At 42.0% G+C, this 562,099-nt stretch overlaps 2 protein-coding genes and 1 long non-coding RNA gene across 6 annotated transcripts; 2 read left to right on the forward strand and 1 right to left on the reverse strand.

Moving 5' to 3' along the window:
- Positions 1-5,370: 5,370 nt before the first annotated feature.
- LOC104043648 (contactin-3) lies at positions 5,371-119,999 on the forward strand. 2 transcript variants are annotated; one of them, XM_064453449.1, is made up of 21 exons: positions 5,371-5,509; positions 36,703-36,826; positions 65,918-66,013; positions 78,338-78,541; positions 78,855-78,957; positions 79,965-80,149; positions 89,488-89,624; positions 91,904-92,033; positions 93,286-93,436; positions 103,861-103,988; positions 105,424-105,599; positions 109,367-109,484; positions 110,254-110,412; positions 110,523-110,672; positions 111,398-111,468; positions 112,370-112,604; positions 112,714-112,829; positions 113,792-113,978; positions 117,285-117,397; positions 119,143-119,311; positions 119,899-119,999. In XM_064453449.1, exons 2-21 carry the CDS (start codon positions 36,772-36,774, stop codon positions 119,997-119,999), a joined length of 2,784 nt encoding a protein of 927 aa, XP_064309519.1. In that variant the 5' UTR covers positions 5,371-5,509; positions 36,703-36,771. The 2 variants fall into 2 exon arrangements, with proteins under 2 accessions (XP_064309519.1, XP_064309520.1); XM_064453450.1 differs by lacking the exon at positions 5,371-5,509 and adding an exon at positions 8,435-8,510.
- On the reverse strand, positions 119,308-336,598 carry LOC135313794 (uncharacterized). Of its 2 annotated transcripts, XR_010373293.1 has the most exons (11): positions 336,513-336,598; positions 328,198-328,279; positions 261,526-261,742; positions 135,050-135,142; positions 134,567-134,742; positions 126,977-127,075; positions 124,629-125,743; positions 124,399-124,499; positions 122,797-122,853; positions 119,881-120,016; positions 119,308-119,500 (listed from the first exon to the last, which is right to left on the reverse strand). It is a non-coding gene; the product is annotated as an uncharacterized LOC135313794 (long non-coding RNA). The 2 variants fall into 2 exon arrangements; XR_010373294.1 differs by lacking the exons at positions 119,308-119,500; positions 261,526-261,742; positions 328,198-328,279; positions 336,513-336,598 and adding an exon at positions 157,188-157,256 and having other exon boundaries at positions 119,939-120,016.
- Positions 336,599-336,734: 136 nt separating this feature from the next.
- On the forward strand, positions 336,735-484,949 carry PDZRN3 (PDZ domain containing ring finger 3). Of its 2 annotated transcripts, XM_064453451.1 has the most exons (10): positions 336,735-337,733; positions 343,960-344,046; positions 345,198-345,305; positions 467,004-467,257; positions 469,745-469,832; positions 478,402-478,500; positions 479,371-479,433; positions 480,303-480,404; positions 481,489-481,605; positions 482,523-484,949. In XM_064453451.1, exons 1-10 carry the CDS (start codon positions 337,017-337,019, stop codon positions 484,071-484,073), a joined length of 3,186 nt encoding a protein of 1,061 aa, XP_064309521.1. In that variant the 5' UTR covers positions 336,735-337,016; the 3' UTR covers positions 484,074-484,949. The 2 variants fall into 2 exon arrangements, with proteins under 2 accessions (XP_064309521.1, XP_064309522.1); XM_064453452.1 differs by lacking the exons at positions 336,735-337,733; positions 343,960-344,046; positions 345,198-345,305 and adding an exon at positions 450,391-450,676.
- The last annotated feature ends 77,150 nt before the right edge of the window (positions 484,950-562,099 follow it).

Below are 562,099 nucleotides of genomic sequence, written 5' to 3' on the forward strand. Positions count from 1 at the left end.
TGGAGATGACTGAAATCCAGCATCACATTTGGAAAATATATTGTACCATTACAGAAATAACATTAAAAATACGGATTTTTCCAAGTTCTTTTGAGTAGAATGAAAAACCACTGTCACGCTAAGAAGGGAAGGAGGAGTAGCCTGCTCTTTCCTCCACTCCCCCCCCCCCCCCCAGCATGACAGCGACAGCGATCACATTTCAGAGTGCTTTAAAGGAGTATTTCTTTGCTGGTCAAAAATTTACTAACCGCATCTTTATTGGCAGCAGCTGCCTACGCTTTGGTTTCTGTCTTCTAGCCCTTAACAGCAAACTCACAGTCATGCTTTGGATATGTTTATCCTCTGGGCGTTCACCTCTTCAAAAGTCAGTTCGAGCTCAGGAGAGGAGTCGTTTCTCATCCTGAGAGAGCCCCCATGCCATGTGAGAGCTCCTCGGTGCTCTAAACAGAATATCTCATTTCTCTAATAAACTAAGCTGAATTTTAGGTAGAAGTAAAACCTCTAATTTAGAAAATGTTCTATATTTAGTAAACTGTTGAATAGTAGATCAAGCAATTTGTTTGAACAAAGGATAGCAGGGGTGGTGGGAATGTAATTTTGTATTTAATTCTATTTGATTAGGAAAGTTACACAGCGTGTCATTTAGCTTTTAGGAAAGCCATAAAATGTCTTTGCCTTCTGCTGAATTGCTAGCCAGGCCTCCAGGCATCAGGCTTGTTTCTGCTTAACACTTCAGCTCAAGGTTGCCAGTTAATAGGTAATGATAAGAACCGACCCATTGCATTTTAATAGATATGACAAAATCGGGCACAAGTAGTGCGAAAATAACTTGATATATAGGGAAGTAATCGTATTTTAATGCCTGGTAGCTGCAGATGTTCAGATTACTGTAATGCTATTAAAATGAGTATCTATTAATACGCAAATATTTCTATGACACACAAAAGCAGAGCCAAACAAAAACACGAAATAAAAACAAAACTAAAATTGCCTTCAATCACTTATTCAGTTCTAATAGGCGAAAGGCTGTACATCTGAAAATACCACGCTCTCACTCTGTTCTCCCTCCTGGAGTTCAGATTGCCTTTATGCCTCCATCTACCTATATGTGCGATCATTTGACCATTTTAATTTTCTCTCTCTGTGATTTCAAGATATTGTATATCAGTTTGCACTCACTGGGCACTTAACCTTCCTATTATAATTTTCTTTCTGTATCATGCTCTCCAGTACAATTGCACATAATTCACTTTCTTTTATCAGCTTTGTATTAGTCACTGTGGTCTGATCTAGGTCGTGCCAGCATTAAGGACATTTGCATCCATCTAACAACACTGCTGTGGTTATTACACCGGCGTAAACCTTTAATGCGTATAGTCTGTGTCAGGGCAGAGCGAGGCTTTCAGTGCTGCAGTTTAATCCAGTCACATAATTAATTTCCTTAATACAGACAGGGCCTCTCATTAGCTTCCCCTTCCCAGACCTCCCCTCCTGCTGCTCCAAACACCAGTTACACTCTCCATCTATTAGCAGGAGCAGGAGCTCATGGAGACAATGAAATGGAAATTTTAAGATGCTGGTGATTTGATCAATCGCATTTGATGCCAGAAGAAGTGTTACTGTTGACTTCAGTGAAATTGGACTAGGCTGTTGCTGGATGCTTCCAAAAACACTATCCTTTTTAACATAATGGCTCCTAGGGCTACGGAGGGCAGGATTATACAAAATGGTGACAAAATACAGATGGCCATGGGCACGAGGAGCATGTCTGATATTGGTGTCAGCGTTGGGAATATCAACGATGTGAGATGACTGTGGACCAAGCTCAAGAGCGAATGCAGCTTATCCCCTGGCACCGCCACGACAGGGAGTCGCCCTGTGCTTTGAGGAACTAGCACGCTATCTTGTGAAATACACATTCAAAGTGCCATCTAGTTACCACAGTTGACCTCAGCCTTGAAAGAAATGCATAATCTATTAACTGTGCCTGCAGACCAAGGCCCCAGATAAGCTGGTATCAATGTTGGCTTAAGGAGAGAAGCATGTCTTAAAATTTAGAAAGATTCAATTTACATTAAACACTTATCTTTAAATAAGATTCCCATAAGCATTACCTGAAAAAGTAGATTTTCTACTCATTTAACTGCATCCAAAGAATCATATATTTTGTCCATATATTTTCATCATTGACGTTATCATGCTTGAAAGTGTGATTGGAAAAGGTGGGCTACTATAACCCTTACTCAAAGAAAGACATAAAACTTAATTTTCAACTTTTAAAAAAATTATTTCTAATATTCTACTGTCTAGTGGCTGTTTCATATTAAATTCATTTATCTATCTCCAGAGAAACTGATAGCAGTGATTGTCAGTGGTAAGACCAGGCTAATGGTCCATCGAGTCCCGTTGACTATATCCTATTTTGACAATGTCCTACAGGTCTTTTGCAAAACAAGGTCAATTTAATCTTCAGGTGACTTAGTTGGTGTTTCTGCCAGCGGTAAGAGAAATTCTTTGAAAGGTAAAGCATCGAGGAGACAAGTGATGATTGATTTTTCTGGAGGAAATTATGGTGGATCTGAGCCTACTTGTTACTGGTGGCTAAACTCCCATCTAAAATTTGAAAAAAACAAGGTTTGTCAAAGACGACAGTGGCAACAGCAGTGCACAAAACAGTTATGCAGGCAATCCCTGTGCTGAAAATGTGAACATGGCAAGAGAAATATTACTTGAAAATGGACATAGCAGCTATGGCAGTTGGCAGAGAGCAGTGAGGGGGGTGTAGTTAATGGGAGCAAGCGCCAAGCAAAGTGCCCATTACCGGTTGTTATCAGGATGGACAGGGTTAAGTTGGGTCTTCCAACCAAATTACTTATTAATTAGGAAGCTTAAATACCATATTCATTTACCTGATTACACCCATGCTCATAAAGTGGGGTGTTTTTTTCCGCATTAATCCTTAGGAAGCATTAATTAGACAACACTAGACCTGTTCTTGTCATATAATTTCTGAGACATGTTGACAGTGATGTTTGAGTGACAGGTGAAAATGAGAAAAAATCATTAAGCTGGAAGTAGCGTGAGACTTGCAATTAAGTTGCTAATACTGAACACGTATATTACAGGAGGGCCAGAAGCCCCAGATGGCAGAAGGGCATCACAGTACCAGGGACTGTGTGAAAACCTGCCATCTAGCCTCAGAGAACTTTTACCATCTACAGATTGATTATCTTCAGTAAGTATACGGTGATACTGCGTATTTGCTGTGTTTTCTGAAATAAATACAGGAAAAGCACTTACAAACCCACTATTTCTACCTGCCTGGGTTGCTATAAAATAAGTGAGGGAAAGAGTGCTTTTTGTCCCTTTTTACTTGTCATCCCAAAGGTTAGAGTGATCTTTTTAACCTCACAGTCTCATAAAGTGCCTCTCTGACAAACTTAAAAAACCCTCTATCTTTTACATGGGGTAACTTGAAACCTATGATAGGAATTTGAAGTCCTTGACTTAACTGAAACTGAAAAAAATATATTAGTTGGCCAAAGTAGTCAAAATGTGGGGCTGGGCTGGAGGTGACCAAGGACAACAGGGAAGGCAAACTGCAGAATATATTTTCAAAACTTTAACAGCTCCTGTGGTCGGTCAAGCATAAAAATACAGCCTATCCTTCTCATGCTGCTCTTGCACAGCTAAAGCTAATATTTCCAAGTGGAGAACTATGCCATAGGTCCATGACCTTGTCAGCTCTCATAAGCCCAAGTGAATCGGGTGTAGTGAATATGTGAATGGCAGACCTTTGAGGAAGCCAAATCTGCATTTTGGGCTTTGCTCCTGGGTCGTGCTTGGTCAGTGCCCCGCAGGGGTGTCCACAGCCACCGTGCTCCTACCTGTGCTAGAGCTTGCTGTAAAACTAAGGCTTGAACCTAGTCCTATCATAAGACTTTGAGTAGTAATAACAACAAAAAGTTAATATTGCCTTCTAGGCAAAAGCCCAAAGTGGCGTTTTAGAGATGTGATGGAGTTACCATCCTGTAATACATCAGCTGAGCTACAGTAACAGCCTGAGTGCACGCTCCTGCTCCGTGCCAAAGCTGAGCTGAAACATTAGTATGAATCTCAGTGCTCAGCTCATGAATGGTAACTCGTTAAATCACAGTTATTCTACCATCTCTATGAGTCCTACGTGCTAATATTCTTCCAATTAAAAATGCATCTTGTTTTTCTCAGATAATTTATTTTTTGACATCCCTTCCTCAGACCAGTGCCACATTTCATTACAGAAGTGACTACATTTCAGTGTCGGACGTTCTGTAATTATAGACTCGCACATGCATAGAAAAGTAAGTGGTCCCTTCAGGTCAGGGCTCCTACACTAAGTCTGGATCAACAGATGCTGTGTTTAGTTTCTACTAGTCCCCAGAGGAGATGCCACCGTTTCCAAGCCAGCACATTTCAATATTTCACCACAAAAGCAGACAAAAAGGGAAACAGTGGTGGCAGCAACTTAAATCTTACTCGCTGAAGAGGCAAACTGTTTTCTTCTTGTCCTTCCTCCCAATGCCCGGAGAGCAATGCATCACCACCCCTGTCCAAGAGCCCTCTGTGCAGCAGAGGACAGTCACCAGCTCCTGCCCTTCTCCTGCATCGACAGCTTCACTGTGGTTGCAGAGCCAAACCCATCCTTGGTGTAATTCCTGACTTCCACGGAGGCAGAGCAGACTGATATGCAATTTATTATAAGGTATACTTTGCAGTGCTTTGGGATCCTGAAAGATAAAGAGGTTTCAGGAAACTTATTACTATTTGTTATACAGCCTGCTTTAAAAAAAAAAAAAAAAAAAAAAAAAAGGGGACTTAAAGGAATTCTGCTCAGCTTTAATTACAGCAACACAGCTATAATACTGTGATCAGCTAGAGCCAGATTCAATAAAATCTCCATCCGGCTGCTGTACAGAGACCTACGTGAACCTGATTCTCTTCCTGGGCTTCCAGCCCAGAAACTAGATGGGAGTTTTTATTCAAGCTTTTATGTGTCAACTTTCTCCGTCAACACCAAGCTCGCCGGCCTAGGCGGGCAGGGCAGCCCGACGCGGCACCCCCTCGCCGCAGGAGGACATTTTACCCGCCTTTCCCCCTCCCGCCCCCGGCCGCGGAGCCTCCCCGGGCTCTGAGGGAAGCCGCCGCCTTCCCCCTCCGCTCCCCGCCGCCACCAGCCGGGGCTGCCCCGGCGCCGCCGCTCCCCTCGGGACCTGCCCGGCGCGGCGGCTCGGCTGGGCTGGGCTGGGCTGGGCTGGGCTGGGCTGGGCTGGGCGCGGCCCCTGGGCGGCGGGGGAGCGGGTGGGCGGGAGGCCGGGCCGTGCCCGCCCCGCCCCAGCGCCTGAAGCGCGGCGCTCGCCGCTCCAGAAGAGGCGCCGGGCGTCGCGGGAACCGAAGGATTACGGCGGGTGGCTCCGCGGTGAAGGGCTCCGGCGAGGCTCGGTGGTGGCGGCGGGGAGCGGTTCGGCTTGAGGTGGGCAACTTCGGGGAGTAAAGTTGGGCTGGGTGCCCGGCGGTGTCGTGTCGTACCCCCCCGGGGGTCGCGGCTGAGGGGACGGGTGTGGCGCGGGGGCTTCCCGCCCGGCTGCCCGCAGCCCTCCCGCGCCTCTGCCGCCCCTCGGCGAGCTGCGCCCCGCTACGGGGAGAAGGAAGGAGCGGCGGCCGCCCGAGTTGGCGGGGGGGAGCGGGGCTCCGGCCGGGGTCGCGGCCGGCGCCGGCCCGCCGGAGCACGCAGCTGGCGGGTGTGATTTTTAAACGCCGCCAAGAGGGGTCCCCGCTCGGTTTTGGGTGAAATAGCGGGGGTTTCTGCGCCGCCTCGCTGAACCCATCTACAGTCCAGCGCAGAAAATAAGGCTCTTCCAGGTAAGGTGCAGCACGGGCACTTCGTACGTGCTTCTGCAGCACCGGCGCCAACCCAGCGCTGCTGCCCGCCTGATTGATCTCCGCTCGTTGCCTCAGCGAGGCACCTCTCCCTCCTGCGGGCGCGACTTGCCTCCTCCTAACGCGTCCCCTCGTCGGTTGCCGGCGCTCCGCAGCCCCGGGTGCCGGAGCCCCTCTGCCCGGCTGGGCGCTGCTGGGGTCTGTCCGCTCGGCCTGGCTCGGAAACTGCTGAAAATCTGAAGGTTTGCATGCTCCCCACCCCTTGTTTTAAGTGAATCTGGAGTTAGCCAAGTTCTAAAGCTGCGCTTCTCTGGCTTTGCTTTTAATTAAGTACTAATAATTGCCTCAAATTCAAGAACATGAGTAAATGAGCTTTTCTCCTCTCTGATGTCGGCAGGAATGCTAGCGTGTTGGCTTTTAAAAAAAACACAGAAAAACAAACCCCACACCACTCCAGTTGATGCTTTCTGAAAAGCTTTTTCTTATTCCTCTTGAATAGTGGCTTTGCTCTTGCTGTGCGTCATTCGGGACCGTTCGGTTTCCACTGAATTCTGACAAGACCAGAACTTTCCCATCAGACGCAGGGAGGGAAGGTTGAGCTAGATGCGAAGTTTCAGTGGGGTCTCACTCGGTGTAGTCGGCAGTAACATGGCTCGGCACAGCTCATGGCTCTGCTCACCCTCTGTTCCTGTAGCTCTCTGCAGCAGCCTCTCTGCAGGTTTTGTCTGCTCTGGTGTTCGTTCTTTAGTGATTTGCCTTCTCTTTCAGAACTTTGATTTTTATTTATGCTTCATACCTTACCTTATGAGCTGCTGATGTCCCCAGTATGGCTATGTGACCTTGCTGCCAATTAAGTATGGTGCCTGGCTGTGACTAACCTAAATCCAAGCACTGTTTTGTGGTACGCATCGGAGAGAGATCAGCCCATTTCTGATGGGAAATGATCCAGCCATAGCCTTGGGTGCTAGCTGGTTAGTCGTGATTACCTTACTGATGACATTGACACACACACATGCACAAAATCACTAGCGTACTGATTTTTAGCTGTCCTCAAAGTGCTTGTTTTACAAAAGAGGAAATGACGACTGTTTTTATTATGAATGCAAAATTATGAAAACAAAAATCAAGACCTTACGAAGGACAAGCAAACTCTCCAAACTAATGACTGTGATATTTTGCAAGAGAAACTTGACTATAGCTTAAGCTGCATGCCAAGTTTGTTCAGTGATACTATTTTTTTAATGTACATGGGAAGTCATGAGCAAATTACTGAGATTATTAATGGAAATGCTGAACTAACTTCTAAGCGTTGAAAGTGTATTGCTGCTCCATCTGGAATTACTCCAGAAAGTTGTTTATTATGCAAGAGAGTTTCCATAATAATTGGGTAGATGAATTTGTGAAAACATTTGAGGAAAATATTTTAGTGAATGTGTATAATCCTTACTAAAAATGCTGCTGACTTGATGTTGGGGCTGCAATTTAAAGGCATGTTGATGCCCTGCGATTCCTCCCTGTGCTGTGAGCTCTTTACCCTGCTACACAGGCAGGCGCTTCCCTTGCTCTTCAGGGCACCTACAGGCTTTATAGTATTTTTACTTCTCCGCATTAGTCTTAGCGTTGCCTTGCACTGGGAATGAACTACTGGCTTTGAGCTGCGAGCGTTGGTGTTTGTGCATGTGCTGAAGCGGGAGCAGGTGCCACGCGGGTCTGCGCTGTCAGAGCGGAGGATCTGCAAGTTGGCGCTGGCATTTGCTACGGGATTTTTCCAAAGTTGTTTTTGCGGATGGTTGCTTAATGAATAGCACATCAGGTAGGGGCTGCCTAATTAAGCTGCACCTTGGTACCTTTTATGTTAAGGGGAGTAATAACACTGTATTTTTTGAGAAAGCTTGCAGGGTTCAGAGCTGCTGCAGAGTGCTGGCAAGCTCTGGCCCTGCACCTAACTCCTGTAGCTCTGGCAGTCACTCAGCTCTCATGTCAGTGACCTTAGTTAGGGTCTTGCATAGAAATCTGTGCACGTATCCACTCAGCTGCACGCTTTGCAAATCCCTGGGCTTGGGGACTTACGGAGGCGTGAGTTACGGACCTACCAAAACAACTTGTTCTTTAAATTCCTGGAGAGCAAGTCACTGTACCTAGGTAGCGATGCCATGTTTTCATGTTTCTTTCTTTATGTTTGTATTGGAGTTTCCCCCTGCAAATAAACATTTCCGACCACTTGTGTGGGGGGATGGTTTGGGTTTTGGTTTTTTTCTTTTGAGAAAATGAAAGACCATGAGCCTTTGTGCAGCATCTTTATGCTGGTGTGGTAATGTAATGGGAAATTTCTGCAAAGAGGTTCAGTCCTTTCATGTCTCTTCCTGGAAGAGGCCAATTCTCACAAGTGACATTAGCCAATGGTTTTATATGAGTGTGATTGTCAGGGTTTACTTTGATACTAGAAGATGCAGATTAACTGCAATTTGCAAACAAGATTTTTCACTCCTTTGAAACAGTGAAAGGCACAGTGGTGTGGTGCTGCTGTGTGAGAAGCCAGCAAGCCTGTAGAGTGGGAAGAAGTTGTTAGTGATGAGGAATGACTATGGCTGGTGGTAAGTATCCCTCCTGAGTACAAAGTAGACTTTGGATGACTCGAGAAATACAAGATGGGGCTTGATTTAGTAGAAAACGCAAGGAAAATGGCAAGTCTGTTCATTGTAAAGTTACTTTTTGTGTGTATTGATTTTCATCTTTCTTGGTGCTGACTTTGGCAGCTAGGTCTGTTTTGTTCTGGTATCAAATATGTGACCTTCTAGTTCGTATTTGGAAACTAGTGAACACGAGGTGGTAGTCACCTCAGATGCGCGCATGCATTGAAGTCAGACACTACTAAAGGTACAAGTGATGGGAAATGACTTATTCATGGGACTTCTGTGATGAATGCATTGCTTAAGCTCATGTTATACATGGGTGATGTCAAAATGGATTAAATGTTAAGCAGCAAGGTACTTTGAAATGAACTTTGGTTTAAAGAAGTTCAGAAACTTACTGTTTTGATTCCTCAAAACTGAATGTGCCCCAGAAACTGTCTCTGGAAATGGAGGAGCAGAAGACTTGCTCTGCTCATGTTCTGAAATGGTTGCTGTGTTGTTGCTGTCCTTAACAAAACATACCTGCAGTGACAGTAAGTTCTTTCCCAGCTCTCTTCTGTTTTTTGAGGGGTGTGTGTTTTGCAGCTCTACAGCTTGTTTCCTTCAGAGGCAGCCTCTTTCAGCCAAACCAGGGGAAGATCAGTCAGTGATTATCCCAATTAAAAACAATTAAAATGCAGGAACATGAAGTTGGTAGAGCTGCAGTCTTCTCTTACGCTCACATCTCCACCTTTGATTTAGTGAAGCTATTTAGAGTCGTAGCCCTAACTTCTCAATGTAGATTTGAATATCCACATTTTATAGCATGTGCTGCAGGAAAATGCATTAGAGGGGAAAAAAAAAATAAAGAATCATCAGTGTTACCTTGTAATGTGCCTTGACAGGGGAAAGGATTAGGTAAAGGCTGCAGGCTTGCATAAACTGAGAAGTACTTTTCCTGTTTGCAGGTACGGATTCAGTGCTGAAAAGGCCACGTTGCTCTTGCGTCCGTTGAGATAGATGAAAACCAGATCAAAGTTGATGGCCTTTAAAATTGAAAGTGTATCTAAGAGGGTACTGTTTGGACAGTAAAAATGCGGGGGGGAAGCTTTGACTGCAGTCAGCTTAAATTTACTATACATGGATTGTTGGGGGTTTTTTAGTGTGCTAATACAAAGGAAAGAGGAGCTACTACAGAGTGAAGGGAAGTGGCAGGAGTTCAAAACAATCTTATGGATTTTCAGTCTCATACTTGATTGAATGAAGAGAAGGTGGTGGGCACCTGGTGAAATAATGCAGACAGCTTGTCTTTTCTGTGTCAGGCTAAAATATGCATATTGAAATTTGATCTGAGAAAAGATGAATTAAAATACAGCTCATAATGTATATAGCATTGGCTTTATTTGAAAGAGCAGATAGTTTCATACTCGAAAGTTTCATTTCTAAATGTAATAAAGTATAATATTATTCCTTAAAATCAATGATACTTTCATTTTTGTGTAGCTGATATGGGATTTTTTTTCCCAAACTATAACTCTTAAGTATTTTTCCCTTGAAAAATAGGTCTGTTTATCAATGTGAAGAATAATTAACTGGCCAAGTTGCTGCGTTTCCAGCTGGGTGAAGCAGCAGTCAGAGCTACTGAAGCTGTGCTCAGCCCTGAACAATGACATCTGCAGCCTGCTTGTGCTCTCCTGGAGAAACTTGGTGAGAAGGGACAGTATTTGAAACCAGGACATGTATTTTTAGTATTCTGTTAATACTGATTGCACACAGGAGAAACTTTGTGTTTGCAGTGCTTGACTGTGAATCATGAAGCGCTGAAAATACATACTGCAGAGCTACCAATATGGTGAGCCTCCAGAAAATGAGACAGCAATATGGGCTGTGAAGGGCTTTTGAGCAAGTGCTTCAGATAATAGGAGGAGAAAACCAGAGATGACCAGGCTTGTCTGGGAGGTTCCTGTTGATCAGTCAATTATTGGGTGCTGAAAAATACAAGAATAAACCTCAGGTTTTTTTCCATGAGAGAGTTATACTGCAGACGCCCACACCAATGCACCAAACTCAGGTGCACCAAACTTTTACCCTTCTGATTCTCTCCCCCATCCCACTGGTGGGGGAGTGAGTGAGCAGCAGTGTGGGGCTGAGTTGCCAGCTGGGGCAACACAACTGGTCTGCTCTGAGGTACTCTCACAGCAATAGGTTACACTTTTTTTTTCTTTAAATATTGGAAATAAGCAAGTTGTTCTCAGAGATTAATTCCAGACAGCAAGGCTGACATTTATAGTTACGAAGAGCATGCTTTTAAATTTAACAGCTGGCTGAATTGTTTGGTTTTTTTTCCTGAGCTGTTATGTGCTTTATTTCTTGTGTCTGTAAGTCTAGTTGCTAAACCCAAGACTGGAAAAACCCAACAAAACCTCAAACCCAGTCAAACCCCAAACAAAAAGCCAAGGAACCACATAACCCCCCACCCCTACAAAAATGGGCTCTCAACATCAGATCTGTGCAACGTTCATTCATGTGACTTCAGATGTAACATGTGCAGGTGGGTGAAGCAACAATGCATATGCTATCATTTGAAGGCTCGTTCCTCCTGGTGCGCTGCCACGATGAGCAGAGGGCAGGCACGAGGGTCTCTGTAACACAGTGTGTATTATTTAAGTTTCTGACAGGCAGTTTGAGGGGGAAACATGTATTACGATGACAAGGAGTTAGTAAGTGTGAGCAAGAAGCAGCTTAAAAATCTTTGTGCAAGTGATGTCTGACTTACAAGACAGTGCCACCAACCTCCCTGTCATCCCCGGGGGCCTGGGTGCTGGTTAATACGTTGGGATTGCGACAGCTAAGGATGGAGCAAGACTCCTGTGCTGCACCTCGGTACCCAGGTGTGTGTCGGGTGGTGGCAGGTGTCTCTGCTTTTCTGGTTGCAGCTTATTTGCAACAAAAGTCCAGAACAATTAAACTGGTCCAGCTGTTACAAATTAGTTCCTCCATACTGTGTTTAAGTGAATAAAACTAAATAAGCATTCTTTTACCATGGTAAGTCCCTGCGCAGCCCAGTGCCGGGGAAGCTGTGGCGTCGAGACCGGTGCTGCTCTTGTGAGGTCTGGTGGGTGCAGCACAAGAAGCACCAGAGGCATCGGGTATGGGCATGTTTCATATCTATTAGTACAGATCTATTCCTATACGCCATTGTTTCTTTGGTTTTGAGATGTAGAGTTGAGGAAAGACACCCTTCTACATCCAATTATAATGGAGAAGTGAGAAATCATGAATTTTACTGTAGTTTTAAAACAGTAGTTTGAGCTTCATTGAAAATTTATGGTTAAATCCAGATTACTTTGCCATTTACATTTTAATCCAAGTAGTAGTGGGCTATCCTGCAATAATTGTTTTAAACCATGCCTTTCTCCCTGTTCTCCTTTTTGTGTACCAACTCAATTAAAAAAAAAAAAACCAATACCATACTATTTCTTTAGCTCTGCTGAATTCACAGTGCCGTGTTTGTCATTTGAGGAGTGTGTTTCAGTTCAGTAGGCCTTGACAATTCTGAAGAGCATTACTGCTCGACATATTTAGGTCTTTTATGAAATTTAAAATATAATAAATTACAGCTGTTTGTAGCTGTAAACCTCTCTTCGGAATAAATTGGTGGGGAAAATCAACTGGTTTTCTACAGTCTGACTTAATGTTTAGCATGGCCAGCGTCCCTTTTACTTGTACTGAGGTCAGGACAATCATTTTCAGCGTATTGCGCTACTTGACTACATAAGGAGCAATCCTGTCTAATCCAATCCAGAGTGGGTCAGTAAATGATAAATTTTGTTTAGCTTGCAAGCATACTGATTTTCACAGTTCATTTACAGAAGAATCATGCATCTCTGCGTTTAAAGACACTCCATTTGTGGAAGTCAGTGTCTCTTAACATTCCCAATAAAATGTGCAAGATGAAAAATACTATTTTAATGGCATATTAGTGTGGAGATATTTTACATAGAGAAACTGGGAAATGAGACTTGTATGGTTGATGCAGAAACCATCGTTTATTCTTCCTGAATATAATAAAATGTTTTGATTTCATCCTGGCTTCTTAAGACTTACTGTAGTCACCTGGATGTGTGTCTGTCCTGCTGGCTGAGGGCAGTCTGTTTATAAAACCATGAAAACAAGGTCTGTCTTTGCTACCACCCAACCACTTACTGGTGCCATCGCTGAGAGGGGTGCAAGTGTCAGGGTGAGCTTCATGCTTATTAGGTGCTAGAGCAGGTGGTAATCCTTGGTGGGCTTGAGTATTGCTGCCCTGCACCTACAGGATCACCTGGATGGTGGGACTCTGTGTTGGTAGAACATATATATGCAGAATCACGTGCAGTTTAAATAGCAGAAGCTCATGACGAAAAAGTCAGCATTTGCGGTAATGACTACTTAAACGGCAACTTTTTGGTGCTTGCTGCTACAAGAGTAGTGCAGGTTGTTGTGTGTGCAAAGCTTGAGGTTGTGTGTGGGAGGAAAGCTCTCTTCAGCGTCCTGGGTTATTTAACGTCTCAGCCAAGCATGTTGATGTAGGCTGTAAATGACAATAAAAAGAAAAGGCTGTATGTGCATGTATGCTTTACTGGGGTAATTTATAATGCAGATAAAGGTTGATTACACTTCTGCTAGGTCACTGCTTGACCACCGGTACCTCTTTGCCCCTGAAGTGTGTTATGCTCAGGGAATGTGCTGCTGGATAATTAAATAATAACAGTAAAATGTTTGTTGTGCTTTTTAAAAACAAATGCTCGGAAGAAACCTAGCACAGTGATCAAGAGCTGCTAGCATGTATGCTGCCACATATGTGCGTACACTTTGAGTCTTTCCCTTCCATTATTAAGATCAGTAGAAGACTCTTTATGTTCTCACCTTTAGTATTTCAAATCTGAGCATCCATACACTGGAAAGCAGTGGTGAACACGAAGTCAGTCCTTCAAAAGTGTTAAGGAAAAAATGCTTTAATCTTTCAGGTTATTCTGAGTTTTCTGTCTGCAAATTACTTTTTTGCAGAAAATCATATTGTTCATTGCAATGAGACAGACCAGAGGGTGTCTTTTTAATAATTGTAAATGCTGCAATTGATGTACAACTTTGGAACAGCAGGATTTATAAATATGGTATGAGTAGTGTAGGATGATGATCATATAGGCAATTATTGCCTAGTAATGAAATACCGGAGGTTTGAAGGGGTTAATTTTTTTTTTTCCTTTCCTTTTTTTTCCCCTGGCATTGCCACAGTTACGGGAGAGAGCTGTGGTAAGTAAGGATCTTCCCTAACTCCTGTTGGCAGGGGTTGACTTCTTGAGCATATGTTTCTGTTTGGAAGCTTATGGTTAGCTGGTGAGGATTTCTCTGGGCTGTGGTGTAGTTCAAGCCCTGGAGTGGATGCTTACCAGGGATGGCAGGAGGAAACCTCGCTTCTACATGTGGGGCAGGATCTCAGGGCTATAATAGGATCACTTCTTGCTATAAAGCAATTAGGTCACATTATGCAGTTTCTTATTGTTGCTTGCCTAGCAGAAGATAGGGCTTTCTTAAAACAGCTTCGTTAGAGGTCAGTGTTATACTAGCTATAAGTGTTTACTGAGGCAGTGGAACAGGACTTGGTTGCAACAATGCTTTGGCCATTAAGTCCCCCCATCCACTGTTCTCCATTCCAGCTCCTCTAAAATTTGGTCCCTTTGAATACTCAAGGAGAGATGATAGTTGCAGAGAAACCAGAAATGCTGCCAACCATGGCTGGTGAGAAGGGCAGATCAAGGGCATGGTCACAGACGGGAGGCTGTTCCAGTGAAGGCTGGTGGTGGGATGCCCTGTTTCAAGCCACGTGCTCAAATCTGCTTGCTGCGGAACTGGGGCTGGAGGGAAGGAGCAAAGCTGAGTTCAGGCTGGAATCAGCCTTTTAATTTTTATGGCTTGGGGTTTGTTGTTGTGGTTGTTCAACTTTCTTTTCTTTACAATAGAGTATATGCCTGAAAAATTGGTAGGTTGTTGTTGTTTCCATTTTGAATTAAAAGGCACATCTTTATAAATACTTGTCCCTGAAAAATGTGTGAACTTATTAAATGCTAATAATTTCTCTGTCACAATGATCTGCACTGTATTTAAGGTTCGTTTTGTTGGTCCATGCAGTGAAACTGTTAATGACATGAGCTAAGTTTCCTTTTAACCTTGGGATTTAAGACTATATTGCCTTAGAGTTATTAAAAGGCGAGCTTTGCACTGAAAACATTTGTGCTGTTTCATAGGGGAATATATTTAAACACTGATTGATGGAAGCTAAAAGAAGAGAGTAGCCTTGCCACCTTTGAAAGACGCCTGTTAAGTATACCCTAGTGTTGAGCGTTGGTACTGGCTGCTGGACCATTCAGGTCTGCATCTGGCTTTTTAGGAGAACTCCTAATGTTTTTGTACATGAATTGGCATTCGTTATGCACTAGTGCTGGCTCCGACTCTCCTTTCCATCTGTCCTAATTTTTACTTGTGTTGACTGAATACATCGAGTGTGGGGTTTTTTTTTGTTGACTGTGCAGATAAATGTATGAAAATGAGTATCTGCTTTGGGTGGAAAGGATAGGTTTTGTAACTTTTCTCTCTTTTGTTTGAGGGTGCAAGTAAATATGTGAATTGAATCGTCCGTTAGAAAAATGGCTTGTAAAGAGTAATAGGTGTAACTTATTCAGGGTTTCTAAATGCTGGCACGTAACTGTCTTTCCAATGAAACTGAAGCCATAAGATACAGGGAGTTGAAGCTTTCCCCAAGACCACAGATCAAACCAGTAAGTGAATATTAAGATCAGATTATCTTTTCCAAACATGCTTTCCTATGTCCGGATCTTATGATCTATGTATGTAGTGGTTTAAATCAATGGCAAATGAGCAGTACCTCCAGAAAGTGTAGTGGAAGCCCCACTGAAGGCTGTCAATCCTAAATTGATCAACTAACGGTGGAGGAAAGGGAATCAACAGCTAAGTTAAGAGAGACTCCTAACTTGATTTTTTTTTTTTTATGCTTGTTTTCCCATTCATGAGGAGAAATACTTGCCTTAGGAACTAATATGTGGAATAACCAATTGATAAAAGGTGAGATCTTATTGAAGCTCTGCTAAAAGTCACACAGAGTATTATCTGTGTGCTTGATTGTGTCATTCCTTGCGTTTTCTTCTGGCCAGCATCTTTTTAGTTTACATAGTTGGAAAAATGCTAAAAGTTAAAGGTGATCAGTCAGATATTTTTGGGATCTTCAGGGAGACAATTTGCAAAGTATCCCAGTCCAGCTCCCCAGGTAGGTGTGTGTAGTGAATGGAGAGAATGACTGCCTACTAAGTTTGGGCTGTGATAGGTGCAATATTTGCTATTCCTTAAAAATGAAATCCTGAATATTAAGTTGAGTGTAACTGCTGGAGTGGGAGTGAGTGCTAGTGAATAGAAATGGGGGAGAAATCTGGGTCGCTGTGCTTACTGATGAAGTGAATGCTTAAATACAAATGAGCAAATATGAAGGACTGAATGCTTAGAATCCCTTTAAATGTTGAGTACTGAAATATGCAGAAATGTTGGCAATGTGCAGATCGGCTATATGGGGTGGGTAAATGTTTGTCTTGTGGTCTGTAATGCAGCTAATGGCAGATTACTTGAAACACGTTAAGATCTACAATGATGACTCTGAATTTTTAACCCTTCTTTGTAAAAGAACTCGCACGTAGCTCACAAAAACTTTGCAAAGAGCTCTTTGGGTCATTGTTTCATCTCTGCAGAGGGGAAGGAGGGTGCTGATGATCAGTGGTGTAGTTGGGGTGCTGTAAATTCTTGAGCCTCACTGCAACTTGTCACCCGTCCTGCCTCCTAGGGCAACACGGGGGGAAAATAGTTTGCTGATTAGTCTTGTGATTGACTTGGTGTCTGTAGGTAGGACAGGGAGCGCTGCAGCACTTCAGTTTTAGTTCTGACTCTCTTCTACCCTCTTTCCCAAGAGCCTCGTATTCTCTGGCCAGATGTGTCCTGTCACCTGGCAGGACATCCGTGCTTCCCTGCAGGTGAAGGAGGAGCTGAGGAGGGTGGCCAGGGAGGCTCTTGGGTCTTCTCCGAGGGAGAGGTACAACATGATGCTGAGCCTCTCTGCTGAACCATCTTCTGGGATTTTTCTTTCTTTTTAATTTTTTTTATGAAGCCTGAGAACATTAAAATGGAGAAGCATTTGATTCTTCACTTAAGTGAATTGATTTCTTTGTTTTATCTGTTCTGTAACCTGATTTAAACCAAAGTAAAACAACTTTAACGGGGAGAGGTTTTATGTTTATCAGCCATGTGGTATACTGGGTTTTTTTAATGTAACAGTTTCTAGCTCTCACATTTTATCTTTAGGATTTTTCGTACCTCTTTTTCCATTAAATTCCAAAGCAAGCTGCTGAGGTCAGGAGGTCGCAGATGATGCTGCCGTAGTAAAAAGGGGAGGGGGAAGAGTTCACGATAGAAATGAGAGTTTTACCTAAAACCTTGCAGGAGTCATTAGCTGATACTGGGTTGTGATAGAATATAAGCATTGCTACGTGTCTTGGAGTTTTTGCCACTTCTAAACGGTGCACAAGACAAGTTCTTAAGTCTGTTATGTGCAGTCATTGGTGTACAGGATAAAAAGCAAAGATAAAGCTTGCAGAAGAGAAAGTTAAACAAAACTAATTTAGCAGCCGGGAAGGAAGGAAATCCGGTTAAGAATAGAGATAATTTAAATAAATTTTAATCCCTTCTAGGTTTGAAAGATTTTGGGATGATGAGTAAAAACCTAAGCGATTTAGCTGTTTCTGAGCTATAATCCTTGAGTTATGGGAGACATACGGAGGATCAAGTCACCTATCCCCTTAACCCCTTAATTTAGACTGCATCAGCTGTTCGGCTGTTCATTGCATGTCTGATAAATGGCTGTGCTGGCATCACCGAAGGAGTGACTAAGTAGGCAAGGGTACAGGCTAAATCAGCATTGCTGCTGAAAAAGCATCTGCGTAACTGAACCCTCATATTCCAAAGCGATGATGTCTTCTGGGGGAGAACCAGAACTCGAGTTCCTAAGTTGTGCAGTCCTTCATGTGAGGTCTTCAACAGTGCAGTCCCTAGCATCTGTTTGAGCATTTAAGAGCACATTTTTAGCAACGTGCACCTCCTCCGGATAAAGATTTATTGATTCTACAGCGGTGTTCTAGGTACTTGTTAGGTTTGTGTGCACATCATCAGTGGTGTATGAAAAGCCTCTCTTCGTATTTTCTCTGGTGTAAAATGTGCAGTATACATGTGGTGTTGTAGACTAAAGATCTTGTCATTCGTACAGAAAGATATACATAGGTTTACTGGACCAAATGGCTCCCTGTTAGAACTGGTAGAAGGTAGCTGGCTAAATTAATGATGGAAACTCTTTTTCTTCTGATGGGTTTGGGTTGGGTGAGTTTACCTGGGCCTGTGCTCAGACCAGTGCTGGAGCCTGCAGAAGCCATGGAGCCCAGTGCCCCTGTACACAGCCCTGATGAGCTCTGCTGCCGTCATTGCCCAGCTGCAATGGAAGGGCACTGAAATGTCTTTTTCTTCTTGACAAGCTAAAAAGCAGCAGCTGCTCATGTGTAACACTTCTCCCATCTTGGACACTCACTTGTTTGTCTATTTTCTACTCTTGACTAAGCAAGAGTTAGCTTTTGTCCCAGAAGTAGCTAAATTTATGTAAACCAGAGTTATTTTCGTTGTCTTCTCCCTCTTTTGAGTATCTGCCTTCTCACATAGCGCTATTCCTCTTGTTGCTTGTTTCGTATCTTTCCTCTTATAAAACTTCTGTTTAAATTACAGTGGGAAAAGCGATGAAGCCTTACAGAGAACTGCCAAACGATTTGTGGAATCAAATGCAGTTACTGAAGTAGTTGCATATATACGGTAGTTTTCCTTTTATGTTTAGCTTAATCTGTTTATAGATCTTGCAGTTTATCAATTTCTCACTATAATTGTTGTAACTATTGGATTTTTGCATCTTACATTGACCATCTTTACTATTATATTGCTAAAGAAAATAAAAATCCCTATGGCTCTGGTAAAGAGCTATTTTTCTAATGCTTTAAAAGCTCTAGCTTAGACTATATGAGCATCCTTTTTCCTTGATAACCTTAAAATGCAAACAGAAGAGGTGTTATGTCTAATCGTGCCATTCTTCTGTGACTTACATGAAGAACAAGTAGGGTTGCCTCCCTTGTTCTGCTTTGGAGAATAACAAAAGGTTGTGGGTTTTGCTTGGCATTTGGTTTTGTAGTAAGTTCTCCCCTGCCCTGTAACCGGTTCGCCTGCCAAAATCCAGATACTAGAAAGCTCCAGTGTTTCATCAGGTATGCTTGTAGACCAGAAAGCCCTTCTGCAGATCTGTCCTACAACGCAGTTGAAATAAGTGAATCTTCATCAAGAAACACAGAATCCTCTTCAAAAGCACAGCCCCCAGGAGCCCCTGGTTGGAGAGGTAAGTGGTCCCAGCCTCTCCGAGAACTGGCCGCTGTGTGTCTGCCGTGGTGGGTGCTGTACCCTCAGCTGGTGTTTGACACTGCTGTTGTGTTTCCTCTGGAAGTGGTGATGGTGGCACTTGGTGTCTCTCCATAAGGCACTGGGGTTTGGAAAAGGATCATGGACTTCTTAGCTTTTTCCATGTTTTCTTCAACAACTTCCAAGAGGAGCAGAGTGTCCTTTTCATGTTCATTATCCAAGTCCCAGCTTTGATGCAACTTAATCAAGTCTGGTTGTAAGACTTCAGGCTTTTGACCTTGTTCCTATTCTGTCTGAAGAGTAGTCTTGGCTAGATTCATTGGAGGTGGTTGGCTTATTTTCAGAAGAAAAATCCTAACAACTTACCGTTAGGCCTGTTTTTCTGACTAGAATAGCTGCAGTATTTATGTTCGTTTCTACAAGTATTTCCAGATGACTCAAAGCAGCTCCTTTGTTTCATGGTTTCTAAGTGGATCCTGACTACAATCGCTTGCTTATGCTGCCAAAGGTCAGAAGCAGGGCTTACTATGCAGATGGCCCATGTCATACAAGGGAAACATCGAGGCAAGAAAGTATGGCACTTACCTCCTCTACTAAAGTGTACCTAGCTTTTAGTGGGCGGGTGGTTTTTTAGGGGGTGAGTGCTTGCCTTTGTTATTTTTTGGCTTCTTTCGTTGGTGAGGGAGCAGAATGGCGGTACTCGAGGCATCTGTCCCAAGTGTAACTTAACTTGAGAACTGTTTTGATATCAACTCGCTGAATGTACTCCAGAGTTAAGAAAGTTGCATAAGCTCCTTATCTGAAGCTAAGCAGCTTAAGGAAGTTGCAAAGCTCTACCACCTCGTGCTTCCTGCTTTTGAGCTATTTTAACATAAAACTTCTTCCCCCAGCATCTGAACATCCTAATGTTACAGATTTTGGTAACTTGCGTAGTTAACTGCTTGTGCCTGTATGTTATCCTGAAAGAACAGAAAACTCCCAGACCTTTCACATAGTTGCGATTTAAAATAAATAAAATCAGTAAAATGTGTGAAACTGATAGAAAGCAGTAGTAAGGTTTGGCAAGATTAAACCTGAAGTTTCCTCCAGTCTGCCTTTGTTCTGAGGTGGACTCTCGATTGCTTGATGCAGAGAAGGCCTGAGTTCTGGTCTGCATCGCTTGATCTTAACTCCTCATCAGGCGTCCCCTGCCTTTCTGGGAACGTCGGATACTGTTGTGGCAGGAGTTTCCAGCTGTTCCCTGAGCTTTTTACACTACAGTGTGAAAAGAATTATGTGCAAGACGTACTTTCCCTTTTGTGTCCAAGGATGCTCTTTTCCCAGCAGATAAGTCTACAGTGACGTTTTTAAAGAAAACCAGACACGAACTATGTAGTTGATGCATACAGCCTCATCTGGAAGGGAAAAACCATGGGGTTTTTTTCTCTGCAGGTATCTTAGCAAAATAAGCAGAAGAAAATAATCTCTTGTATCCTTATGACCCTTTACAATACTGTAGCAAGGGGAATCCTCTCCCAGCCCTTGGTTCCCTGCAGCAGGGAGGGAAGAATCAGTCTTTCTACCATATTTTCAGAAAAATTTAAAGAGCATCAGTCTGGGGAATAAGCACCGCAGACAGTTAACTGTCTGCAATTCTAATTTAAATTTCCTCAAATTGTAAATTTGTAAGGATCCACATTTTATATTTCTGAAGGACTCAGTGGCTTGTCCAATAGGCCTAATTAAGGTGGTGATGAACGTATCATTTGCAGATTAATTTATCCCTATACTTCCTGGGAAATAAATAAATGGTACATGTGAAAAGAAGTTGTGTGAGATGCAAACAGACATTGCAGCAGAGCTGATTTTTTGATTTTTTTTTTTGTTTGCTCAAAAGAAATGTTAATGTTGCAGTGATGCAACACACATTTACACTTCACATAGTTAAGTTTAACCCATAATGGAGTTACTGAAATATGCTGTGTTACTTTTACGACCTGGGGGTAGAAAGGTGCTAGTGTATTTTCCTTCCTCTTTTTGTCCCTTACCAGGTCAGGTTTTGCTTTGGCAACAGAAATAACAATTTTTTCCGAGTCATCTCCGTAAGTGATGGCAAAAGGCATTTCTATCAAAACCTGAGTTATGCAAAGTCACGCTCAATATTTGGGTGGATGTTCCAAGCCAACCCCAGGTACCCGGAGGATGGTGTGACGAGCCCGAAGGCACACAAGCCTGTGTCTCTACAGCAGCTGCTCCGCAGAGCTGCTTCCTCCCTCTGCCTCTGGCAGCCACAGCCATGTCCTGCAGTGCTGGCTCCAGCCCTTGTTTATTTTACAAATGCAGACAACTATAATTCTGGGAATGCTTGTTATTTGTGTTATTTATCTGGTTCCTTTGCAAATCCTCCTGAGTCCTGAGTGATGTATTATTCTGATAAATTCCACAAGTTTTCTCTGTGCTGTGTGGAGGACTTGTGAAAAATACAACCCTTCCTTGTTTCTCTGGGATATGTTTTACAGACCTTAGGACTTTTTTTAACTAAAAGAAGCTGATACTTCTAGAAACAAAGTCCCAGCAAGGCTTTATCATCAGTTGACAAAGTTCTATTATGGTATTCTTCCTCTCCACCATGTCAAATATATGCAGATCCAATTAACATTATTGGAATGTGAAAGAAGTCTTGAAAGGCCCCCTTTAATATTAGGCTTTGAAAAATCCTGCTTCCTGGATTAATTGTGTGTGGTCAGGTGAATTTAATGGTCTCGTTTGTTAAAAAAGGCTCCAAAAGCCTTTGAAGACTTAAAATTACTTTTTCTGACTTAAAAACTTATGCATTGTAGGTACAGCTTCAAGTACTCTTGTCCAAGGTTTTTCACAGATGAGTTTAAGTGGTATTAAAGCAAGAACACGAAGCATAAAGTCAGGCGTAATATGTTCTTTAAGGCTCTGTTTCAGCATAAGTTCCAATTTTCACCTTCCCTTTCCTGTACAGTGAAGGATGCAGAGGTGTCCCAAATATTTTAGTAATTGCAGTGTCTTTCATGCCATATGTCATAGATCTGAGTATTCAAATTTCATATTCAACTTAGAATAACTTATCCCTGTGAGGAAGAGTAAGCCATCTAATAATGTGTTGAGACATACATTTACCTGTTCTTCATAGAGGATCTTTCTTCTTGATGAGGGTAACTCCAGAAAAACATAATGCAGAATATCTTGATTTCTGTAGGAACACTTGGAAAGTGCTAAGGGATGTTCCCCTAGGTCTTAGAGCATTAGGAAAAAAAGTATTAGGTAGGGCTGCCCGGCAGCCTTTGCTCCTTTGGCTGTAGTGCTGGAAAACAGGGTTTTGGTGACAGATTGAAGTTGTGCAGCTGTCCATAAAGGATTTCTGTTGTCTTCTGGCCTCTTCTTTCCTTTCGTGCCTCAAAACACAGGTATGTTGTTAAACTACATGAACAGTTTCCACTCGGTGCTTTAAATAAAAGGTGGTAGTGAATCTTGCTGAGGGGAGTAAAGCAGCTTGGCTGCTTGTAGCCCGCTGCAGAAGGGCTGAGCTTCCTGGTTCAGTGGGTTTATTGGTTCTTAAAGAATTACGAATTTAGTTTGAGGTCATTTCTGGAAAAGCACTTTCTCCTGGTCTGCAGAACACGATTAATAGTGAGAGCAACGCCAGGTGTATAAAGACATGAAGTGAACCTTGGAGATCCAAACCAAAACCAGCATCTTCTGGGGTTTGGAGCTTGTTGCTACTTTCCTGTTAGCCACAGGGGAAAAGAATTTTTCTTCTCTGAAGAAAAAGTCAAGGGATATTTGGGAAGTGGAGCTTTTTGGTTAGCAAAGCCCCAAGTGTAGGCTTTCTGAAGCTGTATTTCAAACTTGCTTTGGTGCCATGAATTATTTTAGAACAATATTATTATTATATGAAATTACTGAACCTCAAAAATTAAATTTGGGCTTGTTTCTGCACCCCCCACTCCCTGGTGCCGACTCCATGCACGCTCTCTGACTCTTCTGCAGGTCTCTTCTCCTGCCAGGGCATTTAGTGTCAAGGTACTCGTAATGCTTTACAAGCCAATTAACCTCCCTCCGCATCATCTTTTCCTTCCATGGGTTTCAGACTTCTGTCAGACAGAGTTTTGCTAATTTGAGTTTAGTTCCGAAGTCAAGAAATGGATTTTTCAGTACTTTAGATCTTCTTAGGTTCATTGCCACTGAATGTTACCTCGGTGTAGCTCTCTGCTCCTTCCAGTTTTGTTTGGGTTTGTGGTTTGTTTTTCTTTTTTCCCCTAAACCAAAGCTGTCAAAATTATCTGGCAAAGCCAATGTAGTCTTTATCACATCTAACCTCGTACTGATATTTAAAGAGATCTTGCTAAGTAATTTAAACACTGCTTTTTGTTGAGGTTTGGTTTTTTTTTTACTTGAAAGCGGGGCCTCGTTAGGTGGGAAGGATAAAAGAGCTTTTTCACAGTTGTTTGGCTAACAAGCCTACTTTCTTTTCTGCTTTCTGTGGTCATGGATCAGTTGTGGTTGCATGCATTAATCTTGGGATAGATGCTGACATTCTTCTTAGTATCAATGGAATAAAATATAGCTGAAATCTAACCTCTAATATTCTGCTTCCTTCAACTTACGATTTTATGCTGAGACTCGGTTTCCTCCCTGGAACCATGGGTAACAAGGATACCCAGATAATAACTAATCTCTAAATTACGCAAAACTGAGATTCCTTGCGGTCATTTCATTGTTTATCATGTTTTCTCTTTCTTTCCCTTTACTTTCCATCATAGTGGCATGGGTATTGTCCTCTTACAGTGGTGGGTTAATGAAGCGAGTGTGTATCTAAAGCTGGAATTCATTTCATGGGGAGTGTGGGTACATAGGGCAAAACAGGGAGAAACTGAGGAGTGGGGAGAGGTGGGGCAGTGTTCTAGTAAAATAAAAATAATAATTTAAAGAAATAACATACTCTGGTCTTAATAGTAACCACAAAATGGTTTGACTCTATTAAGAGTGCACTGCCATGAGCAAGCTAATCAGCCATGCTAATCAACTGAACATCTGTAATGGTTTTATCGTATTCTCCAATGGGTAGTATTCTGCCTGCTAGTTCAGGTTTAAGTGTTTTTTTTTCTGTTATAAGCTCACTTCGGGGTTAATGTCTTTGCTACTAGTTTGAAATTTGGCTGAAATGCAGTATTCAGGTTTTCAGGCAATATCTCAGTTCCTTTTTTAAAAAAAAAAACTTTGCATAAAATATTTGAGCATTTTATTTCTATTCATAAGAGAGGAAAGTCTCTTGGGCTGAATAACTTCTAAAGTGAAACTTCATAGACATCAATGCAGATTTAGCTGCCTTGGTCTCAAATAAGGGGAAGGGGAAAAAAGTACTGAAATGGGTTCAGCTATAACCATTCAGCTGTGACTTTGTGCTTTTTCTTTACTTTCACATCAGTGCTCTATGCTGCAGGGGATTATTTTCTGGCATGTGACTTTGAGTGAGATAATCACAGACGGGATAGATTAAGGCTACCTGCGGCCATATCTCCTGAAGCTCAGTTCCTTGCGAAAACTGAATTCTTCTATCTAGCTCTTCCATTCCTAGGCTATAGATGTTTTAAAAGAATAAGAAAAGGCTGGTAAGACATGTGACGTGACTTTTTTTTTACCTTCTTTTCCCCTCGTTTACTTACATACCTGAAACATTTAAGCCGTTTTGCCCTCTTGGTATCTTACTTGCTGGGAATTTAAATTCTCTTTTACAATTAAACAGAGACAATACATCTCATTGCCCATTGTATGTCAGCTGTCAGGCTGTTAAAAAGTGTTGTGGCTGGAGCATATGGGGAAATGGGGCTGGTCCTTCAGCTCACTGGGTCTGGGAGGTCTTGGCTTGGGACTGCAATAGCGTGTTCTCTCAGTGCTGTTTTTGTCTGTTATTTTCAGCTCTGTAAGACTGAGGTGAGGACTATTCCCTGTGAGCAGTTGCCTTGACGTAGGGCGTTGTGCATGGCCCAGCGTTAGGCTTAGCTTCTCCATCGCTGGAGGCAGCTGGATGGATGTGTTGAGCTTCAGAGCAGAAGGCTCTCCAGAGAAGCCTGTTGCTGTTGGCTTCCCCACCCAAATTGCTCCATGTCCTAGCACTGAGTTGAGTTTTCAATAAAACCTATCCAGCCCATGTGTATTGGTTTGAAGCCTGTTGTACTTGGAGATGTGTGCTGACCTTAAAAACAAGGCTGTACTGCTAGTTCAGTGATGTGTATGACACCTCGCCCTTGCCTACTGTAGCAAAAACTGCAGATGTCTAACAGCTAAGGAAGAAACAGCAAAGGATCCTCTGTGTTCACCTGCAGGCTTCTTCCTCTGCTTATTTGACTGTGAGGCAGAAAACAAGCCCGTGGGGTCTGCCTTAAGTCAGCTTGCCTGTAGGTCATCTCTTCCTCTTGGCTTGCTTCTGCTCGGAGGGAGAAAAAGAAACCTGTGTGTGCGGCTTACGGAAAGAAGAGAAACTTTCCATCACCGCCTACGTGGCGCTATGTGTCTCTCCAAAAAGTTTGCATCCATTTTACGTCAGTTTTGGTCTAGGGAGCTTCTCTCCTTGGTATTGGTCAAGAAGAAGCAATTGTGTAGTGTAATAGGAAAATATTAAATTCACAGCTCTGTGGTACTCTATAAAAGTGCCAGAGAACCCATGTAGGGGACAATCATCTACCTTAGAGTCATGCCATACAGTTTTTTGTTTGTGTTTTGGTTGTACTATCCTTTGTAATGACTCCCTGTTAAGTTATATAAAAAGATGAAATAGTAGTTAAAAAACAGGCAGAAGACCTGGCCATCAGACCTCTGAAATGTAATGTGGTAAAGGATGTCCTTTCTCTCTCTGAGTAAGTTGGTCAGGAAAGTCTGCATTAAAATGTATTATTAAAGATTCCTAAAGTAAGAAATCTTGGAGACTTGTTTTCTATTTAAAAGCAAAGCTGAGTCCAGACCTTTGTGGGAAGCGCCAAGGGCCACAGTGACATCCAGACTGGAGAGGTGCAGGGGAAGCCCAGGCACCCCGAGGCTCTCATCCTCAAATCTGTTAGGATTTTTTTTTTTTTTTCCCCCTTTTCCACTGGAAACAGAGAAGTAACTGTTGATTTCTGGAAAATGCCTGATTAATGCAATACACAGGTCAGGCTTTAAGCTTTGGTTGGGTGTTCTAAGTAACTGAAGAGGTGGTCATGCATTGAGGATTTCTTGCCTGTATTGAGTTATGCAAATGACACAAATGCCATTAAAATTGAATAATTTTTCTTGTAGGTACTTGAGCATTAATGAGACTTTTGGAAGGAGGAAAGAGGGTGAGAAGGAAGGGATTTTTCTGCAATTGTTTAGTGTGCATTATTAGATTGTTACATAAATAATTTTATATATAGCTAGCTGTAAAAATGTGTGGATACTTACACACAGCTAGCAACACGTTTTACTGTTTAACCTACAAGAGCTTTTAAGTCTTTTCAAGCCCGCGGTGTACTGACCTTTTAATTTGTTAGCTATGAGGTTATTAGACACAGAATGATTTTTCCTCATATGCTGCAGTTTAAAATCTCAGTTTAAGGGAGAAGTTTAACGGGATAGCAGCACTGAGTTTCTGTATGGTCTCCTGTAGTGAGAGAGACCAGAGAGGCCAGAGTGTATATTTTGAGTATTTCTTGGACCGAAAGCGGCGATAGTTGTTACGGGGAACTTTGTAAATCAGAGTAACTTCATTCTCGGGGAAAAGTTAGTTGACCACAGGGTCATATGCACGTAAATTTTGGTGCAGTGTGGTGTTGAGAGTACTTCTGTGTTGAGTTTTGTATGTTTTTGAGTTGCAGTGCCCTGACAGGGTAATATATTCTCAATGCTTCTAAAGCAGATTGACTACGTTGCTGTTTCCTCTGGTGGAATTTAATGGTCTGTCTATGGTTAGGCTTTTTGTTTTTCTGCTTCATCTTTTAATCTTTGGGGGTGGGAGCGCTAAGAAATTATTGGGGTTTGCATTAGGATTTTGTTTGGTTGGTTTTGCAAGTGCTTGAAGACAGCCTGTGGCATTTCTTTGCTCTCTAGATGGAACGGTGTGAATTCCAGTTTCTGGGATTTGAAGCCCATCTTAATGGTAGGATGAGTCTTGCTTGTCTTATACACTGATTTTATGTAGATACTGTACTTCTGTGTGGGAGAAATATGAAGGAGAGTAGCCCATTCTGCTTAAAAAAAAAATATAGTATTTGAACTAAGTGGTACTACTGTGGCCTCTCTACAACTACCTTGAAAGGAGTCTGTAGTGAGGGGGGGGTTGGTCTCTTCTCCCAAGTCACCAGTGACAGGATGAGAAGAAATGGCCTTAAGTTGCACTAGGGGAGGTTTAGACTGGATATTAGGGAAAATGTCTTTACTGGAAGAGTGGTCAGGCATTCGCACAGGCTGCCCAGAGAGGTGGGGGAGTCGCCGTCCCTGGAGGGATTTAGAAGACGTGTAGACGCAGCAGTTCAGGGCATGGTTTAGGAGACATGGTAGTGTTGGGTTGACAGTTGGACTTGATGATCCCAGAGGTCTTTTCCAACCTTAATGATTCTATGATTCTAAGAGGATTTTTGTAAATTCAGCAGTCTTTAAAATTTTGGTGAAGAGGGAAGTAGTGGCAGATTGCTGAGCAGGGTTTGCTGACCTGGCTCCGAGGGTTACCTACAGCATTCGCGGGGCTCCCCGGCCAGGTGAGGCCATGCCCTGCGGGAGGTGGATGTTAACACCAGCTGGGACAAAGAGGGATGTACAGATGAACTTTGTTCTGTCCAAGGAATATCAAAATGAAATGATGTGTGCAGTGGGAAGCGATGAGCTGTATGTGGGCAACCATGCAGGATAAAAGAAACTTTCAAAATTATGATTTGTGAGAGATAGAACCAAAGGTGTTTTGAAAGAAGTACTGTATTATTTGTACCTCACCAGAGACCGCTCTCTGGATGTTAATACAAAAGCTACTTAGTGGGAATGAGGAAAGACTTCCAAAGGTCAGTCTTATTTTCCGAGGCTAAGTATTGGCCCATCAGCAACACCTTGTGCCATCCCAAGGCTCACTGTGCTAATGGTCAGCAAGTACCCTGGCAGCCCCGGAGAGCTGGTAATGCAAATGCAGGCATCGTAGTCATCTGAGTTATGGAAATAGAAATGGGATATACAGGGCCTCCCCTTCCCCCCATGGCAGCTACACAAGATCCAACTTTGTATTTGTGTTTTTCCAATAGCTTTGGTTTATTTATCATAATTCTAGAGCCTTGGATTATTTTGAAGATATTTGTGACATCTTGTCATCTGGGTTCAAAGAATTTCTGACCTTTGGAAGTACCTGTCTTGGAGCACCCAGTTGAAGGTGATGACCCATGCATGTTATCAGAAGGGTGTCTGAAATTGGTAAGTTACAGGAGGAAAGCCTCAGGCATACAAATTGTAGCAACAGTGGCCTGAAAATAACAGAGGAAATACTTTGTGACAGGACAAAATTCGGGGGGGGGGGGGAAATTAAGCTTTTTAAGTTGGTTATTGGTTTGAAATATTGGTGATCCAAGAAAGGAGGAGTTAATAGAGCACAGGTCATGTCATCAAGGATGTATTGCAATTTTAACATTACAGTATGTTAATCATAGGGTGTTGAAGTGCAAGAGGCTGTTGCATGGGTGCTGTATAGCAGAGGTTGGGTAGGTGTTTAATAACCCACTGAAGTATAGAGGAATGTAGCTGTATAATGGCAATAAATTGAGGTATTTAAAGTAGCAGAAGTTAGCTTTCAGCAATGACTGAGTATAAATATATATATTTAAATTTTAATAACACTTGTAGGGGATTTCAAACTTTTCTTTGTGCTAAGTAGACAAGATCCTGATTACTATAGGTAAAGAATTTTTACCAAGAAGCTGCAGCCTGAACATTTTGGTATGCTGTAAAAATGCCCTTTCCTCATGTATGACCTGGAAGTATAATTTTGGCACCGAAGATAAGATTTTACTTGGAAACTGGACTTGAACTTGATAGTAACTGGGTGGGACGCTGTCCTGATGCAGCTGAACACTGCAGGAAATCTGCAACTCTGCTCCTCAGGGCTCGAGAGCCATCCCTCGGCAGCAAGGACAGAACCCGCTCTTGCATCCGTTTCGGGACCGAGCTCTCACCGTTTGAGATCAAATGTCTTGACTGGTGCATGTGCAGTTAATTCTGTCACAGCCGGTGTTTTGCCTAATAGGTGTCTTAATTCTGTTTTGTCTGTGAGTAGAGGTCTTGTGTGGTTGTTTGTTTTTTCTCTAATACTAGCAACTTTTGTAGCTAAAACTTTGCAAAGTATTATGGAAATAAAATGTCTTTGTTTCCGATATCAACTGGCCATAACTGGTTGAACAGAAAAAACAAACAGTATCAATATAAGTTTTAAGGTCTCAAGAGTGAACTTTTGCGCTAATCTGCTTTGTCTCACCAAGGTTCATGTTTCCTGAAGTAATGTAAAAGAGAGCAATATAACTGTTTTCACTTAATATCTATGTTTTGAATTTGAGAAATTAACCTATTTTATCATGTAGCTGTACGCTTCTACGGGAGAACTTATCTTGGGCCGCATACCTCCGGGACACAGGGCTCTACCCACCCTGGGGACAGTGATGCACAGACATCAATATGATGGATGCAAAATGTCCGTCTATTTGGCTGCGTCACACGCTTATATAGCTCTTGCGGTTCCTGTTCCTGCCACTCCTATGGGGAGGAGTCTATCTTTCCGTCACATCCCGTAATCTTCCGGTCGCCGATCCCTGTCTATTCCCCTACACTATCAGTGTAACACCTTCACTGTACCAACACTAAAAAAAGACACAATTTAGTTTTTAACCACAGTAACTAAACGTATCATCAAACTTTATTCACTGTGTTCAGAGTAGGTCTTCCACGTATGTGGATATGGAGATGTTATCGCTTAAAAGACTTAATAATTTGAAACTGTATCATGTAGTTGATTCAACTGAGAGAGTTAAATAGATTCTGATCAACATTCCCCTGTAAATTTGGGGAAGAGCGCAAAGCTCGTTCTTGTGTGAATTTTTCTCATGGGTGTCCCAAAATTGATAGAGGTGGGCTGCTCCGCAGCTGGTGCAAAGCAAAGACATCTGGCTAGATGTACAGAGGCTCTCCGATTGTTGGTGCACAGCTTCATGCCCAGAGTTGTGGAAGTTGGTGGTCTTAATGTAGGATTCCCGAGGACTTTAAGATAGATGGCATTCCTTAATTATTTCCTTTTTGCGACTTCACTGCTTCTGTTGATATGGAATAACTCCTTGTGGTAAAAGAGGTACAGCTGAGTTACAGCTTTATTTAGTAGTTATAGCTCTTAAATGGAAGAACTGCAGATACAGAGTTCAGGAAACCTGTTGGTATATTCAGAGAGGACCTTAATGTCATGCCAAATAAGAGGTATAAAGCAGAGATGCTCTGTGACACTGTCTGTAGAAAGATTAGCATCCAGGGAGAGTGGGCATTCAATTGCTATAAATGCTCTTTCTCCCGTGGGAGAAGGAGGGACTAAAGTAAGTACAGGGCTAGGAAAGAGGCTCTGTAAACCAGAACCACCTGTGTGGTCCATGTGCTGGAGAGATTTAGATCAAGTGCAAAGGATGGATGGGCAGGTAAAGCAGGGGACTGTGGCTGAAAGAGTGAATAAATGCAGTGAGACAAGAGAAGCTGTTATAAAACTCTCCACAGAACCGTTGCTGGTTCTTCTCCTTTAAACTTCTGTAAATTAATTTTGTTTAAAATGACACTTTTAACTAAGTCTCTGCTAATGACACACCGGAGGTGACTTTAATCCTACTTAGCGCTTGGTAATGGTGAAGTTTCTCTCAAACTTCCTTCCTCCTTTTTGCACTTACAGTCCAACTTCATCAGGATGATTTGTCTATTGTTGATATCCCTGCAGGGATCGGAAGGCTGAGGAAGAGCCACAGGCAGCCTCACAAGTGCTACCTGCAAAGGCAGCTTCCTAATGAGTGGTGCTACCATGCAGCTGTGGAACAAAGATCTAATGAGACCCCAAAGGAGTCAGAACCACCACGATTTTTCCTTGGAGCACCATTTTAAACTTCTCTTTGGAACACGCCATGGTATTGCTTAGCAGGTTTAACTCTATTCTTTGTCAGGCTTCTTTAGCTTTTAAGCGGTCAATTCTTACTTATTTACAGTCTTCAAGGTGTATTAGATGCGCTTGCATTTCTTACAGAGCCAGCACTGGCAGCACACTTCTGAAATATTCAATATTTATTCTGCATTTTGTTTTTTCAAAGCCTTTCCAATCTCATAATGTTAAATTACTCAGATACTGTACTGTCTAGATTTGCCTGTTGGATAATGTCAGTGGAATTAACTATTTCCTTCAAATGACAGAAATCCCTCTGAGCTCTCATCTTGAGCTGGCACAATGTCTCCGTCAATGGAACAAATAAGATATATTTGATAATTTTTTTTAAAGAAAAAATAAAATAAAAATTTTGTGGCCAGCTCTGCTGTTGGATACACCTTTAGCACTTTTGAGTTGGGTTCATCTCAACAGAGACAGATCCAAGTGAACTGGGCTATCTTGCTATTGAAGCAAAGTCTTGAGATTACCTAATATTAGAGAAAGACTAGCTTAATAAATTATGTGCAAATATTGTACTTTTATAGTGGTTTTTGTATTTCTTTTGGGTTTTCAAAAGCCTATTATTGTAGCGTTTTTTAATTATGTTAATTTCTAAGCATGGGAAAGTGTATAGTTACCATGCAAAGCTACAATGTAGCATGGCATGGCACTGGTTCCTTCCAGCCTTCGAGTAGGCAGGGGCTTAATTCACTGATGTGACAGGTAACAGTCCACCATGTGGGCAGTCCTCAGTGAAACAAAGTTTACTGGGTAATTTTCATAGCTAGTAATTTCATTTTGGGGGAAACAAGAATGGATTCCCCCGCCCCCCCAAAAAAAACCCCAACAAAAACCAACCAACCAAACCAACACCCCCAAACCACCAACACCCCCCCCCCCCCCCCAAAAAAAAAAACACAACCCAACCCAACAAAAAAAGCCCCCAAAATAGAAATGGGCTACTTGAGGTTGCTGAGGGATATTCCACACTAATCAGTGCATCTTCTTGGTATGATGCCCCATGGATATGACTTTATCATTAACTAGACTGTTAAGCTCATAATTTATCAGGATGAGATTCTAATAATTCTTTCCCTTTGCAAAGAGATGCTGATGTCCAGAGTCGGTACATCAGTTCACTATCTGTTTTGTGGTTTGTGATCAATATAGAAAAATAAGTTGTAGGTCTCTGTAGCTCTCTGAAGTCCCCAGATTTTCTGATTAATTTAGACTCAGTGTTGCTACAAATTCCTCTAGCTCAAACTCAATGTTTACCTTGAACTTGTCAGCCAGATCTGACGAGTTCCATTTCTATATATAGAAATAAAAATTCCACCTTTGGGGAACTACTGCGTCTTACACTTGACTCTGGGTAGTAAAAATTAAGGTCACTGAATAAAATGACTGACTCTTGAACCTTTTCTAAACTCTCTATTTCTTTCAGACATTCTTGTCCATCACTTGCAATATTATATGATCCGAAAGTGCATAGGTTTTGGAAAGCTAATTTGGAAGGAAGAAAAATCAAGCTGAATTTTTTAGGTGTGTGCTTTCATCCTACGTAATTTGCTTGGCTTGTGGTTTTTTTCCCCTCGCTCTCCTGTGGTTGTCTTCAACAGACTTCTCAGAGGAACTCACGAGAATTTACTTATCTCTGAAAGTAAAAGCAATGTATAATAAAGAAATTATATCTGTTGGTTTTTTCCTGGTGTGTTTGTACCACTTCACAGGTTTGCTTTCTTACTGTTTGGAAATATCTTCCTCTTCTCCTGAAACCAGAGCAGTGTTTAATACTGGGAATAGTTTTAAATATAATAATTTAAAAAATATATTTGTTTCCTTTTACATACTCTGTATGTCAAGGCCAGAAAGAATAAAGACAAGCAGCACCTGCTGTGGTTGGAAGAGATGGTTAAGAAACAGAGAGTAATACCCACAAAGTGCTGCATTTCTGTGGAGGTAATTTAAGGCCAGTTATTTCCCAAAGCACCCAAATAATACTGCGGACCTACCCCTTTGCTTCTGCAAAATGAGGGGGAGGTAAAATTATTCTTTGCTATTAGTATTACATTAGTCTCCGTTTGTAAGAGGTGACGTATTTGAAACGTTATAACCAAATGGCAGGGAGCTGGGACTTTTTTAACTTTTCCTTGCCCCTTTCTGAATGTGGATAATCTGAAAAAACAACCGGGGTTATGTAGGAGCTCTGGAGGTGACAGAGATGCTCAGCACTGTCATCTGGTTTTGAAGCCCTGCCTTGGCAGTGAATAGCTTTGATGCACATTAAAATAATGTGCTAGATAACTGGAATACGTATATTATGAAAAGTAACTCGCTGCGAACTTTCTAATGTAATGGATTTTTATTTTTGTCTGTTACCTCTGATGGGGATCTATTTTTCTAGATTACAAGAATAACCTGGTTTTTAAAAAAGGTTGCAGTAAAGCTGAGCCGCAGTGGTACTCAATACTTGATTTTGGAGCAATTTCAAAGCAGCAAGCTTGCTTCAGTGACAAATATTCACTGAGGGTTTATAAACAGCCTAAAACCATCCTCTGGCTTGGCAGAGGTGACCTCGGTGCCAAAGGGGAGGGCAGGGAGCCCACGGTGGGTCTCGTGCTTTGCAACCCTCTGTGTAGCTGTTGGTAGCACAGTGGGATGGTGTCAGTAGAGAGAACCTCCTTTGGCTTCTTTATTGGGAAGGCTGTTGCTCAACAATGAACTGAGAGAAATTTTCAAGAATTTTATACTTTGGTGTCTGCTTGGTGTTAAATCAGTGGCGCATATGAATTTGCATCTTCCTTTGTAAAGAACTGACCTGTTGTTGAGCACAAGGATATGTTTATCTGGCTTTAGTCTATAAATCTGAACACTTCAGTGTCATGTTTTAAAAATGAAAGTTTGGGTATTCTGGAATAGATCCTAGATTAGCAAAATCTCTCAGAACAGAGAGAAAATGAAGCATTTCAAGTAATTTAAGTCTTGCAAGGGCAGCTAGCTGGTAACTACCATTCTCTCAAATATTCAAATTTATTAAAATATAATGCAGGCAGAGGTCAGGATGTATTGTTATGATTTTATACCCACATATAAAACTTCCCAATTTTTTAGCTTCAACCAAGGCACTTTTTTCTGGTCTGAAATGGATCTATCATGTTCTGCTTTGCCCAGAGCACTTAAAGAACAAAATCAAATTAATTTAGCTTTTCCATAGCTATTTTTTTTCCTTCCTTTTAAGACTGCAAGCAAGCTGACGTACGAGAGTGACCTACTTCAGTATTCCTACCCCGCCTCCTCCCCTCTCCCCTTCCTGCCCTTCTGGCTGTCCTCACTGCTCGGGGCAAACGTTGCTGCTGTGAAATGGCTGGGTTCCGTGGGCTAGGACGGAGGGGCTTAGGCAGGTTTTAGCATTGCAGCCCAAAACTAGGGGTGTCCCGAGGTGCTCCTGTGCCAGGCTGGCGTGGGGCACTGGTGCAGCCGAGGCTCCTGACGGCTGCAGGAGCAGCCGGTCCTCGAGCAGCGCAGCCGGGAGCGTGCCCTGGATGGGTGTTTGGCTGTCCTGCCGCTGGTCTCTGCCTGCTCACGGATAACCTTCCCGAGGGGAGCGTCCTGCAGATGGCCCTTGGAAACACAGGGTGGGGAATGACCCAACCCAAGCTTTCAGTTTCCACAAAAAGTTTTTTTTCTCACTTTCTGATAACTTTTGTGCGTTTTTTTTTTTTTTGTGTGGTGTTTTGTTGGGTCTTTTGTTTTGCTTTTTCAGAAAAACAAGTCTTGAACTGCAGATCTGACACAAAGCAGGTTTCTACCTTCCATTAAATGATCTCAGTGCGTGCATCTGACCTCATTTTTTTTGGCTCTAGGAAAGGAAGAATTCTAATGTTGCCAAAGCACTGTTGTGGGCTTTTGAATGTAAAAACTTACCAGAATTTATCGTACTTACATGACTGTTTTTGGAAACCAATAATGTTTTAGCAGCATATCATAAACTTCTTAAGATTGTAGTCTTTTGAGGACTGGGTGTGGTTTCTCAAACTGATCCAGAGAGCTGCCTGGGGTCGGATATCCCCCCACCCCTTTTCAGGTGCTTGGGAACCCTACAGTAGCTTCCCTCTTGTACCTGCTTTGCTGGCAGCACACGCCTGCTGAGTGATCAGTACCTATTACTTGATAGAAATTATGAGGGTTTGGGTTTCCTTATTTTCTGTTTTAGAAACACATGGAAAAAAACCAGACAGCGGTGCCTCTGACGGTATGGGGGGGACGATGCCACTGTCAGCGCTGTGTGCCTTGCTGCGGAAGCTGAAAGCGTGCCCTGTGCGAGCCAGGGATTGCAGGATGCGAAAAGAGACAGTCCTTGTGGCAAAGGGCCACGCGATGTTCTGAGGAGCTGAAATTCTCCCAGCGAGTCATGGAGTGGGGATGTATCGGAGTGTGTGATCTCTTTTTCTGGGGTGCTTAGCTTGAAATGCAGACACACGATTTACAGAAGTATTACAAACCTTCAGCTGTAACGTGCAATACAGTTCACATGGAAAACTCAGGTTCAGACATGTCAGAATTAATGGTTGCTTTCTTGACCTTAATATTTTGGTGCATTGATCCATAGACTGATTTCAGAAGGAACCGTTTGGTCTGGTCTTTGTACTGCAGAACCTTGTATTTTGCCCAGCTACCCTTCCTCTGAAGGAGGAGGATGCTGTGGAAGTGACACGCACAAAATGCAAAGGCCACAGTTGTCATAAAACTTCAGAAAATTTACTGTAAAGCTTTTTTAAGGAAAAAATAAAAGTAAAGTAACAATGTCATACCCAGGCTAGTACACCTTTGTAAACGATTATTATCTAGCCAGTAACACAGGCAGGAATGGAAGCTAGCAGATTAGTTCATAGCATGTCATCACACCTGAGCGCAGCATGCTTGCTCATGGTCTTTTTGGTTACTAGATCTTCCTCTTCAGACTTGTACAATGCTGTTGTGCACGTTGAGTGCAGATCTGGTATGGAGAACAAACAAAAAGTAATGGGCTAGACATGGCTTTAATTAAATCGGTTATTGCACGTGTTCAGCTTCTTGCTAGCACAGTGTATACAAGGCAAGTGCAATGCAAGCTGTTCTCATAACAAATGCATTAAACTACTGGCTTTCTCTGTGATTGCACCTCGTGCACTCTTTCTTCCTTTAAAGCAACCATTTCTTTGAAATAAATGAATGCTGGAGCTGGGTGAGAAGTAGGAACTACAATATCAACTTACCTGTCAGCTCTGCTCCTGCTGGAGTATGTAACTTCTAACACCCCATATACATACCTAAATGTGATACATATATCTGCCCTTCTGTTGAGGGTTAAGTCTTAGGAAAAAAAGAGGAACATAAAAGGGTCTGTCAACTTTTAATAAATACAAAAGTGAATTAATGAGGAAGCCAGTTCTTGGATCATCACAGGATTAAATTTTATATTTGTTCTTTTAACAGGTTAAACCTTTCACCTAGAAGACTTTCACCTGAGGCTGAACCAGAATTACTGAATTTAGGTGACTGAAGATGCTGCTGCTGTGGAAACAGCTGTTCCTGGTATCGTTTGTTGGCTGTCTTGGAGGTAACAATATACAATAATCTCTAACTTCCAGTTTAGAACGATGCATAATTCTCCAGATTCCAGATTTGAATGCAGTTGAGGAATAGAACTACAGAGACCTTGAAATGCAAATGTCGTGTAGAGTTTAGAAACCAAGCACGCAATACCTATCTTCTACAAAATATTAACAGTGGATGAACTAAAATAATCTTTTTTTCCTACAAAGTTACTGGGTAGGGTTATGCTGTCAAAGCAAGCAGAAGATATTTGAATACATTAAGGATGTTGTTAGTAATGCGTGCATCATAGGTATGCTGATTTAACAGCTGCAATGTGGGTTTTTTAACCAGAAATGTCAAATTCTTGCTGTAACTGGGGATGATTGCTGCAGCTTTTGTCAAAACTTTGTTTACTTTAGAATGGGTTTATTCATGAGGAGCAGTGCTGTGTTATTGCTGCACCAGTTCAGAGGTTTGCTTTTCTTACTCTGCCAGACAATAACCCAACTAATTTTCAGTGTTTGGAACTTTTGCTGCTTTTCAGGTCTTTTCTCTCTCCTGCCACATTAGCTCTTTGAGTTGTTTTTATTTACCTTATCGAGGTCAATGCTTATAGCACCAGAAGTACCTTGCTTTTCTTGGTGATCTCTTCATTCAGCCTGCGTTCTGCTTGAGCATCCCTGGTAATGCTGAAGTGCACGTGGTGGGGAGGAGAGGCCTCTGTTCTGCCCTGAGCGGTCGGCTCTTGGTGATTTTGGTGCACGCTGGCATCACCAGGGTTGCAAAGAGCAGGCACAGCTGGTAGTGCCCAAATTGCGTATGTGCATCCTCCACAGAACAGTCAGCACCGCTTTGGGAAGGAGGACAGTACGTAAGCATGTACATTAATGGCAACATGTACATCAAATGGTTTTATAGCCTGGGTCTGTTGTGAATAGGCATGTTTTCTTTGCAACAACTCTAACACATCGGTGATGGATAGAGACCTTGACGCTGTGGCTGGTCTGGGCAGTCACCTGGCCAGGATTACTTCCAGCTGTGATACAGCAGCATGGGCTGTGCCAGCCTCTTCTCTCATCCCCCTTCCTCCTGTAACTGGTGCTTATGTTCTGGCTGCCCTCAGGAGGATTGAATTCCTGCATGAAGTACACAGAAACATAATTGTGAGTAAGGTATATGGATTTAGCTTTATATGGAGACTCGGAAAGCCAGGATTTGCTTTTGGCTTAGTCAAAAACTTTGAAGAAAGGGAAGCCACAGTGTTAAAGCAATCTGTAAAGTGAAAGGTGCTAATATTGTCTCTACCAAACCCAAATGTTTTTCTACAGAAAAGAAAATCCCAAGAGACTTAAATATAAATTATTTTTCCTGCAGGGCTACTTTATGGATTTCTTTCTGAAAGAGGTCTTGGGCATTTCTGACACCAAAACAATCATAGAAGACTTGCACAGAATTATTGGTTGAAATAGAGGGGCTTTGCTTTTCTGTCCTTTTAAACTGCTGTAAGGAAAGCTACCTTTTTAGTAGTTGAGTAGATACTGTCTTGCAGCTGTATCCATTCTTTCCCTGCGTCAGTCAGGCCCCTCCCGCTGCCATGGCATGAGCCATGCAGTAAGTGTGATTCCCTTTGAGCCCATGGAAATCCCAAAACAGCAAGAGAGAAGGCAGCAGGGAGCTGTTTCGCTACAGGAGTATTAGCTGTAGTGTTTTGTGGTGTTTCTTGATGCTGCTCTTGTACTTCCACCTCTTCTTTTAGCAGCAAATTTTGGCAGCGGCGCTGCGCGAGGCAGGAGCGTGAGGTTGTGAGCGTCCTGTGTTAGCTAGTGGAGCTGCCCCAGCCAGGGCTGTGCCTTTCTTGGGCTGCATCTGGAAACACCTGAAATTGAAAATGTATTTGTAGTCTTAAAACGACTTGAAGGATAGAAGTCTACTCCCTGTAATGTCTACTGCTGCATCTGTTATCATTGGGGAATTACTTGTAAGGCCAGTTAGCCACTGCTGCATCTGAACTGGCAAAATTTGACATTATAAATATCAGCAAAACAATGTTGTTGCACAATGTATGTATGCGCTTCTGAATCGCTCATAGGTAACTCTGGATTTCTGCTGACTGTTCAGTACGGCTGTTATTTAAAGGAGATATATTGTTAATTTAAATACGGACTAAGGCAAACTTTTAAAAGTGATTAGTTGTGGTAATGAAGGATGGGGCAGGGGGAAGCAAACACGTAAAATCTAAACATTGAAAAGATCTTTAGGTAGCTAATGATTTTTCAAAGTGTAGTCTTGCTGGTTTTGATCTGCTGGATAGTGTTTTTGTTATATTTACATTGCAATGCTTAAAATGTATCAATAATTTTCATGCAATAAATCACTTCTATCAGTGATTGGCATTATGCATGATGTTTGTAGAAGAAAGAATGATTTCATTATATTTGTGGTTATATTAGTGTTAGATGAGTATTAATGCTAAAAAAGGCTTTTAATCTCTTAAATTCTGTAAGTTTTTTGGTTGATATAAGGTGAGGAAGATAAGGACTAACTACTATTGTGCTGTAGTTTTTAGTTACTTTAGTACAATTTAATAGTTACCCTTTTGAACAACTGTTCAAAGTATAAGAGGAGAAGGGTAAAACTCCCAATATTTCATTTGTGGATAACACAGTAAAATGTTCTTTTGAAAAACAGCCCTCTCTTTACCCTTATTGAAGTTGTATCTCTTTAAATTGCAAAGCACGGAAATCTTCTGGCTTGATGCGTTGAATTTAAATATGCTCTTTTTTTTAAATGGAAGAAACCTTTGAAATAATAGTCAAGGTAACATTCAGGCCCTGGAGGGTAGGCCAACTCTTCAATAGCACAGGGCTCTCCTACTCTCCCAGGCACTGCTGTGCTATGAACAGTAACATGGAGAAAGCTGTAAACATCCCTCGTTGGAGACTTGCAAGCAATTTCTTGGAGTATGAGCTACAACATCTGTGGAACCATTGGTGTGACACCCTCAAAGCTTTGCTCAGATCACTTTGACCTTGGTGGTGGTTCATGTGGAGAAGTACATAACCTCCTTCTACAAGGATGAAAGAATTTTCACCCATCTGTTGAAGGACTTTTTTATCCTTTAATCTTTCTTACATTTTTATTTCATGTCATCTCAGTACTTTTGGGTCATATTTAAAGGAACTTAGATGAAAGCAAGTTTTGTTTTTGCTGCCTATGAAGAAAGGCAGCCCTGAGGATCCAGGATGAATGGGAAGGTGTCTTATGTTAAACTGTATTAACACCAGGTTTAGCAAATGACATCCTGGAAAAAAATGTAGTAATGAATGGGTGGTTCTAAGCGAATGTAACTGCAGAAAGAGACACAATATGAAGGGCATGATGTTAGCTGCAAATTCATCAGTTCACATCTCTAAGTTCAATATTTTCAATAGCAGAGTTGGCATTGACTATCATTGAGTTCGCTAATAGAGAACTGTTTGTTATTCCGCTAATTACTCTACTAGTAGAATTCTTAATTTCCAATGACCATTGCAGTAACGAGGAAAGTGTTGCTAATACTTTGAAGTGCAAATGGTTCTGGTCTTGTGCAAGACGTCCTTGTCCTCTTCCCATGTTCGTTCTGCTAGCCCTTGTTTGCATCTATTTCAGTTCACCTCCCTTCGACTGGGGTATGTCCCAAATGTCAGTTTAGTAGCCACGGGGAGTTGGTAGATTGGAGGCCCAGCAGGAAGTCAAGCGAAAAAGCTGTTCTTTATCACATTGCCAAAAGCCAGATGGTTTGATGGAGCAGGACTGCCTGGAAGCCTTGAGAACCCATAATTGATATATATCCCTGACTTAACATTGTTACGTTGCCATCATTGAGAATGTTGCTTGGAGTTACAGTCAGCACTTGCAGAGACAAGGGTTTCAGCCGGATGTAATTTGCTGAACGGCCCGAATTGAGCATTTCCAGCTGCCCACCCCATCTTGCTCAGAACTCCTCAAAAGGTCTCAATCCTGACATACAGATCTTCTGTTATTTGGAGACTGGGCGTGTGTTGAATGCTAACATTACCTGTTTGCTTCAATTGCTTGAGTATTATTAGTGGACCTTTGGAACAGCGTTCGTCTAAAATCCACTTGGGAATCCTGTAGTTGAATTGATTTCAAGATGGATTTTAGTTAGAGCACGCTGTAAATGTAAAACAAGTTGTTAAACAGTTTTGAGAATATTACTTTTAACCTATCATTAAGATAGATCAGCAGGTATTCTGACTCTCTATAGAAAACAATTTTTCTAATGCTCTGCTTATAAGCAAAAAGACAGTTCTGTTAAGACCTGTCTGCAGTTTAATGCTATGAAATAACATCATAGCTACAGAAATGGAGATGCTGCTGAGCTTGGCTTATAAACCTTGACATTCTCTGTCCTTGCAGATAATGTATTTCAAACTAGTTCCCTTATTGCAGTGTCCTATATTGAATTGCTTTTCGTTTATCCTATGTGAATCTTCACAGTTCATCAAAGTGGGGATGTGAGAGTATCTAATGAAAAAAAAAAAATCGCCCTTGGGTTTTTGTTTATCGATGTATGCTCATATCTGTATGACTAATGATCCTGCAGTCTCTTTGTCCGTTTACCTTGGGGAGCAAAAAGGTGATTACTTAGCATTAAATATACCTATATGGAGTTTCAAAATGTCTACCTTGTTAGGAAAGGCATTTCAAAACACATACTTTAGTGTTATTATGTTTAAATTACTCTGAAGAACAACTTCAAAGATAAAAATGAATATGCAAACTGACATGAACAGTTAAAGTGCAAAACTATGCCACGATCTGTGGTGAAGCCGTGAATTGATTCCAGGTGTGCTACGACTTCTCCTGACTCTTGTATAGACTTCCACCCCTCCAGAGTGACCCAGCTGATTTCACTTACTGGTTTGGTAAACTGGGTAGCAGTTCCTTCGTTTCCAGGATGCAGGAGGACAGGGCTGCTGCAGACTGATGCACAGTTCTATTGCAGGGACTGGTGAATAGGGTGAACATCTGAGATAAACAAGGTAAACGCCTATCACCCGAGTGTTGAAACTGCTTCTCTGCAGTTTGCATGACAGCTGGCTTTTCTTGCCACTCTTCCTGATTTTGGCTTCATTTCCCTGCTGCAGTTTCTTGCGCTGCTCAGCTGGAGAGGAGTAAGCTCTGTGGGGAGTGCTGCCTCCATCAGCCCCAGCTGGCACAAGTGCTGTGTGTTTCCTCACCCAGCCTTTCGCAGCAGCACTGGTGTGAGCACAGGCATTAGGTTTTTTTGCTTTCTCATAATTTTCTGTTTTCAGCTGTTTCATACCACTAAAAGTGCGTGCTCTGTTCTCTCTGGAAAGGTATCGTTTAAAGCTGCTTCTGAGAATTAAGAGGAAAAACAAGTTTTGAAGGATGTTTGAAGGGGAAAGAAAGCTGTGAATAAAGAGAAAATTCAAAAAAATTAAATGAGGAGAACTGTGCATAACATTTTGAGGAGATGAAGGGGCACATTTCAAACCATGTGTCCAGGGAGAGACCTGTAGAATCCTCCAGGACTGACTTTTTCTACTAACCTTCTAACTCGTTGGTACCAAAAATAGTGTATCCTAATGCTAGCTTGACTGCACTTTATCAAAATAGGGTAAAACAAAAAATTACCATTAAACTTCTTCCTCCAGCCATTACAAGCCTTGGCAAAAACAAACAAACTGCCCCCCCACCCCAACCCCAAACCTAAAAGGAGGGCGGGGGGGAACCGAAAGAAAAAAAACTATCGTAACATACAGAAACTGTTGGACACTGAAGCCTGGTTCCTGTTCTGTCCCTTTACACTGATATTTGCCAACAAGGAGGTTTTCCTTCTAATTCCTTATTTAATGGACCATTTGAGTTTAAAACTAGATCATGTTTTATGTATTTCTTTAGGTCAATTCAGGTGTTCTCGTGGTTTTAACTTTCTCATTTTGTCTTTTTCTCAGTCCAATATTGAAAAAAAACTGTTAAACCCTCAGGCTCAGCAATGTCAAGGATCAGATCCACAGCTCTCCTCTTTATCAGTATTAGGTTTAGGAGACTTATAAAATTGGAAAGCATGATTATTACTCTTTATTTATTTACTGAAGAGCATGAAAACAAGCCTTCCATGTTCTTACTGATTTATCGTTGGTATTAAATCGTGCCACGAGGAAAGCAGAAATATCCCCTCAGAGGAAAAGCTTGGCTTTCCACACCCACAGTACCATTTTATGAGGTGGTGGGTGACTTGCTTGCTTGAGCAAGTGCAAAGGACCTTAGTCAGGTTCCTGTTTTGACCTTACATCATCTGTCCCATACTGATTTGGAGAGGCAAAAGGGGATCCTACTGAAAAGTGTGATATGGTTCCACTTTTTAGTATTGTTGCACTTGCCCTGGATCCCAAATGTCAGAATCCTGTAAGATGAGTGAGATGAGTGATCATTCTAGCATCCAGTATAATTTGGAGACAGGCTTGAATTTTTGCAAATCCTTACCAGCCAGCTGACCTGAAAAGCCAGTACCTTTCTTCTGTACCGGGTTTGCAGATGCACTAGTACACGCTTTCCCATCAGTCTGGGATATGGTGGTTTTTTTCCTTGGAGTGCTGCCGTGGGGTCTGGCCACAGTAATGACTGTGGTCTCAGTCTGTGCTACCGTGCATTTATATGTGCGGTCTGTTCAAGAGCTCAGTCTCTCACCCAGCATCCATGGGTGCATCCATTATCTTCCTCTTGGTATGCGCTTACGCAGCAAGATGTTGTTTCCCTGTGACTAAACATCTTTTGAAGGCACAAGAATGCTTTTGGGTTTGGCTTCAATGTTTCTTGAAAACAAAGGGTGCATCAAATGTCAACATGTTGTTGATTTAATGTAGATGATGAAATAACTCGTGTGTTTCTAGTGAATTCTTGCATTGAAACTAATTCCGCGTAGGAGTGTATTTGCAGTCGTAAATGGGTGATTCTTAGTGTCGGCTTCTTGGACGTTGGCAGAATGCCACCAATACCTTCCCCTGTGCAAAACAGGCACAGCTCTTCAAATCTTGCAATAATTTTGATTTAGTCGTCGGTGAGGAGTTTCTGTATGGGTGAGAATCCATTTGTAGAGGAAAAAAAAAATAAATAGCTATCATCACTTACAACTATGACATTGCTCTTGTTAAAATTCCGTTTTCATTAAGAATTACAGCATTCAGACAGAGCCAGTCTGTATCTTAATGCATAATGGTTTTGCATATTAATAGTAATATCCTTTTTGTACACTATACATGTATAGTCATAATGTTCAAATGCATCTATGCCAATAGTGACTGTCAGCATTGTTTAGCTTGGATTCCTTGTATATTGCTAACAAGATTCATTACACTGATACAGAATTTTGTTTGCTTATTGAATTAGGTACAAAATGAGGAGCCAATCTCGCTCTTCTGCTTTTCTGTGAATAGTTTGATATCGCGGGTGCTTCATACAGATCTGGTAACAGAAAACAAAATTACTGCTGTAAATCTGAAAAGGCACCCGTTGTAGATATCCCTTTGCATTTAAACCCAACATACTATCAAGCCTAACTACTCCTCTGTTGTGAACAAAGGATACAGCAAACAGCGGGAAATTGAAGCTCTGGGAGGCAAAAAATTTGCCCTGCTACAGGCATCTTTTGCCTGTAAACTGACAGATGGTGGTAGCTTACTGGAGACCCAGTTTCAGCTCTTGCTGTGAACCAGTGTAAACCTTACCTCTGCCTTCCTGCTGCAGCTCTTACTTTTAATACAGCTGTAGCCTTTTTGTACACTCGTGCCTCAGCATTGCGAGCTTTTCTGTTTTCAGCCTACCAGTGGAGCATGCTCATTTCAAGAAAGGCTTTTTAGGGCTTGTTTTCATTCTTCATCAGTGTTACAATAAGAAGGTGAGCAGCAACAGAGGATGAAGCCAATCTGTTCACTTAAAATTAAGTGAGGGAATAAATATAGTCTCCTTGATGAGGATCCCCTTTTTTCTTTTAGCCCTATATAAACTTGGGGTGGTCCAAGGCAATGAAGAGACTGTCATTGATTTAATGGACTCTGTCCAAGTTCAGTAGATTTACAGGAGTCTGTATTTTGATGGTGGGCATACTCTTACCAGTTACAATATTTAATATCACAGCATTTTCTACACTTAAGGAATTAAAACTCTTTTTGAAGAGAGACCTTAAATACCTTTGAAGAATCTCCTCAGTTTGTGCTTTATCTTCCAATCTGAAGAAAACCTTCTCTTGAAAAGGAGCTGCTTCTTGCTGCAAATACTGTCTAACCTTAAAGCTGAATCCTTACCTCCAGGCAATTAATGCTTCATTTCAACCAGATAAATGCTGCCTTTATCTTCATTAATTAAACTCATCACAGATTATATGACATTTGAAAGGAGAAATTTTGGCTAGTGGCAGTTCTAATTTTTACATAAATTACCAAGAAGAAATTTTCAAGTGCTTTATCCTGCAATAAAATTTTGTTATTGCAAATATTATTGAGCATGAAGGCTGTACATCTCTATTTATACAGTTCTGCCTAGTGCAGTTTAAAGTATGGTAGAATATAGCAAGTAATTCCAACATATATTTTGTAAAAGTTTATAGAGCTTTGGTGCATTTAATAGTAACCCCTAACAGGATACTTACTCAAATCCACAGTCGAAATATTTATTTGAAAAGAATGGTGGTAGCTCCCAGTGCCTTGGGATTTCTGTTTGTGAGTTTCTTGGGTAGATTGTTGCCAGATATTTAGTATATCACTAGTTATTGTGGGACTTCAGTCTCCTGTCTTGGAGAAAGCAGCTTTTGAAGGTACATAGCTGTTCCTTAGCACGTAGCATGCCTGCCATGCGATGAGGGTAGGACAGGGGTCTCTCCGCAGCTGTTCTTTAGGTTAGCATGGTCCAACATTGGCAACGGAGAGTTTCAGAAGCAGCAAGGTCATGGAAGTTGTTGCAGGACGCTGCCTTCCAGCCCAGCACCAGGCAGCCCTCCCCTCCCATCCCGAGGTGGTACGAGGGGATGCTAGGAGCTGTGTCGAGGAGAGGCAGTGTCATCCACTCTCTGCAAGCTGGGATCCCTCTTTCTTCTCTCTTAAAGTATCAGCTTATCTCTTCTTCCCTGTCTCCTGGCAGCAGCTATTAAAGTCATTCTTCTTTACTTGCTAGGCTGTCCCTCCTGAAGAGATAAAAGCTTAGAGCTTGGCTATTTTGCCTTTCTTCTGCTGGTTTGTGTAATGAAATGAAGATAAAGCATTCACTCATTACCTGAATAGCCATCCTATTGTTTCTTCTGCCTTTTAATAGCAAACTAGACAGACGCAACCCGGGCTTGCTGTTCAGCCGTCTTCATTGATTAAACTGCCTTCTGAAGTATCAGTCACTGGCTGTTGCTGAAGAACAAATGATGACCGGGATGGATGAGTAATCTCATCTAGTGTGATAATTATTGGGGTCTTGGGTACTACCCTTAATCTTCTATTTCTAACCTGCAAAATAGATCTAGGGGTGCTCATTGCTTTATGAAGTCTGGAGATCTGCATGTGAGTCGTGCTGTAGCAATACCAAGGCAGACGTTGGGGGGAAACCCTTTTCTTTGCAAGCAGAAAGGTAGAAGACATTGAGGAAGTGAAACACAAGGGAAAAGGGCTTTGGGAGAAGTTTGCTGTGCAGAATATTGGATGTGTCAGTCCTTACTTGGGAAGCTCAGGACACTGTGGGGCAGGGGGGGAAGCCTATGAAAGTGGTTGTAAATGACAGCTGAAAAACAGGGGTGGGACACTGCAGTTGAAATCTGAAGCTGAATAATTTGGCAAATGTTCAGGAAAACAACAGAACTGAGAATAAATATTTGTTTTGTATTTAAAAAAACTTTCCAGAAGAAACTGTTCTGATTTTGTTGTTCTTAATGATCATGTTCAAAATGAATGCTTTAGATTTTTAATTTTTGGTAATATTACATATGCTGCTGCTAGCCTCCTGGACAAAAGCTCGATTTTTGCCATAATTAACCTTTCAATTTCTTGTTTAATAACAAATGGGATAATATTAGCCTTTAACTGTTGCAGTACGGCATGTACATGTCAGTGATGAGATTTCAGGGATCAGTATTTATCAGGGATCAGAACACAATTTTCACACTTGGCTTTCAGTAAAAAATAACACACAGTTGTAAAGCAAAAGCTTAACCTCAACCATAGTACTATACATCTTTGAAAACCTAAGCAAATAAAAGCTCATTTATATTCTTGTCTCGTTAGCACAATCAGAACTTATTGATGCTAAAATGAACCAAATTTCCATAACTATAAACAGAATATTAAAATATAGCTATTTAATGTAGTGTGATGTTTTCTCCTTCTTGGATGGAACAAATAGTTACAACTTTCTGGTTGAATTTTTAGGATTCTTGTAGCAAAGTCAAAAGCATTTCAAACATATGCCTTTTGGCAGGAACGTAGACCTTTTTCTAGACAAGAAGAGGAAGACAAAGCTGAAGATGGCACGTACGTGAGTGTGTGTTTGGTTATCCTTTACTCTCGCGTAGCGAAAGCTCAGATGTTTGGGGACTGCAGACTCAGTGGAGAAACATTTGAATGTAGAAACCACTTTTTTTGAACCAGAGGCTAGAAGAATTTGTAGTGTTTTCATCCAACAGAGGGAAGCAGAAAGCCTTAGCGAAGAAGGGGAGGTATGGAGTAACTTTATGCAGTGATATACAGTAGGAATTCTGTGTACTGCAGCCAACTGGATGTTTCCCTGTGGTGTGAAATGAGAAACCTGGAATAGCCTAATGCAAAGGGCACAGGAGTGACCCTTGCAAGGCTTTATGTGAAAGGAGTCACAAAACAGACTTCCCGCGTTTTTCCAAAAACACATTGAGGTTTGTTCCCATCGCATAAGTGCCATCTTGTTAAGAAGTACCAAGTGTGAGGAATCGGTGGGTTAGCATCGCTTTTGCTGAGTAGAGGCAATAGAGGATGTGAGGAGCTTATTTTAAATAAGCGGACAATTTCATAATTCCTGTGCCACTCCTCCACCATCGCACTTTGGAGAGGCTTGAAATGCCACCTTGTCCCCAGTGAACTGCGAGTCGTGCCTTGCACGCAAGGCGTATACTTCGCAAAATAATTCAGTGCATCTTCGGGCACTCTGCAGGAAGAGGCAAAGGACTGCAAAGAAGAACATAGTGTTCGCTTGCCTTCGGCGGTGGTTGTGCAATGAGAACTTAAAAATGTTTTAAACCTGAATTAAAACCAGCTTAATTTGCATAGATGATGGTAATTAGTGTATACCTTATCCTAGTTTCCCATACGAGTATTTATAACTCTGAAAGCGATATAGAAAATCCCCAAATAGTTCAATGCTGGGTTCAGTTAAGGATTTTCCCATACTTCAGAGGTTGCGGATAAAGGTATTGCCATTGGTAAACAACTGAATGGCAAATATTATGATATTGAAGGTCACAGGCAAATTGTGGCACTTACAGCCTTAGTACCAGGCGCGGGATTTGATCCCCATTGATGTGAAAGTACCCCAACGTGAAGCTTGCAATGGCATCTTAAAAGAACTTCAAACCTGCTCCTTGGTCGCTTTTAGGAGGGCTTTGCATAGCTTGGAAGAGCTAAAGTGCAAATAAGAACTGGTCTTTTAAGGCTCTGCTCTATGTTCAAGAAATGTTTTAGGTCATTCCAGATTGCTTTCTAGTCTCTATGTTGCCAGAGAACATCCATTGGTAGAGACTTTATGAATTGGGGCTTTTAAGTTTTCATCACATTTGTCATTTTTAAGGTTCACTTTGTAGGGAGATCATATGGCATGTTATTTAATGGGTCAAGGCAGCTATGGGGATGTGTAATGGAAGGAAATACATTTTCCCTACATTTTTCAAAATGTGAAGAAACATTTACCCTGTATCAACAGCTTAAAAATGGGACAGATTCATTCCTTCCCGTGATGTTTTGTGCTAGCTGGGAAGTGATTCCAGCAAGCTCTGATAAGAGACAGTCTTTTCCGAGATAAACTACTGACATTAACAGTGCCTTGACTTCTGGGGGAGAGGGGGCGGTGTGATGGTTCTTTTTGCCTTCAAAGTTTATAACAATTGCCTTTGATGGCAGCTGTGGAAAAAAAACCTAAATCTCTACTTACTAGCCTATGCAAAACTTTAGACTAGTTTAAAGAAAGGAAGTTACATGGTTGAATCTGTTTTTACATGTATTTGTTATATAATAATATATATAAATATATATTAAAAAAACATAAAATCTAAAGATTCATCTCAAATTCCGGATCTACATCCATAGCATTGATGGAGAGTGGGCATACTTCAGCCTTCACAAGAGTTTACGAGTGAGTGACAATAGTGAGCAACATATTGGAAAATATTATTTCTAATTCTTAGTTTTTTGCATTTTAACTTGGATTATTTTATTCTGTAAATAGTATCCGAAGAGGACGTGAAATTACATAAAAGCATAGAGTAAATGAGGGAGAAAAAGCAGTTGTTGCGGATCATAACCTTATCGGTTGGGGTGACAGTTCCAATTCCATTTGAGTTCTCTCCAGCTCTCATCCTTTTTATGTTGGATTAAGTAACAGTTTTTGTCATCTTATTCCCATAGCAACCTTATCTTTTTTTTTTTTGATGTAAATCTGCTTGTCTCTTACAATCTTTCAAAGCTTGCGCATGAACAGCTTGTGAAGGAGGGGAGTATGGTGAGGAGAGAGAGCAGAGACTTTCTAACGTAGGAAGTAAGGGAAAAGAATATTGGGGTGGGGGGGGAGGGAAGAGAAAGAGAAAACCATCTCCTTTTTACCTAGAGCTATTTATTGTTTTTAGTGTAGTTTTTTTCAAGAAGACTAAAATTTTCACGCTGTTTTAGTAGGTTGTCTGGGCAAAACTCTTTGAAAGAGTTGAAGGACAACCTAAACACCAAGACAAAAATAGACTTAATAACCTGCAATATTATGGCTTACATAGCTTAAGAAAAGGGCCACTTGCAGTGAAGTTAAGACTTGCCGTGATTTTGCTCCTCGTGTAACTTGGAGTCTCTCAAAAGAAAGCTGGGTGCAAGCAGAGGTTTATCTGGGTGCCGTGTTGACCTCGGCTCTGTGCCCAGCTCTTCAGCCTGTTGGTCCGTGACCGGTGGCCCACTGCTGGGAATATCCTGACCTGGGGAGGCTCCTCGAATCCTCCCTATTACAGGGGTGAGGCCCCAGGCTGGAGTGTAAAACCAGCTTGTAAAAAGGGTTCACAGCCTCTCTCAGTTGCATCTGCTTGCCACTGTAAGGGATTAAATGAGGTTGAAAAAAAGCAGCTGTTGCTTCATCTCTGTGCATCTTTTTCTCATATTACATATTTCGCTTGATCGGACTTGCTTAATATAAGAAGTGCCTGAACTGAAGTGCCATGGAAGATAGTTAGATACATTGATCTGAATTGAAACTGTTCTTCCATAGCTGTAACGGAGATATTTTAACTGTCTGCTGCCTCAGTCCTGACGGCCGCAGCTCGCTGGGAGCCAGCGATGGGAGCCAGCGAAGCGGCCCAGTTGGGGCAGCGTTAGTACTGACACTAAGAAATAAGGGTCTTCTAGACCTGCAGTTCTGTGTGCACCTTGGTGTTCAGCTGTTCTTCTTTGTCCACCACCTTTTATTAAGTCACTGCCAGAGCCCTGCTGAGAGCAGCTTTGCTACCAAATTTTTCTGCGTGCATTCAAAGCGTATTTATTGTCAGCGGGTGAGGAATGGGCTGTTTGTTTATTAGCCCGGCCATGTTTCATCCTCATAATCCTCTTGTTTGTGCCTCTAATAGATACCTACATTTTGGCAATAATAATTTTTGATGTAAGCATTAATTTTCTTCACTTAAATGTTCTTTGGAGGGCAATAAATTGTTTGCTGACGTTATTTAGCACATGTAGTGTCTAGTTCTCACACTGTAAGGGGTTTTTTTTGATGGTTTTGGTGGTGGGGTTTGGGGGAAGGTTTTTTGGGTTGGGGGTTGTTTGGTGTTTGGTTTTTTTTTTTTAAGGCTTTTAAAACCTAAACATTTTCTTTCCGTCACAGAATATATATAAAGATTAAACCAATATGATCCGTTAGATTTTTAGATATTTAGAATTTATGACTGAATTCTAAAATCTTTTTAACAGGAGCCTTTGGAAGTGCTAGCTTCACTTCTGTCAGTGTAAGAATTTTTATAAAATAACTAACAATTTTGGCATTTCCTGCCCACTCCCCCAGTTGAAGTGCTAAACAAAAAATATTTTCATTTAAATTCTTGCAGATATTTTTTCTCTTCTTTTTTGTGTTGAGCGCTTTTGGTTTCGGTGGTTTGTTTTTGGGTTTTTTAGCTGTTGGTTTGGGACTGTTTGGGTTGTGTTTTTGTTTGGTTTCGGGCTTTGGTTTTCGGAGTGTTTTGGGGGTTTTATTGGTGGGGCTTTTTGTTGTTTGGGTGTTTTGGGGTTTTAGGGTTTTTTTTATTTTTTTGTAGTGACTTTGCTTGCACTTCAGGACTGTTCTTAGACCTCTGGTATGTGGCTTATTTGGGAAAACAGCTTATATTCACTGAAAAATCAAGTCAAGTCTTTGCTAGAGAAAGAATTTCAGCCCTTGTTTTGTTTTGTCAGAATTACGGTAATAGGGTCTTGTTAGCCCATTTAGCATACTACAGATAATAGTAAGATAATACTTAAAAACATCTACATTACATTAATACCACATTAAGGGCCTGATCTAAAGCCCATTGAAGTTGATAGGAATGTTCAGAAGGAATTTAATGCTTTGATCTTTAAACTGTAGTTCTACAGCTTACAAAATCAAACATAAAAAACGTTTCAGTCAACGTAAACACATCTGTGTTATCTGTGTCGTACTTCACCCTTCGTGGCTAATAGAACTATTGGATTTGGAGCCTCCTCAAACTGAAATAAATAAAATAAGTAATAATTCTAAATGTATTTTACAGCAACAAGTGCCGAAATAGAAAAAAAAAAATGTTGTTGCTAAAAGGTGTATAACCAGTGCAGTTGTCTTGTGATGTACCGATTTATACTAATGCTCAACGAATATATAAATACTTAGTTTTAACTGTAAGTAACCCATGCTGTAACACAATAAATGTCAGATTTAAGCGGGATGGAGAATAACTGTTTAAATGTCTTCACTGTGTATCTTCCTACTTTAAATGTACTTTTTCAGGGCTCTGCTTTGCTGCCAACCTGCCTGCTTTGCTTCCTCGTGTTACTGTTGGTATAGGTACTTGCTAAGCAAAGCAGGCATCTTAACACCAAAGGGACGGAACTTGCAGAACTACTACTGCATTGCTTCTGTCTTTATTTTTGCGTCGATAATGTATTTAAGTAAGTGTTTCTAGTCGGAGAGCACAGGCTGTGAATTGTGGGGAGTCTCATTGAATAACCAAGGAAATTCTCACTACTTAGAAGAAGAGATGCAGTACCTGTGTTTTATTTTCCTGTTATTACCTCTCTCAGCCCTGCACAGTGAGAGATGTTTCTTTTTTATGAAACTGTATTTTTTCAGCCCATGGCTTTTTATTAAATTGTAGTTAACAATATACTTTTGAGGATTACATCACCCTACGCGGAGGAATTTGGCTTAGGCTGGAGATCAATCTGCACATAGAGCATCTGTCATGTAGCGATTCTGCTTAGTTACCAACAAAAAGATTGGAGGTCCCACTGCGTTTTGGGGTTTTCCCACTTATGTACATGTCTCACTCTATTAAACTCTCTTCAGTAGCACTGGGATTGTATTTGTTTTTATAAGCAGTTGCAGAAGAACAGATAAGTGTTTCAGGGCAGTTCTTTTTCCTCACTCCTGCAGCTTCTGTTGTCGAATGGTCTGACGCTGAATTCGTTAATCTGTGCAGTCGCTTGCTCAGGTGTAATCCCTTGTTCAGCCGCAGTTACTCATCCACTGAAGGATGTGCACATTGGTACATCACGGCATATTAAAGGTTTACCGCCGCCTGCCACAGCTGTCATCTCTTTGACCCTTCAGTAAACTAACAGTCTTCCACATAATTTTGCTTTCATTCAAGTGTAATGCCATTACTGCGGAGGCAGACAGAATGCAATTCTCCAAAGATCTTGTCTCGTTCTCTTCTTTTCCAAGGAGGTTAATGCGCTCAAATGATCCCTGCATTTTCTTTTTTCGCTCTCTTGCTACAAGAAAGGCAAAGAAGAAAGTGCTCTGGATAATCTGTGTGCGCTAGCTCTTGTGGGACAGAGCAAACTGGGAAGATGAACTCACCAGTTAGGTGGAAGACCTTTTTCCACTCCAATTCCAAATGCCTTAATTTGTTTCCTTAGAACTTTGATTTTTGTAGCTTTTTACTAAAACGTTATACAGAATTTTTGCTACTGCTCCTTTCCATGGAAATAAGCAGGTCGAAACCTCTTTACCCAAAACCAGCCAAACAACGTTTAAATGTTAATGATGGTTGGGAATAACTTGGGACTTAAGTTTAATTAGTGTTCTGTCCATAGACATTTGTCACTTACAGGTGGTACCATTACAAAAAACACACATGCACACCCCCTCAACTTCATATTAATGTTTGCATTATATTAGGACTTTGCAGACGATGTGGATAACCTTGTGATCTTGCAGAGCTGACAGAGAATGAGAGTTTGTAGATGATGAGCTGAAACTGGTGTCTGGGGACATCCGTTTGAAACGGACGGTGTCATTGAGCGCAGCTTCATGAACTTACCATCTTTGTAATGTCTAATGATTTGCATTTTCCTAGTGCTTTTATATTGATTGCATCTACTGGATGTACTGCTGTTTTACCCAGTAATGAAGTTAAACAATCAAATGAGGCAATGATTTATTGGGTTTCTTGGTTTACAGACGGGTTCTACACTGCCGCAGCTTCTCATCCGCTCTCCGAACTCTTGTTCACAGTTTGCCAGTAGGTTTCATCACCCACTCTGAGTACCAAAGTAGTGTATGATATGTTGCTTTTGACTGTTAATAAGCTGATATTAATAGTTGTGTTTTGCATTTCCTTATCGATTGTTCACGTTCCTTTACATTCAGGTATTTTTGAACCTCTGATTTGTTAATATGTTTCTCTTTCTGGTTATATGTCATATTCTTTTCAGAATAACTTTTTTAAATGCCCAGCTGCATTGGCTCACAAAATCTAGCACTTTTCTCCTTAGTATTTCATAACTTCAGCTCTTAGCATATGTTACTCTTATTTAGCGTTTCATCTTTGTGTATAACTTTTGTTCGCTTCCATTTAGAAGTAACTACAGGCTCTCTGTAAGCCAGTTCTGTCCTATCCATCCTGTAATTTTTTTCTCCTAGCTTTTTCCAATGGAGATTCAGTGGAATTACTATCTTGTTACTTTTTAAAAGCCTTTTTGCCTCACAGTAAACCTTCCTTTACTGAAAAAATTGTCTAGCGATTCTGATCCGTGTCTAAACCGTGGGACTTAAACATACTTCCAGACTCCAGTATTTACTGCCTCCATGGCAAGGGTAAAATCGATTTCTCCCATCCCAGTGTCCGTGAGAAGATGATGCTGTTCCAGAGGCTGGAAAAGGGCTGCTGTGTATTGCAACTGTTTTCAGCTGAAAGCAAGACACTTGGGCACACTGTGGTACTTGTCTGCCACACACCCTGAATTGCATTGATTTGCCACTATATAAGGTGTCCAAGTAGATAAGTTAGAGTGAGTTCTTATCACAAATCATAGCTTTGTGTAATGAATTTAATTTATTCCAAGTCATGCTTGCAAGGGTCTCCTGTCCTTCCTCCAGACGACGCAGTATCAGATACCAATTCATTCTGAGAAAGACCAAATGAAATTTAATAATCTATTTATGCCTCTGTTTAATTGCATAACGATTATTGTTCCTGCTTTTATAAACCAAAACATGGGATTTGTTATCTGCGTGGGGATTATACTGCTTGTGTTTTAAATGTGTCTCTATTATATCTGGGTCAGAGTAACGATTAATACTGGGACAGGGGTTTTGTAACCAGACTGAAGCTCTGGCACATGTACTGAAAAGGCTGTTCTGATTTTATAGGGGATGTGAGGGGCAGAGCTAGATGTGTGACAGAGCAAATTAGTTTTTGGCTTAATTGCAGTGAGTAGACTTTTTCTGTAGTTCGGGTCAGGCTGATTTGTTTGTGTGTAGCTGGTAGGAGCAGAGCAGGGGTTTTTTTGGTAGGATAAAAGGTAGTGTTCACAGTACTTTAGACTTCAGAAAATAAGCTATGTCATAAGTTATCTGTGTCTTTCTAAGATGAAAGGTCAGAAGGAACTCTTAGATGATATTTTGATCTCCTGGATATTGCAATACAATTTTACTCAGTAACCCTTATCCAGCATGCAGTGACTTATTGCTGCTTTGGAACTGTCTACAATTCTATATCTATTTTTATATATATATTTATAATACAATGAACTCCAGTGAGAATTCGAATATAAATATATATATATATATATCATTAAATTATCTGGCTTTAGCCTTTGGATTTGTCCTACCTAAGAAATGCTGCCAGGAGAAGCTCCTGTGCGAGCGTGACAGGCGGGCGAGCGGGCAGCGTGCTGCTGAGAGCCGCTGCGAAGCCAGCGGCAGCCGTGCAGGTCGCCGTGGTGGCTACTCCTCCGCTGTGCCTTCACTCCGCTCTAACGATATTTTTTGGCTGTGGACAGGAGGGTACAAGCGTGAGAAAGTTGGTTATAGTGAAAACATCTTTCAGCGTAGATAAGTAGGACCACTGCAGTGTGTCTCGCTCTGTGTGTTGGAGCAACTGCAAGGATCTCTGCTCGTTGGGTTTCCTTAAAAGTCCTACCAGGAGCGCGAAGTCAGTGCGCAGCAAGAGCTGCCGTGCTGCGGCTTGCCATAGGTGCAAAATGATTTTACACCTTCCACTGAACATTTGGACTCTCAAAAACTAATTCAATATGTTCAGCAGCACTTGAGGAAAGGAGAGGTTTCCAGATAAGACCAGATACTGCCTGCTCTAATAGCAGGAAACTCTGGTGCAAATCATCAACTCCCCATACTGAGCAGCTCCAAAATAAGACCAGGTGGCCTTGAGATGGCTTTTAGGCTGTTTTGGTTGAATTAACTCTTTGTTTAAGAAACACCTCCATCAAATCCTGCTCCCTGAAGCTTCCCAGCTTCACCGCAGCATTTCCTTCTCCCTGTACCTCAGGTATAGACAAGAAAATCCCTTTCTAGGTCTTCCCCTGCATGTGAAGACTTACCAAGAGTATGTCCAAACTCTTGATCGCTCCCCACGCCTGCTGTTTGTTGCTGTTTCTCTGTAACCCTCTCCTAATGGAGTCTGGCATTGCTGTTGAGATGAGGTGATCTGTCTTGAGTTCAGACCCTAGCGGCAAAAACTGAAATCCCTCTGGATTAACAGAAAAGGGAGGAGATAGAGGAACTTAACCAATTGTAATGACTATCATGATCATAATTAAGGGATAAGGGATTGGCAGAATGAGTTTTATGAGACTGCAGGTACATCAAGGAACAGGCTGTGCCTGAGTGTGGTAAGAGTTGAGGAGGCTGGAACTGGTGGGGAAGCAAGGACTGAAGGAGAAGGGGAACAAGCACAAACATGTGTAAGGAATGATAGGAACGTGTAGGAACTGCATTTCAAGCTAAAGCATCTCAGAGCCCGTGCAAGACCATGGTGTGGGGACTGGGGCACTCTGGAGCTGGGGGTTTCAGTCTGGGTGGCTGCTTCATGGGACCCATGGTCGTAACCTTCCCAGTGGTTTCTCTGCTGACAGCAAATGTCCCTCCATGCCTTTCTCAGCTGCAGGGTGACCCCGGCCACAGGGGCTAACACACGCTTCCATCCCTTGGTGCTGAAATCTTACTGTTTCATGGTGGTGGTTTTTTTTTTTTTTCCTTGGCCAATATCTGTGGTCTTAGGCAACCTTAATTCCGGTATTTTCTAACTCCAAATAATTGAGTTTGCAACCTTAGTATGTTCTTTTAATGTCATTAGGGACTACAGAGTAATATGCTTGCGCAAGAATACTGAATTAGATTATAGAATGTTTTTTACCTTTTGATTAAATAATTTTTTTTAAGACCTTGTGCTTGTTGCACAGGTCGGAGATACAGCTTCCTGGGAAACTTTTCGTCATTTGGCTTTCATCTTCATTATTCAAGAAATGATTCTGGCACTTGGACTGCACCATGCTTTGTCTCCTAGAGATCAAGTTAGATTTTTGCCTTTTTTTTTTTGCTTTTTTTATGTGAACCTGGCAATTTTTTATTGTTTTAAGCATCTCTGTTGTCGGCATCAAAATGATGTGTGTCTTCTTGCATTTTTCTCTGCCTTATCTGCAGTAGAAAATACTGGTTTTGCTTGTCAGCTGCAAATGACATCATGGCAAGAAATGCCTTTCCCTGCATCCCTGTTCCCTGAAGTCTGTAAGAAAGTAACTACAGACCATCTGCTTTAGCCACTTTTAGCTACTGTAAAGGAAATGAACAAAATATATTCTGGTTTGCTTTGATGTGCTCCTGAACATCCATTAAGCTACAACTTTAGTGTTGCTGTATGGTGCCTGGATAGGACTAGATCATTTTTCTTACCTATCCAGTCCTCCTGAGCCTGTTAATGTAGTCTAATCCTAGCTAGTAACCTAAGAGATTTATAGTAATAAATGTTTGCAGCATTTTTCCCCAGTCTGTTTTATGCTGTGGCAACACCTTTGTCCTCGGCTATGTACTGCTGCGGTTGTAGTGGAGCACCCAAGGAAGAGTGTGTTATACCCCTGTTTCAGAAATGTTAGATTTGAACATACAAAGGCAATCAATATCAGTACTATATGTGATATTCAGGGTAGTCGGAGTTATTTTTTTTTGTCAGATGTGAAAATTCACTTACCTCTTCCTTAAAATGGTTACATGACTAGTTAATACAGTACAATTGCTGTTCTTCCGCTACACAAACCAGGCAAATGTGCTACCATGAAAATGTATTACTTTTATTTCTGCCTCCTGCATTTTTCATCTACCAGTAACTCTGATAGAGGAAATTAGAACTTTTAGATTTTTATTGAATTCCTCTGTAAATGTTGTTCTTGATACAGGATTGCTTTCTGTGCTTGCACTCTGTCCCCTGTATGGCTTACTTCAAATAGGTTACTAAAATCACTTATGTAGAAGCAGTCATCTTCCCTAAGTTCCCTTATACTTGTTCTATTGAACTAAAGAGTTGAGGCATAATGGGCCTGACAAATCCGTCTGTTTTTAGGCTGAAAAACAGCTGCTGAAGAATTATTAAAATAAAAACTGGTTCTGGAAAAGAAAATGGCACGGGTGATTTTGGCAGGGTAGGTCACGGGTTGAGGTTTGCACTGTTTTTCTAGGCAAATTGCTCCAGTATTGTGGCTTGTGGATGAGGGGATGGCTTGTTTCATTGCACATGCCTGCTGGCTGCAAAGCTGGTGGTAGAGGGACAGGCATAAACAGGTAAAGCTACTGCAGAGTTTTAATCACAGCAAGAACTGCTGTCTCAGGGTTGCAGAGCTTTGGAGAGCCTGACCCTCAAAGAGGTGGTCCACAGGCCATGAAAGCTGGAGGCTTGCTCTGCAGAGCTGGAGCAGCTGCATAAAGGCAGTACAGTTTCCTCCAAGGGCTGTGTTTTTAATCAGCTGTGTTAGAGTTAACAGCATTCTTTATTATGTTTGAAATTCTTTATATACCCGGGCTGTTCATGTTATTTTGCTTAACCCAGGTAGGACACATATTTTGATGAGAATTATAAATATTTTGAAGGCCTGTGAATATTGGATTTTTATGCTGACTAACAAGTTAGTGCATTTTTACGTGTGAAGCAGCAGCTGTGGTATGACATCTGTTGATAGGGCACTTACTCATCTGCTGTATCTGCTATTTGTCATCATCACATCTGTTACAGTCCACATGGCCCCAGTCAAAGCAGTGGAGCTTTTTGCCAGGTGCTCCATACCAAGTGCGATGAGGAAGATGAAAGATTTTGGTTACCTGTATCCCAGCAATACTTTGTGGTGACAACCCAGCTACCTTCTGTAATATTTGTGGGAGAACCCGTCCGCTTCTTTAGGGAAGGTGGCTGTCTTTGGAAAGAGAGTGAAGTCAGTGGCAGAAGAAAAATCCTGTTGTCATCAGCATGTTCCCAGTGCTCCAAAAACGAACTGTTGTAGGATGGCTTTCATTGATTTATCTGTTTATTGAGGAAAGTCTTCTTGGAAACACTGCCATTTATTTAATAAACAAACAAACCTTCAGGTAATTACATCTAGATCTGGCAAAGCATTTGGCTGTCTTTATTAAAACATGAATAGCCTGGTGTTCTCCCCCACTAACCCCACTTTGTGGTCATGAGCGGTTAGTGGTGGAGGTGCTTTAGAGACTGTCAGGATATTATTAGGGTTTGTTTTAGGAAAGCTTTAGGAGGGTAAAATCTGTGTTGCACCTGGGAACTCGGCTGTAGGATAATTTCCTTGAGCAAATATCCTTCCCTCCTGAAATATTTCTTAAACTACTTTAATTGTGTTGTGTAGTGCTGTGTCTGCCTTGTCAGTGATAATTCCCAGATAACATGAATTTATGGAAGGCATATTAAGTATTTATTGGAGAATTTCTTTCCTTCAAAACATGCATTTCCCTTACAATGCTATTTTTCCAGTTCTCAGTGCATTTTTGCCAATGCAAAGCATGTTTTTTTAAAAAAAAAAATCCCTGCTCATCAGATGTTGACTCAACTTGTATGCTGTTAATGTTCCTCGACTGCTTTTTCTTTATTCTGATGTCCCTGGTCTCTTCCTTCTGTTCCACACAGCTCACAAAAGCATCTCTGCATTACTGCAGACTCTTCGACCTCTTTCCATCCTGGCATCTCATGTTCGCCAATTTCTTTTTAGCTTTTACTATTTGTATTTACATAACACAGACTTTGTTGTATGACCTTTAAATGATTCTTGTTTACTTGGTGTAAGAGTGTCTGATTCTTTCCTGTTTCTTTTCTTTTGCTGCACCTCAAGTGATTTAAGGGGAGGTGAAGAGTTTGAGGGTTTTGTAAACAGGTCTTTGGTGCTGATCACCGCAGCTGACTCCGGCAGCCTCTTAGTCCCTGCATGACTTGCTTATTAGATGTTCTGGAAACAACCGGCAGGGTCTCTTCCCTCACCTGCTTGCTCTACATAGAAATTTGCTGCATTTTATTAGCAATATTTCTATGGATGCGAGATACAGACTCGGGCTTTGCTGAACAACACTCATGTAATGTGAGCAGAGGCGGGAACAGTATTTCAAACTAAAAACTTAATGTTGTCTTAGTGCTTTAGGTTGTGAACAAAAAATGCCTTGAGGCTGGGAGGTTGTTTCTGCTTGCCCTGTCCTGGAGCCTTTAGGGCACGAATGGCCAGGACATGGGTGGCTGTAGGCAGCAGGGCTGTGCTACCTGCCGTGCATCAGTGCTGGGAGTCAGCCTGGAGGAGCGGTGCCGCTGTCCTGGGCTACAGGAGTACACCAACAGCACCGGAGCCGCTCCTCTCTTATCAAGGGGGGGTTCTAAAAATCCCCGCTTGTGTGTGTGTAACCTGCTGTACTGTTACCTTCCTACAGATAAATGTCATGCTATAAAATGAAAGTTCAGCACTGTGTCACAGCATTAAGAGATTTTGTAGGGGTTGCTGTGAAATTATATGATTTCCCTGTAACACCAGCCTGACAAAGATGAAATTGTGGAGACGGTTCCCCACTCGCCGGTGAATCTCCTCTGCAGTGACAAATCGCCCTGATTCTTTGCGTGCGTTGAATAATGTTGCACTGTTAACATCATTCTCCTCTCCTTTCTACCTCCAACAATAATTTGATGATAATGGAGATAATCCCCCATCCCCACCCCAGCAGGATTCTCCCAGGCTTGATCCGAAGCCCAGGGAAGGCAGCAGAAAGTCTCACTCGCTCCACCTGCAGCCTTGCTGTGCTTTTGCCAAGTGCTGTATGTCTGCAGGCAGCGTGTTGGGGTTAACAGGCCATGTAAACAACTATTCTGTTGAGCAGATACAAGTATTTTTAAGAAACTTAAAACTATGCCAAGCGTACACTCCATTTCTGGTATCTGTCTAAAGAATTATCATATACATGGGCACAGAAATGCCTTGGTATAGCCAGTTTTGGGGTATAGAGTGGTGGGGAAGAAGGTTTGCTTATGGGCGTAGGCAATTTAGGTGTTGGTGAAGTGTGTTTTGTGGGTGTGTTTTGTGGTTTTTGTTTGGGTTTTGTTGGTTGGTTGGTGGTTGGTTTGTTTTTATGTTTGGTTTTTTTTTTTTGTAAAAAAAAAAAAAAAAAAGATTTGTCTTATTCTGTTTTCTCCAGAAGTTGTCATTACCAACATAGCTATTACAACACGCTGAGGCTGTTATTTTTTTCTTAAGAGCTGAGAGACTGGTATTTCATTTCTTTTTAATAATGTGACTGTTACCAGGGCGAGCGGGTTGTGAGTTGGTACATCATTATGTTCTGACATCGAACAAAGTCCCCACTTCAGAATTACCTATTCAAGAAAACAGTTAAGATTTGGTTGTCTGACTCATTTAGGTACTTGAACATCCTACCGGTACAGAATTATACATAAAGTATATTTAACAAGTTCTGCTGCTTTGAATAATAATGAGTCTAATGAAGGAACAGAATAAATATTTTTGTGGCTCTTAAGGGACAATTATTTTTGTAGAGTGTGAACCCTTGTTCTGCAGCTATCAAAACACAGTAGAATTGCTAATAAACGTGTGTTGACAATAAATATCAATTGATGTAAGTGTAATAAGATGCTTGGGTGTCACTGGACTTGGAGACTTACTGAATCCTGCTTGTCTCCAGGGAGCAAATGTGCCCTGTACATTACTTACAAACTAGAGGCTGTATAATTTCTAGCAGCCTCTACTAAACTTATGAAGATCTTGTGTACAGGTCCGTGACTAGGGGAGAACACCATACAGGTTTCTTGGCACAATGTGATACAGCTCAGTGCTGCCACAAGGTTGGGGTCGTGAGTCTGGACCAGCTTTGCCATGAAAAATTCTCTGGATTTTTCATAACACGGCATTCTATGTCTTTTCAAAGCATAGGTGTAATATTTAGTCTGATCTTGTATGACCTGTTTGCTTACCTTCCTTGATTACGGAAGACTATAGAAACCAGCAATATTTTAGATGGTACTTGCAGTATCGCTCTCTACAACTACCTAAAAGGAGGCTGTAGCGAGGTGGGTCTTTTCTCCCAAGTTACTAGGGATAGGATGAGAAGAAACGGCCTCAAGCTGCACCAGGGGAGGTTTAGATTGGATATTAGGAAAAATGTCTTTACTGCAGGAGTGGTCAGGCCTTGGCACAGGCTGCCCAGAGAGGTGGGGGAGTCGCCGTCCCTGGGGGTGTTAAAAAAAAAAAGTGTAGACAGGGCACTTCAGGGCATGGTTTAGGAGACATGGTAGTGTTGGGTTGACAGTTGGACTTGGTGATCCTAGAGGTCTTTTCCAACCTTAATGATGCTATGATTCTATGAATGTGGTCAACAGGTGTATGCTCTGCAAGTGATGATCAATTTCTTTATTCTTTCTCACCTGTTGACCTCGGGTGAGAACAAGGTCTGGTTCACCTTATACAGCCGCTTCGGGTGGCGTATGCTCTTCCCCTCATGAATTCACAAATCTCTGTCTTTTAATTGTCGTGGGTATCCCATGAATTTTAAAATGTTTCTGTTCCAAATGCATAAAATCGTTATTATAGGGTAGAGGCAGTGAAAATTATGCTCATGTTACTGTTACTCCATATTTTGAAATCTTTCTTAGCAACATGCTTGACGCTTAAAACTTAGCTTATTAAATGGAAGGAGAGAACCCAATGGAATGTGCGGTTTTTGTATCCTCGCTGTTTGTATGAGCAAGAACACATCCATTGTTCTCGTTTTTGGGCAGAATAACAGACTTTTCAATAAAGCTGAATTATATTTTCTCACTCCGTTTTATTGCAGTAGCATGTGTATTTCAGTTGATGTAAGTTGCTTTAGTACCAAGTACATAAATGAGGCAAATATATGTATTAGCATGGGAAGGGAGAAGAAAATGCTGTTTCAGGAGTCAGAAAAGTCTTAGTTGCTAGTTTTAAACTTTCTTCTCTATGGCAAACTTTAAACAGGCAATAAAAAAACATCTAATTTGCAAATTACATAGTTTTAGAGTGGTTTTTAAGTTGAAGGTTTTTTCCTTGTGTAGTCAGGATTTTGTAACAATTTTATCAAAGTATTTTCATTGTTATGATTGGAGACTTTGCCTGGTAGAGTTAAGTAATAAAGTTGCTCGTTTCCTACGGGAATGGTAGCATTTCAGATGAAAGGAGATAAAAGTGGGGAATAATAAATGCAAGTAAGAAGCAAAAAAGATGTAGGCAAGAGAAACTGATTAAAATGCATCATTTTGGTGACCAGTTTGAGAAAGTAGATAAATGTTTTAAAAAACCGATGATGAGACAATCTGGAGATCAATAGACAAAATGCATAAATATTTTGTATATTTCTGCCCTTTCAAACATGGGGGGCTGAAAAGCAAGTCCTGTTCTGACTCATCGCTTCTCAAAACAATCTTCTTTCTTGTTTTTATTTTAATTCTTTGTTTCCTGTTATATTTTATGTATTAAGACATTTCAGCAGAATAAAAGCACCTGATTTCAGAGATACAAATTGATCTGTAAAAGTAAACAATCTTTTCCATTATTTGCCCACCTTTTACAGTATTTATTTACCCTGTCAGTTTCCTGAGAACTTAACGTTCCTTCCCAATGATTTCATGTAATAGCAAGTTCTGTTAGAAGATACAGTCCTACTCCCTAGCGCTATTGCTGTTAGGATCCTGGCTTTATCTAAATCAAAACAAACCCCCACCAAACAAAAAAACCTCAAGAGAAACACACTCTCTCCTGCTGTTCGACTGAATGAGAACTGGATTTGACCTTTAATACTTGGAATATGTTAGAGACACCTGAAAATCAGACCAAAACCTCATATAAGCAGCGAGTACTTTCCAAGGTCAGAGGTTTGAACTCTATTACTATTTCGCCTGGTGAGTTTTAATTTTTTTCAGTGGTGCCAGACAATGTGTAAAGAGACTATACAAGCACATAAATGAATTAAGAGGTGATATTTCTGCAGCTGTGTGATTAGTCTGGTACTTAAACCACTCTAGAAGGTAGGATGGAGACCTTCCTGCTAATTAGTGAAAAATTATTCTTTTATTGTAGCATGGCTCATGTTCTTCATTTTCTGATGGATTCTGCATTGCTTCTTGTTTCCCAAAAAACTATTCCCCTGTGACAGCAGTCTTCATCTGCAATCAGTGATTAATAACTTCGGCAGAACAAAATTGCAACAGATCAAACCGCAGAGCTGCGGTGGGTCCCTGCTGGTTTCCTGTGAGATAAGGAGGATGTGCCTCTCCGAAAGGCTCGGCGTGTCCTGCAGGTCACGTCCCTTCCCAAGGTGCTCCCAACCCAGTCCCGTCCTGCTCCCGTGCTGTGTCGGACAGCTCAAAGACAACTGACTTTCTGAAGGACTATGTTTGCAATAAAGGAGTGTACGTGCTTAGAAAGCAGTGATAAAGCAGTTCATCTTAATTACTGCAATGATAGGTATTGCGTAAGATTTATGACTTATGGTGGTTGAGATACAAGAGGGCAAAATTTGCTTTAATTTTATATGTAAAATTATATTTCTTCTGTAAATTTTAAAATCCAAATTGCATAGCTCTACTCATTCTAGTGTAGAATAGTGTGTCTCCTCTTCTTGGAATTACCAGCTGAAAGACCCAAATTTAATGTGTGAGTGAAAATGTAGACCCTGACATGTATCTGCATGGAAATTCAGTTGGAGAGCTGAAAATAGCCCTTTTAAGAAACCCTCCTATGAGCTTTATGTGCGGTAACAAAGAAGAATGGAACAGTATCTTACTGTGGCAATAAATGTATTTTTTTAAATGAAGCATTGAAATTCTAATCAGTCTTGCTCAGTGTTCTGACTGTAACAGCTGTTGCTTTTCAATATTAAAAAATATTATATTTTGGAAAATAGCTACTGTTGGTCAACTCACGATTCCTATTATGCTCGGTTATAAAGACAGCCTTGTTTTTTAAAGATGGTATATTTTAAGTATCCTTTGCAAGCTTATAAACAAATTATTTTTAAAAATTGTCTTATGTTTGATTCTATTATGGAAAAAATATATAGTTTATTCATGGAAAAATCTTCTAGTGTAGAACCACAATGGTAGTTTGTGTTGAATGTTATAGTTTAATTCAAGGATATAACAAGGCCATGCTTTCTTGGATCTTGAGTCGCCAGTTAGAGAGAAAGTAAGTTGATATAAACTTATGGTAAACTACTGCTGCTCTGCAGCTTTGCATTTGTGTAGAGTCGGTAGTGTGTGTTTCCCCTCTTCTGGCTGAAAATGACCACAGAAGGCCCGAGAGCAGGCACAGCAGAGCACTGGGTCACTACGCCGAGGTGCAAAGTACTTGCCTTCACCAGAACGTAGCGGTGTGACAAGGGATTCTGCTGCAGGGAGATGGTCGAGTGGTTTGTTTTCTGTTTTAAAAGATGCACATCTCTCTTCTGAATAGCTGTGCTATTAGCGTTATGTTACGGTTGGTTAGAGGAGCTCAGTAGGATCTTGATGCTATTTTCATCAGAGTCTTCGTTTTGGAAGAAACAATGGCTTAAGGACCTATTTTTAAGTTATGCTTATGCCTGCTTTCTGGTTATCAAAAGTAGGGTAGCATAAGCGTGGTATAAGAACAAAATTAGCCATAGGATCTGTCTAATTATGTTATTGTAAATTCGTTTGCTTGAGTCCTAATTCTGTTACCCTCTCTCGTGCTGAACAGCCATTTATTTTCTAACTGATCCACTGAAATCGCTGAACTTAGTAGGCAACTGAGAGATGTGATATTAGGATGTGAGAACTCAAAACTCCTGTGTACTTAGTCTTTTTTGTTTCCTAATATCCAGCTCACCTTTCTTTCAAAAACAGATCTTGAAAACTCCAGGACGAAAATGAGAAGCGCGGTGTCAGTTCGAGAGGGGCAGGGAGTCGTGCTGCTCTGCGGACCACCCCCCCGGGCGGGAGGTAAGGGACCTGCCAGGCTTCGTGCCGCAAGCGGAGCTGATGGGCTGTAAAGTGGAGGATCTCCCCAGAAAGGCAGAAGAGGGATCCTTCAGAGAGAGCAAGAATGAAACCAGGTTTCTGAAGTAAATACAGAGAGAGAGAGAAAACAAAAACAAAAGAGGGTGGGGGAAGTACTTACAAGGATTTACTTTTATCTTGAAATGCCTTTCTAGTTCCTAGTAATTTCTGTGCACTTAAAATGTCTGATTTTTATGATATTTCCAGTAATTAACTGAATATATTCTGGAGTTAAATTCTGCCCAATTTCACAATTGCCAAGCTTTGATGAATCTGGTTTTCTCTATGACTAGACAATTGCAGAGTAGATTCTTGTCTCTAATTATGCTAGTGTCTGCCTCTTCTTGCAACCAAGATACTTGATAGTGTAATATAATGATGCTGGCAGAATTAAAAAACACTGCTGCCTCGAGGTGGGGCAAGACAACTGGATATATGAATTCTTGGTGGACCAGAAGTTGCAAGTATGTTTTATCATTCATTCTGCATCTTCAGTCTTTGACTAATTGCTGTTGAGCCTCAAGTAGTATTTGAAAGTAACTGGTTTTATTTGTGTTTAGTTGATATGGACTCTCATTATTGAAGGGCTGTGTTGTTAAGCATTAGATTTGACTGCAAAGACAAGGTAATATGGGCTAAACATTGAATACAATAATATAGGTATTGTGGCCTCTTAAATTTGGCAGACTCCAAGCAGACACAGCCGTAAAGTGGCAATTTTACAACTGTCTGAGCTTGCAGAATTTTTCTCTCTCTAAACTGATACATACTCTTAAATCATCTTTATTGCCTTACAACAGCTTTGTCTTTTCAGCTGCTGAGAAAATAGGTCATTCTCCCAGCTATCTCTAAGAATTAGAATGATTACATTTTGCTTCCATATGCAGTCCAAAGTCTGAATTACCCCAGCCGTTCTTATACTCACATCCTACGCACGGGTGTATGGCCAGAGGTGGTCGCCAAACCGACTAGGACTCTGCACCGAGTTTCCAGTGTTTAAGTCTGGCATGTTAAACAGGAGGTGATACAAAACATATGCAGAGTGCTAAGAGCGGTGATTCAAATCAACGTGTGGAAGAGGTGAGAATTTCTTTCGCAATCAGCAGTTGGGATATGATTGACACCTCCCACACTAATTGTGGTGTTCATGTAAAAAAGAGAGAATTAAGGACTCCCTGAATTATCAAATGGAGTTGAGAATTGGTACCAGCATTATTTAAAATCCTTGGATTTGTCTGAGAGTTGGAGAATTAACCATTAACGTTTTCAGGAGATGTGGAGCAAGGGGGAAAAAATCCTTCCTCTTCTCTCTTCACTAAAATAAGCATAGCACGGTGACACCAAGCATACGGTGCCTCTAGATCTGGCACGGTAGGATGCAGGTCAGTAAGTCTTGGATAAAATATCCATCCATTAAGCAGTAGTAGTTTCTTAGGAATAGCAGGGATGGTTTTGGAACAGCTGACCTGGCCCAAGGGCTGTTCAGCCCTTTCCAGATCAATGATCTCTTTTATTTTTTTTTTTTTTCCTTTGATTCTGTATCTGTTGCACTGAACATCAAATAATTTTCCACATCACTAATTCTAAAATCCTGCCCAAGTACCTTGTTTTCTCCTCCCCCTGAGCCCCCGAAATATTGTTCATGTTCTGCAATGTCGTGCAAGTCTTGCCAGCTTGATGGGGATTTGCACTTATTTCTTAAATTCTCTGTGTGGAGCCTTCAAGAAGAAGCTTGATTAAACTGTGACTATTCCTCTCCACTGCATTCCAGTTACAATAGAAACCCGTCTTTCTATAAAAGAAAAGCCAGTTCGTAGCATGGAAAAAGGGAAATTGCTTCCCTTCTATGATATGGCTTTTTTTTTTCTTTGCTTCCCTTAGCTGCAGACATCCATGTAAGTAATGTCAATATCCCTTTTCAGTGGGGAGCAAATTAATCATGCAGTTAACGGTACTTTGTCCTTTTGAAGTTTGCTGTTCCAGTTCCATCAGGTTACAGACATCTACCACTTAAGCCAACAATGAAACTCCATTTAACTTCATACGCTTCGGCTCATACGCTGAGCTTGTGTTTAGCTCGGTTTCCGTGATGGCCGTGGGTGTATGGGGGGAGGAGGATGGTGCTCAAGAGTTCCAGCTGAGGGTGCACAGATTTTACATTTGTTGTTAAACACGAGCTCTATTACAAACCACTCATATACATACATGAGATTTACCGAATGGGAGGTTCAATGAATGACTGGCTTCCTGTGTGAAGACTCCCCCCAGATATTTTACTAATTCAGCTGGGGTTTACATTAGATAATGTAACTTGTATTATAATTGAGGCACAATTTTTGGATAATTAAGATGGTCTGTATTGTTCTGCATGACTATACTTCTGTATATAACTAATTCCGTTACAAGGAACCTGTTACAATATCCTGGTTTTTCCACAAATCAGGGCATCATCTCCCCCACATACTTGAAAGATAAAATGACATCTGACATCCATTTATCTGGATCTCCCGCTATCTTTTTCAATTGTTATAACCATTAAGTTCTACTGATCTCTCTACAGCTGTTTTGACTTTTTACTGTGTTACTGTTATCTTTGATGGTTTTAAAGGGCTGTCAACGTAACAAACATCTCAACATACAAAACTGAATATCGGACATGCGTAACATGCAGCCAGTTAAAAAACATTCATGCGATGCTAATTTTTCTCTTTCTGCCAAGAATGGAAAAGGCTAGACATATGGAGATCTAAAAATTATTTTTCTCTGCTATTGATTTCATTCCAAAATCGGTATCTAAGGAGCGACAGAGCCTGGAGTGTAGCAAATCCACAAGTTCCTTTAGGGTTTTACCTACTGTTACTACTGTATGTGTGTCTTGATTATCACGTAGCTTGTCTTAAGATATTGTTTCCATTCGCTAGATACTGTGATTTATATTTGTTTAGTACAGTCAGTTTTACTAACCTGACGTTGATTTTGGGTTTCAGGAAATGTTACTAATTGATGTGGTATATTCTGCTCTTCAGGAGAGGAGGAAGCAATGAGACATAGTCCTTTTCTGTTGTTTATGGTAGTTTCAGGGCTGATTAACATACAGAGAAAAAGGTTATTTTTAATGGTAGAAGTAAAGATTTGTTTGGCTATTCAGACTTTCCAAGGAGTTCAGGCTTGCCTGGAAAAACTAGGCACTTACTTTTATATTGGTGGATATACTCCCTGTTACCTTGTTACTGTGTGGAATGTGACCATAACCCACAAGAACTGAAGTAAATGGCGAGAACGTTGCGGAGCCGACAAGCTGTTGCCTGGGAATCGTAAGGAAATTCTGCTTGTCTTATATTCGTGATTAGCCTCGTGTGGTACGTGTTCTGATTCCATGCAATATGGCGAGGATTTCTACCTATATAGAGCAGCAAGAATTTGTTCTCCCTCTTAATGTCATGCCCTGATAAATGTAGACTTAATCGATAAACGAGACCATATTTGAAGGATAGGGATCGATCTAGCTTAAGGCTTATTATTTTGGAGTTGTGACATGCTGGTTTGAAGTGATATCAGATCATGGAAAAATAGATCCCAATTTTATTGCTCACTGCTTGGTATGACAAATATTGCAGTGAATAATGTCATGTCTGTTGCAAATTAGTATTTAGACTTGCAAATTCTTGTTCATGTCTCTTGTACTGCCATTTGGAGACCTGCAAGTTCCAGCAAGACTGTGCTTCATGAATAACATGGCATGGAAAGCAGTTCAAATGCCAGAAATATTTTGATGCTTTGATTATTTCTTTCCACAAGTCTTGAATATCAACACGCTATTTTTCAGGGGACTGCAAATTGAGCTTATTTTATTTATTTGCCTTTGGAAACATTTCATACCTTTAAAACAAAGCAAAACCAAACTGACAGAACTCCAGAATATGGTTTCTTTTCTACAGCCATCAGTGTGTGTTCAGGAGGTGGAAAGTGTCCTGGTTTTGCACCTCTACTTGTTGCTTTTGTTGCAGACTGTGGATGACATCCATCTGGGCATGAACAATAAATCGTACTTGCAGTAGGCACATTATGAAGTTTCTGCACAAAAGTGCATTCTAAGGAGAATAGTATGTTGAATATTATAAAAGCAATGGCCTTAAAAACGGTTCCATGGTGTTCTCGAGCTGTTCTCAATCTGCCAAGGAAAAATGGTATTTTTATTTAAAAATATATTTTGCAATAGTCCTGCTGGTGTCATCATCATCATCATCTGCACAAATTTCAGCTGACAGTTTGGAATCAAACGTTACCCGAGAGACGCTTATATTTGCCCATATGAGGGACAATAAGACATGTTCACAGCTGGATTTTACAATTATTTCTATCTGTTGGAGCATTATTTTCACCACCAGTAGCAAACCAATGCTACAGAGACGCTTTCTCTGTTCTGCACTTCATCAAACGCAGTCTTTCTAAAGCACTCTCTCCTCTGATAAACCTCTGTTCCAGGATGAAGTAAACCAGCCTAAAATTAGTATATCCTTATTTATGTATTTGTGCAACATCTGCAGCTACTTTACATGTTTTTTAAGCTAGCGTGGAGTTGTATAGCTAGCCTTATTTCCACTAAAGATGCACTAAGGTATTGGTATGTATAGTAGTAGAATATATAGTTTGGGCTGTTGTGGGAGAGAGCAGAGTAGAGCAGACTTCAGTGGGACTAATACTGTATAAGCCTCCTCAGCAAAATGTATGTGGGCACTCCAGAAGACCTCGAAAGACTATGGGATGTGCGCTTTATTGCTGATACCTGCTCTTTCCTGAACCTGAATAAACTGAAAGAGGCAGCGATATGAGATAAGAGTGTTCTAACAGGAGACTGTTCCTCTCAGCGGTGGGATATTTGTTAGAAGAAGGGGTGGGTGGAATGAAAGAAGGAGAAGTAGGTTAGGAAGAACCAAATTGTAAGAAACAAGTTCAGGTCAAGCCTTTTCACGTAACCAGTCCCAGGTATCTGCCCTGGGAAAAGGAGGAGAAAATTGGAGAAGATAACAGGGTTTGGCCCTCTACCAACATGACTTTTTTATCCCTAAATTGTTACTGTGGGGGTTTTCCTCCTCCAGCTCTTTATTATCTTCTCTACTAAAATATTTTTGTTCTTTAGAAACAGGATAATTGATTAGGAAGAGGCAGGAGGGAGAAGCTTCGGTCCCAGCACACAGTCGTAGCTGATCATTACGCTGTTAACAAGAGTACTGAAAGCAATTTTTGTTTTTCACAGGGGCTTACCGAGTACCTTCTCCTAAATGAGTGCAAGACTACCAAATGAAATGTGTCACTAATTAATACTTCCACCTATAAACATTAGTACATTCCTTTGAAAATTTACACTTGGGTATTTCCATTCGTTTGCTTTAGTTTATATCCATAATATTTAACATTCAGAAGAAATCAGATGTGTTTTAGCTGAGCAATAAGCTAAGCTATCATCATTTTATCCTCAAAATTATTATAGGCAGGAAGCAATTTAAAATACTTTCAACTATTGAAAAAGCACAACAGAGTTGTTAGAAATGCTCTGAGCAATTAAATGTAAAGTTCTAGGGAGGTGATTAAAAGAACAATTTGTCATTTGAAATGGATATGGCTAATGGGTATGTATTTAAATACTGCTTCCTAAAGCAGTTTCTTACTTTTCTGCGTACTTCCAGAGTACGAACAACTTGATCACGGCCAGTACAGTTTGAATGACACAGCTAGTCCAAAACAATTAGTTCAGAAATGTGATAAAGAGAAACTAATCCATCATCCGGCACAGCTACAGGGGAAACGAAATTGGGTTTTTATTCAGCGCTGGAACCCAAATGTAGAAGAGCATTTTGTTAGACTTTGCCATTAGCATCTGGATTTCCTTGGGAGCACCAAGGAACATTTAACCTGCCATTTAAGGAGCACTTTCAGATTACAAGGTCACATTTGGTTTGAAACTGAACACTAGCTAATGGTCAAAGCCCACGTGTGACAGGAGAGACGGGGCGGAAAGACAGACGCCAGGCGAGGCCGTATTGCCGAGCTGCTGTTCCAGTGGATGTGCTGCTTGGAATGGACTTGCCGCGGGTTCTTCTGTGCTGTTAATGAAGAAATAACACTGCCCGCCGTGAACGTCTGTGTTCCCAAGGATGAGCTGAGAAATGTTTGCATTTCAGTTACAACGGTGTGCTTTGCTTTTGACGCTGCTTTGAAAGACTTCAGAAAAACTCCAAAAATTGAGTGTAGAGACAAACAGACCTTCAGTGGGCAGTTTTACATCACCGGAGCTTTGTCACCTGTGGCAGCTGTGCAAAGGTAACAGACTAGTGTGTGTAGTTACTAGGCCAGTCTGTGGCTGTGGTGCAAGTGGGAGGGCAGTGGAGAAAAGAACAATTTATGCTGCAACTACATCTAAAGGGTTGCATCCTTTTTTACACCACGCTACCTCATTTCAAAATTGGAAAACGAGCGGACTCTTACCATATTCCATTTAAAAATGAAAATTAGGTGTTAGGCTGCAGTAGGGGCCTTGCAATTTCAGCTAAAACATTTCAATATGCTCATTAAATGTGTAGATTGAAATTGTAAGATGTTGCATAGGTCTCTCGCGCTGCTCTCGTTGTTTTGGGTTATTCTGTACACAGAAGTTGCATGCCTAATTACCTGCACAGCATGCTGAAAATCGATCTTTTGTTTTATCTACAAAACAATTCACCTTTTATGCCAAAACAATTAATGGTACACATTAGTTTCAAATCAGAGTGTTTCCATTATACTCTGGAACAAAATGAGTTTCTTGGGATCCATTCTTCACTTTTTGTAGCTGGACTCAGATTCCCATCACACAGTTTACATTTTGTATAAATAACTCTTCTCTTGGCTGAAGATATTTTTATTTAAAGAGTTCAGGGGAAACATCAGAAACATTTATAAATCCCCAAACTTTTTTCCCCAAGTCGGGAGAAAGTTGCAACTACTTTAACCAGATGCTTGTTGTCTCACCTTATTCCTGGTGGCCACAATTCGAGCCCTGTTATAGAGGTCTGTGTTGTAATTGTCATTATTTTTATATAGAAAACACAAAGAAAAAGTAAACTACTAGCCTGCGCTTTACAGGTAGACTGTACTGAGAAGTGTGACTGCAGCTTTTGTAAACAGCTAGAGACTTCTGCGTTATTAGGGGCGCAACTACTTGCATGCAAACATTTTGGTATCCCCCTCGAAAATAGACAGTCTGAGTTTTGTTCTGTTTTTTTCCCAGCTGAACATACTCCAGACAGTTTTTCAGTTTCTGGGCACTTAGTGTGCTCAAGAATATACACTGAAATTGTGTAGAATTTATTTCCAACAAAATTCTAAAGAGTTTTTTCATAGTCAAAACGATATAATTTTTGACAGTGGCACCTAAAGACATTATAATATTCAGTTTATGTATATGTTAGGGAATCCCCTATTGCAGTACATGAACACCTTGTCTTACACCTACGGTACTAAGATCTTTATTTGTAAAAGAACCTTCAAAGTGTGAAAAAAAAAAAAAAAAAAAAAAGATAAATTTGCCACTGATTTTTATGGTACGGCAGAGAGAAAGCATTACCTCTTGGTTTTTTGGCTAAAGCCCAGGCACCAAGAATAGCCTTGCAGCTGGTTGCGCTGGCTTCCTGAAAGGACACGCTACTCGAGGCGGTGAACTAAGTGGAAAAATGTAGCTAGGGTTTGCCCAAGAAAGAAAAGTGAAGTAGTTAATGAGAAGTTTGAAGGTAGCGCATGTAAGAGAAAATGCATTATAGCCCCTGGGCACTCGCAACCGTGAGTACAGTGACCTAAACCCACAGCAGTGTAATCCTCCGAGGATTAAGCTGCAGTGAACTAAGGACGGTTTACGTCTAGGTTAAGAGCATCCTCTGGGAGTTTAATGCACTCTACCTCATGCAGATTGATTTCCTACTTGTAAATAATGTGTTTGCGCTCTCCCAGGGGCTGCCATGCAGACAGCCGCACAGAGCTGTCCTCGGCAGCGCTGACAAATTGACATTGCCCTGTGCGACTGCCCCACGAAACTACCCACTGCTTCGGGTCCGTGCCGCGAGACCTTACTCCTTCCTGAGTGATGCTTTTGCTCCTTTTCCTCTCGTTTCTTCAGTTTGAGCTGAAACTGGGCCAAATGATGAACTAATTGGTTTCTTCCTTAATTATGGAATCTGTCATTATCCTCTCAAAATCAGTGCTACTTTTCCGTTACTTTTACTCTTAATGCTAAGGTAGATAATTCAAAATAGCTGGTTGTTGGAAATTTCCGTGTCTTTAATTGCAGTTTCTGTCACTGCTGAATTTTGTCTGATTACTTTTTTGAAAACAGTTTTTTTTAAAAGCCATATACCATCCTCTGGGTTAGGCGAGCGCCAGCTGAAGACAGAACATACCAGGATATTTCAGCTTCCCGTTGTATCTCCCTATATTCTATTACAGAGTATTGTAAAATCTGAATTGGAAAACTGGATGAAATAATACAGATTTGGGTATCAAGGATTAACATGAAACTTCTTCAAAAAGATAAAGCATTAATGCTTTAACTATTGTTCAGTCAGCTTGATGCACTCAAAATCAAGTATTTCCATTTCTTTTGAGGTTTATTTATGGAAACATCCGCTTCACTAATTGAAATCCAGTCAGTTTTGAACATAAGTTTAAATCTGTTTCAGAACAATATTGTTCACATCATTTACTTTTGGCTATTTTAAAAATCTCATTTAGGTGCAAATTATGGGGCTAGTGGAGACGTATTAAGCAGGTGGATAGAAGTGGTGGTTCAGAACGAAAGGAGCAAGAGATGACCTTCATCATTTCTGCATTTAGTGGATAAAATAAACTTTACGAATTGCCCTTCTCCTTTTGGTCATAGGTCTATACGCCTTCCTCCCCACCCCCAAACTTTTGCTTTGCCATCTTCCTGAATTCATTTATAGTTCTGGATTTCCACAACTACTCTTGTCCTTTAAATTCTGTTTAAAGAAATCAAATGGCCCTGGTTCCATTCAGTGGTCTCCCACTGAAGTGTCACAGCTTCTCTTAGAGGAAATGTGTAATATAATTAAAAGCAATCGTTTCAAAAGCATGTACGTGAGCTTAAGGCCTAACTTTGAACCCAGTTAAAAACTACTAAATGTGTGGGCCTTACCCGCCATCCCCCACCCCCCCAATGTTCCTTTAGCAACAGGCTTTTTTTTTTTCCTTACATAGGAGGTAAAGATACGTTGGGTTTTGGGTTGTTTTTTTAAGGCTCAGACATGGTAGGAAATGACCATGGTAGACATCAAAGGCTGATTTAATTGTTGAATTTTGTAAAAACGTAAGTTTAAAAATGACAGGCAATTTTATAAGCAATTTTTAATTGAATACTTAGGCACAAAGCGCCTAGAACGGTGTGAGCTTGTGGCTTGTAGACTGCACAGTAAATGATAATCAAATAATGCAAAATAAAGAGAAGAAGCCAACCAAGATGTAGTAAACAAATAAAAATTGAGTAATAGCTGCAATTTCTAATACCTTATCCATGTATGGTTGCCAAATAAGGAAAAATGCATTGGAGAGCAAAGGCTTAGATCTCTGAGGAAGCCCAGGAGAGACATATTACTTCCATTTATAACAGAAAATCAACTGAAAACTTGTAATTGACAGAAAGGGAGTGAGTTTATGTCCCTTGAGGTGCCCTAGGATCAGCAACAGGCAAATGGTATAAACATAATAAATCACAGAACAAGTTCTTTAATGTGAATTTTTTGGAAAAGAAGAATAAAATTTTGTAAAGTACCATAAATTTGAAATGAGATATTGGCTGTGGGGCACTGGTAAAGAAACACCCTGCTCCTTTTTTAGGAGAGTCAATGAAAATATATGTTGAATGGGAAATTAGGTTTCCAGGAGTGCTTATTCATAGGCTGTTGAAGGATCCAATTAAACTGGAATACACTTTGCGTGGCTTTCATAATCATAATGACTGATTTCAATGAGTTTACTCTTGACTTAACCCAATATAATAGGGAAGAAATCAAGCTGCTTATTTTCCTGCTGCGTATCCAGATCTGTCCGTCCCCTTTGAATGGTTTGAATGATGTCTTTTTTTCTTTCTCTTTTTTTAAAATAAAATAATATTTTGAGCTAAGGAAAACAAGTAGCTCAATAAATACCAGAAACAATAAAGCCTGGCTTCTTACACTTTTGTGTCTTGTGGATATCAGAGTTTGATGCAGAGCTGAAAATGTAAATTATTTTTCTTTCTTACAGTTCTTGAATTGATACTTAATTTGGTCTGTACCCTCTTCCCTCAGCCTTGTGATCACCCTCTTCATCCAGCTGCTCTGTAGAAATGGAATTACGCTTTATTTTCTGGACTTTCCCATTTAGCAAGACCATACAATCTTTGCTCACAAACAGGTCCTAGTCCCCTTCAAACTCTTCAGGTGTACTCTTTGGGGTTTTAAAAAAATTTTTAATTTTCTTTTTTTCCTGTTTGAAGTGACTGATGGATATTGCATAGTGCCAGACCACAGCCAGAACGGTGCACGGACGCCGCCTCCCTGCTGCACAGTGCTTACTCAGCAAGCCCTCTCAATTCAACAGCAAACCATTGACCAACCTACATCTTGGTGTTTGCGTTGCAAGACGGGAGAGTAGTTGTACTGAATATTTTTTTTTGTTGACTGTATAGATATTCTTTGGCTTGTATAGGAGACTCTTGTGGAACATCTCAAAAGCCTTGCTGAAGTCAAGCTAGATCATAGGGTTTTACTTCCCGCTGCACCAACTACCCTGTCTTTTCTTGGCAAACCCTTGTTGGCCTTGCTTATCGTTAATTAATCACATCTCTCGTGATATGTAGGAAGGGCCTTTTCGTAAAAGCCATTGTACACATGATGGCTGCAAATGCAGAAAGGTAGATGGCTGTTTTCAACAATAAATGTTTCCAAATATGACAAAAGTTGAATTCTTGAGATGAGTCCTGAGACTGTTAATTGCTCGTGCACACTGCTCCTGCAAAATTATGTTAATGAAGGATTTTAAATATTGATAGAAGAAAATTAAATGCAATTATGAAAAGCTGTCATTTGATGCCCTTTTTGCATTAGCCAATCCATAAATATTTTAATAATTTCATTTATTGACTGTTTTTTTTCATCTGCACAATCTTACCTTGGGTTAACTTGTCCTGTTGGCTTAGCGCTTTCCTGGGTGCATATTCACGCTCAGCTGTGGGGGTTATGAAAATGCCTGCTCTCCATTTCGTGACTGCATCCAAATTCATGCACTTTCAAATTAAACCTGTGTAAAAAGGGATCATCTCCATTTTGTAGGGGCAGCACGAATGCTACAAGATATTTTAACGTGAAGGCAGGTCAATCAAGCTATAATCGTTTCTAATGAGCGCTTGCAGAAGGTGTAATCTTTTTATAAACTTTCAGCTGAGCGGCACTTGGGTGAAAAATTATTTCTTGCCTGGAAAGCCGTTAAAAATTAATTTCCTTTGATTCTGTAGGATATGAATGAGACAAGCACGTGGCCTCGCACAGGACGGGTTTTTTGCCAATTAAAATTGGACACACAGAGCTCTGAGTGGTTTTCAGATAAAAACAAATTCTCATGCAGTTTTTGCCAGATCTCTCAGTTTATCTTTCCAAGTGTGGTTTTCCTTTCAAATGACCGTAATGAATAGTAGTGAGGGCTGCTTTGCCATAACATACAGAGAGTTTTTTAATGGAATTTTAATGGATTTTTGTATGGAAAAAAAAAATAGTTTTGCAGTGTGGCAAACCCTACTGGGAATTTATGCTTCTTTTGACGTTCCTTTCACTTCCATACTCCTGTGCTGTTTCTATCTGCTGAGCAGCTAGCTGAGCTGTTAAGTAGTTACTGAATGAATAACACTACCGTTTTAGCAAAGTTCGGTCTCATTTTTGCTGTCTGCTCCTATTCCTGTGCAATTAAGTCTTTTAAAAAAGTAGATTAAAAATAGTATTAGCCTCGTGTAAAACACTTTGAATTTCTTCCACCTTTTTCTTCTGCTGGAGGAGGCATGGCTTTGTCTTTTTTTGATTTTTCTAGTTTATGGGACTTTCTAAAATTTATTTTTCTCAGTCATTGGCTCTCTGGTCCTGATGGCTACATAATACAGTACGGCAAAATACAGTAATAAACTGATCTTTGAAGAAAAAAATGCGGGAAAACCCTACCAAACATCTTTACTTATTTTTTCTTACCAACTAGAATTGTCATTTGCTTGGATCTTCAATGAATATCCATCATTTGTACAAGAGGACAGTCGGCGATTTGTGTCTCAAGAGACCGGTCACCTCTACATAGCCAAAGTTGAGCCGTCGGATGTAGGAAATTACACCTGCGTTGTAACCAGCACTGTGACCAACAGCCAAGTTCTTGGGTCGCCGACTCCCCTGGTGCTGCGCACGGATGGTATGACCTCCCTTCTGCACCATGAATAACAAACACATCTAGTTGTCGGTGAATGTTTTTGTCTTTTACAGCATAACCTTCCATGCATTCTCAGAATGTTGAATGCTTTATAGGAAGATAAACTATTTTGTGCTGCATGCTTCTCTTCCTCTCCTAAGTCTGACAGTGATTTCACATCAGGTCCCTGTGCTTCTCTTTATAAATGGAGCGCAAGAGAAATAAACTTGATTTTTAATTCAGTGTGACGTAATGGCTAAAGAGAGAAAACAGGCTTTAAAAATGAAAAATTATCTTTTTCAATTGCCTCATATAGGTGTGATGGGAGAATATGAACCCAAAATAGAAGTTCAGTTTCCTGAGACACTTCCTGCAGCTAAAGGCTCAACTGTGAAGCTAGAATGCTTTGCTCTAGGAAAGTAAGTTTTCAAGTTCACCCATACTGAAAGTTGAAGCACGTTAGGATTCATCTGCACAAGAGATGTGGAGTTCTTGCAGGTGTTTTGGCAGTGTTTTCTAAAGACCCTATTTGATCATCACAATTATTGCCTTGGAATAAGAGGGCAGAGTGTCTTGGAGTAATTTTTTATTTTGTTTAAAATTTATATGTTGGAAACACAGGAATTTACATTTCATTTCAAATTACCTTGAATAAGACCAGTGCAGTTTTGCATATATCCTTTGACGTAGCTCTGCTTTCTCTGTGTAGAAGGAAATGTTGAAAACTCTGAGAATTTTGTCTGAATTTTATTGTTAAATATACTTGATGCTCTCATAATATTGTTCTTCCTTTATAGCTGAAATAAAGATTAAAATGCATTCCTCTTCTGAACGATATTTCACACACAATTGATACCTTTTCTCTTTCACAAATGATCTGAGAATGTACTTATGTTTCTGTAAACGTATTTACTTACCACTTTGCGGTTTATTTGCAGACAGCTTTGTCAGGTATTCGTAATTTTAAGCCCCAGATTGATAACTTAATCACATGCTATTGCTTTGCTTCCCCAGCGAGGTGAGTTGAACGTTTTAAAATCATAGAATGAATGGCTGTTGTAGGATGGGAATTTCAAAAAGCATGCCTTGATTCTCCTTCCGTGGAAGTCTCTGGTAAATCTCACCCATCTTCAGGGGAGGCCAGTGCGGATTTACAAGAAATGTTACAATCGTTGGACATTCACACAGATGTTAATGAAGAATTTGGTACCACAAATTATAGCATATGAATGGTACATGCAAATCAGTTGCCGTAGCGTTGCCGTAGCGTTGCCGTAGCGTCTGATCATCTCCACAGTACGAATAGCACTTTTAACACAAGCTTTTAGTCACTTCTGAGTTTTACTGTATATTAGTTTAAATTTCTAGTTTTGACAATCAAGTCCTTTAACCAAAACTGTTTAAAATCCCATTATTTTCCTTTTAGCCCTGTGCCTCAGATTAACTGGAGAAGAACTGATGGTCTGCCTTTTCCAAGTAAAATCAAGCTGAGGAAATCCAATGGCATGATCGAAATACCTAATTTCCAGCAGGAGGATGCAGGGCTGTATGAATGTATTACTGAAAACTCAAGGGGAAAAAACATTGCAAGAGGACGTCTTACTTACTATGGTAGGAAACTTTCTTTCTCCTTCTCTCCCACCCATCTTTCCACATGAAATATGAAAAACTCCAGGGTGCTTTTGGGTTTATAGATTCTGCAATACCATCAAGCATTTGTGTTTAAAACTCCATTGCATCCTAACTACTCGCAGCGAATGAGAACTTCTGCACCAGGTTTTTGCATAACACTTGTAATAAACGTCCCCAGGCTCAAAATGGTCGCTAAAAGTAGTGTAGGAAGTGCTTGTGCTTATTTTTCTATGATGGAAAGGCTTTTTTTTTTGTTAAACCCTTCTTATTGGTCCATTGGTGAAACCTTAGATTTTCAGTCAGTTGGATTTATTTGGGGGATCATTTAGGCCTCACATTTCCAGGAAATACAAATTTTATCTTGCTTTAGGAAAAGATTACTGATGGATATTGTGAATCCTTTGCTTTCAAAGTGGCCAATTTTATTTTAAAACAAGTAAATAAATGAGGGAATATAATCCTGCATAGGAAATGAAATGATAGGACGTTTAATAACTGGAGACAGAGAGAGTCTCTTGTGCATTTAAGGCTACAGCAAAATGAATATTGGTAAAGCACGTTGGTGGTGTTTTAAAGCTAGAATGATTTGCAACAAAGTGGTAATTGACAATTTTTGTTAAAGCCGGATCTCAGCAAATATAATTTTCTTTGGGTAAATGGCAATTTAAAGAGTGTTTCAGACTGCTTTGGAATGCTATTCTTTATGAAGGAGTATTTGAGCAAAGATTTTTTTAAAGTTGTGTAAAATTATAAAGCACAGCTACGGTGCAACTTTGAGCCAATATTCTTTTTGTTTACTACTTTTGTATGGGAAGCTGCTGGTCACTAGAACACAGAGTGCTGCAATGTAGATTTTAGTCTATGAAGGTTTTAATTTAAGGCATGGTAGATTTTATAAGGAGGAAGGAAAAGAGATTTCTCCCTCCCCAACTTCCAAATTAATAGTTACACTGAATCAGTGCCCCATCAATGGAAATGTTCAAGGTTAGGTTGGACGGGGGACCTTGAGCAACCTGAATTTTCCATATAGTAGCTGTGATTCTGACTTCTTGAGAAATTCTGTGAATAACGCAGGGCAAAAGATCTAAGATGCTTCATCTGCCAGTGTCATCTGTCATTCCAAACTTGGCACTATGCATTTGATTTTATAAAGTGACTTTTATTCACTACTTCAAAGTTTCAGACAGCTTGTGGTTTGGCTCAGTATTCCTACTCCAGTCTTAAATCAGGGCAGTTGGAAGACACGTCAATGTAAACTACCTACAAAACAGAGTAGATTTGTTCATTAGTTCTTGTAATGTAATTACGATACCGGGCAGTACTGAGATATTTGACCCGCTTCCCAAGTTTTGTTTTGCTCATTAAAGAACACAGAGCTGAAATAGAGGATGTCGCTAATCGATAAAAGCAAGGAAGTTGCAGTTTTGTGACAAGTAAATCAGTGTGAACATTTCCATTACACATCCAGAGAGGGATTTGAACCCTCAAATAGAGTTCATATGCTGGTATAAATGTCTGCCTATATTAGATTTGTCCCAAATATGGATGTTTCTCCTAAAAAGAATAACGAGACCTGTAATGGCATTAATGGCACTCCAACTGTTTCATTTCATTTGTTCTGCTTAATGAAACCCATTCTGCAGAATTAGTAGGTTTAAGTAATCTTTCTTATTTTGTTACTTGCTGTTGTTGCAGATAGAATGCCAACAAGTCTGTGTTCAAGACAGGATCGTTTTAGCGCTTTTTGATAATTTGAAGGATTTTAATTCTGTTTGTAGATTAATAATGTTCTGTAAATGAAGAAAATATCTTCTGATGGCTTGCCACTGCATCTGATACCAAAGCTCAGAAATCTGTCTGGTAAAGAAATCTAACCATATGCCACTCAGTCTTCCAATAAAAGATCAATATTGAAGGAAGTTGTTCTAAAAGCAGATGAGGATTTTGGGGAAATTAATGTAATATACTGACGGCATAGAGTGCAAAACATCCATCTGCCAGAAACTACCAGTGCTGGCAAAGATGACTCAGATCTATGTGGTGATGTGAGCAGATGTTGGCTGCTGTTAAAACATTTTACTGGTAGAAGCGTAGGACCTGTCTGCTAATCATATACAGAAGAATACGCATGTTACAAATGGGCAAATTCCTTTTTACATCAACAGTGAAAATATTTATTTTTCTCTTCTCAAAGGAACAAAGCATTGTTCCAAGAAACAGTATAAGAAGAATTCAGGTTAACATTTTCCAAGTTGTCTTAGTGAAATAACGTGAAAAATAAATCTCTTGGGGGAAAAAAAAATAGGCAAAATTTTCCATTTCACTGAAAAATAGAAGGTTTTCCTTTCTTTGCAGATTTCAAATATTCTGTTTGAATGAAACGTAAAGCTAGTCCTAAATCAAAGCTTGAAATATTTCATTGCTCTGCTATGAAGTGAAACACTCTTATTTTCCTGATTTGTTTTATAAGCTGAAACTGTGAAGTTTGAATTCTGAAAATTGGGTTTTTTAGTGCCTAAATGGTTTTGTTAAGAAGAAAAAAAAAATCAGTTATGTTTTGTGTGGTATCCCACCTCTTCTTCCAGTGATGAATTATAGTCTTGAAACCACAAAGCACTTGAACACAGGCTCAGCTTTAATTGAATCCATAGTCGTTTTCTCAAGAACGCTTATAAATTTGGTTTAGAAATTCTGTGCACATCTCTAACTCTCTTTATGAAAAATAAAATGAGTCTGCTTTTTCTGGTTTCATTGTGGGTTTTAAATATAAGCTGAAATAGATAATTAAAATAGATACTGTAAAACAGATATTTCGGGTTCTTTCATAACATTACTAACAGACTATTGATCTTCATGAAGGATTTTATGAAGAAAAGCTCAACATCAGATGTTTAGGTTTTTGTCCTCTGTACAGTTCCAACGTTTGTTTAATGCGTTTTCTCCTCAGGGGAGTTCAGAAATGCTAAAAATAGAACAAGATTATCTAACTTTGATTTAATGTAAAACCTGAATATATTATTTGCTTTCACTTTATTAGTATATTCGTTTGTCATTGCTATTAGCCCTTTCCATAAAGAGATAACAGAAGAAGAAAGAATCCATGCAGACATTTCAAGGCATGGAAAAATAAGAAGAGATGAAATAATTATACTTTTGTATTTTAAGATGCAATTAAACATGTAACATGGTAGAGATACATAAAGCAGTTAATTTAAAGTATAATTGAAGAAAATATATTCTTAATTAGCACATGCTGATTTACTGGAACTCATGCTTGACTGTACCAAGGTTTAACAGGGAGAAAAAAATATGCTGCTGTTCTCCTTTTGTTCTGCAGTGGTTGTCTGTGATAGCAAAGGTGAACCTCCCAGTAACACATAGATTCTACGATTCTACATATTAGTATATCAAAAAATACTTGTATGTTTTGTTAATTACTTTGGTGATGATGTACCACCAAAATTATACTGAAACTACATTATTCATGTATGCGGAAGAGCCTCACTGTCTGATAGCCTGGCTCTGCCTTGTTCATGGAGATGTCTTCAAAACATTGACTAAAAAACTATAAATGACTAAATAATATCAAGGAGCTGCTGACTTAGTTGTCGATGCTGTCTGATAATTTAATTGCCTTGCTACAGAGACAAATTGTTCATCTTTTGTACATACTAAAACTCTCCCCAATGATGTACCAATTACCTGTTGCTTGAGAGCATTTTTTTGAATGGAAGTCGAATAATGGACATCGTCAGGGATGAGTTAGATGCTTCTCTAGGCCCTGCTGTTTTATCAGAAGTAAGTTATTCACACTTAAAGTCACTTGGAGTTTTGTGATAAAATAACGTTCATCACTGCTGTAGGCATCAGTAGGAGTGTCATAGCCTGACTTTCAGATATACTACCTAGAAAAACAAAGGTTACATTTTCTGGTTGGTTTTTTCCCCAGTATGCTTCATAGCTGCTTTCTCTTGAACTGTGGGAAGTTCCTTTTGACTCAGATTTATTGCCCAACAGCTGAACTATCCAAAGGTATTTTCAAAGGAGGTTTCCAGCCCAGCTTTCAGACTTTTACTTATGTGCGAGCCCCAGTTAGGGACTGTTATGGAAGAGCTGCCCATAGTCTTCTGCCTCCAAGCAGAAGCCTGGCAGGCCTCAGTACTCTCTGGGGGAGCACAGTATCTAGACAAAAGTCCTGGGCTTGAAGCTCTGCCTTTCCTTTGTAATATTCCTATGGCTTACAGATTTAGATTTTTATTGGAGTCTCCTACTCTGAAGAAAATCAGATGTAAAAATTCCTGTGGACATGCATCATGCATGGTACTATACAAATTATTTACAAATGAGATCTCAGCACAGCTTCTGAAAAGGGTCAACTTCTTCAGCCATTGCTTCCAAGAGATTCATGGCAGTCACTCATTGCAGTTGGTCTTCATTCGCATCAAACCCCAGATCAGTCATTGCAAAGGGTTTCTTAAAAATATAAAAAAGTGGTTCTTGCTTTCCTTATGGCCTAAGGGATGCCCTAGAGTGCAGTGTAGCAACAGTTGTTTTCTTCAGGAACACCCGCCTGGACTAATTAGCTGGAAGAAAAAGGGGATTGTAGCCACCAAAAAAAAAAGGATGACCGAGTCTTCTCACTGAGATAAATTTTATGAAGTTACACACTTGTATCACTTCTTGCCTGTGGGACCATGAGTATTGTAAGGAATATTTTAGGCAAAAACAACCGAAAAAAACCCTGAAAAAAAACAACTGAAGCAAAATAGAGTCTGGTGCTTTTCCAAGTGACTGACCATGAGGCTGATGGCTAACCTTCTTGAGAAAATCAGCTACCTACAAGTATTCTGTCCTAAAGGAACTTTATATGAATCTTTCATGAAGATTGTGCAGCAAGTTCCTAAGAATTCTTAATATTACCACACAAAACGGATTCCTGTCATAGTCTCCAACCCTGCACTACAAACTCCGTTGCAATTAACTTCCAGCCTCTCAACTTACAGGACATGGTCTTTTTTTCATCTCAGTGAAAATATATTGTCTGCTTGCCTATTCCTTGCTTAAGGAGGAAGGAGTGGTGTCTCCTCTGGAAGATCTAAGCTCTACACCAAGCCAATGCAGTAGCTCCATGACAGAACAAGGCTTTGTTACCAAGTGATTAGTTGTCCTTCAGGAGCACAGATGTGGCAGTGGTGGTGGAACCAGATGTTCTAAGCAGGTAACATTTGCCTAACAGTGACTACACCTCAAGAAGAATAAAGCTGTTGTGCTGGTTTTGGCTGGGATAGAGTTAATTTCCCTCTCAGTAGCTAGTATGGGGCTGTTTGGGATTTGTGTTGAAAACAGTGTTGATAACCCAGGGGCGTTTCAGTTCCTGCTGAGCAGGGCTTACACGGAGTCACGGCATTTTCTGCCTCTCACCCCACCCCACCCGCGAGGGGCTGGGGGGGCACCAGGGGCTGGGAGGGGACATGGCTGCGACAGTGACCCCAGGGATGTCCCACACCGTATGGTGACATGCTCAGCACATAGAGCTGGGGGAAGAAGGAAGGCAGGATGGTCGGAGTGATGGCGTTTGTCTTCCCAAATCATCGTTAGGCGTGATGGAGCCCTGCTGTCCTGGGGATGGCTGAGCACCCGCCTGCCCGTGGGAAGCAGCGAATGAATTCCTTGTTCTGCTTCGCTTGTGTGCACGGTTTTTGCTTTACCTGCTAAACCGTCTTTATCTCAAACCGTGAGTTTTCTCACTTTTACTCTTCCAATTCTCTCCCCCATCCCACAGGGGGGAGCAAGTAGCGAGCGGCTGTGTGGGACTTAGTTGACACCTGGGGTTAAACCACGACAGCTGTATATTCAGAATCATTTAGGCACAGTCGGGCAGAGCTCAATAAGAAGGGCAATGCTGGGCTTGGAGAGTCATGCTTATCTTTTGAGAGGGTGTGTAGATCTGCTGATACGTGACCTTCTGTGTGCACTTTTCCCAGCTGCTGCAATGTGGACGTCTTTACCTTGGCCAAAATTCAGAGTAATCAGTGGAATATTCCTAGCTGGAATTGCCCCCGTTTAGCTGCCTTTTCAATTTTGAACTGGTTAGTTGAATTGCTCTTTTTCAAAGTTTCTAATACTTTTACAGCCTTTTTTAAAGACTTTGAGATGTGGCAGATTGAAAAGGGTATTTTTCTTTCTGCTGAATTCCTTCATCAGTAATTTGAAGAGAAAAAGAGCCTTCCTCAAGAAAATCACTGAAGTCTACATCAACACTCTCTTGTGAATGAAAAAGCACCATAAATTTCGCACATTGTGGCTTAGGAAGCTCTGCTCTGCTTATTGCTGTTTTGAGTGGTTGTCTTGCTCCCACGCTTTCCAAAATGACCCAGTTTATCATATCTACTGTGGAGACTTGGGAAACCCTCCGATGGAGACTGTCTGACATGGAGTTCTAAAATGAAGATTTACGGTATAGATAATGTTTTTCTTATTAATGGAATTGAATTGAAGATCTCAAACTTGAAAATAGATTATATTTAACCTACTTTCAAGTGCAGATATGCAGCAGGTATTGCACATGTATGGATCCATCAATAATTCAAGCACTGTTGCTAGTTGCATAAATATTTAGGTATGCAAAGTGCAGGAAGCATGCCGACATGCAGTCCTGAGCTTTCATCCCCTTGACACATGTCGGCAAATACACCAAAGCAATGGCTCTTTCTTGAACTTTAATGTTGTAACACTAAAGGTTTAACCAAAATTAATATCAGTAAGATAGTACATTTGTCTGACACAAAGATGAGGTTATCCTGCCTTTTCGAGCTGATCTTGATAAAGAGAGTGTAAAAAAATATATCAGCCCAAACCAGTGCAAGGCATTAATCCTCATGGGGCATAAAGGACATGCAAAACAAAAGAAATAACAGAAGCTTTCACTGTCAGCATGTACTGGTTCAATTCCAAAACCTCTGAAGTTAATATCTCAATGAATACATTTTAGTAAGTTCTTCTGTGAGAAGTTGTATACATAAGTCATAAATAGTATTAATCCTTGTTATCATGAAAGTATGGTACTTACATGATCATGTTGAGATCTTATCGCTGTATTGCAGAATATATGATGGAGAGGAAATCTGTATGCTAGAAAAGGACGAATCTTTTTTAATGAAATGAATACCAACCCTCATCCAAATGTTGGTCTGCTGGTCTTGTGCCTATGGCAATGGAACAGGTTCAGCTCTCAGCTGTGCCACAGACTCCCCTTGTGGCCATAGGCAAGTCATTAATTTCCCTGGTCTGAATTAATTGCTGGTGTAACTCCATTGTTGTAGGAAGTTCAACTGGCATTAATCTGACCTTCTCTGCTCCCAAAACTCATCTATTAAATAATAATATTTTCCTGTATCACCAGGGGCTTATTTCTTTTTCTAGTTGTTTCGATATGAGAGTATTATGAGATTTTTCTACATTACCAATTTTGGGAAATCTTTAAGGTAATCGAATTGACTCTGGAAAATTCTTCTGCCCTTAGCTATATATTTGCCACCAAATTTCATCCTACTCTTTATGTTTTCTCCACATGCAATGTCCAGACTTTATCTTTTATTGGAGAAATAGCATATATTGAGATTATAAACTTTCTAGTAAACTCAAAGAAAATTCACATAAATTAGCTATAAAGCAGTGTTGTTCTGTTGTGTTAAATAGCACTAAAGGAATAAACTGTTGTTTTTCATGCAGTGATGTTTATTTGCCAAGTGAGGTTTGGGTTTTAGGGTTTTTTTTTACCCTATGAAAGCTGTAGCAGATGTTTTAAACTCTATCTCTACATATTTAATTGTATTTTAAGTAAATCTGAAGGATGTATGGTATTATAGAATCATAGAATCATTAAGGTTGGAAAAGACCTCTGGGACCATCAAGTCCAGTCATCAACCCAACAATACCATGTCTCCTAAACTATGACCTGAAGCGCTGCTTCTACACATCTTTTAAATACCCCCAGGGGCAGCGACTCCCCCACCTCTCTGGGCAGCCTGTGCCAATGCCTGACCACTCTTTCAGTAAAGACATTTTTCCTAATATCCAGTCTAAACCTCCCCTGGTGCAACTTAAGGCCGTTTCCTCTCGTCCTGTCACTGGTGACTTGGGAGCAGAGACCAACCCCCCCTCACTCCAGCCCCTCTCAGGCAGCTGCAGAGAGCGAGAAGGGCTCCCCTCAGCCCCCTCTTCTCCAGGCTAAACCCCCCCAGCCCCCTCAGCCACCCCCCAGCACACTTGGGCTCCAGACCCTGCCCCAGCCCCGCTGCCCTTCTCTGGACACGCTCCAGCCCCTCAAGGCCCTCCTTGTCCCGAGGGGCCCAAACCTGAGCCCAGCACTCGAGGTGGGGCCTCCCCAGGGCCGAGCACAGGGGCCCCATCCCTGCCCGGCTCCTGCTGGCCACACCAGTGCTGACACAAGCCCAGGGGCTGGTGGCCTTCTTGGCCACCCGGGCACTGCTGGCTCATGCCCAGCCGGCTGTCAGCCAGCACCCCCAGGGCCTTCTCCGCCGGGCACTTCCCAGCCCCTCTGCCCCAGGCCTGGGGCGTTGCCTGGGGTTGGTGTGACCCAAGGGCAGGACCCGGCACTTGGCCTTGTTAAACCTCATACAGTTGGCCTTGGCCCATCGATCCAGCCTGTCCAGGTCCCTCTGCAGAGCCCTCCTGCCCTTGAGCAGATAATACATCAAAATATTCTTTAAAAATCGGTGATTTTTGTGGGCTTTCGCAAGACCATATTCTGGTTTGTATCACTCAAATACTGTGCTAAGACTAATGTTTTCAAAAACAGTCTCATATATCCATGTATTTATCTGTTAGGTACTGGCTAGCATTAGAAAACAATTTAAATGGTGTTTAGAACTAAGGCTGACAAACCATTATTTTTTTTTAGGACTTAAAGGATTCTCATCAGTATTAATTTGATGATTTAGCTACATCAATTATTTAATTCCAGTATCACCATTAATTTCTTTATCTTACCTTTACCTCAATTTCAAAGTTGTGTGGTTTAATCATTAGTGATTTTAATAGTGGTTTCACTAGTTCAGCTTTAGTGATCTGTAATCTCCATTTTCTTTTGGTTTACTGCTTGAAATAAAAGCATAAAAGGGACAGCGAGTAATTTGTTTCGTTAGGTGACTTGAAGCAGAACCAGTGAGAACCTCTGTCAGTACAAACCAGTCTACGCAGAAAACTGATATGTGCCATGCAAATTAACCTCTTGATTCTCATATGGAACAATAACTTGTTAGGGTCTTTGTTGTTGACCTGTATTTCATCTGCAGCAAAACCTCACTGGATCCAGATGATAAAAGATACTGAAGTTGCTGTAGAGGACACCTTATACTGGGATTGCAGAGCGAGTGGGAAGCCCAAACCATCCTATCGGTGGCTGAAGAATGGAGACCAACTGTTAATAGAGGTAACCTTCTGTTTTGGAAACATGATGCTATGTAAAATTAACAATATTTTATATATGTATGAGAATTTGTAAAGGTCCATTAGTGAAAAGAAGTGTTTGATACTGGTTTTTGTATGTTTGCCAAAAGCATCCAGACGGAAACTTCAAAAGCTGCAATACCAGAAACATGAAGGCAAATTATGTTGTACAAAAGTATCCCAGCTAAAAGCAGGTTTAAAAGCAATGATAGGACTGTAGAAATCAGTATTTAAGGAAAGACTGGAGAAAGAAGTTGAATTAAAGTTAAACGTTAAGGACCATAAATGAGGGATAGAGGACTTAAATGATTTTGTTATACTAGCTATTGGCATTTCATTAAAAGTAATAAGAAAATATATTCAAACTTCTTGACGAAAATAGACAAAAGTCCTAGAAATTCATAGGGTTACCATTATTTGATGCAAAGAGTGAAATATAAACAGCAATGTAACATAGGTATTTGCTTTAATACAATTGTTAATGTAAATTAATTGAAAGTAATGCATTCGGTGACAGGGAAAAGAGGTTGTACTAGGTGATGAGATACTTGATCTCCCAGATCAGAAAGGCAGAAGAGCACCTGCTATCCATCGTGATTTTAAATCTCACTGTTTCATTGAGAAAACTGCCCAGGTCAAGTTACCAGGAATATAAACCGTGGGCACCAGCCCATCACAGGAAGGCATTTGGGCCTTGGCCAATGCGTTGTACTCAACGTTGGCACGCACAGTTGAAGAAGAAAGAGCAACTGCTCAAGTGAATTCAGTGGATGGCTATGAAAAATGATCTAAGCACTGAAAAACATTTCAGTGTCCATTCAGAGCGTTATAGTTACATGCTCACTAAAAGGAATGTTAGTGTTTTGTGGACAGGTTAAATGAGGGAGTACAAAATCTCATCTCGGTGATTTAAGAGCATTGTTACCGTATCGCACAAAGTCACTGAGGTAACGTGCTTTTTTACCTTGGTAAGTATAAAAATATCTTCTCTCATTCACTGTTCCCATTTCTCCACTTTTAAGTATTGGTGTCTAGCCTTTCGGCATGGTGTCAGGGCATAACTGTGACTTGCTCTGGAAATATTTAAGAACCATGAACTATAGGACTAGCTCTTTGAAAGCCAGTGCTGAGGAGACGTCAGAAGAGTTGTTCTCTGTGTATAGCGATCACTTGTTTTCAGCTCCTTATTGCAATAATCCTCCTTCATGCTGGGTCTCCTCCACAAAAATCTGCTGGGGTTGTTCTGCTTAGCTCCCCTTCCCCATAAACGAATCTTTTGTAAGGAAGAGTAAAAAGAGCAGCTTGGGATGCTGGAGAGAGGATCAAGACGTGGCGACTCAGGCTTGTTCCTCTTTGGGGTTGTTTTGTCCTTTGTCTAACTGGGTGAGCACCCTCTAAACTGGGAGGGGACCTGTCAAGGAAGGAGCTGAGCTGAGCTCTCCTGGCTGCCCATAGATAGCTGGAGTCACCCTGCAGTGGGGCCAACTGTAAGTACCTGCCCTTAAGAAAAGGCAGAGAGTGAGCGACTACCATTGTGTTCGGCCTGGTAAGCCATTTCCAGATCCAAACAAAAAAGCTCAGAAAATATTTTTGAGCAAATAGTTTGTTTTTTGGTCCGTTATTATTCCTCCGGTTTTCCCCAAAGGAGAAGCTCCTTTGGTTTTGCCTTTGTCACTGGTTCCTTTTCTCCCCAGTTCCTGCCACCCTGTCCTCAAATTAGTCACTTCTTATCATAATTCATATAGCTTTCCAAGAATAAGCAAGGTGAGATCTCTGTACTTCAGTAGTTTTGTTAGCTCTAAGGCACTTAAATATCTGTCTTCCATATAATGGCTGTTGGAATATTTTCTGCATAGAATTACAGAGAGCTCATTAGCAAATGGCATGTGTGAAATCTCTAAATAGTACGAAATGCCAGTGCCATCTGTAGAGTTTGGATACTCTGGTGTGTCGTGAGCAGCCTAGTATGATTTTGTCCATATTTCTGGGGAAATACGAGGGTAATTGAGATTGCAAAGCCTCTGTGAAACTGAGCAAGTTTGAAGAATTGATTTCATACACTGTGTTGCCAAGTCTCGGTATTCGATCACGGTTGCCATACCATGATGTGGTCACGTCACTTATTTTAGAACTGTTCTCATGATTATGCTGTTACATTTACCCCATTTATTGTATTTATGCTGTCCTATTTATATTTCTTACTTATTTTAAATTTTTCACAGGAAATATATCATCAATAAAGATATTTTTCTTAATATTCAGGGAAGGATCCAAATTGAGAATGGTGCACTTACAATATCAAACCTAAATCTGACAGATTCTGGCAGATACCAATGCATAGCTGAAAATAAACATGGTATCATCTATTCGAGTGCAGAGCTCAGGGTTGTAGGTAAGATTCTTCCTTTTTCACTAAAACACAAACCTCACTCTCCTTCTCCACACACCCTCCACCTGCCTCATATTTCACCTCATCATGATCTCAAATTTAACTCACTTAGATGCTATCATGAAAATAAACATTTTTGTCGACCTAATATCTTTATCTACAGTGCCGAGGAGTTGACTCATCTGCTTCCAGAGGATTTGCAGTCCAATCATTCATTGCTTTAAAACAGAACACAGCTAAATTATTAATTAGGGGAAGAGCAGAGATGGGGGCTTGGACACAGGCCTGAAGATTAAAACCGCTCACGTGGTCTGGAGGCAGCTCTGGCTCGGCACATCAGTCAGCTGCACCAACCTTCTGCACGGCAGCTCCAGTGCTCCCAGGGGAGCCGTGTCATTTGAGAGCAAGAGGCTGCTCTTGTGTGCAGCCTGTCTTGATCGAGCGGACAAGGGATTGCCATTCAGTCATTCAAACGGTGTGCGCTTGAGTCTAAAGTAGTGACAACCATTTGTTTGAGGGAAACACTGAACCTGTGACTACCTTACGCACTTGTATGCTGGTGCGGTTTCTACCTCCAACATAGACTGATTTCAAATCTAACCCTGTAAGAGCAGCGTATTTTGGAGACATGAGTTATTTCCTTCCTGTTGTTAAGATTGCAGTCAGTCAGCAGGCTGCTCCCTCAGCCTCAGTTTCATAAAATACTGAATTCCCTTTTGAAGTACGTTATTAGTATAGGTAGAAGCTACGTGCCATTTCATAGCTGTTAGTTAATGCAAACTATGCCCATTCAGAATGAGCTGTGCTGTAATTTTGTGTCATCTAACATATCTGATCTGACACACATTCTCACAGGAAACTCGAAGCCAACCAGCTCCTTGAGTTTTAATGAGACTGCTGGTGTCGACTGCCCTCCCTGGACTTAGACAAGTCATGTACGCTCACATTCAGCAAAGCGTAAAGTTAGGCGTGTGCATAACTCATTGGGTTCAGTGAGCTTGAGCTCAGATGAAGTCAGTGTGATCTTCTGTGCATGATTTGTTAGGTGACCTACTCTGCACAACAGAGACCTTTACTTTTGTACCAGTATAAGGAGGAGAAATGCATCATTTTCCAATAGAACATCCAGTTGAATTAACTAATTCATGTTTTTAATTGTTTGGAAGCTGAGAAGTGTCATGTAAGTGCTAAATAATAGTATCATTAGTATAATTAAAGGTGTTTTATTCCACTGTTACTATCCCTTCTGTTTTAGCTTCGGCTCCAGATTTTTCCAAGAATCCAATGAAGAAATTGATCCAGGTTCAAATAGGCAGCACAGTTACTTTTGAGTGCAAACCCAAAGCTTCCCCTAAGGCCAAATGCTCCTGGAAGAAGGGAGGTGAGCAGCTACAAGAAAATGAAAGGTATCAAGTTCTATTGCTTTATTTGTTTTGATCTTACAAAAAGCTCGTTTATGTCTCTTTATGCAATAGTGTCATCTGTCGATCCAAATAGTTGTAAAGTCTCTCTGAAGTCTGTCTAGCTGGGGGCATTGGTTTGGTTGGTTTTTAATTGTTGTACCTGAGCACTGAGAGTACACACATATCGCTTTCTTTAGGGTCAAGGGCCAGATTTTGTTTTCAGTTTAATGTAGAGTTTGGCTTGATTTAGAGAGATCCAGGTACTGAGAGAAGACTGGAAGTGCAAAGTTTATAAAACAGTACTTAAAGCCTTCGACAAAATACTCTGAAGATGCTGGCAAGGAGGCAGACAAGGTGTATTACAGCCACGGTGATAATGTGGCTGAGAGGAAAAAGGAGATTTAAAAAAAAAAGAAAATCCTGTTGGCAAAAGTTGATAATCAATAGGTCCAGAAGAGCACTCTTACCGGTCTAATATTTTGATTTTTACCATTCTAGTACTGTGTTTGTTTATGTGGGAGAAGTTATTACAAAGATGACTCAAAATTGTAGGGGACACACACACACACACACACAAAGAATTATGTAGGGTTTTCCAGGTGATTGCAAGATGGACCTCATAAACCCAACCACTTGAGCTGAATAGTGGCAGCTGAAAATCAGTGTTGGCAAATCTGTAATACACTTTGGAAAGAAAAAGTAAAACAGTAAAACCACTTGTGTCCGAGTGTTGTAAATTAACTGGGAACACTTAGGAGAGCGATACAGGCATCACCGTGCACAGGTGGGTGCACACATCTGTGCAGTATGCATTATCAGTTAAATAATAGGGCATGGGACAGAATAGAAAGCAATGTTTAAAATTTTGTTACTCTGTGACAAAAATGTATTCCCTTGGATATTGTGTTAAGTGCTGGTCATCTTCTCTCAGAGATACATAGTGGAGGTAGATGGTGGATGGGTGATGAAAATATTTAGAAGTGTGACTAATGGATCTCTATCAGTACAGCCATTGAAGAGATTAAGACTGTGTGGCTGCAGGAAGGACTGAGAGGTGTGTGAAAGAAAATGAGAGGTGTACTCATTATGAATGTACTTGTTCATAGCTTAATTTCATGCGCATGTTGTTCAGATGAAAACAGGAAAAGAAAATGAAGATACACTTTCAAGTTCTTTTCAAGCAACCATGAACTTTATCTACCAGTGATGGCGTAGCTTACCGTTTCTTCAGCAGTTACATGACAGCGAATGAGTTTTGGTGTTCGTAATTCTCAGTGGACAGTTTGTGGTTCACCTGTGTCCTCAGCTGTTGACTTCCAACAACATGAAAACATTTTTTCCAGCAATAACCATTAAAACATTATTGAATTAGTCATAAACTAAAATTGCACAAGTCCACCGATTAAATTGAATAATCAACCTATACGGCTCTGCACTCAGGAGCAGCCATTTGCTTTGCATCTCTCCAGCGTTGGGGATTACTGTCTTTTCAAGCTTTCTGTTTTACGTTTCAATATTTGCATCGATTGGGAGTTTCAGGCAGTGAACTGGGACAGGAAAGAAAAAACCCTTGGATGAAAGGTGTAATTAAGATAGTTACATATCTGATTTAGCTTGAAACTAGGCGGTTTGGTGCTTAGGCCGTTCCAGCTGCAGCACTTCAGCACTCATTACAGGCTCTAAAAACTCTGAGGAGCAGAATAACAATTTGGGAGTTTAGCCTGCCCTGAGGTCACCCTTTTGGCAGCTAGTTGCTGGAGTATCTGAGTTAGATACAGGCTGTAGTCACAGCAACAGCCACAGAAAGTCCTAGGGTTTGCCTGGGAGCAGTGAGGACAGGATGACTGCGAGTGTTCCCCTTGCGACGCAGCGGTGTCACCCTGTACTTTGCAGGATAATTCAGGGACGGTATCACTGAAGTGTCCAAAAGCCCGGACATGAGACTGAGGGAACTGAATGTTTTGTTTTTGAAGGAGGATTGCTAGGGCAGTGTGTGGTGATTTCATGAATGTGCCCTTGCTCCTCTAGGTCTTCGTGTTAGGTTTTACGAAGCTTAGGCTATCATCAGGAAGCTATTTCTGATCCAGGTGGAATTCTTCTAGTCCTATTCCTGTAAAACACCACGTCATGGTTTTGTTTTGAAATTTCTGAACACAGAAGACGCTACCAGATAAGTCAAAACTTCTAGAGGCTTTGATTGAGACCTTTATGTGCTCCATTTTGAGGCCAGAGCTCTCTCCTTAGACACAAAAGGTTTGGATACTTGCTGTTATCTTGATCTGTGCAGCTCTCCCTCTTTCTTTGCAGGGACCACAGTAGTTTTCACGTGTTCCAAGTGTTAAGTGTTGTCAAATGTGGCAATTTGGCAGAAGATTAGGCATCTGTCATTACAGAGCTTGACACGGTAGCACAGACTCACTCGCTGGCTACATGCCTGCGAGCAAGCAAGCAACATCTCATTCAGAATAACACTAGTGGGTTTTTCTTTGTATGTGAAACATCCTGTCGTCTTGTAATGACATAGTATCACATTGATAAATAAGTCTGTAACACAGGGCCACAGTGATCTCAAACTCATGTGAAACTTGTTGCTTTTTGATTACTCACATTTGTTTTTATTTTTATGGTCACTTTTGTAAAGCATCTACATAAATGCATAGCACTTGATATTTAGGAAAATTCCTAGTTTTTGTCCCCATACCATTTCCATAAAAAGGCAGGCAGGAAGAATTGTATCCTTCCCATTCCTGCCTGTCTCTGATTGGAGCTGCCTGTCATCTGCCTTCAGATAACCTGTGTAGGTTTGATTCATGATGTTCAAAGCCCCCAGGCACACCTGGACCTTGCAGGGCTCCGCACGTGTCCAAGAGCAGCACATTCCAGCCACCACTTCTGCGTTGCTCTGGGAGCTATCTGTCTGAATAGGCATCGTCTTCGAGGTTGCTTTGCATTGCCCTTCGAAAGCAGTACCCACCAGTTTCACTCGTGGTGATGGTACCAGGCTGAAGAAAGTAACGTTCACTTTCTGAAAATGTATCGATCATACATGATGCTGCCTGCTTTGGTTTGTGAACATAAATTGAGACTTTTAGGTCTGCATAGTGCAGGTATTTCCAAAATAGGACCCAAAGTGTCTCCTACTACGTTTTTGACAGCACACTGTAAATGGCTTGCAGAGGAACATAATAACAAGCCAATAATCCTGAATTAATCTAAATGAAGCACACTCGCCTTTGGAGAAAAGCAGAAATGCGATTCTTTGCAGAAAGTACTGGAGTTCATTACTGTCTGCTGTGAAAAATTGCAATTCATGAATTTCTTGCAGTTCTACAATTCTTGCAATTCAGGAAAGTGTTTCCAATTAGCAGCACATTTTTCAACCATTAACTACTGGAAAAGTCTGGTGGGGGAGTGTCTTTTTTTATTTGCAGAAAAAGGGAGGAATGAGTTCCCAAAAGGGGTAATGCTGGCCACAGAGGTCCAGCGTGCTCTTTACCTAGGGGAGGTTTGCCCTTGAGTAGATAAACCATATTCTTGGTATAGTCTTGGTATAGTCTTGGTATAGTCTTGCTATATTCTTGCTAGGTCTGCCTGTGGCGTAGTGGAGTTATTCAGTGTTGGTAGAGAACGGGGACAGTGTAATGTTTTGGGGTTTGTGTAAGCGTACACCAATGTTGCAGCGTGTCCTCGTCGGAGGATGTGCCAGCGCACTCCGCCAGCACTGGTATAGGTACCATGTTTAGACGATGCTAGTTTGGACTGTACTTAAATTGTGAAAGCTTTCTGGCAGGCGTAGAGGCCAAACTTGGCTTAGCATGAGAGTAGATCTAGCCCTTAATGTCAGCTGTAAAAGTGAAAATGTCACATAAGATGCAGCAACATGGACAGAATCGGTATGTTTTAAGAAAATTCCTATTTGAATAATAAAAATGAAGCACAAACACTCCATTACTTCAGTGTATTCATAGTATTTTGTCCTAAGAGAGCTTATGTTTTCTGGAGGTACTGACCATGTTGCTTTAGTAAAGCCTGAAAGATTTTCATTTTGATGGCACTGTTGCTTGTATTCTTAATTTATTTTTAAATGGTGCTGCGTTTTCAGTATGTAGAAGATTTGGATAATGACTCAGTAAATTTTAATTAAGTGAGCTGCATATGATATGTCTTGTGGAGGGAAGAAAATATGATTCAAAATGGATTCATGAGCTCTGGACTCAGAAACCACTCAACGTTGAAGAATACAATCTTGCTCTTGTTAGTTTTGCAAAATATGTAATTTTTTTATTATTATTTTATAGAATATCTCGACTAAAGAGACCTAGGCAGTGAAGAGCAGTGGAATACAGAGAGAAGTGAAAGTATAGGGGTCACTGTAGAACATGCAGAAGAAAAGGCAGAAAATGGGAATTAAATTAATTGGGTATTGAAGGAAGATACTCTTCCCACCAGAATGCAGTTTTGGACCTTTGAAATAAATAATTTTGGGTGATGTAATGAGCATAATAATCACAAATTGGCGAGAATTCTCTTGACTTTAATGGCTGCCAGATCAGGTACTGAGGGTACCTGATTACCTGGCACAGGTAACTTTTCACCCCAGGTTACGGTTCTAGTGTGTACCACCACGCTGGGAGCAGCTTGCACTTACTCATGGTTCCTTGCCAACCATCTCATATCATAAAAACCATCTCATCTTTAAAAAAATTCTCTAAAATATATTTTATCTGCAGTCATTAAGCCACAACTAGGTTTTGTTTATTCCAAATCAATCTGGAGCAACTTCTACTGATAGCAGGCCATAGCCCCCAGTGTCTCCAGGCAGAGAGAGCAGAAGGTGCCAACTGTAGTTGCCTCCAGGTACTTTCTTCGGTGTTGAAAAGCTGGCCTGAGACACCTCCATCTCCAACTGGATGTGCTTTTATTTTTCTTTTATCCTCCAAAAAAAGGAGGATTAGGCATTTAACCAAGGTTAAATACACTTGATAGTAGTTTAACTCATCAAAACAGAAGACATGCCAAAATATGCTGCAGCCTACCCTAGCTTTAAAGATTTCCTTAAATGTTTGAAGTACATATATAATTTTTCATTGATATATAATACTAGAAAGTTGCTGCATGTTGGCTGTAGTGGGTCCTGTGCTCCTGGCTCAAATACCTGACTGGAAACAGATTAATACAAGGGATTTTGAGATCATGCGGGGCAGTGTTTCACCTGTAAACAAATCCACCTTTATTCCTAGATGTTTCTAGATTTACCAAGACTAGAAACAGACAAAAAGACGCTGCGAACTTTAACTTCACTAAAAGACATGCCAGTGCAATTCTCTTCAAAATCTCCCGTTTCAGCATCTTTAACTGTGGCAAAGTGATGTCAAATTAAGGGGGAAAGAAAAGAGGAGAAATAATTCCTGATAAAATGTTGCATGATGCTTAGAAGTATCAGTTACTGGTTTTATCTTCCCTACGGTTTGAATTAAGTATTTTTATTTCATTTTGTGTTAACAGTTTGAAATGCTGTGATGTGGAAAGGAATTCATTTACTTACCAGTACTTCAATAGGAGCTTTTTTTTTCTTTCTTGTTAATTAATCTGGTTTAATTTAGTTGGAATTTGATTGATACATAAAAAGGCAGTTTTGACCCACTTTTCCACTTTTCCTTTGTACTCAAGTGTTATGAACTGGAAAGCAATGTTTATTTTCATATCAATAAGGATCTAAAATAGTTGGCTTTTCTGCTGAAGAATCTGACAAAAAAGGCAGTGATTACTTAGTTTGGTTGTCTGTCATTTTAGTAATAAAGTATTGTCACAGGAAGGTGAGGAAATTTGAATTCATTGACAGTTTCACTAATGACACTACATTCCAGGTGGCAGCCTTGTGGCCTTGCATCCCGAGGCATATTCTGGCCCTCATTCCTGTCTATATGCTGCTTCTGCACCAGCGTTTCAGTTTAATGGGATTTTGGTCAGAAAGGTGAAACTATGCAAACCTCTATATAATGCTGTCCCAGTTCTCTGAGTGAGTAGGTATGGGGCGGGTGAATGCAGAATAACTTGGATATTCTTACACTACAGATACTGAAGTTGGCAGATCTCAGACTGGCATCCTGGAGCACCCCCAAAATATGAAAATTTGGTGCAGTCAGTAACAGTAGTAAAATACTCTATCAGTATGAGAGGTACGCATGCTCGTTGCACAGTAGGATTTCTCCATGGTCAGTTACGACTAAGATAACTAATAATAAATTAGATTGTCATGTATAAAACCTGACAGACAGAACTGATGGAGGCTGTACCCCACTGAAGTCCCTCAGCTGTCTGGAAGATCTGTGATGCCAAATACGTGCTCCTAGTTTGGGTGGGACAGGAAGACTCACCCGGTTTTACCAACATGGGCCTCTCAAGTCAGGAGCCCTCAAGTCCTGAAGTTGGTTATCTCTCTCCCCATTCTGTTGACCTCAGTCAAAAAGCATGGGCATGAGTTAAGACATTCAGCTGTTGTAGGTTTGTTTAGCTGGGGTTTTATTATGCCACCCCTTTGACTATTGGAAGAAAAATAATCTTCTCAAAGATTAATTTCCTACAGTTTTGCCAAGAGTTAGCAAGAGATGATGATTTTGTCAATGACGTTTGGATCTGATGACCGAACAGGTTCTAAGTCACTCTCCCAGCACAGGGATATGTGCCAAAGCATTATCCCACCAATTCTCTCTGTTCTACAGGGCTAAAAGTTTCTGCCCTTTGCATCGAAAGTGTGCAGGTTGTGGGAAATGGAGTTAACTTTGAAAATCGCAGGCCTTCAGCAAAATGTATTGGAAAAATGCTTGTAGATACACGGAGCACCAAAGGATGTGTTATTTTTTTGTGTGTTAGAGATCTAGATCGCTTCCTGGCACCGGGCCAGCCATAGTACATTTGTTTTATCACAGTGTGTGAATATCCAATAATTTTCAGTATACTAAAAGCTTCAGTTTGTCTAACGTTTCAGCAGGAGGGGTAGATCTATTTCTGGGTTTAGTGTTTTCACAGGCTGCGCTGCATTTACTGCTTTGTAATTGAAAAAGTAAAACGTTTCTCTTTTTAATTTACCAGTAAAGATTTTATTTTGACAATATTTTTTTTCTAGAATTGATTTGATGGTTAGGGGTTTTTTAATTCTGGAGAAAAACTTGATTCTTAATTATATCTTTGTTTTAATAAGCCTATTGCTCCATTATTTTAGGCAAGCTAGACTTGCAGGTCGCTCAGAGCACCCTAAATGTGATTTTTTAAAATTGAAAAATAGGCATTTTCTGGTTTGTACCCCAATCCTATTTTTTCTTTTGTTCGATCATGCTTTGTCAACACTGTTGGGTTTTTATTTGGCTTTGCATTTTTTTCTGCTGGAAACTGCTTCAAAGCAGATGATGCAATACAAACCTTTGCAAAATATACAGATAGCTAGGAGGTCCAACCACTCAATAGTGTGCTTCCTACCATAATTGATAGATTTTTAACACCTTTTATTCCCGTCGTTGTAATTACCTATAAAATATATTAATCCTGTCTTTAATGCATTTAAAATACCTATAAACCATATGGTAAGATTTAATTAATTATAAATGTTCCGTCTAATATGAAGTGCAGCCAAATATTGCTTACGGATATTGCGAAACAAGTTAATAAGCCTCAGGGAGGTCAGCCGTGCTGACACTGGTGAAGCACATCCTCCTTGCAAATGTGCTTCGAATGTCACCGCATTGGCGCAGGTACCTCAGTATTCTCTGGAAGATTCAAAGATGGTTACTTCCAACTATAAACTGATTAAACTGTCTGTCTATTTGTAACACCCTTTCTCCCCCAAATAAGATGCTTTTGTCTGTCATTCTAACAGGCTGACTTGTTATCTTTTGTGATTTGCATGTTAATTTCATTACTGTATCACCTTTGCCCAAAGGAGAATATCACAGCTACAGCACTGAGTGTTGCAACACCTTTTTTTAAGCAAATATAAAATGCATTTTATATTTTGCAGATATTCAAAGAGTATTTTTGAAACTCTTCAGTATCAGAATTTGTATCTTTGATTCATTCAATCAAGATGAATTCAGACTAATTAAGAAAAAAGTTGTGCTTTTAATGTTTTAAATGTGCTTTAAATGTGCTTTAATTACTGGAGTATGTTGCATTGTAAGGAGCTGTGCAGCTGTGGAAGGAATCCAGACTCCTGCTTTCAGACAATTAAAATGGAGTCTCCATGTGGCCTTGAGGATTAGGTGAACTTGCTATTAAGGGGAAGGAGAGGAGAGGCATAACTACAGAGCCATGACAGACTCCCACCGCCGTGCTCTGCGGTTAGTGGCCCTGGTTTTGGAGGATCAGAGAAGTTAAGGGTGAAGAAGATCACTGAAACCATCGAACTCCAGAGTTGTGTTCCGCTGCCCTTATTTACCAATTTAATTATTCTCTGAAATACGGATTCAGCTGAATTGCTTTTTTTAAAAAATACCGTTGTAACATTGTATTACTTATAATGTAAATCACTATAAATAATTAATGACAGTGCAGCTTACTGAAGCATATACCTTTTATGGGCCAACTTTTATTTTGGCAATGTAATTAAATGTAAGGCGGTGCTTTCACCAGGTGTGTCTTAGCCAAGCCTGCCTTCAGTCCTAAAAGTCTTTACAAGCTTGCGCTGCAGCTGGTGCTGCGGTTTCAAGCCTGCATTGTCCTTCATCAGCCACCGTAATAGCGCACGGGGAGCTTCGTGGGGAGAATTGCCCACGCTGAGCTGTTAGGTACCGTGTGTGAATGCCAGAAGAGCAAGGAACCTGTTTTCCCAAGGGAGCATCCTGCTTCTCCCATGCTTGGGGCAAGTTTTGAGAAGAAAGGCAGCGATCCCAATTCCCACCTAACACAGTGGACTTTCCCCATCTACTTTCTGTAGTGTGTATTTACCTACAGAGAACTGAACCTCAGTTGGGACAAATGACGGAGATCCATTGATAGTAATTTGCCTAAAAAAGCAGGGGGGTGTCTTTAAATGATTTTGTCCTGAATAAAGAAGCAGGTTAAAAATGAAGTAGATGCAAGTGAGAAGGCAAAATCCTCATGACTCTTCCGAGCAAGGGAAGATAGCAATGTTAAGTTTCATGACATTTGCTGCCTTCTCAGCTGATACCTGCTCTGACAACTGTGTAAGACTCCAGCTAATGCGGTTAGAGGTTTGCCTGGAGTGTTACTGTTTGCTGTTCTGTTGATTCTGTGTAGATAGACACGGGTGTTTGGGCATTTCCAAAGTACCTTCTAGCTAAGGTGCTTAGGGAACCAACAGAGCAGCCTCGCTGGGATTCATTTGGTGCCTTTGAAATGGATTGATGTGATCGGAGATAGAATTAGGCATATCGGGAAAATGTTGTTTACTTTTTTGTTAATTATTCTAGACATTTTTATATACAGTTAGTTGTATAGCTGCTCGAGGTTATCTTCGGGAAGACTTGGTAGAATGTCCTGCATCTAAGGATATGACAGATAGGAGGACCAGAAATAGCGAAAGAGGGAGTCAAATTAGCCTTACCTTTGCATCCGTCCAGTGCTGCTGTCTAGGATGTCATCTCCACTCTTAGGATGCTGGTGCTTTTCTGTCTATATCAGTAATGCAAGTCTTCTTTTGTCCACATCTTTTCTAAGCATCTTTCTGCTTTGTTCCATGCTATCTGTCCGCTAGGCGTGATTCTCACTGGTGGAGTTTGTGTGGGGTGGAGGGGAATTTTCTTTCCTTCAAGTCATTCCACGAAAGCATACCTCTGCCATGTCTGCCCGTCGCTCCTGCTCAGTGTCACTGATAAACTGAGAAGTCTGCAATGGTGTGAAGTCTCAGTTTGCTTTCTAAATACTGAGTTTAAACGTGCATGGACTAAATCCTGGTTTACAGAGTCAGTTGTGCAAACGAGCTATTGACTTCAATGCAGTATTTGTGAGACTTGTATATATGAACCCTGAAAAGCACAAAATGTGAATTGCTTATAAAAAATCCCATTGCATCATCGTAAGAATTATACACAGTTATTTCAAAGGTACAATGCAACACTGCATGAGGTGAACAACATAATACACTTGAAAATTATACTAGTTTCAACTGGTGTAGCTGAAAAAGATGGAGTTAATGTGGGATTTCTCTCTCACACACAGACAAACGTACAAACATACATATGCAGACATACATCCCTTAAACGTTGGTTCTACTGGTGTCCAAAATGGTGAGTAATACATGGATGGGTTCAGATTTGTTTCAGATTGTCAGTGTATAGCCACAAAATTTTCAAACATCAGGTTGGTATTTGATGCAGTTTGATATAGCCAAGGTAACGGTACGAGTATTGAAGCATTTTGTCTACAAATCAATGCTGCAACTTTTAAAATCTCTTCATAATTTTTTTTTTTAGAATCATTTTGTTAAAGGATGGAGGACTAAGAATAGACAATGTGACCAAAGGTGATGCTGGAAGCTACACATGCGTGGCAACAAACCAGTTTGGAACAGCCAGTGGCTCAACAAACTTAATAGTTACAGGTAGGTGAGCTGGAACTGGATGGTCGTCTGTGAGGTGATGTAAATTGGATTGCAAACCTTGCGACAGACTCTGCAACAATGTGGAGTCTGAGTTTGCTTATTGGAAAAACACTAAAAGTGGTGGAAAGCAGAGTGTGAGACGTTATATATTTAACACTATAAAAAGATAAAAGGATATTTGTTACAGGTCTTTTATTAGTTGAGAGGAAAGAGACTGAGGGATTTTCTGTCCTTGACAAGGGCATTTCTCAGATGTGAGGGAGTTGTGAACACTTTCCTCCCTTCTCTCACTTATATAACTACTAAATAGTGCAATTATGCTTTTAAGTTCAGGGTTTTCTTTTAATTTGTTGAGAATAAAAACATGGCAATCAAAAAAAAATTTTGAGGTAATTTTATATTCTAGTCCAAAATCTGTTCAGCCCTGAGGAACTTTATGCTCTTTGCTTTTGGAAAACGATGTAGTACAAACTCCAGCTGCAGGAGCCATCAGGGACTCCACGGGCAGTCAGATATAAAGTATTCAAAAGCTAATTGTATACGTAATTGTTGGTAAAAGGGTTCTTGCCCCTTCCTCTAAGCCACCTATTACTCGCTGCCCTTTAAGATACAGGATTAAAAGGAGCAGTAGTCTGTGAAGTGAATTTGAAGAATGTCTTGCCTCATGACGTTCTTTTTTTAAAAGATTTTCCAAATTCAGAATTATCTAAGATCCCACTGCATTAAATATCCTATATATCTCATAGATCCAAACAGAATTCTTCTGTTTCGTGAATTAACAGCTTCACATTTTCTGTCTGTACTCCTAAATGATTCGTGTCCCTTTACATACAAATAATAGAATTATATACAAAGGATTTCTGGAACTAAACTTTATTTTTAATAAAGTATTTACACTACTCTGAAATTTTTCTCCATTACTGTGGTTCTGGAATAACAAGCAGTTGTTCTTAATGACACTATTTAAATTCTATATGATGTATGGCCCCAACTATCGAATGCATTCTACCCTATGTGGGTTTCCTCTAGTTTCCAGTTTTTATTAGCTCCTTCTCTCACTCCCACATCTTAATCTTCCCAGTGGCTGCTGCTACAGCTCCCTGCTCCAAAACATGAGTGTTATTGCTGAGAACCTCACACACTCTTGAATGGTTATTTCATTGCTGTGGGTTGCAGCGCGTTTAGCTCTGTGAAGTCTATCAGCCTGTACGCAGCAGGTTAAAATTTACCTTTTCAGTGTCGAGTAGCTCCCACTGGTAAATGTGCAAGGACACAATGCTCCAACAAGGGGGGGTCAGGCAGCAGCATTTATAGTCCAGCTGCATAATTTGAAGTGACTGTCATTAATCAGATTTGAAGAGCGTGGTAGAATATTAGTAGCAAGCAAAGCTCAGCAGTACAGGAATCCAATAACTGATATTTCTGCTCTCAACAGAGCCAACGAGGATTACTTTGGCACCTTCCAACATGGATGTCACTGTCGGAGAAAGCGTTGTCCTGCCTTGCCAGGTTCAGCATGATCCTTTGCTGGACATCAGCTTCACCTGGTATTTCAATGGAACGCTCACCGATTTCAAGAAAGACGCTTCTCATTTTGAGAAGGTTGGAGGGGTAAGTTGCAAACACCTTCTCTTCACTTGCCTTATAGCTGTATGCAGCACAGAGAGGCTTACTTTTTTTCTTTTTTCAATGTGGTAAAAATAGGTTGTTTCTTCTTTTTTGGGCCTCAAGAATTTTCTTCTGTGTTGGAGGGAAATAATTCATGGAGCTAGCTTGCTGCCCATAACCCATTGTTCAGAGGCCTTGTATTTTAGACCTGAAGTATTGTAAGTTCCTGCCTCTGTTTCTGCATCTGGCCCCACATGATTCTCCCCAAGATCACATGAAACCCAGCAATGACAGATTAAGGAACTCAGGGCAGACTTTGTGAGCTTCAGCCTAAAGCTGAACAAAAACATCCCATCTCTCGTATTTTTCCTGCATTTGCATCCCTAATGTATCCCTCGACGTTCTTCTGCCTGAGCATCCCCAGGTGAGAAGGCATATAGCTCATTAAATATTTCCTATGCAGGATGCAGAGTTGCTGCTGGGGAGGGGTGGGGGTGTGTGGTGACATTAATAGCTTTTAGAATTTAATCTTCTAATCAAAACATGAAAAATAAAGCATTAAGACAGATGAAGGATATATCAGGAGAATGAAATCAATTACATCAAAAGGTCTTATTACAGTGCATGGCCAAGTGATAACAAAACAAGCAGCTGCGCATCAGCATGGAGCTGGCCACTGTAAACCTTCATAAGGTTTCCTTTCACGTATTCTTGCCAGATCTCCTGCTGTAGAGGAATAGCTGTGGGTTAGACACTACTTCCTGTGAAACTGTGAAATTTCAGCACCTAACTTTTTTCTTTTTGCCTGTAAAACCTCGAAAGATTTAGCACTTAATCAGTAGGCACCAAACACACAGATTTTTCTGCAGTTTGCAATTGATTAAATATATAAGTGCATGTGGAGATGATGAGATTTCCTTGTAGGAGCCATGAGATATTCATACATCATGTACATTTTCACTGAAATGTTTTGAGAATTACAAACTGACCATCTGTCATGCCGTAATGGGAATGCTCTGATTTCATAGCCCGTTACCTTCCAGTATTGCTACATAGACTTTATTTATTTAGTAATATTTCCCCCCAGCTGTACTCTGGTTGTGTATACAAATAGTAATATTAGAAAGGAAAGTTTAAAAACACACCAAAACCTGATTCTGACAGTTTTACTGGCTCAATTAAGGCTTCATAAGCTCATTGGAAAATGCAATATTTCTTCTCACTAAAAATTCCAGCTTTTTCCCTAAAACAAATACTGACATAATTCCAAATCAAAGCCTTGTTTAGGTGTCTTTTTTTTTTTTTTGTCTGAGGGAAAAAGAGCATCAAAAAGTAGTTTTTCACAAAAAATTCTCAGTCAGTGCGGAAGAAAAAGCCAGGGTGACTATTGGCTGACTCAGGACTCTGAATCGAGAACATATTACGTGGAAATTTGTCATGAGGGACAGAACTAGGGGGTTTTATATGGAAGGGACACACTTAGGGTTTGTTTTTTAAACTCTTATTTGTGTAAAGAGGGATTGAAGCTCGTTAGTAGAAAACTTCATAGGTTACCAAGAGATCCACGAAAACATTTTATGGGCTTTGTATCACAGTAGGGTCACTGGAATAATTTAATCTGGAGCCACATGCGGGTCACGGTAAGTAAATAAGCATAAATATGTTTTAAGCCTTCCGATAGTTGCAGTGTGTGTTTGTTAAATGAAAATACCTGTGCAAAAATAACTTCAGCTTCCTTAGTCGTAAACATGGCAAAAGGAAAATAAATTTTCAACGGATAGATTTCGATGTAATGATGTCTTGGAAGTCCCTGTCACGCATGCCTAAGGTCTCCGACATGTAGTAGTTAGTGGGAATGTTATGGGACCACCACCTGGTCTGCCAGATGGTTAGAAAAATATAGGATGTAACACTGTCTTACTGCCCTTTTTTTTGTTAGGTGATTTATACAAAGAGTATGGCAAACCAAGCAGATGCCAAAATTTTGAGCAGATTGCCTCTAAACTGTTCCGAGTATCACCTGCTTCTAGAGCCCGGCAATGGCCGAGATTGTTACGCAGTCAGGAGAAGCAAAAGCCATTTCAGCAGCTGTTCATACTGCATGGACTACTCTTTCTTTGTGTGGCATGGAGAAAGGAAGGTGATCTCACTGTCACCTGGACTTGTCCACGCTGACAAAGATTTAATCTGGCTAGGCAAGAATGTGGATGCCACTGATGGTCTGCAGAGCCATCGGAGGTGAGGGTGCCTTCTGTGCTCTAGCTTTCTGCTGCCACAGGTTTCTGTGTTTTTGCCAGTACTTTGGGATCCTTCCCCAAAATCTCCACAAATACTTTAAAGGCAGTCTTAATATTTTAGTGGGGTTTATTTCAAGTAAAATTATTCTACTTGACAGCCCTCGTTGTCAAGATGCTTTAAATTTAGTTTGCTAAAAAAAGTTCATGTAGAAAATTAGTGGCTTGTGAGTATGCATTGCTGTTGTTGGTTATTCCCTGAATATCCACTTCCAAACAGCAGGATGGCTTTCAGATGGCCTTCGACTCAACTTGTAACATATTGAAGGCAGCCGGCGCTGTGCTTCTGTAGAAACCAGGCGTTGCGTTTACACACACACCCCCCGAAGGGAATCAGGCAGAGCTGTTTTCAGCTTGTGTTGAATAAAGTGAGATGCTGAAATAATGGGTGTGGGCGTGAAACAAAGAAATAATCGAATGGTTGGAAAGGTGGTTAATTTTTTTTTTCTAGGACTAAAACTCCAGAATCTTGTCTTCCCCTTTCTCCCGAACTACTGTGCGCCCAGATGCAGTTGTGTGGCCAGAGTAGCTGAAAACAGCTGCAAAACAGGGTTCTGTCCTCAAATGAAACGCTGCTGCTCTACCAAATTCTAAAGAAAAAGTAAAATGTTTTAAAAAAATTGAAGTCTGAGAGGTTTTTCACCTGGAAAATATGATGTGAACTGGGTTAAAGCAGTAATTTAGCTGACACAAAGAGGTTTTTTTTTTTGCAGTGACATGGACTACCAAAGGTTTAGTATCAAGTTCTGTACTCAGTGATGTAGAAACCAAATAGTGTATGAGGAACCCTAACGTGATACGCAGTTTCAGTTCTCACTTAAGTTTTATGTATGTTTTCCTTGATTCAGGAGATCGACTACATTCTGTGACATGAGAGAGACCAATGGGGAAAAAATGACCAAAGATTAAATATTCAATGAAGAACAAAGAACTTAGACTTGTAAAATTGAGGAATTTAGGCCAGAATGTACAACCTTTAAGTGAAAGTGTGCTCGCACACTGTAGAGTGGGCCAAATTCAGCTTTTTCGTTTACAGATTTGAACTCCTTAAATACATGTGATAACTAGACTTATTCTGTCTAGCAGTCAAATCGGTTAACGGCCATAAACCCCATATTTTTCTCTTTTTTTAGAGCTTTGAGAATAATGGTGGGTCACAGGGCAGTGACTTTCTTCATGGTTCCTAATAGCAGGCAGGAGGTACATTCCCAGTATGAGCTCACCATGTTGTAGCTTGCTTCTCCTGTAAAAGAGGGACACTACCTCATGTTTACTGGGGGAATGCTTACCAGGCAGTTACCACGGAGCAGCTGGTGGGTAGTACCTTGCTATCCTTCAGGCTGCCAGCCACTGCAGTTTGTGAGCAGCTTTATCTTCACCATTTTCGGTTGATTTCTCTTCCATTTACAAATACAATTTTAATGTTAAATTACAAGGTAGTACGTTTACTTTAACAAGGACTTTGTATTTCGACAGAGTGCATCAGGAGATTTAATGATTAGGAACATCCAGCTGAAGCATAGTGGAAAATATGTTTGTATGGTGAAGACAGAAGTGGATAGCGTAGCATCTGCAGCGGACCTTATCGTGCGAGGTAAATTTCAGCTTCAGTTACCACGAATCATATTTTCTAACTTTCATATATTGTAGATTACAAACCCCGGTTCATCTATTACTTGAACTATGTGATTCAACTTTGCAGTTAGGGAGAATTCTACCTCAATTTTTGGATGAAGCTTAATTTTTCCCAGAGAAATTAAGGAGCTGAAAGATAAAATTAATCTTTTCTCACTGACAGTCCTTCACGTCACTGACAAGAGGGAAGGAGAGTTATTTCAACCCCCTTTGGTGATGCAGATGAGACAAAACCCAGCATTTTTTGCCAGGATGCCCAGAATCAGGATTTTCCAGAAGGCGGCAGAAAGCTTGCCTGACTGAATTGCTGCTCGGGGTGATGATCAGATGTTGTGCTGAAAAATTGCTACAGTGCATCATACAGTAAAACAGCTGTAGACAACAACTGGGCAGACTACAGAGATGTATTAGTAGATTAAAAGCGGACGTCGGATACTGAAGTGAAAGACATCAGAAAGAGAGAGGGGTCATGCTGAACAAAGGTCCTGGGGGCGGGACACAAACAGAAGAAAACGTGTTATCTCTGCTGCAGTTAGAGTATTTCAGAAATAGATTATCAGGCTTAAATTTACCAAATGTAAAACAGTAATTACAAGTGTTCTTATTCCAAGGTGAATTATTTTCTTCCTCCCACAGTGCTGATAAAACAGGAACCCATACTGCTATGCTAGGGATTTCCAGGTTAGAGGCTTTACAAAACTCTGCCTATTTTTTCAATCTGATTCTAGGCTCACCTGGGCCCCCCGAACATGTGAAAGTGGACGAAATAACTGATACCACGGCTCAGATCTCGTGGCAAGAAGGCACAGATAATCACAGCCCAGTAACCACTTACACCATACAAGCAAGGACACCTTTTTCAGTTGGCTGGCAGCAAGTTACGACAGGTAAAACACAATTCTTGTTACAGGCTCCGTTGAAATGTTTTCAACCAGGGACACCATGTTCTTAGTTTCGTGTTTTGTTTTGTTTTTTTTTTTCTTTTTGTTTTTAATAGTTCCAGATGTGATCGATGGAAAAACGCTCACAACCACAGTAGTGGATTTAAATCCTTGGGTTGAATATGAATTTCGTGTAGTTGCCAGTAACAAAATAGGAGGTGGAGAACCTAGTTTACCCTCAGAAAAAGTAAGAACTGAAGAGGCAGGTTAGTGGGTTCTTCTATTTGTTTTTAATTCAAGAGTCTTGAATATTAATAAAAAAGGAGCATTCATATCCTTGGCTCTTTGCAAACAAGCTTGGAATTGCCATCGAATATAAAAGCCTATAACTCATTTGCTCATGATTTTTCCATTGAGCTGTGGTACAGTTTGTGTTGCATTACTGAACATCACAGAATTATAACATCTAAATACATTTAAACTGTATTTAGTATGCCAAAATCTGTCAGGTCAGGCAGTGCTTTAGAGTCTGAAGGTATTAATGGATGGAACGAGGTTAATTTTGACAGGGTGTTTTTCATTCCTGGTGTTTGATCAGCGTACACCTTCCATGTGCCTCAGAAGAGCACATCGATTAAAACCCCGAGAGTTCACTTGGAATAAGGCCCTTGCCAAATACATCAGCCGAAGTTAGTCCTATTAAAAAAGTGAGGTGTGCCTCCAATTTTTAGAAGTTCATAAACATTAGCATTCAGTCTGCGAGCTGGTGAGGTTCTTCACGTGCTCAGACCAACATCTGGCTCCCAGTGATGGAAAGCAGGAAGGGGCCGGGACTTTCCAGGGCCCTCCGCGCTGGCTCAAAAGCATTTGCCTTGATTTGCAAAAGCAGTATGAATGCAACCAGGTTAGCTTCAGAGCATGAGGTTAACGTTCTGTGATGTCTTCTCTTGTATCTACACTGTGTAGACAGCTATACGTTTCCTTTCCACAGTTCCTGAAATTCCCCCCTCTGAAGTCAGTGGGGGAGGAGGCAGCAGGTCTGAACTGGTCATAACATGGGATGTAAGTTTTCTGGCAAGCAGTTTTCTTCAGAGAATGATTGTTTTCATTCAAACTCTCCTTAAAAGATGAATTTCCCTGGCTGCAGCAGCTTCTCATCTAGGATGTATATGTGCTCGGTAACAGTCTGTAACGTGAGCTATGCACGTTTGCCTTCCCTCGTTTGCTTTCATGTGTTTCTTTTGCTTTTCTTACTGTGCTAGGTGGCAATCAGTAGGAAATTTAGTTTGAGATTGCTTCTGTTCTCAAATAACTGTTACGTTAAAAAGGAGGCAGGAGGGCGGGAGAAGAGGAAGGGGTGTTGCTCAAAGGTTGTGCCAAAGAATTATGCTTTTCAGTGCAAATTTGCGGTTCTTGCTTTCCTACCATTAACTCTGGATGCGGGTGCTAGCCAAAACAAACAATCAAATGGTACTTCACGTTATGTATCCCGGTTTTAATGAGTTAAAAGTGTTAACATACCGTTACTAACATTGACTACTCTGTGTGGTTACCTGATCATAATCACATCAGAGGAAGGGATAAGCCACTGTACCAAAGTAGTACTGGATTCTGTAATAGTTGACTAGGCAATTACTGATTTTTTTACAAACTATGGATTGTGAAATTGAAAAAAAATTTGTATTTACTGAAGAGTGTCTCAAAACAGTACACTTCATGGAAAACAAGGAATAGACCTGAAAGTTGTTCTCATCTTGAAGTGCAAACCTTAAAATATGTTCAAAGGACCACATTTTGCTCTGCTGTACCAGAGTTAATTTGCTGATGGGATGATCCCAAATGCAGTACCAGAACCTGGTTGCAAGCGTGTACGTTACTCTGTCGGTACTTTTTCTTCCTGCAAAACACGTCCGGTGCTGTATGTAGCATCTCAGCCTTCTGCTGTCTGTCGCTCCCCTCACAGCCCATCCCTGAAGAATTACAAAACGGAGAAGGATTTGGCTATGTTGTTGCTTTCCGCCCCTTTGGCACCACAACATGGATACAGACTGTGGTCACGTCTCCTGACACACCAAGATATGTCTTTAGGAACGAAAGCATCTTGCCCTTTTCGCCATATGAAGTCAAAGTTGGTGTCTATAACAACAAAGGAGAAGGGCCATTTAGTTCAGTAGCCACAGTTTTTTCAGCTGAAGAAGGTATGTGCTTGAGTTATCTCCAGATTGATCAATTCGAATACAGACGTGTTTATTTCCACAGTCACCAATGCCGCTGCTCTCTCACTAATTTATTGATTTCTGAATACAGAGCCTAGCATAGCACCCTCTGGAGTGTCTGCAACGAGTCTGTCGTCCTCAGCCATTGAGGTCTCCTGGACAGCCATTCCCTGGAAGATGAGCAGTGGAAGGTTACTGGGCTATGAGGTGAGCGCATTTAAAATACACTCCCACGTACCGGTATTGAAAAGGGCCACGACCCAGAAGGGTTGTGCAGGCTGCTGGACAGCAGCACAGCTGAGGATTTAACCCACCACCTGCCTTACTTCTGCAGGGCCCCAGAGCATGGGGAATGTCGCCATCATTGTTCTTTTCCTGGGGCAACTGATAGCTGTGGCTCTTGGCACTGGGTCTGGGCCAGTATCAAGTGTTTTGTGAACGCAGGGCATGCTGCAGGACCCTCCGCTGATGGGCTGCAGGACTTCAAGACACAAGTGCTCTCTCCAGCCCAATCCTTCTCCCCAGAAATCTTCCAGTTATTCAGAAATCAAGGTTCAGTTAAACTGGATTTTTTTTCATAAAAACATTAGAAAATCAAAGCAAACAGCTATTGGTGTTACAGTCTAGAAATACCTAATCTGCAAAAGGCTACTGCATCTCTGGCTTCCTTTCTGCCCCACCGGCACCAAAAAAGGGATTTTTGTTTTTTTAAGTACCGTTGAAAATGAAGAATACAGAATGAACTTGTTTTGCTTCCTGTGCTGATAGTCATGTGTCTGTGTAACAGTATTTTCAAACTGACATATTTTTTCAGAATTACATTTACTTCCAAAGAAACTATTCTGTACGACACAGTTTTCTGAGTTTACCTTGTTTACTTTTTAGCTTCAGTAATGATTGTCCTCGGCATTATTTTAATTCAAGCAAGATCTAATTTTTCAGTTTCTTTTTTCCTACAGTCATACTTAAAAAAAAGCAACAAGCGTGAAAGGCAGATGGATAAGAATTGTTGTTACATAATAAACATATTTCTGAAACTTTACTGTAGTATTATCTTTTTCAACTGAGGACAAAAAAACCCAAAACACTTAAGGAGTCAAATGCAATGCTGTGGGTGAAGGGTCCATTCCATGCAAGATTTTAAATGGTTTTTGGTTCATATCTACTAGGTTAGGTACTGGAATAATGGTGGAAAAGAAGAGTCTTCAAACAGAGTAAAAGCTGCAGGGAATGAGACGTCAGTAAGAATAACAGGTTTGAAGAGCAACTTGGCATACTACACAGCCGTCCGTGCTTATAACAGTGCCGGAGCAGGCCCCTTTAGCGCCACAGTAAACGCTACCACAAAAAAGCCACGTAAGTATCTTAAATTCAAAGCGGGGAGAGCTATAACGGTGTGTTACCACTTGCAGGGGAATGAAAAAGCAGCACATTACTGGGAATCATGATATGCGTAAGTGACCTAAATTTTCATCCAGACTAGAGGAGTTACACAATTAAATCGAGCAGAGATCTTCCATTTTCTACCCTCTGCTGCTTTAGCAGGATGACTAAGTAAAACTCAGCTATGCCAGTGGAGCTGAAGTAAGATATATAATTTCTGCCTAGAACCTTTTATTATCCCTTTAGTGACTGGAAGAATTTTAAAAGAAAAATTTCTGTTATTTGGAAGGAAAAAAACAGGGATTTGTTGGATTTTTCAGGGGTTTAGAACATATTTATGAGTTCTCTAGGGCATGGCTTTTGAAATGAAATGATCCTCATACAATTCACGCAAAACAATCCTTCATGTCCATTGTTTCCCCTTGAACAAATTGCACAAGAGGCCACTTTACTATTAAAAAGGAGAAATTAAGCCAGAGAACAGATTGTCAAAGGCTGCACTAATTTTTCTACAAATGGAAATATTTTTAGTGTGCTCTTGCGCTGTAATACAACTCAGAATCAGGGTCATCAGTCTTGAAGTGTTTCTGTCAGTCTCTCAAGAACGTACAATTAAAGCTGTCTGAAAGGTCAAATTCCCTGGAATAGTCATTAACATCCTTCTACCAGAAGCAGTCGCATTGTCAGTGGTATGAAGTAAGCTAGTTTATCAGGAATTATTATATGCAAAAACAAGTGTCACTCTGTCACTGAGAGACATATATTAACTTGTACTTGCTAGAGTGTAAATATATTACATGCATAGTTACCATCAATTGGCTGAGATGAGGGAACGCGCTGTCTGTAGCCTGCACCTGACATGTGATGAAGAGTTTTCTCTAATTAATCATCTCTGTGGCTACTGGCTGCTCACGCGAGGTGGTGCCAGCCTGGTCAGCCCAGTGACTTTTCAGTCCATTTTTTAGTGATCCCCTGCCTTTGGGACGTGTGAATGAGAACTGGGCAAGCCCCGATCCCACTGATTTGAACAGGGGCTGGATCGGGCCCTTAGTCAAGATTGCTGCTGCTATTTGGAGTAATTTAAAAGAAAAAATAGTTGCATTATGTCCATGTATCTTGCTGGTGAATAAAGAGAGCGCAAACACTGCAGTACTGTATTAATGTCAATCTGAAGGATTTTGGTAACTGCTAGTTGAATTGACTAAGACAAATAATTCTCTGTACTGTTGCAGCAGAAACTGACTTTTCATTTAAATGTGTGATATTTAATCAATCCCAATTTCTACCTTCACTTGACTCTCTGTGATTGATGTGGTTTCCACTGTGAAGGATGGCTGGGCACGTTGCGTTTACATTCACCCACACGACCCACAGATCCTTCTCAGTACCTATTAGCCATATCAAGAAACACAAATACTTAAGTTCAAGTGCCAGTATATTTCAGGATTGAAAATTCCGCCTTTGTCTTTGCCTGTTAAAGTATCTTTGCTTTTCTGTTTGAAATATTGACGCTTGTAGCCCAAAATAACACGCATAGTTTGGGTTTATAAAATATTGCTATATAAAATGGCAAGTAACTGGGGAAGACTTGCCTAAATTTGTAAGGCAAGATGTTGTATTTCCTATTTAGAAAGTCTTCAAATGCAACCAAATGCTCTGTCCGTCGGTTCTAATTCAGAGAAAAACAAGTGTACGTTGACCAACTTTAAGCAGCTGAGGAGTCTCAGAGAAATGCCTGTAGCTGTTTGCACTCTTAGCTCTGGACATGTGCTTATGTGATGGGGTGGTTTAGGATCTGACCTACTACAAATTAAGTTCTGCAGTTCCAAACACTGAAGATTACGGGAGATTTTGGTATCTGAAGCGAATTGGAAGCTTCTGAATCACTTCTATAAGTCAAGTGGGAGATAGAGGCTTATAGTTTTTATATATAATTACTCTTCATTTTTTCAGATGTCATATATAATTTTTTTTTTTTGTGGATTTAGAAAGAATCACTCATTTCTTTTGAAATACAGCTTTAATAGTGTGAAAACTGTTCATGTATGCTCTAATACTGAATTCTGAGGAGCAAAACAATCTCCTCATATTTACAAAAACTGGCTATTAGGGCATCAGGTTAAATCCTATTTAATATATAGAACAAGGCAAATACTGTAAAAAAAAATACCTGGGAGTGATCATTTGACTTTAGAATAATTCTTCTGTGTCTCACTCTTACATTTTTGTGTCTACTTTGTGTTAAGAAGTATAATCAGGTGGGTTGTGCTCTGGCTGCTCAAGGGAAGAAGGTAGGGACCTGTGTAAAAGAAATTAAAAATAGAAGAGGAGAAAAGAAAAAGAACCCACAAGCGCAAGCATGGGAGTGTTTAAAAACCACTGCCAGTGTTTAACACTGGAACCTTCAGCATCAAAGCGTAGCGCGGTCCACCTGAGCAGCAGTTGCCTCCACTAGGTGACAGCAACAGTAAATTGTTTTCCTTAACACATTTAGAAAAGATTTTAATCGTTGAATGTGTCACTGCATGACCCATTTTCTGGGAAACCAACTTGAGGCAACTTAAGAGGTTTGTACTTACCTTCGCCTTCCCTGGAAGCTTGGCAGTTGCCATATACATTGAAGCGAACAGCCAAAAGCATACTGCTCCTTTTGAAAATAACGGTCTCAGATTGTTAATGAACAAAAAAAACCCAATAGATTTCCTTGGCCGAAGCCCACTGTTGTTCCCACTCTAGGTACTGAAATGGCACAGACGGTTCAAAACTCACGCCTCGAGTTAAAAGAAGAGGGGAAAAAAAAGAAGTCTGTCAAATATTTTTGCATTGCAAACACATTAATCAGCGTGGCCTATCGGTTTGACTATTCACTAAGACTAAATTTGTCTAGCCAATAATCTGTTGTGAAGTATTTGCTTATTCTCGGCAATTTACTAAAACTAGAAATTGTCTGTTACCATCGTTGGTTTCATTAGAGTTTGTTCTAATTGATCACCCATGTCCAAAGACATATGCTTTTGTTTGGCTGCATTTAATGAAGGACCATCAACAGATAATGCAACTTCAGAAACAACATTTATGGACCATTCTATTTTTCCTTCCTTCTGTTTTTTTCCAATTTAGTTTCTGAACCATAAAGTGTACAAATGACGAGGCTGCTTTTGAGTTGCTTTTGCAGCCGACATGTAATGACTGTCAATTACCTCACCTATTATTTCCTACTGTAGAATAAATCACTAATGCCAATTAAATTAAAGTCATGCTTTTATCATGTGTTCGAAGCACCCAGTCAACCCCCGGGAAACGTTATGTGGAATGTCACCGACTCCAGAGTAGTCCTCAGCTGGGAGGAAGTAAGCGCTATGGAGAACGAGTCCGAGGTGACTGGGTATAAGGTAAGTGACAGCAGCCCAGAAGAATAGCTGAAAGCAAGCCACGGTTTGTTTCTTCTTGTCTGTTTGCGAGGCAGTAACTTCAGAGGCTGCACATCTGAACCATTTCAGTAGTTAGTGTCTCCTTTTTATAGCTGCAACTCATTAATGGTACACTACACATCATCTCGTGCCCAGCCAGGAGCTGCAGCCCTTGCTGCCGGCTCCTGGGATCCCACTTACCCGAGTGTATTACGATGGATGTTAGAATGTGTGTAACACTTACTATAAATATGTAACACTTATGCAAAAGTGTAATGTATAATCCAAAATTTAGCCAATGGGCATGGTCTCCATTGCTGGCCAGGTGTGTGTTAGTACCACATTTATCAAATTGATATTCTTAAATCTTTTTCTTCTTTTCTACTGCGGGACGTGCTCATTGTCTTGATGGAAATTGCATTGGCACATCTATGCTAGACCCGCTCAGCGCACAAATGTACAGGCATTTAAATATGTGATGTATCTTAAGTACATGTAAGAGACTAGCTGAGGGTGTTCTTGATGAGCTGCGTACAGCTGGACCCGCACCCTGCGTAAAAGATCTCTGCTGAAGTTCTGACTATGCAGTGTTCTGAGCTGTTCTGGCAAGAAATACATGTTTACAGCTTAGATAAGCCACCTAGTTTCATAGATGGTAGCGGACCTAAAAACATACCACGTTGAGTTTGCAGCTGCCTACTCGGTCTCCCACAACAATTTCAGGTTCCCCTGTGGATCGCAAGCATTGCTAAGCATGCAAGAATAAGCTGAATTTTGATAATGCTGGTTAATTTTACTGAAGTAAAGCACTTAGGGGGGTCTCTTTTATCCCAAAAGGCAAGGGCAGCGCAGTAAACTGAAGTTGCCTTGCCAGGAAGAGACGAGCCAACAAGTGACACTGAAAACACCGGAGCAGCGTGGTGCGGTTGCTGTGGAAGCAAGCCGTGTGGCCCTCCGAGAGCGTTTTATAGCCAGGCACAGCCTTGGGGAGCGTGTCGCAAGGGTGGCAGCATATGTGTAATCCCAGTGGCCTTGCAGGGCTTTTTCCATTTCATCGTGACTGCCCTTATTTTGGGCAAGTTGGGATTGGTGGGTTTTGCACCGGGAAACTCCCAGGCTTGTTAAATTTGTGAAACTCTGCCAGGGGACTGCACTGGATCCACGCACCTCTGGGTGCCTCGCCACTGGCAGCGGGGACTCGTTGGGCTCGTCAAGCCTCTGGGAGAGAAGAGGGCTTTTAAAGCCCTCCCTCTTGCCCGATCACATTGCGCAGCAGGCTGCGGCAGTCGGACGTAGCTCCCATTCTTTGAAACACAGGACACCGAATGCAGTTGTTTCATGACAGCGCTCAGCACTTGCAGAATGTCTTCCAACATACTCTGTAATACGTATTGGCATAAGAAGCTAATCTAGGTAATGACAGATTCCAAATGGTGAGATAATTTATAGAACAATATATTAAGACGTTCAACAAAATCTATTATTCATTTATGATCATTATACATTGTGCCATTTTAGATTAAAGCTGGGATAAAAGACCTTGGTCGCTGTTACCTTCTTTCATTAAATGTAATTCTGCCCTAGAACATTAATGAAAAATCAGATCTTTTCTCTCACCCTGTCTTTTTAAAGACCAAAACCTCGTTTCCAAGAAACACAAATAAAAATTGCAGGGCGGGTCCCTGCTGGAAGAAGCGACGCGCTACAGCTCTTTGCTCGTGTTGCAGGTTTTGTACAGGACCAGCAGCCAGGCCGATATGAACGTGCTGAACACGGACAAGACAACGGCTGAGCTTCTGCTCCAGTTTAATGACGATTACATTATAGAAGTACGGGCAACAACTGAGGGCGGAGACGGCACTAGCAGCGAGCAGATCCTGATTCCCAGGCTAGCCAGTAGGTCGAAGCTGAATCACTGTCATTTTGTCGCGTGCCTGCAGAGGGTCCCCAACCAATATCGGAACCTCCCTTATGCCAGCCACGGTACAGAGAGGTGCCCCTGCCCTGGCGTAATGAATCATTACTAGGTTTGCAGCTGACACCCAGCAGTTGTCGCAGCGTGTCTTTGCAGGAATTGAGTCCTTACTGATGGGGAGGAAAAAAAAAAGAATGAATGCTTGGATGTTGTGTGGTAATAAGGTAATAAAAAGAAAAGCAATTAACAGTTTTCATTCCCATGACAAACACCATTCTATTGAACTGGTAAATTACCGTGTAAATTGGTATTAAAAACGTTATATTTTATGTTACTTTTCTCCTTTTTTTTTATTATTACCTGAAAGGTAAAGACCATTTGTACAGTGCCGGCATTTTGCAGTACATTTCTGTAGTTTAAAAATATTTCGTGTCGTTTTACAAATTTTCGCTGCTTGTCAGTAATAAAAATTTACACTAATTTTTGCTTAGGATCTAGGAAGAGTAATAATTTGACAGAGGAGATACTCATGCTTTCATTTAATCCCGACCTTTTCCATTTGTCACAGGTATGGATGCAAGAGGTTCTGGTCCATCAGTCATGAATATCTTCAGTGTATCCAGCTTCTTACCGACAATATTTTCCTTGACTCTTAATTCAGTGTTGTGATGATACATTTTCATTCGCTGGGAAAAAAAAAAAGGAATTGGTTACTACAGAGAAGTGCTTTTTTAAAAAAAAAAAACAAACTGCAGTGGTTAATGCATGTTTTTCTTCTATCCTGACGTGTTTTTAAATTCTTTATATTTCACTGTAGGTTGAAGTAAAAAATATTATGTAAAGCTTAGCAAATCCTTTAAAAAGGAATCTGAAATGCCTTAATACTTGAACCAAAGGAGTTTACATATTACATACTTCAGATACAACGTAAGGGAGAGGGAGAGCAACGGCACTGTGATCACAGTTTCGAGGAAGAGCTTAGCTCGGTGAGAAACCCCAGTTTTGCAGTGACACTGAATTGGTTGGGGTATGTTCTGCCTTGTTACGGTAACATCGTCCTACATCCTGAAGACGAAATCAGAGACGTGGCGGTCCAATCGGATGATGACACGTTGACCAAGCGGCCGTTCTTAAGACAGTGTCATAAACCAGTAGATTTGGATCAGTTTTCTTACTGCTCTTTATATAAGTTACTCTAAATCTAGCAAGAAATCAAAGCTGGAAGGCAGAGAAAAGTCACGGTGTGGCTTGTTAGTTTCGCACAGTCCACGGTGGGGTGTCCAAGAGGCAGGGCTTCCACTACTAGTCTTAAGAGATTTCACAGCCATGTTTCAAAGACGGCTCTCTGGTTTATTGCGGCGTATGTCTATGTACCTTTCGAAGCACCCAACCTTCCTCTCCATCAATAGACTTCAAAGTTAATTTCCTTATATCCCCACCTTATATTTCTTAACCAGGGTCTTTACTCATAACCAGGTTCTTTCTCCCTCAGGATCCTTTTTATTGCCCCTCTCTGAACTCCTGTCAGTGTGTTTCACTAACAAAAGTGCCCAGTCGTAAGCATTATTGCAATGCAGCTGCACCATGGCCTTATGAAAAGGGACTACTACCACCTCCCGACCTTGTGATGTGGTGCTTCCAAATATGCAGCCCCAAATCAATCTTGCTCCTTTGTCTACCGCACTGCACTGTAAACTCATCCTTAAGCCAGTGTTACCTTCGTAACTCTCCTTCCTGCTGCTCTTCAGCCAAGTCGGAACTATTTGGCCAATGCACCCATTGCTGCCTCATGATTCTAGTGAGTTTATGGCAATACTATAGGTTATAATAAAAAAATTAGACAAGGACACTTCAGGCTTGCTATTATAGAGAGATCTCTGCTTTCTTTCATAGCAATATATTAAAGATACATTAAACCTGGTACGTTTGACTTCTGCACTGGCGAGTTTAGTCAAATCAACCTTTCAGAGAGCTGCCCGCATACATGGTAGAGCACGTGTTCATGTGACATAAAGCGCGTCCTTTTAGAGAGGTCTGGGGGTTTTTCATCTCACAGTGTTATTACAACACACACAACTATAGAGCGAGAGAACCGGGATTAATGAAATTATGGTAGCACTGTAGAAAAAAATACCTTGATATGCATTCAAATAGCAAATTACCTTATTAGTATCACATCCAGATGAAAATGCGCACTAACTGTTGAAGTAAGCAAGAGCTGTATATACTGTACATACATAGCTATACATGGCTAGTTGCTTCTCAGTGTGGCTAACCAGTGATGTTTTCTGACACTTGCAAGTGGGGGTGGGGGGTGGGGGGGAGATGGAAAACCAGGTGTGACTAGTAAGTATATAGTTATGTTTCATGCAACAAAGGGTGATTCTTTCTATTCTCGTTTCACAGAATTCTAGGCCATGTTCCTGTATTGCCATTTTCATGCGATTACATTGTACTATTTAATTTCTAGTTATATATCTCCATGAGATATGTACCGAGTACCTTGTTTCATATTGAAAAGTTTGAAATTTATCCTTAAACTTCCAGTTGTGTGTGTATCCTATGGTTATCTGTGTGCATTTTTTTCTATTACTCTAATAAAATATTTATTACATTGAGGGATACTAGAATATTTCAAAGTAGTGTTGCTTGGCCGTATTAGATACTTGCACGCACGCGGATTTACTGCATCTAAAACTCCTTGTCCGTGTTCTGCAGTGTTTCTGCTAACTTCTGGCAGGATAGGAGCGGTCTCCCTCGCAGTTGCTTTGCTTCCAGCAAGACTAAAACCCTAACACATACACCCAGGGAGGAGAGGAGTGAGGTGTAAATACCCCCAGCCTTGCTCCGGAGGAGTCAGGCACGCACGGCTCAGCTTGCGCTTCTGAGCTCTACCTCTGCCCACAGCTTTGGCGCACGACGGACAGAAGCCTCGCTTTCCCTGGTTTGGTTTCCCCAGTTAGGCTGTTCCCTCTCCTCGGAAACTAAAAACAAAGTAACGCCATTGAAGAAGGGTTAGTTCTTCATACGAATTTATTTAGTATATCACTATTTAGCATTACATTTCAGGGCCTGTTCTCCCCTGCAAATTGCCTGTTCCGTACGGACTGCGGCGTGCCATAAAGCCAGAGCCTGCCTAGCGCTAAAACCTTCCCACCGGGAACACAGACAAAACAGAACTATGTATTTCAAGCTTTTAAAGCCTGGCCTCTACCTTTGTTAACAGGGCGCTGATCCAGATGATGCAGTAAGAGTTAATGAAAACCCCAGCACATTTACAAGTGTACGGCCAAGGGCCTCGCTCTCTAGTTCCCCCAGTGTTCAGTTCATGTTTCTTTGCGGTAATAAAACTGACTTGAGTCTCCACGGAAAGTTGGGAAAAAATAAGTTGTTATTGGGAAAAGTATATGAGGAAAAGGTGAAGAGCCCGTGAGGGATAACGTGAGCGGTCCCTGAGCCAGCCTACCTCTCGCAGGCTTTTCCAGAGCAGCTTCTGTGACTAACCGAGTTCAGCAATTCAGTCCTGGGAGGGGAAAAAAAGAAAGGAAAACATCAATTATAATGAAAAATATGAATAACAGCGCTTGTACGACTGGAACTGCGGGTGATGGGGAAGGTATTTGTGCCGTTCCACTTTTACTTGCACCAAAAACAGCCAGCACTTTGTCACTTAAAATTGCTATTACTTGAAATCCAGTAGAACACAATAGTAAGCTTGAGTCATAGTTTTTACACAAACACTATTGTAAAACGTATGGTTTTTAATACCCTAGCCAAAGAGGTAGCTGAATTCCTCCAAGCTGTTCAGCGATGCTGAGGGCTACCAAAGAGCAAAGCCAACCGCTGGGCAGAGGCGGAGGCGGAGCGGGGGGAGCGGGGGAGGCGAAGCCCCGGAGGGACGAGCCAGGCCTTTCTCCCGCTCCCTACGGCGCTGAGGGCGAGAGGTGGGCGCAGCGGGGTGGGGTGGGGGCGAGCACCCGCAGCGGCATCGCCTCGGAGGCGTCCGAGGGGTCGTGCTGGGAACGGTTAGTGCAACACAAAACTGGGCGACTCGTTGGGTTTTTTTCTGGGCAATGATGCGAACCGTCACTGTGAGAGAGAGAAGGGATACGGGAGTCCTGCCGCCGGCTGGGTACGCACACCGAAGGAAAAGGGATGTGGTACAGCTTAAAAAAAAATTGGTTGCACCTGCGTGTGCCTCCCCTGGAAGCTGTAACGGTGCTGGAGGCCGGTACCGCAGGCAGCAGGAGCGCTGTGGGTCTGGCCTTTGGGGTCTGGAGGATGAGGGCTGTTGGTTGGGCTATTTTAGGCGTGGGTTTACAGTTTCCCACGCCGCACCGCTAGGCCCCCAAGACTCGCGTTCCAAAGGGTTTCTTGTGCCGGCTCAGTAATGTTGGGTTGGTTTGTTTCTTTTTCATTCTTTCCTGATAATTTTATATGAGGGGACTTGGTAACTCCTCCTGTGCTTCAAGTCTGAATTTCTCATAGGTAGCTGGTATAAGAATTAAACACCTTTTCTTTGGACAGTTTACTCTCTGGGATCTGTTGCGAACATGCAGGACCCTCTATGAATACAAAATGAGTTAAAAACTAATATCACTTTAGCCCTAAGAAATACTGGAGATCTCCATTTTCTACTGAATTTGCCTTTTTCACTGGTGGAATGCAGACAGTGGGCAGCGCCTGTCACGTTATATATATCTTAATAACAGGCAATAAGGCAAGCTGTCCTGCATGCGGGAGTGCATTAATCTGACAGGTTTCTGTCTGAAACAAATAACAATGGAATATTGTGAAAATAAAACGAGTTTGTAAACAGGCACTCGCTCTCTTAGGAAGAACCACCTCCTCGACTGTTTTATGCTAATGCTTTGAACTCCCGAAAAGCAATAAAAAAGGATATGTTTAGCAGAGATATAACTGAGTGTACGTTACCGTTGGTTTATCAAGCCCGCTCGATAAAAAGAGGCACCACTTTTCCTTAAATCTGATGCGTACATAGCGCAAGCTGCAACATGATGGGGGGAGATGGTACGCCACCAACTCCCTCTCTAGCTATCAGTCTTACCCTCTTAGAAAAGAGCTTTTCCGCAAAGACTTTTCACAGTTCACAGCTGCCTCCCTGGCGTGCGTACAGCTTGGGTCTCACCGGGAAGCGGGATGTACAGCCTATAAAAAAAGGATAGACATTTGTCTTTTTCCAAGCTTAAGATCTATTTCAACAGCCTCAGCAAGCAGAGCCTGCCCGCAGCCCGCGCACACGGGAGCTGTTTCTCAGAGGTGCTATTAACGTCTCACCTTCAGCTTGGACGTCCTTCCCGAGGTCGGCTAAGGATGCAGACGTCTCGTTAGCGTCAGCGGGACCGGTCGCTACCACTCCATCACAGCGCTGGCTGCAGGACGAGGGGATGCAGACGGCGGCTCCCTTGGCAGCCCTCCCACAGACCGGCGCGTCCCGCCGCGCTGCCCTTGGCAGAGGGCATCCTCTCCGGGACAGGCCTTCGGTCCTGCCGCGCAGCCGCCGTCCTGCCTCTCAGCAGGGAACTGCTCTGCTACCGCACGGTCCTTCTAACACGCGCGGTGGGTGCGACCTGAGCAGCCGGGAGCGTCTCATCTTCGCCAGAGGAATGCGGCTATCTCTAGGAGATATCCTCGGAGTACGTGTGTGTGTGCATACGTACACATTCCACGACTACGGATAGTTGCCCGTCTAAAATAACCCGAGCCTGTCACCAATTCTGAGTCTATTTCCATGTTTTCCTCTTGCTGACATTGGCTGTGCATTGCCAGTCCTCTGGCTCCGTCCTGCCTCTCATTAGGTGCATCAGAAAGTTCCCCTCCCCAACAGCTTGATATTTCGATAAACAGCCACTCGCCTTCCCTTTCATGGGTCCTTTTCGTCAGCTTTAACTGCCGTGTCGCAGCGTCTGCCACGGCACTTATTGTCATTCACACCATGCTCTTAATTTTCTTTGGTTTTGAACTCTCTTTGTTTTGAGACTTTTCAGTTTGAGCATGGGAGTGCCTTAGTATTAGAATTTCACAAGACCTTCATGTGCATCTTTCCTTTGCTTTTTTCCCATCTCTAAGGGTCAAGAAAACTTGATAAACTCATTTGGGATTAAATCTCTTTTCTTGAGCTCCTTGCTGATCTTTTTGAGGTCAGGAAGTATCTTTGAAAGTCTGTCTTTTTTTTTTTTTTTAATGCACAAATACAGGAGACACGCCAGTAACCCTATGTAGCATTACTAAGAGACTTTCCTCCCAATGTACCTAAGATTATTTTCTTACCCTTTAAGAGCATAATTAGACCTGCGAGGCCTGGACCATGCCTGCTGCCTGTGCTGTGCTCTTCATTTCATCTCGACAATTAATTCCCTTCAGGTGGGAGAACATCAAGGCATTGGCAAATGCTGAAAAAGGAAGAAGCAAAAGCATCCCGTTAGGAGCCAATACAACTTCAAGATGTCCATTAATTCAGCCCATGACAATTTACGCTCAAAGCATCTCCTGGGACGGGGACATCCCAGAATTGTCCATCAGGAAAGAGCAACTACTGGGAGCCCGGCTCCCTGCTGCCCGCTCAGCCTCCAGCCTCCCAAATCCTGCACTCCACGGGATGCAGAATGACCCAGCTGCAAGGGAAGGGACACTTTGTTGCTTCCCCTCCTCCGTTGCCAGCCGAGGGTGCAGGATTGGAACCCTCCAGCAGCACACGGGAAGGGTTTGCAGGCCCTTGCTCAAGGGCAGGACCTAAAACCAGCTACCAAACCAACTGACCGTTAATAACGCAAACATAAAAATGCTGCCTTTCAATGAAAGCGAGAGGCAGTTGCGCTCCAGAGCGACCCCCTGCTCTCCCTGAGCACTTAACGCAGCATCCTCCAGCTCCAGGGGCCTCGGTGGCCTCCTCGCCCTGCCGCAGAGTTACAGCACACCGGGGCAGGTACTTCCAAAGCACACATAGGGACTTATTTTTAGGGCTCTGCACTCGTTGCTCTGCAGCCCTGAACAGAAGAGCAGATCGATTATTGTTTTTTGTCACCTCCAGGGAAGGTGCTGCGAACGCTTCCCTGAGATTTGAGCACCTAAATGCACTTCCCGAGCCCGTTAATTTAGAAGGAATATCGACAGGCAGGAGAGGCGCCCATCGGGATTGCCCTCCCTGGTGGTTTCATTTTAGGGGATCTTTCCCTTTTGTGCTGGAACACAAGCAATGACCTGGTACATCAGCTAAAGACATGAAAAGAAGCAAGTCAGAGAAAAGAAGGAAAAGCCCTCTCTTTCATGCCCTTTATGATACAAATAATAAATCATTTTCCCAACTGAGGGCCTGTAAAGGAGTCTATCAAACAGGATGTGTTTAACGAGAATGTCTCTCATTAGCAATCCAAGCAGGGCCATGGTTAAAGCAGACAAATAATTTAGGTTTTGTCACACTTCCTAACATTGCCACCAAACCGAGGCATTTAAAGTTACACTTGTCACAACACTAATTATCTATTTGAACAGCAGAGCTCTCAGCTGACTGAATGAGTTGTTCTGCAGTTAAGAACAGATCACTTCATCAGCTGCATCTGATCGTCATTACTTTTTGGTTATAGGATGTAAATCGGCTATAACGACAGAAAATATGGCTTTGGTACCTTTACAGCAGCTTCATAAGAGACGGGGGGATCTCTTCTGCAGCAGCCAAAAGCTTCTGCTCATGTACTGGAAAGCAATGTTTTGGGGTTTTGTGTTGCCTTGGAAACATGAAAAATAAAGCGCCATTAATTACCTATTTTCAAGTAACCAGAGTATCCAGTGCTGAGGGTCTGATCCAAGGTTAATGAAACCCTTACCTGAATTTCAGCAGATTTTGACTGATCCATCTGCCCTTCTAAACAAGGAGAGGACCGAGGCAGAGCAAAGCTCAGCCAAGTTTTACTTCTGACCATGTTCCCAGAAGAGTTACCAGAAGGCTTCAGGCAGACGCCCAGAGCGGCGGTTCGCACTGGTTCCTTCACATCCCTGACACTGTTAACACTGTCATCTGTTTATTTTTTAAAATGTATGCCCTCTTTTTTCAAAGAGCAGCTGACCTGGTAAACATCCACACAAACATACACACAAGACCTATAAAAAAATCCCACGTATATGTCTTCTCCAGATAGGAAACCCTAGAATCACAGAATCGTTAAGGTTGGAGAAGACCTCTAGGATCATCAAAAGTCCAACCGTCAACCCAATCATGCTAATAGCCCCAGTCATTGGCACAGAAGCATGGGTTCAGCCAGGCCTTCTGCTATCGTTCTTTCTGCCCAAAACACTGCCAAATAACAGTGTCTCTACTATTATATCTTCCGTATAATCACTTTTAACTGATAATTAAGCATTTTGAAACTACACACTGCTTGCATCTTTTCCTCCCATTAGTAGTAGTGTTTTGGTCCTAATTATAAATCACTGTGAAATAGGTGAAGACGAGAACCAACCTCTTCTTGCGGGAGTTTGAAGTTGTCCTAAAATTTTCTTTTGGAAAGACTGTTTCACCCCCACCCCCCCAGCACAGCCCAAAGCAATCAGCTAAAACTCCGGCCACAAATATATGGAAGGATAAAAGTAATTCCAGTAAAAATCTTAATTTTCTCCAGGAATCCTTCTCATTTATGAACGATGCTGCAAAGTACCCCTTCTCTTTCCTTTATAATGAGTATTAATCTTTGTCTATCAACCCAAGCACAAGTTTAGAGTATTTTCCACTCATTCATATTCACAAGGTTGAACATCTGGTTTCGGATTTGGGCCAGGTTTTAACACACCAGTACTTGCCACCACTGAAAGTATTTCATTAAATAGGTGCTGAAACAGGGTGAAGTCCCGCGCGCCGCACAGCCTGTTCGAAGACAGGCACGCACGGACGAGCTGGAGAAACGCCGGAGTCCGAGACTCCAGCATTTGCAGCCGTGGTGGTAACCCTGTGCAGCGGGCCGGGAACGAGCCCAGGGCACAGCCCGGAGAAATGCAGAGCACACGGGAGCTTCTGCACTGAGGGGACCTTGCAGCGGTCCCCAGCCGCTTCCTTGGGGCACAGCAGGGCGCACAGTGAAGCCGTATGGGCACACAGCTCCCCACAACAGTGTGATGGGCACACCTCGTCCCCCCCAACCACACCGACCCCTTCTTGTCTCCACGGGCACATCTGAGCTCCAGCCTCGCCTTCACAGCAGTTGGTACTATGAAGGGCACAGTTCAGCCACTGACCCAAAGCTGACTTCACCACTTAACCCCAGGAGCCTACCTCATCTAATTCCAGCCAAACCTACAGCTTTTCCACCATATGTATACGCTCCTGTAGAATCATAGAATCATTTAGGTTGGAAAAGACCTTTCAGACCACTGAGTCCAACCATCGATGTAGCACTGCCAGGTCCACCCCTAACCCGTGTCCGTACAAGGTACTCTGCCCCATGACCGCTGGCATTAGCACATATGAAGTTCAAGACCCATTTCAGTGCTTGTAGCCAAAATGCACCAGCAGCATTTCAAACTGCCTCCTCCACTTAGGAGGTTAATGAGCAAAATGCGCTGGAGACAGCAACTTCTCCCAGGTCTCTCGCTGCCTCCTCCCCACCTGAGCTGCTTTGCCTCTCCCCATACTTCTAAAGAAGCATGATTAACATTTTAAGAACCGTAATCCACCAGGAACATCCATTTGTTGAGAAAATCATCTATAACCAGACTCAAACTGTTCCTTTTCTCTGTTGACACTGTCCAACAACTACAGCTGAAAGGGATCGTATCGGGGTGACGGCCCCCACCGAGTAGCGTGTGCGTGCTGGGGACAAGCCGCCGATCCAGCCCTGCAGCGCTCCCACGTCTGGCCGTACCCCGTCCCTCCGCCGCAGCCCAGGGGATGGGATTTGGAGATCCTGCCCACGGCACAGGGATGGGGCACAGCCACCTCCCAGGCTGCTGGAAATGCACCGCTTTCATCTTGTAACACTACGCAAACAAGGTAAATGCTATTTTTACATTTGGTCCCAGCTATTTTAAGCAAAAATTTACTTAAAAAGACACCGAAAGACAACCTTTTCCTATAGTTAGCCATCCATTTCTAAATGAACTGTTTATATCGGTAATTGTGAGTTTTCTTTTCTCTCTCCAGTTTTCCTCAGGAACAATGCCAATGGCAATCTCTTTTGACTCTTTCTGAAGGTTAAACTGACTACAAGAAAGCTGGATCAAAGGCAAAGAAAAACTTTATTCTAGAAGCACAGAAATATTTACGTAACACAAGATAAGCTAGAACTCCTCATTTCTACCATGTAGACACGCTTGTAAAAAGCGTATAAAAATAGGCCCTTTCTACTTCAACTGGGGAGGGGAAGAGGTATTTTATAGCTCATGTAGGAGAAGAGAGACAAGGCTGGCAATCAGCACAGTTTGTTATGCATCTCATTGAAAAGATCCAGAGTTTTCAGGGTTTTCTGCCTGAAGGAGAATAATTTTTCAGAGCCATTTTGATGCACAAGAGGAAAAGAGAATAAAGTATCCCACCGCAGCCTGGGGCTGACGCCGCCTCCGAGCAGCAGACCAAGGGCCACGAGGAGCCCGGGTAAATAAGCCAAAGGCTCTAAGGTCAAATGACAAAGCTATTGATTGGGGAACGACTGCCAGAAACAACGGGATTGGCGCAGAGAGCCCTCACAAAGCAAGACAAGAGCTTTAGTTCAACCTCCTCTTCTGAGCTGCTCTCTGAGCTCCTCAGCTGTGAGCACAAATTTTGGCAGCAGCCTACTAATAGGCCTGATGAGAGAAAATACAAATTGACTTAGGGTCGGTCATTGCAGAACAATAATAAAACTGAGATAAGAGAGACATTTTCTCACAATATATTTCTCAAGAAATGGCCTCTTTTTGGCCAGCTCTAGTAAATTCAAAAATATGGGAAGTTCAATACACTTATCGATATTTATTCTAACGAGTTCATCATCTGTTCTCACCGATGCGCTGAAACCAAACCCGTAAATGTTTCGATATCAAACACTCACTTCTGCCTGCCCTCAGAGGAGCAGAGCCACCCGCTCTGCAGTTAATTAGCCATCCTCTAGGAAGAAACGAGAACGGCCATGCTTTAAATTATGCCCATCTGGTAAAGACTGTCTTGAAAAGATGAGACTTATGTCATGTTTCGGAGCTATCAGAGGCAGAGGTTTCCCAGCAGAGGCCATCTGTCCCAGATAACTGCTGCCAGCCCTCAAGATTGTCAATTAGTCCGTAATGATTGTTTATATGAAAAAGATGGCTGAAGGGTCAGGAGGCTGACCTCTGAATATGAACATCATGGTGGAATCTAATAAAAGCCCAGGTACTGAGGCGAGGAGCAGGGCATGTCTTCCCAGCACCTCCCTTTCCTTCAAGGAAATAGCAAGACTCTTGCTCTTCTCTGAGTCTAAGTAAGAACCAAGATGCTGCTGCTTGTGGCCGCTTTCCTGCTCAACTGCAGCATGCGCTAGAAAGTGTGGGACAGGTCCAGGTCCCTCCCCTGCCCAAGGGGTTTTAACCCACTACCTCTGATTTTCTTGAAGCCTTGCGGATTAGAACCCTAAACTCCCAGCTGCCTGTTTGGGCTGAGAGCCCAGCCTGTAGAGGTGAGGGCACCACGGTTTCTAGACCCAGATAACGTGCTAACTAGGCCCCGTCACATACGGCCCGCGGCACGGTCACAGCCACAGCTTCAAGACTAAATTGCCGCGAGTCGCGCTTCCCAAATCTCAGAGGGGTCTCGCACCACAGCCGGGCTTGGATCTGGGTCTTTCCCCCCCCCCAGTCTATGCTGTTTCAATTCCTTTCCAACACTGCACATGCTCTAGTCTCTGGTCACAGCACAGCTGAAGTGCAGTCACACGAGTCCTGCCGTTACTAAAGCAGCTTCTGTCTCGCTGCTCTTATCGGGGCAGCACAGGGCTGGGACCAGCTTGTAAGGAGAGGAATTGCTTACATAATTTATGATGTCTCTTGTTGTCAAAATAACCAGACAAGCTTAAAAATATAAGCAGACACTGTGAGGAACAATATGCTTATAATGTTGATTTATATGGTAGTGGCATAGAATGAGAAATACTTGAAATTACAAGAGAATAAAAATGTAAGGTATTACAGAAAAATGTGTGACATTTCTCTATTCCACCCATCAACAATATATCGTACTTTGCTTTAAAGACAGAAGATCATAACGTCCAGGTGTCTCAAGGAAGATATTTGAAGTGCCAAATAAACATTACTGCAGCAAGTGGACTCTGCTGGTGTCAAGTCACGGCCGTAACCTCGAGGGAAGGCGCCTACCAGGCAGCCGCTGTACACAGCTTTTTAGGCATTTTCCTTTAGTGATAAGAAGAAAAGCTTTTGGACATCTATTTCTCTATATGCTCAGAAAACCTAAGCTATTCGAGCACGGTAACTCGTACACCAAGAAAACAGATGGACAAATGAACGTGCCGAAAGGCGCTGGAGCATCGCTGTTCACAGAGGGAAAGTCTTCCTCTGCACACCTACGGCAGGGCAGGGCTCCTGGCTCCCGACTTCAGGAGTGACTCTCTTGAAGACATGAAGACCAACATATAAAGTATATACACAGGAAAGCGAGGGAGTGGCTGGCTGTTTTCTAAACACCAGCAGCACAAAAGATGCGGATTGACAGGTAGCGGATGGAGACCACATGTTTTAGAAATTAAAATGTAAGTTGTTGGGTTGGGTTTTTTTACCACATCAGTTGGATTTCTGTCTGTGGGAAACGTCTCCTCAGAGAGGCTCTTTTCACAGAAACAGCAGGGCATGGAGCGGTAACAGCGTGAAATGAGAGATCTTGAAAAGCAGCGTCGTTCTGCAGGAAGCCCTGCATTTGCATGTTAAGCTACATCTATTCCCTGAGTGCTCAGACACATGAAAGCAACCCCAGATTTTCAGTTAGCAGCAGATCTTTTAGCTTCAGCCTGAATTTAAAGGTCATGCATGTTTAGAGCTTTTTTTCCCCCCCGCTTAGCTGGAGCAGCGTTACACAGCTCTCCGTAGGAAGAGAGGCGAGAAAAGTGCCGGCTCGGCCGCGCCGAGATGCCGGGGTCACAATCCCGTCTGTAGCAGTGTCTGACATCGGCCCCCGCTCCCAGTGACAGTGGCCCCGATACACTGGGACGTTGTATGAGATACACTCCTCTGGTATCGGTGACCTTAACAAGTGTGTTTTAGCACTTGTCAGGGCTATGACAGCTGTATCGTTTTAGGCATGTAAATGCATCGCGACTGGAAAGCAACTGAACGAAAGCCACTGTCCTTTTCACAACACAGTCCTGAGGGAAGTTCAAGGCATTTGAATTCCATTTTAACTTTTCTCATCTTCCGAAATCAGACCTATTTTTGACCAGGCTGAAGGTTTCCTACCTGACGTGGCAATTCTGCCCTTTGGCTTTGCGCTGCGCAGATGGAGAGGCGGGCAGGGCTAACGCCCACCATCTCCCTCCCACCACCATCGGCAGTACCACCTCACCACCACCAGCACCGGCCAGCCAGGGCTGCAAGGCACAGATGCTCAGCTGTGCTTCTCACTCCTCCTCATCCTTCCATGATGCCCTGACAAAGGGTCAAGCATTGCAAGGCTGCTGTCAACACCACCGAGCAACCCAGCATGCCGTTTCCTCCCTTTCTGAAGCATTCAGGAGCAAGGTGAAGTGGGAGATAAAGAATAAAATTATGACCCTTGTCATTGTCTTCCAAACGAGAAACACTGATGTGGCAGCGTATTTGAATATTCAGGAAAGAGGCAGACCTATGCACTGGATTTACTGACATAAATGTTGGTCTCAGCTGTTGAATTCCTGGCGCTGATGCAGGTTGCAGAAAAATTATATGTATGCAGAATGGATAAAAGGCGAGGGCTTGCTTTTGCCTGCCAATATATAAAGGACTCGAATGACTGTTGGTTTGTTTGAGTTTGTGATTAGACTGATATGGCTTATGCCCAAGTATACTGCTGCAATTAAATAGCAATAGAAGCTAAGATCTTTGGATTCACCTGAAATGCACTGGGGAGCTGGTAGGGAAGGATCCTTGGATAGACCGATCCAGTCCCAGAAAGGAGCAGATACCCTCCAGAGGGTTATTATTTCAGTTCTTCTGGACTCGTCATCGATCTCACACACGCTGGCAAGACAGCACGTGGTCCCATCCCCTCTGGAGGTGGAGCACAACTCCGAAGCCACGAGGAAGGGAGCAGACGGAGGCGGGGACAGCTCTCATCTCACACATCCCCCTCAGCAACACACCCCAACACTGACAGCAGAGGCAAAAAGCCCTCAGATAACTGCACTTAAAGCCCTGTTTCAAGATGCCCTCCTTCCCCTCCCTCCTCCTCCTCTCACGGTACTGAGAGGTGGTTTCTCACATAACTGAAGGAAAGTGCCTAACCTCAGAAGAATGTTATTTTAAAGACGAGCGTGCCTGACTCAGAAATCCTAGATGTACTTGTTCAGCGCTTCACTGAAGGGTGAGTTCAGGTCTGACAGCAGCTACCCTCAGGGGTACCGCCAGCGTTACGCAGGGGCAGTGGGTAGGTACAGCTGGTGTCACCAAGCGAGCAGACTTGCTTAGCAAGGCAAAACATCCACCTGGGGCTTTGGAAGACTCGGGTTCTGGCCTCCCAGTTCCCTTGCATGGATGCGTTTATGCTTTGCTCTGTTGCCCCCACAAGCGCTGACAGTGCTGAGGCTCCTGGTGTGCTGAGACCACTACTTATCCTGATAATGAATGTGACAAAATTGCTTGGGGTTTTGGGAGTGGTTTAGCTGCTTGTTCGTCTGTATCTAGGTAAGTCCCTCGTCTTACACTTGGAGTTACTTTCTGCCTGTAAACCTCCTAGCGAAAGGCATCTTCTTCCAATATCGCAGTCCCCAGGGCATCTAGTAGCGATAACATTTGACACTGCGAAGTCCCAGAGGTTTGCTCTGTCACCCAGCTCCAGAGAGCCCTCCTAGACCCGAAGCACCTTGAAAGACTCCATGTGTCTGCCTCCAGGAGTCCCGCTGCCTGTCACCATATAGCGCAGGACCACAGTCCAGATCAGACCACACGCTGAGGAGGGAGGAAGAGGAAAAGAGATTCTCCTTTTCCCCCTCGCCCTTCAACAAATCCACATCTGGTCATCATGCTGGCTTATGGCGTCTGATGCTACTTTGCACACCTTTGCATTCACCTCTTACCTGGTCCTGGGGCAGGTTGTAAATCTGTTACCATTCTGGGACCCAAACGCTACCGATGCAAACCACCGAACTTCTCCTTTCAGCTATGTCTTCTCTGCGAGTGTTGCATTCAGTCACCCAAGCTTTACTGCTACGTTTAGGGTACGGAGCAGAAGTTACATAAAGCATGAGCATCCCTGTGTGTAAGGGAAAACTGATATTACATACAGGATGGAAACATTTGTAGCTCACAAAGGCCACCTGAAATAGGGTTATATAAAACTGCAGATAGGACCAAAAATTTCAAAGTATAGAAAAAATTCTCTCTGACACCCCTCTAAAATGGGAATATTGCGTATTACTTTGAAATGCATTATTTTTATTAGAAATGCGGTCATATAGCATTTAAATGTGTAACTACCTCGGGATTTAGTACATCAGTCAAAAGTTTTCATGGTCAAGATCAAAAAAAAATTTAAAAAGCTTTGAATCAGAGTTGCTTACCTCTAGCATGCTCATTTGGGGTCTGCTCAGGCCTTCGCGCACAAACAGCTCCATATCTTACAACACATTAATGGCACAGTCAGGGAAGATTGCCTTTGGAAAGAGGAGTGAGGAAAAAGAAGCTGAATCACCACAGAGACTCAGTATTTGGGGAATACTGAGGAATGACTGCCAATAAGCTCAACACTACAAGCAGCAAACAAAACTTCACCAGGAGTCATTAATCTATTACAGAAGCTTAAAAAAACCCCCACAGACTGAACCAGTGCTGTTATACATTAGTCCGAGACCACTAAAATATTTGCACATCCTTGATTTTCTACAGCAATTTTGTATCATCAGTTTAAACCACCATTTATCGTTCAGAATGGGAGCTCCAAAGTTCGATGGCCTTTAAGAAAGGACCAACTAAGCCTTCAGTCGAAAGCAACTGCGTATGTGCTGCCCTGCTGTTTGAAAGGCAGGGATCGTCCAAACCTTAGCCATCGTGCTCCAGCCTAAACAAATGAAGTTGTCCCACGCAGACCTTTCCTGAGAGTGGGCTTCGTTCTGTAAGCGGGTAAGGGAGCTCTGGCCACGGCCCTAAGCTGGCTTCCCTGGGGGGTACCGCCATGCACACCAAGTTTAAAGTTAGATGGTACAGCATGTGCTTAACTACAAACGCTCTCATGCCAACAGTTTTCACTGTAATATGGGAGAAGCTTAGAAATGTTTTGGGCACAAAAATGCAAAGCAAGCACTTGCTATCTTAGCACCGATGTTCTTATGAACAAGTCATTGACAATATCTGCTTCTTTTAGTGCAAGCTCAAAGCCCAGAGATGAAGCCTGGGACCATCACAGAAATACGGGAACTGCTTTTGCAATTAGGATTTTTTATTATTCTCATTGTAGGCTATTAGGCTGAGGGTTCACATTTGTAATTCATGTTTATAATTCAATTATTTACATAAGGGACAAAACTGTAAAAGCAAGTAAGACGTAGAGTAGAAATATTTGTGGTTTCTTATTACAGTAAAAGGAGGAGACTTCAGCACATAGCTTTAAAAATTAAAGACAACATTATTTCTAGATGCACAGCTTCTAATGGTCTCCAAAACGCACATTCAAAATGAAATCAATGCTAAGCGAATGTCGGAGATGCAATATATAACATTATGGCCTAGTATACATGCAGGACAACAGTCTGAATCAGGAATTCTTGCCCTGAAACCATAATGCCTTTGTACGGTCACAGAGACGTTACAAAACAACGTATCTGACTCCATTCCCTTCACCTGCAACGGGCAACACAAAGGGCTATTCAGCAACCATCCACATCACCCTTTTCTTAAACATCTGTAAAGCTGAATGAACAAAAGACAAAAATGTAGGCTGATGTCTACTGTGTTTCATGGACTTGATGCTCTTAGAGGTCTTTTCCAACCTTAATGATTCTATATTTAAGTCTTAACTCTGCCTTCTCATCACGCATGCTTTGTTAAATGGAGTAACGCAGGGGGCTGAAAATTACCAAGCAGGTGTTTAAAAGACATCCGTAAGCAGTTCTGCTATAGTCTAATTAGTGTTCTAATACATATTACAGTGCAGAGTCATCATTATTTCCTCTTCATTAGCTGCTGATATACAATGCGTCTTAAAAAAATGTCTAACCCTTTTTCTTTTTTTTAAAATTATTTAAAAAAACCAACAAGAGCTTATTTCTCCCATTAACATAACAAAGGCAATAGGAATATGATTAATGCATGCCAGCTAAACTATGTGCATTAAACATTAAAAACCAAGGCACCATCTCTGCCTAATGTGCATTTGCAAATTTTAAAATACGCCTGTCAATATTAACACTCGCACCAAATGAAATGCTGTTTTAGGAAGAAAATAACAGAAAAATAAACCTTTTCTTCAGCTGTCTTGTTGTAACTGCTGATCCCTATTCCTGTTCTTTGGAAAGAGAGAGACCACAAAGTCTACCAGAATGCATCCGAACTATTCAAGGCGCGGTCTGCCCTGGCGGGAGGAGAGCTGCAGGATATACCTGTCTCGTAGCCGCTCCTGCGAGAGCGATCTGTGTTAGCTCTGCACAGTTCCAAATGAGTTTCGGGCTAGCATTAGCACCCTCTTTGCCCAAACATAAACCTGTAGGATGCAGAAATTTCTAAAACGCCACTGTTCCTCTCAGCTTCTCAGGTGGACTTTGCAGCCGTGCTGAGGTCAGCCCTGCTGCAGCAGAACTGCTCGCAAGATCCCAGCCAGCTACTTCAAAGCTAACGCGTGTCTGAACTACAGTCACAGCCACAGGGAAACACTTTTAGAGCTTGGGTCTGCCAAATGGTGATGTGTCCTTAGGAGCGCATCTGCTCATTGGACATACTTTATACCTCTCCACACTGGGATAACTTGTACCGAGGACAAGGTCGTTTCCAAGCTTGTGGTCTGAGTTTCCTTACATTTCTGAGGCTTTACAGCTACCAAAGCAGAAGCAATTCAAGTGTTCCCTTCCTAGAAATCTTCTGACACCTGCCAAGGAAATCCATCCTGGAAACCTCTATATTTACCTTGATTATCCCCACACAGCTGAGCTTCTCTCCCAGTGGAAATTCCAGTCATGGCTATCGGGGAGCCCAGTGGTACAGCACGTTTAGCTGTTGATGTCGCACAACCAGGGATACAGTCACTTCCCCAGCTTGCCCTCTCCTGCTGTCAGCCCATCCCCTAGAGAGGCCTTATGATCATTTGGGAGGTTGAGCGATACATCAAGGACCCAAGCTCCTTTCCTCCCATGCCTGTGCAGACAGGACACCCACAGAAGAGCACTAAGAGATGCCGAGGTCTCGCTAAAATAAGACATTCCCTTTTCTATCTAAAAATTCAATCCTCCATCAAGGGTTGAAAATTAAGACGAACTCACCAGAGGGGACAGCAGCTGAGGAAGGTACATTTTTACACCTGCTTCGCCTTTGACAGCAGCCCTTTCGTTACAGCACGTGGCAAGTCTTCAGCAACTTGCCAATTATGCCTGAGCCCCCAAATTCAACATAAAGCTTCTCTGTAGTTCTGCTCTTCTCCACCTTCTCTGACAGAGTAATAACAGATGCTTCACAAACCGATTCCTTATGAAATCTAACACCAAGTCTGTAATGAGGTTTTATCACAACAACAACAGATTTTACTCTTCCTCTAGAGATTTACAGAAATCTGGTCAATTTTTAGATGACTTCAAGCTTTGAGGAGCAAAAACTTGAAGTTGATGCCAGTCGTGAAAGTGATACAAGCAGCAGAGGCACCAGGGCTGGGGGACCATACCCTCTCATCTGCTCTGCACCCAGCATCCACACAGACACAGATTTAGACCTTGAACTAAAAGACAGTGGGTGAATTTGCACCCTGCTGAAGCTCGCTGGTGCCCCACTGCTGACTTGGCGCCGTGGCATCACTCTGTCCTCATAGAGGATGAGCCAGGTCCATATCAACACCAACAAGCGGCTGGAAACAGCCCCAGGATTTGCTAGGGACATTTCTGCCCACGGCACAAGGACACGCTTTCCTTGGGTTGCCCAAGCATGTCACCTTCAGCCAAAGTGAGAGGAGGTGCTCACCTGGGGCTTCCCCCTTGCCGAGGATCGTGGCAGCTCACACCACGTCACACAGCTACAGGCAGGCACCTGCGGGGAGTCCAAGCGCCCTGTTCCCACGATAGGGTGAGAAGAGGGACTTGCCAGCAACATCTGCAAAGCCAAGCCAGGACCAATTCCCCGCTGCGGACTCCCGCATCTCGGCACAGCCACGTTACGGAGCGTTGCGTTTCGAAAGCACCGCACAGATACAAGTCAACAAGCCCTGTGAGTGATGCTACGGGTAGGTAAGGCTTAATGCCTTCACTGTAAAGACAGGGGATCAGCAGCAAATAGGTTAAACAATTTACCACAGATTGTTCAATAAATCAGTTGCAGAGCCTGGGTTGGAATCCAGAGATCTTGTCTCCTGCTATTGTCTTGATTTAACTCTGCTAGAACCACCTAATTGCTTTGTTTTGTTGTTACAGGCAAAAACTCGAGCATAGGAAATAGTATCAAGCACTGCACAGCGCTGAAAAGAAAGCTTGATGGGATTCTGTCTCCTTTGCTGTGAATACCCAGGACAAAGAGCAAAAGGTTGAAAGCAGATGGGCCGCTGAGTTTTCTTGCTTTGTTTTTACAGGTTTTTTTCCCTTATTTTTATTATTAGCCAAGAACCCTCTGAAGTTTCCAAAGGAAGAGGGTAATGGTGTCAAGAAAATTTAACGTGTGTTTGAGATTCATTCAATGCAGCTCTATTAGCTTTAGGTTGGCTTTTTTTTTTTTTTTTAAAAGACATGTTTACATCTCAGCTTAAAGAAACTATTGAACCACGTAGAACTGAAGTGGTGCGCTATACCTTGAGGCGTATTAAAGCAGCCAAGAAGCACAGTAGTTTGATAATGTCTTAATGCACCACGGACATTGCATTTGATTTCATATATTGATCACTCTGCATACAATTAGTTGAGTAGGTGCAGGTTTACAATCGGTGCTGCTCCTTACTCTTGTTTTCTATAGTGAATAAAACTGACTGAAGCATAAGAGTGGGAAAGCAATCACATTTTGTGACCTTAGAAGTGACATCCCTCACAGTAATGAAGCATGAAGGCTTTTTAAAATCATGCAGAAAGGCAGTCCATTGAGTTATGCTGACTGGTCTTTCACCTGTGATTTCAAACCATTTTAAATGGATGCTTAGAGAAACATGATTTTTAAATATTTTTTTAATTAAGGTTAACCCCCAGCTTTAAGGAGGTCAGAGAGCGTCTACTTGCTTAATTTCAGTTCCCGACACTTCTATATTTGACAAGTAAAAATTGCAAAAATGTTTAATATACGTAAAGGCAATAATAAATTTTTTCTTCCTCTTTTGTCTGATTAAAGAACGCAGATAATTATATTGTATTCTAAACGTTGATTTCTCAGTGGATATAGATACAATGCCTTTTATCACTGACACTTTTGAAGATGTTATTTTGACACGTTCACTCCGACCAACGCCCACTTAGCGCATCAGGAAGTAAGTGTAAAATCAATTAATTCAACAGCTATTTCTTCAGCCTAAAGCGTAATTACCCATGAAATGTTGATGTTTTTCAGGATAGCAGAAATTTCTCATTTATGCTTAGCCTGGACTACCTTTTCCCTCCCTGCATCCGAGAAGCGGTGCTCAGATGCGCAGACAGAAGATGGCAGATGCAGGTCAGCTGGTTCTCACCTATTCTGGACCAGTTAAATCACTGTTTTAACACTTAGGAAGGTGTGGGGGAGCACGGGCAGATCTTCCAAACACAAACTGAAAAGATAACCAGATCCCTACCGGTAAAGACTCTTGTCCCCTAGGTAATGCCTTCTTTTTTCACCTCTTTCGCCTTTCCTCTGCTGCTCGTCCCACTACCAGAGGATGTGTCTGTACATTAGGAGGTTTCCGTGTAATTTCTGTGAACATCTGTAGGGAGCCATCTCCCACCTCGACGAACACATGCTTTCACAGCATCAGCTCCACAACGGCAAGTTACCACCTGCCAGACTTCAAGAACCTGCAATGGGGCTGGGTTTTCAAAAGCCCCCTACCTCCGCTGCACAGAGCTATGCCAAGACGTTTGCACCAGTTATGGATGCTGGATATTAACAACAACTCTAAACATAATAATCAGTTCGTCTATCTCAGAATTAGAGTAGCCTTTCTGTGAAAGTATTTTACAGTTGAATAACTTTGATTTTTTTTTTTAGCTCTATGTAAAACAGGCAACATCAGTATAATCCTTAGAATCTAATAACAATTCCATCAGTGTAAAATCATTATCCGTAGGCAAGAAGGAAACCAATTCAATTATGATGTCGGTTGAAAAATCGAGGGTGAAAAGTTGTAGTATATATTAAACTTGAGGCTGGAAAAGTTGTAGTACATATTAAAATTGTTACTACAAAATTTGTGCATCCAGGCTAACAAATGCTAATATGTTCTTTTGTTACCTTCTAATTTATATGATTCATGTTAGCCCGCAGCAAGAGAAACTTGTTTTAAAATTCATCTACATTAAAAAATAGCGATGCAATGAATTGTAAAGTTATTAGCATTCATGTCTGGTTGTGTTATTAAGCTGTACACATCAAGTCTGGTAGTACAAGTACAGAAATGTCATAATGAAGAAGAACAGCATTTAATCAGAAGAATTTCTAAAGGTCATCAGAGCATCGTATAAATTCATCGATGCATGACAGCAATATGAAATAAATAACTGAAAGAACACAATAAGAATAAACTTCAATCTTTGAGCTTTGTTTCCGATAGTAGAAGAATTAGCCAAATTTCATGCTGAGAGAACAGCTAACAAAAAATACTGGATTCTGTAGCTTTAATTAATGAAAGACTAATAAGACGCAGATAAGGAATTTCACACAAGGGAGCTAACGAGGTATGTACACTGATAGCTTCCTACGAGCAGCTGATCTCATACGTCTCCGTAAAACTGAAAAGTGTTCCGTTCAGTTTCTTCTTCCTCATTAGCCAGATGAGCCCTAAATGATTCCATTTAAACAACCTATGATTTGTTAATATTTTTGCACTTGTAACAACAGTTTGACTGCTTTAGGACATGTATTATAGGCCTGATACTTGGCAGATCCAAACACTGGAGCCATTTTAATGTTGCATGTTAATGTAGTGACAGTCTCTGCTTTCCTCACTGAGCGCTGTGATGCTCCAGTACGGCCAGAGCAGATGCCACGGTCACCCAGGGCCAGGCTCTGGTACCCGTAGCCGTGTTCAGCAGTGCCTTGCTCTGCACAAACCCTAATTGATTTCACTGGGACACTTCCCAGAATGAAGTTCAGTTCACAGTGATTAAAGGCACCAGGATCTGGCTCGGAAGGTGCATTCACACGGTCTGGGAAGGCAATACAGTGCAGTGGCACACAAGTGTAATGAGACAGGCTAAATAACTAATGCATCAAAGACTGTTTCTGGTGCCCTGCATGTACCCAAGGCTTTCACCTAATTAGTTGCCTTGGACAGAAAAAGGAAGAGGCCCTTTTTTTCGAGCCGGTCTCCAGCCCCAGGCACTGCCAGCACAGGAGCTGGTGGCACATGGGGGATGACAAGCCCTGCTTCCCTTCTCTGAGCGGCCACTTTTGGGCAGGATCAGGAGCACTACACTGGGAACCTAATCCTTTATTCTGTTTGAACAGGGTCACTGTTACATTTTAATGATAAGGATTTTTTTTTTTTTTTTCTCATAGTAGTTCTTTTTCAGAATTCAAGCAAACCATATTCCTAGTGCTCCAACAGTATCTGTGCCGGCAAAGAGAAGAGAAAGCAGATAAAGTGCTTGCCTGCTTCCATGTGTTTCAGGTGGCCAAACCTCTGAGCACAGAAAAGCCTGTAAAACAGACCTCTGGGTTTTCTTAAACTAATCGCAAACAGGAATATCTTACAAAGCAACCGCGTCTCTCCTGCCGGACCTGTAAGTCCTCTGAGTGTCACGTGCACGTCCATATCTGTGCTGGCCCTTTCCCTTTGAAAGGAGCGCCGATAGCGATGGTGGACGCTTAGGATTTGGCACTATAAAGGACACAAAATACAGATACTATATATTTCTACAGTGACAAGCCGGCTGGATTATCTGTGTGATTTTGTGCATCAGCAAGAGGAAAAGAGGACATGCTACTCCACATTTCAAACTAATTTGGAGAATCCACCGCAGTCCCTCTGGAGAAGTGCTTGCTCGTTTCTCGAATTACACAGTGATGCTTCTCAGCCTGGCTCCCAGCACTCTCTCCTCTCCATCCTCCTCCCCAGTGCCTGTGCTGGGGCCCTCAGCGTAGGGCAAGCGGGGCTGAACCTACTCAGGCTTCAGTTCCCTTCACCAGAACAATTCCTACACCGGGTAATAATACCAAAATCTCACATGCTGGGTCATAATACTACAATCTTAATCTGTACATCACCCACCTACTAAGGCAGGACATGGCATGCACAAAGAGGACGTTACACTGTCGTACTCCATCTCCTAATTTCATGTGTTCCCTCTAGACCCCATCAAGAGAAAAGTTGCTTTTTTTTTTTTAATTTGTTTTTTCTTCCCCTAATTCTAATAAATGGCTGCAAAATGCAACAGACAACTCCAGAGGCTGACTATGGCCTCATACGTCATTTTCTTTTTTTTTTTTAATTCATTAGTGTCTGCACTAAATGAAAGAATTTATAACCACACTCAGGTTTCTGAGAAATCATCCTAGCGGCATGTTTACTGAATCAGCAGGAAAAATGAATAAACAAAATGAAATCAGAAAAGAAAAACCAGTATCTAAATGAAAGCTAGAGGAGCTGAAAAGAAGCATGAGATTATAATCTTAAATTAAAACTGCAGTGAGGGTTATATAAAAGATATTCTAATCACTACATCCAATTAAGTGAAGTAAATCACTAAAGCATGTTAAGTACCTTAACTATTATAATAATTAAGAATCAAACAGAAATCAAGCATCTTCGAAAGACTGATGATGCACATTAGTGAACAGGGAATGTTGTTTCCTATTCAAATGCAAAGGAAGAGCAGAAAACAGAGATTTCCCCCTGCCTAAAGCCAGCAAGGGAGAGAAGGTGGATGTCCCACGTGGAAATCCCCACTGGGAGATGGGGCGGCCTCTTCCCCACTGTGTTAACGATGTCCTGCTCCCACAGGAGCCCCTCGCTCCCAAAATGAACAGCATCTTACGCCTCCGCCCCACTCCCACGCAGGGAAAGCAGTGCCGTGCTTCCTACAAAGCCACGTCTCCCACAGAGGACTCCCACGGATGTCTGCAACCTCCTCTGCTGCTCAGCCCCTGACAGCCCGTCTCCTCTGCTCCCTCCTCCCTGAGGAGATACGCAAACATAAATCTGATGAGAAGTTCCACGAAAAACATTGTACTTAAATTGCAACGCTCTAGGCAAACACTGCTTTGTACATTTTACAGTCTGTCTGAAGCTGCAAAGTAAATGTATGAATTAGAATCACAGAAGGGTTTGGGTTGGAAGGGACCTTTAAAGGGCATCCAGTCCAACCCCGCTGCAGTGAGCAGGGGCATCTTCAACCAGATCAGGCTGCTCAGAGCCCTGTCCAGCCTGACCTTGAATATTTCCAGGGATGGGGCATCGACCACCTCTCTGGGCAGCCCATGCCAGTGTTTCACCACCCTTATCGTAAAAAATGTCTTCCTTGTATCTAGTCTGAACCTACCCTCTCTTAGTTTAAAACCATTCCCCCTTGTCCTATTGACACAGGTCCCTCCAATGTAGAACAACATCCTACGGCTCAGCGACTGCGTTACCAAGCACTTCTGTAATAAGGCATATTATTGTCTAAATCCACTCAGTACACGTTTAACATCTCTCCAGCGCTGGAACGTTCCAGCCCTAACACGGTGATAAATTACAGCACAGCCATTCGGATAGGAATTTGCGGTTCATGTACAAGTCCTCATTAAACTGAAGACAGTCATCTTCCTATTCTAAATCAGCCTGAGGCCGTGCACGGCTGATAGATATTTTAATTAGTAAAATTAGCAACCAAGAAGTACAATTTAGATACAAGATTTATCTGCAAATGATAATTCCCCAACTTTTCTGCAGTAGCTGGAGCTAAGCTTTATGAATACGAAACACTGCTGTTGTGTTAGGCTAAAATAGCAGCACGCACACGGACCTCACTGATGTCTCCCTCTGCTTCCAGAGAGGTTTCAATAAACCTTTTTTTTTTTTGAGCCAGAGCACCCCTGCTTACACAGGACCAATTTTTACTGAATTCCACATATCAGGGGTTTCCTTGCCTTCAGAAAGCTATGCTAACTGCTGCAGGATAGTTGAAATCAGGTGAACTCTAAAATTGGAGTCAAAAGTGTGCTTTGTCTAGGCAAAACGTGGTCCTGTTTGGAAAGAATGGCCACAGACAGGATCTAGGGAGAGAAACTGGTCCTGCTGGCATCCTCTGCTGCACAAAGGTGCCCTGAAGTGCAGTCGGACGCTTTCACGAGATGCAGCGAGCACAGTGAAGGAGGGATCATTTGCACTGTGTTTTCTCCTTGCTTTGCTAATGCTGTAGCTCTGATAATTATAAATAACCCTGATAGTTTGTTTAGCCATGTTGCCCTGCACTTCAGGGAAAAGGAATGGTATTTGAAGGGCTAACACTTACTGGATTTTAAGGGCGTGTAAGTTTTTATTTTTAACAGTTCTCCCTCCATTTTCACCTCGCACATCTCTTTTGCCTGGCAAAAGTTTGTACATGAAAAAAAAAAACCACACTAAGAAAAAGTAAAACTGAACAAAAGAAACAGAGTTTTGTTCCCATTCTCGTTCATATTTGTTTTCCCTGTAAGAAAAATGCATTGAAGTGCTCAGTGTGGGACTTCATATGCTGCAATTTTATCTCAGAAAAGTAATCTCTCCCACACCACATTGTATGACAAGGAAGAGAATACAGCAGTAACGTGGGGTTGGTTTTTTTTATTCCTACAACTTCTTTACTGCCGGCAAGTAAATACAATTACACATTGTGCACAACAATACATGCTAAAACTATAAAATACCTGCAGTATATCTAAGTCTATTTGAGAACTGTCAAGCCTCCATTCAGGTAAAGAAGAAGAAAAGAGACAACTACTATGGAGGGGCAGGCTCCTGGGTTGTTTTTGCAGCAGGGAAGAGCTTGGATAGGAATATGAGCACTTTGCAACCCACAAAGGCCAGCACCAAAAGTCTTACTGACAAGATTTAACACTCCCTACCCTACAATTACATTTGCAAATTACTTTTAGAAAGCTCATTTTCACTGAGGCCAGCTCATAATCACTTTTGTGTCTTGAACCATAGAACTGTTAAAATCTTACAATATTAGATTAAGTACAGGTATTTCATTGGCAAGACTGATCCTTGAGTTCCTCCTATTACTACTTTCCCAAAGCATGACCTGCTCCGATCCCAGTGCTGAGAAGTCCCAGAAGCCCTCAGCTCTCTCTTGAATCAGCAGATTTCCCCCCCAGAATGTACTTAAGTCCTGGCCACAAACTGCTGGCACCCTCACCCACCGCCCCCCAAAAAACCAGCAATCGCTGCCAGCCCAGCTAGCGATGCCAAGCCCAGTTCCCACCACCGTGGGCCGCAGTTGCTTGGCCCCTGCACAAATACTAGATTAAATTCAAAAATGCATTCAAGAACACAGCCTTGCAAAAGTCAGGTGAGTACTAATGTGATCTGATCCGAGCCACGAGAGAGGATGGGCCCAGTAAGACATGAAAATCCAGCGCCGGGGCTCGCCTCAGACGCGGGCGCACAGCAGCGAAGGGTGTAACTAAGGCCTGCCACCTAAACCCGGTGAGCACTAGGCTCGCTTCCCAGTGGAGATGGATGCTTTGCCACATTATCAAACCACATGCTGTTCTCAGCTGTAGCTTTCAGACCAGGCTCACACTAAAATATAGTCCCACTGAGGGGATTTGCAGTATGATGCTGCATTAAAAAACCACAAGTTAAAAACAAAAAGCAACAACAACAAAGTAACAACATTAATCCAAAAAGGCTCACTGGAAGAATCCCTTCAAAATAGATACTTTTATCCGCAATCCAGTTCAAACCTTCTCAATTTTAGCACAAAATATTGCAAACAACATTGGAAAGATATCTCAGAGCCTCAGAGACAGCCTTGTCCTTCAGTGCTTCTGCCACAGCACGACTGAGTCTCCACTTTAATAGGAGGCTGCTTTTATTTAGGGTTGCTCTTCGGGAGCTCCCCAGTTACCTGCAGCTCCTCCACTTGCCCAAAGCGATGCTTCGGTCCCTCCTGGCCTCTCAGACCCCACGACCGCTGCAGCAGGCGGGTTCTGCTTCAGACCGGCTCCTGCGGGTGATCTTTCACCTCCGCTGGGCCCTCTCTCACAACCCACCTCCTCTGGTACCTGTATTGTGTAAAGTCTTCAAACTCCCATCCCCAGAGACTTAACCAGCCTCCCAGATCTTTCAAACAGTTCCTTACTCAAGAGCCTCCACTTATCTGTAGAAATATTTTACCTTTCACCATATAAAGCTTAGATTTTTCTGTGTTTGAACTTCAGCCTTCTTTATTTTATCTTCTAATATATCTCAGTGTCTTTTACGGTTCCTGGTTATATTATTATGCATTCGAGCAAGTCTCCCCTAAGGAATCACCTTATCTATAGGTATTAAAACCTGACAGCTTGCAGCTGTTCTTTTACTGCTGGATTTGTTCTTTGGGCTGGGGAAGGGGAAGGCCAGGTCAGTGGGTAACCAGTAAATATCTTAAATATCTACTGAGATCTCCCTGCCCAGGTTTAACCCTTTTCACAGGCTCTATCTATAAAATCTTGGATAATCGCTCTACCTTTCCCGAAATTATCCCAACAAAGAAAAATTTGCATCTCCAGCAATATTTTGGAGGTCCGGCATTTCAGAAATGAGGATTGCTTCCCAGCTGCAGAACAGGAGGATTTGGTCGGAGCAGTGGTCTGCATGCGTGATTGCTGCCCCATGTCAGACACGCTGACCGACCGCTTCAAATAAAGATGCCAACAATGCAGAAGGCAGTTACTGGCCCCCTAAATGTGCTGCCATTAAGAGTTAACTTACAAATTTTTTTTTCCGTTTAGTTCTTAATCTCTTCAAAAATAAATCCTTATTAATGGAATTCTAGGTGTTCTCATTATATATTCCGCTTTTTAGGCACAGTAAATTGTGATCCTGAACGCTGCCTAGTGACAATAAGTTCTTTAGGGTTCTTGTATACAGCACTGCTCTTCCCATTAAATTTCCAATAAAGTATTTCCATTTTTATATCTGAAATCCCAGAAAGGGCACTAGAGAAACCTAGCATTTTACTCTTAAATTTAATACAAACTATTTCACTCAGCATGAAAGCATTTTAAAATGACTCCAGCGCAGATTGTGGTTCACTGTTATATTTGGTGAGCTTAGTATGTCCATGGCAACTGATGAACATTACCGCTGCTATTGCTATAAATAACAAACCTATTTGGCAAAGTCTGAGGTGTAAATATTAAATCCTGTGCAAAGGCAATTTTCTGTTCCTTCTTCTGCCCCTTTTGAGTTAGGAACCTATACTTGCATGTCGGTAGATTATTCCCAAATAGATCTGCAGGTATCACAATATTGCAGAAACTAGCAATTTTGACTGACATTTCTTTCAACAACAATCACACGCTTGGGGTCAGGTGCAGGAGTGATGCTGTGTAATGCCAGGCTGGCCATAGCAGCAACAGTCCCCTTGAACCGCGAGTGCTCCCCAGTCCCAGCGCTGAGACAGTACAAACACAGAGCGCATCTTTTGGAGAACCATCCAAATTTGTGGCCATTTGTGGCTTCATTTCCAGAAAGTTAAAGGCAGAATCTCACCTGCAGTAGCATATGTGCAGCTGGGTCACAATTTTGCATGTACAAATTAGGCATAAGGGCACGCGAATGTCCTTTCAACAGATGGTGCCACTGACCGTGAGCCCTGTTTGGAAACACACTGCTTTGGAGAGACTGCCAAAAACGCTGCACATGACGAGGAGAACTGAGCACAGTTACGCTGGCCGGTACATTTGGGAAGCCACGTCCTGTCAAATCTCTACACGCTCCTCTGCTCCTCTTGGCCGCTTTCCCACTCCCGGCGAGGGAGAGGGGTGACGTCCCCGATACCTGTCTGTGCGACGATGCTGGGATGGAGCATGGCAGGAGCCCTCTGTAATTGGGCTCTGGTTTGCGGGGGCAGTGGCAGCAGGCCACGGTTCCTCCCCGCAAGCCTGGTGAGCGCTTGGTGGGTCACGGACAGAGAGCAGACCCGTCGCCTCCCCAGCGGTGCCCTCCGCACCGCTGCAGCCGAGCTCTGGCAGGGATGCTAATTGCTACTGAACTGCTACTTCGTGTGAAGGATTCGGATGAGCTGTAGAAGCACTTCTCCTCGGCTCCATTCCCAGGCTCAGCCAGGAATGCCGCTGGCTGCTGTTGCCGCTGGCTATCGCATCCCTCAAGTAGTAAGACTGTTGTCTCAACTGCAAAGTGGCAACTCTCTGCCGAGGAGTGGTCAGAGGAGCTTCCTAAGTCACCTGGGGGTGCCATTCTGCCCCTGCTGCCCAGCAGTCTGGCTTGCCTCCCACCCCAGAGACCTGGATGCTCTGGAGAGACAGCCTACAGCCCTGCCTGTGTTTAATGAGCATAGCAAGTGAGGAGCTGGGGAGCAAGGCTGAGCATAGATCCAGGTCAGATGTGAGCTGTAACTGCAGCAAATGCAACAGTCTCCTTCCTGACCCTACTTTCCCCATGCATCCGCTCTCAACAGCACTTAAAAGGGGATTGATGTGTTGTGTCCTACCCAGATGTCACCAGAACACCAACAATTCACTGGGACACTGCAGCTCCACAGCTCTGCCACACGAAGTTACTCCAAGGTCCAAGCCGAGACAGCAGCCAGCTACACCTTATTCAGAGGCATATTGAAATATCCATTGACACAGCATCAGCAGAATCAGTGTTGAAACCACGTGATTCAGAGGAAAACCAGCAGCATCAGCATAGACCTCTCCTTCGCCCAGGAATTTGCTTTTAGTCATCTTAATTAGATCTCGCCTTGTTAGGCACAGTGGCCCGCATCGAGGTGTACTGCTCTTGACATTTCAGGATGTGGGTAAACAGGAGTATGGGAGAAATAAATGGGAATGTTAGAGAATTGCTGCTCAGACGCAGTGCTAAACCCTCCGGCACCGAATGCTACAGTTCTTCGTCATAAACACATCAATTACAGTGTTTATATCAAAGCTCTCACTACATTATGCTATTAATATAAAAATGACAGCTGTCATGCCACACATACAGCAATGTCACAGTTTCTAAGCCTACAACAAAAATATGGGGTTTGATTCTGCAAAACTCAGGTTTGCACTTGGGCAAACAGTTGATTAAATTCAAGGAAACTACTCAGCTACATAAATAAAGACCTCAGAATCAGTGCCAAAACTGTGCTCGCAATGCAATTTAAGTAGTTTATTCTCAAGCAACTTCACTAATGCTTAACATAATAATAAGTAATTAAATTGTAAATGTAAGGAGCTGCGGATGTTTCTGTGTCGGTAATGTAACGGTTCCAATAGCAGAATCGCTGTGAGGTTGACTGGGCCTATCTCTAACCCGGACTGATGAAGCCACTTTCAATGTAGGGATCAAATCCCTTTGACTTCAGCCATTCACACTCAGAATGAAGCGGGGTCCCTCCCGCTTGGGAAGTGAAGCCTTAGAAATTAGTAAATTTAGACTTTTGTACCTATAGGCGAAGAATGCTCTTAAGGAAACACTGAGACACGTGACGTAGCGGCTGGAGGCCACAGCGATAAGCGCAGCCATGACCTTGCGGAAACGCACCTCGAACCAAAGGCAGGCACGCGATATTTAACCTCCTCGCCGCGCGCTCAGGGGCTCGTGCAACGTGCTCATAAAAGTCCTCTTTAAGCATGCTGGGGTTTGGAGATGTGGAGGGTGAGGCTTGGGGAGCCTTGAAAGGGGCTCCAGGCAGCAGCAGGAATTCAGAGAAAGCGCTGGATTTAAAGCTAATGGGCTGCAATATGTTGTCAATCAGAAGTAACGTGTTAAAGTAAAGAAGGATGACGGCAAAGAGAGGATCAACCTTGGTGTCCAGGACCCAAGAGCAGCCAGCTCACACTGCGAGCGCCTATAGAAATGCACAGCAATCCTCGTTAGGCCTCCCCTGAAGCACCTGCAGTATACACATGGTTTTGTATCCATGCAAATAATTTTAAGCAATTGAGCCATTAAACTCTGTATTTACCACCTACAGTCAAGCAATGAGACTGTGTCCATGATTTCTGGGAGAATAATTCATTATGGGCTGCAACTGCTGGCTTGTCACTTGGACAATTTGTTGGAAAAGAAAAAGCTCTGGGTTTCTTTATATATCTTAAAGCTGACAATTTTAAAAACCAAAAACCAACCAAAGTATTGCACTAATTTATTTTAAAGACTTCAGGAAAATAAAGCTGCTTTCTTCACAAACATAATAGGATGGACGGGGAAAACATAGACTTTTCTTGCAATGATTCCTCTCTAAACTGCCTGAGTGGAACAGATGGGACAGTTCAGGAATTCAGACTCTGTTCTGCATGACTGAGGGTAGCAAGGTCTGGGATACGGCTTGGGCAGCTGGCCCTGGGAAGTCCAATACAAATGCAGACATTGGGGTGCAGAAGAGGTGAAAGCTCTCATTCTGAGAAAAGGAAACGGCAACTAAAGCCCACCATGAAAAATACCCATGAAAAGCATTTTAATTTGCACATTCAGGCAGAAGCCTCTTCCTTACATAGCATAAACAGGGGTAAAAAAAGAAAAGAATAATTCATCCACATTTAACACCAACTTAATTTCTTGAGAATAAATTATTCTAGTAAAAAATTCTACATTGAGAAATCTGCTTGTGGGAACCTATTTACTGCCAAAAGTTGAAAGAAGCTGTTTCTCAGCTTCTTGTCCAAGGTAAATCCTTGCAGTAACAGACCATTCTGAGGAAAGAAGGCTGAGCTGAGGTTTCACTCAGGAAAAGCTCCTGCTGGGCCGACTGTCACCTACAGGTGCTGGGTTGAAGGCGAGGTAAAGCTGAACAATAAATGCAATATTTTCCATGTTTCCAGACTCTCTTCCACTGAGAGTGGAAGACTGGAGGTGGCCTATAGCACAGTGATGGAAAACATGACATCTGTTCATTCATTTAATTACTATTAAATTCAATAAGTTCAAAGAAACCTCACCCCCCACATACAGAGGCAGTGAGGCTCAAGGTGAGGATGTGCTTTCTACAAAGGTTTAAATTCTGTTGCACCCAACTAAGCTGCAAAGCTTAAATCCTCCTCTGAATCTTGCCCTGGGCCATTTTAAATGCACAAACAGATGCAGAATGAGTCTTTCCAGAGTGGAAACACCTCTCCAGAGCCTAACCACCTTCCAAACAGCTTTGCATTTTGTTTACTGAGTTTTATCTTCCCTGCTTCCCAAGTGCCTGCTTTTAAAATCTCTGCTGCTTCCTCTACTGTTGCTAATTTTACCAGTTTGGGCTATTTTAAGTTGCTTTCTGCCAGCAACTGTCTTTGAATTCTCTATTAATGCCAAAATGTCCACATCGTAACACCACGGACATTCCCAAATCAGTAGTTTCTTAAATCTTTTCCATTCTGCCACATACACACCACCAGTTTCGCCCTTCCCCCTCGCCCCACCAGGACCCGTTCCCATCTGCTGGGGTCTGGGGGCAGTAAGGACTCCGCTGAGTTATTTTGCAAGCCTTTGTTTATCTCCAGGTTTCTGAGAGCGTAAGAAAGTCTTCCAGAGAAAAGAGGTTTTACTGCCACAGACCCTAAGTAAAATCAGTTCATCTTTGCTCTTCTCTATAGCCTTATCTGCAAGAAAATACCAGCCCAATATTTCAATATACTGCCAGTTCTCATCGTCTGGATTAATCACTCCCATTTTTCCATAAATTGACACACTTCAAATATTTTTATTGCCCTTTTTTTGAAATGGAAATCTCCCATTGTTTACAACAAAGATCACCCAGGCAGTTCTAGAGAGAATAATTTGTTTATCAACTGAACCACAACAAGTGAGATAGCAATTCCCACCGTCAGGAGCACCTGCAGCACAGACCTCATCGCCCAAAGACCAAATTCAAACCATCTCCATCAGTTTATAATTGTTTTCTGCTCCTAAATTACAAGGACAAGGCCAGGAAGGAATCCACAAAGGCAAGAAGTGACTGGATGGGAATTAACACTAGACGTGGCAGCCAGCTGGATTTGACCCTGACACGCGGTACGTGGGTGTCCCAGCCTCAGCCCCACCAGCGTGCCTTGCCCCAGGATCCCTCGGCTCCCCTGTAAGGGCAGCCCTGTCCCTGCTCTCCGAATGAGCAGCAGCACAAAGGAGACAACCAGGCCCTCCCCAGGGCTGCAAACTTGACATTTCTTGCATTTGGGTCCAGAATAGGTCCATGTGTGTCTAGCATGTGTCTAACCCCAACGCTGGCTTTGTAAGAAGGGGAATTTGACGGGGAAGGAGGACCTGGGAGCAGCTGCCATCGATTGTTGACCGTAACCCATCGTAGGTGCAAATCCTCCGAGCTGGGTGTGAACTCACTAACCCAGCGCTCAGGCAATTAGTTGTTTTGCTGTAAATGCGATCTAATCATAGCTGCTGCTGCTGCCTCCGATCACTGGAGTTTGTTTCTGTTTACATGGTATTTACATAACTGTATAGGGCTATTAAGCACTTGCACCCAATTAGAAGCTGAATCGCTCGCTGGATAATTCACAGGCACTGACCAAGCTGCCCCACTCGCGAGCTGGCAGAGCACCAGGACTATTGCTGTTTGCCACAACAATTCTGCTTTCCCTTACAGCTGGGGAAGCAGCCGATAGCACCTCTCCCAGCACAACGCTCGCACACTGCTTTGCATTTCCAAATGTACAACAGTGTTTCCTGATCTCTGCACTGTCGATTCGGAAATTGTTTTACGCTCCATAAATTCCATAATGTGCCAAAGTAAAGATCTACAAACCGTCATCATTGAGGATGATATACATTTAATTTCATCCAATAAAGCTGCTAGCACTTACTACGGCGCCTTTCCTAGAAAACAACGCAGTGTCATCTAAACAGCATGTCTCCTGCCTGCAGCTTTCATACAGTGCGGAGCCGGGGGAGCCGGGGCCAAATCTGATCACAGGAAAACACAAACTCTGTCAAGGCAGCAGAGCTGCAGCTGCTCACGCTGAGCCTGAACCAGCACAGGCGGTGCTGGATCCGTGCGGCTCCGGACAGGCTGCCCTGTGGGATAAAGCAAAGTCAGAAAGGTCTGAGGCAAATCTCCAAGCCAGACTTTTTTTTTTGTTTTAAAATCTGAGTGAATCAACATGCTGACAGCTCACGGCGTCTTCTGAGCTCACGCTTGTCAGCCTGCTCACTACCTGGTCTGAGGCAGGTAGAAAAACTTGGGTACAAGTGGTATTTGGACATTTCCTCTTTAACACCTGAAAGGTGCTCCCATTTTCCATTTCCCCTAGATGTCGTCTTATCATTTTGAGCGGCTGTCCTCACGACTGGCGGTCTCCGTGTGGCAAGGACATCGGGTTTCTGTTCCAGCTGGTGATGTGGAGGCTGCAAAACCCATGCCTGGACATGGCAGCACAAACTCGGGCTGCAGAAAAGCCAGATACACGTGCTCCAGCCCTGTGGACTCAACAGAGCCTAAAAGCTTCCCACATCCAGGACCTTCGCAGGAGACACATCCTCCGTCCGGACCTTGTCTAAGTCCCAGGCTTGCCATATGAACAACGCAGCAGGAAGGATGTAGGACCACAGGACATGCAAGCACACTTCAGCCTAGAGGTACAGGCATCAGCAGCAGTGAAGAGCTGAGCTGCATGGGCTACCAGGCCATCAGCAACCGCTGCGATAGCTGTTGTAAAGGGGAAAAAAGGTGGCTGGACCCCAATCTATGAATTGCACCAGCGTATGAACAGGTAAGGAAATAGAGCACAAAATCCATGCTACGTCCCTTTGTGCCCTGCTAACTTGCCTTCCTCCTTCTCCAGAGTAGCCATTTTATGCAGCTTTCCTCTGGCAAACCCTTCCTCCCAGCACACTTTTATATATTTCAGGACTAACTTGTAGTCAAATTTATTTCCATAAATTCATTGAACTGTAGATTACTTTACAGTAAAACGTTTCCTTTGCTAGCTAATATCTCCCATGTGTTTGAGTATTTAAAGCCACTTTCAAGCATGCTTTGCTATCTTTCCTTAACATGCGCAGCAAAGTCCCTGCACAGGGTTTTTGGTGGGGAAGAGTCTAGCATGGAAAGAAGCTAAACAAAGAAATACTGTCACCAAACAAGAGGGGGAAGAAGAAAAAAAAAAAAAAGGAAGAGAAAAGCTGACAAGAAGAAAAACTGACACTGGAAAAACGCCAGCCCTGTACAGTCAATCTTTGGGTTGGCAGCAGAAAGGCCATTAAGTGCAACAGGAAGAGGGTCTCTGATGACAGATGTATGCACAGGCTTAACACAGGGTTGATTAAAAAATAAACAACAATAAAAAAGTCACATTTCTCCCTACTTAGTGTTAGTAACAACCCATTGCATTCACAGACACGACTGTGCAGAAGTTTATAGCATGCCGTCAAAGCCTTTTCCCAGCCCCACAGATTAGAAAAGACATGTAAAACCATCCAGCCCGAAATACCACGTTTTCTTCAACTTTAGCTTTTTTTCCCCTCTCTGGGGCAAATCCTCCCATCGTCAAACTCAAACAAAACTTTTCTCCAAGAGCGGGTCCAGCCTTGACAATTTCGGTAGCTCTGGACAGCGCCGGGGTGCAGCGGTGCTCCTCCACCGCGAGCACCCCTTGGGGTGCCTCACCCTCACCCCAGTTCTGTCCACGGCAACTTTCTAGGGATGGACCCGTTGGCACTGGAGAGTCCTGAGAGAGCACCCGAGCTCGTGCATCTCTACCCAAGCTCTACCTCTAGGGGACATCCAGACCTTGTTCATTTTGCCACACAGCAGAAATGCTCTTTATTTATCAGCATCACCTTATACAGCTGTACTTTTAAAAATTTCTCTGCTACAGAAAGAGGAACTGATTTCAAAAAGTCCATTCAAATAAATACAATTTTAGGGTCTTTTCCTGATGAGTACAATACTTAACCTTTTATACCTGTATAAACCAAGATCTTAAGTTGTTAAAAGCAATGTGGACTCATTAAATGATTTCAAACAAATGGGACCAGAAAAGTAAGCTTTTAAATGCTAGATATATACAAGTATTTAGAAGTCTAAGGATGCAGACAGTCACCTAGTAGGATTTTTATTCTGAGTGCATCTGTCAGTATTTAAATATCTATGAACACTGGCCCACTGCCACATTTTAGAAGCAGGAACATGCAGCAAGATCTTTAAATGAGTTCAGATACCCAACTCCCATACATTTTGCCCATGGCTCCTAAATCATTGCATGGTTTTGAAATGTTTATCTTCCAGCTAAACAGTATCAGTTGTCTGAAAACCATAAACGCAACAAATATCTGCTGTGGTATATTACCCAACCAGTACAGCTAGTGCCCAGACACATGATTAAGTTGCCATGGATTAACAAGCAACTACATTTCACTAAGCTGCCTGTACCAACACTTTTAGCCCAATGCAAATTAAGAAAAATGTGTTAGCATAAACGTATTTCACTGGGGCACGAGCCTGTATTTGTCACAGGCAGAGGACACAGGCAATCAGTTATTGCAGCTCAGCAGAGCCAGCATAACTCTTGAGGACTTTGCTTGGGAGCTCTAACAACTACATCAGGTCCAGAAACTAGAAAGCTGTACCCAAGAGAGGGAAAATTCTTTCAAGAGAGCAGGGAATAGTCATCACCGGTGCCCAGTATCGGGCTTGGCGAAAGGCAGAGGAGAGGTTGGTGATGCTCTTGGTATTTGGCAGCAGCCCAGAGCAGGCAGCTCCTCTCCGGTAAAGCCCTGCAAGCCCAGCCTGCATGGCAGGCAGCGAGAGTGGCTTCACAGCTGGATGGGGAAAGAGTCAATATCATACGTTAAATAAACCAAAACAGCCTGGTAATAATGTGCTAAAAATAATTGAATAAGCACACTGCTTATGAAACTCTGAACTCTCTGCCAAGTCTTACCAGGGTAGGACATGTGTTCCTCCCCCTTTCCAGGCATCTAAATAGATATCGCAGAGGACAAAAAAAAAAAAAAAAAAAGACAAAAATTTCCATGTGGGAAAAGAAAAAAAAATCCCCTTCAGGTTCCCCCATGTTTTTCACAAAGCAGCTGGTGCTGGCCGTTGCGAGGGAAAGGAGCTCTTACATGGAATTGCAATATTTTCGTTGCTATTCCACTGTGTCAATATTATGTCTTTGATTCATTAATTCCACCTGGTTTAAAAGCTCAGCTTCTGACCTTAGCAGAGAAGGGTGGCGGGGTGGTCACATTTTTCTTGCATTGTTTTCTGCACAGACCTTTATAAATGAAGGACACAAGCCTTTCTGGAGACGACTCCTTTTCTTGCTTTGTTCTTCTCTTCATCTAAAATAAAAGACATTCTTGACAAAATGTATTTGTACAGTTTTTGTCAACAGAGAGCTACAGTTAGAGCTGGCTGGGAAACAAAAGCTTGGATTCTTCAAAAATATTCATATTTTAATGACTGCTCTACTTCTGCAGGAGGATGGGAAGGGGCCAAAGGAGCCCGATGCCCAGCAGGGAGGTGAAGGCAGAGATTTGCATCCCCAACCCGAAGAGGAGGCGCACGCAGAGCTCCACGGAACCATTCCCCCTTCCAGGGCACTGATTCAGAATTGCTTTGCCACATAACTACCTCCCTACGCCCCCAAGTCATCCATTCCCCACTATCAATTACTAACACAAAGCAAGACCACCCCAACGGTGCAGATGGAGACCAGCCCACAAGGGCAGTGAGGCCGGAGCAGGACTCTCTTCTCCACCCGCAATCTTCGTAAAAAATTATTTTGACTTTTATGATTTGACTCTTGGCCCTCCCTTTACTTTCCTCTCTTCCCTACCAATCTCATCAAAGCATTTCTGAGCAGCTGTGGCTGCAATAGTGATCCCAAAACATGAAGAAACAGTCAACTTGATGAATTGATAGAAGAGCTGACAACACACGTCCCAAAAGGGACGCAAATCTCATCGCATGTTATCGAAGTAGTGCAGGGGCAAAGGTGGAGTTTTGAAGTCAAGCTTCAGCTTGAAAGTAACTCCTAGTACAGTTCAGGTGACACAGAATTAAAGGAAAGTCATATTAAAAAAAAACAAACAAACCAACCAACCAAACCAAAACACAAACAAACCAACCAAAACAACCCCAAATCAGCAAACAGAAGAAAGCTTTTGTTTTGGGAAAGAGAGGGATTTTAAACAGAGAGACTGTTAGTGTCCATTCTGGAAACATCTCAAAACTGTCCAGAGGCAAAACAAAACCAATTCTTTGCTGGCATTTGGGACACTTGGATGCTACTTGCCCTAGGTACTTAATTTAATATAAAACAAATCACCCTGGAGCAACAAACAGAAAATTTGCTAGTAAACAAGACAGCTCTAATTACTTAACAGTAGAATCCAGAATAATTAATCCACAGTATCCAGAGCAGCTAAAAGCTAATGATATAAGTAAGTATCCAAAATATTTCAGCTATCTTTCAAAAACCAGGGTGTTCAATTTCCAGACCAGGGAGTAGCCAGCATCTCCAAAGACAAGCCTTCCGGGTGATGCATCTTTGCCTTTCCCAGTGGCTGTCTGGGACTTGAACTCCTTTCCCGGAGGCGCTGGCAGGCGGCTGCCCATCGGAGCAGCTGGCCTCCCTCCGGGTGCGATGCTGGCGGCTGCAGGGACTCTGCTCCCAGTTCCCTGCCTTAACTTTCTCCCTGGGACCCTGCCAGGTCGGCACTGCCGCACCAGCGATTCATTCCCCTGCCCAAATGCCCGCCCTGCTGCTTGTGTGGGGTCCAGGCTCGGAGACAGAAGGCTCAGCACGCACAAAGCTTTGCCTGCATGGGGCTCCAGGAAGCTGCGGGGGTTTTGGACTTCAGGGGTATGGGATGGAGGAGATGGCACCAGGAGGTGCCTACCTAAGGTACAGCCCTTAGGCAGGCACCTGGGAGGCTGGCAACTCACCTACATGGCAGAGAGCTTGGAGGTGGCTTCATGTCATCAGGCAATTTTGGCAGCTCAAGGGAGAGGTTTGAAAACACACCAGGAACATGTCAGATGCCAGGAAAGGTCGAGGCTGCTGCCTGTGGTCCAGGATAAAGCAGCCATTTCTCTTGATGTGGGGGAGCGTGGCACTCAGCAGCAGAAAGCTCCCAACGATGCCAGAGTTAAGGGCTGGTTTAGGAGACTGAGCTCCATTTGCTACCTTAGCATCTCACTAACCTGGCACATAGGTAATGCCAAATGCTATGTTCCTATGAGAAAAGTGCAGGCAGAGTGTCTAGGGGTAATATTTCAGCCTTGCGGAGGAGCTGGGATATACCTGTAAATCAGCTGGGCTTGGGTGCCTGAACCTTGATGAGGATTTGGGACTCAGTTCTTCAGCTTCCTACTGTAACACAACACACACATGCCCCTGCTGCCTCTGATTTCAATTTCTGCAGTAATCCTAACTCTGATCAGCTAATGACACTGGTTTCGTGTTAACGTCACTCCTGGGACATCATTGTGAGCCTCAGAGCCGCGGGTGGGAATAGCAGGGCTCTCAGAAATGCAGCCTCTCAGGGGCAAAGCGGCTGCTAATGAGCGCATCTGGCTCCGGATCTCCACCTCTTCCTGCGTCCCGCTGATCAGCAGTGATCATAGCAGCTTTGCAGATGTTTTTAAGTATCTGGGCCCTATGCCAAATCCACATACTGACCTTTGAACAACAGCTATTTTTCCGTGACCATGCTCAGAGCATCAGCCTCCGCCGAAACCATCAGTCTCAGAAGCGATGATTCAGTCTCCATTTCCCTTCAGACTTCATCATTACAAGGTCATCAAGCACAGCATGGCTTAAAATGCACATAAAGGAGACACCAGAGTTCTTACAAATATCAAGCAGTTTCAATATCTTTCCGCAATACTTCAATCTGGCTGCTGATTAACTCTCACTTCGTATTTAAAAATTCCCTTTACCAAAAGAATGTCTGAGGGGGTGTACGATAGCTGAACGACATGACTATATAATTGCAGTCAAAAGGATGTTGCATGGCTAAAACAGGATGGCTGCAGACAAACCAAGGGGTAAAATTAAATACTTGAAGTTGAAGAAGTACTTTTAAAAAATGAATGAAGCCCTCAAATTATGAGGATTTTAGCTAAATATTTTTTGCTTCCTTTAAATTTGCCTCCTGGCTTTAGACTACTTTGTTCAGGTTTCTGTCTATTATTGAGGGTTAGAAACACAGTTAAAAATAATCCTGAGTTCCTTTCCCAATCACATGAGTCAGAGAACATGGGAGTTAAGGGAGTGGAAGGTATTGCATGGCTCAAACTTACATTATGGAAGCTGGCAGCGCAATTGTTCGGCCGTTTTCACAGGCTCCCCTGCACCGAAGGAAAGTGGCCAAAGGTTGTCAGCACCTCTCCTCTGTTCACTTCCACCAGTATCTACACTTTGACTAAATCCACTGACTTTCTGCCAAAACCTATCCCTTCTTCCCTCTCTTTTAAACTCTTGCTTTAGATCACTGTAACCTCTGTCTGCCAAACCTCCAGGCTTTTCCTCTCCCCTTGCAGAAGCATATGCCAGAGTAGCCAAAATATCTTTTGTTCTTCTCTTGAATTTGAGCCCCTTTTGGAGCTAGTTTTAAGCTGTCTTCATGATGCGCAGCACAGAGAAGCCTGCTGACGTGGCCAGTCCTACGTGCCTATTGCTTTTCTCATAACATACTGAATGCTCTCCCATCCTCGCCCCACATCCCACTTGCACACAGGACTGGGACCACACCAGCACTGCACCATGCAGCACACTGCAAAGCCTCTGGCTCTGCACCTCTGAGCTTTGCTCTTGGCGTGCCTTACACTTCATGCCATTTCCACAGCTGCTCCCCCTCCTGAGCCCACAAAACATTTATATTCATGGTCTCTAAGGCTCCCTGCAGACCAGTGTAACTGCCAGCTCCCAGCAACTCAAGGGTTAGAGGCATCACTTCTCTTAGGCTGGGTTGTTCGTGGCTGCGATATGTTGTTGTGCTGAGCTTATTTTAGCTATCCACATTCCTGCTGAAAACTCGCTTGTTCGAGCTGACTTACTTATTATTTGAGTTGTTAATTTTACGGTTTTATTAAGTGACTCTGAATGAATGTCATTAAAGCACATGGTAGTTTGGTTGATTGAATGATTGATTTTACACAGTTGTCTTCTTCCTGCACTCCTAAGTACTTTTATTTGTGATTAACAAACCTCACCATTTTGCTATTCCACTTCACAGCTCCCTGGCTCATTTTTAGCTTCTCTTTTTTATGTGTTCTTTATGGGGCAAAGATCCTGCTTAGCCATCTCTAAATGAAAATCCACAAGAAAAAGAGAAAAATAATAGCAATGTGTAAGAGATCAGAAGTGTACGCACACTTTTAGGAGTTGGTGAGGATGCAGGCTCTGATGGCTCCTTCCTTCATCAAACTTGGCACCTAGCAATCGTGTAAGACTTACCTGCTCTTCACAGGTTTGGACAGAGAAAAGGTGGCTGAAGGTTAAGAAGGCTTTTTTGGTTTTTCTTCCCAGTGGCACTATTTGGGATTATTTTTTATTTTACTTTTTTAGGGGGCTTCCTGGGGTTTCCAGACCGGGTAGAAGAGCTGGGGACTGTAACCACTGCTCCAGCTTCATCCGCTATCGGTCTGGAGTTTTGTATTTTCATGCAATATAAGCCAGGGCGAATAAAGAAACAAACCACAAACCAAACAAACCTTGAGGTATGATACCCCAAATTCTTTGTTTCATTTTTAGTAAGAAGGCAATTTACTTTGGTAACTATTACAAAGCACCAAAGATCTCGAGATATATATATATATATATGATTTAAAGTACCCCGCTGAAACTAAATGCAACTAGAAGTCAAGCTTCAAGAACAAACAAAAAAAGGTCACAAGTTGTAAACATATTACTGATATAAACAAAAGATCGAGGAAAGTAAAACATACAAGTAATTAGTGAATTGTTTTCCAGAACCAAATACCCACAAGCTCTTTACATGCCTTAAGAATTTGACATTTTGGACTCTCTCTTTCTGAAACGGGACAAAAATTGAAAATCTCGACATCCGGCATAACTCAGCTGCAACGTTCCTTCTAGATTATTGCTGGGATTTTTATTTTTTAATTCTCTTAATAAATATAAAACAAATTCAGTACCTATTCCATTTTTGAAGACAAAGTTACTTTGATCCAAAAAAGGTATTTCAGAAAAACAAGGTATGCCGAGTCCTGAGCCTGAGGCATACAGAAGATGCAGCGAGCTTTTGGCAAGATGAAAGTACAGCAGAGAAGGAGCACTTGCTTTAAGAAATCCTTAAAATAGAAGAGGCACAAGGTGATATCCCATAAAGAAGTGAAAGATCGGAGGGCTACGTGATCGCCTGTTTGGAGAGTGCAGAAAGCAATCAAAAGTTTTATACACGTTAGAAAACTTTACACTGCTCCCCCTCCGAAAAAAGGAGTATTGCGAAAAAATTTGCCCTCAGGTCCCCAAGAGAATTTAAGGGTAGAACAAGCTGGTACTCTCGGACTAAGACAAATAAGACAGTTTATATTGCTTTTCAATTATTTCAGGCTGAGGATCACAATGGGGGAAAGAGAAAATGTCAAGCAGAGATAAGAGCAGGGAATAGAAGATAGTGGAAGGTGGATTTTCAAAACGCTGCGTGTGGCTCCAGCCACCAGCCTCTCCGCCTTAACGCCCAAACCCCACAGCTGAAATCTTCCTTGCTCAGCTGCCGACATGCGGCTGGGTTCGTGGGGAGAGGCAGTATTGCCGTCCTGAGCAGATGATACAGCTGGACACAATGAACAAGCCTCTGGGTGCCCAGCCCTGTGCTGGTTCCTTAGCTTCTGGCTCTTGACCCCAAGACCCACCCACCCAACTTGACTAACATTACTGTAATGCAAGAAACATCGTCATCCACACCCCTGAGGCTCCACATAGTACTAAGCCTCCCCTGAATCCAGAACATGCCCTCACAAATACTGGATCCAGGATGGACTCGGCCACCCCAGGCTTGGCATTGCACTACACACATTTTAGCCACCTCTGCAGTCCCCGGGCGTTTGCAGCCCTGAATTACTCACCCAGGAGAACACACAGGCCGGGTACAAATCATGTGCAGGGTCAGCTGGGAACCAAAACCGTAACCTGCAGGAGCCTCCTGCTAACCCAGGAGGAAATGCTGAGTGGGGAAAAGGGTTTAGTTGTTGGATGTGGAGTGCACGGAGCCAACTGCTTCACGGAAGATATGCAGGTCTGAAGTGACTCCTCGTATCACAGAGCAAAGACCTTTCTTTAAAACATGAGAAGAACGAGAGGGATCAGCAGTGTGTTACAGCAGAGGCAAGACGGGACAGCAGAGCTGCCTTCGTCTAATAGTTCAGCAATCTGGGCTCTTTTCTCTCTTCTCTGCTGCTGGACTTAAAATACCTTCCATTTCCCAAAAGACAGCCCTAGCTGCCAGCCTGCAGGCTGCACTGAAGCTATTCTACTTTGTACAGGATAACTGAAGATTTGTTGTGCCAGAGTGATTTTTTTTTTTTTTTAAAAAAAAAAAACATCACCAGCTGGCCCCCCTTCAGAGCATTCATCCAGGAAAGAGGCGGCACAGGGTCCCCATCCATGCTCCAGTGCTTTTAAGTGCATCAAATGCTCATTAGATAAGGTAAAATCAACAAATATTCATCAGGGCATGGACTAGAGAGGAGGAAGGAAATCAAACTACTAATTCAAAGGGCAAGAGGAGCATTTCTGAGCAAAGTATAGAGTGTTCTATGGGAGAAAAGTGCCACCACTGACGAAGAGGAAGAAAGGGGAAGTAGGAGATGTGATAAACTGTATGACTAAAATAGGAAAAATAAGAGTTTTGAGGAGAAATGAAAGGGAGAATAAGGAGCCTGAGTGTGCTGGAGTGGAAAATGTGAGTAAGTAGAGATGAGGTGATAAGGTCAACTGGAGTGAAAAGCGCCTTGGCAGCTCCATTGAGGAGGACAGGGAGTTGACACAGTGGGTGTTTCTGAGAAGGGGTCACCATCATCCAAACATAAAGGGAAGAGCAGGTTGCACAGCTATGGGCAGAAAGAAAAGACCAGAATTTCAGAGAAATGGTACCATTTCCATGGACAAACAAGGCATGGAAATGTAAAGAAGCCAAGTTCTAAAGCACAGGTAGAGAAAGGAGAGCAACATTCACGGACACAGTGGTGCCGGAAGCTGCTGTGGGACGGTGGGATGCTATTGCCTCCTCCCTCGCCCAATGTCAAACCCAAAATGCAGAGTGACTCCAGTGTGTATCTTCTGACCAGCAACAGCTCCAGAGGAGAGAATTTAGTGTTATGTTAAGTTTATGACAGTGTTAAGACAGCAAAAGAGAGGCTGTATGTGAGATCAGGTTGATCCAGTTTACCCAGGCCCTCACATCTGACAGACTGATGGTTTGAAGACAAGCTTGCTTTCCCGGCAAACCTTTTAAACCCTTTTTGGTCTAATCCTATTCTGACAGAATCCCCTTCTCCTGTCTTCTGATTATCTTCCTTACCCCATAATGACACTGCAAAAGTACAGTCCTACTAGTAAGGCATAATATTAACAGCACGCATAGCCCAGTACAGTATTGAACTGCTCCATCACAGCAATTACTGCAACAATAACGCGTGATCTAGTTGAACAAAATCTATGTACATTCACTAGGAACAGAAGTAACAGCTGCTAGAAGTCAGATGCATTAAAACAGCATTAGAAAAACATGAAGGACTGGGGGGGAATCTATTGTTGCAGATTTACCCATGTACCAATCTATTTTCACCTCTAAGCTGAAACAGGTTTTTGTTTGGCGACTGACACATATTTGAGTCACAGCTGAGGGGAGAGAATAATACCCACCTGCTGTCATATTGTTCTCCAGCTGATTGTCCTCTTGATCTGTAGTGCTTGCATTCGCAACAGGGAGTACACAGAGACAGAGGGAGGAAGAGGGGGTTGGACAGGCAGGAGAGATGTGCTAGAGAGAATAGTAAAAAATGCACAAAATAGTCTAATCAGGAAAGTGAAAACCAGGGTGTTTGCAGGAGGGGGAAAATATTTAAAAAGAAGGAAAGGTTATTGGGTGAGATCTTTCTTATACAGTAACCAGTACAAAATCGAGCCTTATATATCATGCAAATAAACAGCTCTGGCTATCTGGGGGTGCATTTTCCTTCCACAATCCAACAACCCCATTGACTTTTTTCATGCTGAAGTCCACCTTTTGTAATACTCCGAGTCGCTCTGCGAAAACGAGCGCGCATGGACACCCTCCCGCAGCCCCCTGCGCACAACCACAACACCAACAGGTGGATGGACCCGCTCAGACCAGCAGCCACACATCTCTGCAAAAGGGAAGGACATAATATGAATGGGAATGTCCACAGCACTTTTTCCAGGTACTGACTGTTGCCAGAGACTAATCCTGGGTGGGCGAGTGAGATGGGCACAATCTCACACCCATCTCTCACACAAAACCATAGGAAAATGTATTCACGTGCACACAGTGATGAGCTGAAATTGCTAAATATTGCACTTGACAGCGAGGCTGGGTGCAGAAACACAGGTACTTAATGAAACGGTCTCCTCCTGTAGTAAAAGCCTCCAGGGTGAGCAGTCTCAGCACAGCCCGGGGGTCCCATGCTCAGGGATGCAGCCCAGGTACCTGCGTGCAACCAGGGCTCAGGCTAAGGTTGTGTCCCATACACCTGGTTTTCTTTGAACAGAACCATTCTCTACCAAAGTCCACAACAGCTTTACTGTATAAAACAGCCCCCCAAAAGAAAACTCACCTGCAATCTACTGTTTTGGCCTGTCCCCCAGCACAGCATGAGGCAATGTCTTCCCAGTGCATTTTTTTGCCTGTGCATAACACTAATAAATATCCTGTCATTGCAAATGCCATATCCTCAGCAGTTATGAAAATGGAAACAAAAATCATTCCAATTGTATCACTTCAACTTGCTTAGTATAAAAAGAAATGGCTTACGTACATTTTAACTCAATATTTTAATAGCAATTCCAACACAAACAGCTTTAGTAACCAGGCAAGTGTATTATTTCATAGCATTTTTTGAAGTTCATGAGCTGTGATTCCTTAGCAGGTACCCTGCAAGAGCTAGTTTTCCTTTCACTGGCCTGCAGTCTCTTTCTGTAGAACCCAAATTGCCTTGCTGCTATCTATTCTGGGTTCCAAAACAGAATATACAGTTTACAGACACCATCTGAAACAAAGCATTAAACAAAAATCACATGGAATCAGACTGCAACTACACAGAAAGCCTAAATCTGAGCAGTTCTTGCTCAAAATGAGCACTTTTTTCTTTTTCCCTCCATTAAGTACTTTTAGAGACTTGCTCAGGCCAACCTTCCTACTACCTGCATACAGAAATATTCATACATCCGAAAGACATGTCCATGCAGACCCTATGGAAGGCCAGCTCCAGGCTCAGCTCAGAGAGGGAGATGCTCAGGACTCCCTGTGCAGCCTGGCTTTGTCACTGCAGGGCGGTGAAGGGATGAGGGTGCAGCATGGCCTTAGAGCTGCTCTCTGATGCCGGTTTACCTCTTCCCGCAGTTGCTGTACATCAGCAGCCCTAATACCACAACAGCCCTTCTGCCAGTCCCACAATATAGTCCTAACATGGGAAAGCACCTAAATGCTCACAAAGTACTCAGGAACCAAGGGCCAACCGGTTACCTGTGGCCAAGTACCAAAATGAGAGCTTATCTACTGAAGTGAGACATAGGTCCTACACTAAAGAGCTTCCCGTTTAAATTTGCAAGATAAATCAAAGTGCGACAAATGAAAAATAAAAAAATTAAGCCAGCTTTTTCAAGAGTGATCAAGCTCTTAACCCTGCTGTTCAGACAGTCCTGCCATGCTCCCAGCACGGGGACTCTGCAGCTGCCCCAGCACTCCTGGGTGCGCATTGCAACTGCCTTCGCCTTCGAAGCAAGCGATGCCTTTGAGATACGTTTTTACAGTTTAGTTGTTTGTACAAATAAATTGCTTTTTGAAATATCCGTGATCCCTCTGGAATCCAGGCTGCTGATCCACTCACATGGATCCTCGTCTGAGTTCAGGTTCGTGCCAAGGCTGTGCTGCAGCCCTGCCGCAGCCCAGCGCCCCGCATCCCGACGGCTGTCATACCCAGAGACCTCCAATGTGTCAAAACCAGGTGAGTTAAAAAAATTAAATTTAAAATTCATGTTATCTCTGACAGACTTGGACCATTTTGACAGAAGCCCAGGCTTAATTATAATGTTTCAATTCATCCTGGTCTCTTTAATGAGGAAGACTCACTGATAACAGTCAAACTCAGGTATCCCTACCTCGTAGCACATCGCAATCTTACGCTGATCCATTACCTGCTGCATAGATTCTCATTAAGTATGACATAGATTTGTTACATTGCTGAGCTGGCTGTAAATTGAACTTGTCATAGTGAAGTGCATGTTTTCCAGTTCTTCATCTCTGTGGTTCCTGTTGCTATAGTGACCATCAGAAATCAGAGCAAAAAAAGACAAAAAGAAAGAAGAGCCTTTTTCTGTCTAAATAGTACCTTCCGTCTGTAACACTGGCAGTATTCTTTCATCTCAGCTTTGCTTGTTAGGATAACTACACAAAAGAACTTAGCTCTTCCAGACTTCAGGGCCTCCTCCAAATCTGCTCAAGGCAAAGGCAGTCTTTCAATGGCTTCAAGGAGCTCTAGGCCAGGCCTATACTGCCTAAAAGATTAATTCAATCCAGATTTGCAGCACTTTTAAATTCACATTAGCTTAAAATCCCCAGGAGAGGTATATGCTGATGTCCTGTTTAGGACAGTGACTGATGCTACGAGTAGAATGGGACATACATACATACATACATCAGCCTCATGGATAAAGCCAACGCTGAATCTCACTTGTTATCACATGCCCTTTTCATCTCCTGGATTTATGTACCACTTCTTTGTTTAAAAGATAGAATAAGTGCCTCTTGATGTTAGGCATTAGTGTTAAAAGTAAGCCAAGCTTTAAATGACAGGCCTTAGGCACTCTCTGACCAGGGCCACATGCATCCTAAAACATACATTACAGCCTCAACACAGTATATGCATGTGACCGATGAACTCAGCCTATTCAGCACTGGAAGGGTATAAGGCTAGATGTTTGGTGCAGGCATCTGCTGTTGCCCCTGAAAATGAGGAAGACACTAGGAACCATATACTGCTTTCACTGAGCTGTAAACCTAAAGCAAACTCAGCATGCCAATTAACAAGCGCGCAAATCCTGAACAGGAGCAGGTGACCATTTAACAGCGATAACTGCTCATTAGCAGTAATGCTGTATTAAACTTAAATAGTGCCTGTACTCAGACTTCTCCTGTCAGCCCAGTGGGGATCTGCACAGATCACATACCCACTGCAAGCCACCACGCTCAGCCAAGCCTTAGTTTATTTTAGATATGCCATTTCTACCTTTAAATATCTTGTCACATGAAAACGTATGGCTAAATATGTTGATGAATTGTAATTAGTACTATCTTCTAGAGCAGTGGTACCCAAACAGCAGCACGTATCATTTATGGTAAATGAGTTCTTGTTAAGCAGTACATGAAGGCAGGCTGTTCCTGCACACGAGCTGGTAGAGAAGCTGCACTCCCACAGCCACTCGAGGTGGTACCACGGCAAAGGGCAGGAAAGTCTAAATCTGAAGGCAATGAGGGCTGGGGTAAGAGACTTCTGTACTGGATAACAGGTAACTATTGCACATGGGAAATTAATAGCCTTGAATTTGCTACTCTTTGGATCACTGGTACCGCAGTTTTGCTCCTGTAAGAATTAGTCAGTCCTACAGGCAGGTCAAGACTTTTCAGAGACTAAACAGGGAAGAGAGGAGTTCCAAGGATTCAGTTTGCTGTGATTGCAGCTACATTTGTATCTTTCCATAAAGACCCACTTTCCTATAAGAGAAAGCCCCTTGGTATCATTACTTAGCCAACACAGCATCGGCAGCAGTGCCATCAGTGGGAGCACACAGCACCCACAACAGCACGGCAGGACATCTGCACTATCATTCCAAAAACACTGATTAACAACAAGATGAGACAGAAGAAATTTGACCAAATGCTGCTAATGCATCATAACAAAGAAGGAAAAAAAAGCCAACAAAGAAAAAACCACACCCCCCGGGATGTTTTTTTCTGGCTGCTGCCGAGAAGCTCATCAAGATGAGCTGACTTGTGGGAGCTACTGACAGACGATGACCCACAGCGCAGATCGCTGCTGGTCAGCAGGCAGTGCTAGCCAGGAGCATCAGCCCCGGCCAGGGATGGAAACCCTTCAGCCTGAGGGACGAAACAGGATTTATGGAAATATTTCAAAACAGACATCAAGAAGGCAACTTCCAGTGGACCAAATGTGTCTTAAGTCTCTCAGACTTCCACCAGTTCTGACGTCTTTCTAAAAATGCTCTAAAGCCATGAAGCTTTGAGCACCCCTCTTCTGCTGGATAACTGAACATGGGCATCTTCAGGGATGCCAAGGAGCTTTTCACAGTGTTTACCCCGCTGAGTTTTGGGCTGCTGCTGAAAATTACCTGAAGTTTATCTAAACATTCTTGCCCTCCTAAGAGGCTGCAGAGCTTTCTTGTGCTATTTATCACTGTTTTGTCAGGGAAGTGGGATTTGGGCAGTGTTACCTTGCCATCAGAAGGGCAGGGAGGGAAAGAAAGTCTGAGCAGCTCCAACTGACTTTGTGTCCCACTAGTGCTGGACTGTAAGGAAACCCAGGGCTATGTTTTCCTGCAGATTTTCTGACCTCAGGTGATTATTTCAAAATAACTTATGTGCCTGAGGAACGCAACTGCTATTTTCAAAAATAAGTGAAGCAGGATCTAGGTGTCTTCATTTTGATATAGCTAGACTGGGTCTAGGTTTAAAACCACTACTGTCTATCAGTTTTGATTAGAAAGATGTGGTTTTTAACCACACAAAAGAGAAGCTCTCGCAGAGCTCTAGCATAAACTTCTTACAACATAAGGGCACTCTCCCTGTTACAGCGTATGCCTGCTCAGGGAACCTGCACCTCCTGGGCAAACTTTTATGGCAGCATAACTGGTCCAAGTGTAGGGTGGTTGTAAAAGTGTATCTATAATGAAACAATTCAGTCAGCGAGACCTTTATAAGCAGGCAAAATAATCAGGATCATGTTTGAAGGTGGAACTTAAAAGTTATATTAGCACCCTCTGTAGCTGGGCAACTCGGGTGCTCTCGGGTGCTCTCAGCTGCGTATGCACAGATTCTGGTTCACACTTTAACTTGATGCCTGAAATAAAAGGTACCAGAGTTACCCTTTGGCTCATACATCAACTACGTGCCTCTGAGAACTTGACATTACACACCGCTCGTTGCAACAACAGCTCATATTTGTACCCCGGAGGCTCCCACGCTCGCTCTGCCGATGCTCCAGCCCAGAACATTACTGCAGACGGAAACATTTTTGAGTCATGTTCAAAGTGCTCCATCTATATCAACATCTGTCTGTTTTAAAGTCCATGTTTAAATGCTCTGGGATACAAAATCATATACTCAAATTAACTTGCTGATCAGCCTTCCACTTCCCCAGATCCCACCTACAATAAATGCAAGCCATCAACATAACACCCTGCAATTTACCCACGCTTGCATTTTACAGAAATGTTAAAAATGAAATGCCAAGCAGATGTTCAACAGACCTGTTATGATAAGAAAACAAATTAGAAGTTATGAAACTAATGTCTTCTTAAGGGAGAAAACGCAAAGAGCTTGAAATTTGATGATTAGCGCAAATAAAAATTTTGAAATAAAAAACTTTAATAGGTCAGAATCACAATTTTGCTCGTGCCGCAAAGAGAAACAACCCACTTCTTGGCTGACAGCAGGTGGCAGCAGGATTCCCACCGCAAAATCCAGATTTAGAATGACATCCCCTACATCATATTTGAATGCTCTCATCTATGCCCTAAGGTTGTGGGATAAGTGGGCTGACAGAAACAAAACTGGGTTGAATACATCTTCATTTACACAACTGCAATCCGCTTGGCTGCCAATGTAAGTTTATAACACGAGAGCTGAAAACACTTGGTGTTTAACGTTTATGAGTAACAACACGTTTTTCCACTCTAAGCCTAGAGTTTGCATCATATTTCCAAAACTTGTGCATGGTCCTTAGAAAATCAGGCTGGGAATCCAGTGATGAAACATTTTCATGACATACCAAGAAAACATTGATAAGAATTTCTAGCAAATATAGGAAGCTGCATTCTGTGACCTTCCCATACAGTTCATCCAGGGATCACTTGGAAAAGGGATGTGCGGACAACGACTGAAATTTGTCTGATAGTGAATCACATGCTGGTCAGACTGGCTCCCACAGAAGCCTTATTGAATTTAGGACTGGTCAGAAAAAACAGGGGGAAAAATTATTATTGATGATACAAGGTTTTGAAATGTGTAGCTAAACGAAACCGTATTGGCAACAGTATTCTTATTTATTATAGCATGGTATTGGCTGCGCAAGACACAGACATAGAGCTGACTCCAATAAGGCAGTCTGCTAAGGCCCAGTGTGAATGCCCCAAGGAGGTTTTAATGCTACAAATTTCAAAAGCTCAGAGTCTGGGCTCAGCTCTGCTCCCCCTGGAAACCAATGCTAACAATTCCTCTGACGTTAGTTAGCATGGGAAGAAGCAAATGAAAGCTAATGTGGAGGGTTTCTGACTCTTCCAGCCTACATGCAGGTATTCCAGATTAGTTTGTTACAATAACCTGAAACTTCAGTTAAAGAAAAACAAGACCAAAATGCTTTAAAATATTGGGGTGGGGTGGTTTGGGTTTGGGTTTTTTTGTTTTGGGTTTTGGGCTTGTTTTTTTTTTTCTTCCCCTTTTTATTTTTGTAGTCAGCTTGTTTCTGAAGCTTATCCTTCAAAGCTGCTTGAAGCTGGGAGGAGTTGTAGCGCTAATGGGAGTGAATGGGGCAGGCTGGATGAAACAGGAGAAATTAAAGGACCATAAACACAGAAGAACAGGGTTTGCAGTCATGGCTAAGACAGCCGATTGTGGCAGAGCTGATGAAAGCTGCTGGCTGAACACAAAGGTTGTGAAAGACCCCCAAGACTGACCCAAAGCCCACTGCAGCCAGGAGTACTCACAGGTTTTGGATAAAGCCCACAAAGAATAGAAAATCCGAGGAACTGACAACCAGAGGGGACTAGCTCCCACCACAGCTCACTTGGGAGGCTCCTCTGCCAGAGCACGCATGAACTCAACCCTGACAGGCTCTTACCTTGTTTTTCTCACTGCAGTTTACAGAGCAAGAAGGGCACAGCCTCCTGCTCCCCCTTGCCCACAGGAACTGTTCCCATTGCCATGGAAAAGGGGGTGCTTCCTACCCGAGACCTGGGTGCCCGCAGAGCCCAGTGTGCTGAGCAAGGCCGGGTGCTTTATTCGACTCCTGGTTTTTCCCCTATGCGGTTCTTCCTTCCTGCCTCTCTGAAATTCAGAAATATTCACCACAAGGCAGACCATGTTCCAAGACCAGCCAAAGATCTCTTTCCATGCTGGCAGTAGAGCCAAAACAGGAGCATTTTAGAAGCCCATCTGAGGCTCCACTCCACAAGTCCAACTTGTGGCATACACACAAACAGAAGTCTTTTAGAAGAGCTCAGGAAGCAGTTACCCCAGCCTGAGTTATCTTCAGGCTTGATTTTTGGCAGGTTTTAGTCTAATAGGTGAATGGCAATGAGTTTAGCTCAAGGGGTCTCATTTGCTGCCGCAGCTGAGCCTCACACCTAGCTCCACTGGCAACCCAACTCAGAAGTAACTTACAACAAGGAAGGAGACTGAGCCCAAGGTGCAGAGGCTGTTCCCCCAAATCCTATTGCTCTCTTGTGTTTTACAAAAAACTTTGACAGAAAATATTTTAATTTACTTCATCCTATGAAGGATAGATATTTTTTATTTTAATATTTGTTTGTAGGCTTAAATAAAAGAAAAATTCCACCAAGGTAAGAGAAAATTCTCTCCTCTGTCCCTGTGTCATCCTGCTTTTAAAGGATGAAATACAAGTCATTAATATTACAGTGACTTAGCAATTCATTCACACAGTTTTACTGCTTTGGACAAAACACAGCCAAGTTCCAGGCCTGATGAAATATTGTTATCCACATAACTCATTTTGTGCAGCTTCAGCAAGGTGTTTGGATTTGTGGCTGTCCCCATTTGAGGTTGAAATTGAATTGAAAATTCATGTGTAAGCCACGTGCATGAGGCAAGTCTAAGCATCAGGGAAGCGTCAATTAAATTCACCTTCCAGTCTGAAATAAAAGCCTGATGCAAAGGCCTTGAAAAGAGTCCCCATTATCATATCAATTGAAGACAACAGAAATAACTCAAGCCAGAGGTGAATACAAGCTTATTTCAAGACATGGTAATAAAATTTCAATCTATTTTATTAACAGTGTGAATGTTGATTGCTGTACATAGTAATGGGGCATAGCATAGCATGGTTTTTCCTTTGATAACATGTACTTATCAAGGATGCTATCGATTAAACGTAAATTAGCAACTCACTGATTAACTCATCCCTCATCTTTACACTTCTATCACAGCAAAGACCATGTAAGCAATTTAGGAATTTAGATATTGCAATGAAGTTGTGTCAAGCTGACAACTAGACGCACAGAAACAGATACAAGGCACTTAGGGGAATAGCATTCATATTGTGTACCATTTGCAACTGTATTTTTTTTCATGGGCAACTCTTCTGGGGAAACACATTTTACCAAGCCAGTATGAAAAAATCACTATATATAAACACAACCTGCTTTTCTAGAGACAAGCAAGTATTACAGCCCTGGAGTTTCAGATTGCTCAGCTATCCCTACACTTTCGGTGCTTCTCTCAACCTTTGCAGCATGCACAATACAGCTACTCTCCACTCCCTTGTAAGACTCCTGGTGACTGCAGCTTCCAGCTAGTTCTGGACCATACCCTGGTGTGGGGCACCCTGCGACTCCTCACCCCATGGGCACCCTGCCACATGCGCGTAGAGAGATGCAGGGCAAAGATACAACCCTCAAAAACTGTTTTGAAATTCCATCTTTTTAAAAGCCATTTGTTTCACAAAGTTATGAGTATTATTACCAACCCTCTAAACAACTGTGTCTGAAAGAATATTACATCTTTATCTTGCGCCAATTGTCCAAACCGTTCATGTACAGAAGGTGTAGGAGAGCATCCTCCACACAGGCAGATGCTTCAGCTTTACCGCCTAATCCTCCCACAGCAGCACTGAGTCCTGCCTCCACCTGATGCAAACCCAGGCCACGGCTCTGCGGTCCCATCCCCACAGGCTCGTTCACAAGAGGCTGGGACTCTTGAGGGAAAAGACTGCATGTTAACTGAAAAGATCTGCCTGCCTTTAATGAGGAATTTTGGAGAAAGAGAGTCGAAAATACGACAATAATTTCATACAATGCTCCTTTCACTTCTAAACTAGATTGTAATCTACAACCTACTATAGTATTATCTCTTTAATTCAATATTTCTGACCTTGCAACAAGTTTTCTTTCAGATTATTACTAAAAAGATACCGGGAAAAGCTGATTTAAAAAATACCCAGGTGGCTGCTGGGTCTTCTTGTTCCTGAACAGCTTCACCAGCTACAGCCTTCACAAACCGATGAAGAAAACCACCCACCTTCTTGACTCGGTGGTGGTGGTTGGAAATAGCTACTTAGCGGTAAGCAAGGGCTCCTCTTGCTAACACCTGGATAAAATAGCAGTACAGAGAGGGCCAGGCTGTTGCTACATGGGGAGTGCAATGAAAGGCCATTTGTAAGGAAACTGCAGTTTTCTGCTTTGCTATTGCCAACATCTTTCAAGTTTCTGAACGTACTTGGTCCTCACGAAAGTCTGCAGCAGTTTGCCCTTAAGAGCCAGGTCAAGGGATGCAGAATGTCTTTATGGAGTTAATTCACTCCCCTTTCAGTGCAATTTTAATGTGCTAACAATCCGTTTACATGTTTCTAATATAAGTCTGGAGAGCCCTTACAAAGGTTATGAGGAAGATACCAGCTGAAGCAGGAAGCTACAAAATCAGTTGGATCAGGCAAAGTGTCTCCGGTGCTGGCTGCAAGGGCAGGTGTTGCTGGAGGAATCCGCAGCAGCAGCTTGTCCTGCTTCCTCAGCATGAATCACCAACTACCCACAGTTTTGTGAGTCCAAAGAGGTTGGCAAACTGTTTCTGCTCCAAAGTCCTACCTGGTAATCACTTCTCAGCACAAACAGGAGATGAGCCTCCAGGGCCCAAAAATGTTAAGTACTTCCTGGAGACATGGCAGATGCGAGAGCTAATGAGGTTTTGGACAAGACCTACTTCTGTGGGTAAAGAAATAAAAAAGGGAAATGTTATTTAGTTTCCAATTTATGGGGAAGGAGGGAGTAGAAATATGAACTGCTGGAAGAGCATTGCTGATTTCTGGAGCTGCAGTGTTAGATTTTCCCAGGCAGAATCGGACCTGGGACAACAGAATGTGTTGCTCCCAGTTAGCTGCAGATGCAGCTGCAGATGCAAACACGCTAATATACCATCTAAAACCACACGGCATGTACCACGTTGCTGACACAGACCTCTCAGAACAAACTGGAGGCTGGGATAACTTCTCTAGCGCTACCACCCCCCTAAGGAGCAACCCTACGTGCCTCCACCACTGGAATCAACAGACAAACTGCAAAATGCAAAGCTCATTTCTTTACTTCTTATGTGCCATTTTAAACATAATGTATCAGACTTTCAATCAGATAAAGGATGTCACTAATTAAAATACCTGGAATTTAGGTTCCTTCTGCAGCTGGAACTGATTACAAAAATGACCTTAAACTTGCTTGAGATTTGTACTTGCACAGACTAACAACATCAAGAGTTTAATGACCTGTAGATAAAAATATATATTAAAAAAATGAAGCTGAGAGTAGAAGTCCAGGAACTGACAGTTCAAGGTAGTACCCTGAAATAACACAAGATGTGCTGAAAGCAAGATTGGCCATTAAAATAAAAAAAGTAGATAGTAAACAGAGCTGAATTACATCATAGTACAACAAAACAATAGATATTGTTATAGGAAATCCTGACTGACAGGTAATCTGCTGGTGAGGTAAGGAAAAGCTAGATTACTATGGGCATGTGGTCAGAAAGCACAGCCCCAATTAAAGCATGATCAATTCAGCTTCACAAGCGATCCACGGGAAAGAGGAGACGCCAAGGCATTTTGCTTGCGCTACTGAATAGCAACATAAAAATCTCTGAAGTATCAGAGTTATATAGATCTGGTCTATGATGGAGGGAGGTGAAGATGATATTATTAATAATGTTGGGATCACAGCAATGTCAAGGAAATGGCTGATTTAAAACACTTTAACTGGTGAACACCTAAGAGGCAAGTCCGAAAGAAATACAACTGTTGTCTTTCCCTTGTCAGCATGTAGCCATGCAATTGAACAAGTATCAGATTAACACATTTTACTTCATAAGCGAGGTGGCCCAGAGCACACACTTGTGGGGTTACAGCGACTGACCCGACGGGCAGGAACAGCTTGGTCTGGTCATGGCTCCAAGTCTCTGCAGCCACGGACTAAAAGACATTTTTCTTGTCCTCTCTAGCAAGCATATGAAAAGGAGACGTCCTATACCAGAAAAAAAAATGTATTCTATGTTTACTTGGAAGCTGTACAATCAGGTCAGCAGTAATAAATTTTCATTGAAGCAGGAAAGACTACCCATAAGCATACAGATGACTGCTATTTGTACCCAGAAAGCCATTCTAGCCATTTCTGGATGAGTAACAAGCTACAGAACATCACTATTTCAAGGATCAACAAAGCCTCTAACTGTAAATGCTATGTATTTCATATCAACTTAAATACATTTCAGAAATACACAGCTATTAAAAAAAAATCTGAACAACCCTTACAGTGTCTGAGCATCCCCTAAAAGTGTCTGCTGCTTGGTTCTCAGGTCTGCCTCTGACCTTCAACATATCTGGATTTTTGTACATTTTAAGAAGCTTTTGGTTTTTGTTTGTGCAATCATCCAAATCCATCCGCTCTTTCTGGAACATGTTATCCCATACACTCCTTACACAAGCACACCTTTTAAAGCACACTTTGAGCCCACTGGAAACCGGCTAGCGCTAGAAATAATTTAAAAACCCAAAAGAATACTCTCTGAGCCGTTCTACATAAGAACGTGAGTCAAATGGGCATATCATATTTGAAGTTACACACCTATTCCAGAAGAGTTATTTCATCCACATTTTAGAGCTAACTATCTGTAGCAATAGTGAGTAAGAAAGTACCTAGAGAAACAGTTCCGAATATAACTAAGATACAAACCTTGAAAATATCATATCAGATTAGGCTTGGTTGAATGAAGACGACAATTTGGGGATCAAGTTTCTAGCAAAATTTCAATACGTTGGCTGTAACGAGAGCTCGATTGGTTCTCAGGATTCATTTAGCCATAAAGGATAGCCTGCAGTGGGACAGAGTCGGTGAAACGACCGTAACCATCCCCTCACGAGCATTTTGAAAGAAACGGAGGAAGGATGAAGCATCCTGGGGCCTGGAGCAATCGTATTCAGGGTTATGCCAACTTCCACTCGGGAAAGTAGTTCTGGAAGCCTAAAAATAGCTTAAAATCACATTCCTTACCTCCCCAGTCCCTGGGCTATTATTCTGAGACACACCTATAGATCAGAAATCACATTCCTCACCAACTGACCTAGGAACCACAGGGCAGCTGGGCTGACATCCCATCTGCACAAATCGGAGGATTAGGCTGCAGGGCTAGCCGGAGTCAGGTGAATGAAAAATTACATTTAAAGAACTGTAAAACAGGGCAACCAAAAAACTTTCTGGCAGAATATTTTGTGTGTTGGGTAATTCTGACTAATCAAAACAGAAGTACCATAGAAACATGTCAGAATTCACATCTTGTTTAAAAACTACAGAGAGCTATTTACAAGTATCATAATGCAACATTTCAACACATCTGAAACCGAATGTTGCAATTTTAAAATCTGAAACCTTATTACCAAGATTTTTAAACTCTGGTATAATATCAACTAGAAAACGCAACATATGGTAAAACATTACAGGTTTGTGCATCTTCAGTGGCCTGAAATAAAGCTAGAGTTTTAAGATAATTTGTTTTTCATGAGGCAAATAGGGTCAATGTATGGGAAAATCATTAAAAATTATGGCTCTTCCCATATTCTGGGAATTCTAATTTCCATCCAGCGCTTGCCAGGTACAGGTGGGAGTGCAAACACACAGAGGCGGTAAATGCCATGAGCAAGAATACAGTAAGTTGCTACAATTGCTTTTTCTGACCTGACTTACATTAAAGTCTTGAGTAAGCAAAGCATTTTTTGCACGTGAGTGACTAACACACAAAATCGTCGTGTGCTACTAAACCACTCGCGTGCCTTGAAATGATTTCCTGGCTGGAACCTAAATTCAGTTTGCTTTACAAAACCAGCTGTAGCCATCCCAATATAGTCTTCACTACAGTTACAAACACCACTTTGAAAGAAATCCTGCTGGAAATGCAGTAATCAAATCGCCGGCAGCCCGGACTGTGTGCCTGGACAGACTGCAGAGAACTCTGCTAAAAGGTCTGACCGCACCAGCGTGTGTCTTTACAGCCGCGTTGCCCAGCTGGGTCAGTAAGGTGTTGCTGGGACCTCTCAGCCTCGCGTAGTTCATTAAATTACGTACGCGGTCATGCTACTGGGGAAGGCGCACCCAACGGCAGAGTTCATTTAATGCTTTGCGCAACCCATTTGGGTTGTTAAGCAAAGGGAACCCAACGCCAGCTCCTTAACCCTGAAACTCCCATCTCGTTTGCTTCTCCTTTGTATGCAACATGGCTCTAATCTGCTGAGTTCACTCTCGCAGCAGAGGCACAAGGGTTCAGTTCCCCCTTGTAGGACAGGCGGGGTGTTTTCAGATTCCCTGACATTTAGCTCTCTGAGTGAGAAGGATAAAGGCCAAGTATTGAATGGTGCCAATAAACTCAATACACCAGATGGAAAAGGCTGAAACAGTATATGCTGAAGTTAAAGTTACATCCACATCGCTATCTACCTATTTTTATGTTAAAAGTAGGGGCTTGTTCACAGTAAGGAACTTCCTGCAAAATCTTCATTTTGCAGTTTTCACTTGACAATACACAGTGTTTCCTCTCACCTTCTCAACGCACACAAAATTCTATAACCTATATTACCTACCCTGCTTTGCAGCTCCTTTTCCTTTAGTTTATTACAAGCATCTAAATTCCAAACACTGAAGTGTTTTGCTCTTCAGATTAACTATGTACCTGAATGAAGCCTGCTCAGTAGTAAAATTTCAGCTTTTCATCCCAACAGCCCTCTGGTAATATAAATCCCATAACATCATTTTGAGGTAAGTTAATTGCAGACTTGAATTTAAAATGCCTGCTTCACGTTCTTATCTTTTGAGTCAATAATTCCTTTGGACTGCATATCATCTTGTCATTTAGCTAGGCTGGTGGATAGATACATGACAGAGCCCGCATTTTCTGTAAACCTTTTGCCTTTCACTGAGAGTGATTTAATACTTGAATATTTGTGTTAATTTGCACATTCTGACCTGCAGCAATGGAGATATTTGATCACTCCAGCAGTAGCTGCTTTGTAAAGAATATTTTTTGCTCTAGCTTAACATATGCTAATAACGATATCTATGCCAGCACTTCCCCAAGAGTTTTTAAGAAAAAGTCAGATTCATCATCATCTTTTCCACAACTGGGATATGCAGACATAGACACAGGACTTTTTCAACAATATTTACACTCAAACCAGGCCTCTAAGATCAGGAATGTGGGGTTTTTTCGTTTTAATTCTCTCTACAAAGCATGCTGAATTTTGCAGTAGGAGAATAAAGACATTAACACGGTGCATTTCCCATTTTTAAAGGACTTGGAAACGTCAATCTGTACTGTACTGCACAGCCTGTGGGGGGGAAACTCGCTGATTTTCTCCATGACTGTTCACAATTATTAACTGCCATGTGAAAGCAAAAATATTGCAAAAAACTATGCATGGTAGAGCCAAAAGGAGGAGCAATTGAAATGAGTATTCATTACAAACAAAACAACATCAGTGCACAAAACCTGTTCCTTCAAGGGGTATGGGGGCAAGAACTCCCAATTCCACGGCTGTCCGTGTTGCCTCTCCTTTTTCTCAGGGTTTTGCTCTTGTATGCAGTTGGTATTTACTCTTAGAAACATTGTTTTTAGAAAATACAAAGCATATTTTTTTAAACCTTATACGCAACACTTTCAGCTTCTCTCCAGTCCTCTACGTAATGTACATAGGCCAAAAAATTATTTTTAGTTGGGATGCACAGAAAGGAATTGGACAACAGGAATATTCTCTCTTTCTGTAACTCACGACATATGGGTGCTTTACCAAGTAATGGAGGAAAAGCTAAATACTCCCCAGAGAAATCTGGAGGTTGAAGCAGACTCAAGTTAACATAGAAGGCAATGAGAGTCAAGTAGGAGCAGGTTGGGGTTTTTTTGAGGGCTGCTAAGACAATAGGTAGGCAATTTATATATTTATTTTCTTTTACGGATATGAAAAAAGATAACAAAGCCTAGGGAACGTGGCCAGAACACCATAAACAGTAATATATCAAAAAGCGACAGAAAGGAAGATAAAAGTATCTGGCACAAGTCTATGTCATGGTTAAGGACCTTACCCCTGCCACAATGTCACATTAAAGATTCCTCTAGAAGACCTCGCTTTGTCTACAAATTACAGATTTCCCTAGATGATTCCATCTGTAAGTGTCTGTGCAGGTATGGAGAGGGAAGAGAAATTGAAATGCTTGACCAGCGTCCTTGTTCTCTCACTGACAGTGGTCTCAATACCAGTAGACTTCACAAGAAGATTCCACCACACCCTGGACAATCCAACACAGGACTTGTCCATCAGGACCCCTTTCATCGCTATGACCTGCCTTAAATATTTCATATACAATAACAACATGTTCTATTTAAAACTCTAAATAATATCCCTATATGCTATATATTAATTCCTTTTCTTCCCCACAAACAGTTTAACTATGTAGTTTCAGAGAAATGTGTTTGCCAGTAAGAAAAGACAAATTTATCTCTAAAACCAACTTATAATTTTAGGGACGCAAAGAGAAAAGATTAATTTTGGCACATTAACTGATGGGTGCAGAGCTTTTGTCACTAAAATGAGTTGTTTTTATACTATTTCTCCATCCTAATTATAAACTGCCAGGAGACTGAAGTGAATTATAGTGCTATGATCAACAGCATTGACCTTTTTGCCTTTTTGGTACTTCTGTTAAGTCAGTTAACTGGGAGAGCAGAATTAGAATGAAGACTGACACTGGAGTAAACACCAGGAAAGCAGTGAAAATGGTGGGAAATTACCGTTCTCCCTCCTATTTGCAGCATTAAGAGCAGAGCCTTATTCTCAGCTGAAACCTTAGTCTGCTAAATTAGGTAGAGCTTTGGAAAAGAATGTTCTGATTGTTAATCATGAAATGTGCTGTAATCTTCTGCAAGGCAGCTCTAACCTCCTCAATCAGCAGCCTTTTCTTACTTAATTACATGATTTTAAGTACCGCTAAGGAGGTGCTGTCAGATTTACATTGGAGTTCTCTTAGACATTACCACTGTAGTCATGGTGATGATATATAGAAATGGACAAAATGCCAGAGACCGGAGAAAATGTCAGAGTTATGGTACACCCACACTTGCTCCTTGCCTAGGATTTACTTAGTATTTTTCAGTTAGCTTGAAAGATTATCTTACTCAGTATACTAATGTACCCAAATAACAAGATTAATAGTACATGTGTAATCTTATTGCTAAACACATATACATATAATTCTCACCTCTAAGCATAACTCGTAGCAGCTTGGGAGAGCGATGACACGGGGCACAGATGGGAAAAGGGCAGTAGTGTGTGCAGGACGTGGGGTGAGACTGGGTACAGTTGGTGTATCCCCCTCTCTGCAAACACAGCGAGCCTGTGGAAACAGCTTTGCTTTGCAGAAACAAATCACTTCCATGCTGGCAGTTGGCTGTTCTGGCCTGCGAGCCAGGTCCCATTACTCTGAGCCCTGAAAGCTGCCTTCAGGCTACTAATTATTCCATCCTCAGATGCAGAAAATTATTATTACCTGCATATTTATAACCAGGGGAAGGAAAATTAGTGGCTGTGGGGAAAGCAAATTATAAATATTTGTTAATTTAGCAAGCTCTCGCCAAACCTTCATTTTCTCCAAGTAATCTGACTACCGGCATCCATTTTACAAGACCCTACTATTGGTGAGTGGTACGCTCTGATACCATTAAACTCATCATCATCTACATCAATTCCTAACAGAAAGGCCACAGCATCATGCTCTGTACTCACTCCCCCAGGCAGTCGCTCAGCTCAGCTCTTCATGGCTTTGTGGAATGCCCTGAATGTCATTTAGCCAGGTTTCCCTCCAGAGAAACTTCTTTCATTTAGACCAAAGCAAACACTCTTTCTTAAGATGAAGCTACATGACAGCAACCAGCAACAGAGCCAGGCTCCTGATTTACAGTTGCTAGCCAAGGTAAGAGTTAAATTTCCTCGATGGGCTCCACAGTGTAAATGCTCTCCAAAGACAATGGGGTTCTTAATTCACACCAGCTGTAGATCTCCTCTTCAGCTACTGGCATTATCCAAGTTGAATAAATGGATGATTAACTTGGGTTTCCTTCCCTTTTATTACTAGTTCCCACAAAGTCTGACTTGCCTTTCTGTAGCGTGTGCACAGTTCACATGTGTAAAAGGGTGGCTTGTGCTATGATAGCATCAGAGAGCTGCAAGATAGGGAGAGGGCTCCGCTGCAGCAGGCTCAATATGAACTGTGTGCTCCCTATTACAGGGACACGGTTATGAGCACATCATTCCTCACCATACATGAATATAGCTGAAAATCTTATCTTTATAGAGTAAGGAGGTCAGCATTTACTACTGCACGCACAGGCGCACACAGTACTACAGGCGTAGTTCACCTGCTCATAATTTTTATAGTCTGCAATACATTTCAGATTGACACATTGCCATCTTTACAGGGGTCATGTGGACAATGTTCCTTATGCTGTTCCAAATAGATTTTTGTTGTGTTTTCTCTCCTCATTTTGCAATGAGCAAAAGGTACAGAATACCCCAAGGAAACATGAAACTGGAGGCAATCAGTTCTCAGAATCAAGGGGTAACAACCCTTTTGTGTTCTCAGAAAAAAAAAGAATTACAGGGTATAAATCAAGAACAGAGCTAGGAATTAGAAAAGGCCACATCGGCTAGAAAAAGAGATCCTATAAGCAGCGTAGGAGCGGTTACCAGGGTAAAGCAGTTGTAGATAATAACGCCCTATCCATCTACATTTATCACTGTACAGAGGTATTCCAGAACAGAAAGTAACTACCTGTGCTCAAGCGACAGAGTTCACAGTACATAATGCGTGACACGTCCACATAATGGACCTTATGGGAATAGGGGCTGAAATCCCATTGCCCGGCTGGGGCATGGCTGTTGGTCCTGATGTCTCTTTCCTTCATCATGCTGGTCGTTGGTAAATATTTGCTTATTACAACAGTCTTGTCAGTCACAAAGGCCATCACTGCAAGTCAATAATGTACCATTCTGCTGGATCCGTATCTTTACAGATTTTCCTGTCCATGATACAGAAAAGTTATTAGAAAGTTTAGGCTACTTGAGCTCAATTCATTCATTCTGTAATGCAGGTGGCTTCCGTGGGCTCCCTCCAGGGACAATCTAGTCCATCATGAATAGACACAATGAGAAACAGCGTGAGAATATGGTCATGGCACAAACAAAAGAGAAGAGTGGGTTTTTTTCTTTCCCCTGTGGGTATAAGATTAATAATTAAATCAAAGCAACAGTTACAATGGTAATTGTTAACTTCCAACAAGCTTTATGCATAAAGTCAATTTTCATTGCAAAGTACTTTTTACATGTGGGAGTCATGGCTATGTTCTTGCTTTTGTCTGCTCATGAGCTACCAGAGCTGTTGCAACCAACTAAGATGCTTCAGCTAAAGAACTTGATTTATTGGGAAACAGTAAAGTGTTCTTTGTAGAAAGTCTTGAGTTTGGCATTTATTCCTACATCAAGTCAAAATAAGGACATGCTAATTATTATTCATATATATTATTCATATATGTATTTCTCCTAATATGTCTTGGTTGGTGCTGGTGGATGGATGAGACCCCAGCTAGCAACCTTGTTGCATGACACTATGGGGGTCAGAAAGACAGCAACCTTGCTTTTTTTATAACAAAGTTTTATATGAGAGAAGTAACATTTACGTACATTATACACTTCCTCAAATATTTACCAATAATATCACAAATGCCCAGTAACTGTCTCCAGTGTCATGCTGAGTTTAAAGACCCAGCTCCTCAGCATTATCCCCGGCTCTGCATGGAGCGTTTATCTGCTGTTGAAATGACTGGATTTCGTTAAAGAAGGCCAAGAGGTATTAAAGATCTCCAGAGGGTTTGCTGCTTCCTGCCTAGGACTGCTGTGCTCTTTTCTTGTATGAAGTCATTACTGCATTTCATTTCCTCGTCCATAATCATTTTCTAGCAACCACAACACACCATTGTATTGGGTTGATACATAGCCCTCTGAAATTTCAGACCATTGCTAGGGTTTTGAAATTAGGAGCAATTCCTCTGAAATACAAGAAACGTTGTTGGCACATAAAAAGGTTGAAGAGTCACCGTGATATAGGATTTAGCCAGGGCATCGCAAAAATGACTGAATCCACCTCCTCTTAAATTCCTCAAGTTAGTAGATTTCTGTATTAAATTTTGCATAACTAAACAACTTGCCTTTACAACTGAAGAAATCCTAATTAGATGTTCCAGGTAAGAATAGAAATAAAAAGTGAGTGAGAGACAAGAAATGAAGCTTACTTCTTTGCTTCTCTGTAATGTATTAAAATATCATTAAAGAATATATTTATCATTTGTCAGTTTTAATCTTAGACCAGTATTGCTACTTTCCCTGGAGGACTTGTAAGACTAGAGATCTTTTTACAAGTTATTTTTTTCATCCCTTTAATAAATAGAAGAGAAATTGCTGAATGCTTCAGAAAGAACAAATGCTTATTTATCCAAATCAGCTATTTAGAAAAGCATGAAATATCTTTCCCTCTCTCATCTATTTAGGATTAAGATCCATTTGTGATCACAGTACCATAACATCTGTCCTCTAGGGAAAGAAAAGAAAAAACAGTTTCTCTGGACAAAATGGTATTTATTTTTTTTTAAAATCAAGTTATTTTATATATTAAGAAAAAAAACGGGATAAATTACTTTTTTTTTTTTTCAAAGCACATCAAGGTTGGTAACATGTAACCTCCTAATTTCTTCTGGTTTACATACTAATAGTGAAAATATTCCTTAATTTCTTGATAGGTCTACCTATTGAAATAGTGCTCTGATGACAAAAATAGAAATCAGACTTCTGTGGGTGGGGAGGGGGAATTGGGAAAACGTTTTAATGTTTTAAATCAAACTTAAATTAAAACCTGGAAGATAAAAAGCATCCACATTCCAGAAATCTGCAGCAGTAGTGATAGATTATCTCTTATTCTATAAAATTGCAACACATTAAAGAGCAAGACTAATAAAATGAACTCTTTAAAATTTCATTTTAAATAAATTAACCATGCAGTGGTTTCAGTGTGTAGTTATCAACAGTTGCCCAGCATTCATGGCACCACAGGAAAGATGCTTCTGAAGGAAAGGGTTTGAAAAATCCTCAAATTTAAATATCAGAAGACCTTAGTAATAAAGGAGAAAACTGCAACTGCTGCTATAAAGTTGAAAATATTAGAAGTCTTAAGTTTCATCATCTATAAATTTAAAATAAAACAAGGCCTGGGGACCTCTCAGCCATCAGTCTACATACTCCCTCCAGGTTAGAAATATTTCTATTGAGCTCATTTTATCAGCAAGAACAGCAAAGAAATCATAGTCTATTTGAAGAATTCTCCAACTAAATTACAGCCTTCCAGTGCTTCATATTCAATAAGCCACAATAAGTTAACAATGTGGGATCAATATTCTGTTAAGTTATCTCATTTAAGAGATTATAATGCAAGATCCACTCTAAGTGGTCTGTTACCTTCTGCTTCTGGAAACTAGTCTCTACTAGCACCATACAAAGCTAAACCAGACTACTTGTGGAGAGATATTTGAATAACTAATGCAAAGGAATGTGGAAAAATAATCTATAACAAACACAGACCAATGCAATGCTAATTAAGTTCATAGAAATCTCAGTCCCTGCAACCTCACTGATCTCTACGGCAGCTCTATGTTGAATGGTTTAGCTTTTCTCCTGCCATCTCCTCTTGGTGCATCTCTCTAATAATTCATCAGCCCTCTTCAATACTCAACCCTTTTCAGTTATGCTGAAGTTCTGTTTAGCAAGAATATGAAAGCAGTTTTAAATACAGTAACGTTAAAAGTATTAAAACAAAACACCCCCAAATAAACAAACAAAAACAAACCAAAAAAAACAAACCAAATCAAAAAAAACCAAACCACAAACACAGATCCATCCCATGAGAAAGCTTTGTGGGAAATCTTGGCACAAGCCCTCTTCGGCCTATTGTTAATTAAACATGATCAACGCTCAACACAATGCACATTAACCATTCTTTCTAAGAAAAAGATGAAGTAACTTCATTCAATGCCATAGGAGGGAACTCAAATCCAAAATTCACTGCTGAAATGTCACAAACCTTGGTGAGAGCTGACATCAAGGTCCATTCTGTGCTTCTTGCTTTGAGCCCTCCTGACATTATTCATGCCCATCTTCACAAAATCACAGAATCATTAAGGTTGGCAAAGATCTCTAAGATCACCAACTCCAACCATCAACCCAATACCACCAGGCCTCCTAAACCATGCCCTGAAGTGCCACGCCTACACATTTATTGAACACCTCCAGGGACGGCGACTCCCCCACCCCTCTGGGCAGCCTGTGCCAATGCCTGACCACTCTTTCAGTAAAGACATTTTTCCTAATATCCAGTCTAAACCTCCCCTGGTGCAGCTTGAGGCCATTTCTTCTCACCCTCTCCCTAGTAACTTGGGAGAAAAGACCAACCCCCCCCCCCCACTACAACCTCCTTTCAGTTAGTTGTAGAGTGCAATAAGGCCTCCCCTCAGCCTTCTCTTCTCCAGACTGAACAACCCCAGCTCCCTCAGCCACTCTCCAGAACACTTGTGCTGCAGACCCTGCCCCAGCCCCGCTGCCCTTCTCTGGACACGCTCCAGCCCCTCAAGGCCCTTCTTGTCCCGAGGGGCCCAAACCTGAGCCCAGCATTTGAGGTGGGGCCTCCCCAGGGCCGAGCACAGGGACCTCATCCCTGCCCGGCTCCTGCTGGCCACACCAGTGCTGACACAAGCCCGGGGGCTGGTGGCCTCCTTGGCCACCCGGGCACTGCTGGCTCATGCCCAGCCGGCTGTCAGCCCGCACCCCCAGGGCCTTCTCCGCCGGGCACTTCCCAGCCCCTCTGCCCCAGGCCTGGGGCGTTGCCTGGGGTTGGTGTGACCCAAGGGCAGGACCCAGAACTTGGCCTTTGTAAACGTCATACAGTTGACCTCAGCCCATCGATCCAGCTTGTCCAGGTCCCTCTGCAGAGCCTTCCTGCCCTCGAGCAGAAAAAACGATCCTGCCCAACTTGGTGTTGTCTGCAAACTTACTCGATCCCCTCATCCAGATCATTGATAAAGATATTAAACAAGACCGGCCCCAACACTGAGCCCTGGGGAACCCCACTTGTGACTGGCCACTGACTGGATCTAGCTCCATTCACCACCACTCTCTGGCCTCGGCCAGCCAGTCATTTTTTTACCCAGCAAAGAGTACACCCGTCCAAGCCATGAGCCGCCAGCTTCTCTAGGAGGATGCTGTGGGAAACAGTGTCAAAGGCTTTGCTAAAGTCCATGTAGACACATCCACAGCCTTTCCCTCATCCACTAGGTGGGTCACCTGGTTATAGAAAGAGACCAGGTTGGTCAGGCAGGACTGACCCATGCTGGCTGGGCCTGATCCCCTGGTTGTCCTGCACATGCCTGGTGAGCTCACTCGAGATGAACCACTCCATAATCTTCCCTTGTACCAAGGTCAGGCTGACTGACCTTTAGCTCCCCAGATCCTCCTTCTGGCCCTTCTTGTAGATAGGCATCACGTTGGCAAGCCTCCAGTTGTCTGGCACCTCCCCTGTTAACCAGGACTGCTGATAAAGGATAGAGAATGGCTTAGCAAGCTCCTCCAACAGCTCCCTCAGTACTCTTGGGTGGATCCCATCTGGCCTCATAGACTTGTGAGTGTCCAGGTGGTGCAGCAGGTCGTAAACTGCTTCCTCCTGGATTATTGGGGGTTTATTCTGCTCCCTGTCCCTGTCTTCCAGGTCAGGGGACTGAATACCCTGGGGATAACTGGTCTTACTGCTAACGACTGAGGCAAAGTCGTCATTAAGTACCTCAGACTTCTCCTCATCCTTGGTGGCAATGGCTGTGCCCGTCCCCCCAGTAAAGGATGGAGATTCTCCTTGGTTCTCTCTTTGTTGTTAATGTATTTGTAAAACCATTTTTTTCTGTTGTTATCTCTTACAACAGTGGCCAGACTGAGTTCTAGCTGGGCTTTTGCCTTTCTAATTTTCTCTTTGCAAGACCTAACAAGGTCCCTGTACTCTTCTTGGAGTTGCCTGCCCCTTCTTCCAAAAGTGCTAAACTCCTTTTTTTCCTGAATCCCAGCAGAAGCTGCCTGTTCAGCCAGGCCCATTGTCTTCCCCACCAGTTTGTCTTACGGCACCTGGGTACAGCCTGCTCTGCACCTGCAAGACTTCCTTTTTGAAGAATGCCCGGCCTTCCTGGACTCCTTCGCCCTTCAGGACTTCCTCTCAAGGGGCTGTCCCAACCAGTACCCTGAACAGGCCAAAGTCTGCCCTCCAGAATTCCATGGTAATGGTTTTGCTGACCCCCCTCCTTTCTTCATAAGAATCAAGAACTCAATCGTATCATGGTCACTAAGTGCAAGATGGCCTCCGAGCACCACATCTCCCGCCAGTCCTTCTTTGTGAGCAGGAGGTCACAAGACACCTCCCCTGGTAGGCTCACTTACCAGCTGCATCAGGAAGTTATGTTCCACATGCCCTATGAACCTCCTAGACTGTTTCTTCTCTGCTGTGTTGTATTCCCAGCAGACATCTGGTAAATTGAAGTCCCCCACTAGAACAAGGGCTAATGATTGTGAGACTTCTACCAGCCACTTGTAGAACATTTCACCTACCTCTTCATCCTGGTTGTGTGGTCTATAGCAGACTCCCAGCAGGATATCTGCCTTCCTTGTTGGCCTTCCCCCTCAGCCTTACCCATAAACACTCGAGCTTATCATCACAATCATTGAGCACTATACAATCAAAACACTCCCTAGCATACAGACCCACCCCACCGCCTGCCCTTCCTTGCCTATCCCTTCTGAAGAGCTTATAGCCATCCATTGCAGCACTCCAGTCATGAGAATCATCCCACCATGTCTCTGTAATGGCAACCAAGTCATAGCTATCCTGCTGCACAATGGCTTCCAGCTCCTCCTGTTTGTTGCCCATGCTGCATGCACTGGTGTAGATGCACTTGAGCTGCACAGTTGATTTCACCCCCAACATTGGCATGCCTTAGGCTTGTCTCTGGTGGGCCTGGCTATATCCCCTTCTCCCTTGGAAGCTAGTTTAAAGCCCTCTCGATGAGCCCCACCAACTCATGAGCAAGAACCCTCTTCCCCCTTTGAGGCAGCTGAACTCCATCTGCTGCCAGCAGGCCTGGTGCCATGTAAACCACCCCATGACCAAAAAAACCCAGAATTCCACCAATGGCACCCACCTCTGAGCCACACATTAGGCCAGGTGAGTTCTCCTGTCCCTTTCAGTATTATTCTTCCCTGCCACTGATGGGATTGAAGAAAACACTACCTATGCTCCTGATCCTTCAACTAGTCGCCCCAGTGCCCTGAAGTCCCTTTTGATCACTCTTGAGCTTCTCTCCACAACCTCATTGCTGCCAACCTCCACAACCAATAGCAGGCAGTAATCAGAGGGCTGTACCAGACCAGGGAGTTTCCTAGTAACATCTCTAACCTGGGCCCAGGAAGGCAGCAGGCTTCCCTGAGGGATGGGTCTGGTTGGCATATTGGGCCCTCTGTCCCCCTCAGAAGGGAACTGCCTACAACAATTACCCTCCTTTTCTTCTTAACAGAGGTGGTCATAATTCGTGGGGCTGACCTACCATCCCTAGGCAACCCCCCAGATGGACCTTCGCCTACATCCTCAATTGCCTGGTCCTCAAGTTCCAGAGCCCCAGATCTGTTGTGCAGGGGCAGCTGGGAAGGTAGGGGAGGCCAGGAGGAGATTCACCTGCTGCCCAGAGCAGGGAGCTGTTTCCATTCCCCTTGGTCTCTTAGGACCCTTCCTTCTGCTCAGCGGCAAGAGGGTAGGGGATCCTCTGCTTCTTGTGGAGCCTCCATCCGCTGCCTTAACCCCAGGGATGGCAGGGTGCGGCTCCACCCATCTATCTCCCTCTCACACTTCCTGATGCTCCTTAACCTCTCCTCTTCCTCCCTCAGCTCTGCCACCAGGCTGAGCAGATCATCACCTGGTCACACTGAAAACAGCTGCTGTCTCCGCTGCCCTCCGGTATGAGTGCCGGGCTCAGGCACTCCCTGCAGCCGGGGACCTGGACTGCTGCGTGTTTGTGTGGGGGCTCCACCTGGGTCCCCACACTCTTTCTGGTGGTGGTTTTCGGGCAAGTGGAAGCCATAGCTAGGGCCTCTCCTGGGGGTCGATGAGCACTAATTGAGCTACCCTTTAGAGCCAGGAAGCGGACTGCGCCCTGCACGAACTGCCGTGCCATGCCCTGTTTGCCTGCCCTGTTGGCCACACTCCCTGGGGGCTGTTCTTGGATGTGAGGGGGTTTGGCCCTCACGGTCTTACTGAATGCCATCCCCCATTCTCTGCAGACCAACAGCATAATAAAAATTCAGTGTAAAAGGGTGTTAAAAAACACCTCCCCCTGCACTCCTGGTAGCACAGATGACAACACATTCCCCAATGCCATCTATACTATGAAGACTGTAATGTGCCACCACAAGAAAAGTGATGATTTCGCTCTGACCTTTGCAACAGCAGAGAATTGGATAAGGAGAAAATCAGTAACACTTGGAGCTTCTGCAGGAATATGCTTATGGGTTTACAGCACAGGAAGCCAACAAATAAAACACTTTTCATACAGTGCAGAAGGCCAGGAAGTTTACAGAGGTCTTCCCTCCTAGGAGACTTTGTTCACACCTCATTCTGCTCAGTCAATATTTCTGCATCCAAGGGAAGCTCTCTGACAGCATGGGAGAGCAGAGCTCTGCTGCTCCCCCTTCCCTACACCTTCACCTGAGCTATGCAAACAGTCTGCATTTCAGATGTAGTTACTGTGGTCACTAGGCAGCAGGGAGTACACAGGATCTTATACCTGCACACATGCACAGACCAGTATGTAACCCGGACATGAACAGTTTTTCTCTTTTTGGGTATATGCTTATTGTTTTAAAGACTGTAAATAACTGCACAGTTAATTCAGGAATTGCTGAATAGGAAAGTGTCTGCTTACCCATGAAAAATGGGGGTAATTTGCCAGCACCATCATTCATTCCCATGGTGGAAAGAGCATATTCTTTGGGAGGCAATAAAAATCCCCCAAAAACACTATCTCAGCATCTTTGCTCTGAGATTGTCAATTTATGAGCAATAAAGTGTCATCCATACTTTAGTAAGTGGTTTTATGTCCACTCACACTGGACTGCAAGCTTTTGGGGCCAAGGGTGATCGTTTTGCTGTCGGTACAATGTTGAGAACAGAGCAACTCCTCCTGTGTCAGCCGGCTTGGTCAACCCTGATTACACAGAAGGAAAGAGTCGCAAATAACTGCTGCCAAATGTTAAACCCCATTTCATAATTTGATTGTTTTCATAAAATTCTTTTGTTCCCTTTCAAGGGTGTTCATGTGAGCATGAACAAATGTAGACTTGGAAGCTCGACGCATGTAGTCTTTCCACTCTAATAGGTGGCAATTTGCACAGCAGACGGCAGCGCAACAACTCAGCCAGGCACGAGGCGTATTGATCAAGTGAGACTTCTAAAAGAGAGCATCTTCTGTGTAAATCAAGCACATGTTCATGCAAAAATGTCAATACATGAAGGGGAAAAAAAAGTTTCCTCCTCTGTATATGAAGTTTGACATAAAAATCCAACAACTCTAACTTTCTCTGGTTTATGAGGTTCAGCTTTCCTCCCTTGCTCAAAATGGAAGCTGTACCATGAGACTTGTGATCTGGGAACGTGAGTTAACACAATGCTCCAGCTGGCGGGAGGAAACAAATCAGTTTAGCATTTTTATATTTTTCTATCTCCTGCCTGCTGATGTTCTCTTCCCTCTCTGCTCATTTCATATTAAAGCTTTATTGTTGTTCAGCTCCTGCTTTTATTTGTTAATATTACAGTAATCCGATTACAAAACAGGAAAAAATAGCATGCTATTTAGGTGGCTAATCACACAGCTTGAATGTCAGCTTGCAATACCTGCAAAAAAGCAGTTCAGGGCTGATCTGGAGACAGCTGACGTTAATGGAAACAGCACCAGCGTAAGTCAAGCCCATGGTGAGCAACTACAATCCTTGTAACTAAACATTTATCACGCAAATGTGGACATCAAATATGTTAATGGGCAATTTTAGTCACTTGTCCAGCAGCAAAGAGTTAAGTTCAGCTACAAAACTGTTTCCTTTTCCTCTCACCTAAACTACCAAGTCACACTATGATTGGCTAAGGAGCCAGTTTCTTTGCTGGTGTAAATGCATGCTCTTCTGCAATTTTCAAAGCAGTGGTTCAATTTACATCAGCACAGAGTTGGAGTTTGTCTCAGCTTTAAGTGGGTCGGGCTGATGTGCTTCACTACATCTGATCAGAATTGAGCATCTGCTGTATATGTACAAGAGAAAAAGACACTACCTTAAACAGACAGGATATCCGCCATGGAACAGGCATCACTGTTGGAACACACCAAAGCATGAAACCCACTGGCTGCATGAACTACTTTGCCTTGCACAAGCTTTAGTAGACAAACATTTTTAGGCGTAATATCCTACAAATGTTAATGTTTAAATTCAATTATTTTATTGCTGTTTCCTGTGATCCTGACTGGGCAGCAAATGTTTAGGAAGACACCAGGAACAGCGTACAAATAGAAGATGGTACCCAAGAAACTGTCTGCTTCATACAGGGATAAGGAGGACATTCTGGAGATTGAGACACTAGGACAAAACTTTTATCAGGCTTTCATAACCACCCCCAGCACAGGTTTTAACGCAACCTTATACCAGTATTCAAGAAGTTACAAGTCAATCAAGGCAAATCATTAAAGGCAGAGCTACACTGATTCATACAGTCCTGAGTTCACTCTACAGGCGCCGAGTCAGATCTGGAAGACTGAGAAGCAACATCATAGCTGAGAAAGCTTCAAGTTGTTTCGAGGATTTGAATTTATTTGCCCAGGCCCATTCACGAAGCTGATGGGTGGACTTAAACAGGGCTGGTTTGGACCACAGTATTGTGAAATTAGGTGAGAAACCTGCACAGTGCCCCACTGTATGGCTTAAGCACATCCTTACTCTCTTTATGCACCAGCTCTCCTAGACCCAAGACAGGAACAACCATGTCCTAGCTTTTCATCTGTGCCCATTTTGTCTATTTAGATGACATTTTCTTTGGGACAGGACAATAACCTGGGTTTGCAGAGCACCCAGGACAGTACATGGATGGTGCAATAACACAAATATAATATAGCTAAGCAGAAAACAAAATGTACCAGAAACTCCCATAGGCTGATAAGATCTTTTTCATAAGCCTTTACTTGTCCTGTTTGTTAAAAACAAAGAGCCAGAGGATATTATTAAAACTGCAGAAAGTACAAGTATAGGTGAGAATCCAATAAATCTTCTAATTGCCCTGATATTTAGTTTTTATTAAACAGATGCAACGACCCTTCTTTCATCATCTCTTGATTGATAGCAGCCAAAGCAGATGTGATTTGGTTTGTAAATATTTCTGGCAGAACTGACAGAGCTACACAAATAGCGAGCATCGCAGTGAAGCAAAGCAGGTCATTCTTTCCGTTAAGAATGATCATGAATTTTGAGCTATTTAAATGCTGACATATGAAAAGTTGATGCACTGAAGACCTGCACAAAAGCAAACTGCTTGAGAGACTTTCTGCAGAGGTTTTATATTACTGAAGGTAATCACTAAAGAACCAAAAGCACTGTGGAGGCTATTGGATTTAGAAACATCTACAAGCAAAATTGGCAGGCTATCCGGTGAGATGCGCTTCAGAATTTGAAGTGGTTCAGTCCACCTGGAATTTCATTACCAGGTGTAGAAATATTAAAAGCTGTTTTAAAAGATCTATACTTGCTGGAAACTCCCAAATAACATTTCTATTAATAAAAACTTTTGATATTTTATGCTCAAGAAAACTATATAGGTCTTTTAGAACCTGCAGAGGGAAGTAGCATAGACTGAAACAAAAAGTCTCTTTAGCCCAAAGACACTCTTCAGGACAAAAATTCACAGTAAGCAAGAGTATAAAGAGGGACCTACATTTAGAGAATGAGTATGCAGCTCCCCTCCTTCTCTAAAGGGAAGAAATTAGTCTCACTTTTTCTCCCTCCAGATTTTTTATTAACTGTTTGCACATCATTCTCCAACCTCCTCTGGTTCCTGGGCAGTAACAGCAAACTAACACGGTGCGAGTAATACCATACTTTGTTCTTCTGTTTGCCTCAGATTTACTTCATTTTGCATTTCTTATAGCTGCAGGCATCTGTGGAAGACCTCGCAGGCTAGAGGCTGCCTATAGGCAGGATAGGCTGTCTACAGCCTATCAAGAGACTCTAACCTTCAACAAAAGAAGAGGCAAACACAACTCTAAGCCGTTGACCAAAAAATATTAATTTCTTGCTCAAGAGTCCTCTCATTTGGTGCAAACCGCAATACACTTTTCAAACACAGGGTTCTCTGTCCACCGGTATCACCTCCATGCACATGCTAATAAACACTAGGTTGCTGGATTGTGAAGTTTTTTTAAGGAGTTAACACGGAGAGGCAAGTAATTAGTTTAAATTCCAAATTTCAGTAGCAGTTATATCTCGTTCAACATAGCAGCGAGGCATCCTATATTCAAGCTAAGGACTTCCACACAGACATTAAGAATCAGCTTGAATTCCCATTGGTTTCAGGGGCATATTGCAGTACGTGGCACTGAACAGATGGATGCCCGAATTTCACCTGGATTCTGTTTTTACATGACCCCTGCACAAAGTCAGTCCCTTTATTCACACACAGAGTACACTGCTGTACAGAAACAGATCACCCTTCAGTTGACAGAGATACATTTTGCAGGGAAAAGAATTTCTACCAGCTCTATATACCAGTAACAACATAAATAATTTCATATATCTGCTCAATGTAGCACGGGGATTGTTTCATACCACGGCTTACGCCACCCACACAGCCACTTTACAACTTCCCCTCTCATTCATGCAAAAATAAGCCCTTAACATCCTTTCACTGAATCAGGGTTCTGTGCTCTTCGCTGTGTGTTTTTTTCTTTGTGTTTCTAAGCAATTCCTTGTTGTCAATCGGTATGTTTGTTCTTCAGCTAAGCTTTACTTTCTCATGCCTGCTTCAGTCTCTTTTTGATCTGTCAGCACGATTTCCATAGTCCACTATGGCATCTCGCTTCCACCACTTTCCACTCATTTGCATTTTAGCTGCCTTTACTGTTTGCATCGTCACCTTCCTGACACTCCGAGCTCCTCTCGGTGCTTCTATCCATTGTACACAATTTCTACATAGAACACAACACAGGGCCAGTATTTGCATTAGCCTAAAAAGCAATTCCTTCTGTACCATAGCCTTCACATCCAGGCAGTAAGTAACGTACAGCTTTCTAAAGCCCTGAGACAGATATCAAAATCTTAGTTTAAAAAAAAAAAATATTTGGGAAGGGAAAGGAAAGAGGAGGAGGTATGTTCTAAAAATGTCCAAAATGCAGCAGTAATCTTACTGGTCACACAGGGCTGATTTAACTTCAATTTTCTCACCAATCCCAGTGAATGTATTTTGAATATAGGACAGATGCACAAAAGGCGGCTCCACTGTGGACTTATTAATCTATTCTGTAAAGAAAAAGCGTCTAGAAAATAGTCCTGCAGGAAGAGATTAGAGAGGAAATCCCAGGCTCTGTAGTAAAGCAGGGCAGCCTGTCTGGTGATACATTGTCTGCTGCAGCTTTATCTAGAGAACCATCTTGCAGAAAATGCTGCACTATGCATTGCTCACCATTATACATCGTGGTAATTTAAGACACTCTTCCAAGTAGGGGCCATCATTTTTGTCCTCAAGAGCTATTTATAAATAAAGCTGATGTTTGTCAAACCTCTGACTCCTGTTACAAAACTCACAACTATGGTTTTCGTCCATTAAACATACAGAGACTTACCGCTGAAGGAAACTTCATCATATATTTGAAATGCAGTTCCATAAACGTCAACGTAATGGAATATAGGACAGGAGTCAATTCACGGGGGCTGGGAGTGCTGCAGCCTCCCATCGTTGCTCTCATGAGCCCTGGCCAGCTATAAGATACTCAGGTTCAGGTGGGTTTTGGGCTGTGCAATCCCCCTCCCCCGCTCCTGTCAAGCACAAAGCCAGCGTATTTGCTCTGTACAAGAAATAGCCTATATATTCATTCATATTGTTTTTTATTATTAAATATTTCTGAACTGTGTTTTTTCAAAAAGGTCCTAAATTGTTACCCGTGACTTCATTTTCTTTTCTCCATTAAAATTTAATCCTATGATCAGAAAATGACTTTTTTCTTTCCTATAATAACTCTCGTATGACAGCCAATCTTAACAATAGCAGATCCCTGCAGTACATGCTGGGGACCAGGAGGGGGAAAAAAATTATTATAAGACAAATCATGCATTATGGAATCAATATGACATGCTGTATCCAACCATTTTTCTCCTGAAGACAAGAAAGCCCTCCATCAATTTTATTCTGCAAAAGAAGAAATCTGGAGTGGGACTGTCTGAATAATCACAACCTTAATTACAGTGAACAAATATAACGCAGGTAACCACGATACCTTAAGAAAAATCCTCTAAAATGCTAATGCATCTGCATGTTTTAATTTCAGCAAGTTATTTACAGGAAAAGCCATGAGGTTACAAAGAACTTCAGTGGACTGCAGAGCCAGGCCGGGCTCTACAAGTGCATTTACACAACTTTCAATGTTTTTCAAATGACACAGTGACAAATGAAGGTGTTTGCTCACCAGCTAGAGTACTATGAGATGCTACTACTCTGCTTTACAAGAGTTCACGCAAACACACCACACAGTATACAGAGATGGGCAAGACGACAGTGAAGGACACACGGACAATACACACAAAGACCATTCAGAGTCAAAGCAACTCTGTCACAACACTAATCTGCCTTTCCCTCCCTCAGTATCGTGTTGCGACTTGAACATGTCAATCGAGAAAAACGGATGAGAGCTAAAAGAATTGGGGGATGGGGGAGCTACATGTGCACGTGTTTGGGAAGGACAGACTCATTCGGATGATCGCCACAGCCAGCCAGCATGTCCTAGTCAGAGCGAATCAAGGTGCAGGCAGATGTTTCCTTTTAAAGGAAAGTAATCACCGCATTAGCTTCCTTTCTACTTCATTTTGAACGAGGACAAAGAAATGATTGGCATCTGTCAGATAACAGGCCAAGATGATTCATACTGAACATTATATTCATTTTCCAATAACAGGAAATATCCACATTCATTTTGTGTGAAGTAAATCTTCTTGCTAGAAGAAAAATGATCCCTTAAGAATATGTACCATGAACCTTTCATATTGCTCCGGCGCACTGAAGAGCTGCAGAGGGATGTAATGTGTTGTCAGCGTGTGCCACTGCTCCATCTCCAGGACCTGAAGCCAAACCTGCAGCTCGCTGCGAGGCGTTGCTATCGTGCACGCTTTATATACATGCCACCACACTAAGGATCCGAGTCCACTTTGCAGACGTCATCCACCACACGTGGCAGAGGACAGACTCTTCTTTCGTGTTCAATTAAGTTACAGGACAGATTTGCATTTGTAATTACAGCATCCTAAGCTACTGTTTCCATTGCCTTGAGGAATACTCAGTACTCTGTCATGTCCCCCCGAAACCAAAGGGCTCTTAGATACAGCCCTTGAGACCCTTCTACCTCAGCAAGCAGTGCAGCACAACAGGAGGAGGAGATGTACAAAGCAGCGCAGTTGGTGGTTTGGTCCATCCAAGCAGCCGTTCGGTACCTGTTTCAGGGATTTTATTGTATGGTGTGATTCCATGGCCCAAACACCTGTTAGCAGTTAAAGTTCTTCTGGCTTTGTTTCATTCAAAAGGAGCCTGGAGCTTTTGCGCTTGGAAACAGCCGAACCAAGTGAGCCAAAGCATGGAAACAGGGACTATCCACAGATCTTCAGGAGTGCGCTCCTGGCCCCTTGTGGACTAGATTACAACCTGAACAAGGGCAAAAAAAACCCACCACAGTGGACGCAGCCGGGTATAGTACTGCTTGGGTTTCAGGTGCTGATTCCCAGCGTTGAGTTAGACAGCCAGGCTCTCATCCACTGCCAGCGTCTGAATTAGGAGCCACAGAATAAAATCCAGTAAATCAATATGCAACCACTGAGAGGGAGCAGAGCGCAAAATCACAGCAATGCCAATTTAGATCAAATTAGGCACGTCGCAGAGCTGTGTCCTCAACACTGATCAATTTGGCCCTGTCTAGATGGAAGCACTTCCTACACATGCAAAGGAGCCGATCTTCAAGAAGAAATGCAGGAGTTTAAAGATCAAAACCAAGGCACTTGTGAAATTTGGCTGTTCCTACGTGCAGAGAGCTGGTGGACCAAATCTTACCAGATAAATCCCACTGCTGATACCCAAGTCTCTTACCCACCACTCCAGACCTGGCCTCTGATTTCCTCTGGGGGAAATCTACGGCGTTCAAACCCAGGCTGAGGAAAGCTAATTTGCTTTTTTAATACATGTTATCATGAAGTAGCTCATACATAGGGGTTCCCAAAGGTAAAAAACAGCCAACACTGCCTGCCTCCCCTCCCACCCCAGCTTTTCTGCTGAGTACAACTGCAGTGTCTACTAACAACACCTTGAGTCATTCTCAAGGGTGAAGTTACCTGAGCAGAGAAACATTAGGCTCAAATTAATACCTTCACAGGTGCCTGAGACTCTGACAAAATGGATCGGATAAAATGCTTCTGCAATCCAGTGCTGTGCAAAGCACAGGACACAGCCTTACTTTGTGCTGAGGATGAGGATGCGCCCTCAGCAGCATCAGGGCACAGGGCAGGAGCAACACTGCTCAGAGCAGCTGAGAAGCAGCATCCCTGGTCTTCCCCATCTCGCAAGTTTCTGCCTTTTTTTAAAGTTTTTTTGAGGGGGTTGTGGTGGGGTTTTTTTGACTCCTGGATAAAAATAACACCCAACCTTTTTGAAACATGAGGTGGATTGAAAACTGTCTCAACAACAGAACTCAGAGGGTCGTGATCAATGGAGCAGAGTCCTTATGGAGGCCTGTCAGCCTGTCACTAGTGGTGTTCCGCGGGGTCTGTGCTGGGTCCAGTCCTGTTCAACATATTCATCAGTGACCTGGATGATGGGATAGAGTGTAACCTCAGCAAGTTCGCTGATGATACCAAGCTGGGAGGGGTGGCTGATACACCCGAAGGCTGTGCTGCCATCCAGTGAGACCTGGACAGGCTGGAGAGCTGGGCCAAGGGGAACCTGATGAAATTCAGCAAGAGCAAGTGCAAGGTCCTGCACCTGGGGAGGAACAACCCCCCGCACCAGCACAGGCTGGGGGCTGAACTACTGGAAAGTGGCTCTGTTGAGAAGGACCTGGGAGTGCTGGTGGACAACAAGCTGACCATGAGCCAACAATGTGCCCTTGTGGCCAAAAGGCCAATGCTGTCCTGGGGTGCATCAAAAGAAGCGTGGCCAGCAGATCGAGAGAGGTTATCCTCCCCCTCTACTCTGCCCTAGTGAGGCCGCATTTGGAGTGCTGTGTCCAGTTTTGGGCCCCCCAGTTTAAGAAGGGTGTGGAACTGCTTGAGCAAGTCCAGGGGAGAGCTACAAAGATGATCAGGGGCCTGGAGCATCTCCCTTATGAGGAAAGGCTGAGAGATGGGTTTGTTTAGCCTGGAGAAGAGAAGGCTGAGGGGGGATCTCATCAATGCTTATCAATATCTGAAGGGTGGGCGTCAAGAGGATGGGACTAGGCTCTTTTCAGTGGTGCCCAACGCCAGGCCAAGGAGCAACGGGCACAGGCTGGAACATGGGAAGTTCCACCTGAACATGAGGACAAACCCCTTCCCTGTGCGGGTGCCTGAGCAGGGCACAGGCTGCCCAGAGAGGCTGTGGGGTCCCTTCCCTGGAGACATTCACACCCCACCTGGACGCGGTCCTGTGCCCCCTGCTCTGGGTGTACCTGCTCAAGCAGGGGGTGGGATGGGGTGAGCTCCAGAGGTCCCTTCCAGCCCCCACCACTTTGTGATTCTGTGATCCTGTGATCTTCTAAGGTATTGGATTTTAGTTCTTCCCAATCCGGAAGAAAATAATTGTATTGAAAGGGTCTCTAATGGCCTGTGGAGGCTTGGCTGACAAAAAGTGCTGCCACTACTTATTTTAAAAGAAATTCAGGTTTGTTATTATGGTGAACACAATTAAAATGCACAGCAGTCCTTCTCTAATAGCACATAAGAGACTTCAGTAGGATTGTTTGACTGTGAACTCTGCATTTTCCCTAAAACCGTCTCTCTATTCACATCATTAAAATGTTTTGAGAATCCCTGAATAAAGAACACAAAGGGCTTTTTATTGCATGCAACTGAAATACAGGACAAACAAACAAGCAAAACCATCTAAATTTCAACAGGTAAAGCATCTCCGCATTTCCATAACAGATGATACAGATACTAGAGGTATTCATAAGCTTTTTTTTTGTTTAAGGCTGAAGAAATGGTGGCAGCACGTTGTTTATGGGGTCAATGAATCAGATGGAGCGCTTCTTCCCTGGTTTTGTCTCCCTACTAATCGCCCTTTAATGGAGACTACTTACTTTACTGGTGTAAAGAAAATGCCTTGAAGTATGTTTTCTAGGCAAAAAGCCCAGTGCTCTAATTAATACCTTGAAATGATCGCTGATTAACGGTACCAGCTTGGGGCTGTTGCACAAAGGTTTTTTGCTTGACTTTTCCTTAAAAACCAGGAAGATTAATGATGTTATCATTGATATAGGAAGCTCCACCCCTGAAAACACTTTGTGATGTAGAACACATACAACACTTAACTGTTGTGGAGATTCTGAAGGAGAGGGGATATCACACAGGGTGCCTTCAGGAGGAGCAACCTTATTATTAATGCTGTGAATCTTTCCCACTGACTTAGAGAAGACCACATTTTTTTCCTTCATCTTCTACTAGCCGTATTTTGGAAGAAATTGTCCTTCCCCTCGCCCCACCTCAATAGGGGAGGCTGGAGAACAGATAGATTTTAGAAGTCTCAAAACCCTGATTTATGTTAGTCAATACACTTGCTTCTTCAAGTGTGGAAGGAAGCTAATAAAACTAAAATCTGCATTAAGCACCAATTTGTTTCTACAGTTTAATGCTGTAGGAAATCACAAACTGCTAAACCCTTCAGGTACGCCAGAATCCACTCTGCAGAGCGCAATTCATTATCCAGTTACAAAAATTATGCAAAACCCAGGGTATAAGGCCGTAAAGAAGTTATGGGCAAATCAGCTGATAATTACTTGTCCACTGAGCTGCTGGAGGTGCTGTCATCACACCTGTGTTGAACATAAGAGGCTTTAGTCCCCTAATCTCCACTGAAGACAGTTTAAGCCACTGGCTCACACCAGCTCTCACCATGCATGCTGCAAGGCATGGGTCAGTGTATATGAAATATTCCCTTTCTTGCACCTCCTCCTGCCATATCCATGTGCCTGTGCTTGTATCAGTTCTGTTCTTATCTCCATCTGTCTGGCACAGATCAATACAAGAGCAGGATAAAATCACACTGAAAATCTCCTCTGCCAAACGCACCAGGGCCAAGCAGGTCCCAGGACAAGGATCTCACGCGCTCCCCCGAGGGAAGGACATGGGGACAGGCTGCACCCTCTCTCTGCCATAAGCAAACAACCTAACACAGCACAGGCATGCTGGCCGCCTGCAGCATATCCCGTTTTGCAAACGCTGAGCTGTCACAAAGCCATAGATAGTCCTGAGAAACCTGAAAGCAGACTTTCCAAGTGTGTGCAGCTGGACTCCACCAGGAAAGCCTGTACTGAAAACAGCTGTGCTCTCCCCACGCTACCAGTTTCAATCCCAGCTCGGGGAACTTTGGCATTTCACATGATGGGGAGATTTGAAGTGCTCCAGTGTCCTGGAGCTACCATAAAAACTTATTAAATGATTAATTAACAAAATTAAAACATGCAGGAGCAACTATTGTGCCTTTGGGTGCCGGGACCAGAGGCATCTGCAGCTTTTACTGATTCCTCTTGCGCCCAGGATGTCTGGATGCCATAGTCCTTATACAGGCAAAGCTCCCACTGCACAAGAAGCATTTTGCTTAGTAAGGACAAAGAAACAGCGTGCGGTTGCCGAGCATCAGTGCCTGTTCTAGCCAAACAGCTCCCTTCCAATTTTCTATCCCTTTGATAACATGTGAGGCTTTATTCAGGGGTTGAATACATTCAGCACTGTTATTTGCCAATGTTGTTATGCAGGCCTATACATGGTTGCATCCTTGCATGAAAATACTGTTCATTTTTAACACAAAGAGCACACAAGGAGAAAAGCGTATCCTGTGCTATGCAAAAGGCTGTTGCTATGTAGTAGGAAGATGCAGGCTGGAGATAACATCTAACTCATAATTTAATTAATATGCTGAAGATTGCCCTTATTCCTGTGCCCCTTCTCTAGCCCTATTTAACACCCAAAGGAGGAGAGGGGTGCACAATAAACACAGGACCTTCTCCCTTCAGTATTCTCATCATAGCCACAACCGTATGGTGCACAGGGAAGGATCTCCCCTTTAAATCTCTCAATACCAATCATCAGCAGTAGGAAAACATTCTCCAATAGCACCTGCAGTTTCTCCTGATAGTCGGAGCAGCTTTGCCTGCCAAAATGCTCGCTGCTTCTACCAGTATCAGATAAGGCACTTCCTCTAATGACATTTACATAAACAAAAGCGGAAATAATAAATGTAAAATATAATCAGTCCTCGTTCCTTATTTGCCTTGAAAAATTAAGAAGGGCCAGGGTGAGTATAACTGAAATAAAATCACTCCCGAAGGACTTCTCTGCAATTAGAAGCTATACCTGCAAACGAGGCCAGTATAGAGACATTTATGCCACAGAGGATTGTTGCTGTTATGATTCATGACACTTGTCCAAGTGAGATAAGCAACACCACCCAATCACTTCTGTGCCAGAGTAAATAGGAACATTACAGGGGCTTTGATGGTCTGCTGTGCCAGAAAGCAATTGGAAACATAGCAGACGTGACAGTATCGGTAATACTTAAGACACAGGCTAAATTTTCCTGAACGTGAAATGCTACATGGTCTGTGGTTCTCTCCACAATGTGTTATAGCACCTTGAGAAATTTTCAAGAATTACAAGTTTCAATAACTATCTATTAGTTCTTATCTAAATTTTCATTCTATTACAAGCCCTGCTAGCGCTATCATCTTGCATCTTAATCAGAAGAGAGATCTGCCTGCTTTGTTTGCGCAGTGGTCTAATATCGCAACTTATGAGTAGCGTATTCAGCTACTTGAATTATCATGCTCGTGGTAGGTGGAATACAGTTCTTAGAGGGAAAAATAACTGTGAATTCTTCCCTTTCATTCTGTAAAAAGAAAGCAACAGATGGCAGTGAGAGGAGGGCAATAACAAATCAGTCCTTTGGCCTTCTTGCAGTTCTTATATCCTCCTTGGAGACAGTCTCACAAGATACACATAATGGATGAATAGCAGGGTGCTATCATCATCCTTCTGTTTTCCCCTTTTCATAGCTACTTGTTACACTGCAAAGAGCTTCTGCACCTGGAACCACAGATATCCCAGCATCTTTTTATCCTCAACAGATCTCAGAGCATCTATGCTTGTACTGTAGCTCTGCAGAAATATATTTCCCTAGAGAAAGAAGAGCTGCAAACCAATATGTGTAGGTAAGGACTTCATTAGCTCAGATGATCTTCAGAATAGAGAACTTTTTCTACTGCCTTGAGACCAGAGAACCTGCATATGGGACACGCAGGATGCCCATCCTGGTTTGGATGGATCGACCGGCGGGTTCGATTACCCAGGAAACAAGCCAGCTAAGCGCGTGCTTCCAGCTAGATGCACAATAAAGATCTTTGGAGCTATTTCCAACTTTCACTCAAGTACAGCACCACATCTGTGCTGTGGGGTTTTACTCTGTAGCTATTCTCAGGGCTTTAAACTGGTCCTCGTAAGAGCATTGGGATATCTCATCAAAAAACATGAATGCTTAAAGATAAGTGCTGTGAATAAATGACATCACAATTTTCTTAGGCACCAAAATGGCAATACTAACATGAAAAGCTGTAAAACCCTTTTTTACAGCTACCATTTCTGTTCATTTAAATCCTTTCTTAAAAATACTCAAGAAAAAGATAGTTTGGACCCCCTCTCTTTAGTTTAACTGCAACTACAATGAAAACACCATAGCCTTTTCTCTCCCACTGCCATTACATCTTCAGCGAGCATAATAATATCAAATGTGTTGCTTGAGAAATTAATATCAACATTTTAGCTTTGGAGCCTAACTTATTTGAGCTAAACTTTGAACAATTTGGCTTTGATCCTAAGAATCTGCTGAGCAACTACAAATCCCACAGAAATCAACAAATGTAGGCTGGGTACCACCTCGATAGCAGATGCTCTCAATAAAAGGAAATGTCATAATGTTGGCTAGTGTCTCAAAACAGTTCTGTCCTCCCAGAAGCATCACTTCCATGTTATGATACACTGCCAACAAGTACAACTTCGTTCAAGTCTCCTTTTGTCTCTGTAAAACAGCGGCTGCAAAGACAGCGCCTGCAGCACATACAGGAGAAACGTATATTTAGTTTTCTGTTCTTTGCATTGGGTTCATTTTGCTTATAGGCTTGGCAGAAGCATTCATCAGAAGTGGAAGCATTCACAATACCTTACAATTGGTCTCTTTATAGTTGTACAGCTACCACTGACAAAATATTTGGACATTCAATTACTTCTTGTGTAGTACGAAGAGCATGATTCCAAGTTAAGGCAGTTTGCTCTGGGCAAGGTGGAGAATATCATTATTTGCACAAATCACTGCAATGATCTGATTAGAGCTGGTGCTGGTGTGTTGCTATCGTTCGGTAAAGTTAAAGCTTCTGCTTTTTCATTCCTGCTATGGGTGGCTAAGTAGATTGATTATGTATGAGATGAAAGAGCACGTAGGAGTATGCTAATGCTGGTTAAAAGTACACTTTTATCTCGTAGCATTAAGTGAATGGAGGAATGACAGAATTGGCTGCTGTGAACTTAGGAAAGGGTTGGTTGGTTTGGTTTTTCTGTTTTGGTCAGAGTCATGAAAGTCTGTAACTCGCCTCAGACACACTCAACTCAATTCCAGGGTCCAGGAGGCAGCACCAGGGAGCACCGAGAACTCAGGCCCGTGTACCGCAGTACATACAGTCGAAGGCTCCTTTCTTGCTTTGCTTTTCTCCTTACAGATGGGATAGTATAAATAAGCCACAGTAAAAATGAAAGTCAAGTCCCATTGCTGAGACTATGAACGTTCATAAATTCATTTGATTCCAGCTGAGATGCCAGTTCTCCATATGCTTCCCCACTTACCTCACCAGAGCTAATGGGACTAATGCTAACACAGAAAGCCAAATAAACACATGGAGCATTAATGTGTTTTCTCTGCATGGACCTTTCCACAAGACCTGGGCAATATATATCCACAATGAAATCTTGAAAATTTTCGTATGTCATTATACAACCCCTCCAATTAAAAGGTCTAGGCTTAATTAAAAAAAAAAAACAACAACCTTCCATATTCTGGAATAAAGGCAGCATTTCTACTTATAATTTTAAATCAGAAGGTCTGTGTGGAAAATAAAGAAATCAAACATATTGTTTCCTGAGTTTTCCATTAGCACCCAGAGGTTCCCTGGTTCACACGACACCGAGTAGCTATATACCACAGCAGAACCGAAGGGCAGTCGTTTGGACAAGGTCTGCTGGAATCCTCCCACCGCTTTGTTCTCCTCCAATAATTCAGTCACCATAAAACTAGGTACGAGGCCATTTATCACAGGAATGCAGTTGCTTACATCTTTTTTAAAGTTCAAAGCAGTAAGAACTAACAGGGAATATAGAGCTTTGTTTTTCAACGAGGTATTAGAAATGTTATATGGTACTCTAGCAATTTATTTCTAATGGCAGAGGGAGGAGAACTGCACCCAAGCATGCAGCAAGCTCTCCGGAGTCACGGAGTGCTACACAGGCACGTAGCTGAGCCGGCCGCGGACGGCAGCCTCCACCACCCTTTGGTTACGCTTCAACAGCAGGCTTGTGCTGTTAGCCCAAGATGAGATAAGTATCATAAAAATCATTTGCTGATATTCAGAACTGTGAGCAGCATTTGTAATCACATAAAATAGATATTTGATAAAGCATAATACAATAGAGATACTTTATCTCCTGACAATAGCTTGAGAAATTTTAAGCACGACCATAATAGGTTGAAAGAAAAGCTCATTTAAGATTAAAAAAAAAAATTTGCATTAATTTTTTGGGGTATCTGCCACCTTTCCAAGGAAAGGAGTCTGTTTCATGTTGCAAAGAAACAAAAGCTATTATCTCTAAGCAAAATATCTCCATGCCTACAAAGCTTTCTTTAAAGTACTTCACACCTATGAAACTGCAGAGATCACGCTGACCAATGTTACTTTATGGTTTCTCTCGTGCATTTTCATTTGTACGCTCCCTTGTCTTCTCATAAAACATTAAGCTTTCTGAAACAAGAACTCCTTTTTTCGCTCTATCCTTGAGGCTCCTTAGAATGTAAGGTCTGTGACTGGAACTCAGAATACAACACTAATATAAATAAAAACACTTTGTCTGAACTGTTAAACTGCTGAAGCAAACCTCTTGTTTTCACGCATCTCCCAGACATTGTAAGTGATCTGAATCAGCTAATTCTCAACAAGTTAATGTTCCGCTGGTGCTAGGGTTTAAAACAAAAAGAAGTTATATCCATTCTGCTTATATATCAGCAGCGCTTGCAACGCTCGAGTTTTGGCTTTCTGTTAGTATTTTCCGACATATGTAATATGTACAATAGAAGATGGAATCCCTTCCTTGGGTTTCAACCAGCAGAGAGAGCACAAGAGATGCAAAGCACACTCTCTCACACTGATGGAAATGCATGAATTATATCGGAGGACACAGAAGTTCAAGGTTATAAGAAACCTGCAGAAAGCCATTTGATAAAGGACATAAACTAAGCAAACAACAGGAATATGAAATAAGGAATTAAATTTTAGGAAGCAAAACACAATTTATTTGGAAAAGCATTCTCTAATGACAGGATGAATCACCAGACCATATTTTACCTACAAATAAATAGAGAGGCAATTAATTTGCAAATACTGGCCTCCACAGACTCACCGCTGACAGTGGAGCTTACAGCAGGGAATCTAATCAGCTGGTGTCAACAAAGATGCTGGAATTCATTCATTAAAACTTGAGAAGTTACTAAGTAGTGTTGGGCATGGAAAAAACCCAAAAGGATTATGGAGTCATTTCATTGGCCTCATTTGGGTTTGGATTCCTGTACATGCATGTACAACCACGAGACCTAAAGGCTGTGTTGCTTCTCGCTGGTGAGGAACGAGGTGGAGAAATTTAACATGAAAGAAGCAGTGTTAAACTTCTCTACCTCATTCCACTTCCCCAGCTAGGAGACCATTAATGACACAAGATTTACATTAAAAGAAAATAAGAAATTGGCCCCTCATGCTGTTTCATGCTTCTGTAGTGACGCCAATTCCCCTGTATTTATGCAATGCTCTGCCCGAACGCAGCTCACGAAGCTGACTTCTGGCTGCTGCTGACAGAAGAGACGTACTGTGCGCTGTATTTTATTTCTAAATGTGAACTGCGATGCTGCCACAGTTCAGGATCTGAAGCTTTAAAACTTTAAATAAATAAATAAATAAAAGCAAATTTAAAAGACAACAAATAAAAATTGCAGGGATTTGTATTTTTGGTTTGCAGGAGGGGCAGTGAGATTGACACAGCCTTTCAGAGCACTGCGGGGTGCACGCTTTGAACTTGTGGTTAATACCCTGCCCTTCAGAAGACTTTAGCCTTCAAGACCGGTAGCATGGGCAGACTCTGCACGCAGTTTTTTTTTCCCCTCAGTAAGCGCTAGCTTTCATGCACAGTCACTCACTGGGTGTCCATTTTTCTTCAGCACCTCTCAGCAAGGGCATCCAAGCTCCTCACCTATTGACCAGCGCTTGTCAGCAAACCACATGCTGCATGCACAGCTCGGAGAAACCACGAACTGTGAGATAGGGATTGCAAAAATGGCATGACATGCTCGGAAAGAGGCTTCCGGCCCACCCAGAGGGTTTTGCCTCTGACAGTGGGGCCGGCGGGATGCCCACAGGAATCACCAAGCTCAGATATGTCAGAAAAGGAAAGCAATGCTAATGAGTATTTTAATGTCTTGGAAGCGAACAAAGCAATGAAAAGAGCTAAAAGCTAAACAAGCACCTATATAATTATTTAGAGCAGGGTGAAAAACTCTACCATATATTGGGGAAAACACAAGATCCTATTTATTTCTCACACTTCAGCCTTGCAATCCTAGAAAGCACATCTGACTGGGCTCAGGTCATAACTCAGCATCCCAAGGCTGCCCCACCAGCAATGGGGTTTTTTTGGGGTGCACTGGGGTGTCTGTAAGACAGCTTAGTCCCCTGGACTGCACAGGCGGAGAGCTGCTTTTGACTTTGGCCAACTCAGCCCGCCTCCATGGGAAATCACTACTTAAAATGCTTTCTCACCCTCACTGACACAAATCCCATCAGCTCTGCAGGCCACGTCATACATCCCACACGCAACACCAAACATGCTGAAGGTTGCAGTAAAGCCAAAGCGCAGGCATGCGGCAGACAAGGCTCAGAGCTCCGCTCCACAGCCCATGGCATTCTGGATGGTGTGGGGCTATAAACCCCGTTACCAGGCAAGGGTTAGTTCCCTCCAACCTCCGCTTCTTACTCTAACTTTCTCCGCAAGCCTATAAATCGTTTCATTAACCAAAGCACCATGGGTTTTACTCAGTGGGGTGCTGCAAAGATGAATTAGTTAAGGCAGGTGCAGTGCCTGAGACTGTAAAGCCTAATCACGGAGCAGTCTGCAAGTAGTGTTACTAATAATACAAGTTTCAGAAGTAAATCTCTAAGGTCAACAATTCAGGGAAGGGTAAAACTGGTCTGACCAAAAGGAGCCTGGTAGGTACAGACTAGGTATAAGGAAGAAATTGCTATGATAAGGGTGATGAAACACTGGCATGGGCTGCCCAGAGAGGTGGTCGATGCCCCATCCCAGGAAACATTCAAGGCCAGGTTGGACGGGGCTCTGAGCAACCTGATCTAGTTGGGGATGTCCCTGCTCACTGCAGGGGGGTTGGGCTAGATGGCCTCTAAAGGTCCCTTCCAACCCAAACCATCCTACGATTCTATGATTTGCACCAGCTGAATCCTTGTCCCTTTCCTTCTGCTTGCCCTCATCCTGCTCAGGACTGCACCCCACACCTCCCTGCTGTTGAAGTTTAACTGGGCAACCACTCTTAATGCATGGATTTATGTTTTTTAATAATAAGGCAATAGGATGGTATAAGCCATTTGTTGCTAGCCACAAACTTATTTCTCTTCTAGGATTGCTCAGGGTTGCTCCTGATTGATATCAGGAGAGTTGGAGAATCATGCCCCATTGACCACGTGGCAAACGTGCCTGTTCTCTGACAGAGTTTGACAGTACAGAAAGCTTGGAGAAAACAAAACAATGTTATTACATTTGTAAAAATGAATAAAATTAGATCACATTCAAATATGTCTCATGAAAATATGAAGCAGTAATACTGCGCGGAGATCAAGAAAATACAGAATAAATGAAAAAATAATTCTCGTGTATCCAGACGCTGCTACAGTATCAAGGTTGTGTCTGTGGAGAATATAATCTAATTCACCTGCTTTCATTTGTGTGATCTTTCACATTTCAAAAGAAAACAACAGATGAAAAATTCAATACTGCATTTACTTTATAAAAGTGAAGAAAAGGTCATTTATGGGCCTTTTTCATTATTAATATCTGTCTAGGCTTATATTTTAAGTACAAAGATTCTTTGCAACAGCCATTTACATTCAAGGCCTCTAAGTAGTTTTACAAGTAGTCTCAAATACATCTAAGTTGAAACAAATCTCATCCTTTCAAATTAATCATGCTTGTTTCAGCTTTTCACAAGGGGGAGAAAGAAAAACCTCACGCTGTCATAACACTAGGCAGCTCTTCCAGAACTCTATGCAGTAAAGAGAGTTGAACTGAAGCAAATGAGGTGGTGAAGGCAATATCGAATCCAATAGAAAGAGCAATTCAGGGACTGAGCTCATGTTCTAGAGCCTTTGAAAAACTTCATTACTAATTATTTCATTAATTAAGGGGGTTTTTTTACTGTGACACAAATCTTACTCAAGTTAAGACAAACAGTCCTCACTACCACAAAATAGTTTGGATCAGATCATGCTTTTAAAGGAAATCAACAGCAACAACAGAAAACAAAACCCCCAAAACAAACAGAAAACCAACAAGAAAACCCAAACACCACCCCCAGAAAAAAAAAAAATCCAAAACCACACTGATTTTCAAGCCTAACTGCTTGCCCTACCTCTCCCCCCAGCTCCAGAGCGGGTTTGAACCTTTACCCTACCATTATTGCCTGAGTAGCACAATCCTGCAATGATCCGATTTTCATTTCTCAGTGTTTCCTTCCTGCTTGTAGTATTGAAGTCAAGATCATAGCTGAAGGAAACAGCACACACAACAGGGAGTTTTCTTAGATGTTAGCACAGACTATGGCCTTACTTCTTACAAAAAATAAAAATTCTTATAAAACTGTTTAAAAATCCACGAGCGTGATGGGAAAGACCTCTCCCTCCAGGAGTGGTTGCTTAGTACAATAAAAAACATGTCATACAGCTCATATGGTTGCAATAAGCTCAAATTATAGAGGTAACAACATGATGTGGGAAATGGGAAAGCAATCACCCTTATAAACAGTCATACTAGGACAGGGCAAATTTAGGGAGAAACAGAGGGAAATGAAAGAGGGGAGAAAAAGATCGAACGGTCAGCAGCAGCAGAAATAAAAGTCCACCATTCTGTATGAATAATTCAGTAATAAGATTTAATTTCTAAAATACCTATTTACATGAATGCATTGAAAGACACATGCCCCACCTCAGAAACGGCTTTCATTTTAAAGAGATTGCCCAGGAAGCTTGCACGAACGTGATTCATCACAACCTACATACTACTGAAATAATTCCTTGCATCATTCTGCCAAGCACAATCATAAATCTGACAAACTACAGAACTCATGTATGCATATCTTCCAAAATAAAGTAATATAAAAAGAAACTGTGGACTTCTAGGAGCTGGTTCAATAAAACACCCCTTCTTTTTGGAACAGAGTGCAGCCATGCAGCGACCAGTTGAATATCCGTGGGGTTTTTGATATATATTTTTTTGCATGGGACTCGCATTCATATCCATGATTTCCAAAGGCAGTCTCATTAAACAGTGTGCAAAAAGAATGAGGCCACTTTGATGTATAAACCTTCTGAATATTAGAACATTGTATATACTGTCATTTTAATACGGATCCAGTGTCTGCTAATGGAAGTTTATACATTCACGTCACATTAGATCAGTCCATAATATAAATGAAGAATAAACTTCAAAGTACACATACTCCACACACTAGCATAACGATATAAGCCAAATTTCTTACAAGAGATTTGGAATCAGATAGAAGTTAGCAATTTTGAATTCACAGGGTTCCTGAAGACAAAAACTAAGGCATAACCTTCCTAACAGACCATTAGTGCCTATTAAAGAAACATAGAACGTAATCTCAAAGACGTGCCAAGTTACTGTAATTTTGTTTGCATCGAAATAAGTGTTTTCTTTTACCTTTGCAAATTCCAAGTGCAGAGACTACTTAATTCTCACTCAGCTCTTCTTTACACTAGCATATTTTTGGATGATGATGGACAAATATGAAAGAAAAAAGTTAATAAAACTTTGCCAAAGTCAAGTTAAAGGAAACATTGCCATTTTTTTTTTTACTCTAGAACAAAAACAAAAACCCCAAACCACACAAAACAGGAAAGTTTATGCTCACTCTGTTTTGAAGTTGAAGAAAGCGAAAGCTGATCAGTAATCACAGAATCTCAGGTTAGGAGGGACCTCAGGGGGATCATCTAAAGTCCAACCTTTCTAGGTAGGACACAGTCTAGACAAGATGGCCCAGCACCCTGTCCAGCTGAGTCTTAAAAGTGTCCCACGTGGCGGAGTCAACCACTTCCCCGGGGAGATTATTCCAATGGTGACTGTTCTCATTGTGTAAAATTTCCCTCGTGTCCAGTTGGAATCTCCCCAGTAATGAATTAGTGGGTCACCTACACCCACCTAAATAAACTTTTACTTCCAAAATATATGCATTATGATAATGCTAACTGCTTGCCTAAATGTGAGATTTCCTCAGGTTATAAGTTAAGGCCCACATCATAAAGAATTACAATGAGTGAAAATTTTGCCTTTGACTTTTGTGAGTTTAAGATTACATTCTAAAAAATTTCACTGAAGTTATGACAAGACCATTGCTGGCAACGTAACTGCTGAGCATATCACAATGAGCATAGCACTAGAAGTCCCTCTAGTTGGGCACTGAATTTGCCACTGAAGGTAGTCAGATACTTTTGTGGATACTAATGATATTTTCCTCTTTAAATAGCTTGATCAAAATAAGTGGAGCGATTCATAACACAAAATACACATTATGTTGGATAAGGAGTCAAAATCTTGGCCTTTCAGAAAATTAAAAGTCTGGTTTGGATCTGCATATCTTGTCAGGTAATTTGCTCAGCCAGATAAAATCTTTTGTAGATATGGTTTTTTGCTCATTGCCTTTCTAGTTAAATCAATCCTTGTAATAGTACATAAAGCCTAATCATTATCCAGATGAGTCCCTACTTATCAGGTCATTTGATGACATGCTGCCTAAATGAATCTCATTTATAAAGTCTTCTTGTATCCTTTCAATACCAAGATTCATGGCTAGCATGCCCGAATGTGCAGCATTCATAATTAGCAGAAGTCCCTGTACCAAAACTATTCCTAGATAAATTGAAGAACAGGGAAATGTACCTTGTGCAATTGATGCCCACATCATGAATGAAATCATCATCTGTGCTGCTATTATCTGCTCAACGGCAATAAACCTCAGGACAAGACTCATCTGTTACATCAGAAATTTTCATGACGCAAGTACAGTAATGGCAGAAAGTCATCACCTCTCATCATCGGCTCTTTTGCACAGGACCTTCTGCGGGGACAATAATATCAAATACCAATCAGGGAAGAACCCCCAACCAGTAATTTATGGAACCATTTTTTTCCCTTTTCCTGTTCATGAATTGACCATGCGCAGGGTGCCGTGTTCTCAGTGGGATTCATCATTCAAAACATTTCACCTGTTTCAGCAACAGATTAATTTTGATCCACTGATAATTTTCAGATTAAAAATACTCACACTTAAGGTCTGTTCTATGTTTGTCAGAGTCACAGGAGACAGGACTCGCCTCATTTACTTTCATTCATCTAGAAAGCATGGTATATAGTGCACAGCAGTGGCTAGATTCCTCTCCAGTTCATATATGCCCTCAGCAGTTTTCTCCAGTAGTGATTAATCACATCTTGAAGGCAGATAGCAAAGGCATGTAGGGAATCCCCCCTTTGGAGGTTCCTCTTTCTCTGTTACTCACAGAGGAAGCATAAACGGCCAGCTTTGCCCAGATGCCTACGTTTTGGGCAGCTAAATCTAATGCAAGATGAGTTTCAACAATACAAGTTTCCTCCGTGCCAACAATCCTGCAAAATGAACAAATACAATGAAAAATACTGTAGTCAAATGTAAAATTTATTCCTTACTCAAAGTCCAGGAATGTAACAAATGTATCTGCCCCGCAGGAGCAAAGGGGCTCACTCCAGGGCTCAAACTTCTTCCAGACGTTAGTCAGAGCTGTGACCATATCCTACTGATTCATCAAGTAGGTAGGAAGAAAAATCTTCCTTCCTTTAAATCTCACTTGTATGGAACACAACTACTGTAAATAGAGATTTCTGTTTCTGACGATACCAACAATGGTAACGCATAAACCCAGGTATTTGAATATAATTGGGGCAGAATCTTTAAACCTGGATTCTCCTACAACCTGGATTTGCTGCGAGCAGTACTGATTAGAGCATAGCTCCTTACACTTTCCCACTTACACAAACCCTATTTGCTTGCTTTTCCAGAAACACTTTGGGCACAATCTCTTTCTACCAAGAAAAAGGCATTAATAGAATTCTAACCTGAAAGTGGTTTGTTTTGCAGACGGTACCGCTCCTTTCCTTGTCCGGTTGTGCAGGACTAATCTACAATACATGCATTTATAAAAATGGATATTCTTTGTCCCGGGGGGAAATATCACTTTTTGAAAGCCTAACCTGTTATTAAGAAACTCTTCACATCAACAGATATTGCCATGCATGTCTTGTCTTAGATTTGCCACCAAGATGAAGCACCTCTGGTAAATATTCCTAAGGGGGGGTCTTTCCATCCTTATTTAATGCCTCTTTAGCGTTACCTTTAGAGATGCAGAGATGATGATATTTACTCAGCCATTTCACCTTTCCCCTCTACTTCTGTGAGTGGCTCTGATAAATACAGGTAATTTCAAGATGTAATTTTGAGCCACTCCTCCCCTAACACAAATGTTAATGTCATCATCTACCCCAGGGAGAAGATTTTTGCAACAATATTATCTCTTCCTTTTCTGAGAAAGAAAAGCTGTTCGCACATTGATAGCAAATTCTGTTTAGTGTTTTATTATGCACAATGGAAAAATATTAAATAGATCAATAGGAAAATGAAGCTGTTGCAAGTTGATCTCCATGGGGTGAGAAAAATGCTGGGGAAATAAGAATTATTAGGAAAAAAGAAAATTAAATTTACACATTTGAGATAATAAGGCATGTCGCTTATCCTCGGTGGTTTCTCTAATCTAGCTTTACTTAATTGCATTCTTTGTAAAGACATATTGTTTCATTTCTTTCCCCAATGGATCTTTTTTGTTGGGGGAGTATATGGTGTAATTACTAGCTCCCAGCATTATCTCTGCTTTTATTATAAAGTGTCATGATTCTGAAAAGAAAAATTTCATGCACTATATAATGTCAATCATTTGTCTTTATGAGACGGAACAGCATTCACTTTGTTCAAAATGGTTTTTGGGGGGGGTAAACTGTCTTTCATGTATGGTCATTTTTTAAAAGCTATATTCCAATCTGCTTAGCATAAGAGCATAGTCACAGTTATGATCACCCACTTTAAAGGAGATTTGTGTGTGTCAGTAACAGCTTTTAAGTCCGGACGTACAGACAAAGTCATGCCCGAGAAGAAACAGGAGAACACATTTTAATATTTTCCCAAACTTCAAAAGCTCTGTTTTCTTTTTAGAATCTTTGTGATTAAAATCAAAGCCACCGCTGCTGCACGGCATCCGAATTTGACTTTGGCAAATTTGACGCTTCCTTCCATCACTATTTCACTTACCAAAGAGATTTCAAAGAGGAAGCTAGCACCTGTTAAAAGCTCTTCAACCTTTAACCCCCCAAACCAGCAGAAGACTGATTATGTTTATCGGGCATTCCGACCACACACGGTATTATCCACTACATGACACAGGGGAAAGGGGGTGACACAGAAGTGAAGGAGCAGCTTTCCTTTAGCCAAGGGGCAGTGCTAACACCCACACACGGGGCTTGGCTACCCTCCAAAATTCTCTGTTGTTTAGTAAATATTTTTGGAAATGCTGTTTGGCTTTAGACAGCCTGATCCCGTAATCTATACTCAGCTCAAACTCCCACTGAAGCCGTGACATTTTGTAACAAAAATGCATCAATCATTGGGAGTCCTACATTTACACATTGACTAGAACGGGTCCTGAAATGTCACTGAAAAAGACACAAGTCTCCTGAGCCAAAACAAGGGAGCAAACAGGTAACAGATCGCAGCAACTGGTATCACAGTGAAAATATTTTGGTCTTGACTCTATGGCCTTTTCTGGATAAATCACAGCAATCTAATGAAACTAATGGAATAGCCTTGCCTTTACTAGAATATATGGGGGGGTCTTGAATATTCAAAAAGAGAGAGAAATCACCTATTTACATCAGTTTTACTTATTTATATTGTAAATCTATACTTGTCACATGCTTATGAATACATGTTTATGCATAATTTACATTATTTATTGTAAATGTATTATATTTGTTAGAATTACTGTATTTGTATTATTTAAGTGTATTTCTGAATGAATTTGCTGGGAATTTATGCAGAGCCCAGAACACCACTCACCAAACACTGAAGTCGATTGACTTTAACTAAGATTCTGCCGCAGTCACCGTTACACTCCCACACTGAAGAGGACACTTTAATGAGTTTTTCTACATACAATTTCTTCCAGGCCTGCATTATTGTATTCCAAAGTGTGAATTCCACATTTTTAACCACATATTACTACAGGAAACAGTTTCGTTTTAAGAGCTCTCCAGGATTTTCTACATGCCTCAGAAATTTTAATGCCATTTCAGGTCCTGAAAAATTATTTACATGTTCTTGTACTTACTGCTCTGTAAACCTGGCCATTAAATGCATTGCCGACCAGAATCTGTAAGTCGGAGTGAGCTTATTCAGTGAGTGTTGACTGTGTATTGCAACACATTGTATGCAAGATCACACCTGTGCTCCAATCAGCACCAAACACTCCTTATGAGAGGGTCTGAAAATGGAGAAGATAACCAGGGAATAAGCAGCTCCGAAATAGCCTGCCAACAGGTAATAGCTTTCACCTATTATCACATTATATGAAAGGGTGGGATTATTATTTTTTGTTCTTGAGCACCCAGATCATACAGTTAAAAAAAATAAGAGACAACTCAAGCCTATGGATACAAGATACTTATTGAATCTCTCCAATGATCAAATTCAAATTTGATGGGAAGCTTGCCATTTGAAAATTAGCATTTGGGGTTTCATCCTGAGTCTTATAATACTGCAGCACCAGTTGCTCAAGACAAAGAGATCAGCTGAAGAAAAACTATGTGAAAGAAAGATTGCCGTCATTTCCCACACATCTGAGTGGAAAAGATTAGCTTAAGATGAATACTGGAAGAAATTAGAAAGCATCTAGAATGGCAATATAAAGCTGTTCTTCAGATGAGGTATTTTCAGAGAGCTCGCTGTGCTGGAGAACATTATCTAACAGCGTATGCCTGGAGCCATTACACCTCAGACAAGTCACGGAACGAGGGATCCGTGGGAACGAGGCATCCGATTCCTCGTTACCGAGGTTATGCCATCTCACGAGAAGTATTAGAGTCACGTCTGCGTGGCAGTGAGCCTACACGTCTGGAGATCAAGCATCTCCTCTTTTAGGTGACAGCACGAGTTTGATGGTCACTAAACTCGGGTGTTTTTCAGTAAATCGCAATTAAAGACCAGTGCTATACAGAGCATGTCACAGGGACTTGCCGAGAAACAGCCTAACCTTTCTTATTTAATTTTCTTCTCAAAGGTGAAAGGTTATTAAATATATTGCTTATGTTACTTATAAATATATTGTTTGTTTACCTAAATGTTTCTGCCTATCCACAGCAATGCTGAGCCAGTTTTAGAGTAATGGCCAGTATAATTTTTATATATGGGTATGCAAACACAAGATACAGGTTGTCTCTCAAACCTCTAAAGCGCATCTGTTTGAGTTTAGGAACTGACTTTTCAGCATGTCAAAAGAGCCAGCCATTGTTCTGCTGCTGGAGGTGAGGAGGAGGAGGAACGCCCGAGTTACGACTGCGGCATGAGCACAGTTTTGTTTTCAGCCATTTAAGAAAAGCCTGGTTGCAGGCACAAGATACATAGACCACATACTTCGCCTCAGTAATAAATCAGTACTAGATCAGTATTAAAAGGAGTGTCTGGCCTACTGGAGTATAGTCCTGGCAACTTGCAGCCATTAAATACCAGACAGTTTATTCCCCTGAAGATCCTTCCCTCTGGCTGTGGAGGGACAAGGCATTTTGCTTGCCAGCTATAATATAAACGGAGCAGGGTTAATCTTCTGTTATCAGTGCCTCCTTCTAGGGGAGGAAGCAAAACACCTGCCCACCTGGATTCATTGGGCAAGGAGAGGCAGGACAGGCAACTGCGCACCGTTATTTTCCTGGGAAGATTGCACTAGTCATCATGAGGATAAGACAGCACCCACAGGTTTTAAGGGAGAAAAATCCTGTTTTGGCCAGGCCAGGTTAAATTCGTAGCTGGTATAAAATGGGTAGTATCTCTGAAGTGTGTCAGGTGGGCTGATAAGCACCAGCGGAACAGCTCCAGTTTCATATCTTGTCGGGAGGATTTGAGTGTTGTTGGGTACAAGCTCAGACAGGCCAAGTATAACCTTTACTTTAGGCTGCGTCTAACACCAAGGAGGTATCTGCTCCTCTGCTCAGCACTGGCAAGCTCCTCAGGCCACACTCTGCTGTTTTGCCACTTCCACTGAGTTATCGTTAGAAAGTGAGCTGGCCAGTTTATGGCTTGCCAAATCACATCTGTTTTGTATTTGACCTCTCTGCCTGTGTCCAAAAATGGGTTATTTAGCTACATCCAGGTAAACATGACCTGGTGTCTTCAACAACGCTAGTGCCAATGGAATTAGTTTGATTTTCCTAAAATATTAGAAAAGTGACATCTGAGGTCCACAATGTGTTAGCCCAATTACATATTTTCCTTTGGCTCTTTATGACTATAACCCTCTGGACTTCTGACCTCTGAAATCTTGTGCAGTGTCCGTAGCTCTCTATACGTCACTACAAGGTAGTTTATACAGTTCTGCCAGTCGTAAGATAACTTCAAACTATGTTTCAATCACTTGTGGTTAGAACAGGATTTTTTCAAAGATTGTTTTTTTATTACATGAAAATGAATTATTTCACTTGAAGTACTCATTCCCTTGCAGATTTATGGCATATTTAATTAGTCATTTGGAGTGCAGATCACTATATTCACTAAGGATCAATATATAGTAACTGACTGCAAGCTGGTAAGAAAATATGGTTGAGATTATAAGGATAGCTGAAGCTCAAATCTAAACTGGGAGGGTGCAGACAGGAGACATGGGAACACGATCTGCCCCCGGGCATCTGCTGCTGATGGCTGTAAGTGAAGCAACCAGTTCAGCCCAGCAGCAGGAAGGCTGGGTGACACTGGCCAGCCTGGCCAAGCAGAAACCACATGTTCACATGGAGCAGTATGGCTCTGCTGTCACTTTCTGTTCCCTCCAAAAAATGGCGAGCAGCTCTACACAAATCTCTACCTGTACCAAGAGGATTGCAAGGCTCCATTTCTTTTCCTCTTTAATAACCTACATACTTGAATTGTGGTCTGCTGCACTTAATGGGACACCTGCCGCGGTGGAGCTGTAACCACGTAGAACTCAACCACTATCATCATCATAAAAACAAACCAGGGACTTTATAAAAACTTTTTTTAAAATTTTGAGTATTAACATGGATTATCCAGCATATGAAACAGGACTAGAAAAAAATTCTCTCAGCATAATATTCTCCTTCCAACTGCCTATAATTCGTTATGGTGCAAGAAAAGCAAAGTTTAACACAAAATAAACTTGTATTTTTTAATGCATCTCCAGGAAGAACTTTATTAAGGGGCCAGAAGTTAAATTGCATTCTAATGGATAATAATAAAGGTCATACACTACAGTTTCTGGTAATATTGGCTTAAATTTAGACACACAGCTAAGGTAACCTTCTATTTCTCTTTTTTTCATGTGAAAGGCTTCTGAAAACACTACAGAATAAAAGAGACTGTCATTAGTTGTCATACTGTGTCTATAATTACTTACTTTGTTCCTGAAGCCATCACCATGATAAATTTGCAGTTTTTCCCATCTGCCAGGAGTAGTAATGTGCAATACATTTAACAACTGAATTTGCATATAGAAAGTATCATTGACCTTTGAATTTAAAAGGACAAAGATTTACAAGGACACCCTTTTGAAGCAAAGTGCTTAGTTTAGGAAAAAAGAAACTGCACAAGAGGAATTAAACACACTGTCTCCTGCATATAGGAAAAGTTGCAGTTTTAAGAGTAAGACATGCAAAACCCCTATGAAATAGCTCCCTCGTGAGTGGCCGCATAATAAAGGAAACAACTTCAATACGGAAAACACTAAGGCAGGGTTTGTAACGTGTTCGGCATCGGCTAAATTGGATGCTGAAGAGTATGTGACTGCACTGGGAAGCAACCTCTAGACCTGTGACTTGGGGAAACGCAGGGTGACAGCCAGGGCTCTGCCTATTTACAGGGCTGGCTGGTGGCAGAGGCTTGCTCGGCTCCTGCGCCGAGTGCACGGGGCCTGCAGAGACGCGCAGCGAGCACGGGGAAGCACCGGGCTTCCCAGCAGCGCTTCCCGCCGCCACCTTGTCATGCCACTAACGGAGCCGCATGCTCTTGGTTTGAAACAGATTTGCATCCAGACAGGGCAGAGCACAGGCAAAGCAGGCTCATGACAGCCAGCAGCAGGCTTTCTAAAGAGAATGGAAAATTGCAGTGGGGGTGGGGGGAGAAGGAAAAAAAAAAGGGGGGGAAAAAAAGAGACTACTTTTTTTTCCGGTCCTGAGCTGCACCAGGGTCTGGGAAAGCCCTTTCCCCAGTTCAGACAGCTATACTCTGCCAGACTATTACACCTATTGCTGACTCACTGAACTGCCCGCAGGCAGCGATACAGCCACAGGCAGATCTCCCCATGCCAGGTGAGCCTAGGCACAAGCTGCACATCCATGCCCCCCATCTGCCCACGCCAACACTTCCAGAGAATTTTCAGAAAGTTTTCAAGTGTCTGTTTTCCTTATTGTCTACAACAGCAGAATCTTCCTGGACTCCCTCTCTGGTCACCCAGAGCGATGTAGAAGAGCAGAGCTGGGTGTGAAACCCACTCATGAATCAGCACGGCTCCAGCAAGAGCTGTAAACTGACTCAGAAAAGTAGGTTTGAGCAAAGTGAATTTAAATTGATACAGAATCAAGGCTTTAGCATGGAATCTGACTCATTCACTCTCTAGCTTACTTTGGCAACATGTTATAAAGAAAAGTAGACAAATGGTGTCTCAGTGTCCACTAACACCCAGTTGCTTGTGCAGCGACACGAAGGGGAAAGTGGAACTAAATTAAAACAGTCAAAGCATCTCAAAAGTTTGCCTTGCGACTTCAGCTGAAGTGCAACATGTAACTCAGAGCCTCCAAAGCCATTGATCTGTGGCATCACCTAATGTAGCGGAAAAGCTCCTAGATCAAAAAACTCTCTGCCCTCCATGGCACTCAGACAACCCCACTGGCTTCTCATCCAGGCGAGCAAACTGCATGTCAGAGACACGTCTCTGCACTGAGATACGGCTATGCAGAGAACGGTGTGCACTAGTCACAGCTCACAGCCCCCCTTCATCCAACCACGGTCCCTCTCTGATGGATAATTTTTTATATTGGACGTGGGACTGTGACCATAAAAATCAAAGGAAAGTACCAATTAAAAAATCCTGCCTGCAGTAGATGCTCAGGCAGAGCAAGCAGTAAACTAACAACTTGGCATGGGCTCGTTGGAATGGAGAGAGGAATGAACAAATGCTTTCAGGGCTTTGGTGCCAACTAGCCTTCTGATTTCATCAATGCTGCTGATACAAAAACATAGCAGTCAGAGCAAAAATCCACTTAACAGTATTTTTATTGTTGTTACTCCTAGGAAAAGGGACAGCTATAAGTTTATCATATTATCTCCTAATATTCTCCCAGCCAACAGCTTGGCGCCCAGGATACGCAGTGTGCTGTTTCTGCATCTTCAGGAACACTCAGTGGATTTCTCTTCCATACGGTTGTCCAGTGCTCAACCAAAACCACGCTACCTCTTAGCACAGCACCCACAACACACTTCAGCATGGAGGTCAATACCTTTAGCTAACTACCGACTGAAGATCTGCCTCCCTTTGGTTATTTTGATTCTGGTTCTTAGTACTGTTGTTTCAAGACCTCTATTCTTGCACTGGAATAAACACTGAATATTTGATTACCACCCACTCTGTCCACGCAGGGGGAAAAGGTAATATTTGCACGTCCTACTTGTTCCTCATAAAGGGGCCATTTTGTACCTATGATCAACTTCGTTGTCCTTCCCTGAACCTTCTGAATTCTGTATTCTTCTTCAGAAGGAAGGACCAGCACTTCACACAGCATTCGAGAGACAGAAAAACACCACTAAACCATTATTCATGTCACCAAGTAAAATCTCTTTTGTTGTTAATTCTTTCCTAATAATCGCTAGCATTTGATTTGCTTTTTTCACTGCTACTGCCATTGAATTGATGTGTTTGGGCAACAATGTTTCATTACCTAACCTTGCTCCTGAGTGCTAATTTTGAACTTAGACAAAGATATTCCAAGTAATTCCCACTTTTAGCAAACTCAGTCCTTTTGTGAATCTGCTAAGGCAACCTGTTGTGAAGCTGCCACACCTGGGATCTAGTACTGCATTCAAATTTCAGAATGTATTTAAGGGGTGGGTTTTCTGGAGGAAAAGAAAGTATATTTTATATTCTTGACAACGTTCAAATTAATGAAAGTAAGAAAAAACTATAGATCCCAAGATACTCCCAAGAGGCTATATGCAGACTTCCCTCTCTCTTCAACCTATCTCTGCTGATATCCTTTTGTTAACATTAGTTTTCATATTTGTCAATAGTTCTTCCAAATAACTCTTGGGAAGAAACTGTTATAGTTCAGCTTACCATGTCATGAATGAATTATTCATAAATACCATTTTATCTCACAAAAACTTAAGATATTAGTTCAGAACATAATCATAAATATAATTTTAACACAGCCTGCACATCCCTTAACTCCTACACTACAATACTTTCCCAGTAAGCTATGATGAGTCAGGATAAAAATGACACTTGCAAAAGCAAGTTTAAAGTCTTAGACATAAAGAACTGTCAAATCCTGAATTTCTTCAAACATAGTTTTTTGGCCATTCTTAAAAGGGTTTGCCCAGACTTGTTACTGCATCCCCTTTCCATTCTCCCTGGAGTACCGTGTATAACTTCAATATACCCAGCTATATTTTTCTCCCCTCTGTTTACACCACCAAAGAAAAGAATCAACACGCTATTTTCTTATAATATACTCCCTTGTGACTCAAAGTGCATGTGTGTGGTTTTGCATGTAGTTTAATAGTGCCTCAGCAGGCTGGAGAGAGGCATTAGCTGCATTGTAAATCAGTCCTGGATAGAAGATAAGAAGAGCAAGCGGTGACTACCGCAGAGACTGAAAAAGTTTCTGTTCCTCAGCAACACAAGATATGCTGGCAGGTACAGGATATTTCCATTATTTCATTTCCAATTGTGACAAACTGACCAAGACAGAACCCTTCCTAAAAAAAGGCAAATAACTTTTAACAATTTTAACAACAAATAACAATTAACAAATAACAAAGAAAAAAAAAAAAAGAAAAAAAAAAGAGGAAAAAAGTTAAAACACAAACAACCTGAGAAGGAGAATAGGGTGAATTAGGACTTGCTGTCTTCTCTCCACCACTAAATAACCCAAGACAACAGCTCCTATAAAGAGAATTTGTAGTTGAGAACTTCCTGGAGACATTATATTTGGAAAAACTCAACGTTATTGTGTTACCTACAAGTTTCAACAAAGTCTACCTGCAAGCATCAGTAGGTATGGGAAAGAACAGACAGCTTACCTACTACTCATTTAATGTTATGTTTTTCAATAGTTTTTCCCATGCTTGCTTTCTACAAACTAACCTCAAAAAGGCACGAGTTTTTACTAATTTCTCTCCCCCCCTCCCCAGTAGTTCCATGAATGGTTTCAGCAAAGAATTCTTAGTTTATATATACTTAATCCAGTGGAGTACCTACAGGTACTCCGCGATTCATGAAGAGATTTCCTTGCATTGGCACCTGTGTTAGGTTTTCTGGCACACATTGCATTGATTTGTTCTTACAGAAAATTTACAGTTAATACCTGGGCAGCATTTAATATTAAATAGACCTGAAGACTTTCTCAAATCTAGCAACTTCTTTGCTTAATCCTCATATTCAATAACTGCACCTGGTATGAAAAGAAATTTTGAAATCTACTTCTGACAATTACTTCTCCAACACTTTGTGCATTAGCAAACATCTGCTGTGAAGAGGGTTTTCTGGAAAGCACACAAGCAGCCACAAAAGGGACAGGAGTTTGCGAGAGGACCTGTAACAAGGGAGAATTGTCAGAGGTATTTGCTTAACTCGACAAAGCAAAACAGGACGGTGAAGTGATGCGGCGGGTTGAGAAACATCAGTAGGTGTAGTTCCACTCTTTCACTGGATGCTAGCTTGGCCCACTGACTGGAGGATGTGCCATGGCTTGGCCTCACACACCAAGCATATAGTGGAGGTAGTTCATGAGCAATGGGAGAAGCTGTCTCGACACAGTAACTGTGGTCCATTTTCCCTAAATCTGCCTTCTACTGGCTTGTTAACAAAAACAAAATCAGACACCTGTGTACCAGATACAGCGTTACATGCCAGCACTGATCCATCTGCAAAGCACATCGTTAGCCAACTTCTTTTCTTTGGGTGAGATGCAAGACAGATTCATCAGAGCAAACCCACAGCACCACTAAAGGAACATTATGTGTTCCCAGCCTACCGCACTCCACTTCTTTCTTTGCCTTTTCATGCTGCCATAACAGTGATGAATAGTGATAAAATATTCATTTCTCTCCTCATCATCAGGTAATTCTCTAGGCTCTGGACCAGCACACTGTGAGCTTCATCCCCTCTTCTTTATTGGCCCACCTGCCACTTTATTGGCAGATCTTTCCAGCGTGCCAATTCCCTCATCCGACTTCTCCTCCTGCGCTCCAGACCAAGTGAGATTTTTTCAAAACTGTTTAAATGCTGCTGTATTTATTGGGTCTGGCTGGGTTGCAGAGGTGGCTTCTGTGAGAAGATACCAGAAGCATCCACTCCTTCCCATCCCTCCTCTGACTTAGTCTGGGAGCACAATGTCATCCGAGTCATTATATCTTACTCACAGTTCATGATATGATCTATTTAGGTTGGGATTCGTTTAGGATTTTTGACTGTCCTCACGATTACACAAGCACATCCTATGTACCTTCATTATTCTTTCAGAAGCAAGATGCTGTAATGATACATCATCATCACATAAGTAAAGGTTTATTAGAAGATGATGTCCTGTTCACTCTGACAAAGGCTAAAGAGGTATATTTCTCTCAGTTATGCTCTTAACATGAATAGAAAGAGCAGAACTGAACAACTTGTGCAGTCCTGATAAGACATTATCACCCTTTAATTTGCTGAAGCTGAGGCCATTCAAAAGCTTGGAAAGATCTTGTTCATTGCAGGTGCACACAAAACAACTTAGGCAAGAAGCGGCAGGCATGAACTGACAAAGAAACACAGATGTACAACAGCATAACGCATTTGAGACGTCAACTGCTTTCTAAAATAGCTGTCATTGTGCACACTCTCAAGGGCCAGAGCCAGAAAGCCCCTTGCTGTGGAGCACCACATTCCACTGCCATTTGGGTTGGTCCCCAAGTTCTAGAGCTATGAATCCCATTAAAAAAAAAAAACCAAACAAACCAAACCAAACAAAAAAAAGAACTAAACAAACAAAAACAACCCCAAACACCACACAACACCACCAACCAAACCAAACATACTCCACAAAACCACCAGCCCAAGCACATCCTGGCTTTGCTCTACCTTTTTCCATGCCTTCCTTGCATCCCTTTACATGACAGAGGAATTCCCATCCTACGGGAAGCAAGTATGTATGTTGGGAAACGTGTGCTCAGGCACCGGTACGTACAGTACTCCAGGGTAGAGCCAGGCATAAGCTGGTTTTACCAGCCTTCATTCCCAATGAACAGCCCCAAATTCAGACGTCTTTATTTCACATTTGTTTGGTCTTCCCTTAAACCTGTTGTGATATTGCAGCTATTGGCCCTCAATTAGCATGGTTTTTCTTTCATTGGTGTCAAATTTATCTGCAGGAGCTTTGATTTGGTGAAATTCCTATTATCATCGTAGCTGGGTAAGCATAAAAAGAAAAAAGGAAGGCTGAGAAATTTCTATTGCACCTTTCACAGTCTAAAATGCTTGTTAACTTTCTGAACATTAAATCAAGCCAGGCAGTGCAGCTAAGTAAATTAGCTGCATCCTGAGGCATTTGCCAGGAATTCACTCCACCTCCCTCAGAGTTCAGAACATTCTCACACACCTAAACACGTAATATCTGCATCCAAAAAGCACTACGCAAACTAAAGCAGATATGTGGAGTACTCCCTGCGTACATGAGAGTAAGAGACATCAGCCCAGGTTTGCTGAAAACAAAAAATAAGTAGAGATCCTCCTGGGGGTGTTGTTTGATAATCTCTTTGTTGAATTTTGAGATTACAGCTCAGTTTATCTTCTGTCCCTCGCTCCTAACCTTCTGACAAAGATCTGCAGTATCAGAGCTATCAGGCTGGGATTACTTTCATATTTATCCCAGGATAAAAGATTTGGTTCCTTTGACCAGTTTATGAATAAATGGCTGGTAATTTTCTTATCTGCTTGTTTCTGTTTACAATTATTCAGTTTTTATAGCTACATGTAAATACCAACAATTCATATATAGAGAAGGGTGCTGTTACAGAAATGAGACACTTTCAACTCAGTGAATAGCAAAGAACCCTGAGGCTGAAAAAGGTCACAGTTAAAGGTGAAAAGCAGAATGAATCAGGTACCTACGATCTTGTATTTGCTTGATACACCATCTAATGAAGTCAGTAGAATTTCCTTCCTGTGGGCCAGGGACCAGGTCCAAATTCTGCCCCACCATCTCTTTCACAGGGACCTAACACATTTTCCAGTACAGAAAAACCAGGTAGAATTTGCAGATACAACACAAAGTGAGTGTATAGAGAGAGAAAACATGGCAGAGTTGTTATGAAGATGTAAATTCATCATAGCAATTTCCTTGGCTTAAGCTAAACTAAGATGACGTTACTGCTAAAAAGGGGGGTTGGTCACGCTCCCCGCTGCACTAATCCCCACCACCTCTGCTTTGTCAGAGTATACTTGCCACACAACCTCACACAATACTAACCTGGTAGCAAACTAGCCCAGCAAAACCCCTTTTTGTTATTGTTTTATTACTGTGTTTAAAAGATCAGCCCCTTCTGACTGGGAACACAGCTACTAAATACAATTCTTCGTGCGGCCACAGTCACTAGTGCGGAGGATGCTGCAAGACGGAGGGGCTGCCCTTACTGCCATCATGAGGATCTTGGGTCTGCTTCAGCTGACTATGAAATTTCCCTCTTAGTTGTAGAAGTCTCTTGCTGCAGCATACCAGACATGTATGGGGTGCCTACTAGGAGAGAGGCAGAAAAAGAGTAAAGTAATCCATTGCCAGAAATATTCACCCTCCCTGTTTCTCCCAATCCCTATGTTCAAATGAGCCATTATACACCACATGCTTTAGCTACAGAGTAGCCCTCAGGATTTCATTCTACATAACCTACTTGGATGATGCTCTGAAAAAGGCTTTCATTGACTCACTCTACTTAATTGGTAGCAGAGCAAACACAGAAGAGCCTGGGTTTTTGAGATAGCAAAAGACATTTTGTTCAAAACTAGGATTACTTGATAAGAAATCCATTTACAAGCACATAAATGCCAGCAAAGAGACTAGAAATAGGAAGTGTCTGTTAAATAAAGCAGGTTACTGACCAAAAAAAAAAAAAATAAAGACAGACATTTGGATTTATTTTGAACAAATAAGGCAGGGTTTAAAGGTTATTGTACTAAAGCAAAGTAAAAGACAAAGCAGACTGTTATCCTACTCAATGTAATATGCAGTAAATTAAAGAGCTGGTATTCCTACAATACATATTGATTATTGTGTACCATGTTTGGTGCTGATAAATATTTAAATACATTATTACTCTTCACAGGACTCACAACAGAGCACTCAGATTAGTTTCAGACTTCATATTTAAATTCTTCTGCCAGACTGATTGCTCTGGATATCCAAAGAGGAAACTTCACAGTAAGCCAATTTACCCAGAGAAGCAGAGACACTACGCTGGTATAAACAACCAGCTGAAGTTTGCCTGGTCACTAAACTAGAACAAACTCAACAGGAATAGCTCCATGGACCAACCCCACCATTTATATGACACAGGCATTATTGTTTCTACATTACAACTTGGGAAGTTAAGATAAAACATCAAGAATCACTGTTACTAAAGGAAACAACATTCTGCTCATGATGTTTGGATCTATACTCAGACGTTCAATTTTTGCTCTGCATTGGACATCCCTCTCTGTTCCACAGCCATTCCCACCACTTCTCCACCTTTTACCTGCGACTACACTTCATTCAGAGCAGCTCTCCAATGTCTATTCTTAAAACAGAGAACATTGCTTTGTTGTAGCAGTGCCATTTACTGCCTTTATTTTGCCCTGTATAGATGGAAAGAAATACATAACTGAATATGCCTGTGCATTTCTGCTGGGTATTTCCAGGCAGTAGCCAACTTCTGCATTATCTTTCCCATCAAAGGGATACAGATGATGCATATCAGAGAAATAATAATGAAGAGATGAACATAATCATTCAACCTCCACCTAAAAAACAGGTAGGAAAAAGAAAGCTGTCCATGCACAAAGTTCTGTAGATGGTACAGAAAAAAAACCCATTTTTTACTTTCCTATTCCTAAGTGTTTTTCAACAACGTGTATCAATTTCTTCTGAAATAAGGATGGGATAATTATATGCAATCTTTAATATTAATTGCCATATAAGCTGTTATAAAGACGTTTGCTATCTCACAACTCCTACACAGGTAAGCCTAGTTGAAGCCACCTTGGTGGCCAAGGTAACACTCCCCAGTAAAAGATGTATTAAATCAATAGGCCAGCAGTAAGCCTTCTATTTAAAAAGACTTGCTCATTGTATGCAATCTGAACACAATGAACTAACATTGCTACCTGCAATTGAAGGAGCTTTTAAAAACTGTGGGATAGCACTCAAGTCAATGCATCAACCGCTTGAACTTCTTTAGCAACCTCTATCTGGATAATTCTTTATAAATTCTACAAGACAGAAAAAGGTACTAGAGGAAAAGAAAAGCCAATTTCTACATTCTGTTTTATAACCAATAAGAACATAGACATTATAATTCTGGAAGTACAGAATTAGGCAGATTAAGGTATATGTGTGAATGTATTGCTTCCCATAAGGTATTTATCCAGTCTAGAGCATACAGAAGTTCAAGATTTCACTTAGAAGGAAGCAGGACATGTATTTATCTTTTTGTCTTTATTTTTTAATCTTAGTTGGTGTTATCTACCACATTATCTTAGTAACACTCTCTCTCAAAATCATTTAATCGGATAGCATAGAAGTCACCAGAGCCAGAATTCAGTATACAGAATGGACAGGCTACAGAGCCTTCACGCACAAGGAGAGTATAAAAGGTTGGCCTTGTCCTAATTAAATGGAAATAAGCAGATGTTCTCTTTAGCAACAGATATACCTTTTAGGACAGGAACTATAGGACAAAACTGGTGTGAAGATGTTTTATCAAATATTTAGAGCCGATTCCTTAGGAGGGAGCTGAGAGACAATTGTGAGACAACAGGTAAAGAGGGCATAAGAAGATAAAGACAGGCACAAGAAAGAAAATGAGACGACTCAGAAGTCACCAACACCTATAGTTCATGCTTGGATGCACAAATAAGTATTTAGAGTGACTCAGTGTGTAACAATCATTTTGCACATGCAGACCTGCATTTTCCAGGCACTCTGGTTGCAGCTCCATTTTTCTGATCTCCAAATGGCCGGTTCTACAAGCCCTTCTCCATCTCCAGGACCTCTGCAGAAATCACTCTGATGGAGCGTAATTGCAATGGACAAATGACTTTTGATTCAGCAGACGAATGATTATTTCAAAGCACTTGATCAGGTAGGAAGATGCCTGCAATTTTGAGTCATCCAGCTGACCCTAATTTGCAATCAACGGTCCTGTGAATTTTTAATTGCAGGCTCTACTAAAGCTGCCAGCTGGGTTACAAACCCACAGGACACAGCTCTCCAGGTGTTCAGCATGCCAAGAAGCTCTCGGCACACAAAACAAGAGAGGACACAGCAGAGTGCATCGTATTGCAGGATGTGTTTCATGGAGAGGTGGGGGAACCACAAAACAAAAAACTCACCCACACCTCTCCATTCTCCCCATCCAAAAAAGGCCAAAAAACCCTGCAGCGACACAAAATATTCCCTGGGCAGTTACAGAAGGGATAAACCTTCTACAGTGGACTAGAACACAGCAAAGAGCTTGACCTGTACAGCTAAGAAGAATTACTGGTGATTCAGAAAGGACTGGAGAGCAGAAATGCAAGTTGTCATCCCACCATTCAGCTACAATCATCATCCCAGCTCCTACCTGCCCAGGCTTCCCTTCTACACCCCCGTGGACTGCCACATCCACGACCATTTCTTGCTCATTTTATCCAAAGTAACACCAAAAGCAATATTTCTGTACTGCCTGGAAACTATTTGAAATATACCACGACATATCTTGGTCTATGGGTTTAAACAAACTCCCTGGACCCACTCCTTCCCCTCTTACTACCTTTACGTGGATAATTTGCCCATTTCTTTGCCTACAGTTGGCAAAACAGGAGTGATCCCTTGTATGTGAAGGATCTTTCCTGACGTATCACTCTGCAGAGCAGTTCATTTTATTTATTTATTGTATTGCAAAGATCTCATATTTTCCTACAACACTTTACTACTTACTGTTTCAAAGAAACTATATTCTTCGCAGTGCCCACTATCACCGAACATAATGCACTTAAGCTGTCACCTTAATGCTCAGTATTTGTTTTAATTAGATCCCATCATACAGCCTCACTATTTAAATGCAAGTCACTTCTTAGATTGCAAAGCAAGCAGATGCCAATGCAGTTCCCCGGAACGGGTTTCCATTTTATCTCACTGCATGTTTCCCATTTTTCTAGAGCCCTCTCCTCATCAATACCTCTTCTCATTACGTGATCAAATCTTTCTCTTTCATCAGAAAAAGCATATTAGTCATCTGTTGTGAGAAAATTGGAAAGTCTAGAGATGTTATCTCTTCATCTAACTACTGGCCACTAGCCTTCAGTCGTGGTGAATAATGTCTAAAAATTATCCTAAAATCTTCCCCCCTTGAAAACTCTGCTGGATTGTACCTGTCAGATTTTTCTATCAGTTTTCTGTAAAACAATTGCTGTTAAAGAACGTAATCCTTCGACAAAAAGGATTACGATAACCATTAAGTTTCTGTTAGTGCTGCTTGAGAAATAAAGAATTTGAAGCTTTTTTTTTCCTAAGACAAGCAGTGCTGAAGTTTTGTTAAAATGAGGTTTTGGAAGAAGTGCTAAAAACTTTGTAAGAAACAATCTTTGTGGGGAAAAAGAAAATCAAAGCTTTTTAAATCCAATTTAATCTGCGTTTTAATAATTTCTTGGTTCAAATTCCGATGCAAAACAAAACCATACAAAGAAAATCCAACATGGTTAAAACTGCATTGAAATATCATGTGAGGATATTGGAGACTTGGAGAGAAAAGTAACATTTTACACTCCCTCTCAAGCCAATTTCAAAATGGAACATTAACTATGATAGGACGAGTATCTCTATAATAATTGAATAAAACAGTCATTAAGAACCTAATTTCTTGTGTAGCCTGTAAGATTTCAAATTTTTAACTAAATGAGGAATCAATGTTAAACTAAATTGCAAGAAAAATTATTTGATGTTGCAGTACTAAACTCAGTAAAAGATAAACTCACAAATTAATTTCAGCTCATAAGCTAATAGGCTCACGAATGCATCTTCGCCCACAAGGTAAGTAAAAACATCAATTGAGTCAGTATTCATGAAGTAAACCAACCGTTCAACAAGCATCAGGCACTCACCTCTCCAAGGCGGGAGGCTGATAACACAGCCCTCAGCAGTTCACTACCTTTTTATTTGGGTGCAGCCAAGGACCCTTTCCAGGCACGGTCTGTGCCCGGTGCAGTCCAACGCAGGGGTAAGTACTACTGGGAATATTTGTAACTCACCTACAGACACGCAGACCACGAAACCAACACACTCAACGCCCCATCCAAAGTCCTCAGGGCCACCACTGACGTTCCTAGTCACCAAACCATGCTTTTGGTACCCCAGGTGGGGCCAGGCTGGCTCTGCCAGGGGACCGACCCTGCTCACACCAATGAACCCGGGTGAAGGGTCTCACACAGGTATGTCAACCACACATGTTGAAACACTGATTTTACAGAATTTAATAGCTTGACTAGGAGGCTGCAGCAAGATGTCCTGCGTTTGGGTGAGCTTATGAGAAGCTGGTAGCAAACTGTGTGTAACACACTGGGACTGGTGATCAGCAGGGACTTCAATAACCAGCAAGGGCTTCAGGAGAGACTACTGCTTAGCCTAATTTTAGGCTGAAAAACACTCCTATTCTAGGATTGCAAATCGAGTCGGTTATAAATAATTCAAAGATGCTTGCTGTGAGCGACACTATATGCAGCCACCGGCAGTACTCTCAGAAAACAAGAAATTGTGGTACTGATAAGCAAAGCACAACTTAATTTTCCTAAAACCCCTTTTGCTGCAAAACCCTAGTGTTAGCAGTCCCTGGTTTACTGCAGTCAACAGCACTTCCACACTAAGACTGAATTCGGCTCTTTGACCTTACAGTTCACTGACAATTTGGGAACCTTGTTCGTGAGCTAAGCGCCCACTGTTGCATGCTCCAGCTGCCTGCACCACGCTGTCGGCAGCCTCGCCGTAATCAGGGCAGCCAAATCCAATGCACAGTGAATTCTGCTTCTTTTCCAGTTGCTGCTCATCGATCTACTAATCTAATTTGGGATAATGAGAAAACAGCAAGACAGCCTGCAATAGGTCAAAGACAGCATCTAAATAGTCGGTGACACCTCCCCACAGTGCCCAGCTATGGTATTAAATAGATGCAGTTACTAATGGGAGGATTCCTTGTGCTCCTCAAGTCAGAAGTGGTCGGTACTGATGGATTTGTTCACTGCATTACTCTCCGTACAGTGAAACACAGCAAGATAAAAACAAAATAACACTTGAAATAGAGTTTACCCCTGATCTCTGCTCATGCAGGCAACTGAATAGAGCAAGTATAATTTGGCCCTAAAGCTACCAGTGAGCATCCTCTCCCCTTGCTATAAGCCCACCTGAAAGCACTGCACGCTAGGCTGCTGGAAAACACATACAACAAATGCGTACATAAACCAATGCATATGTAAGCATGGGAAAAGGAGGTGGAGGTTGTGCTTCTGCTTTTACATGACCATTTACATTCTGAACTGCTCTTCCAGGGCTGGGATGACAGAGGTTCAACACCTTCCCTCCACCCCATCACGTACCTGGAGACATGTCCCAAGTCATGGCTGCAGACCCCAGTATAGAAATCATCTCTATAACAAGTCACTTAAATATTTTTGACATGTGCAGTGAGTTAATTGCATCTAAAAATCATTTTATCAGCAAGAGATTGCCCAACACAATACAGGATGCATATGGTAGTGTGAGAAATACAGCTTGTGGTTTCCAAGTCCAGCAAGCAGCATTTGTGCTTTCACCAGCAGCACACATGACTATGGCCACTCACAGCTAGACGATGATGCAGATGATTATCCAAGGAGTTCTGGGGTACACATGAATAATCGAGCTATTCCAATTTAAAGTCCCAGATGGAGAATTGCTTACAATTGCCTGACAGTATACAAGTTTTACCCTCCCATCATACTCCCCAAGGGAAGCCACATAAATGCTCCTAACTGAAAGTTCTGCTACCAACAGCTAGTTTTCCCTCATGCCTTCAGAAAGCCCATGCATCATATGGCTTTTAACTAGCAGTTTATATCGCATCCTCTTCTAATGGTTCTTTGAGAAAATACCAAATTACAACAGCAAAACACAACCGCTTCCAGTGATTATAGCTATAATTAACTCGCTGTATGGATCAAAAATACTAATCAGGCAATGAACGGTGGCACTCCCAAGAGCAAGGAGTGACGAGCATTAGGTGCTCAGGCAAACGATGAAAAGTAAAAAGGCAGAGTGACTGCAGAAAAAAAGAAATGCCCTTTTTCTGAGCTCCTTGTAACTGAAATGCTGAACAGGGTAGGAATATCAACCTGCTGCCATAACTTACAAAAGGCTATTCTCAGCAGAATTTAAACATTTTCCCATGCACAGTCTTTACCAATAAAACGAAAAAAGTCAGAGAGATTCTATTCCCGATTATAATATGCACCAGTGATTTCCGAAACAGCAGGCAAAGCAGATGTTGTACTAACTTCCATGCAATGGCATGTGACAGCCACCTTGATTGTCCTTTTCCAGCCATTTAATTCAGTTACTGGGGGAAGCAATGACACAGATACATATGCAAGTTCCATGTGTTCCCATAAATCAAGCATTTATCTTTTTTTTTTCCCCCAGGAAAAATATAAACCCAATTTGAAAGATACTTAATGGAATATCACAGTCCCAGCAGGCATGATGCAACGTGGCTCCGACACCTCCAGAGCAAGCGACTGCCTGATAATGCCAAGCATCGAACACGAGTGTGGATCCACATCACTGTGGGGGAAGGGGGAAATTTAGCCCAATCAAGTTCTAACATGGGAAGATTCAGGAGGGTCATCCAAGAGGAAATCTGTAAGCTGTCAGCAGTTCTGTCCAGCTGCAGATCTGCATAGAGGTCATCCTCACTTCCTAAAGCCCAACAGCAGTCACAGGTAACAAAGAAGAATTACCAACTTTTTTATTTCTTTCAGCAATGGCTTTATGCCGATATGGGATATCTACAATGCAAGAGTTCATACAACATAATTTACTTTTACCAAAAAATAACCTGCACAAACCATGCATGCATAAGACTGTAGTAGTTCCAAAGACAGAAGAATCCAAGGTAGACAAAGGCTTCAAGGTATTACTTCCAGATAAAAAGGCAATCGCAGCAGGAATGGGCCAAACCAAGATGATATTAAGAACAAAAGAAAGAAATCGGCTTTACAAAGGCAAGAGTCTCACTTCCCACAGCTGAGAATAAGAAGCAAAATTTTCAGTCCAAGACATTCTCTTTTCCTTTTCTCAAAAGCCCTTTAGTCTTTCCTTCTCTATAATTTTTCTTAGAGCAAAAAACATGTAAGAAAAAAAACCCTGTGCTTTTAACCAGGCAGAAATAAATGTATTGTGTAATATTGCTGTTGAAGTTCAAGCATAGGGGAATCCACTTTGTCACAGTCACTTTCAATGAACACTCCGGTTTATGATAAGTTTCATAAGAACTGCTTAATTCAACATTTATGAAAGTACTGAAGATAGATGAAAGGTGTAGAAATAGGAGTCTCGCCAATCAATCATCCCATTGAAAATGAGCACCCAGAATGATAAGAACGAAGATAGGCTTTTCATGTACGTATGGTCTGCTAGATAGAATGACTGAATATTCTTGCATTTTTAATCAAAATGTTCCTACCATTGCACTATCACATTCAAATTATTTTCTTCCACCACTGAATATTAGCACTCTTTTCCCCACAGGACTGAGTTGCTTGCAATATTCCCAATGAGAAACAGAAACATCCTGTGTGAAAAGGTGCTTGATAAAAGATTGACTGAGGAAAAACTTCTTTTTTCGAAAAAGTCTTTTAGAAATAAATGATCAGAAGGGAACAGAGAGGCCCAGCTTTCAAATAGCATAACAAAGGAGAACAAAATGGTATTATGCCAGATCACACAATCTGAACCTCAAACTACTTATGCTAGAAAAGTTTTGGGGCAGACACTGCCTTTTAATAATGAATTTCCATAGCTTTCTGTACAAGAAATCTTTGCCAGAAATCATGCTCCTAGGTATAATCATGCTACAAAGACTATTGATAACATCCTGAGTGTTTGGGTGAAACCGTGCTAAAAATACCCAGCCAAGGCAGATTGTGCCTTCTTCCTTCTAGCTGCAAAGTGCTTCATGGGCTGAGAGTCCAACCTGTAATGGAGCTGGGAACTTAACTTAGCCAGCTCTTCTCTCCAGGCTCCAACATATGAGCAGTAGAGAGAAAAGCCTTATTTATTAGCTCCAAATTAAAAAATAAAAATAAAAAACACAAAACTTTTTCTGTCCTTTCTTTACAAAAAGAGGCATGTAAGATCAGCCCAACTCGGTGCAAAAGGCAGGCAACAGGAATTTTTCCATTCCTTTTACAGTTTTGGAGACTCCAAGAAATAGGTTAAAGTTTCTAAAGTAAAAGAAAGGGAAGCCAAGCTCTTCTGATTTTAATATTAACTTATTTCTCCTTCAATTAAATTTTTAAAAGTTAGAGTTTGGGACTTAAGTGATAACATATGGTGCAATAAACACCTTTATCAGCTTGATGAGTTATTGCAAATAACCACCCAGATTACCAAGGTATTTCCACGGAGCTGAACAAGCTGGAACTGAATGCAGATTCACTGTCATTTCACACGTGGGAACATTTAACACAGTGAAATATCAACTGATTTTTGCCAGTTAATACTTTAAGTGCCAACGTTATCTTTCAACACTTGGAATATCTAGTCGAAAGATAATGATTCCCTTAAAATTTTCATTGTTCCCATTTGACTAATAAGACACAAGTTCATAGTTTTTAAATAGTATGAGACAAAGGCACAGGTACGGTACTACCACTTCAAATAATCTGCATTGGATTCTTAAGTACTTCTTACTCCTTGGCTTCTTCATTTCTTCACACAGAGCAGGGAAATTTTAGCATTACTTTTTAAAATACTACTAATAAATTATTACTAGAGGTATCCAAGGTCTTTCATAAATAACTCTACAGAGGCAACTACATCTGTTCAAACAAACCCCTATTGCCTGATTCTTCCTTCAGTGCAACAGATCAACACCATTCATTTCAAATATTCAAACCTTTAACTGAACAGTATTGACACTAGGACATCCTAAGATACATTTCACTGCAACTAATTAAAAAATAACATATTTTTGTTCTACCGACTCCATCATCAAATTCTATTGCATAGAAAAGGGGCGACTGGGAAAGATAGATGCATATTCATGAGAATAAAAGAAGGAAAATATTGAAAAATACTCTTTCCATTTCTGGCACTTGAAGAATTTTCCAAAATAACAGAGAAAAGGCTACCTATTCATGAAATCTGTAGTAGTCTTTCCATGGATTTCAAAAGGTCTTACTGAGATAGATGAGGTAATCCATCACCTTGGAGTCAGTTGCTCCTCCGCTGAATTGATATTACAAAGTAGATGCACGAACCATAGAACAAGTAAAGCCCCATGGGTTTGTGATGCTCTATCGGATGCTTTATGGCCTAACAAGTTGTGTGTTCTGGTTTGGGTTTTTCTTCGGGATTGCAACATCTGTAACATTTATAGCAGATAATCTACAGTTGAAGGTGATGCTGTCTAATAGGCTTAGCCTGTGTTTTAGGTTTCTGCCCGACTAGGAGTACACATGGGAAAGAGCAGAGAAATCTCAGGCATTCAGGTTCATGAAAAAATGTAGGAGTTTAAATCATCTGAAAGCTCTGCCTCCTGCTAGGTTTGGCTAAAACCGACCTGCAGCTTCAGCGCTGGGTAGAGGCAGAGCACACCACTCAACGCAGACCTGCACATATGCAGCTTGGTCACACGTTGCCCATCTCCTTCGGGAACAGTGCTAAACCCCCCAAAACAGCTAACCTGGTCTGCCTGCCATGACCGTACCCCTGCAAATAAGACACAGGGCAGAGGGATGGGGGCCATCATGCACCAAGCAGGGCTTCATCCCCACCTCCCCTGGGACACTTCATGTCCAACAGTAAAACACACCAGGGCCCAAAGTCACACTGAAAGTCAGGGTTCCTTTTGCTTTAAGCAAGAGGCTACCCATCCTCCTCGTATCCAAAAATACCACAAAATAACATGGTTCTTCTGCGGCTTGCCACATCTTCTGGAAATCATTTCTATTTTATCAAGGGGGGTAGAAATAACCAATAAAATAAATCCAGTCTGATTATTTTGAAAAGGACAAAGACAGCAGAGGTGACAGAGGTGTAATTGTTAGTCAACCTTACAGCACTTTCCAGTTGAGCTATTTAACATTTGATTCCACTGATAAGAAAAATAATAAACAAAGTTATTATGAAACTGTTCTATCTGTCAGCCAAAAGTCCAGTGAATCATTTATGAACGTGCACCTAGGGCTTCTCTCCATTCTATTCTTTTTCCCATCAGAAGCTGAAGCTAGTTACTTTTTTTTAACTGTCGCTTTTATTTCTTAAATCAACCTGAAAGGAATAAGATATTGCAATGAGCAAAAATACAAAATAAATGTTTGTAGTTCTGTAATTCTTCGAAATGTCAAAGAAAAACATAAAAACGTATGCTCTGTAAGTTTTCCGCTGAACTTGGCATGACAGTCTATCTATTATTTAAAAGATGTTGAAGCTCAATTCATGAATTATTAAATTCTTGTTACATTTAGTTTCCAAGGGAAAAAATTATTTCATTCAATAAAAGAAATTCAACTTGGTCTATAGTACTTTCCTAAAAAACATGGGATTTAAACTCCCGAAGTTACTCTAAAAAAAAGAAATTACTAGTCCAAACTTCATAACTAAACATTACTGCCTCGTTAAAAGGATCTCCTGTATATTCAACCACCATCAACAATCCTGCAGTATTCCCACATCCACTACACAAACGTCCTGCATGTGAAATAACCTGCAATGCAGGAGAGGGGTTAACAGTAGCTGCTCCACGGGAAACTCCTGAACCTCTAATTCATCCAAGCTGCAGAAGTCAAACATCCTCTGGACCCTCCAACCCTCCTCCTTCGCACAGTTCTCACGACCTCCCTCAGAAGACTGCTCGCACCACGTTAAAGCACAGGCAGGTCCAACTATCAAAACAAAAGTCTCTGTTATACTGCTACATCTCAAGCCTGCAAGTTTTGGTTACAAATCATACCTAAGCGTGCTCAGAAGGCATCTGAGAGGTGAACAGCTGCCCACTGGAGACAATCCTGGCTGTTCAGCCTGATAAAATGCCATAAGCCTTTTGAATTTAAAAGAACATATCACTCTCTTCTGATGGCAATTCCTGTTCGTGATTACCAGGATAATCTCCTGGTACGGCTGCTTCAACCAGTGCAAACTGCCAGTAGTTTCAGTGGCCACTTCTGCAGCCAGCAATCGATGGTATATGAGCGTTGGTCACTGTGCTGGGGCCCCTCACAAGGAGGAATTCCCTGCATCAGTCCAGGGCAGCAAACCAGGCTTGATGCACAGCAGACTTCACCCACAAGGAACCTAATTATACCTTAGATCAGCCAACAGCAGCTCTGCTTTAGACTTCTGAAACTTCATTTGTATAGTCTTCCTAATACAAGATTGATTCTGCTCTAGAATGAGGACTTAATAACGATAGGGATTCAAAACAAACAGCTAACTGAACTGATTTAATAAGAGAGACACAAAACAAACTCAATGGCACTACTTATAATGCCTAATGAAGTTATTTCACTGTACTCTGGAGGTTAGCTATTCAATTGGCTTCTAAAAATCTATGCCAACATTCTTAAAAGGCTCTGAACAACAAACTCACACAGGTGCAGTGGTTACTCCATATGACAAGTATTTCAGAGACAGCTACTCAAACATATGATCCCACAGATAGAAAACATAATAAAAGTATATTATTATGAAGCTGCCATAACCATCAACCAAAATTACAATGACTAACTGATTAGCTTATACAGATAAATATTCCAACACGCACTGGGGTATTTTTCCCAGTGAGAAGATAAACTCTGAGTTGGTTTGCTGCATTTTTCAAAGAAATGGTTTAAGCTACCAACATTTCAAGAACAATATAGAAGAAATATGGCCATTCAACAACAACAAATCCTTCTACAAAAACCAGAGTTACATGCAAACTTTGTAAAACATTCCTTCCCTCAGCCATGAGTTAATAAATTTTCATCGAAGCAGATATTGACTTGACATCATCATAAACGCAAACGACCACTGAAGTGATAGAATTCTTTTCTTAAAGTGCTTTAACTACCTTAACAGCGTTGGCCTCCTGACATTTCTTGTGCGCTCAAGCCCTCAACATCACTCCTTTCTGCACCCAGGGACAAGGATGCTAGGTAACAAGCCCCCTCCATCCCCAGGATGCACTGTCAGAATGGGCTCAGGGAGAAACTTCAGGGCTTTGCCTTTTCTACTAAGTTGCTCACCTCTCAACAATGCTCCTAAACAAAAAAATTTCACCCAACACTCCCAGTCCTGCATCTTGACTGGGAGCAGGGAAGTCACCCTGAACAGAGTTAACTGCTGGATGAAAGGACTTAAATCATTCCCAAGGGGCCAAGGGTCTTGTAAATATGAGAATACCAGAGAAGAACTGGCTTACCTTCTTCTCATTTGAGGCATGAGCTTTGTGATCTGTGCACAAACAATGTGTGTCTTATTATTAACTAGCTTAATAACTAGCATTAACTAGCTTAATAACTAGCATTAACTAGCTTAATAACTAGCATTAACTAGCTTAATTTTCCTCCAGCTCCTAAAGGACAAAAATGTTTTTAATGCAATCAAAGGATGAGCAACACGTCTTGTTTCCCAGACTACACCATCAACTGCCAAGGAAAGGGCTTCCCGTTCGACTGTTACTCTCTTTATTGTGATACAGGACATCACTCTCAAAGAACAGTGTCTTCTCTGTAAATAGAGTTATTGACTGCAATGCATTTTGCCCTGCACTGCCATTTGCCTTTAATAGCACTTTTAACACCTTTGCTGCAGTCAAGCCCTGTAAAACGATGAGCTGTTTCTGCTCCTAGGTCTTTGCCAAGATTCTTGGTGCAGCCCAATCTTCCAAGCTCAGAAGCATATTGAAAAAGAAATAAAAATGCCTGTTGAATATATAGTTGTTTCTCCTTAGACATTCTGTATTTTGGGTCCAAATCCATGTAACAAATACTGGACACACCCGTAGCAGTAGGAATAACCTGTGTCTAGGCAGGTATGGTACCGCATGATTTAAACACATCAGTGCCCCCGCTCCCTGCACTTAGCAGAGGGCATCCCCCGTGCAATGAGCTGGAATGAGCCAGCTGCATCCTCCTGCGATGCCGACGGCATCCTTTCTGCTAACAACACCGTGGCAGCAGGCAAAACCCCATTTCTTTTCTAGGGACAGTGCTTGTACAGACTCTGAAGCAATGTTAGTAATATTATAGCAATATAATACTGGGCACAGTATACTAACCTAAATTGCATGCAAAGCTCTCCATGCCTCCTGGTGTAGCTTGGGACATATTTTTCCCCTTTAATTGAGGCATTTTGTAGGTTCCTGATGGGGAGTTGCATAAATCAAGGTTCACTGCATCTTCACTCCTCTCCTACTAAGGCTACACAAAAGTTTTTTCAGTAGCTCTGAAGAATACTGAAATACAAAAATAACCTCCCAGTGAAACAGTAATGGCACAAGCAATAAGCATTCCTGACATGATGATTTTAAATTACCGAATGAAACAACTAGCTGGTACAGTTTGAAAGCCAAGATTTGTAAAGAAACTGCATGTGTCCCCCCTGTAGGGGTCAGGTATCTGGAACTGAACTCTCAAAGCAAGCAGAAAAGGTTTATTTTAAAAGAATATTATGTTGCAAAGTTACCACAGTGTTTATTAAAGAAATCAAACTTTTCCCCTAACTTAGGTAAGAGGATATAGTGGAGAGAGCAGCAGCAATCACTTTCTCTCCTCGTTGTTAAAGGTGCAAAGTCAACCACTTGAAAGATGGAAATGCCAGAATTAAGATTGAGTGTGCAACCTTAATTTGCCCCCTTGTGCCTGTGCATAATGATATGGTCTTTAATTACATGAACATGAACTTGAATTTTAAAATCCTGCCTTATTCAGCACATTGGATGGACGAGGAGCAAGGTCTGTAGGATATCTTATACTATAGAAATAAGAAGTCCTTAAAGATGACAGAAGGAATGTGAGGGAAGCAAAAAGTTGGTCTCATGAATAAGGTTCAGCAGAGAAGTGAATTTGTCTTCATGGAAATCAAGGACTCCACCATACACCATGCAACATTATACTAATGGAGGCCAGGGAAAAGGCCTTTCTGTTTGTATCAAAGATTCCCCATACCCCCAGAAGGGAATGAAAGGAAGAACCCCAGCCTTTTTTTGCCTCTGTTGCTCCCTCTATAGCATGAGAGTCACATTTGATGGATGTTTATCTGGTACCCCAGCAAAAAGCACACCCCTACGTTTCCCAAACTCCCTATAGCAAAGCGTATTGCCAACATCAAACTAACAAAGCCCCAAGTCTGATGGTCATCCAGCTCTGCCACTTAGAAAACTATTACATTTTAATACTGGTGAAGTTCTGGTTGAAACCGTTCAGTGTTTTAACTCTCATGCCATTATTTTGAGACCAGAGGTTTCTTTCCAGTGATGCAAACTGTTTCCGAAGATTGTTTTCTCCTTACTGTTCCTCAGACAACCACTTCATGCCAGGACTGAAGTATCCACAAAACCTGTGCCCTGTGGCACCAGGACGACTCACCGGTCTGTAATCTGCCCCAGCTCTAACCACTATCTGTCTCTAGGATGGATTCCCTTTGCTTTGGTTTCTCCATTTGAGATCTTGAGAACTTTTTGGTTGAGGTCCAAGATAATTGATTGGAAAGTGATAAGTAAAACAGTTAATGTTATTTAACACACAACAGGCTGGTTTTCCAAATAGGGCTCCAGTTTGAAGGGTGATCTCCATGGCCCTCTCCAGCATCAGTTTAGGGCTCCTGCAAAGGGGGGTGTGCTCTGAGATTTGCTACAATTTAAAACCACTTAATTCTTAAGACTCCATGGGGTTCCCCCCCCCATTTATAAAATGAAATTAAGTACTGCTGTTCAGTTTCTAATTCAAAGTCTGAAAGGACCAAAGTGAGAAATGCTTTGTATTTTGAGCTTTAAATACCACTGAAGTATTTATGAATAAACTGAAAGAGTTGCTCAAAAGGGCACAGCTGGCACATGAACCTTGGCTGGAGAAAGCTTTTGGAAATTATTCCGATTAAGGAAGGGGAGTTCTCCACCCTATCCCGACCAGAGACCAAGTTCTCCCATGTTACTCCTCCTTTCATCTCATACTTTGGAAAGTGGGCAGTACACAGCATCCATTCAACAGAGAGTGAAATCCATCCCAGTGTAAGCCTGATGAAACCAGTAAGTTCTGCCCTTACCTTCCTTCAGCTCCAAAATGGGCTGCAGCTTCAGAGTAATTTTTCCCCCTCCGTGTATCTTATAAGAGTCACAAATCCCTGGTTACTTTTGATTTACAATAGAGGCAAGGTCATCCTTATAATGAAAAAAACAAGGTCTATATTTTCAGACACCAAGATACAATTTATCATAGAGATCAATGACACACTTATTCTCTATAGAGATGAAGTATCCATTCTGCAGTAAAATTAGAGGGGGTTTCTCTTCCCCCCGTTTTTTAAAGGCCTGTTGCAGGTGCTGCATCATTTGAAAACCAACTTGGAACAAAACATTTTAGCATTAACATCTAGTTCTTCCAGCTGCCTCTCTAAAATATAGTTCCCTTTTCTTACAGTAGTGGCTAGAAGAAAAGGGAACGGTGAAATCAGTGAAACCAGACCTGTTTGGATGGTTAAAGGTAATACTAATGGTACCCCCTGAGTCAAGAGGGATTGCTAAACCCTTTCAATTAAAATAATTGCCCCTTCCCAACTTTCAGTCTGCGCACCAATGTACTCACCTCCGGAGATTCACACCAGCCTGCGCCAGACTGAAGCAGTCACGGTGGATTATCTGTATGGTTTCCCAGCATCACCTTTTTTCTAATAGTAGCTTTTTGGGTTTTTTTAAAGTCTTATTTGAAATTCTCCCCAAGCCCAATGAAACATGTCTCACACCTCACTTTCAGCAGCGCCTCTGAGCGCCCAAAAACCATTTCAGGCATTTGCACGTACAAAGATTGGCAACTTGTCACAAGCTTTTGAGTTTCTTTAGGAACTGCTCAGTTGCCCAGCTTTGCTGGAGTAACGGGCATATTATGCAGGTATATTTGTAAGATATACAGAACTGTAGGCTCATCACAGATATGGTTGTTATAGCTGACCCAAATACGATATGCCAGCGGTAGCTCAGGCTTAGCCTTCACTACCAAGCTCTGCCAGGTAGTTGCATCCTCTACTGCCTCATGGAAAAAACTGCACACCCATAAGCACCAGCTAACATGCTGTATTGCCAACACCACTGACGTAGTTACACCTGTATGAAAATAAATTTTCTTTGTCATCTTTTCAAACAGCATGGACTAAGCCATGAACGATGTGATAAACAGGGAACATTTGGTGGATACATCGTACCTGCACCAGAGAACTGTATCAGCAGAAACTCTACAGCAAAGATAGCCTAAATCTTTTGAAAGGTAATAACATGCATTCCCACGCTGTTTAAGTTACAGCTTTTGTCTCCTCTGCCCACTGTATCCTACGGTAAGATAGGTCTATTAAGAGGATGCCTTTTTTAAGTTACTCCTTTAAAGCACATGAAATTCCTGATTTTATTGATAGCTGCCCAGGATTAAAACCTTATTCAGCTGAATTTCCCTTAAGCTATATGCTTTCCCTAAGCTACCATCATTATTTTCAGCAAAGGAAGGTACTTTAGAGGGTTTTTTTCTAGTGTTTGAGTTCCATTGGTATGGATTTACCACACACATTCACTATTTTCACCTTACCTGTACTTCCCAAATGACTATTTTCTGTTTACTGATCTTAGGGCTGCTGAAGGCAGAGTAGTTTTTTGCACCCTCATGTATCAGCTCTCCACTGCTCCTGCATACATTTCTAGTCAAATAGCTACTGAAAATACTGTGTTTGGAGATACTGACATAGACAGGACAACACTTGTTCATAGGGATTTCCTCACTTTGATGATTTCCAGTTAATAAGAGTTGAGAGATTAAAGGAAACCTGTTTATTTCTCTGGTTAGTCCTGTCAGTTAACCATAATTACTTCCAAAAAAAGACAACCACTGGACTTTATAGTAACTTTCATAGCCTTGCCCTAAATAATTTTCGACCACAGTTTTCAAAAGACCATCTCCAGGCAGTGACAAAGCGATCAGTGTGTTTATGATGTGCCATACTTCTCCTCAAGGTACTCATTCACCTCTTCCATGCACATCAAGCAGAATATTTGAGAGAAAAATTACTTCATGTTTTTTTTCACTGGCATTACATTTCATTCATATTTGCCCAGACTTCGAGGTCAGTGCCTAGCACGGACCCTGTGGATGCACTTTCGTGTGGCATTTTAAGGAGAAAAGATGGTACAGGATATTAATGGGATGCCTTAATTACCTTGAACCTTCCTGAATAAGTCACTGTGGTGTTCACTGTATTACAGGGAATTTCAGTGATATTATAACACAAAAGAATTATTTTTCTTTGGATACACATTAAAAATAAACTCCTCTAATGAAATACAGGTTTGCGGCCCTGATTCAGCTCTGCTTTGCACTGTGTGTTCATTTGCAGCCCCAAGAAGAGTTTAAAATGAGTGCAAAGTACCATCAAAACCACCTGCTTGTTCTATTGTGCAATCACTTTACAATCAGCCTACAAGGTAAAGTGCATGACAATGGAGAAGCAAGGAAGTAGAGACACAATGAAATCATGTGCTTGATCCAGCTGTGTCCTGAGCACCATCATTTTCAATCCATAAGCACGTTTGCAGGAGCGAACTGCTCAGCTTTTAGGAATGAAAAATATCAGTGGATTTTCACTGCCATCATAGATCATGAGACACATTTTAGGACAGTTGCTGCTCTTGGCTGAAGTATTGCCTGGAATGGAAGCACCAATCTCCCCAGAACACTGCGCATCCCAGCAAGAGAAATGCTGGAGCTACTCCTCTGCCATCAGCAAAATACTTGAAATATTTGATTTCCTGACTTTGGCCAAACCAAAGCCCAAAGAAGCAGCTCTTTAACTTTCCAAAACCACAGAGAGACTTCACTTCTACAGAAATCCTGTGGAATTACTCCAGATTTCATAAGAGAAAATTGCCTTAAATTGAAGAAGGCGTTGGGGCTTCTGCAAATGGGGAATGAACTAAGGGAATCAAATAATTTAACAATTTTAAGGAGGAAGGATGAGAAAAAAAAACCACACCAAATTTTAAAGCTGTATATTCAGAACAACAACATCGTTTTTTAAAATTATATTATCTTTTCTCCTGTACGGGGAACTACTTCACACGACAGAAATGGGAAACAGAAGTACAGCTCTATTTGTCTCCAATTAAATAAGAGCATGTATATATTTAGAGACAAATACGTATGTCGTGCCTGTGCACAACTGATCCCGAAGCGCCTCCAGCTATGGATGCACGAGCCCTGCAGGATGCAGCGCTCCCACGACCAAAGCCTTGCTGCTCAGCCAGGTCCTGCCACCCTCGACCCAAGGTGGCCAGCACTGAGATGTCTCCTGCAGGCTGGGTTATACACCGACGTCAGACACAGTCAGAACCATGACTAGTTCGAGCACAGTTCCACACTGGCTCCAGTCTCCTCTCCAGGCACTTGCCTGTTCATCCTTCTCTCCTCTCAGCACCGCACCAGGGGCTGGATCAGACACCCATAAAACCAGCGGAGAACAGAATACCCTAATCTGTTGGATTCTGCAGCTGTACGTGATAGCTCTGCAGTGATTTAATGGCAAATGGAAAAACAAGGTCTCTTCACTAGGTGTAAACTCTATCATCTGCTTACCTATCAGGCTGCTAAAAAAAAAAATCACTTTGAAATAAATTAATACAGGAGAGACATTATTGCACAGTCTAGCAGAAAAATGGGTTGGTTTTGTGGGTCTGTTGGGATTTTTTTTATTATTTTGGTTTGATTTTTTACATTAAAAATAAACCATGTTTCCTTTTTCTTGTTTGACTTTCACAAAACCTCCCATTTTTTACATATTTCATGAGGAGCCATCCACAAGAGGGTCAGCCTGTGAGACACAAGATCTACTTGTCAAGCACATGCCAGAGTAAAGCATCATAGTGTCTCAGTATTCAGGACCCAGTATTAAATATATCAGAGGTAGCATCAAATGGGAGATCACCACAGAAAGTATATTTTTTAATTCACAAAACACATGTGCTGATGCACATTCTTCTGTACAAAGAATATTAATTTTTGTTCATGTTTCACAGTAAAATTCTTGTTACATATTGTATTCAAAAATAATTTCAAAATGTGTACCTTAAAGCACACTGGATGGAACAGAAGGCAGTATCTTGTCCACACACCTTTAATGTTCGCTTTTAGATACAACCAAGACCAATGCCTGAAAGCAAAAGCTTGAAGATGGAGTTAAAAACCTATTGGAAGAAGAAAAGACCCACAAACAATAAGATAAGCCTCAGCAAAATCAAGTACAGGATGTTAGCTGTTTTGGACTACACAATACAAGCAGGCAGATGGCATTTCACAACTCCTTCAACTCGGTGCCTACAGCTAAGCCATATGTATTCCTGAAACTCCTAACAGCTATATAGAACAGCTCGCATTAACATGGACATGGACTCATGTTTCCAGGTGCTAGATATTAAAAGCAGAAAGTAGTTATTAAGGCTACTCATTTGTTATGCTGTGAACTCCATATTCTGGAAATTCAAGCCCTCTGATGGTTACTTAAGCTACAACATCTCTTAAAACGCAAGAAGAGAGCACTCAGTTGGCTGCCCAACCCTAGCCTACACTGCCACATAACAACACCCTAACAACGATGCATTCAGCTGACAAGCATCCACCAGACCAGAATACCCCACGCACAAATCACCAGTTCCTTCCACACCTTCTCCTTTGCTCTAAGGACCCAAAAGATTAATTGGTGAAAAGCTACTTACACGGACCCCTATGGAATTAACCCTGATGGAGCTCTCTCCAGTCTCGTGTGAGCCATAGAATTGGACCAGAAATCAACTCAACCTCTACTCAGCACCAGCTTAGAGTAGCTACTATCTCGGATGGAGCTGGCAACCCAGCCCGCTTTGTATCTCAGGCAGTCAGAGGGGTCCGGGTGCCTTTTTTTTTTTGCATGCTTTATGTGTTTTATAGACTCTTTAAAACCTTCAGCAGAAGTTGTGGATTAAATGCTATTGATTCCACCAATGATTCATAGGCTGTAGGTTAAAAAATAAAAAAAGAGAGAGAAACTTCTTCCACCATTGCGTGGCTGAAACAGGAGCAGTAAAGCTCCTCAGAAAAGAGATTAGAGGTGGCAATAAACAGGCAGTGAAATTCATCAAGTCTTGTTTTATAAAGTTGCCCCATAGAGAGGGAAAATACCTTCTGTGAGACAACTAAGAAGTAAATATATTTCTAAGGTAGCACATCATACAGGGTAGAAGAGCCCACTACCACTGCTAAATAATCATCTGGACACGGTCTCTGCAATACGTTAACATGTAAGACAACTGAAACAGTGGGTTGGGAGTACACTGAACTACTGAAAGCAAGCTGCAGACCTTCTGCCCTCGTTGTTATTTTGACAGTCCTTAAGGAAGCAGAAAAATAAGCATAGATAACTATGTCTAGAAACTTTCTGGCAGGGAATGCAGTACTGTGGGTACAAGGAAAAGGCTGGTCTTGGAGCAGTACCAGGTGAGCCCCAGGTCTGGAAGCAACCCCAGTACCAACATCCCGCCCAGCCCAGGGGGCACCATGCACAGTGCAGCATATCGGTATTTTTCTGGAAATGAGGAAGAGTAGCTTCCCGGCTCCAACACACATTGTGCCAGCAGGTGTCTTCCTGGCAGGTACATGATCTAGAAATGCTCAGGCTGACATCCCATGCCAATGCATACCCTGATTGACCTCCCCTTTGCCCTTCCACTGGGAAAACAGCCCTATAACAAAGAACAGCATTGCCGCTTGCTTTACTTGCTTTCCTATGGCACAATCAGATTTCAGCTCTGAGTCACGGTTCGCTTTATATGCGTCACATTTTAATAGGCTCCTCTTGGCTCCTTTTCACATTGGAAACAGTTGCCACCATTTCCTCATGCTTTGTGATACACATACAGTAGTTTTGTGCCTTTGTTCTCTTCTACTTCTTTAAATCCTCATATTGTGTTACGCCAACAGATCAGTAAAAGAAAGAATCAAAGTCATCATTCTATGCAGTGAAATTTTTGTCTTTCTATTCCTCATCTTTCATTAATGATGCACAAAGTCTTATCTTTTCCTTTCTTAATCCTTTACCCTTTTCTATCCTTTATACTTTGTGATGTACATGGACTTTTGTGTTACAAACTCTTCAAAGACATCATTACTCTTTACATTTATATGCACTGAAATATCTTTGTAATCTATGATCAAAGACTTGCTATATCTGGCTGCATTCATTTTCTTTATTTACTCTTCCTAGTCAGCCATTTTTATTTATATTAATTTTTGCTAGTGTTGTGCTTTCTAAGCCATCAAATCAGAAATTCAAGGCAATTCCAAGGCATATTAGTCAACGTGCTGGTAATCTGACTACAGTGCAATGTACAACTATACAGAAAGGCAGAGGTTAGTTAACTAAAAAAAACCACCAATCTGATTTTCACCCGTTAATATAACAAATTGTCACTCAACCTCAGTAATCAGTAGACATTATTCCCCTTAATTCATAAGAATTACAGTAAAGCCTTTCCTCACCATACTCAAGGTTTTAACAGTTTGCCCATGCACTCATTGCTCACTTAACATGTGCTATTGAGATAATAGGTCCCCTTCTTTCAAAAGCAGATAAATCTAAGATGAAGCAAACCCTCTTCTTCTGAAGCAGTGTCTGCTAATGGAAACAATTTTCAAGGCCTTTGATGGTCAGTCCCTAACTCTCAAGTCTTCAGCCAGTAGTCAGTTTGCCTTTGCCCCATGAATCTATACACCACCATTTCCTAATTAATAGATTGCAAAGTACCACCTTTATTTGGACTTCCTTCCATACTAGCTTTAATACTTAGGCAGAGCTTCCCCTACACACCCCCAAAATTCAAGTCCCTCCTCAAAATTCTTCTGTGTCAGAGAAGGTGAAGTTTAGGATCCTGAAATTCCATCATCACACCCAGTACTGTGCTGCTGTTTCTTCTTCTGTCCCAAATCCATACCCATCTGTTGCTTTTTCTTATACTTTGGGTTGTGTCCTCATGTAGCACTTGGCAGTGTTGACTCCTAGCCCAGCAACTAATTAAAATACCTCAAGCGATCAACTCTAACAAGTAACAGAGACTAGTAAAATTTTAGATTTGCTCCACAGCGATTTGCTCCACTATCTTTGAGATATTTCACACCTAACCAACTTTGAAGGAATGCCTTCCTTACCCTCACCCCAAGTATTTTACTAACTTTGTGCACTTTTACCTAGAGGCATTAAGCAGTACCAACAAGACAGGCACAAACATAAGGAAAAAAAAAAAGAGGTGGGCGTGTAGTTGTGAAGCTCATATCACATTAGTGACCTTAAGGAACACAGGAACTGACTGATGTCCTTAAATCTCTACCCACATCCCTTCGACCTTTCCCCAAAGCCCATTAAGCTGAATAAAGTGATCGTACCAACCACAGCACCTTACAGATGTGACCCCTATAGCATGTTCATTAAAACACAAACGCGTACCCTTACAACAAATAAAGGTGTTTATACCCTTAGTACGCTCCCAGTGCGGCATGTGTGAATTATGGCATCATCCTGAAGGAGGACCAGAGTTTTAATCAAGGAATTCTTTCATTTCTGGTGGCAATCTGTCTGAGTAGAGGAGAACACAAATTAACACTTGGGCTAATCAAGTATGTGGATGATCGTCATTATTCCCCAGCTAGACAATGAGGTCCAAGGAGTGCAGAAAATAATTTTGTTGGATTTTTCTAGACAGTAAAATATTGAACTCCCTTTGCAGCTGTAATCCATACACATACTTTTTGATTTTTCAACATTTATGTTTTTCTGTCATCCATTTCTGACCAGTTCCCCTCTTTTCTTTATTTCCTCAGCCTTCCATTTCACAAACCTGAAATTTCCACTTATCCTACGATGGCCTCAACATTCATGAATTAACCTTGGATGCTGAACTTTGTCATAACTGCTCTCTGAACCCAACTTTTCATTCTGAAGTGCACATCTGTCCTCTGAAATATTTTTCAGCTCTTCAAGTTTATATTATCTAGCCATTTGATTTCAGGGTGGAAGTTACTGTAGAACTTAGATGCCTTCTACATCAGTATGCTTGGTTTAAACAGGGGCTTTGGGGTTTTTTGTTGTTGGTTTTGGAGACTTTTGTTGGTAGGCTGTTGGGGCAGCAGGTGACTGAAACACAGTCTTACAGCACTGTAAAAAATGTAGCAAATTAAATTATGATTCCATAAGTAAGGTGAAAGTGCTAAATAAATATTATTAATTTGCAATTTACAACTATTTTTTAAAGCCCATATAAAGAGAACACACACTTAATGAACATCAGGACTGCATTATTAAATCTCAGGAACACCAGAACAAAAATATGCCTAAAGAATGAACAGGAACATCAATGAAAATATGTATCCATATGCTTTCAACCCAAAAATATGAACTGCAGAACTCGACGACCATATTCAAAATACTGTGAAACACAAGTCTTTTGAAGATGTTTCTATCACTAACTGGCAGGTTGAACAGCTGCTAATTTTAGCAGCATTTGTTCTACTTTATCTACAATTCTGTTGTTTTTAATGCGATCCCATGCATTCAGCAATAGAGCAGCAGTAAATATTAGCTATGCCCTGCACTGGTCTATCAGGCATGTAGTAGTTCAAAGTTTGACTTTATGCTTTATTTGAGCCTTCCATAGTCGGGCTTCCCCACAGAACCTGACACAGGTTTAGGATTATTCTAATCTACCCTAACTGGGCCTTTCTTAATTCTGGTTCACAGCAAGGTTGCCACAAAGCCAGCAAGGTATAGTCATTTATTTTGTTTCCAACAATACGTGCCTACAAACGAGAGGAAAAACTGCTCTGAAAATCTCTATATACTGCATATACTGTATGGGGGCACCTGAACCTGCCCCGTACGAGCCAATGCAATGCTATTATATCCCTCAAGTGTAGCGAGATGCGACTATAGTAGTTATTTGCACTCTGATACAGTGGAGGCCATTAAAAAATGACAGCTGCTACACTTAATAGACAAGGTTACCCACTTAGTTGACAAAGGGAAGCCTGTCTGTGTAATCCTTTTGGATTTCAGTAAGGCTTTCGATACTGCCTCTCACAGTCCCCTCCTGGACCAAATGTCCAGCATACAGCTGGATAAACACGTAATGCAGCAGGTGAGCAGTTGGCTGACGGGTCGGGCTCCAAGGGTCATAGTAAACGGGGTTACATGGGGCTGGCGGCCAGTCACCAGTGGGGTTCTGCAGGGATCCATCTTGGGGCTGGTACTCTTTCATCTCTTTGTTAATGACTTGGATGCAGGACTTGGAAGAATGCTAATTAAGTTTGCTGATGACACAAAATTGGGATGAACTGTTGACACTCTCAGGGGCAGAGGGGCCCTGCAGAGAGATCTGGAGAGCTGGGCAAATACCAGCTGTATGAAGTTTAACAAGGGCAAGTGATGGATTTTACACCTGGGGCACGGCAACCCTGGACAGACAGACAGCCTGCAGGAACAGACAGACAGCAGGAACGAGCGGCTGGGGAGCAGCTCTGCAGGGAGGGACCTGGGGGCTCTGGTCGATGGCAGGCTGAACATGAGCCAACAGCGTGCCCTGGCAGCCCCGAGGGCCAGCCGTGCCCTGGGGGGCACCGAGCCCTGCCCTGCAGCCGGGCAAGGGAGGGATTGTCCCGCTCTGCCCCACGCTGGGGCGGCCTCACCCCGAGTGCTGTGGGCAGGGTTGGGCGCCACAGGACATTAAGGATATAAAGCTACTGGAGAGTGTCCAGAGGAGGCCACAGAGCTGGGGAAGGGTTTAGAGGGGAAACTGTACGAGGAGCAGCTAAAGTCCCTGGGTTTGTTCAGCTGGAGCAGAGGAGGCCGAGGGCAGCCTCATGGCGCTCTGCAGCTCCCTCCCGAGGGCAGGAGGAGGGGCAGGGCTGGTCTCTGCTCTCTGGTGACCAACGCCAGGGCCCGAGGGAATGGCAGGGAGATGTGCCAGGGGAGGGTTAGGTTGGATATTAGGAAAAGGTCCTTCCCCCAGAGGGTGGTGGAGCCCTGGCACAGGCTCCCCAGGGAGGCATCATGGCACCAGCCTGGCGATAGTCAAGAAGTACTTGGACAAGGCCCTCCAAGACACGGTGTGAATTTGGGGTGTCCTGTGCAGGGACAGGAGTGGGGCTTGATGGTCCTTGTGGGTCCCTTCCAGCTCAGGGCATTCTATTCTACACGCAGCAAAACGCCTTGGTAAATTTAGCTACTGCGAGTAGTAAGTGTGCAGATTTTGTTGCTGTTACCTACCTGCAACTCTGCAAACACATTGCAAACAGCAACACATTAAGTCTGGCAACATGCCTTTGAAGTGCTGGCCCTGCTGTAGAGGGTCAGGAGCTTGCCAGAGACACCATGGAGATGCTTCCCGCTGGACAGAAGGAAACACTGATCAATTTTGGGTTGCTGCTGCGAGTCAGCACCTTCTGTCAAAATCAGTCCCAGGATCAATATCCCTGGATATAACCCTCATGCTCCTTCAGCTCTTTAGAAGCAAAGAGGAATGACATATATGGGGCAAAATTTTCCTTGCCTAATATAATCCTATGGATGATCACGAGATGATCCACTTGAGTAAGGCAAAACATTAAACAATCTCTATAAATAGTAACATTAACTTTAAAACTGTAGCATAAGGACATAAAATGGCTTTTGTGTTAAGTGCATTAAAAACCAATAGTAAATAAACTCTTGCAGAGGGGTTGGAAACATATACTCTAGGATTAAAGCACTGAAAGGACTAATTATAAAACTAGAGTGCAACGCTATTTAAAATATCAGTCTTTGGAGTTAACAGCCCACATGCCAAATCACACCCTTGGCCAAGCAAGTTAACTGCAGTGGGAGCACTCTGCATGCTTTTTATGGCAAAAAGTTAGTTCCAAAGAAAGACAAATTCAAGTAGTTGTCACTGATGTTGAGCCAAAAAGGCTTTCTGGCTTTAGCATTCCTCTCTGCAAGGTCAGAGGTGACCATAGTACCTTTGTTATTGCTCATAGTTCATTTTATTTGAATAATACATGAATACAATCCAAGAAGCTAATTAAAGACATAAACCTTCACTTGGATTGGATTAAGGGTTGTCATTTTTTTTCTTTCCTGTAGAGGTATAATTTTTTACAGCTCGAAGTTACATATTTTCACAAGACAACGCAGAATGAAAAAGGGAAACAAAGAAATACATACTTTACCAAAAGCCAATAAAAAGGAGACAGATTAGCTTTCAATCACACTGAAACAGGTCAAAGTAGTAAATCTAACTTTGCAGAGCTATAAAAAAAGAAAGATCCATCTTTGTCTCTGTGGTTTAAATAAAAGTTTGACAAGAAAGTTAATAATATGAAAGAGAAAGAAGGCTTTATAAAAATCTTTTTGCAGAAGTAAATAATTGAAATAAGCCACAGACCTCAGAAATTATTGTAGCTCCACTTCAACATGAAAAAAACCCTGCTGAATTTCACACAGTATGCAGAATGTCATGGAATGCCAACACTTCAGAAAGCCAGCTTCCATAAAGATGAAGCCATTTCGGAAGCTTCACTGTTACAAAAATCAGCCAAATTTTCGCCAACTTCAGCACCTTCATGCCTGTGCACACATCCAAAGCAAGGGTAATATGGTGTAGCATGTTTCCTAAGTGCAAGACACAGAGCCCAACGTCTCCCTACAAATTCTCTCTCCCTTGCCTGCTTTGGAGCATTGCTAACTGCAACACGCACTGTCGTAACCCGCTTAATTAAACCCTACTCTCCCTCCTTCACAACAGGCCCACGACAGAAGGGGTTTGCCAAGAAAGAGCAAGCCATGTTCGGAAGTGAAAACCTTTTGTAGGAGAAGCCCCCGGCACGCCTCCTGAAGAGCAAAGTTTCTGAGAAAATAACTGTGGCATAGGTAATAAAGTAAAATTCCTTCAGCTATAACTCATACGGTCATTTCATTCTGCAACCGCAGCGCGGAGAGGTTTATCTCTGGCCCTGCTACAGAAGCAATTTCCATAAAAACCTTTCAAAAAGGTTTTCTCTCACCTTAAGCCCAAACTGTTCAACATTCTGAAACTCAATGCAAGACAAAAAAAAAAACCTCTATCAGGAGCTCACTTAGCCCATCTCACTCACACACTCGGGAGTTAGACTGTTCATAGAAGGAATTATCCTCCCTAGACAGCCTGGTGGATGCTTTGAAGTTGGGAAAGCAACCAGTTTCTTAGCACCAGCTGGACTTTTTTCTAGCTAGGAAATTTGCTGCTAATTCAGTAGTTCAAGACATCAGCAAGAGCTTCCTATTTCTTGCTTTCCCTCTGGCACATCACAATTTTTTATTTTTTTTTTCATTTTCATGCTAAAGGTCTGGAGTTTGTTACTGTGCCCGCACTAAGCATGTGGGGAGGCTTACTAAGTGAGAGCTAGAGGCTTTATGAAGCCTTCTGTACTGGTTTTAAGGGATCAAATGGTCTCCTTTAATGCCAAATTTTTACCTATATTTTATCATTGCCAGTTCTCTCTCTGCACACCCCTAATTTTCCAGCAGGATGAAGAGTATATGCACTCCTCAGCTGCGAGTGACTAGCAAATCACTCCAGCTTCTGCTGTTGCAGCTTTATTCTCCCACCTTGATTAACTGAGTCTTATTTCCTCAAAGCTGCTTAGTGCAATATCTGATTCCCGAGAATCCTAAATTGTTGCTCAGAAACGAGTGCAGATTATTTGGCCTGTCTACTTATCAGCTTTAGAATGCTAATCTAAGGTGATGACTACCTCACACTTTTATGTTTTTTTCTTAGCCAAGATTGTAATTTCAAATATTTATCTGATTATATTCCTCCCTGATGAGTTCAAAAGAAACAAAAGGCAGTAAGTAAGATGCAGGCTTTAATTGCAGGAGGGGAAAGAAAAAAAAAAACAACACAAAGAAAAAGGCTCTGCAGAAGTTTCATGTGGTAAAATCAGCAACAAATGTCATCGTTGTCAAATAAGTTGTCATGTCATAGAGTGTGTGCAGATGAGATTGAGCATCTTGCACAAGAAGAAAGCACTTGCACACCGGCTGCGAGATCCTGGAAGTTATTATAACAAGAACTGAAAAACACACATGCACAAACAGCAATCATGACTGAAACACTGGGTATTCACAGAAGAGCAAACATGTGAAGAGGCTAGGGAAATGACAGTTTAAAAAGGTCTAAGACTGAAGCCCTTTGGGTCCAAATCACTGGGGAAAAATACTAAGATTGGATATTGTTAAAGCCCGCTTTAGAACCCCAGTTTCCTTTTAAAATGCATATTCATTTCCAAACTAATGTTTAGCATTAGGTTTAATTTTATCCAGGACTTATGTTACTATGGAAGACCAATCTCCCAGTTAGAGGAAATTATTTTAATAATAGTACTTGCTTACTTTAAGCTTGATCACAAACATATTTCAAGAACTGTTACTGAATCAGAAGCGGGTGATGGATGCTATTTTAGACACTAGAAAGATATTCTAGATCAAGAGAGATAGAGCCTGGAGAGAGTAACAGGAGTGCAACGAGGCTAATCAGAGATTTGCAAAGCATGACATGAAGGCAGATTAAAAACATTAAGGGTTGTGTACTCTAAAGAGAAGGCAACTCATGGGGGGCAACCTTGAAGACTTCATATACGTAGAGTAGAATATAATCTTTTTTCCATGCCCGTGACAGATAAGACAAGTTACTTAGTTTTCTTCACTAATTACAGGAAGAAAGATTCAGGGTAAACTTCAAGAAAACCTTTCTAATGGCAGGGACTAGGAGACAGAATAGATTAGCTGAGCATCTCTCTACCACTGGAGATCTTTCAGAACACATTGAATAAATATCTGTCAGGATTAATATATAGTTGATCCTGCTTTGGGGCTGATGGATGAGTTACATGACCTCTCTAACATCCTTCCAGATTATCTTACCATGATTCTGTTATGCAGTTGCTCACAAAATCAGGAACTGGATTTCCCAACTAAAAATGCTGTTTCCAAGATTCTTTAGGAACTCACGACTGGTACAAGATAAATTTCCTTTTCAGGTACCACAGAGCTATTAGTTTCCCCGCTGTTGCAATCACCATACTTAAGCAGCTGGGAACATACACAGAAGTGGAGGTAATTTCCATTATTCAGTTTGGAAGCCAGTTCTGAAGGGTGGTAGATTAATTGCATCGCTAAGGACCATTTCAGCAAAGATACACCTGTTAAAAGCACCCTTAAAAGATGTAAAGACATCTGCATTTCAAGTTGCCCACTTAATTTCTGCAGAGGTGATAAAGGTTTAACTAATATAACTCGATACCCAACCTGGGAGATATCGGGGAAACATATAAAGAGTTTAAACGCCATTTTGGAGAATTTAAATGCAAGATCTTCTCCAAGTCATTTACTGCCAAGGCTCCCAAACATTCTTTCTTAATATAGAATCATAGGATATGTTGAGTTGGAAGGGACCCATAAGGATCAATTAACTTACTGGCTGAGTAACTTCATTCTCACCTTTAATGCAGCCAGAAGGCTCCCGTGAACCAGATTACTGAAAAATGGAATCTTCAGCCTTTCTGAGATTTAGTTCACAGCAATAAGAAGATTTAATATCTATTTAAATAAAGTAATTTGTCCAAGAAAAGTATTTTAGAAAATACTGGCAATGACTTTAAAGAATCTATCCTCCTAATGATTCTTGTCCTGTGTATGCACTGATCACCTGTGCTCCTGAATATCTGCAACCTGAACTCTCTTCAGAAATCTCTCAGATGCTGGGAAGAGACAGGTTTTAGACTGTCCTATGTGGCAGAGTCTAATGGCCTCTGTGACTCAATATATTCCATTTTGGACATCAAGATGATTGAGTTTTGTTTGTTAACTGGGGCTAAAATCGACTTACATTACGATAGGCCACAAGAGCACTTCAGGTATAGCCAAATCGAAGTAGCCTCCTGCTCCAGAGGTGTGTACGGCACCACGTGAGACTTCTGTGCCTCGCATAGCATGCGGTTACCTCTCCATTACCTCCACCCCAAAACAAAAAATGTAACAGAGCAGAACTGTCTACAGGCTTTCACAGCTCGTGACTGAAGACCAAAAGGTGCCTGCATTGTGCTCTGAATGCTCCTGATGTGGGTTAGGATTAGGTCCTGTCTCCGAGCCCGTGAACTGAGCTCCTCTCACTTGGCATCGCTCAGTTTCTCTGTGAGCCTATTTACACGCAGTCTGTTTTGATATCACAGGCTGTTCATCAAGATCCCAAACAAATTAAAGCCTCAGCTTTCATCATAGCAATCCTTGCTTGTGTTACAGGAAGTGTTTTGATATCATTGTAGCCCAAGACTTAAATCCCTAACACCACTTTGCCACAAGTGGTACCTGGTGGTGCTCACCTGTTTACAACTAACTCCTGAAGTACACTCTTCAGAGACAACTACTTGATTTTTTTTTGTCCTGGTTGCTACTCCCCAAATCACATGAAACACAGAGAAATGAGAGATGCCCTGGGACTTTTTAGGCATATCTCTTTGGAAAAAGAGGTTGGGAGACGCATGCAGGGCACCTGGTCAGGCAGCCAGCAAGAGCAGCAGTGAGAGACTGCAGCGCAGCAGAGGTGGGCTAACAGGCAGAGCCTTGCCATCACCTCTGCAAAAGACTATTTTAGAAACCTAGGAAGCTTCTGAATTTGAAAGCACATTTCCAGAGGAAAACAACCCTAAAGGCTTTTCCCTTCCCTGACACAGCAAGGAGCAAACAGCAGTTTTGTCAAAAAAAAAAACCAACACACAAAACAAACAACAGGAAACCCCAGCCAAAACAAAATCAAAACTACACACACAAAAAACCGTAACAAACAAAAGGAAGCTTTGTCTATTGGGGATGTTCACATGAGGACTCCATGTCTATGTCATTTACTCTCCCCACATCAACACTCTGTGTTGGTGAAGAACAACACCTGCGAATAATTCAAAAAACTCAACCTGGCTTTTCACAACTATTTGGGCTTTGGAACAATGAATTTTTCTTCTCCCCCAGCAAAAGTAAGCATTACAAAACAAGGTGTCAGCAGCTTTTATGAGAATCAGTTGAAGCGACAATGGCAAAAGTTCATGCTAAAAGCTCTGTTCTTACCTCGTTATGAACAACTGCACAATGAAAAGCACTGGACAGTGTTGTACAGTGACGGTAATAGCAGTAGATAAGAAAACCTTTCCCAAATCCTAGTATTGCACCTTATTTTACCCTGCGTTCCTTAAACAGAAGGGAACAGTCACATAAGCTGCTTTCCAGAGCAGCTTGTTGACTAACAGCTGGTTGAAGATGAGGTAATCCTGGGTAGCAGCTTTACAACATCACCTTTCTGCTGCAGGTTTCATCTTAGTTACAAATCCCTTTCAGAAAGGGAATGAAGGAGGTTTTTAGCTCCACTAGTTCGCGTAACTCGCTAAGCTACTGTGCTTTGTATTTTCCATTCTTCCTCTCCAAGAGGAAAAAAAAAAAAAGTAATGAAAAGTCAACACATTAAACCACTCAACTACTTCAGAGCATAATGCAAACTCACACATCCAAAGTTTTGTTCTAGTTAGGATTTTCAGAGTAACACAGCACTGTATTATGCAGCCCATGGACTGAAACGGTGCTTTTGAAGCTGCTCTAGCTTATCAGTTAAATATGCATTGATATTTTTTATTTATTTTTTTTAAGAGATGTATTATTAATTAGGCAACAGAACAGAGCAGCTTCCCTGAAATTATTCCAGTCTGTGACTGAAAAACATATGCAGGATGCCATCCAGAATGAAACCCCTTAGTAACTCAAAGGCATGATTTCACACAGCAAGCTCAACGGCCAGCCTGTCAAGAGAAGTATATTAGGACACGATCTCTTGTCTTTCCGGTTTATGCTGTCACAGCAGAGCAACTCTGGGCAGAGATTAGGAATAGGTGACTCTCTGCTCAGTCCCTAGAAAGTTAACAGTAGCATGAGGACTGCTTGTGGGATTACCCAAGCAAATTCTACCTCCTTCTCTTCTCACATCCAAACCACATATTTCCCTTGACAGATTCATGTCCCGCAGTGAAGATGCCAGAAGAACTAGCAAATCCCGCCCAATATCATCACGCTAGTTCAACAGCAGAGTGTTGTTACTACTTGAAATATCAAGTCCGTGGTCCAACTTGAGATGCCAGACAGACAAAGAACAACTTACATTAATTTAATTACTTCATTACGAAGTTGCTCATGCTCACCTTGTAGGCCCAGCCCTGGCCCTGCTGGCCAAGGGCCTATGCGTACTGCAGAGCTGGAAATCAGGAGCACTCAGCTCAGTAAAGGCAGGGAGTATTTAAAGGCGATTTCTTATTCATAGAGGCAAAGGTAGTCCCCATCACAAATTAAAATAATCCCCACGTGGCTTGTGTTTGCTGACATTGGAAGAGATGGACCCAGAGGTAGGCCAGCCCAGACCTGTAAATGAATGACAGGGAGGAGAATTAGCATAGCAGCCAGCAAAGAAGTACTTCACCCTTCTTTAGAGTGTTACATTACATTCGCATTTAAATGTAAACATGTGTAAAATTGAATATTCTGTTACTTTTTGCAGCAGTACAAATGAAAATGTGAGTTTCAGCTAATGAAGCACGAGCCATAGATGGCTTGATAGAGCAGAAGCGGGTTCGGAAATTGCCTCTTGCCTGTTTGCACAGGCCCGCTGGCAAGTTGCGACAGCGCAACCCAAACACACAGCTACAACCCCACCTCAGGGTATCTCTGTACGGCCGTTGCTCACGATGCTCTAATAACTAGTTATTAACAACATTTATTTTGAAGGGTACCCTCTGTATGTGACCTCACACTCCTACACGAATCAAGCAAGCACAGCTTAAGCTGTTACTGGGCACAAGCTGCCTATGTGCAGAGTCTTAGACTACTGCAAATGCAAGGAAGCACAACTTGGCTTCGCCAGCAGTGAAAGAGCATCAGCTCATGTGGATTATAGGCACACTGTCAAGACACCACAAGCCCATTGAAGTTAAACTGTGCTAAGTCTGGGTGTCAACTGTTCCCATTGACAATCTTTTTACTTCCTCCCATCTCCAAAAAGAAGAATTAAAAATCCCCTGAAACTTCTCATATTCAGCAAAGGATATTGCCAGCAGAACCGTAGCACGAGGCATCTGCCTCCCTGCGGTCAGCCTGCAAAGAAAACCAAGGAACCCATCTAGCCACCGTGCCTCCCAGCTATTGGGCACACAGCTGCAAGTTTTCAGCACCACAAAACCCAGCCCCACATAAGACACTGGGAAAATGGCTGCAGGGCACATGAACTTGTTCAGCACCTTATTGCAGCAAGGTGGTGCAGCAGAACAGCGTCTGCCCTCAAGCATGGCTGATGTGACCTTGTGCAACTTCCCTTTCATATTCATGCATTTTAAAAAAAACACCCACATTCTTCATATTGACCTTCTGTATAATAGGGCACATTGGCCTTCCCATAATTAATACTGGAATTAGAGCTGAGCTTTCAGAAAAGTATCTGATCTTCATTTGGACCTTGTAAGTCACAGAGAATCCAAAGCCTGCGATCACCTGCTCCCTTGCTTCATTCTCTGCAGATTTGTTCGACATTTTTTGACATTCAGCCTCTGGGCTTTGACTAGTGAGACTGAAAAACCTTCTATTAGCAAAACTTGATGATTTTTGTGGGTCCAGTTTAGTTCGCCCAAACTTCAGGAACTCTGCCTTGTTACACAGTCTATGAAGAGAAGAGTCAGTCCAAGACCCCCAAAGACCAAGTAAGACCACATGAAGTCTCAGGTGCCTGAAGCTAGGATGATATCGGTCAAACTGTCCCTTAGGCTTCTCTTTATAGATGGGAGCTCTTAAAACCCATCTATCGGTATTCCACAGAATTAGGGATTTTACCACCCAATTTACCCACCACCACATCAGATGCCTGTGATGCAGAGCAGACTGTGCTCCAGGTAAATGTTTCCATGTGCAAACCTCAAACTTAGACCATCCCCCACAGAATCCAGATGCACGAATGTGCTCCACAACAGCACTCGTCTTTTTGACAGGTGTTGGAAGTAATTCAGTTAAGTTACATTAATGCAACTTTAAAGCAAAAGGACTCCAGGCTACATTAAAAAAAAAATAATCCAGAGGGAAGTATACACAAACTGACATGGCTTTTATGCAGGGCTGGTCATTTTGCCTTCTTCCTCTTCCTTTTTACTTTTCCATTCCAGAAGGACTCGGGCATTAGGCTCAGCGTTGAACTGTCGGTTCAGATTTTTAGCCTTAAGAGATGAATTTCCCTTATGACTTGAGTCATGCCCGTACTAACCTTTTGCAATTGTGTATCTGTAGTTAATCATATACAGCTACACTGAACCCAATTGTTAAAAGGCTGAGTAAATATAACTACACCCTCGTTATCTTGTTTAAAGGTAGAAAGATTAATTTGAATTCTAACTGGAAATCCTGATTCAATGAATAAGCCTGAAATGTAGCAGTTTTCAATTACACTAAGAAATTGGTCTTTTGAATTTCCAAATTATGCAAGGCAAAGCAAGTTCAATTTAATCTATACATGGGGATATATTTGCCATCTTCATAGCGCTGGATGTCAGTGGGCAATAACTAAGAGGCAAATGAAAAAAATGTAACGTTGGCTGTTGGTGCCCTCCAGGGGCCAGGCCGAGTATAGCTTTCAGGCAAAACGTAATTTTTGAGCATTCAAGCAAATACAATAAATATTGCATATTATTACCCTGCTTTAAAAGGGTGCAAGTGCCATTATTCATGCTGCCCTCAGAGGACAGCTTCTCTTCGCAGCCCCACAGACACTGGGATGCTTGATCGAACAGGAGCAATGCAAGGGAGGTAAGTATTTATATTTAACTCCACTTTCCCTGCTTAGATTCCTAAGAAAACAAGGCTTGTATTCAATCACATTGTGTGTCTGTCTGTCTTCCATTAGTGTGGAAGACTTTGCCTAGGTTCCAGTAGACATGGGGGACAAGTAGAGGTGGCTAATATACTACCTGCCGACAGCACTCATGAAAATAGGCTTCGAGAAAGGAAAGCAACTAAACTTGATGCCCCACGTGCTGGAAGGCTGAAGCACCAGCTCAGTCCTTACACTCCCTACAGACTGAACCATAGGGTAAAATCTCCAAAGAAAACTCAATCTTGTAACTTCTGTCCACAGCACAAGTTACTACTTATGTCCATTTTTGCCTGCAGCTTGCTCCAGCTTTACATCAAACTACTGATACTCTTCAGTGAGCTTTACACCCTCTGGAACAAGACAGAAAGCATCTTTTTGCCCTTACAGATTGCAGATTAGTTCCCTGCTGTAGGAACTCTTCCTATTTTCCCTTGTCATTCCATACCACAGCTGTCACAAAGGTAGACATCAGAGAGGGGAAGGAAAAAGCAGGACCATCCAAGTACGGGAACAGACCACATTAGTCCAGAAGATAAACTGTGCATCCTATGCATAACTTCTCTCTAGCAGAGCATGCTCTGATCCAGTATTTTTCTGGAATTAGTGAACTCTTCACTGCCTCCCAGTGCACACAGCTCGGTAACAGCAGAGAGTGTGGCTGAGAGGAGGTGTATTATCAGGGCATAGTTATGTTAGAGTTTATCCTACTTAACCTTCTCATATATTACAAAAGCATGCTGCTAAAATAAGGTTTGTGTTATTGTGCCGTCTCACCTGCAAGAGTAGCTACTCTTTATAAATAGTTTTTCTGCAAAGTTAGAACTTACAGTTAGAAAATAGAGAATTACAAAATAGAATTTGATATACTACAGGTGTCCATATCATATTAAAAACACATCTCCCTTCTTACCCTCGCCTCATAAATTATCCAATAAAAGCCTTAACTCTTTCACTGAGGTGAGCATGGCACAACTACTTTGCTTCAGGGGTTGAATTTTCAATACCTGCTAATAGCTTTCAGTCCACTGTGCAAAAATATTTAAATGAAGAGGTTAGGCTTTCTTACAGGCATACATTGGCAGGACTGCACTGGATTCTGTGATTGCCCAGCAGGGCACTACATGCTCAGCCCTGAGCTCTGTGATTTCTTCTCCATAGAGTCCAGCATCAAACTCAAGGCCCAGATGTTGCCCACCTAATACACCAACGCGATATTTGGAGATCATGAGACTTCAAGAGCTAAAGCTGCTGAAGGATGTTCCACAATACCAGGTGTGCAAGTCAGCTTCTGACCAGAACTGCTGAAAGAGTTACCTTCTCCTTCCCCCTTTCCCTGCACAAAGCCCTCTGGTTGTGTCAAGAATAGAGACTTTAAGCACGAGGAGAATCCAAAAAGTCTTTGACATAATTAATATCAGATAATTGTTCCGAGTCTTCTTTCATCTGCCAATTACAAGTGGAAATTGCATCTGGGGAGCTACTGCAGATCATCTTTATGCAATTACAATTTATGATGAACTACCCAGCTCCAGCAGCACTCCCCAAGCTACTGCACAACGATTCTAAATGGAAGACCTGTAGCAGCAATGACATAACGTCAATTCCCAGTATTTAACATGCCCACAAGCTAGAACGTACACTCCTGGTTTGCTGCTGTATTTGACCGCGTAGCTCATGGATGAAAAATTACTTCAGAAATCAGAATGGCAGGTAATTAGCAACACACGCTGTCTTCCATTACTCTGTTTTGTTCTCCTTAAATCATTTTCCATTCATGCTCTTTCTCACTGTTTTCAAGGTTTATTTGTAGGCAGCTTCAAACTGGAAAAGCAGCTCGGCTTCCAGCAACGCTACTACATTGTTTATGCAAGCGGACATGCTTGGGGTTCAGACTGCGTAGCCCCAAACAGCTAAATATTTGACAACAAGCAGCCAAAAATCTGACTAGTTTCGCTGAGCTACGTACCAGTTCACCCTCGGCAGAAATAGAGCTCCATCTTTTTACCTCCTGGACATACTGTAAGACACCAGCATCTTCTTAAGAGAGGAACATCAGTTAATACACAGGCCAATACACCAGAGCACCTCAGTTGTGGCCGTGGGGACCTCGGCCCTAGAGCTGCACGCGCTACTTTCTGTAAAGCCAACAGAAGAAGTACACTCCTCCAAGCCTGCCTCATCAGAGCCATTTTCACTTATGTTTAGTCAACACTGAAACGTGGGGATTCTGGATGAACAATCTCTCCTATATTTCATGCTTTTCACTTGCTCAAGAATGAAAAAAATAACTGAGCGTGTTTATTTTGATCACCTGCAGGCCAGGGCGAGAGGCAGCTCAGCAGCTTTGCCAGACCTGGACACTGCTGAGAAATGCACCCTCTCCCCGGCACCTGCAGGTGGCACGGTCTTCTTGCATATATTTAATCTACGCTCCATAATCACATTCCAGGAAAAAAAAACTTTCTAGATGAAAAGAGCTTTCAAAGATTATGTACTTATTTATGATGTACTTCATTCAAAACCATCAATTTAAACAATTGCTTTATTTTCCAGAGGCTGTGCCGGATCAGATTTAGAAAACACTGGCAAGAAAAGATTAATGCTGGAGAACACAAAATGAGTTAAAAGAGATTGACAATGCAAACACACCCAGCACTGCACTGGGAACTGCGGACTAGGAAGACTCATGAAAAGTATGACTCACACTGATCACAACAGAAGCAAACATCCTCAAATAATGAAGCAGCGCCCATCTTTGGAACTAAAGTTCACCTAGTATTTTTAGCTAGATAGCATTTCATTGCAAAGTGTTTGCAGACTGACTAATCTTTTAGCTCATAACAAGGTATCTTACCTCCTCTGCCAGGTTGTCAAGCATTGCCGGTGTCGAGTCACTCATGTGCCACCACCTCCAGGGGTGTGTGTGTGTGCGCGTGCATTCATCTTGAAAAGCCTTTCAAAATGAGGCATCCATGCTCAAGAAATTATAACTTGTACCATATCTGTCTGCAGGCACTGGTCACTTCAGAAAAATTCAACATGCAGCTATGTCTCTAACACCAGCATGCTGACAGCATTGCAGACTTCTTCACACTAAGCCATTCAACTTGCCCTTAACTTTATACACATTCTCACAACATTTAGCAGACCTCCATTTCGTGTCTTCAGGCTGTGTTGTACGTACATACAACTACAGAACAAAATGGGAAGAAGAACTTTTCTCAGTAACAATCTTAAAAAGCTACAGCTCAACTATGCAGGATTTCCGCTGCAATTCAGTTCACCAGCAGCTTTTCTGAGGCATGGTACGACCCCTGGAACATCAATGTCCAGTCACAGATTTTTGTGTTAAGCTACACAGGTTTGCTCGAGGGAATTATCAGAGCACATGCTCCAGTGCACTTCTTGAGACAGAGACTGCTCCATAGCTTTCCCCACGAATATATTACACAGCTCCTGGGGAGACTGCTCCCACATGAATTCTTACAGGCTCATGACAAAGAGGATCTCCAAAGTGAACCAACCAGAAAAAAGAAAAACAAGAAGCTTATTTTTCAGGTCAGGTCTTCAGAATGTACAACTGCATGGACACATCCGCCAGTACAGCTAACAGGGATGGACAACAGGACGGTGGGGAGGCAGGACCACCAACCCCAGTCCCAGCACCCACGTAACGATGCGCCTTGGACTCCTCAGCGCTCACAGCATCCCCTTTCCCAGCCCTACAGCCACTATCATAGGATCTCACCATCTTTACACTGAAGCTACCAGGGCATTGATTCCAGCAGGAAAATGTGCATTGATATAATTACACTTGGCTCAGCTGCCAAACTGCCTCAAAATGGGAAAGAAATTTTGAGGCCTAACCACTAAAATTAATAGCTTTGTAGCAAGCCTGCGATACCTCGGCCACAGAAGCGAGTGATTCGTGACATGTGACAACATTTCAGTAATCATAACTGCTTTTGAAAATAAAACTGCAGCTAATCAGGGTGGCCTTGTTTCCCTTAAATACATTAAAAAGTCATTACCTCAAGAACTCATTACATCAACACAGCACTTCTTAAAGGGACAGCAATAGACAATGCTGAAGGGCCTTCGAGATGCTGGTACTCCCTCCTTCAGTCATTTCCTTAATGGCCCAATTCTTTCATTCAACAGCTAGAAACATTAAGCTCCTAGTTTCTCTGGTTCAAAGCTTCTTGCTGCCCTTCCCTGGCACAGAGTCTTGCTGAGCTTGGGAAGGAAATCAGACTACTCATATGTATCAGCACATTTTCTCCCCTGGGCCTAAATTTAAAGCAGACAACATGTTTTAGAAATGTTAATTTACATGAGATATTTCCAGTGCAGCACAGGAGTTTCCCAGAGTTTTCCTTCTCATGCTTTTAGCTTCATTAATCAACTCAGCCCTGCCAAAATATATTATAGGAAGATGTCTGTAGCCACTGTGGTCTAATCATAATCATACCTCGGAGATGAATATTTACAAGCCAACGTCTCCTCTCTAACAAGGACACAAGAAACCAAACTGCCTGGCAGTTGTACAATGCGGCAGTTAACTCCTCCTGCACCAGGAGGATTCTTGCATTAAAGAGGGAGAAAAGCAGGAGACGAGCAGCACGTAAACTGGGAAGAGTCAGCACCCTGAAGCACAAGATAAACAGGAGACTTGGAAAAGAACATGTTTCAGGTGGGAGAACTCTGGAGGAAATGCCATGGTTTGCACAGGAGCCACCCAGGAGCCAGTCTAGCTCAAGTACTCATGAGTTACCTGATACAGGTAAGCAATAAAGGAAGGGGAAAGCTTCTCTCCACCTTTACCAAGCTTTCTAGAACATCTCACTATATTACATATCATGTTTTTGAGAGACCGCAGTCAAACAGTAAAATCCCGCTGTGGTGGCACTGTGCGCATCCCTCCCTACTGCTCTAGACAAGATGGTTCCCACGCTGAAGAGCTGTATGACAAAAGTTTGCTGTCACAGAGCCACAGGGAGGAAATAACAGAGTAACAGCAACAATGCCGAGCAGCTCTTAGGATCAGCAATATTTGAGCCAGAATAACACAGTTGTCACCGCTGTGTTCTCACAGAGCAGAGCACCCGAAACAGCAGATCACAGCAAGCTGTAAACACAAGCCAGAAATCCTCTCCCAAACTTCACACTCCTCCAGAGCCCTGACACTCACAACGCATCCCCCATGCCCAGCTGCTCTCACCTGGGATACCATCAACACCAGGCACTGACCTGTGCAAGCCTCCCTCCAGCCCTCCTCCTCTGCTTGCTTGTGCCTGTGACACACCTGAGCTCTAATCGTCTTGACAATCCTAGTCTCACTGATTAGGCTGAAAATAGGCATGACTGTCTTCTCATTAGCTGTACCCAGTGCATAGCTAACAGGAAAAAGTCATGGCATTTCAATTTGAAAAGGTTTCTTGGCACCTTATTTCCTTCTTGTTTACACCTCCCTTGTTTACATTGATGTTGGCCACCAGAAATTGCAGCAGTGTTTTTCTCTTTATAACACCCTTTGTTTCTGCTACAGCAGCAGCAGGATCCCAGCTCCACACTCAATCTTTAAGCAACAGAATAACTTCTTTGGTCATGCTAAGGCATATAAAAATTTCTAAATGCAGCCAAATGCTTCTTCAGATCTGGATAGAAGTCTCTTTCCAATTTCAATACACTTGCATGCTCCAATCTTCGCATGCCTTGCTTCTCAGCTTAGAGAAGTGAAAGCAGTTTTTGCACTGCTTGTTCATCTTTGCAACAATCAAATCCAGAAAATACCAGCAAACCAAAGAAAAAATTTTCCTCCACTGGTGGATACACCCTCTCTAGGTTTTCACATGTGGTTCTTCAGATCCCTCCAAGCAAGACATAAGCAGTGTTTTTAAGAGCTCTGCATGTCACTCCAAGAAAGCCATTTGAGTGTGTGTTGGATAAAGAGCTTGCATCAGCCTAGTAACATTTTCTTCAAGTTTAATCAGCTCAGAATTGACAAGTGATAATGATAACCTACATGCTCTTAAGCTTTAGAACAAAAAAAAAATATCTAAGGATGTGCTCCACACTTCTGTCGTTCCCCGACACTCTTCTACAGAAGACGTTCCAGTTAAATACTTGTACTTCCTTAGCCCCCTTGGTCCTAAACCCAGGCACTGCCTCCAAGAAGTGACTTATTTCTTGCTGAATTCTGCTCCCTCCCAACAGGTTACCATTCAAGTTCACACATAAATTCACCTTACCGAGTGACACTAGTTACCGTTACAGACAACACACTCAAATACTGCTCCTTGCCAACACAACTCCAGATCCATGAACCGAGACCTGACCCACTTCCTAATCAATTGCAATAACATTGATCATAACTCTCCTTGAGGAGCAAGAATCCCCAGGCTCTTTGGCTGCAGAGCCAGCACCCAGCAGGATTACTGCTCCCTCCCTTGGCAGGGTCTTCTGCAGCCAACACATGGCAAGTGTACGTAGGGAGAGAAGGGGACATCGCAGGAGATGAGAGAAGCCTGCAGATTTGATGTCAAGTATCTGCATCGCATGGGACCAGGGGAGAAAAGGGCTGCCTGGGGGACTGCACACCCCAGCATGCCTCATGGGGAAGGGGGGAGTGAGAGTCATGGCACTGAGACAGGCTGGGACACAGGGAGAAAGCCCTTTGGTCTGAAACAAAGCATTCAGTATTTCCTTGTTGCATGATCCATAGACATATATTTTGATTTTCCAGAAAAATCACAGCAAGTTAAGAGCTTGTCTCTTTGCTTGCCAGTTATCTGGAGTCCACATCTGTGGCAGGAGATATTTCAAGAGCAAATGCAAGACCTTCCTGCCCACGCTGCTCGTGGCGTCCAAACGAGCCAACTGAGCACTGCAGTGGAACAGAGGAGCCGCATTTAGTAGTGACTGTCTTAAATAAATCCCTCATTCTTCTAGACCAGTCCTTTCCATTTACATCACCATCCACCTGGGTAGCATGAAGTACTACTATAAAGCTGATAATTACATTTTTACAGAGATTAGATGTTAAATGTTTTCTGATTGTATTTAGGGCTCAACCACTCCAGTTCAACAAAGAAAATTATTCCTGTTTTCCTCAGAGAAAGACAGTAGTTTCCATTGAATAAAAAAGGTATTTCCCCCAAAAAAATTGCATCGTCTTAAGATTTCAGGCCTGTGCCAATAACAGAGTCTCAACTCTAAACTCTGAAATTTCCCCTTTAAATACCTCTGAAAGAAAGGAAAGAGCTCTTATTAGTTTTAGTCCTAGAGCTGAAAGACCAACAGGTATTAAATCCTGGAATCATTCAGTTACTCTGTGCTGAAAGAGCAATTTCAGAGTACTTGTGGAGGTGGGTATTTAAACATTAATTAGTAAGCTTTTCTCTCACTCCCAGATCTGGGAATATATTCCACACAACTGGAATCAAAGCTAGGCTTACAGAAGAATTAATACTTGAATTAATTAATTAATACTTGAAGCCCTTTGAGAACTTTTTCTTTTTCCTCTTAAAACAAAGACACTGCCCGTTCTCACACCAGCATCTACACACCATGCCAAGGCAGCCTGCTCGCACAGTGCCCACAGCACACAAAAGCCTTTTACTCACCCAGTCACAAGGATGAGAACAAGACCAGCATCCAGGAAAAAAAAAAAAATCCTGTCATATGGGAGACAGAAATAAGTATCAAAACTTTCACAGCACTCTCCCACACAACACAGAAACCTCAGAGCAGCTCAGCCCCAACACCACCCAGCCCTGAGAAGCCCTGGGTGGGGGCCAGGCCAGCTCCTCATCATCCTCTGCAGCTGTGGGAGTCTCAGCACCTGCCAGCAATGAGTTAATCTGTGCCCAGCTGGGCTGCTGCAGCTGAGCAACACTGCACCCTGCGCACTCCCAGGGCACGTCCCCCACGCCAGACAGACCTGATCACGCGTCACCCATCACGTCTCCCTTCGGGGAGTATCTTGTGGAAACCCCAGTGCTCACGAGGAGCTTGGCACTCCTACGGTGGTCACACAGTGCTGGGGTTTTGGCTCTTCTAAGGCATCGTGGCAGCTCAGAACTTTCTATTCTGTGACAAATTTTAACATTTCAAGTTTTTTCCCAACTCAGAATCAATTGCTGAAATACTGTATTCTTAATGCGCTAAAGCGTCTAGGACTTTATGCACAATTTTTTCTTTGCACCAGGAAGAATATGTTGAACATATACAATAACAAAAAGGTTTAGGAAGTCTATAGCTTGCAAGGACTTGCCTACACAAATTTGCAAAGTACAAGTGTTCACTTAAATTGTTAAACATGCTAAAGCTTGGTAAGTGCCACTGATATAATTTAAACAGTGCAACAAAATCCCAACTGTAACCCAAATTCAGCAGCACAGCTCAACACATGCCACTACTTCTGAAGCAAAATACTCCAAATACCCGTTTTGTCTCATGCTACAGCAGTTTCCAGTTCTTGTTGCTCCCACTCAGTATTCCCATTTTCAGTTGCTGCAGGAGAAATCATTTGCAAGGCAGGCTGTGATGCTGATTAGTGATTTCTAAGAATTAGTCTGGAATCTTGGCATTCTCTGCCTCTGTTACAGGACAGAAGGCATCTCATGAACATTATTTATTCCCTCTTAAACAATTCCCTTTAAATCCTTCCAGGTTTCCTTCAGTAAATGGGAGACTATAATGCACGTGAAAAAAAGTAAGATAAGAATCCGCTAGACTCAAGCTTTTTTAGTGCTGCTAGTTTAGAACAAAAATGTATAAAGCGTACAATCAGATGGAAATGGTGCTGACTTTTAAAAAAAGAAAACTAAAGTGGCACTGAGTCCTTCCCTTACATTTCCTGATCTGCTTTTCAGTCACCTGTAGACAACAGTCCATTTGTGAGAAACACAAGTACAGTAATGCTGTATGGAGTATTAATTATTAAAATTATGTAATTCACAGATAACCTCAGCATGAGCAGGCTCAGTTCTTATCTGAAAAGCAGGACTGAATGAACTCCTTGAGAAGACATGCTTTTTTTCTGAGGACAAAACAATGAAGCATCAGGAACTGTTTCTGTTTGTCTGGGAATCTCTTCCTTTACAAATACTGTGACCGGTGCAAAGTGGTTTTACACCAGTGCCCGCTTCCTAACCTAAATCTAAGTGAAGGTCTTGGGTGGTGCCTGAAATGCTCTTCCTTTCCTCAAGTTCTAAGAACAAAAGGAACAGAGACGTTAAAAGCAGCCCACTGAAACCATCCAACTGCATTTGCTAATGGGCCACTTTCTAGCTTTCAGCAAGGGAATGTTATTACATTCCTTAATCCACCTGCAAATCAGTGATGATTTTAACTTGCTTTCAGCAACAGGATATGTGTGCATGGGCTGTGCTAGCTGACGAGCCAGCCACCCGTACATGATTGATCAGCATCCTACCCCGGGTGTGTCAGAACCACAGTAATATGACAAATTCTCTTCGTCATGCTTCAGCTTTTGCTGGTTGTTAACACAAAACAGGTGTAAAGCAAAGGAATAAAAAATGCCAGCCATCACGGCCAATATTGGAGGACTGTGAACAAAGGGCTAACAGAAAGGATCCCTAGAGATTGGCCTTCAGCAGAACAGACTGTCTGAAACGCCCTTCCCTATCTCCGGCCAACAGTCAATCACAGAATAATTCCCTCCAATTGTTTCACATTAAGCTTAGTTATACTTTGAGCTGTGTTTCATTAGCCTTTAACGAGTTACATGAAAACTGCCCAGGATAAGCTTTGGTACCAGGAGGATACCAAAGTAGGATATGTATTTTTCAAAATGCTAGGTTTCTGCCTTCATTTTTAGGCTCCTGATCAGCTTTTGAAAACTTGATCTGCAGAGCTTTGGTTTAGGGTCTGTACCACCGATCCAGCTTATACCATCTACGCAGAGCAGTAAGACAAGAGAAAGTACTGTGTCTCCACTCGAGCGGGGAATCAAAACTCGAAAGTTTTACCTGACTGTCTCACTACCGCAACCAGAAAATGTTGCTGAGTTACCTTTTGCTGACAGTCAGCTCTGTAATTTCCAACGCCCTCTGAATTAGCAGAATCTGAGAATTACAACCGCCTCTCCCATAAATCTTGTTCAGTGTAGTCCCAAACTGAAGTCCAATGAGGCTGACAGAAGCCCTTCCTTCACTGAGTTTAGGAACAAATACTCTGTGAGTTCTCTGAAACCTACTGAAGTCTATCAAACGCTTGATTCTGCCTTTAGATTTCCTTTTTCATGCCTGATCCATGACCTATGCTCTGTTCTGAACATGCGAGCTTATCTGCAGCCACATCTTTCCCATTTTGGCTCTCAGGCCTTTGTATAAAATGTTTTCAAATACAACCCACATGTTTTTTGATATACTGAACTTGAATTTCATTTTATGAAACCCAAGCAACCGTTTTTGGTAATTTCATTTTCCTTAGATCTATCCATCTGATTTTTTTTTTTTAAATACCAGCCATGTACTTACTGTACTTTAATTTTCTGATGTGGCCTTGCTTCAAGTTTTGACATTTTGCTGAAAAGTTTCAACAGCAATTAGTCAAAACACGATGACGTTTGGTTTGCAGTTTAATCCATACCAGAACATAGACCAAAGCAGTTTCCTTCCAGGGAACATAGACTTTCCAATTACACTTGCTAATCACAGGGGTAGTAAGAGCTTTTTCGGTGGAGGAGTGCCTCTCTGAGTTCATGCTCCAGCCTAATGAACATGGTTTGATGCTCCTTCACACGAAGTGACAGTTTCCACATCAGCAGCTGGGCGTGAGGCAGGGATCCCACGAGAAGCCTTGGCTCTGGTCTACAGTCCTCACCAACTCTCCCCCTGCTGCATTTAGGCTCCTGTGTTTGATCTCCCAACTCTTTCTGATTTAACCTTTTGCTACATCCTAAAAAACATGTTGACTGTAACCAATTGAATTAATTTACCCAGAGTTAGGCAGCACTGCTTCCAGTGGTTATGGCACAAGACTGGGAGACCAGAAACTGAGACCAGTGCTGTAGGGCTGCATCTCAAATCTCACAGCTGAAGAAAAAGTAGGATATTTAACCCTACCCTTAACCAGTTTTGAGTTAACTCTGGGTCCTGAGCTGTTCCAGTCCTCCCAGTGCAGAGAGAAAGTGCACCTCTCTCTGCTCCTCGTGCCCCTCCAAACTGGAAGGTAAATGTTGTCCCTAGGGGAAAATTGCTCTTCGTGGACTAAGGGTTAAGTGCCTTTAGCACTTTTACATCCAAAATATGTCATACATTCAAAGTTTCCAACAGCAAAATTGTTCTGTGTTGTTTGTTGTTCCAGAAACAACTGCGTTAATGCACAGGTGGCAAGTGGGTTCGTACCTGCATCTCCAGAGGTGTGCTGGAACATCTGCTATTTAAAACATCAACCAGGACCCATAGCAGTATTTTGTATATAAATGGATATATATGGACAAACAATTTTAACTACATATTTACAGAAAAAAGCATTTGAATACAGAAAAAAAACCCCACAATGTCTCCATAGATAAAAGGCAACATTATGAAGCCTATTGGATTATTTATCCCATAATATTATTAGAATTTTCACAAATATTATCACAACAGCAGCAAGCAATTACTTGGCATTCCTTAGCTCAACATGAAATTCTGTCAAATGTTATCAGTAAAACAATACAACTTAGCTGCTTTAACATCTGGAAAAAACATTTCCAGAGTATGACATTTTTCTTGTCAATCTGGTAAGCTAAGTGACCATTAAATACTAAATATTAGAGCGCAAGGAAACGTGTCTCACACCCATACACAGCGATAGCAGCCTTGAAGAAGGATGGTGGTTTCACACTGATTGTGTTGCTGATTGCAATGGGAGCACATGGCACAAGCTAGCTCCCTAAATACAGCCGTAGTGACTATCGTAACACCGTTTTGTCTCCTAAGTCACTTAGGAGCTTATTACAATTTTACCCCAGTCCAAACTTGTCTGAATCATAAGAAAGTTCTGAGCTAAAACCAAACTGTACATCTGTCATGGTTTAGCCCCAGTCAGCAACCAAGCCCCACGCAGCCGCTTGCTCACTCTCCCACCGGTGGGACGGGGGAGAGAATCGGAAGAGTAAAAGCGAGGAAACTCACGGGCTGAGATGAAGACCGTTCAATAGGTAAAGCAAAAGCTGCGCGCAGAAGAAAAGCAAAACAAGGAATTCATTCACTCCCTCCCACGGGCAGGCGGGTGCTCAGCCATCCCCAGGGCAGCAGGGCTCCATCACGCATGACAGTGACTTGGGAAGACAAACGCCATCGCTCCGAACATCCCCCCCTTCCCTCTTCTTCCCCCAGCTCTATGTGCTGAGCATGACACCATGTGGTGTGGGACATCCCTGGGGTCAGATGGGGTCAGCTGCCCTGGCTGTGCCCCCTCCCAGCCCTTGTGCACCCGGCAGAGCATGGGGAGCTGAAAAAGTCCTTGACCAGTGTAAGCACTGCTCAGCAACAACTAAAACATCTCCGCATTATCACCACTGTTTCCAGCACAAATCCAAAACACAGCCCCCTACTAGCTGCAACGAAGAAAATTAACTCTATCCCAGCTGAAACCAGGACAACATCCTGAACCTATTTTACAATTTTCTGTCAAAATCCATCTTCCCCAGCGAGTAGGAAATGAAGGAGAGGAAAACATTTAAAACGCAGCATAAAATGCACCGCAGAGAAGCACGCAAAAGCACTGCCATACCCAAGCAGGTATCTCAGGCCTGCTCTCTAACTCAATCCCATTATCACAAAAGGCCTCTATGCTTAAAAATCCCTGCGGCTGCAATCTGACTCCTAAACTCAGGAAATACTGTTTCTGTAACGCCACTCATATTCTCCCATTTTGTGAATACTGCATCTGTACTGGACACGCGCAAACACTCCAGACGCGACTGCAGCTATCCGCACAGACCTAGAGCAGGCCAGATTTCCAGGGATGGAGGCACCAGCCCCGCCAAGCCCCTGCCGGGTCCGTTCATTGTGCTCCTCACACTGGGGGATGACCAGCGGGAGACGGCAGCCCACGGTGCCAGCATTGTGTCACCCACAGACGGCAGAGCTTGCAAATACCCTGACGAGACAGTTTTCCAGATGCTCTGTGCAATCAGCCAGCAGCAGGAGTGATGTCCGGGCCAAATATGTAATACATGGCAATGTGAACCGTGACAACAGCAAGGCGAGGCATGTGAGACAGTGAGCTTACACAGTTGGCGAACAATGATACAAATCAAGAGCAATTCCATAAAATTACAGAACTTCTCTCCACTCTACATCTACACACACAGGGTAACTAACTACCTTTAAAAATAAGCAGGCCTGATACTGCTTGCCTCCCCCAGGTTGCAGCAAGTTTACCCATGCCAACATTGTCTGGAAAGCACCCCTAAGAGAAAGAAGTCTGTAAATCATGGATAAAGAGATGGGCTAAAGTTCGTGTCTTTTAAAAAGATTGAAAATAAGAAAAGGATGAAGCTGGAATTCTGGCTCTGTAACATAATCACCCATCTGAAAATGAGGATGCATATATCTCTCACTCTATATCTGTAGATACAGATATATACCACTTTTTAACCAGTTATTAAGCGTAAGGGCTAGCTCAGCTCTCACTGAAGCCAAGAATTATCCTAAGGTGACTACAACAGGACGTATGGACCACATGTTGCAGCAGCAAAGTTCCTTGAGGACGTGGCAGGTTCTGGAAGGTTCTGCCAGTGAAAATTTCACCTGTGAAACACAATTCCTCACACCCTGTATATGACAGAGAGTATGTTCTGCTGGCTCTGATTAGCTGGCAGGGAAGGGCTAAATTAAAAGTAAAGAATGCAAGATAAACACATGTTATCAGAGATGTACTAGGTGATTGCATCCCGGTCCCAGGATTTTATTCACTGATCTCACCATTTGGCTGCTCCAACTATTCCAGCATCTCTGGGTATCATTGTCATAACATTGCATAACCATTAAAAAACTTCAGAACGTAATGCACAAGGTAAGTGCTGCCTGCATATGAGGAGGCAAGCCTTAAAGCAGCAATTTTAAGTGCATGTGATACATCAATTACAAGTCATAAGCATGCCTTTTAACCATAACACTGACCAAGAGGCTCCCTTCATGTACTTTATGTTGCTATATCAAGTCAGCAGCTGCTTAATAGCTAAATGCTACAGATTATTTCATAAATCCCAAATTTTATGCTTTTACAATATGCCACACAAAACTGAACTACCCAAAAACCAGCAGAATAAGAGAAATGGCCCTGAATATTAAAAAAAAAGAAGAAAATCCATGACTTGAAATTCTGTTCCTTACTTACCTAAAATATTTTTAATTGACTTTTCATAGTTGCCATAAAGTTAATTCTCCTGCAATTTATACACAGCTTTTAATTATAAAAGAAGCATAGGTTGTATTTGTGCTATAGGTATCATGATTGCAGATCATTCAGAACCTGTCCGCCTCTAAAAAAAGGAAAGGTCTAGGCACAGTCTCACTGATGTCCACACGAGATTTCTTGCAGACTTTGAGTACAGCAGGATGTTTCACAGATGCAACTCTGAAGTGTAGTGGCGCTTTATCATATATATCTAAGTAGATGAAGCACATGACAGCAGATTTAAAGAACTCAATCAGAAAATTCGAGGGGATTTATCAAACTTCAAACACTTTTTTTTAATTTTGACTTTTGGGGGAGCAGAAATGTGGGAGAAAGTCTGACGGTTTCTGGCTTCATTTCCTTTTTCTGAAAAGCTAGAATGTTTTGTAAAAGCTAAAGAATCAGTAAAAACTTTATTTAATGGAAAAAATGTTTTTCTTCAAAAGGCATGCCAACAGAGAAGTTTTGTTCAAGCTGAATAGGTACATTTTAGATTCCACTCCAACAGTTTTGGATTTTGAAGTATCCCGACTACCTCAGTTATTTGCCAATGTAAGCACAGCAAATTATCTGCTATCATCTAGCTGAAGCTATTAGACTGCAGTTAATATTTTACTGCTCAACTCATCTTTATTCTGAACATGCAAATTATTAATTGATTACAGGTTTTCCGTAGTCATCTGTGCAAATGACTGCTCTTGCCATTCATTACTGCCTCCTTTTCCACCTGCCTGTCAAGCAGCTCTTCTCAGTGATGCCAAAATAACATTTCAGCCTTGTGCTGTTTGAGAAGTGATGGAGCTCAAATGAAAGCACAAGCGGAGGAGCCCACACAACAGCTATACAGCCTCTCCGGTGCGTGATGGTGACATTCGGGGTGCGCGATGTTCACTGGGGTTTTGGCACTTTTGGAAGACGCTATAAAAAGCCCATAACACAACACATTGCTCCCGTGCAGGATAAATGGAAACTGTAAGCAAGAAGTCAGAAACTAGAACAAATCTCAAGCACTTTGCACATCTGCTCTCCTATCTGCAGGTACATCAGGTAAAAAGGATGGTTGGAGCTATGGGGATACAGGATTATTAAACACGGATCTATGGGGGATACAGGATTATTAAACATGATGCTTTTCACACACACTACGCGTGGAGCCAGGTCCTCTTTTTGAGACCTGACTTCTGCTGACTCAAGGGTATTTTGGCAGCCTCACACATGCAATGCAGGGTCACGCTTTACGAAGTACAGCTATGGTATCAGCTGGTTATGTGAATCTTGACTACTTTATTCACAAGATCCCATACACCAAGTATTTCCACGTCTGTGCACAGAAGGCAACGGGTGCCATTTGGCTGCCCGGCCTGTCAGCTCTCTACAGCGAGTATTTTCTGCTGTAACCCCTACCCGGTGTGGCAAATAAGGCAAAGATCTTTATAAAAACAGACCAGGGAAATGTCTCAATAGATTAATTTTAAAAGGTCACTTAAAATAAATCTGTTTGTATACAAAAAAACCTCTTACTGCTAATAGAGAAAAAAAAAAAAACAGAAGAAAAAGAAAATAATGATAAAATACAGTGAAGATTTGGAAAGAACTGGAGCAGTAGCAGGTGCCTCCTCTAGCAAGGCAGAGAGTAACAAAAGAGTCCAGAGGAGCTTCGAGAGTTAGATCTACTACAGCTTTACCCAGTTTTCCACCACGCACTGAGAACGGGTTACTAATAGTTTCCTGCTATATGCTAAAACAACAGTTGCTTAGGTCATGGTAAAAAAAGCCAGGATATCTGGCTGTATTTATTCTGTTACCAGCTATGTTTTTAATCTTGTGAGAACTTATGTGATGGCTTTATCTCTAGCTTTAAAAAGACCTACCTCCAGGTCTCTGCGCTTGGAGTGACTGAGTTAGAGGAGGTGAAGCAGGAAAAGCCTGGCTAATTTCAGAGCTCTACCAACAAGACAGCACTGACACATCCCAGCTCGGGCTCAGCAGGAAAGATCATTTATACAAGTACTTACTGCAACATGATGAAGACACAGGAAACGCGCAGCATTTGCATTCTGATCTAAAATCACAAATCAACCCCCCAAAAAGAATGACCAGAAATCAGAGAATTTGTTTGTTTGTTTTAAGATAATGAATTTGTTTTTTCTGGGTTGTTTTTTTCTCATGGTGCATTTGTATTACATTGTCAATATTCTTCCTTCCAGCCTGAATATCAGAAAAATAAAATTTTCCCTTGCTGAGTCTCATATAATATCTTCATCCCAGAAACAGAGACTTAAGGAAAACGGAGCAAGGCTTAGATACTCAAAAGGCATTTGAATGACTAAGTCCCCTTGGTTTCAATGCGTGTGAAAGGCCTAGATATTTTTTAAGACCTGGGGGACAAATATGAGACTCACTAGAAATATGTACCCATTTGCAAAAATGTCTGTAAGTTCCTCTTCTTCCCAGCGATCAGTGGTACTTGCTTGAGCTCTTGAACCTCGGTTTAGGGTAGCAACCTAGCACCATTTTTTTTCCAAATGCTCTTCACTTCTGCCAAGCAGAAAAGAGGTTGGGTTTTCATGCTGGCTGCCTCCTGGTCTTCTCCTCCTGCAGCTCTGAAGCTTTTCCAACCCACCTCCCTGATTTTAGCAAGGAAAGGAGATGGGGAGAAAGAGATGCTCGCATCTGTGTAGAGTCACATCTGTAGCCAGCCGTCCTGTATTCAATCCTCTGATTTGGCTGTAGGGAAGAAGCAGGTCTTGATTGCACAGAGCTTTGAAGTTTAATGGTGATTGGAACATGTGCTGAAAGACAGTGTCACTACCACATTTATATCAAAAGTTGATTATGTATTGAAAGGAAGTCTGTTTATATGTTTACTTCCACTTCTGTTAATATATGGGGAAAGGAGAGGGAAATTAGCATATGAAAATGCCAGATGTGACTAATAGCTATCAAAATAAGACAGGGCTGGGCTCAGATCAAAGGGGTCTGCTAATTTGGAATGTCTGATATTGTCTTTTCTGTCTTAGAGTTACTTCAGGCCCTCACGGTAAAATGATTTATTGGGGCCCGGAAAAACCCATCTGAGTTTCTCATTTTACAGACTTTACATTCGTATGATGATATTATTTCTTTTACACAGTTGCAGGTTGCAGGATAGCACCAAAAGAACAACATAAATTCTCTCTGGTACCTTTCAGTCCACGTTCAAAGACGTGAAGCATTTGGCATAGAAGATTTATGCACCAAGGTGATACTCTAACAAATTGCGTCAAGACATCTGAAAGTCATCATTTCTGTGCACATGCATGCATTTTAAAAGAAAATCTACAAGAGGATCAAAAACAAGATTAAACCACATCTGTTTGGGTTTAAACTACATTGTCTGCAGAGTTCAAAGTTGTTTCCTTTCGTCTAAAAAAACTTACCCAGCTGTTTTTTATCTTAAATTCCTACCACTATCAAAGAAGTGTTTTCATTGGCCAACCAATGTTATTTCTAGAAGTTGAGCTAGTTAGGAATGGAGCTAAGTAAGAAAATATGCTTCATTCTTCAAAGGTCTACCCTCTGTGACTTGACTAGGCACACTGAGAAAATTAATAGAGAGGTTCCATCAGGTTCTAATGGGAGCAGTGTATCTACTGTATGTCATCAAGCCATAAATTAGGTCCTCAATCTTTTTACGCAAGTAATTGACTACAACTGACACCGATAAGGAAAACATGAGACGGAATGAATGGGAAGAGGCACAAACTATATAATAAATAAATAAATACAGCACAAATTCAATATGTGGGAAAGAGAAATGTTTTGAAAACTGTCATCCATCAGTAAACATTCTGCATAAATGCAGGTGTTGTGCGGTGGTGTTGCTTTAGCAGGAGTTGTTCAGCTACCCCTCACAAACGTACACACACACGTAGATGGGTATGTATATGTATACATGCACACACACAGTAACACTAGACCATAAACTCCTGATGTTCAATGTTAAACAAAAAGAAGAGGTGGCACAACAAGGCTGCCTCCATCATAACAACAGTGTTTTGTGTTAAAATACGAAAGAAATATGAAGCTAAACTAAAAACATATGATGCGACAGCTGCATACTGAGCAATGAATTTCACTTTTCTATATGTCCTCTGCCTTTCTGCATGGCTTCAAGTGCACATGAAGGTCTGTTTCACCCACCAGAGCCCCAGTTTCACGCCAGCAGGAACTGGCTGAAGCCTCTCATGAACTAGGCTACATCCTAACTCCTAGAGGCAAAGTTCCCTACATCCTACGGCCAGTCTGGATGCACAAGCCAAGCAGCAAAACACTTATCTTGGCCAAGCTGTTCTCGGAGCTGCCCTCTCTCCCCTCCCAACACACACAGCATGGGAGAGGAACCGGCATCGATCGCCCTTTTGACCAGGAGCCCAGAGCAGGAGAAACTGCAAAAGCTTGGGTCGTTCAAGCAGGCAGAACAGTATGCAGGTGAGGACTTGAGGGTCCCACTCTGGATTTTGGTACTTACCCCACCCCCACCCCAAAGCTGTCTTTACTTTGAAGACTTGGCCCTACTCTTTCCGAAGTCAGGAATAAAACTTGCTTTTATTATGCAGCAAACAGGAAAATTGAGCAGTTGTGCACTCTACAGCTGGTCTGCTAATGTCACAATCATTTCAATATGTTCATTATTCAGTTGTCACAGATTCATACATTTGATAGCTCTCAATCTGCAGATCATTCATATCATGGCCTAACAGCTGGCATTTCATGCCATAACACTGTAACTATGTACCCGTAATGTATAGAACACATGGGGCTAACTTTGCTTGCAGAGTACATATTGTGTGCTCCGCAGTCAAATGTAATTTCACACATTTCCAATTTGCATTTAACATTGTGTGGGATAAACCAGTAAATCATTTAGCCTGGAAAAAAGAACAATACCAGTTAATTTATGTAACTAATCAGAAGCACATAATTTTTGTTGTGTTTGTTTTCACTGAAATCTTGAACTTGAAAATATTTTGGGTGGTCTTTGTGCTAAATTTGGTCCCCTCCTCTTTCCAAAATCTAGTGTTTCAGAGTAACCTCTATTTCTCTTATCAGTTCCACACAAATGGAAAAAAAAAGCAGTGATTCAATCTGTTGACATATATTTAGAGACCACTCATAGAAGGCTGTCTCTCCGTGTACAGCTCAGGAGGCAAAACTATAACTGGATTGTCCAGAGGGGAGAAGTTCAAGAATGGAAATAAATCAAGGTGAAGAACAATACAAAAATATGCTGTCAATTTATTCAACCACCTTCTGGCATACAGCAAGAAAAATAGCCCCAGTGTCCCCATCATTACTTAATGCAATCCCCTTTTTCCAGGTCACGGTAATGCATGTTCCCATCACCATCTGAAAATTAAACACAAAGCTGGCCAGAAGCAGAATTCATACAGCTCCAAGGGGATGTGTTCAATAATACCCAAGTGCCTTAGAAATTTAAGTCAAATTTTCAAAGTCCCAAAGCAACATTTAGGCCCAATTTCTGTGCTTAAGTCTCATGCCTTTTGCATCTGGCTTAGGCCAGCCAGTGCATTCAGATGTAGTTACATAAACTTCATTTTTTACAGGAGAACCATGCCTCTCCATGACAGATCATTCAACAAGCAACGGCAACTAGGCCCAGGAACGGCAATGCAGCAAAACCCAAACATTTCAGAAATATGCTGCCATTGCCTGTCACTGATGCTGCAGAGCCCTCCACAGGAGGTGAGCTGAGGACAGAGAGCGAGCAGCAAATATCCTGGCTCTACCCGCCGCACATAACAACTCCCTTCAGTGCTATTTCAGGGTATTTCTTTCCCCTATCCCAGGCCAATACACCCTTCATAATTTTGAAGATGGATAGATGCAGACTAGGGGTTTTGAGGTTTTTGGATGAATAACAGCAGTAAGGACCATCCAAGTGATTTGAATTCCAAATCCGTGGAGGAGCTGGAGGGCAGCCCTTGGAGGATGGTTGGTCATAGCTGCCTGTGCAGCAAATATTATTCACTTTCTAATTGCATCTCACTCAGTAGCAGAAAAGTCTTATTTAGCGAAACAGATTACAGCAATCTGCACCTTCACTGAAGTCCTAGAAAATTGCTGCTTGAAAAGAACAAATGTTTTCCTTAGCAAAAAATTGTGCGTAAATATGGAATGAGTATTTATAAGGATGGTGTGTATCTCAGTGACATAAACACGCTCAGAGACATATAATCTCCTAGGATTTTTTCACAGCATGGTGCCATGAGAAAGGCACACACACACTACGCCAGCGATGCTCTCTCACCAAGCACTTCCCTTGTGATGTGACTGAATCTCGACCGCCAAAAGCAATAGACCTCTCCAGTTGCGGACAGACGGTCTTTCTGAGATCATTGCCTAGAGGGTAGAGATCAGAGTACTCCAGTACTCCCTTGTGCTTGGGCAATTCATGTCAGAGATACAATCAAATAGACAGCTTAGAATAAACATTTAGTCCTCCCAGTCCCACAGTCCTCCTAACACTCCCACAAAGTCATTAAGTGCCTATTTTCAAGCATCAGAATACCAGAATATATGAAAATTTAAACCCCAAGAAGATTATAGTGTTGACATCACATTGGCTTTGCTAATATTGCTTCATATTACGTAAACTTTGAAGGCTATAGTTATGGGAAGGCATTGCAGCCTTCCTTTCCAGAGTGGTGAAAAATGTAGCTGAGCCCTTTTTAGAACTACAAGGATGAGCCATCTGTTGTCTTTTAAAACCCACACCCAGGAGCCGGCCATTGAGCTTCATGCTCACCTATAGAGCACTTCAGGAAGGAGGCGCAACATGTAACAGCTCTGCTTCGCCAGCTGAGCTCTGCACAGCCTTCCTCAGTGGCAGCAGCCAGCCTTACACAGGCAGCTTTAATAGCAGAGTGCTCTGGAGGGACAACCAGACTCAAACAAAATCCTTTCATTTAATCACTCCAAAACACAGTAAATATTTCAAAAGAACTTAATGATATAAAAGCAAACATGAGAGGCAAAATGCTGCTGTTCTGAAAACAATTTTAGAGATGTTTTGTGTCCAAAGAGACCCTTTTAGATATTGTCAGACCTCCAGAATGTTCTTATTAGTCCTACTACTGCAGGACCTTTGAGCTCTGGTCAAGTGCTTTGACCTATCGTACAAAGACACGAAGACACAACCCACCTCGACGCGGTTTGCAATTAAAACAAGACAAGAGACAAACTAGGGATACAGGCAAGCCAGCGGGGCCTTCAAGGTAACCATGGTCATCCAGCCTCAGTATAATATTTAGATTTTTTGATGCGTATCAAACAACCACAGGGAGCTTTAAGGACATTTGGAAGGAACATATGTACCTTGTGAATGTGCAAAAGAAGTTCCGCAAATAGGTATGAAGAAAAATGCAAGTGTAAATCTGATCAGCATGGGATGGAGATGGGCATCGTGGGCCATCTGCACTGGGGAGTCAGCCTTTCGGTAATCACAGTGCCATGAACGACTGGACAGGCTACGATGGGCCTCGGTAGCACCTTGTAAGCAAAGCCAAGTTGTTTATAGGTGATATGAAAGAGACGTCAGTGAATGGACATCGATAGAAGGACAAGACAGAGAGTGGTGCAGGTACCAGAGGGTCAGGAAAAAGTAAACAAAATGTGATATTCTGAAAAAAAAAAAACCTGTCGAGGGTGCTGTTTCATTTAAGGTTTATAAATTAATAGCTTATTTTGCCTAAAAAGGGAGGGTCCTGCTGTCACTTGTCTTTTCCTCCCTATGTCCAGCCAGCATGGACAGACCATTGCTACTCATCAAAAACAGTGGAAAAGACTGAACCAATTCATTGTGCAAAGAGACCGGGTCTGAGGCTGACACAGGGCGGGAAGGTTAGGGGACGAATTGAAGAGAGGTCTGAATGGAAGAGGACTCTTCTTAGGAAGAAAGGAAGCATCATCCTTTGAGTTATAGCAAGGAGAAGTCTGGAGAGATGGCAGTGCAACACACAGATATCCACCCTCTTCCCTGTTTCACACACTGTTCTCATCTGGCTTGTAGTCTTAAGGACTAATTAATGCTGCACTAGCTCTGCTCATCCCAGAAGCCTGATGTTAACAGAAGATATCAAATGAATTGCTGTTCTTCAAATGGAAAAGAGATGTTTTAGTGGCTTGAATTTTCATTGTGTGGGTGTAAAGAAAATATGCTTATTTTCTTTTTTATATACCAGGAAACATATGGAAGCTGGATTATATTTGTCCCAGCCTGACAGTATTTTAAATTTATAGAACCCAAATCCTTTGGGGAATGTCATAAATTTATATACACTCTCAAGTGCTAATGCTTGCATGGGGATCTTTAGATTAGCGGATCCATGTGCAAAAGCACATATGTACAGCCACCTCTTTACAGGCCTCGCACATATGGAAGCCAACGCAGGTTAACACTTCTCGTGTCAGCGTTACTCAGGCGAGCACCAAATCAGAAGCTCCTTACTCCACACCATCACGGCTCCTCAGAGGAGATCTCTTTCAGGGATCCATCAGCATTAACAGTACAAAGTTCTTCGGTTTATCAACGTACATCACCTAGGGTGCAACAAGAATGCTTTCCAGGCTGTATTACCTATTAAGGCCCAAACATTTCTGAGGCAGTCTTTTTATCTGGTGCTAAAATTTAGCCCTAAGAAATATCAGCCACTGCCCAGTCTGTCACAGAACAACAGAGCAGTTAATCCCAACAGTGCATGTAAATTGATGAAAATTTCCTGCTTTAAACTGTTTTGCATTTTCATTATTATGATATTCTTTTTCATATATATGAATATATATAATTATTAGATGATAATTTCATTTCATTATTACATTAATATATATTATATATTGCAATATAAAAAGCAATATTATTTTGCTTTATTCAGTGACTTCCCAATGCAGGCCAAACTGATTTACATGTGGAACTAGATTTTGTGTATCAGCAATAACCCCTGATAGAGTTCTTCAACAGAAACGTTTGAAAGGTGTGCCTATTCCTACCACACAAAGGCTTAAAACTAATAGTTTTCCTCACGAGTTAACACTAAATCGCCGTGCCTGCTGACATGCTGCAGGACACAAGACTTAGAAAGGTAATGTCTGATCTGGGGAACTGCGGGAACACGAATTGCAGGATCCCCTTGTGCGCCTCAGCATGGGATCTGCAGCTCTGGCATCTCGGGAGGACTCGAACCCGTCCATACCTTTCCACTGCGTTATCAGAAGGTGGCAGTGTTGGATCCTCCATCGCCCCCAGCCTCAGCCTAGCCTCCTCAAACAGCAGCTGCCAGCACAAATGAAGCCTTAATAATGACAAATTACACATCCGCCGCTCAATTAGTCATCATTCATGTTGCGAGCCCGTCCTCCATCAGGTGGCTACAGTCAGAATCCCTAACACCGAATTAGCCGTTTTGTTAAAAAGAAAGTTTTTTAAAAAAATTGTCTAAGACAGTAGTGGGGAGATGGGGACCCACAGGCTCGTGCCAATGCACATGACCTCGGCAGAGTCACCGACATCACGTTCTCTGCTTCTCTGGGCTGAGGTTTTTCAAAATAAAGCAGATGAATTGCAGGACAGCAAGCTCAGGCCGTGCCCGACAGGACCACTTCAGCCTTCCGCCACGTCACAGCAAATGCAAGAGGCGGTGACGTTGCCGCTGGTGATAGACAGCAGCTGATCCTGCAGACGCTGGGCTAAAAGTGAAAGGCTGATGGGCTCAAAAGTTATGAAGACATTTAGTCACAGTAAAAGCACTGCAGCCTCTCAAAGGCCTAGAGGCTCAGATTCAGCTCTTCACTACACTGCGAGCTGTAGACAGACACGACGTCCTCTGTCCATGCCCAACTTAGCCAGACAGAGGCCAGCTCTAGCCTGGGAAGCCTGTGACCACACCGAAACGTGCCTCAGCACAGGTAATTAGCCCTGCACAGGGGGAAGATGCATTATTTTGGCCGCAACTATCTAGCTACCTCAACTGCCTCAGGCTGTGCACGAAGCTGATGGAGGTATCTGCCTGGCCAGTTGCCTTGGCACAGGGTGAAGGGTGCAAGGAACGCCTTTTGAAAATGACCTGCATGTTCCTAAGTCAATTAAGCCTTATAACTGCAAATGGAGCCGTACCCTTGAAAACCTGAGCCGTGGTATGAGCCCAGAGACCTCACCATCTGGCACAATCAGTCCCAAAATCAACACTGGATTCAGGGTTTGCACAGAAGCAGTAGCATTTTCCCTTCTACCACAGGACACCACATCCAGGTGGTGAACTTCTGCTTCATGTCACATCTGAAAGACCAAGTCATCGAGGACCAGCTTGTAAGCGCTCGCTCACCCACTCCTAGTTACCCCAGTGGAAACACCAGAGGAAGTATCTGCTACTCAGTGAGAGTAAGAGGCAAACAATCTGGCTCAGAAAGGAAACATAACACCAGCTGATTCAGAGCTTTTTAGCATATGAATGTGTAAATTTGCTGCGACAGGTGGGATGTTTCAATGACTTTCAATAGAAAGCCAACTGCTACTCAGTTATCATTAGAAATTTCTCACTGAAATGCCAATGGCTGGTGCCCCACGCTGGGTAACGGAGCTCTGAATTAGTCTTTAAAAAGAGAGAGTGAGAGCAACCAAAAACAATATCCCTGCTGGGTGATTTCCTGATCGGAGCACAACTAGAAAAATATTTGTTCATGCAAATGTTTCCTGCCATGAGCAGCTTAACAATATCAATGTGTTTCATGCAGGAAAATAAACAACAAATAATGAAAAGCACATGAGGCAAATAGAAATATTTGGAATCATCCTAATTACAGAAATCTTCACTTTATGGAAAGAGCCAGAGAGTCCAGCAGCCCAGCGCTGGCCTCAGTCTGTAACAGAGCCAGGGCAGGAAGAGTCTTAGGAGGAGATTTCCAAGACAGCTTAGCTCTTGTAACTCTTTGTCAGATATTCAGGCATATTCAGTACGCAGCAAGTCTTTCAGCAGCAGCTGCTGGACGCCGAGCCTCGGTAGCAGAGCTCGGGTGATCTCTTCCCATGCACTCTGATCCACGCTCCCTCCCCACCCGAACTGCACCCACATCAGCTCCCCTTCTGCCTCAGCAGGGATGAGCAACCGGCTCTGCGGGGAGGGGAGCTCAGACTGCCATCCACCACGCAGTCGGGACTCTCCCGGCTTTAGCGAGCCGGGTCTGCAAACCAGAGTGTGGCTACCAAAGCCCACAGGTAGACACAGCTTCAGCATTTCTCTGCTGGTGCAAGGTAGCTTGCCCGCGGAGCAGACCTGTCCCCAGCACAACCCTCTGCCTGCAGGGCACTCGCTTGCAGGATTGCAAGCATGAGTGGCAAAGGATAATTTCACTAGACGGGTCTCCTGGAAAATATCAGTAAGACAGGGGACACATTTTAGGGACTTGCTAAGACTTTTTTTGTGGCTCCTGTCCAACAGCCAGCACACAGGAAAAGAGCCTGTATATTTTTACTTTCCTGGAATATTACAGAGGAAAGTTCCCATCTGCCTCCTCCAGCTCTGTTCCCTTTCCAAGACGATTAACAACAGATCACCACCTGGTTTTGCCCAGCCAGAAGAGACAAAATGGTCCAGCAGCCCTATCAGTAGCAGTTCAGGCCAGGATTTAAATCCTCAGTGGGTCACATACAAACATCCGCAACATCCCTCTCCACCTCCGTCCCCTCACGTTTCCTACTTCAATCAGCGTTTCAGCTGTGCTTCTATTTGTTTTTACCAAAATAAACAGAGAGGTGCTCAGAAACGACAATAACAAAATGGACCAACTGCAGACAGATAACGTACTGATGTCTAGGAGACTTGCAACAACAGAAGCTAGAAAAGGGCTTTTTAGCCTTCTTCACCAGGCAGAAGAACCTATATTCCAGGAACAGATGGGATTTTTCTTAAAACTAGAAAAACACTGTTTGCTATGACCCAACAGAGTCATGCTCACTGAACCAACTGTCATGCTCTAAATACACTAAGTGCTACACTAAGTGAAACCAAACAAATGAATTCAAAGAGATTAACAACTCTAAAGCTAAAAGACATGGAGCCTTTTATGTTTTTCTCTCCAGGATATCTGGGACATTTGTTGTGAACACAAGTACACTGCACATGATTACAATTTATTGAATTAAACCCAGAATAGTTTCTGTTGTATAAAGTAGCACTTTCTTCCCTTATCTAATGCAGATGAAATCTGGAACTTCAATGCTCATCTGCAATACCGTGTTCCATTACAAATATATTAAGCAAATTAAACTAAGTTCATCTGGAATGGTATTTTTTCTAGTTCGGTTTTTGAGGTTAAGAGCAGGGCTTCAGGCAGCTGCTGCAATCAGTCTGTAAGTTAAATGTTGGTTTCATGGTGGCTGATGACCTAACAGAAACAGCAAATGTTGAACACTAGGAGAAAACAGCAGAATCCTGTTTAATCATCTTACATTTCCTTTTTTCTTTTTTTTTTTTTTTTGTCTAAAAAGTTACTTTTCTAAAACAGGATTAAAAACTTCAGCCAGTTTGCTGCAAGAGCCTTTGGTTTCAACCCACAAAAAGACACAGTGGGGGGATTAATTTTGCTTAACAATCAACTTGAAAAGTTTCCTTTAAACAAGACACACTGTGTTTAGCTTTGAAGTTCAGATGTTTGAATCTAAAGAGAGTTTTGAGGAGCATGTTTGCACCTAGGCTTTGCCTGGAGAAGAGGATTTACAGCAGTGGACCTTTCGCCACAAATCCCTGTGCGTACCACGGCCCATAAGCAAAATCCTAACGAACACACACGGGCTACCAACATGCACCAAAGCTGCTATTGATGTTTATATGACTCCCGATGCTGCATTTGCAGGCTCATGGCTCGGCACGTGACAGCACATTAATTTTCAGCGGAGCGTCCGCTGGTGTGGACAGGGCTGCGGAGCCAAAGGGCATTCAACCACCAGCCCCAGAGGATGCTGCTGCGTGTCCGCCCCAGAGGTGTGCCCACATGAAATATGTCAGGGCTTGGATACAGCCTGAGATCACACTGACACATTGGAGATTATATTTTATATCTAGCAGTTTAGAGAGGCCTTGCAAGGTCTGTCCTTCTTCTTGCTTGGTCCTGCTCACCCAAAGGCCTCCAAAATGTATCAGCTATCAAAAACATGACTTCAAAGCTGAAGAAAAAAAACAGAAAGCAAACATCTAAAAGCCCAAATGGAGGCAGACAACTACACCCAGTGCTCCAGGAAGTGTCACTTTACAATACGCAAAGTCTGTGGAGGTGATGACATTAACACTCACAGCAGAATTTCACTCCCAGTGCTGCTAAGAAGCAGCTGAGAAGCTCGCAGCTCTGCTCCAAGGTGTCTCTTGAAGTCTCCTGTATTTCCTTGCACTTCCCTGACAACAGCTCTCTGTGGCTCTCTCATAACGCTGTGCATTGTGAAATCAGAGTTATTAGCTACGCTAGCCAAGGCAGGGCGCAAAATAACCCCAAGCCCTCTTTCTTAGATCTTGGAAAACTATTTGACTCAGCTTTATTTCCTTACCACGAGTATTAAAAAAATAGGCACTGAAAGAGTTTACAAACCCTTTTCATGTGGAGAGGAGGAACGTGAGTTCCCTTTAATCTTTCATAGCTTGTGTGTGTTAACGGCATGCTTAAAGAGTGCCAGCTGATTTGAATTTTGCAAGGGATATGCAGGGACCACCAAAGTTAAAGAAGGCCCGTCCCTGCGATGAGAGGGCAGCTGCAGGAGCCGGGGCAGAGGTGGCTGTGGGGAATGTAGATCTAGAAAGAGACGTTGTGCTGAGATCATCACACGAGTGGGATGATCTCTTCTGCAGACTGAAGTCCACATGCACAAGTTAGGTCTACCCTAGACCAGGGAAAGGCAGACTTTCCTGTTCATCTCTGCTCATTCCGTACCTCCAACTTGCCAGGAAGGAGAAAGGCTTTCTCGCTTAAGCATAGACATCTTTGCAGAGTGTAGTCTTCACTGCAATGATGGGGATCAACTTCAGTTTATGATGGGTGGCTTACTGTGAAGGCAAAAGATGCATTATTATGTAAGATAAAAGACAGATGATGAGAAAAAAAATACAGAGGTGAAGAGAAAATCCAACAGGTTATGTCCCAAGAGTCCTAGGGCTGCTGCGATTACAGGGTGACTAGATCTAGATTCTACCACCTCCCTGAGTTGAAGGACCCATATTACTGAAACATTTTCTAAGTGCTTTCCAGAGCTTAACATTATTCTAAATATCCTACAAGCCTCCTTGCAAGGACACGTTTGAAAGAAACACTTGCACGATGAGCAGTACTCAAAATACAGTGCGGCACATACTGTCATGCCATAAAACACACGCCTTGGGTATGTCGCGGGGCATGAGGCAAAGAGCCATCTGCCTTCAACTACCTGAATGCAGGGCTCCTGTCTTGCAGCTGTGACTTGCCACAGACAAACCGACTGCACCCAGGAAGTTTTTGTTGAGCTATATTGATGTGAATTTATTCCATGTTGTAGTTCTTCACATTTGGGTTGAAAAATTGTCAATTATTCCAAGAAAAATATTAAATAAGGCTAGGGAAACAAGCAGCATCTAATGTGAAATCTGCCAAGTAATGTGAGATGGAGATGGAGAGAAGTTTTCCAGCAAGACATTCATCCAGGAGGAAATTTCGTTTCCTTGAATCCAAAATGTTTGCAGAAATGTGTCAGTTTCAGTGATACTGTGTTTTGAAAAAAGCTGGAACAGGGCTTAGGCTGAGATTGAACATTCAGATTTCCTTCGAGTGGAACTTTTCTGTTCTGAAATGCGTTTTTTCAATCCTTTTATTCTTACGTTACACAATATAAAACAGGAAAAATCAATTTCAAACCAAAATTATATTAAACCAAAAAGTTTCTGTTGTCGTAAAATAATTCTTCCCCACAAAAGCTCATGCCACAAGAATCCAAAACTGCGTTCTGTCCTCATTTTGGAATAGAAAGTGATTTGAAATCACAGTAAACTCGTGTGAAATGGAAACCTCTGTTCCAGCACAGCTTCGTGGCTTTCAGTTAAGTTCACAACTGGAGCAAAATGTACAGTGGAGACCAGGCCAGCTGTTCTGAAATAGTTATAAAACTGTAGATTTATGGATATGATATATATGTGAGAATGCTAGAGGGTTAATTATAGAAGATATTCCACAACTATGGCTAACAGCAGTGTTAGCCTAAAGGTCTGAATGGATCTTGAGACACTTCTGCCCCAGTTCTGCATCTCGTGCTCTGTTGGCTCTGAGCCGGGCGAACTGGTGAGCACCAGCCATGCTTGCAAACAAATGGCTGTGTCCTCGCAATCACCCAGTGACTCCCAGGTTTCAAAGCCAGAAGGGATCGTATAGACTCAACACGTGAGTTAACAAAGTACCAGCCTTCATTCTTTTAACACTTGTGTCCCATTACACAGGTTGCCAAGTCTCGTGAATTTTTGGCAAGTGGTGGATTTTGGCCAGGGCGAGAGCTGCTCTCCCGATCACACGAGAACCTCCAACTTTCTCAGAAATTTTATCCAAGCTAAGGGAAACTTCAGCCAACCTTTCTGACAAGCTGTTTATCCTAGTGTCTGCTTCCCAGGCCCGAAGCAATTCCACTGTTCCCGAAAGCAGGCAATGCGCTTTTCACTCCCATCAGTAACCCAATACCAGTCTGACAAGGAAGGAGGGGGAATGGAGATGGAGGAAGATCAGCAGATAAATAGGATCAGATTTCAAGCACAGGGAGTAGCTTCTTTGGACTCACCCTCCACCCCCAACTCCCCGTTTTCTTCTTCTCTCCATCCTGGCTGGTTTGAAAGAATAAGAAGGGAACTGGGCTGTGGCTGTATATTCCTGTGCTGGCCTGGGGGGAGAGACTCCAGCCCAAAAGCATCCCAGAATGAGCAGAGCTGATGCTACAGGGACAGGGCAGATGGTGATGAAGTCTATAGTGGAAACAGGAATATGCAGAACTGATGGGAATGGAGAAAGCAGAGAGAACTCAACTGATTTGGGCCCCCCAGTTTAAGAAGGATGTGGAACTGCTTGAGCAAGTCCAGCAGAGAGCTACCAAGATGCTCAGGGGACTGGAGCATCTCCCTTATGAGGAAAGGCTGAGAGACTTGGGTTTGTTTAGCCTGGAGAAGAGAACACTGAGGGGGAATTTAATCAGTACCTATAAATATCTAAAGGGTGGGTGTCAGGAGGATGGGACTGGGCTCTTTTCATTAGTGCCCAACAACAGGCCAAGGGAAAATGGGCACAAGTTGGAACATGTGAAGTTCCACCTCAATATGAGAAAAAAACCCTTCCCTGTGCGGGTGCCAGAGCAGGGGCACAGGCTGCCCAGAGAGGCTGTGGGGTCCCTTCCCTGGAGACATTCACCCCCCGCCTGGACGCGGCCCTGTGCCCCTGCTCTGGGGGTGCCTGCTCACGCAGGGGGTGATCTCCAGAGGTGCCTTCCAACCCCCGCCATTCCGGGATTCTGTGATTTTAAGGAGGAGTTGCCAAACAGGCCAATTTGGGGATAAAACGTACCCACCTAAACAGTGTTACATCTCTTCCAGTTTCAGTCTAGTCAGGTTAAAACTATCGCAATCTGACACAAGTTTACCAAACAGCCTACATCAAAAATCAGTTTGCACAGGAGGAATCATAGACACCAGAGTAGCTGCTGAATATAAGCTGGGTTACCCACACACAGTCCCTTCGTGAAATGAGGCGGTCAAACAGAAAAGAGAGATGCCTCCTCATGCAGAGATATCACCCAGTCTGCAGCTCCTGTTGAGCAGCTCTACCTGAAAAGCTGAGCCTGAGCTAAGGCTGGGAACATGACCCAAATGGAATTGCTTTAACGAACCTGTTCCTAACAGCAAGACAGCACTTCTTCCCTGGATTCAGCCTCAGCTCCCATACTAAACAAGAACCTGGGAGACTATGTGTTAGACAGCTGAATACAAACTGGAAGACCTCTTCTAAGGTGTTTCAGGGATGATGAAGCATTCTGCAGATAACTGAAAAACAACATATGGTTTCCTAATCTGAACTACCGGTAGTAAAAGCAATGGATGAAAAATCATGAGGGCAAGCTGTACAAAGCAGCCAAGAAGCTGAAGGGCCTTTAGATTTGGAGCAAGACTGTATGAAATAACAGCATCGACTGAGCTGAAATGGCTATCATAGCTAATCACATCCGTTCTTCTTCCTTAATAATTTACAGCTGAAGAGAAGGCTCTGTGGAAGTATTGGATAAGCAAGTATTTCGTGCAGTGCCCACTTTTAACAACTGCCTGGGAGTGATTATTTATGTGCGAGTGCCAAAGAATTTGACATGATGGATTAGAAAGTAAAACCAAATTCTGCTCTCAAGGAAATCATATTGGATTTCAATGGAGCAACTGTGCGTTCACACTGTTTTTTCACAGGCACCAACCTTTGACATTTGGTCCTTTTAGAAGAGCTCAAGGTAAGAAAATAGGGTGGGAGAATCAACTGAAATCTTAAATGATCAACAAATGAAAGAGTGGAAAAGGTCCACATTCTGCTATCCAAGCTCTTTTATGTTTGTTGGAAGAAACTTCGCCCATGAAGTCCAACTTCTTATTTGGAGATCCTGATATTCACCCAAGACCCTGTTTTGCTATCAAGAAATAAGCTTCAAAGAAAATGAGCCTTTTTTAAGTGTTTTGGTTTTTTCCTCCCAGTAGCTTTCATGGCATTTTCACTTCCTTCAGCTTTTCAGATTTCAAACTTAAACAAGCGTGAAATCTTTGCTCTGCTGGAGCCAATGGCAAAATGCCCACTTATTTGGATCATCCCAGAATTTCATGCTATATATTTTGCCCAAGCTTTACTGCAATCAAAGCTTCTTTGTTGCTCCAGTTAACAATAGACTGTTTCCAGGTCCTGGCACTCATATGAAGATAAAGAGCTACAAAATTGGAGTAATACTGGAAAGGAAGGTCCTGCTTGAGCAGAGGCAGTTTCTTTGGGTGGAGGAGTAAGAGAAGAGTGATATAGGTGCAAGAGGGGAACATTTCCAGCCCTACAACAATTCAGGAGCACATACCCATACTGCAGTGGGGGCACTTTGCTCAAAAAGATCTCAACAGAAAGGAATTGCCATCAACTCTCTCTGCTGATGCAGAGGTGTATGAACTGACACGCTAGATTATGATGAAAGCTGAAAGAGGTAAAAAAGCAGCATCAAATATTTACAAAAATGTAAAACAATAACTCACAGAAAATGCTCCCCATTTGGTGACCCACTCAATAAAATGGTGAAATAAGCAAAAGGGCGGGTGGGGAAAGCTGGACACAGAGAAACACAGCGTTTTGCTCAGACTGCAGGAGAGCGGCAAGGTGAGGATATCTCACAAGCACTTCAGTGTCTCGTACCGCCTTGCCTTCACAGGGAGCAAAGAAATCTTCCAGCAGACAAGAGATGCAGGCCAGTCACCAAAAGCAGCCCATTAATTTGCTCGTTCCACAAAGGGCTTTGGGATCACTGCTATATACAAAGGGTTTCTTTCTGGAAACATGGGAGAGCCTGCATGGCCTTTTCAGTTACTCGGGGAATGTCTAGTCTCTCTGCTTCTCCATACAGAACCACAATCCTGCCTGCTGTAAAATTAAAATTAGTCCCTCTTTTCTGAGAAATGGAAAAGCTTAAAATTAAAGACTCCAAGAAAGTATCAAAGCATTTATACAGAGCATAACATCAACAATGTTTTCTCATCTACAGATAATATACTAGTTAAAGATAAACCTCACATTAATGACTCTCTGTGTACCATCTGTGTTTGCTGCATCATTAAGCTAAAACCTCAACAGTTAGCTAAGAGAATAATAAAAAAAAAGAAAATGGGCTGTGCAGCATTCTGACCAGTTGCAAGTTAAAGATGAGTCTGCACTTCTTATCCTGGCTGTATGCAAATACACACCATGGTTTAGGAAGAACTCTTTAATTCGGGAAGAATTAGACTACCAAGAGATTGAAGGTGATAAATAGGATTTCTTCCTTCACTTTCTGTCTTAGTATTTCAACTGTAGCCCTAACTCCACCTGCCATTCGCTAGCATGAACCCGAACTCTATATGCATATACACACACAACTGAGAAGCACTGATCCCACGGAAAACTTTAACGTTGCTCTTTCTAGATTTTTAAGCGTTTAGTTGTGAAGTTACAATACACTCTTAGTGGGGCTGTTAGGATGGGATTAATGACAGTGAGCGCTCAGGGAGCCTAGAAAAAAGATATTTAATATTAGCATTCCAGTTGATCTTTAAGTCAAGTCTACCTAAGAAGATATTCCCATCAGGTTTCTGTAACTCCTAATATAACATTACCTTTTTCAACAACTCTCAGTTCTAGAGATCAAAAATCCTCATTGTTTTCACTCGAATGATGCCGGACCTCAGACTACACTGCAGTGACACAGGGCTTTCTTACTGCCGTATACTATATACAGGGGAGAGTAGCCTCTCTGAGGTCTTTGTATTTTGCCCCCCGCCCCCCCTCCCCGTACACCCAATGCATTCAGCTAAAAAAGGGAAGATTTCAACAACAGCAGCATGAAGGGCACACCAAACAGGCACTGCCCAACCTAGAATGCTGCGTGCAGTGAGCAGTTGTCAGAACTAAGGAGCAGAGGATGTCCAGGGCTGTGAGGTAGCAGGGTTTGAGAAGCAATTCCCTAGTATTTAAGGAGTAAAATGTGCCAAGGGATGGGAAGGTGACGAGGGTAAATGGAAGGAGGAGTATGGCTCCTTTTCATTAGGCACCCAGGAGACACTAGACTATACTCCTGTATAGTCAGGGGAAAGTTGAGCATCTTCAGAAAGCAGACAGGGCAGGACATCTGAATCGCTGTCTAGAGAAAACTCCTTTCTCGCTGGTTTTTGGGGTACCTAAATTAGACAGTGTGTATTACCCACTCCTAAAACAGCAGATGCACCTTTGAACAAGGGAAAACTGGACAAGGCTTGTGATTGAGAGCCACAGCCGGATTCCCAGTTTGCTCACGGGGTAACAGAGACCCCATGCAATGATCCCACAGCAAAGCAATGAGTAAGTCCTGTGAGAACATAACATCACCTGGATTACGTAGGTCACATCTAGACACAACTTCTTATATTCCACATAATCAAATAATTCTTAATAAGAAGTTGTCTAAATAACAGACCCAGATTTGCACCTGAATTCAGATAAAATAATCCTTGACTCCAGAAGCCACCTCTTGATTTGAGTTAGAATAAGGCTCAGTCCAACAGCACAAGGTTGGCAGGGTCCGGTCCGATATGGTTTCAATTACTTGGTTAAAATCAAGCATATTCTCATGACCAAAGTACATTTTAATAAATATATTCCCTTAAATGTCCAGTAAGGCTCATGGTAATCTACTTAAGCATTATTTTCTGGAAGGTTTAAGATTCCTGTAAGCTGAATTACATGTGGAAAGTTACATTAATGTGTCTTCACATAAACTGAAAGTTTATTGTTTTATTATTATAGAAAAACCATAAAAAGATTTGTCTGAAGCTATTGGCTATTGTGCTACACATCTGGTGGAATGTTAGTTATTACAATAACTCCTTCAGCGCTCTCAAATGAAGCCCTAGGCTAAAAATGAAAATAAGTAATACGATAATACTGTAAAAAGATGTTATGGAATCATACAGAAATGCTAAGCCAAATCCAGCTGTCAAGGGAAAAAATCCTGGCTGAGTTTTAAAAATAGCATTAAGTTAGGCAGGAAAAAAAGGTCAAAAACCTCATGACCAAGCCACAGCCTCAGCCAAATCCGGGGTGCTGTTGTAGCTCGCTGGCAAGATGAGCAGTGCTAGAGCCAACTGCAGAAGGATCCTTGGCTAGTCTGAGGTTGACACTGTTGTTTCTATTCCCAAAGCTAATTAAAGGCTTCCCAGAAATATTAGCTAAGTTTAATTTTGTGCCAGTCATAGATACGGTCTGGTGACAGCAGGAGCAAGAAGAAGAGACAGTAAAGAGCCCGCAGGAATCGACGGCGGTGGAGATGGGCAGGAGCAGCTGAGAAGTGGGAAGTGTCAGGAGGTTGTGAGTAAAGACGCGGCACGTAGGCAATGGGCTTTCGAGGAGAGAGGCAGTGCTGAGGCTGCTCAGCAATAAAGGCAAAATTCAGACCACATTCTGCGGAGACAGGTGGGTATAGGGGGCTTGAGGGAAGGGATCACAAAATCCAGCTGACAGTGCAGTTTTCCTGGGGAAGGTGAAAGGGGTAAGACAGGTTGGGAGAGGTCAGTGAGATTTGAAGTAGATGGAAGGGCTGGGGATGTAGATAAAGGCAGGCATTGAGGAGGAATGGAGGGGTGCTAAACACTGGGAAGAAGACCATGAAGAGCCAGAGAAGTTTCAGGAAGGCTGGAGTGTGAGCATGGGGAGGACGTGCCCATCCCATTTGCTCTTTCTTTCCATCCTCCAGTTCTCTCCCCCCACCATCCCCGTGATGTAGCAACAGCTCTTCCCACCGCCCAGGAACCACCGCCGTCCCGGGGCCCTGCAGCCGTCTCCAGCGGAGGGAAGGGCTGTGTAGCAGGACCCCAGAGGCAGCGACACAGATTTAAGTCTGCAACAGCTGATGCTTATCTCCTCAAGCAAAGGCAAAGCATGCAGTCCATCATCCCTCCGCCTGCTGCCTTAATCTCTTGTAACCTCTGTTGGAGGCAACATCCATTTTCTGGTGGAAAAGAAATGTAGACAGGACCATACCAGTTGCCTAAAAAAAGGGGGCATAACTGGAAGCAGACTGGAGTGCTTTTACTTCTGCAAGTGGACCAGACTGGTTCCAGCAACCAACGTCTATATTTATATTTATTGCTCTCCCAATCCAGAGCATATTTACCATGAGAGCTAATGGAGCAATATTTCTTCTCCTATCAGCACCGGCTGCTGCAGAGTCTGGGTCCTGTGGCAGAGCAGTGTCGTGCTGCTACACAGCTTTCCTCACCCTCATCTGAAGCAACACTGCTGCTACATCCAACCCTGACTTTGCTTCCTCTGAGAAACTACTCTGTGTACAACGTACTTGGGGTTATGGCAGGGAATGAACTAAAAATAGTTCACAGAGACAAAATTCTTCATATGTATTAATCTTGTTGCTTTACCTAAATCTTAAAGCTCTTTTGTATCACCTACCTGAACATCCATCTTCTCCAGACATTTGATTTTTTGTACCAGTGGCACATTGCATCTGTATCTAATAATGTTATTGATCATTGTTGTTATGAAAGACACTAATTTGTTTTTTCCTGGATCAAGCACAGTAATATTGTTGGCTTATCAAAATGACACACACAAATTAATAATGATATTAGGTAAAGGAAGTAAAACTTATAGTCTTATTCTGGAAACTGTTGAATAAACAACTAATCAGTTAAAAAGCACACTTTAGAAATGTGCTCTGTCTAGTCTAGACTTATCTCTCAAAAAAAAAAAAATCAGGAAAAGTGGTTAGGAATAAATAAGCTAACCAGAAACATCTGCCTTTAATATTCCATTTTGACGTCAGTGAATCTTTATTGGCCTCCCAAAATAGTCTAAGGTTTTGTGAAACAAGCAGCAAACAACACACACTGTTGTCCAGTTTTTAAAAGATTTTTCCAGTGATGATAAAGTAGAAATCATCACTATTTCATTTTAAAAAGTGTGCTTTTACTGCACTCATGGCAAAAATCAGGACAATGCAACACCTCAAGGTTTATCCCATAATCTGAACGCTGCTTGCAACTTTCATTAAACCTACTCACAGCTTTTACAGGGTAAATATTATTTTTACTTTGGCTGTTTAGCTGCATCCAGTGAAGCACCAGCAGCCTCTAGCTGCTCTACAGACAGGCAACTCTCTAGCTCACCTACAAGCCAGAATCCCTCCATAACTGGAGATACGGCCTTCTAAAGGTGGGTTTTGGGTTGGTTTTTTGTGTGTGAAGAAAGAAGCAAAAGCCAGCAATGACGCCACTGTGAAATTCATACTGAGCAAGCACATTAGGCAGTCCTGCAGCCTTGGCGGCACTTTTGTCACTTGGTCTTCGGAACAAATTGCACAGGGCAAAACCTGATCCAAAGCCTTCCTACCGCTCGAGTCCAGCAAAGCTTCAGACCAATTGAAGAAGACTCCCACATCATACAGCTGGGACTCCAAGCTGGCTCCAGAATAGGCTGGCACAAACTGCCAGTATGTACTTGAGACAGAAAAGCCACAGGCAGGCCAAAGACTCTGTGGTTATGCAGATCCAGCCAGTCCAACTCCCTGTGCAAGCTGCATACCACTCCTGTGACTAATGGTCTGGAGCTGGGGCAGAAGAGGAGGGCTACACAGTTAGTGTTTCCTTCAGGAATTCTCTAACACCTCTGCAAAGAAAGCATTTGCACATCAGTTAGGTGGGGTATGTTTCACACAGCAGTAAGATTTGCCCTATTTCAGGGAAACTCAAAGCTTCTAACACCTAAGAGAGACAGAAAGAAGCCACTCTGATCGTGCTTTCACTTCTGTATAAATATTTCATTTTAAAAACCTCTTTGTATCATTTTCAGCACATTTTTAATTCCCCCTCCCCTACACACAGAGCAGAAAGCAGAATACATTTTTTCAAGCCACAACACAAAGTTTAATGACATTCCAAGCCTGATGCACATCTAGGAGTGATGATGTGGCAACAACAGCCCGGCAACAACTGGAAGTGATGTGAAGAAATCTAACTGCTCTCTAAACAAAACCCCTTTGATCCATTTCCCCTTGGACAGAAGTGTGATGTTGTTGCTCTCCTTGGGAATTATGAAATCACTTTCTAAAACTCAAGTTTTCTGTAAGCACGGAAAGCGCATCTCCAAAATCGTGCAAAGGAAACTTTGCTTGAAAAGACATGGTTTTTCATAACTCTTCCATTCTGTAAATACTAATAACTGTGGTAAGTCAATGTAGCCTGTTTTTAATGAGACTGTGACAACCTGAATCTTCTGTGATAAGTCTTTCTCATCATTCAATTCTGTAAATGTAAATGATAAAAAAAACAGGTTAAGAACACGGAATTTGAACAGACCCTTTCCCGCAGCCAGCACAGTTGGCTTACAGCAGTCTTAGCTGTAGTTCAGGCTGCTGGAACAAAGAGGACTCCACTGTTGACAGATGCTTGCACTGAGTTGACAATCAGTTCTGAACCCATACCCATGACCAAACTGTGAAGTGCCCCTCATACCAATATTTAAATAGACACTTCTGCATCACCCCACAGTTTCTCTGTTTTTTTACCCATACACTAACCCTTCTCTGTCAAATCTCTTTAATACCATAGTTATTTCTTTGCTTTCTCAGTCAGTCATGCTGTTGAGCGCTCAGGGATCAGAGATATGCCTTCACCACGGACTTCTGATTTGGCTGCTCAGCTCGAGAGGTGCCAGGCACCTGCATCTGCTGTGGCCTGAACTCACACTGTGTCTCAGTTTCTAAGTCTTAACAACAGCTGAAAGCAAACATTCAACACCAAAAATTGCACTTTTCATTTTTTCAAAGACAAAAGACAAACAGGCTCCCTCAAGTTCTTTTCTCCCTTATGTTAGAGTTTCTCAGATTTGAAATGACCCTTTCTTAGAGCTTGTGCCATGTGCTGAGCATGGGCTCAGTGGGATTCCAGCAGACCTCCCAGAACGCAGCTCTCCTTGAAATCAAATTTTATGTCCCTGTTTACAGCTGCCATTCTAACATAGCTTGGATGTCAGTCGCAGATATTCAGAATCACTTCTGGCCCAGAAAAGAAGGCTGTACTATAGACCCAAGAGGTTTTCTGACAAGTCTGCAACATTTCAATTGTGTCTGTGTTTGTCTGGAAGCAAAGATCCCTCCCCGACCCACTCATATTTGTGATGTATTGTCCTCAGGAAAACAATGGTGGGGGTTAGAGGCTTTGTTTGCCAGGTGGTTCCCATATTCAGAACCAAACCGCAACGTCAGATGGAGCAGCAGGGAGTGGCAATAGGAAGGGGAAGATGTGCACTGAAAGCAACCCTGCTAACCTCACACCAGCCCAGGAGGACACATAGACTTAGCAGCATGCTGCCCTATGAGGTCTGCGCAGCCTTCAGTCTGTGTGCTCAGACTTCACTGAGAAATGGATAAAAGCTAAAAATACCAGTTTTTGCAAAGAGCCTGGGATTTCTGCCCAGCAGACCTTGTGTATGGATGAAGATAAAAATCTGTAACCAGTTGTGTCAGCCCTGAACTGACCATCCTCACCACACAAGTGAGCACAAACTACAAGAACAGTTGCTGTGATATTTATAAGATCCTTTGTTCCAGACCACTGGGTTGCCCACACTCCTTGATGCTGTGGTTTAACCCCATGCGGCAACTCAGCCCCACGCAGCCGCCCGCTCGCTCCCCCCCCGTGCAACAGGGGAGAGAATTGGAAGAGTAAAAGCGAGGAAACTCATGGGTTGAGATAAAGACTGTTCAATAGGAAAAGCAAAAGACACGCAAAAGCAAAGCAGAACAAGGTATTCATTCACTCCCTCCCACGGGCAGGCGGGTGCTCAGCCATCCCCAGGGCAGCAGGGCTCCATCACGCATGACAGTGACTTGGGAAGACAAACGCCATCACTCCGAACATCCCCCCCTTCCTCCTTCCCCCAGCTCTATGTGCTGAGCATGTCGCCATACGGTGTGGGACATCCCTGGGGTCAGCTGGGGTCACTGTCGCAGCCATGTCCCCTCCCAGCCCCTGGTGCCCCCCCAGCCCCTCGTGGGTGGGGTGGGGTGAGGGGCAGGAAAGGCCGTGACTCCGTGTAAGCCCTGCTCAGCAGGAACTGAAACACCCCTGGGGTATCAACGCTCTTTTCAGCACAAATCCAAAACAGCCCCACACTAGCTGCTGAGAGGGAAATAAACTCTCTCCCAGCCAACCCCAGCACACTCGAGCAGCCTGGAGCCTCGCTCTAACTTCTCCTCAGCTTTCCCCTTTGCTTTTTAAGCAGTGCCAGCCCTTGCCATCCATTTATACTAAGTCCTTGGGCAACAAATGACGTGAATGACCTTTCTTTCTTACAATCTAATTTATCTGTTATTTACTACACCTTACTAGCGCCTTCTCTGTGGAAACCACACCATAAATATAGCCTAGACCTGCCAGCAAGCCTCCTGCTACTTTAATAACCCATCAGTACATATTATATATAGCGTAACACACAATGAAATCCAACAGCACATTAAAATAATTGGCAACGACCCACACCCTTATCTTTCACCTTCTTACTCTGGAAACCTTCCCTTTTGACACATCTTAGACTTCCTGAGACCAATGCTTCCCTTCCCCTAACTGGAGTTTTATTGCTTTGTCCAGAAATAGATAGATATTCCCTGAACAAATCAGTTATGTGTTTGTTTAAAGCCTACAAGGCCTATGAATCTCCTTTATCTCACTTTGTCTTTATCTCCCTCAGTCTTTCCTAATGAAAAACATAATAGTCATTGCCTTTCAGATGACCTAGTATGTGAAGTCAACACCACATTACTTATTTTATGAACTTGAAGATTAAAGGGCCACCGTAGCTTAGGTTACATTCTCCAGTTGGGAATGCATACCCTTCACTAATTCATTAAGAGTTAATTCCGTATTTCAACTCTTCCTACTGATGCAAAACATTTATAATAATTCCACATGCAAACAGCTGAGTCAGACAATATCAATCCTCTGCTTTGGAGTTTCTTTGTTCCTGTGGAATATTCAAAATCTCTTCTATCATCCAGACCTTGATTTTTTTAAATTTAAATTCTTTCCAAGGAAATGGTTACCCTTTTGAACTGACAGTCTACTCAGGTTTTGATCGCTGCTGAGTATGCTGTGCAAAAGTTCAAATACTTTAGTTCTCACAAAAGTCAAGGGGAGCAACAGCACAAAGTAGGGCAACAGCGTGCAGATTGCACCACAAAGAACAGAATGTATACCTCAAAGTTTCTTCAGATTTTTCAGATAAGCAGAGGCTCTGAGGTAGTGATAGGGTGTGATTAAAGAATCTTTAAAGGGTATATGAAAAAGCAGAAAAGTAAGTGCCCAAGAATAATTTCTGAGAATCGAGATGATTTCCCCCAAAGTGCCGTGCAAAGGTCTGTGGTGATACAAGGATCAAAGGACAAATGGCTGAAGTGATGAGAAGTGTAATTTTAGCTACACTATGCTAACATGCCCTTTCATCCTTGAAAAAAAGAGCATCTGCAATTATCAACACTGTGGAACAGGTACACAGGAACTCACCTTCAGAGTATAACCGTCACTGATAGGAAATAATTTTAGGGACACTGGGTTTAATTAGCTGCTTCTGTAACTGGTCAATATTTCACTAATTGAAAGAAGCTTCTCTTGTTTAAAACACTAAAGACTGATCAGCTACGCTATCAAATTGTCTTTCAATCACAACTGCCTATATATATACATTCCTACAAACAAACACTGTAATTACAAACAAGTTGGCACGCTGCTTTTCCCTCTGCAGGCCTTTACATTCACTTCAATAGAAGCTGGATATGATTTTTGTCTTCATTTTAAACATGTCTAATAATCACAAAAAAGATTTCCTTGGTGTAACTCCCTGTAGCTCTAGAAGAAAAGGACACTTTTAGATGCACACACCAGATCCAAAGGTGATGCGATACCAGCTTCTTTCAGGTTCCAAAGACAGACATCATTACAGTCTGGCAGAACAATCATCTGAATAGTTGAGGAGAAAGCTCATAGGTGGCCAAGTGGTTAGGGAAGAGAAGGGGAGAAGAAAGGAAGGAAGGAAGGAATTTGTATTTTTAAATCTCAGCAGGTTGGTTTGTTGTTTGTTGTTTGTTGTTTTGGTTTTTTTACAGGTTGCATGGATTTGCTGCATTCTCTTTATGCAAGTATTTCTGCAGTCTGTAAACTCAGCCCAGGAAATTTATAAATTACGTTCTTGGTGTTCTAACTTCTAGTTAGGCTCTGCCTGCCTCTTCATCCTATGAATCTGAGCATAGCTCCTGGCATTTTTCTGTCCTGACACTGACCAACTTGTATCCAGAGACCTCAATTATAGCTCTAATCCTGATGGATTTTCTGTCTCTAGTCCCAGTCACAAAGTGCTGTGATTGTGCCAGGAGTCTCTCATTTTTAGGAAAATACACTCCCAGCCCTCCTGGTGGTAGGAAAAAGCTTGAAAACATTAAAAAAAAAAAAAAAAGTCTGAAAACTAGAAAGTAAACAGAAGCATAAAGGTTTTAGGACTTCATTGTATATTACTGCAGCAGTAGTAATATCTTTCTTTATCTTCATAGTCCTCTACACACTATAGTTACACCACTACCTAAAACCTTATCCTATCATCTCTGTACCTGAGGATCCAGAAGAAAGAAGGTGCTGTACAAACACAGAACAAGCATTATATGAGACCAAAAACAATTTCAGTCTGGGAAATAACTCTCATCTTCTACCCTTTGTTTATTTTTTTTTTAGATTGGGATTGTTTTAGATTATGCACTGGTTTTCTTATATGAATGTAGGTACCCATTTTCACTCAGGATGTTTAGAAGCTTTTCTAACAAAAATAGGCAATACTTATTAAAATTCTTGGAGAAAACACTGAGGCAAATGTTTATACTTCACAAGCACTAGGAATAATTGGTCAAATATGCTTATTCTGCATGACTGGCCAAGTACAGAACTCTGCTGCAATGTTGCTGAGAAATTATAAACTGGTGTGGATTTTGTGTTAGCAGTGAAAGAGAGCTCCATGCTACAGTACAGAATAACAGAAGCTGAGACTGTATCTGTTGTCTACTGTGGTTAAATAACGTCCATTTTATACTATCATTTAGTCTCAAAGAGAGAAGAAATAGCAATAAGAACTCCAAACCAAAAGATTTTAGGCTAGGCAGGACACTCATGGTTAGAATTTTGGCATGTGCTATTCCAGCAATAAAGAAGCATTTTTTTAGTAGTTTTAAATCCTTAATTATAACATCTAGGAATTTAAAACCATTAAGATTAAAAGCCAGGCTTTGAAAACTTAAAGAAACTGAATCTTTTAAAACCTTGCCTGGCACCACAGGTAACCCTTTAATTCTTCCCCTTTTTTTTTTTTTCTTGAATTAGGTAGTACCTTCCATCATTAAACTAAAGACTTTCTCACTGAATCATCTAAAGCATAACATTGATGAGACAGACTTAACCTGTACTCTTGCCTGCTGCGGAGCGGAGGAATAAAAGCTTTCTGGTATGTAAGTTCAAAGAAACGGACCTTTTACCAGATTTGAACAGTTGTCTTGGGAATGCAGATTTATGAAAATTGATACGCTGGTCTTTGTCTACTGGAACAATGTGCCTTTCTTCTCCACATTTGCCCCCTGTCTATTCTACTGAGTCAGAACTTCTTCAGAAAACTTTTTTTTAATTAATAGAGGATACCCTTGCAGCCACAGGGTTATAAGATGTCTCTGACAAACCTCTCTTCGGATACAGTCAAAGAGGAAGATATTTAGACTCTACATTCAACTTAAAGCGGAGGTCAGAGTGCAAAAGTGTAGTTTGCCCTTGTCATGTTTTATCTGGAATTCAAATAGTCAGAAAAACAAAAGGCAAAACGACACATCCCCATCACTGGTATTCTCCAGTCTGCTCCAAAACAGGCCCAAGGGTAAAAGAAAGGACATTTCTAATATTTATTGAGATATACTATACATAAGCTCTGTGTTCCAAAATACACAAAATAATCGGATTAAAAGAGTGCAGGTATATACAGCTACTGACTGTGACTGACTTCAAAACTACTCTCACTGGGGATAAACTTAAATAAATTTATTCTTATTCTTCCTTAAACTACCTTTACAGAAACAAAATAACTTTAAATCAGAATTTAGGGAAGATGGATTTTTAAGAGCCCTTATACTAACTGTTGCTGTATATAACATTTTCTTGCCATTGCCATTTAGTCTTTTTGATTATTCTCTGGAGGGAAATAACAACTACTTCACTGATTTCTGCCCTTTTCTTGAAACAGAACAGTGAAAATGAGAAAAGAAGCAGATTATATACACTACCAAAATGTGAAATGTTTTAGGACAATCAATTTTTTCCCAAATATTTGATCATACAAGTTTTGCTTAAAATAATAGCACATTTGGGAAGCGCTGCAGAAACAGTTAACTCCTTATAATGCACTGGCTGCATCCCACCTTTGCCTCTGAATAAAGTGAGAAAAAAATATGAGTTACGGAATGGATCAGCGGAAGGTACAGAAGCCAAAAAAGCAGCTGAGATAATACAAAATAGACAAATCTCCCTCCTTTTTAAGTGTTCTTACCACATGGAAGCTTTTATTTACACAAGTGCAAGACTCCCTCGTCCATAAATATTTTTCTATAAAAATATAAGGACTACGCAGAATCTGTAAGGACTTACCATTCATTCATTTATTGTTCTTCACGTAGTCATGTACCTTCAGATCTGGTTTTGATTATACTTTTACTCAGAGCTCCTGTAGGTAAGTTATATTTTTGATAACCATGCCAACTTCTGCTAAGCATTTTCCTAAATTCCGCAATTCTAGCCACAGAAGCTGCTTGTAACCTCTCCTGTCTCACAGTTTGAAGTCTGAAGTCTAAAACATGTTCCAGCCTGTGCTTTTGTTCATCCCCACATCTGTCTCAAGCCTACATGTTGCACCCACGCCTCGCCACTTCACTGCCTTGCGAAGCACTAACCCTGTATCTCACGCGGTTTCCAGTTCTCTCTCTTCTCTGCATACAGTGTGCTCTGCTATCACTGTGGGTCGATGGCTCGACTGATTAGGATCGTTTGAGTAAGACTACGCAGCCATAAGGGCTGTCCGTGTAAACAGTGAGAAAGGACTTTTCACTAAGCTGATATCTTTGAAAGAGGTAACTGACGAGGAAGACAAGGGCAGGTTATTTGTTTCTATCTCTTCTATCTCAGTTGTGTCTGTGCTAGAATCAGAAAATTAGCTTGGAGAATATATAGACCCAACCTAGTTAATCCCAGTGGTCACCTAGTGGGCAAGTGGCAAAGTTTGGGAATATATCCAAGTCCTGGGTCCCAGCCTTGCTTTTTTAGGGTTACTAGTCCCTCCTCTAAGCACTGTATTTGCCTAGTTGGCACGTTTTGAGCAGCAAGAGATTTTTTTCACTATGGATTGCTGCACAACATACAGGCTGTGGATGGCCATGGCCACGTACCCGGTATCCTTCAACACAAAAAGAACCAGAAAAAATGGTTCAATTTTTTTTTCTCCATTTATCTTCATTAGATGTTTAATTATAACTGGCCTTTGGGGGGGTGTCAGTTTGCTTCCCCAGTAGGATGGCTCCAATCCAGCAGGATTGCCTGCAGACAAGTACAGGCAAACTTATGTTAGTGTTGATAGACAGCTAGGCCATGAAATATGACGACACAACAGAGTGGACTTCGATGCATATCAGCTCTCTGAGCCTCCCCACGGATCCACAGCATGTCTGTACTTAAAGTCACACCGCCCTGCCTTCGACACTGCTAATGACCTATAGAAATGGTGTTAACTGGACTTTACCTATGAAATCATATATTTGGTGTCTATAAAGAGATACCCTACGGTATTGTGCGAGCAATTTTAGATGATGGTCCGTGTAGGGCAAACGGAAAAATTACAAGCTGAACGCAGCTGTGAGAATGAGACCTTGAAGAAGGGAGCTGGGAGGATTGTTATTGAACAATGTGTTGTTGCAATCCGGGGGCCGCTGTTAGCCGGCAGAGCACGCGCCTGGCAGGCCTTGGTGCTTGCGCTGGCCACGCGTGCGGCGATGTCTAGTCAGTACTTTTCCACTGCATCTGCTGAGGGTATAAAAAAGCACAGCTCAAAGCGGAGAGGGGAGAGAAGACACAGAGCATGCTCTACAAACCACAGGGGACGCCCTGAAGGTGCCGCACCTACCTCCCTTCTCCCCGATGACCCCGCCAATGGTCACCCTCCTGCTCAGCGGTGTCTCGGCCGTAGTCGGGTTGGCAAGACTCATAAAGGGAAAACGATATGCTAGTAACTGCTTATGCTGGGCTACAATAGAGCAATATGCTAGTAACTGCTTAAAGGATATAACAGAGCAATAAATACTCTTGGGCTTTTTAAATATCATGCATTGGGTGAACTTTCTGCATAGGAATCCTGCGAACCTGTTACAGGTATGAATTAAATAAAAGACGTGCTAGTAGTCTTGTCAGATTATTGTAACTAATCCTTCATACCTAACGATATTCCTATCTCTCCTAGATTCATTTAAAACAACTTTAAAATGCAAATATTCTTCTCAATACACAGCACTTTCCAGGAATTCTTCGCGTTTCAGTGCTTAGAAAATGACAAAATGTAAAAAGCTTTGGCTCTGCAAAACTAATTGTGACCTCTGCCTGATAACATACCCGGGTTCTTAAACTGTGTTTCATTTCAGACTTTTATAGGCCTTGTCATCTTCATTTCCCAGAGCTGTATTCCTGAGCTCCTCTTCAAAAAAAAAGACTCCAAACAGTCATAACATATATAGTGTGATATGCTGCTGGCTTATGCCGAAAAAAAATTCTACTGACAAAAAGTCAGCCTCTCTCTAGACCGATTTGTAAAATGACTAACGATGTATTGGACAAATACAAGATTTTTAACATAAAGAACCCTGAAAAGTGCTTGCTGCGTCTCCGTTGTAATCAGATTCCAGGCGGTGATTCTGCTCAGAGGCATGTTGTACCGTTAGTGTCAGGAAGACGGATGGAAACCTGAAGTTCATCACAACAGTCAGACAGGACCAGAGAAAAATGTCGCTTTCCTGACATCAAAGAATCAATAAGCAGCACTTATGTTTTAAGTTCAGAGCGATAAAAGTAGATAGACGGTACTTTAATGTTTGTTTCCCTTTTTATAGCATATTTCTAATGCGGGGTTGGTTGTTGGGGGTTTTTTGTGCCAGACAAAGCAAGTTGGAGATATTTTCTCACAGCATAAGCTGATGTTCTCAATCTGTTTTTTCTTTCTAGGGTCTGCGTAGACAAATTCCACAGCAACGTCTGATGATAAGATCAGACAGTAGTAGCAGAGTCATGTTTAAATCATATTTACAGTATGTCCCCTCTGGGCCAACCAAAGAGCAATCTTTCTTAGAACAATACGTATTGGCAATTTTTTTGCTCCATTTAGAGACAATTTTAGCTCTTCAGCGTCTTGCAAATACACAGGGCTTTACTCAGATAAAACTGCTATCAAGGCACTGGGAGCTCTGCCAGGAAAAGAGCAAAGAAGTCTCCTAAGAGGAGTTCAGCTTGGGAAAGGCTTCAGGATTTACTCTACTGGGCATAAACGTGTGCATTTTATCTGGGTTTAAAAGACAATGAAAACATGTTTTTAAAAGGAAAAAAAGAAAAGGCACCAAAATCATTAGTTTCTAAAGTCTGACTTTACTTTAGACCCACCAAAATTTACATACATTTACATGTAAAATGAAGCATTATTCAGCTCTCCTGTCTGGCAGCCCCACAGGGAGCCCAGACGCTCAGCCTACCCCTCTCCACGACCCCAGGACCTTCCTCCATCTCCTTCCCCAGAGCAGGGAAGCCAACAGGGTGACCCAGACAGACCCTGCTTCTTGTACGTGGGGTGGCCTGGGGGGAAAGGACAACTGCCCAAATCTCTACCCTCTCCTTAAAAAAGGGTTTGGTTCATAGGAGGAGGAATCTACACATACTTGTTAACCCTTGACCAACAAAACAAAGTACTTCTTGACACCAAACACCAAGCTCTTTGCCGCAAGACAGAGCAGAATTAGAGATATTAATGGTACTGCAAATCAGCACCTGGATACGGGCCTAGGCAATGAGACCATCTGCCGCTACATCAGGCAGGCTTAACGTCATGTTATCAATGCTCCTGCTTTCTGGTATGCACTGCACGGCCAAAGTTAGGAAAATCTTCTGCCTTGGAAAGACACTATGTCATTGCCAACGGCGGGTTTCCTTTCCTGCAAAGCAAGTGACACTTTGCACTGTTGGAGGAAGGATATCGGACAAGATGCTCCATAAAGCAAAGAAAGAAATTGGTGCAGCAAATAGTTCAAAAGGAAGGAGGGGGAAACCTTTGCTATGGTGTAGCTGTACGCTTCTACGGGAGAACTTATCTTGGGCCGCATACCTCCGGGACACAGGGCTCTACCCACCCTGGGGACAGTGATGCACAGACACCAATATGATGGATACAAAATGTCCGTCTATTTGGCTGCGTCACACGCTTATATAGCTCTTGCGGTTCCTGTTCCTGCCACTCCTATGGGGAGGAGTCTATCTTTCCGTCACATCCCGTAATCTTCCGGTCGCCGATCCCTGTCTATTCCCCTACACTATGGAAATCATGAGAAGAATTGGTTACCTGGTCTTGAAACATTTCATACCACAAATGCACACCCTCCATGCACCAAACTGGAGAAGGTTCTTCACTGACACTGTTAAACTGTTCCTAAACTTCCCTCTGAGATCAAACAGTTGCCCAGCTCTGCCCAGGACCCACCAGCCACAGTGATCTCCGCACACAACCACCTCCGCAACTTAAATACACCACAGCTTGAGGAGACCTTGGCAGACGAAAGTGATGTAAATATGAGATTATATTATCTAGTATTGTTATTATAATTTTATGGTCCTGTCTGTATACAGTGTCTTAAAACTTTTTAAGCTCTTTTCTTGTTTGGCTTTCACTGCCTTTAAGCGTCTGGGTAAATTTATAATCCCCTTTCTTTAGCTACTTTTTCTATCTCTTTACTTGAAGACCTGGCATGCAATGAATCAAAGAAAGGATATTTATACCCATACTGTGAGAATGTTTACAATGTACAGAAAATCCTGCCTGTGGTTTTGTCTTTGTATATTTTCAGAGTAAATGACAGTTTTCCAAACGTACTATATTATTGTTGAGTCCACAGGCTCTGTATTTATGCAACTAAAATGCTTTTATTTAGACCTTTGCATCATGCCAAAATTAAAAATATTGTAATGAATGAATCAAAGTAGTACAACAAAGAAATCTGTAACGTATTACCATTTCAAAATAAAGATTTCTGTGAAAAGCCTCTCAGATACAAAGAATCTGTTTGTTTTACAAAAAGCAATTTTGTTATTTTTATGCCCATTGTTTTAATAACAGAACTTTGATCTTGAAAATATTTTAGCTTGAAACATGAATATAGTCATAGCCAAAGTTTCCATTTAGCTGCTGCTTCATGTTCCAAGAATATTGGGTTCCATTACATGTAGTATTTAATAATTTACATATGGGCTCCAGGCGACATCCCTGAGGTCTTGATGCAGACAGTGTTTAAGTTTTCCAAAATTTTACTCAGGTGTGTGGATTTTCAAACTCGAGAATATCAATAGCATCACTAAGGGCCTGACTTAATTTTCCCAATGCCACGATCTGGTTTGAAGAATCTGAATGTTAAGGGAGAATCAATCATGCAGACATTAAACACTCCATGACTTCCCCACATTTTGTTTGTGGAGTTCTTTAACAGAGCTAAGAATTCATTACATTGCTCAAGCATCTTGTATTAAATTCAGTCCTCTATAAAGTTTTGGAAACAAAGGAAGCAGCTACTAATACTCCATTTCCTTAATTCCCTTCAAAGGAATTTCCCTTTCTGAAATACTTCAGGAATTATAGCTAAAATCTGTTTTATTCTAACACATTTGCCTCCTTAGGCTGGCTGAGACATGTAGGTACGTATGAATGAATGAGGCACCATCCCACCTTCCCACTCACAAATGTCATTGGGGAAAAAAACAGAGGATTTTGTAAATTTGTCTGGCACTTCCAGATGTCAAGCAGCCCTGTCTGACCACATATGGATCAACTCTACCATGCACCTGTAATGAGTGCAGTGCCTCCGGGACTGCCAGGCTGTGATGTATGCGTGGGTAAACGGATGCTGATGGATTTACTCGGCATGTGCAAATCGTCTCCGTAGCACACTGTATATCATAAGTCTAACATTTACAGAAGCATCAGTTCTGGTATATGTTCACTACCGAAATGAGCCAGAGCTGTTTCTGGGATTCTGCATCTGTGTCTGGGGTGCAGGTCAGGGAGACGGAAGATCAAGTTTTGAGAAAATATTAATCACAGAGAAGTTAAAGACGTGCTGCTGGCAGCACTGAGGGTATTCTGAGCATCCTGGTGGCAACCAAATTTGCTTTAAAAGCAGTTGTATAAACGCAGCTACATCAGGACCAAGATAGCACCCACCTTGGAGGGAGACTGATGGCAGGTAGAACAGTACTCTGGGCTGGTATTTATTCTTCATTAAGCAATGCTTCTGATAAGCTGAAGCCTTCATCCCATCCCAAATCAAGTTAGGTGTGCATTCTTTGAGTCAGCACACCTTTCCAGGATCCTCGAGGTGAATTAATAAATCTTACAAATGGTTATATGCCTCTAATGACACCTCTTGAAGGGAAGCTGAACATAATAAATTCTAGTTGATCTTGATAGTTGGGTTGGAAGTAAGGCACGCAAGAGAGAGCTAGCAAAAGCACTAGTATTGGACATTTCCATTATCATTAAGCATGCCACCCTGCCCTTGAAAGCTGATTAACATCAACACCTCAGAAAAAATACTGGAAAATCTCCAGGATCAGATGTGACCTTGCACACGTGGCAACTGCAGAAGGCAGCGAGTCCTCTGAGCATGTTCTTTAATCTTCGGTTATGATACGAGTGCCATTTATGTTTTAGAGGGCTCCAATAGTAGTAAGCTCCTCTCTTCTCTCCCTCTCCCCGTCAGTAAAGAGGATACGCTTGGATTTAACATGTGTCTGAAAACAATGATATATTTATTTCCCAATGACAAGTAACGTGCAGTTTGCCACTAAGGATTAAGAGATCCATGTGTGCAGCACACTCTGGTCAAGTCACCAGACCCCAAACGTGGGAAGGACAAAGACAGAACCTGCCCATCCGTCCTTTGCATTCAGTGATTCTAACAAGGAGGTTCTGCACTTGGAGCAATGCTGGCTTAGCGTGGCCCAAAATAAACAACGTGATTATAATCCAGTTCCTGATACTGGAGAAGTCTGAATCATCTCCTTTTAGATGTTATGTCCAAGTAAGTTTAATCATACCGACAACATTGGAAAGTTTGCATTGCTATTGAATAGAAATACTCCTCTGCAGAGCACAGGACATTTGTTCTATTAAATATCTGGAATATTTCAGCACAGCTACTTTTACCTTTAAAATACCGTGTCTGGGGCCCACGCTGCAATGCAGCCTTGAACTCCTCCTCCTCCTTGCCACCACGACAGCGGGGGCATCGCCGCTTCTCCTGCTGAAACCCTCGGGGCTCCACACACAGCCAGGGCTTCGGCTGCCGCGGTCCGGCTGAGGACCTGGCGTGGGGCACAGGTATAAGAGCTGGCGAGCCGTGGCCTGGCCGGGCCGTGGCAGCGCTCCCCGCTCAGGGAGGAAAACCATCTGGATTCCACAGTTCACAACTGGGGCAGGCATTCCAGGCCAGCCAGGCTCCCACTGACTTTCACTTTGTTTTCTTTAAACCAGACTGAGTTGCTGTCAGCTTTCCTGCGACTTTCTCCCGCTTTAATTTATGTCCCATGCAAACTCCGCAAACATTTTCCAGTGGAATAAGCCAGGGACAGAGTTTCTCCCCTGCAGCTTTTGGGGAAAACTGATGACGCTATGCAGAGAGGTTCGGGTTATTTCTAGTCCGAACTTTTTTTACTTTCTGATTTAAAAAAAAAATAAATTAATTAATTTTCAGGTTTTATTTGGGCTAAAACTATTGTTACCAAGCAACAAAGAAGGATAAAATCAGAAGCTTTTTGAAATTACTGCTACATTTTTCAGATCTCAGTTAGGCTTATGGTATTAGACATAGCTCAAGAGGAAATTAGCAGAACATATATAATCTTTGGCTCATTGGTATATTAAATGCCAGGGTGCAAACTATCCTGGCTGTATAGTGTAGCACACATCTGTGTCCACATGCATTTCATTTTCTGATGTGAGCAAAGTTCTCCAAGAATTGACTAAGTTACTTCTGCAGATCAATTCCATCCAGTGTCTTACTATTTTTAAAAGGAACGTCCTTAAATATCCCTGTAATTCTAGCTTTTCTCTAGCATTAGTAGCTTGGGAAATGGGCGACAGCTTTCTGTGACTCGAGTGGCCACAGCAGTACGGCATACATACTTGTCTCAGATTAAAAAAGGAAAAAAAAAAAGCCACAAGAATATTTTAATGCAGTAAAGTGTGACGAAGCCAACATAAAATGTAATAAACTTCCATGCACCATTTGATGTTCTTTGCAACTGTATGACCTATCTCAGTGTTTACCTACTGCCTGTGTTTCTGAAAGGGAAAATTTCTGAGCATAGTGACTTTGTCCACTTCAATATAACCAGGTTCCACTTAACAGAAAATTGATTTTTACTCAACCATGTAACTGACTCCTTTTAAGATAAACTGCATGGTGCGATGGATGTGTGCGCTATCACGGGCACTCTTGATCCTGGTAGTAGTGCTTCCAGCAAGGAATATGCTGTAAAAGCACGATACTTGTGTATGTTCCCTCGGTGGATATAGCCCTGCTACAACTTCATCTAAAGGTAGATTGTGTGACTAAAGCAAATAATACAATCAATTGTTTCTAAATACCCAGAACACAATCACGAGCAGACCTCATCATTACCGAGCCCTTGCAAGTGGATGTGACCCTTGTGGCTGTTCCCCTTCTGACACAGCAGCGGGTATAAACTGTTTTCTTGGACACCCTGAAGAGAAACCAGGGTGTGCCCATTCTTTTCTGTGCACTGCAGTCTAGTGTCACGATTTGAGTGAGGTGGCCAGAGACTTCCACCAGCAGACGAGGAACAGAATTCTTCCAGGGAACCCTGAGATGGGCAGGACACTGATTTTTCAGTTTCTGGGGTTTTTTTCTGCTTACAAATAGGGTTAAATAACAAAATTTCAGTGTTTCCAGAGGGGAAAAAAAATCATGAAAATATGTTTTGGTTTCAGATGTTATGTTTTAGGTTTTGTGTTTTAAAAATTCTGAATTTTCTAAACTGTCAAAAGAATTTCTCATAAGAACAATCAATCTTGTCCTCAAATTTAGTTTTAAAATGTCTAAATATTTTATTGGGAAAATTACATTACTGAAACATTCTTTTTTCCTCCCTCAGATGGAAGTGTATCAACTTCATTTTGGCTGAAACACCACCATTTCCAATACGAGAGAGGGATGTCTTCTGGAGATAAATCAGTGTGTCAAGTCAGTCAGGTTCACGGTTTAACCCATAAGCACGAACCTGTGTTATCCCAGACACCTTCAGAGTAACTCTTGACTCCAAAAAAGTTTCAAATTACTGAAAAAGACTTGAAAGGATTAAAAAATGTTATTTCAAGGGAGATTTTTAAGCATCAGACAGGGAATTTAAAAAAAATGACTGGAAAATCAAATTAGTCTTTTATGCTATCTGTAATCATCATGGTCACCAAACACCAGCTCACAAACTTGTTACCGGGCTCAGCTGAAGGCACTGTTTGAAAGATCAGGCTCACGTCCAACCACAATTGTCTGTCTTTCTTTTAAGTAAATAAAACAACTTCCACAATATGTTTAAAGATAAACACCCGGATCTTCTTTCCACGCAATTTAAAACTCAGTTAAGCTCTGGAGGATTTTACAACAAATCAGATTTAAACATTATGAAAACGTGGCAAGTAGGACTCTGGGGATTCCTTTAAAATTCTGCAATGAATAAGATACATAATGTAAGGTTTTGTAATTCCCAAGTGAAGGTTTATGAGTTCAGTTGCAAGGTCTGTAGGATGTAATAATGTATAGTAGACTAAATGATACAGTGAAAAAATACACAGATTTGCAGCACATAATTCATTCTACGTGTGATTGAAAAACACCTTAAGAAACCCACAAAATCTTTTTTAAAAAATGGCTTGAGCGCCAGAAATGTTTGTGTTCCTTCTAACCAAATCAGTTGATGTAATAATAGATGGAAAATTACTTTGCCTTAGAAGATTTTGCCACTCCAACCAAATCACTTATTTGGACAATGATACAACATTCAACTCGCTTATAAATAACCCCCTACCACGCTGCGAACAGTTCAGGAAGGAATACATGTCTATTTACACAAAGCTTGTATGCGACCACCGGACAAGATAACCAGAACCCACGCGGTTTCTAAGTGTGTTGCAAACCACAGGATATCTCCACGAGCGCGCTCAGAAGTAGCAATTAGGTGGACTGTTACCTTTGATAAATGACAACGCATTTGTTTCCTTCGGCGAAAGAAGGACCTGACCCGCGTTACGAACACCTCAGCACAGCTGGTGCGTCCCTCAGCAACCACAAGCAGGGCTGGCTGAAAAGGATTTCTTGGAAAAGTTTTAATGAGAAGATTCTACTGAATTACTTAAGAGATGTCTATCATGGCTCGCTATCCAGTTCTATGAACAAAATTGCTTCTGAGTCCAAATGAAAATACTCTATTTGTCACATAAAATTCTTATTTTATCTAGTATAAAGACAAGACATATTGTGCAAAGTCCTGCCCTGCTTAGGCCTTATGCTAAAAGCCCTAGGATTTCACGAGTAGAACGGTTCCTTGAGTCTTTGGTGGCAAGCATTACACCGGACTAACCACTTGCAGACTTCTGATTCTGAAATAACATAATCTGTGCACTGTGAACTGTTCTAACTTACTTTTCCTTATCCTCCTACCTGCCTCCCGCTTTTCAGCCCACCTAAAATACATCAGCTAAGGGCAACCCCCATCAAACTAAAGCTATTGTTTCCCAGCAGCTGTATTTATTTCCATTAAAAAAATTAGGCATACAGGTTTTTCCCTTAGGGCAAGTCTAGCCAGTTAATTATTAAGTAACTAAATTGCTTAACTAGTGGGAGGAACTCTGACCCATCACCAGTCGCCGTTCGGTTTCCAATGTATTCATGGTTAACAAGCAGTGAGCAGATACGGCCACCTGCTACCTGCGGGGGCAAGTGGCTCATTTCCAAAGCGATGCAGAGGATGGGGCTGTGCTGCAGCACACCTGGTCCCCGTCCTACTGCCTTCTGCTAAGAAGCCAGCAGGATCTGCAATGCTCTGCAGCCTGTTCTCTGCCCCCCGAAGGTGAGAGTCTGCCTGGCAGCAGCAGGAACTCCTCTACCGCTTCTGGAGAAGCCCTGGCACTGAAACCTCCCAGTGTTGTGGCAGCAGCATAAATGATAGTAAAGCTGTACTGCTGCAGGCAAGGAAAGCAGAGCTACGTGGGGATGCAGGTCCTTCGCACGGGTGGTTCGGACTTCTGCGGATTTTGTAAGATGCCTGCTGAGGTTGGGATAGAAGCCTATTCTGGGCAAGGAAGGCCTTGTTGTTTATACAAGGATGCCAAACAGCTCCCCAAGGAAGGATCTAAATGTAAACTCATTTATGTGAAATGTGAAAACTAACTGTGAACTCACATAGTTGCCATTGCCCTGTGGCAGTACAGAACAGTTCGTCTTCTTATTTAGGCATCCCAATGTCATCTGCAACCTGGATTTTTTTCTCATCTGTATGTTCACAATGAATAAATTAAAAAGTCAAAACATGCAAACAGCAAACTAAGCTGGACTAAATCAGCCTTGAACAAGAAATGCGCAGTGACTGCTGCAGAATACATTGTGCTTCTTAAAGCCCAGGGACATTCAAATATTGCCAGCAGCACAAAAAGGTGTTTCTTTCCTTGGCTTGTGCACGGCAGGAGACAAATGAACTTTGACATCTCATTTCAGCTCATCGCAGAACAAAGGCAACAAAGGTGCTCCGTACGCCGGCACGGGTTATTCATGCAACAACTACTTAGTCTAGCGAGGACAAGGGCACCCCTCTCTATGAACCCTAAGTCTGGTTATATAAAGTCTGATGTTTTCTTTCATAAGGCTGCTGTTACCAGAGACTAGTTTATTCTTGCTAGGATTAAGTAGATAGCAAGAATAACACGCTGCATTGAATGTTACCAGCCAATTAAAGCGGATCATGGCCTGATACTGATAATAGAGATTCTACAGAATATTATTCAGATTCCCAGACAATAAATCTTAGAAGCAATGTCTGGGATATTTTTCCAGTCCAATAGTATCTCTCAAACATTTACACAACGGTATATTTATACAGTTATATTTGGAGCAATGGTCTCTCTAGATGGATTTAAGGAACTCAGAAGTTGAGCCTTGAAGTCTGTCTCATTGTGGTTCCTCTCTAATTAATCAGTACTGAAAACAAATATGAAAATCACAAAAAAAAAAAGACCGAAAACCCCCCCTGCAAAAACAGAGTATAAATCGGTACTAGTCATTTCTGAAGTCAACAGTAATTCTTCATAACAATTTTGTATGAGTCTATAGACACTACTTACAGCCAGGGATTCACCCTTTTTAATTACTGCGTTACAGTTACAACAGTTTGTAATGTTTCACTCTCTATTTATTAACTCTGTTTTCTTCTGCCTCTTACGTGTTATTGTTTTACGAGCACATACTTGTTATAGCATGAACTTTTCTTACAACTTCTATGCATATAGTCTTACTAATACATAAACATTTCTATGCATTACTGTTACCCAGAATGACCATCCAAGTCCTGTTCTAGAGGTATAGGATGCACCTAAGGTGTAAGAGATTAAATCAACCTCCACGTTCCCTCATGTGCTGTTGCTCAAAATAGCAGTGGCAGTTTTTAGTGCTGATTCCTGAAACTGGGTGTTTCGGAGCGTAGGTTGCAGGGGGTACCAAGAAAAGCGCTGTTTACGCTGCCATTTCTGCCTTTAACGGTTTTTGTCTGCTTGGTCTACATTTTCTCAATAAGGTTTAGGGATAACGTTGATGAATGGCTAAAGTACAAGACTAGACATGAGCAATTTTGGGCTTACCTGACTGTTTCACTCAACAACCATACAATTCTAGAAAAGTCATTTTAATCACTTGCGCAAAAAGCTGCTTTCCAGTTAAAAGCTGGGCATTGAAGTCGAAATCTGTGAGGGCTGACATCCAACATCTGCTGCTCATTTTAAAAATAGATTATAATAATTATGCTTTTCTGTATTTTTCATTATTTTGAATTTCTTAGAAGAAAATATGAAATATTTTCCTATGAAATATGAAACTAATATATCTTAAATTTTCAAACATCCCTCTGTTATAATTTTGACTAGACCTGTCAGTTGTAGAAGGACCTGGTGAGGCTGAAAAGAAAAACCTGTCATGCCTTGTCTTTTGGTGTGTTCTGGGCCATTGATGTATTTTCCAATACAATATTTTTTTAATCCTAAAAATGACTTAAGAAAAATCTTGCTATTCAAGGTTATAGAAAAAATTCTGACTTATTTGCCTTGCTTTTTATCCAAGTGCAAGTTCAATACCGTATATGCTGCATAGGCTGAAGCTGACTCATGTTCTAAGCAGACATCTATGTTGTTGAATGAATGAAACACCTGTTTGGTTTTTGCAAGGGAAAGGTTTTCACAAATTGTGTAACTCTGCTAGTGAAGAGGGTCTTATTTTGAGGACAGATAAAGTGGAGATATTGGAGGCTGGGAGCGAAGTTAAATGGCACAGCAAGTCGAGCACTCCACCTGAACCAATGACAGGACAAACCCAGAGGCAACAATAAAGTGTCTGACAAGGAGCTCGATTTTATCAGTGGGCTCCCAGGTAAAAGAAACACTCCAAATAGCCATGAAAGCATTTCCGTAATACAGGTCTTAGAGTATGATGAAATTCTTCCTAATACATAATTTGGATTTTAGAAATGTCCCATATTCTGGATGTTTTAACGGATAAAGAGGTAGTAGGGGATTCTTCTCAGAAACAGCTAGCAGACACTTGAATAAGCAATAACATCAGTGTATTTATGCCTATATGACTCAGCCCCAATGTAAACTGAACTTCCCATCACACTCCTCAGAATACCCATAACCGCGGTAACTTGTTACAGTCAAAAACAGCAGCAGAGGAAGTACAGCGAAAGAGGGTCAAGAGCAGCAGCCTCTTTCCGCCAGTAAGAGTAGCAAAAGCTTTCATTTGCTAAATCTTGGTCAGAGTCAATAACGTTTCCTTTGTTTATGTCTTCATCATATAAAACAAACCTCATGAGTCCTAATATGTGCCTTCTGCATAGCGAGAGCAAGAACATATTGCTGTATTTATACGCATTTCCATTGAAAATCTGCAATGAGTATCAATGCATCAGATTTCCCTTCCCCTGCTCCCCTCAGAATTGCTGAAAATGAGCTGGAAAATAGACAGTTCACTAGTTATCTGAAGAGAAACCTGCCACCCTGCTAACTTTGGTGGTAGATGATTGCTTGAGCACAGCTGTCTGACATTGAGCACTGATGTATCCAGGCCTTTGGAAATCATGAATGAATTTCAGTTGGGTTCACATAAAGCAACTTTTACTGCACTGTGTGATCGAGTACTAGTATGTATTTGTCTAGAAATCCAACACAGAGCTTAATAATGTAAGTCTAATGTAGAATTTACTAGGGGCTTAAAATGTTCCTAATGGAGAACACAGTGAATACACGAGATATTGTGATGACTTTAACTCTCATAGTTCAAATGTCTTATGAAAAGTGGCCGTTCAGCACATACCAGAGTGCTGAATGCTCTGCCCATAGATGACTTGATTTAGTTTCACATCTGTGTAGTCCAAATCTAAGCAACATTTTTGAGTGAAGTAGAAGCATTGTAGCAGGAAGAGCTCATTGTATCTGGTAAGAGACAGTTCCTTTCAAGGTCGCATTACGACCATATTGAGATCTACCTGGAACATTGTTATGGCATCCACTAGCTCTATAAAAATGGTACATGTTGATTTCTACTAATTACATTCACAAAAAACATGGATTTGAAAAGCCTGCAAAACTTTCTAGAAATGTTTGTCCACAAAAGACGGTGAGCTTTGCAAATTGCACAGTGGGTTTTGCCTGCCCTGCTAAAGCAATGGTGCCTTACTGAGATTTTATCAGTCTAATTAGAGGCCTGATTCTGCAATCTTGTGCTTCCTAAAGCCATAGGTTTCAAATAAACAGGTGATGAGCTTCGTGACTGCAACGCTACAATTCAGGATTGGACCCATAATGAAACAATTAGCATTAAACAAACAGCACAAAACTTGTGTTTATTAGGTCTCGTCAGTCTTTCTTTGGGTCGTGTTGTTTAGAAACAACTTACAGGGAAGAAAAGAGAAAAGAACCATTGGTGAAGTGAACCCAAACTGTTTCACGAGACAGGTAAGATTTGCATGACTGTACAACCATGTAACCTGAATTCCTCATGCTGCAGACAGCTGGCATAGATAGCTCTTCTTCAGCCCACAGGTACATTGAAAAGTAATTCAGGGATAATATTCTACATAACATTTGAACAGATTAAGAGCCTGATCCAAAGCCTATCGATGTCAGTGGAAAACCAAAGTGTCACATGCTATGTATTTTGAGTAGTCTGAACTGTAACACTAGAAGTACCTTATTACCTTTGGAGAAGCCACAGTCAACGCCAAAAGACCAGAAGAAACCAAATCCTTAAGAAGCACTCTGGAGCAGCAATTTTTGGTGAAGAGGAACACTGAGCACTTATTTTCTTCTGAAAATCAGAGCAGTCATTTTATTCCTATGTGGAAACACAACCTCCACACTATGTTTAATGTCACAAAAATGCTACATGGGGGAAGTATTAGATCAATGCTAAAAAACAGCTGGGAAGGACCAGAGGAAACATTGCACAAGATCTGCAAGCACTTTGTGGAATATTTAGTTGGCACTTTTCTGGAGTGTTTGCGAGCATTTTGTGATATTTCTGAAGGCAAGCTGGGAAAATGCTATGGGAAAATAACAGTCAAGTAGTAGAGCCATATGAAAAAAATCAACAACAAATAATAGTGAAAGAACCTAATTTATCCCCCAGATAAAACAATGCTAAAGCAGAATTACACTGGTGTGTAACAGTATTCCATGCTAGGAAAGCACAAGGCGAAGTAGTGCGTTATTTCTGTAATCAGTTCCCTTCATTAGTACTCCCACCAAGTCGCTAGCTTCCCGCAGCAGACGAGAGAGGCATCAATGTGTCCACACATTTCAAGAAATCTGCCGGTCTCCTACCTTCCTCCCTCTTGCCCTATCATTACCTTAATTCAGCTTTTGTGAATTTTCAAGAATGCGTGCACTGTTCTGATGGAAACAGCTTGCATTCTGTTGTGCAGAACTGAGCAGCACTTAAGCAACTTATATTCACTAGAGTTGTAGTTCTCTCCTCAGAACTTATCACTTCACATTTATTTTAAGTAGAATTATACACCCCTCTCTCCTCGTCCTGCCCCATGTGGGACAGTCTTTCCAACTGAAGGCGAGAAGCCGCTTCCCCGACCCAGCACCCGCCTCCACTTCACTATTTTAAAGTTCTCTCCATAGGGTCACTGCTTTCAAAGGGGTGCAGACCATAACTCACAGCTCCTCTGCTCTACTTTTTCCCAGGTCACTTTGATGTCGCCCTCCTGCGCAGAAACCCCAGTGTTTGAGAGCAGACAGTCTTTGTCCTCGTGACAGACTTGACTCCGGAGACCAAGAACTTCTGCAAAATGCCACCAACAGCGTGCAGACACAGTTTGAGCATTAACATTTACCAGCCAAGGCCCCAGAAGGGTGTATATTCCAGTAAGAAGCCAACCCCTTGAGCAATATAAAAGGCCTGCCAAGGACAGCCAAGTAAAACCAGATGCCGTGGGTTGGAAAGATACAGAATGGTAGTCACACTGGTAGGCAGTGTGAGATGAGAAAATAAGGAGAGGACAAGGCAATGAGTGGCGAAATGACAGAATAAATGACAGAAGAGCACCAGGGAGAGAACTGACATGGGCAGTGTGAAAAAGCATACGGCAGGCAGGCTGTATAGGGAAGGCCAGGAAAGCAGGCGCCAGTGCAAAAAAAAAAAAAGAGAAAAATAGAGTTTAGACATATATACCCAAATTACTGCTAGCTGTAATACTCTTGCCTACATCACAGGTAATTTAGCAGTTGGGATCTGTTAGACGAGAATAAATGATCTCCAAATGTTTGGAAAAATATGAAAGTATGAATCATAGTATTTGACTATATAAAACAAATAAACCTATGGCCTTACCGTTATTACCTACAGTGTTACCCTTGCTTTTGCCATTGGCCTGAATGGTGCCGTCCTGTTTCAATCCATTTGTCTTCAGTAAATTCCTGATAATTGCATATGTGCTAACTTTACACAGTAGAGGTCAATACCGTACTTTTATATGATAACTGAGGCCAATACTAAGGGGGTGGCAAATGTACAACTCAAACAAATTTCAGCAACTTGAAAGAGCTTTGCATGCCTTCTGAAATAATTCCTTACACCAGTTCAGTACACTAACCTTTGCCTTTAGAATAGCTATAGTCAGATAAATCATTTAACTTTACCATCAAGGCTGTTACCTTTGGCTTTTTCCATTATTTTCTATCTTGTTATTCAATGACTTAAATCAGTCACTAGAGCCTACTTCATAAGGCTTCAATAATCTATAAAACAACCATTTATACCATGATTTTTTCATTACTTTTCACCAGCAGGCCCAGTTTTCTTTACAAACTTTACTGAGCTTTCTCTGCACTGGGGGGGGGGGGGATCAATTTCCACAGTGGCTAATGAAAAAAGTATTGGAAGGCATAAAGCTATTGCAGAAGAAAAACCACATCTTTAGGTAATACCTGCCTTCAGAACCAAATAAATCAGTCTTCAGAGACTGGGCTAAGGGGACAGGCTTTGGAACTTGAGTTACTTGGGGCTGTAGCAGCACACATCCACTCTGACTGCACGTAGCCAGAAACACAGTGCAGAGCAACCGGTGTCTTACATAAACATGTCTCGGAGTCTGCTCTTCCCACAGTGTCCCGTAGCTAGAGTTCTGATGATCAAACAACAGACTGGGTAGGAAAAGGACCTCCCACACCCAATATACATCTGTTTAAGTCGCACATGTCAAGAAGGTCCCCGCAGTAAATTTCTGAATACACAGATGCTGGGTGCAGTCACAGTCGCAGCTCAAAAATGGTACGAGGGTTTTGCATTGGCCTTAAGTGCCATAGGTGAAGTCTCCGTGACTTTACGGCACAAGATCCTTTTACAAAGAGCAGTTATTTTAACTGGAGTATGGAAAAATCTTGTTGTAGTCTTTACAAATGCTGTCTAATGGAAAATGAATTAGCAGACCATGAAGAGTAGGTATGGGAGCAATCTCATAATGTCCTCGTTGTTATAAAGCAATGTACAAACATACCGTGTAAGCCATTATATTGAAAACAATCATCTTCCTAAAATAGCCTGCAGCAGCAAACAGCTACAGAAGGGGATTTGTTACCAACCATACAACACTCTGCACTAGTTACTGGTTAGATCTTCTCCTGATGCTTAGCAGGATTCTCTGCTTTGCAGTTTGGGAGAAAGCCTTGACCCTAAGTAAATTGCCAAGCTCTCAGCCTCCTAGTTTAGCTACACGGTGAAAAATATGAGCTGCAGTGAAGGAGAAGGGAGAAAAAAAGCACTACCTGTGGAACTGCTATTTAAACTGTTTCCAAAATATTATTCCCATTGCAATGTCAATGGAAGTTTTCACAGCGAGGTATAAAACTGGAGCAATTCAGATTAATTGTGGATACAGCCATGTCAACACATTTTTTGGAAAAACTAGGAATGTGAAAGTAAAAGAATTCTTCCCCACCTCCAAAATCTTTCCCTGGAGGAAGGCTTGGTCCAAAGGAGCCACGCGTGTGCCATCAGAGAGCGGCAAGTTTAGATGACAGACCTCAGCTCTGCTTCTGATGCATGGCTGGGCAGGCTGCCGACGGCTGTTAGTTTTCTTGCCCTACTTCAGGCCCTGCAAGTGTCTCTACTCCTTTACTCATACACTAGGTTTGGGAACAAACTGCGTAGGATACTAACTGCTAAAACGACGAAAAACAAGCGAGAAAGAGTGACCTTAAATAGCGGAAATCATGACCTTGTGGGCGTCCCTGAAACTCTTTAACCCAGATACAAATACAGATCTCTGAGGACGCAAACACGTCACAGCTCCTGCACGGGACCAGCTTTGTTCTCCATAGGAGCCTCCTCACCTCCTAGAGCGCGTCAGCCGCTCCCACCGGAGCCTCCATTTGTCTCCTATTTTCTCTATGGTCCTCACAATGTTTCTTAGGACAGAAGTCTCCATCCCCATCTCCATCCCCCTCATTATCAAAGCTGTCAAGCCTACTCATGGATGTACGCCCTGCGGAGGGAAAATTAGCTGTGTGCTGAACGGGGAGCGCAGTCCTCGCTTCAGACATGACTTACCTGGACATCCACACTGGTCCTCTGCTCCAAACCAGCCTCTCTTCCCTGAAACCTGAAGTTTCAGCCTCGTAAGTAAGTCTTCCTAGAAACCCAAACAAATAAGACTCAGTCTCTTACATGCTCTTGGTGACTTTTTCTTTATATTATTAGACTGGACTGAAAAAAATGCAGACCATTTTTATTGCAATGTCTTTGGAAATTGTCCTTGTTTTGATTTCAGCTAAAATATGGCATTAGCTATACTATTATCATTACATTATTGATTTTTCAGAAAACACATTTTCCGTATATTTTTATGCAGCATCCTGATTAACAAAACATTTTGTTCTTCAAAACAAGTTATTTCAGAAATAAAAAAATGTAATTATCTATTTCAATACAATTTTAAGAAAAAAAATCGTACAGAAAACATTTAGAAATTTTAAAGAATTGTCAACGTTTTCTCATAATGATCTGTTTCTAACTTTACAGTGACAATAAGTTTGACATTTCAAGGAGTCTTCAGAAAATTCTGGTTTTATTTTTTCAGTCAGATCTAGTATTATTATTAAAAATTGTTTTGCCGAGAGGCTCACATTCTGTCACTAACAAATGAAGCAGAGACTCCCAAAATAACAAAATACTACTTTTCTTCATTTTGGAACCTTTGTCAAAGTTCAGAAAAGATCTTCGAAACACCAACTATACTTCTAAACTAAATGTCTAAAACGTTAATGTAATTTCAGGGCACACTTAATATTGCAAAATCATAAGGAAAAAAAAATGAAGAATCTGGAAGTTGCCTAGATCAAGACACCTGAAAAACAAAAATAAGGCTAAAACTGAAACAGTTATGACAGCTACACAAAATGTTTCCATGACAGCAATGAATATCAATATTTAACAACGTAATTTGAATAGATCTGGTGCAGCACCTTGTGCAGTAGGACCTCCCTCAAGTTCCATGGTGTTCCAAGAACAAATACAGATTTTAAAAGTTCCTGACACTCCATGTTGTTGCACAATTCGAAGGTTACAAAAACCAGCCACAGTGGAGAGGCCTTGGGGGTCTCTGAACCTACTGAGCCATGACTCCTAAAAATTTTAGAACTCCCAAAGGACTTTGCTCATGCAAAGAGGAAGAGTCTTCTTACCTTCAAGTCAAGTGTGGGTTTTTTACAAACAGAAATAAAAAAAAAAAACTCCTTGTGTTTAAGAAAAGTACCTCCTGTCTCTTAACAGCAAAACGTGTTTGTTTGATAGCTAGGATGTACCTTCCTTCTCGTCTAAACTGAGCAATTGGTCTCCAGAATCCCCACCATTCCCGCCACTTGCACCATTTTGAATTAAGAGTAAATGTTGACGCATATCAATGACAAAAACAATGGCTTGAGCCAATGTAAACTTCTTAACATATGACTTATTAATCCATGGGCTGCCTATTTCAACGTGGACTAAATTCTTAAGATTTTTGATCATTAATAGCAATTAATACAGTGACGCAGCTAGACATGTGTAGGTATTGCACATTTGACTACAAGTGATATAAATGTTACATTTTTGGCTCTAAATTAGACATTTTAGGTCTGACTTCCTTTTCTCAAGTACTACAGTTAATATCTTCCAATTCCCACCAGCCAAATTTAGCTCAATCTCAGGGCTATGTTTTGTGAGGGTACGTACTTCCATATGAAACAAGAAAATACGTGCTTCACATTCCTGAAGGTTATTTTTTCTTTAACACAATTTGGGCTTCATACTCCTGGAAAGTGAAGATTCACATCTGCAGGGGCGTTCTTGCTTCCCCTGTGATTCTCCCAACATGGAATCATCTCCAGGTGAAAAATCATCTGGGGATATGTCACATTTTCAAAATCTTAATTTGCACCAAGAGGTTTCCCCACTGGCTTAGCACATCCCTGGCAAGAACGCCACCAATTTAAGTTTCCTGAAATATAAACATCATTTTTTGGATGGGATCTCTAGCTATATGCACACTTCTATTTTTCTGATGTGGGAATTTTCCTACAGACATCTTTAGTTTCCATCATACCTATAATCAGTGATCTTTCAAACTCACCATTTCTCCAAAATGTCGCTACCATGTTATTGCACATCTCTGCATAGGCTGGGATAAACAGTCACAACGCACCAAGCAGAACACTGATGTAAAATCCTCCCTTATGAAATCTTTTAACAGTTGGAGTACAGAACTTCTCTGAGCTCTCTTTCAGCTCCCAGACAGAGGAATGAAGAGCGCACATACTGAAAAGCGGTTCTCAACTCTTCCCATCAAAGTCCAGACCACAGAAAGATGTTTTCTACCTGCATGCCCAGTCTGATGCTTACCCTAGCCTGATCATACAAAGTTTGTTTTTAAAAGGATTAAAGGTATTTTTATTAGAGCATTTAAAAATCACATACATTAATTCTTATTAATTTTCTAAAAGTGCACACGACTTTTTTCAAGCGGCACATTCCACACACTCACCATATTTGTTTCTTTTCACCAGGCAAATTTTGTCACATCCCTGCTTTAACTTCACAAAGGCCTGTTACACCTCTCTGCCCATGGCTTCAGTATACCCCAACCCCCTTCCCTACAAGGAATAAAGAAGCAACTCTTTGAAATCTGCGCTTACTATTTCTAAGTACTGGAACCTCCTTTTTTAAAGCTTATGTTTTAAAGCAATATAAATTCCACAGAAAATCTAAGAGCTCCAAAATTAAAAGGCTTGCTTAAGCCACCACCATTTTCTGAAATACCTTGACTGCCAGGAAGAAAAAAAAGAAAAAGGCCAAAAGCTCAATTAGGATCAAATTAAAGGTCATCAAGCCCAGAATCCTGCCTCTAAGAGCAATCAGCTGGGGATACTCATCTTGCACAGGTAAGGGCACGGTCTGTTTGCAATGATTCTCTCCTAGCTTCTGGCAGTTAGTAATTTAAAAACTTCTAGAGACAGAGGTCAGCAGCAACAGCTGGACTTACCATCCAGAGATGCTCTCTGCCCTCCCTGAACCCCTGCATAGTTGTGGTCTCTACAACAACCTGCTGTAGCACTCATCAGGCAAAATAGCATTCTCCTCACCTTTTTTTCTTGTCTCTCTTGGGGCTTCCCTGACCCAGAACTAAAGAATTTTTTGCTTAACAGCCTGGGCCTTCCATAAGGCTTCTGGTTTTGAACTAAGGCGTATGTTTTAAATGGGAATTTTTCTTTAGTTCATAAAAATGTAAACAGTGCTGTAAATACATAAGCAGGGCAACTGCTTACCTAAGAAATAGTGGATGATCACAAAAGCCTGCTTGTCAAATACACCTTGTGCAAGTATTAAGAACTGTTTATTTTGGAAACGGTACAAAAGCATCCTGAGATAAAGCAGTGTTGCTGATGTGGAAAAAATGGAACATTCCACATTATTCACAGCTGTTCTGCCGGTATGAAAAGTGAATTCATTTCCATTCCTGTTCTTGAAAACACAGCTACTTTTTCACATTTTAAGAGGAAAGGGTTGGACTTACAAAGACTTTTGGAAATGCTCCTATGTGACACACAGTCATGGATAAATACAGCTTCACCTCTTTTTTTCATGGGGCCAGACTATCAATTAAGGGCAATCCAAAGGCTCTCAGGTTTGACAACTAAATACAATCCCAAACACACCTACCCATGCAAAACGCCGCATGTGTGAGCACTATCTGACAGGTCGGCAACATCCACGAGCATGGAAAATGGGGAAAGATGCACAGCAATTTGTGTTGACCAAGCACTCCCTATTCTCTGAGACATGGACTGCCCCCTGTTATTACTGAATTCATCACACAAACTCCTGCAGAATATGCTTCTAAATTATGGCCTGCATTTTATGTCCCACCCATTACCACTGAGTTAATTACAGTCCGGATTTAAACATCATTAGTTACAGCATATAAGATGTGTGAAAGGGAATTAGACATATATAGTGTCAGTTCTCTCTCTCTAAATTGTTTAAATAAGGGAGGAAAAGACAAAGAAATTATATAGCACAGAATGTGGTGTCTACATCATGATTTGACACCTGCCTACGTTTCTGTATTGCTGAGGAAATTCAAAGGTGCAGCATTTGTGGCCGTGAGACTGGATACTGGGTGCTTTCTGGGATGTGGCCTCCACTAAAACTTGGAATCCTTGTGTGGTTTCAGACAAGCAGTGGCCACGTCTGGGCCTCAGCCTTGTACTCAAATCACAGACTTACTTATAAAAAGCAACTGCTCACAAAACCTGGCTCCAACGTTGAGTGAAGAATGGTTGAGGAAAAGCAGAATTTGGTTTCTAGCACTCAGCTAAAGACTTACTGAATTACAACGAGCACTTCTATTACCCCACGTTTCATTAGGTCCAGTCTTAAAACACGGCTAATCCTCCTTTACCACATAGAGAAGTGTTCATAATAAAATGAATAATATACAGCTTCAAGACTCTCAGATATTTTAGTGGTGAATTAATATAACTGTTCAGACAAAGAGCACGCAACGTGGCTGACTGATCAAATTTCCTAAAAAGCCCCAGAAGTAAGAGCATTAATTTATATTTGTCTCTATCCACATTAATATAGGAATGTGTTCTTATAGCCAAAATTATTCTGGACCTTGCCTCTGAATTATTCCTCTGAATTATTAACAAATAGAACAAACTTTACTATGACTTTAGTTATGCGAAGAGATGAGGAGAAGGAAGCCAGTATGAAACAGGCTCGGATGATGCCAATCTTTCAAGTATGTGCCTGAAAACCACTAGATTTCTGAGACGTGAAGTAGCTCTTAATCACCTCTGCGAAGATATGCATGGAACATCAAGAAAGGATGCTCACGTGCTATCTTTCACTTCTTGTTTAAATGTGTCTTCTGGAACAGACACATTCACTCTCATTCAGATTTTTGATGCAGCTTGTTCTGTGGCTAATATACAACTTAGTTCCAAGCATCCATTTTAATATTGTATCAGCCTTACACTTGTACATGTAAAACCCTGAAATCCTAGCTCAACTGCCAAGCCAGAGCCTAACCTCTTGCAAAATACTTAATATAAATGTCATATACACCATTATCACCACGAACTGTCTCTACAGTGGTTGATACGGACTATGCTCTAACGTTACAAGACTGACATTTTATTTGGTCTACATGCACCATATTAATGCAAACCTGCATTTCTACTGGTGGTAAAAATAAAGGATGGAGGCAAGTTTACTTGAATTTTAGTAATAGGATGTATGCAGATAGATCAAGAAAGAAGGTGTAAAGCACACATAGTACCCGAAAGGTCATAAAATGTTATAGAATACAGAATCTTTCAAACATATAACTCTGTACAGTGCTTCAGTGCTTGGCAATGAACAGAATATTGAGATCTTGACATTTTAGATACGTTTTAAACATACTGCACATGTTTTAAATACACTGAACATATTTTAAATACAACCAGGGCCACTGTGAGCTGCAGTTTCCAAAAGGCTCGAACTCATGAACTAAGTGCATGAGGAAGACCACGTTACATTGGACATGTCCTATGAACCTTAGGGGTTTTGTCAGAATCAAATAAGGCAGAAGAATGACACAGATGACTGCCACAGAGAGGGATTTGACTCCTTCTCTGCATTACCTAATGGTTTCTACTTTTTTAAAGGCAAACTGATGGAAGAAAAATCAGGTTTCCTGTGAAGATCTCATAATCAAGTGTAAAATTATGCCAGCCGTTATGAACAAAAGGCAAATGAAGACAAATCAGTACTTCCAAACAAACGGTATGTGCTTTTCTGTGAGACTGGAAACTTCACAGCAGCAGGAAAAAAAAAAAAAAACCCAGACTGAATGAAACCTGCTGCAAAAACCTGAGTTTTGCAGACCTTTGAGAGCAGGCATTGTGTCTGTGCTACACCCCGAAGTACAAACTGACATGCCCTCACCCTTCTTATGACAGGCTAGCAAAGCTAAATGACAGAGCCGTGATGGTTCAGGAATGGTCCCACCCCGGTACGCTACCGCTGATGATGAGAGACCTGTCTAAATAGAAGTGACCTTCCATAGCTGTGGCAATGTAATTTCGGCCCTGGTGGCAATGCACTGCAAACCAAACCTCTTTCCAGTTTAAAACCTCAGCCTTTGAAACTGACATTAAAGCCTCGCACGGAGAGACTGCTTTTTAAACATTTTTTTCAAGGGAGAACTGAAATGTAAGTGCCTCCAGAAGGGAAAACTCCATTTGTGCCTTCCCCCGTGGATAACGGCAGCAGGGGGAGGGGAACTTCAGCTCCCTGTCAGCACTCCAAACTGTCATCTAAATGCAAGACTGCAGTGGCCTTCAAAAGTTTTAATTTATAAATAAAGTATCTATTCCTACATAAATGTCACATTAAAGTATATCACAGAATTCAGCACACCATCTGCCTAGCCGTGACTCCCAATGAAAATGTTATTCAAGTTCTTGCCCGTATTTTCCATCCAAATATTTGTATAGTTTCAAATAGCCCAAGGAACCTGGTACTGACGTCATTCTCATTGAAATCAATAAAACCTCTGCCTCTGGCTTCAGCGGGAATGGCCTCAAGCATCCTGTGGTGACATCTTTGAAAGAGTAAACCAAAACTTCTACAGCTATCATCGACGGAAGTAACGTATTTCTATTTCTACTTACAACCATCCTGAGCGCATGAGGCCCTTTACAAACTCATGTAAAGAAGGTCATAAGGTGACGGTCACACGAGGCACTAAGTTACAGCAGTTATCTTAAAACAGCCTATTCAGAAATAGTTGCATTGATGGGTTCCCCCATCGGACGAGGTCTGATGCAGCAGCTACCGAAGTGAACACCAACGCTCAAGCCACTCATTTGTACTACATGCATCCCCAGACCACGTAATCTGAAGTTGTATTTCGGATAAAATGTCCACGGAAAAGAGCAGATGCCGTGACTAGTAACAGCTACCCGAGCTTTTGTGACAAACCGCCGAACAACGGCGTCCCACCGCGAAGCGCGGCGACGCTACAGGCGAGGCACGGAGAACCAGCAGAGCGCGCGGGTGGTGGTCGGCGGCTGGAGGGACGAAAGAGGTGCAGCATGGCGGCAAGAGAAACGGTGGCAGAGACTGGCGGGAAGAGGAATCCTGAGGAGGCAGAGGCGAGAAAGAGAAGGAAGGGGCAAAAGGCAGTGAGGCGCAAGAAGAAAGCGTGGGAATCACTACTATAGATTAAGTAGAATAATCAGAAAGTCAGTAATATACATGTATTAATTAAACTTTATTGCCATGGCCCTGGACTGCGCACGACCTTCAGATGGAGTTAACGGAAAACCTACGTGCACAATCTTATATTACACCTTTTTTTTTTTTTTAAAGGAACAAATCTGTAAAAAATTCCTAAGCTCGGTATATAACCCTAAACATGTGATGCACGCTTTCTTCAGTAGGGTGATGTATACAGCCAAAAGCCACCTTAAGCTTTATAGAACGTTAATAATTAGAATTAAATGAGTGCTGCAGATGGAATTAATCTCTAAAAAGCGAAAACCCTTCCTACTGAATACTCGCCTGAGAGCAAACTGGGAGCATAGTTGTGTAACCACGAGTCTGCGACCTTCCGGAGGTCGCTAACAGGCAAACAGTCATCCCAGGTTCAGAAAATCATTTTACCTTGATATAACAGGGATATACTCAAGATTATTTGAAACCGAAGTTTCTAGTTGAGCTTCTACTATGCCATAAAGCAAAACACATTAAAAGAACAACTGAGCCGGCACTCGGCTTTAACGCGTGTGAGAATCCTGCTCCCCAGCGAACAAAGCTTGTTCTCTTTTACTGCTTTTTTCAGTACTTGAATATCTGCCTTGTAAGAGGGGTTGGTTTTGCCTAACGCTGTGCCTGGCACTTCAGGTGCGGTCTGGCCAGCTTTTTGGAGCGTATTCCGGAGCGCTTTTAAATCATCTCCGGGCAGAGACAGGTATCAGCAGTGGCGACCTCCCTCACTCGCACCCAGGTGGCATTAACAGGCCGTGCAAAGGCAGGAAAAACGTATCCCTTGCCCGTACGGATACGAGCGGGCTGGTCTGGCGGCTCCTCTCACCGGCCGCGCCAGGATGCCTCACCGGAGGCCGGGCCGGTGGGTCCCCCGCCGAAGCCCGGGATCGCTCCGCTCCCCGGCCGGAGCCGCTCCCCCACGGGCCGCCCGTCCCGCTTCTGCCGCCTCTGCCTTAGACGGGGCGACAGCGGCTGCCCCCCCTCCGAGCCTGGTCCTACCCGCGCCCCACCGCTGGCCGGAGCGCCCCCCCCCCCCCGGCACACGCACACCCCACCCCCCCCGTTACCTGCCACCGCACGGGGGGACACGCACGGAGCCCACCCCCCTCCCTCACAAAGCCACCCCTGTCCCTCGCAGCGCCGCGGACCCGCGGGGACGGACCCTCCCGCAGCGTCCCGCGTGGGCGGGGCCGGGGTGGGGCCGGGGCGGGGCGGCGCGCGGCGGCGCTGTGCGCAGGCGGCGGCGGCGGGGAGAGCGGCGGGGCCGGCGGCGGCGGCGGGACGGGGCCGGCGGGGACCGGGACCGGGGACGGGGACAGCGGGGCCGGGGGCTGCCCGTGAGCGGCCGCTGCGCCTTCCTGGCACCGCCGCGGGCCGGGCTGGGCGCCGGAGCTCCCTCTCGGGCGGCGGGGTCAGCCATTTGATATCTATTTATTGGTGGTTTTTTTTTTGGCCGTCTCCGCACTTTGGTTCCTTCGGCTGGGCTTGCTTTAACTTTTTTTTTTCCCCCCCTCATTATTATTATTATTTATTTATTTTCCCCGCTTGTTTTTGGCGCGAGCGGAAGGAGGATGGGGTTCGAGCTGGATCGCTTCAACGGGGACGTGGACCCCGACTTCAAATGCAATCTGTGCAACAAAGTTTTGGAGGACCCGCTGACCACCCCCTGCGGGCACGTCTTCTGCGCGGGCTGCGTGCTGCCCTGGGTGGTGCAGCAGGGCAGCTGCCCCGTGAACTGCCAGCGCATCTCCACCAAGGAGCTCAACCACGTCCTGCCCCTCAAGAGCCTCATCCTCAAGCTGGACATCAAGTGCGACAACCACGCGCGGGGCTGCGAGGCGGTGGTGCCGCTCCAACACCTGGGCGAGCACGCCGAGACCTGCGACTTCTCCCCCGCCAAGTGCCGCAACCGCGGCTGCCGCCAGATCCTCAACCTCCGCGACGTGGAGGCGCACATGCGGGAGCGCTGCGAGGCCCGCCCCGCCGGCCTCTGCGACCAGGGCTGCGGCTTGATGCTGACCCACGGCGAGCGGCGGGCGGGCGGCCACGGCTGCCTCCGCGCCCTGCGGGCCCACGGAGCCGCGCTGCAGGCGCGCGCGGCGGCGCTCGAGAAGGCGCTGAAGAAGGAGGCGCTGCGCGCCGGCAAGCGGGAGCAGTCGCTGCTGTCGCGACTGGCGGCGGCGCAGCTCGAGCTGCAGGTGACGGCGCTGCGCTACCAGAAGCGCTTCACGCAGTACAGCGCCCGCCTCGACGCCCTGGCCCGCGCCCGCGCCGCCTCCCCCGGCAAGGTAACGCGGGGCGAGCGCGGGGGGGGGCGGTGGGGGTGTCCCACGGCGGCGTGCCCGCGAGGGGGAGCTCCCCCACTCGCGGCGAGAGAGAGCCGGGGTGGGCCCGTCCACCGGCGCCCCTCACGGCGCCGGGGAGGGCGGCCGGCGGCTTCCCGCCTGGGCGAGGGGAGGGGGCCCCCGGCCCTGCGTGTGTGTGGGGGGGGGCTCCCATCCGGCCCAGTGCCCTCCGCGGGGGCTGCCCCAGCCCTGCGTGGGCCGGGGACCACCGCGCTGCTGCCTGCGGGGATGGGGTGGGCACGCCGGGGCGAGTTGTCCTGAGGAGCCCACCCGGCCCCCCAGCTTTGGGTCTTGATCGCCGTAATGCACCCGCTTTCCCCGTATATCTATTTTCTGATGTCACCGTCATCATGTTGCTCTCTGGACCCAACAGGGCATCTGACACATCAGAATACCAAGGTCAGGGTATTATTTTTTTTTCTTGGTTCTCTCCCCGAAGAAACCTCTCAACAGCAAAACTGGAGTTTGCAGGGCTGGAAATACTATGAAACCACCACAAATTAACTCGGAGGAGTAACACAAAGCGGAGTGAGTTGGAAGAGGCTGTTGGGACCCAATGCTTTCCAAACCCTTAGCTCACCTAGTGTCCTGGAATATGGCTTCCGACAAAAATGCAGCCTTTAGGATTAACTATTACACAGCTCAGACACCCTGCCGGCTATTTCACGGGCTGAAGCCATCATCTTTGTAACATCCGTGTCCAAATACAAGACGTCTGCCGTGTACTTACATTTTCTTTTTCCAGAGTCACACAGGGTTCTTGAAAAGCTCGATTTAGGAGGAGAAAAATTAACTTGACCTCAGCCCCTCAGAATTAGACCATTTATAAAATGACCGGAATCAAAAGCCAGAGCTACAACAATCCCTAAGTTTTAATTGGAATGAGGCTCCCCAGGGAGGGAAGCCCTAGAAGCCAATTATCTTTTAAATGAAGACATTCAGAGTCCTCCCCATGACCTGGAATGTGTTACCACAGACACAGCAGTATTAAACTGTGCAAAACAGTCAGACAGATGTACTCGCACCTTTGGTAATGTTGAGGCTCTGAAAGCCGTGTAAAGGAAACAAAACTTCATGTTAGGGTGTCTCTTCCTTTCCTCCTTGTTTCCACACCCCCCCCCCCCCCTTTTTTTCCTTCTAGAAATCTGGGGCTAAATAACCCGCTGTGATTTGCTAAATCAGAACATAATATTTTAATACTAAATGTACTCTTGTAACTTCTGACAATACTGGGTGTGGTGCTGGTTAAAATCTTAGTAAACCCGTGAATCGGGGGTTCACATTCATGTCAGGATTCAGGATGGTTCTCGTCTCCTTTTCCTGCAGCCCCTGTGCCTTGCAGTGGCACGCTGCAGAGCTTTCTGCTCCCGCGGCTTAGCACGCAGCTGCCTCTGCTCCCTCTCGCACTGCTGCTGACAGGAAAGCCCTCCGTACGGTCCTGCTGTTGGAAATCATCGCACTGAATCTCTACCTCCTCGTCCCTGAGCCGATCCTTCACCCTCACGCTGCGGCTCCTTCATCGCTTCGTGGCTCATGTTGGTTTTGCATTATGGAGCGCTGTAAAGCGTCGTGAGCTGCCCTTAGAGCGAAAGGTGCTGCTTCAAGTAGTCGTAAATGTGCGTGGTACGGAGTTCCCAGCAATACTTGTAATCGAATTTCTGGATACAGCTGGCCGAGACGACTGTGCTCGTTTTCAGCCGTATTACAAAAGGCTGTTATACAGTTTTCTGAAGCAGCGCCTCATCTGAAGAAAGCTGGAAGGTGTCATGTCACCACAGACTTGTGGTCTAGCGGTCAATCAATTACATGTCTTTCACAGCATTTTGGGCAGCTTTCCAATACTAACAGCTTTAGTCCACCCAGCTCCCAACGAAGTACAATCAGGAAACTTGCATCTTTGTGTGCTAGAGAGTTTTTTAAAAGACCCATGGTAATCGCCTAGTGCAGGGGATGCTTTACCAATTTGGGGCTGTGGCGCGCTTCCAGGTTTTCACTCGGGGCTTATTTTCTCAGAGGCGCTTAGCCTAGGCTGTGCGGTGTGCGACGCGGCTCGCGACGCTCCGCAGGGCGTCCAGGCTTGCCAGAGGATTAGGTCCCTGAACACACGGATTATGCGTATGGTAGCACGGAATAGCTGATTGCAATTTCAGCAGCAATTGCGTATTCAAAGCGTGCAGTGCCTTTGCTGTCGTTATTTAGTTATGATCGTTATTCATATTTCGTGTATTTTGTTATAAGGTGTAATTGTTCGGTCTGTGTTAAAACACAAGTAGGCCTAGCGCTAACAGACTGGGTTCAAAGGTTAGATGTGGTGATTGCAAAACTTACTGTAGGACCTTCTGGCTCCTCAGCAGATGGAGAAAAAGGATCTTCTGACTTCCCAGCCTGATGGTTGCTTGTTACCACAGATGTAGAACCAACCTAGAATAAATCAGACAGTATGTCCTCTAGTCAAAACAGAAGAAATGCCCACTTACAGTTCTGTTTAAATGCTGAGTTAAAGGGGAGATGTGATGTTGAGGGACCGTAGGCCATTCACAAAGGACCCAAATTTGTGGTCTTTTGGCTGGGGCAAATGTTTTCAGCAGCTTTGGAGACCCAGGTCTGGGTTTGCCTTAGCACAGGCTTCCTTAGCGGTACGGGATGAATGCCATAGCTTTCCTGTGCTTCAATCTCCCATTTCTGAAGTGAGCCTTATAACACTGCCATAACTATATTGAGGGAAGACATACATAAAATATGTGTTTTCCACAGAAACTCGTGTAAATATCTCACAATTTTCTAAATCCCTTAAACAGACAGATGCCTTAAGCAACTCCAGTTGGGCTTTCCATATGTATTCTTTGCGACTGAGGGGGCAGTTTAATTATATTGTGTATTTACTGGGTGTCTGATCTGTGCTTATTCCGAAAGACAAATGCAAAGGGTTTTTCAGAGAGTGGCTATTTATTCCTTGGTGGGAAGAGGTGAGGCTTATTGATGACAAGCTTGAGGAGGGAGTGGTAGGGAAGGTGGTGTGTCTTACTCAAAATTAGTATTTCCTTTGATCAGACATGTCAATCCTGAAACATCAAAGTCTAAAACAATCAAGAAGAGCCTCACACTATTCAAACAATGCGTAATCCTTGCTGAAACATACCACTGTTCACACCTATTGATAAGCTGATCTGGTTGTTCCTTTATGTACACAGCCCTCAAAGTCCTTTGGGAAGAAATGAGGAAGGGAGAACCAGCAGCCGGTCGTGGCGATGGCTGCAGCCCGCGGGGAAAGCCCGTCTGCTGCCCCGGCCACCAAAGGCAGGGACGGACTTCCAGTAAACGTATCAGATGGACGGGAACCAGTTTATGATCTGGTATTTAGGACCTCTTGGTTTAATACCTCTGTGGAGGTGGTGACACAAGTTTTAATTCTGTAAAAGCCAGATGAAGTCTCTTAAAATGAGGTGATATTTTATCTCGGACCATCCCCGAGCAGGATCTGCCGGGCTGGCCCCGGAGGCCCTTTCGCCAGTAAACAAGGAGCCGAAGTGCTTCCTGTAATGAAGACAGACCTTCTCAGCCACAGCTCTACCAAAGAAATTAGAGTCTTCCAATATCTAAAGGGAAAGGCAGTCTATTAGCTCCACATTACTCAGCTGGGAAGTACAGTAATTTCAAGAATTACGTTTAAGAGTTCTGTTCAGCTGTGGGAATACAACATGCCAGTAACCATCAGGTCTGCTGCCGAACCAGATGACGGGGCAGGGCTGGACCCCGGCCACTGCATTTCCACAGTTACCTCACTGTTTAATGATTGTTTCGCTGGAACGTGAGACATGTTAGAGGGGGAAAAGAAAGGCAGAGCCCTGGAAAAATCATTTGCATCGTGGCTTCCTTACGAAGCAAAGAAGGTTGTTAAAGAAACTGTTAAGACTTGAGATGTGAATCTGCAAAAGTAACCAAGTGTTAAAGCAACGCGCTGTAGCCTCCCCGGTGCCGGGCAGTTCTGCACAGATGGTGGGATTAGTGCTCTGCGGTGACATGTGGGTTCTGCTCCGGAACACGACGCTGCTGCTGCATCCGAGACAGTGTCCAAATCCATCAGAACTAGCTGGAAAATTTCTTTAAAACCCCTGTGGACATTTTTCAGGAATAACTACAAAAAACAGCATTAGCTTTCCTGCCCTCCCCCCCTCCAACTTTTGACTCATTCAAACCCACCTGGTTTAATACTTGTTCTGCTAGGTATAAAGACATCAAATCATAGCCACGTAAGAAGGCTTTAATGAAAACATTCAACTTTAATTACTGACAGTGTCTTGAGAGCAATGTCGTAATTGTTTCTTGATTGTCCTAATTGATTTGCCTTCTTAAAAAGGCATAATAGGGGAAGTAAACAGTGGCGCTAGCGTGTCCTTGTCTTCCAAATCCTGAATCATCAGTCCCTGAAAGTGGTCTCACAGGCTTGGAAATTTTTTCCTTGAAATCCTGTCTGAGGTCTGGGTCTGAAGACTTGCAGGGAAACAGCATTTACTTCATTTTTCAGTCCTCTTCTGGGTACCTAATTCTCACTGATGACGAGTGTAGGCAAACTCAAACTCAGTCCGAGCTTATTCACGTTTCTCTGTATCAGGTCCAAGTCTTTATTATTCGACCTGCAGGAAAGCTAGTGATCACAAACTGACAAGAAAATTGTAGCCCAGATTTTCCGGTGGAGTATGTTGGTACAGCTCCACTGCGGTGGAGCTCGGAGCGTGAATTCAGTGGAGCTCCGCCAGCTTAAACTGGCAGGCAATTGGGCTTTGTTATCATCCCCAAATCTGTAGGAGTAATGCAGTAACCCAGGATTACTTTGACATTTTTTATGAGTTTAATAGACATTAAGATTTGATTGACAACTTCAAATTGACATGTTAGAAGAAAAACGCACAAACTAAAAACATCTGCATAGAATTACAATGTAACTGTTGTAATTTTTGTCATTAATTGGTTATGAAAACCAGACTTGTAAGATAACTTCCTCAAACGTTTTTGTGTTCATAACTTTTTCACCCTTTGGATAAAACAAAGGAAAAAGATCTTGGAGGTAGCAGGGTTCATATGTATCTGTAGATGCACAACATACCGATCCTATTCTGAGTTCTAAAGAAACAAATCGTTAATTCAGATGGCTTTTTGTGGTGTTCTGCAGTTGTCTGTTGGATAGTTTTGTAGGGATGTGCTGTAAATTACAGCCACTCGATTGAGATTGAAGTTAGTACATTGTGAGGATTTAGTTGTATTCAACAGTACGTTCGCTTACTTCTGTCTTAATGAAAGTTAACAGACCTAAGTAGCGTCACTGTGTCATAAAGGACATCTTGTACGAGTTTGTAGTGAGGACCAAGGCGGGGTAAGAGGACAGGACAACAGATCATGTTTACACACTCCCCCAAATACTACAGGTCCAGTCAATCTATCTTTGTTGTACATTTCTTGTCTAGTCAGAGATCTGTTCACTGCAGAATTCCATATTTTAGGGACTTAACATAATGGTTTTCCTTGATGGAAGATTCCTGTTTTGCTAGTGTTAAAATTCCAAATAAAAATGTCATTCAAGGCCAGTGCTGTGGATAGCGGTTGGCATCGTAGGCCTTTTGTACAATTTGTAGCAGTTCTGTTTAATGTTGTTTTCTGAAACTCACCAGAGAATTTCTGTTGTATAACACTTATGTTTTAATCCTGTTTAAAACAATGCTAGCTGCACTAAAGAGAAGCAACATAAAAATGCAGTCCTAAGATTCAGTCACCCTCAAGCATTGGGAAAGTCAAGAATTTGACTACTGGAAACATGGAGTATTTTACATAACATGTCACATATGACTAGGTCAAGTAGTTGCAGGAACCAGTATTACGTATAAATATCTTCTGTTGCTGTTAAGTGTCTCACTGTAGATCTCAATAAAAACCACACATAAATCTTACAGGGTGGGTTTCGCAGAGGAGCGCTGCTGGAGGACGGTGGGATGGCTGGAGCACGGAGGCTGGGAGCTGCTCACTTTGCTCCTGCAAAGTTGTTCTAAACATTTTTCTCTAAACTACATGGGGGAAAAAAAGAAATTATCAACCCCACAAACCTGGGTAGAAGTATTGTCTGTTCTACTTAGCAGTGCACACAAATGGTCTGAATATGTTGATCTGTTCTTTGTAGGGTGAAGAAACTAAAGCACTGACTCTCGTCCTCCATCGTGACTCTGGCTCTCTTGGATTTAATATTATTGGTGGCCGACCATGCGTGGTATGTTAATTGTTAAAATATGTTTGCCCTTTCCAGTTGGGAAAAGCATGTAGGTCAACACTTAGAGGAAAAATGCTGCTGACAAGCATTTGGTTCTCTTGGGATTCTTTCAGAGCAAATCTTATATTCAGATCTCTATTGGATGTCTATTAACTGCACTGTCTGTTGTGTCACGACGTGTTTGCTCTTGCACATCATCACGGCTAGCAATGCTAATATTGGTGCAGTGTCACTCCCAAAATGGAGAAACCCGTGGTATCTCTTTCTCAGACCATACTGCTTTGAAGATGTTGCATGAGTTCAGGGCCCACAGCTTTAGGCCCTTTACAGTTCATTAAGAAAATGTTATTTACTCTCCTTTCCACCAGAGATTAAGCAGCTCTCTGTGCAGGTGAAGGGATGTAACTTAAACAACCTACTTTTGAATTCTATGATTTCAGCAGATGTTTCCTGCACCATACACTCACTAATGTATTTTTTCTGGATGCTTGTTGGCTGGAGCTGCTGCATATGTCTTTAATTAGATCAAGGAGTGGATTATACCTTGTCCTAGTAAGAAAGTATTCAGAACTACTTCTTGGCCACTCGGAAACCTGACATTGATCACGATTTATTTCTAGTAAACTCACTTGAAAGTTATTCCTTCTATATAATTAGAGATTTCCAATTTTCTGAGATGTTGTTCTGTGCTGGTAGAAGCTGGTGACACAATACACAGGAATATGAAAATACCTTGTTAGGTATAAGTTGTTTTTCATGGTTTTATTTTTAAGCCTCTAGAGGAAGAGCTGCACATCTAAAAATAAAAATGCACCGTTGTGTTATGTTTGATGTGCAAGCAGGCTTCCGTCTCACTGGATTTTACATTAAGAATAATTGTCATGAAAATTACTACTGAGCTGGCCTAAGTCAGAGGAAAATTATTATCATGCAACTAATGTACCCAATGGAAGTCCACTCCTGGTTGTTTAATCTTACAACTTGGGAGTAATCAGGTGTTCTCATTAGCACAAAGTAATTCCATATTAAGACATCAGTAAGAATATTTCTTTCAAATGACACGCACTGTTGTGACCTGGACAGGTTTTAGCTGAGGGCAAATTAGAGTTAGTTCAAGGTACAATAATGTATTTTTCCTTTCATCCTTAAAGGACAATCAAGATGGTTCATCTAGTGAAGGAATTTTTGTATCAAAAATAGTTGACACGGGGCCTGCTGCTAAGGAAGGAGGGCTACAGATTCATGACAGGATTATTGAGGTATGTGAATACACCATCCGGTCTCTTTTAATAGTGCGAGTTCCATCCCAGGTCTTCAAATGGCTTGATGCTTAGTGCGGGTTTAGGAGAAATGTACCGTGGTAAACACAGTCTGGAAGACATGTCTGTTAAAATATGCTTGACTTGATTCTGTGCTGACCTTCATGGCTTTAGGTATGGTTCTCACCTAAATATAGAAACCAGATTATGGATGGTATGTGCAAGTCCTGACTTTCTGAGGAGCTAGCATCTATCTGGTATGCCGTAGATATTTCTTTTTAAAGCTATTGGAAACTTGTAAGTTATTCAGTTAAAACCATATGTGAAATATCTGTGGTGCAAACCATGATCTTATTTTTCTTGGTTTCTAAAACCAAGTTGTGAACGCTTAGAAAAAAGTTCTGCTCTGCAGTTTCTGTATGGTTTATTATAAACGTGCCTAAGTAACTCCCTTAACGTTGTTTGTAAGTTTTTATATTACTCAGTTTGCAGTCTGAATTTCTTCTCACTTTGCCAAAGTCTTGACCTCAATAAAAAGTCCTTCCTGTGAAAGAGATGGTTGCTTGAAATATTTCTCACAATTTGCAGTGAGCAAATTTCTTCTTTTTTTTTTTTTTTTTTTTTTTGGGGGGGGGGTTGGGGAGAGAAAAAGGTTCGTTTTCATGAAACAAAATGCAGCTGATTGTGAGTCAGTTCCCATTGTTTAGCATTTTACAGTTAAGAAAAAGTATTCTTCACTGTCTTGTTTTCGTAGGCTGGAGAAACTTTGAGAGTCTATTGTTCAAAAAGATAAGTGCGGTGTTTGTTGCCAAGGATATCATGGAACAGCCAGTTTCTCTAAGTAATGGAATTCCATTGCTCTTATGTTTTGCAAATGAGCAATAAACAGCTGTTAAGGATTTTCTGTTGGCAGGGGACAATGGGTATTTGCTATTTTCTGTACCGTTATGGTAAATTGTATTCACAATTTAGTTAGGATATAAAATATTAATTAAGTTTCTTCATATGGGAAAGAGTGGAGCCACAGTAGCAGAACTATAAAAAGATAAGAAGCTGAGCTGTGAAATGATCCAGAGTTGCTTTAACTATATATATGATGTAACATAATTGCGAAAAGGTCTGGACAATTTTGTGAGAACCATTCAATTTTGTTTGAACTGAAAATGTTCCCATAAGCGTGTATTTTCCCCAAAGCATTATTGAAAAGCTGACATCCGTTTCTGAAGTAGAACATAGTCACATAAACCAAACAACTGTATGAAAACCAAAACTTTGGAAAATCAAATACCCCAAAGTTAGGAAATGTCCTAGGCTCTCTCTGCAAGCCCGGTTCAGCCTCCTTGAGGGTAAGCACTGTAACTCAGTCTGTAATTGCAGTCATGCGGCATTTGTCTGCAGAAGTCACCCTCGCTCATGGCGCAGGGGACGAGGGCAGCTGACCTCCACGGGCTCCGCAGCATCTGCTCGCTGTTGCAAGGGTCCTCCCTCCTTACGGCTTTGATGGTTTTGTAGCTTTTTTTCCAATCCCTCCTTACTGCTCCATTTCCCCACAAGTTTAGCATTTGGCAACGTTAGCGCTGGCCAGGCTAAGCAGCTAAATACTGTTACGCTGGATGCACACTAAGAACCTGAGAAGAACACACAGGACGACAGGGTGGGTGAGCATTCCTGCTGCACCTCTTGGCTGGGTCTCCTCCCCAAGTGGAGTCGTGCCTGTGTGAGCGGTGTTTGTGCAGGGTCTTTTCCACAGTTCAAGTTAGATGTTCATGTAAGAGAAAATCCCAGAATAAAGACGCTAGAGTGACCTGTTGTATTTGTAACATACGAAGCGTAGCAGGAACCCATGTGCTGACATGAGTTGGCATGTGTTGACAACTCTTGTTGTGCTGACCACAAACTCATTTTCATATTCAGTCTTCTTACCTCTGAATATATATAGGATGTCGATGAAAATTTAGCACATTGTTTCCCAATAGTTGACTTGGGTGCCTGTACATCAGCCTCTGAGTTTGGATTAGGAGTGTCCTGTTGAAGCAATCTCTGAATGGTGCCCAGCTAATGCGATTTGATTCCCCTTGGGTAGGATACCTCCTGCATCAAGGCATCTATGTGAGCTTTATCATACTAATATCCAATTGTCTTAGATAATTGAGATACCTGTAAATGATCTAGATGACAATTAGGTAACATCCAGTGATGGTGTCCTTCTAGAGGCAATCTTTTTTTAACCTTCATACTGCCAAAGTTTCGATTTGGCTGTTTGGCTGAAAACTCATTTACGGATTGAGCTGTGACTGGCAGGACACAGCTGGAGGACTCAGATGGAACTTGGCGTAGAGAGTGGAGCATCCTAGCAGGTCACGTTTGCTTTCAAAAGCATGAAAGATGGAAAAGAAGGATCATAACTTGCCTATCTAGAACTGAATTTAGCTACCTAGAACTTCTTTGACTTATTCATTCAATGTTAAGGTTTTATGTATCACCAGCATGATTTTAAATAGAATCTTTCACAAAGAACTCTGCTGAGTATAAAATCTCCAAAATTAATTCCAGAATCCACCACAGAGAATTTACCATGAAGTAAAACACAAATTATTTGATTTCCTTTTGGAAAACGTTCCTTTGCTGTAGATCTTCTGGTGGGTGCATTCTGGAGCACATAAGATAAGAGTGTAATTTCTCATTTTCAGAACTGTCACAACATTTCTAATTACTGAGCAGGGATTAGGCAGTGTAAAATATAGACATATGCATAGTACTGCTTATAGCTGATAGCAAATGCATTGTTGTAGTGATATTTGCTTGCAAATTCTATCCCCTAACAAACTGATACGGAGATAATCTTTGAATTATGTCAGAGATAATTTTTAAATGTATTTTCCTTACATGATTTGGATTTCCTGTTCTGTATCTTTCAGAAGGTTAAATGCAAAGAAGTTAATCACGTTTAAGAATTGTCTTGAATTTTCTGTAAAAGCAATTCTTTGGCCCTTTGTATATCATTGACATAAGTAATACCACTGTGAAGTACATGCTTCTACTGCTAAACGACATACATCAAGATGAATGTTGCCTGGCCTGTGCTACCCAGTTTTCAAAGCAGCATAAAACAAATACAAAGAAATACCCTTTTTCCCCTTGTACTTTGTTTTGCAGAATCTGTTAAATAATAATGATGTTTAGTGCTTACATAGGACTATGAAGATCGTGTTATGTCTATTAACTGCTTAATAATTTCCCCTCACTGTTTATTAATATTATCGTTATTTTGCAAATGGGTAATCTGAGGTATACAGGGAAATAACTTCTGGAAGGTCTTGTCAGATTAGGGTTAAAGACTTGGATCTTGGTCTATTTGTAACTGCTCTGTGTAAACCAATGCTTCTTACCCATATCTGTTTCCAGATCTTTCACAATTTCTTTAGAAGTGAGGAAGTAATGATAGTATAAGATTTTCTCTGGTTTGACTACATGTTTTTCATGCAGTTCCGTACTTAAACATTCAAAGCAAGCAGCTGATTTAGTCCAGTACTAGTGATTTACTGAATTATTGTTAAGATGTTCCATAGCAAAATGCCCTGTTTAAAAACATGCTGAAACTATTGATTTTTATGCAAAGGAATTACTGTTCTCATAGATTTCATTTTTGTCAGGGTAACAAAATGGTCCTAATTTCCTCTCTTAACAGAAGTTGGTTCAAGTCCCGGCCATGAATGCCTCCTCTACACAGCTGCTTGGCATTTCTTAAGACAAAATTAGATTTTTCAGAGTTTTTATTTTTAAGCACATTAGCTCTGAAAGATTATAAATTAAATATGGCATTCTCTTCTCACTAACTAGTAAACTTGTTTGTTTAGTTTCAGGACTGCTTAGAAAGGAGGCGGCTTTTGAAACGCTGACTGTTTGCCACCTTATAAAGTTTTAAGCACAATTAGGGTACTGTTGAGGTAGTATAAACTGTCACAGCTCCGCTGAAACCAGGAGGATTTATGCCACCTGGGACTTGCCCCATGTCTCATGCTGCTCACAGGAAGGATCATTAGTTTAAGAGTTGAGAACACGTCCTAGTGTATTTGATTGATTTTCCCCAAACCACACTCATTTGCTACAAATTATAGGCTGCTTTTCTGTTACGTGGATTTCTTCACAGATTATACGTAAGAACAATGAAACTTCTTAGCAAATCTCCTCCTACTGTATGCGTACAAGCAAAATGTCCTGTTTGCTGTGGGTTCCCTGTTCACCCTGTAGTACGTGCGCTGCTTTGGCAGAGCCACTTTCTGCTCGCACAAGGTGGCTGAGCGGCTTTCAGCAAAATGAATTCGGTAGCCACGTTAACAACGTAGCCTCTGAAAAGTCAAATTAGCACAGAGGAAGTACATCAGCCACGCAGGAACAGCAAGAAAGGATGCGCTGGCAGGCACGTGGCATAGCGTTCCCTGTCAGCCACACATACCCGCTAAGAAAGATCGGCTGCTGAGGCAAGGACTGCTTTAAAATTGAGTGAATGAATAAATGAAGAAACATTTCATGTGGTCTGCTGGTGCGTGATGGGGTCTAGCTTTTCCACAAGACTGAGTCTCTGGGCTGAAAGGGTTCAGTGTATTGCCAGCCTGGCTTTCTTGTCAGAACACAGCTGTCCCTGCCCCGTGCGCCCTATTCGCTTATCACCACTCACAGATGCCTCACAGGAGACCTCCACAAATAATCAGTAAAGTTATTAACCGAACACGGCCTTCAATTTCTCATTTGCTGATGAGGACTTTTTAAAATTATGCCAGGTTTAATACCATAAACCTAAGCCTATAGCTACTTGCAGGCAACTTACTGCAAGCACGGGCTGAACTCTGACAAGCGTATAGGTTAAACGGAATTTTTTCATCGTTGTGAATGGAAGAGTTCAGCTCTGGAAGCAAGATTTACTGTGCAGCTACATACACTTAGGAATTAATTTTCTAGAAGAAAACATTTTCAGACAGTGACTTAAAATTGGCTGCTCACGTTCCTGCCGGGACACGCAAGCACATTAGAGTATTTGTGGAGAGCGAACACAACGGGGCAGTGAGCGCAGCTACAGCACAGTCAGCTTTTTTGAGAGTTTATACTCCTAGAAATCTTTCCAAGCCCTTTGTCCATATCTGTTAATGGTATCTTACAAACCAGCATCACGCCTGTGCTAAAACATAGATCCTGCAGCTTGGTCAAAAGGGAATAATAATAACCGTAAGAGGAAAACGTAAGTGAAAACAGGCAGCCTTGGTTATCACTGCGTTTTTTCCTCTCATAAATTTATTTGCGCTACAGCCCAAGCTGTGGCAGGGAGGTGGGGAAGCAAGGGGATGGGCCAGACAGCAAGAAGAGAACAAACCAAAGAGGTACAGCAGGATTTTTACACTAAACGCTGTACTATTGTCCTTCCCATGAACAAAAAAGAAAAATAGGTTGGATGGGATAAAAACGTAAGCGTTGCAGACAAAGAAAGCCATGTTGTTTCTGGTACAATGGACCTATGGTCTCTGCCTCTTGAGCTCTGCAGAGCTCGAGTTATAAGGACATTTTATGCTGCAACCTTCGAAAAGGTTGTGCGTGAGCTCCCCTCAAATTTCCACACCATCTTATTCTTTCTTCTTTTCAATAGAAGTGCACAGCGTGTTGACCCTAAGCATGATGTGGGCATTTTTGATCTGTGGAAGCTTAGAATATTGCTCTCAAGGGCATGCTGAATGAAAAAGGGGTAATTAAATTATCTAAAAAAGCTCTCTAAACTCAGGAGTAGATCCCTTATGTGTAACAGTACTTAAAATAGTGGGGTTATGGTGTCGGTGTCCCTTGTGTCTCTGCAAAGACCCCTCCATGCTGCGCTGCTCTCTGCTCTTGCTTTCCTTGCTAACACAGTGTACTTGAAAGCAGCCTGGTATCAGTCTTTAGCTGATATGGAATTTGTCCTGTAAAGCCTTCAGTGCTCTTGAGATGGGGGCATGACAACTGCGCACAAATCAGAGAAAATAATTGCCGCTACTGGAATTAGGAAGGATACTGTTTTTCTTGAAAGGTGCTGCTGTTATAAGAGCTTCCCTGATAGCAGCACTTTAGCTTGACCCAGAGACCAGTGGTGCCAGGGTGTCTGAGCCACACCGGGGTATATGCAGGGACCCCTCATGAAGCTCTGCCCACACTGAATTTGGGGGAAGGAAACCAGTTTAACTGTAGAACTTTGTCCTTGTTCCTGACATACGTGCAGAGTGGCTGCAGCCATTCCAGTTTTACACAAACTATTTAGAAGTTAATTGGACATGGGGGATAAACCCAAAGCCTGCTGTTGGCATAGGTCACGTTCGGAGGTTCCTCCAGCAGAGGGTCTTCTCCAAGCCCCAGGAGACAGCCCCTGCACCTGCCTGCCAGCGGTTCCCAGAGCTGCTCAGCTTTCCACAATAGCTGTTTGCTCTGCAACTTCGCTGCTGCGCTTTGGCACTTCCTCGCTTCAGCATTTTCTCCCGACAGCCCTGTTGCCCTTTCTCCTCTGGAAATAACCTACCATCCCTATTCCTCTCACGTGCTACTCTCTACAAACAGCGGTACCCCACGGAAACCCTTTGACAGCCCTAAGACGGGGCAGTGACTGCGGAGGGTGAAAGCCGGGGCTGCTTTGCGCTTGGGCGGGCTGGGGTGTAGCATCCGCAGCCCCTGCAGAGGAGTTAAATAATGTTGTTCATGTTTGTGTTGGAATTACATGGTTACAAGGGAAATCGCTCTTGAGAAAAAGAAGTGGTTATGAGGAGTACACTTTCCAGCTCAGATTCTCTTGCATCAAACTTCTCATAACTATAGGGATGGGGAAAGTGGGCGAAAAATTCTGTCGGTAAGATAGCATTTTATAACTCTCTAAAACCAGTGAAAGTCACAGATTATATAGCATATGCCCAACCCCCTACATTTTCTTTTCTCTTTGGTGTGGTTATTAGCTCGTTTGGTACCACGAGGAGCAGGAATTGGAAAGGAAATGCAAACCACTTTGATAATTTCCAGGCCTGTCAAATCTCACATTAAGCAAGGGACTCGGTCAGTTGACTCATGTATTGCCTGATCACATAGCTCATGAAATACCTCATCCATTCACCCTCAGCTGTGTTTACCAGTTTCTGGTAAACCAATCCATGCTAATTATCTTGATAAAAGAGCCTTCTGCCTGGCCTAGCCTGCCTTTTGCCAGGCTGTCCAGTGTAAAGGCAAAGAGAGGCTGTCCTTTGAATGGCGTGGTGGGACGGTTGTCCTGCCCTGGAGGACAAGCCTGGTGAGTCGCCTCGTGGGCTACGGGAGCAGTCAGGATGCTGCAGGTCAGCCCATGGCTGTGATGCGTGCGTGGAAGAGAAAATACAGACCACTGGAGAAATCTAGATTTTTGGCGTTATGAATTATTACTCTTTCAAAGAAGTGAAAAATAGCTGTTTCATATTCTCTCTAGCTAAGGAGAAACGTGTCAGACTCCAAGAGACAAATAACTTTTTTAAAAGGAGGCATATAGACCATATAACAATGGGACAATTCAATCATCTTTTCACATGTGGTACAATTCCTTGCATTTTAAATCATCTCCTGTTCAATTTTCCACATTTGAAGCCAAACCATTATGATTAACTGTTAGATTTTATTTTTAGATTTTTGAATGCACTGAGTCTTTTTAAAGAAAACACAAAGAATGTCCTATCAACTATTTTCACACATTTTGTTTGTATCATAATAATTGGGCAATCAGACACAATCATCCTTAATTTAGTACATATGCAGTACATTACCATGTCAATTGTACTAAGAGATATGCATAAAGTAAGTGCAAATTAACTGACAAAACAAAGCAAGCTCAGGCCATTGCTATTCAAAATGCAGTAAAATTGAGTAAAATTTACAGAACTTTTCATTTGGCATTAAAAATGGAATTTGTCCAGCAAACGTGAAAAGTGCTGAATGTGTGAGGGTCACCAAATCTTCCTGGGAATCCTGAATCCTGATCCTGCAGCTCAAACCTCGTTTATTCTGTTAATAGGGTTGTTCTTCAGAACAGGAGCATGGCACACAGAGCTACTTGCCACCAGTGCCTTAACTGTGCTGTCTTTGCATCAGTACGTTTCCTTTTTTACACACACAAAATATGGAAACTGAACTGAATTCCTGGAATCTGGTCTAGTAAGAAATATAAAGCAAAGTCACTTCTGATTAATGGCATTTGTAGCTTTTAAGTCAAATAAAGTCTTATTGCTTGATAGTAAACATAATATATTCCAATATGGGGTATGGGGTTTTGTTTCTTTTCCGAATTGCTAAACATTAGTTTATGATAAGACATGAAACATTACAAACAGGAAAACGTGGAAAATGAGGGTACTTGATTAGAAGTTGATCAAATTTACTATATCAAATTGTATAGCAATAATGGCATTAGATTCATGTTCTCTCTCATACATAAGGATCTTTTCCTTTGCCTAATTAGTTTGTTCTTTGCACCATGAAAAATTGGAAGCTGTTCACAATTAACTGCAGTTCTGTGCTTTAAACACTAAGAGGTGACAACTTATCGGCATTGGGAAATTAATTCCAACATTGGCTACTTCCCTACTTTATGCATGATGTTTCAATAAATTTTTTAAGAATATAACCTCACTATTTTATGTTCCCCTATGCAACTACAGGACTTGCAAAGTTTTTAAACTCTTCTCAATAGAAACAGTACTGGGCTGACAGTAATAGTATTGGAGAATTTTTTGCTTCAGCACCGAGGCTTTTAAATGACTATGGTATTTAAGTTGTTGCTTTTAAGACTTTATTAGGCATTTTAGTATCCAAGTAAGTTTGTATTATGTTAGTTTTCTTGTAACGGTGTAGCATTTCTGAAAAGCTTCAACCTGTAAAGTCCTATACTGTAAAGGGAATTTACCTCAGAAAGTAAACTTGGGTTTTGAAGACTGAGGAGGGGAATAATACTTGAAAAGAGGCCGGTTGAGAATTCATTACGAGCAGAAGGAGGAGTGGTACAAACCAGCTGTGTGGATGGATCACTGTGTGGTAGAGACCCACGTCCCGTCGCTGTGTACGCAACAGAGATATTATTCCTTTTGTGAAGGACTAGGCGAGTAATGTGCTTTGGGCCATGCAATTCCCAAAGAGCACAAGCATCATATCTGCAACTTAAATCATGCATTAAAGGTGTAATGTGCCTCAGTTGCGTGAGGCAGGTGGAAAAAAGTCAGAATCTGGAAAACAATATCTTTTGATGGTGTAAGCCCCTTTTTAATAGTCTGCTGAAGTCTGGTGTTTAAGTAACCTTTTAAAAATATCATTAATTTATATAACATCTATTTTAGGACTTCACATATAGATCTCACAAAAAGTAAACCCTACAGCAGGCTCTTCTTATATACCCTTTTACACCGACACAGTTACCATCAATAACCCCCGTAGAGTATCCACAGCTTGCTTACATGGTCCATTTACCAGCAGTACAGAATTCCTGTTTAAACTGGATTAGACGGCATATGAAGAGTCATGGCTGGTCTCTTTTTAGCATTGTGAATTTTACGCAGAAGTACTCGCCTTTATTCTTTATCCAAGTAACTCTGAAGCACGCAAGAGAGTGCAACACTGAAAGCAAATACAAGCTTTGGTGATCAAGCTTGGCCCAGGAGCCAATTTAATTTATGCTCATATTTTCAAAGGCATGAGCGACAGGTGCTCAGGCCTGTAAAATATCACAAGGATATTGGTGATTTTGGAACCCGCCTTCAAGATTAACAATCAGAATAAAATCATTAAATGTTTCACAGGGTCACCAAATGCCTGAGGTGGGAGGGGACCTCTGGAGACCAGCTAGTCCAACCCCCTTGCTCAAGCGGGGTCAACCAAAGCCTGTAGCCCAGGGCACGTTTCTTCCTTGGGTGAATAAAAGCACGTACATGTCGTGTGTGTGAATAGTTCTTTTGGGCCATGGGGTTGAGCAGGAATTTGAGCTGAAAGCTAGTAAATATTTTTTATATATATGTGTATGTGTGTGCTTGATTGATGGGATGAATATGAGAAAGTAACCAGCAACAGGAAGGGAGAGTAAAAATGTTTCCTGAATCATTTGAGGGGGGGGGGAAAAAAAAACAAAACTTTTTAGTGCTATTTTTTTCTTATTCTCCTCTCTCAGTTCTGCAGGCTTCCCAGCTCAGGAAGATTTAGTTTATTTCTTAAAAGGTCTTGCTTATAAAGCAGACCTTTTTCTGGCTCTGGCCAGCTCTAATAAAAAATTAGCAGTAACCTTAGCAGCTGCCATACCACATGACTGCTTGGAATTGCATAACTTCTTTTTCCTCCTGAAGAAACACACAAAGAGATCATCTGATCTCCACCCTTGCAACATTTTCTGAAGTGTATTTCTCTAACTTGATTTCCAAACAAAAATCTTTTTCTTCTTTCTTTTAACAACCCTCGCTTTCTAAGACCAAAATCTGACTGTCAATAGTAACGGGCTCTAGGTAGAGCTTTCACAAGTTGAGTGAATAGGGTGATTATTTTTATTTTTGCTACTTCAAACTCTGTTACTGTTGATCAATAAGAAGCCATGTCATGGCAAAAGATACTATTTAAGATAATCAAAGAAATATTTTGTTGCTGAAATTGTGGGGCGGGTTAGGGCTTATAATGTTTCTAAGAGTATGCTTCTGAATGGAGATCTGTTGTGGTTTGACAAGAAGGTCACGGTGAGAAAGAAAAGACTCCTACGGCCATAGCACACGTAAACCGAACACAGACTGTTGGCTCAGACCAGGTCCCATTTAATTCACTGGAAATCCCAGCGTATCCAGCCTGATCTGCAAATATAGAGCAGTTGGGAGTTTAAGTTATTCTTCCTGTGTGGCATGTGGAGACACACCATTGTTTTCTGGCTAATTGTATTCCCTCTAGCAAAAAAGGACATTTTTTTCTTCCCTAAATGCTGAGTCTGTGCAGCAGTATAATACTGCTGGTGCAGAGGAAGTTCTACTCACTGTAAAAGACAAAGGTGGGATTGATCGGAAAGCAGATGGCATGTTGTTCTACACGAAGATGCAGTCTAACCTGTTGAATTAAATATGGCCAAGGGCATGGCTTTAAACCAGAGCCACCAGGAACCCTGCGCAAACCAGCCTGCCTGCTGGGCAGGCACACCACTGCACTTACCTTAGGTTTTTACAATTACTTCTTTGACCACAGTTCTGACACAAACTTTTAAGCACTTTGGGATTTTCTTTTTTGTTTGTTTTTTTAAAAAAGAAATGCTTGATGAACTTAGTACAGATCTCCATACCTACATATGTATGGAAGTTTATAATCGGTTGCTGAAACCTAAGAACAAATAAGCCCCTTTCTGTACAGTGCTTTTTTCTGATGTAAATTTCATGCAAAGAGAAGAATATTTGTGTCTCCCTTGTTCATTCAGAATCAAGGCTAACATTCATGTAATGTAAGTCATAAAGTAATCTCACATCTATAGTTAGGAAGAATTCTTAAATCAGCGTTCTTTGGAAAAACTGTGTATCAAACTCTCTAAACCTTAGTTCATCCCAAACCCGAACAAACAAAAGCCAGGTAATGATAGTGTCACAGAATATGAAACGTTGCTAAAAACTGTGAGGACGTTCACACACAAGCAAGCCCTGGGAGCTGCGCTTCTCAGGGTCACCGGCTTGCACCGAGTTAGAGTCTCTTCCTTACTTGAGTCGCGGCAGTTGTCTTAACCATACACTTGCAATAAACTGAAATTTATGTAATTTTCACTTTTGCATTTTCTCTGCTAGTAATACCTTTCTTCTGCTGCTGGTTTGTCAAGAATCCCCAGCTCTCATTTTGGTGTAAAAGTTGGGGCACTTTTTATGCTGTAGGCTGAGGAGAAGCTGGCCTCTCCCAGCCTGCCTTTAGCAGTGGTAAGCATCAAACGATTTGGAACATAAAGCAATGAACTGTCTTGAGATGCAGTTACAGTTCATAAGTGTCCTGCTAGCAACTCTTGTTTTAATTTAGAAGTTCACACAGCCAGCCCTCTGATTCCTTCCTGTATTTGAAGGAGCCAGTACATACCGATGCTTTTTTTTTTTTTAATATAACCTTTCATTGTTTTCCCTTCATTTTGGCCTCTCTCCTCTTAAAAGCCTTGTAGGCAAAGTTTCCTTTGCAGCAGGGGAATTGCTGACTGTTTCTATTACAAACCTTTCTCTAGCAACTAGAACCTTTTCCTTCAGTTTTACCCCCTGCTGCTAATTAAAATGTTCTTTTCTCTCCTCTCTAAGTTTAGCCAAAAGCAAGTTTGTTTGCCCCCTTTGTGGATTTCTCATTGCAGAAGGCATTTGCAGACTTGCAGAGCAGCTGACTTTAGAAGCAAGTAATAAACACAGGAATGAGCAAGGGTGTCAAAGAGAGCAATAGATAATATATTAGCCTCTTGCCGGGTCCAGCAAATCTCCAAGCTTTATAGACTATTAAAGGCTACTTTCACTGGGCTGACACCGCGCATTTCAGTTTGTTTTCCCAGCTTGCCGTCCCCAGACGCACCGCAGTGGTTCTTTGTCAGACACCCGAGCTCATTAGATTAACGAGAAACATTTTAGTAATGTACCCCAGGCAGAAATAGGGAGGAGTTAAGGGGAGTCGAGGAGATGCTGTAAAGTTTCTTTTGCGATGAAATGAATTTCATGCATAAGCTGAGGAACTGGGGAAAGTAGCGTGCCTGAGTCCTCCAGATGGGAGAGATGCACCGTTAGTCCCCTACTTAGACTTTATGCTTGCATTTGAATACTGTGTTATAATTCAAACAGATTTATCAAACAAAAGAACCAAAACCCCACAGCCAGAACTAAGATGATACACTTGTCACTAACTCAGTCCCTTTTATCCTGAATAATAACTTACCCTAAAAATAATTTGCTTTCCATTGGCTTATTCCATAGCCTGAGGTTCTGCTCTGTCTGAACAAGGATGGCACAGTCTGGCCCTTACTACTTGTTTGTGTCTGATTGCAACCCTTTCATTCCCCTTCTTTACAAAACCTTCAAAAAAAAACCCAAAGAAACCCCAAACCTAAACCCAAAAACTTTTAACTGCTTAGGAAGTGTTTTTCTGGAGTTTCAGGAAGAAATGCAATTATCATGGCAGCTTAATTAAAGTGAGTTGTCAATGAAGCGATAAACCATGGTAGAATTTACTTATCCTTGTAGAAGAATGCAAATTAATGCTATAAATGGAGGTCTTGGGAAAGGTCTTGACAGCTTTTTGCTGCCGGACTAACCACCACACTAAGTCATTCATATTCTCAGACAATCAGATGATGTGCATCATCTTTTACAGGGAAAAAGGACTATGGAAATAAGTATATGTCAAACACACTAAAAGAATAAATGTCTCTGTTTATGGCTATTCTTGATTTGTTAGTCAACGAGTTGTTAATTGCGAACCACAAGATTTCAAACCATTCAATCCCTTTCTCAAAGGAAGTTGTCTGAGTAAGCAAGTAGCCAAGGTCAGTCGGACGGTATTTTAAAAGCTGCTAAAAATGGAAAGACAAATTCTGACCTGAAGTAATGAGCATTGTGTCCAATTAATTTGATCTCTGCTAGGGCAGAAATCTCTAGCTGAAGTCAGTGGTGAAGATCCCACTAAGTGAGTTTGAGACCTGATGGTCACATTTGTAAAATCTTTTTTAATCTAATGATAAAAAGTAAATTTAGAACTATTTATTGTAACTATTATTGTAAGTACCATGCAAGCCTACAGTATGATCTGTAGGTGAGCAGGAATCTCTAGGGGCAAAGCTGTGCCCCTAACGAAAATAGTGTTACCATAAGCTGACTCTTACAGGGGAGAAAAAGCCTGAACGTGTAAAACGTATGATAATGCTTAAGTATGGAAGTGGTTTTACTAAAGCCAAAGGGACTACTCATCTGCTTAAATGGGGTCTAAGGTACTACTCGTGAGTGTCAGAGTCTATAAGCATGCAAAAATAATCCACAAATGGCGTATCTACTGATCTATGAAAGATGTGAGCTCATTTTACGTTTCCTTTGAGCATGTAAAACCTTAACTAGACACTGAAGAATCTAAATTGTGGTATTTGACACCTGAGAAGAATTTTATGGAAAACAACGACAAATTTTTTTACTTCAGTCTCCCACTTAATAACGCAGTTGTTGCAAACTGCTCGACTTTTACTTTCTTCAGTTGGTAATGCCCAGATTACTAGCTGCTTTTATTCTCCTGGCAAACTACATTTTTGACACAAGACAGTGAACCACCATATATTATGTTGTTACAGATTAATACATATTATCTTCTTAAGAAAATGAATGCAACATTAGCTTTCTGTTTGAAAACGGAAAAATGTTGGGTTTTTTTCCTTTATGAGGATATTCCCTTTATTTTTGTTACAGTGCACTCATTTTCTATTCCTTATTTTAAATTACAGTTTCTGCCATTAATTGCAGAGTAGACACAGGCTGGGAACCTGGAATAATGACTTTGCAACTGAAACACATTAACTTCTACCACTCCCTGCAATTTAGAGACACGTCATTCTTTGCATTATTGCTAAGCATCCAAGTTATTTAAAATTACTTTTCTTCTCTGAATGTAAATTTTTTTTGTGGCATGATCTAACTAAACTTATTCTCCAAAAGCTCCACAGTTAAAAATTTGTACATCCAACCAAAAGGAAATTTAAGATCAAGGTCAATTCTAAAGCTACATTTTATTATCATCGTTGTTCTCTCCCCGCCATTACTTTGTCTACCATTTAAATAGCCTTCCGATTAAAGTCTACTATTATATCAAAACACGTAGCATTTTAGGCAGTAAGAGCACTAAGGGTATCTCTGAATCACGAATGGGCCTGATTTTTGTTTTGCTTTATCCTTTACTATGTCAGACAGAGGATTTCCTACCGTTGTTTGTGAAAAGAAAGCTGGGGCTGGAGTTCGAAAGGAAAACATAAAACTGATTGCTTGGTGGTTTAATGTTACAGACCACCTACTCGGAGCAGGCTGAGAGTTTGAGTCAAACTGAAACGCTAAAGATGGAAAAAGCTAGAGACCAGCAACAAACAAATAGGTAAAACTTAGTGGAAAATTAGAGGAACAATAAAATGTGATTCCATTTTGTTAGCAGTTTGGTACTTGGAACAGCTTTACATGTAAGAAAATATAAAGCAAAAAAAGGAGCCACTTAGGGGAAAGACATTAGACAGACATTTAAAGACTTCCTAGACAGACCTAATATAATTTTATACACTTAAACACCTTGTTATAAAAGGTATGTATGTTCAGATGTTGTTCTATATAATTCCTTTATTGTACAGTTAAGAGGAGAAAATAAGCAAACATATAAGGAAGGGAAAGAAAAACAAAACATGCCTATCTCCTGAAGAGGCTTTTTTAGAATGGAAGACACAAAGCAAGATTTTCTTAGTTGTTCTGGGACCTCAGCAAGCAATTTATCTAGAAAGTATTTATTTGGGATAACATCTGGAAGTCAGCAACAAAGAATAGATGTATCTTTCACTGCACTGCATATAAATATGCATTTCTGGCCCTCCCTGATAAACCTGAAAGCACAACTTCAATTTAAGTCTAGAAGTCAGGTGTGCACTAACTAATAAGTTATTTATAGGAAGTTCTATAATAGTGTTAAGCAAGTATAGAGAGGTTAACAGAAACTGAACAAATTGATGCAAAGGGGTAAGAACTGGGATTTTTAAACCAAAGGTATCAGTGCAAACATGTAGGGAGAGATGCTAATACATGTAAAGTCCGTGGTCAAGTACCTGATATAGATGAACATTTTTGCAGGTACTGTTGTTACAGACAAATTAGTGAATGGCAGCTGATGGGCTGTTGAAAGGAAGGAGGTTGAATTTAAAATTCACTTTCAGCTGAAATAACCAATTATTTACAATCACCCTTAAATAAATTTGCTTACTTTGGGGCATTGTGCAGCCCATTATATACATATCTGATCAATGCCTCTGACTGATCATCCTTTCAGTTAACTTTTATGTTGTCTGTGGGGACTTTGAACAGTAACAGAGTGATTTTCTCAAAACAGGAGAATCTGATTGCAAAACTACAGATTGTTATGGACTGCTGAACTCAAAGCAGAGCATTACCGCGGTTAGTTCAGGGCATTTAGTTTAGTGTAAGTGAAAGACTTTAAAGGATAAAGAAACTAAAAAGCTGTCAACTGAAGTTTAAGTTTACTCAGAATATTTTCCAGAGACAACGGCTACACATCACTGCTATTTGTCTGGCTGTTCGGCTTCCATGATAACATTGTATAGGAATTTACACAGAGGGGGCTAAAACCTTTTATTCCCAAACACATTTATCTTTGTCTCAATCACTTCGGAATCCAACAGCACAGGCGCGCAAGGCCAAGTAGATACATCCTTGTTTGTGTAAAAGCCAGTTGCTATCTGCTGCAAGTCAGCAAGAAGTGAGAGACTCGTCTTGCTTTGGTAGCCCTGAGAGGGACGTAATTTTTGGTGGTGATCTCTTCTTTTGGGGTAAGTCTGAATCGATCTGTTGTTTCATGGGAGAACAGCTGCAGGGGATGCGAGGGAAGTTTGAAGGAGAAAGGAAAAGCTGACTCTTCGAGATGCAACGGAAAGTTTTCTTGGTAAACAGATGTTCCTGTAGTGGCTGTTTTCTACCGATACAATCAGTTATTAGCCTGTAAAGGCTGGTAGGTTCAGTGAAGCAAAGTGATGCCGGTACATTTTAACAGGTGCCAGGACAAGCCTTCTCACTTCACACACTTCAACTAAAGGAAGATTTCCGTTCTAAATCGAAATGGCCATTTTGCCCCCCTATCGGCACAGGAAGAATTTCACATTAGCAGCTGCCAGGCTGCTGCAAAGGCTGACACTAACTTTCCTTTCCAGGTGCGGACTGTTATTGTTTCGAGTGCCCCTTTTAGAGACCTCTTTCACAGAGCCCTGGGATGTGGAAAGACGCTGGAAACTATTTTGAATCCTTGCAACAGGTGGATAGAGTCAAACTGCAGTACGTAAAAGCTGTAGTCTTTCCAAGGTTTTCATTTTAGCTGCATAAATTATTTCTTATTTAGCTAGATAGGAGTTTCAGTAAGTTGTGCTCATAATTTCTATATGCTTTTTATATTAAGCAGTCAGGGCAAGTGTTAGTCCTGTTCTTTCAGCTTCAAAATGCATGTGAGCAAACAAACATCTAATCTAATACGCAGTTAGCAGCACAATAACCAGATGTCTTGTTTATGCTTTTGTGCATCTCGTCTTCATTGGCAAAAATGCAGCATCTTGTGCATTTTCGTTCAAGCCCATAGGCAAAAGTTCTTTCTACTTTAAAGATGCTCAACTTGCACTTACGCAGTTAAAGGATTCCTAAGGATAGAGCTGGGTGAGCCATCATGTCATACAGCGAGATACAGACTCTGTTATCAAGGTCTTACATGAACTTTCTTACACTTGCATTGAATCAGTATCCATTTCTTTCACGGTCTGATGTGATACTGTATGATTTTCTAAGGTCTGCTCCCATGTCTGTTGTCTCTCTGTCTCTGGATGGGACCAAATTTGGGCCCCAGGACCCAGTTAGGCCACAACTATTGCCTAAAACCTGAACTAAGGATGCTTCTCAGCTCTGCAGTAGCAGAATGGTCTGAAGCATCCCCATTCCTATTTCTTAAGCATAACAAATAGGCATCAATTTGTCATGTGTGAAGGTTTCATGGCTCTCTTGCAGCAGCCACTGTCAGTTATGAAACCCATACAGCCCAAGTCTGAAATCCTTATCAAAAAAGAGTTGTATTTATTTATATAAGTAATAATTCACATAGCAATGTCTTCACAGAATATTTTCAGCTCCTACAGGTCTTGCCTGTTGCGGTCAGCATGGTATTATACTGACACTATTTTTTCCAGTGGTAGGAGGTAGAAGGCCTAAGGAAAATCATCAAATACTGGTAATAAAAAAACCCTACTAAAATTAATTCTGTGTTACTACTACCAGTACTAAATGGAGAAATCAGCTGAGTGCATGAAAGGAACAGAACAGACTTTAGCAACAGAAGGTAAATAACACAGTGTTTTACATACGCATCAAGTGTTTGACAGTTTTACAACTGCCTCTTTATTTCCGACAACTGTTGCATTAGGATAAAGAGCATTTGCTCTTTCCATTTCTGGGTTTCTCACATCCTCAGAACGGCTCATGCCTGGAGGATGTGCTAAGAAACTGTGGCTTTGTATTAATGCCACTTGGGCCTCTGAAAGGTTATTTACTTATTCAGCTATCACAGTAGAACGCAAAGGTTTATTTAAGCAGCTCACTAGAAATAAAATGAAGCTGCCCATCAAGGAAGGGGCTCATATTGGCTTCAGTGGGCTTATTTCACACGTCAAAATCAGACAGGACTAATTTACTTCTTTTTGTGCTCGCGCAGGAGAGGGTATGCACCTTCTGCCCTACTTAACCTCTAACCCACAGCATAAAAGTTACATGGGATCCAAAGCTCCATTTATTATTACTCTAGTAGCGCCTGGGGACCCTCAGGGAAATTGAATCCCATTGACAATAGTGCTTATCTCAAAAAATGTGCAGTATAATTTTTCAAAAATGTAGAGAAGGGCAAAGTCAAAAGGAGTTGTGTCATCATTCTCACCAGGGAACCAAGGCACAGAAGCTCAATTTACCCAGCTTCACAGATAAGCCAGGTGTGGAACCCCAATGTTTTAGTCCATCGAGTCGCTCAACCACAAGGCAGCCTGCTTCCCTGGAGGGCTGAATGAACCCAGGCAATTATAATCCTCAGCTCCGGGTTGCTCTAGTGCTACTCCTCACTCCTACATACGGATGGAAGCTTGTGGTAGCTTCACAGTGCCTTTGTCTAGACTAAGTTTTAGATCGATAATACTAAAAATTTAATATATGACACATTTTAAAAACGGGTTGACAGCACACTGCATATACTAATATACGCTGAACTAGTCAAGGGAAAGATTAGGGAAGTGTCACTTTTAATGTGACCGACTAAGCCTGTATTAAGGTCCATACCACACCTACACTAGATTTTTTTTGGTCGTGCTAGAACAGACCAGCTAACCGGTTCTAACGGCGTTGAAGTCAGTGGAGTTATGGCAGCAGCATAAAGTGATAGAAAAATGATCAGATAGAAAATTAGGCAAAATATTATTTCATTAATGAATAACAAAATACTGTGAGATCTTATTAATCCTTAAAATATAAATCAGTTACCTTGAGACTAAGAAAATCATGGGAAGTCTGAGACAAAATAGAAATTTTCAGAAAAGTCCTGAAAACCAACGCTTAAATTGTTAAAATGCTTCTTAAGCCATAGCTACAACACCTGCAGTGATATATCCTATAAACATGCTCTACCTTCACTTCGATGGTGAGTAGGAAGCATCCTTAATAGTGAAAACAGCTGCTTAAAATTCCAATTTTAGTAAAAACTTTTATCCATGAATTCTGTATTCAACTACAGCTTGCTGTATTTGACTATTTCTAACATCAATTAATAATATTCCTTTAAAAAAAAAAAAAAGGAGAAAAACATGAATCGGTTTACGGATAGAGAAAGCATTTATTCTTTGTGTACCTAAGACTCCCAGAGGGAGATTTGGGTGTTCAAGGAATGCAGGGTGGGGCAGACTGTGGCTTCCCTTCAGCCCGTGATATTAGATTAGCCCTGAATTACTGTTTCGGCTGCCATTTTTAGTGATTTGGTATCAGCAGCTACAGACTTTTCTGAGATAAGGCAAGGGCATGTAAGCTCTGAAGGGTTCTCATGCTGGTGCAGGACTATATCAGTCTGGCAGCTGTTGCTTTGATTGAAAAGGTATGCTGACACTTCAGGGCAAGCTTCAACAAATGGCACCAGCTTCCGAAAAATGTAATTCTAACAGAACTGCCCCCAAAAGACTGCTTATCCGAGGATTTCAGTGCTGTTACGCCTGACATTTGTGCTGAAACCTGAGTTTTTACAGAGTTAAATGAAATAACATTAAAATGTTTTCTGAAAATATATTTGGTGGTATATAATAAACACTAAACCACTACTCAGTAATGATCTGTTGACACACGTAATCTATAGCACTGACACGTTACTGCTGGTTTTAACCAAAGATACTACAGTTACTGAGTATATATTATTTATACTGGAGAAATGGCTTGCAGAAGAGCGATAAGATAGCTGAAATGCAGATGACTCAGACCTGAAGCTCATAACTAGTCCCCACGTTCTGGAACACTCATGCTGTGGTTCTGGAAAGCATAAACCAGCTGAGAAATGGGGATCCAGACCAGACACTCCTACCCGGTCTGGGAGTCATTAAGTGTAACTCTCAGACCATCTCAGTGCTGTACATGTAATAGCGATTTCTAAACTCAGAAGAAAGCATTATTTCAGATAAATTTTCCCATGGCCATATTGTCCATTACCTTGTCCCTTGTGTGGTCACTTTATTTAATGTGAAAAGCACGTGAAACTTGCTCTCACTAACAGTGTTCCGTGCTCACTAATTTAAATACAACTGTACAGGGTAGGAGGGAAAGAGAAGTGAATTTCTAGTGTAGCTAGAAATTTTGTGCAGAGAAAAATGATTATTGATTTCCTACCTCCTGTTCTCCTGGATACTCTTCTCACTTCACATTCTTGTCTCCCCACTAAAACCCCATGATTTACACCCATGCTGTTTTGCAACACAGGAAAAACATTGTTAAACAGTGTTTTGACTTGTGTCACTAAGTAGAAAACCTGGGAGCTGACTCAGTACTCCAGTCCGCCTACTCAGAATAGCACTGCTGGAACTAGGCATCACGTATTTAAAGATCTGTGTGTACAACAAGTTCAAACCTTGAGGGCTTACTACCATTCCTTCATGATAGCAGGGAGTACTATCCTAATCAGGGGTGGATAGCTACGTCTTTCATTTCACTTCATTTTGACATTTTCAATATTATATATTTGCCATTTTTGCATTCTACCTGTAACCAGCACAACAGAAATCTTAGAGCCACCTCTAGGTAGGTTTACCTGTTGCATGGGCTGCTGCTGGGAGACCCTTGGGGCTGGCTCTGCAGTGACCTTCCAAAAGGTCCCTGCCAACCCCTACCATTCTGTGATTCTGTGAAAAACCCTGCACGCTCCCTCCATCCTTGCAGGTCCTCTCGCCGGCACTGCCAGCAGTCCCAGCCTGCAGCCGTGCCATCTGCCTTTGCGGTACAACAGCAGGCAGAGAGGGTGACCCGGCGTTCTTCCTTACAGGGTGACAAAACCCATCACCATCACAGGATGCAGAAGGCATCTGCCACAGGCAGATGTGGCAGGCTGAGTTCAGGGGGAGAAGGAGCGGCAGCTGCAGGGTCGCAGGAGTAACCCGGGGCTAAGAGCATTCCCAGAGCAGTGTTACCAAACGGAGGGTCGGGAGCTGGGCAGCTGAGGGTGGGTTTCTCCAAGCCACAAAGGCAGTTGGAAATGGGGATGGAAACTAAACTGAGTTCTGGAATACCCAGATACTCTTCTTTCTGATTAAAATGATAGTTTCTATTTTAAGTAATTTAATTACTATGGTAGTACCCTTATATTCAGAACATCCCAATTCATTTCACCCAAAACTACCAGCTAGTCACTGAATAGGCAGTTGAGGTAACAAATTCAGATTAAAACTTTGGTTTTTCTTTCTCCAGTGTGCTGCAGTCATCCAGGACAATTTTAGCGCCATATGCTTCCACATGGTACTTGGTGGATGCAGAGTGCACAGGCACCATGGCTTTGCTGAGATATGGCTATTTGTTAAGTAACTTATGGCAACATAACTGGGTTTAATTACATCTCCAGATCCTAGCTTTCACTGAGGAGTTTTACAGTCTGGTGGTCCTAGCCCCACCTTCAGTCCTTCAAGCTCAGGCCTAGCAAACACTGTGCCAATTGGTCTGCTGGTGTGTTAAAAGGGAAAACAAGGCAACTGTTCACAAGCTTAAAACAGGTTTTTTCAACTTCAGGAATTGACTTACGCCTTATTCTACTTACGACTTATTCTCTTCAGAGGTATAACTTTGTAGAGAATATATAAATTATGAATACTAGCTTAAGATACATGGAAAAGAGATGTTTGTGCTTTATGTTAGGAAGTATTGATTTGCGTATATACGATTGCAGGAGATTTACTGTAAAACTGATGCAATTATGTGGCTGAAATAACCTGTTAGTAATTAGGATTTTGAGTCGGATAAGTCTAGAGGAACGCAAAAATGGGACTTGATTAATACCAGAAAATTCCCAGAGTGTACCGCATGTCCTTACATCCAGTGATTCACACTGGAATCCACAGTGCCTGGAGGAAACTGCCTGTAGGTGCTGCTGCCGCAAGGGGCAGGCACAGGCTATCCGGTTTGCTCATCACAGGATTATTCTGTCATTGCCTTCACACACACTGTTCCCAAAGTCACAGAGAAGCTAAAAAAAAATCTCACAGCATAGATGTGTCTTACAAGTGTGACTGAAGATCTTTTTTTTCTAGGAGAGTGTTTGAAATGCATGGAAGAGTCAGTTAAACATTTCGTTTCAGCCAAGTATAAATGAATACGAATTAAGAGTTAGTGTGCCTGAATTAAATGCTGGTTTATATTAAAACTACTGATGAATATTTGTATACCATTAAATACATAGCTTTAAATAAGTTTTTTCTGAAAAAAATTGACACTGCAAACTTAGTAGACCCCGTTGTTGAAGCATGGCCAAAAGTCACGAGGTTGACTCAAGATCAGGAATGTTCTAAAAAGAACACGAGAATTTTTCTTTGAACTTAGAGTTCACAGTTTCAAGCCTTTCCCCAAGGGCCAAAAACACTTGTGATGAAAGCTGGTGCTCCCACTTAAGACCATGATTCTTAGATGTGAGGCTTTAAAAGAGAAACATGAACTAGAAGAGGGCCGGTGAGTGTGTAAGCCCGAGCAAGTCTCATAGGATAAGATTCAGTGTCTGCTTTGGTGAGTGGGAGATGGAGAGCTCATGCACTCGGGGCCTCGAGAGCAATTCGGAAAGTTTACTCTGAGGGACCTGCTGAGGATCAGCTCCCACTGGTGCCTCCAGGGGAGAAGCGTGTAGTATTTGAGAATCCTGGACATGCACGGAGTTTACACATTAGGCAGATGAGCGCCTGGATCAGTGCCCAGCTGGATCTCATCTTTGTACACGAAGCCTGCCTGGTACGCTCTGATACTGGGGAGTTCGATAGGCAGAAACTGGCATTTTTCCATCAACAGTTTCATTGTCATCAATAGTATAGGTATACCATAAATATGGTGAAGGAACTCAAGAGGTTTCTTTATCCAGAAAGTGGAAGATAGGGGAGGGTCGCCCATCCGTATGATGGTTCAGCTGAAGCTCCTGCGGACTACGGGGTGAGCGGTAGCTCCTTCCCTTGGAAACAAGGGACTTCTGCAGGAATACAAGTGACAAGTCCAAAAGAATAAGAGAAAGGACTAATTCTGCTGCCTAACTACGAGGTGCATCGCCCATGAAACGGCAGATTTGTGGTCTCCATCTGCCCTTCACATCTCCATGCCCTGGTTCCCTGAGCTAAGTAATGTCAGGCAAATCACAGTGAGACTTGCATGTGTTTGGGGATTATGTACATCCACATTTGCAGTTTTCACCCGTAACATTTATCATGTTAGGACCCTAATCTTGGTGAGGTCTCTCAGGTGTTTTAATAAATATAGTGAACTTTTTCCCCGCTCTAAACATACAAACTGTTTTGAGCCAACACTCACACTGCTTTGCTGCTGTGTCTCAGCATGAACTGCTAAGCGCAAAATATCTTCAAGAGCTTGAAGACCTACAGAATATTCTTATGAAACTATCATTTTCAGAGATACGATGGATAAAAACCAAGCTATGTTGCTGATTTTTTTAAGAAATATAACCAATTTGCAGTGCAAACATTCAAAGGTATAATGAAAAGCTGCTGTAACAACAATTCTCCCTGCATAACTGCTGTTACGGGGCTGAATACAGCATTTGTAAGGTTTAAATTGCTTTAGCAGTCAAGTGTTGTAATCCATTAGTGATAAGAAAAGGTATTTGTCTATCGGTTGTGGTTAACTACAGTCCTTGTATTAGAAACAATTTAGTCTCTTACGTGAACCCAGTGCAGGAAATTGTTTAGAGAGAGTCTGGCTGCAGAGCTGGAAAAATAGAGTAGTTAGTGCTCCCTTCCCCCAGCAGCAATGTGATGTATAACTGAACGCTGACAGCTAACAACTTAACCTTTAAGAGTGCTGCACAGAACTGTGCTACATACTTCTACGCAAAGGATTTCAACGGCTTCGCTCACTAACTCCTTCAAAGTAAAGTTGTTTAGAGAAGTCATACTTTTCAACTCTTCCTGGGATTTTTCTCTTTAAACAGCGATGTTCCTTCTTTTGTCTGTTACTTTTTTTTTTTTTTTAAGATAATATAATTACTCTTCCAACAAATAAATCCTAAGTCTGGACAAATGAAAGAAAACTTTAAGACTTGGTTCTTGTAAATGGGAATTGCAAATTCTCTGTAAAAGCAAGCTATCAGAGCAGATTTGCTACCAACCACATTACTCTCCTTTGGGTTTTGGAACAGTGCTTGCTGAATATTATCAGCTTTGCATGTTTGGCTAAACATTAGTAAGAATCAGAACATTTCCTAGGGTTTCTTTTTCCTCTATAAAGATGCTGACAAATGTTGCAACAGACCTCTAACATATGATCTAACACAGTAGAGCACGATACATATTATATATCACAGCCTCATCGAAATCAGAGATGGAAAAGACATATCAGATGGCAACATCAACCCCCACGCTGGCACTGAACTGGTATACCAATGATCTTGGCCACTACCTGCTATTTGCCTTATAGCATCCCGTAGCAGAATGCAGAATTAGAAATGATTTTAGGATCCTTAATACACTGCATGCGTAAAAAGCAAGTTTTTTCTAAATATTTTAACGTAATAATTCAAAAGCACTGCAACCGTAAGTCTTTCTGACTGTAATGCAGTCATCTCCTTATATGTTCATTATTACAAATATGTTTCATTTTGTGAAGGAGTTGGTCTCTCAGGAGAGCAGGGTCAGCAGCCTGTTAAAGGCTGGTTTCAGCCTACCCTGAAACCCCAAAGCAGCCTTCCTGTGGGATTTAAGAGCTGCGGCTGTTCCAGCAAGTGCAAGATGTGTCTAGAAAGCTTAGCACCTGGGCAAAAGCTGCAGTCATTGGGTTGGACACCACCGGATATTGTAGCTAGGATCCCCGTATTCTACTGGTTAAAAAAAAAAATCCAGTATGAATTTTACGCCAAGTATGAAATTTTTAGGTTTCCAGAGGCTCGCTGTTTGCTGGCAGCCTTCACTTTGTCCTGTAAAACACCTGAATTCCATTTTTGGCAGAGGAATGGGAGTATGACTATTGCAGAAGTCAGCTTTCCCACCTAATGTATTTGGCAGGAGGAGCTCTGAACTACAGGGGAGGCTGGCTAAACCCCTGGAGAAGGACGGTTTACAGTCTTAGGAAAGCAAGCAGTGAGAGAGTCAGCTCAAACTGCATTACTTAGGGTTTACTTGTTTATCAGGAGTGGTGCAGAACTTAAGCTACCGATTTCTGAAAAAGAATATAGTCTGCATCAGGACCATGTCTCCCTTAGAGAGGCTAGGCATCTAACCATGCAGTGATAGCGTATTCTCTATGGCAAATAATCAAATTAAAACCAGGTTCTTCCTTGTGGAGAGTGATTTGAAATCATACATCATGGTTAACATGAATATTTCCTGCTATCCTGCTGCCAGGATGCTTGCAGCAAAGCCTGCAAGAAGGAACTAGGCATTTAGTGACGGCGGTGCTTGCAGCTGAGTGGGAGGGCACTAATGCCACAGCATCCGAGTGGGTCAGATTTCTCTTATGGTTTTAATCTGTGTTCATCTGACAGTGATTCTGACTTGTTTTCATTGAGCGTAACCATATGTTCGGTTTTCAACAACACATGAAAAAGTAAGGGCAGTGTTTGCAAGCTGAAATGCCTTAACAGAGAGGGAAAGGGTAATGCTGCATCTGCACCACCATTCGTTATTTATCTTCAAAGACTGGGTTAGATTTACCGCATCTGTCAATCATCTCCAAGCACTTACTCCATTTTTCCCCCTCTTTGTAAATCACATCCATCAAATCCACTGCTGTCAAGCAGATAGTAAAAGATACCTCCCCCCTAAAGGGCCTCTCCAGCTGAAAGCAAAACAAGCACCTGATAATCCACTGGAAACCCTGCGGGATATAAATATACCTGCAGTAGATCAGGTCAAAATAACCAGAGGGAATCTAAAGGTTGGAACACCAGGGTGCTCTGTCCAGCCAAGTCCAGTTCACATGAGCATCCTCTCCTTGTATGTCTCAAATTCTCCTCAGATGGGAACAGTTTATCCAGTCCCTTAAAACTTCATTCCCCTCCTGCCCCTCCCGACATTTACTTTGCCTTCTTGCTTCAGGTAACGCAGTAAAATACTCATCCAGGTCTGCTCTGTGTGCAGCTGAGATTTCTGCTCTGGTTTCAGGCAGTCTCTGCCTCTGCAGTCGTAAAAGAAGGCAGCACTGCAATAAACATAGCTTTGTCTTTGCACAGAAGGTCCAAACTCGGTGGGACAGTCCTCACTGCCTGCTAAGCCTGATGCAAGTTCACAAGTGTTTGACAATTTACATTCTGCTTTTGATTACATTTTTTTTTGTCAGCATCCTGTTTCACACAGAAAGGGTGGCTGGAATTAGGTACTTGGTGCTCACCTGACAGATAAACATCCTCCAAGCTGTAAATAGGAAGCCAGTTCAGTTTTTGGCCATAAATAAAGTTGTATGAAATAGTAACTATAGGAGGGCAGACTTCAGGCTCCATGTTGTAAACACTGTCAGATGCAGAAAATAGTTTCTGGATTTTATACAAGGTATTAGACTATCAAGATGTGATTACAAGGCATACGTTTTTCTGGAAGCCTATTTATATGCAGCTGAACACTGCTTTTGATTCATGAAGCTCCTTTTTTATATAAAATGCAGTTTGGCAAGTTTTAGCACTTAGTTAACTAATTCCCACCAGAAATACCGAAAGCATGGTTTCCATTTATAGCAAAATGGATTAAGCTGATTTAGAAATACAGTATGTTGACAGTACTATTTAAAAGCATATGGACAGTTTGCTCCTTTCTTCTTCATGACAAAAATGAGTGGTAACCATCAAGTGCTGTGCATCAGAACGCTAGCCTCTCCTTTTTGTAAAGATCCGCGTAATCTTTTCCAGTTATAAAATCGAATCCAGAGTAGCCTGATTTATGGTTCCTTGCTATCCTCAAAAGGCACTGAGGCATCTACACAGCCCTTTCTAGGCAAAGTTAGTGTAAATCGCTGCATGAAGTTTTACAGAACATGACTTTGATTAGTACAATAGTTCCCAACACTAGATATTATTTAATTGCAAGTATTTGGTGATGATTTTCTATTAATCGCAAAAGTGTACGCTAGTATAACTGCAAGCTTCAAGAGATCTATGACAATATAAAACTTATGCAAAAGGAGAAGAATTATGTTTGGTTTGTTATTATCATATGTCTTGCTGGAGCCTCTCTAATTAAATACTCTATCTGTGCTTAATGGAAAGAAGTGTCTGAGAATTCTGCAGTAGAACAGAAACAATCCCAACTCAAAAGATGCATGTCTGTACTTAAATGTATGTTTGCAAACATGGTGTACCCTTAGAGAATGAAATAAAAGTATTGATAAAGAGTATAGAAAATATTTTTTTAAATTTTATTTTTAAATCCACATGTCAAGTGTGACTCAGTAAAAAAGACAGCACTGAATTTTGTGGCTACCTAAGGCCCCATTTTGTGCTGCTCTTACTGATATCAAGCAGTTTCTGACTCTGCTTATCCCCACTGACTTTTATTAGGTTGGAAATAGTTTATCTACTGAGGTCAATGGCAGAGGATTTGTTACCTATCCTAGGCAATAGCCTAGCCCATGAAAAGTCCTAACCACCCAGCAAGTATGTAAAGGTTCTTATTAGACACAGGAATTGGTCTTTTCCTTGAAATACTGGAAGAATAACTGACTGGCATCATCCAGCAAAGTAATGAACCGCAGGGTAGAAACACATCACTCTTCCTCTGGCAAAGATAATCAGTTATTCCTTGATTCTCCTCTGAGGATACAGCAGCTCTCTGTGGTTCTAGTAGCAGAATTGTACCGTTGTCTTTGCCAGTGTCACCTGCTAATCCTGCAGGCCAGAGTTCTGGGAGCAAAGCACGATGCACCCCACGCACAGCTCCAGTACGGGTGCAGTAACAGTACAGAGAAAGCTGCCGCAGCACGGTGGACAGCAGGCATTTGTTGTGTTCATCCTCTTGGGCTGCCATCTACCAGAGGATGCAGGCTGCCATAAAACTCAGCATTTTCATATAGGTACCAAAAAGAAGGTATCGGAGCAAGAGATGATGCTATGTGTATTCCCCCGAGACATTTAGACTTGTCTCAAATCCCTGCACAATTTTGTATTCACAGAGCCCACAAAAAATATATATTCTGTGGTACAGGAGAGTAAAGGGAAGATGCGAGAAGATCCACGAGCAAATCCACGTAGCAAGTCCTGCCCTCAAGTGTAGGGAATTCTTTCAAGTCCTGTGTGAACAGTAATAATTCTTACTTACAGTAAGTGCGCTGAACTGGAAAATGCAAACCCTCTGACTTTCAACAAGCAGGGACTGAAATCATTTTCAGCTGAAGTCAGTGAAACTTTGTGTGCCTACACGATCTGATATTCAGCTCAATCTGTAGTCACTCTCTTTATCCATTTGCTGACTGCAGTATGTAATAGTGAATGAATAACACCACGATACTTTCCTACAAATATGCTAGACTAATGCCATGAATACTTTTGTTAATGATCCAGAACATTCAGTCTGATTTAATTATTTCTTCTCCTTTTTACATCTCAATTATTATTAAAACAAGCAGAAGTTACCAAGAAGCATTAGGAACAAAGTTGAAGCATGAAAAAGCAATATAATATTACAAAAGATTTGTAAACAGCAGCAGCAGTCTCCTCTGAGCAACAGTTTGCTCTCAGCAACGCCATCCAAAAATAAAAATGGGCTCACAACAGGGTGCTGATTCGTGCAAATCATGCTCGCATCTGAAATCAGTATTTGGCTACGGTACCTACATCCTGAGAGCCGCCGGGCAGGTGGTACCGTGCTGTCAGACTTAATGCGCAGAACGATTACAGAGCACTTCAGGAAAGTGGCGTTTTAAATGGAACAGTCCAGTGTGGGGTTTGTTGATCCTCAGGTGTGGAGGATTTTAGACCTATACTGATTGAAATCACATACTTTTTTTTTTTATAGCTGCATCTCTGATGGGGAGACCTAACAATAAGTATTTGGGGGCAGAAGGAATATAACACAATAAAACCCCTGAGTTTCTCTGTTGCTATTTCTGCATGCTGCAAATTATGGTAATATTTAATAAATAACAGAATCTGGAAATACTGAATAATTAAGCCAGTAAAGAAGATACCTCAGGAAATAAAATTAATCCGGACAGGTGTATGCCAAAATTATTCAAACCCTCTCTTGCTAACAAACGTTAAATGAAGATAATTTACCTTCCCCTTAAGCAAAGCCATCAGATGTTTCACTCTTTAAAAGTGGCCAGTTGGAGAAAATATCCCCAATACAAAAGTGCTGCGCGCCCCAAATGCTCCACGGAAATATCACCTGTGCAGCAATAAGCTTTCTAACATGTACACTCCCTGCTTCTGGTGGAAGACCACAGCAGGAGGCAAGTTTAGGTCTGTATTATTAGTCTGGTTACTAGCAAGCTCCAGAGTCCCTCAAATACTTGACTGACCGTCCCTAGATAAGCCAGCCTTTGACCACCAGCTATATTACATTACCTTTTAAAAATCTGTACATGTAGAAAAAAATACACGTGTGTATATACATCTTGAACACAATTTTCAGAACAATGTTTTTATGATTTAGTGCTTTCCCAAAATAGATGCATGCATCTGCAGACTTGAAATATCTTACCCTTAGGAGTTTTAAAGAATACATATAATCATGCCACATTTTTGAGAAAAAGTCCTTCCTATTCTGGGATCTTATTGCGCTCAACTTTGTTATGGATACATCAGTGTCTCCAGGGCGAAGCGCACTGAAATAATTGTAATCCAATTGTGCTGAAATATTTAAGGGAGTTTGTTGCTGTAAGAACATTCCATTTGACTCAATCAAGACACACAGCCAGAATGTTTGCAGAAATAGAAGTTATGGCTTTTATCCAGCTTCCGTGAAAGGAAGTGGCCAGGCCATCATCTGTTTAGGTTGGGCTTGGGTTGGACTCTGCATCGCAGTACCTGGTTCATGTAACAGTTGTTCATTAGCGTTAAATAAAAGGAGTTACCGATTGTAATAGCGATTTACGCAAGGTATATGGCTAGACAGGAGAGTAAGTTGATTTACTCTGCAGGTAGATATCAGAGAACAGCAAGGAATGCTGTATTTCAGTCTTACCTTTCATTAACTGCCCAACATACTGCACTTTCAACCTACCTCTTACCACCCATATAGTATTCCATCCTCCTGTTGGCTAGGCATACTCCCCTATGTGCATTATTATTTATTATTAATTTTTAAACATTTGGAACATGTAAACACAATTTGTATGATTTATTCAAGTCGTTTCAGGTTTTCAAAATTTTGAGATTTTGAGAAATACCGATTACTTTAGCTTTTATAACATATGAAGCTCTCAGTCATGTAATGCAGACCAGGACTTCCTCTCAAGTTACTCGTGTGCATAGCAAATATATGGCCTAAATTTGAGAAAACATCTATGAAGTTTTTAAACGTTATTGATGATGATGGTACTCACTGCAACTCTCTCTTGGGACCTTGGGCATAGAAACCCTTCTCAGATGCTTTTTACAATTCCACTTAGTTACTTGTGCCAACGGAGAATCATCTCAGGGGCACAGGTCTGGCTCTTGCAGTATATATACACTTTAGGACTTAGTTGCAGCACACTTGCTCTATCAGAACAACAGCCTTCAAAACTTAAGTTTGAGGAATGGGTTTGCTAAATCTCACAGGTAAACACACCAGTTTTAGCCTGCAAGGTGGTATTTATCCTACTGTCAATATTTATTGATCATAGTAGCCTGTGAAAGTCTTAATACTTCACACCTTTTCTACCAGGGCATAATTTCACACATTTAGGTAGTTCCAGAGAGGTTTCAGAAGAGCCCAGTTCTGCTGCTTAGTTTATGCAACCACTGATTTTAGTGGGACCATTGACATCAGGTTAAGCATGGGCATCAGCATAACCTTGGACTGTCATAAACCATATTTTGGCCTTGATGAAGCCGCTCTTAGGTGTTGACGTTGACTAACATGCTAGGTGTTCGCACGAAAGTGATCTGAAGAACGCAGACCCTGATTTGTGTTTCTGATGTCTCCCTGTAAATGCTGTTGCTTCCAACATCCATAAGGCCATAGAGGACTAACCCCTGTGACTTGCACAAGGTCAGAGAAGAGTTTGAAGAATAGAGTCCTGTTTTTACACAAAAGCCCTTAGTCCATGGCTTAAGAGTAGAACACACTTACATTGATACAGCAACGATATACAAGTGTACATTTTCAGTGTTGAGCTATTAATATCCTGATTTTTGGTTATTTCATTTTACAAAGGGTTGTTTCCTTTTTGTTTTTGGCCCAATGGCAAACTAAGAAAAAGAAAAAAAAGTACAGAAAAAAAAGCACATTTACCCATTTCAATTGTTAAACCTTCCTGCAACGCCTGCTGGTTGTGTATGTCCTGGGACCAGTTCTGAGAAAAACAGAGTTGCTTTGATTTCAGTGGAAGTCCCTGGCTGATTTACACTAGGTGAAGATGTGGCCTACAATTCCAGCCTGATGAGATCAGTGTATTTTCTTTGATAACAACTGATATTTCTAATGAGTCATCTGTATCAGTGGAAGAATGAATGGCGCAACTAGGGTTTGATTCATGACTTCATAATAAGAATTAAGAGGGGAAAGGACCCTAGCAGCGGAATTTTATGAAGTTAAAATTGTAAACACCAAGGGAAAATCTGCAGTAAACACACAAGTGAATAAAATAGTGCTAAACCTTTTGTCCTATGGCAGTTAAGGGTTTTCTGAGTAGCGATACAGGGCACGTAAGGTGATTCGAACACTTCTGCTGTAGTTCATATTGGAGAACTATATCCTGAAACTCTTCGGATCCTTTTCAGTCCTGCTTTCAGTATTCACCTCTGCTAATGGAAATCAAGGATAAATTGTGACCACATGGTCAATATTACTCCTGAAGTCAGAGTGAGGAAACATGCTGACGGAAATCAGCTCAGAAATATTCAGTGAAATATTTCCAGATTTCCTAACCCAAGGCTGATGATCTAGTTCCAAGAAAAGATAATGCAAATTTTATAAACACAAACCAGCTGCTTTCTTGAAATCAGCATGTTTTCTTTTAGAAAGGGGCCAGAAAGCTGAGCATACTGAAGAATGAATTTTCATTGTTAGTTTTGAAAAAGCTGTCATTTATCTGTAGTGAACTTGTTAGTTAAAAATCATAGCAGTTAAGGCTTAATTTAAAATCTTTTGAAATTACACTTTTAAAGCTCCATTAAATGGTACTGTGCACTGTCCTGAACAGTGCATGTGCAGTTGTGCATGTTCTAAAAAAAACACTAACGCTTCCTTGTCATGTCAATTATTTTCCTTTCAGTATCTAAAGCACACAAGATAGGGCTGTTAGAGAATCTAACAGTGATTATTAAGCACAGCAGGCTTTGTCAACTTCCTCTCCTCATTCCTGGGGTACAGATTGCATAAGTGCATAATGTAGAAATGGACATTTTTCCACCGCTAGTGTGTCCGCTACCTCATGCATCAGTTTGTCTTCCAAATTTCTCACTTATGCAGCCAGCTTCAGAGCCCTGAAGATGCCTTCTGGTCCACCCTCGGACTCACCAGTAGCAGGGATGCTTTGAACCACTATGCTGCTCTGCACAAGTAGGGCTCCATCCAGCTTGCCATTCAACTTTTGGCTTTTCCACTGCTGGCACTGGATGATGTATTTCCTGATGCAAGATACTGTTTGTCATAAAAATCTGTATCTTATTTGTCTTAAGTAGTCAAATTGGCAATTTTTGTGCAGATTTGTAAGTATGCCCTAGTTCCTTGCATTTCCCTTCTGCTGGACACCATGCATGTACTCTAGCCAAACATCTTTGTGTTTGTATTGGTCCGTGATAGGAGAAAGGGAGTTATTTTAACCTTTCAAAAGATTTAAGCCCACGATATATAGATTTGTTCGGGGTGATACAAGCAGTCTGTGGTAGACTTGGAAAGTAAGCCCAGGTGTCTCAAATCCTGTCCCAGCATGGCAAGCTTATGAACATACAGTATTTGCAACGTAGCTAGTTCTGAAAGTAGAGTTTTCCTTTATATATTGTGCACTGCCATGATCTGTGAGAGCTGGTGGCTCCCATAACTGTTGTCATAAACAGTTGGCTTGGTCAGTATGAAACTCCATTGACTACCCTCACGTAGAGGTCATGAGAAGTGGGAATGAGCCCAGAATATTTTACTCTCTGAGCGAACAAATTGAAGGTCACTTGAAACAATCTGGCTTTTACCAGATTCTTTGTTAAAACAATATTAAACAGCAAAATGCACAGTATTAAAGAACACACACGGAATCAATGTTGTTCAAACCTAGAGTTTTAAGAACTGGATAAATTTGTTTCACCATTAGAAGATTGAAATGTGGTTTCTTTTTCATACCAGTGGAAGAGCTTAACCCATCCTGTCTTTCTACCTTTTCAAGAAAATAGTTCAACAATTGATACTATTTTGTAGAAAAAATACAATAAAAAAGAGTACTTCTTAAAGCCTTTAATACTGCCTTTCTCCTGACCTTTAAGAGCTGTTATAGTGATTTTCTTATAAGATGTTATTTTATGTTTCCTAACTTAAACGGCTGCATGGTCTTAGTGTTACTGCACTGTAATTTGTTACATGGTCACCAACTATATTTCAGCGGTATGAAAAGTGCCATCGGAATGCAGTAAAGCACAGCTGGTAGTGGTTGAATGTGAGGAATGAAAATAGAAGCAGCATTGGTATTATTTTTCAGGCACTTAATAGGTATAAGCGAGCCTCGGTTTTCTCCTGTAGAAACATCTATCAGTGCTTACTTCTACTTAGTTTAGTAACTCGCTGAGGACTCTGAAAGTGTAGGTGGTGTCTGTTCCAATTGTGTATCATTCAAATTTCAAATTACCTTATTGAGAAATATATAGGCTAAAATCTACCACAGTGATTTAGAGGCAAACCCAGTGTGAGGCAATGTCTTACTATGGAAAACAGTCAACACGTTGAATTGTTGGCTAAGAAACAGGATGAATAATCCAATACATGTAGGGACATCAATACAAAATTAATAAAATATTGAGATTGACCACAAGTTATGTTTACACTGGCAGAGTTTTTTTGTCATCATATCATATTCAAACAACCAAAGAGTTTTCCCAGGTGATTATTTTAAATATGGGGAAGTAGGGATTTACTACAACTGTACCCATTGCTATAGAGCAGAAAATACCCCTTAAGCACTAATAGCACTAGGAAAAATGGACAGCTGATTTCAACAAGTCTCTGCTTTCATAGAACAGCACATAGCACTGGAAAGTATATCCCTCATTAACAAACCACAGTCTGTTCTAATTTAGACACATGTAAATAGCACTGGAGTTGTTCCAGATTTGTATCAGTGTAATTGATAGCAGAATTTGGATAGTATATATACACACACATATATATACATACAATAAGCTTTCCTCACACTACTGTATACAAGGTTTTTAGAATAAGAAAAGCTCCTTTTAAAAAAACGAAAACAACTTGTATTTTGGGTTACAGATTTTTGTCAGAACACACTTTTGCTTATTTGATCCTGAAGGGTGTTAACTTCTGTAATTCCAAATAATTGAATCTCCCTTGATAATCTGAGTTCAGATTTAGGTTTCTGGACTGTTTTTTCTTGCAGTGTTTTGTACCTTGTCTTGGAAAATACTGTGTGAGAAGGCCAGCAGTGAGCAATTACAGTTTACTGTATTTCTGGCTGGATCATGGTGTAGGCTGGGTATTTGGCTGGTGTCTTTTACTCTCTATGCAATTGTATTAATGTCTTTCAGATGCTAAGAACCCTCTTCATCAGAACATCTCAGCCATATATAAAGGTGGCTGAGTGCTGTTAGCTATGTTTTTACAGATGGAGATCTATAGGTTTAGAAGAGTGATGCAAGGGGCAGAAGGCAGCACTAGAAACCAGTTTATTGGATCTTATTTCTACACTCCAATCACTGGATTCTACTGTCTCCGTATAGATTTAAAGGATTAGTTGTAAACTAAGTCAGTTTTACAGGATGCATTCAAGTTGCACTAGCTATTTTTGCTAATGTTCAGAAATAAGTAGCAACATCTAACAGTGTAGTGGCAGGGAAACCACAATAAAGTTCATTTTGCATTCAGACTGGGTTGTGCTGGTTAGATGCTCCGGGGAGTATTTGGCAAGGCTGTCAGTAATTTTATCATCCACAAAGTGGTTCATCTGTAAACTTTGTTCAAGCGGAAGAGAGGAAGAGGATGATTTTAGTAGTTTCAAAGAGGCAGCTTGTAGACTGAAACCTTGCCTTAAGCAAATTATCACTCATTCTTCTACAGTAATCTCTGGCAACTTGAACAGCCCCGTGGGACTGTGGGCAGCTAGGCACAAAATTAGAGCAAACCTGAACTGCTCTAAGTTTTTTGCCAGGAGCTCAGTCAGTTTTCTCAGCCAAAGAATGCAAAAGGGCTGGTTTAGCCTCCACCTCAGGAGAAATCTTCAGCTTAACAGACCTAAGAAGCAACATCTACCAGAAAGACTTTGATAAGGACTCAGCTATAGACCTTGAACTGGAACAAAGAAGTAAGCCTTTTCATCCACAACAAAATACAACCTTTCCCAATTCAGTTTTATGCCTGTTGCCTCCTTAGCGAAGAGGCTCACTAGGATGCAACCAGTGTAACAGGCAAAGTGGCAAAACCCAGAAAGATCCATCCAGCAGCAGACAACAATTCTTGACCTATTACACTAAAATGCATTTTGATAGCAACATCAAACACCCCCTTAAAAATAAAAACACTACTGATAAAGCAGGGCAGCGATAGCAACATGTCCTACCAATAGTTCAGCGATCACCACGCAGGGCCAAGGCAGTGAGCTGGGGCCACGGTCAAGCCAAGAAGTCCAGACAACTCAGGAACAAAGCCAGAGACTGGTGTGCCTCTAGCACGGCTCAGGAAAGGACTAAAGTTCCAGGGCTGAGCTTAAGTGGACTTCTGGGCCTGCGGGTGGGGTGGGAGAAACCTCAGGTGAGGCTGGTCAGGGCTGTCAGGAGCTCCAAGTGCCCTAGGCAGTCCCTGTTTCTCCCAGGTCGGGACAAAAGTCTCCTTTTGTTGTTTAGGCAAGATGACTTTATAGTCCTAGAGCCATATTCTGCTCTCACATGTACCGCAGTCTAAATCTGGAGTGAATTTGTTGCGGTTTTAAGACCCTTAAAGTCCCACATGTCTTCTCTGCTGTCAAGAAACAGCACAGCTTTGCTTCCCTTGTTCTCCCTCTTTTCTAAACACTCCTTGAAGGTGCCGGTCTTTCTGCAAGTGGTCTGCGCTACCGATGGTATTCACAACCTGTGCAGAGTCCGTGTCACCAGGAGACTGGCAGTTCCCTCTTCGAGAAGCAAAGGACGGGAATAGCAGGGTTGCTGCAGGTCACTGCACCACCGTGAAAAGTTCACGCACCACCTGCTACAGCCCTGCCGGGTCACCCATAATAAAATAATGTTGCTAAAAAACATGTGAGGTCTAGCTCAGCTGCTTGGGCTCACCGGCAGGCAGCTCTGCCCCGTTTTGGTGACAGTATGTGGCAGCAGCAGGTCTAGTGTGACTGGTTATAACAGTCCCACAAGTTTTGCTTTTTCAGTTGACTCCTTCTGCGGTTGTATCTCCCCTCTGAAAGACAGAGGCTTCATGTGTAGTTTGAGTCTGGCATTGACCCACGACAGTAAGAGGCTCTGTCTTTACGCCGATTCTCCATGCATTTTTCCCCTTCCCCCCTTTGCCTGTCTGGAAGGATGACCAGCCCTGCTTTCTTCTTAAAATGGTGATAAATAGGAGCTTTGTAGGCTTGTCCCAATTCCCTGTACAAATTAACAGGACAAGTAAGTTGCTGACTTGTCCTTAGTAGAGTAATTTGCTACTGTATAACCTGGCAAACGTATTTGCTTTCTTAAATAAGATTAACAAATATACCCAGAAGAGAAAATACACATAAATGCTGAGGAAGGGGTGGTTTCCTTCTCTTATTGTAGGCTTGTTGGTAAAGCTCTAAAAGCCACCGCTGGCCATGCTGGCTGTGTAGCAGCAGTTTGTAGTCCTGTACGTATGTTCACTTACACTTCTCCTATTTTTGCTTATTATTCTGATAACAGTAAACCCTTTCCCTTTCCCCATTTACCTATTTCTTAAAGCTTTTCTCCAGCCAGGGCCAGATTTTGCTTGTCCTGCTTACACGAGCGACCCACTGATCTCCCATCGCGCGAGGGCAGGCTGCAGAACGGGGACCCTGTCATTAACCCACCCAAGAAGGAAACTGCTGGGGCACACGGGCGGCCGGGTCCCTGCTTCTCCCCTTCTTCCCCTTCCCCCTGCCGGAGACAGCCCCGTCTCCTGAGGTGCTCGGCTGCTGTAACAGGATCTCCCCGCTGCTCCCTGCTCTGGACTTTGTTTTTCTTGGCACGCCGCTCACTGAGACACTTTAAAACAGAAAGCAAGTCAAAGCACTTTTGGCTTTCTTCCTCGTCTCTTTGCCCCCCTTTCCTTTCTTGAAACAGTTTGTGAATAAAATAGCAATATTTTCTCTTAAAAAGTGTTCAGCTACAACGTTAAAATTTGGATTGCGAGGACTCTTTTCAGTGTTCAGAAGTGGCAGATGTTTGCAACAGGCACCCGGGGAAAAACCCATCCCGGATTCCTGCAGCGGGAAGTTAAGGTGCAGGCTCGATTTTTTGGTAGAAATATGAATCCCCGTAGATCACTTGCTGCATATTTTAATGACATTTAAACATAACAAGAAACAATTAATATTTGAGAAGTGGGGAGCTATTCTAAGCAGCAGGATCTGAAAGCGCTGTGTTCAACTGAAGACTTATTCACCATTCACTTAGAAATGGGCTGAAAACAGTCTGTAGGAAATTAACTAAAATAACATTTTGCCCAAATGGAATATTTTAATTCATGATAATACGAAATGCTAAGAAAATACATGTACCTATAAAGGATTCTTGTAAGCATAAAACAAACGGTACTTCCCATGCCTCTTTCTCAGCATGCCTGATATTTCTAGAAAATGTGCAGGAATTTTAATCTCTCGTGACTGTGTAGCACAGTGCTTGAGTCTATATGGGGGATGGAAAATGGACATGCACCTGGAAGCAGACATAAATCACAGTCAGCCCAAGCACTTTGCGGACTCCACAGCCTCCTCCAGCCACCCATCTACACATGGCAACTCACTCCAGACATTTGCAAGGCCAGAATATCATCTGCTGCGTTGTTTTTAAATTGAGGCACTGCACCACGTACTCTCAGCAGCTTCCAGGGAGTCAAGCTGTTACACGGTGTAAGCTGGCATAGTCACGGGCTGGCCCAGTCCTCTGTGAGTTTACCCTAGTTGAGGATCTGGTCCATGAAATAGGAAAGTGAGAGCAGCTGGATTCAACAGAAAATCTGTCACATCTATAGGACCGTAAAGAAACAGCATGTGATCCGAATATGCTCAAGTCTGCAATTTCTCAGCAAGACCCGCTGCCATCGAGGGCTGTGGGACTGCCACCAGCTGGGAATCCACCCCAGCATTTCCCTAAGGTCACACTAGCCGTGTGAAAACAGTAACCCATTGCTGCTTCTTTTTACCATTCCCCCTATGGCAAAAGGAAACGGGCTGCAAGAGATACCATCTCAGAACAAGCCTGGGCTGTGGTATCTTTGCAAAGGCATAAGGCGGGACATTCAAGGCTGTTTCTCCCCAGGAACTACAGCCTGAGAGCTCTGCTTGTGCACACCTGGAGGCGTGTGTGTGCAGTCATGAGGATGCCGCATCCTTTGAGAGAGCCAGGTGACTCTTGCCATAGAGCTACCATTTCCAGTACATGAATATCTTGCACAAAATACAAGTGTAGGTCTGAAACTTAGTATCATGCAAGGGTTTAGGGAGAAAATAAATGCACATTTTGTAAGTTCTAGCAGAACAATAAAGAAAAAAAATCCATATCTCTCCATGTTATTGCAATGCCGGAGGTTTGTTTGCCAGGCTTTGCATTTAATCTTACCTACATAACAGCAGAAAATTAAAGACATCTGTGAAATCAGAAGGAATTCCAGATATACTGTATAAAATGTTGATACAATACTGCAGTTGTACAAGTACCTACAGATAAACCTCATGTTTTGATGACTGCAGTAAGTATGTAGTATGATGGAGCTATGTCATATGGTGGAGATGCTGACCTGATATCATGTTACCCAAAAGAAACAAACAGAACACTAGAAGAAAAATGCAGTAGGAGGTACTAAAATGCTTCGTACTTCTGTGTGCCATCTCCCATATTGCAGCAGCACCCGCCGTGAGACCAAGTGCTATGTATTTGACGTGTTTTGAATGCCCACAGAGACCATGGCTCAGAGCACAGTGCTGTTTCACAGCACGAAGGCGTCGGGGTGTGCCAGTGAGAACTCATGGTATATTTTATAACATTCTACTACAGTGATACTTGAGCATGACAATTTTTTTGTCAGTGATGCTGGGAGATCCGGTGGCTCATGTTCTTTCCCATTTTTTGCCTGAATGTTCAGAAATCTTACGGGGGGGGGGGGGTAGAAAAAGGGGAGGAGAAAGGGAGGAATTAGATATGATGGTTGGTAGGATCATTGATCAGAGATCAAGTCCAAAATACTGCTATTTGCAGATACTGAGATTTCTTTTGCTAGAGACTCTTCAAAAGTGCCCTACTAGGAGGGTTTAAGTAAGGCTAGTTCTAACAGTCCCTGCTCATTGTGTGTACTCTCAAATACCGAAATACACCAGTCAAAACTTAAAATTTATGGGAACACTCGGTCTTTAACAACAGTGAATTCTAAATACAACATGCTGCATTTCAAATAATATGTTATTGTTGTTTAGCATAATATGTAAGTATTTAGGTAGTAAGAATAGTCTCCTGGCTAGTTCTTTTGAAGAGCTGCTTCTGCTGGAAAAGTATGCAAGAGCTGATGATACTAATTTCCACGTAAAGCAGATAGCTGGAAATTCAATAGCTGAGGGCCTAGACAGATTTTTCATCATCATTTAGATTTTCTTTTGGGTCACCTGCACAGATTTACACAGCCCTGACAAGTAAGGTAGCTATCAGTATAGTTGTGTTAGTCTAGTACACTAAACTAGTCTACTAAAACACAGTTAAAAGTCATTTAGACCCAGCAACCAGCAGCTGGCCTCTCAGCTGACGGTCACGAAAGAGGAACAAAAGATTGTCTACAGAAATTGAATCAGTTTGCGGGAAAGTAGCGGGTGTTTCTTCTTTGGTGGGTCAGAGCACCAGTCCCAAGTGGTTACGATCGGCTGCAGGGCACGGCTTATGCTGGTTCGCTTCTGTTGACAGTTAATTTCAGTCATTGAGGTGATAAATTGGATTATGAGGAGGCAGAATCGGGAGCAGTGCAGGTGGCGGAGCAGCTTGGGCACATAGTGCTGCTGAGCTTGTACGGGGGGGCGCAGGTGAAGCCAGCCCCCGCTCCGCAGCAGAGCCCAGGCAGCGGCAGGGGACTGGTGGGGGACAGAGATGACACACTGACATCTCGCCCCAGAGCAGGAGTGATGTTGGAGTAAGGGAATTAGAACAGGCAGCTGCTGCTGCTGTTGCTGCATCTCAGTAGGACAATGCAGTTAGGAACAATCAAAATGTTGGAAAATGCTATATTTGGTAAGAAGATGCTGTCTTTTGAACTCCTATTCTAAAAACCCATAAAAACTGGTGTGGGAGGTATTGCAAAATAGCCTCTCTATCATTTATACAGTTTGAACTCAATATAGTGTTAATAAACGTAAACATTTGCCTTTTATTAGTAAGAAAATAATGGTTTGTGCCTCTGCTTAATTTAATAAAACTGTTTTACATCTCTGGTATGTGTGCTTAGTGGATGGTACTTATTAAAGAAGTAAGTGTATGCCAATGGATGGTAGTTATTAAAAAATCAGCGTATGCCAAAAGCTGTCAGACAAGCTTACTGTTGACTAACGGGTGGCATAAACATTTGTGTTTCACAAACAGAAGAGAATTAAGGCGAAAGCAATAACCTTGGACAAACACACAATGTATGCTTCTTCTGTAAATTTGGTCTTCAAGAAGACAATATTGACTCTTGTTCAAGCACATGCTTTCCCCAGGGTCTTTTCTGAGCGCACAAGCTAGGACTGCCTAGGAGCAGCGCTCTCATGCGTGATACTCCGCAGTTCACACCGTAAACAAGGGTTATGTGCAATGTGTGCTGTGTGCCCACACGTGCCCTGGTGTGCACCGGTGTGCTAGAAAGCATTTTAACTGCTTACATAAACAGAGAGGCAACTTCACTCGGTGAAATCTTACCTGTGCCTGCAAACTACACAGTAAAGGTCATAGCTCAAAATGAATCCCTGACAAAGAAACGTTTTGAGGTGCCCTTTCCTCCAATATTTCTCGGGTGGCTGTGCTGTCTTCTGTTGTGTGGACCTTTTTATGGTCCTCTGAAATGCTCGGCAGCATCTCTTACCCCTGTTGCTAGTGCAGTGCAGCGATACACCATCCTCTGTAGCTAAAGGGAGGGAACCCGCTCACTCCCAGATGTGAAGATACAGTACCTCTGGCTCAGAATATTATCAAATACCATGATGACAACTCATTTTATGGCTCCAGTTGCTGTAGGAAGACACAGATGTGAAACAGGAATCTGACTGCTTTGTATAATCTTGGCTACTTAACAGAGACGTGGGAGAGCTCGTAGGAGAATGGGGCACAGGAGAATACAATTGTGCACAAAAAACTGGAGGAGGGTCACACCCTGCACTGTCCTTTTGCCAATTGAGAAGGCAATTACAGAGAAGAGGCTTTGCTCAAGCCACACACATTGAAAAAAGTGGAATTAGAGGGAAGTGATTAAGAGAAGGGTTAAGAGGGGGAAGATGTAAATCCAGTCTCCTGGGCTTTATTTAGAAATGTCTGGCAAGCAAGACTTCCATAACAAGTCAAAAAGCACATTTGCATTTTGAAGTCATGACAAAATACGTTATGCTCAATAATGTTACACTTTGACAGTTACAATTGTTTTTAATTAAGTTTGCACATTACATGTATACATACAGATACACAAATGGATGGCCTAAGTTAACTGTTTGTCGCCTGGTTTCCAGGAAGGCCACAAAGAACTGACGTTCCAACACTGCATATTTTACCACCAGAACACTGAGAACCACATTTTGGCCTCTCCCTTCATTTTGTCTCAGGACAGTTTTACATCATGGACGGTTTTACATCATGGACAGTCTTACATCTTGTATACATTGCTAGCGAGAGAAGGAAAGTCATTTAAGAACAACAGAAACTTCCCTTCATCGTAGGGTGATCACAGAGGCAATCAAAATTGCAGATCCTGTAGCATTTATTCAGACTCCTGTAGAGAATGAGATCAATGAAGGTTAAGGAAAGATTTTAGATAGCCAAAAGTAGAAATAGGGTGGAGAAGTAACAGGTGCTTACCTTGTACTAAAGTGCATACCTTGCGAATCCAAAAGATAGCTATTTTTTCAGGGCCAGGCACTGTAAAGCTGAAAGGACTAGAAGATTAATAAAATTATTAGAGGCTCCAGTGATAGTTTTATATATTCACTTACCTTTCAGGTATTTCCAAAATCGGCTTGCCTGTCTTTTCTCCACGTAGGCTGAGTGCAGCCTGGGTGTCCTCTAATACCTCCCTCCTCCTTAGAGTCTCTGAAGAACAAGGGAAAATTTCATAGCTGATCCATTCTTGGGGAGCATTTTCTGTTGAGGAATTCATTCCTGCGTGCAAAGCTACGAGGCTTAACCAGCCCCAGTAGCACAAATACTTTCAGCTGGAGATAATCCGGAGCAGCAGTGGCGTTATCGCAGCAGGGAGAGCCCACCTGCCTCCAGGTGCCAGATTCTGAGCGGGCACAAGTTCCACTGAGCAACGGACCATCACAGGCTCGTTTTTTGGGCAGGGAAGTAGTGAACAGTAAATGTGTATTGCGGCATGTCAAAATTTACTTGCCCGTGGCTACATAGCAGTGATCATTGATGTTTAGGATTAATTTTCTCACCATTTTTTCAACACCGATAAAGCAGGTGCAGGAACAGAAACAAACATTTTTTGAGGAGAATGTTGCACCGTGGTTTGGTAGGTGCCTTCTCCAGAGTGAACTATTCAGAAAGACCAGAATACGTTATTGTCAAGCCTGGCGATGTGGGCTCCTGGGCTTCAGTCACACAAAAGGTAGACGGTAGTTACTTTAAGAGTTGCTGAGACGAGCCTCACTTTCTCAAGTAGGAAAGTACAGAATGGAAAACTTAAAATACAGTCAAAATAAGTGAAAAAATGCCCTTGGGTTAAAATGAGCTACTTTGGCTTAGGTCTCTGAGCATTAATTTCTGCCAGCAATACTTATAAAAAATACAAACTTAATTAGGACAGAAGGACTGGTGTGGCTATTGGCCTTATTTTTACAAATCCTTCAATGTTGCTCCATTTAACCCTGCCAATGAATCTTTTTCTTTGATCTTAAACTAACAGGATTAAAACCAACTTGTTAAAATTGAATTCTGAGGTCACAGGGAAGATTTAAGGCAGAACTTTGTTAAAGCTGCTAAGTTTTCTTTTAGAAAAACAAAAGCAGTTATTTATGGAGCTTATTATTCCAAAAAGCTTTTAGATCAGAGTTACTTAATTATGATGGTAGGTAATAATTACATTTTTACAGTTACATATTTTTTAGTTATAACAAGAAGCTCATTGTCATCCATCATCCATTCAGTCTGGGGCTAGAAAGGGTTACGGTCTGCAAATGGGCTGTCCCCAGCGTGTCACAGCATCTTTGCATGCAGGAGGACTGACAGCCCCTCCGGCATCTTTTGTGGAGCTCCTATGCTGTCCTTAATGGAAATAGGTGGAAGTCTGAAAATAAATCTTCACAATCGTGATACTTCCTTGCATTTCACGCATACTTGACAGGTAAACATCGATCACTTAACGGAGTTAATCCAGAAACAAATGACAATATAACATATTTCTCTGTGTGCTGAAATCCTACAGAAGAGGCACCTGAGATGATCTTGCAGGTTGGCTCAACTTTCTGTCCTTTGCTCCGTTCCAGCGCAAGCCATAACGTTACTGGGAACCCCATATAATTAGTGGGAATCTTACCCTGATTTTGTAATAAGGAGTAAATTGCAAAGCATTGTATCATTTGATTCCAACATCTTTACAGAAATTTTATGTTTGAAGTGTTGGCAGCAGTCTTGAGGTTACTCACATTAATAACAAACTCTGTAACAACATTTACTGCTACACAGAATTTAATAGGTAAATTAAGCATAGTAGTGGTTTCATTATTTAGTAGTGGCCTTACGTAACAATTTTATTTTTATTAGCAGGGGTGTTATATTGTAAAAATTACCTATATTATGAACTACAAAACTACACTATAAACCTTAGCAAAGAGGCCAGTCAACCACGTGTAACTGCTGCATTCCAGAGTCAACATACTAACTTAGTCTCATGTCTAACATCATTTAGTACATAGCTAAGGAGAGTAAGTCATGAGAGACATAAAGAGTATGTATTTCTGTAGAAAATGTGGACCTTATTCCTTTTACAAGTACTCATGGAATATATGTGCACATAAGTCATGGTAAATGAGTAAAGCACAGCCTTAAGATTAATTCACGGAGATTGATTCATGCAGATGAAATACTGTAGCAGTTCAGCACTGTGCTAGTAAAAGGCTGAAGAATGTCATTTATGGGAAAGCCTTGAGAAGCTGTCATCATCTCATCAGTTTGCTGGGAAAAAATATGGTCAGTTAAAAAAATGATGGGTTAGGTTTTTAGTTAATGTAAATCATTGCTTTTTTGCGTTCGACAGAAAAAGAACACCAACACCAGAAGATCTGTCTTATTCTTTCATTTTTGTTTCATCTTTTCCTTTTTGTTATAAATTAAAAGAGATTTCTCATTTCTCATATTACTTAGCTGAACTTGTTTGAAAGCTGCTTGACTATTTACTTTCTTATTCCAATTAAAGATCTGTGGAGTTACGGGTACTGTTTATTTGCCTAGTCAATTGGCTAGATTTTTGATCCGCTTTATTATTATATACTAAATTCCTCTGAAGTCATATAATATTTACTTGTAGCCTTGCCTGGATGCAAAAGAAAATATAAATTCACATCTTTGACTTACTGAAGACTAATCATATCCCATAAACAATTCTGAACGGGCAAGATGTGGATCAGATTGCCTTCCCATATGATTTTGTTAGAAGAACTAGTTAGAGATTTAAGTATGAAAAGCAGCATTATTTTACCTTCTAATTGCATGAATGTGTTCCGCATACCTTCAGAACTCTTCATTACTAGTTATTTATACCCTTAGTAAATGTATTAGTGGAGTACCGAGTGATAAAAGTTGACTGGTAGTGAGAAAATTCCCTTAGAACTGAAAAAAGACGCTATTTGTAGTCAGCACAAGTTATAAATACTTCAGGTTGCACTGTGAAGAAGAAAAAAGCTGCTAGTGTAGAAAATGAGGAGTGCGCTTCATCAACAAATATTTACATTGTGAAAGATATTTTCTGCTAAGATGGAAAAACATGCTGTCATCTTTTCACACTCTCAGAAGAATGGCCAATGTGTTGGTAAGAAGTTGGCTTATGTCGCTGGACCGTTTACAAATAAGTATGAATAAGCAAGTTGTAAAATTTCCAAGCTCACATCAAAACACCACTAACAGTGCAGGGTGCAGATTCCAAGGGAGTTTCCAGTGCCCCGTGTCACGGAGCCAACCATTCATTGCAATGCAGAAAAGCACAGCGGCATTCAGAGGTTGCACTCGCACGTCTGAGAAAGGGCGTGGGGACTAAAACATCAGCGTACGTGAAGTGTTCTGTTAAAACCCTAAGAGAGTGTATGCCCAAAATAACAAAAAGCAGAGCAACCCTGAAGAGCAACCCTGAGCAGATACTTATCCGCGGTTCAGATCAGTGGTAGTGCTTTACCGCTAAATCTTAAAATGCTGCTGCAAAGCAGTAAGATGAAAGCATAAACTGCCAGAAAAAAATTCCAGTAGGCCATTCTGTGAGGAGGATAATTGCAGGTTGTATCACTTCAAAATACATGTTTTTTCTGGTGTTCTGCATCGGATCTGACTGAAGACCCCCACAGTAGAAGGCAGACTCTGTAAGGACTGTGAAAACACAGATGGGAAGTGTAGAGACCATTATTTTGAGGTTTATGAAGCAGATAATTGCCCACCTTGATTTGTACTGTGTAACTTACTCTGTGCCCTGTCCCACTGACTGAAGTAATAAGGAAGCAGAGAGGAGATTTCAAAGAATAGAAAGTTCTTTCAACAACCTGTTTTTCCTGTAGTTACTTTTAACTTCAAGTTTAGTAGGAAAAAGTGTTTGGATTATCTGGAGAATTGAGATATGAGAATAAGGTATGTTGGTTCTTGGTCACAAGAAGAAATGGTGACACATAGAACGTACGTACCTACACAATAAAAAAGCTTATCCAAAATTACATGTTTAAAGCAGAAAACCCCCGATTCATGTGGAATGCAGCCACAGAGGAGGAAACACAGCACAGAAAACCTCGGGGTAATTTTCAGACGAGAAGGACTATCATCCCAGCTACAGCCAAATTCCATTTTAGATCCAAAAACGGACCTAAAATGATGCAAAACTGAGCTCTGTAGCCCCTAATGAAGGTCCTTGCTGCCCAGGGAAATCCAGATCCCCAGGTTAGGCACCTTTTCGATACAGGAAGAAGAGGCAAGCACCTCACCATTCAGAAGAGCTGAACACTGATCAACACGCTGCCTTCCAGCTCCTCGTGATTCCACCCTTTAATACATGTGAGCGTGACTTTCGCTGCTGAGGTTAAAATTATAAATGTCACAATTAACATTCAGTTTTTTAAAGTTTGAAGGGGAAAGTGTTGTTTCATGTTGAATATTACCTTCTTCCTGAAGAGGCAATAATAAAAGTGTCAGATATTCCCCTATAATGTGTTTAGGCGTGCCAGCTTTCCTTAGGGAACATAAAATTTTGAGGAGAAGAAAAGCTTTGGGTATCAGACTAGCCTTTTCCCCCCAGCTTTGTAGCATTACCCCAACCATAAAGGAGTTATAAACTATATTGTCCTGCTGCTTTGTATAATTCATGTTAAATAATCAGTTGATGGTTGTCTGGAAACCATGAAACTCTAATGTCTGTATGCTTCGTATATCTGTTTCTGAACCAAATGCATTTTCGGGTGCTTTTGCAGGCTCTTAAAATTATGCTTTTTCTTGTGAACTTCAGGGAGGGAAAAAAAAAAACCAGGCAGTTTTAATCTTCCCAGTATACTTCATGAAAGCAGTCCCTGGGCCATTTGTGGGATTAACCAGCAGGAGCTTTAAGCTACCCACTCATGTAAGCAAGTGTCCCAGCCAGCTTCCAGCGAAGCATGAACGAGCGCAGCCTTTAATGGCAGCTGGCATTAAAGAGTGCTCCTGCATCACATGCTGCTTTGGGCTTTAGTGGAAGGCCCTTGACATCAGAAAGAGCTGAACTCTGACCTTGGCCCTTGCCACCTTGATAATCAGCAAGAGCAATTTGTTAAGGGTTATTGTGTGTGCAGGTCTGCATCAGTTGGGCAGTTAGGAATTTCTAAAGCAAACAGCAAGAAGCTACATAATGTGCTATGTACAAAGGGCTTTTGCATTTAAATTCATATATCGCACGTTACACATGCAAATTGCATTAAAAGCTTGTTAAATTGTACGTTGAAAGGCTCAACAGCTAGGGCAGCTCTATATCCTTTGCTTTATTCCTGTGATGACATACTGTCCCCCCAAGCCTCCCTTCAGTGCACGCAGCTGGCGGCGCTGGCTGCGACGAGCAGCTTCTCAGTACTTTTGTGTTACCCTTATTGTGCAGCGGGTGTTTCACATGGCTGACTTACTGACACGGACTGAACTTTACTTCAAGAACAGAATTGCTAATTTTGCCACGGTTGTCCCTTTTTGTGTCTTTCTCACAAACAATTATTCTTCCCAACTGCAAAGTGAGATGATATTAAGAGGTAGGAACCTGAAGTACAGGGGAAGAATCCATCCCACGGTGGGTGACGGGCCAGATTTGACAGGTCGTAAGCCTTAGACCTGATCTCTCAGAGTACTTAGAGTTATATCATCACTTTGAATGCTTGGGGCAAGAGGCACTGCTGCAGTGTGAGGTTGTGGGGTGGCAGCGCAGCAGAGCAGCCCGATGAGGTGCCTCACGCTGGGCATTAACTCACTGGGGAACATTCAGCTTGTGGCCACCTGCAGAAAAGTCATTTTGGGTGATCCACAGCACACCAGTACAGCAATGCTCAACTTTACTTCCCCCCCCAACTCTCCCATCATCATCATCATCCCCTGTCTTTCTGGTTTCCCGCGCAGCATGTGTCCCTCCAGCTCCCTTCCCCCGGTGCTGGACCCCGCAGTTCAGATCTCCCACCCCAGGCTCACGCAGGCACAGCTTCCCACTGCACACTGCAAACCCCAGGCTACCCCGTGTCCTGTGGTTTAGCCAGGCTGCTGCTTTCTTTTTCATCCAGTCACTTGTCTCCTGTCTCTAGGGCGGCAGAGGGAAGCGGGGAGCTCCTGGCTGCAGCAGCGCCGGCGCAGGGCATGCCCAGCACAGCCACAGGTGCTGGCGCTGGCGAATTTACCTGCCAAAGCAATGTGCCACCACAGCTCTGCGTGGGAAGTGAGAATTTTGATGTCCTAATAGTTACGGTGTGCAAAACAGTGTGTTTTCCCCTATATTCTTTCTCAAAAACAGATGAGCAATTTTTTTTTTTGCTCGAAAATGTTTCCACAAAACTAAATGTGAAGCAGATATCCAGCATGGATAATTTCAACCTCCTGGATAAAACTGGTAAAGTCTAAGTAACTGAAAAATGGTCTGAGAAGGCACCAAGGATGACTAGTTACAGGTATTTTTACCAATCTCAACTAAAATATATAATGTACAAAAAGGTGCTGTGAAATACTATTGTTTTGGAAACCTCCCTGGTTAGTCCGCATTATATATAGAAAGGATGGAAGTTCTAATTAGCAGTGCATGTTCTGCAGCCAGGCATCAACCAAAGCGTAGGGAAGTTGATAAATGTTTCCAAGGGCTGTATTTAATGATCCAGAAAGTGGTAGGGATGAAGTAAGAGGGGTATCAAACCCATTAATTACAGCAGTCAGCTGAGACTGGAGGGCAACCAGTAGAAAGATAAATATCCAAGCAAAAATGGGAATTGGGACATGACACAGAACAGGAAACCAACGGACTCTGATGCTGAAGCCAAGTGAAAACACAGGCAGAAGGCGGCAGAGGATCAGGCCCCACCGCAGGGGCCACAAGCTTACGATGAAGGCTGAGCAGCCGCCCGCTGCAGCTGGGTTTGGCAGCCTGCTCCCTGGGTGCCTCCCTAGGTCTTCTGCCCTGCTGGGGCAGGGATCTGCCTCACAGGAAACTGAGATTCCCACAGGTAATTTCAGGAGCTGATAAAAATACTCAGATCTGCAATGATTTCTTCATTGTTTAATTCTGATTTTTTTTTTATTTGATACTGACAATTTTCATTTATGAACCGATGGCCTGAGGATTTTCATTTAACAGGACAGGTTTCTTTAAACACACTACGTAGGACAGAAATGCATACTTTGGCAGGAAAGAATAGTTCTGTTCCCCAGCGTCTCTGGAACACCACAGACTTGAAAGCAAAAGTTTTTGTTGTATAAGCAAAAAAAATGTGCATGTCAAAGCTGAATTTTCTTTATTGTTCTCCTTGAAAATATCAGCTAAACTTTCCAAGGGAATACATTTTAAAAATCCACATTGGATGATTAGAAACAAATCAAACCAGATGCACTAACAGCCTTCATATGAAAATTCCCAAGCTAGACTAGATCATACTTTGGAACTGAAATTCTGTAGCAGCTTGAAACCTGGAGATTGAGAAAATATGTTCTGTGCTCTTGTCTCTAAGCGTTAGCCCTGAATAAACTCACAGATTTCATTGAGCTGGTTGCCCATCCTAGGGTGCGTTCTGTAACGCGTGGGCTGCAGAAATGAGCTCCGGGTGTGTTTTCAGCTTTAAGGCTGGTAGCGCTGTCAGATGTCACCCTTCCCTAGTTAAGACCTTTACTGACAGACCACTGTCTTTGTCTCGGAGAAAGGCGTTCTGGATTTCCAGAGCTGTATGTGCAATACATTTGTTTATGAAGTTACTCATGCAAAAGTAACTGCAAGGTCAGGACCTACATTTTCTCAAAATAGCAAATATGCGCTGCATGTTAATACTGAAACCATTTTCATGACTTAATGTTACAGCGTATGATAGTATAGCTTCAGAAGAGAAATGCCATTTCAGCGGGGAATCTGTAATGATAATAGATTGATATTAGACATGTAATGAACAAAAATCACTGCAACAGCTATAAATTTAGTATATGGTATTGTTTGCTGTACTGTCCTAGCCTTACTCTGTGCCAAAGATGAATTTTTCATAAACAGAGCCATTGAAATGGTTTGTTAGATACAATAGTTATTAATGCTGAACTGGGAGGCAATGCATTGACCCAGTTCGCGAGATCCCACCTAATTTATAGACTTTTAAATGTGTATAGGAGAACACTGCCTTTGAGTGAGTAAGTACGGTAGACGGGTCCTCGACTGTACTGATTTACACCAGCAGGGCAATAATTTATCTTTCTGACAAATGGCACCTCTACAGACTGAATAGAAACTGAAGTATTTAGCATTTTAAAATTTGAGAAAACATCTTGAAGAAACCACAGAGATAAAAAGAAAAATCTTAGTTATTCAGGGTGCCTTTACCCAACTCGGCACCCGCTGGAGTCCGGGGAAAGGCTCCCATGAATATCACTGTAGAGCCCTACAGCAGTTGGCAAAAACTTTGAAAAGGGGTCTGTCTCCCCTGGTATGTAAATGAATTATTCAGCATTAAACAACATCATATTTTCTGATGTGCTGACTCTTAAAATACTGTCTCCTTTCTATAAATTCCATTTGATTATAAATCTTTTTTTAATTTTGTATTTCCTATTAGAAATGCAACTAACGTAGATCTTCTACTTATAAATCTGAGTTAATTAAACTGGAGTATGCCAGTGAAAGCAATCGCTTTTTAAATACAGACTCTTTGGGTCCCGAAAATCCCTCTTAGCAGGAATAACTGCTATTACTTCAAAGCAACTAGTGAAAACCGAGTGCTCTTTCATTTTTTAATAAAGAGATTTTCTGGTCCAAGGGGGCACACCTGATATTGCTTGCATCCAAAGCAAGTGGTCTGTAATAAGTGGCCCAATGAAAGTTTAAGCCTGCTTTCAAGGGTCATTGGCTTTTCTGACTGTTACTTGATCTGTTTAGAACTGGCTAATTTGTTAATCAGAGCAAAGCTTCAGACTTACTGTGATCACCTCCTTAATGTTTTCACACACTAATAATTAAAGCAAAAATTCTATACAGAGTTGTCATATGCTTTTCTAAAAATAGAAAATACATCAACATCTGGTGTAGTAATAAATCATGCCTCAGATGTCAGAAGTTTGTTCTGTTCATACAGGGGTTTAAAACTCATTTTCTCAAATATTTTGCATCAAAGATTTTCCTTTTCCTCTTAGGTAGTACCTATCAGTTTGAGCTGATTTTCATCTCTCACAGGTTTATGCCTACATGTTTTAGCGGGATTAGTCCCTGTTCAGGTGGTGAATAACGCAAAACAGACTTGCCATCCTCTCTGTACGCTAAAGCCAGTCAGTTTGGTTGCAGAAAGCATAGGATCTCAAAATGATGGAGAATGTAAGGGCTCCTCTGCATGGAATGGTCACCATGATATATTTTGATTCTGTTTTTAAAAAAAAAAAACAAACCATAGTTAATTGGTGCCAAACTCTGACTTTCAAATGAAACTTTCTCATTTAGTTCAGTTGAATCCTTTCCTAATAGCTTTACATCAACTAAAAATATTCCACTCTCCAATGAAAAGAGTGTCCACACAGGTTTTTACTCAAGTTCTGCTAGAAGAATTTAAGTTGTACCAGGTCAGTTTTCACATATAAACTGCCTTCCCTATAACAATACGGACTCTGTGTGTAGGGAAAATAGAGTGAAAATAGCAGAGTGCAAAATGCATGTCAGCTGGAAAATAAGTGACCTGCTTGTAAGAATATTTATGTGTTTTCTCCTGACTTGGCTTGGGGAAGAAAACAGCTTGACAAAACATCAGCTGTGAGCAGGATGTTTCTGCCATTGAAAATCCACATGGTCGTACTTGAGAGGCTTCTGGAAAAATGAAATGCCGTAGTTCAGAATCTGGAGAGTTTATTGGCAAGGCATTTACCCTAACATCCGCCAGGCAGCGGCGTGTTTTGCCTGTTTGAACTGGTCACTTAGGAGTTACCATAATAATGTCTGCTTTTAGCTCCTTGGTGCGTATTTAGTTAGCTAGAGAAAGGCACAGTGAAATCTTTCATTAAACATCCCTTCATAGTTATACCTAGTCGCTAATTTTTTCAGACCCAGTAGAATATTTTCTCTGCCAGTACAGTATATGAAAAGGAAGATGTATTCACATCTGAGCTTGCTAAAGCACAAAGTCCTCCTCTTCCTGGCTCTGTGTGTATATAAGCCACTGAAAAAAATGCAGTGAAGTCCAAAATCATTGTTCTTTATAGTCTTTCCAGTCTGGAAGTCAGATAAATGACTGTAGGCCAGTCTCATTGCATGAAATAAAATATTTCTCCGGAACACCACGGTTAGTCTTTAACTGATTTACTATAGTTAAACAGTAACAGTCAGAGTGTTCATAGTACCAAGCCTGGTGGCAAAACCCCCCATACAAACAAGCCATTCATGAGAGCAGGAGAGGCTGTGAATAGTCGGAGCTTTTTCTCAGCGTTGCAGCATGGGGCAAGGCTATCAAGGAACTCTCAGTCCAGCTCTGCAGTCCAGCTGCAATGAATTCTAAAATGAAAGGTCTCTAGATACCAAGTAAGACCATTGCTGTTTTGAACACTGGAGGGAAAAAGATGGGTCCCTGCATGAATGTCTGCAGTGCGGGGAAGGCACCTCAGTGCCCTGGCAGCCCCTCTAGGCAGCGGATGAAAAACCCAAGAATACCCAGCAGTGGGGACAGTCAGCGTTGCTGGGCTGGGGAGTTAGGTGGTCTCACATTAACGGGAGCTTCGCCTTCTTTACTAGTTAGAGGAAGGAGCTGACAATAAAAGATAATGAGGATTATTAAATCTGTTCAAGGTGGATAAGCTAATCTTCTTCCATCCCATCCATTTCATTTCCATCACACTAGCCATGATCAGCCAAAAAAAAGAAAAAAAGCAAGCTACTGAATGCTTTGCTTAGCTACCACTTAGCAAAAACAATCTTCATGTCAGATGATCTATGATCTATTTATTACATGAAAATTGCTTCCATTTAGATGGCTTGGGGAGTAGCATCTCATCCACTTAAGCAGCCCTTCCACCTTTCTCTATCCATCTTTAAGCTGAATATCTGGTTTTGTTACTCTACCCGACCATTTTATAGGCAATGCCACTAAACACAACTTTACAAACTCCAGAGAATGTTTTGCATTCTCTTTTCTAGCTCTTGAACCACTCATTATAGTAAGAATTAATTTGCCCACTTTGCGCGTCTCACGCAGTGTTCGTATCCCGTGTCATTTAAATACACACTGCCCGATTACTTATGGAAGTACTAGTATCTGTTGAACACAATGGCCTTGCAAAATGTCTGCAGTTTTGCAAGATTATTTGTGTCAACAGAAAACAGGAAATTGAATGTGGCAATAGCCGCGAGGGTGCGGGGAGCAGCGGCGGTGAGGAGCTGCCTGCAGCGCAGCTCGCTGCCTTTCCTCAGGCGGGGCCGGCTGGCGGAGCTGGGCAGGAGGGGTTTGCGGCGTTATTTAACCAGCACTTGTTGGTTAGGTAAAGGTACAGTTAGGAAAAGATCACCACTGCATATGTCAGGAAGTAGGAAGGTGGTTCAGAGACAATTTGCAGAGCAGATGTGGTACTAAGTACAGTTCCATTTATTTATGAGGTTACTGGATATTGCGACTGCCGCAGCACGCAGGGTATGCTCCGCAGGGTCACTGGCTAGTATCGAAGAGGAGTAGGAGTCCGCGAGCAGTGCCTAGGTCTCCCCAAAGCGCTGTATATTCCAGATATCATTCATCGCCTCTAGAGGCAAATACAAATGAAGGACACCGGTTACCTGGGCCAGGCAAAGAAACCAGAGGTGTCCAGCCAAAGGGCCGGCTCCGGGAGGAGCTGATCGTGGCGGGCTCCTGCCCCCTCTACAGCGTGCTCTGGCCACCCGACGTCGGGTTCTGCACGGAGCTTGTCATCCAGCCAAACGGGTCCCCTGCAGAGGTGCCACCAGCGCCGGAGGAGGTCCGGCCCTCCTCCTCTGGCCATCCCCACAGGGCGGCAGGGACCTCTGAGGCTGGGACGTCTGCTCCCATACCATGCGTCTCACTGTGAAGAAATACTCCTCTTTACAACAGTGCTGGTAGCACAAAATAAGGAACCTCCCTGGAGTAGAAGGGACAAAGTAATAGATATTTAATAAATAATGCAGTGCTACGCATATAGAAAAATCTCAGCTAGAACCCACTTGCTTTTAGGTTCTCATAAACACACTCCAACACTTTCCCTTCGGAGAGGCATTTTCCACAGCTGAAGTCTGCTCAAAACAGGTGGTCAGGGTTGTTTTGGTGTTTGTTTGGGGGAGCTTTACAGCAGAATTACAGCTGCCATGTTCTAGTTTTCAACACATTCAGAAAATAGAAACAAGTAGTCTTCTTTGTAGAGCTACAGACAGACACAATAAGCCAACTTTTAAGGCTGCTTCAGTGTTTGCGGAGTTCTCACCAAGGGAGATTTTTTTTGTATGAGCAGTATGATTTTTCTGATTGCTTTTTGTGCTCAGATCGCAGCTTTGAAAGCTGTTGACACACATGCCCAACAGACTTTGCCTTTTATTTTTTTTCTGCTCAATTGAAAGCAGCTTTTCTTGCCTTAGATTTATGATATCTTGTTTTCCTGAGTATTAAAATGCTTTGAGAAACGACAGAAAAATATATTAATTTTCCATGGGCAATGTATTTTAGTATAAAATTGGTGAATGCTTATGTTAAACCTAAACAATGCAAGCTGTTAGGACACAGAGATGCAGCATTAGCAAGCGTGCTTTAAAAAAGTCAGTGAGGCAGGAGAGATGTGGAAACAACCCCCAAACCTGAGCAAATTATCTGTCAAAGATTAGCCTTACGTATAAGCTTATGCAGCAGGACGCATGCAAGATCTGTTTCTCATGACCTTTAACGAATCTGTTATGATTTGGAACCAAGTCCAAACTGGATCTTCCGTCAGCTGCATCTCCTGCAGCCACATCGCCAGCACTTTCAGGAGGTAGCACACTATAGCAGAAAGAACTATAGGTTTTCGTTCAGTTCAGGGCTCATTTGCAACAATTTTTCCTAAAATTAGGAAATTTTTCTCTATTCAGGTCATGGTTCTGGAGCCCTTTATCACAAACGTAAGTTAAACCAATGCAGCAAAAATAGATATGCACATTTTTGCAGTTTCTTGCGGAAAGGCTTGAGGATTTGTATACAATTTGCATTTTGCCCTTTGGCTTTCAGATAATTAGGGACGTCTCTAGATTTGTTTTTCAAATTGAGACCATTAGGGCAGGGACAGTGAATTCCTGGATGAGCCTACAGGGCTATGTTTGCCAAGGTGCAAGGCTTTTCCCAGGGAAGGAAACAAAGACTTCATTTTAGTTACCTTTATAATGAGCCATTGAGAAAAGATGGGAGAATGTGGTAACAAAGAATAAATATAACAGAAACTGAGATATTTAAATTGCGTATCTGATAGAATTATCTTCTGGGTTTTTAAGGTTTTAAAACTTCAGATGTTTTGGAGGGGAAGTCAAGTATTCATTTTAAGGGAAAAAAGTCAAGATGACTAACATTGCACATATTTAATTTAGTTCCACCAATGTTTATAGCCCTGGACACACAGTGTTTTACTGCAATAAGATGAATATTTATTAACAATTCAAAATGATCTGTTCCAAAACGTACAGTGCACTCACAGTGGTGTTTTACCACAGAAGTCCAGGTGTTTCCTGTCTAAGTTTGGAAAGGCTGCTAGCTTATGATCAGTTTACTGAGCAATGCTTTTATAGGTTTAATGTGCAGCAAAATAACATTTTACTCTGTCTCATCCCTCAAAATGCAAATGGTTAAAATTTTTAAGTGCTGGTATTGCCTAATCTAATGTGGAGGATGGGCTTGAGAAAATCTATTGAATATGCACAAGGAACTGCCGTTGTTCTTTATTCCAGCATCTCTGCTGTAGTTCTCTAAAGTGCCTCACTAACGCAGAACGGGAAGGTGAAGAACTCAATAGAAATCGGTATTTTCTACATTGTGCCTCCACATGACGTTTATGTTGACGGTCGTTCCACAGGTGATGCTGGTAATGTTCTCGGTTTGGTGCTTTGTTCTTTTTTGAACAGTCCAGCTGGGCGCATCGGGCTGTTCAGTATGTTGCATCTCGGCAAAGGGTTTCAAGACTATTAAGGCAGCCTGCCGGAGCTGTAAGGTAGGGCCTTTCCACATATCCAGCCAGAACTTTAGTTATGATTGTACTTGTAGTTGTTTGCAATGACACACTTCTCCTCACCCAGAGAACTGTGAAATTGCAAAAGATCAATTCCTGATAGCAGAGATGAACAGAATCGGTCATGCTGGTACGCTGCAGTCCTGCTGCCGTCCCTCTGCCCGCACACGCAGCTTTCCTTCCAGGAGAAACAGGGAAGGAGGAGCAGGGAAATAGGCACTGGGATAACGCCCACGCTGTCCGGAGTTCAGGAGCGGGAGCAGCCAAACTCCAGGAGCAGAATAGCTCCCACGGCCAACTGTTATCATACAGCCATCACTAAATGGGCAGGAAACTTCAGTGTTCTCACTGATTGGGGTCCTCATACAATCTTACTCACATGTGAAACCCCCCCATTATAGATCTTGAGCTCTAGAATACACTGTGCCCCCATTCCACGTTACCGGTGTGTGTGTCCAAGCCACTGAATACGTACCCAATGATGGGCAAACTGACCTACTTTCCCATGTCACGTTTCCCAGATGGAAAGCTTTACCTTTAGGATTGTAAGTGCGTGCCGCATTTAGAAAGTACACTCCTCTATCTGTTTTCACAGAGAGGAAATTAAGTTTCTGTTTATTTCTGTTTACTGGAGACAGGCTACGAAATCTCTGAATCCACAGATTTCTGAGGAACTCGGAGCTGTGCTGCTGCCGACAGCTGTACTTTTGTGTGATCACTGTGTCACACAGGGAGAAGATTTCTAAGGCATTCAGTTGCTTACAAAGTCTTTGTCTTTTGAAAATCTAAGCTTGATGGTAGCTGTTTGCCTTCTGAAATGGTAAGGTGGTTGTCGCTTTCTCAGAAGAACCAGATATAAATGCTTCTCCGTGAAAAGTAACACGAAAATCACTTCCAAAGAGACATGACCAGCCAAGGGAAACCAATTAGTGCCAATTAAGCTGGCTCCCAGCTAAGCTAACTCAGTTCTGCAAGTCTTCATGACTGCTTTGGTAGAAGTCAGGAAATGCTTCCTTCTTCCACAGCTATGTCTTGTGACGGCAACTCTGGCTGTTCCAGCCGGTTCCTCGTAAGCCCTATGCCAAGAGCACAGCAGAGCCCTATTTTCTCCCGTCTGCTTCAAGAAACAACAAACTACATGGTGCCTGTGAAGGTAAAAGCTGAATTGTAAAAACCACTGTATGAGTAGGAGGGAACAGAAATTTTGGACCAAGTTCTAAGCCAGGAAGTGAAGATATTATTAGAAAGCTCAGTTTCTATAAAAACCCAAGCCCGGCGCTCGGGAGCCATCTAGTGCCTGCCTGGTCTCTGCATGGGGAGAGTGAGCGGTGCCGGGCGTCACCGCTTCAGCTGGCTAAAAACTAAACAACTGAACCCAAAACTAAATAAAGGGACCCATAACGTCTCAAGTCAGCTATCGCAGGAGTTGGCGTCCAGGCCTGGAAGCCTATATGCATAGAAATGTTTTGGTTCTTCTGACTGTTTGCATGTCAGTGCTCGCAGAATTTGACCTTTATTTTGAATGGTAGTTAACACATCAGCTATAGATATTAATCAAAGACAAGAGGGTGAAGAAACAGAATATGCTTTCTGTATTGTTTTGTGCAATGTTTAAATAGCTGGGATCGGAGGTAGGGGTAGGGCATAGCTAATCCCATGATCGCCTTCCACACTTACTGCCACTCATAGCGTGCAAGGGGGGCGTTCCAGTTAAAAGATGTGCTCTGAGGGAAGCAACACATCTGAGGTTTGAACACGCTGGAGTTTTCCTAACTTCCACCAACCCTCACCTCTCACTACTTCTGTTTCAGTCTCACCTTATAAGCTTTGATTTGTTCTTTCTTTACTTGGGAATAGCGGATGAGGATCAGGATTATGTAAGGATAAGTCCTTTTATCAAGAACTTTATATTCAGTTTTTGTCCTGAAGAAGTCTCAGTCGGGTGTGACTTGTATTTATGTACCGATACTGAAACAAGAAAAAGTCTTTCTAAATGTCTTTTAGCTGAAAGTTTAGGAAAAAGGAAAAGAGCTTACACAGGCCACCTTCAGAGATTCTTTTCAAAAAAGTATATGCATGAAAAGGTGTTTGATACAGCTGCCTATTTTCACTCACAACACAACAAACTACCTTTGAATTACAGACTCAAAGGTGATTATTACATTTTATTTTCCAAAGTGACTGTAAAATACTGTTAAGCTCTTCATACTGTTCCAGCCCAGCCCAGCCACTCCAGACTGTGGCTACAGTCCAGTCCCTGCTGCCCCCCCCCACCGCTGCTGCATGAATTCTCCTTTGTACTAACTCATCCATAGATCCAGCTCGCATAATGTAGGACAAGGTCCAGTGTCTCATTTGCCACAAAGAACTGTAACTAGAACTCAACTGGCCCTGGCCTGTGTACACTACAGATGCTCATCAGAGCTCCAGACCAAGGCTGGAACTGTAGCACCTCTCTCTGTCTTACCCCGTTGTTGAACACGGCTCGGACTAAAGCAAGAGAAGAAAGCCTTTGGGGAAGAAATAATCTTTTCAAAATGTGGTCTCTGTTTATGGATGCCAGTAATGCCACTATGAGCACGCTAGGTAGAGCTGGGTGTGTTCTACCATGGAGACTGAGCTGATGGCATTAAAGAAAAGTAGTTGTTCTGTGGCCAGAAAAACCAATCAAACCATTCTTCTATAAATTAACGCCCTTTTTCCTAAAGGATTTTCCTAAATCCTTTGTTTCCCTCCCCAACACGAGCCTCAGCCTTCCCTTGCGTCCCTATGACCCGTCCACCAAGCAGTACTCAGACGCGCCGTGGCTTGCCCCAGGTGGCACGTGCGCTCCTCAGCCACCTGGCTCCTGCCCTCCCCTGCCCCCTGCCAGCTTTCACGGCAGCTGGGGTACCTCTAGGCGTCCCGCCATCTGCCACGGTTGGCAGAAATCAGCCAAGAAGTTCAAAAGTTACTGGGAGGGGACTGGAGAGAGTACATTCGGACAAGCTGCGTTAGCCTGCAAAGTCAGGCTAAAAGGGACCTGGAAACGTTTGTTGGACAGTGAGGAGGCTCCTCCTCCTCCTCCTCCCTGGGGGAAGCAGGACATTTCCAGGAGAAGGGGAGTATTTCTCGTACTAGCGCTTGTGAGGCTAAATGTCACACCTAATGGAAATGTGTGCTCCAGCATGTGGCGTGTCCCTTGGCCTTTGCGCCAAGCGCTTTCCCGTGCTCTGCTCAGAGGCAGGGCTGCCGTGCCTGGCCGGGAGCAGCGGGGAGGTGCCGGGCGAGTCCTCCAAGGAGCAGCCGTGGCTGCGAGCCCTTGCAAACTCACCGCTTGCACAGAGTTAGCCAGAATCAAACGAAACCACCCCAGAAGTCAGGGAGACAGCAGCGCATCAGTCACGGTCTTGTCAAGTCAACGCCGAGTTGACCGTCTTGGGCTGGGATCAGCATCCCGCTATGGAGGTAGCGCGCGGGGGGGCTGAGTTGTGACCGCTCGGCTGTTTCCCTGGCTGAGGCGTAATTCCATCAGGTCTCGGGCGAGCGGTCGGAGCTCGAGTTCAGAGCCACTTCCAGGCAGCTCTGGTGAATAAAACCCCTCATTATTTCAGAGATTTACTAATTGTTTTTTTGATTCAGAACACTGGAAATGAGAACACCTATTTTTCTATTTTCGCTGACTCTGGTGCTTTTTGGCATAGGCACCCTGGGGAAGCAGTGATTTAGTCATCCAACCACGTAACAACGTGGGGCTTAATGAGTAACACATTTGTACTTTCCATTCTCAGTCTGAGAAAGGGCCTATAAATAAAGCATATTTGCCCTCAGATCAAGAAAACCTTTTTCTTAAATAATGTCATTAAATTTTAAATTAGATGTACAGGCCGTTACTGGTGAAAATGTTAAATACTGGATAACCCATGAATATGACCTAATTTAATATAATTTTATAAATGCTTGAATTCAATTAAATAAAAACTTTTGTATAACGTTTAAACTGTTTGCTTAGTTCTCCCCAGAGCTCACAGTAGGTTACCGTGAGCCAAACAGCATTACAGCATTTGTTTAAAATGCCAAAAGGCTTAGGATAGATCCTGTACACTTCTAGCTGAATCCCTCGTCGCTGAACAGCAATTTCTGGGCAGAAGCTGCTGTATTAAATAATTGCTAGCTAATAAATATATTTTAGACACATTATAAACCTGGATGTTAAATCTGTTGGAGTAAATGAAATGTTTATTGCAGAAAAATACACAATTTGCTGTTTTGACCTAGGTGCGTTGTCATGGAAACCGAAATCTTTCTCGTGCAATAAAAAATCTGCTTGTCATCTGATTTGAGCCAGTTATTTGCACAGGTGGCTTTCTTAGCAGACAAGTACTTAGTAAAAACAAATCTATTCTTTCTCAATAGTTCCATTATGTGCTCCCACAACAATGTGTTTCATTTCACTAGCTTTGTAATTAATGATCCATTATCAACTAATTAAATCACATTTAGATTTTATATGAGTTCATCTGTTACACAATGCTTGCTCCCCAGTCCGCCTTCCTGGGTGTGTTAACCTTGTAAGAGTTTTAATTAATGGTGAGAATGAAGTATTGTAGGTTGCACGGTGCTTCAGACAGGCTAAAGCAGTAACAAATGTGGACACGTAAATGTATCCAACAATTTAATACCAATTTCCATAAATGAAATAAAGCAGCAGTAGGAATAACTGAAATCAGATTTCCAATCTGTACGTAAAACTGTTGTAAAATATTAAGTTCATATGGTTGCAGACAATGGAAACTGAAATGCGAACTATGCTAACAGTTCCAAAACGTCATCCAAAAGAAAATTCAACTTAATAGACAACATCTTTGCTGTTAGGCCTGCTCCAGACCTCACTGAGATCAGTGAAAAGATGCTCATTAACTGATTTTGGATCCAGCCCTTGATTTGCAACCCTTTGGGCAGAGGCTGTCTCCTTCTGTGACAGCCCATCAGACAGGAGAGCTGGTTTGTAAGCCCAGGTGGACCTCTTTACACTATCGCAGAAAGCAGGGGTGGTAGAGGTGAGGTGGAAACCAGTAAGTTAAGACAAAAGAAAGCACTTTTGAACACGTGATACTTTCTACAGGAACTTTAAGATAGATGATAGAGTTTAGAAACAATCCCTGAATGATTTCACTGACATCTTATAAACTATTAGTACTTGAGACTAACGATATCCATAATCAAACGGGACCAGGTGGATAATGTTTATTCATTTCTCTCTTCATCTGATTAATGGATAGCAACGTCACTTACACGCAAACTTATCCAGACCGGCAGATTATTCGCAAGACCCGCGCAGCATCCCTCCCCACTGGGGCACCTGCCCCCCGTGCATGCTCTGCAGCTGCCTGCGTAATGCCCCGTCGTGCTCCGGTCTCCCACGCGGCAGCGGTAGCTCGTGTGCCAACTCTGGCACCTCCTGACCGTTATGCCCGTGGGCACGGGGTACCATGACAGGGGAAAAGGTCGGGTTAGGAGGGAGCTGGACACAGAGCAGCCCTGCTGCAGGGGCCACTCAGTGGCTGCAGCGGCATGTGTGTCCGTCCCTGGCGCAGGAGCACGTCCCGGGACCCCGCCACGGGGTGGGCTGGACACAGTCGTGGGCACCAACGAGCCAGCAGCCCGTGCGGTGCATAGCCCCGACTCAAAGCGCCATTCACCTGAAGGAGGGGAGGCCCTAAAGAAATACTGTATCCTCCCTGGAGGGACGGGGAAGGGTTAAAAGTGAAATTTCCCATTCGAAGCCATTGGCTCTTGAGCTGCTTTTCGAGGCAGTTTTGAGCATCTGCTACAAATGAGAAGCTGTGCAGGGTCTGAGATTTCAAGAAAATATTCTAGGTAAGTAACAGGCCCTTACACATTCCTTTGCAAATGTGGCAAATAGTGTAAACAGCTTTTTGAGACCGATTATAGAAGTTATATGTTTAGTCTACAAACTGGGTACCGTTAACTAAAGCTTCTTTGTTTCTACTTGGAATGGCTTTATCAAAGATTTAAGAATCAGGTTTTATACATGCAATGGAATGTTAAATCACGTCCAACCCGAGTGCCTTGGAAACGCAATGCTTCACATCATTGTAAGGTATTACATTAGTTAACGGTTTCATTTTGTATGATCACTATGTACCGTGTTTTGCACACTTATAGAGAACAGCAATATATATATTCAGTATTGTAGGTAGAAACAAATTTGTTTTATTAATGCCAAAACAGACTTTACTCACATACTAGCATATTTACTGTAAATATTTCGCTAGATGGCACTACAGTACTACAAACATTAGACGAAAATGTTGTTCAGTCCTGCCTCTAAGAGTTTATCTATAATCCAGTTTACTTTATAATACATATTAGGTGTGATGGTGATGAGTATTACCGTAATACAAACAACATTGAGATCTCAGCTCGTGCACATTGGTTTGCTCCGTCCCACACATGGACATAAACACGTACCCGTTGCACTGAGAAGGGCAGAAGCTGGAACACAATGGAGGGGCTTAAGGGGAACTGTAACTAGAGCAAATATTTCTGTACACAGAAGAAAAGAGGGGAAGAAACTTCTCTGAAGAGTGAAAGGAGCAGGAAGAGAACATTTTTGAGAGGACTCAGGAAAAGAGGGAGCTGTGGCCAAAAATGGAACAACAGCTTTAACAGATTAAAAATGCCAGTAAACTTGGAAAGGCTACGTTTATAAAACAGAAATTCTACAAAAAGCTTAGAAAAGAGGGAGGACTTTCCAGATTGAATTTGAGGGTAGATGAGAGGTACTCCAGGGATATTATATTTCCTTATCTTGGAGAAAGTATTCTGTCCATAATCTTATGATTTCCCTGAAGATTAGTGAATAGCAAACGAGGGCCAGCTCTTCATCTGCTGTTGACTTTCATGGCTCCTCTGACTTCAGTGAAGTCACTCTGACTTAAAACAGATGAAGATCAGACCTCTCTAAGTTTGAAGCGTTTATCAAGCAAGCAGATAAGATCTTTTTGTTTTCTCCCAAAGAATATTATTGAATTATATGCAAAGTTTAGGCATCCTGTATTTTCTCTTAAATTGTGTTAACAATGTGGTTTTTATTGAAACACTCAGATGTTCCAGTTGTTACTCGTATTTCTCTTTAATTGATCTCATCCGGGCTAATGCATTGTATTTAAAGTAGTAATTTGGTAATCCTAAGGTTCCATACACATGAAGCTAAATGTATAAACTGTGTGCTCTGACAGATGAGATTTGGCAGATTTAGCGGCAGGGGCTTAAGACATGACCACCTCCAGCTGTTCACCTAATACCTCCCTGCCTTCCAGCATCAGCGTCCTCTAGAACGGGTGACAGAGTGGGACACGTGTCAGCACTTCAAGCGCCCCAGTTCACAGCCTGGCATTTCAGCCTGAAGCACTGGCGAGGGGAGTGTGAAATACAAGAGCGAGCTAGGCGGATGTACGGACGCGTACTCCCTGCGACAGCGGCAGCAATCGGCACCAGCACAAAGCGGGCAGCCGGGGGTAGCAACAACTGCCGCAGCTAAATCTGTCAGAGTTTGATAACGGGAGCCAAAGGTGTCAGGAGACCTCGCATCAATCCAGCCCAATTAACAAAACACTTGAGCACCTTCTCAATCTCATTGACTTCACTGGTCTTAACGCCTAAACCAAAGGCTATGAACACTCACCGACTAACCTTTAATCGACGAATTAGGAGTTTAAAACAAGGGTATTCCCTTTCATTATTAAAATTATTTGCAATGCTGTGGCATCTGACATTATTGCAGCATGTCACATTCCTTAATGCAGTAACTTTACATCAGTTAAGTGTAAAAACCTTCTTTGAAGGCTGGCCTTGTGCAGTGGCAGCAAAGAGTCAGTAGGGTGGGCTGTGGATGAGTCTGAGGCATAACCTTGTTCTTTTTAGGAAAAGTTTACTTATCCATTATTTCCAAGCCTGGTAATCATGTTTTTCCTCTTGATTCAGTGAAAAAGATTGCTAATCTTTTCTCTGGGATGCAAGTTTCATTGTATGATACATGCTTTTAGCGCTGGAACTGGTATTATTGATAACTGGAATTCTCTGAGTGAAAAAAAAAAACTTTTATCAAAATCGTAACTGCCGAATACGTGTACTTGATTTACGCACATGGCTGTCAGACAGATCTTGATTTTATCTCTGGAGGATGTAGGGGCAAGTGAAACTGAAAGTTTTCCCAAATTCCACAAATCTGAGCCTGAGAATATCATGTTTGTCTGCCTCCAATCCATTTCCCAGGTGGTCCTGAAACACGTGATGCATTGGAGGCATCAAACACCGTCATCTCAGGAGAAAATACAGCATGAATTCTGTAGTGTTAAAAAGACTCTTTAATCTGGTCCTCCTTCGACTTCTGGTGCAAGGCGACCGAAAGCCGCTGCCTGGCTGGCAGAGAGCTCGTGTGACACTCGTTCATCTCCGGTGAAGTTTCTGATTAGTTCATGTCCAATTCAGACTGCTGAGACGTGCATCCAGCCTTCCCCAGACAACTTGTCTTTTACAACCAGAAGCACTGACAAGCGGAGGAAGAGTGATTTAGCTATCTGGCCAGGATTTAAAGGCTTTGCTTTGCAAAGAGAATGCCTGGCTTGCAGAAGTGCCAGATAAATGGGACCTGCTCCCCCACACATTGACTGGGCTCACGGTTCTAGCGCTGCAGGTTCCTTGTTATGGCAAAATCAGAGGGGATGAAAACTGTTTCAAGCCCAAGGTGGGTACTGACCCATTTTGGACAAAAGGCCAGTGTAACTTCTGCTCGGGAGAAGGAAGCGATCTTTGCAAACGTGACTGAGGTAGCTCTGTGGTTTGGGCAGTCTTAGAGCTGGTTTAATGAGCAAGAGAGACGTAGAAGTAAATCGGCGCTTGGTGCCATGGTTTGTTCCAGGCGGGAGCTTCCGCAGCACTCTTCATTCAGCCTAACCGGGTTCCTCTGGAAGTCAAAAGGAGCTTGATCACTGCTGTCACCAGCAGCAGGCTTAGTTAAACAGAAAGCACTTTTGTACGTGTATCACCTTCATACATATAGGTATGACATACACAATTACTGCAAGTTGACAAAGAGCTTGTATAATTGAGGTATTTAAAAAATAAGCCTCATTTACTTGGAAACGTTAACAGGGCTGTAACCCCGTGCAGTGTGGCACATGCTTCGTGGCATGTGAGGCTTGAGCGCCTGTTTCCCCTTTATTCTGAAACGTACAGTGTTACTTTAAAAGTAACTACGGAAGGATAAGAAATGTCTGGGACAGTTGTGTTTCTTTACAAATACTGTAACAGATTTTGTTAGTAAAGTTCATTACTGTGCATCTGTAAATATTTACAGATTTTTATCAGTGTATCCACTGGCCACACAGATTCAAAAGCAGTCTGATGCTTGAAAGTGTCAGTAAATAGCAACAGTTACGTGGTTTCTGTTTTTTAATACCAGTGTGTTTATTTAAATGTTCTCTCGGTAGCCAGCTGCATACTTGTAAATTATCATTCTGGAGGTTGTCTCTCCAGAAAGAGGTATAAAAATGTATTTGACCCACTCGTAATATATTGGATTTTTCTTTATAATCTTATTAAACAGTGTGCAGTGAACACAAAAACATAATTTACCTGGTGTTGTAGTTTCATTAAACATCAAAAGGGTGCTTGATGGAGTAGAATAATCCTATTCTGCATCCTTCATTGAACATCTTTCAGAATAAGTTTATTCATTTAATTAGAAGGTTTTTCTAAGTGAAGATTGCACTGGTTGTACTAGTCCGGCCAAATTTGCATTGTTATCCAGAGCACCCTCTATTTCACTGTACGTATAAGTGTGTTTGAACACATGCTGCAAAATATCTCCACAAATTGGTACTTATTTTCAAAATTGTGTCAGTACTAATTCAAAAGTGAAGGAACAGAGAAGCTCCATTACACTTTCAAGTGGAATTTTCCCTTCAAATCTTTGGATTAGTCACAGCAAACAATGAAATGTTTAACTCAACATTAAATGGGATTATTAAATATCTTTTCAAAGTGGAAAATCACATGTATTATTCTATCCCCAGTACAAAAGGACACTGAATTAGTTTCTCTCTTCATTCAGTATAAAACAATGAATAATACCATGGGCATACTTCAGCCTCAGAGGGCTCTGCTGAATCACATACGCTGAAAACTATCTGGATCATTTGAATATGAAGGTGACATTCTCTGTGATTAAAACACGGTATTGTTGTAATCATGGTGATGCTTGTAAAAGTTGGGATGTTGCAAACGGGGATATTGTAGCTAAAGCAAGTTTTACCTCCCCATCTCGGTCCATGTGTGCGGACAAACAGCTTTGGAAAGAGGCTTAGTCCTTCGCAGCTCAGCAGCCGCACCCCGCAGTTGGACGGGTAAAGCCGTTTCATTTTCATTTTTGTCTTTCATGTGTCTGGCTTTTCAGAGTGTGACCTTTCTCACATCTAGATCGATACGTCTGTAACCATTAATTCTAGGAAGACAGGGACTTGTTTGTAACACTAGAGATTAGGATATAACACATGGTCAAGTCTCTCCCTGCTGAAGAATGGATAGGTGGCTAACTAGGCAGTTCTCTTCTTAATCAATGACATTGGCTTCCCAGGAGAGGGGTGTACTCGGGCTGCAGAGGTGCAGAGATGGATAGCTCTTCAGCATCCAGAACAGCAAGGAAGGAACGGAGCTGGAATACCTAGCCCAAAATGTAATGCACCACCTTAAAGAAAATGTTTTTCTTCCATAATATCTGACTCCCTCTTGTGCCTGTATCGGGTTAGGTGTGAGCTTAGTTCATGCACGGTATTGAATAAATTGCAGGTGTTTTCTAGATGTAGGTATCCTTTCTCATTGCAGTAATAGTCATAATAAACATAAATAAGCAGCACAAACATTGCTGAGCCCCAAATTTACAGTACTCAGGACTCTTACCCCCGGGTAAGCATGAAAAGCTTTCAGCCAACTGTGCAAATTTACTTTTAAGGAAAAAAATATCAGATGGAAATTATGCCAGCCTAACAGAAATTGTCTATCTATCAGTGCCTGAAAGGATCTTTGGAAGTAAGTTTGTTAGTTAAAGAGATCATTTGAATAGTCTTTGTAAGGGGCTGGCAATCCCACGGGGACAGAAGAAGTACCAGTCTGGCACCTTTTGGCCCATTTTGCACTGAGCAAATGACAAGGTTGCCTGAAATGTGTCCTTTGGAGACCGCTTTAGAGAAAACAAAGTGACAGGCACTTACTAGATTTTCATACTACATCTCATTTGCTAAGGGAAACCTCTCAGGAAAACCTTTCCTTTGCCCACGGCCTGAGTCGTTGCAGTCCGCACAGAACAATACTTCCTTTGATAGCAAAAGGTCTGTTTACTTGGCTTCGGAATGGTGTCAGAACTCTGGGCTTTTTGTATTGAACTGTTTCTGGGTAGGCAAGTATGAAGAATTCTTCGCAGTGGTGCACCAAGACTGTTGTGAGTGGGTTAAAAGATTTATTATTAGTTGAACGAGCAGAGTGCTTAGAACTAATTAGGGACTTTGCTGGTGGCTTATTTCGGACCACAGGGGTGAACGGTAAGAGATAACAAAGATGCCCAGTTATGTTCAGGTGCTTGCTTCTTTTGTTGCTGTAATTACTACGTAGAGGCAGGTTAGTATCTAAACTAATCTGACACTTTTGTTACACAAATTCATATTAACCCAACAGAATGACTGCGTAACTTGAGGGGATACCTTCGCATTAGTGAGACATAGGGCAGTGGCCGAGTCACGTCATGTTTTGATGAGCTCAGTTCAGCCATTAAATAAATAAATCTAATAAATAAATAAAACTGTATTTATCCCTAACCAGATTTTTCTGCCTACCCTACATAGAGGGGAGTGACATAACTGCTTATGTCACTTATGCTTAATGCTTATGTAGTAGAAAGAAACTAGATGGAGAAAAATAATTGAGTCTGTATACAAAATAGTTTGAACACAGGAGATGCATTTCAAAAATGTACCTTTTCATGGCATGAAATAAAGTTTAATCAGTTGATTTTGTTCTGAATATTTCAAGGCAGGAAATAAATCTTTATTTCCTTTAGAAGTTGCTTCCAGTCATCTCTTCTCCTGCCACTATCCAGTGTCCTGGCTATTCTATGATCCTGTCATCTCCATTTCATGTTTCTTGGAAGATTTCTCTCGCTTAGCCTTGAGCCATCCCTGCATAAGGACATGGCAAATGAAACAAAAGCACATACAAAGTCATGCCAAAAACTCAGTCCTTGAGCTAAGAACAAATTTTGGACTGAGTCAGCATATGTCATGGTTCAGCAAGTTGGTGTTTTCCTGGGGTGGCTGCCATCGTGTGCTTCAGCAGCTAAGCATTTGCTTTTAAGATAGTGTGGGTGTAAACCCGTCTCCACTAAGGCAGTGGCAAAATTCCCATCAACTTCAAGGAGACGAGGGTGTCTTCTCAAGTCTCTGGGCTCAGCCTGATATTTCTTCTGTCTGGCACGCTATGCCAACACTTTGCTTTTCCCATGTTTCATGTGGATTATTTGATATGACAACTATTGGTCTATATTAAATCTTTTTTTTTTTTTATTTCACTTTCATGGTGCTTCCATCCAGCCCTTTACTAAAAAAAAATAAAACATTTACCATGAAGACAAAGTAAGTCTGTAGTCCCTTTGGAATGGAAGTAAATCTTCAACATACAAAGTGAAGGACAGGTGCTTGAAGCTATATCTGAAAGATGCCAAGGTGAAATAAGCAATAAGCTTTCAGAGACACGAGGAATGGCACAATTCCTTGCAGTGGCACGTTAACTCTGAAGCATAGTGGTAGTTCAAAGGCCACTGACACTCTCGGTGTCATTATTATTTTTTCACTGCTGTGCAAGTAAGAATGAGAAGAGCTGCCCACATTTCTGTGAGCGGTCATGAATGAAGAGTGAATGGCTAACGCACCTTCTGAAGTACTGATCGAAAAAACTTTTATTTGAAGTTTTTTCTCTGTGTTGTTTCCTGAATTTTAATCGGCTCTATTCCTTGACCAAATCTGCTTTGTTCTTACAACATGGTTTTGTTCGTCCCTGCATGCTTGAGGTAAGACGCTGATGACACATGAAGAGTAAATGTATAAGCTAATTTAATTAACGGTTACTTATATTCTGTTTCTGCATTCAGCGTTTTATCTTGCCCTGTTCGTCATCCACTTGATTAAAGTACCTAACTATTTGGGATATGTAACATGTATCAAATCACAGCCAAGTAGATACTGAGCTCAGCTATTCGGCTTTATAGCCTTGACTCGTGGCCTGGGATTTCCACCCCATAGGGTGGGCACTGGATTAATTTGGGCTCTTACTTGTACTAAGCCTGGAGTAGCTGTGTTGAACCCATCCCAGAGTTATCTACATAGGGCTACTGAGTGAAACAGACCTAAGTTTGTTTTAAATGGATTAGTCAAACTTCACTAAATGCTTGTGTCGACATTCTCATTTGGAATTAAAGCGGCCTTAATTCAGTTTCATTCACTTAGAAAATTGATTAACTGTATGGACAGAGCATTGCAAGCAATAATATTACCATGGCTTAATGAGTTACCATTCATCAGCTGACCGTCAATAACTTCTTGTCTATAAACTCCCTTTCCACCACAGTTGCAGGGTTTGCCTTGTAATTGTGAGGGGTTGACAGCCTACACATGGCCAGGGCAAGCAGCTAAGCTGCTTTCATCTCGATTGCCTTTAAATCATACCCCACCCTTCTGAAGTTTAGATAAGCCCTAAATTTGTTGAGTGCTTAGCATGGACTTTGGTGCAAACAGCCCTTTTTCACATTCAGGACCACCACCAGGAACCCCTACGCTTCAGGCAAACAGCGTCCCTTCTGAGAGGAGGAAGAAAACCTATTTCTGTGCCAATTTATGGGCGAAGCCTACACAATCTGTGCCACAGGACGGGGGACAGGGGCAGGAAAGAGGACCTATTGGCATATCAGTACTACTCCATGGAAAGCCAGCGTGCTGTTGTGCCTTTGGGACGGCATATACTGTCCCAGGGGAGTTGGTGCACCTGTATAGGTAGCAATCTAGTTTTGCCAACAAGGTACTTACTGTAGACCAATTTACTCTACTGAGCATCACAGTAGATGAGCTCAAGCTGTGCTTAGATTGGATATTAGGAAAAATTTCTTCACAGAAAGAGTGGTCAGGCATTGGAACAGCTGCCCAGAGAGGTGGGGGAGTCGCCATCCCTGGGGGTGTTCAAAAAAACGTGTAGATGTGGCACTTCAGGGCACAGTTTAGGAGGCCTGGGGGTGTTGGGCTGACGGTTGGACTTGATGATCCTAGAGGTCTTTTCCAACCTTAATGATTCTATGATTCTGTGATTAGGGTCGCGGTCAGCAGTCTGCTGCCCTGGGTGCGAGGGAGCTGGCATAAAGCTCGCTGAGCAATTGCTGACTTCCCTGAGCGCAGAGCAGACGTACCTTAAGTGACGCTAAACTCAATGCTAGAGACCAAGGTAGATACAATGGCAATTTCAGTTTTTCCATAATTACTTCCAATAATCATTCCCGTAATTTAAAAACTCTACAAAGTTGGCTATACAATGAAACAACTGTTCTTGAATTATACAGTTTAAATTAATTATGAGCCCCAGTGAAGGAAGTAAGATGAACAAGTGAAAAGCAAGCGCTCTGCAGGGTTTTTCAAATTATTGTGAAGTTTGGAAAATTGGGCCCACTGTGTCTATTACCCACTTTATAACAGTCATAACTAGATTGTTTTGTTTGTTACACTGCTGGATACTCTCATGGATCTTAAAGCCTTGCCAATTGTTTTATTTATTGGTAATTTTGTTGAATGCCACGGTTAAATGAACTAATTGGACTTTGTTTACAGTGCCAGAATATGTTTTCCTGAATGACTATTTTCAGCAGCCACTGCAGATAAGTAAACCCCTGGTCCATATACCACAGAGTGATTAAAGACTGGTATTGGTTATTTCCTTCCTGCATTATCTTCAGATTTAAATCCAGTAAAGTACAACTGGTTTTCAAATCTTGAAGTAGCTTTTCACTACTTCCTGTCGTACTCATACTGAGGTAGACTCTTTGTACGGAGTTTTCTCCTCCTCACGGTCATCCCAACTCTCTCAAATACCCACCGATTCTTGGCACAGGCTCTCTAATACAAGCACAAGCGAGGTCTTTGGGGAAGGCAGCATGTGGTTTCGAAATACGTGTTTCAGCTACATCAGACTGCACAATTGAAAGATGCTCAGTCAATCTCTGTAGGGATTGACCTCTCTTTTCACTTCACATGATAACGTCCAGCTTCAGATATCTTCTTTGGAGATTGCTCATATCTGATGTACATGAAAAGACCCTCTGAAGTCACTGAACTCAAATGGTGTATTTGAGAACAAGCATTCTGACTCCTTTTGTCGCTCTTTCCCAGACTTTTCGGAAACATCAGGAATAAACTAATTCAGGCAACATCTATGCTGAAGAAAAAAGGGTATTCTTGCATCAGCAAGAAGCAGGCAAACAAAATCACACTCCCACATGCAAAAGGCACTCAACACAGAGAAAGTCCTAAAACGCAAGAATGATATGGTTTGGAGTAGCTGGCGTGGTGGAGCCTCAGGGGATGTGAAAGGCGGGTGAGGAAAGCGGGGGGATTTTGAGCAGAGAAGTAACACTGTAGGTTGTGGTAGAAGCAAGGGCACTGGTGTTTTAGTTAGATAAAAATGCCAGAATTAGTTGCGGCTTATGAAAGCCACCATAGGCTTCTTTTAAAAAATCATTCAGCTCTCTTTTTATCAAGTAAAAACCTGTTTCTAGTTAGGCTGTAAGAAATTTATCATTTTAAATGAAAACATTGCAGTAACTCACCTCTTTCCTACCCTTCTCTCTTCCCCAGAACTCACCAAACATCAAAACACAACCAAAGGGGGGAAAATGAATCTAAAAAACCCCCTCTGCTAATCTGTTCATTTACGTGTTGCTTTAAAATAGCCATTGTAGGGTCTTTGCCATTATCTGTGGCAGGCATATAATTGTGGAAAATTTTAAAGGTCCCATCTGGCTCCCCAATACATTTATTCTAATTGTGAAAAAGCAGGGATATTCTTGCCTCTCATTAGTATAAGCTTCCTTGCCTTAGTTTCTTTCTCATAACAACATAGGTCAAAGAGGAGACACCTTAATGAGAATCTTGGTAACGTAAACAGGCAATATGGTTCATTTTCCTATCTTCATTTGCAACTCAAAACTTCATGCCCAAAATGAAAACACCAATTTTCTTTAATTCATATTTTTTGCTTTTGTCTTTCTCTTGGGCCTTTAGCTATTAAGCAGGGCAATTATAGGATGTATTTTCATCATAAGTATTAATATTCCCATTTATGAATTAATTTACCAGCATAGGAGTACGGAACTAAAGGACAATATAATTTTAATTCCTTGGTTTTATCTCTGGAAACAGTTGTTTTCACTTCTTCAACCCGAAAATTAAATGGAAAGGAAGAATTGCATAGAGTCAAAGCTGTTTATAGCTGAGATGATCAAAAAGAAAGGAGCAGGGCACTTCAGCTTTCTGTCAACACATATTTTACATGCATCGCCTTCATATAGTCATACGGAGGCCAAAGATAACAATTAGCCGTATTTTCCCTATGTGCTGGGAAAGCAGAAAAGGTGACGCTGTTCCAAGCTTGGCATTTTATTTCTTGCACACGTTTAGGAGGTGCTCATTCACTGTGCTATACAACTGCTAAGCTATGAATACAGGAGAAATAGAACTAAAATCAAATAATCTCTCTTTTATTTTACTTCTGATGCAATTCAACATGCGTTTCTTGGCTAGCAAGAACTGGCGCTGGAAGCAGAGCGATCTGTTGCATCAGCTGAGAACCGGGCAAGGGCGATCTAGTTGGAGCTGGAGGACTTGGCCAAGGTTAGCAGGGTTAGGTGCATTGCTCCTCACCCCACGCGGCGTGCCTTTTGGAGCTTGGCTGCTCAGGATTAACTGCAGTTTAAATGAAGTGCTGCCCTGTCTCAAGTTCATCCACTAATTCTCAGTCCAAGTGTAGCATTGTTTTTAACAGTACGTTGTCATAAGCAGCAGCTGGAGTTAGCGAAGCTCACAAGCTGCTTGCACAATCCTTTGCTTTAGCTGGGGTGTTTTCTCCCTAGGAGGGCTGCTCTCCTTCAAACTAAGCAAACACAAGGAGTTCTTTAATGAAAACTAAGTCTCCTGTGAGGACATGCCAGAATATGATGCCTATTGTGTGAAAAAGTTTAATGCAACTATGTTCTTATGCTTCTTATGCTCTTGTTGATCCTGGGATATGAAACAGTTAAAGTAATATATGTCAACTCGTTGCATATTTATTACCCATTGTAGAATATCTGCATTTTTTTGAGAAAAAATGCTGAAGGTGGGAGAATTTAATCCACTGCATCTGGGGAAGCTGAAGTTTCACAAACAGGATCGCACACGTGTTCCTCCGTTGTGTTGCATTTCTGTTTAGTTGATCGACAGTACTTTAAACACAGCATGGTGCTTCCAGAAAGCTTATCTGGGGAAGATCGGGCATGCTATTTAAGCCACTTTCTAATGCAAGGAACTCAAGTGAAAGGTTAGTGAATGGTCAAAACCAGCGCTGCAGCTGTGAACGCCCAGCTTCAGAAAACCAAAAAGGGATCCCGAAGTTACAATTAATTAAAGCTGAACTCTTCGCAACAGATGCATTTACAGATATGTCTATTTTAGTTTGTAGACTACAACATACCTAACTACGTAAAACAGTCTTTTCCTCATTATACACATTGGCTTGGGAATAATTACAAAACTGAATAGGTCTATGTGCACTACATTTCTTTGTGTTTGTCAGGATCAGACTAACTCATGTTTTTAAACATATATTTTCTGCATGCCTCATATACATCATGTGTGCTATGAGAAGTCAAACCTGAAGGTAGCCTATGGTTTGATACAGGAGAATGTAAAATTTTGCATGAAAAGTATTAGTTTTTCTTCCTTTCTGATGAAAAAAATGTCTTTGAATGCTCTCATTTGGCTATTTAAAATAAATGTCTTCCCAGTCCATCTGCAATTTAATTGATTTGAAATGAAATGCTAAATACAACAGCTATAGATTTTTAATATGCTCCTTGAAATCACCACCCTTTAGCCTAAAAGCAAGTTACTACGGCTTTTGGAAATGGGATCATCCCATGAATTCAAGTAGCAAAACCTTACCAAAGTCACATTTTCTGTGGCGTTTAATTGAAGAGCTACGAACACAATCGCTACATCCATTTTCATAAAGCTACTCAAGGGATGATATGTGAAAATAATTTATGTCTGCTTTATGCAAGGTCATTAGCGCTCACACAGAACACCAATAATGACACTAACCCATTTCATATACTTACTGTGTTTGCATAATATAGTATTTCCAGTGAAAAAAACAATTTAATGGCAAAGGCTGTGTCTTTTGAAATAGAGCATTAAAGGTTGCTGATGTTTTGACGGAATTATATTTTGTGGGATGTTCAGTTTGCACGTGAATTGCACAGACTCATCTAAGTGAAACTTCTGTACGATTTTAAGCAAATTTTAGCTTTCAGAAAACCCAGCTGTAGCCATTAAGTGAAACAGGTGTGTACTGTAAGAGTTAGTTTTGCTCCGTGAGGATGAGTTTGTGCGTGTGTGTCTGTGTGCATCTTCTTTGCTTTTGGACTGCTACGTTCTTTATGGATGATTAGAGCATGCAGCTGAAACACAGACTTCATCACACATACCTTTACAAACACAGAATAAGAACCAGACTTTGCCCAGGAAGATTACAGTCTAGGTAGATAAACGAGATGAAATCTTAAAATAAAAGCAGAATAATCTCATCCTAAAACATGATGAAGAAGCAAAACTGACACAGGATTTGGTACAAAAGCATCAATTTGGTCAAATAAAAATGGTTAATTTATTTAGTTCAACTTAGAAATCCCCAGGAGCTTTACATTCTCTTTTTGCACACAGCCATCACTGCCCCAAGCAATTCAGCAGTTTCCTTCTGCCTAAGCCAAGTTGGAAAAGCAAAATGAGTGTTTCTTGCTTGGGTCGCCTAACCTGAGCAGTTCAGTCTGTTAGGTAGGCTCATTCCATCCCTATCCCTACTGATAGCATAGGTGCTTTAAAAAAAGTAGTTGAATCGGTTTATTTTTTAAATAATGCAATTAAAGCTTTCATAATTATCTAGTCTTTAGGGTACTTGGTACGAAACCCACGTGCAGTACACTCCTCAACTGCGCGCTACCAGATTAATCACAAACCAGATTAATGCCATATCCTTTTGCACAGGAAAAGGGAATGAAAAAACATTTTCTGTCTGTCCTGCTGAACTTGTGACTCTCGCTGGGTCAGATTCTTCATAATCTGGGTCCTCTTGGATATCTCGTAGTTACACTCATCATCATTTGTTTTTGGTTTTTAACAAAAAAGGTAGCGTAACGCCATGTATTACACTGAAGCTCTTGGGGGAGCAAGCACTGCCTGCGCATAGAGCGTCGTCTTCAGCCGGATCCCCCTCAGAGAGCTGTGCTCGCCTGGACCCGTGCGCACGGTGGAATGACCTTCTCCCACATCGTCCTGTGCTTGCACGTCAGAAACGCCAGTTACAGGCTGTTTGTGACAGGCATTCACTGGGACGTCCTACCCACGTTGTACTGGATAGAAAAAGACGTATAGTCTGCTAGTTAGAGCCATACAACATCAGTAATAGTAACGCTGTTCATGTGCAGGGCTCTGTATCTTCTTATCCGTTATCTCAGCCTTTTTCTTACAAGCATGCACATCCTTCACTACCTGGCAGCTGTATCCGCTCTTCCTCAAGACTATCCATATTCACTGATTAAGATAAAATTTTGTGGACAAAAGCGGCAAAGCAGTATCTCACATGCTGTTTATTGTTTGAAATTCATTTAAGAAAATGGGAGCGGTGAGTCACATGTAATTATTCCCAGATAGATCATTAATTACTCGATAAAGTTTCTACATAATGCTGCCTTTTGCTCTTCTGCCATAATGATGGGTTATTTCTCATTTATCTCAGTTTGCTTGTCAGTTATTCCAGTTCCCTTTCATCCCGTATCCGTGATATGTATGTAAATATTACAGATTGAGATTGATAAAGGTTTAAAAAAAAAAGGCTGTTACTTTATTGGATTACAGAAGAGTTTATGAGAAACTCATTTGATTATTGCGTTAGGATGGTATCATCTGCACCAATACCAGTGTGGCTGGTTTGGTACCTAACCGGTAACTGCATTTTTCATAGGTTTGTAATTCAGCTTTAGAAATTCGAGTTTGTTTGAGAATGCCAAACAAAGATACCAATAAAAAATTACATTTGAAATTAAAATCGCTCTTTTAAAAAGCTCACCTGGTTACACTAGGCTTTTCTTCATTTAATCACAACTTTAAACATGCATTAAAAAGAAGGAGTGAGGTTGCAGGTGTGTTTCAGCTGTATGTTCTTTAAGAACAGTCAGGATATAGGCTCTAGCAAATTAATGAGATGGATGTGCCAACTTCAATGGACGTCTAGATTAATGTCATCTTCTCCTTTGTCTCTTTTTGAGACCTGACCGTAAGAGTTCAGAAAGGAGAAATCTGAGAGCCTGAATGTCAAGGAAAGGTCATTAGTTCTCCCCTGTTTTTATCAGTTTAATTTTACTGTTGAACTGATTGGGGTATCCCATGGCAATGTGTATCTTTGTCTTTTTCTCCCACCCGCTGTATCTTCAAACATTCCTCCCAACCTAAGGTAGAGAACAGCCACAGCAAGGAGAAGGCACACCCCAGAGCCACTTCTCAGAGTTGCGTTTGAGCACAGGTATCCCCTAGCTGTATCGCCTTGGGATTGAATTGGAATTGAAACATAAGCAGAATAGCTGTGCTAATGTCTTCCAAACGCCAGACTGTCACAAGTAGGTGTGTACATTTTATACAAATACAAGCAGGGTCAGGTAGTCAGACAGCTGACAATCTGAGGGGTCTTTGCAACCGGCACATAGCGTCTTACACTCGGCGCTCTGATGGGCCCAGATGATTTAAGTGTCTGACTAGGCACAGCTCCCCAGCAACACCTATAGAAAATCTGAAACAGAATAGTGGTAACTTGCTCAGTAGCAGCCGGTGACCTCTGGGAATAAATTTATCCTCCTCTGTAAACACTTGGACATTTATGAGTGCAGGCTGTAGTCATTCTCTGGTACACCCAATACTGTTGCAGGGTTATTACTAAGTTATTATTACCCTGCCAACTAAAACACGTCTAGCTGAGATGTTTTAGATTAGCTTTACTGTTCCACATTCTACTCTTTATTTCTCCATAAATAAACAAAAATAGAAGAACTACCACGGGGAAGCGTAAGATGTTTGAGTCCTAACTGTTCCCAGCATCCCAAAGATTGTGTACCTCACCCTGGGGCAGTTGATCGCTATAGCCATACCATGAGGGATACGTTGCTGGTTTAGTAATCATTTCAAAGTGTCTTCCACCCAAGAAGACAGGAAGGATCATCTGCTGTCGTGTGAACTGATAACATGACAATCACACTTGTTGCAGTATTGCTCTACATCTGCTGTCAATTACTCCGCAGCTAGCTTAGTGCAAAGCTTAGTGGGATGTACGTCAGTAGCAAGTCTTAAAACTGTCTGCAAAAGCTAAACAAAGCTTAACAAAGTTAAACATTTGAAAAGATGCCCAGTCATTGTCACCGGTAACCGAGCTCAGCTGTCTGTCCAAGCTGCAGGCATCTTGGGACCAAACTAAAAGTCCGAGCAGACACAACTCAGTGTTACAGCACCTTCCAGCCACAGAGATTAAATAACGCAGACAGTTAACAGGCTTTGGGACTGGGCTCGACTATTAATTCTTGGTTGTAGCACCTTTGCAGTGTTTGTTCAAAAGTAGTCGTCGTCTTCTCACTGGTTGTTTTCCATCCCCAAGTTATTGAGTAGATGCCATGATATTTTGGGATTTATAACATCTTGCAACTATATTGGCCAAAATGAAGATTCAGAAATTCAGATGCAAAGTCTGTTCTTCCTGCAGCATGGGCGTATGGCATGAGTGGGCTATTTATATAGCCCACATAAATGGAGTACGGAATCAGCCTTAGATAATGAACCTAGAAATACGTGCATCGCCAATGTTCAAAACCTGAGGACCGTAGACAGCCAAGAGGGAATTAGTTCCGACCACCAACCGAATCCTAGATTTATATTCTAGCCTGGCGAGTTAATGCAAATCTACCTCAGTAGGCTATCAAAGATTAAGGCGTATTTCACATTTTCTGGTCAAGATAACATTATTTTGAAAAATAATGAGAACAGAATCTGTCTCGCCAGAGTTTGATGAAGTAAGATGCCGGCTCTGGGAAACGGTCTGCTTCAGCTGTGGCACTGATGGTGTTAGCCCTGCCCTACACCAATTACATTTGTATCAGTCACAGAGATAATCTCTGATGTAGTGCGGTGTGGTCATAAAATAAACTAAGTGGAAGCATCTGAATTTCTACACTCTTTGATACTTTCTTCAGGTTCTCATGGGACACGGGTGCTCCCCGGAGCCTGGTGCGAAGGCGTTTGAAATCTACCGAAATCCTTCTGTTGACTTCATGCAGCTTTGGGCTTGGCTTTTAAGGCTGTGGGTGTAGAAATGTGCTTCATCTCGCTGGATTAATGTCACCAGCTTGCCTTGCCTTTTAAGGACAAGCTCTGTCTTTAGAGAAACACAGTACGATAGGAAACAGCCGGAAACAGAACAAACTTCCTCTCCCATGACTTCAATACCACTTGGAAACCTGTTGCTGTAGAGCAATAGGCTAATACTTTAGCATCTTAGCTATGTTTTAAGGATACCGATTGCTGTAGGATTTTAATGATGTTCCCCAGATCCCGCTCCAGGCCCCCCCAGCCCCTTCCCACAGGACAGTGATGCTCAGTCAGCTGGAAGAAATTTCAGCAAGCGCTGACCTGGGATAAATCAGACCAGTAGCCTTGAGATAAAACATCTTTTCCAGTTCCCAGCCCACAATCAATCCATGGCTTTAATACTGTTATATTTAACATGTCAGACTGCACAGCTGATTAGCAGAACTCACATGTCAGAGGAGCAGAAATTCCCAAAATCGTATCTGTGGGAGTTTAATAACAGCCCTCTTGGGCACTAAATGATATGTGCTACACACGTTCCTCTGTATGAGAGAAGCGTTTTATGTATTGCCTGCTACTGACTGCAATACAGTCGTAACTATTTATACCAAATCTCACTTTAAATGTTCTAAATATGCTATGCTTTTTTAAACATACTTTGGAAATATTCTAGGGTCCAAACATTTTATTGTAATAATATATCTGTCAGTTTACAAAACAAGCTGGTTGAGGGCTAATTCACACAAAAGTTAATGTAAATACTTCAGTTGATTTCAATGAGTCAAATATTTCACTTTAAGGTCTGCTGTATTAGCGTCCAAGCTTTAGGATATAAAATATATTTTTAGATTAAATCTATTTAAAACACATACAGTAAAATATTTTAATGTTAACTGTTAACATTCTACTTCTAGGGAGCTAGAGGTAACTGCCACATTACACTTTATTTCTGGTACCTTGATTTGGTGTTCTGTATAACGGTGCCATTATTCCAGCTCTGATCTTACCTGCACACCGGCTTGCCGTTAGGCGTGCTACAGCTCGCCTCTGGCGCAGCAAAGGTGTGTTTAACGGCAAGGCTGTTGGTGGGACAGCGTTCCCTGGGAACACGAGGTACTTCCCTGAAGATTCACGCTAATATTTCTACCTTCTTCAGCTTTCCGTTCTATCCATTCTTCATCTTATTTCTCTTCGCACTAAAGATGTTTTTTTGTGGGATGGGACAAAGAGGACAGAAAATAACCTTCCAGGGACCGGTAGCAGTGACGCTTGAAGTGGATGTTTTAATTTCAAAAAGGAATGTCTCGTTTGCTCTGTGGAAAAGCATTAACAGCTCCCGTAAAGGAGCCCCTTCCTCATGGTGAAGGTTCTAATTGCATATATTTGCACGGAGCTGGGCATGTTCGTGTGCAAGGTTTGATGGAAGCAAAACAAGCAAGAACTATAATCAAGTGGTGTACGAGTACAGATCAATCAGTTCATAACTGTGATTTTAACCTTATGATCTTTGGTTTAATAACGCTAAACTCTGAATTCAAGCCTTACGTGTACATCTCGCTTATCCTCCTGGAGCAGTAGGTATACATGCGGTAACGTCAGAGGATTAAGAACCATATTGTTTATCTTATAGCTCATTTCACAGCTTGCTGCCTTCATACCTGAAGATTCATCTTTAGGGGTTTTTGCCCTTTCCATTCACTTAAGAAAAATTTCTTCAAGTAAAAAAACAAAAGGTCCTGGAATGGTTATACCCCATGCTGATTTCTTATGCTTAATAGGCTGGTTTCTGAGCTTTAAAAAACTACAACTTCAAACATAATAACGGCATTTGCATTATGCCTGGGACTGGAAGAATATTACAGGCCTGAGCCATTTTAATATAGCCATCTTTTCTTTTGACTCATTTCTGGAAAAGAAGCAAGGGACTATATTTACCACTGTCAATAACATTTGATTTATTATTTCTTATATGTCACGGTATGTGGTGACTTAAATTTACATACCAGTTTAACAGGAGGAGATTTGTGATAGAAATTATTTTTCATTGCAATAATAATGGTTGATGTGTTGGAAAACCTCCATGAGTTGTGTAACGCTTTATCAATAGCTGAATGCTATTTCATAGATATTTGTTAAATCTTTTTATTTCTATTTTTATTTTTACTTCATTAGTCATCCAGGATTGGGTTCCCTGCTTGTTTCTCTGTCAATGTCAAGAGCTGGTAGTAGGAAATGAAAGAAGCAGCTCCTTTATTTTTGGAACCTATGTGTAAAGGTAGAGACTATTTACACTTTACCACTGCTGGGGATTAAAGTTTTGGTTTTGGAACTTTGTAGCCTACATTCTTCAATACCAGGCAGGCTGAGTTTGGCATAAGTCCAAAGAGGGAAAAGCAAGTAGGGGTTCCAGCTACCTGGAAAGTTCCCCCGGATCTCAGAGGGGTCTCGCTGACAGTGTAAAACAGGGCAGTACCCACGAGCTGCTTTCACACCAGCTGAACGTGCCCTCGGACTCATCGCTCTGTCTAGATGAGCTCAAAATAATTTTCCATTTCAGCACTTTATAAATAAGTAGATAGCTGTAGGCATCCACAGAGCAACTCTGTCTGTGTAATAGCTAGCCAGTGTAATATTTAAAGCAACGCGGTGGGATCATTTAGCAGTGACAGTAGTGACGCTTTCAAAATAGGTGTCGTACATAGAACCGGTTTGCCCCGTTGGGATGATTGTGGGTAGGTCAGGCTTTGAGCAAAGATAAAAATTTTAATTCATCATCAAAGAATGAAATTCTTTGAAAAGAATTGAAAAAATTTTACAGGGTTTTCAAAATTCTTTTCACAATTAGCTTTCATTAAATGTTGAATGTTTTGGTCCTGAAAGAGGAAAAGGAGGGGATCTCACGCACGTCTGAAGGAGCAGGTGGAACTGGAAGTCATTAAACTCCAGGCAAGGAATGAGCGTGGAGCCCACAAGGAGAACCTGGGATTCAGGCTGGCTGTAAAGGAAGCATTGCTTCCATTCGAGGGGAGGATGCAGGGGGTGACCTGTTATTCATCTCTAGCCCTCAGGCTGCTGGCTCCACCACTAAATTAGACCTTTTAAAATGAATGAGTTCAATGTTAGGTACTCGCTGGGGTTTTTTTGTTGGGCTTTTTAAATCTTTCAGTCTTGAAACTCCTCCAAACCTCCATATTTACAACCTACTAATAATGCCACAATATATGTATTTTTATTAGACTTTCTATTGAACACTAGTCTAATACCTTTGCTTTCTTTATTTATGATGCGATTGTTTCCAGCTACTGTTAATTTATTTTACACAGCCCATGATGTAATCGTTAAGCAGTTGTAATGAAGATTGAAGGTTTAATAATGCCAAGTGTTACAAATTTCTATTTAATCATTCCTAAATCGATTAGTTACTTTCACCCAAATGCCGTGCCATTGAAACAGAGGGAGCTAAAGATACAAACCGCTGTGGCCAGTGTTTGATAAATGTTATTTTGGTGCAGTGGTAATTGAGTTATTGAATTTACTCATCTTCCAAATGATGTTTGCATTGTCTCAGCCATATGTGTTTAGGGCCAGGGGAAGGTCATTAGGAGCTTCAGACCGGGGGCATGTTTGGGTTAAAGTGATTTTGAACAGCCAGTGTTGAGGTTAGTCAATTAAAAGAAATAGCACAGAGAGATGCTACAGAAGGGCATGTTATAGGCTGGTCTGTAGGGAGGTCCCAAAGGCCTGTTTAAAATAGTCTAAAGATTCTGTAAGTAAATGTCTGCTCCTTGCTCCAGGCTCTTTAGCCACTGACAAATTGCTGTGTAAGATGGCCTTCGCTAAAACAGGTTTCAGCTATGAACAAATTTTACACTTTTAGGGCTACATATAGGACGAGCCTATAAAGGCCAAGGTAAAACATTAAATGATAATACCTTTTGTATATATAAACACACCCTTACATGAACTTCCTTAAGGGAGGATCAGGGCTGCAGGTGAGACACAGAAAATGTACCCAGGCTGCTCGGGGCGCAGCAAATGCTGCAGACCCACGTTGGGTGGCGGGGACATCCTGGGATGGTTCGATGGCTCATCCTTAGCATGTGTGACTTGTCACCGCTGAGCCCTGCATAAAGATCGGCTCTATATTCAGGGGATTATTAGTTTGATACAATTAAGCTGTTACAGAGACACAGTTCAACAGATAATATATTTATATCTGCATCCTGGACATAGAGCTTGGGCGTGCTTTGTTCTCCCGAAGAGCGCATCGTTCCCATTTAAGACTGTGTGCTGGTGACCGCATCTCTGTGGTGGGGATGAAATGGGAAGGAAGATTCCCCTCATAATTAGGCAGCACCTCTCCTGAGTGACCAAGTACCAGCAAAGGTTTTCAGGGGACCTGATGCCCCCTACTCTTAACAGGGTCACTGGGAAGAGTCAAATCTCTCGTGAAGTGAAGAATGGGCCCACTTTAATACTTGGCTAGTTGCTGTACAGAGAGACTATTTTTTAATTCCAGAACACAGTAAAGAGGCTCCTGTTCTCTTATGTTTCTGTTGTGCAATTTTTAAAAACCCGTTGTTTAATAAACACACTGTTTTGTATTTGATTTCTGTCCTCTAAACACTATTTAAATCAGAAGTAATAATTTCTAATCCTGTAAAATGCCCAAAGCTTAAATCAATAAACATTTGATGAATACATAACCCGAGGACATTCTCTTTGGCTGATAAATGATAATTGTGGGAGTGCCTGGCAGCTTTTGTGGTTAAACCTTTGCTTTAATACAATGAAATGGCCAACTCCTTCAAACACTGGAAACGCTCTTAATGATAATTGCAGAAGGAATCAGAGAGCTTATTGGGGACAAGTGAAACAAAGACCTTTCTCTTGGTGCCTGTAAATGATCCGCTGGAAAGCCAGGGTTGTCGGGCTCTGTCTGCTGGTTCCCTGGGGGTGTCAGGACACTGTGCCCAGGTCCTGTGCAACTTTTTGGGTCGCCACTCGTGTTGTCGCTAGAGTATCCCCTTTGCTTGCTTGCTCTGCTGAGGGTGCTGCCCCACAGCCATCCTCTGCCACCCCGCCACGTCCGCTGCCGAACGCCCGGCTGCAGTACGGGTGCTGCCATCACCTCGGCCCGGGGCCATGAAGTCCCCAACCCGAGGCCAGGAGAGCATTCCCATGGCAAAGCAGCACTCCTGTCGCAGGGGGACGACACGTGAAACATGCCAGGATACATCTGCACCCAGTGGTACCCTAGTGACGGTGCAATCCTCCGCAATCATTCATGGCCAGTTTACGTCATTTTATGAGATCTGAGCCCAGAAAAGGGACTATATGATCACTGTAATTATAGACAGAGCGTAGGATTGCCTCCTGGAAGCATTATGCATCACCTGCGAACGTATCTCAGTCGTGCATTAATACCAGAAACCTATGCCCCATCCCTCCACTGTCCATCCCCTTCCCTATAATTTTCCTCATATCCAGCAAAGCCACCTGAACATACAACACATACGTGTAGTTTCTTCGTCCTCAGCCCACCCTGTTCTAGAAACTGCACCTCCAGTAAATCAAACCTGTTTTGTATATTGCAGTTTCAAAAGGCGAGGTCTCATTACGTGCAGAATGGCATTCTGTCCCGTAGCTGGTAGCTGCTGAGTCATTTCCAACCTCTGCACTTGCTCTACCATATGCCAAATTTGTAAAATCATGTTCACATTTTTTTTCCTCCCTTCACCAGAGTACAGCTCTTTAGGGGAGAAACATGGAGCTGACAATTACACTGCTTCCCACTGTGAATACACTGTAGGACATCCCTAGCCGTCAGGCTTAACAGGGAAACTTAAGAAGTATCTTTAGCCTTTCTTCCCTGTGTTGATGAAGTTACAAAGTGAGGCACAGGCAGTTTGACTGTAAGATTAGAAGTCAGCCAGGAAAAATGATTCTGTTTTAAGGTACCAGGCTTCCTTTCTGTTGACTCCTGCATCACTCAGGCAGAAATTATAGGGGAAAAAATGGGAGAAAATGAAATACTAATTATTTTTGTCTTTAATGATCAGTGGCAAAACAGAGCGTTTAGAGATTCTGGCATATATGAGATTGTGTGTATTTATTTGCTGTATTATTCTAACCACAATGTCACCCAGGACCACATCTCACATGACAAGGAGCAATTAAAGGAAAATGTGTCCAGGCCATGCCCCTGCCAAACTGAATCATGACCCTACTTTTGGCAGCCTCATGCATGAATCCCTCCCTTTGGGGGACACCAGGCAGGAGCTGATTCGCCAGCTGACATGATACATACGGTTTTTTGTGCATGTATGCCATGTTAGTGACATTACGCACTCGCTGAGAACAGAGCTTGTATCTCAGCATAATGCGCTGTTTTTAAGGTTGCTTACATATTCAGAGATGAACAGCAAGGTCCGAGGAGAGAGGCAGTGTCTCTTCACAGGGCGTTTGCTTTGTTCCAAGTCAAAATTCACAGCCATTTGATTTTAAAGTACACTGTACAATATATACAGATATAAGTATTAAATTACCTAGTTTGCATATAAACAGCTGCGAATATAGTAGCTGAGAGCACCTGGGGAGTTGTATACTACAGACATAGGATTTTCTGTACAATTTATTCAATTAAAGTGTGAAATGTGTCTAAAAGAGTTATTTGAAGGGCTTTTGTTCTCCTGCACAATTTCCGCCTCCCGCTCCCTTCTTTCTTTTGTGCCAAAGTCCCAGAACACAGCTCAAAAAGGGAATAATGAAGTAAGAACTATCTAGGAAGGACACACAGCTACAAAGCAAAGCAAGCTTAGCAACATCACTGCCACTAATTCTGGCTCGTAGAGGAGATTTGAATAACTGTCCTGTGTATTTAACATAAAGTTATTCATTAGAATTCAACTTGTTTATATTTTCTGCATAACAATATTTGAAATAAAGAAAATATAAGACATCTCACTAGCTAAAGGAACATTGCAATGACTTATGGACCAAAGCACAAGTGAGAAACTATATACAGAATCACATCTAACCTATGGAAATGTGTATTTAATTCATCTAGAAGTAGCTACAGCTCAGCTTGTTCCAGCTGCCTGGCAACAGCGTTCATACAACACCTGTACTGGGATTTTGTTGCCTCAGCATGGAAGTCTGGCGTCCAGATACTGCTTCAGAGGGCTGCAGGTCCTCCTTAGTCCTGCATCCTATCTGCCAGGTGTGTGGGTGTCTTTAAGGCATCTTTGATGGGACTGGGCATCTACATTTCAGCCCTTACAGGCTAACAGTGAAGTTGCTGATCTTTACTTACTGGAGAAAAACAGAACATGCTATTTACTTGTGAAAGTCACTCACGAGGCACTGAAATGAAGGCAAGGGAACAAAACCTCCAGATTTCCATTTTCAAAACATAGTTCAGTTGACACTGTGAGTCCTTTATTTCTGCAGACCAACTATTCAAGCTTTTGCTTCCCCACCAGCAACTGCAAAACCAAAGAGAAACACTACCTGCAGAGCCAGTTTCCATTAGAGAGTCCGTAGCATCTCCACTTCACACTGCATAAATTTGGTCTAAAACACTCAGTAAGGCATGCTGTTTCTCTACAGAAAAATGCATCTGAAGATGCCCTGAATCCCTGTACAGTGCGAGAGGCCTTGCACTTGCACTAACCTGGTAGGATTTCCCCACATATTACCACCCCATTCGAATACCATGCTAAGAGAAACTTCATATTTATTGGCAACAGAAAGCATCCTTTAAGCCAAGTTTGCCAACACAGGCTATGTATTCACAAACCATCCAGGACTTGGTCTCTTCATACCAAGTCTGCTGAAAAAGGAAAAGAGCAAAACTTCTGGCAAAGTCAAAGTCGCTGCTGCAGAAGCAGGAGCCCAGGCTGTCATCAGAAAGCCCATCACACTAATAACGCTGTTAAGAACTTGTAAGAACTAAGGTTTTGGAGATCTCATCCTCATCCCTCATTCATAATATGTCTGTTATATCAGCTGAAGGACGTGACTTTGAACATTTGTGTCCAGAAGGACCATCTCAGATCACCATCCTGTTCTGCCTTTATAGAACAGCACCTTCCGCAACTGGATCTGTGTCAGTTGTACGGTGTTCTTCTACGTATCCTATTTCTTTTCTTGCTAAAGAATAATTGTAGCACGGAATTACACAAGTACTGCCATTAAATACAGATTCAGGTTTTGATAAATAAAATAAAATGAAAGGTTTTGATAAGGAAAATATTTCATGCAAGAGAGGAATCCTAATATATTCTCAAATTTATAATCGGTCATTCCAGTCATTAAATTCCAATATAATTCCCTTAACATAATCCACTTATTTTTAAATAAATCTAGTTGGTATTAATCGCAAAGAAAGGTGCAATAATTAACTGGGATGATCCTGTGAACATGAAAACTCCTACTGGTGATTAAGCATGATGTTTATGATAAAAAAATCCCAAGCCCCAGTTCTTCAGCACTCAGAAGTATCATTCATATTTGGAAAATTCTGCAATTGTTCCAGAGTCACCTTTTGTCCAGCTGAAACAGCGGCTGGGTCTGTGTCTTTGGTTATAGCATGAGCCAGCAGTAACCTTGCCAGCACCCTAATATCCAAAGTGAAGGTAGACACAACCGATGAACGTGAGAAGGTGAAACATGAGCCAGGCACTGTACTGGTGAGACCCACCCTCCTTACAAATTCCAGAAAACAAAGAAATGAGAAAAAAGGCTACAGTTTTGGACACGACTGCCTAGCCGGAATCGTGGTTTTCATTTGCCTAGGTCTGTAACTGCTTGGTGCCATACACTCTCTGTACAGCTAGAGAGAGAAAGCATTGTTTTGTGCTCCCTAGCAGGCTTCTAGTGGTTTGAAGCGGCAGGAATACCTACGCTGTGCGTTCACTCCTCCAGCTGCTGCTTCTTGCCATGCCCACTTCTTTGCTTTGATGTTGTGTATTTTCCATGTCTCAACGCATATTTCTAGAACTGCTCATTGCCTTTCTGCAGCATGGGTGCCACAACAGCGACGTGATTCCTGATCATTTAACAAGGTTGCGAGCAGCGATACAAGCGCTCAGACTGTCGGCAGACCCGGGGAGGGGTACGGGGTTATTTCAGAGTGGTGACGCTTGATGGAAGGGGTAGAAATGTGGGGTTTTTTATAACAGAAGCTCAATCCTGCAGTTGCTGGTGTTATAGATCAGGGCTTTCCAGGATAAACTTTCCAAGGTTGAACAGTTTTTCAGAGCCAACATGTAATTCAAAGACATTTAGTACAAGCAGTTGTTCAATTTATCATCTTGGAGTGCCAGCGTTTTTAATAAAATTAACAAATAGGCACCTCATGGCAAGCAGGGTGGAATTACTTTTTTTTGTAATTAGACTTCAGACAATGTTGTATTATGTAGTTAAGGGGAAGGAACTTTGCCTCAAATTTCAAAGTGGTGAATCTCAGTTTAATTCTGCTAATGGCAGTTAACACAGATGGCTAAAAAGAGTAATTATCTTCTTTAGCTTTCTGCCACCTGCCACAAATGAACTGTTTTCTTTAATTGCTCAGAATTACTCTTAATCACACAAAACAGATACTTAAATCCTAGTCACACATTGCAACTCAAGAGCAAGATTTTAACCCTAAGCATGCGACTTAAGAAATTACCACCCTGACCCAGAGTCCAATGCTGGCTGTGTGATGTGACACTTGAAAAGATTAATCCTGTCTCTTCCAAGTGGGAGCAAAGTTTGCAGGCTAATCATACAAGTCCGTTAGTCTGATCCAAGTAATTACCAGAGCAACCAAAGGGCTATATCCGCAGAAGCAGGAAAAAAATTCACACATTTTCTTCCTGCTGATACACCTTCTCTAACAAATGGTCGTTTTTAAAAGCCACACTATCAAATAGACTTATCTTAAAAATGACTTACCAAAGAACTTAAAGATGTGACATTAACTGTACCTGACTGATGAGTCAAAGCTTTTTTAGGTTCCTGGAGATGTTGTAACAGAGATAATCCCATTTCCAATGGGGCATCATTTTGAATTAAATCGATGTTAGGCATTTAAAAATCCCAACATGACATCCTTTGGAAGTTTCTAGCTACATTATATTTTATAACAGCAATTCTTGCCCCCCACCATGCAGGTGATGTGTGCATTGGAAGAACAGAGTCTTCCCGTTCCTCTTTACTATTGGCCTTGACGTCTGAACTGAAAACCAACCAATTCAGCTTCTGCCAAAGAACTCGGATGCCATCTCTTTAATTCTGCCTACTGAATCACCACATTAAATTGAAAAAGCACTCATGCAAGTCCTGAGTTTTAGACAGAGCTCTGTGTTTAAGAGAAAGGAAGAAGCACCAAAATTACCATTCCATGAATTACAAAGTCAGTAACTCTCCATTCACCATTTCTCCCAAATTTGTTAGAGGAAGTTCCCAAGAGAATTTATACACAAGGTGAAAAGAGGAAAATTAGGGTGGGTACCTCTTGATAAGAACTCTTTAAGTGAAAACCAACCCCAAGCAAACAGTTTCACTTCTCAGTATAAAATCATCCGCATCAGAAGCGACCTGTACTGTATGTATTACACCATTTTGCCAACACATAATGTTTTTAAAGAACTACTCCATTATTTTGAGAGCAGGTAAACGCACGAATAGTGCCATTTAGCATCTTTTTGCTGTTACAGCTTTGTATTTTTCAACGTCTGAGTGGCAGAGGGAAAGGAAATCATTTGGAACCGTGGTCCTGGAAAACAGCCTTAAGCAGCGTGTGTGTGTTCACCAATCTAAGGATAAACAGAGACCTAAAATATGAAATTAGCTCCCGACTGAGAAACACCTCAGAAAATGTTTCTGAACTTGATCTTTATGGAGCTTCATTACCTATGGCCCTAATGTTGTAACGTTTATGCTGTGCTCCACCTTAGAGTTTTTACATTATAAATTCCTTTAACGAGTGTGACTGTCACTTCTGAGAGGGGCTCAGCTGTACCAAACGTCAGTGAGTAGGTGTGGGAAAGAAAGGGTCTGACTGCGTCATTGCCCCTGTGTATGTATAACCACAGCAGGGAAAGTTAGTCTAATAATAGTATTTACCTTTGTTACTTGGTAAATAACAAACTATTATTAGACAATTACAGGAAAGGTCAAGATCCACTTTTTTTTCCCCTTTAAGAAAAACGCTTACTCTGTGTTTAGCTTCAGTTAAAAGTGTTTTTCATGAAGTAGTGTAGCAAACACTTGAATGCATCAGAGTTTATGACGCTGCCTTAATTTAACGGTAAAAGATAAGAATTTTTCAGTGGCGCTTGCTCAGGTATCCTTATTATCATCCGGCTCCAGCTTTCATATGGGTTTGTAACAATAATAATAATACGGGTTCATAAAATGGAGCTATTTTCATATAAATATTGTCCAAGCGATAATAGATTTTTATAATCGTCTCCAGCGGTGGCCAGCAAACACTCTCTGCCGGGGTGTTGCTGGGAGCACACGCTGCTGCAGGAAATGAAAACAACTTCAGAAGGAGGAAAGATTAAATACAATCAATCCATCACTGTGCGATAAGTAACAGGCTTTCGGAGTTTTAATGGACTAAATACTGTAATGTGTTTGGTTTGGTAACCACAGAGTTCAATCAAGTATTTTTACATTTTTAAACAGGAAATGGCCTTTTCTCCAAAGGATATACACATTTGCAGTGCATAAATCAGATCCTGAGTCCCACGGATCCCGATCTCATGGTCTTTACCATGCGATTAACTTTAACTCCTTTTCTGAAGAAACCTCCAGTAATTCTGGTGGTGTAACGTGATTTGATGAGTTGTCACTGTTGGTTTTCCATCCTTTTGCTCCATACAAGCTCTTGCCTCAATGCTGTTCCTCTAAAGCATTTGCAGGCTGTGGGTTAGCCACATACCCCATCCCGGGGTGAGCTTCAGATACAGGGGTGCTACCCGAGCAGCCCAGCGACGGCACAGCCATCTGCCGCCCAGGCCTCCCGCGCCCTGTTCCCCGGCTGACAGAACACCGTCTCAGCCAGCGCTGCAAACACCGCTCACTGTCCGGTCTCATCTCGTCTCACCTTTTATTTCTAACCCTTTCCCAAAGTGCAACCGCGTTTGGTTTAAGCCCAGCCTGCACGGCTCTGCGCCCCGCTGCCTTGCACGGGCACCCCCAGGCACGGCTGCTGGTAAGGGGAACGGGAAAGCTCGTGTTTAGAGTACTGAGCACAGTATGGGGCTTATTTAGCACTGTACAAATGTCAGATTTTAGACAGGATAGCGTGTAGCTATGACAGCTGTCTTTTAAATTATGCAGAAGAACAAGCTGAGGACAAATACAACTGAGCAGTGGCTTTTTAAAAGAATCTACTGAATACAGAAGTGTTTATTCCTTCAGAAAACCCATTGTGTCATTTTGCAATAAAATCAGCTAAAATTGTAGGTGCATGTATTTTCTGAGACGCTTGCTAGAAATCATGATACAAATACAAATTACCAACATAAAATATGCACACGCGCTCACAAGCGTATATCTCTCTTCTGAGATTACTGATAACTTATCCGTTGCCAAAACGAGACAGAAAAATTACAAAACATGTATAGTTAATATACCCACGCACAGACTACTTTGAAAAATCTAATTCATAAATTATACATTAAGTTAGCAACTATACATGCTTGCATCGACAGGATATTGTTATGACGAAGGCAGCTATCTTTCCAAAATGTAGGGGGGACATGAAACACTGCTGAATGACAAGCAGAATTGGGAGCCTTTCAGCACAGCTCATCACAGACTCTTCTGGAAGCTGAAGAGAGGAGTGCTGGGAATCCCATTCCCTCCAAAGATTCAGACGCCTCGGAATATAAATCTGTGTACAAATCCCCTAGCCTACAAGCAGAGGATCCCCACAGGCTATTGGCCCTGTGACCTCCTGCACAAGAAGTATTTTCAGTATTACAGCTTGAATTTAGGGAAGTCTCGTTATCCAAAGTTGGGGTTTTTTTCCTCTTTCTATTTCAAAACAAAATTAATGTTACAGTAAGGAAGAAAATATGAGCGTAGAGATAGTAAATGTCTGAAACGCTTTCACGTAAACACTGAAACTAAATGGAAAATGTTTGAAACTTCCTATGTAACTTATGGGAAAGGTTTTCTGAAGCATGCATTCATTAAGGCAGACATACTAGATACAGGGAAGTGCTCGTGACCGTACCTGTGCTACTGTATGGGAAAATACTGGAAAATACTGAAAAAGGTGAAGTTGTCTTCCTCTCCTTTAAAGTAGACTTCAAGTAGAGGGTGTTCTACTGTTAACACTCTCAGATGAAGCATCACTGTAAAACTGCACTTGAACAAGATACTACTCGTATCTCAATGCTTGACAGAAGTGCAAAATAAGCCAACAAACTACGGGAGAGAAGCAATCTAGCTCTGGATGCAGCAGTGCTGGGACACCAGGTTCCTGATTCCCACCGATATAGCAATGTACATAGATAGCTTTGTGTAGACAGCTTTCACAATAGAATTTTTAAACCGCTTGAATAGATTTAACATAAATGATAGCAGGGAAACACATACACATTAATATCCCCAAAAAACCTTGAGAATTTTATGATTTAAAAAAAAAAAGGAAATCCATTAAAAAACTGCATGGGGGGAAATGTTTGAGCTAATAAAACTGTATTTTAGATTGTAACCTTCTTCAGAGCTTTTTTTTTTCATTGGCATTTGGTTTCTATTCATTTGCTTCCTTAGTACTGTCGTCCATGGTCTCATGCCACCATGACCAAAGTGACAGACTTTTGTCTCTGCTGGATTAATCAGTGTGTTCTTTGATCCATAACATATGCTCCTAGTAGACATTTAGCGTCAACATATCCAAGATTTGTGGGCTGGCAGTTTAGTGCCTAATGTTAACCTAGCTGATAGACAGTTTAGAGCATTTAATTTTTTTCTTTTTTTGTTGAGCCTGCCTTTCATCCATAATAGAGCTCAAACAACGGAATAAATTATGTGATGTTAAATATTTGGGTTGATATCTTTACTTGGAGATTAACTTTTTTTTCTGGGTGAGAAAGCACTGAGAGGCTGCCCAGACAAATCTCCGTAGGCACCACGCGTACATTTTTATGCACATTGTAGGCACAGGGTTTGCGTATTCATGGTCAGGGAAGCCTGTCCTCAGGGAAGAGGACATGAGCTCCGCACCAGCACTTCTGAGGCCCCGGGGGCCTGTCCAGGACCTCGCTACGCTGACACTCCTCCAGGGGCTTGGCTGGGCACTACGGCTGGTGGAAAAGCCCCAGGGGCAGTTAGTTAAGTCCCCAAAAACTGACCCGCTGTGACTTAGGCTTGAGAGGACTTTGTGGTGAGAAGCCAAAGTCAGTCTGCTGGGATGGCCCTGGCGGCTGCGGGGGGTGCAGGAGGGCGGTGGTCGCCCACGGCATCAGGAGGAGCCGGGCTCTTCCCAGCGAGCACCCGCGCCTCGCCCTGCCTGTTCCCCGGGGACAAGGACCTACGCGGGGCTGAGAAGGCGGGGGCTGGTACCGAGTTTTATTTCTTCTAGGTGCTGCGTGAGATTGATAGAAAGTTAAATCAAAGGAAGCTGGAAAAGGGCAGGGTAAAGAGCAGAAGGAGTAGGGTAGTAATCCCTATTTTTCCTTTGGTGTATCAAATAAATAAAGGATATCAATTAATGAGATTCAAACTACTTAATTATTTTTTCATTGAGAGGTATAGCACATGATTTATGGCTCAGCGACTCCTTTACTGATCGTACTGCTATAAAGTGCTGCCTAATATATTGCTTTCTACTCTGTCGTGCACAGATAGAAATGGCAAGTATAAAATGGGATTAACTGCCCTCAAAATAGTCTGGGCTTGGAATTACTTACACAAGGCCAGTGTCAAAATTCCCTTTGACTTCCAAAAGTGCTGAATTATCTCCTCGTCCCCATCTTCTATGGCACATAGGCACACCCCTGTCTGGGGCAGACCTGTACAGAGCCCCAAAATAGTACGTGTAGTACAGAGGAGAGGGAATCTATTTTTTAAAAAAAGCACTGTCCTCCCATGAGGAATTAAAGAGAAAATGAATGGAGAAGCCAAATGTCAGCTGCTCCCTTAGACTTCAAGGTTCAGGAAACTCTGCTTAGTGGGAGTGGGAAAAGACTGGCAGACTGAAATATAAAAGAATAACTGTATTATAAGAAGATTATGGGAGATTATTTTTCTTGCAGGCCCCAGATTTCTGCAAAAACAATCCTGAATTGCATCCTACAAGGCAAAATTAATTCACCCATTCCTCTAAACGACAGGGTTTTATTAACTGCGTATTCGTTTGGTGCGCGCAAAATTAAAAACGGGCTCATACTACAAAACTTGATGTGCGTCTTTCGTTTGACGACACGGAGCTCCATGTGATTAACAGTGTGGCAGTTCGCAGCAAGAAGAAAAATAATTGTTTTTTCAATATACAACCCCCACAATAATTCAGAAATCAATATGCATCCTCAGAGAATTTCCCCCAGCAGAGGTTTGGGGGAAGCAGGGTGGCCTGCCTTCATTTCCTTATGAATGTGAAGCTCCTGCAGCCCTGGCTAGCCTGGCTTTTTTTTTTTTTTTTTTTTTTAATGTTTAACTATAACCACTGGGACTGGAATCATAGCTTCTAGTGGCCTAGAATGAATATTAATAAGACACTGGGCCATGGAGTTCCTTGCTGATTTTGACAGTTTAAAGGATCAGTTAGTTAATTAGAAGATGACATGGCACATCGCATCCCTTGGCTCCATCCTGCCTTCTGTCTCCTCTTTTCATTTTCTTTTTTGACATGTTAGATTACATCATTACTTGTAGTTTCACTTGTTAGCCACACCATGAAATGAGAATATTTTAAGCTGTAATTATTGTGATTTCTCTCCTCTGCTAAGAACATGAAACTCAAAGCATACAGAAACTTGAATTTCAAAGACTTGGGAATACATGCCTGGTAGTTTATAACCTTCTAACTACAGCCAATAAACAGAAAAAGATTTTTATGTAGCACAGAGAATTGTGTTGATCATCATACTGGCAACCAATCCAGTATTTTAAGTAGGCACTCCCATCGTCTGTGCTTTATTTTTGAGTTATTTAATGCTTTCATAGGCATATTTCTCAGAAATCCAGAGTCTCTTCCCTCCAGCCATGAAGTGATTGTGCCTCTAGACACAGACATGCAATCCAGTACATTCATCACATTGTACTATCCTGAAAGAAGTATGAGTTTTCTATCATCATCATAGTCAGAACAGACAAAAATAATGTGAACCGAAAGCATGGTACTATGCCACAACCCCCTCATTTGGAGAAACAACAAGGGGTAACAAGGATGGACAGGGGATAAGAAATTTTGTTGAAACGTTACCTTACTTCTCAAGTACCCCGACACCCCAAAATGGGCAAGCCACAGTCCAAAATCAAAAATAACCCGCAAAGCTACAGTCATACCATAAATCATTAAAACTTTCAAGTTTTGCATCCCACTGTCATACTGCAGTTAGCCATCAGGACAAAAATTCTGGGCACACAGTAAGACTTTGGAAGAACCACGGCCACTTATTTTGTGTACTACTAGACAATCTCATTAATCAATATTTGTCTTCTAACTTACATTCTGCCTGTAAAATTCTTATCAAGGGCACTGGTCTGTTTCTGCACAAAAATGCAGGGAAACACATGTGCGTCGTCCTTTCTGGGTAGGCTTGCCGGTCTGCAAACGGAAGAGTCTACAGGAAAATCGGGACGCAGTTTACGCACTGTGGAAAGCCTGCAGCCCTGCGGCTTTGCCAGAAATCACACGATTCGTGGGTAAATGTGGGTTCCAATAGGAACGATCATTTCTGGGTTATTATTGGTATTCATCACTGTGTCTGATTACCCATGTACTTTCACATTTCTTTTATCAAAGGTTTATATTTGAGTATTCATTTCAATACCACTTAATCAATACTGGTTATCAGAATACGTATTTTGAGGGAAGAAATTGCAGAGGAAGGGTATCTACATAATAACTCTGCAGTTAGCCAATACAATAACCTAGGTAGGTAATTTCTTTTTTTCATTAAAACCTCCCATTGATTCACAGGGCGTCACAGAAATCCAGCGGTAATAACAGGCGGAAATCGCTTCCATTGCCATAAGCTAGGTAACGTTACCTGTAGAAGGAACAAAGCTGGGGGTTGTGTGCCCTCCAACAGCAGACTTTCCTCATTGAACTAGAATTCCTTGTTCAAGGTGAGCCAAGCGAGGCATGAAAAGTGCCCTTCTTGTGTCAGAGAAGGGATTAATGCCTTAGAGTGTCTTTTATCAAATCGATGTTATTGCAATAGTATTGACTTCATAATGAAACAAGAAATGAACCGGCATCACTGCAATCTCATAGGCTGGTGAGATTATACTGTGAAAAGGATAAATGGAAACCAAATACGACGCTATATTGTTGGTGTATTTCATACACTAACCAATAGAAAATGGTGCACTAGAGCACTCGGTAGGACCGTAGCCATCTTCTGTATCCTACCATAGTTTCAAGGCTAGGTCTTGGTTGGCGCTAGGAAAGCACAGGCGAAGTTGGCAGCACAGGCACAGCCTGTCTCCAGGATCGCAAACCAGTCACAGTCCCCATGTGCCTCTTCTTCTTTGTCTTACCCCAAATGTCTAATCTATTTTGACTGTACTGTGCTGAAGCAGAGGCAACAGCTGCTCCACGTGTGCAGTACCCAGCAGAGCCCTGCGGTCACTGCTGGCCCCTCCGCATGCCCACGCTGGAATTAATCAGACAGACCAGTTCTGGAGCTACTGCCAGTCTCCTTCAGTGGAAATGCATCTTTCCCAACTTCAAAGACAGAAATAAACACTTACATTTCCTTTGTTCCTAAAAGCCTTAAACCCCGTTTCATTCAAGGTCTGCTCATGTTCTGGGTCCTTTCTGCATAGGAGCTCTAGCTGAGAATTAATCAGATTCCTCATTGTCCACCTGAACCTAGAAATGAACACAAAGGCAAACATATAGGGAACTTTTGTCATTTTGACTGCCGTTTACAATTAATACTTAATACTCCCACATATCCTTTTCATCAGACGGTTAATATAAAACCTAATGAACCATAGATGGCATTCCTGTTTTGCTCTGTTTCAAATTAAGTGTGGAGCAGTAAAATCTGAGAAATGAAAGTTAATATCTTTTCAAATAGAAATGGCTTAAAATTCATAATATGAATACGGGAGCTAAAATACAAAAGTAAGTGGAGACTGTGATCCTTAGCAGGTCTTGGCAGTCTCTGGCCGTATACTATTAAGCATTATTCAGCTGACCCTAAGGGGAGTTCATCTGGAGACATTAAGGTCAAAGAGCAGAAGCATTTGGACACAGTCAAATGGATTTTACACCTTTGTATCTTTCTGACATTACTGTTTTGCTTCAGCAAACTGGCTAATATCAGATATATCCTACTGGGTACCTTTCTAAATCACTTCAATTTTCTTTGTCCCTGGGCTACAGTTATATGATCAGGATCCAAAGCTATCACAGGCTATGATATACTATTTTACTTGCTCGTTTGTATTAGAATGAACTTTATTAGCTTTTGGGCACGTGTCTATCAGTTTTAAAGATTAAGTATTGTGTCAATAGTTTTTATGCAGCATTCAAGTACATCGAGTCATTTTGCTTGCTCTGAGATTATTAAAAGCGTATTATGGCTTTTACAGAAAACATTTGTATTTTAAAATGAACCATCACTCACAGCAGCCTGTGCTTACCGATGCTATCCCTCTGAAGCGGTATTTCACAGCAAAATCAAAATGGGGATAGAAGCTCTGTAAGTAATTTTAGATTTGAGAGCACGTGAACCTTATAAACGCAAGTATATAACTAGCATTTGACTCCACTCTCGTTATCCACTTTCTTCCTCTAACTATCCTTAATTTTCTATTTTATATTCTTGTTACTGCTAACAATAACCACAGCACTTTTACCATGTAAAAAACCAACAATTTGTGCAGGCTTAAATTTGTCATTCTTCTTAAATAGAAATCATCTAGTTAAATAACCCGTAAAAAATTACAGAGAGGAGTTTGGCTCTGGCAGTATCAAAACCAGGAAATCAAAGACGCTTTTTTGCGAGGAAGCTGAGGTTTCAGCTAACATGAAAGAAGCGTTTAGAGCACAAATCCAGCCTATAATCAGATTTTCTCTTTCAGTCTTTCATACTTTTGGTTTTGCGGTTCGTGGTGGCAGACTACATTGTGTCACGAATGGGGAAACGGACGGGGATGGTGCGACGGGGATTGGAGCTAAAGAACAACTCTTTAAAGTGTGATCTGCCTCCAGGTCCCTCACTTGGGCATTGCTAGGCTTGAAGTATCACAGCTGGCAGACGGTGATTTCGGAGCTGGTTTATGATTACGTGAAAGAGCACTCCTTTTCTGATTAGTTCATTTTCTGTCCTCAGTAGCTAAAACCCTGTTTCACCCGCTTCCATCACGGTGTCATCACTGTAAACCCAGCGCACATCCTCTGGTTCAGGGATCGCCTTTTGTCTTAACCTTTCACCAAGACCTCTTGGCACTGCTGTAACAGACACCCAGATAGGCAGCCAGCAGGAGGAGCTTCATAGTCCATAGGTCAGCTCTTAGCATCCTAATTCTCCCCATCAGAAGGTCTCAGTAGCATATTAAACAGTTATTTACCCTATTCTGACCTCCTCATTTCTGCTTCATGAAAGGCTGAATTAACACAATAGCGTTCTCGTATCTCCTGGCTTTGCAGTGCTCACGGTGATGTCGCTCTAATGTTCCTATAATACTACTATCTTTCTCAAGTGGCATAATTTGAAGAGATACCAGACTCCTTAAAGAGCTTAGAGGACAGAAGAGTTCCTTCAGTGGTTTAACAATAAGTATCATTTCATTAAAGCTATTTCTGAGAATTTGAACTCTTTCAGAGATACGAAGTGGAGCAAATAAGGATCTCGAGACTTCGACGTTAACTGATGGGAATAAAGCCAATGTTTTACATTTGCTTTCACATCCTCTCTCGTAGTATGTTTTAGTTTAAACATTTTGGCTCCAGCCTTGAAGCTTCCAATGCATAGGCAGATTGCTATGCCCATATACAAAAGAAATGCAGAACTGAGATCTTTTTGCTGTTATGTTTAGAGTATGTATTTAATTGTTGTGCTTGCACAATGCCATAGAAAATCCTGGTCTGCTTTCACATATTCAACAAAGGACTTTTTAGACGGGTATTTTTGAAGTAGATCCATGCTAATTAAATGTATTATTAAGAATCCAACACTTCACAGCCATCGGTGGATTGTAGTATTGAAAATCTGCAAATAAACATGGGGAAACAGAACTCAGTCTGAACACGTTCTCAACAATGAGGCACTCAAGCTTTAAATAGAGGCAACCCAATGGCTATCATTAAAAAGCATCCTCACACACTTCGAAAAACTCCGGCTACTTACTCTAAAGTACAGTTGTGTAGCCCAGTGTTCTTTCGCACCACTCTATGTAATCATAACCTACGGCTTCCTGACTTCTGTTTATATAACACTCGAATGTGAGAATTATTTATAAAGCCACAGCTGTTCTCTTTCCGAGCCTTTGTTTCTCACAAGTCTTAAATGTTTGTAAAAACAAGACGAGTAATTAAAGTATTGATACATTAAGTAAACATTTCCCCTCACACAGCTTAAATAGGAATCATTTGTTTAAACAGAACTTGCTAAGTATATGTACAAAAATATAACGTTAAATAGTTACTACATACTAGGAAAGCCAACTTGCATTTAAAGGAACAAAATAAACAATGGCAAACCGTTACTAATATTGCAGTCAGCCACTCAAACATTAGGAGCTCCCAGAACCGAGTGCGACGGTTTGGTGTTTGCCCAGATCTGTGAAGTAGCTATGTGCCATCTGCTCCTCGCACAAAGGACATGAGTTCATTCTTGCTGGTGGGAACTGCTGTCTAAGAGCCAACAATTGGCAGCGTAAGTCCTTACCCTTGAAAAGCTGGCAGAGAGTGCTTTTTAGCCTTTGAGCTCCCTAATAATGTTCCCCTCCAGGGTGCAGGTCCCTCATGAGTGCTTCATTTCCCTCTTTATTCTGATTCACCGCCCCGTGCAGACAGGCAGGACACCTCAAGTGCCTTGGTCTCCAGTGGATTCCCTTTACCTGCCAACACCTGACAGGCTTAATTATAAAACAAATCAACTCTTTCAGTAGCAAAATTTATACTAGGCTTGTAGTTACAACCTGGGAGGTTGTAGTTTGCAACTAAACCAAATACAGAAAGCAAAACCAGCCCATGGTCTGTGGCAGGATTCCCTCCTCGCTGTCACCCAGCGCCTGTCCAGGAGATCCAGCTTCCCGGAGACGAGCGCAGCACCCTGCCCTTCCCGGCGGCCCATGCGGTCTGGCTGCTTTCCACCTTCTGTTTCCTGGGACACAAAAGCAAACGCCTGATAGTCGGAGCCAGGTATCTTGGTAGAAGGGATTTTGCAGACGTGGTCACATGTAATCAGTCAGGGAGCAAGTAATCTAGATAAATGCTAATGAAAGCTCTTGCTGGCACCTTGTGTATTCAAAGGCTATTTACTATTGTTCCTAGTCAGCTGGCTCGCTAACTTCCCATTCAATCTGGATTGCTCAGCTTCAGCTGGGACCACTATAATATTCACATTACACGTAACACAAGCCATCCACTACGCGTACATTTTGTTAAGCTCATTATCTGTGGCGCACTGGCGAGACCACACATGACACGTTGTTAACGCAGATGACAGATCCCGTAACGAGCTGCCTTATCCGGACAAACCAAAGGAAGCCAGTTCACCTCCACCACGTACGGCAGGCGTTGACGAGGGTTCCTGTAGCGCCCTGGGCTTGCCTGGTACATATGGTACAAAGCAAGTGGAATCACACAATTAACACCTACCCCATCCCAGTGGCTCTTTCTGGCCGTCTGGGTCCAGCAGCGGGGGACACCAAGAAGATCTCTTTGTTCTTGATATCAGTCCTCAAACCTCACAAAGAGCAATTAGGAAACAACTGAGCGCTGGGGCCTTGTCAGACCTTCTGGCATCACCCACCAACCTCATTTATCGTGGAAGAATTCTCCTAAGAATTACACTGAAAACTTGTAGCAACTTCTTACGCAGAACATGCAACTACAACAGCTTAAGAGCTGACCAGATTTAGCAGATTTCACAGGGACAACACAACCCATCTCTATGCCAAACTTCAAAATCTTGTTTCAAATTATGTTGATATTAAAACCTTCTCAGAGAAAACATAATCAGAATTTCTTAACGTGGGCAAGCAATGTATTTTTTTTTTCCTCTGATACTACTCTTGGAACTGACTGAAACGCTTCGGCTGAAGTGTACCTTTGAAAGCAAAAATCAGCCTTGACAAATCCTGGAACACAAGTTTGCAGCCCAAATGTTTAAAGTTTAGCAAAATACTGTAAAAACTAGTCTATATTACCCCGAGGCAGCACCACCATTGCTGCCTACGAGATGAATAGAGAAATAAGAATTAGATTCCAATAATGGAAAGCATCTCCGTTGAGGTAAGCGCTGGCCTGACTGTCAGGCTAGATTATTTACCAGAGCAACAGTGCAACAAAGCCAACTGCACCGTTAAGCCACGCTGTTTGCTGCTGAGCAACGTGCTCAGGCTTTGTTAGCTGAAGAATCTGAAACATCACATTTATGGGGTCGCTCCACTCTTACATCAAAACAATTCCTTCTGTTGGACTTACTCTCCTGGCCTGATTTACGGATTATCTTTTTGAATTGTGAAACATCATAGAATGGTTTGGGTTGGAAAGGAAGTTTAGAGGTCATCTAGTCCAACCCCCCTGCAGCGAGCAGGGACATCTTCAACCAGATCAGGTTGCCCAAAGCCCCGTCCAGCCTGACATGGAATGTAGTCTACCATGTTACTATAGGAAAATAACAGAGAGATGCATTTCCATTGAAACTGGAAATGAAATGTCCTGCACCTTTCTGTTCAATTTCTCAGGAGATCCAGCTGCATGCTGTTTCCAAAAAAATTCCTGACTGAACCCAGGCACTTAAACTGAACAACAACATTTAAACAGCAACTAGTATTTAAGAAGAAACTTCCTTGGATAGGGAAAAAAAAATCATAGGCAACATTTTTGAAAGTTATACATTGCTTAGTCAAATTACATAACCAAAAAATATCTAATCTAAGCCACAAACTTTTTAAAATTTCACTAGGGGCATTTTTTTTCCACTTAATTCACTTATCCTTTCTGCTTTTAGGGAATATTAGTTCCCTCATCCAAGACCTTGCCAGTTGTTGGAGATCCACAGCTACTGGCTGTCAACCAACTTTGGAAAAGTCCGTAGCACGTGGTTGGCATAGCTAACCCGGGATAGCCTGCATCGTCCCTCAGCTCAGAGGGCCAGCAGCGAGATCCAGGCTATACCTCTGCCTTGCTGTAAGCTTGCAGGTTGTACCACCACCGCAGCGGTAATCTCGCTGGGGAAACATCACAGTCACGGCACAGGGATGGCTGCTTTCGGATGTTTGACAGGGATTTGAAGATGTCTCCTTTGTTTCTTTTTCACCAGATAGGTAGATTTTGCTACCAAAACACAGTCTCAGAGTTAAGGGACCCCTTCTTGCCACAGTCTATTTACTGAAGTTTAGTACTAAAACTGCATTTCAGCAGCTGATCATTTCAATGCAAATCGTGAGTCGGTACAATTGCAGCAGTAGCTGGGTATCCTGTAGAGGATACCTGCGTGCAGAGTTTGGACGTAAAAGCTGCAGGCGATCCTTGTGCAACATTTCCGTTGCCATCCACAGAAGCTTGCAAAGTCGGAAACCAGTTAGAGAACCAGAGCGTGAGATGCGGGCCCGCTGCCATGCAATGCCTCTCTCAGAGCTAGGAGCTTGGTCTCATTCCTAGCTACTCTGTCGTCGCCTTCTTTATAGCAGAATGAATTGAAACGAGGATTATAAAAATGCACACTTTCTGAATGCTAAAACAATTACAAACAGTATGGTCAATCCAAGCTTGTAGCACAAGGTGGTGTTTCCTACAGACTGGAAAATATCCATAAAGTTTACAACTTATGAGTACTTTTCTGGTTCATTGGCCAGATCGCTGATGTTTTATCGTTTACATCTATGGCACAGGCTCAGTGTGGATCTAGGCACTCAAATACCGTCATAAATGGCATACTTATTTTATTGTATATCTTCTTATAATCTGCTAAAGTTTATATTTTTAATATAACAAATAATATGTGAACCTGTCATTTACCTTCTTCAAATACAGTGAGAGTCAGTAGCACAGATGGCTGTTTTTCACTTGGTATAAATATTAATTTAAAGCTAATGTATAAATATTAATCCAAAGCGCTCCTTTTTTCTTCCCCTAAATCCACCTACATTCACATATATCTCTTCTGCTTTGTAGGCAAGTCCTAAGGCTGCACGTAGGCTTTCAGGGATAGGGATGGCCTTTCTCTGTTGTGTTCGTTAAACGCCTAGTGCAGTCATCTCCCGCTGTAAAGGTGAGGCTCTCAGATACCACCGCAGCATGAGAGAAAAATAAATGCCACTGAGCATGTTCAACTTTGCAACAGCCACTGCAGAGTTTTATACCATTATACCATTTCATTGTGACTTAAATTTAAACTGTACTTCTAGCCTGCTTAAATATGTTAAGAATTATCCTGAGGGACCATCGTAAAACGTAGTCATGTTTATTTGTAATTGCTACAAAATGGTTTACAAAATTGTTAGTGTCTTTTATTATGCCTGCTACTGAAGCACTTGCCTGCTAATTAGAGAAATTTCAGCTGTCATAGCTGGCAATTACGGCTTCTGTATCACTGTCTGTTATGAATAGTCAATGAGAGCTGATTAATATGCATGAGTAGCAGTATATAGCGTGTGCATTGGAGCACAGTGCTGCAGCCGGAGCGGAGCGGCAGAGGGAGTGCTGTGTACTGCCAGGGAAGGAGGGAGAGCACGACAGAAAAGAGCACCGTTGCTCTGCAGCCCCCTGTGCGATACCACCGCGAACTGTTGCAGTCCAGCCGACCCACCGAGGGGTTTCAAGGATACCTGTATGCATGCTTGTTATCAGAGATTTCTCTGGCTGACCTGGTGAATAAGAAGATTATTTCTGTCGCTCATTTAAACATGGGATGCAGTTTGTGCACTCTACAGAAGCAAGAAGAACAGTACAAGTTACTGTATGAAGTTTGTCAGGTAAAGAATGAGATTTCCTTTCTAAAAGCAAATCTTCTCTTCTAGGCTAATAACCACTGTTAACAACAGGGAAAATGGAATACCAAAACCTGCTTATATTAGTGGAAATGAAAGGGGGTTTGCCTTATTTGATACGTGTACGATAATGATTATGTTTTTATGATGTACCTTGCAGACCATCAGATATTTAAACGTATGCTGTTATACATCAAACTTCTTAGAAAACTTTACATCACAAAATGGCACTCCAGTATGTATTAGGCAAAATTTCTTGACAAGGGTCTTAGCTTGGTCACATGCTCTTTGAACAAGTTAGGAAAGACGTGCAGGGAGGGTTTTCTGTCTGTTCAGACACTTCTTTCTGTGCAACGCACACATTCGGTGCTCAGTCCTGTCTTTTAAGTGCCTGTTCCTGCCAGTGTAAGTTTATGCCTTGTAGTTGTAGTTTTTGCGCCTCTGCAGGTAGAGATACCAGCTAACAAATTATTCATATTAAGCATGTGATAAGTTTTCTAAAAACATGATAATGCACTAACCTCTATTACAAAAATGTTGTTTCTTAAGTTTCTTTTCCCTTCTGTCTGTATTGCCTCCCTCTCTGAAATTTCTTACTCTGTCAGATCTGAAGTATGATATGGACCAAAACAGCATGATGGACCCATGCAAAGCAATGGCCAGGTGTTTAGGCACATACCTGCTGAGCTCTTTTGAAATAATCCTAGGCAGAAAGCTTATAGTTAACCTCTGCAAACGTGAAGTGGGTTGTCTGTACAACCACTCCAGATAAACAGAGACTACCCAGATCCCCCAGGCTGTACTTCACCACCTCGCCGTTCCTAAGGCGGTTTAGAATAAGTGACAATTAAGACCCCCGGTCACAGGCGCGTCGGGCCGGTTGGCATTTCCCAGCGCTGTCGTGTTGCGCGCTCGCCGGCAGAGGGAATTGCTCAGCAGCAGTGCCCGGCAGGGAGAGAAATCCTGTGCCTTTGCTGCGTTACCACCTGCATCTGATCCCAGATACTGATGTCACGGACAACAAAGTGAATAAAATATGTGGTTTGTATGTTATGCTAGTAGGGAAGTGATTAAATTTTAAATACATAGTTTTGATCTAATTCTCACTCACTCACCCAAGGGACGCTGACGCTTTGTGGAAGGAAAATAACTTGTGAGAGCAAATAGGAAGACGTGTTTACTGTCATTTCTATTTATACTGACTCACTTCCACTTGCTAAGCTGCTATGCACGCAATGGAGGGAAGAATTTGAGAGAAAGGTCATCAGATTTCTCGGCCGTTATTCTGTACCGAGAACTAGTTTCAGGTGCTGCCTGCAACCGCAGACCTGGTGCCAGGTATTGTTTGTGGGAATCCTCCGGTCAGACCAAGCAGTGGCTGTGCTGACAGTTACTTATCCCCCACGGTCGCCAAGTGTTTGTGCAGCCTGGGTTTGAGGACCACCAGTGAGTCCCATTCAGAAGTGCAACAACCAGAACAAATGGAGACAGCAAAAAAATCATGAATATTATTATTGTTTAAAAAGCTTGCACGTTTCTTGTTGCGAAATGAAGGCAGCAGAGAACATTTGCAAGTTACTGACATCTAACAGATGCAGGACAACATTCTTTAAATACATGTCCTTAAAAACGGTCACAGGAACAGTCCCACTGATATCTGAGATGACTAAACTATCCAGCGCTGGCTGCAGGTGCCGATCTCCGGCACTACTTTGGATTTAGAAACCAACCTGCGAAGTGCTGCACCCTGGTTTCAGCAATGCGCAGAGCGCAGTGCACGGCACCCGTGATTAACTTAAAGCGTGGAAGTCCCTCGGGGAAACGTGGTTGGAATACCCTCAGCTTCCACAGAAGTGAGAGGTGCATGTAATCCTATAAAACTGGGATTTCTAACATAGTAAAACCTGAATTATTTAAGACTATAATCCCTGATTATTCCAGAATATAAATTATCATGCAAAATTATTTTAACAGGGTGCTACTTTGATTTCTTTGCTTCACAAGATAGGTGGGAGGGAATTCTATAGCTTAGGGAGTACATCCAGATAATTAAATGTCACCATAACTATAAAAATACATCCTCATGTAACCTACACATAAGAGCAATCACTTAAAATTTAACAGTGAGGGAGATAAAGAATCATTTTCATTTAAAATAACAGCATATAAAAGATGAAAGTTTCAAAATATGCTAGCAGTAACAAATACCTCTTAGAGTGGTTTTATTTTGTATCGTCCATGTAACCCTAATATCATGTGATGACATTGCCATTTCTGAGAGAACTAAGAGAAGCTTTTTTTAAAGTCTGAGTTAGACGAAATTTGCATAACTTGGTTTTAGGAAATATTGAGCATTGTGACAAATAAATCTGCTTAGCCTTATTTTTTAAAAGTTCATGACTCTGAGACGTAGGAATTCAGAAAACACTTGCAAGAATTATAATAGTACATAACTGCACTTTCTCTATTAGGCCAAGAGCTTTAGTGTGCCTGGGAAATTAATGCTTCGATAAATTACAATTCCAGAAGGTCCGGTACGTCTGGCTCCGTAAGTCCTCATAACAGAGAGCACAAAGAGGATCAAATATACCAGGGCTCAGGCTTTATCCCTTCCTCATCCATAGATAATTCAAAGAGATCCTCTTCATTAAGGGCTTTGGCACACTGCCTACAATTTCTTTTTGGGCCGCTGTGAGCTTAATGATGCAGAACAATGGTCTTCCCTCTTGTTGAACACATACCTTATTGTACCTTTAATCACATAATAAAAACCAAATTAAGACACCTCGTCATTAAAGTCTATAGTAGCTGTGCATATCAATGCTTTGTATTGCAAATACAAAGGGGCTGTGGCAGCTTGAAATCTTGATGCAGAACAGTGTCACCAACGATAAGTGTGCTTGTGGCAGCAACGCGATGCGTATAATATCTTAGATGCATCCCAAGGTTTACTTCCCAGTTGCATGCAGCATATGAAATGATTATATGCTATTAGATTTTAGGTTCCTTAGTTAAATGGAAATTTTCTTAAGATTTTAAAGGTTATGAAAATAGAAGCAGACGGGGGAAGAAAGAAAAGCAGAAAATTGAGAGGATGTTTCAGGCCAGGTTTCCAGTCTGCTTTTCTCAATGTCATCAGCTCCTCGACAGACAATAACAAAAATCAGGGCTTCTCCCTTTGTAGGAAAATTCCTTGGGGACCAAAAAGTAACTTCCATTGAAGGAAACTTCTTGAAGATTGAGTCATCTGAGGTAGAGCTTTTGAGTTTGTAAAATAGAAAAAAAAAAAGATCAGGACCTCAATTTAAGAAACTTTCTGAGTACCTGTTTCACTCTAAGCACGTGTTTACACACAGTTTAGGAGGGAAGCACACAGTGAAATCATATCCTACATAGACACTTAATAGTTCCAAAGATAAGAACATAGAGTTTTAAATCACGGATGACTCTAAACTGGATGGGCAATGCTCAAAGCTGTTCCCTAGGATTCAATATGATGGAGTTCATCCAATTCTCATGGTAGGAAGATATCGTAAAAACAACCCATCAAAACTGGCACTTCCAGCTGAGAAATCATGCGATAAGTGCGTATGGAGACTAACGCCTTCCTCCCAGCTGTCCCTCCAGAATAAGGATAGAAACGCTGGCAGGAATCAAGCTCACGTTGCCACTGCCCTTGCTTCAGATGGTCCGAGGTCAGAAGATTTCTGCCTCCGTGATTGTTGAGCTGGCACCTTTTACAAATACTAAAGTTCATATATAAATAAACAGTTGATGCAATGACCTTTTAGTGTTTTAGTAACTTGAAAGCCCCGTTCACATACTCTTGGCCTGGCACATCTCTAAGACAGAAAAAATGGGAATGTTGGTAAAAAACAATAGTGGGCAAGCTAGATTTCTCTTTTAAACTAGGCTGAGATACCATGCAGCCAAGGTTACACAAGCACCGAGGTCAGCATACAGACTGCTGCGCTAATGAGAAGACGGTAGCGATGAGGAACTAACCGACACTATATTTCATGGGCCACTTCCAGCAGCATCACTTGTGAGGAGAGTATTCCTTCAGCAGAACTCACATACAAACCAGTTGCACTGAGCTGATCACTGATACGGTTCCTTTTGCCATCAGGATTCCATCCACATGTTTAGACTTGCAAAAATTAGACTAAAGTTATCAGTCATTAAGAAGGCCTGATTCAAGGAAACGGTCTAGCTCAACTTAAACCTACTGAGCGATGATGTTATCCTAAATCAGGGCCAGAATGAAGCTTACCAAAACAAACATTAAGGAAAAAATAATTCTAATCAAACCTGTAAGATTTGGGAAACATAAATAATTGCCTCTGTACATACACTTTTCACACCCTCAAATGCAATTGGGCGGCCGGAGAATTAGTTGGTCAACATTTCAGTAGTTTTCTGTGTTAAGATCCAACTGGTTGTGCCAATTATATTAAACTGCTCTACTTGAAATGCACTGTATAGCTTCAGATACTCTGTACGTACACTGCCTGTGCTGCAGCTGAAATTAAGAATAGCATTGAAGTTATATTCTGTCACTTCACTACCATTAAACTTGACCTCAATAACAGTTGTGAACCTATCACACTTACTTCAAAGTAGTCATGTGTTTGCTTAAACAAGATGTTAATTCCAAGGGCTTTGTTGTAGACAGGGTTTTCTACCGCTGAGCTAGTGCAGCTGTAGAAAAACTCCGCTTGACAGACTGGAGACTCATAATCTTCAGAAAACTGCCCTTTAATGATTGTGGCGCCTGTCTGTGGCTCAGAAGTCCCCTTTCTTAATTAGACATTTACCAGAAACTGGCAATTGAAATTTTCCTCTTCACTTGACGATGAATAATGCAATACCTCTGTTAGGATTTCTCTGGAAGATGCTCTTTTATTGCATTTTAGAGGAATATTTTCACCATTAAAGGGACACAAGCAAGGTGTGATATGAAATAAACAAAATGCCTAATGGTCACCTGTGATATAAATGGATGATTTGACCTCCTGTGCACCTGAAACATCTTACTGCTTCATCATCTTCCCAAAATCTATGGTGCTTTTCTTCTTTACATTGAGCAGACAAAATGCTTAACCAAAACTTTCTTTGGATCTTTTTTTTTTAAGTGATAAATGATTGAAAAGATGAGTTTTGTAATGCTTTACACTTATACATCTGTTTAATGCTATAAAGCAGGTGGCAAGAAGTCACAAGGGAGAAGGCACTAGGGACAATCACTCTGTGCTTTACTGTCACACGTCAGACATGGGCTGGGAAAAAGGAAACATATGGAGTAATGAAAAAGTGCAGATTTAATAAATGTGTTTTGCTGTGTTCATTAATAATGAAACAAAAGGTCAGGCTTCACTTTCACCACGACAGGACAACTCTACATACATCGGGATCGTTCCTTTCAGAGACTCATTGGGCAAGCAGATTCGGCTAGCCCTCCTGAACCAGGCAGCCAATTAAGGATTTGACAGGAGGGTGACAGAATAAATAGTATAAATTATACATAAATTTTAAACAAGACTACAATATTCAGTACTTAAAACAGTGACTTTTGAAGGAAGCCTTCCAGTTAATGCAGTATATCTTTAGGCAAAAAGCCAGAGGCCACCATCTAAAAGAAAAATGGTAATCGTCATGGTAGTGTTTTCTTACTTGTGCCAGTCCAGTGATAATTCTGGATGTGGGCACATTGCAGGGGATCGGACACATTGTCCACTGGCTCAGGAACTGGGCACTTCTCCATTTCATTCCTAATTCCTGGAATTTCTTCTGGCTTTACACTGAGACACCACCTTAGCTGTGTTCAGTAGCCCTCCATTTTTCAACCACCACCATCCATCTCCTCGAGAACACCTGAGAAATAAAGGGCTTCACAGAAAGAGTAATTGTACAACCAGACTAAAACCATATTTGGTTTACGCATTTTTATGGCTCATGTGCATTTACACTGCACGAATTGGCTTCTATAGCAACGTTTTAGAGGAAGTGAGCATTCATCTGTTGCATGATCACAGCTGGTAAGAAAGCCTTTTTAAACATGGCAGAGTTGCTTTCAGGGTGCAACAGAAGCGCTCGTACCTGTCCTGAAGGTATCTGTGTAACTGCCGTCAATTTTAGCAAAAAAAAAAAAGAAAATGAAGGTGTTTTTACCAGTAGCAGACAAAGAGAATTCTAGGCCATGGTCAAGCAGTGTGGATTGGAGGGGTAGAGTGAGGTGGTGGTGGGACTTCTACCTACAGGAGACCTTGTGAGGTTTGTGTTCTTTAGCTGAGAACGCTGCTCTACAACTGGAAGCAGATGGCCCAAGAATACGAAGCCTACTCTGCAGATCCCAGGTAGCCCCTGAAGGAGCAGGCCCTCTTAATAACAAAGCCGCCCAGATCTGTCACCGCCACTGGGTTCCCAGATAGCAGCACTGAGAGGTTTCTTCCATCTTTTCTTGGCAGCAACTTCAATGACCCTCTTCAGCACAGATATCTTCAGAGCTCCACAACTGCCCTTTCCCTGCCTTACATCACTGAGACATTTGTGAAAGGGAGGGGAATGGGAGGGTGGACTCAGAAACTACAAGTTTATGAGCAGTAGTGCAGAAACGGGAATGTCGTGAATTGGAGCGATCTTAAACATGGTGTCTTGGAGATCAGAGTTCAGCTTTCAGTTGTGGTGTCCTCATATGATCTTGGGTAGATCGCTAACTTGGGTCTTTCATCGTTGTCTTTCTGCTTGGAGCAGGCTCTCCAGAGGAGGCACTGTCTTTAGTTCTGTGTTTGCACAGTCCAATATGCTACTCAAATAATATTAGTATTATTTGAAGGCCTGGTCTATACACCAACTTGTACTGCTCGGATTTTAATTGAGATATGAGGTTAAATATTGATAGACTCTCAACTATTTGAGCTGTAGGTGCCAGAAGAGCATAGTGGGGGAAGCTGCCTCTGCATGTGTCTTACTCTTACACTGTTCTCAAAGCACGCTCTGCATGCCACTGCTGGAGGAAGGTGATAGGTCTACAGAGACTTTTGGCCTGATTCAGTACAAGAATTGGTTTCTTTCATTACTCCAATTTAGCTTTACGTTACACCCTCAACTAAACGGATTAATCTTTTTATGCTATTTACTCTCATTGTGTATTATTTTCAACATAAATAGAGAAATTCACAGGTTTTTAACGAGTTCTCGTTCATTAAAAAAGCTGTAATTTGCTGTACTAGACAAATACATATGCAGAGGTTTTGTCTCATAGGAAGAGCACGTTTGAGAAGGGCAAGAGCGTTTTGATGTAACATCCCAGCAGAAGCAGCCCAAGGTGTCACACTGGAGGCGTAGTTCTGTACGTGGGCAAATCTAGGGAATGAGAGAAAGTGGGTAATTGCACTTGCTGAATTCTGATCATTAGTAATTCATTATTATGTATGGCTCTCATTTGTACCTCACTCAGAACTATGATTGGCTCCCTCTGGGTCACGCTACTGAAATGGCAGAGCGCGTCGTTCAGAAGGGAGGGCCTGTAAACCTCCTGCTATGTTTTATGCAGACCAGGGTTGTTAGGCCATGAACAGATACCCAAAAGATCGCTTTTTTAATGCTGACAAAACATGAAAAAGTATTTCTGTCCTGCTATGGAGTCATTTAACATGATGAACGTGTATTTAAGAGAAAAGGGCTCCAATCGTACTCTATATAAGCAAAGTTTAAGAGTGTCAGAAGCCCCAGCATTACTCTCAATCTGTTTTCATTGAAGCAACCGATAAAATTCCCCTGTGATTTTATTTTGAGTCATGATACACAGGAACAGAGCCTGAGAATCCCACCAAAAGCAGGCACATTTTAGTATGCTATATACAGTACTGGTGCTGCATTGTTAATATGTAAATGTGCTAATTACTAGCAGAATAAAAATTCCTTTACTTCAAGGGTCTTTCTCCCAAGATTTTCCATTTGGAAGTTAACGGTTTAGAGAACAAATGTATTCTGTACTCTTAAGTAAAGAATTTTTCTTTGGTCTTAACTATTTTGTCATGGATGGCTCACAAGGCAGAAGGGAAATGCACACACATGGAAACAGTCTATTACTAAACAATATAATTCTGGTTTTTTTGAAAAAGGGAGAGACTGTCCATATGAGGGAAATAAAAGAGGGATTAGATGAAACTGCAAGAAGAATTAACCCATATTTTGAACCCTCTTTCTCCAATTCCTGAGGAAAAGGGAGTTTAGAACATAGGCTTTTTGCTGCTCTAGTTTCTATAAAAATCTTTAAAGTTCTGCTGCTTTTTCTTAATATGCAGACTTCTTAAGAACTTGCTAAAGAAGTGAATCAGACCATAAAGAGTGTTTTAAATGGAGCACAGACGTCTGTAGTCTGACAGAACTAGCATTTTTATAGTGCACTTCCCAAGGATTTGCATGAATTTCTACAAAGAAAAGCTGCTTACTCATTCTTAAGCAAAAAAGTTTTTTCTCTGTGACATTTGTGAAGCACAGAAGAACCAACAAGCTGTACAATGCATACAAATGTTTACCATTCATGACATTAAGCCCATATAAATTACTCTAACTTGATGGATGGAAAAATAATTTTCTTTTACAGAAACCTTCCTAGTTTCTGTTGTATACCACCAACTCTCAAAAACAGCGTTACACACTATTTGAGCAAAAATAAAGTACAAAATAATTAGAACTACACACAGTAAACTCTCACACACAGGGGATTTTCTGGCTTTCTCAACCTTTCAGTTAACTACTGCTGCCGGTGCCCAGAGTTACTGCAGCCGCACTATTGCAAATGATGTTTGCACATGCTTGAATGCAGAACTCCTCAACTACATTCACTGAGTGTCTTGCCTCATTCTCTTCTGCAAACCTCTTTCTACACGACCCTGTCATGTTGCCCTTGCATCACCTCTCCGGGTCTGCAGGGCCCCCCAGGGGATGGTGCAGATGCCCCCCCCCCCACCTTGAGACTGAAAGTGGGAAACTGGGAATCAATATGAGGAACATCTTTCTTGTGTAAATAACCCAGGTGTGTAAATTCTGCTATCACAGGAGAAGAGAAAGAACCAATACTGGGTTTTCCATAGACATTGCATCAGAGGGAAAGAGAAGTAGAGTGAGGGTAAACAGGAGGAAATTTTGTCCATGTAAACAAGTGGCACATTTTGATATACCTGAAAGCTCCCAATTTATGTCTGCTATCAACAAAGTGGCAATTAATCAGTCTTCTCTACTCACCCAGAAAAAGTAAAACATGTAAATAGCTTACTTTGCTAAATAATTAAACAGCAGCTACTGATAAAACGACATTTATGTAACAGCATGACTGTGTACTCTCTTATCAAAATACCTTCGTCATACCTCAAACAAAAATAAGAACATGTCTTCTAGAGTACAATTCTGTCATCTCAGTCACGCTGCAAGTCCTGTTGGCTTGCACAGGAGGTCCAGCCTTGTCCTCCCAGCCTCCAGACCTCAGCCAGCTTTGGCCTGAAATTAGCATCTGAACAGCGGTAGTTGGCTCAGCAATTGCCGGAGGACACCAAGCCTCTCAGCGGAGTAGGTAACAAGAGTATTCTCTTGGTAAAGTAGAAGCATGTATGTGTGGTACAACACAATGTGAGAAAACCTGCCTTTGCAAAAGGTATCTCGCTGGGATGTATACCCAGAATTAATCAAGGAGGAAAGGGATTTCAACAGGAGGGATGCCAAATGCCTTGCACAGCTCTTACAGAGAGAAGTTGTTGTATATCTAACACCTTATACACTTGCAGCACCGTAAAATTATATGGAAAGCCACGTCTTAGCTAGGTAGTGCAAATTCTTCACAAGCTTAAAAAGACGTGTTTTTTTCCTTTTTTTCTACTTTCTTGTTGATTTGCCCATCACTGATTTGTTCTTTCTCCCTCTCCAGTGGCCATGTGTACTGTAGCATCCTATACTCTATAATACACATGCATCCAGCATTAGATGATGCAGGTTCATAACGTGTTGCAGCTGACAAGCTACTGAATAAGTAGTCACAAAGCAAGAAAGATTTTAAAACAGACTCAGGAATGCCCTTGGGTCTTACCAAGACCGCACCCAGCAAGATCCTACTGCCTGGTTTTACTCTTTTATCTCCAAAGGTAGCACTCAAATTTTTCCAGCCTTTTTCACAGCTCTTAGAAGTTTGATCTTGTGTAGTCACATTGTATTCGTTCCTTTCACATCTCCTCACTGTCATGGGCTGTTCTTCAGCAGTTTCACCTGCTGTTTAGGGTTCAACAGCAAAGTTCATCTGCTGCTTCCATCTTCAGCCAGACAGAGCATATATTGCCATGTTTTTTTTTTTCCTTTTTATTAATTCCTATTTATTTTTTCTCACTATTTATTTCTTGGAAATAGGAATTAATGAAAGCCCCATGACTGAAATGAAAGTTTAAGACATCATTTCCATTTATTTGTTTGGTGGGACACTCCAACTGGATTTGTGTCATGGCCTCTCCTGTTACACCTTGTTGCATCATCTCTTTTTCTCAATTACAAACATAGATCACATCTAACCTTAATTGACCATGACAGCGTTTTCCTTTCCATTATCAGAGGTTGGCCACGCCAGCTGAATGCTGATGGCATGCTCGGCTTCCCAACAGCTTGCTTTGCTGTTGTACTCATCTCTATTTCAGTCAGAGCCTGAACTAAGGCATTGCGAATGCAAAAATCCCAGTGACTTCAGTGAGCATCACATCAAGCTCAGGTGACTATTTTGTTTTCATTCCAAGTACTAAAAGAAAAATTCTAGGAGACGCTGACCTCCCGGACAGGCTTATGCCATGTTTATCTCTAGATTTCTTGTGCCGTTACACTGTAGATTTCAGGCAGCACGCTCTCTGCAGCCTACCTTTGTGCAAAAGAGTATGATGTACAGTACATACTATAAGCTACTATACTATAAATTAAAATAGTATAAATACTATTCCATCTCATAATCATTACATAATTGATATTTTTTTCAAAACTCAAGCATCCCCTCCTTATTTACTGTATGGTCTTAATTCAGAGTATTGATCTCTGTCTCGTGCAGTTGCTAAGCCTACTGTCTGGCTCCACCACCAATGTCATCAAGGTCCCTTCAGTTCAGTTGAACGACATCCACTTCAGTTTAACTACAGCTTTCTGCAGATTCAGTATATTTCCAATGCAAAGAAGGTCCAAAAGCTAAGCATTTCAACATTTCAGACAAGTTAATTTATCCATCTTTTTTGCCATGAAAGATCCCATTGTCTCTCTCACATGGCATGTGAGGTTCTTAAGAAATTATGCATATTTGTAGTTTTTGGCAGTCTTCTGAAGCATTCATATGCATGGATTTTTTTTTCTTCTGTGTTATTTCAGATGTAACTATTTATAAGGAAGAATTCCGCTAAGCACGATTCAGCAGCATTAGGAATACAGTCTATGATTACAGAGCCACTTTGGCTTTTTTTTTAACAAAGTGAAACTGTATAGATGTATTTATTGGCTTCTAAGCGCTGGGAATAACGGTTTGTCAATTGTCACAAATTTTCCAGATAGAAACTAAACATCTTAATCAATATCATTTATTTGCTGAAGTTTCGGAAGGACACAAGATCAGCCACAAGTACTACTTCTACACACATACCAGGAATCAGCCCATTGAGGTCATCTCAGTATATTTTTCTTCCGCATCTTTTTTGTGCTACTAAAAATAAAATACCGATACCTGCTACTTTTTCTAGACAAAAAAGTAATTTAGCGCTGTTCCGCATAAGCAGGCTTGAGAATTACTAGCTTTCAGTATCCAAAGATTGTAGCATTCCCATCCTCATGTTCCTTCAACATAAAATGATGTTATTGATGTGCTGGGATGGGAAATAGTGAAGAAGAAAAAAAAGTAAATACAAACCATTCACTGCTTGGTATTTACCACATAATCTGGCAGTTACCACAGGTTTTTAAGGGCCCAGGTTCAGACAGTGCGATTTCCCTGCTGTAACTCACTTTAAAGCATATTTCTGCATCATTGTATGTTCTTCCGTCATTCCACGTTCATAATCTAAATGTTTAACAGCGATAGCTCTGTGTAACCCGTTAGCTCTGACTTTGTTCGCGCAGTTCTGAACACACCTCGTAGGGCAGCAGTCCGCCAGGTGGGCCAAGACAGAAACCTGCAGAGCTACAAGGATCCCACTCAGTTTGAGTTCAGGAATCAGTCTCTTATAAGAAGTCCACAGACTGACCCTGAAACCATTCGTCATGTGAACGGCTACTGTCCAGAGAGTTGTTTGCCTAATATGACGTGGGTGCTGCCATATTTCATGGAATTGTTAACTTTTAAAGGCAAAATCCCCAACTACATTTTAGCAGTGCATTAAGAAACCCATAATAATAATGGTATGGTGAGTTATGCTTTCATTTTACTATAGTCATTGCCATCATATCAAACCCATGATATAAAATTGCATATACATCAAATATAAATCCCCGTCTAGAGTTATTTATTTACCATGCTCTGCAGAATCCTAGTATTCTGGAAGGTCCGAGCGGAGATTGTTGAATACAAATACGCAGTGAAACACTCAATTCTCGCTTGGATCCGGCAATACAAGATGAAAGGTTCTAGCAGAGCAGCCCTGATGCCATTACTTACAGCACTTTTAGTGTCCCTGCCCCCACGTTTTCTCCAGCCCCTCTGCTGGGGCTATCCTTGTACCAAATGAAGCAGAACAAGATGAGCACATGCTCCTCAACAGTCTGATTCACTGTCCGGTATCTACAGTTAAGCCACTGATGAATGGGCATTTGGGAAAACCCACACGTAGCAGTTCTGCTGCGGCTGCTGCCGGAGAGGGAGCTCGGCAGCCTCGCAGCCTGCAGTCGGCAAGCCTACGTAACACCGAGTCTCAACCAAAAGCCAAATGCCAGAAAGTCACAACCCTTTTCTCCAGAAGGTCCCCTTTGCACGAAGAGAGGTTTTATATTAAAATTTATTTGGCTCCTCTCTCGCATTCTAAGATCTGGTCTCACATCCGTCTGCCTTGCTATGGAGCACTTCTCTTTTTTCCCCCGCATTATCAGCTTGTAGAAAACTCAGGTTACTACTTGGAAATAATTCCTGCCGTAACAATTTATGATACAGTCCAACTACTGCCTGCTCCCTGCATGATATCAACCTGACTTTGAAGTCATTATTATTATTTGTATAAATATATGAAAGCACAAAGAGGATGCCAGTGCACAGATTTGCAGAAATAAAATGTCCCAAGGAACCTAAACTAAAATGCAGGCCTGGACTAAACTGTCTGTAATCCAAGTTCATTGCCATATGGGGAATAAACTGGAAAGCTATCCTTTGAATGATTTTACCAGTTTTTAGCAGAAAGATGTAGAAAGCAGCTCCCATGAAAAGTTTCCTGCTCAAGAGTTATTCTGAGCACATTTCTGAAAAACACTACGCTGGCTGCAATTTGGACTTTTTCAATTGCTTGTTGGATTTAGTTGTACCAAAGGAAAAAAATTAGGATGCGCACAGTAAAATGTGCAACATTTAATTTGCAGCAAATGATAAAACTCGAACCATAATCAGCATTTCCTTTTTCCAGAGAAAGCATTACACTGAACTTAATTTTACAGCTGTACAAATTGTTTTAAAGTAATCTGCTCAATTAGGCAAGTTAATGATATTTAATTTGACCAGGCCAAACTTTACATGCAATGCATTACTGTGAGCAATTGTGGTCAATACAACTGTTTGTGTAATGTAAATGTAATGCTAACACCTTCCATTCTCAGCTGGCTTAACAAAAAACCTGGTGTCATCGCCCCTCTAAGATAAACCAAAGATGACAGCACAATAAGTGTTATGTGCACAAGGTAATTCAGCAGGAATTTAGCCTTTTCAATCGATTCTGCACTCGAGTTAACCCTCTTAATTATCACCCAGCTTTTTGCTGTGGGCAATATATTAAGTATGGGCTAAATTCAGTTACTGCACTGAGTAATGTTACTCATCTAGTTGCCCCACTTGCTTTAATGGGGCTAAACATGGCACAGCACAGTATGAACCAAGTGCTATCTGATACAAGTAAAAATATCAGAGTTTGGACATATATTTTAGAGCTTTCAGTCACATTCAAGAAGCCAATGTGGCAGAGTCACCACATTAATATACATTTCAGACATGTACAAAAATGATTAATGACAAAGTAATAGCCATCACTAATACCTGAGGCTGGACACTCTTGCATCTACATCCAATCAAGGCAATTCATTATTTTTATGCCTTAGAAAAAATACGCTACTCCTCCATGCAGAAGGCAACGGTTTCCACTGTGCAGCTCATACATCTGATTACAGATGTAGTAACGCGGTTTATCAAGTGAATAGCTGTCTGATTGGGAAGGGTAAATGCAAGACATCGTTCATAAGGAAAATATATAAACAAAGCAGTCCTTCTCATCAAGGAGCGTACTACGATAGGGGTCCTCACTGTCAGTGCTGGCGGCATCTTCATATCTCAAATTGCGACTTATCTCTACGCGTCAGCCAACACTTGCCCCAGTCCAAAGAACACGGTAACAACTATACGACAGCGTGATGCTTTAGGATTGTAGTTTCACTATACGGCTTTCACTAACGCATTGCTCTGGGCAGCTTCTCGTTAACGGGTTCTATTCATCCATATTAAAATGCCAACAGTTTGCAGGTTAAGAGAGAATAAAAACTTACTGGAGTAACCGGTGGTTGCCACTACGTTTGTAACATAGTTCTTTGCCTATGAGCCCACAGACCTTTTGGATTTGCAGATGTCTCAAACAGGCTGAATTTCAAAAGAAATCTCCATCTTGAGCTGGAAACAGCAGGAAGTGGGCACACATTCAGTCTTTTCACCATTCACCACAGTTGCCTTTTTTCAGTTCATTCCACATTGTCCATTGTGTTTAGCTCCCTTAAAATGACTCTCAATGCAGAGACACACAGAAATATCAAAATTTCTCATCCAAAACTCGAAATGAGAACTATGGTTTTGCAGCTTAATAAAAATTCTGACAAATATGACCTCGTCTCTTGCACAGCCCCTGGGTAGGCTTAGATACTTATGGAAGAAATCACTAGAAACCCGGTGAGGAAGGAAGGAAAGAAAAGGGAAGGAATTCAGAATGGCTAGGCTGTCAGGATGAAAATGCAGCCTGTTAAACAGTACTTTAAAAACCCATATATATAAACATGATTTACTATGCACAGAAATATAGCAGATTTCTTACAGAAGACCTAATATTATAACCTTTTTGTTAGCCTTAGTGCTCATCACTCAATATCTGATTGCACATTCTTGAGACCCAGTTATGGGATGAAGCACGAGTGAAATGCAAAGCCAGAGTGGGCTGGAAGCGCTCAAGGGCTCTCTCTGGATCAGGAAGGACACCTCTGCTTGCCAAAGATTTGAAACCGTAAACCTTGCACTAAAACTAAATGGCTCATCTTGGTTTCGCTGCTGTGAACAGGAGCTTCGCTACTCCTTTGAGACAGGCGAGATGTGTGTTCAGATTCTCTCCTCAGACCCCCACCTTCCGTGGGCTGGCATATCTGGCACCAGTGGTTCTCGGCGGGGTCTCTCACTCATGTTTAGTAAAGGCGTTCTGTTTTGTGTGAGCGATTGCTCAGCCAGGAGGTGATGGTGGTGGGATCTGGGGCTGGGAAATGGCCAAGCTACACAGACAAAAAGTGATTTTGAAAAAAACACCTGTGATTGTTTTTTCCTTATTGTTTCTATTCCCTATCCCAGTACAGGAATCCCATCCCTAAAATGCAGGGGGTTTTATTGCAGTAAATGGGTTTCATCTGAAAAATTGTTTATCAGACACAAATACACAATTTTGTAATTTCACCTCTTATCCCAGTAGTTCTGTTCAGAAATAGGGTTAAAACATTAAAAAACCAACAACAAAAAATGAGAAAAATTACAGGAGAATCAATAACTTGTTTTGTTTGAACACAGGCTGAGGGATTTCTAATCTGCAGGAAACAAATGGGATGTTGGTTTGTACTTTAGCTCAAAGAGTGAGCCCAGTAGAATCTAACTAGCAAAGTAAAAAGCAGAGCACAGGATTTGTAAAGTTACTGCAGTCAGAGGGGGAAATGAGAAATGCATAACACTGCATTAATAGTTCCTAGTACTTGCTGTATGTACCTGTAGATGGAAGCTGAGACTTGTAAACGAACAGCCAAAACCAACAAGGGTATCCTCCACTTTCTGACTGTTTCTGTCATTGCTTTGCTTTCTTTCTTCCCGCAGGTCAATGGGAAGGACTTATCTAAAGCCACACACGAGCAGGCAGTGGAAGCATTCAAAACGGCCAAGGAGCCCATTGTGGTGCAGGTCCTGAGAAGAACTCCGCACACCAAGGCCTTCGCTCCTCCTCACGACTCTCAGCTGGTAGATGTGGGCACGCAGACCGATATCACCTTTGAACACATCATGGCTCTAAGCAAGATGGGCTCACCGACACCACCCGTCTCTGTGCTAGACCCATACCTCCTGCCTGAAGAGTAAGTAATGGTTTGTGAAGTCCTTGAAAATCCTTGCATTCCTTACTGCGGCGTGCTAGTAGTTGTTCACAAACTCACCTTTCCTTGCTGGTGAACCTGTACTCCCAGAAGCAGCAGGATTCATACACCATTGAGCCACCACTCAAAACATTTTCCTTTTTTCTACACGCTAGCAAGCCATTACTCACATGAGTAACGCCACTGAGTCACAACATGGCCTCATAAAGCTCATTTTTGGCTGGCATTTGATGGATAAAGTTATTGCTTCTTGTAATTCCTCTCACTGCCTCTTTGGGTTGCTTATGTTTTAACTTTATTTTTTTATGGCTGCTATAAATTGTGTAATGCTAAGAGCCGCTACATTCTGTTCCAGTTTATTAATTACTTTATTATAACCCTGCAGCAATGTTACTCAAATAAATTATTTTCTAGGACTAAAATTACTTACCAGTGCTGTCATGGATGTTTTAGAATCAAATGTTAATTATTGTTAATGGTAGTTTGATGCTTTTGTACTTACAAATAAAAATGACAATTATCTCCTGGCATACACACACCACGCCCTCACACGCTGTTCAAGAGGAAAACGGCTCCCCAAGGAACCCATGCAAATTGCCTGTCATCTTGCCACACATCTCCACAAGGGAAAACACAATAGAAGGGATTCTGAACAGCTCAGTCGCTGTGCATGAGAGACCATGATCTGGTCAATGCACAGCAATACCTGGCTTGGGGACAATCCTGTACGCGGTGAGGTGCAGTGCTAGCACGTGTCCTGGCTGTGCAGTACGGCTCTGGGAGGGCAGCCCCACAGAGAGCCTGGGCTGTGAACATCGGCACACAAACACACCCCAGTGCACCTCTCCGGACATCCCTGTCGGAGCTCCTAGGAAATAGAGTTTGACTACAAACAGGCACCGATCCTGTACTGCTCCTAAGTGACTTACATGGCATGTTAACATGCACACATTCAGCCAGGAACTGGGCTTCTGTGCTGTGCTCTTATGGCTCTCAGTGCTGATTACTTGAAAGATGGTTCCATCAGATATTACTGCATGGCCACCTATTCCCAGCCCACTGAAAACTCAAGCACAGCTGCCTGTTTTAGGGAAAATGCTTGACAGAAAGCTAGCTTTGAGCTTGTTTGCAGTGAACAAGCAGCAGGGCTTAGAGCATTGAGGAGGGGACACACTTATTCCTAGAGCGCCTACACTGCAAACCCCTGAACTCATCTGCAAGAGGGGTTTCAATTCCTGCAACTTTCCAACTGCAAAACCAAATACACGAGGAAAACGGCAAAGATTAACTCATAATGAACCATTTAGATTGGAACATGGCTGCATAATATTAGCTCAGTCCTATCAAGTAACTTCCTATTGCCTCTTAATCGTTAGACACAGATTCCAACTGCTAGCATCATCAGTGACCTTACTTTTGCTGTAGATGTTGGCCTTAACCACATAGCCTGCCTCCCAGCTATCCCTGCATGCAAGGGCAGCCAGGTAGCCATTCAGGTACGCTGTCACCCAGCACGTGCAGGCAAACACAGTCAGTTTTTCCTAATGCTTCCTGTAACTTCTCCAAATCCCATTCAAATTAATCTAGCCTGCCTATAGCAACTTGGGTATCTTAGCCAATTAGCAGCTCCTCTTACTTAAATAGCCTCATGCCTACAAAGAAACATGCATATACTTAACAGAGAATTAAAGGGAGTTTACTTTCACTGCAGAAATAAAAAGGCAGCATAGCAAAAAGCAATCACAAGAGCATTACACCACTTACAACTCCCAAAGTACAGGCGGTGAAGCTGTCACAGAGCTCAGGCTGTAAAAAGCAGCATGCCAATAGTGAATGGCAATATGAAGAGTGGTGCATATTTAAATAGTCTTTAAATCATTATACACAGCCTGTTGCATTCAAATCAATCAATAGAATGCTGTTGATCCAAAGAGTTAGATGGCAAATTATTTTTATAATACTTAGCAATTTGATACAATTTTGTGTCTTTAGGGCACAGCAAAAATACCAAAGAAGTAGGCAAGGATTATTTTACTTGCACGTCTGCTAATAACCTGATCTTATAAGTAAATAATCTAGTACTCCCCCCCATCTTCCCTGGCACATATCTCCCCATGTAACTGTCACCAGGTACCCCACACCCTACTTTGCCACTATTCTCTCTGCATATTTTTTCCCCAAGTCAGCTTTACATTTAGAGAAAAATCATCAATAAATGCTAAGACTCTTGACAAGCCTCTCATTCATCATCAGGTGCCAGATGTTTTAGACTCCTCTTACAATACATGCAATTTTTGTTTAATACCTTTATTGGTGTAAATGGTATAGTGTATACAATTAACCACACGCAACTTCTGGGTTTGGTTGTTAGTCCATCACGTTCACAATGACTTGCTATAAGCTTGGAATGGATTCATGTACTAACTAGGGTACCGAGGCCTGTCCTAAAATACACCCTTTTTTTCCCAGCCATCCATCAGTGCATGAATACTATGACCCAAATGACTACATGGGAGGAATTCATCAAGAAATGGACCGAGATGAGTTGGAATTAGAGGTACTTAGTCTTTAGAAACTATTTCGTTTACTGGAAGTTTTACATGTACATATCATGGTCTTTGTATTGTATATAAAAGTGAAGAGACATTTCAAAGCAGTTATTTGGAATAACATTGCTCATTAGTTACATTGCAAACCTTCCTGATGCCTTTAGCAGTGTATTTAACTGTGTGCCATGGACTGGTGAGCCAGATCTTCAGCTAACAAATTAACAGAAATAATGAAGTCATTGATTCCATTAATTGAATTCTGTTTAACTATGCTGATTTAGACTTCCTGAAAATCTGAAAGACTTTGCAAGTTTGCTGTGTGGCAGGACCTGTTCCACCGAGTCACAGTAAAAATGTATGAGTTTCCCTTAAATATTCCCCAGCTGAGAAACAGATGTTCTTGATCATATAATTTAGAAGTATTTTAAGTTTACAAGACAAGACCAGAATAGATATGCCACTATACCAAGCTGTTCCTCCCTTTTTCATTCCTGAAAAGTTACATACATATAAAATTATAGATAATAGAAGTTGAACCAGTCCTGAAGGTATGCAAGTCCATTTTCCTGACAAATCTTTAAAAATCATTTTTGGTTTCAGTACTTATATATCCCATAAGAAGTTCATCTTCGGTTCTCTCATTCTTAACTTTAATAATCTGCTCCCAACCATTCCAAGTACAGCATATAAATTGTGGGCCTTTATTCTGCAAGACACTTAAGCAGCACTGACCCACTGAAGTGTTCTTGATTGTTTGTAATAAATATCAGTAAGGTATCTCAATGCTTCTGACTACTGCCAGCAATGTCTGGCCCAGCTAATTCATTCAAGATTATCAGTAAGCGAATAGTTTACTCTTAGCTTGCTTGCACTTCCGATTTCTTAGATTCTGGTCCTGCAAATACTTATTTGTCAAAGCAGGCAATGCTGACCTGTCTGTAGCTCTATTTAAATCAGCGGTAGATTTATCAACAGCTTCAATGGGAGCAGAGTTCAGTCGTTCTGGGAGCACCAAGTTGTTCCCATCTATAAAAGCGTTTGCAGGATCAAGGGCTGAAACCCCATAAAAAGTTTGCAAGCTGTTCTCAAATTCTGCAGATCTGGTAGTAATTCATCTCTGTATACAAACGCAAATCAAAGGATAAAATCAAAGTGGCAGTAAAATGAATGCTGTTTAGCAGACTTCAAGGCCTTACTTTTCAAACAAGTGCCCCTTTTTTTTTTTCTTAAATAAAACCAAATAGAATATAGATTTCGGTCTTAAGGGAAAATGTAGAACAAATTAGTATTTTCTGCCAGTGTCTTTTCAAAATCTATCTTTTAGGAAATCTAATATTGTAGATAAATTATATTGCTTCCATTAGAAGGTCAACCAGTTGAGCCGAAAACAGTTTAAACACGTGCACTTCAGTAGCCAGACATTAATATGCCTGAAATCACAACATTAATAATTTTGACATTGATATAGTACTTGATGGCAAAAGGTGATCAGCTCAGTAACACAAGGAGATGAACATTAGAAAAGTCTCTGTGGCCTAATAGCATTTCTTAAAAACCACTAAAGATTCTTGTTCAAATCGTAGAGACTATGATCAATGGTAAGGTCAAAGTGCTAACAGGGACTCAACTGGCTAGTTGCTTTTTTTGTTTGCCTTTTGATAGATATGTTTTAAAAGACCACAAAGGCACTGTTTCGTTGACTGCAGCAGGAATGTCTAAAGCAAGAAAGCCATCAAGTCAGCCTTCTGGGCTTCCACGTCCATAAAATGTGCTTTGAATTTAAATCAGAAGCTCCTTGTCTAAACTTTTATGGTCTATAACTGACTGGTTAGTGATTTGTAACAAGTAAACAATACAAAAACATTGAAATACCCAAGCTCACAACAAGCTTCTAATGTAAATATCCATAGGAAGGAATTTATGCTGGCAGTATTGCCAAGACAGCAAAATTGTGTTCCCAGTTTTAACTCTCAACATTTATCTTAAAATTCATGACTCAGAGGTAACTGCCATATATTCCCTACTACAAAAATAAATACATAGCATTTCTTTTCTTTTGAAGTTTACATGCCACAAGGAAGAGGGACTAAGTCCTGAACTACTATTTTATTATAAATTAAAAGTACGTTCATTCTTCGCAGAGGCCCAGCTAGAAGTCATTTCAGGTTCATAAAGGAAGAATAATGTCACTCCAGGATTCCCCAGCAGCATTACACACTAATATGTTTATTCAAACAAGTCTGTCCAGCTGTCAGACACGCAGCCCGAGTGAGGGCTTTCTCAGTGTGTTAATTTTCTCAGATTACAAAAGAGAACATTCTACATCAAAAAGGGGGCTTGTTCTCTCACATTTGACTTTCTGTCTTTAGCCTTTCCTATATGCAATTTGTGTGTAGGTCTTGTTTTCTTTCTGAGTAGAGAACAGAACTGAACTCAGCTGAATGGCTAGTTAAGACTAAGGACAGCTTGGAGATGAAAAACCACATTAAAAGTTTGCTAACTCCTAAAAAATCCCCCTTCTGATACTCTCAATCTTGGACAGAAGCGAAGCCTTCACTTCAGAAGACTGAAGGAGGACAACAGATTCATTCAAATAGCTTTCTGCCCTCCTAGCGCACAGCTCGCAGTGTTCCCGGTGTGAAACCACATCATCTGATCAGCAAAAAGTGAACACCCTGAGCACCAAAATCCATGCTTCGAAATTTGAAATTTATACTTCACTGCTTTTAGGAAACCATAAATAAGACCTGAGTACCAGGGTTTCAGGCTCTCCCCTTTACCGTACTTTGCTCCTTTGGTTGAAAGTTTTCTTCCATTTCTCCAATAATCTATTTGCAAGGGAGGGGAGGAGGTGAGAGGTAACTAGTGGCACACGGGAATCAGTAGGCTCCATCACAGGCACCCTGCAATTTTTATTCCATCGTGTTGTAAAGCATTTGAAAGCGTCTTTTATGCAAATATATTTATTCTCAGTGGAAAACTTCCGCTCTGCAGGGAGTTGCACTGATCAGGAGCTTCTCAAGGCATTACTATGTCTCTGACTACAAAAGACTTTAGCCTTAGCAGTCCTGCTCCAGCAGTGATTGAATATGTAAAGGTTTAAAAAGCACTACCTCCCTTCAGCCTTACAAGTGCACTTTCTAAGAAAAGTGCTTGTATATTCTTTGTCTGGAACAAATCCAAAAGTGGTTAAACATTTCAATGTGCTGACAAGGTATTACTGAAAGGTTGTCGTCCCTTAGCTCTCTGGAGGACTTCAACCTGGCCTTAACACCTCTTACTGCATGAGAAAGGTCTTAACCATGGACCACTGGCCATCTGCTTGACAAAGAGCCTGGACATCCTTCGAGTTACCTTAGTTAGGCATCCTAAACCCCTTTTCATCAGGATGAGAAACACTTTTCTTCAGCCTTTCCTGTCACCACTGATGACTTAAGCTAGTCCAGTCTCTGTGCTCTATCAGAGAATTATCATCATAGAGCTGGGCTGGCACAGAAGCCTCCAGGGAGATTTTTTACTTCTTCTCTAGGGCAAGGTATTTTGGAAAAAAAAAAACTGTTTTCTAAAATTTTCTTCTCTGGAAAGTGGAGGGGTGGGATTTTTGCTTTTTAGCTATGTCGAAAACAACATTTATCATAGAAACATTAAGGTTGGAAAACACCTCTAAGATCAAGTCCAACCATCAACCCAATAATACCAGGCCTCCTAAATTATGCCCTGAAGTGCCACATCTACATGTCTTTTAAATACCTCCAGAGGTGGTGACTCCCCCACCTCTCTGGGCGGCCTGTGCCAATGCCTGACCACTCTTTCAGTAAAGACATTTTTCCTAATCTCCAATCTAAACCTCCCCTGATGCAGCTTGAAGCCATTTCTTCTTGTCCTTATGCTAGTAACTTGGGAGAAGAGACCAACACCCACCTCACCTCAACATTTCAGGTAGTTGCGGAGAGCGATAAGGTCTCCCCTCAGCCCCCTCTTCTCCAGACTAAACAACCCCAGCCCCCTCAGCCACTACACATAAGACCTGTTCTCCAGACCCTGCCCCAGCCCCGCTGCCCTTCTCTGGACACGCTCCAGCACCTCCAGGGCCTTCTTGTCCCGAGGGGCCCAAACCTGAGCCCAGCATTCGAGGTGGGGCCTCCCCAGGGCCGAGCACAGGGGCCCCATCCCTGCCCGGCTCCTGCTGGCCACACCAGGGCTGACACAAGCCCGGGGGCTGGTGGCCTCCTTGGCCACCCGGGCACTGCTGGCTCATGCCCAGCCGGCTGTCAGCCAGCACCCCCAGGGCCTTCTCCGCCGGGCACTTCCCAGCCCCTCTGCCCCAAGCCTGTAGCATCACATGGGGTTGTTGTAACCCAAGTGCAGGACCCAGCCCTGGGCCTTGTTAAACCTCATACAATTAACCACAGCCTGTTGATCCAGCCTGTCCAGGTCCCTCTGCAGAGCCTTCCTACCCTCAAGTAGGGGGATCAGGTTGGTCAGGCAGGACCTGCCTTTCATGAAGCCATGCTGGCTGGGCCTGAGCCCCTGGTTGTCCTGCACTTGCTGAGTGATCTCACTCAAGATGTATCATTCCATATGCAAAAAGACAAATGTGAAGATCACTTTCTTTAGCTTCAAGACAGCAAGAACAAGATTTTTCCACCTGCTGTACCAGTGTCAGTTACCAAAAGGTAGCGAGAAGGCCTTACACAGTAAAAAAGGAAATAGTTCTTTATATTTATTTCCCTGACATTCTTTTGTGGGTGAAACCTATTAATGGAATAGCAAAAAAGTGGGCCCTGCTGTCCAGTTATATCAGAAGTCAGCACAGGAGAAAACCCACCACTTTCTACAGAGAGAGACAAAAGGACAAAGTACTTATCATACAAGCTTTGGATAATGCTTTCTGAATGTTTGAACTTTTTTACCCATCATTGTCCTCTCATTTCAGATTTCTACTGCTCATTTCTGTCTTGTTAGAGAAAGGACTTTGATTTTTATAAATTTGCAGGCAGGCTGTAATTTTAAATCAGCAGTATAATAATTCAATAATCTATTGCAAATGAAGGATCTTCTGAGCTTATAGAGGTTAATTTACTATTATCACTTATTCCTAATTCATTATTATGGATGGTTGCAGGTATAATGTCATAGTGCATGTTCATTTCTTCTTGTCTTGCTACAAATGCCCTGTGGATTTTGGTAACTAGCTCTTTGAGCCCTCCTTGGCTCTACATTTAATATGGAGCCAATAATCCTTCAGACAGTTCTCTTGTGCAGACCCTGTTTTGAAGCAGCAGACAAAAACTTCTCTCAAACACCTCTCAAAATGTCACTTCCACCTGATCTGAAGTAGCAGATTTTAATTATCTGTGTGCGTAAAAGTTACATCATATATGAAATTTTTACATTTATCATACTACTGCAGCCCCGACATTACCACGCTCTGTGGATACCACCATTGTCTGCTAATTTCTGCAGATCTAGACCAGGCGTTGAATACTTCAGTGCCTCTCTTTTGTAACGTGGGTGGCTGATATGTTCATATAATTTTATACAGAGATCATGACACAGTATCTCAGCCCCAGTCAAGCACTAAATATTCTTTCATCTCAAGACTGTAGGGTACACCAGACTAATCTGAAAGAGCACATGTCTAGCAGGGCCTCTGGAAGCAGTCCAGCTGCTGCTGTGCACGCAGCGGCTGCTCTCTGCAGCGGGAGTGCAGAACACTGTGGGATCAGGCCCTTGGGCTGTCCAGAGTGCAATGCTGAAGACAGAGGAGTAAGAAATCACAAGTCCTGTGGCACTGCAAACATGTGAAGTTACACCTCCAAAGTTCTCTAGGCCCATATTAATTCCCAGCGTTTCATTAATTCCTGGTATAATTACACAAGCTACCTGCACTTGCAGGTATCAGTTCTCTATTTACCCCTTTCATGAATCTGTGCATTGTACAGCCTCAGCTCTGAACATGGAAAACAACCTTCGCTTTGAAGACTCTGGTGTTGATTCTGTGTGGAATTGCACACTTTTATCTCTCAAATATTTCAAACCTTTATGGTTATATTAAAACTTCACTGACGCAAAGACCGATAGAAACAGCTGTTCCTGTCTTTAAGTACACAAAATTATCATACTTGGGTAGCATCAAACCCACTTATTTGATTCCTACCAAGGACTAGAGGGATTGTACCCAAGGGCAAGTCTGTCAACTAATTACTCATAAAAATTCAGGTTCTAAATACCTGCTCTAAAATTTTTTTGTTCACTTCAGCTTTTTGCTGCTTTATTTGTGAGTGTGTTTTTAAATAATATATATCTGTTTTCCTCTTAAAATATACATTATTTAATTTACCAGATGGTTTATTGCCTTCCAGTATACTACAGGTGATGTCTTGGATGGTGTGCTTTAAATATAAACCCATACTTATTTTTTAATTATAATAATACCCTTTGTGGTTGTACACTGTTGGAAAAACACCTGTTGTTATTCAAAACACATGGCAGGTAAGAATGAAACTAATAGCTTGCTGCCTCCTCTCCTTCCTCTCCAAAAGGTGCTGGCAAGTGTTTACATAGGATCTATGTAAACAATGACCAAAATCACCATGTTGTTTTTGTTTTGGTTTTGAGGGCTTTTTTAACATTATATATCTATTTACTAGCAGTGTAACAAACAGTAGAGTGAGCTACAGCACTGGTTTCTTGCCACTATTTCACTGCTGTGTTTTCAAATCAGTAAACTAAAAACTTTCCTGAAGACATGAAATCTTTCTGTTCGAGTATGCAGGAAATATGGAATCATTCTAGGCCTGAATTAGGCCCAGTACACAAATTCCCACCTCATCCCCAGTTCGCAGCATGATTAAACACAGAATAAATGCATTAACTGCAGTGGCATTCCCAAGGATCGAATGAGATCAGAATCAAATCCACTTTGTCTCCTCTTTTCTTCCAAAGAATTTCCATCTCTTCTCTAGAAATTCCAAAAGCTTTAGAAATCTGAAAAACAACCCCCTATTAAAGCGTTGTGTTCAAAGCTTTAAGTAATAGAAGAGGGAGAAAAAGAGCATGAGTTCACCATGGATAATATTGATTGAAACCATTTAAATACCATCTGAAGTACTAGTGACATTTACAGCTATGTTTTAAAAAAAAAAAAAGGAATTACACATGTTAAGTAAATAACATGAGATTGCTGATCTTGGCAGCTGTCATCTAGACATGCCAATAAATTATTCATATCAGCTTGCTTTATTGTCTTGCCCCTCACAAATGGCCCAGCGCAGGTCCAAACAGAGACATTCAGAAATAATGAGTCATGTTGTCAGGACTTTTCCACTGGAACGGACGGGTCCAAGCACAAGCCTGTGGTTCAGGGTCTGCCCTTGGGCTGGGATGGCCCTTGGATCCTGCACGGGCCAGGCCATCTTTCTCAGCCGGTGCCCCTTTGCTCCCTCTGCCTGGTCCCACTCTTCCCCTTCACAGCAACGGGGCTCGAGCCCCACAGCTGCCTCCCCCACCCTGCCTGGCCTTAGCTGCAGGGGAGCAGGACCTTTCACCACCTCGTTCACTGCTAAGCACTCTAAGGGAAGCAAAACACACACCTACAGTTGCTCTTACACCTCTACCTATGAAGAAACACCCTTTCTCCCTGTGGCAGCATCCTCAGGACTGACATCGCAGTCGCAATAAGCTGGTTACGCACGTTAGATCCCCCAGGGTTCTCAGGCTCCCAGGATGTCCTGCAGAAACAAGACAGAGCTGAAGGATGCTACATGGATGGTCGTGCTGACTGCGCACCAGCCAGGAGCGTCCCACGGCTTGTGGGTATCTCTGCGGGTTTTACAACCCTTTATAGCAACCAGTGTCACAGAGCAGCAATAAATGTAGGAAAAAAAAACAACCCACGTGAAATCCTCATGGCAAAAAAGCATAGAGGAAGAACATCTGTTTTTAAGATGGCTTAAATGCCTCCAAGACTAACAAGACCAAGGAGCACTAGAATGATAAACCATGATCTACTCAAACCAAACCCTTGCATGATATTGAAATGCTTATTATATTAGTATTACCAATACCAAATGCTTTGCTGACAATATATTGATCTTCAGTCACACTTTTGAGAAATCTTACATCACTTCATGAAAACTACACAAATTAAGGTAATAGAGTATTATATTTTTCTCTGAAAAGCCAGAAAATTCCCCTCTTATAAGGAAATATGTATCAGCTGTGGCAAATATTGAAATCATACTTTATAAGTATTTTAGCGTTTGAAATCTTACCACTACATGAAATATAGGCAATTTTTCTTCTTTGAGATCAATAAAAGGTCTGTTTTCAAAATGACTTCATATTGATTGAAGGGTCAAAAATGCCCCAGGTATTGATTGTCTGCATATAATCACATTTTGCTCAGTAAGTTAACCTCGTCTACAAGTGAAATGAAAAGAGATCCACTATATCACTTAAGCAAAATATTTTCATTGTATTTGAAAAATTGCTTCCATCAGTCACCAGTGTCTCACTGACAATATATTTTCTCTCCCTTTTTCTTTTTTTTTTTTTTTTTTTTTAAAACCTCAGGAAGTAGATTTACACAGAGTGAACAGCCAGGACAAACTTGGCCTTACTGTATGTTACAGAACAGATGATGAAGATGACATGGGTATTTATGTGAGTGAGGTAAGATTGAGCCGATTTCCATAGGATACAGTTTGTCTTTTAAACTGCAGTGCTGGGCATTTCAGACGCGTCTTCTGTTTGCACCACGTTCGACAGACAGACTGAATGCAGTAGCTGGAAGAAATCTTTTTCCTTTTCTCCAAACTGAGTGAAATCCTGCATCCATGGAAGTCAAACTTTGTTATGGTAACACTTAGCGTTAAATTTTCCACTAACGCAGTCTCAGTGTTCCATTTCAGATGATGTTTTCAAAGTATTCTTAATATACCCACCCTTTAATTCTTTTTCTCAGTTATTCCAGAAACAATAAAAAAACCCCACACATTTTTATTTGCAAAGATCTGGGGCCCATTTGCTTCTCTTTCCCCCCTTTCATGAAATAAGTAGCATTTTATACATAATCTTTTTATCATGCAGATTCATTTCAAATTAGTAGCAGCAGTCTGGGGAAAGAAACGTATAACTAAATCTAAAATCATCCATTAAAATGCATCATTTAGGACATAATCTTTCCTGTTCTGTATGCAAAAGCTGGTTCTAATCAGAGCACTGTGTTGTAAAGCAAAATCTTAAATTATGAGATAACTCAATATCATGCAAACATGATAAACCTGCATTCTCTGAAGACACATCTCAGGAAGAAATGTTTTGGTTTTGACTTGATCATATTAATTTGCATTTCACTTTGTCTGACATAAGCAAGGAAAACTCCTGCAATCACTAAGGGAGACGTAACAACCACAGATACAGCAGCAATGACAGACACACTGCCTTACAGTGTCAGTCATATTACCAATGCTGGCTTTAAAACAGGAAGTAAATACCGAGCACTCAAACCTTCCAAGTACTCACAGTTCTCCTATTTTGTAGATTGATCCCAACAGTATTGCTGCAAAGGACGGTCGACTCCGAGAAGGGGATCGTATTATTCAGGTATGTGTGTAAATAGTTGGAAGTCTGCTAACACACTATAATCTGCTGCAGCATCTTTATTCCAGTATAATTTTTACAAATCATTTCCCTTCAGACTGGTATTCATATGCTCTGTGTTAACTTTCTGAGGGTGTTTCCCTCTCCTCTGCCATATCTCACTTAGATTATGATAGTAAAATCCTATTTGGCCCTACTCTGCAGGCTAAGCATTTTGTCAGCAGATGTCATGTGTTTCCAGTACATATCCCTATACAGTTCCACTTCTAAGTCCTCCTTCTATTACAGAAATCCTCTATTTTGGCCCAAGTAATTATTCCTCACTGCAGAATCTCTCTGGGCAGCCCTATTTATTCACAGGGATGTTAGTCCTTGTTCAGCAGGCTGAACACCCAGTGCTGTGTGCCAGAATGAGTCGTCTTCCAAGTGCAACAACCCTACACCACAGGGGCTTAGTCAGAAGTGGTCTGTCTTCTGGACAGACGCTAACACGAGTAGAGATCCACACCACACCCCATTCAGCCTCTGGGAGCAGCATCCACAGCCTCACCTGTCCCACAGTAGGATGTTCCTGTTCCTTTCCACCCACCAGACCTGATGTTATGATTCTGCTCCTGCCCAACTCTCCTTCGGTTTCTGTCCTCGTAACGAGGCTCCACACATCACATGCAGAGCCATGAAACAGCTTCACGTGTCCAAGCCAACACACTCGCCCAGCACTCACCTGAACAACAGGGCTGGAGGTGGGAACGGGGACTGTGCCTGGCCTCTGCTGCGCTGGGATCTATCCAGCCATGCAGTTCTGTCGAGCTCATCTCAGCATCTAAGCACCCCTATTCAAGGATTTCATTCTGTTGCTCTTTTCTTTAAAGATCAATGGTATAGAGGTACAGAACCGAGAAGAAGCTGTGGCACTTCTCACCAGCGAAGAGAGCAAGAATATCTCCTTACTTGTTGCAAGACCAGAAATTCAGGTACTGTACCAATAACAAAAACCCCCTCTCGAGTCTTAATTTAAAGAGTTGCTGTTTTGTAGAAAGCAATTAGCATCATCTGAAGAATTTTAACCTACCCAAATCTACCAAAAACCACATTATACAGTTTGACTTAGGCCATATATATGTCCAAGTAATGGAATTCAGCAGTCACAGTACATAGTTAAATATTTTATATTAAAGTTCAATTTATAAGACATTCAGGGATTTATATATCCTGCAATGCTTTCACAAACATCAGTGCAAGGTATTATGGATGGCTTCAAACCATGCCTTTGAGGAATATAGTGAACACAAATTCCTACAGCTATTGATTATTCATTCATTAAAACACCTATTATTTAGTCCTTTATACACCATCTCTTAATGTAGGTAAATACTGTCAAGAAGCATCCTCAGCTGTAATAAAAGGTTGAGCCAGATCCCTTTGTAGAGGGGGGATTAGCACAACAAAGAAGCTGAACAAACAGACACGAGCACTATTGTTTGATCTGTTTCTGCTCCTGGTGCTGCAAGAGCAACCCTTGCCAATGCACCTGCAGACACAGGGTCAGGCTCACGACTATCCTGTTAGCCTAGTGTTTCTGATCCTTCCCTTGGGGGTAGCTGAGGCTGGGAGTTAAAAAAAAAAAAAAGTCTTACAGACCCGTAACAAGCATTTTTCCCTCTGGCCCTTGATTCTGCCTCGCAAGCGGTATATTCAGGCTTTGGGCTCTGGAGTGGTTTTATACATTCGCATCAAGTCACGCACAAACCAAAACAGTCCCAACTCCTAGAATTATTTCCATGGATGAAAAGGCTGGTTTTGTTTCATATATATATAAATAGAAAATATAAAACCATGCTGCTGGAGATGGAGGTGCCTGGGGTGGGAGGTAGGACAGTGAATACGTGCACTTAGCACAAGGAGATGCGTCCTCCTTCCCAGGACACAGCAGCACTGTCACAGAAAGGAATCTCCTAAGATTTCCCAATCATTTTCCACAAAGAAGGAACATAATTTATGTCAGTCTTCATACTTTTGACAACATTTGGTTTGATTTTTCCCTCCCTTTTCTCATAGCTGGATGAAGGATGGATGGATGATGACAGAAATGATTTTCTGGATGACTTGCACATGGACATGTTAGAGGAGCAGCACCACCAGGCAATGCAATTTACTGCCAGCATGCTTCAGCAGGTACTGCCATTCCGTTGTGCAACAGTGTCAAAACTTCACATTGCACTCAATATTCCAATATTGAGCTTGACTGAATACACTTAGTATCTCGAATGACGATCAAGGCAGAAGGACTTTCTGTAAAATCAAGATATTACATGACTGCCTACAAACTTCACCTGGGGGACCAAAATGTTTTCCAACGTTACCTTTTTGATTTTGCCCTTTACAACATATCAGTTCTTAGAAATCCACCATTCTGGCTGCGGTCGCTGAGAGAAGCACAAGCTAGGTGTGTGACAGATACAGTAGGCACAGAGCTAACTTACAGAATGTCCTGTTTGATATGCATGTGCCTCCTGAAACCTTAAAATGGAGAGCCCAGGCAAATGACTGAAATAAGGTCTATATATGGGGAGAAAGACAAAGTTTTTACATAGCAGAGTTTATGGAGGGCCACAGATTTGGGCCTGTATTCACCGTTATTCTGCCATGATTAATGCAATCATACAAGTTCATGAACAGATTTTCAATTTTTGTCTCGAGTGGGTTTTTTTCTGGAGTTTTCTACAACTCTGCATCTTCTGTTGGAGCCACATTTTTGAAGGGGCATATTCTCACTTTGGCACCACAGTAGAACTGGATACTTCTGTGCACCAAAGGGGGAGAAGAAAATTTGAGAGGCATGACTTCTGCCACTGTTGGTATATAACTGAAAAGCCGATCTCAGGTTCTTCTGAAAAGGTCACCCACAGCACACTGTGTTTTCAGACACCACTTCTGTGAGTTCTTAATAACATTCTTGCCATAGAAGTAAAAGACAAAGATGCAGCATGTGTAACAGGTGACCGATTAAGAAAACTATTAAAAGATCAGCACTCTGAAATATTTTATGTCCTTATAATAATTTCTTTCTGTCTTTTCATTTTTGCTGTTAGAAGAAGCACGAGGAGGATGGAGGTACCACAGATACAGCCACTATTTTATCGAACCAGCATGAGAAGGACAGTGGCGTGGGGCGCACAGACGACAGCACTCGCAACGACGAGAGCTCCGAGCAGGAAAACAACGCAGATGATCACACCACCTCCTCCAACACTTTAGGGAGCCAGAAGAAGCTGACTTACAGTCACGACACCCTAGGAAGCGGCGATATGCAGTTCAGCAATGAATCATTTATCTCAGCCGATTGCACGGACGTCGACTTCCTTGGTATCCCCGTAGATGAATGTGAGCGATTCCGAGAACTGCTGGAACTGAAGTGCCAGGTGAAGTCTGCCAACCCTTACAGTCTGTATTATCATAACAGCACGCTGGATATGAGCAAAAGCGACCAAGAAAGTGTCGACAGAGAGCTGGAGATGCTGAATGAGGAGCTACGCAATATCGAGCTAGAGTGCCTGAATATTGTGAGAGCTCATAAAATGCAGCAGCTGAAAGATCAGTACCGGGAGCCCTGGATGCTACATAACAGCGGGTTCCGCAACTACAACACAAGCATCGATGTTCGCAGGCACGAGCTCTCAGACATTACAGAGCTCCCTGAGAAGTCTGACAAGGATAGCTCGAGCGCATATAACACAGGCGAAAGCTGCCGAAGCACGCCACTCACGCTGGAGATTTCCCCTGACAATTCGCTGCGCAGAACTGCAGAAGGCATTAACTGTCAAGGTAATGAGGGGGCAGTGGCATATAATGTCTCCCAAAAGAATTTATTTGCTAGCTCAGAAAGCCATGAATCCAGCACTGGTAAATGCCATGCCTCTGCTAAAGATCCCGACCTTGGCAAGCAGCTGGAAAGCAAGGAGAGAAAAGCCAGCGACGGAAGCAAAAGCCCTACTCATGGTCAAAAACCTTCCGGCTCCTACATCTCCCCATACCATCACTCTCCATATAAGCATGCTCATATTCCTGCCCACGCACAGCACTATCAGAGCTACATGCAGCTGATCCAACAGAAATCAGCGGTGGAGTACGCCCAGAGCCAAATGAGTCTGGTGAGTATGTGCAAAGACTTTAATTCAAGCCAGAGCGAACCGAGGATGGAGTGGAAAGTCAAGGTCAGAAGCGATGGGACCCGCTACATTACGAAGAGGCCAGTCAGGGACAGGCTGCTGAGAGAACGTGCCATAAAGATTAAGGAGGAGCGCAGTGGTATGACTACCGACGATGATGCCATAAGTGAAATGAAGATGGGCCGTTACTGGAGCAAGGAAGAGCGGAAGCAGCATTTAGTGAAAGCAAAGGAGCAGAGGAGGCGGCGTGAGTTTATGATGCAGAGCAGGTTAGATTGCTTAAAGGAACAGCAAGGTGCAGAAGAAAAGAAAGAGATGAATATCATTGAACTGAGCCACAAAAAAATGATGAAGAAGAGAAATAAAAAAATATTTGACAATTGGATGACAATCCAAGAACTGCTAACCCACGGAACAAAGTCACCAGATGGCACACGGGTGTACAATTCCTTCCTGTCAGTGACTACTGTATAATCCCCAGTGCTAAATTATGTATATAAACCACTACCATTGGGGTAGAAATCAATGCCTCGTTCAATGTGGCAAGATTTTTGTATATAAGATACAGTCATCGAGTTTATAGTTCAAATACTGAACTCTACAACTGTGGGTGCCAGGATCTCCATTGTGAAGTGGAGAGGAAGCTTGCCCATCTCCTTCAAAGGCAATATTAGCAGTGCTTTTTGGAATACTGATTGTACTTTTTTACTTGTTACCTTTTACATGAAGTGTTTAAATATCAGAATTGTATTAACCATACTTAACACAGGTAATTTGCTTAAACTATATTCATATTAAAAGGTATCCATGCTTTTCTTTACCTTAAAAAAAAATGCAAAAACCCACAAAAGCAACTGCACATATGTATTTTTTGTGAAACCATATTTTGTGATAGTATTTTGCTGTTGTTCACTTCTACACAGAGTTCTGTTTATCAGTATTTAGCTAAAGGTTTAATCTGAGGACTAGAGTCATTCTTTTGTAATATTTAACAATTATCAAACAGCAGTTTTTAGACTTACGCTCAACATTTAAACGTTTCTTTAAGGTTTCTGAAGAAAGTATATAGGTTTCATCTGAAAAGCCTGAAGCGAAATACACTATACTGCAGCTTTAAAGGATTTTAAAGCATGTTTGCAAATGTTGCAACCTATTGAAAAAATGTGCATGTACAGCTAATTTGTTTATATAAGACAGTTTGTGGAATTTGAAAAGCCCATGGTAGTAACTGTTTGCTTTATAGATTTGAATGTATTGAATTATAAAAGCAGTTTCATGAAATCATCATTAGCTACAAACGTTAACAAGTAAAATGAAGTAAAATAAATTATTGTTTTATATTTCAAACTATTTTAAATTCTTTTGCCTCCCTTCCGGTTTCACCACACAGAGTATTCTTTCCTCAAGCGTAGCTCCTGTGCTGCAGAAGTGCCTGGACAGGCTACCAGGGTCAAACCTAACAGAATAATCTGCATCCTGACTTTGGGGGGAATTCAGATTGAGGTTTTCTTGAGGGAAGGGGAGATGGAGAGAAGAGGCAAGAGAAAAGTACAAGGAATATCAAGAGTAGAAGTCAAGCAATGCATATCTTCAACTCACAAGGCATTTAAGATGACCTGGAAGTGAGAAAGAAATAGGACTTCTACTCTCCTGTTTTGCTTTGTTTTGTGGTTTATTAATGGGTTATAAAAGCCACCTACAAATGTCAGTGAGGGTTTGCATTAAAAACAGACAATACATAAATTAAAGCATATAGAAATTAAAGCAAATAAACACATACATTAAAAGAGATGGTGAAAAAGACAAAAAGATAAGTGTCAAAGTGGTATCACACTCCTTGTTTTCTATTTCTAATTAAGAATTCAGATATAAATTGGAATATTCTGCTGGATTAAGTAAGGTAGACTCCTTACAAATAGCTCCCAGATTTTCCGTCCTCTCCCCTTTTCCCTCGCTGCACAGAAAACCTGCTCCCAAACCCTTCTAAGTTTTTCTTTTAGACTCTTGTGTCGTAACTATACAGAACAAAAATTTTCTTAACGATAGAAGTGAAAAGTTGGAAGGGAAGAGATTAACAGCTTCTTAGTGCCTATTTTGCCTATTAGCAAGAAGCTAACAATAGATTTGTTCAGGTTTCTTCCCCACTCCCTTTGTGGACTAGCACTGAATTAGCATTGAATGTATGTCTACCATGTTCCACGGTAAACTCTTTTACATACCCGAAAATGTATCTTCAGCCCATGTAAATTGTCACTGCCCCTTGAAATCTGGCATTCATGTCAATAAGCCTCTAAATTTATCTTCAAGCAATATTTTCCTTTGGGATAAAGTACTAGTCCTACTGTAGTCTATGAAGGATTTTCTATTGACTTTGTTAGAGCCAGGATTTCACCTGACACACAAGTAGGAAAAATATATGATTTTTGCAACACACTGCCTTCAACATAAGACGCTTGCTATCTCTGTCTCAAATCTGCTTTACTCTGAGTTCAGGTTCTGTCCAGCCCAGTTGTGGGTGTGAGAGCCACAGCAAAATACCGCCTTTCCTGAAGTTCAGAAATTCAGGTGCACAGGCAGAGCTATTAGTGTGGAATTGCAATCCTTAAACCGGCATGAAAAGGCAGTTAAAGCATCTTTAGTCTACCTGCAAATACTAAAGTAAGACCTGAAATGCTGTAAGGAGGAAGAACTATCATCAAGGTGTTCCTCATAAAAATAGGCTCCTTTGGAATAACTTAACAGGTAATGGTTCCTTTAGGCATCAGTTATAGAAGTGCTGAGCATTGCATGCGTGTAACACGCAGAAACGTGTTTGGGAATTCAAGTGTGATGTGTAGAAATTACACCGAAGCATCAACAGTATAAAATTTACATTCGTTACGATGTTGAAATAAAATTATTGGCCAAGAATTATTCTCACACCTTTGAGTTTTTCCTCACTTAACATTTTATTTTGGTCAGTTAGAAATCACCTCTAGCATCAGTTCACAGAATCTGTTGGTTGTCTGGGAAATCTGGGCAAAAGCTTTGCAAACTGCAGATTTTCCTTTTACTTTCTCAGTTATCTTATCACACACCCTTTTTCATTGCCTTATCGAAGTACTTAATGTGGTGTTGAAACAGGAGATTTGGGGGTTTTTTATTGCTTGCAAAGAAACATTGAAATTACCATAATGTTAGTCCAAACCTGACCTCGTTACAGTAAAATGAATCAGACTAGAAAGCAGCCTTTGATGCCTAAGAGGAAAAATTTCTTCCAAGAGCTTTTCTAAAAATTGCATTATAGTACATATCCTAGTGCTTAAAAGATAACTGAAATTGTTGTTCTAGTTGCCCACAGGACATCTCACGCAAGAGATCTCCATGCAACAGCGGAGATTGCGTCTCCTCTCTGTCTTACTACAGGCTTTACCTGAAAGCCAAGGCCCTCCACCAACTGCTGCACACCCTGCAGAGCAACAGAGCCATCCTCACAGCGCGGGCACGGGGTCGGGTCCCCCAGCAAGATGCTGACTCAGTGTGCTGGGCTGACCCTGGCTGGACACTCAGCTTCAACCCCAGTTACTCAGACTCCTGCAGGGATCAGCACCGAGAGATGTGCTCCTTCTGTTGGGGAGGCTCATTCCAAGTGGTTTTTGAAGTTCATTTAAACCTGGAAGGAGCTAAAGGGAGTGTTGCTCACCTGAAAGTATAAATCTTGGTTTCCATCCTCCTTTTCCCTTCCTCCTCAGCCACTTTACTGAGTGTAATCTCAAGCCTGGGTGATAACTGGGCCCCAAATAGTACCTACGTAGGGAGAGATGCTAAATATACAAAAGGGAAGCAATGAATTGCCAAGCAGCCTGAGAGGTTTTACCAGAGCCTCTTACAGAGCCCATGTGAGCAGCTCCCTGGGGGCTCTCATGCAGCTGTTACCTGTTCTGACTGCCCCACACCCTGTCTCCACTTTTGCCACGGTAGCAGGAGCACAGGATTACAGACCAACACCTCAGACCCTGCCTAGGCGAGCACAAGCCCTGCAGTGAACCAAAGGCATCAACAGGACACCCTAGATATGGGTTGGTGCAGTTTTGGGCCTGACTCTTTACAATAAAAATAGGCTCTGTGTCAAACTGGGGTCAGTTTCCCTAAACTGCAGAACCTCTCCCAGACATAAGATCTATAAAAATGTAAAATACTTATTTGTGCAAATAGGGTTTAAATCCGCGTGGAATCACCCAGTTTAGATGTGCACTGAAATGGGAAAGCCCTGAACCAAACCTAACAGCATTTTTTTGTAAATTAGAGAAGAGATCTTGCACATTAGGGATGGCAAATAAAATGAGGTAAGACTACATATTGCCTAGGGACTACTGGTTGGAGAACTAATTAGGATTATAAACTGAAAGTATGTAAATTAACCAAATATAATTATCTGCTAGTGGCCTTTGGAAATAGGTTACAGGATACTTGTTAGCAAAATTGCTCAAATGCCTGGAAGCCATACCAAGCAAGCCATAAGCAATTTAAACTCCTCTTTTTGTTCTATTTTCAATGGTTTTTAAGGCAGTTGTTGTATTAAGGATTTATTGGAACATAAACAAATTAGAGGGAAAACTCAAACAAACCCAAAAGTAAGACAGAAACTGTCACAGCAGATGCTGTACCCCCATCCCGAGGCCCCAGTTTTATTAAATATAAATTCTTTAATGCAACTAAATAGCAAAGATTCTGCTGGGGGTTTCATCCCAGCAGCTCCATTTCTCCAACAGAACAGCTTTGGTGAGCTTCCAGCAGAGTTAATCTGGAAGGGTGGTGGCTTTCTTACACGAGTACAGCTTCTCAGCTATACAGGGTTTATGAAGATGTGTTCACTGCTCAAATGCAGACATGCAGAATTAACGCCTCTTTTCTCTTAAGTGTCTGTCATGACACAAAGCAGTACTGGCTTCAGGGGCTTCTGTGGGGAAAGCTGCTCACTCCCAGTTCATGTCATTTGAGACACAAGATTGGCCACTGGAGAGACTGATGATGGTCGAGACAGTGGGATATATTGCACATGAAAAAAAATAAAGAGGGGAGTCACATTTAAGGGTTAGCTGGACTGATTTCACACTCAAACATTACGGCTTTAATACACAGGCCTGACATAAAGCCCACTTATGTGATCTGAAAGACTCCAATTTATCTCAGAAAATTTGAAAAATATCCTACTTAATTATCCTAGTGAAGGAAATGAAGGGAAGGGCCATCACAGCTATGCATATCAGAATAGAACTTGATTTCCTGCTGCTAACCATACTTCCACGTGCCTTCTCATGGTTGCTGCTTTAAAAAAAAATATATATTAATCACCCTGCAGCCCTGCTAACATACTGCCACCCCAAGCTGTATCCCTCCAGAAGCTCAAGATCTGTGTCAGAGCTCAAACTGCAAAATAAATTATACAACTATTTCTGTTGCAGGACTGACCATAATCCCTCTAATGGCCAGGTTCACAATTTGTCATGCACGGCTCAGAAGGGTTCTTGTGTCAACTCCTCCTCTCAGTTGGGTCCTAAATCTTCTTGCTAGAATCCCAAAATGCCCAAAACACTGGAAACATCCTCATTTCTGTAGCATAATTGCCTACTCTGAAAACTGGCTAGAAAAAACAAAACGAAAATAAATTGAAAAGCTACATGTCTACTCTACTGGATTCAATCTGCCCAGTTTGAATATTGGGAATTAAAGCTTCATCCACATTCTGTTACCTAAATTAGTACATCAGCATCATGGATCTAAGAGCATAATCGCAACGCTCTTTACTTATCAAGTCCAAAATGGGAACAAAGTTCTACCAGTTTCCTATGAAAAACTGTGTCACCTTCTGAGACACAGAATGTTTCTTAGAGGAGATTTAATCAAAGCAATTATTAATGAAAATAACAACCTCGTACCAATGCTCCAATTAGCCTTTGAGTTTACAAAAATATAATGCCAGTATTATAAAAATCAGCATATCTCCACTGGAGTCAAAGCCCAAATAAAAATCTGGGCTGATATTCCTACTTTTTCCTTCTGTGCAAAAACAAAGTAATTTTTGAAAGATATCTAAATTTCTCCAATACCTTCTTCAAGCACCTCTGTGCATACGTGAAAAATCAAGGTAAAGCGAGCCCAAACAGCCCATACTTATTTCCCTGAGCAGATGATGTTGGCCTTGGGTCACGAGCTTCTCGCACCCTATTCCCATCCCTCCCCTTTCCGGGAAAAATGAGTCAGCTAAGTCAGAAAGGGACCAGAAAGAATAATCCCTACAGTCTTTCAGCTGGATCTGGGCCCAGCGATGACTAGGAATCAATTACATATGCAGGAAATTACATACGTAATGCACACACAAAAAAGCTAAGTCTGGCTCTGCTTCTATGTTTTGGTTTTGTGTTTTGTTCTTAAGGACCAAAAAAGGACCTAGTCCATCTCACATATGATATAAGCACATACTATTTCATGTTAAATTATAAATCTGCTGTGTTGGGACTCGAAAAATCCCCTAAGGACTGGAAATGTCTTCATTTCCGTGGCATAAAAAGATTAAATGGCTTGCTCTGAAACCCAGGTAGGATATTCTATTATAAAAGAACAACCCTGAAGAACAGCACTTGCCCAGAACCAAGGGGTCGAAATCAAAATGCTGACAAACCCTAAAGTGCAGAAGTGCAAAAGGGCATGATAGCTGGGGTGGCTGGGTCATGGACCACTCAGCCTGGCCAGGAGAGATCACTTGGTCTGTCCTTTCAGATACGTTTGCCAGGGAGGAACTTTAAAGGTAATTTCTTTGACAATCCATCCTTTTTATGTTAAGCAACTGCAGGACCATGCAACAGGGAGCCCCATTAACTGAGAATAAGAACTTCTCTGTAAAAGTGAACTTTTGGTGACCTTCTCTCAAAGAAAATACTTTATCATATTGGAGTGCAGGCCTCCCAGGTGTCACAGCCAGGCTGGGACCAGGCGGGATTCCATTGTCCCTATTAAGAGAGCTAGCTTTGATTTTCGATAATCCATCCTTCAGCTTAGCTGGGCTTTGTTAGCTTAGAATGCCATAAACAAAGGCTTCCCAAAAGGCAAATCCAGCTATAATTGTTTAATAAAAAAGTGAATCAGAAGGCTGCAAATTGAAGGCACCCAAGGTTTGTCAAATTTCTGCTTAGCCCCAGTTAAACATAAGCATCGAACATTTACTAGTCCTTAGGGCTCCAGGTAGCAGCCAAAATAAAAGCAGTAAGGTCACATCCAAATAATTTCCATGAGAAACACGACTCAGTTATGCCATAAGGTCCAGCAAGCACAGGTGCCAAATGTAACAGAAAACAAAGCCAGTTTTACAAAGCTATTCCAGAAAATGCTTCTCTGCTCTACTGCGTTTGAACTCTCATTCAACAAAACTCTGCAGGCTTTTCACAACAAACTGAACTCAAGGCAGAGGCAAGAACTATGTGATTGATAACAAACTGATGAGTCTTTTTCAGTATTTCCATTTCAAAGTTATCAAAAACTATGTCTAGTAAGGAAAGGCTGACCCTTCTGTATATACAACCACACAGCTTTCTCCTGTGTCAGTGTTTTTCAAGGACACTAAAAGTTTTTGGTTCCTTTATTCTTTCCAGGAGTCTTTGTAGGCACCTCTCTGTGCATCTGTATTACAGAATAATTGAGGCTGGAAGGGGCTTCTGGAGATCATCCAGCCCCATCCACCACTTAAACACGACATTATCAAGGATTGCTAAACAAAACATAAACAAACAAGGTGCCACAGAATGCAGCTCTAAGGAAAAGCCCAAACGCACAACGAAGCAGACACTGAAAGGGGGGTTAATAGTTTCAACACAGGCTTTGCCTTTCTGCTCCACCAGCATTTTCTGATAGACACTACGGCATGCCCTTCACATCCCAGTCTTGCAAGGCTTTTCATTAAGCACCCTGAATACCAGCTTTCCTACTGCAATGGCGGGGTCTCAGGATTTTGAAAGGTGATGTGGGTGGCCCTTGGGGTGTGGGACAGGGCAGTGCCTGTATTAAGAGAGTCCTTTGGGTCCCAGGGCCCTGGTAAGCAGCACAGTGGCACAGGCCCTGTCGATGACCCCGAGCACCAAGCACAGCTGCTCAGCACAGCTGCTTCACAAGGTCAAGGAGCGGGGACAAGGCTCTAGCATCACACCGCAAAACTGTTGTACCGCAGCCCTAAATGTGGTCAGGTATGAGAAGAAGTTGCACAAGGCTCGCACCTGACACACAAAACTTGGCAGATGGTTTTGTATTTATCCCCTTAAAATATCTGCACTGGAAGCAGCACGCACACTACACGCCCAGAGGACAGAGAAGGTCACGTGCCTTCAGGCGTGCACGCAACACTATTGTTCCTTTGAATTATTCAGGCTGGGGGAAAAGTCACATTATTAAGAAAAAGTAATAACTACCACATCACACATCTGTGTGTATTTGCGAGTCACACATGTGCCAACTCTTCTCCTTCCTGAGCCCCAGTACAGTTTCCAAGTCCTTTGCCTATGCATAAACAGCACCAGTCCCTCAGTGGGAGTTTCACTTGACTTTATGGGAGAAGGAGCAGACCTCGCTGAAGAAAAGTAGCTTCACTCATCAGCATTAATAGCTTATATATCAAACATTCACACACAAATGAGAAACAAAACCAAAGCTAAAAAACCCTTTCACCATGTTTTACAGTAATGTAGCATCTGTCGTTTTCAAAACTAAGTCAGAATAAATGTGGCAATTTGAGTTGCCTGCATGTGGTTGTTGATAAGTGCAGAGAAATATTTCCAAATTAAATGGATGAACATCCATGTGGCTAAAGTAGTACAAATAGGACCAGGCACAGCTGGTACTTTGTATCCTAACATGGAGATCAGTGCCATCAGCAGGGGCACACGAGCCCAAAATGCAGTAATTCTGCTAAATAACAAGTGCCTGCCAAAGGGCTTGTATATTCCCAGCACAGCTTTAAACCTCAAGTCATCACCAACATCTGAGGCATCAAGGGTGCCTTAAAAATGCAATTCAGATTTTCATCCTCTCCACTGCAGGAGGAGGAGACTTGCTTCTGACTCAGGTTACCCATGTGGCAATGGACCCCAGCGAAGTACCTCATAATATTCCCCTTTTTATTTTAACTCTGCCACCAACCCCTCAAACATCTCTCACCTCTCTCTCACTTTCCTGGTTGATCAGTTCAGTCCACAACAATCTTGCTAAAAAAAACAAACAGGAACACCACTTACACTGACAAGGTCAGTGACCAAGCATATCATCACTCATCTGAAAAAGAACTAACTTTTTTCTTCAATCCATTTGGACCAAATGAAGAATCTTCCCTCCAGCAATCCTCACAAATGCAGCCATCTGCATGGAAAAAGCCATACTTTCCTATGTAAGGTAAGTCAATACTCTTTGAAGACTGATACATCAAGTAGACCTTACGTGCTTGTGGACCTCAGATACAGAAGTGGTGTGGCAAGCTGAAGGGAATGACCTGTTCCCAGGCAGAGGTACCCTATTCTCCCTCACAGAGGTAGAACTGCTCCAAAGCAATTTATGCCCGATGAAGCTACACCATGTGGTAGGGCTAAAAGGGATTAGAAAAGAGCACCCTGAGTGAGAACGTTGCTCTGCAAGGACGTTCAAGTCTGCCCCTAGCAGGGAAGCACTGCTGAAGAAAACAACATGTACGAAAGGCAGCAACTGCAAGCCTTGCACAAGGTCTGCATTTTAGCTTGTGATTCTTCCTCATCTTGGGCAAATCTGCAGTTTGTCCTGTCAGGAGCGGCGGTCTTGTGGGAGGTCTTACTGCAGAAGGGCAAATCTTCAGGACTGTCAGCTAGTGGTCAGATGTCAAGAGGAATTCAGCCAGGACACGAGGTGACCAGCTAAAAAAACACAGACGTTGAATGAAACATCTGTAGCCTTCTCGTTCAGCCAACAATTGCAGTTCTCCAGTCGCTGTCTGTTTGCTCCTCCCTGCACAACCAAACTCTTCACACAAACAGCCACAAAGTAAGTTTATTTAAACATTGGTACAAAGGCCCTTATTTATATAGGTCACCAGGCACATAGAAACACTGGGGGTTATTCACAAGGCCACAACAGGTTTCACCATCTCACTGACTTCTTAGGAATTAAGAGCAAGGAGGGAACTGCCGACAGACCCCCGCCATGCATATCACCACACGTGCCAGGACACACAATGGGGTGTTTCATCTCTCCTCTGAGACATTTCTAGCCTCTTTCAAAGCAAATGTTGTCCTCTGTGTGGTGCTGAAATACAAATTCTGCAGCAACACCACTGGTGAGAACTGAAAAAGAAGAACTGGACGCCCAAGTGCAGCAGCAGGAAAAGCCTCTCTCCAAGCAGCTCTGTATCACACCAATCCTGAGGCCCTTCGGAATGGGTGAATCCAGGTACAGCTCTGGTCTTGCTCAGTGTAATGCTCTCATCTTCATAGGATGAAAAACAGGCTGAGATTAAGATAAGGGTTAGAGTAAGATGACAAAACTCAGCCACCGTGACTGAAGCTGGGAAGGGGGTACCTGAATGAAAGCGTGCACGTGCACGCACACACATACAGGAGAAGGGCCACACACACCCCCACCACAAAAACCTTAACACAGGGGAACATACTTTACTCGTTAAGGCAAAGCCCAGACACCACAGGGGGCAAAACTTGGCTGAGCAAGGATTTAAACCAGAATCCAGGCAAGTCCACCCCCCATAGGACTATTGTACACTCTCTCTCTGCCCAAATAACATCGAACTGTTTTGTACAAAAGGAGCCCAACTGCACCGAGTACCGACTGCCGCATACGCCTCGGGTGCCTCGTTCAGAACCCGAGCTTCAATCCTCAGCCTTTCCAGGCTATTCACAGGGAGGTCTCGCCATCTCCCTTCAGCTAGGAAGTCCTTCCTCAATCTTAAAAGATTCAGAATGAAAGCTAGACAGCTGTACCTCCCTCCCCTGCCTGAAGAACAAGAATTTTATGACAAAAGAAAAAATTTTGCTGAAAAACGCTGCTCACATCAGTACTCGTGACACAGATACATATAAATACACTTCCACAGATCTGAACTAAAAGCACCCACTCTCACCCAGCACTGGCACAAGAACGCAAAGCAAGTTCCAGAGGGCAGCTATTAGAAAAAGAAGGTGAAGCATTCAGCTTCTACCCTCACACCCTCCTGAGGTCACAGCCATTATTTACTACATCACAACAATTTTGGGGTTTTTTTGCTTACAGCACACATTTGACAAAGTCCAAGGCAAGGCAGTAGCAGAAGACGTCAGTAATGAGATAATAAAAAACAGCATGAGTGTTGTTGGGCTACCAAGACAGAATTTTATTTTTTTTTTTAACAAGGGAGAGAAAGGTTTTGACAAAAACAAAACCTGAATAATGCTCAAGTTCTGCACCCAGATGATAACCATTACTTAGAAATTCTAATGCACATCTGAATGAACGGGAGACAGAGAAGGAGACAGACGTGACAGCTCAGGAGGTTCCCAAACTATTAATTGCCAGGACTTGTAAGGGCTAACCCAGGCAAAAGCAGTGGTTTGTATATGCTTTGCAGAAGCATCTGCTAAACGGTACGATTAGAGAGAAAAGACTGGGTTATGTGGACATTGGGTTTGACCCAGGATCGAGTCACCACACCATGACGACTTATGAAAATAGGACAAAGACAAAAAAGGACCCCACAGTCTGAGAGGGTCTTACAGTATCAGTTCAGATGACCAAGCAGCAAGTGCACTGCTAGGAACAGAGTCAGGAAATGCATTCACTTCTCGTTCCTCTTTGTAAAGTAGAGTTACTACAAGCATTTAGCAACTTACAAAGAATAACACCTTACTTGAAATACAAATCAAATTTGTTCTGAAGCTGCTAAATGTGCTACTTCTTTGGAGACAATTAGATTTGTATAAAGACTTTTTTTTAAAGGATGCTTTGGGTTTTTTGATAGTCACATGAAACATTAAAATAAATCCCAAAATGCTCTGACACAGAATTAGGCTATTTAAGGATAAGCCTGGATTATTTGCAGAAAGCTAGGAAAACCCAGCAAAAGTAAGTCTCTGCCAACAGCTGACTGACTCGTTCTGAAAGGGGATAGATGAAAGAGCATTGGTACTCTTTGTAAATTTATATTCTGAAATACAGTAGGTAAACAGAAATTTAAACTGATACTGAGTATGAAATGGCTAGGAGTCCATAGAAGTTAGTTCAAAACTCACTAAAGGTAGTGGATTTTTGATCAGGCCTATATAATTAACAATTCTTCCCACTATGGTAGAAAGATTAGGACATATCTTATCAGAGCCTAGCAATACCACAAGAATTGGCATAGTTAAAATCAGATCAGAATTTGATCTAGAATTTCTTGCTACTAATTTCAAGCCATAGCTGAAGGAAGCCAGGCGATGAATGATTTATACCCATGAAGTCACCATTTCAGATCATTCCTATCCTGACATGTCTCAACTGAGGCTTTATTTTCTCATTGGCCATTGTTAATTGGTGAACTAACTCTATCAGTTCATTGTCTTTCTACCCACTCATCTGTAAACAGGCCAAAGTATTGACAGCAAGGAGTCCTCCCAGTGAAGGTAAAAAGCTTAATGGCAAGGCCCCACTGGAAAAATTTCCCAAGCATAATGGAATACAGAAAGACAGAAAGCTTCTCTGCAGATTTTCCATTGGAGAATGTCCTCCTAAACAAGCAACCCAGGGGAGCTTTACTATCCCAGCTCAGACGGGGGTAGGCTCCACAATGTCCAACTGCAAGCACAGCTTCAAGTCATCTCTTCTTAAAGCCCTAATCAAGTTGCTTTTTTGTTCAATAGATGAACAGACTTTCTTTGCTTAGAACTGTTGGAGTGGGTCCAGAGGAGGCCCAAAAATGATCTGAGGGCAGGAGCACCTCTGCTACGAGGACAGGCGAGAACGTTGGGGTTGTTCAGCCTGGAGAAGAGAAGGCTGCAGGAGATCTTATTGCGGCCTTCCTGTACTTAAAGGGGGACTGTAGGAAGGATGGGGCAAGCTCTTTAGCAAGGCCTGTTGTTACAGAACAAGTGGTAATGGTTTTAAACTAAAGGAGGGTAGATTTAGACTGGATATAAGGAAAAAAATTTTTACAATGAGGGCAGTGAAGCGCTGGAATGTTTTACCCAGAGAGGTTGTAGATGCCCCATCCCTGGAAACATTCAAGGTCAGGTCAGACAGGGCTCTGAGCAACCTGATCTGGTTGAAGATGTCCCTGCTCACTGCAGGGAGGTTGGACTAGATGGCCTCTAAAGGCCCCTTCCATGCTACAATTCTAGTAGTGCTTGCCCATAGCAAGCTAAATATCATCCTGCACTTGCAATAGTGAACATGACTTAAGCTTAAGTTGAAGAGGAAAAATTTTACTGGGGGGTGGAAGTGGCAGGATAAAGAAGAAAGGTTAAAAATACTATCTACCAAGATTAGAGTTGCTGTGGTAAGAATAGCAAGAAAATGACCAATACTGCCTAATACTTGAATCTCAATCTACGAGGCCTTTTTGCTTTTATGGCTCTCTGTCTGCTTCATGCCAGTGTGAGCTACAAACCATAACTTTAATAGCTTCAACCAAAGAGTTATGATAATATCAGATGCTGTGGATGATGAGCAAATAACAGCAAAAATGTAATGAAAAGTATATATTTATGTCCTTGCTATTAAACTCAAAGCTATAAACATTGACAGCCCTAAGAGTAGCAGTTTCTATTGTCATTGATTAATGCCTTGTTTTGAAGAACAAGGAGAAGGTTAAAACAAGCAAGAAACAAAGGGTTTTTTTGCTTCTCTCAGTCTGAAAAATTACATTGGCTATTTTAGGTGGAACCTGCATTTCTGGAACATTTTCGTATAAGGCAAAATGCCTAGCAGTGGAAATGCAGTCAGAGAGATCTTTTAGGGCCTCTGAATCACACCACAATGCACATGCTAAAACACTAACTAACCAATGACCATGTCACTAATGCGTACGCCTCGAAGTTGGTTTTTACAATCTTTTCATTAGCATAATTCTCAGCTGACAGTGCAGCCATACCCGCCACGTATTTACTGCAAAACAGGGATTCTTTTACCTTAGGTAACTACTGCCTCAGAGGCTTCAAGGAGAGAAAGTCAACGAGACAAATCAATGCAAAAACTTTGCAATTAATCATGATAACTACAGTGCAAAAATATCTTCTGCCTATGATGGCATCAGGGATACAAAAGATGGCTTAAAACTTAATCAGAAGAACCTTCCATCTCTGCCACAACTTAGAAGATAATGCCTCTGCACCTGGCTCCATCTACTGTAATTCCACGTTCTCCTCCCTTCCTACCTAGTTACACATTCAGAGGATTATGTTTTTCCAATCCAGGCCTTATCCCCACATCTGGTTCTGAATGGAAAAAATAAGGTCACACACTCTTAACATTCCTGCAATCCTACCACCCTCTCCCAACCTGATAAGGGAGAGGTTTCATTTCTGCTGTTTCTGCTCTGATTAAATGTTCGTACAAACATATGCTGACAGCACACAAAAGTTTTGTGCAATTCCCTCCATCGCTGCTCCCCCCCCGAACTCCTCTTCCATCCTCCTCTCTTCGGCACCATACAAACACAAACCTGATAACCACCCAGGAAATCCAAAATTGTATCCTTTTGAGATTTCCAGCACAAAGTAGCCTAGAGGTTCTCTTTTTAATCATTTTAGATTAGAAAAGAAATACAGAAAGGAAATGAAAGATCTAACTAAAGCTATATAAGATGGCAAGACTGAGACTCACTCAACAAAAAGGTAGGTCTGGGCCATTTCCTGGGGACAGACACTGTGCTCTTAAAATACAGCACCTGGCATTGCCTCGGTGTTACACGCAGCATATTACACTGGCAGTTCATCAATTCTCCTGCCAACCCATTGACCCTTCTCCCATTAAAAAGGCATCAGCTCTTCCCTCTATTGACATTTACCATTCCTCTTTCTCAAGCCTCCGAGCCCATTGCTTTGGGTTAGACTAAGGCCCCATGGCATAACTCGCTGCTTTGTCCCAAGTAGCCACCCTGGGCATTAGCCTGACTCGCTGCAATTCCACAAGTTCTCTTGATGCTTGTTCTAACAAGCTCAGGTAAAGATGAGTTTTCCTACATCGGCAAGGGTTGGGAAGACAACCTTTTTGGTGAAGTCTAACATTTTTCCTCAGCCGAAAGAAACCCTATTTCTGCTGAACATCAGAAATGCTCATTATGCAACGCTATTGTAAATTGTTATTTACGTGCACTATTCTTACATTGGGAACAAAGATGCCCAGTCCTATGGACCTTTGCCATGGCTTTGTGCTACTCCTTAAGGGAACTGGCGTGATGTTTCCTTCTTTCTTCTCTTTTTTTAATAACCTGGATTGTTGTTATTATTATTGCTGCTGTTGTTGCTAAAGAGCTCTAGGGGGAGATGTGGAAATAGTCTGTTCCCTTGTGTAATGCCTGAAATCAAACCAGAATACATCAGGCTGACACTGCCTGCCTGTTATTGCCTTATAGCTAGTTATTAAAAACAAACAAAAACAATTGCTGCACCACACCATATTCCACCTCCCCCAGAATGGAAGGGCAATTTAATCTAGTGGTGAAAGACAGACAGGATTCAGGACTCAAGCCAGCCAAGATCACCCTGTGCATTTACACCCCAACTTTTTTGGGACAGAAGAAATGGGGAGAGTCCTCAGCTGAAGAGGATCCCACTTTCTTATGCAGTTCTGTATGTACAGTTTTTGCACTGGGGAATGACATATCACTGAATTTTGTCTTTGCAAAGGTTAAACAATTCCTGAATTCCTTCAGTGGAAGTTTTCCATAAACCACACTGCCTTGTTCCGATACCAGCATTGAGCAGCAGCACATGTCCACAGTCTTGCAACTTACTTTTCTGGTGGAAAAGGTGACCACCAGGCAATGGGATTTCTCTGTGGCTTTAGGGTGACAAACCTGAGTGTGACACTCAAACCTGTGAAAAACATTTTTGCCCAATGCCTCAGAGTTTTGCAGGTAGTAGGAACACTAGCAGAGACATAACTCTGGGTCCTTACGATCTGTAACCTCCATTCAAAACACCTTTATCTTGATTCAACATTGTATATATAGCAACTGTGCTGCTGTACCACGTACCAGTTATGGGCTAAAATGTCTGTTCTCTATGTGTACAATATGCCAGAGCACAAAGTCATCAGTGACGCATGCAGGCAGCCTCTCCAAAAGGCACGCGACTGAGTGACATACAGGAACTATTTGACATGCTTGTCCATAATTTGGTGTTCTTTCAGAAGAGCAGAGCAGGTCCAGTGGATGCTTCTGGAAGGAAGGGAAGGAGGTTTTTTTCCTTCCTTCATGAGCAACTGAGGGTGCTTACCAGACAACCAATGGACAGGTGGCAGAGAGCTCCCTCTTGTGAGAAACCCATTAGCTTGGGTCACGGTCCTATAGATGCCTGACTTCTTGGAGTACGAAAGCCTCCAAGTCATTGCTGGAGAGCTTACTATAATAGAAGGTCACATATGCCTACCTCAAAAACTCTGGATATCTTGGGATCTCTGGGACTGCTGATCATTTTAAAGGAGCTACACGGATAAACACAACCCCCTCACTAGCCACTGGAGTGCCATGCTCTGTCTCCTGTCCGAGGGTGAGGAAATAGTAGATTGGGGCAGAGGAGAGGGTAGGTTCTGAGGAAGAGGAGAAGAGGATTTAAGAAGCTGGAAATTAAGCAGTTTCCTTCCTTATACAAAGAAATCAAGCATGTAGTAGTTTTTAAATACTTTGAACACTAACAATCCCTGAGCACGTGATATTGTTAGCCTGGCAATAAATGAAGTGAGCAAGAAAGAGGGTATACAAAAACAATCAGGTGAAGTACTAAGGATAATGGCAGGAAGACACAAATCTCTGCAAACTTTAAAGAGACTGCTACTCTTGAAGCACATATAAAGGATAAAAAGCTAATCAGCCATTTAATGGACAATCCTATAAATTAAGGGACTATAGAAAGCTGGTGCCTGGAGATAAATGGATTTTCTTTTCTTTAAGTGTTTGCAAATTTAGCAAAGATGGAGCTGGCCTTTGTTTTCTTGAAAATAAAACATTTGGAGAGATATTACTCTGCTACCAGCAATGAAATTTAGAGGAAAAACAGAAGCAAATAAAGCCTGACATATACATGATATGTTAGCTGCTGTGTAGAGGGCTGGTCTCGCTGACCCAGGAGGCTCCGTCTAGTCTTTTGTTCCTGCAGCAGTTAAAATAGAAACAAGAAATCAACACCTATACATATAGACATCTTCAGGGCTTTTGATCATAAGCCAAACAGAAAAATATTGAGCAAAATAACGCAACTTTGGTCCTTGCCACAAAGATGAGCCCAAAGCAAGCCCAGGATGCTGCCACCACATACAGCGTCTGGCATGAGTACAAGGTCATCTTTCAGAGAGATCTGATCCAGCATAGTGAGTGGGTAACACCATTAAACATACAAAATATTTTAAATAGAGCTGTCCTCCCCTACTAAATAACTGAGCAGACCAAGCTATCATCAGGCACTTTGCTTCGTGATGGTGATTTTGATCCATCATTAGGAATATGAAAGCCAGAAACATGCATGTTGCAACTACAGACTGAGAGCCGGCAGCAGGACGCAGCTCTGATTGTCAGTCAGCTTGGGGTCCTCAAAAACATCTACATCCTCACCTGGTGCTCAAGTGCTCATACATGCAGCATTTACTGCTCAGAGTAATGACGCTGCCAAACACCCAACACGTGCGAATCACGAAACACAAAAAGCAACGGAGCAAACCGGCACGTAGCTCTAAATGAAGCCTCGGGACTGGCAGGGGATGATAAGCAGTGCTCCCCAGCCCATGCTACGAAGCACCCGCCGCACCAGGCACACTGATGAAGGGTGGGAATGGGAGAAGGGATCCCTTTACATTTCCAACTTTCTAATTCCATCATAATATTGTCTTTTACATTATAAGGAAAGAACAGCCGGGACAGTCAAAAGTTTTTCCCAACAAATCATTTTTCAGTGAAAAAATTGTGCGCTTGACCAAACACATTATGGGGTTTAGAGTGTGTATACTTCTTTATTCACATTTTATTCAAAAAAATAAGAGCAGCACAGTTCTGTGTGCTAAAAGAAATGAATGCAAGGGTGTTCATGCTGCCACCTGCACACCTCTTGATTAGCCAACAAGGATATCATTATCCCGCTTAAATTACTCGAAGAGCACCAGCAGAAAAAAGACATTTGTACTGGCAAAACAGTTATGACCGCAAGACCGAAGGTTCTGTTTTTATCTCCTCCTTCTGGTCACTCTGGTTTTTTAATTTTCTTCATTGGTGTTGACAGAAAGCACCAATGTAAGTTAAGACCAAGTTTTACATTTAATTCCTGATTACATATTATAGTCACCTTTGTGATTATGATTAAAATTTTACACTAAATAGGTTTTCAAATTTGGGAAAGTTGAGCTACATCCTAGGAGACTGGAAACATAAGATGCTCAGAAGACTCTCCAAAAGGTTTTTCTATGGCCCATAATCCATCTTGCTTGTTAAAGGACAGAGAGGAAACGTTCAGCTGAGAAAAAGGAAAAAGGTTTGGACTTTCCAAGCAGTTTTTCAGATTGACTTTTAATAAGCTTTGACTGCTAAAACAGTATCTCGACAGGCTTGTCACATCTATGCTACTACATGCTATAAATCTGTTTTTATTTATATTTCATGTGCATTATAAATCTTTCAGATTAATAGCATGTACTCTTGCACCACCACTGCAGAATCCCCACTCGATACCACTCCTAACTGCATCCTCAATAACAGTAATGCTAATCCCAGTCATGTCAGCTTTCTCATGTCACTACTAACGCTAGTTTTGGCAGACACTCTTTTAATTTGAGATGTCTCTTCTTCTTCTTTTGGAGGTCTGAGCGCCAGTGTTAAAATAGAGAAATACATCGTTTGTTACATTCATGATTTTAACTTGTGGTGAAGAATATTTAAAAAAATAAATCTTAAGTACGGTGATTCTTCTGATAATGGCTGAAGGACAGTCACTAAGACATGCTACTGTTTAAGTGATAGATGAAGAATTTATACAAAACAACTTCTGGAAACCTGCATGTAAGTTCTTTGACCAAAATAGTTACAGAATAATAAATTCTGAGCTTTGAAATATTCTTTCAAAAGCCTGTCAAAGTAAAACTCTCCTGTAGCATCACAACAGCATCTGAACCAGGTTTATATAACGGATTGTAATCATCTGAGGATACACCTCTGCAAAAAGCGATGTACAAATCCAAAACCCAATGTTGCAATTTTTTGTGTCCTATTTAGAAAGTGGCAAGCTCACCCCCCACAACATGCTGGTTTTCAACACAACTCCTCCCTCAAGAAGCAAGTATCACTCACAGTGTCTGCTCACTGCCCTCGCAGGCTTCTTGGAGCACCTGGGAAAACCTGACAGAGCACTGATGCGCTTGTTATGATCAAAGAGAATTCCACAATCTGGCCTCCTAAAAGAAAAATTAATCATTTCTCTTCAGACCTGACAGACACCAGTACTTGCATGAAGGTGCTAGAAATTCTATACTTCTATTAGTGTTTTATGTAAGGAATTTCTTCCCCCCGCCCTGGCTTAGAAAGACTGGTGTGTAGCTAATGAGGATCCCAAAGAGCTGCATTAATCTCTGTGAATCACTATCTCAGCTGCAACTACTGTTCAATATTCTTAACTGCCAGCACCAAAAATATAGGTTTTCTCCACAATAAATGCTTTTTATAATACCAGTAAGGCCACTCTAGGGAGAGCTGTTATCATTAAATAATTATGCCCTTTTGGGATATGAACACATGGCTATGATTTGTAGATTAGTGCAACACCCCACGTGAATTACAGCGGAACGACGTCTCCTGTTGTGCTCTTCTTTTAAAGGCAGGAGGTTTCCTGTCCTCCACCTCCCATATTTTTAGAAAGCGATTCAGACACCTTAGCTAAAAACCTGTTCATAGGAATTGTAAGAGAACAGCTGCAACTTTCTTAATCTACAGCCATCTGCATTCATGCATTTTTTTTAATTAATCATTTTGGCTATTTTTTCACGCAAAAGTTGTATTTGATTTGGGTTTTGTAGATTACCTCATCACCAGACAACTCCTTCACTGCTGAGAGGGTAGCTAACACAAGAGCTTTACTACAGCAGGTCTGAACTCCATGTCACAGGTGAAGAAAAGCACCAGGACTGTCTTCTGCGGAAAGAGGGACAAGCCTTTCACAGCTGCGCTATCCTTCAGGTCCCACAATTTGGTTTCCCGAAGGCAAGTAATTTGAACTCCCAAGACACCATCAAAATAGACTCAAGGACATTGTCAGCTGTACGTGAGGAAGGTACAACTCCAAATCCTCACCGCTTGCATGACTTTACCCTATTAATAATCTCTGGGAGGTCACATATATATAAGGCATTACTCTGTGTGTATCTTTTGTGTGTGTATATACAAATCAGTGCACCATTTGTTGCTCACAGTAAAGCAAGGCTAGACACCAGAGCACTTAAAGACCCATAGGAGGGCTGACCTAAAATATTAGAAAAGGTACAGAGTATTTACAGATATTAAAAGAGGCTCAGCAGAGCTGCAAGGATACTGTGCATCTTCAAAGGCACGGTGAAGAGATCTGGGCAAGACAGGGTCAGGTTTAGGGGCAGGAGCCCATTCAAACCAGAGATTCACAGCCAGCAGTGCTGATACCCCACCTCTAGGGAAGAGCAGCAAGACCAGGGCTAATACTGAAGATTAAAGATTAAAGCCTTTCCCTCAGGGCCTGCTTTCTTAACACACACAGGGAGCTTCACCTGGATGGGAAGAAGCCACCCCAATTCCAGAGAGCACCATGAGAAAAAGGCTGCCACTGCAAAGAGCTGCCCGCTGGCTGCTCCGATCTCCTCTTGGGAGGTCCCACACAAAGTACTGAGCTGTGGCAGAGCCGGGTCCACCAGCAAACCCCACACAGCTCACCTGGCCAGCTGAGGTCACTTACGCCAGTCTCAACACTTCAGTGCCAATAACACCATAAATGATGTGACTCTTTCAATGTTTTTTTTTTTTCCCAGCCAAAATGAGAAAAGGTTGCAATGTCTGTGAGATTTTGGACACTCTCCCCCCAAAAAAAAAAAAAGAGTCATCCCCTGGTTTGGAAAACAGCCTAAACTGCAATACTAGGGACCTATTTACACAGACAAATTCAGGACAGGGCTCACACCTATTGAGAGAAGCAGGCTGAGGGATGAATTCATACTTCAGTCCATATGCCAGAAAGAGGCTTTTGTGTCACAAATGTTCATTTTGGATAATTTTACACATCAGTAGGGACTTAAAGGAGTGGGAGGCTCAGAGTGGAGACTGGAAAAGAGTGAGAGACCAAAGAGAGAAGACTGAAACACAGTAGGAAACCAAAGACAGGCTGAAGGCTGAAAACACATGCAAAACCAAAAAAGCAGGAGGGAGACAAAACCAGGTGCTTGGCTGAAAAGGGGTGGGAGGCAAAGAGAAGAGTCATGACCAAAAAGGGCTGGGAGGTCACAAAGAGGGCAGGAGGCCAGAAAAAAGGCAGGTAGAAGTGAAAGAGGCCAGCAGGGGTGTGGGAGGCCAAAAACATGGGGAGGCAGAAACAGGGCAGGAACTAAGACTGAAACAGGGTAGAAGACCACACAAGATGGGAAGTTGAGGCTGAAAAAGTGGGGAAATTGAGGTCAAAAAATAAGGTGGGACACATAGGGGAGAGCTGAAACTGGAAGAAGGGTGGGAGGCTGAAAAAGAGGGAAAGTTGAGGATGAAATGGGGTGGCCCAAGGGAGAGTTCAGGCTTAAAGAGGGGTAAGTGGCCAAGAAAGGAGTGGAAGGTCCAGGGGAGATTTGAGGCTGAAAGAGGGATGGGAGCCACAGAAAAAAGTTAAGGCTGAAAGAGGGGTAAGAGGCCAAGAGAGATGTAGAAGGCCCAGGGGAGAGTTGAGGCCAAGAAAAGAGTTGGTGATTGAGAGAGGGGTGGGAGGATGACAGGAGAATGGGAGGCCCATGAGAGAGTTGAGGCTGAGAAAGGGGTGTAAGGCCCATGAAAAAGTTGAGACTGAAAGAAGACTGGGAGACCAAGGGACAGGGGGAAGCTAAGGGAAGGATTGAGGCCGAGAGGGGGGTGGGAGACCAAGATTTGAGGTCAAGAGAGGGGTGGGAGGACCAGGGGTGAGTTGAGATCAACAAGGAGGTTGGAAGGCCTTGGAGAGAACTGAGGATGAGAGGGGTATGAGGCCAAAGTGGGGTGGGAGGCCAGGAAAAAAGTGGAGGCCAAAGGCAGGTGGGAGGCCAGGAAAACAAAGGGCAATCACACCTGCTTTAATCAAGCTAGCTTTTGTAGTCTCTTACCAGTTTTAAATTAATGAAGGAACCCCCATTTTATTTATGATTTCTGCTAAGATCATTTCTGAGAAGAAAATGACAAATGCATTGATGTGGTATAACAAAACTTACCTTTGCTAGTGTAATAACAGCCATGGGTTTATGAACCATTGGATAAAACAACCAACAGAAAAATTAGATCATTTGGCTGTGGCTACTGGAATGTAATAGATGGCTCTTCAGCTGGGATAACTGAGCACATACTGCAGTGATTAATGTGAAAAGCCGGGTAGTGTATAAACTGTTTAACAGAAAAGAGCAATATGGCATGCAAACCAAACTAAACCAACCATAAATAATTTAGGCACCCTTGAAAAGATTTACAAAGATTTATTTCACATATAAATCCTCTTTTGCTGTAATATCAAAAGGAGGATGAGCATTTCTTTGGCTTATTTATACAGAACAGAATGGAAATACCACTTCAGAAAGAAGAATGTTCCCCTCTCCCCCCAAGGCATAATACAGCAGCATCTTGGCTAAAGGTGTCCTGAAAACTTCAATAGTACAATCATGTTCATCAGAGCTACATAATTATATAGCAAATAGGGTTTTTTGTTTTTTACAGGGTTGAAATTAATACAATAGTAGAGGATGCACAACACAAAACTGGGTCTCACTCATAGCTTCCGAGGGCAATATTCTCTGCAGAGTGTCAGCATGTAAAACTGTGCCTACGCTGCAGGTTAGAGTAGGCTCACGGGTGCCAGGCCCTGAGCAGTACAGAGATTCACACAATCAAAAGAACAGAGTCTATCACATACTGACAAGAGATGATTACAGAGCCTTTCACATTCCAACAAGCCCAATTTCATGAACAGTCTTTAGTAAAGCAAGGAATTGTTATTTCTTCATTGTTCAGACTGCATGCCAGGGCAAAGCTTGCTGTGGGATGCCTTTCACTAACATGATGATACCTGCTGTTTGCTGTTCCAGTCTAGTAACCAAATAGCACAGCTAAATGGGGACGTACTGGGCCAAACCTTCCTGTCAATACCCCAGTGATTAAATCAAAGGCTGTGGAAATTTGTCTAGCAGTTAAATACAATTGGATTTATCTTTCCAGCCCTATGTATCACTGCCAAGCACCACGTATTCCTTATTTTAAGCTCAAACTGTAAAGCCTTTGGAATCCCAACATACACAAATCAATCCATAAGATCAAGAGCAGCAAGCATGTCATTGTTTTCCCTGGGTGCTCTGAGGTTGCTTTGTAAAAGTCAGGCCAAGTTTAAAATGAATCATCACAAACCAGAATGCCTGGAGCTGAACCTTATGCCACCACATCTCCTGCAACACAGAGAACCTACCCATCACAAGACACAAAGCACAGTCCTCTCCCAGTTCAGGTTGCACACTGAAGGCACATCCTCTGCACCAGGTTACACAAAAGCACTGGGCGCTGTAGCCAAAGGCACATTCTTTAACTGCTGCACATCACAGGGGGTTGTAGTCAAAACCCACAAAGCAGCATTAAGACCACAGTTGGCCAGTATCATAAGAGTTGGGAAGATAGATTTTTTTTATATATATCTAATGATTTTAGACATTTGCCCCCTCTTCATCCACACTGGGCTTGCTCCGCCCGAGTTAATCAGAAACAGGTAACATCTTCAGCCTGAAGGCAGCAGTGTCCCGATGCTTATGTGTATTTGTAATTCCCAGCTGCCTCCAAAAGCAGGATATGTCTAAGTCTCATTTGAAGTTTGAAGGCTTGGTTCACAAGCAGAAGAACAAAGCCTCAGGATTTTACCCTTTTTATTGCTGCAAATGCCAAGAAAAGTTTAAAATTAATAGCTAGCAGCATAAATTGGAATAAGAAATAAAAGAAACATTTACTGCCTTAGATACAGGCCTGTGCCCCTGACATTTCCATATCAGGGCAGTATTCTCTCTGCTTTAGCAGCAGGCAAGCATAAAACATGCTCTTACTGCAAACACCATGAATTTTTCTGTCCTTTTAAACTTAGCTGTGGAAGGCTGCATACTATAAAAATAGAGAACGGGAATGGAAGACTTTCATTCTACATAAGGCAATTACCAGGGCTGTCAGCAAGAGAAAGATTTACTACATGGAAAGGGTAAAGAGAAAGGAATGTGCCAAGCAGTTCAGAAAAAAATTGAAAGAGACAGGGTTGTCAGATATTTTGCCACCTCCAAATTTGGTAGAGGCCATATAGCTGTAGAGCAACCTCCAAAACGCCAAACATCCCACAGGTCTTTATCTGTACAGGTGATCCCACCACAACCAGAACAGCAACCTGTGGGGTGTGTGGCTCTTCAGAAGCTGCTTCTCTAATGAAAAACACAGAACCACTAGACCAGATTCCTGTGCAGTTCTGAGGTCATCCCAAATAGTCACCTGCAAAACTGGAAGCTATGATGGGAAATTTTGCTAAGAGATACCCAGCTTCTCCGTAAACTGTATTAACCCTCCAAGACTTCTGGGAAATGAACCACAAGTTTCATCCAGTGCTGCTGCCAGCACAGGAAGTGTTATCAAATGGTCCAGGCAAAGCAGATTATGAGCAGTGTGTTCCTATCCAGTGTCACCACCCAGGAAGACCATTGCCTAAACTCATCCAGAGCATCACTGAAAAGAGACCGCTACTTCACAGCTCAAAAAATCTTTTAAAAAAAAAATCCATTGACTGCAATTGGTCAGTAACACTACGTAGGAGCTAAGCTCTTTCTCTAAATATATATATTACCCAGCATCATAGGTCTCAGTTTTGACCACAGCACTACTATAAGAAATAACTAAACATCGCCTCACCCAAATCTTACTGTATTTGAAATTCAGGCACTACTGCTAATAATGTGAAATAATGGTCATGGCTGGAAAGATTCCTTATGCTTGTGAAACACTTTGGCTGGAGAAAGCATCTTCCAGAGCTCCTTTGCTGGCTTAAACTAAGATAGCCATACTGGAGAACAGCTGAGGTTCTGTCCAACAAATCTCTTTGCAATTGATAGTCCTTGACAATGTAAGACTTAAAAGTTTGGCTGCTGCCATTCTCTTCAAAATGGCAAGAAAATGAAAAATACAGGTTGAGCTTTTTTTTTTTTTTTGTAAAACACACTGGAAAAATACTACAGTTTTGACATGAAAAGACACCAAATCAGCATTACAACTTGGGGAATGTGATGCAAACTAAAGAATAAGTACAGAAACCTTTGGCAAACTCCCAAAGAAAGCAAATGTATTGGAAGTCTCAGCCAAACAAACTTCTCACTGGGGGAAAAAAAAAAAAAAAGGAATAGCAAGGGATTTATTTATTCTATGTAGCATGTGTTGGTGGTTTTTGCTTCCCCCACCCCACCCCCCCAGAGGATCTTCACAATGGGGAGATACTGTGGTAAGGAAAGCTGTAAGAAGTTTTAACACTGAATTGTTAGTTATTGTTACAATTGCTGGTATCCATAATGTTGGATTCTCAGCTGACTCAGAAATGACTGTCCCCTGTAGACAAATCGTCAGCCTCAGCACCAAACCTACCTGGTGCCCATATAGACAGTAAGAAAAGCACCCTTCGAGTGCAGTCAGAGAAGAGAGTTAAGCTGAAATCACCTTTAAATTGCTCAGCCATTGTTATGAAAGATTGTGCATAAATATTAACACCACTACTAAGCACTCGTATTTCATATTCCTGCTTGAAGCAAGTTTTTATTGCTGAGTTGTAACTGCCTGAAATTAACACCTTCTCCCGAAAATGCTGACAGATCATTCATTGTAATAGCGTTACAAGGCACGGAACACAGCTATAACACTAATATAGGTCTGTTTAAATGGGAAAGCAAAGCAAGACAGAGCTCTGAGTGTTAACATCAGCCAGCCAGCCCTAGAGCAGCCTGTCCCCCTTACAGCCCTGCCAACCTCCCACAGGGAATCAGCTCAACTGCCAAAGGAGGGCAAAGAGCCCTCCAGCTGCGAGTGCTTGAAAAATACCTGTCACGGCTTGGCATTGCTCCTTTGTGCCTGATCCGAAACACCGATGCTGCTGCTGGGGATGGAGGGTCAGTAGGTGGCCAGGATTCGACCGGATGCCACAGATGAATCAATCTGCCACAGACAATCTCACTTTGACTGCTTTTGTTTTTCAGGAAAGATGTCACAAGAAGTGACATGGTCATACTGATACAGGACCGATAGATCATTTTTTAGGTATTCATTTCTTTACCCTTGATTTTGTTCCACAAAAGCAGCTGACATGAGGCGTCTCCCATCCAAAACAAAGGGAACAATGAAGGAGGCTAAGAAGGGGAAGAGGTGGCACTGGATGCTGAAGCAATTTCACTCTGCTTATACCTCTCACCTTCCCTTTCTACACAAGCACACTTGCAAGGAAATATTTACTGTTTCTAATTTCAAAATTTTATAACGTTTCTTTTTTTAAAAATCTGACAGCAGAAACACCCAAAAAAACAAACCCCAAACACACTGCTTTGTATATATAAAGCTATCTACTTTTCAGTGATTTTTTTTCTTCCCCACAAGACACTTCAAGCAGACAACTTTGTTGAAGTTACAGGCACAGCTTTTACTTCCTCTGCAGCAAAGCATCCCAAAGCAACCTGAATCTTTCATATCGGTCCCATGTGAAACCCTCCTGCTGGTACACTCTGTTGCCAACCCCAAATTAAGTTAAGATTTGTGCACAAGAACCCTGGACATACTTTTGACAAACTATGTTTATGTCTCACTTCAGCCTGTTTGGATGTGGCCCAAGCTGCAACCCCAGGAGGATCACCCTTCTGCTCCATCCTTGACACCTCCCAGGCAGAGCTCCAACAGCTCTCACCTCACTGATCAGCAGGGAAAGAAACTCACTGTTTCTTCCCATTTGCAGCAACAAAACAGCTCATAAGGCAGTTGGCTTCCTGATTCCTCGCTATGAACAACTTGTACAACCTCACAGAAAACTGTGACACTGTGCACTGCTGCAGTGGTTTCCCCCACTGTAATATTGCTGGTCCAGGGTTTCATTCTGTACTCCCAAGCTGGCATTGGTTAGTCGTGTCATTTTGGGGCTTGGAAGGTCAGAACATGGCATGAAGCCCAGCCTTTCCAAAATTTCTGGCCTTCTTTCCTTTAAGCAGGTAAATCAGTCAAAAAGCCTGATAACGTATTTGCTCCATTGCTTCCAGAGTCAATTAAAATAACTTGCAAAAATTACCTTGACAACTTCAATGCACACCAAAACTGGAATATTTTGTCTGCTCTGATGGCTGAGGAGAACCTACCATGTCTTCTCCGCACTGCTGTTCTGTAACACGCTATCCAGCCATACATTTCCAAGTAACCTGCCTGACAGAGCACAATGCTTCTCTTGTCACAGGTTGGATAAAGGCACCGAAAGCCCAGCAGTGAGGTTTTCAAAAGGTGCTTAGCTTTGACCTAATCCCAACCCCTTTTGATTTCAGCAGGAGCAGTTAAGTAAGTGCTGTGAGCCACTTTGATAACCAAGGCCTACATTGACTAAGCAAGTAGTGGTAAACTCAGAAGGGTCTTGACTCCCATTAACCTATGCAGCTTCTTCTAGTCACAAAGTAATAGCGTGCAGAAGAGCCCTTTTAGTCTGCATGGGTCATTCTGTATCAGATTTTGGAAAAATGCTTGGATTACCCCTCCTCAATGCCAATAGTCTGATTGCATCCAAAACACTGGGTCTTTATGTATGAAACAATCCCCTGTACACACTTATTTGTTTTACAAAGAACAGATTTTCTCATAAAAAATCCTAAAGTTGAATTTCTGCTTTTAACAAAGTCCTTCAAATACCAGGGTGGTGGGGGGAGGCATATTGCTGAGCTGAAGTAGAAATTCTCAAACACTAAGATTTTAGCTTTAGGATTCACCTGATCTTTCCAGCTTCTGAAAGAAGAGAAGGGAGGCAGAGCTTAAAATTTCTATGAAATACATAATCCATCCTTTGCCTAAACCCTCCAAGTCACAGCATGCTCACCACCTGCTTTACTTCTATGCATGCAGCCTGCGCTCAGCAGGGAACAGTCTGTTGCGGTGAGGATTTCAATACAATTGCAAGGGCAAACGCTACAACTCAATTTTAAAGCAAAGAGGGAAAATTATAAACAAAACCTACTGAGAGTCAGGCTTGCAACCATTAGCAGTGTGTTGCATGTACATGTACCTGTGCATTTGCACACATAGCAAGAGCTCAGGGACTTGCCTTGTAGCACTGGTTATAATGGAGGAGAACAAGCCTACTAGACACCAACGCTTCAACATGTTTCTGCAACCAAAATTAGAGAAGATTAAAAAAAATATATATATAAATCAGAGGATGCCCAGCAGAGAGTTGAGAATAGCCTTTATCACAAAGGTTCAGATACGTGGGTGAACGATCGACTTATGCAGCTCTGATTTTTTTTTGTGGATTTAGAATACCTAAACAAAAAACACTCTGCCTCTCCCCCCTGCAAAATGAATAAAGTCTTTCTTTGCCCACTCATCTCCTACACTGCCTTGCTGTTAAAGGTATGCAACACTGCCATGCTGCTCACCCCTTTGATAATATCCTGATGAAAAACTCTATAATCACAAAAATGACAAAAGTAATCCATGAGGATCTGCAAAAGCCATCATTTACACAGGAAAGGCCCAGCAAATGCTGTCCCTCCCTTGTGTTCTTTCCTAGCCCAACGGCAGACAATTGCACTGTAGTTATTAACAAAGACAGTCCTACAAGCCCGATATGGTCAAATGATTTAGCACCTCCAGGTAAAACCTTTATACTGCATCTTAATTTACTACCCACTAGCGACCCTTCTTTTTTTATCAGTCAGAACAGGTTAGATTAGATCTTCCATGTAGATTTTATGTTTTGTCATCGAGGAGATTTACAGTCTTAGTTGCACCGACTGCATTTCATGAGGCAAAGCTATGTAACAGTTGTCCTCTTGCAACGCGTGAAACTGTAGAGTGTTACAATTCCAAAAAGCGTCGAGTACCAGAGAACACAGTTCAGGGTTGCAGGAATCCAAAAAACAAACAACAGGCACGTTATAATAGCAAGGCTCAGCCAGACCCTACCACTACCCCGAGAAGAGCTGGTCAGGAACCTCCCACCAAAACAGCTCCCACTGTGTGTCATGCTGGACAAGCAGGGAGTAAAAGGACAGCCCGCTTCCCAACAGCTTATAGTTTATGTCTGAGTGACAGCACAAACGCAGGTGGCCCCGAGATAAGGGAACTGCAATGGAGGGTTGCCTAGAACTAGGAAAAAATTGTTTTTTGACACACGACAGTTTCTGCAGCTTCAGTGGGAATGAAGGGGGGTGGTTTTTCATTTGGTTTTTCTGTTTGGGGTTTTGGGTTTGTTTGTTTTGTTGTGGGTTTTGGGGTTTGTTGTTGTTGTGGGTTGGGGGTTTTTTGTGGTTTTTGTTTTTTTTTTTTTTTTTTTTGTGTGCTAATGAAAACCTCATAACACCAAAATCTATTACTACTAGTTTGAGGTCAAGACTTGAACCTGCCTGTCTCCTGTGTCGGATAACTGCCTTAACCATGAGGCACACCCCTTTTTTTACCAGTCACTCTAGCTGAAGCTGTTTCTGTACATGCAGAAAATCAGTTTGGCCACTGCACAATTGTCCAGCAGAGCTACTGTATTCCTGTTGGGGTTTACTGACACAGACACATATGAAACATGAGCACGCACAGAGTATTTCAGACCCACCGCACAGGGCCTGTGGACATCCGCGGGAATACTGACAGGTTTTATAGATATCCACAAATCCCAGACCCTGTAAAAATACATTTATATTCCAATTCCAGCCAGAGAAACATCTAGATAGAAAAAGAGGATGCATCTGAGGAAGCTTTGATATATTAGCTTTAGTCATGGTGCTTATTTTGAACAAACCGCCTTATTAAAAATGGTCTTTGTATTTCAAGCTGGCATGATTCAAAACAAAAACCTTTCAGTAAGGAAAAACCCAGTCATTTAGAGTTCAAATATAATTTTTATAAAAACCAATCACAGTACTCAGCGCTTCAGCTCAAACAGGAACAGTAGCTGCCAAGAACCTCATGTGTCTTAGTCCACAACAGCACTGGAAATATAATGTTGCAGAAACGTTTCTCTTGCAGGAAAAACACACCACCACCACCCCAGATTTGTATATAAAAAGCTCTATTACCAACAATAAAGAAGGTTGGGTTAAAAAAAAAAATATCACATAATCTATGTGGTTAAGTAGATACTTTAAAAATAAAAATACAGGCTAATACAGACCACGAGCCATTTGCACATACGGTGACCATAACAACAACTTTAATAAACGCTAAAGCACAAACCACGTTAACCTTCATTTCCAAAGAAAACCTGCAAGCGCATTATTTCCTCTGTGGCCTTATTTCCAAAGCTCAGTATTTTGATCAGTAAGCTGGCACACCTCCCCCAAAAGGGTTAATGAAAGCATTAGAGCATGGTTTGGGGTTTTTTGGGGGGATGGACAGGTGTCTGTTTACAGATAATGTCCCCATTGTTTTCTAAGCCACATCTGAGCTTCCTACAAATGAAGAGGTAAAGAAAACAGCTAAGCAGGTTGTAATTCAGAAAGAAAGAGCTTTGCTTAATGAGAAATCTTGACTCCACATTTAATCAAAATAAGCTAGATTACGAGCAGTAGGGCAGTCTGGTGTGGAATGTGTGCTATTAATCATACATCAAATAAACTCTGGGAACTTTCTACTAAAAATCACTATTCACCAGCAAGTTTGTCAGAAATTTAATCAAAATAAAGAGCAAGTATGAAGCTTAAAATGCATTACATGGAACGTTAAGGTTAAGTTGAGCACCTGAAGCATCCACTAGTATATATGCACATAAAATATGACATATTAAAAGCACATCTTTCAAGAATATAGATATGATACCAAGTGAAATTTTACATCTGCAAAGTAACAGTAAGAAGTATCTCATCAGTCATGAAACCATTTTTCTCAAAACCAGGTGAAATTCAGAGTACCTTAAGAGTCACCCCACTTATTATCCATTTATTTTAAATCAGAAGAATAGCATTTATATTTTATTTAGAAGTCCAGTACCATTTTGAGCAGGACCTCATCAGAATCTGATTTTAGAGTTACGTTCTTGTTCTGATGGATAGGCTTCTTGAAATTACTGTCAGCACCCCAAATGCTGTAGGGGAGTAATGATTTTTATTTGGTTTCAGTCACAAGTGAGATTTGTGTATATCATTCCCCTGACTAGACAGAAATAAATTAACCTATCACAGTACTTGGGAGGCTACAAAACAAGCTTCTGTCAAACTGCTGATTCCACATGTAAACACTGGGTACGTCTACCCCAAAGAAAAGCGTGTTATGGAAACACCTGAGTCAGCTAGCTCTGCAACTAGCGGCAGGGCAATCGCATCAGAAAGCGCTGAAGCTGGAGGGGAGCACACAAAATGCAGCTGTGCTGCTGTCGCCCCTGCACCCCTCTGCGTCATCTCTCTGGTTTCTTGGCTCGTGACTGCCAGTCCCTGCAGCCCACTCCAACCCACGGCACTGACAACACTCATCTCCCCGTTGGTGTCTTGCACATCAGAGCTACAGTCACAGCCACAAGAATTCAATGTTCTTAAATACTGCTGTTGCATGGATGTTTTGGTTTATTGTGTTTTTAAGTTCAGTTTGGATTGATCAATAATTCTGCTTAAAAGCAAGTATCTTCATTCCTCATGTAATTTTCAGTCATCAACTTGTGGCCTCATAGACCATAGGAGTGTTGCAGGAAGCAAGTCTGTGAGGAGGGAGGGGAGGTCTAATTCCAGAAGCATGAATATCTCTGAAAAACAGAGGCACTGAAAGACCCACATTTTCAAAATCCCACCTTATTAAACTGCTTCCTCTGACTTAATCCCTGCAACTGATCAAAACTCCCTTTATCCTCAGTTTCCATACAAGCTCTGATAATGCCAAGGAACCTTCTTGGTTCTTTCTGTATAACTGAGGGCATCGGCTGTTAATTTAGACTGGAGCACATGCACCATCTTCTCTGTACAGCTCCTCAAGTAAGGCTAACTGTAATTCTGATCAATGGAACACAAGTATTTATATGTAGATGCAGACATAAATGCTAAAGGTACTGCTCAAACCAGCCACCTGATATAACTAAGGGATCATTTTCAACAATGGTTCTGAGTAAGTTGACAAGAAACCTATCGTAACTTAAGTACAACCCTTGGCAAATATCCACCCCATTTTGCCATTTCCCACAATATTATCCTGCTATAACACTGTACCTCACCACAAGCAAATGTAGCAAACTAACCCTTTATAGTATCCACTGTTATTCTAATCTCACTTCATTCTATTACATAGCTACTTTCTTATTAAAACCTACTTCAAAGAGAACTTAATAATTGAACAAGATAAGCACCTTTTTAATACGGAAATCCTTACAGCAGTTCTGTATCCGTGCAACTGTAGTAACACGGAAAATGCCAGTGGACACACACCATCCTGTGCCGCCTACTTGCCGAACCAGAAGGGCTGTGTCTTAAGTGTGAGAAACAGCTTAATATATCTTCATTGATTTTTTTTTTTTGGCCTCCTCAGTGAGGCTCTCAACTCAGATGCCAGAGGTTATGCTGCGTTTTCTTCTGTGAGTATCTATTAAGGACCAAACTAAAGTCATTGGCTTACTGTGTAAATATCATGGCAATGGTGTGTTTCGGTTATTATTCACCGGGATGAGACCTCAAGTGAGAGAAAAAGCTCTAAATTCCTTTGCCAATTGCCAGAGATATCAAGGACCCTTTTCATACATTGATTTTTTTGGTGTTATTTACTTTACAATAGTAGGAATATCCCTTTGCATGTTCCAGATATAAGAAAGCTAAAGAAGTAATCTATATGAGTGTAAGATAGGATATTGAACTAGATTCCCTGAAGCAGAAATCACTGGCATAGAGGTAATATTTCAGAAGGATGGAATTGATTTCTGACCCAGTACTTCAGCATCCTGCATTCATGAGAGCTCATATTGGATAAAAACAAATCGATACAAGAGGCATATGAGATTTAAAAGGCTATGAAGTACAGTAGGGTAACAATGGATAATTTACACATGATGCTTAATAAGCAACTACAAAAACGCTAGCTTTTTCTTTTGCCTACGCCCAGTGTAATTTTTCTTGTTCTTTACAGTTACAAAATAAACTTTATAGGGTGATCTTGTTAAACCTAAGCCAGGTCAGTAGCTCATACTCATGCAAACCCTTCTGTTTTTAACGTGTAAGTAAGCTACCCAGCAGGACAGCGCATTTCTTGCAAGCGCATCTCACAAGCCAGTAACAACAGCAACTAAGGGGTATCCAAGTGACAGTTTGTAAAGCTTGCTTTTGCCCATTCGCCCAGCGTGGGTTAGTCTGACGGCTTCTTCCTCTGGGAGGGGCTTGTAGGTCCTTCATTTGAAACACACCCATTTAAAGAACAGACAGCTTCCCCCTTGCTCATCTGGAAAAGTTGTTGGGACGCTCTGCACCAGACTGATATTTTCTTGAACTGAACAACTTGCTTTAATATTGCAGAATACATGCTAAAGAGGGACGTTACTACAAGACCATTTTATTACTTTCAGTGGTACTCGAGCCTGCTTTTTCTTCTAGCTCTCCCTCAGTAAATCTTGATCAATGGCAATCCCTTCATTTTTACCTCAGTATCTCAGGGTTTATATACAAGAAACAGAGCAGAATTTGGCCTTGCTCCAATTTGTCAATGTAATCAAAATGGCTTTTCTCTCAAAAATCTAAGTAATAGGACTGCTCTGGATAACTTCAGTTAATATTCGGCACTAACAGATTAGTTGAAATCAAATACTCAATCTTACATAAAAACCCTTCATTTTACCTCTTTAGGTAAACGTATATACTAACAATGCCAAGAATTGTCAGATTAAAATATGAGACAAATTAACCCTCATTAAGAAAATGCACCTGCAACACAGCTTACCAACTGTGAAAAAGCAACTGTTCACTAGATTTGCATTCGTATTGTCTTCACCCCTCATTAAACAACCCTGCTGAATTTTGCTGATCAGTCACTGGCTGCTGTATGTTCAGCAAGAGGCATCTCTTTGGAACCATGACAATCTTGCAAAAATCAAATCATTTACTCAGAAAAAGGTAGCAGGCATTTTTAAAGAAATCACCACTCCTTCCCCACTCCCCAAAAAAAGAAAACATCATGTAAAGAAGTGTGGTTAGCTACAATGACTATTTTAAGTTACAACAATAACTTTCTAGATTTTTGTTAGGGTTTATTTTTGAGTCAGGAGAACCAAAAATACAAAAGATACTAGATGAAAGTACGATTGCAACTTGACATACAGGGCTGTAAAAGTAAACACGTTAAAAACTCTGAGACCTAATCCCAACAGAAATGTTTTCAAGTTCACAAAGACTGATACAGAAGTTTTTGCTGAATTAAACATTGCCCTGTACAGCATTCACTTTCATCACTTTCAAAGGCTATAAAGGTACAAATGAGGTAATAAAACCAATGGTGAAATAGCCTGGGCTTTGCTTTTCATTTAAATTGTGCAGCAAACAGCATAACTAAAATGGTATTAGACCATTTAGAGACTTCCAGCTATATAATCTAAATTTTATTAAGTTACCTGTAATACATTTAAACAAAACTAACTTGAAGAGCTGCTGTATTTGTTTTTACTGGATTTGTATACAGGGGGACCACTAAGTTTTAATTAACGGTTTAAGAAACATAGAATCAGGACCAGACCTAGTAACCAAAAACATCAGTATCAGACAACATAGTGATGGGTACTAGGAGAAGTTAGCTAAAAAGCTCTACTGGCTTGTGTTGCACCATTCCTTTACAGCGGCTTTTTCATAGGTGGGGGTGGGGGAAGGGAGGAGAAATACACACACAATTACCTCACAAAGGAGCCTCATCCCATTACATAAAGATCTGGTCACAGACCTACATGGTGCATGTGTAACTTGAAGCACAGGTGTGGTTTGACAGACCTCAGTGAGGGCAGAAATAATAATTTAAAAAAGCATTTAACTGGGCTGTTCTTTGCTTCTGCATCAGGTGTTGCTGGTGTACTTTAGTTTTGCACTTATATTTAATTCAGAACTTTTAAACCACCACTTTTTGTTCATTCCTCCCCACCCCCAGCATGCTTTTCTACATTTGCTTATAGTTAAAATGTTAAGTTCATCTAATAGAGGGACTTGCAAATAAGACACCTGTGTTAGTCTAAGTTTGCGAACTCTTTCAGCACAAAAAATGTGATTATTTGGTGAACAAATGGTTACTGACATTTGGAACACCATCAACAAAATCTTGCAGCCAGGTCTGAGGTTCTGAAACTGTACAGAGAACCGACTTTGGAATAGGTGAAAAAGAGATGAGAGGAAGTAAATAGAGGCTTAGCTATGATGACCACTCCTCCAACAACCTGGTCTAAGTCAAGGAACCGGCACACATCAAAGTTCTGCAGATGGACAGCTATGCATACCTGGCTCATAGCATTTCCATTCCATCTTTGCCAAATACCCAGCCAAAAATCAGCGTCCTTCAGCCAAATTCACACCAAGAGCACTGTCCAGCTGTACTAATTCTTCACAAGAGGCTCATTGTTTAAATCAGAGCCATCCCACTTAGCATGTCAGCCAAATCAGAGCCACTCCGCGTTTGTTTTTCTGGTCTTCTGTATAACTGGCATTAGGCTACTAGCTAGAGTGATTTTGGCATAGACTCAAGAGGCATGGCTCGCAAGCATCACCATCACATTCTCCATTGGCTGCCCATCACACTGGTCTGCTGCAACGCTCAGCTTCATGTAAGCCAAGTTCTGAAGCCACTTCTGGATCCAAGCCTTCCCCTAATGTTGTCTAAGGTCTAATCTTTTGATTGACCAAGGACCTTCCGAAAGTTTGATTTAGAAAAAATTATCAGTTTTACATAAGAATGACTACAGTGGGTCAGGCAAGAATCCATTGAGCCCAATACCCTCCCCATCAGCTGCCATTAATAGACATTGAGGAAAATGAAAAGTGTACAATGCCAATGTAGCAATATTTGTTTGCCACTACCCACGGCTCAGGTACACCAGACTCAACCTCTCTGTACCTCATAGGCCTACCATGGAGTTTTGTTCAGTGCTTTCCACACAACACATGAAACATGAAGTTGGCTTTTGCAGGGACTGCTAAACATCTACATCCGTCTCCAAGCACACATTCCTATGTGTATCTTTGACAAACATAGACCCTCCTTCACTGACTACTGCAGGAAAGATAATGCCTCACAGACCTCATATGATTTCTTTGTGTGCATTTCCTCCCTGCAACTCATAGCACAATTAAACTGAAAGAATTAATACTCATGGACCGTTGCCTGGAAGCTGGCATGGATGGGGGGTGGGGGGTGGGGGGGTGGGTGTCTGTGTTTAGAAATCATTGCTCTTTGATTTTCAACCTACTCAACAAACCCTGCTCACCCTAAGTTCATCCATCAAGTGAATGGTTAAGTGATATATTGTTTAAGACAACAGAAAATTCCTATGTGATTCTCCATCAAGAAATGCTATATCTTCTGTAGTCTTTAGATATATTACATACATCTCATACAGCAGAATCATGAAGATAATGTATCAGGCATAGAAAAAAAATTCACTGCTTCTACGGTATATCTGTGCTGGAATTAAGTGGGAATTGCTTCTATTTAAACACAAAATGTTATACATTTTATACCTCTACAGCTATACTGAGGTATTACATTCACATAGCTTAAAACAGATAGCACTGCTGTTGCCATGTGTTAGCCCATTCCAAAGATCTTCCAGCCATTCTGCAGCATATTATTTGGAAAAACTTCAGTCTTGATCCAAAACCTTCAAGCAACCCCCTCACCCGATTGTGTCAGTGTTTAGTTATCTGCATTAGAAGAAGTGTGTTTCCCCACACGATTGACCATTTTAGAAGCATACCAGTACAGACTGAAGAGAAGCCATCCCCCAACTGAAATGCGCTCTTTTGGATGAGATGCAAACATATTTTCATGTTTCTAAGAAGGCTGTAATTCTTGCCATACATGCTTGCAGCTCTGTACTTAGCATTGCCAAGACTCTGCCCTTCTTAGACCAGCAATCACCATATAATTTGCTCTGCGCTTTTCTCTGGAACAGATATTTGCAAAATCAGGTGCCACCATGAATCTTAACAGCTTGCACTTCAAACATGAGGTAAACGACCTTGGTACTACTTCTTACACAGAAATACAGACTAGACCATGCCTATGAAATAGAAGAATACAACTCATACTTTGCTTTAGTTGAGCCAGTCTGCTGTGCTATTCACCTTTATCAGTCCTCCTTGGACAAGGTCATATGCTACTTCTACAAATGTATTGTTATTCATGTTTCTTCAGGGGACACCTGAATCCCTTTGATCTCTGTGCCTTCAGAGGTGGCATCAGACTATGTCTATCTAGCATGAGTCTAAGGATTATAATGGTGAAAATAACGTACTTAACAATGGAGAATTGCTATTTCTTTGGCAGTCTTGAATTCAAGACTAGATTATTTTCTGAAATGGTATGTCAGAGCCCAGACAGAAGTTATTGGCTTAATGCAGAGATTGTTGAGCAAGGGTCCATTGGCTATGCTGCACTGAAAGTCAGAGCAAGCCATCAACAATTCCTTCTGGTCTTCATAAAAACTCTGAGGTATACCATTAAGACCTCACTGTTATACCCCATGAAGCAGAGAGGCTGTGGATAGCGCAATGCAATCTGTATTAGGAATACTGGAGTTAAAAGCTGATTTATTTTTTTTAAACTTTCCCATATTAATCAGTGAAGAAAAACTAACAGCAGAACTCGCACATATATGGTTGTGCCTGCCAAAAAGATGATCCTAAAAAGGCCACCAAAAGAGCAAAAGGGTAGGAAGCAAGACATTCAAAGACAGCAACAAAGACGTAAACAGGTAAATTCTCACAGATCTCTGAACTGACAAAGGGGTTTATAAAAGTTCTTCAAAAAGAAAAATCAATTGAACTATCAAGAACATTAAATCAGAGGTCAGCCAAGTAACTTAGCACAAGAGAAGTCCACAGCTCATGGAGGATAAGTACTGTGATGTTATGTCTCAAAGGACATTGATCATTCAAAGAAGTCTGACTTCTACCCAAGATCCCGAGGAGCCATGTAAGCAGTAACACACACACACACTACAGCTAAGTACCTGCTGACGGTCAGGCAGACACATCTCATTCTGCACATTCTCTTTACAAAATGCTGTACTGGCAATCGCATCTTAATAACTCTGCTCTGTTTGGCAGCACCTTTGGCAAGCAGCCCAGCAAAAAGTGGGAAAGAACTGAGAAAAAAAAAAAATGTTAACATACCAGAAAAACAGAGTTATAAAACCATTCCTCTCATCCTCTGAACTGCCATGGTGACCTTCTGCATAGGCACAGTTTGAATGTTTCCATTCTGTTACTGGAAAACCCTGACAAAGTTGTTCTTTTGCAGGAGCCCAAGCATCTGATGTAGTTTCTGTTTACTCTGGAAACAATGTCCATTTTTTCTAGGTGCCCTCCTTCTCCAGGACTCCACGTGAACCTTTGTGCAATTCCACCTTTCTGAAACATCTTTGGATACCACAAATTGAATGATTGTGTTGTGTGACCCGTGATCACACAGATTTGATTCACAGGACAAAATGATTCTGTAAGGAACAGAAATCCTCCATTCACTGGTTGAGATCACAGATCAGCACTTTGCCTTGCATGTTCAGCAGTGCCAGAAATGGAACAGTATGTAACCCCAGTTCTGGAGCTGTTTGGAGAAGCCAGCTTTCCCAGCCTCTCATGTACTGCAACAAACCTAACTCCTGATAAACATCACCCTTTAGTTTAGCCCGCTAAGCCTAATATACACAACTAGAGGGGTTCTCACTGCAGCCTCAATCCAAATTATGCAGAGTATACTACAGCACCCTTCAGTCTATGCATGGTGCTCAGGAGGAAGAGATGCATGTTTTCCAGTGCCAATTTAAGCAAGCAAAATCTTTGCTTGCTCTTCTGTTTTTCTCCATTTCCCTTTAATTAAAGTTGCCATAGACTATATTGTTTTCTTATTTTTACTGAGAGCGTCAGTCACTCTCTTATTCATTGTTTCTTTTTCCTTAACTTTCTTTACTATAATGTCTGTTTTCATAAAGAGAAAATGCAAATCTATTCTTTCACACAGCTCTCAGTCTGTTTTGCCCCATCATGACCTTTCTAAACTAGTCTACTGTTTGTGCTGGCTAAGGAGAGTTTAAGAATCCTGTAAATTACAAAATACAGCACTATGAAATGAATGATAGAAGATACCATTTTACCACTGCTTAGAACTAACCCACTCAAGATCATATTGACAGTCTGGGAAGCTTAGCAAATGCTGCATTTATTTGAAAATAAATAGCTTTTACATATCAAACCCATGCATGTATGATTGACTGGACAAAAAAAAGAACTTACCATAAAATTACTTCCTTCCCCACACAAGCTATTCCTTGCTGACATTCAAGAAAGATTCACAAGTTGGGAGGCGGGGAGGGGTGGGGGTGTTTGTTTTTCTTAATTTAAGTTCTGGTTTCTTTTCTCTGAAGTGCTCTATCAGGCAAGAACCCTCCCCTAGAACCACAACTAAAGTATTCATATCCCTGGTGCTGTAACCCACAAGGCCCCATTCACAGCCTTGCAATGAGCATCTGCTAGGGGTGAGCTAATAAGGTCAGAATTCTGAGTATGTTGCACCTACAACCAGATCAGGTTTTAGATACCGTTACTCATGAAGTTACGGCCATCAGTAGAACCAGAATGTGAATTTTTGTGATACTTCATTTTGGCACCTCTTAGGAAGGCACCTACAAAATTCTGTACATGAAGTTCTTAACACCTCCCCAAACCCTTAGAATTTCATACTTCCAAAGTTCTTTTCTGATGAAGGAAATAGCTTCAGATGTCATTGTAGTTGTACAGAGAGTAACTAATGGGACAAATTATGAAAAACTGGCTTGTCGAGTGATCTATCTGAATGAATGTGTGGCTTCAGAACAGACCATGGGACAGAAGAGGGACAGAAAGAGTAAGTGTTTATTTATTCTTTATAACTTGAAAAAATAAAATTAGGAAAAGGAGAGCTGGATAATGTAGTTCATGCTATCATTCCCAGTGAAAAGAGTCAAACAATAATCTTCTACAATTAATTTCTTTCTGTATACAAGCAAAGCAGCTCTGCTGAGCTTGATGTGAAGGTACAAAGTTAGGTGTTTGTGCCTGTTAAGGGACTGCCAACAAGACAATCATCCCTGGCTATCCTGCTGTAGTGATCACATCCAAAGTAACGGACAGAGATTTGATGCAGTTGTGAGAGACTTCCCAAGCTTTATTGATTAGCTTTTTCCAGAAAGCATAATAGTATTCTTCATTTCGAAAAAGCCAATGATGAAATAAAGCTTGTAGGTTAGCAGAGCTCTGAAGTGACTGCAGAGTCACATGATTATATAGGAAATAACATTCAACATGCTTAATTACATTGGCAGAGTAGGCTGTAGGAATGGAGCCAAAGGGGGAGTAAGTCACCTGAAAGGTACAAAAACACTATTAAGACACAGAACCACCACTCCATGACTGAAACCTGGACCTCTTTCTGCCTTACCTCATCATCAATGACATTCCTACAGACAGCTACAATGTGACTCTAAGGCAAAAGTGTCTTCAACACCAGTGCATATTCCAACATGGCTGAATTTTTTAAATAGCAACTGAGTTATCACCCACATCACAGTAATTAGTTATAGATCACGTTTTTCCCCAATACCTTACTGCTTAGAGTGTCCCTGAAATTCAGTAGGAGTTGATTATCTGAAGCACTTTTGAGAATATCAGTCTTCATTCTGCCTGTATTCTTAATGTGATCATAGAAGGGAAGAGGCCTTCACTGACAATGCTGTTCACATTTCAAGTGTTCTACGGTATTTAATCAAGAGTTCTGAGTTGACATTCTTAAAATATAAAAAAACAGTCTCCAAAATAATTTCAGTAGCTTGGGAATTTAACCCCCTTTGTTTCAGAAGTTATTTGGCAGTTAAAAGCCTAGATATAAAAGTCAATATTACATAAGTAGTATTGAATACTTCGTCTGTAGGTTGGTAACATCCAAGGTTGGATTTGGAATACAATGAACTTGGACTTCATACTTGAAGACTGCAGGTATTTAGTAAAATTATCTTCGTGCAATACATTACTGAAATCAACAATAATATACTAAGATACAGAAAGGAAATTGTGTAAACCAACAGACACTATCCCGAAATAAAAATGTCAGTGTTCACATGAGCTTGTGTGTTGCTTCTGTGCTAGTTGTCCCAGCTTGCAGTATAGCAACAGATGCTTTTAGCAAATTCCAAGCTACAGTTTGCAGGAGTAATTGCAGGGCAGCAAACTAATAACAAAGAACAAATTAAGTTAAATATGCTAATAAGGAATCCCTTACAGAGTAAAGCTTTCCCCAGCATTAAATAATAGCAGCAAGAACTTATGTCAGATGCCTATAGGACTCCTTTATATGTAATTATGCATTCATCAGCACCACAGGTATCAGAAAACAGACCCTCAAAGCCTGCAAGTGCCACACAAAGTGTAGAAGAAGCATTACTAAATCTGACCTCAGGTTTCTGAGCCTTTTATCTGTACAGTAAGTGGCAAGCATGCTTACGGCACGAACGAGCACACCTGAACTAGGCAGCTCTGCTCACAGGCTGACAAACCTAGCAGAGGGACAGGCTGCAGCTGATCGAGTGTCCAGCAAGACGAAAAGGCTTGTGCAGGGAAAGTTGAGAGACCTTATCAGCAGCTCTGTAGAATGTTAAGTGAAATAGATCTAGAAAGAAAATATTTAATTATGCATGAGAAGTCAGATGGCATCATTTGTGGGTTTGTGTCACACTACTTTTTACTCTTCTTGGATACCCATCCTCAGCTATGATTTTACAGGTAAAAGCTCTACAAGAATCAAACAAATACTTTTAACAAGCAGGAATAACCCCATCAACACACAAAAAACCCTGTAGGTAGAAATCTATGTAAAAGCCATTAAACTAAAACTGGGGAAGCCTCTAAATGGAGAAAAGTTCTGTTTCAAATTATTAAGATTTCTTCTTAGTAACATCACTACTACTTTCTTTACAGACTTATAAAAATTTGCCAGCTAAATGGCTTAGTTTTCGGTCAGAGAAGCACGGTTTGACTGAGACATTTCTACTGAAAGCCTAGTGATTTCAATGGTACAAGTCTTCTCAGAAATGGGATAAAACTTCTGATACAAGAGTCACCATGCAAACATGTAAAGGATATTTTCATTAGTCCAGGGAGACTAACTACAGCTGTAGAGTACTTCAGTTGTTAACCACAGCCAAATGACTATTCTCTTACGTCCCATTCAAACACTTCAGGGTCTCTCCCTCCTCAGCCCTGTTTTCAAAAAACTCACATTAAATATTAATTGGAGCAGGGAGCTGGAGCAGGGTCTTTCACTTAGTATGCAAGTGCTATAATTGCTAGGCAAGTGACCATTGAGTGATATCTTCTAGATATCACTCTTCCATTCCAACACTAGAAGCCCAAAATTATGCCATAGCAAAGTAGTTTTTAAAATCTCAAAGTTTACAGATAGAAAACAATATTTTCCTATTCATGGCAACCTTTCAAGGAGAAGTTGAAGCACCAAGCTCTCTTTGCTTCCTAATAGCTCCAGAGATAGCTGGGAATTTCACATTCCAGCTTCCTCATAACAAGACCAGGCGCTGGGCTCATCAGCACCTCCTAAGGCACACACATTGCCAAACAGCAGCAGATGCTCCAGAACGACAGGCGCTGCCATCATCAGTTTTGCCAGGTACACGGCTGCCCAGAACAGCATGTGAAATTCTCTACAGGTTTCTAAACCATTAGAATAATTCAAATGGGTATTCTGTGGTATGCTTTATGTTATTATAGCTCCAACTGGATGCAAAATATTATTTGCTCTGCTAATTCACAACCCAAATGTAGCAATTATGTAATTTAAAAAGCAGGGGGAGGGAATCAACTATTCACACCAGTTCACTCTTGCTTGCAGCAAGCAGGTGGGGCTTTTTGTTTTGTTTTCAATATATATGATGTTTCCACAAATCACAGAATCATGGAACCACAGAACAGTGGGGGTTGGAAGGGACCTCTGGAGATCATCTCATCCAACCCCCTGCGTGAGCAGGCGCCCCCAGAGCAGGGGCACAGGGCCGCGTCCAGGCGGGGTGTGAATGTCTCCAGGGAAGGGACCCCACAGCCTCTCTGGGCAGCCCGTGCCCCTGCTCTGGCACCCGCACAGGGAAGGGTTTTTTTCTCATATTGAGGCGGAACTTCCCATGTTCCAGCTTGTGCCCGTGGCCCCTTGGCCTGTCATTGGGCACTAATGAAAAGAGCCCAGTCCCATCCTCCTGACACTCACCCTTTAGATATTTATAGGTATTGATTAAATTCCCCCTCAGCCTTCTCTTCTTCTGAAGACTCTGGAACCTCTTCAGACAATTCTTAAAAGCAAACAGTTGATTAATCTAACTGTACTCAAACAGTACTGGTACTTGAGATGGAGCTGAAACTTTTAGGACCGCACCTAAATCCAATCGGTGATTTGGATTACAAAGTGCCATTCAAACTAAAGGGCTGCATAAGTCTGCGCGCGCACCCACCCCGCCCCAAAGGTCCCTATAGCAATTTAGCAGTATGAAAGTATCCAAATATACATCAAGACAAATATTAACATTAGTCAAATAACACCAGCAATTATTCCATGTCCCCAGATAGTTCCCCACAGTTAGGTAGCTCTTAACAGAAATAACCATACTTAGTTCTGAAATTCTGATACTTTCCTTGCAAGTTCACACTTGTGCACAAGCTTCAACTCATTCCTGTTTGGCAAAATATTAAACGTTAAGCAGACCTTGACATTGCTCGTTATCCAAGTTGTCTTAACACATACCTAACATTCAAGAATCTCTTTCACAGCACTGTCCCAATTCTGCTAAATTTTTCAAAGTCCAAATTAATGTTCTAAATCATCACTACTTTATGTTAGTGCCATTAAGAGGAAGAGATACAGTATACTGTACAGTACACAATCCTGTCCAAATGCCAAGTAATCCCATTCATTGAATACTTTTTAAAACCAATGAGAAGATGCTAGCATCCAGTACAATCTCCCTATAGAAGAATCCAAATTACAGTATTTATGAACCTTTGAAAATAAACACTTTGAACTTCATTAGGAAAGGACCATTGGAATTTTGGTTTCAAATCCTTGCCCTTCTTCTGCAGGTCTCCATTCCTCCCCTTCCAAAACACAGCATCTAGTCAGCAATTTAATTCATGTCAGATAAGGCTGATAAAAGAACGTATTGCCTACCTAGTACTGTAACCAGGAAAAAATCACCTTACCATAACAAAAGGAAGACAACCCTTTGGGCAATTCATCCACCCTGCAGTGCTGTAATATGAAGCAATAGCACCGTAATATAGCTAAGCACAATCTCATACCAAACAGAAGAATCTTTCAGAAATTCTTCAATTTTGATAGCATGAACTGAAAACAGGCAGGTCTCAAACACTATAAATGCTTTTGAAGTAGCATCTTTCTGCAGACATGACATCATGAGGTTGGCATTCTTTGTCCCTGGGGAGCTCAGGCAGATCATCCTGATGCATCAAGTCTTTACTCCTGCCAGCAGTGCATTTGGGAACATCAAGATGCCACCTGCCCATCTGCTTGGTGGAAGGCTCATGTACGGCCAGAGCAGTTGCTGCAGGGCAGAACCATGGGAACATGGGGGAATAGGTCGGGGAAATGGGTGAAATGATTCCTGCCAAGCCTGCTACAGTTCATTTGCAACTTTCCATAGTGAGAGTTTCAAGAGTGGTTAAGAGGTGCCTCAGTTTTTGCAGGTGGCATTGGAGAAGCACCCATCCTGCTTCTCTTACCCTTCAATAGCTTTAGAAGCCTTAGCTGCTCTCATTTTGCCAGTTTTAAGGACAGTCTGTCAAGTACAAAGTGGTCACAAGAGAGGTGTGTGGATTTTGTAACGTGGCGGGAAAGAAATTCCCAGAGCGAGATTTAAGGAACCCCAGACTCAGTTTTTCTAGAGAGTTCAGCTTCTCATACTGAGAGCTAATAATGTAGCTAATGTTGAGAACAGCATCCTTGCAGTGGGACATGGTGGCTGCTGGACATTAAAAAAGTGAACCTATGTTATTCTGTATCCAAAGAGATATAGGTTTCTTCATTATTTTGCATGCAGGGAAATAAGTGTCATCCATTATTTACTTTGAAAAACAAATATTTTTAGACTTTGGAATGGGTGAAACTCTGCAGCATTTTCTTTAGACTTAAGTTATTGCTCTTTAAAAGGAAATTCAATACAAGCGCAGATACCTAATTACTTGTGAATCAGTCCTATATAAATATTAGACCATAAATTAGACTGTTTGAAAGTAATTCCTCTGCTTCCCGAGGTCTACTGAAAAATAAATTATAATAAAATAGCACTGTGCCACAGCATAAAAGCCTTCATATTTTACCAGAGCTGAGATAATGAAAGATTCAGATGCTTTAAATTCTCCTTGAGATTCAAAATCTTGGGAAATCCATATATAGACCCACATGCCAACTCCTTTATGTACCAGTAACAGCCCTGCTGCCTTCAGAGCAGTTTTACTGAGTTTAGTACTCAAAGGCTCCTAGCAGAGGACAGACCCTTTCTCCCCAGCTACCGTTATTTTTAGGTAAAATTTAGAAGCCAGAAGAGTTCTGATGAGTTCTAAACTGGTCAGAATAGATCCAGGCCTTTATTATTTCAGGGGTGTCACTTAAGCACTGAAGCATCAGTGACAGATGGAACAAGCTGCATCAAGAGAGTTGCAACTGAACTGCCGGTCTCCAGAGGGATATTTAGCTACAGACAGGCACATATGTAGCAGGAGACTTCAAGTACCATTTGCACCACGGCATGAATCTTCATCTTGTAATGGATCTTACCAGAACTGACACTTGGCATCATACCGTTCTCCAAAGACCTAGGTGTTCTCTCACACAAAGCACTATAAATCTCCAGCAAGGAAAAGAACATATTTAATAATTAATCTCCACCAGGATTTTAAGGTTGGCCACTAGCAAACTCTGCAAAGTGTTAAAGATTGATCAACAAAACTGCCTTGTTGACAAGTGGATTTGCCCTAGTCATAGCTCAAGCCAAGGCATCTGTGTAACACAGCATAAGATTCTTTAACAAAGAAACTTACTTCAGGCTTCAACGAGCTCTGCAGTGGTTACTGTCGAAAGTATGTGGTTGTGCCTTTACTGCCCCACCGCCACCGATGAAGCCGAAACAACTTGGTTTGCTCCCTTTTGAGCATGTATACACAACTTTTTTCTTACATATAATCATTACTTCACAGATACACCTATCACACATAGCTAAACCAAACGATGACCTAGCTCTGATCTTGCCAAGTGTTTTCTACACAGCCTAGTGCAAAGTGATATGACATTCTAAGTAAATTCTGTCCCCTTCAGGGACAGCTTCTATGGCATTCATGATATCCAGCTAGTAGAAAGGTACAAGTCTACCTGTTCCTGAACTTGTATATCCAGTATTTGTACTGCATACCTGTGCTGATAGCCTGAGCTCTCCCTATAAGGGCTGAGTAAGTGCAGACATCAGCTCATCAGCGTCACAAGTTACAGATCATCACAACTCAATGCCTAGGACAGTTTTTCCCCACCGCCGTCCATGCAGGATCATACTCATACAAATGCACCTCCTTTATCTACACAAGAAAATAATCCTGTTCAAAGTTTAAATAAAGATTCCTATGATGTCTTCCAAGATCTCTTTAGGAATGACAACAAGCTGTGATCATTTTCATTTAATTCTACCAGAAGCTGCATTCTTCAGTTATACTGACACTGAATTTGATTGAACGGTGTCCTATTAAAAGAACTAAAGGTTAAGAAGGTAGTTAAAAACACCCTTTCATAGCTCCTCATCAAACAATTTTTATCATAGTTAATGTCTGATATCAGGAGATATTTTCTATAATGTGTTGTCACTGAGATTAGAAGCAAACAGCAATTTTATATTCTTGCTTAGGCTATACAGAAAAACAATATACAAAGAGATTGTTAAAAATAGCAGTCTGCATAACGCCCAACTTCAGAGAAAAGCCTATCACTTAACAAATAGCCAAGAAAATTACTAACTTTGTCTATCTCAATGAAAAATACCCTTTCTAAATTAATATGTGTTCTGTACAAACAGCCTGGGTGCCTCAAACTAATCATCTTGTTTTGGGATTATGGACAGGCAGCGTCTGTGCACCTGCCTTCTTAATAAAGCCATTGTCTTAAAGGAGAGAGAAGCTTTGAGGCATTTTAGGATTTCATTTATGCATTCTTAAAAGAAGGAGGCTGATGCATGTGGGAACTCCTGTATATTAAAAAGCTAAATACTCTCCACCCCCACTTTTCTTTTTTTCTAAAACCCCTTCTACCAGGTTACTTTCAGAAAACTACTTTAATTTAGCTGGATTGCCAATCAAGATTCCTGGGCAACCATCACTTTCACTGTGTTACCAAGCATCAGCTACATCCTGTCATATCACATGGATAGTAAAAATCAAAGTGATTTGTGTACCTAGATATGAAGGGAGTACAGGGTATAACTCCTCAGATTCTGCTGTGACAAGGTATGTCATGTGCTAACAACAGAACACATTTACTAATAACTCACCTTGCTTAAGCAGCAGCATCACCAGTATCGGCCTTACAGTAACAATGTTGTGGTATATAGAAGTACTCCTCAATCTGCTTGGTTTGCTGAAATTTTATTTTATGAGAATCTTACTAATTTCCAGCAAAATTATTCTCATTAATGAAGGTAAGAACATGCAGGTATTTGCAGAAGCTGGACAGACTAAACTTACAGGACAGGGGCTGATTTTTTTAATTAAATGTATGAACAGTGCAATGAAACCTCAATTAAGATCTCTAGAGGTTACAACCATCCAAGTAATAAAGCCACAATGGTGATGTAGCTTGCCATGTGCAGTTGGCACATTAGATCCCAGCACACCAGTTGTTAATTTTGATTTACAAGAACACACATGCTCACTACTGGGAAGGGTCTTGAGCTGCTCTTACTCAATGAATGCCAGTCTGTGTGCTCCACAGACTGTGGCAATATTGAAATCAAATTTCAAGTAAATTATCACACATTAGCATTTTGGTCCATCTTCCCCAACCTCACCTTCTTCCACACGTCATTCTCCATTTACCAGAAGTTAATAGAGGTCTCTTTCTGGAACTGGCCTCTATCATTCAAGCTTGAAATATGACCAAGCAAAGTTTATGATAAATTCTAGACAAACATAATCCATTTTCACTAAAATTACAAACCTCACGCTCAGGCTGTAATCTCCAATTTATGAATTTTTGGGTAAACTATGGTCAAGTATCAAAGAAACCTGGATTAAAGCTGTCCTGAAATGCCAGTGCCAGGTAGGGCTTCAGGTATACTGGGCAGAAGGCACAGAACTAAAGCTGAAGCCATGCACCTTTTTGATCCAGCAATTTTCACCAAGTTTTAGTTCATATAAAACCTCTAACCCAAAAATGAAATCCTAGAACTATTTTGCTGAAACCAGGGGGGAAATACCTTTCCACAGATCAAGCAGACACCACCTGAAGACCCACTTCCACAAAGCCCCATTAACTATATTAGGGTAGAAGATAACAGACCCTTGCTGGGTAAATTGCTGCTGACAGCTGGAGCTTTTCCAATGAAAATGTCTTATAAGCAATAGGGACATCTCAAATGAGAAGGATATTGGAAATCCTGCTCTGAAACAGCTGCTATTTCTCATGTTATCACCCACTTGGGAACTCATGTCCTTGCACAAAACAGATTTTGTATGAATAAGCCATGTAGCTGGGTCTGGAGCAGTCAGAACTGCTCGAAGTGGCTCACAATCTAGTCTCAGATGTGCCCCATTTGGCTTCCCCCTAGAAGAACCCATGCCAGCCAAGGCTTTGGCATGAAGCTGCCCACAGCCTGACATCAAATATGCTGGAATGATTTATGATGAACCTGTAAAGGGCTACGCTCCTCTATTCCATCCCTCACCATTGCTTCCGTGCACAATGAAGTTTGGGTAACAGGACAAATTATAGCAGACTTCAAGGAAGCAGGCAGGATTTTATCCTTCCTCAGGAAGTAAGTCACTATGAATACTGGTATGTTCTTACCTCCATCATCCTATAACCAGCTTCTGAACTAAAGTTTCCTGTGACTGCATGGATATCTTATATTTTGTCCTTTCTGTGACTGAGGTATTTTTTTCCCCCTGCTTTTCTGGGTTAGTGGCCTAGGAAACGGTATATTTAGCTTTTCCTGTTATAGAGGTACAATAGAATGGAAGTCTCAATCTTATTTCCCTCTCACCCACAGCTTAAACACAATTAACTTTTCATTTGATGCATTCTTCCTGTCTGCACTCATAATGCTTCCCCCAGGAAATGAGAGCCAATAAGTCCTACACAAGAGTAAAATAGCAGGGTACTGACCAAATATTGTATAATGCTATATTATAGGCCTATGGGAAAAAAGTTAATTAAAGACCACAGATACCCTTTGGGAAAATGTTTAATATATTAGCTCTTGCAGCAGAGCAATACCATACAAAACAAGCCCCTCCTCTTTGGAAACTGTGAATATATCACACATTTGGGAAAAAAACAGCAAAATCTGACCCTGGTTTTATTGGTCATTGGCTACAAATATATCTAATAAGATACAAAAAGAACACACTTAAAGGATATTAATTTCAATAAACATTATTTCTACTGTGGCCTATATATCACATTCCTGAATTGGGAAACACCTTTGTGTAGTTCAGCTGCTGTCATAAGCTTTATGACAGTAATGACAATTAGTAAGCGTTTCTGCACAGTTCCTAATGCTCGGTAAGGTCAAAGACAGACCCAGGCTTCTGAACGCTCCCAGAGTAGGAGCCTTGGAAATCTGAACAGTTGCATCCAAAGACTCATTTCAGAGGGTCTCTCTCCCAGCCTAAGTCTCCCCAAAGGGACATACAACATCAGTATTCGGCAAGATATTAATTTGGAAGGTCAAAGACTAAATGCTCCAATAGCCACACATTTTATGCAGAAGGAAACTGGAAGTTTATTGAATAGCTTACCCATTAGCATACATTTTCAGAGGAACAAATCCAGTCTCTAAGGTAATATTAAGCAAGCCTCATGGCTAGGTTTTCTTTTACTTGTGTTATTAACTCTACTGAGGCAGATGCCAAATTTAAGGACCTGCAACAGGTTTACGGAGATGTTAGCATTTGCATTTGAGTGAAAATAGGATGTTTGTTTGAAAATTAAGTGCAATTTTTCTGCAACAGGCTCCAATAAAAGCCCAAGTAAGCTAATCCCAGTCTCTCAAACAGCTTTGATGGGGCACAGACACATTGGGACCCAGACTCCTCAGATGTCCCCTCTACCATCAGCAGGAAGATAGGTGTTCAGAATTGTTCTGGAAAAGCCTGTGCTTGCTTTGCTCTGAATTGATGGATCACATGAGAGGAAGTCCCTAAGCACACAGACTATGGCCAGCAGGCTTGATGACATGAGAGAAATTACTTAACCCAAACCACAGAACAGGGATAACATGATTTGCAGTCCCTCTCCTCCTGCAGAGTCCCAGAGCATCCCAGGTATCACTGCTCACTGGACCAGTAGCCATGTCTGACACACAGGTCCCAGTCAGGGGTGGGGGGAAGAAAAAAACCCTTTCAATCAAGAGCTGGCAGCACAGCAGAGACTTGTAAGGCTGGGATCTAGAGCTACATGCATCTGCTTCTAGCCTTCGGAAGGGCACACAACACATGTGCAGTTCATGGTGTTTACATTTCACCTTAAGTTTCAAAATTCAAGGCAGAAACAGTGTTCTGGAAGCTGAAGTCTGAAGCTGTGTGTTCAGTGTAAGTGAAGAACAAACACAGCTGGAAAATGGCTACATATACACAGTTAAGCCATAGGCTTTATTTTTAATTGACACTGGTATTTTAAATTCATAGGTAACATGCAGCTTGCTGTTGTTCTTACTTATCTAGGACACTGGCACTTACTGGATCTTGCCATAAAAATTGAGTTATGTGTACAGCTTCCCCCCTGCCATGCTTGTTTTCACCAGTATATCTTTAAACACGTTATTTGAATAGGTATTCTAGAGGAGGAAGAAGGATGACATGGCCCATCAGGCTACCACCAAAGCCGTCACACCTGCCTAAATCATAAGTCAGGGCTGTATCCTGTAGGCAATGTTGCCAGCTCCAATAAAGAGAATGAGTACCGAATGGGGTACTCATGGGACTAACGGCAGCAGTAACCAGGTCAGCTCAAAGGAATGTCCTCCTGGGTATTTGTTTTGGGACTTTTTGTTTAAAAAAAAAAGCTACCCACACACACACTCTTTATAATCATACATATTTCTGTTTCTGGTCCTTAAAAAAAAGCATACATCTGCAACCAGGCCACCCACAAGTTGTAACAAGAGTCATTTGTCTAGCAGGGTTTCTTGGTGGAACATGCAACATGAAAGAGACAGCCTCTGTGCTAAAAATACATGTGTATATTCACTTCGTGTAAAGTTTTAACTTTAAGCTTTAACTATAAGCTCCTCTCTGAATAGACTATTGTACCTATGATTTATCAGGCAAAATATTGCTATTTACCTTTGTAATTACAGGCACCTTTTCCAACAACACTAAAATGATTGTTTCTTAAAAAGAACCTCACATGAAAGGAATAATAAGCACAAAATGACGTTTCATTAGGACCACTGAAGAATTTTTATTAGCAGCTCCATCAGATTTAAGTAGCATCTTTAGTATATGCCTGTGCATATGTACAATCTGTGGCAGATTTGTCAGCTTTTGATGGATGTTTTCACTCTCAGTGTTGTTATTACTCTTATACAGTAATACTGGCAACAGGGACCTATAGTTTATTAAACCTTTTGTTGCATCTGCCACAATGCCCTGGGGCTGGAGTATAGCCATCTATTCCAAGAACTATTCCTTGCAATTACACTTGATCGTTAACTGTGTATGTTCAGTACCACTTACATTTGACTGTTGCTGTTCTGAGATTTTCTTCTCATGGGCCACGCTTGAGCTCCCAGACAGTTAATGGGATTATACAGATCATTAGAACTGAAACACAAGTAGAAGTTATATTAATATAGCTAGTAGTGGATTAAAGTATCAGCAATAACAGACAACAGCATGGCTTTGAAATCTTTCAGGTTGTTTTAGAGGCAGCAGGTTAGAAACATAACTTGGTACTGAAGCTACGGTGTGCCGATAGCACGGCAGTACAGCAGTGCCTGGCTAGCAGCCTAGCCGCCCTCTGTGCCATCAGCCCCTCCGTGCATTCAGGCTACACATACTACACCATCCCTCCCATAGCCAGCAGCCTCCCCCTTCACTCTTCAAATTATCAAGTGCCAGAGAAAAGCCTAATGAGATAAAGCCTGAGGTTTTCAGTAACACATCAGTCACACACAGTGAATGCACATTTGTGGAGACACACACACTTGATGAGTATAAAAAACTGGAAAAGGAGGGAAGGGGTCATGCCTGTCATTCACCTCTGAAGTGACACACCTCCAAGAGCATACCAGTGAAGAACGAATACATTGACTTTCCCAGCTGCTGTATCACTGTTTGAGCACACATACCATAAAGCCAGCTTCTCCCAAGAGAGACCTTACTTTAGGTGTCCTTGTGACTCAAGAGCAAGGAGCACAAACTAGCCTGCCAAATATCAGCACAAGGCACAGCACTTCAGCTACACACGGAGCTTCAGTCCTTCAAGAATAAGGCAAGAGCACCCACGGCTCTACAGAGCAACTAGCTTCAAATTGCAGAGTAAAGGGGACAACCAAGAAGGGAAGTCAACCCAACCACAGCATTTGAATGGAGGCTGTGGAGCTGCTTTGCAGCAGCAGACAGAATGCACTCACTCATCACGACATCTGGCTGCTTCACCTGAAAGGATGAGACTAAGAACAGAGCTTTGTATGAAAACCAGTACTCTGAAGTACTGTGTACGGGTTGCTTTTATTTGCAGCAAAATTCCTGCAAGCCAAATGGCAGGAACAGGAGAGAGTGGAACTGAATTACAACATTTGCTTTCATCAAGTCAGAAAGCTCTTTGCCATAAGCTAGGTAAGCTTATACCTCAGGTACAGCAAAGAATCAGCATAAGCCAGAGACATGAAAACAAGCATCTGCCACTATCAAATTATTTTGTCAAGTTATGCTTAAGGGTTGATTGATGCACTTTTAACATCAAACAACATTAAGCTTGGAAGCTCTGAGATACAGCCATCATTCATCAGTTAAACTTAAATTTTCAAATCAACCAGTGTGATATTAATTAATACAGAGGCTGTCAAGATGTCTTTGTGTAATTATTGCTCTATAGCAATTAGGAAGTTTACATTATTTGCTAAGAGCTAGACAATTACTAAGCCTGTTACCAATAATAAATCAAGTTCTCTCTTTAACAAATTGTTCATCTTGAATATAGACACTAGCATAGACATATTTATTCACATTATTCTGAATATGTTTGCTTTATTGAACACAAAGTTTGAGTTATTTCATGTTCAGAAAAACAAAAATGTACTTTGCAGCAGTATCAAAAGTATCATAGTGGCCTCCTAAAAACAAACAGAATAATTAAAGTCATACCAACAGACAAGCAAAGATGGTCTAAAAAATATCAAGAGACTGAAAGCATAAATCATGATTACAACCCATATAATCTTTGACCTACACACAAGCTACAAGGTTCAAAGGTGGCATTGCATTATGTATTTATTGCTTGCCTAAGCCATTATTCACCAGTCTTCGTTTTAAGAGGTAGGTATGATGGGAGTCTCGTACAGGGAAGAATACATCATAAAATCTTCCATATAAAGGATGGTACAGCTAATTTATCTTGTGCTGCCTTCTTCTCAATTTATGGCATGGCAGCTCTCTACAAAAATGAAGATTCACAACGCAACACAAGAACAGAACAAAGCGCAACCATTCCCCAAGCACCCTTTGCATTCACCGTGGCCCTCAGAAGATCTGCTCATCATATTGACAAATGAAAAAGGCATACTGTACCATGAGGACAGTAAAGACATGAGCAACAAAGCACAAAGCTACTCCAATGCCAGTACAACGCCATGAACTGGCACATCTACAGTGATTAACACAGGACCGAAGCAACCAATCTGCCCCTTCGTACATCACGACCAGGTCGCCTAGCACTTCCATTAGCACCTGCTGGTATGTCAGAGCAAATACACCCCAAATCACATCCAAGCTTTTAACCACAAGCACTCTGTGCTCTCCTTACCTTTCTCCTGGGCATTTCTGACAGTATGCTGCTTTCAGTAAGCAGAGACTCCAACGAGGCTGAAATTTCCTGTACATTGATGGGGATCCATGAGTAGTATAGCGATTTTGACAGCGCCGTGCTGGTTTTGCCCATTTGTTCTAGAAGTTTGCTCAGAAGTTCCAAAGGTCTGTGGCCTCTCTGGGCCAAGCTGGAGAATTTACACCTTTGGAAGACAAAAAGAGAAATGTGAGATCAAGAGTAGATCTTCACAGCACCCATACACAACTAGAAAGACAGGAACTCTAGTACATCCAATAGATTCCAACAGGAAATCCTATTCTTCGTTCATTTAAAAGAGTAAATCCCTAATCAAAGGCTCATGTTTGCTAAGTAAAACTTGTAATGATGTTCCCAAACAGAATTGTTTGCATTCCCTGAAGTCAACGGCAGCGTGATATTCAGCTTTTGCTAACTCATTTGAAGAGCTGGCATCTCAGCTGGTGACTTACCCACCCAGCCAGAAAGGGGTATGGTTTGTCTCTTAACAAGCTTCTGAAACTCAAAGGCCAACTTCCCTTTTCTCCGTTGATCCCAAGAGACTTCTTACGAGCTGCTTCACATAGGAAGAACAAGACTACTTTTTTGACTATATCCTGCGGAACCCAGGGTTGGTTTAATGCCCTAAAGCCAAGGAGCTGTGTCTTACTAGGAAAAGCTGGATCCTAACCATCCCTTTGCCAATATTCACCTCTTTCCAGTAACACAAGAAAAGAAAACTACATACCAGACACCTTAACGCAAAATGTTCACAGAGAACGTAAAAAATATTGCAACTTATGCATGAACATGTGTCGTTTCTTCTGTATTCAACTCCAGAGGAAGCAATTTCTGTAAAAATTAGTTTTGCTGCATGGTTCCTGGCATAGTTATCTAACATGCCCTCAGGCGGTTATTTGTAGTATTTACATTTTTTACCAACTTATCAAGGGAAAATCCAATTGTTCCTAATGACAAGTCACACTGTGTGTCTCCCATTCTCATATATAGGGAAGCGTTTATTATCCATTTGTAGTAATTAAGGCACTGATGTTACACGGATCCATAAAGCCAACTTCATTATGCAAACAAAGGCTTTTCCCTCCAAACTTATAACTGAAAAAATATTTAAAAATAAAAGCTCAGTATAACACATAGTATAGCTTGAAGAACAAACCAGTATCAGCAAATGTAAAGTATTCTTAGACCAGTCTATAAAATAATTTTTTCCAGCATTAGCTAGAAAGAAGCAAAATGAACAGCTAGCTGAAAACATCAGAGACAGTGTTTGACAGCATCTGTCTTTCTGTATTTGAGCTTTTCTTGTAAAATGGTTAAGCAAACTGCTTTTTATAAGTTCAAGGCCACATATTACCAGGGGAGGGGAACCTTCCATACACGTTCAGACAGATGTTTGTTTCTGATAGATTAAGTATAGTATCAGACAAGCGACCACGAGCTGCTGCCAAATGCCACTGCTTTTAGCAGGGACTTACGGAACAGTAATTCTGTTGAATGAACACAAGGTTAGCAACCAAATGACTCAACCAAGTCAAGCAATTTCTTTAAAAAAAAACACACAAAGTAAAGGAACACACTAAACCAAAAAAGCCCTCTGTGAAACACACGTGCGCTAGGTTTCATTACTGAGCTTCCTCTCACTTTACCCCCAAGAGACAAACTCCATTGGTCATAGAGAAGAACATCTCCTACATGACCATTCTTGAACAATTTTGTGCTGCTTATACAACACTATGTGTTGCTTTATTCTGGGACATGCAATGCTCCAGGAACGTCATCAGCAAAATTTCTCTGCAGTTCAACCTACAGCAACAGAACCTTGGTTGTCATCGTCTCAATTACAGCACTAAGCAAATTATCAGAGTAAGGTGGACAGCCAGGATGGGAATCAAGTACCTACATTAAACAAGCATAACTAAATCCACTGCAGCTAGTGAGATCAACTGAAAGCCAAAGTAGACATGTCTAAGTTAACTATCAGGTCAGGACCTTAAACGCCGACAAACAGGACACACGCTTCTGCCACAACACATCTGTCAGTACTGTGAGTACTAACGACTAACACATTGTCATACCAAGATCCTCAGAGAGGCTAGGCGAAATCCCAAAGCCAGTGAAGTCAATGGGAACACCCACATTAAACTTTGGGTTCATTCTACGTCATCTGAATTACCTGTAGAAGCACTGCACAACCACAGGACTTCAAGCAAACATAAATTTTATTACTTCTTACTTGTGTGGAGGACCTCCAGACCACTGGCATTCCTCCAAAACACAGCTCTTCATATCTTGAAATGCTATCTTGCTCTACATCAAGTCCTATTATATTTTCTCTCTTGGCAATGCTATAGTTATTCACTGCAACACATGTGAAATTAGGGCTGGAACACTTGACAAGTATTTTCTTCCCCCAGCCATGAGGTAAAACAAACTTTGTATGTGCACTTATGGGAGGGATTTGCCACGGAACAGTTCCAAACACTATGGTCCCAGTGACTCCCCACTCTGTAGAGCTGGAGAAAGGGGGAGTTAGTCTTCTCATTGCATAGAGTTTTAAATGAAATGTTTGAAAGAGGTGTCTCGCTGAAGCTGTACAAAACTTTTGTGCAGGTGAACAAATCCTAGCAAGTTTGGATTTCAGTGTAATATGTAAAACTTGAACTGTGTTTTCTGAAGTTTGCAAATCTTCCAGGCAGATTTGGGCTTTAGTTCAAACAGATCTGGCCTGATTTATATTTTGTTTGAAATGATGCCCAAAACTATGATCAAGTAAGTTTTTCATCAGAACCCTCAACTGAACTCAGTGGAGTAGTTTCATTTTTACAGCAAGATGAGTCCTAATGTATTCACTCTACAAAGGAAGCAGGTGTGAAGAGGGCTTCTCCACAGTGTATTGAGATGACCAAAAAAAGAGGATCCAAAGACAACAAAGTATAACACAGCAATCAGCCCAGGCATCAAGAAGTGACACAGTAAAACAGCTTTGTGTACATTTCTCCTGATTAATATTCTGATTTAAGAGCAGCTCGCTTCCCCCTCCAGATTGAAGCAAAGCATAGCAGGAGACAGATCTGGTACTAGGGAAGGCAGCTTCACAACACTATTCCTCTTATTTTATCCCTTTGATAACAGAGTGCAATGCACAGAAAACCAGGTGCTCAGCTGGAACAAGTCAATACAGCACTGAAGCTAACACTAACCTAAAGCAATAGAGAACTGTTGGGCAGGGGTTTACCCCTACTAGAGCGGGGTGGTCTTGCACCTTGTAATCATCTCTCAAGCCCTCAGTCAGTGCCACAGTCAGACCTTAAGGAAAAAGAATATTGTAGTTTGCCTCCAAGGAGTGAAAACTGTCTGGAACCCTCCAGGCTTGAAAAAGGGTAGGCACTACCCTCTCCTCTGCAGATTTTACTTTAGCAGCTCTGTGATACCATATCTGTTAACCCCACCTTCAGCCTAGTGAATCCAGATGCCACACAGTACCTCGACAGATGTAAAGACATCATCCTGCTTTCATGTTTGATTTTAGCATGCAAGTTATAGCTAATTGCATGTAAAAGCCTTCCAGTATATATGCCAAAACAGGTTGTTAAGACCAGCTAGTAAACTTTAGGGGTGATGGTGTAACATAGTTTTTATGACATACTCCAATCTTCATCAAAAAAAAATTCTTCGGTATGAATGGGACTGTATGTTTAGGCATTACTGTTTTTCAAATTGCACCGCTTCATAATATGCCAAAACTATGGCCAGAAGTCATAGTCTGTGTTGGGTTTTTTGAGAAATCAAAATCCATTTAGCACTTTAATGTCATAATGCATGTTACACAGCAGAAGTTCAATTACAAGTTATCTATTTAATTTATATGACATTTTACTTCAATGAAAAAGGCTATTTGCATATATATTGAATAGAGTTTGCACTTAACTGCAGGAAAAGTTATATATTAATGTTCTGTAACAAAGCTGAAACTTATATTTTCAGTGTATGTAGGAAAAAACTAGAACTGAGTTTCTGCAATACCTAAAATAACAGGTTCTTCAATCCTGACCAAAGTCTGCAAACACATATTACATGCAGGTAAACAATACAGTTACAAGATATTATTGCTGTATTTCAATTTCATATTTTAAAGCACTATGTTGCATTAAGAGTCTTTGCAGTAGACTACAGATGAATTAGTTTAAGTAAGGTTTATCTACAGAAGGCAGTCACTCCAGAGCAAGGTGGACTATATATATAGAGATCTGCTCTACTAACTCCCACCGTGAATAATCAGACCCAACATACATAACTACTGAACATCTGAGTGTGTTGTACCAAGAAGGTATACATAATTTCCCCCAATCACAGAGAAATGATATTATTTACTCTTATACAAGAAACTAGGGAAGTTAGCCTCAGCAACCAAACTGACAGACAACAATGCACTGAAATACTCTAGTCCATTCGATCCTGGTCAGAGGGATGCACATGCAGCAGACAGCCATGCAGCACAGAACTGCTTTGAGATCAGCCTCTACAAAAAGTTTCTGTGTTCCTGCCTCTACAATATAATGGCTAAGCCTGTGGGGTACATGCTGGGAACTAACTATCCAACTAAGTCATTTTCTGGATAGGAAGGTGGATCAGAACAAAGAGCACCTTCCACTGCATCTCAACTTCGATACTAGGAGTTGCAGTTCCAGACAAGAATTTCCACAACACTTAGGTCTGGTCTCTCAAAAAGCTCATCATCTCCGCTGGTGAGCAAAGCTTACAGCACAAAACAGAACACATCTCAGAATCAATGTGTTACCAAAGATGTTGAGATACATCCAGTATAAAAATGAGTATTTATTCTTAATTGCTGCGTGCTTCCTAAGGTCCGAGGTTCACATGCAAGAGTCAATACAGTTCTTCTAACACTGCAGCAAACATCTGTTCTAGCCTCCAGCAAACTATTTAGGGGAAAAAAAAAAATCAGTCTTGCTTCTACCTGCTCACACTTCTCAGAGTGAACATTCCCCTTTGCAAAAGCCTTCAGAGCTCACATTCATATTACCAGCATCTGCCTCACGGTCATTTTCTGTACCGCCTACTTCACCGACACCCTGGGCTGGGTGTGCAGATCTGCTTCTCATACAAAGAGAGATGGGAGCTTCATATGTCAGTCTATCCCTTTACAAACAGGCAGGTGATTGTATTTTTTACACCAACATTCACTTAAATATCTATCTATGTACAGGTCTTGATCCAGTCACATCTTTATAAATAGGAAGAGAAACACTCTTACTCTTAAACCAGATATAAAAGTCACACCTGCTTTGCCTCAAATGCTCAGCATGGTATTGCCAGTAACAGTACTTCAGAACATAACTGCTCAAATTATTTGCTGTAATGGTGCCACGCTATAGTTCCCAGCAGAATTGGAATTGCTGAATGTTACAGCCTCCACAAGGAAGAAAAAGCTAGTGTGGTGCTTATGTGAAAATTCACTAGGTTTCTGCTCTCAGGGGAATAGTTTCCTCCTGTGATAATGCTAAACATAAAACACATTGAGTTTTAGGACTGATGAAAATAAAATTGGTGTGAATAAATGATTATATAAAAATGCACGGTCAGGACATCTACTACATATGTAAGACCATAAAAATTAACTATCTCACTTCACTGCTATAGCATACTCCTGAAAGCTACTGTCCATTTGTAGACACACTTATTTGCCCTAATCACCTACAAGGATCACTGCCTGAGCACTGTATTTCATTTCTGAATGGAAAACGAGATAGAAATACTTTAGGAGTATGCTCTTACTTGTAGTACCTACAGTGAGAAGACCTTCTCAGCTCATTGGAAAGCTCTTTGTTTTCCCTTTGCCTGTTTCCCAGTCATCACTTGCACCATTACCAGGAATTTAGAACATAAGAAACATGCTGGAGCAGAAAATGGCTTTAGCCGAATTTTCACTGAGTAGCCTCCCATGCAAGTCATTGCCCCTCCTCCTCCTCACAGTCCCTGCTTCAGCTAAAAATTCTTCAGAGATAATAGTCATGCTAGAGATGATGCAGATGTTTTGAGGCAACCTACTTGGGAGACACAAGGTAATGCTTTATAAGCATGCTAATGACACAGGCTGTTGCTTTAACATGACACAAGGGCTTAATGTTATTTTGAATAAAGGTACTGTTTTTCTAGTAAATAACAAGAAACCAGAATCCATTTAAAAGGCAGAAATGGGAAAATTTGTACGGCCTAACTCAGAGTCTACAACTGAAATACATTATAGAATCTTCCTTCAAATTAAGAATCGTTATTAGAAAAATATACTTTACACAGAAGTTTCTGGAAGGCTCAAGATTAGCATGACAGTAGCGTGGATAGAAGTAAAATGTTTTTGACAAGTTTCTCTGCTAGGACTTGATTCAGCAAAGCATATCAGCATATGCTCATGAGCTTTGCTGAATCAGAGCCCAGAAGTGACACCCTCTTTTGACAGCTTCCTTCTAACTGTTAGAAGTTAACCCTCTTGCAGGAACCTCTCTCCTCCCCCGACCACTCACACACATGATGGAACAGACATATGGTATGACGTACCCCTGCAGTGCTGTGGGACTTGCATCTTACTCGAGGACAGCATCTATTTGCAAACAGCATACGGCAGCAGATGTACACGGCTCGTCCCCTATACTCTGATCCAGCACAAACAGCTGAAAACTAACACAACTGTTACTGCTAGACAAGTATTACGGAGCTACCGTTTAAAGATCACCAAACAACTGCCTTAAAAGTAAAAGCAGTCTAATTCTCCCTTGAGAGCATTTCAGTAACACCATTATTGATGGGCCTACCCTACTGCATGTTGACAGAACTGGTTATTTCAACAAGCATAAAGAGAAACTTCGGCTAGCTGTGTAGTGACTGCATGTTATTTGTAATGTCTGTTGTGTTATCTACTGCAAGTATGTGCTGAAAGGGTTCATCTGGTGGAACACACTCCCAAGACCTCGGCAAGTGTGCCATGGTGTGCAAATGAATCAGCCCTAGTACCTGAATTTTTCATTTTAAAAAAATCCCCTATTGAGAGAAATATTGTCTGTGAGCTCTGTGCTGCTCGTGAACACAGAAAGATTCAAATTGTAACCTCTCTCTCCCCCCTCACTTCTGTCATCCTGATACTCAGTTCTCTCCAGTAGGTTACTACTACAAAGGGAAAAGGTTTGGTGTGACAAACGCTCGCCTGTGACACCATGCTGTGTGCACGGGATGCGGTTCTTTGCTCCAAGCTGCGTGCCACCCTCCCCCTCTCAGCCCAGTAGACTGGGAGGCAGAAGGGGCCAGTTTAGTAGTTGATGTTCATGTCAGTAGTGTATAGGCGACTGCTGCCAGTTGCTTTGATCATAGGCACCCAGCTCCACAACCATCCCGTAACTCTGGATTTGCAGTTGTCCTGAGGTACGTCAAACAACGTGCCCCAAATCAGCTACTCTGCCTTTCAGCCAGGAGTTTAGCACTCCTCTGTAGGAGCTTCCCTCCCTGACAGACCCAGTCAGGGCATGTCACCAGAGCACTGCTGCTCTGGACCCTTCCACCCAAGCCACCCAATGCACCCCACCATGGTCCTGCTAAGGCTGGAGCAGCTGGGCTCCCCAGCACCCCACACTTGCAGACATGCTGCTAAGGTCAGAAGTTTTTGATCTAGACCAATACTGTTTGTACGTCATAGAACTTAGACTCTACTTCCTAAAGAGCAAAAACGAAAACTGTTAGATGTGCTTTACACTCCCCAAAGCAAGATTTAAACAAAAAAACAATCTATTGATAGTTAACCATCAAATATTACATTTTACAGTCCAAAGGGGTGATTTATAGAGATCTGAAGAAACTATAGGAGGAAATAGTTCTGTGACCTATTGCTTAACATTGGCAAGTCACACATAATAGCTGTTTAAAGCCCTGCCTCATTCAATTCATGACAGTAGCCCTTCCCACACGGCTGAAGCCCTCATGCACAGACTGGAGCCTCAACCCCCACCACTATCCCTTAATAAAGCACTCTTTTTGTGCTATCATTTTAATGGAATACGAAAAAAATAATAGTTCACTGAATGCAAGATTTACTATAACACATAAAAATAAAATGACAATAGTCATACACATAAATTAAGCAAGAAGCCCTGTAATCTCGTCTGTATCAACGCTGTATTTCCCCTCACATCAATGTCTCATTCTTCACCTTCTTTGAAGTACAATAAGTTACCGTCATTGGTAAATATTTATATTCTGTTCTGCAGTGTCAAGATACTGACAGTTAATATAAGTCTTCCAAAAAAACATTCCCATCTTCCCAAGACAACACAAATATTTATCATATATGCATTTCTGAAGGCTTATGCCTTTTTGGGAATGAGTTTTAGGATTATCTTTGTTCTTGTCTCAGCAACTTCTAGCTAAGAAAACTAGAACAAATTAGGACTCTCTCCGGTAGCCACATACACACTAGCTAAAATCAATAGCTTTAATTTTCACATTTAAACCTACAATTTTCATCTGACAGGCTCAGCAGGTTTTAATGCACACAACAATTTACTTTTACTGGTTTAATTGTTTTTAGTCAATCACTTTTATTGCTTCTCTGCATCTGACTAAACAAATTAATAGAGCTATGTTCACAAATGATTGCTTTGTGAAATGGCTTGATAGATACATTTGCCAGTTTCACCTTCAATTACTGCCAACATTAGTAATATTTATACCAAAAGGTATATTTATCCAGGTTTTATAATTAAGTGAGCAACAGGAACAGCAATAGCCAAAAAAGTTATTTCATGAGCTCCATAGTATCAAATTTCATCTTTCTAACAGTGCTCCCCCCAGGCCAGCTGAAAACAGCCAGACTTGCCTGCAGAGCTGGCTGAAAAAAACACATTCTGGACCACAGAAGGATAGTCTACTCCTGCCTAGGTTCTTATATGATCTTTTGGTTGAGATAAAAATGTAGAAAGAATATATAACTAAATGGTCAGGATGACTTTGTTACAGGGCATAAGAACCCTGGATAAAATTCCTTGTTTTATCCCTTTAGACAAGGGCAGCGAGAATCCCATCTCCAGAATAGACCTAGGGCTCCCTCCTCATCCCCACCCAACTCTGCTTCTTGGCCAGAAAGGAGGTGAGTCAGGTACAGGAACATTACCTTGAACACAATACAGAGCAGTGCCTCTTCCCTTCAGCAGAAGTATATATGGTACAGCTGGAAAATGTACTAATTTACTAATCAGAAGCACAACACAGTTGCCACAAAACTGGAAACAACCAAGAAAGCCTGCCTTTGTGAATGCCTGTAAGGGCCAGCCTTCACTGACACAGCCTTGCTTTACACAGATCTCAGGATCCAAAATAAGAGATAAGCTCTTATAATAGTTACTTCAGATGTTGCTAAATCAAAACATAGGAACGCAAGTCTGCAGCTCGGTCTTTTCCCAGGACTACTGTGAAAACGGAATGAATTGAGAGCAGAAGTTGCCTTCAGATACTACTTCCATATACATCATTTAAGAGGCTTGACCCAACAAGCCTCTTCCAAGCAAACCAGATAGATACCACCAAGGTTTTTCTGTACAAGATGCAGTACATGCACTCACTGAAGTGAGAAATCCCAATTCACTGAATGAAACCTGGGGTTAATCTGATGGGTCTTCAGCTTTTCTGTCCACATTTAGAAGAATGAGGTTCACTTGACCAAACATAACACACATTTCCCACACACAAGAGACAACTTACCCTAGACACTTACCTACAAGGACCTTCACCCAAGATGATCAAAACCCTGCACTCTAGGTCTTCTTCCTAAATTCCTATTTTATTATTTTATCTAATGGGAGAAAACACCTTAGAAATAGAAGCTAAAGCCAAAGCCTCTTTCTTCACAGGCTCCAGAGTCAGGCTGTCTCTGGCAAGAAACACTTGAATGCTTTTCCTCAGTGTGTTTCGTGAGGCAGGCTGGAGACTATCACCAGGAACAGCCTCCACCCAGTGCTCAAGTGTTTCAGTAACATCAGGGTTTGAACACCTTTATAGCTGAAGAAGATCATTTCTCTTCTACCTTCTGGACATGTTATTTAATCAAACCATTAGAATAGCTCAAGTCTTGCATGAGGAACACCCTTCTTAGAAAGGGGGAGGCTTTGGTTTTGATCCAGTCATGCAGGGAAAGCCTGAATCTGGTTATTCTACCTCCTGGATGGGACCATCATTTTCAATCTTTCCTTCTCCAGTTGCAGAACCCCCTTAAAGATGTCCCTCCTTCCACTGCACCCTGGCTACAAGTTGTTTGAAACCAAAGAGGAATGAGGTGCCCACCTCAGAGCAAGATGCTAGGCCACCACCACCAAGTGGAAGATGTTTCCTCCTACCCAGACATAAGCCCCAGGGAAGGGGAGTACCATGGCCTCCACGGGGGTTAAGCCAGAACAGGGTCTGCCAGATTCAGCCTAATTCAACACACTTGGCTCTCCAGACATACCTAGACACACTTCTCCAGTGGCTTCATCTACAGTTAACATGCCAGTTCTTCTTTGTACACCACACCTATTTTATCACCAGCTTTGTGGTACCCTGTACATTAGGAAAACATAACTTATGGTTTTGGGATAGTCTGTCCATCCTCTCATTATGTTTTTTAAACATCTTGCCTTGTGAGTAAATACTCGAAGCTCTCCTCCCCACTTTTACAGACAGTGTTCCCTTTCCCAAGTAGTCACCAGGGTACTAAAGCAGGTGCTGCTTCTGTACGACAGCTAAAACTGATTCTACATTGGTCAAAATTGCTGACATCAAACTAGCGTTTCATTTGATATTCCTACATAATATGAGTCACTTCTCATTTAAGCCTTCATTGAACACAGGCCCTCAGAAGCGGTCTGGGTCTTAAGCTGTAGGAGGCTGATAAACTGCAGAGTGTGGTAGAAGGGCTATTTACTCTTCTTTTAGAAACCTGCATAATATCTTGTATGAAAGCGTCTTGATCTCTGGCTGAGGCTGCTAGGTACTTCATGAATATAAACTGAGTATATTAATCCTTTCGGTCCTTAAACTACCAAGCCTACACTCTACTGCAACAAGGAAAATCATTAAAAGCTTGTATGACCAAAAAACCCAGTCTTACTACACACGTAAGCTGCAGAGAACAAGTCTGTTTATTTCCTGAGGTTCACACGAAAATGTGATTGGGGATTTATTTTAGTATTTCCATATTCCTTCAATCAGTTTCCTAATCTAAGTAGATTTTATTTTTATTTTAAGTTGCTTGGTATTGAACAGATATTTGATCCACCAGCTTTCACAAAACCACCCCTCACTCTGCTCCCTGCAGTGAGGTGGCACAGCTGTTCCATAATCCTGTCTTTTTATCATCAGGCAGGACAGCACTCACCGAAATGCCAGACTGAGGAGAGCCACCTTGCTTGGCTGACATACCCCAGAGCATGCCTGCATTCGGTACTCTTCAATAAAGAGCTGAGTCTTAAAAAAAAGGCTAAATAAGCAAATCTTCTGTCACAGATTACCTACTCTGGGCAGAGATCAGCAGGAAGAACAGATAAAGCCAGAGGTGGCAACAGCACCTCCACCCACAGCCAAATATATCCATTTTGATTAAACAAAGCCAGCCTGCTCCCGTCACCATATTACAGCACAAGGAAGCAATCAGCAGAACCACAGTCACAACAAAGCCTGAGCACATCTGTATTCCTGCAGAAAAGGACTAGCAAGATCATCTTAACTCCGTGCCCTGCGTGGCAGCTCAGCAAGGCAGCAGTCTCGGCTCGTTTTTAAATTTGCCTTGAAATGGTAACAAGCTGCAAAAACCAGTCATTTGTTTTTCTGCAGGCAGCACTCTGGGGCACTGACCCACAGAACCCTTTGTAGAATGATTAAAATGGTATCCAAGAGTGATCCTGAATTACTTTGTACAAGACACACGTGTACCGTTGGACTGACCCGTTACAGGTTTTCACATAGCCCAAGTACAGTATATTTAATATTTCTGTCAACTAATGAAATCATTTCATAGACACTGATGAAGAATTAGTGGTAGAGTGGGATTTCAAAGGCCAATTTTCAAATATGGGCAAGGTACCCCTTATTGCACTTATGGATTGAAGTAGCCAACATGATACAGCTGATCAAGAGCAGCTGGAAGCTTTAAGTGACAATATTTTCTATTTTCCTCCATGCACACTACAGCACGCTCCTCTGAAAAAAAAACGTTTCTGAAAAAGTCCTTTACAGGTAGGATGATAATTCGTGTGGACAGGTAAGACCTGTTGAAACACTGTTCAACAACTCTTGTCCTAAAATAATACCTGAAGACCCCAACCAAGATCAGGCCTATTGTGGTGGACACACCATGCAGAAAAAGCCTGTAGGTTGCTGTCAATACAGCCTAAATAGATAGGACAAGGAGGACAAGGCAAATAAAAAATAGTTTGCCCCAGGTCAAACAGAAAGTCTGCATCAGAACAGCAAAGCACATATAGATCTCAATTCCCAGTGTTTTACCATCAAGACCACCCTTTCTCACTCAGAAAAACACTCTTAAAAACACAAAAGCATCAGCCTACAGCATCACGATCAACAGTTCTTCGAATGACCCCATCAGGAGGATCAACCTGGCCCATGCATTTAAGCTGGGAACAGAAATCAAGATTAAGACTTGAAGTTTATGAGAAGTTCACCACTTGGCAAGATCCCTCCCTCCATCTCATCTACCTGGAATGGAAAAGACTCAGTATCACATACCGTGCCAAGCCATCCCCGCAAAGATTCAATGTACTTTTACAGAGATGGTACAGGGTGTATTCCCGACACATACACAAGTACATTAGGAATGCGCTCTGTTTTCTTCCCTTCACTGAACTCTTGAGCGTGGCAACTCATATGCATCACGCAGTTCACGTTACACCAGCTAAAACAGATAAAAAACAATCACATCCAAGCTATAAATCATATCAGCCCATTGCAATTAAACGCATTCAAATTCTAAATCCCAGAAAACAGACTTTGTAATGATACAATTGCTGACTGCATCTACCAACTGCTACCAACCAATTGCTGCCCTTCAAACGTGCTTTCCCTTTACAAGCACACAGAAGCTACTTTACTGCCAATTCCTCCATTGACGGCACATTTTATTGACAAAATACAGCTGAGCCACCTAAAGCAATTTCAGCTACAGAGTAACCTTTCACACAAGAAGTTAACCAGCTCCTCCATCTATTTGCAGTAGATTTAGATTAGCAAACACCACACACAGGCACATTCAGATCTTGTGAACAGCCTCATGCCAGCTGATGGCTAAGGACAGGGTAATGTTATAGCACTGTTTCATGCTTTGAGTCCTGGGAAGCAAAACCTTCCTTAGTCAGAAGTAAGAAGTTTCAATTCCCACTCCGCCACAAACTGCTTGATCTACCTACACCTCCTCTCCCCCATCTCCAGTTTCCCCTTTGCTTTGTCTTACCCCTCTCCTGCATTACAATTTTCTTGTTACACTTCTACAGGGTTTGTCTTATTTTAAATAATACTGTTGGAAAAAAAAAAGCTGCCCAGTCTTTCCACAAGGATAAGAAGTACCAGATGTATGCAAGCCTATCCAGAGTGGCTGCTTGTAACAACTAGCCAGCTAAAGGGAGGCTGTGCAGCCACAATCAGACAAGTTCACCATTGAATAAATACTTTCATTTTTAAAAGCAGCAGATTCCAACATAAAATTACACTTCTTTTAAATACAATTCTATAAAACGTTTGTTCTGTATTACTTGTGGAAGAAAACACAAATCTAAAACATGCCAAGACTTGGAGTTCCACATTAAAGCAGCTTGCTAGGAAGAGAAAGTTTTAGAAACTGCTTTTATTGTCGGGCTTAATCCCACATTCCTGTCAAGTCTGTCCTTCAAGTAAGTTTGCCTGAGCAAAGTTCTTATGGCTGACCTCTCAGATTTTAGCCATAGATCCCTCAAAGTGCTAGTTTACTACCAGCTGCTCTTAACATCTGTCCAGTGCTAGCTGTCATGCCCTCTCCAGTTTAGTCTGTGCTAAATAATTCCAGGGGTGGGTAGGAGAGGGGTAAGATGGTACAGCAGCACCTTCTCCCACAAACTCACACATGAAGTACACACCATATCAGGCAGTCTGATGGAAGAAGATAAATTCACTAACATATATATACCCCCACGTAAGTCCCAGGCAGAGACCGCTACAGCAGAAGTGCAGCTGAGCAGTGTTTAGAATCAGACTGCAAGTTTCCAGAGAAACATCAGACATCCACAAGTGCAAATACCTACCACATGAAAACACAGAAGGCCTTGCATTATCATATCACACAGTTCAGCTCCATTCTCAGACCGGGAGCACGCACGGAAGAGGAGTGCCAGGCACCACAGCTAGCAGTCTGCCACTAATTGCAAAAGAATGATACAGCTGCAACAGAGATTTATGCCTGCAGAAGGTGCTACATGGGGAAATTATTTTAGCCATGAGAGGTTGGCTGACTTTTCTCAGACTTTTTAATTAACTCTATGCAAAAGAATTCAGCAATCCCATCTAAGACCCTTTTATGACTCGTAGATCAAATCCAGTTTGTCTTAGGGCGGACACACAAGTTGAAGCTGCTACTGTCCCAGATGAACTTTTTTTTCAGCTCAGTTGGAAAGAGCAAAATCTGGTCATTTATTCCTGCAGATTGGGAAGTGACCAAAATCACAGTTAAAAATAACACTAAAAAGAAATCAGAGCCAGATACCACAAAGAAAGAATCAAAACACTAGTTACCCTGGCCAGTTCACTTACAGCAAGCTCTGATACTCCTTGCACTGCTGTTTTGGAGAGCACAGATCTATCCCATGGCCTAGAAGAGAGCTCATCTGCCTATACTTTTTAGTTCAGCTGCACAATATCAACATTTTTTTTTTTATGCTCTGTGGTAGCCACACACTTTTTTTGTGCTTCGCCCTCTGCAAGGAGAATCACCAAATACTTTTTTTCTTGTGTGACCCAGTGGTAACACAACAGTCCAATATTAGACCTGAGAAACCACTACAAAACTGCTTACTATTGTCTGCTGTGTTATCGGTTGCTTTCCTCATTAACAAAGGCAAGCAAAGCCATACTGCTCCCTGAAGATGCTGCACACCATGAGCTATCGCAGTTTCCTAAAAGACAGTAGCTTAAATCCAAACAACTAATGCACAACCAGTACTTTTCTTTTTATCCATTATAAAACAGGAGGGAGTCCTTGATCTGAAGCTCTGGTCAGGCCAGAACTACTCAGCTCAAATTCAGCTGGAGTAATTCCACAGCTGAACTTCTTGTCTCCTTCTCCCTCAGACAGGAGTACACCTTCCCCAGCACTACAGAGTAGACACTGCATTACAGCACCTCCACAGCCCTTCCCCTTCCCACAGGGCACCATGCTACCAAGGACAAGAGGCCTGGGTAAAAAGCCCCCCACTTTGTTAGAAGACACCTAACACTAGGCCCTAAAGCTATAAGGCACCCTTACACAGGAGTGTCTCTTCTTCCAAAACCACCTCTCCATTTTGTTAGGCCAATGCCCCTGCCTATTTTATTTTTATTAACGCATCAGATCTCACCACAGCACACAGCTTTCCTCCTGGTTAAGACATATTTCATTAAATTAAAAACATATTTCATTAAATTAAAAACAGTAGCTTAGGTTCTCCTAAGAGAACTGGAGTCAACACCAAGTTATCACACATTACCACCCTTACCTGCAGAGAAGAGCAAAACCCACCAACCCTCTCACCAGCCTCTTTTTATCCTGCTCCAGTACTGCTAGACTGAGGAGTTTGTATTGCTACCAGCTGACAGTCACACTCCCAGCTGAAATAAATTTGATGTAAATAGCAAAGACCCCTGCTGCATACTCATGTGAAGGGTTGTTTTCAAAGTCCTCAATTTTTCACTGAGGAACTGTTTTTCAATTCCTAGTTTTATTTGCGTTACTATAGAAAACTGTGACTAGCCTATTTTATAAATGTCTGAGGGTTTATTGCTAGGCACTACAAAAGATACATCTGTATACTGACCCTCTTATGATTATTTATTATGAAAATGCAAAGATTAGGTTAATGTTTTTCATTAACCCAATTTTTTCATTAAGTTCTTAAATTGGAAGTTCATTTTATTATTTAAATATGATGCAAGGATTTAAGAATACATAAAGGTGAAATTCCCACATTTTAAATGGATGGGAAGAAAATATTTATATTTAAAAGCTGGTTATTTAGCAACTGCAGAGTAACTTAGCTCTAAAAGGTGATACCTCTCCACATCCACACACAGATATACAAGATAGCTACATGTGCCTATGGAAGGTATTCACCCTGACTGAGAAAGCCTGCCTAAGGGTTCTGTGAATGAACAGAGCCCTGCAATGATGCCTTGGCAATGCAAAACTCCTGTGCTTAGGGAACAACCACCTTGAAGATCACACAGTCGAGACTTCTATTGTCTGTGGGGTATTTTAGTGGCAGTAGTGAGATCCACAAGCAGAGCCTCTGCACCTAGTTCTAGTCCTTGCCACAAACAGGCCTCTTTGAATACATATATTTAAACAAGATAACCAAGACCTGCAGTCAGAAAGAGAGATCTGAAGAGGAAGGCCTTTGGTGCATAGAGCACAGCTCTTTGACTGAGTTGAAAGTCAAAGAGAATGCAGAAAGGAATAAATAATCAAAGAACAGAAGTAGAAAGAAGCTGGTAAGACTGAGAGGCACAGATCTGTTCTGATATTCCTAGAGCACCAAGGAAACAAAGCAATTCTTTTATTGTTTAAAGTAGATTTTGTTGTAAATTACTGCATAGAAAGAAGTGCCTCATAATAACAGAAATTTTTTATTGTCTGCATGACTTTAATTTATCCCTTGTACAAGAGAAGAGTCAAAGTTGTATGGGTACAGAAAAAAAAAAAAAAAAGAGCAAGTTTGGGCATTACCTGATACCCCAGTGATCAGGGCAGTCGCCTTGGCAGGAAAAAAGATGTGTCAACATTCTGCTCCCAGGGTTGTTCAGGAATTTACATGAATCACTCCTCGAATAAACCATCGGGTGCAGACAGCCATTGACCAGGGACTGTTGGTGTATGAGGAGGCCCCAGCATCTTAACATCCGAAGGCAAGATCTTGGGTGTTGTAACTGCATGGAGAAAGGCCCATGTAAACAGGGACAGTCACTCCTTGCGAAGATTCCCAGGGAGATAAGTGACGCCAGTGGAAAGTAGGAGTCTGTCTCTCACATAAAGTCATTTACTTGATGGAGAACCCAGCATGCCTCCTTAGCACCTTTACAAGTTGTTACTAAAATGCAACACAGGCCCAGGAGTTCAGAAAAGAGCACCTTGAAGTCACTGCGACTCATTTGTGAGCAAAGATAAAGAGTAAATATGAAACACTTGAGGTGAGTGTCCCACAGGGCAAGGCTTGGCACTCAAAAATAGGTGTATGTTAAAAGAATTCGGATACCTTTAAGTATATCTTGGGGAAATGGGGTGGAATAAAGAAAGTTTATGATAAACATCAGGGGAAAAAAAAACTCAATCCTGAAAGGCAAGTACATTGGAGAGTAGATTTATCTTAAACACTTCAAGCAACTGAGCTTTATCACATCTCTTCTGAAACGACACTGGAAAAGGCTTTAGGTACTGAAAATAAGAGATAAAAAAAGAAACTACCTGGAGAAGGAAAGAGAAGACCAAGTACTCTCTCATTTGCCATGTAATTCCTTGCGGGAGGCATCCTCAGCTTCCCAGATACCGCATCTGAGCCTCAGATTTGAGGTTCTGGATTTCATATATTTTGATTCCAAGGGCAGGGGAAATGCACAACGCATACCTTCCTACCACCAACTGGTCTGAACCAGCTCAGTGGAACTTTAGCCCAATAAAACAGAAACCTGCCAGAAATGTAGCATTTTAAGGGGCGTGGGGGGTGGAAGATTGGAGGGAGAAATCAGCTGAAGAAGACCTCTAGCCCACCCCAAACCATAGGGCTGGACTCCATCACAAGGAAGAAGTGGGGCAGAAGGGCTTTGAGAGAGCTGGGTGAGCTATTCCAGCACATCACTTCTCCTTACAACTACCCCAACACCTGGCCTCTTTCCCTACAGCCACCTAAATCCATGAATGCTTCTCCTACGCACTTTGGGCAAAGAGAACAGCTCGCGCCCCTCCTCAGTGCTGAAAAGCTTTCTGCTACCCAGACTGATTTCATGACACCTCTCGCACTTCCCTAGTCTCGCTGCAACGGTTTGGAGGGCTGCGGGGAGGAAGATCATGGCAGGGCTTAGAGGCTGGGAAACGATGCAGGTGTGCTGCACCGTACCCCTTCCCTTGACTTGCTGACAAGCTGGGCTAGCAGCATGCTTGCTGCAGAATCCCTGACAGGATCAGTCCCGCCCAAGGGAACAGGTATTTAACCTTCAGCCTGTTGTAACCTGCAGGTACAGTAGCAGAGCTACGGCACTTGCCAGCTTTGGACAGGGAAGGAGCAAAAACTTTTCCAGCGCCCACCTCCCAGGCTGATACCCCCGCAGCACCTCCAGTGCCCGTTTCACTGCCTTGGAGCATTTGTTTATTCTAAAGCTCCACCTCCTGGAGCCATGAAATTAATACAGACACGGATCGAGTCGGCGCCTCGGGCCTCCCGCAAAATGGCGGCGCCGCCACCGCCCCGCGTTACCGAGGCGGCGGCGCCCCCTGCCGGCCGCCGGCGGCACCGCGCCGCGCGGCGCTTCGCCAGGTCTCCCCCCGCGCCGGCCCGAGGGGCTTCGCCGTCCCCGCCCGCAGCAGCAGGGCTGTCCCCGCTCGGCGGGCCCCAACGGGGCTGCTGAGTGGGGAGCGAGCGGCTGGGGAGCAGCTCTGCAGGGAGGGACCTGGGGGCTCTGGTCGATGGCAGGCTGAACATGAGCCAACAGCATGCCCTGGCAGCCCCGAGGGCCAGCCGTGCCCTGGGGGGCACCGAGCCCTGCCCTGCAGCCGGGCGAGGGGGGGATTGTCCCGCTCTGCCCCACGCTGGGGCGGCCTCACCCCGAGTGCTGTGGGCAGGGTTGGGCGCCACAGGACATTGAGGGTATAAAGCTACTGGAGAGTGTCCAGAGGAGGCCACGGAGTTGGCGAAGGGTTTAGAGGGGAAACCGTACGAGGAGCAGCTAAAGTCCCTGGGGTTGTTCAGCTGGAGCAGAGGAGGCTGAGGGCAGCCCTCATGGCGCTCTGCAGCTCCCTCCCGAGGGCAGGAGGAGGGGCAGGGCTGGTCTCTTCTCTCTGGTGCCCAACGCCAGGGCCCGAGGGAATGGCAGGGAGATGTGCCAGGGGAGGGTTAGGTTGGATATTAGGAAAAGGTCCTTCCCCCCGAGGGTGGTGGAGCCCTGGCACAGGCTCCCCAGGGAGGCACCACGGCACCAGCCTGGCGATAGTCCAGAAGCACTTGGACAAGGCCCTCCGAGACACGGTGTGAATTTGGGGTGTCCTGTGCAGGGACAGGAGTGGGGCTTGATGGTCCTTGTGGGTCCCTTCCAGCTCAGGGCATTCTATGATTCTATGCTGTGGTGGAACAGGGAGCCTCTGACGGCCGAGGAGACCGTGCCGCCGTCCTGCCGAGCGGCCGAGTCTCTCTGTATGTCGCCAGGCACCGCAGGTGTCCATTCACAGGCACAGCCTGTGGCCCAGCATCTCCAGAGCCCCAAATTCCTTCTTGAGCGTTGCCCCCCCTTTCCAGGGGACAGCTCCACGTTCCCCGCTCTCGGGTTTCTCATTACGGGAACCAGCTCGCACACACCTTCTCTCACCCCCCTCGCCTCCCCAGGGAATCCGCGTCCCGCCGCTTGCAGGTTGACGTGCGTGCGCTGGGTGACCCCAACGGCAGCGCGAGGCATGCGTCGCTGGCTTCCCTGTCTCGGTGCTTGTTACTGGAGCGTGTCTATCAGTGCTGCTGTCTGAGAAGGCTCTGCTCCCTTGTCAGCCTTTTTTCACACTTGTTATTTTGTTTCCCACAAGGTTATAAAATGGCTTTGAGAAAGGCTGTTTGCCAGTCTGCAGCCTGTTTTGAGTCTTTTTATCAGGTGTTTCAAAGAAAACTGTGTTGTTCAGCTGCACAAAGTGGATGGTCAAGAAAGAAATGCTCAAGGAAACCCCTCTGCCCCATCCTGCTTTTGAGCCCTCCTTCCACAGTCCTCTTTTGTGACCTATGTTCAGAGGGGTGCGAACGTTAAAAAATGGACCGAGAAGACTTTTCGGGCACCTCTGGAGCAGCCACAGAGCCCATGGCAGAAGCAGCTGCTGATAGCCGGGCGGCTTTCCCGGTTCTTCTGAGCACTTCTATCACCAGCGCATTGCAACGGCGGGTTTCACGAGCATTTGTAGATCTCCTGCATGACAGTCCCAGGGCACCTGCCTGCCCAATTATTGCAAGAGGCTGTAGTGACAGTGAGAGGCGAACGGTGCTAAAGCTGTCTGAGAATATGAGTGTCACGATGAGGGCTGGGAGCAGATTCGGCAGCAGGAGCAGAACAGCTGCAGTTTGGAGCTGTTGCCCACCACAGTTCACATGAAACCCACAAGGATGAGCTGTTGCACAAATACCAACACATCCTTCCCTCGCTGAAGGCTCTAACGCACAGTGTAAGACCAGTTTGAATCCCGCAGGTATCTGCTCTGGGTCCAGCTCCGTTCCAGACTGTTACTAACAAGACAGCACTGTAACATAAAGCGCCTCTGAGAGTACAGGCAGAGCACAGTGAAGGGAGAAGCGCTTTTAAAGACTTTACGGAACAAGATGAGAATTCAAAGAAATCTAAAAAAAGAGAAAATTAGAAAAGGTACAAAAGATTGCAAGGCATAGCTGGAGGGAGGCAAGAGCAGAACAGTACACTTCAGGCAACTCAAATATACGCCACAGGACATCATGGCTCAGAAACAACTTGGGCAGAAAATGAGTTGGAGATTATGGTGGAGCACAACTTGAATAGTCAAATATCACTTTGAGACACACATGCAACAGAGGGGAGGCGTGACTCCGTGCGGCCTCCCAGGCCATGGCTGGCGTACTGTGTCCTGATTTGGATGCTGCAGTTTGAGGATGAGGGGGACAAATGGGAGAAGAGCCATGGCTCAGAACAGCACATGCTGTCAGGGAAGGTTGGGAGAATGGGGTGGGTTTAGTCTTGCAGGCACAAGACAGGGGCGGCAGGATAAACTCACAGGGTTTCCGATGCACCGGAGCATCGCTAGCAGGAAGTTGGTCACCAGGCGTGTTCTTGATAGGGGGGAAGGGGAGAAGGACAAGATGAGGAATGTCAGCCCCACTGGACCCCAGCCCGGCACTGCACCGGGGCCATGAAACACTGAAGAGTTTCCTGTTGTATCACAGTGGCAGAAGACACATATATGAAATAGCACTAGCCTGAGCGACAGTTAAATTTGCCATGTTCATGGCCCTCAAAATTTCTCCTGTCTTTTTACCTGCGGTGAAGCAGTCCAGCAATAATAAATTGGACCACAGAAAAAAATATGCAGGGAAAAGGCCAGTCTGGAGTAGTTTCTGTCACCGCTTACTCACGGTAAGAATTTCCAAAGGCCAGGAGCGGTTCAAGAACTTTGTCTACAGTTTATTGCAATAAACATGGATGGGGAAAAGCAGCTTTCCCAAGCGAACATGAGGACAGAGGATCAACTTACAAGTGACATAACGCAACAGTTTACAGTGAACCTTGCAGACAAGTTGGTAAACCACAGTCCAAAACTGGGGGAATGACTTCAAGTGTCTTGTTCACATGCATTAAAAGACAGTTCAGAACCAAAACGTGATTGCCATTTCTAGCCATAGAAACCAGAACATTCCTCTTTCAGCTAGAAAACACAGGATTATTTTTTAACCCAAAAACATAAGTCTGCAGGAGATTAGTTGTTGGCATGAATATTTTTTGACAGGCTGTAGGAATCTTGGAAATAAGGTGCCCTGTGTCCCAGAACCTGATCGCAAATACAGAAATGAAGACAGAATATGCCGTAAACTTGTTCTATCACTCTGTGGGAGAGGCCCAGCAGCAGAATGATTCACTGTGCAGAAGAGAGCACACTAATGCATAGGTACAGGGTATATAGCCTATACATGCAAGTTTCGGAGCTGACCCCTTCCAGTTAAGCCATGCAGATACTAGAAGTACATTTTATCCGTAAAGAATTTGCTGGCACGAACGTCCTTGAGGCAAATGAGGACGACGAGTTCTGATTAACAAAAGTTTACTAGTTACGTGACAAAACGTGGGTCTCGTTGGAAATGGCAGGATGTAACTAGGATGCTTTCGGTAATCCGTACCTCTTCCGTACTTGTCTAACCGAAAACCATTGACCTCAGACACATTGAGATGCAAATAACCTCTAAAATCTCCTAGAAATGCACTATATGAATAAAAAATGCCAAAGGATTGCAGAAGGGTGTTTTGTACAGTTGTAGTCAATAGGAGGCATTCATTGTAGGAAAAATATATCTGATTTTATTTTTTTTTTAATTAATCACTGGGTTGCCACTTAGCTATTGCAACCGAGAACTCGTGTAACTAAGGTTCTACCAGGCTTCAGCTCTGTTCCCGCCCCCTCCCCAAACAATGAACACAGAAACTAAAAATAAAAGCTTGATTCTTTTGTACCAGACCCAGGACAATCTTCTTGGAGTCATGATGCAGCTTTCCAGTAAACTGCTCAAGTGAAAAACAATCATACGTACAAAATTTCTCACAGACTGGAGCAGCAGCAGAAATACTTTTCAGCCCGTTTCCTGCATCCCCCAGGCTAGGCATAAACAGAAATGCAATTCCAATTTACTTTTCCGGCTAGGAGTATTTCCTGCGGAAATGTTTTGGGTTTTTTTTTTTAAAAAAAAAGCAATAGAGACTGAGCTCTGCAGAAACCAACCTTTGTATTTGTATTATTTGTATCAGAACACAATCTTTGTATTAAAAAGAGTATACTTTGTTTAAGCCAGCGCTAGGTCGAAGAGGATTTGAAAAAAGAAACCCACATGTCCTGGAACCAGTCAGCAGTACAGAAAGCAGTCACGATCCTTGCCCCCAAGCTTCGTGCCGCCTCAGAGCCGCGGGCAAGGACACAAACCCCGAGGTCGCTGTACAGGGCTACGGCTTTTGCTGTTCCGAGCTCCATCTGCGAGCCACGGGGATGCAGGGCTTCCCTCCCTGCTGTCACGCCCTTGCGCGGGGGAGCCTGGCCAACGCTCCCGCCAGAGCACCCGGCGGAAGCTGCTGCACGTAAGTTAACCCCTAATTCCAGCAACTTCTGCTC

This window comes from Phalacrocorax carbo, chromosome 6 (assembly GCF_963921805.1).
Source record: "Phalacrocorax carbo chromosome 6, bPhaCar2.1, whole genome shotgun sequence".
NCBI lineage: Eukaryota > Metazoa > Chordata > Aves > Suliformes > Phalacrocoracidae > Phalacrocorax > Phalacrocorax carbo.

Bases quoted from the DNA above. Each gene is read 5' to 3' on its own strand.
- LOC104043648 (XM_064453449.1), top strand. From the start codon at position 36,772: ATGCTGCTGCTGTGGAAACAGCTGTTCCTGGTATCGTTTGTTGGCTGT. The intron at 36,827-65,917 runs GTAACAATATAC...TTTCAAAAACAG, and splicing joins GTTTGTTGGCTGTCTTGGAG to ATCTTGAAAACTCCAGGACG. The intron at 113,979-117,284 runs GTAAGTATCTTA...ATGTGTTCGAAG, and splicing joins CGCTACCACAAAAAAGCCAC to CACCCAGTCAACCCCCGGGA.
- PDZRN3 (XM_064453451.1), top strand. From the start codon at position 337,017: ATGGGGTTCGAGCTGGATCGCTTCAACGGGGACGTGGACCCCGACTTC. The intron at 344,047-345,197 runs GTATGTTAATTG...TCATCCTTAAAG, and splicing joins TTGGTGGCCGACCATGCGTG to GACAATCAAGATGGTTCATC. The intron at 467,258-469,744 runs GTAAGTAATGGT...TTTTTTTCCCAG, and splicing joins CCATACCTCCTGCCTGAAGA to CCATCCATCAGTGCATGAAT.